The sequence below is a fragment of the Choloepus didactylus genome, chromosome 6 (assembly GCF_015220235.1).
Source record: "Choloepus didactylus isolate mChoDid1 chromosome 6, mChoDid1.pri, whole genome shotgun sequence".
NCBI classification, from domain to species: domain Eukaryota; kingdom Metazoa; phylum Chordata; class Mammalia; order Pilosa; family Megalonychidae; genus Choloepus; species Choloepus didactylus.
In genome coordinates this window covers 43,437,579-43,854,057 of record NC_051312.1, presented here as the reverse complement: position 1 = coordinate 43,854,057, position 416,479 = coordinate 43,437,579, and the positions used below count along the sequence as shown (strand labels likewise).

Genomic DNA, 416,479 nt, shown 5'->3' with positions numbered 1-416,479 from the left:
TTAGAATACATGCCATGAGAACCAGAGGTAAAAAGGTCCTCAATGAGCATCAAATGTTTAAAAGACACTGTCTTAAAAAGCAAATTAAATGTTTCCAATTTATTGCCTCTATTGTAAAGAAAAGCATGAGTTTAGTACACTTCTGGATCATTCTTCAAGCTGATATTTCAAACAGTGTAAGCTCAAATTTTTATGTTTTCTTTGAATATGTTTTTATTGGGGATTATTATTAGTTACAGTAATTATTAAATACCTAAGAAAAGTATTGTGCTTTTCAGTTCCCAAAGCCTCCTCACACACACTAACTCATCCAATTCTTTATTACAAGAGAGAAATTATTACTCTCATTTTGTAGCCAATGAAATTGAGGCTCAGAGAGGTGAAGGAAGTTGCCTGAGATCACACAGCTAGTAGTGGCAGAGACAGCAATTTTCCACTCAAGCCAGCAATTAAAGTTCAAGTGTTTAATACTTCTACCTGAGCAAACATTTATATCATGCAATCTTATTATGAATGTACTTTTTTCAGCAATAATGTGACTTATTATTAGCTATTTCTATCTTGTTGCTGTGCTAGAAAGTAATAATATTGTAATATCTTTAAATTATGGAATGCCTGCTTTTTATTAAGCTGAACGTTCCTTCCCTTTGCTTAGCCTTGATCTATGTTCTGCTCTTTGATGAGATGACAGGAAGTGACAAGAATCCATTCTCCCTATCCTTTTTACAGGTCCCCTCTGCCAGACAGAGAACCAAACTGCTTTTTAATCATCAGAGCAGCCTCGAGAGCTAGAGACTATTATTATTCCAGACTAGGAAACAGGCTAGTTTGCCCAAGTTCGCAATACTATGAAGTTTTGGAGCTGAGATTTGAACCCGGGCAGCCTGTCCCTCACCTGCTTCATGATTACCATGGGCACCAACTGCAAAGAGCCTCCAGAGAGCACAGAGGAGGTGACAGGAAGGACTCTCTAACTTCCCCCACAAGAATCTGGGGTGGCTGGAAGGACTAAATGAAAAAGGCAAAGTTATAATTTGGAGACTGGGGAAGAAATGTTGCAGATTTTAAAAAGCCAAATGAGATCAGAATTTAAGAGAACTTTATAACTTTATGGACAATATTATGATTTTGATACCAACCACTCTAAGCTGCTTGGATCATAGACCACTCGGTCTTCCTGGGAACAGTTTCTGGCTTATAGCTCTGTGTCTCTGAGCTCAAGGAATGGAGATCTGATGTCAAGGGATACTTCTTTCCTGCTGAGAGCTGCATTCCAAGTTCCTTTATTCTCTAGGTGCTATGTCAGACAAACTAGGCTCCCCCCACTCCTGCCCCACACCCCAGTCCCAAGTATACTGGTTTTCCATCTCTAGATCTTTGCTAAGGCCAACCTCTCTGCCTGGAATGCTTTGCCTTTCTTTGTATCTACCCAGTAGTACATTAATTTTTGTACATATCTTATCTCCTTGAATGGCCTTGGGGACTCCATGAGCAAAGACTCTAGTCAATCTCATCTTCATATACTCACAGCACCTAGCACAGTGCCTGACCTGTAGGAGACATTCAATAAATCGCGGAGAGAAAAACACAGAGAACTCACTCCTACCTTTAGGGCTCATCTTTCCTTCTCCAGGCACTCACTGCCTGTTGCATTGCACATCCTCCAATGGTTCTCACCATCTTCACTCCAGGTACTGAAGAGTAGTAGTTTAACATGAAGGCTTTGGAGACAGATTGCAGGAGCTTGAATTCCAGCTCCATCTAGGGTGACTAACCATACCGACCTGTGCTGAACTGTCCCATTGTTAGCACTGAAAATCCCAAGAAAACCTCAGGCCCATGCAAACCAGGACAGCCCCTTCATAGGCTGTGAACCTGGGCTTACTTGATCCCTCCATACCTTGAGGATTCGAGCAACTCGAAAATCATCCTCAATAATTGCAATGAAAGGAAGTGAGTGCTTGGAACATCATGTTCCAGAGACTCAGCCAATGTTCAGGGTCTACCCTAGTCCCAGAGCCCATCAAAAGGCCCACCCCCAGGAAGCCCTACGCCCCCATTCTCAACTGACCTGCTTAGGAGAAGCTATCAGTTACCTGGTCCTGGGGTCCTCTCTTCCTTGGGGTGGGCGGGAACCTAGTCATGACTATTAAATCTCTGGGTCTCCCATTAAATATCTCCTTTAGCCAGAGTGAACTCAAGGACAGAGGAGGCCAGAGGGGTTGACAGAAATGGGAAATACTCTCCCTAGGATACCAGGTGTAGGTTGGAGGTGAGAGGAAGGTGAACAGAAATGGGGCAGCCACTTCTCTTTAATGAGAGCTGGGCTCCACAGTACTAATGAACCTGAAAATCAATCTTTGTTGCTGTGCAGGAGGCTGGGCCAAGTCAGCCGCAGCCCTGGCTTTATGACTTGACATCCTACAGGGAGCCTTCTAGTCACTTTCCAGATCTACATTAACCTGAGAACCTGAGAGGAGCTGCCAGCTCTACGCAGTAACTTCTCCCTGGGTGGCTTTCCACCTTTATTGCTCAGCACTTTACAGTTTGCTGGGAGTAATGGAATTTTGAAACAACCTTTCAAAGTAGACAGCATCACTATCTCCATTTTCCAGATGAAAAAAAAAACTAGGTCCAGAAAGTCAAAGGGATTTTCATGATGTCTCACAGCTAGAAAAGGTAGTGATTGACAGCAGTGATCTGTAACCTTTTCTGATCTCAGAGTCCTATCAGAAAAAAAAAATTCCCAATGTGTATGCATAACTTATTTATAAATTATATCCATGACTATTGTATTAATACATTAGTATATTATAAAATATGAAAATGAACATTAAAAAAGAATGAGATCATACATATAAATAGAAGGCCCAATATTTGCTTCTCTCACTCAAATAGATCCTGTTGTACCATTAATGAGACAAAATTCAAATGCCTTCTGGAGATGAGCAGGCAATATAAAGAAGTGGAGTGGACTGAGTTTAACAGAACCAACTGTCCTGGCAGGAAAAGAAATGGCAACTGATTCTCAGCCTCAGTGTTGGAGACAATAAGGAGTGGTAGGGACTGTGGCAAAATCAAGAGCAAATTCCCCATCTAAAGAGGCAGCTGTTACTCAGCTTCAGGCAATCCTTGCCATATAAGAATGTGGGCCAGGGTTTCTGACACCAATTTTTCAACTGAAGTCAGAAATCCAGATTTCCATATGATATTGCACAGTTTAAAGATGTTGGTCACTGGTTTAATTTTTTTTACAAAATTCTGGGGGGCCAAGTGGGTCAAAATCAGCTTTACAGGCAACCCCTGGAGTAAAGGTAAGAGCCTGGCCTTTGCAGTTAGTCCTGATTTTGAATCCTTTTTCTACCTTTAATAAGTAATTTAACCTCTCTGTGCTTCAGTTTTCAGATCAATAAAATGAAAAGGACAGTAGATTCCTTGGAGCATTGGTGATGATGTATATGAGGCATTTAACACAGTGCCTGGCACACAGCAGGGGCTCAATAAATAATTCCAGTTGTTAGTGGGGCACACACAGAACTCAGCTCTGCTGACTGCCGATCTACTTCTCTTGCCACTCAAAAAAAAGACTTAAACAGAATCCCCACCCCAAGTGTATTTTGCAGAATTCACTATGCTGCCTAAAAAAAGCAGTTCTTTCCCACCCTGGTCTCATCAATTCCAAGAAGAATGCAGTGACCAAAAGGGTGGGCTGGCTCTCTTCCTAGGATACTGGTGTGGTTGCTAGCATGCAACAGAGCAACAAGCACTAGAGTGGGGGTTGAACAATCTGAGCACTGCTCCTGGCTTTGGTTCTAACTTGTTGTGAACTTGAACAAGTGACCAAACTACTCTGAACCTCTGTTTAACCATTTATAAAGTGGGCACAATAATATCCACTTCAGAGTTATCCTGAGAATGTAAAATTATGCATTGTGCCAGCTATGCTCCATCCACTCCACACCCCAGACCCTCTCTGCACTCTTCTCCCCCTTGCTTTGTGCCCAGGAGTTTTTGATCTCTATGTGCTGTATCAGTGGGACCCTTGCCTTCTGGCTTCCAGTAGGGCAAAGCAGGTGCTCAGAGGATAGAAGGAAACAGAAGTCAGAGGATTTATTCCTCTGGTTCCCTCCATGCCAGGTCTCCAGACAATAGCTGTGGTTGTGTTCCTCTATGGAAGGCCATAGTTCTTATCAGGAAGCCCAGACACAGATACAGCTGTGGATGCAGATGCAGCTATAGCTGTATCTCTTCTAGCTTTGGGAGCCACTCCCTCCCCTTACCCTTTCAGTCCAGGGGTGGTAACAGCTTCCCAATGTTACTAGCCCTGGGGGACTTCCCTGGCTTTTGTTGGTTTCTCTTAACCTGCCACACCTTTGTAAATAGTCCTTTATTAAAATCTCCTCAAATACCCTGAGTATGCCATCCCTTTCTGGCCAGGACGCTGACCAGTACACGTATGTCACACGTTTTATTACCGTGGAGTCTTGGATATGGAAGGTGCTCAATCATTGTTGCTGGAATCAATTTGAAATCATAAGCTTTTCTGCTTTACCCTCAGGCTGCCAGAAAATCCAATTAACCAGAACCCTCATTCCCTGAGTGCCTCAGTCCATTGGGAGCCAACAATGTTGATGGGAAATTCATTCATTCGCCAACATTTTTCACTCACCTCTGATGTACCAGGCACTGAACTAGGCCTTGAGGATCCAGGTGAGAACAAGCAAACAATGTCCCTGTCTTCATGGAATTTAGAGTCTCCTGGGATTAGGTGGGAAATGTTACCAGAGGGACAACCTCTTTGCAGGCTGTCGTGAGGCCAGCTGACTGGCCAGAGGGTTCTCCCTCAGGACTATACAAATTTGTAGTTACTGTTTGCAGCAGACACTTGGGATTGGCTGACCCAATACCCATCCAGAACGCTCTTCTCTCTAGCTACCTTCCAGTTACATGGCCATGGCATCTGTTCTTGGCAATTGAGACTTAGGCATCAGTCTTCATGGGGGTCTGCCAGGGACAGACTCAGCTGGTATAAACCTTCTCTTTTTGTCCTTTCCCTTTCCCTTCCTAGAACAAAGATGTGATTCTTAGAGGTGCAGTTACCATTTTGTGACCATGAGAGATAAGCCAACACTCTAAGTGTGGCAGAGAAGAAAGACAGAAAGGATTTGCATCTTATGACATCCTTGAGCTGCCATGTCAGCCCTGGACGGCCTGACTTTGGCTTTGTATAAGAGAAATGAACCTCTATTTCTTAAGTCACATGGTTAGGTAGTCTGTTAACCTATATTCAAGAGGAAACCCTCTCTGGAGGAGACCGTCAAGATTGCCCAAGGTACAGAGAAGACGAGGAGCTTGCCTAAGATCTCAGAGCCCAACTAGAACTCATGTGTCCTGACCAACACTAGTCCACACTTATAAGCTACTACAACTTCTGCAAAGATTGTAAATTCTGTGTGTATATGTGTGTGTATTGCAACTTGTTGCCTAGCTTACAGCCCCTTTGGAAACAGAACTCATCTCTTTCGGTCCTGTTGGGTTCCCTAAAAAAAAACAAGTTGGGTGCTCAAGCAGTAACTCTTTTTGAGCCTTTAGTGGGCCCAACCTGGTTCGCTCTGCACTTGGAGATTTCAAAGCTCCAAAGAAATGCCATGTGGCTACACGAAGACATCTGTGAGAACAAGTTGCTCCCTGCCCCTCTTTTCTTGTCTCCTGGCATGGGATTTTGTGGATTGTGATTAACCCATCTCTGAGGCTACCTTTACATGAAGGCACAACTGCAAAAGTGCTCATGATAGGAGGCAGAGGTCTGGCTCTGTCCCCTGTCCTGAATGATCCCTTCCCCTCTGCCCCACCCCTCTCTACCACCCATTGTGTGTGTGTACATGCACACGCATACACACAGAGAGAGGCCTGAGATTCTGCTGTTAGTGATTCACTACTTTGGGGAGGCAGTAATTACTCTTTTCCTGAGAATGCTGAAAATAGGAAAGGCCAGAGAAAGAGGGTCTCTGGGATCCTAAAAAGAAACTCCTCAGCTTTACTCCCTGCATGCTAGGAGCAGCACATGTTGCATCCACATGCTTCTTAGGCTTTTTATCTGTTCACTGTCCCCAGGACACTCTTCCCAAGAGCTGGGAAGCCTGTACTCACTGTTATAGGAGAAACACAGAACTCTTGGCAGCTCACAAAGCCCACCTGCTAGTATTTTTCAAAGGTCCATCTCTTGCACTGAGTTCTGATGAGGTCTGCTGAGGAAGAATCTGGAACCTACCATTCTGCTGGCTTACATTTGGGAAAGAGGTCTGCTGACTCTAGAGCTGGAAACAGCTCAAGAAATGCAGATAAAAATCTCCATCTTCCTGCTCCTCCAGCTGCCCCCTAGAGACTGGCTCTTGAGATGATGGAGTTTCCCAGGATCCCTGAGGCATGTCTTTCTCCAGGGCATCAGGGAAACCTGTGTTGAATAAACTGTCACTACCATCACCACTTCCACTGCTACAAATGCTGCTGATGATGATTACAATGATGTTTGATGATGACACCTAACGTGCTGAATTGATTACAAAAATGGCCCCAGTTTACCTTTCCTCCTTCTATCAACACCATTTGTAATATGTATTTGTAGCTCTTCCCATCCAATACTTGAGTATTTCCTCACACCTTGAATCTGGGTTGGCTCATGACTTGCTTTAGGCTTTAGAATACATCAGAAGTAGCATTATGCCAATTCCAAGCCTATGTCCTAAGAAGCCACACTGCCTCTTGGATTCTTACTACCAACATGTGAACAAACCCAGATTAGCCTGCTGCCTGATGAAAAACACATGGCCCAGTTATTCCCATTGTTTCAGCTGACAGCCTTACAATCTCCAAACACATAAACAAGGTCATCCTAGACCAGAAAACCCCCATCCAACTTGCCTGCTGACAATAGACACAGAATCAGCCAAGCCTGGCCCAGACCAGCAGAACTTCCAGGCCAACATGTAGACTCATGAGCAATAATACATGCTTCTTATTTTAAGGCACTGATTTGGGGGAGTGGGTTGTTATACAGCAATATCTAACTAACACATAACATTTATTGGCCATTTACTATGGGCCGAGCTCTGCGCTGAGAACTTTACATAGTATAGTTACAATTCTCACAACAGTCCCATGAGGTAGGTTTAGAAAATTTAAATAGCTTGCTTCCAATGACACAGTATAAAGTGGATCCAGGATTTAAATTCAAGTATTCTGACTCTAGAACCATATCAGGATCACCTTTCAGTAACCTTTGCCTTTTGCTCCTCCAAAGACTTGTCTGGTTCCAAAATCTTTGGATTTTAATTTAATTTAATTTTATTATTATAATTATTTTTTAAGATTCTTGGGAGTCAGCAGACCCCTTCCCCAAACCAGGAGTCAGTAGAGTGGTAGGTTCCAGATTCTACCTCAGCAGACTTCACCAGAACTCAGTGCAGGAGATGGGCCTTAGAAAAATGCTGGCAGATGGGCTTTCTTAGCCCACCTTTTGATTCCTGCCTTTTGGGAGTCAGGGTGTGAATGATCTTGGTCTAGTGCTTGAGTGGACATTCTGAAGAAGGCAGACCTTGGCATCATCTCTAATTCCATTCTTTCCCACATTCAGTTCACCCACAGATCCTGTTGTTTCTGCCTTCAAAATCTATCTGGACCCTGGCCGCTTCCCACCCCCTCTTGCTACAGATCCAGTCCAGGTCGCTGTCCCCTCCCAGCTGGTCTCCCTGACCCAGTCTTCCCCATGGGGGTCTTCTCACATCAGCCAGACGATCATTTGAAAACAAAAGCCCAGTCTGTTCTTCAATATTCTTTAACAATTTTCCAACACACTTAGGAAAACTCCCAAGTTACTACCACATCCTATAAGGTTTCCGTTGACCAGAGCCCTGGCCACGTCTCCAGCTCTGTTTCTGCCCCTCTCCCCCTTGCTTCCTGTGCTCTGGTCACACCGGCCTCCGAGCTCCTCAGAGGCACAACCCAGTCTCCTGCCTTCCAGACTTTGGACTTTCCCTTTCTTCTATCTAGAATGTTTCTCCATCCCCTGATATCTGTAAAGGCTCACTCTCTTTCTTTGTCCAAATATTACCTCCATTATGCTTTATCTCTTTATTTTGCTTTGTTTTTCTTTGAAACACTTACTAACTGCCATTATCTTATATTTCTTTATTGTTCAGTTGTCTTTCTCCCTTACTAGAATTTCAGATCCATGAGGCAAAGACTTTGTTTTGTTCCCATATATAGCCCTAGGGCCTAACTGGAGCAGAGCTTCACATAAAATAGCTCCCAAAAAATGTATGAAAGAAAGAAAATGAAATGAACAGAATGAATGATATGAAATGCAATTGAATAAAATGAAATGAATTGAATGAAAGAAAATGAAAAATTAAAGGAAGTCCATGCAAGAAAGGAAAAAAGAAATCCTTTTTCATCATGCCACTATGACCTTTGTTCTTAATTCAAATGTCTGACCTTAAGAGTTAACCAGTTTTCTTCTGGAAGCTCAATCAACATCACATCTCAGGACATTTAGCAGGATGTCTCTCCCAAATTGACATCAACTGTTCCCACTTGCAAGAACCCAGAAACTTGCAAAGGGGTTCCCCTATTTATATTCTTTCATTTGGAACTGCCATTCACAAGCAAAGATGCCCCACAGCTTCACCAGAAAGACTATAGAGAAACTGATATGCAAACAGATCCTTTTATTATGGGTAAATAATTTCAGAGCATTTGAAAACAGAAAAATGGGGGAGGGAGTATATCCAAAACTCCTGCACCCTTCAAACTGCACCCAGTACAGTTCAGGGCAATTCAGAGTCTACCTACCTCTTTAGCGCTCATAGCAGCTGCTAGAATGGTAGGCAAGGAAGAGAAGGGAAGTAAAAGGGGCCAACATTTTTTGTCATTTAATAAATATTTTGTTGGACTAAAGGCATGATTGCCTCCCCTTTGGAAAATCAAACCCCAGTCTCTAGCAAAGCAGGAGCTAGAAGAACAACTCTCCGAAGGTGATGTCAATAGCTTCTTTGTCTGGTCCTGTAGAATGCACTTGATGAAGAGCATCTACTTGAATCGTCACAACATACATGCAGGAGGGATGTCTATCCCGTTATTCTGAGGAAACCAAGGCTCAAGAGATGTGAAGGAGTCTCAGAGCTAAAAGGCAGCAGGATCTGAACATAGCTCAGGCTCATTCTAAACCCTGCACTTTTCCTCGCACTGACGAGGGTGATAAACCTCACAAATTCTCATTTAATACCACATCAAATTTCCTAAGTCTCTGGAATTTGAACTTCCCTGCCATTACAATCTCATTAATTCAAAAACCTTTACTGATTGCCTCCTAGGTGCCAAGAACTGTGCCTTGCCCAGTAGTTTTCAGAGAATGATGGGTGAATGATGATGGTATAATTTAAGCGGTGAGAAAGCCACTCCGAAGGGATGTCAGAGCTCTTTCTCAAATTGAGTTACTTTTTCACTATTGGATAAATTCTAATTTGAAAAGCTGGTTAAAGTGCCTTCTTTTGGTGAACCAAGCCAATCAATATGGGCCATTTAAAATCCTCCGTTCTGCTTTTCTTCTGTTCAGGCAGACTGGAGAAAAAGCAAGCGTTTGAGGGATGAAATTACTGGGCTGGAGTTTTTAATAGAGTGGTTTTGTGTGGATGTGTGTTATTTCTGAAGACTAGGCAGCCTATGGCAGCTAAGTGGATTGCTTTCTTGGGGAGAGGGGAAGACCCCTCCTGGGCCTACCTTCTGCCTGTCCACTGGTCATGAGGTGGCAGGGGTGGTGGGGTGGAGGGTGGGGGGTGTGGGTAGTAGAGAGTAGCCCCTACAGGCATCTGGTTGGAGAGCCATCCACTCTGACTGTCCCTGAGGCCCGTCCCTGACAGCTGTCATCGGTATTGATCAGCAACAAAAGCAGATTCTAGAACACTAGGTACCTGTTACAGGTTTTCACATGCAAAACCTGGAAACATAGGCTCCAAAGCCTTAAAGGGGGTTATTTCTGCCTGGTAGGATTATGGATGACTTTTTTCCCTTTTGCTTCTCTGTTATGCCTCATTTTTCTTCTATAAATTTGTATCATTTATAAGCAATAAACAAATGGGTGTCATTGATTACGTACACTTTTTTCAATCTCTCTTAACATTCTCTCTGCTCTCTTGCCCTTTCCCATCCCTTTTCAAAGTGATGATTTAAAAAAAAAAGGGAAAAGGCCTTTCTCTCTGTGTTCCTCTTTGTCTCTCTGTCTCTGTCTCGTTCTCTTTCTCTCTCTGTCTCCCTCCCCTTACAAGGACGAGAAAATCTCTCTCTCTGCTGCCCTCTCTCTTCTCTTCACTCCCCTTCTTTCTGTTGACAGCCTCAATAAGAATGCTGGATGTCCAGGAATGTGGAAGGAATTTCCCTGTCCTCAGCCATATGTCTATCATTCAGATTCCCCTAGATGTTTTAGTTGGAAATGAACTGCCCAAGAGTCAAGTTGGGGGAGATGACTGGAGCAGGAGTGGGACATAAATCTGTCCTGCACAATTTCCTTTTCCTGAGCTCCAGGAAGCACGGGACTGTGTCAAGCTGCCTGGGCTGTGGATTCAGAGTGTGACCTTTGAGGCACAGAGATGTCCAGGGACTTGCCAGGGAGTTTCCTCATTTGTCAAATAGAATAATGTCTTCTGCCTCAGAGGTGTGTAGTGAGGATCAGATGAAATAATGGATTCGAAAGTCTTCCAAAAGGTTGAAAGTCCTGCATAATGAATCAGCAGGCCTCAGTGAGTCTCTTTTCATTTCTTTCCCATCTATCTCTTCTCAGTGTCCCCTGTGACTGCCTTACTTTAGGCCACCATTGTCCTTTCTTTGCTCTTGTAGTCCCGTCTTCACGAATGCCCAGCAATGTTTCTAAAACCTCCTACTCAGCAAGTGCGTCCCTTTTCAAAACCTTCAGTGATTTCTCTTTACCAAGACGAAAACCCCAAATTTGTAGCCAAGTGTGGCAGGCAGAATTCTAAGAATGACCCCAGCTGTATAGGCCCCTGTCCTTGAGTGTGTGTGGACCCTGTTAATATGATAAGCCCTCTCCCCCATAATTATGTTCTACAGCAAAAGAAAAGTGATTGGAGTGGCCTAATCTAGTCAGGGGGCACTTTAAGAGGAAGAGGGTTTTCTCTGGCTGATGGCAGAAAAGGAATTCAGAGATCAGAAGCATGAGGAAGACTCAGTGGCAATGAGCAAGGAGGTGGGAACCTCAGTCCTACAACCACAAGGAACTGAATTCAGCCAACCCCCTAAAGGGCGTTGGAAGCTAATTTTTCCCTGGTCCTCTAGATAGGAGCCCAGTCTGGCTGACACCTGGATTACGTCTTTGTGAGACCCTCAGCAGAGAACCCAGATGAGCCTGCCTGGACTTCTGACCTATAGATGTATGACATAATAAATGGGTAATTTTTAAGCTACTGAGTTTGTAGTAGTGGGTTATGCAGCAATAGAAAACTAATGTACTTGATATTTCAAGGCCTTATGAGTTCTTATCCAGCCAACTTCTCCAATCCACCTCTCAAACAGGAAAAACTTGAGTAAGATTACAGCATTCAAATAGGGATTCTTCTGCTGGTTGGCAAGTTACATGCCATTTATATTCCTCCATCTCCTCATTTATGTATTTAGGATAATAATAGAACCTTCCTCATGAGATTGTTAGGAAGATTAAATGAGATAATGTAGCAAAGCACTGAGTTTGGTATCCAGCACAAAGTTAAGTGTTGGATAGGTTTTTTTTTTTCTTTGCACTATTATAATCTCTGCAGATGCTCCCTTTAAGTCATATGGGTTATTAACCTAGGAAACACTATTTTTCTTTGGCTCACATCATTTCCCCTACCAGGCATGCTCTCCCTTCACTACTGAACCTTCCCAAATCCTACCATCTCTCCAGGCTCTTGATCAGAGTCTTACCTCCTCCATGAAATCTCCCCTGCACCCTGCAATTCATGGTGGTCTATCCTCTGTCTAACTTTTAGAGTATTCCAGAATGATGCAGACACTTAGACTGCCTCATACCTAAGCACTTAAAATTATGTTTGTTTTTTTTTAAACAAAAGAATTGCCTGTTCATTAGAGATAATTTGGAAAATCAAAACTTGTTCAAAGCAGGAAACAAGTCACCCGTCACCATTGTTAATATTTTGGTACATTTCCTTCCAGTCTCCTTATTTTGGCTGTTTGTACATAGAGATAAATGTATGCGTGCATATAAACAGTTGCCTTTCTGACCATAAATCTTTGCCCCAGTCTGCCCAAGGCATCCATCTGACAGAGGAGAGATTAGGATCTGTTCATAGAAGGAATTAAAAAAGAAAAACAATGTGATATTCCGTTTTAGTCATGCAAAATAGGATTATGCCGGACTCCAGGTATTAAGAGATGTTTTAGTCAAAGTTCTGTATTAGTTTCCTATTGATTCTGTAACAAATTACCACAAAATTAGTCACTTAAAACAACATAAATGTATTTTCATACAGCTCTGAAGGTCAGAGGTCAGAAATTAGTCTTACAAGGCTAAGATGTTGGTAGGGCTGGTTCCTTCTGGAGGCTCCAGGGGAGAATCTGTTCCCTGCCTCTTCTACCTTCTAAAGGCTGCTCACTTTCCTTGGCCACACAATTCCATTCTCTGCCTCCACAGTCACATTGCCTTTTTCCAACTTTGACTTCCTGCTTCCTTCTTATAAGGACCAGCACAATAATGCATCTTCTTGCATTGCTTTGCATTCTTGCCTGCTTTACTTCCCTTCCTCCTTCTCACTGCCTTAGGTTTATAAGTCACAAGAAAACTATCCATGCACAATCCTTGCCTGCTGTGCTATTTTCTGCCACCCAGGTAATCCAAGATAATCTCCCCATCTCAAGATCCTTAACTAAGTCACACTGCCAGGTCCCTTTTATCATGTAGGGTAACATAGTCACAGTTTCCAGGAATTAGTACACAGACATCTTTGGAGGGCTGTAATTCCACCTACCTAGAAAATAGCACAGCAGGCAAGGATTGTGCACGGATAGTTTTATTGTGACTTATAAACCTAAAGCAGTAAGAAGGAGGAAGGGAAGTAAAGCAGGCAAGAATGCAAAGCAATGCAAGAAGATGCATTATTGTGCTGGCCCCTGCTTCAGCATGAGCTGAGAAAAGACAGTCAGCTACACAGCAGGTGCATTCATTCATCCATGCAAAAGACTCCAGGCAGGTCACATGGAGAAACTGTCTCTTGGAGCTGTCAGTTGAAGGGAAGAATGAGAGGAAATGTATCTGCCAAGCTTCCTCCCATCTCTCATTTCCTTCCCTTTGATCAAAGTTTGCCCATGTGTAAACTCCTGTACACTTCTGGGTTGCATTATTTGGGCCCCTTTGAGAGTCACCTTAGAAATCCAGATCCTATGCCCTTTGGTGTGAATTGATTTGTATCTGCGTCTGGAAGGGGTGGGAGGTGACAGAGATTTTGCGTATGCATTTGGTCAGCCTCAGAGGGCCTATGGGGAAATGATGGCTGAGACTGAGCAGTACCTGAGGGTCCAGGTTTGCAGGTGAAGCCCAGAGATTCTTAGAAGGCAGGTGAAGCCAAAGGATCTGGGGAAGTGTCTAAGCTGTGTCCAAACCTCACACTCTCCCATTATACGCTCTTCCTATATTACAATATGAATGTTAGAGTTGCATATTGTTAATCATATATTTGCATTAATATATTTGCATATTATATAAGCAGTTTATTTTGTGAGAACAAGGTGCCCTCATTCCCCCTCCCAGGAGAGGAGGTACAAATCTAGTCAGTCACAGAGTTCCTTCATGGTAGCGGCCAGTCTCTCTTTCCAATAAGACTCAAGGCAAAAAGATAAATAAAACAAGCCACATTTTCCACTGTGCATCTGATCCCAAGGCCATGACTGATATTCATTGTCTCCTCCCATTCTAAGATTCTCTCACCCTCAGCCTGCACTTCTGTTTGTCTAGGCTAATAGAGTGCGGTGTATTATATCACGTTAAATAGGAGAAGGTGATTTGACACCATCAGTGACTTCCTGGGGAGAGAGCTCCAATAGGGAAAATTGGTTCCGTGCTATGTCAAATAATAAATTAGGGTCTCCCTTTCACGTCCATGCATAGAATGAGGTTGCTTGCATCAGGTGCAGGCACTCAGTACTGGGTACTCACTTGCAGCTCAGTCAATAACAACAGTTTCAATCATAATTCCCCAGCACTTAGGGCCACAGGACCTAAACAACTCTGCCAGCAGCTATACAGAGGGGTGGAGAGGAGGAAGTCATTGACAGCTGCTGTGAGGAGGCATGGGCTTTTTTGGAGGGAGCCCAAGGACAGGAAGCTGCTAGGGAAGCAGTTCTCAAAATAAAATTATTGTAGCAATAACTACCATTTATTGAGCACCTATGTGCAAGGAGCTATACGAGGACCCTTTAAAAAACGGTTAATAGCAAAAACAACATTGAAATAAACACAGAATCTAAGAAAAAATAAAATGCTGCATTCCAGTTGCCTCATTAAATCAAAATTTTAATTTTTCTATACATATATTTAGCTTCTCCATATTCATTATAATATTTTAGATGTAATTTAGAATGTTAATTTCCATACTTTCACTTTATTATTTTTTTGCTGTAATATTTCCATGTTGTGAGAATCAGAGTTTGTCTTCCCCTCTTCTTCTTTCTTTCTCAAACTCCTACATTATAAGCACTATCCCTTTACGTCTTAGAACATCCCTTTACATCTTTCTCAATGCCTATTTATAATAATAGTAACAATAACAACAATAATAACAGCAAACATTCTTATAGGCCAAGCATTGTTTTCACCACATTACCTACTGTAACTCATTTAATCCTCACAACAATCTTATGACATAGGTGTTATTATTATCCTCATTTTACACATGAAGAAAGTGAGACACAACTTAGACAAAATATTCAAAAATATAAACAATATGTAAATATAAAATACATGAACAACATATAACACAAATAAAGGAAGCATTTTGTCATTTTATACACATATAAAGAGGAACACTCAATAAACATTTCACTGCAGTAGTTTTGCAAGTATAGTACATCAGTGCTAACTCTCCAGCTGAGTAGATTCAGCTCTAGCTCATTTTTTAGGAGCAACACAATGCCCTATTGTACGAATGTACCATCATTTATCAGATCTATTGATAGGCATTTATGTTGTTTCCATTTTTTTTTTACACAACAAACAATAGTAGCAATAAATATTCTAGAATATAAATCCTTAGGTACTGGTGCTTTTATTTCTATAGGATAGAGTCTATAGACATTAGTGCTGAATTTGGAATCCCCCATATGAAGTGACGAGCACATGGATGAGCTCCTTCTAGATAAGGGAGCCAGGATATACTATTTTTATGGCCAAGGGATGGCAGCTAAAGGAGACACACAGCCAAGGCGGCCCTGAGCTGGCACAGGAGGCACCTGGACAGGCCCAGCCTCTGCACATGTCCCAGTCAGTCCCACAGTTTCCTTGGGCATTTCTGGAACAGAAAGAGCTATAGAAGCCCTGCTGGCTCCAGTACCAGAAGATATTCACCTTCTATGCGTGATATGCTCATTCCAAAGAAAGGAAAAAAGAAAAAAGAAATCAATCTTCTCCCCTTCCCAGTTCCCTGGGGAATTATTCTGTTGTGCATTGGAGGTGCACATTAGGTTCTGCAGCAGAACCTACTTTTTTTTTAATATAAATTTATTGAGATATATTCACACACCATACAATCCATCCAAAGTATACAATGTTTCACATATCATCAGTATCATCACATAGTTGTGCATTCACCACCACGATCAATTTTAGAACATTTGCGTTACTCCAGAAAAAGAAATAAAAAGAAAAAAACTGCACACATTCCATATTCCAGCCCCCCACCCCCACCCCCACCCCTTATTGACTACTAGTATTGCGCTCTACCCAATTTTAAGGCTTACACTCGACATTTTTTTTTTTTTTTTACAGCTCAACAATTTCTGGTATTTCCTTCTAGCTATTCTGATATACTCAAAACTAAAAATAAATATCTATATAATGAGTCAGTAGTCATAGTCATTTGTTAAATCCTAACTTCTCAGTTACACCTCCTCCTTCTCATTTGATTATTCTCTCAATCTTCAAGGATATCTGGGCATTGACAATTTTAATTTCTTCATGCTGGAAAGGGGTGTTTACCTTATGGGGTGGGGGAATGAATCTGGTTGATGTTCTTGGAGAAACTGGTACCTCTGGGTTTCAGGGCTTATGTGGCATGGAATCAATCTGGGGGCCTTAAGTTTCTGAAAAACTAAACTTACTAAGGAAAACTTTTATAGAGACTTAGATAGAGCCCAGGGTATTCCTTAAGGTTTTCAGGAATATTGTCGGTTAGGACTTGGCATACTATGAGAACCTAATTTTTAATAGTTGTACCACTGGATAAGGATAACATTATTGTGGGAAAATGGAAGAAATTATAAGAGATAAATGGGGGCGAGAGGTGTGGCAGGTAGAAACCGGAGAGAAAGAAAGGATAGGTGCTCTTGACATTTTTAGTGAAAGAGAAAAAACATTTAAATAAGTGTTTACAGTACAGTTTAATAGATAGAATAACAGGTTTATATACATGCGACAGTTCGGAAACATTAAGTCCCCCAAAACACCATTATCTTTGATGCAATCTTGTGGGAACAGATGTATTAGTGTTGATTAGGTTGGAATCCTTTGATTGAGTGTTTCCATGGAGATGTGACTCAATCAACTGTGAGTGAAATGTTTGATTGGATAATTTCTATGGAGGTGCTACCCCGCCCATTCAGGGTGGGTGTTAATTGGATCACTGGAGTCATATAAGGGAGTTCACAGACAGAAGGACCTCAGAGCAACTGAGAGTGACATTTTGAGGAGGAGCTGCAGCTAAGAGGACAAAACACCCCAAGAGCAACATTTTGGAGAACGCCATTTTGGAACACAACCTGGGAGCAAGCAGACACCAGTCACGTGCCCTCCAAGATAAGAGGTTTTCCAGGCATCAATGGCCATCCTTCAGTGAAAGTACCCTATTGTAGATGACTCACCTTGGACACTTCATGGCCTTAAGACTGTAACTGTGTAACCAACTAAACCCCCTATATAAAAGCCAATCCATTTCTGGTATTTTTGCATTCTGGCAGCATTAGCAAACCAGAACAATACACAAGTAGGAAAGCAGCTTCAAGTAATAAACAAAAACTAACTTAGAGTAACTTAAACTATTAAGGGTTAACTTTTCTTGCATAATGAGAAGTCCAGAGGTAGACAGCTGCTGGTGGTGGTTCAGCCTCTCAGCAATGCCAGGTCCGGTGTTTCTATGGGATTGCTGGGTCAAAGGGATGATGCACTAGTAATTTTTCTAGCTGTTCCCAAATTCCCCTGCATAGGGGTTATATCATTTTGTATTCTCTAACATACAACTTATATCACAAACAAGGGATTAATATTCTCAATGGATAAAGAGCTTCTTAATATTGAGAAGAAAAACACCAACAACCCTACAGAAAAAATGGGCAAAAGATATGAACAGTCTGCAGGAGGAAACTGCAAATGGCTATTAAATACATGCTAAGAGGATCAACTTCCTCAGAAATTAGAACCACAAATTAAAACTATATTGAGATATCATTTCTCAGTCATCAAATTGGCAAAATTCCAAAAGTCTGACAACAGACTCTGTTGATAAAACTGTGGGAAAACAGGTCCTCACATTAGTTGCTGGTAGAAATGTGAAGGATCCAAACCCTATGGAGGGAAATTTGGTGACATCTAGAAAAATTACAAATTCATCTAATCTTTGACACAGCAATCCCATGACTAAGAATCTTTCTCAAAACATAAACTTGCATAAACACAAAATGACATATGTACAAGAGAATCCATTGCCAATATTGTAATAGTAAAAGAATAGAAATGATCCAAATGTCCATTGATAGGGAACTGGATGAATAAACTACAGTGCATCCAACAATGGAATATTTTACAGCTATAAAAATGAATATAAAAGCTCTCTATATACTTCTGTGAAGTAATTTCCAGGTTATATTTTTAAGTAAGAAAATCAGGGTACAGAGCCATGTTTATAGTATGCTATCTTTTGGTTAATGAGTATATATGAATATATAAACATATTGGCTTATATTTTCAAAAGGTAATAATGGAAAGATAAACCAAAAACCAGTACAAATGATGACCTTTTAGGGGAAGGATGGAGCAGGATAGAGGGGCAGGAATGGAATTTAGACTTTACTGAATGTACTGTGTTGTATAATTCTTATTTTGGAAGCATGTAAATGTGTTTAATAAAAACAAAATTAAAGATATAAATGAAAAGTATAAAAATTGGAGAAAATGGAACCAAATGATAATAATTAGGTTGGCTGCTGAGCCATGTGGAGAAGAGTTACTGCAAATGACTCTAGCACAGTATTTTTTCAGTATATCCTTAATAGGATATATCCTAAAGACTAAAAAGAACCATGAAGAAACCTTAAAATCCACTCAATAGTATATTAGTCAGGTTAAACCATATTATATTATGCTGTAGTAACAAATAAACCTAAATCATGGTGCCTCCAACAACAAAAGCTTATTTTTCTTTCATGTTACATGTTTATTACATGTTGGCTACAGCTCCAATCCATGTGGTTTTCCATCTGCGACACAGGCTGAGGGAAAAACATCTACCTGGAATATTTTACCAGTCATGGGGGCAAAATGAAAAGTTACTCAGGCTCCTAAAGCTTCTTCCTGAGCTTGACCAGTGTCATTCTCATCCACTCTCATTTCATTGGCCAAAGCAAGTCACATGACTGAGACCAAGTCCAACAGAGCAAGTTGTATAATCTTCCCTTGGCTGGAGCACCACAGAGGTTGGCAGCAAATATGGGTGAACAATAATACAGTTCAACATAGATATTGGCACTATGGACACTTATTCTGAAAGTATCATGACTATCTTGCAGGATTGGCAAAGAAGTACTTTTATTAACATCACTAGCAACCAGGATTTTCAGCGTAAAAGACAAGAGACACAGTATAGACCCAATAATTTTACATTTTATTAAGAAAAAAGGAAAGGTACCCTAACTGTCCACCTAAAAGGCTTAGAAGCAATGATATTCCTGTAGCAATGAATACTTCTAGTGCCTAAATTGTGGTCTAAATACCATTTCCTACTAAAAGGAGCTAGGATCTACCAACCTAGCATCTATGCTAGCCCCAAACCTACTCAAACTTGCCCACCCCATTACTCAGGGAACCAGTCACTTGCTTTGCTTGCTTCCTGGCCAGAGCATCCGTCCCTGTAATTGTAAAGCTCTGGTCCCTTGTTGCTGCTATTCCAGCCACCTGGGAGTGAGGAGACCCCTCAGAAAAACTAACTGATAAGAGGCAATGCTGCATCTGTGCACCGGCTGAACTTACCTGCAAGGCCATGCCTTCCCCATCAGCCGTCTGATGGGGCCAAGTGACACCTCACACAAGTGTCAGGGGAATCAACACCATTTATTACAAGTATCAAACAAGGTTAAGAGATGGGAAGGAACCAACAGATAAATTGCTTCCTTCCTTCCTCCTGATGGATTATTCAGAGTTGCTGTATTTCTGATGATATCCCAGAGACCAAGCAACCAGCAGGGCTTTTTGCAAAACTAGGCAGCTCTGCAATATGCCCCTTTGTGACTGCTCTCTTTCCCTGCCTCTCTTCCACTTTCCCATCTCTCTTGCTTCCCTGGGATTGCTCACCTCAGTAAATTGTAAGAACATGAACTTTTGTACCACACTCTGTTTTCTAGAAAATCCAAGCTAAAACCGTTATTATTAGAAATGGCCCTAAAAAGCAGACCTCAGTATGAGATTTAGGTATTGGATTTCCTACCTGACTAAATGCAGTAGATCTCCCCTTGTGGCATGTGGGCCACCTGACAAGTAGTGATATCACAATTACTAAAGTCACCATGGTTATCATGATGAGGGGAAGTTTTGTGTTGTCAGGTGCCTGCTGCACTTGATTAATATGGGGGTGATAATTATAATAATTATAAGGACTGTGCCATCAGTGGCTGTTATAGAGAGCTTTGGAAACTTTGGAAAAAGCAAATGTGCAGCCTTATCAGATATAGTATGTCAAAGTCAGAGTCCTGATAGGAAAAGGGGGGATGGTTTCTGAGACAAAGGATGACAGCATTTGGGCAGATCCACTTGAGAATCTTGAAGTGCCACGTTCCTCAGAAATACCAGGACTGAAAGACATAGTCCTTTCCCCTTTATGAGGAGAATAGCCTCCCCTTTCCTGGATACCTTATCTGAAAAAGCTGCTCCATGGGATGAAGCTTGTTCTTCTGAAGATCCTCTTCTACTCACCTCACGTTCCCAGACTGATAACCACTACTGCTAATCCCTGGGGTCACACTTTCCCTCCCTGCTTCCATTAACCCTCACCCCGACTTCCTTAGTACCTTCAGGTGGTTCTCTGCAACTAACTGCTCTAAGCATATCATCTATTTCTAGTCGGACACTGATCCAGTATATGTTTGAAATTTTCCATAGTAAGACTAATAATGAAAAAAAGTTTTGGAAGGTAACATACACGTGACTTGGTTCTTGGCTCTGTGGAGTGCCTAGATTGGGGGCTGGATGGAGAACAGGGCAGATGCTCAGGGGTGGGGGCCAAGATGACCAAACCAAGAAGAGGCCCAGGACACCAGCCACAGGCCTCCATAGCTGGCAGCCGCCACCCCTCAGTGGTTCCCAGTCCGAGGAGCAACCCCGACCAGCCGCTCTGCAGCTGCGACTAGCCAGGACCCGGAGGTGCCCACCTCCTCCTGCTGCCTCACTGGGATCCCCCTGCCTTCTCCACACACCGGCAACCACCTCAGACTGGCAGATTTTTTGTTTATTTCTTTGTCTTTTGTTCTGTCTTGTTTTGTTTTTTTTTACTTAAAGAGATTAACCATTAGCCTAAAATGACTTCTAAAAATTTGCACCAAATTAAGTTTATAGGATTGGACTAAAAAAAAAAGTTACCCTTCTCTTCAGCAGCTGGGGACCTGTGAGGAAAATCAGAGTAGTTAGGCACAAATAAGGAAACTACATTTTCTCTGCGCCCCACGAGAAGTGTGAGTAATTCTGAGACTGGCTGCACCTGTATGAGGCTTGTCAGTTCAAGCATTAGCCAGAAAAAGGCGACTGAGCATCCAAGGCTGAAATACACTCACGGGTGTTTCGGATGCAGCTGTGTTTTTGGCTAAAGTCCTGAGAAGCCCAAAGCTAAGGAAAGTTTTGCTGAAAGGTAAAGAGATTTTCTTCAACTCAGCCTTGGAGTCAGTCATCCATCCTCACCCAGGACACCTCTAGTCAGAAGGCCTGAGAGGAAAGCTCCTTTAGCACTGTCCTTTGCCGGCTCTGGGAGTCCCCAGGAAATGAAGCCAGTAAGCTGCCAGCCAGCCTTGTAATTCCTCTTTCCTCTTCTTGATGAATCTCCCTCTCCTTGTGTGTTGCTCAGGAAATTGCATGTATTTCCCCTGCCTTTGGAGCTAGCTGGCAACATAGCTGTTTGCCCCCATTCACCTGCCTCCTAAGCTGCCCCGAGGAAATGAGGATGAGGTCATCGGAAGGGGAAGGGAACCCGGGGTGAGGACCACAGTCAGAGGACACGGGGATGGGGGATGGGGGTGGGGGTGGGGGTGGGGGGATTCACTTATTTAATCTTGGGTGGCTCCTCCATTTAGGGATCCCAGTACTGGATATGCTAATGGAGATGTACCCAAAAATACCTACCCTCATCCAGAACAGTCTCTGTGTGTGTTGAGAGTGCTGCCCTGGCTGGCGGTCAGAGGGATACAAAAGAGATTGTTAAATAACTAACATTAACTATTTCATTCATTCACTCTACCAGTATTTATTGAGTGCCTAATTTGAGCAGGTTGGTGTTTTAGCCACTGGGAATAGTGTGATGAATAAGATGACATAGAGTGTGAATGAGATAAAAAACTAATATATATGCATGTATATATAAACACATGCATATATACATTCTATATACATATGTATATATAATACATGTATACCATACACATATATATGCATTATATATGCAATATATATATATATAGCCTGAAGTAAGGAAGAGGACTATGAAGAAAAATAATATCAGGGAGAGAGAATGTCAGGGAGGTAGGCAGGCTCCCTGAGGAAGCACATCCAAGGAAGAGGGCAGAGCAAGTTCAGAAACGGCCTTTCTATTCCCCTGGAGCTCTGCTCTCCGTCTTCACACCAACCCTACGAGATGGATGTGAGCACCTGTCCCATCATCCAAAAGGGAAAACTGAGACCTAGAAAGATTACAAACTTCATGGGTCTCACAGCTGGTAAGGAGGGGAGTCAGGATTTGAATCATTATCTCTGCGCTGTCCTGACTGTTAAAAACCATGACGTTCTCAGTCTTCTGGAAGCTTCCTAGTTCATCGGAAAGCCCTCAAACAGAGGGGCAACATTGCCAGGTGGTTGAGGGCACAGCTGCGAAAGCCTGACCTCCTGGTTCCAAGTTCAGTCCCCAGCTGAAGGTCAGGAGCAGAGGAGAGAGCGGTCAGGGTGTTATCCGGATTGCCCCTCTGCCTGGCTGCCAGTTCTAGAGGTACCGCAGCCATTGGCACACTTTTTGGGTGAAATCCCTGACGGTGAATATTTCCAGCTCTGCAGGTCAGAAGGTCTGTGTTGCTACTACTCTGTCTTGGCTACCCCACTCTCTGGGCTTTGGGTAAATTACTCAATCACCTTGTGCCTCCATTTCCTCTGTTATCCAATGGGAATCAAAAGAGTCCCTACTTTAGGGGGTTGTTGAAAGCAGTAAATGAAACAATATCTGTAAAGTAGTTGGCACAAAATGAATACTGAGGAGTGCTGCAGTTGTTACTCCTGTCACTCCCATTGCACGTCTGCAGATCAAGCGTTCGTGGACCACCTGTCCTGCCCTCGCACCTGGCCCCAGCTGTATAGTCCTCTCTGTTTTTCATTCCTCTCTCTCTTTTTCTGCCTACCAGTCCTGGCATCAGGAGAGGCCCAACCCCAGGCTGACTGAGCTCAATCTGAAGCAGCCCCTTGGAGGAGAAGGCAGGCCCCACCCAGGCATTGGCTTCATTTATCTTGTTTAATCCCTCACAAAGCAATCCTGTGAGGGGGTCTATTCAATAGAAAGGGAGACTGAGGGCCATGGATGATGAGAAGGGCCCAATCTGTCCCCACGACACCATCTTGTTTTGATGCACCAAGATGCCTTGAAGAGAGGGAAGTATTCCAGTAGAGAAAGTACCTACAAAATGGTCTAGAGATGGGAGAGAAGAGATCTCTTCTCCTTTTCCATTCCTTCCCCAGCCAGCATTCAAACTTCCCCTTTGGTTCCCCAGAATCCCCAGTCAGACCCCTCCTGCAAATCCCCTCCCCTGTGGCTTCTATGCTAACCTTTCTCTGGCTCCATCACAGTCCTTCAAAGCCTACTACCCACACTGTGTTCCACACCCTTATGGGCCTCTTAATCCAACAAATACATTTGGATTCATTAATAATAAAAGCTGATTTGACAGTGGAAAGAGCTCCCAGAGAACATTTACACTTTAACAAAGTTTTCATTCCTTTGAGGGTAGGCTAATAATGGTGATGTTGTCAGGCACCTTGGCAGACCCTTGGGAGATATTTTAATTTTGGTTGGGGAAGGGGATAGGAAAGCTTTACCACATTTTGACAGATGAGGAAACTGAGGTTCAAAGAGTCTGTGCATCCAGTAAAGCACTCCTATTTAGATCCTGCCAGAATATATGTCTCTGAAATCAGGAATGTAAATGCTATCATGTCTGTCAAGCACTGAGCATAATAAATATTGGTTATCCGCCCCTTCCCCTGTTTAGTCCACTAGCCTTGAGCTGAGGGAGATGTTTTGCTAAAGCAAAGAACAATTGAAGCAGGGCATTAAGGAAGAGGAGCCCCAATTGGATATGGAGTAGGAAAAAGTAAAAAGAAGAAGGAATATTTGCACAGATATGTTGCACATTCACCCGATCACAATTTAGAATTTTCCAAACCTAACCCATTTTCCATAAATCCGTTTACTAAAACCACAATGAGAAATCTATTTCTGATCTCCTTTTGAAGACTTATTTAATTCCCAGGGAGCATGGCCCAGTGGCAAGATATTTCCAAAAAAAGGGAAGGGAAATGTAATTCTCTCTTTGTTTTATAATACCTGTGAAGGCTCAAATCCAAGGGGAGAGAAATACCCTCTTACTTCAAATAACACAGCTAGACATACAGAGAAAACAAAAATTTCCCTGTCGAAAGAGGCAGGTACCAGCTTGCTCATATTTACACCACTTTAAGAACTTATAATTTGCTTGAACTTGGAAGGGAACAGGGCCAAGGGCAGAGGGAGAAGATGAACAAAATGAATGGTTTAGTTCTGTAGAGGTTTGAAAGGGAATGTACTTTAGCAGTATAATAGAGATGGATGGATGGATGGATGGATGGATGGATGGATGGATGGATGGGCAGATGGGTGGATAGATGAATATATAAGTGGGTGGACATACGCATGGATGTGTGTGGATAGGTGGTGGATAAATGATGGGTGGGTAAAAGTATGGATAGTGTGATGGTTTGACTCTATTATTGTCCCCCAGAAAAAGCCATATTCTTTGATGCAATTTTGTGAGGCAGACATATATTAGTGGGGATTAAGCTGGAACGTTTGGATTAGGTTGTTTGCATGGAAATGCGCCCCACCCAACTGTGGGTGATGACTCCAATTGGATAATTTCCATGGAGGCGTTACCCTACCCATTCAGGTGTGTCTAAATTAAATCACTGGGGCCATATAAATGACCTGACAAACAGAAGGAACTCAGTGCAGCTGTGAGTGACATTTTGAAGAGGAGCTATAGCCAAGAGGGACACTTTGAAGAAAGCACAAGAGCTGCAGATGAGAGACAGTTTGAAGATGACCGTTGAAAGCAGACTCTTGCTCTGGAGAAGCTGAGAGAGGACAAATACCCCAAGTGCAACTAAGAGTGACATTTTTGAGGAACTGCAGCCTAGAGTTGGAACGTCCTGGGAGAAAGTCATTTTGAAACCAGAACTTTGGAGCAGCCGCCAGCCACATGCCTTCCCAGCTGACAGAGGTTTTCCAGACGCCATTGGCCATCCTCCAGTGAAGGTACCCAATTGTTGACGCATTACCTTGGACACTTTATGGCCTTAAGACTGTAACTGCGTAACCAAATAAACCCCCTTCTTATAAAAGCCAATCCATCTCTGGTGTTTTGCATTCCGGCAGCATCAGCAAACTAGAAGAGATAGGCAGGTGAGCTAGGTGGCTAGCTAAATCCTGCCCAAGCTTGAATTTTATTTGGCCTACATGGCTTAGTTTTTTGGGTGTTTTTTGTTTGTTTGTTTGTTTGTTTTTTGTTTCTGTCATTTCCAGCATGGCATTTTGAAAACATTTGAATTAATTGCTCTCATTTAAAGAACAGAAGAATTTACTAAAAATCTGGACTTTTGGCCTCTCCTGAAAAGCCAAAAGCTCTGGCAAAACTGAGTCCACTTTCCTTCATGGCAACCACTGATGGAACTGAGTAATAGCTGCCCCTTTTAGATGGGACATGCATGCTTCAATCTACCAGGTTCCCCACCACTCCCCGTTATCTCTAACACCCCCCCACCCCGTTATCTCTAACTTCACTCTTTTTACATTACCTCTCCCCACTATGCATTTGGTTAACACCTTTAAAGGGCCTAATAATTATACGCCCATTAGCAAGTAGGCACATGGTAAGTATATTATTCAGTGACTCTGCCTTGGGCCCCTAAAAAGAATCCCTTCTTTTCCCTTCTCACTACTTCCACTGTCATAATTTAAATCTTAGAGGAAAGAGATTATGTTCCTTATGGGTTATGTAAGACCAAGGCACTTGCCTCTCCATACACCTCTTCAGTATGAAGCTCTAACCTCTTAGCAAGACACTTAGGTCTCTTCGGGAGCTGACTCCCCACATACCTATTCAGCCACCTATATAATCCCAATGCTACACCCCTCTGCAAACTCAAATATCTATAAACTGTCTTTCCCCTTAGGGAAAGGGCATGGGCCAGCAGTTCTTTGCCTTTGTACATTCTATGTCCTCTGCCAGGAATGGGCCCTCTCACCACTCTTGGTGAATTCTCCATCCTTTAAATCTTAGTTCAAGTGTCTCTCCCTCCTTGTAGCCACCTCTGACCACCCTCTCCAGGCAGTACAGGATGAGATGTACCCTTCTTTCTATTCCCACCACTTGGACAGTTACACAAACACAACCACATGTGATTGTCTCTCCCAGGAACTGGGCTGTCTTATCCGTCTCCTCGGGGCCCAGCACAGTTCCTGGCACGTTGTGTTTTCTATACACATGTGTTGTTGAGGGTGAGCTATGCCACACCCACCTGGTCCTTGAAGTATCGAGGAACTTTAAGGCTGTGACTGCTCAACATGTGTCCTGCATAATTGCATGGTGCACCATTGACATCAATTAAAATAAGAATGGAAGCCCCTGGGTTGGGCAGTGCACAGCACTACAGATGAACCTGCTCACAGAGGGTCCTGGCAGGCAAACCACAAGAACAGTTACCCTTAACAAGATCAATCAGGATGCACCTAGTCTGATTTATTAGATCTGTGACTTTGGACAAGTTACCTAACCTCTGCCCCTTGGTACCTCCACCCATAAAGGAGGTACACAGAGTCCTGTATTAGTCTTGTAGGGCTGTGTAACAAATTACCACAAACTGGGTGACTCAAAACACCATTCTGGAGGTTAGCAGCCCGAAATCAAGACATCAGTAGAGCCATGCTCCTTTCAGAGGTTCTGGGGAAGGATCCTTCCTGCCTCTTCCTAGTTTTCTGTGGCCTCAGGCATTCCTTGGCTTGTGAAGGCACAACTCCAGCCTCTGCCCCCATCCTCCCTGGCCGTCTCCAACCTGTGCGTCTCTGTCTGCACATGGCAATCTCCTCTTTGTGTCTGTCTCTTCTTATAAGTACCCCAGTCTCTGGAGTAGGACTCACCCTAATTCACTGGGACCTCATCTTAACTTGATTCAATCTGCAAAGACCCTATGACAAATAAGGTCACATTCACAGGTACCGGGAGCTTGGACTTCAGTAAATCTTTTTGAGCGACGCAGTTCAACCCACAACAGTCTACCCTCTGGCCTCCAAAACTTCCTGACCTTCCCGCATGCAAAATACATTTACCCCATCCCAACATCCCCAAAAGTCTTAACGCATTTCAGCCTCAAATCGAAGTCCCAAATCTCACCTAAATATCAACTGGGGCAAAATTCCTCTCCACCGCTGACCTGCGAAACTGGAAAGCAAATTATCCTCTGTCAAAATACAGTGGTGGACAGGCATACAGTGATAGACATCCCCATTAAAAAAGGGAGAAATTAGAAATGTTCACTTTCCACCTTTCTGTACTGTTTTAATTATTTGGCTTTGAAAATGTGTTATTCACATATTGTTGGGGATAGAATCATGCACCCTGCAAAACACATGCTCAGGTCTTAATCCCTCTTCCTGTGGGTGTGAACCCATTTGAAAACAGTATCTTGAATATGTTAAGGTGAGTCAGGGTGTGGACTCATTTGTGAATGGGATCTTTGAAGAGCCTATTTAGTTGTGGGCCAACCATGTAAGGGGAGGCCTTAATCTCTACGACTGGGGCCCTTATTAGAAAGAGGGAATTCTGATGCAGTCAGCAGAAACCAGAAGCCACAGAGAAGAGAGGAGAGAGAGAGAGAGAGAGGGAGAGAGAGAGAGAGAGAGAGCCGTGTGTTGGAGCACCGTAAATACTACCGACTCCAGGAGAAAGCATGGCCTTTCTGACATCTTGATTTTGTACTTCTAGCCTTCAAAACTGTGAGACAACAAATGCTTGTTGCTAAAGCCAACCCATTGTGTGTTATTTGTTATAGCAGCCATTGTGTGTTATTTGTCATAGCAGCCTGGGAAACTAAGATACATATACATTCATTTGCAGATGACAGAACCCCAACTTAAAACATTTCAGAAAATAAAAAAAGGAAATTTATTGATGCTCACATCTGTGTGTCTTCCAATTCTTCCACTTCTGACTGGCTCCTCTATTCCATCTTGGCCTTGAATAATATGGTCCTTTCTCCTAATTATATGTGGATACAGTTTTTCTTCTATCAATTGGGTGTCACTCAGTCCAGAAGCCCTCCCTTGAGTCAAAGGGACATCTGTTTTCTCCTATTAATGTAGCCAGTAAAATCTTCTTCCTCAGATTGCTTTTCCCCCTATCTTTTGGTTCTAGTCCTTAGTTCCTGAGAGCCTCTGAGGTGGTATCTACAAGCTCTTTTCCACTCTGAGTCCAAGGTTGGAGCTTGCCAAACTATTCTCCATACCGCTACCACCACCACCCCCATTCTACCTTCCTTCTTACCCCCTCTTAAAGTGGCCATGCCACTCCCATTCCCAGTGCAGCCCTTTTCCCTGGGAGTTGTGTCTAAAGTAAATGGTTTGCTTTAATGAAGTCGTCCAAGCCAGGGTACCCCACCTCACCACTCCTTGCACAAGATCCTGGTTTGTTTGCCCCTTAGCCATGTTCTTTAAAGCAGTTCCTCATACCCTACCCCCAAATCAGGTAAGGCCACCCCAGCAGGCAGACAATCTGCCATTGACCCAGAGTCCCCAGGTCATCAGACCTTTCCTGGCTGCCTTTAGGTGAGGACAGTAATTGCTCTACACCCTTTTCCTTCCACTCAGCCCATCTCCTTTCCTCTAGTTATCAAGAAACAAACAGCCCAAGAATTTGCCACGGGGCTCTAAAGAAATGGTCTCATCCTGCCTTCCTGTCACTTAGTGAGGGCCTTGTAAATCAGAGGAACAGGGGCCGTGGAGCTAAGTAAGTGAGTAGGCAAAACTCTTGCCCTTTAGGAATCCCAGCTCTCCCATGGAGGTCTGTAGCTTGGTAAGTGCTGATAGTTGTCTCTGTTGAGTTTGCCGTATTTCAATACAGGAGAGTGTCTGCACCTGTATTTCCTTCCCACAAATGCCTAGAACAAGGTGGATTACTAAAGATGAAGAGCTGATGTGTAAGTGAGAAGTGTATCCATCCCCCATCTCATGTGACTCATGGTGGCTGCCTGGCCACTGCTCTAGGCACGTGACCTAAGCCAGACTAATCAACTAACCCATCAGCCAGGCCATGGTGATTTGTCAAGTGAGGGGGTCACGTGGCCCACACAGGCCAGTCAGAGGCTTTCCCCAGGATTTTATATATGGGATCCAGGAAAGAGAAGCTCATTTCATCAGCTAGAGTTTATAAGCAAAGTTGTGAACCTGTGAGACCAGACCTCCCTCCTCCTCCTCTGTTTTCCACTGGAATGTATTAGGTCACATGTTAAGAGAAGCAGAGCTTGGAAATGGAGAGAGAAAAGTATGGCAAAAAGGTGGGGAAGTTAGGGATAAAGGGAGAGAGGAAAAGGGAGGGAAGAGAGAGAGGTCCTCCAGGATCCAGCACACTCTTATAACCAATTACCTCTTTTTTTTTTTTAATTCAGTTTTACTGAGATATATTCACATACCATACAGTCATCCACAGTGTATAATCAGCTCTTCACAGTACCATCATATAGTTGTGCTTTCATCACCCCAATCTTTGAACATTTTCTTACTCCAAAAAAACGAATATGAGAGTAAAAATTAAAGTAAAAAAGAACACTGAAGCATTCCATCCCCCCCCATCCCACTCCATTTTTCACTTAATTTTTGTCTTCATTTTTCTACTCATCCGTCCATACACTGGATAAAGGGAGTGTGAACCACAAGGTTTTCACAATTACACAGTCACACCATGTAAGCTACATAGTTATATAATTGTCTTCAAGAATCAAGGCTACTGGGTTGCAGTTCAACAGTTTCAGGTATTTCCTTCTAGCTATTCCAGTACATTCAAACCTAAAAAGGGTTATCTACATAGTGTCTAAGAGTGCCCACCAGAGTGACCTCTCAACTCCATTTGAAATCTCCCAGCCACTGAAACCTTATTTTGTTTCATTTCACTTACCCCTTTTGGTCAAGGAGACTTTTTCAATCCCTGGAGTCATATCTCGCATTTCCAGAGAGATTTACACTCCTGGGAGTCATATCCCACGTAGGGGGGAGGGCAGTCAGTTCACCTGCTGAGTGGGCTTAGAGAGAGAGGCCACATCTGAGCAACAAAGAGGCTCTTAGGCACAATTATAAGTAGACTTAGCCTTTCCTTTGTAGTAACAATCTTCATAAGGACAAGCCCCAAGATCGAGGGCTCAGCATACTAAATCGGTACTCCTCAATGTTTGTGAGAATATCAGTAATAACCCAGGTGGGGGTGTCCAACATTTCCACATTTTTCTCCAGTTCCTCAGGGAGGACCTGCAATATATATTTTTATTCTCTACCCAAATTACTTTGAGATGTATCGGGGTTTCACACTAATCTGTACATACCTACCAGATCTCACTTCCTATTCAAAGGTCCATGTAATTATGGTGTTTGAATAAACTGACCATACAAGTAAAATTATTTAATGTGATGCAGAAAGTATAGATCCTGCACCATATAAACAACTCTTCCCTTGATCTCAGACCGAAGTTGAAATTTTAAAACACAGTCAGCTCTGAAGAGGAAATACAAATGGCCAAGAAACACATGAAAAAATGTTCAGCTTCACTAGCTATTAGAGAGATGCAAATTAAGACCACAATGAGATACCATCTCACACCTATTAGAATGGCTGCCATTAAACAAACAGGAAACTACAGATGTTGGAGAGGATGTGGAGAAATTTGAACTCTTGTCCATTGTTGGTAGGACTGTATAATGGTTCAGCCACTCTGGAAGTCAGTCTGGCAGTTCCTTAGAAAACTATATATAGAGTTACCCTTTGATCCAGCGATTGCACTTCTCGGTATATACCCGGAAGATCGGAAAGCAGTGACATGAACAGATATCTGCACGCCAGTGTTCATAGCAGCATTATTCACAATTGCCAAGAGATGGAAACAACCCAAATGTCCTTCAACAGATGAGTGAATAAATAAAATGTGGTATATACACACGATTGAATACTACACGGCAGTAAGAAGGAACAATGTCATGAAACATATGACAACATGGATGAACCTTGAAGACATAATGCTGAATGAAATAAGTCAGGCACAAAAAGAGAAATATCATATGCTACCACTAATGTGAACTTTGAAAAATGTAAAACAAATGGTTTATAATGTAGAATGTAGGGAAACTAGCAATAGAGAGCAATTAAGGAAGGGGGAACGATAATCCAATAAGAACAGATAAGCTATCGTGGGTAAATTTAACGTTCTGGGAATGCCCAGGAATGACTATGGTCTGTTAATTTCTGATGGGTATAGTAGGAACAAGTTCACAGAAATGTTGCTATATTAGGTTACTTTCTTGGGGTAGAGTAGGAACATGTTGGAAGTAGAGTAGTTATCTTAGGTTAGTTGTCTTTTTCTTACTCCCTTGTTACGGTCTCTTTGAAATGTTCTTTTATTGTATGTTTTTTTTTAATTTTTTTATTTGTTTATTTTTTATACAGTTGATTTAAGAAAAGAAAGTTAAAAAAAAAAAGGGAAAAAAATATGCAGAGCCCCCTTGAGGAGCTGGTGGAGAGTGCAGGGGTGTTGGCCTGCCCCACCTCGATTGTTGCTAATGTGCTCACAGACATAGGGGACTGTTGGTTTGATGGGTTGAGCCCTCTACCACGGGATTTGCCCTTGGGAAGACTGTGGCTGCAAAGGAGAGGCTAGGCCTCCCTATAATTGTGCCTGAGAGCCTCCTCCCGAATGCCTCTTTGTTGCTCAGATGTGGCCCTCTCTCTCTAGCTAAGCCAACTTGGCAGGTGAAATCACTTCCCTCCCCTTACGTGGGATCAGACACCCAGGGGAGTGAATCTCCCTGGCAACGTGGAATATGACTACCGGGAGGAATGTAGACCCGGCATCATGGGATGGAGAACATCTTCTTGACCAAAAGGGGGAAATGAAAAGAAGTAAAATAAGCTTGAGTGGCAGAGAGATTCCAAAAGGAGCCAAGAGGTCACTCTGGTGGACTCTCTTATGCACAATATAGACAACCCTTTTTAGGTTCTAATGAATTGGGGTAGTTGGCGGTAGATACCTGAAACTATCAAACTACAACCCAGAACCCATGAATCTTGAAGACAATTGTAAAAAAAATGTAGCTTATGAGGGGAGACAGTGGGATTGGGAAAGCCATAAGGACCACACTCCCCTTTGTCTAGTTTATGGATGGATGAGTAGAAAAATGGGGGAAGGAAACAAACAAACAAACAGACAAAGGTACCCAGTGTTCTTTTTTACTTCAATTGCTCTTTTTCACTCTAATTATTATTCTTGTTATTTTTGTGTGTGTGCTAATGAAGGTGTCAGGGATTGATTTTGGTGATGAATGTACAACTATGTAATGGTACTGTGAACAATCAAATGTACAATTTGTTTTGTATGACTGTGTGGTATGTGAACATATCTCAATAAAATGAATATAAAAAAATTTTAAATAAATAAAAATAAAACACAGTCAGTACCATCCTTTACCCTTTGGCCTGATTTGCCTTAGTCCTAACCAGATCTGCTTCATTCATATCTCTAATTAAAGTATGAACTCTTTTTCAGCTTTTTGAACATTTGCTGTATGAGGCAATACTGACATTCATAGCAGCTGGACTCTGGCTCTGAGTTTCAAGTGTCACACAAATACCCAAAGTTCCAGAGACTGACCAGGTTATACACAAAGAGCTCAACAATCTCAGAATTTAGAGATAATCATTACAACTCAGGAATAGATGTGACTGCTGTAAGAGATTACAATCTAGGAACCATTAACGATAAGCGTTCCCTTGATAAGCTGTGCTCTAAGATTCAATTCTCAGAGTTTACACATTATAGTTAGTCCGTATTAGTGAGGTGTTATAATGTTTGTTTTTTTCATTTATGGCTTATTTCACTAACACACTGTCCTCAAGATACATTCATCTAGCTGAGTGTCTCACAGCTACCAGTTACCTCTTTACCTCTACTTATCAAGCTTCAGCTACTCGCTCATTCTCTGCCTCTGTGTGTGTGTGTGCTTTTAGCATTAGCTCCTGCTACCCATCGCACAAGCCTCCAGGTTTTGCTGTCAAATTCTCCCAGTGAGGGACTCTGGCCGAAATCCTCACCCTCGTCCCTGCTGGACCGAACTCTTGCGGGAGACCACTTCATAGGTGGATGGTCAGCCTGCGGATTGGTTACTATGTGGAGCCACCAGGTCAGTTTAGGGGAAGGAACCCCAGAAAGGAGGCTGAGGCATAGCAAGCCTTCTGAAACAGCACCCATCCAGGTCCACCAGCTATCCAAAAATTGGATTCTGTAATATTTAATATGGTAACAATCAGTGGGTAGAAAACACAGAGTTATTTGTCTGTAACTAACTCATGAAGAATCCCAAAAATTAAATAAAAGAGAACTAGACATGAGAGGCCAAAGGCAATTTCCTCCAAATATTGAATTTGTTTTGTTCTCTGTGTCTGATTTCCTTTGGGTTGGCCCTGATTTCCTTAAGACCTCCAAACCCCCCAGACTTGCTTTCATCTGGGACCAAGGCAAGACGTGTGCCATTTCCCCAGCCCAGGCCCTGCCAAGACTAGGGCAGCTGGTTCAGCAGCGAGGTCTCCCTGGAATGCATTAGCCACTGTCAGCATGTGAAAGATGGTCAGCCATTATATTAATTTCTCATAAAATACCACTTAGGCCAGAACAGGTTAGCTAAATATGTGGTCTTAAGAATTATACAGAGCTTCTCTTTTGGGAGACAAAAGGCAGGGCTATAGGTAATTCTTAGGAGTATAATTGTACAGGGGCCTCCAGGGCTGCCCTGGGGCTGGTTGCCAAGTTACTTGAGGGCAACACCATGGCAATGACAGGGTTGAGGTTTTCTGGTCTCTCACTGGACCATCCCTCCACCCACTAGACCTCCCTCCAGACCAGGGCAGCAACTGGAGAACAACAGCTGGTGTAATTGTAGTGCTCCCCAGCCCTTCCATCCCCTACCATCCTGCCCTCCCTATCACAATGAAAATGGTATCCTGGTAAGAGCGCCATCTGGAGAATTAGGCAGATGGAATTTCAGTTCTAACATTTGCTAGCTGTGGGAACATCAGCAAATTACTAAGCCTCTCTGAACAATGGTTTCTCCATCTATTCAATGAGCTGAACAATAATGCCTTTGTAGAATTGTTGGGAAGATTTAATTCAGAGCTGCCATGTACTGCTGCTCAGGTTGTACACTGCACAAGTCCAGGAAGGCACCATTTATATGGGCTACAATGTCAATGACAGACCCTAGATTGTGCAGGGGATAACCTGCACCAACTTATGTGGTAAAATAAATCCAGAATAATGTACTGATAGCTTCTGGCACACTGCCTGGCATCTAGTAGGTGCTGAATAAATGGTGGCACACAAAAAAAATGGGTTTATTAATCATACCTTTAATTCACAGAAGGGCACTCATGTAACCTCTAGCTGATATAATGGGTTCAGAATAGAAAGTTGTAGCACACTAATGCATGAGGCAACTTCAGCAGTGTTGGGGATTTGATGCCCTTAGGGATTCTATTTTCATTATTCTTTAAAGTCCACAGTCCAAGAAGTTGCTCATGGCTCTGCTTACTAGACATTTTCTTGGTGGACAATCAGATATCTTTCAAGGCTGTGAGTTTTGGGAATCATTCGGTCTTAATGAGGTACCATTTGATTTAAGTGGAGTGTAATTGCCTGCCCCTATTAAAATAACGTTTTTAAAACATAATGTGCAATGTCCAGTTAATCATGGCTGACCTTTAAAATGAGCCACTAAATGCCCAGATCTCTGACCTCAATCCTCACTGTCTGGCAACTTCCCCAGCCCAGCCGATGACGGGAAATGTACTGCCTGCTGAGGTTGACTTGTAGGTGTGGAGCACAGCTGAGAGGGGGACATGCCTGCTAAACTCGGGGTTTATATTCCTGATAAGTTAGACCCTCAAACTCACTGCCCCTACCTGGATCTCAGAAAGCTGGCAGCCAGATTTAACCTACCCCACCCGAGGCGGGATTCTAGTCAGCCCAGAAAAGGGGTGACTTTTAAACATGAACAGTTGGGAGTCCCCAGTGAAATAGCCACTCCCCACCCCCTTAGTCTGCCTGCAGTGACGTCCAGCAGCTGGCAAGCCACGCCCGACAGAGAGCTTCCCGCCACAGTGCAGAGCCCCTCTCCCCGATGTCCATCAGCTATAAGGGGCAGGTTTCAACGTGAAAGGCAGAGGCTGAACACAATCCTGAAAAAAACAAAGGAAGGAAAAAAAAAACTTCAGACAATTAATACAAAGCAGGGGCAAGATAACACTTCCCCCCAATTTGTAATGAATAACCATAATATGAGAAGATACTGCAACTTTTAAACAAGAATGAGAGGCCGTAAAAAGAGAGCAAAAAGAAGAAAGTCTACTTTTCCTCCTCTGCTGAATAAAATAAGGCTTCATTATATCACCTTATATGTAGAAACTGTTTACTTCCTTTAATTTATTGTGTTATCATTTATTTAAACTTGTTTTTATTGTTCAATTGATGTATTCTGATATCTGTGAAAATAGTTTCGATTGGAATTGCATTAGCGTTTTCCCCATTAAAATTAAAGGAGCTATTTTTTCCCCTTCATTTAGTAGTTTTTCCCTTAGTGGCAGGGTTTTCAGGAACAAATTAAAGTCCTTAAATGAGAAATAGATATTTAGAAAAGAAAATGTAGATATACTACTTGGCCCAGCACTGAATAATACTGACATGGACATAGTCATGAAAATGAAAAATATGAAATTAACTAGAAAGGTGACTTAACCATATTGGGAGGAGTAGAGAAAGGAATTGTGTATGAGAGATGCTGTAACACAGTTGAATATTCAGCTTCCTTCTTAGAAAGTCAAGACATAATATCCGTAATAGTTTCCTAAGGTGGCCATAATAAATTACTATAAACTAGGTGGCTTAAAAGTACAGAAATTTATTTTCTCCCAATTCTGGAGGCTACGAGTCCGAAGGGGTCGGCAGGGCCACGGTTCCTCTCCTCCAGGGAAGGTTTCTTGGTTCTCCCAGAGTCTTGGAGCCCCAGGAGCATCTCGGCTTGTCAAAGCCAAGCTCCACTCTCTGTCTACCTCCAGGTCCCCATGGCCTGCGGGTGACTGAGCTTGTACCTCGACTTACCAAGCCTGGGCCAGGGGACCTGATATCACCCCCTGGGGAGGGTAGTAGGTACGGGCGTTAGTGCCCTCTGCAGCCCCCCCGAGCCTGGGGAGCGAGGTCAAGGCAGCTCCCTTTTCCTCACCCAAAATGTCACGGGCAGGGGAGGCTTGCCGGAGGGAACCGCCTTTCTCCCAACCGCCCTTTCCCCACTTCCTTATCTTACCCGCACACTCCCCTGTGCCAAGGCAACTCCTGCCACCGCCAGCGCGCATGCACCGTGGCCAGAACAACTCCCGCCCGCTGCAACGGCTCCTGCGTCCTCTCAGAACCAATCCTAGTCCCTCTCCCTTCAGTATTGCCATTTTAGGCTACTTCACCTCCTTTCCAGCCCTGCCCTTCTTACCAGCCTATATAACCTGTAATCACCCCTGAATAACTCTCTTTGGCGCATACTCCTACTGGATGAAGAGTGTCTTGTCCTTATCGCCGCCCTCCACACCTTGCACGCCTCCCGCCGAGGACCTGGCCAAGTCCTCCGCCTCGCCCTTGCCTCCGGGAAAGAGCCCCCGCCGCCGGTACCCTTTAAGCAGCCCCGAGAGCTGAGGGCTCCGCTACCGGCCGCCACTCCCCCCAGAAGCAGTAACCGCGACCGCAATGGCCCACTCCGCTGTGTCTGTCCTTTCCTCTTAAAAGGACATCAGTCCCTGGATTTAGAGTCAAGATCCTTAGCCACCTCTGCAAAGACCTATTTCCAAACAAGGTCACATTCTGAGGTTCCAGGTACACATGAATTTTGAGGGGAACCTATTCAACTCTCTCCAATATCTAAACCTGGAATACAAAAAATAGCAACATAAGCACATTGATTAGAAAAATGGATGAAAATACTAGAAGAAACATCTAAAAAGGTTGAAAGTGGAGTGAGGAGTGGAGTGAAGAGAGAAGCAGGGGACTGTTTCTTTATCATAAGCTTTGTAATACTGTCTGACTTTTTAAACTAGGTACATGCGTAACTGATAAAAATTAAGGCTATGTTTTAAAAAGGTAATAAATATTCATTGGAAAAAACTTGGAAAATACAAATATGGAAAGAAATGAAACTAAAATCCATTCATAACACCTCAACCCAGAAAAGCCACTGATGAAACACTAGTGCATTTCTTCTGAGCCTTGTTATGATACATATATTTTAAAAATAAAAGCAAGATCGTATTGTAAATATTGCTTTGAAACCTGCATTTTTTCTCCTAAAATTAATTATGGGAAAATTTTCCATATCAGTCTTCATCTATCACATCTCTTCAGTAGCTATCTATTATCTGTCATGGATGTACTATAATTTATTTAATTTAAACCAACATTTACCATTAAATATTCAATCAGTCTAATTTTTCCAGCAAACAAACTGAAGTTTAGGTACTTTTGGAAAGAAATCAAAAGGAATTTTCTCTACCCTGGATTCAATTGTTGTCAAAAATATTTTCCATTTTGCTTTACTAGGAAAAGAGTGATACATTTGACTTTTTGACTTGCTCTGATTTTCCTCTGGCAATCCACACTGTTTCTGCTGAAACTCTCTCACTCCCCCTTTAAATAATCAATGTGGTGCATGTGTGATAGAGGGCTGTTGTTCCTGCCAGGGACTATTTCCTCATCTTCAGGTAACAGCACATCAATTTTCCTTGAGGAGTTGCCCCACCACGCCTCCCTCCCCCACCATTCTCAGCCCATGAGGTTTGTGTGGACCTGACTGACCTTTTGGTCCAAGGTGACCACGTGATCTTGCCTAATTAATCAGCTGCGTTCATGTTTGTGGCGTCAGTGAATGGTTCATAGATGGATGTGTGCCCACCGTTGATTCAACAAGAGTCAACCACAGGACTTTTGCTGAAACCTTAGGAAAAAGGAACTCTCTATTCACTGGGCTTGCTGAGCTGATAAATTATAAATCTGGAGTTGCTGTGGCTATTTGCTTGGGGACAGGGAGGAAAGATGCTCCAAATGTGATGAAGCCAATGGGGAGGAGAGTCAAGCCAAGAGACGCAAAAAGGCAGGTTCCTGATGACATCTTTTAAGCACCTAGATCCAGCCCTGCCTGATGCTTCTGGCCAAAACAATTGTGTGACTCAATAAAGTTTCTTGTTAATCTGTTTTGAGTTGGGTCTCTGTCATCTGCAAATGAATATATACACTAATAATGTGTACTCAACGTCAAATAATTCAAACAGTACAAAAATGTATAAAGTGAACATTTAAAGACTCCCTTCTTACCTCCTGAATCCTTAAATTCCCCAGAGATGATCATTCCTTATAATTTCTTACATATCCTTCCAAAATGTGCCTGTGCATTTACAAATGTATCAAGTTTTTAAACACACAACGGGAATATACGCTCTATATTTTCTTGCAACTTAAACTTTCCTTCCCTCTTCAGCATGTATCATGAATACCTTTCCCTTTTCAGGCATATGCTTCATTTTTCCTAAGGCCTGCAAAGGAGTCTAATGTATGGACATCCCACAATCTGTCCGCTCCAATACTGATGGCCATTTAGCTTACCCAGTTTTTCAGCATTAAAAACTAGCTGTGATGGGCATAATTCTTATAAGCTAAAGAAGCATATCCTTCAGAGCCCCTCATTGTCCAGGCCCTCTCCAAGCGAATAAATTTAGTTTGATTCGCGGGCGTGTGGATAAGTCATTGGTAGCTGCACCGTGTAAGAATGGCTTCCAGGAATCTCCTGCTACCCACTGGCCAACTCACAGGGGTCAAGACAAAAAGGTGGAGGGCTATAATTTATACCTTGATACAATATGTCCTAGGACAACAGGTACAGAATTATGTGGGAGTGGGGGAGAAATGCTCTATAATGTGCAGTGCCAGAAGCTAGGCTGTGGAAATCCTTCCAATCATCAGAATCAGAAAAAGGGTTTTGATTCTCGTTAAAGTTTGCCAGAAACATACTTGGTAATATACAACCATAAAAGTACTATACAGTTTTTTCTTTAAAAATGGAAATCATGGAGAATAGAATTTATCAGAATTTTTGTGTTTGTAGGGCACAGATCTGTAGCAGCACCACAGTGAATATATGCTGTTGAGAAGTCTCATGTTTTATGCACCAGCTATCAATAATTAAAAAACAAATTTCGATTTACCATGTTATAGGAAAGACTGAATTAGCTTTCTATTCTCCTTATAACAAATTATATTTCAAAGCTGTTGTCATATAAATAAGAAGTGATCAAAGAATATGCAGCCGAAAAAAAAAAAGTAGAAAGAGCTATTATAAAAGTGCACCAGGCAGTAAATTAATAAAAAATATTATGGTATTTTTCTGGAGTGTGCGCTGATTCCAGTAGTTGTCAACTTTTTAAAATTTGTAATTTTTATGGTTTCTTTTCTCATTCTAAATAAGTATTCATTTTTGTTCCTGACTTGCATTTGTAATTTTGTATTTTTTAAGAGGCCCTCTAAAATGCTATGAGCTTCAGGAGTTACAAAACCTGGGTCTGCCTCTGCATAGTGGCTGAACAAACCCCACCTGGGCCTTCTACCCTGTGACCCTGGGTTAAGATACTTCACCTCTCTATGCCTCAGTTTCCTCAGCTGTGAAGTGGGGATAGCAACCTTAGACGGTTTGTTGTAAGGATTAAATGTGTTAATACGTATAAAGGAGTAGACCCAGGCTCCAGTAACATTCAGTGTTGACTATCCTTATTCTTTATGTACTTGTGAATATTTCTGTAGGATGGTCATAGAAGTATAAGCCCTGGGTCAAGAGTAACTCATCACTAACTTTAATAGATAGTACCAAGCTGCTCTCGAGAAACCTATGCCAACTTTTCCTCCCTCTATATACACAGTGATTCATGTATCAGAACCGTGGAGTCTGGACTCCATTGTGGGTGAACCTGAGGTTTTGTGATCTCACTTCAGCCCAGTTCCCCAGACCCGTCCAGGGCAGGCTGGTTGGCTGCTTGCTGGGAATTTGGGGCCCTGCTGCCAACCAGCACATCCTGTGAATCCTTTCAGCGGCTGGATTGAGCCTTTATTGAGCACAGTGGTCCTGTAGGTAGGCAAGTCAAGGCTGAGGTTATTATCTTATTTTGCAGGAGAAAAAAGTGTGGTTCAGTGAGATAAGGGACTTATAAGGGTTACTTGTTGCGAGCCTAGCTGGGAGAGGAGCAAGAATTCAGTTCTTCTGAAACCCTATTCCATATCCCACAGTACTTTGTTGCCTCTCAAAAATCTTTACATCAAAATGAAACATACCCTTTAAAATGAAATATATTCACAATGAAAAATATGCTCTTTCTCCCAGTTAGTTGTGAAGAGCAGGCATTAAGGCTATATTATATACAAGAGTGCACTTCTTAGAAAAATAAATTTAATTGCAGCCTCTTGATTCAAATCAAATCCACTCTGTTTTAAATTTTCAATTATGGTGAGCTATAGCTGTAGAGAATGTGCTTTCTATCCTAATTTGAGACCTCAGATGGCAGCTCCTTTTGTGCTGCTTCTTTAAAAAAAACTGCCTCTCCCACCCCCCAATCTTGTTATCATCTCTTTGACTTGCCAAACAAATCTAGTCCAAAAAAATAGAACTGATTAAATGCCCAAGGGAAGGAAGTGAAGAGCTTACAATCGGTGGCGTCTGTTTCCACATGTTCAGGCTAATTTAACTTTTCTCACATGACAAATTAGAAAGGAAAAGAAAAATTTGCATAGAATGACAATTAAGAATAAACTAGAGGTGTCACTTGTCTCAAATGAGGACAGGATCCCATAATTTACTTCTACACGGAGGGAGTCCGTTTCCGGTAGTGGGAACTAACGGGCGGATGCTTTTTTCTCCAATGTCACCCAGCGAGTGGGGACTTAATCACCACACGAGGATCAGCCAGTGAGCTGTGCCTCGGGCCTTCTTTCCAGCAAGCCAAGCTAACGACCATGTAGTGCATCCAGTTACATGATCTCTAGCTTGTATGAAATGCTTAGGGCCTGTGGAACTGCTGTCGGGTCTGGTTAAAAATAACATCAGGAGGCTTCTGGGATTTATTTGTATATGCAACACAGCGGATCTCAGGCCACTTTCTAGCCCACCAGCACTGGTAATTTCTGCTGGCTCTCTCCTTCCTCAAAGCTCGAAGAATACTCAAAAGACCTGCTCTGCAAGTATAATTACGGGGGTAAAGTTTGCCACTTGTTATTCCAACTGCTACGGGAAGTTTCTCTCCTTTTGGCAAAAAAAAAAAAAAAAAAGATGCATAGATGTAGGGATTCCCAGTCACTGACAGCCTTGAATTATACAGGGATTTGCCTCTTAAAATGAAATCTACAGGAGATCAAAGGCCAATTAGCCCTAAAAAAAAAGAGCTGGCAAGTGCTCTACTCCCTCCCTGGTGGATCAGTAGAAGAGAAAAGACATAGAGAGTTGGGTCTGAAGTTATTGAGCATTTGAGGGTGGTATCATCTATAGTTTATTTAACAATAGAAATGGACTCTGGTTAAGTTAATTAAAAAAAACAAAATGGGAGGATTTATTGAAAGGATATATGACAACACAGAAAATCCTAGGGAAAGCTTAACCTAAGAACTTCATCAAGGGTAGAAACCCCAATACCTCTGGGAATCTGGGTAGCAGCAACTCATCATGCGCTGTCCCATCAAAGAACTGCCTTCAGGAAGAGTCTGTTCAAACTATTTTCCAATCAGGTGTTGCTCCACCTTGGGATTCAAATCTGATTAGCTCAACCTTGGCCAAGGCAGGGGACACAGGGCACAGGACTGGGGACAAAGGACATGGGGGATGCAGGCTGCATATGTTGGGGCAGCAGTGATTCCCCAAAAGACCAGTTATGTTATAAAAAGAAGGCCAAAGAGATGTGGGCAAGCAAGGGAAAAGATCTCCACTACAAGGTAATTTCTGCTATAACCTAAGGACGAGTGTTCTCTTTTCCTACTTGAAGTGGTGTTCTTCCAGAGGTTTCAGGCCCAATGCATGAAACACCTTGTACTCATTTCCAGGACCTACCGACTGTATACCAGGAACAAATTCTCTCCATCCCTACCTCATACACTCAAGCATACACTCACCTAAAGCTTCAACTGAGACAAGGAGAGGAGATGTAGACAAGTGAACAGCCAATCACAAAGCAGTGTAGTAAGATCCACGGTAGGGAAGTGTAGGGTATTTTGGGAGCTCAGATTAGGGGTTGGAGTGGATTGAGTATTGGACCCAATTCATCACAACCCTCTGCAGCCTCACCCTTGCCATGGCCAGGGTGAAGAGTACTTCTCTCCCCATTGACTTTGGGCTTGACCATGAGACTTGGTAGAGGTGTCAGTGTGCCAATCTTGAGGCATCCTAAGATCCTAGGTCTTAGACATAAGGTGTCCCGCTCACCTCTAGGAGCCTCTGCCTACCATGAGAAGAGCATGTTCCAGCTAGCCTGTGGTCCAAGGAGGATGAGTGACATGTGAAGCAGAGCCTCCAGGCCAACCTGCAGACCTGCAGCTAGATGTACAGCCACTCAGCCAAGCCCAGCCTAGATCAAAAATCCCCAGTGGCCGTAGCCCAAAGCAGAATTGCTCCAGCTGACTTTCAGATCCATGAGAATGAATGATTGTCGTTTTAAGCCATTGAGTTTGGGAGTTGTTTGTTATGGAGTATTTCTGGGGCAAGAGCTGACAGGTAAAGGATGAACTGCAAAGAAGTCACAGAAGGGATTAGATAGATAAGCAGAGGCATAATCATAAAGGGCCTTATAAGCAATGGACTTAATGAATTATTTCTAGTAGGGAAGTGACACAATCAGATTTGTTTTTCATAAAACTCAAGTGGTCTGCAAGTGGGGGTGGGGGGGTGGGTGAGGTGGGGGTGGGGAAGACAGATTCCCTTAAGTTCCCAATCTTATTTTGTTGTTGTTTTTGCTCACACATATGTTTAATGACATAAGAGTATCCTTTTATTATGTAATAAAAGAATGAATCAGCATTGTATATTCATTATGTACTCAACTATATGCATGGAAAAAATATGGAACATAGATACTTAGAAAAAATTGTGCTAGAACATTTACAATGATTTTTTATTTTCTTTGGATGGAATTATGGTGTATCATTTTCCTCCTTTCTAATTGTGTGATTTTCTACAATGGACATGTTATCTTTATTTATTAAAATTAATGCCTAGAGGAATGACATTGTCAACATGATGATACAAGACATCCCTGAAAAAACCTCCCCAGAGATTCAGGAAATATAAGGACAAATTCCACTTGCTTAGAACTCTGGGGGACAGTAGAAACTGGAGAAGGACTCCACAAATAATGAATCGAAGAAAGAGACAAATATCAGGTAGGAAACTTCTGTCCAGGTCCAACCAGTCCTCTCCCCTCCTCCTCACTCAGACCTGCACAGCTTGGAGTTCTCCATGGGCAGCAGTCCCTCCCACCAGGGACGTAGACTCTAGAGGAATTCACAATGAGTTAGAACCCCAGGCATATCCAGGCACAGGGACCCAAGTCCATGGAGACCCCAGGTGGAACACTAGTCTGAGGAGAGCTGCATACAAAAGGCTCCCCCTGGGTGGGGGATGAGCAGGTGGGTAAGAAACCACAGCAGAACTGCTGCTGAGTGCCACACTCACTCAAGCCAGTTACTGTCATGGGACTGTCTAAATGCAAAATGGACTTTTCTGGAGTGACCCACCTTTCTGGATTGACTTCATCTGGCTCCTTGGGGCTGGATACCCTAACAGAGAAGAAACCAGAGACAGAAAATCCTCACAGGAAAAAAAAAGGGGTGGGGGGGATTTAAACTGAACTGCTCTAGGACTGGAGAGTCCCAGAACCGAAAAGTATAAAGAAAACAGGACACTAACAAAATCATAGGGGCTGAGGAGAATAGCTTGCCCCAAAACAAACAGGCAGATCAAGATTACTGGAGAAGGAACAGAGGAAAGGAATTTTTCTCCTGGGGGTGAAACAGTTATACAAAAAGTGCAATCTTAAAAATTGTACTACATATCCAGGACGAGAATCAAATGAAAAAGAGCTGAAAAAATCTGATTGGTTAAACTCTGACTCCTCTAAAGGTCCAGAATAAGTTGGAACAAGTGTAAAAGAAGAGCCTTAACACAAAACCAGTCAACAATAAAAATTACAGGCCATACTGAGAAATAGGAAGATATGGCTCAGTCAAGGGAACAAACAAAAAATTTAGAAGAGACACAGAATTTGGAAAAACTAATTAAAGATGCTCAAACAAACATCTAAAATCAATTCAAAGAGATGAAAGAAAATATGCATAAAGAGATAAAGGACATTAAGAAGACAATGAGTGATCATAAAGAAGAATTTGAACATATAAAAAGAAACATAACAGAAATTATGGTGATGAAGGGCACAATACCAGACATTAAAAAGACACTAGAAGGCACACACACACACACACAATACACTAGAAACAGAACAACTGCATATTTATGGTATCATCAAGCAGAAGAAAGAATCAGTGAGCTAGAAGACAGGGCAATCAAAATCATATAGTCAGAAGAACAGATAGAGAAAAGAATAGAAAAAAAAAAAAAGAGCAGTCCCACAAGGATTTGAGTGACAGCATGAAGTGCACAAACATACATGTCATGGGTGTCCCAGAAGGAGAAGAGAAGGGAAATGGGGCAGAAAGAATTAGGAGGAAATAATGGCAGAAATTTCCCAACTCTTCTGAAAGACATAAATATACATGTCCAATGCACTCCAAACAGAATAAATCCTAATAGACCTTCCCTGAATCATATTAATCAGAATGTCAAATGCCTGAGATAAAGAGAGAATTTGGAAAGCAGCAGAACAAAAGTGATTCATCACATACAAGGAATTCTCAATAAGACAAAGTGCCAATTTCTCATCAGAAACCAAGGAGGCGAGAAGGTGGTGGTATGATATATTTAAGGTACTGAAATAGAAAAACTTCCCACCAAAAATTCTTTCTCCGGCAAAACTGTCCTTCAAAAGTGAGGCAGAGTTTTGAGGCAGAGGGTGGGGTCGCTGTTCAGCTCTAGGCATGCAACAGGAGTCTGGGGAGCTCTGTTTCAGCCCTTTGAGTTGCCTGGTCCCCCACTTCCCATGGATAAGAAAAAAGGAATCTAAAAAAGTTGGAGAAAATTAATGTAGTCCTTCCCTAAACCAGGAGCTCAATAAAGTAGGAAATGTACAATTTTGAGGACAAGTTAACAATTCCCATTTGTTGCAGTATTTTTGAAAATACTTGAGTACCACCATGCTCTCACACATTTTGTAGAAATTGTTTAGAAAACATTCTTCCAGCATCTGGTAACTTTTATAGATGGGGACCTTTATGAATTCCACTGCACTGCACAAATTGCATAAGTATTATTGAAATTGCTCCAACTGGTATCAAATCATTACCTGTTAATTTTGCATCAAGGGCTATCATTGAAAAGTACCACCAAGAAGACCATCCAGATACTGTCACTACACCTGAACATTATAGGCAACCATTAAATGTTTATTGTCTATTTTGATAAAAAAAAACATTAGTTTGTGGTCATTGCCTTACCCATAGGTCAACGTAATGGTCATCCTATAGATGACCTTCAAAGTGCCTATCTGAAAGAAAAGGACATGCCTCAAATATTGCTTGAATAGTTAAAGTGGCACACACTGGATAGATCTTAGTCATCTTAGTCATCTTATTGGAAAGCTGGAAGAACAAAAATCTCATTTGAGAAAGTGGTCCAAGGTGATAAGGAAGTTGTTCTCCTTTATTTTAAGGAACTTAGTGATACAATAGAACAGAAGAAAAAAATTTTCCTAACTGCCCTCTGTAATGTTGGAAATCTGATTAATCAAGAAAATGCCTCACAAGTTGAAAGAATGAAAGAAGTACAAGAGCAGGAGCTTGAATTAATGACATTGACCACATCTTTGCAAGAAGAGCCTCTGCTTAAATTTCTTTGAAAAGTTGAGGATGTTTGTCAGTATGTGCAGATCTTGAGTTCCAAAACATTAAAATTTATCCTTGTGTAAGCTAAATATTTAAAGAAGAATGGTGCAGAACAGAAATTGGACAAAATTCAATTTCATTCCTGAAATTGAAAATTTCCTCAACAAGGATTCCATGCTCCTGGCCTGATAAGGATGAAAAAGAAGTTGAATTTTTAAAAATTTTAAACATTGTTGTAGGTACACTAATGTCAGTGATATTGATGTTAATTCTCTTTTTTAACCAACATATAATAATTTTTCTAAATAAAATCACTTCAGTAAGTTTTTCTGAAGTGTGTCTGTTTACCAAAGTTTATCTAACAATTTGCATAATTTAAAGGATATACTATGTCACAGTTTATATTTGCCAAAGGAATTCATGTGGAAAATAGTTTCTCATTGAAAATTGAAATCTCAATTGTTTGAATAGGCTTATCTGTGTAACAGAGACCAACATCACCAAATGAGGAATAGGGGTAGCATGGATAAATAAAACAAGTAGCAAATTAAACTTTACTAGTTGCAACAAATATATAGACATATTTGTTATATCTTTCATGTTTCTACTGGATAAAAATGATGGGTCAAAGTTAGAAACAAGACATAGAATGTCTGAAACATGATTCAAATCAAGTCATTACTAGAAAAAATAGAATAAAGTCTAGTAATTACATGTATTTATTAACAATACAGTATCCCATTTTGATTGACCTGATAGAAGTTGACTTACCACACTGTGACATTTAAACATTTCTATGCCAATGGTGTCTTTTACCAAAATTATACACTGTGGTGGTTAACTTTGCAATTCTTTATATATATGTAGCTTTTGGATTAAAAGATGGGGAAATCCAGAAAGTACATGGGCCTTTATTTTGATGTGGCTTGAACCTTCTGAATGGGTGAATAATGGTGGTGCAAAGAGGTTTTACAAAGCGTAACTGGTAAGGATTGCTTATATTATGGATCTATTTGAGCAAACAGTCCTGATCCAAACATTTAATGGGTTTTAGATTAAAGAGCCCTGAAATTGTTCATTCCAAACAACTGTTCACTCATGAGTGAGTTGGAAAATACCAGTGGTATTTTCTATGATTTGGTCATATTCTATGATTAGTGTAAGTTTAATTTGAGATTGTATTTGACTTTGTGTAGTGTTTTATTTAGTCCTGTCAGTAGTTAGATCAGTTCTTAGATTATTTGAAAATGTAATATTTGAATAGAATCATGTTGGTGACATAGTCCATCCTCACCAGATCTTGATGACATCTCACAGAATATATTTATTTGAAAGACAGTCTATGCAGCTATTAAGTTGAATTTCTTTGATTTAGTCCTGTTAACAGTGACTGGAGCTGGGATTCCTGTGGTAGAACTTTTGGGCTATTGCCCATGCAACCGGTAAGTGTAAGCTCAGTTGCTTCTGGAAATCCCAGATGGGCTGTTACTCTGGAATCACATTTCTAAATCTTACCTAATTTAAGGATTTTCCATATCAGATTAGCACTCCTGGCCCTACAGATTACATACAAATAAGTTATAATAAATTAGCTGTATTAAGGGCAGTAGTTCTAAGAACACCCCTATGGCTTACCTGCTGAGAATGTCTTAACAGAAGTTTGATCTCAGAAGGCTGTATTAACTCTGTTTGGGACCAGAGTCAGACTACATCTAACACAGTTAACTATTGTAAGGTCAAAGAGCATTTGAAGAGTGTAATGGGTATGGGGAGAGATGTGTTCAGATATTAAGATATAAAAGTGATAATAAAAATACATATTACACTGAAAAAAAAATGAGACAGTTTAAAAAATTCACAGATTAAAAAAAACTGAGTTTGTCAGCAAAAGGCCTGCTCTACAAGCATTACTAAAGGAAGTTCTGCAGGTTGAAAGGAAAAGACAGGATACAGTGAATTGGAGTAAAGTGAAAAAAAAAATAAAGATTCAGAGAGTATGTATGCTGTTGAAGCTAAGTTGCTATCTTTTAAAATTAGCAGGCTATAGAAATAGGTCATGCAATATAAACCCAGGATAACTACAAAGAAAGTATTTTAAAAATACACAGAAACAGAAATGAGAGAGGATTCAGTCAGATGCATCACAAAAGATGAACTATACAGAAATGGAGTAAGTCTGTGTGGATATGTGTTTTCATTTCTCTTGGGTAAATATCTAAGAATGTCAATACTGGGTCATAGAGTAGATGTATGTTTAACTTGACAAGAAAGTGCTTATACCACTTTATACTCTTACCAGCAATGTCCCACTTGCTCCACAATTTTACCAACACTTTTTAAAAATATTTTAGTCATTCTAGTGGATGTGTAGTGATATCGCCTAATGGTTTTAATTTACTTTTTCTTGATGACTAGCGATGTTGAGACCTTTTTCACTCACTTATTGGCTATTTCCACATCTTTGCTTGAGAAGGGTTTGTTCAATGTCTTTTGGTGTTATTGTCTTCTTATTATTGAGTTGTAGGACTTCTTTACATATTCTGGATTATTTGTCAGATTGCATATGCAAATATTTTCTTCCAGTGCATGTATCACCTGTTGATGTTCTTAATGGTATCTTTAATGAACAAAAGTTTTAATTTTTATAAGATTCAATTTACCAATTTTTTTCTTTTATGACTAGTGCTTTCTGTGTCTTTTCTAAGATATCTCTGCCTATCTTGTATTAGGGATAATATCCTCCTGTTTTCTTCTAGAACTTCACAGTTTTAACTTTTACATTTAGGTCTATGATCCATATTATATTAATTTTGGGGTATGGTGTAAGGTGGAGTTAATATTCTTTTTTTTCCCACATATGGATATCCAGTTATTCTGACACCTTTAAAAAAAAATGAAATCTTTCCTTTGCCCAATGAATTGCCTTAGCTCTGCTACAAAAAAAATCAATTGACCATATATGACTATATCTGTTTCTGGATTCTCTAATCTGTTTCATTAATCTATTTGTCTATCTTTATACCAATACCAGACTGTCTTGATTACTATAGCTTTATAATAAGATTTGAAATCAGGTGATCTAAGTCATCCAACTATACACTTGTGCAAGATTAGTCTACTATTCTAGGCCCTTTGCATTTCCACATAAATTGTAGAATCAGCTTGTTAATTTCTAACAACAATAGCAACAAAAGACCTCCTGGGACTATAATTGTGATGTGTCTATAGATCACTTTGGGGAGCAATAATATCTTAACAATATTGAATCTTCCCATTCTTGAACATGAAATAGCCCCCTATTTCTTTAGATCTTTAATATTAGAAAACTAATATTTCTCAGTTTTCAATGTGGAGATCTTAAATGCCTTTTATTAACTTTGTCCCTGTGCATTTAATATTTTGGATGTTATGGTAAATGGTGTCGAGCTTTTCATTTCATTTTCCACTAGTTTGTTGTTCTTATTTTATATAAGTGCAATTGGTTTTTATGTTGTTGACCTAGTATATTGCAAGCTTTCTAATGTTAAACAAATGTTGCATAACTGGAATAAACTCTACTTGGTAGTAGTAATAATTTGAAATATTTCTGGATTCAATTTGTTTAATATTTTAATTAGAAATTTTGCATCTAGGGACAGGAGGGATATCGGTCTATAATTTCTTTTCTTGTAATGTCATTGGCTTTTGGGTTACACAAGCCTCATAAAATGACTTGGAAAGTGAATCCTCTTCCACTGTTTTAAAATAATTTGTAATATAACTATTATTTCTTCCTTAAATGTTTGATAGAATTAACTACTGAAGCCATGTGTGGCAAGGCTGTTTGTTATTTTTTTACTTCTTATTTTAAATTAATTTCAAACCTACAGGACAGCTGCAAAAATAATACAGCACCCATATAGAGAACTCCAACATATCCCCCACTCCAGATAGCCACACCTGTCAATTTTAACATTTTGCCATATTTGCGGTAACATTCTATCAATCTATCTGTCTGTCTGTCTGTCTATTTATCTGTTTTCTGAACACTTGAGGCTACGTCGTATACATCATGCTCCTTGGACATATAATACTTCCATTACATTTCCTAAGAGGCAAGGATATTCACTTGTGTTTATGTAACTACATTTAAGTACAGTTATCAAATTCAAGAAATTTAACATTACAGAAAACTTATTGCAGATTTGTCTATTTCTACTTTCAAGCCTGTCAGTTTTGGGTTCATGTATTTTTAAGCTTGCTATTAGGTTCATGCACAGTCAGGAATTGTATGACTTCTGATAAATCGATCTTTATGTCATTTTATGAATCCCTCTTTGTCCCTGATAATTCTCTTTGTTTAATATAATATGGCCACTCCTCCATTGTTTTTAAGATTAGGCATTACATGGTTGCCTTTTGATATTCTTTTATTTGTATATGTTTTCATAAATAAATGGTGTCTCTTGTAAACATCATATAGTTTGGTCTCATTTTTTTTAATCCAATCTAGCAGTATTGCTCTTTTTGTTAGAATGTTTTATCTATTTAGACAAAGTAAATTAATGTTTTGGTTGAGAATAATTCTACCATCTTGCTATTTGTTTGGTTTTTCCCATTTATCCATTGTTTCTTCCTTCTTTTGGATTGATTGTTTTCTACTATTCCATTCTATCTTCTCTAGGGGCTTCTTAGCAATGCTATTTGTTTTGATTTCTAATGGTTGCTTTGGGAATTAAAATAAGCATACTTTACTTATCACAGTCTATCTTGAATTAACTTTATACCACTTCACATATAATGTAAGAACCTTATAACAAAATAGTTTCATTTACCCCCTCCCATCTTTTGTGTTACGATTGTTGAACATTTTACTTCTATGTGGAATATACATCCCATAATACTTGGATCCTATTTTTGGTTTTAACAGTCAAATGTCTTTTAAAGAAACTAAGATATGAGAAGAAATGTCTAAAAGTCTGGGGAAAAATCATTGCCTTACTGAAGCCTTGATTTTGGACTTCTCCCCTCTAACCTGTGAGCCAATAACTTCCTGTTGTTTGAGCAAACCCATTTTCTGGTATTTGTGATTGTATCTGGGAAACCAAGATGCAGACCCTTTATACAGATTTCTAGAATGCTTTTCTCTATGCATCTCTTTCTTCTTTGGTACCCTGCCCCACAAATACCAGCCACCTCAGCACCCTGAAGTCTGAGCTTTGTTTACTCCACCCAGTGAGACCATTGCTATCTTTTGTGATCCACATTCTTAGGCTACCGTTTGGAAAGTGTCCCCTGGCAGAAAGCTGGATTGACATGTTTACCTCATGCGTTTCTGTTGCACAAGTTCACTGCCTGTGTTTTTGTAAGTCTCTGCAAGCACTGAGCACAGCTCTGGGTACATGTTAGGTGCTTAGCGTGGTATTTTTTAAGGAGGGTGTGACTGCTTTGGCTCACTTGGGTCCTATGCCTGGAAATACCCTTAAGGCTGTTCAAATGGCCTATCCAGAACTCTTTCCCATCCCCTCCACCCACTCCCAATCCCCCTCAGGGGGAACCAACTTTCTCTTCAGAAGCTGGCAAGCAGTTTTTAGTGCGTTTCGGTTACTCGGTTTGTAAAGCTTCGGACATTCACAGAATAATCAGAATTCCATTCATTCACAGTTCAGATGCGCACTGCTCTCTGAGGAATTTGTTATGCTTTTTCCAAATCAGCTACATGCTCTCTGGAAGAATTATTGGTGTGGCGGGAAGGCCGTGAACAAGCGAGGTGTCCTTGTTCAGCACGCGTCCTTGAGCCCTGCATGTGGTTTCCCACGTCACCAAGAAAAGAGACGCTGAGGCTGTTCAAGGGCGGATGCGGAGGGGGAAAGGGCAGCTCCCATGGGTGGGCCTCCTGGTTGAAGACGCTCCGGAGCAGAAGAAATCCCAGCAAATGCTCCGGCTCTGCATTCCCCTCAGATCCCCCCCTCGGCCTCCCCTTCCCGGGGCCCATTTTCTGGACCAGTGAACCAAATGAAAGACAAGCCATTTTCTTTTGTTTCCGTCTTGACTGGGAAGATGAGGTCTCCAAAGGAAGGATTAGTTCAAGCCTGCTTTGGAGGTTATGTTTGAATTTTTCACACTTCCCCATGATCTACTTTCCCCTCCCGCCCCCCAACACACACATTATGTAATCAATGCGGGGGGAGGGGGGCTTCTGTGTGAGATGTGCCATGTGGCTTCGTGGCCCAGTGACCCCATTCTTGCCTCAGAGACACTGAATGGACAATTTGAGTTTAGGCTTCAATAGTTTGACTACTGTAACTGCCCCTGCAAATAAGATTTCCTACACCAACAAGCACCAGTCTTCCCATAGCTGCATTTTGGTTCAAAAGCACCAGGCAAACAAAAAACTGAAAAGACTAAATGTGTGAGAGTTTTAATTTTCCTCTCGGGAAAACAAAACAATAAGTTATGATTTTCCTCCAAGCAAACAAACTGTTTTCCATATGTCTCCAAGCAAAAACTGCTTTTCTGTTATTCTGCGTGTTCCACAGATGATTCCAGTGGGGGTTGGGGGTCCTAGGAAGCAGCACATTTTCTTAGGTTGTGGGGAAAATGTGTTTTTCAACTCAGTCTCTAAGCTAGAGTAATTGGTTTGGGGCACCCACTCTAACTTCACTTCTAAAAAGGAGCCAGAGAATGAGGAGGAGCTGGGGCTCTGTACTAGTCAAGGTTCTCTAGGGAAATAGAACCAACAGCAGAGATCTGCAAATGTGAGATTTTATAAAAGTGTCTCATGCAACTGTGGGGATGCACAAGTCCAAATTCCATAGGGCAGGCTGCAAGCTGGCAACTCTGATGAAGGTTTTCAACAAATTCCCCGGGAGAGGCTGGCTCGCCGAGGTAGAGATGAAAATTCTCTATTCTGACTGCTGAAGTCATCACTTCTCTTTTTAAAGCTTTCAGCTGATTGGATTAAACATCTCTCACTGCTGAAAACATTCTCCTTAGATGATTGTAAATGTAATCAGTCATTGATGCAATCAACTTACTGATGATTTAAGTCTATGAAATGTCCTCACAATAGTAGTTAGGCCAGTGCTTGCTTGTTCTTAATGACCAGGTTCTGCTGCGTCTTTACTCTCACTCTCATTGTCCCCTCTGCCATCTTCTCTCTGCTCTCTGCCTCCCTGCCCCTCACCCCTGCCACTTTCTCTCTCCAGCCATAGGGAAGTGTTTGCAGCTTGCAGTGCACTGGATCCTCTTTCAGCTTGGGACTTTGTTCCTGGGAATGGGAACAATATATACACTTGCCACCCTACTAACTTGGTTCAATGCTTCACATCTCAAACAGGATCGCTTTCTCCAGCAGGCCTACCCTGAAAGTCCAAGGCTGAGTAGGGCATCCCTCCTACCTGCTGCACAGTTCACTGTGCTTCCTTTATCACAGGTATTCATTGACAAGTATTTATTGAGCACTCTATGAAGCAGCCACTGTCAAGGCACTGGGAACAGAGGAAGGGAATGAAACAGCAATAAACAAGTAAAACTAGGAAATAAATGAGATACTATTTGTAATAAGTACTAGGATAGAAGAGGATATAGAGATGGAAAATAGGGGGCTGCCATTTCCCATTTTATTCTGACTTGCTCTTTACCTAGATAGCAAGCTCCTCAAAAATAAAGATGGGAATTAATCACCTCTATTTCTAAATGTGCCTAATAGGGCATGGCACATTGAGACATTTGGTAAGCATTTGTGGTAGGAACCGTTGCCATTTTTCCATTCCATTTCTAGACTTATTTTCAACTAGGAGGGAAATTGGGAATTTCATATCTTTTTCTAGGAGGGGCCAACATTTACTTTTAATTAAAGAAACAAAGAACAAGAACATGGCTCATTTGGGAATCACCCTCCCTCCATCTGCAATGCCTCTATCACTGTTAGTATTGTGGCTTTAAAATACTGTGGTAGGTTGAATTATGTACCACCTCAAAAGATATGTTCTTAATCTTAATCTGTATTTCTGTGGGCGTGACACCATTGTGAATAGGACTTTTTGAAGATATTATTACTTAAGGTGTGGCCAACTTAATCAGGGTGGGTCTTAATTCATATTACTGGCGGCCTTATAAAGAGAAAAATACCAGAAGCCCAAAGTCAGAGAAAGCCACAGGGAGGCGCAAGAATCCAGAAGTCGGTGGAAACTGGAAAGCAGGCAGAAGGAGCTGGAGCTTGCCATGTGACCAGAGGCAGAGATGCAAGCCAAGGAACCCTGAGGGCTGCAGCGAGCCAGCACCAGAAAGCTACTGACTCCAGAAGGATGTACAGCCTGTTGAGACCTTGATCTGGGGCTTCTAGCTTCTGAAACTGTGAGCCAGTAAATTCTTGTTTAAGCCAACCCATTGAGTGGTATTTTTCATAGCAGCCTGGCAAACTCCCACAAATATGTCCTCAAATTCTTTGACAATTCTCCCAAATTCCCCACCCCTGGAGGGTGGGTTGAACTTAATGACTAGATTCTAATGAATAGGAAATTGTAGAAATGGTGTGTGACTTTCAAGCTTGGGTCACAAAGGTCAACGTTATTGCAGATTCCCTCTCTCTCTCTTTTTTCTTCTGTATCGCTCCTGGGGAAGCTTGCTATCGCACCGTAAGGACATTCAAGCAGCCGATGGGGAGGTCCACATGGAGAGAAACTGAGGCCTCCTGCCAACAGCCAAGTGAGTGAGCCAACAGGGAACATCAACCCTGGCCAAAACCTGGGCTGCAGTCTCAGCAGAGATGCTGAACCAAAACTACTCACCTCAGCTGCTCCCAGATTCCTGAGCCACAGAAATCTACAGATAATAAATGTTTGTTCTAAACCACTAAGTTTTGGAATAATTTGTTAAGCAGCAGTACATAATTAATATAATTTGTTTGCACAATTGAATTGGGGTAGAAAGAGAAGGGAATTAACTGGTCTGCCTCTGCAAGGAAAGGGCTCTTCCATTCTGCAGAGGATGGGAGGGTTTGTCTGCAAACTCAGAAGGCAGTTATTTTTTTGTCCAAAGGGAGACTGGGCCTCTCTTTGGGGTCCTGGGTTTCCAGCTATCTCCATACCATGTCCTTATGACTCTCAGTTGTAAGTGTAATGGGGCGTGTAATTTATCATCCATGCTTCTTGAGTGCTTTCTATATGCCAAGCACTGTTCTAAGAGCTTTGCATATATTAACTTATTAAATCCTCATGACAACCCTGTGAGGTACTATTACTGTCTCCACTTTACAAATGAGGAAGCTGAGGCATCCAGCAGCTAATTACTTGCAAGCAGTTTTTTAAATATGGGGCAAAAGGATCTAACATAAATGAAGGCCTACTATATGACAAGAATTTTAACAGACACTTTAACATATTTCTTGTAATCCACAAAACCTGGAAGAAATAGATCAAAGCCCTCTCTTTTGAAGATAATAAGAATGAGGCCCATGGAGGTTAAGTGACTTGCCAACAGTCACATGGGAAGTGGCAGGCATGGATTCAAAGTCTAGGCCAGTCTCTCTCCAAAGCCCTCTCCCCACAGCACCCAGCTACCTCCCTGTTCCCACCACCCTCTCCCTGCTCTCAACTTCAGATATGTATTTGGCAAATCTAGCCAAATCACCCAGGTGCCTTTCAGCTGCTTACCCGACCAGTGAGTGGCAGCCCTGATTTAACACATCCCCGGGCACCTCCAGGCAGCTGTTACCTGTGTGCAATTCAATGCAGAAGTGCTTTACACAGACCTGGGGTAAGAGATGAGTGAGCAAAGCAGGCAGAAGGGAAACAGGATAAATGGGTTGCAATAAAACCCATCTGGTTTGGCTTCAAGGCAGGAATTCAGTAACTCCAGAGGCACCTGTGCCTGTGACAGCCCTGAAGCGGAAGCTGCTACTGGGCTTGGCTCTGCTTCCTGAGATATGGCAGGAATTCAGAGGACAAGAGAAGCAAGATCTCTCCTGATTTCCGGGAGAGGGAAGGATCCCATCTATGAAGTCAGACAGGCCAGCCTCGGGACAACTGTGAAATGAGAGAAAGGCATGCTTATCTCACCAGTCCTGCCCCTCTCTGTGCAGGTAGAGAAACTGCTTCCCTGCACATAGTACACACTGGCTGTGATGGTTAATTTCATGTGTCAGTGTGGCTGGGTTATGGTGTCCAGTTGCTTGGTAAAGCAAGCCAACTGGCCTGCCTATTACCGTGAGGGTATTTCATGGATGGATTTGCATCATTAGTTGATTGCATCTACGGCTCATTGCATCTATAATCAACAAAGGAGATTGCCCTCAGCAATGAGGGGAGTCTCCTCATCTGATCAGTTGGAGGTCTGCTGCTGTCAGAACCATGGTAGGCCTGGGTGGAGCAGAGGGAGGGAGAGAAGACATATTCCAACTGCTCTATCCCCAGTCTCCTGCCAGAGCCTCCCATTGGCCACATAACCGAAAGCCAGAGGGCAGCAACTTTAACGATGGTGCAGTCACAGTGGACAGTCTCCTGGCTGCAGAGAAAGGAGAGAAAGAGACAGGAGGGGAGGGCAAAGGAGAGAATCAGTACACAGACTTGCTGTTCTCACGATCTGCGGTGATTCCCCACCCCACCTTTTCTTCTGAAAAACTAGTGGTTTATCTTTATGGCTGTCTTTCAAAACTCACCTGGGTGGGTGGGAATAAATGACGTTAAAATATTCTAATATCCTTTTCTTGTAAGGGAGTACTAAAAGTACTAATTTATATTAAACTGTTGTAAGTCAAGCGTACATGGTGCAATCTCTAAGGTAATCAACCACTAAAAAAAGGGTAAAATAATGTACATAATGCACATCTAAAAACCAATAGAAGAAAGAAATGAAATGATAAAAATACTTGAATAATCCAAGAGAAGCATCAGAGGAGAGGAAAGGAATATAGAACAAAGAGAAAACAAATAATAAAATGGTAGCTTTAAACCCAAATATATCATTATTTCAATATTTACATTAGTATAAATGGACTAAATGTTCCAATTAAAATGTAAAGATTTTCAGACTGAATTATAAAAAAACTCAACCAAGTGAGGCTTACAAGAAACACACCTTAAATATAAAGTCATGGAAACATTGGCTGTAAAAAGATGGTAAAAATATACCATACAAACATTAAGAAAAATAAAGATAATATAACTAGACAGTGAAGTAAACTTTAAGGCAAGAAACATTTTGAAAGATAAAGGACAATTCATAATGATAAAAGGTCAATCCACCAGGAAGATGTAGCACTTTTAAATGTTTGCACATGTAATAAAAAGCCCCAAAATACATGAAACAAAAATTAGCAGAACTAAAAGGAGAAATAGATAAACTGATTTTTCAGTAAATAAAAGTAGGCAAAAGATCAGTAAGGCTATTGAATATTTGAACAACATAATTAATAAACTTGAGCTATGTAGACCACAGCACCCAACAACTGCAGACTCTAAGTTCTGCTCAAAATTGACAGTATGTATGGTTAAAGCAAATCTCCATAAATGTTAAAGAATTGAAATCATAACGAATATGTTCTTTTAAACATATTAACCTTCAGTACAGTTAAATTAGAAATTAATTACAAAAAAAATTGAAAATCCCTACTATTGTAAAAAAAAATATATATATAGAAATCCTATATAGCAGAGGGATATACCATCTTCATGGATTGGGAAGCAAAATATTGTAATGATGATAATGTCTCCAAATTGATCTATAGACTCAATGCAAACCAAAGCAAATTCCCCAGAGTTTTGTGTGAGAATGTGTGTTTGGTGTGTATCAATAAGATGATTCTAAAATGGATAAGAAAATGCAAAGGGCTAAGCATAGCTAAAATAATCTCAAAAAAGAACAGAGCTGTAGCACTTATCAGGCTCCAAGACTAATTATAAAGCAACAGTAATTTACACAGTGTGGAATTATTGCAAGAATATACAAATAGACCAAAGGAATAGAATTGAGAGTCCAAAAATTGAAATACACATATCTGGTCACCTAATTTTTGATAAAGTAGAGAAATCTATTTTTAGAAATAAATTTAAAATAAATTATTCTGGAGGCATATTAGAACTAATAAGGGAAAAATTAATCTTGATTACTACCTTATATTAGACATAAAATAAAAACCAACCACTTAATAGGAATATGGGCAAAAGACTTGAATATGCACTCACAAAGGAGGCTAGCCAATAGCCAACAAACATATAAAAAAGTGGTCAAGCTCATTAGACACCAGAGAAATGCTAACTAAAACTACAATATGGTACCACATCTACCAAAATGGATAAAATTTAAAAGTCATACAATACCAAATATTGGCTAGGATGTGGTCCAACTGGAACTCCTGTATATTGATTACTGTTTGAAAGTATCTATGAAAGTTAAACATATGCATATCCTATAACACAGCAAATTCTACTCCTAGAATACCCAATACAGATGCATACATGCATTCCTCAAAAGACATGTCCAACAACATACTGTCATACTAGCCCATATGGAGTGTCAATTTTTGAAAATACACCAAGTTGTACACCTATTATTTGTATACTTTTCTCCATGTATATTACACTGCAATAAAAGGTTACCAAAAAAATAAACTCCTGATGGATTGATCAATATAAAGATGATTACATTGAAGTTAGCAAGTTCTTGAATAATGTAACCTCTCTAAAGAGGTAAGGTGGGGAAGGAAATGAACCTAAGTTAGTTTGAAAAACAGGATTATGATTATATACTGGAAAGTTAAAGACAAAAAGAACTGTGCACAAATATTGTACTCTAGTTAAGTAAATTTATTTCTCATAGAGGGTATGGGTTAGCAATTCTGAAACTACTCTGTTGGGGACAATTAAGGTAGCATATATAATATTCACCTTCAGCGATACCAGTAACATGCAACATGGCCGCCAGGGCTGATGCAAGAACAGCCTAAGCTATAATTAGCCTTCTTCAAGGAAGTAACAGTAGTTCCCGCCTAAGCAGTAGCTAGTTCATGCCTAAACAGTAGCCGCCCATTGGCCATCCACCCCAGCAACAGTTACCACCAATCCCAGACCCCCAGCAACAGCAACCGCCAATCCCCCTACATCTGCCTTCCACCCTAGCAACAGCAGCAGCCAATCCTAGATCGCCACCCGTCCTTACTAGCCACTCCCTCCACCCTTAGAGTATATATACCCTGCCTCTTCAATAAAATTTTGCAGCTTGATCAGAAACCTGTCTTGCTGTTGTTCTTCGTGTCTCTTGTCCCATACCATTCTTCCCTCGCAGGACTTGGAGCTTCCGTTGATCGTCCCGCGGGCCGGGACAACTGGTGCCCAACGTGGGGCTCGAGCTTTGCGAGGGACAGAACGCCGCACTCAAGGAGAGAGGCCTCTCACACTCACCGCACCAGGGATCGCCGCGAAGTAACTCACTCGCGAGACAGATTGTTCAGCAGTTCATCAGTGTCAGCGAAAGAAGGAAAAAAAGAAGAGAAAAAGAAAGAAGACAACAAAAGGTAAGCCCCCACCCCCATCATGGGACAAGTAACTTCCCAGCACCAGTTATATATTAGTCAGGTCAAAGAATCACTCAAGGCACGAGGAACTAGACTTAAGAAAAAAGATCTCACACACTTTTTCAATTTCCTGCTAAAAACCTGCCCTTGGTTCCCCCAGGAATGTACCATAGACCAGCGATGCTGGCAAAGGGTCGGTGATTGCTTAAAAGACTACTACCAAACCTTCGGTCCTGAGAGGGTCCCGGTCACTGCTTTCACTTATTGGAATTTAATTCATGAAATTTTAAAAGTCCATTCTTCAGCCCCAGACATTCAAGACCTCTGCAAAAAGGGAGAGGTAGCTTTAAGACAGCACTCTCGCCCCGCCTCAGTCTGCGGCTCAATAACTATTGATATGCCTGAACAGCTCCAAGATGAAAATAGACCAGACACCCCGGTTAATCAAGCCGGATTATCGCCCCACCTAATCGAAACAGAAGTAAAAACCCCTCCCCCTTCTGAGGAGACTGTCCTTCCTGCATTTCAGCCTCCCCCTTATGCACCAGATTTTCCAACCACACCCAGTCTTCCAAAACCTCATTTTTACCCAGTTACGTCCCTGCCTCAGTTCCATGCGTTAGAAGAGGCCGCAGAAAATCTCCGGCTACACACCGATAACTTTAAAGAAACCTTTAATCAAGAGCGGCTGCGAGCCGCCAATTTGCTCTCCGGCCTCCGGTCGGCAACTCAAAGCCTTGCGGCCCTTACTCTCCCAGAAAATACTCACTCGTCACGTCCTCATTGCACTCATCACACTTATGCCTTCCCGGTCACACGCAGTCAGAGCTCCCAAAATGGCGCCGCTAGCACCCAAAATGGTGCCGCTAGCTTCCAAAATGGCGCTTCTAGTGGCAAAAGCGGGGAAGATGATGGGTCGGAGGCCCGTAACTCTAGTGGAGAGGAGCAAGAGGAAGCTAGTACTACCCCAACAGCTAAATATAAAAAACTCAGTTTAAAATATTTAGAAAAATTAAAAAAGGCAGTGAATGATTATGGCGCTACCGCCCCCTTCACGCTCACCTTATTAGAAAGCCTCAGTGAAAAGGAACTCACTCCTAACGATTGGTCCCAATTAGCCAGAGCTGCCTTGTCCGGCGGCGATTTCCTGTTATGGAAATCCGATTATGAAGAGCACTGTAAAAAGTATGCCACCCGTAATGCCCGTAAAGCCACCTCTAAAAAATGGACATTAAACAAATTTTTAGGTCAAAGCCCCTACCATCAAAATGACAGGCAAGCCCAATTCCCCCCAGGCCTCCTAGCACAAATACAAACGGCCGCGCTTAGAGCATGGAAAAAACTTCCACAAAAGGGTGCTGCCACTGCCTCTCTCGCTAAATTAAGACAGGGACCCGATGAACCATATACTGATTTCCTCAGCCGTCTACAAAACATGGCTGAGCGTCTATTTGGAGCCAGCGAAAGCGAGAGTGATTTCATTAAACACCTGGCCTATGAAAATGCCAACGCTGCCTGCCAAGCAGCAATCCGCCCCTTTCGCAATACCAATCTTAATAATTACATAAAACTCTGTTCTGGCATCGGGCCCACTCAAACTCTCGGAATAGCCATTGGCGCCGCCCTTCGAAATTTTGCAGCACAAACTAAGCCTCCAACATGCTATAACTGTAAGCAACCTGGCCATTTCTCAAGAAATTGCCCCGTGCCAAGAACCAGTTCCTCTTCACCCATCTCTAAAAAACCCCCATTGCCACCCTCTATTTGTCCCCACTGTAGAAAAGGGTTCCATTGGGCATCTGAGTGCCACTCTCGTGCAGACATTAATGGCCAACCCCTTACGCCTAAGCCCCAGGGAAACTCCCAATGGGGCCGGCCCCAGGCCCCAACCAGAACGAACCCAGGGGCAGTATGGTTCGTTCGACCATCCTCAGTCACAATACCAGCTCTCCCCACCATAAACCATGCTGCCGTGTCGCAGACTTATGGAGAGCAACAGCAGGAAGCGCAGGGATGGACCTCTGTACCACCTCCGAATCAATACTAACCCCAGAAAACAGTCCTCTCCTCATACCTACAGGAGTCTATGGACCTTTACCCCCAAATACCTTTGGTCTCATTCTAGGGAGAGCTAGTGTCACCCTGCGCGGAGTCCAAGTCATCCCAGGTGTACTAGATAATGACTTTGAAGGTGAGGTGCAAATAATCGCAGCCACCTCAAACAATCTTATCCCTATTCCCTCTGGCACTCGAATAGCACAACTTATAATACTCCCCATTCAGCATGTTAACTCAAACTTCAAAAAACTCCAGTGCCCCACTAGAGGGCCCTGGATCCTCCGACATTTTTTGGGCACAACCAATATCCCATAATCGGCCCACCTTAAAACTAAAACTTAATGGCAAGCTATTTGAAGGAATCTTAGACACAGGGGCCGATTCCAGTTATATCCTCAAACCACTGGCCTAAATCCTGGCCCCTCACAGCCGCTGCCACCCACTTACAAGGCATAGGCGAAGCCACAAATCCTCTGCAGAGTTCACAAACCCTAAGGTGGGAAGATGAGGAAGGAAACGCTGGTACAGTTATACCATATATTATCCCCCATCTCCCCGTTAATCTCTGGGGTAGAGATATCCTAACTCAAATGAAAGTTTTTATGTGCAGCCCTAATGATACAGTTACTGCTCAAATGCTCAAAATGAATTTTCTCCCTGGCAAAGGCCTAGGCAAAGCTAATCAAGGAATAAAACAACCCATCGCCGTAACACCCAACACAGCTAAAATGGGACTTGGACTCTCCCAAAATTTAGCCTGACGGCCATTGACATCCCTGTACCCCATGCTGAGAAAATCTCTTGGAAATCTGTAGAACCAGTGTGGGTTGATCAATGGCCCCTAACTCAGGAAAAAACCCTAGCGGCTATAAAGTTAGTACAGGAACAGCTTAATGCCGGACATATTGAACCTACTCAGTCCCCTTGGAACACTCCTATTTTTGTTATAAGAAAAAAATCGGGTAAATGGAGACTGCTACAAGACTTACGCGCCGTAAACAAAGCCATGGTACCCATGGGGGCGCTGCAACCCAGTCTCCCTTCACCAGTTGCTATCCCTATCAACTTTTACAAAATAGTTATAGATTTAAAGGATTGTTTTTTCTCCATACCTCTTCACCCAGAAGACAGGCAATATTTCGCCTTTAGCGTCCCTCAAATCAATTTTCAGGGTCCTATGCCCCGGTTTCAATGGAAAGTCTTACCACGGGGCATGGCCAATAGTCCAACCTTATGCCAAATATTTGTCGCTGAGGCCGTTAACCCTATCAGACAGCTATGGCCACAAATCTACATTCTTCATTACATGGATGATGTCCTATTAGCAGGTGAGGACGTATACAAATTATATTCTTGCTTTCAAGACCTTCATAAAAATTTAACAGCGAAAGGTCTTCAAATAGCCCCCGACAAGGTACAAACCTCAGACCCTTTTTCTTATCTAGAGTTCAAACTTTGGCACCAGCAAGTTTTAACACCCCGCATTCAACTGCGAACCTCCCATCTATTAAGGCTAAATGACTTCCAAAAACTTTTAGGGGACATTCAATGGCTTCGCCCCTACCTAAAACTGCCCACTGAAACTCTCCTGCCGCTCAATAATATCTTAAAGGGAGACGCAAACCCCTCCTCTCCCCGAAGCGTAACTCCAGAGGCAATGCAAGCGCTTACCATCATAAATCAAGCTATCCAAAGTCAAACTTGCTATCAAATAAATTACCACCAACCTTTAATCTTTATAATTCTTGCTACAACTCACACACCTACAGGGGTTTTCTGGCAATCCAATTTAAAACAGCCAAATGGGTGAGGCCACCCATTGCTCTGGGTTCACCTCCCCTCTACTCCATCAAAAGTGCTCTCGCCATACATTTCTCTTATAGCTGCCCTCATAATTAAAGGCCGACAAACTAGTCGCCAATTGTTTGGAAAAGACCCCGATTCCCTTATCGTCCCTTATACTCAAGATCAAATCCATTGGCTCTCCCAAACTGACGACGAGTGGGCTATTGCATGCTCTTCGTTTCCAGGCAATATTGATAACCATTACCCTGGCGATCCATTAATTCAGTTCGCCAAAATCCATCAATTCACCTTCCCAAAGGTCACTAAAGCAAAACCCATAGACTCTGCTACCTTAGTCTTTACTGATGGTTCAGCAAATGGGACCGCAGCATATGTCATCCAGGGTCAAGCATTTTCCGTGCGCTCTCCTTATACTTCAGCTCAACTTGTCGAGCTCTATGCACTCCTGCAGGTTTTTTCCCACCTTCAGAACCAACCTTTTAATTTATACACTGATAGCGCATACATAGCCCAGTCTATACCGCTATTAGAAACAACTCCATTTATCAAACCTTCCTCCAATGCAGTCCCCTTATTCTCACAGCTACAAAAACTAATTCTCAAATGACAGCACCCCTTCTTCGTGGGGCACCTCCGTGCCCACCAAAATCTTCCGGGTCCTCTTGCAAAAGGCAATGCGCTAGCAGACGCTGCCACTCAGTTAATATGCCCCAATCTCTGCGATTCTCTAACCTTAGCTTCCCAAGCCCATGCTCAACACCACCTAAATGCAAACACTCTCCGCCTAAAATTCAATATTACAAGAGAACAAGCAAGGGAAATTGTTAAAACCTGCAAAAATTGTGGAACCCAATTGCCAGTCCCTCACTTGGGGGTCAATCCAAAAGGACTCATCCCAAATGAAATCTGGCAAATGGATGTCACCCACTTTGCCAGTTTTGGACAACTCAAATATATTCATGTTTGTGTTGATATACATACAGTGGATTCATACTAGCTAGTTTACAATCAGGGGAAGCTTCAAAGCATGTTATCTCTCACCTGCTACATTGCTTCACCGTTTTAGGGCAGCCTAAAACCATTAAAACAGATAATGGACCTGGGTATACTGGAAAAAACTTTCAAGCATTTTGTCAGCAATTGCAACTCAAGCACATTACGGGAATACCTTATAATCCCCAGGGCCAAGGAATAGTAGAGCGAGCGCATCGCACCCTAAAAAACACCCTGTGCCGCCTAGCTGACAGCACTCTCAATCTCACAAAACAACGCCCCTGAGATCTTTTACATCATGTTCTTTTTGTTCTTAACTTCCTAACTCTGGATGATGAAGGACACTCTGCAGCTGATAGACACTGGCATCCCAAAACACAAACGCAGCAAGCCACCGTTATGTGGCGCGACCCCTCAACATCAAAATGGAACGGACCCGACCCCGTTATCATCTGGGGATGAGGCTCTGCTTGCATATATGACCAAGAAAAGGAGGGTCCTCGCTGGCTTCCAGAAAGACTAATAAGACATGTTAATCGTCCACTGTCAGAACAAGCCCCAAAATCCCCCCTTTCCTTTGACAATAACCTTTCCAGGGAACAAACCCCTCCCTGAGAAAAAATTTTTTCTTTCTCTCTTCCAGCACGTGGCCAACTTTGCTGTAGCCTGCCCAGAATACGCCCAACCTGCGTACAGCCGGCAACCAGAAGAAGCCCAACTTACAGGTTTGCCCCATCGCTAAAGCCACATGAACTATTGGCTCTTACTAATTGGCTCTCTGGCCTTGCTATTTGCGGCCGGGTTAGCTACTATTGCCCCAAAGGATTGGAATCTATTTGAAAGAGCCTTACTTGCTATAACATACCTGTGCATTGTGGGGTGCATTACCTTGCTGGCCTCCTTCCCTTAACTAAAGGGCCTAATAAGCCTTTATCAATACAACCATGTTAAGCCTACTGCCACTCAAAATTGCCACTTTATGCCTTCTCTTACCTAGTATATCGCATGGCAATCCTGATTGCAGTCCCAACCCCCACCAGCCTTGGAAATGGACCCTTGCGCGATGGGAAGATTCCAAAATAATTCTTTGCAATACCACTGCAGGACGCCCCTCTTTTGTTTTTAATGCCACTGATCTGTTTCCCCCTCCTAATCCAAAACCTGTTGGTTATCCTGGCAGCCTTAATATACAGAATTATTACATGTGCCCATCCTCAAATCCTGGAAAACCGTACTGCAATTCCCCCTATGAGTACTACTGTGCATACTGGGGGTGTGAAACACTGGCCACTAGCTGGAAACCCTATGCCCCTGACAAATTTCTAAATCTTACAGAGGTCCCATATACTTGCCAAAACCCAGGCAACCGCTGGTACGATAGGTACCTCTGTACAAAAAATCTTATGCTCACCGTACTAGACCCTACTGATACCTCTTGGCTCATGGGTCGAACTTGGGGCTTCCGAATCTATTTAGCAGGATCCGACCTGGGATCTCTTATTCTCATAAAAAAAGAAGCAGTACAGCAAAAACCATCCACCATAGGACCAAATGTGGTACTCGCTCCCCCGCCTCCAGCTATCCCTTCTTGCATACCTACGCCCCCGCCTCCCACTATGCCAAACAAAACTCATTTAACTACTTCTTCTACTCCCATTTCAACATTACCACCTTCAAATTCTCCCGTAGCGTTCGAACTGGCCAATAACCCACTCTGGCCAGTGCTCCAAGCTACTTTTCTTTCTCTAAACTCCTCCCAGCCTAACCTTACTCGCAGTTGCTGGCTATGTTTCTCTGTTAATCCCCCTTTTTATGATGCTGTAGCCCTTAATACCTCATTTAATATTTCTAACGAAGACAATCCTCCCCAATGTCCTTGGAATACAACAAAAATCGGCCTCACCATGCAATCTGTTATCCACTCTGGGCATTGTATTGGTAACGTTTCCCCCTCCTTAAAAAAGGTCTGTGCACAGTCGTCCTTTCCATCGCAAGGTAAATTCTATATTCCCCCTACAGGGGCAAAATGGCTGTGCTCTTCCACGGGGCTTACTCCTTGCGTATCAGCAAAAGCCCTCACTGAAACTAAGGAAATGTGCCTCTTGGTGGCTGTGCTACCCCGTGTCCTCTTCCATGAAGAAAAAGACCTTTATCAACACTGGGACGAGCAATCTCCAACCATGCTAAGAAACAAAAGAGAAATTATCACGGCTATCACTATTGCCTCTCTTTTAGGTATTGCTGGCCTAGGCACCAGAACCGCCTCTATCATCCTCCAACGCCAAGGCTTCTCCCACCTAAGAGCTGCTATAGATGAAGATTTGGCCCGCATTGAAACCTCCATCACCCATCTTGAGAAATCCCTTACATCTTTATCGGAGGTTGTTCTCCAAAACAGGAGAGGCTTAGATCTACTTTTCCTTAAACAAGGAGGGCTTTGTGCAGCATTAGGCGAGGAATGTTGCTTTTACACTGATCATTCCGGAATAGTTAGAGATTCCATGACCAAGCTTAGAGAAGGAATTGCAAACTGCAAGCGTGAGCGGGAGGCCCAAGGAGGCCCCTCCTGGGGATTCAATGGAATCCTTCCTTACCTCCTCTCTATACTAGGCCCCTTAATAACCATAATCCTTATAATATCTTTTGCTCCTTGGGCCATAAAAAGAATAATACAGCTAGTTAAGGATCAAATTGATTCTGCTCTAGGCAAACCTATTCAAGCGCGTTATCACCGGCTTCACCTCGCTGACCAAGGTGTAAATCCAGACTGCTTGAGTGCTACCCACCCTGTCGGGTAAGAAACCCCCTCCTACGGGAGCAGCATATAACTCAAAAGTATGCTTCTAGCTTATGCTATGATTGGTACCGCTGGGTGCGAGGCAAAGCACTGCAAAGGAGGGCCAAAACAATCAAAGGCCGTTTTGAGCTCCTTGAGAAGTATGCCTCATTTGCATAGGAGTTTGCTCTGCACTAATCCCCCTCCCCAGAAAAACAGAGCCACAAACAACTTGGGGAATGAGGCCTCTATTTCCCCCAGCAGGTTAATGCCAAAGGAATGCTCAATCAGCATTCTTCCTCCATCCTTTTGAAAAACAAAGGGAGGAGATGTTGGGGACAATTAAGGTAGCATATATAATATTCACCTTCAGCGATACCAGTAACATGCAACATGGCCGCCAGGGCTGATGCAAGAACAGCCTAAGCTATAATTAGCCTTCTTCAAGGAAGTAACAGTAGTTCCCGCCTAAGCAGTAGCTAGTTCGCGCCTAAACAGTAGCTGCCCATTGGCCATCCACCCCAGCAACAGCTACCACCAATCCCAGACCCCCAGCAACAGCAACCGCCAATCCCCCTACATCTGCCTTCCACCCTAGCAACAGCAGCAGCCAATCCTAGATCGCCACCCGTCCTTACTAGCCACTCCCTCCACCCTTAGAGTATATATACCCTGCCTCTTCAATAAAATTTTGCAGCTTGATCAGAAACCTGTCTTGCTGTCGTTCTTCGTGTCTCTTGTCCCATACCATTCTTCCCTGGCAGGACTTGGAGCTTCCATTGATCGTCCCGCGGGCTGGGACACTACTCTATGTACTAGATTTGAATAAATAAATATGTTACAGATAATGTGATCCAGGTTTTTCATTGTCACAGAAGGTAAAAATTAGGAGAGGAGAAAGGATCAAATGAACCTGTGGTGTTGTACTGGAATCCTTAGTATCAGCATAAAGTCATGGTTTTTAATACACATATACACCAAAATGGATATACAGAGCAATAAATATAGACATGTATATAGGTACACATCCAAACATATATTTCCTAGGTCTTTCCACTGAGAAGGCCCAGGGAATGACACCTCAGTATCAATGAGCACACCTAGCACCCATAACTGGTTTCTAAATGCCATCCTCCAATAAAAGATACCTGGAATCCTGGGGAAAATGATTGATTCCCAGGCTTGCACCAGGAAAACGAAAGATAAACCTGGAACATCTTATGGGGTCATACAGTAAGGAAGTACTCAAAAATCAATGGGTACATGTCAAAAGATACAGAATTCAACTTGAAGGGACAATTTGAGCAATAAAATAAATATGACAGAAATGGTTTATAAGGCATAGAATAAAATAAATATCCACAAGTTGATTGATATAATTGAATAAATAAATGGGGGCACAGCACTTCCTTACAGCAAAATTCCAATTAATAAATGTGGAAGGAATTGTAGAAATAGAAAATTGTCATTGTCAAGCAAAACAGTAATAATGACCACAGACAAGAATTAGTGGGTGAAAGAATCATGAGAATAGGATAGTTGTATAATGTGAAAGTATCTCCCACATGACACTTACTAGTTACAAAGGGAAAAATAGCAACTTTGCTGTAGAGAATCCTAGCACACACCACCTTAATCAAGTAATCAAAATTAATCTGACCAGTAATAAGATATCCCAATATCATGTACCTTCTGGTAGATGCACTAACAAGAGCACATCACATCACTGGAATTCTTGCCCCCAAAATGCATAACCTCAATCTAATCATGAGAAAAAATCGACAATAACATGTGTTGGTGAGGATGTGGAGCAACTGGAACTCTCATACACTGCTGGTGGAATGCAAAATGGTACAGCCACTTTGGAAAACTGTTTGTCAATTACTTCTATATACAGTTAAACATGTGCTCAGATAGAATCTAACATTATATGCCTAGGTATTTATACAAGAGAAATGAAAGCTTGTTTCCAAACAAAGGCTTATACATGAATTTTACAACAGCTTTATTTGTAATAACCCCCAACTGGAAACAATCCAAGGGCCCATAGATTGGTGAATAGATAAACAAACTGTGGTATATCTGTATAAAGGAATATTACTCAGCAATAACAAATGGAACAAACTACTAATATGAAAATACAAATGTATCTCAGGTGCATTATGCTAAGTAAAAGAAGCCAGAATCAGAAGGCTCTTACTGAATGATTCTATTTATATGGCATTCTGGAAAAGACAAAACTATAGGGATGAAAAATAGATAGGTAGTTGCCAGGAGCTGGAGTGGGGATAGAGGCTGATTACAAAGGGGTACAAAGAACTTTGTGGGGGTAATGGAACTGTTCTATATGTTGATTGTGATAGTGGTTACATTACTTTAATTATTTATCAAAATTCAGAACTATATACTAAGTAGTGTGAATTATATTGTATATAAATTATAAATTATTTCTCAAAAACCTGTCTTAAAGAAACCCAATAAACCAAAACTTCTTACAGTTGCCCTATTTAGAGTTTAATGGTTGGAATAGTGTTGATTTGAAAAAACAACATGAGACAAACCAAAACTGAGGGACATTCTGCAATATAACTCTTCAAACATGCCAAGGTCATAAAAGACAAAGAAATATTGAGGAACTGTAATATACTGGAAGAGACTCAGGAAACAAGACAACTTAAGGCAATGTGGAATATGAGATTATATCCTGCACCTTAGAAAGGGACATTAATGGTTATCCACTGCTGGCGGGAGTGCATAACGGTACAGCCACCGTGGAAGACAGTTCAGCAGTTGCTCAGAAAACTAAACATTGAGTTACCTTATGATCCAGCAATTCCACTTCTCCACATATACCCAGAAGATCTGAAAGCAGTGACACAAACAGACATTTGCACACTAGTGTTCATAGCAGCATTATTCACGATTGCCAAAAGATGGAAACAGTCCAAGTGTCCTTCAACAGATGAGTGGATAAACAAAATGCAGTATATACATACGATGGAATACTATGCAGCAGTAAGAAGGAATGAGGTCCTGAAACGTGACAATATGGATGAAACTTGAAGACATAATGCTGAGTGAAATAAGTCAGACACAAAAGGAGAGATACTGTATTTTATCACTAACAAGAACTCCCTGACTAATGTAAAATCAGTGTCTTAAAATGTGCAGTAGAGGGGACCTAGAGAAAGACAGAATCTAGAGAAGGGGGAATGATGACCTAATATGTACAGACATGTTAACAAGGTTGAACTAAAGGGTATGGGAATGGACAGGGGAGATGATGATTTGTTAATGGGATTGTTAAGTATCAGTGCCATACTGAAGGCAAACATGATTGAAAGGGGTTGTTTAGAAGCATGTATCCCATAGATTAGCACTACAAATTTAGATAAGTGCTTGCAGGATCTACTTCTAAGGAATGAGACTGGTACAAAGAATTAACAACAGAGTGATAAATGGAAAAAACTACCTATTGCATGCCATGAACTATATTTACTAGGAATACCTTACCAGTACCACACTAATACTAAGGATAAATAATTAGGGGGTGATAAGAGATTAGGGGTGTTTGGGGTAGGTATTGTTTAAAATTGAGCATGATGATTGTACAACTAAGAGAAGATGGCGTGAGACACTGATTGTTTATCCCTGACCCAATATATGCCATATGAAATTAGGAACACCCTATTTAATAAGTCAGGCCCTCGATCTTGAGGCTTGCTCTTGGGAAACTTATGGCTATAAAGGGGAGGCTAAGCCTTCCTATAATTATAAATAAAAGTCACTTCCAGAGAACCTCCTGTTGCTCAGATGTGGCCTTTCTCTCTCCAAACCCAACTCTGCAGATAAATTCATTACCTTCCCCCCTACATGGGACATGACTCCCAGGGGAGCGAGTTTCCCTGATCACATGGTACACAACTCCCAGGAATGAGCCTGGCCTGGGCATTGAGGGATTGAGAGTGCCTTCTTGACCTAAAAGGGGAAAAGAAAGGTAACAAAATAAGGTTTCAGTGGCTTAGGGATTTGTGATAGTTGGGTTCATGTGTCAACTTGGCTAGGTGGCCTAGCTGTCTGGTCAAGCGGGCACTGGCCTGACGATTGCTGTGAGGATATTTGAGGCTGGTTGATAAACTAACAGGCTAGTTTGTTGGATCATCAGTCGATTGACTGCAGCTGACTGATGACTCATCAAGGGGCGTGCTTCCGCAGTGAGAGAGTGCAATTGGCTGGATTTGGTCCGGGTGATCAGTTAGAGGCTTATGAGCCGGACGGTTAGAGAACCTTCACTTCTTCTTCAGCTGCTCAGTGAAGCATTTCCGGGGGAGCTCGTCGAAGTTGCCAGCTCGTTTCCTGAGGAGTTCGTCAAAGTTGCCGGTTCATTTCCTGAGGAGTTCGTCAAAGTTGTCAGTTCATTTCCCAAGGAGTTCGTCAGACATCTTCCTTGGAGTTGACAGCTTGTTGACGGCTCTGCAGAATTTGGACTCGTGCGCTCCCGCAGTTGCATGAGTCACTTTTACAATTTGATAATCAGAGACATCTCTCATTGATTCTGTTTTTAAGGAGAACCTTAACTAATACAGGATTTCAAAATGAGTCAAAAGGCTGTCTTGGAGATTAGTCTTATGCAAGCTTCAGCTAGATATGCCAAATGGCCTTAGTATGCCAAACTCAAATCAACAGTAGAGTTGAAAATCCTAAAGAATACCAGGTCCCTATCAGAGACCCTATAAAAGTTTCACTATGTTTATTTCTCAGAAACTTAAATCCTCCAGAGTGTTTCTATGCCAGATAAGTCCCAAAACCCAAGGCAAAAGGCTCTTCAAGAACATCAACCAGATGCATCCCCTTTCACTACAATGTCAACACCCCTTTTCAACATGAACAAGTTAGGGTGGTCACTGCCTAGACATCCCTGAAGATTGAGACAGCAATCAAACAAGAGGGAGGAGTAGCTACAGAAAAGATAGGATTTAACAAAGGATCATGAATCCTGAATCTATCTATCTATCTATCTATCTATCTATCTATCTATCTATCTATCTATCTATCTATTAACCTCTGGGGTGTTAGAACAGCTAGAAGGAAATAACTGAAGTGGTGGAACTATAACCGATAACATTCTTTGAAATTTGCTTTATAACTACTTGTTAAATTGTACTTTGAAAGTTATCACTTTCTGTATATATGTTACATTTCACAATAAAAATGTTTAAAAAAGGATATTAATGAGACAAATGGCTAAATGGAATTAAGATGTATAGATTAACTAATAGTACTGTGATATTAATTTTCTGGCTTTGATAATTGTACTATGGATATATAATATGTCACTATTATGGAAAACTGGGTGAAGGGTGTACAAGAACTCTATTATTTTTGCAGGTCTTCATTTTTGTACATCTGAAATTATTTCAGATTAAAAAGCTTCAAAACATTAACAACTTCAATTTATCAAAAGATTCCATAAGAATGTGAAAGGCAATCCACTGTGTGGGAGAAGTCACTTAAAATGTTTATATCCATTAAAGAACTCATATCCATAATATATAAAGAACTCTAGCAAATTAATAAGATGTGTGTGTGTGTGTCTTCAAGATGTTTCACATAAGAGGTTATCCGAATGGTCCGTAAATACAAAAAAAGTGTGCAATTTCATCAGTTATCAGGAAAATGTGAAATAAAACCACAATGAGATGCAACTACACACTTAACAGGATTGGTACAATTAAAAGGCCAATTAATACCAAGTGCAACAAAGATATGAATTAACATGGAACTTTCATACCATCTGAATGGGAGTATAAATTGGAATAATCTACCCAAGGTAGATGCTGCCACCAGCAATTCTACCCCTAGGTGTTTATAACTTAGAAAAATGTCTACATATATTCACCAAAAGACAGGTTCAAAAGTATGATAGCAATGCTATTTGTAATAGCCCTAGACAGATAAAACCCAAATGTCTATCCATATAAATTAAGGTGTCTTCATACGTTGGAATATTATATAGCAGTAAAAGTGAAGAAACTCCTACTATATATCACAACATGTTTGGATCATGCAAACATATGTTAAGCATAAGAAACCAGAAACAAAAGAGTGTGTACTGTATGACTATCAAGCTCAGAAAGAGGCAAAATTCATCTGTGATGATAGAAGTTAAAATAGTAGTTAAAATAGTGGTTGCCTTTGGGAAGGAGCAGGTAACGACAGGGAAGGAGAAGCAGTGATCGGGAGGGGGCTTAACATCACAGTGGTCACAGAGGTTTGCTCACCCTGTGAAAATTCTTCCAGCTGGACTCTTATCTGAATATAGTTAAACTTCCAGCAACGTTTTATTTTTGAAAATCTTTTGGAAGGCAAAGAACAGAGAAAACATAGAAATGTTTTCATGAAAATACGAAAACGTCCCTTTGTTTTGAAGAAAATATAATTGTTCTATGTAAAACACTTCTCTATATGGATGAAGAAAAAAAAATCTGGGAAAGCCTTTTTAACACAACATGTAGGTATGGCATAAAATCCAAGATATCTGTATGCTGAAACAGTAGCAGCAACAAAAATGCCGAAAGCCAGCAGACAGAAAATTAGGAAAGAAACTAACTATACACATCTGGAAAACCCAAACATAACAAAAAAAATTAACTGCCAAGAAATCAAATTGGAAAAGTGGAAATATATGTTTTATAAGATAATGAAACCATCATGTGGAAGGTGACTTCCGGAGGCTGCCCTCTCAGAGTAAAAGCCGGGTGGTACTTTGAGGGAAAGGATAAAGAAGGAAAAAGATACACTGCACAATGAAAGGGCATCAGCATGAATAGAAGATAATTCCCTTGGACATGAAATGCAATCAAGTCAAGACCCATATTTTATCTCTGCTGGAGGCAGTCTTATTTGTTCGTAAAGTACTGGGATAATCAACCATTGTTCTCCCTGCCAAGACTGTCAAAACAAATACAAGCTTCTTTGCTCTGTGCTAAAAATGTCCGAGCCTTTAGAGAGCAGCTGGGCAGAAAGCAATCTTGTTCAATTTCAGCACATTTTCCCCCAAGTATTAGGCTGTCCAAATGCAGCCCACATCAAAACATCCCAGGCACCCACTGCAGGGACAGAGCTGTCATGAGAACACAGCCTATCAAACTTGAGCAAGTAGAACCCCAGTGAAACCACCTTATACTTACTCACCTCCCTGTCTAAAGGAGCAAGGACTTTGAAGCATAAAAGATCTACTCCAAACAAAAAAAATTCCTTTGAGTGCTTTTTATAAACATAAAAATATATGTCACTGGTTGGCTTGAAAAAGCTGTGTATTGATAAGTCTCTGTGAGCTTTAGAAATGATCTATGAATTCTTGGCTATCAGTACTCTTCTCGCCTAAAAGAAGTCTCCTAAGTATTTGCAGGATTGTTCTCCATGCTATTGTCTGTCTTATTAAATCATGTCTTATTTCTAGATATAGGATGTGTAGTAATTAGGAGGTACAATATTAATTAAGATGTTTGGGGGTGCAAATAATAAAAATTAAACTCCAACTCCATTGACTTAAACAATAAGAACATTTCTTTTTTAAAATAAAAAGAATCCCAGAGGTAAAACAGTCCCTTGTGGGTTAACCCATCAGCTCAATGATGTCAACCAGGATGGAGATTCTCTCCATCTTTCTATTCTTCCATCCCCAGGCTAGCTCCCCTCATGGTCATGAGATGGCTGCCACAGTTCCAGGTATCACACCCAGAGGCTAAAACATCTAGAAGAAGAGGGAGAGGTCTTGTGAGTTTATTTTCATCAGTGACCAAAGAAATCTTTGTAGAAGGCCTCTAAGCAGATTACCTAGCATGCTGTATTGGCCAGAAATGTGTCACATGCCTGTGCCTAAACGAGTCACTGGAAGCAAATGGGATCACAATGCAACCATTAGACTAATTTGCCTTTAAATATAGGAATAGTGTCATCCTTTCATGGCTCATGTGAGTGAGGAACAGACACCCAAATAGCTAAGAAGAAAGAATAGCTTTTAAGTAGGCAATCAGCTGAGTCTGCTACAGTTGGGGTGGGAGGGGTGGTGGTAAAAAGAGGGGGTGGTAAAAAGAGTTTATATTAATTGAATTTTTGGCTTAACAGAGGGATATACAGAAAACCTTTCACATTGAAAATTGAAAATTATGCTGAAATGTATTAATTCACTTTCCCCCATATTATATGAAGTGGCATGTCACCTTTGGTGTGCCTGCACCTAATGATACACCACCTCTTGAGAACTTTATCCCCATCCTCACGACGACCAGAGTGCCTCCAGCAACCATGTTTGAACTTTGTGGTGCAGCCTGCCTTGTGGGAGATGATTAGAGCCATGGTCTACAGCTGACTCTAGTTGGGCCAATCTGCTGCTCTTGCCTGGGAACCTGGAATGGGGCAGACACACTTAATGAGGAAGGGCTGAATCTGCCTCTTCATGTGATTGGCCCTGTAGCACAGAACCTCTGGAATTATGGGGCAGCTATTTTTCTGCCATTTGGGATGAGAAGCAGCGGCTGATGTTTGGGGAGGGAAAAATGAAATGGATAGGGAGAAGTGGAAATGAGTTCGGGTTTCATAAGACACCCTGAAATAACCCTCACACACATCCAAAACCATATCCAAGCTAGCTTAAGGTAGCTTATGTCATTTGCAACCCATGAGTCCTAACCAAACAAGAGCACAATGTTCCTTTCCCCTGAAAGTTGAGGATCTTGTAGAATTCAGGGTCATCATTAAGAACATCCAGTTCTCGTTATTCAGAACTCTATGTTTATAGACCAGAAGACAATGAGTCACACCTGTAGTAAAGCTTCCCCAGAACTTGCTGCAGAAGTTGCTTTTGCTGGATTTGAATCCTCACTATTGGTTCAATTTCTAATGCTTTAACTCTTCTCCCTAAAAAAGTATTAAACAAAACACTCAACCGTTAACAACAACAAACACCAAAATGACTGTGTGTTATGTGAGTGGTATGTGCTGTGTTGCATCCTGGAGGAGCAGGGAATGGGACTAATATATACTGAGTTCTGACTATTTGCTTTTCATGTTTTGTTTACTTTAATCCTCACCACATACTGTGAAGTATTCATTAGGAAGCCATTTTACCAATGAGGAAGCAAAATCTCAGAGGAGCACACAGATTTTATTAAGGTTGTCTGGCTAGAGAGTCATGGAGGAAAATTTTAAACCTAGGTCTGAGGAGAACAAGAGCTGGTGAACTTTTTAATTTTTCATGTAGTTATACAGGAAAATGTGCCTTGAATGATTGGACATCCTGTTCAGTATCTTCTGGTTAACTGACATTCGTCACAAACTACAATAGGACAGGGTAGGGAGAGAGCTTCTAGCACCAATTCTGCTAAGGATATTTCTACATTTTCTAAATTAAGCATTGCTAGATCTGGTAGGGACAGAGGATAGCAATTTTTAACACCTTATTTATAAAGGTGGAAAACCAAAAGCCAGAGAAGGGCAAGTTCCTTAAATGGACCCAGAAACACTTGATAGCCATTGTGTTCCCACTCTCTGGGTAAGCTACCTTTTCAAGCAGTTGATTTTTCTTGACAAATTAAAGATGAGTGGAGTTGTAGAGTTTGGCTTTGTTGTTGTTTTTCTCTGTCTTTCTCATACTCAAACACGCATCCTGTCTGCTTCTGCCAATTAGCAATAATGTTGGAGAAGAGCGAGTAGTGGCTGTTACCAGCCTATAAAGGAACATGTCAGAATGAGATTAGATAGATTCAGACAAACCGATTTACCTCAGTGTGGTTTGTTCCTAGCAAGATGATCATGCAAATGTTTATGCCAAGCTTTCCAAACTTCTCAAAACTAACCAGACACATAAAGTTGCCCATCTGGAATAATTTTGCAAGTTGGAACCAAAATTTTTGTCTCCTGCTGCTGTTTTGTGGGCCAGTTAACTCTTCTCTGCCTATTAAATGTTTACTTTGTTTTATTTAGATTTTTTTTAATAAGCTGAATTGTCTTTTTTGATTACAAAGCAATGTTACATGCTCATTTTAGCACAGTCCCATATTACAGACATATATACTATAGAAAGGGAAAACTTGGATTGGGGTTTTTTAATGCTGTCAGTAGCCCTTCCTGTAAACCTTGCCAATGTCAAGAACATCTTAAGGAATGTAAACTACAGGAAAACTTCAATGAATCAAAATGCCCAGTGAATGGGACATTCCAAGCTATGTCAGAGTTACCCAGAAAATCCCATTCAGGTCAACCCTTATGTCAAAATCTTGCTGAAAAGTATGAGTCGGGTTTCCTGCTTTCAGAAGCACAGTTTACTCAGAATATAATTTAATGATTCCTTGATAGTGAAGGGTCAGGCTGGGCCTCCAGTTAAACATTCTGGACCCCAATTCCTATTGTCCAGAAAAAAAACAAAACAAAAAAAAACAAAAAACAGGATATTGGGTAAAATCTGTACTTGACCTCAGGATTTGTTTTTAAATGCCTGAAATGAGCCACTTTCTCCGTTGCATTTTGCTCTTTCCTTCTTGTATAGGAAAAAAAAAAAATCTGTTAAACCGGGAGTTTTGCCTATATAAATTCCAGATTTTACCCTATTTAAAATTTTCATTTAGTCCTCATGAAGGTTGCAACTGAGGCTTCGGATCCCAGGAGTGGGGCAAGCTTTCTCCACTTGGAGAAGAGAGTGCACCCCCCACCTTCCGATTCCCTCCCCAAAGGACGGACAAGCAGGCTCCTGCATTTGCTTATTTCTTCCCAGATCATCTGTCACAGTGTAGACCAGGTTTCTCAGCCTCAGCACTATTGACCTTTGCTTTGGAGAACCCTTTGCTGTGCGGGCTGTCCCAGCACTGCAGGGTATTTAGCAGCCTCCCCAGCCTCTACCTACCAGCTGCCAATAATGACCCCCTCCCACTTTTGGGACAACTAAAATGTCTCCAGACATTGCCAAATATACCCTGAGGGTTCAAACTTCTCCCAGTTGAGATTCCCTGGTCTAAAGAGACACACAATTACTCTTCCCCCCACCCCTCCCCTTGTCAAGATTATGAATTTTCTTAACCTTGGCAAGTAATTTCATAACATATTTCCTGTGCTATTTCATGGAAGTACAAAAGTTATGCTCTGATGAAAGTAATATTTTGACTTGAATTGAATCAGGCAGGCTTGTTAAAATAACTGCAGGTTCTGCACTGTTTTGGGAAGGTGGTAGAGTTGTTTTCCGCATCAATCCTGATTTTGATTTTAAGTACTGAATTTCCGTACTCCCCTAAATTTCCCTTCAGGTCCTTGTCATTATGGACATACAGTCAAGGCCTGAGCCATGGCCTCTCATGTTGTACCGTCATCCTCAATTTCATTTTTGCATCTACCCCAGAAACATTTTTGCGACTGTTGCTGCCTCCTAATTCTTAATAGATTTGTTCACCCATTGGGTTTTTAATACATTATTCCCTCTCTCCAGTGGATTGGGTTTAGTTTAAATTTGATGTTCTTGAGGAATATTTGGCATATTTTAAAAATCTGCTAAATATGTTAAACTCAGATGGTTAGTTCTATCTCCCTGATTTTAAAACTACAGTGGTATTTCTAATTTAGAAAGAGGTGGGAGTTAAATTGTCTTGGATAAACAAGATTTTGATTAGAAGAATTATACCACATGTTGATTATCAATTTTTAAACAATTAAAAATCATATTAACATTTTAAATAAAATATAGTGTGTACATTACTTGTATGTATATGCACACAATTTTCCAGGTTCATCATATTTTTTTTAAGACTACAAAACTATATGTGCTCTCTGATTACATAAAAAATGTCCATGTTACATAGACAAATCCTAGAATAAAAATTAAAGTAGTTGTGTTGGTTATAACTCATCTTTTTCTCTGTTCAATTCTTTCTATAGATTGTTGTTTATACTAACTTAAAATAACATATTTTTTCTGATTTGTAAAGTAACATGTTCATTGAAAATACAAAAAAAAGCAAAACAATGAAAATTTACTTGCTATATCACCACTCCAAGATAATGACTTAACATTTAGGGAGTGCTTTCTTCTCATCATTTTTCCTTTTAGAAAATTTAGATCACTCTTTGTAAACAGTTCAATATCCTGGTGTTTTTTTTTTCATCACAGTAAGCATGGATGTAAATATAGTTAATGTATTTAAACTGCTCCACATTATGAGATCTTTATGTAATTTCCAGTTCTTCACTGTTTTATGTTTATTGCTGCCAGGAGTGAAGGTTTCTATACATAAATCTTTGGACCCATGTCTGAGCAGCACTTTCAGCTAAATCTTGAGAAGAAGAATAGAAGGTCAAAGGGCATGGATGTTTTAAGATGCAGTACATATTGCCAAATTACCTCTGGAAGGTTGTGCCCACTTTCAGGCTTCTTTATTGGCAATTCTCTTGTATGGCTTCTGCCTCGTTCCGTCAACCTCTAGTTCTGTGAAGACATTTCCCGCAGGACATTCTTCAGATATGTCAACGTAATTAAGATCCATCTTAAGATATCTGTCAACAACCTCCCTGTGCCCATCTCAGACACCTCTGTCAATGGCAACTCTAATATATTTTGGGAAGATGCTGATGCAGTTGCCAAAAAGAAGTTTGCAAGTGAATCAAGTTTTCCAATCAATTAAGCCACAGCATTGAACTGTGTTAATGACATGTCACAATCTTATTACAATATCCAGAGACTTCGAGTAAGAACGTGCCCTTGTAAATTTAAGGGCAGGCTGCAAGAAAGGTAACATGCATTGCCTTTCATGTGACTTCTGGAGAGCTCACGCCATCCCAACCACGTTGAAAACCTGGCAGCAAGAGTTGATTGCCAAGTCTTAGCTTCAGGCAATATTGGGGAGGAAAAACACCACTTTGATCCAGGGCTGCTTATCTTAGAAAGGTAGAATGGTACAGTCTGACTATAACACTTGCAACTGATTCCTTGGATTGAGTTTCTTTTCAATGCAACAGATGATCTCTGACCAAGGCAAATAAGTGGGATAACGATCCCACCAATGTGCTCCCAGGGAATAGAAAGCATCAGCCTTCTTGTAGTATATGAAACCATTCTGTAAATGGAAAGCAGTATACATATATGAGTTTATTACTGTTGTCACTGTACTGTTATGGGTTTTGATCTGACTCTGAGATCCAGATTGCAACCATCTAGGATTTAATCCATTTTATTTTGGATGCAGAAAATAAAGGCCAGTAATTGCCTGGTTTCATCCCTTTCCTTCCCTGGAGTTACTTGATGCCTATAAAGAATGACAGAGCCCAAATTAGCCTTTGCCTTTCAAGGAAATGGTGTATATTACAAGTGATCAGATGGACAGAGTTGTCTCTGCCCTCAAATGGATGAAGTGGTCACAGGTTCTCTTTTCTTTGTACTCCTGGCTAATTGAATCACTTTCTGAAGTGGGACAGCCAGTGCAAAGTCCCCAGGTATCCAGGCTGTCCCTTAGCTTACTGAACCATATCATCCTTTGGCATCTAATCTGAGTGAAACAAACCACCCAAGGCAGAACAGACAGAAACCAAATGCAACACATAACAGGTAGAGCAAGGGGTCATCCACCTGGCCAATGGGGCTGACCAGAAAGGCAAGCCTGACTTGAATTGCTTCTCACTATAAATAGCTTTAATAAGAATGGTTTGTACTTAGCCATCCCTCAGCGGATCTTGGAGCAGCTTCAGTACTGCCCCTGTAAATGGTCCATGGAGATGATAAGAATGCATGGGTTCTTTCCATACTTCACTGTAGGCAAAACTCACCCAAATGCCACTCTCCTGGAATTGAGACTAGAATTTGGCTTATTTCATTTGCATGTGTTCTATGAGTTTATTCCCATCCTCAGTGTGGAGGAAGAGAAGGGGGGATTAAGAAAGCTAACTTTTTAAAAGCACTTTTATTTATGTTATCTCATATAGCCTTCCCAATAATTCTGCAACACAAGCCACAGGAGGAGAAAGAGACCGATGGCCGTGTGACAGAGGCAGAGACTGACAGCCAGCAAGCCACCACCAGACTGCTACAGACTTCATAGAGAGCATGGCCTGCCAATATCTTGATTTTAGACTTCCAGCCTCCAAACTGTGAGTCAATAAATTCCTGTTGTTTACACCAACCAGTTCACAGTATTTTGTAATAGCAGCCCTGGCAAACTAAGACAGTATCTCACCCAAGGAGGTCCCACAGAAAAGAACACAAGCCTCAGACTGCCTAACTTCAAGGTCACTGTTCTTTTCATCATAACATAGCAGGAGTCTTGGATAGTGTGCCAGTTTGAATGTATTATGTCCCCCAAACACCATTATCTTTGATGTAATCTTGTGTGGGCAGATGTTATCAGTATTGATTAGATTGTAATTCTTTGAGTGTTTCTGTGGAGACGTGACCCATCCAGCTGTGGGTGATGACTCTGACTAGATAATTTCCATGGAGGTGTTGCTCCGCCCATTCGGGGTGGGTCTAAGTTGAGTCACTGGAGCCATATAAATGAGCTGACAGACAGGGGGACCTCAGTGCAGATGAGAGTGACCTTCTGAAGAGGAGCTACAGCCAAGAGGGACACTTTGAAGAAAGCACAGGAGCTGCAGATGAGAGACAGTTTGAAGACGGCCGTTGAAAGCAGACTCTTGCTCCGGAGAAGCTGAGAGAGGACAAATATCCCAAGTGCAACTAAGAGTGACATTTTTGAGGAACTGCAGCCTAGAGAGGAACGTCCTGGGAGAAAGCCATTTTGAAATCAGAACTTTGGAGCAGATGCCAGCCACGTGCCTTCCCAGCTAACAGAGGTTTTCTGGACACCATTGGCCATCCTCCAGTGAAGGTACCCAATTGCTGATGTGTTACCTTGGATACTTTATGGCCTTAAGACTGTAACTGTGTAACCAAATAAACCCCCTTTTATAAAAGCCAATCTATCTCTGGTGTTTTGCTTTCTGGCAGCATTAGCAAACTAGAACAGATAGGGAGATTCTTTCTAAGTTAATTCCTGAGATGACCTTTGTCCACAGATGCACAATCTCCCATCTCTGCCTCAGAGTGACTGCCGATCTGTTGGGGGAGAAAAGAAGAGGGAGGAGGTAAATCAAAGAAATACAGTCAGGAGGAGGATTCAGGGAATTGTATCACTGATGAAAATCACCATTACAAGACATGGTATATTTTTGATAAATTTTTGCAATTTTTGTTAGTTTTTCTGTCTGAATAAACCCAATCTATTCTATATCATCATTAATGATTTGCATGTAATTCTAACAGATTTTTGGTTTAGTCTCAAACTCCTAGGACCTGGGTGCCCTGACAATCTATGTTACATCTGGAAATTTCAATTGCCTTTCGTTTTCTTTCAATCCTGAAAGGGTGAGGAATCCAGTCATTGTAGGCAACTCAAGAGGATATGATTATGGCAGAAACAGGCGGCCAGCCGGGTTCACATTTCCCAGCCCTCTCTGTATCTAGCAGGGAACACGTGTCTAGACATTGCCAATACACTGGGAGGTCGTTTCCCGTCCAAGGCAGTTAAGAAGCAAGTGTGCACCTTCACTCTCCCTCTTTTCCCTTTCACCTGGATGCACCGAGCTTTGGGGCCCCAGCGCAGTGTTTCTCAGACTTGAGCTTACAGCAGAATAACCCGGAGGGCTGTTAAAACACAAGATGGCTGGGCCCCATCCCCAGAGTTGTTCTTCAGTAGATCTGGGTGAGGGGCTAGGAATTTGCATGTCTAACAAGTTCTGCTGGGCTGGGGACCATACCTGGGAACCACTGCCCTGGGGCAATAATGAAACCACTTTACACTCATCTGGGGGGTTTTAAGCATTTTTGATGCACAGGCTGCTATTCAAACCAATTAAATCAGAATCTCTTGGGGTGGAACCCTGTTATAAGCATTTTTAAAGCACAGGTAATTACAGAGTACAGGTAAAGTTGAAAGCCATTGCCTTACTGTGGAGCCTTAAGATGAAAGCAACACGGGCCCTTAAAGCACTAGATGGAGGAAAGCAGCCTGTCAGTGAGAAATATCCACTCTGGATTCTTAAGTGGACAGGAAAAGACCTTTTATTGGCATTTGGCTGCTTTAATTTTGAAGGTGACTTGTTACTTAGACAGCAGTATCCTAACTAATACAGTAATGTTGACTATTAAGGAAAGGCTTTCAATTCACTCTTTTACACCTCCCTTTACCTCCTGCCTTTTTCTGCTCAGAGAAAGAGAGTATTGATTTGAGTGTTTAGGTTCCAAGATACTTATTGGCCCACATTTTCTAGACGTGGAACTTTCAAAAGCAATGAGGTTATAGCACACGTGACAAAGGTATGGTCTCTTTCTCTCTCTCTTCTTTGTAGTCAGATTGGCAGGTCGGCCCTGGTTCATTCTCTATCCATCTTATTTTCTCCCTGTTTCTTTCTGCACAGACATACATTCATCCTCCCACCTGGAAGCAGATTGTGGTTCTCCACCCAGCCTGAAAGGATTTGGGCAGCCAACAATGACAAATATTCTGGACAAAGGTGGCAAAATGCTTTCCTTTCCTTCCCTGATACACGTAGGAAGCCAAACAAATAAACCAAAACACAAAAAAACACGACAAACATAAAACCTCATCCAATACACACATCAACAAATGCCAGAAGACGTGAAACTACTACGTTTGACTACTAAGGGGAAAGAACCGTGAGGTCCAGCCTCACTTAATGAATTTATATTAAGGTTTGGGACCAAGACTTTCTCTAAAAATAAGGTGCTTCTTATTACCTTAAATATACATGTATCTGCCACATGGGATACTGCAGAGAGATGGGGCAGGAGGGTCACGGCAGGATCTTGTACTTCTGGGGCCCCTGGCCAACTGTCTTCATATACCATTCCTTAGCTAAAAAGATGTTTGTTTTAGTTGCCTAGATGCCAAAACAAATACCTTACAATTGGTTGGCTTAAACCACCAGCATTTATTGACTAATGGTTTCAGAGACTAGAAGGATTGCTTCCTCCCAGCGTTGGTATCTTCTGGCAGGATGGCAATCTCAGGGGTTCCTTGGCTTTTCTGTCACATGGCAATGCACATGATGGCATCTTCTCTTCTCTTCCAGGTCCCATTGACTTCCAGCTTCTGGCTACTCCCCGTGGCTTCTCTGTGTCCAATTTCCTTTGCTTATGAGGACTTCACCCCCATTGGATTAAGGCCACCCTCATTCAGTTTGGGCACACCTTAACTAATGACAGCTTAAAGGTCTTATTTACAAATGGGTTTGCATCCACAGGACCAGGGAGGGGGTGGGACTCGAACTTGCCTTTTGTGAGGGGCATGATTCAATCCCCAACAATGGTGCTTTTGAGATGACAACATAAGCACTTAAACAAGTACAGTGACTGAAAACAGACATAGATTTTTTTTATTGAGGTAAGGAATCAAACCATGTCTGTGTTCACTTGAAGGCAGGCCCTGCAATCACTTGACTAATAAACAGGACAGAATCCTCCCACTCCTTCTCCCTTAGGAATAACAGTCTTAGATGGGAGGTACTAGAAAGGCTAACAGCTCTGAAAGCATACATTGCAGGTTCTGCATTTTCCTGATAAATTTAAAGGGACGAAGATCCCCTGGTGAGAACTGCTTTCCTGTCTAAAGAACAGTGAACTGCTCTTCCTCCTGCAGCTCTTATTTTTGGAGTTTCTCCTCATCTTTTATTAATGGGAAATAGACAACTCTTCCCATTGCAAGAAACCAAAATCCAATCCAAGATGGTATGAGCCAAAAGGAAATGTATTGAATCACAAAACTGAAAAGTCTGGGGACAGAGCTTGCTTCAGATTTGACTTGATTCAAGGGTGCAAACACTGTCACTGGATCCCGTGTCTCTCTTGCCCTCTTCTTGCTTGACTGTATTCTCAGACGAGCATCTGCAGGGGTAGAAAGATGGCGGCAGCGGCTCCAACCTCACACCTATCCTGGTCAAGTCCTGCAAGAATAGTGAGAGTTTCTTCCCAGAATTCCCAGAGAAAGATTTAATGCTTTTCTAATTGGCCTTAATTAAGTTATGTGTTTCTCAATAATCCAATCATTAGAGGCCAAGGAAATGCAATTCCCTGATTGGCTTAGGCCTCGGTCACATACCCTGTTCCTGAGCCAGGGTGCAGTCCTGCTGGAAGCACACGGCTGAGGGTGGGGATGTGGAAGAGGTGTTGGAATTGTTAAATGAAGTTGGAATTGATTCTGGGTAGTCAAAAAGCCAAAGACATCTGCCACAGCAACTCTAACTTCCACAGTCAGCTCCAGAAGCTTCTTCGATTGTTTCTCTCGATAGGTGGTTTGAAAGGCTTCTCTGATTTTTCCAAGGAGTCTCCAAAAAAGTGGGAAGAGGAAGGCAAGAATAAGACTGAAAAGGGAACAGAACTCCAGAGCAGAGATCTCCGGAGAAAAAGCGAGAGACTGCTGGATGGGGACGGTGTTATGCGATTTCAACATCTTCATTTTCCTGGCAGAGCAGCCAACCCGACTGAGGAACTGGATCCCAAGTGGTGGTGAAAATCTCTTTCCATAGGAGACTCATCAGGCATCAGATGCTTCTAACTCTGCTTGCTCCTGGCCATTTCTCTCCCTGCATTTTATTGACACACACATCTCCTTTATGATGCTCCATGGAAACCAGAGACTGAATGAATCAAAAGTGGTAAGAGGAACCATAGTTCTCCCTTGTCAAATAACCAAAGCCTTGTGAACTTGTTGCCAGCCTTACATTTCTCCCAGAGAGAACCCACCTGATTGGCTGGAGGCTGTAAACAGGAAACTTGAAACACTCCATTGTTCTTTGTATCACTTATCATTTGTGGGCAGCTGCAGGGTGTTTGCCATCACAGAGCTTGCACCTGGGGTGGAATCTTAGCGGAGAGTTGCGCAGTCTGTTTCTAAGATTCCCTCCAAAGGAAGGCAGAAATGAGGCTCAGAGATAAGGAAAGAGGTGTTTTTTAAATGGGTGACAGATTTGCCAGGATGGTGAAATTACACTTAGTTTTCCTTTGCCTACAATCAACATGCCCCCATCTAATGTGGCCAAAGAAAAACGGTCAACATTTATAATTTCCTGTAGTACAACTGAAGATGAACTACTGCTATTGATAAGACAACACTGAAGCTTTGGAATAATAGAAGTAAATTGCAAGGCAGGGCATAGTTTAGAACTCCTCCCAAGTGTGGTCCTGGCCCATCCTCGTGGAATCTCGTTTTACAAAGATGGTACCGCAGGAGTTTTGTGAACTGGTGCCAGGCTGTCTGGATGTCAGTCCCAGCTCTGCTACTCACTAACGGGGACTTTGGGCAAGTCACATAACCTTTCTCTGCCTCAGTTTTCTTATCTGTATCATGGGGATAATAATAGTACTTCATTGAGTTATTGTGAAGATTATGTAAGTTACTATATGGAAAGTGCTTAGAATAATGGCAAGCACAAAGTAAGAGTTTGCATGTGTTAGCTGTCATTATTGTAACTAGAGAATAGAGAATGTCTCCCCACCCAGGCACAGGGCAGCCTCCACGTGGCGGGTGAGGCCCAACTCCAGCACCAGGGGAGCTTCTTACCAAGCTTGCATTTCCTTGGGGGTCTGGACCCCACCATCAGAGACGCCATCTGTGCCTCCACCTCACCCCAGTCTAGGTCCAGCATCATCATCCTCATTCCCTGTACCTGTCCTGGCCTCCGAACAGGATGATTAGCAATGAGATTGTCCTGGAAACCCTTCCCCACAGGAGTGTGGTCTCAACCTCTAACTGTAGCAGTTTCATCGTGGCTCAAAGTCTGGATTATTCTGCCTCTATTAGAATGTAAACTGTGAGATCGGGGGCCTTATGGGTTTTCCTCACCAGTGTGTCGCTGCCTAGAACTCAGTTTGTTGTGGGAATAAATGGATGAAATCAGCCTTAACTGGCACGCACCATCAAGTTCAAGGTCTGGATTGCGCTTTGCCCAGTTCTGTCCTCTCAGCGATAACCAGTCTGTGGTGACACTCAGGCCTGCTGGTCACTTCTGCAGCCGCCTTGGGTATCCAGGCTGGAGTCCCTGGCAACGAGCCACTCCTCGCCCTTCCTCTTGTATCTCCAGAAAAATAGACTGTAGTCTAAATCCATTCGGGGGGGGGGGGGTTCTTTAAATAAAAATAAAGCTATATAGCCTCTGAAACTCCAGCCCAATCATACCCAGTAGTTAAAAGTATTCATACCCAATACTTTCCAAAGGAAACACTATCAGGAAAAATTGTGAAAGGCTTTCAAATGAACCAAAAGGTTTCTGGTGTTGGATTTTCATTCAATGAAAACATAGATTATTGTCTAGTGCACCCTTCTAGGTTATCTGATTCTGTGGGGTTATCTGCTTTTGTAGGGTCTCTGCACCTTTCCTTGCCTTGAGTTATTGTACAACTCTGTAAGTTGATAGCAATGCAAATAATTCTCGTCCATAGACAAGTATATTAGCTTCCTACTGGCTATATTACAAATCACCACAAATTTAGCAGCTTAAAACAACACAAGTTGTTTTCTTACAGTTTCCGTGGGCCAGGAGTTCAGGCACAGGTTAGCTGGGTCCTCTGCTTAGAGTCCCACCTGGCTGAAGTCAAGGTGTCAGCCTGGCCTGCAACTCACCTGAGGCCCGGCGTCCTCTTCGAAGCTCACGTGGTTATGGGCAGAGTTTGTCTCCTGGCAGTTGTAGGACTGAGGTCCCCACTTCCTTGCTGGCTGTCATGGATTCCTTTCTCAGCTTCCAGAGGCCTCCTGCCATTCCCTGCCATGTGACTTTCTCCACGACATGGCAGTTCACTTCTTCAAGGCCAGCAGAATCTCTCACATGTCAACTCTGTTCCTTCAGGAAAGGTCTAGTCCCTCTTAAGGAGTCACTTGATTGAGTCAGACCCACCCAGGATAATCTCCCTTTAGATTCATTCGAACTCCCAAAAAATAGGTATGTTAATTACATCTGCAATATCCCTTCTGCTGTAAAACATAACGCACTCGTGAAGGTCATATCCCACGGTGTCCACAGTGGGGATTATACAGGGCATGTACACGAGGGGGCAGTATTCTCAGAATTCTGTCTGCCACAACATGCAAATGAATTTTGTCCCCATCCTCCCTCTTCAGGACACTTTTGCATCTACCTAAGCAAATTTGTGTCAGTATTCCTGATTGCCTATATGTATATGTATCTGTTCTTTAAATTCTCCTTTGTACCCATTTTAACATCTTACTTGTTCTCTCATTAGTTAATGGATTAAATAAGATCTTTGACATGTTTTCATTTATATTTGTTTGAGTCATAACTTTGCCTTTAAAAATATTATCCTTTAGCAGCACCTTTTATATTAATAGCTACTTTATAGTTTTTCTTTATGGTTGTGTGCTTACTTTGCATATAAAGTTTAAGTACCCCTTTCCTTTTCCAGAAATTGCCCCAAAGAAATATTCAAATTCTACCTCCTGAGACCTAACACTATTTGAAGCTTTGAAAGAATGATGTTTCTAGCTTTTACTGGTCTCAACTTAAGTGGCTCAGCCCTGGCACTCAGTAATACGAGAACAAGGACCCCATCTCATCACCCCTACATTAATTTCCTTTGTTATGAATTAAAAAAAAAGAAAAAAGCAAAGGGCCCTGTGGATATTTTCTCTGAGAGTCCTGGGATTCCAGGATTTTGCTCCTGGGAGGGGCAGACTGTTTTCTCCTCTCTATGTTCAAAATAATGCATTTTTCCTATTTGGAAAAAAAAGTCAAGTAAGGTCAGTTTGCAAAGTGTTTATTTACCACGGTGGCTGGAACATAGTAGACGTACAGCAAATGGTGGCGTCTGCTTCCTTTCCAGCCATACCTTGAAGAGTGAAGAGGAGAAGGGCATAAAGAGGGTCCTAGGCCCCTGCCTCCATCCTAGGATTGAGCTCCTTGAAGACTGGACGAGCTATTCACAGACTGAGGATGCCTGGCTGCCAGCTCCTGATCCTTTTCCCAAGCAAAGCAATCTCTTGCTCCTGCCAGAGAAGCAAATGAAAGTTTAATACCATTTAAATAATCCATAATAGTGAGATCATTATCCTGTCTTCTCCCAGTCAGCTAACTTTGTAATGTGTAAACACTTATCAGGCTTACAAAATCAAACTACATAAACTGTTGTAAAGTGAAAGAAATGATTCCGATTAGTCTGGCAGAGCATGAGACCACAGGAATTCTACTTTGCTTCCCTTTCTCCATCAGGAACCAGCCTGACATTCTGGACAATGATTACTAAACAACTTTCCCGTCCAAGTTTAAAAGGCATCCATCAATCTTTACCACCCTTTCCCTCCATCACCCCCCACCTCAGGCTACCTCCCTCCAGTTTCCGCTCTTCCTGCCTTCATACCACCATAGCTTTTGCCTCCAAAGCCATTAGCAAATATTGAGCGTGTTTTCAGCAAGGTGTGACCTGGAGAGACAGAAAACCCATGTGACTGCCTTTATCCATTTTTCATTACTATGTGGTAAGGATGAAACAGCAAGCTAATTTAGATAAAGCATTAAAGAGGGAGCTTAAAGAGGGGAGGAGGTGTAGTTTGCAAGGTAAAACTCAGAAAAGCATTTAAGCATGAGCAATGCAAATCTTTGAAATTGTTTCCGAATCCACTGTTGTAGGTTGCATTGTCAGCTAGCTATATGGATTATTTTGATGTAATTTATTTGTCAAGATTTCTGCTAATGGACACTTCGGGATCATCTTCTGCATTTGATGTATCTAATACCCATTGATCAATCAGGTCATCCGCTTATTAGTTATCTACTTTGCTGCCAAATGATTCTCTATGATTGTTGTTTTTTTTTTCCATTTTTATTCCAGGAGCAGCTTCTATTGTGTCCCATTACACTAATGGAAATTATGTATATGGAAATTACTAGGAACTGAGCTTAAGAATCCTGTGATATGCAATCCTATTGCATTTCTTCACATTGAAGAACTTTTTGTACAATTGGCAGTAGATGTTGACATGTTGGTGAAATTGGTTAATTAATTTAATTTGAAGCAAAAGAACAAGAAACATCTTTAGAAAGGAAAGGAAACACCAAATATTTTGCATAGCTATATATACTTTGGTAAAAATAAATACAGTGGGCTTGGCATTTATGTTTAATGCGTTGGGTTGAAAATTCTTTAGCATCCCTAGTCCAGCACTAGATTATTTGATTACAGTTTCTGTGAGAGCACCCATGTTACAGATAAGAGTTAGCTCTAGGGTGGCTAATGTCTAGCATTGCATTGATCAATATGAAGGCTATTAGCCATGTGTGGCTGTTCAGCAATTGAGATGTGGTTAGTTGGAATTATCATTATAAAATGCACACCAAATTTTGAATATTTAGCATGAAAAAAGATAGATAAGTAAAATATCCCATTAATACTTTTTATTGATTAGATGTTGAATTGACAATATTTTGAATAGTCAATAAAATATATTATTGAAATTAATTTCATTTTATCGTTTTGAATGTGGCTACCAGAAAATTTAAAATTTCATACCTGATTTGCAGCATATTTCTACAGGACAGCACTGGCCTAGCACAAGTTCTGTGTTGGTGATTTCTAGTACTGCACTTTCCAGTATGGTAGCAACTGGCAATTTAAATGTAAACCACTTAAAATTCAATATAATTTAAAATTTAGTTCCTCATTTGTAGTAGTCACATTGCAAGTGCTATAGCCGTGAGTGGCTGGTAGCACTTTGGACAGCATCAATATAGAACATTTCCATTATCCCAGAAAGCTCTATCTATCTATCTATCTATCCATCCATCCATCCATCCATCCCAGAAAGTGCTGGTCTAGGACATCACTAAAGCAAGCATTAGAACTGAGAATTCCTCTCTGCTAAGCCATTGTCCATTGAGACTATAATGAAATGCCGTGAAAATAAATGTCATATTAAAGGTAAGACTGCAAATAGTGACAACATATGGTCGGCAGTGATAATTATCAAATAAGGTATTTGTCCTTGGAAATTCTAGTCTCTAAGTGCTGCTCCCAGCTTCAGAGACAATTATCATCCATTCAGGTGACCCCCTAATTTTAATGGACTGAAAGGCTGCAAATCAGTGGGAAAAAAACTGGAAACACATTCAGTGTTTTAACAAATTGTAATGAACAAGAACTTCCATTTCAGCTCTAATGCCCTCTTTGTAGGAGTCTGGTGCCTGGGATCCAAAGAAGTTAGGTGACGAGTTGGGGCCTATGACCCTGCGCCAGGGAATGCCAGAGCTGGTGTTTGTTCCCCTGGACCACCACCATCTCACGGTTAGGAGAGTCATACGCATTGTGCTTGTGTTTGGGGTTGGGAGACTGCAAGGTGGGGAGGTCACAGGATTTAAAGTAAGCATTTAAAAGGAAATTTCTATAAAGCCAAGAGTCAAAATTACTCTTAGACCTATAATCCCAGAATCTCAAGCTAGAATTGATTTCTTCCATTTCTCGTTGCTTTTCCCTGTGACCTCTTTTCCCTAGGACCTTTGAAGGCCCAGTTATCTTAGTTTCCTAGGTCTGCTGTAACAAAGTACCACAAACTAGGAAGCTTAAAACAGCAGACAGCGATTGCCTCACAATTCCAGAGGCTAGAAGTTCAAAATCAAGGTGTCAGCAGGGCCAGCTGCCTCTGAAACCCACAGAGAAGAACGCTTCCTTGCTGCTCCCCAGGTTCTGGGGTTTGCTGGCAAGCCTTGGTGGTCCTTGGCTTGTGGGTGCATCACTCCCGTCTCTGCCTGTGCCTCCACAGCCCTTCATCTTGTCTCCATCTTCATGTGACATCCTTCTCTCTGTGTCTCTCTTCCTCTCTTCCCATCTTCTCATCAGGACACCAGTCATATTCGATTACGGTCACTCTGATCCAGTTGGGCCTCATCCTAACTAATCACCTCTGCAAAGACCTTATTTCCAATAACGTCCCATTCTCTGGACAGGGGGTTAAGATTTGAACATACTGTTTTTGGGAGACACGGTTCAACCCATAACACCAGATAGAGTTGGAAAGGTTTGGGGAAAGAAGTGAGGGGTTAAACAAAGTAGAGTTTCTCTTTGTTTTTCTTTGGCACAGTACCAAGGGAATTATTGGAAGTGCCTGTCTGTTAATTATTGTCCCCAGTTTCCTGACTGGTAAATCCATTGTGCAAAGTCACTAACTGGTTAGTGTCTAAACCAGGATTTAAACCCAGGTTTCCCCTGAAGCCAAACTCTTTGCTTTGCATTAAAATACCTCTTCTGGGCACCTGGGGTAGGGCAATGCTCCCCCCTTCCCAGCCATGTTAGCATTAATGTGGGTATAAATTAGTTAATTCTCTACATTGCTGCCTGTGAGAGTCTCCATGGACACGAGCACAGGGGCTAAGAATCTTTGTTTTGTCACTGATAAATGATCTGCAGCCTCTTAATCCTGATTCCATATTCCTCGTTTGTAAAGCTGTTGGCATATTTGCACTGAGCAGATTGCTCTCTCTGCCAGCTTAACTTCACGTGGCAGTTTGGGAGATTTTTTTCCCTTTAAGATTTTATAAAGCTGAATTAAAAATGGGAATGTTTTCATAAACACATAAGCATCTTTAGTGAAGCTAATTTATAGAATTTAAATGTTCCTCTCTGGCAATTTCAATCCAAATTCCTCAGCAGTAGGGGGTTGGGGCCAAGAAACAGGAAACTGTTCTGTTCCATTGTTCATGCTCAACAATAAAAACCTAAATGGCCCAAAAAGTGCAAGCTAGATAGGATTTTTTACACACTCTCCTCTGCATTTGTGTGATGGTGATGAACACGGAAATTGGATGCTTCTCTTCTTTTTTTTTTTTCCCTTGGGGACTTGCATCCACAGCTGTACTCCAAAGGCTGACAGTGCTGGGCACAAAACCCAGCACTTGTGAAAGTCAAGTCACCTCTGCCACAGCTTACCTCCCAGCCCTTCCCTTGGGAGCCCACCTTGGTAAAGGTGTGGACAAGTGGTGAAGAACCTGCATTGTGCCAACCCCACGGAATTGTGCAACGACCATGCCGCCGTTTTTGCCCAGTCGGCTAGACACCTTAGAGCAAAGCCAGTGTCTGCAATGAGGTTTCTGTGGGATGATTCTGTGGTGTCCTGGCCCACAGTATCTATGAGCATATTAAAATGGTTGTTTTTAATGGGAATGGTTGTTTAGGAAGTGATGGATAACCTAAAATTACGCGTAATGGATTTGCACAGGAATGATATCCCCATTCTTGTTTTGCTGTCTGCTTTTGTTTCCAGATTATGAGGTGGCATGAAGTCCGCTTTCTTCTCTGTTCCTATCTGGAACAAGGTGGTATACAATTTAATAAGTAAATAGTTAATACATCAAAAAGGAAGGTTTTTCTCCTTTTCTCCTATGGCTTTAGGAGCTCAAGGCCCACTTGTTGTCTCCCCACCCTCGCCCCCACTTTCTCAATCCCTAACCACATCCAAAAAATGCTAAACACTCTCTGAAGGTGCACACAGTTTTGTTTTGTTTTACTATGCATAGCTGATGCCATCCTAGCCTTCGGATTAAGAGACTGTGAACACTTTATAGTTGTAGAACTAAAACAAAACTAACATTTAGTAAGCGCTTACACTGGGCCAAGTGCCATATAGTGGATGCCTCGCCTCATTCAATTCTCACAGCAACCCTACGAGGCAAGTACTATCATCATCATTCCTATTTTGCAGATGGGAAAACTGAGGTTCAGAAAAATTCTATAATTTAATCAAGGCCACATAGCTTATAAGTGGCAGGGCAGGGTGGACACCTTGGACTGTGCCATGGCTATCTCCTCTGTCTCAACGAGCAGAAGCTCAGCTTTCCAGACTGCCCAGGAGAGAAAAGAAAGACCTTCCTCAGATGGCTTCTAGACTAACAGAGACAAGAAGATAAGAAAAACTCAGGTATATCTCATTACATGAAATAGTTATGTATTGAAAATCATTATATTGCTTCAGCATAAGGTAGGCTACACTGCAGTCATAAACTTCAAAATATTAATGGCTTAGCATAATAAAGATTTATTTCTTGCTCATGCAAAATCCAATATGAAAGCCCAAGCCAGATGGAGAAGCTGTGTGCAGATGTCTCAGTTGACAGTCGCAGCTGAGTCCAGACAATGATCTTGTTCCAGGCACCAGACATGTGTGGGAAGGAGCTTCCAGAAGATTCCTGCTCCTAATATTTCCAGTTGCCTCTAGCCGTTCATGTCTTCCTAGCAAAGGCCCTTGACATCAAAGAGAGAGACAAGCCATCCCACTGTGCCCTGGCTGGTGTCCTGCCCCACAGAATCCATAAGCACATTGAAATGGTTGTTTTTAATTGGAGTGGTTGTTAAGAAGTGATGGATAACCTAAAATTACACGTAACGGATTTGCACAAACCACAGGGTATAGCTTTCGTTCATTCAACAAACATTTACTGGACACCTACTAAGTGCCAGACACAATTCAAGGCATATGTTAGTGAACAAAAGAGGTAAAGAAACTTGTCCTCTAGAGCTTATATTCTACTGGGATAAAAATTGCTGTTTTCGTGAAAATCATTTTAACTATGTTTTTCGGATTACAAAAGTAATAATCGCTTATTCTATAATTTTTTCCTTTATTAGAAAAGTTGTGGTTTACAGAACAACTATGCATAAAATACAACATTCCCATATACCACCCCACCACCAACACCCTGTATCGGTGTGGAATATTTGTTACAACTGATGGTAGCACATATCTATAATTGTAATATTAATTAATCTTTAAAATTTGTGAAATATAAAAAGTATTTAGGAAACACAAACAAGAAGCACAGAAAACAATATTGTCATGCAGAAATAATGCATTATTACTCTCTGTTATATTATCTCACACACGTACACACACATCCACGCACACACCTACAAACCACACACTCTCCAAACTGGAGTCCATTATACAGTTTTATATCCTGCTTTTTTTCATTTACAGTGCATTACCAACTTTCCCTTCATACCATTAAAATATGATTTTCTATGGCTTCATATGGTTCCATCCTGTAGCGATACTAATTATTTAACTATTCTGCAACTGTCATTTCAGTTGCTTCCAGTTTTTTACTGTGGTGAACAATGTCCAGAAGAACAACCTTGTACATGAATCTTTTTTGGTTGTATCTGTGACTAATTCCTTAGAATATAATCAGAGAAGTGGGATTACTGGGTGTGGTGGTTTGGAGCTGTACATACCCCAGAAAAACATGTGCTTAAGCTTAATACAATCTGTGGGTGTGAACCCTTTGTAAGTAAGACCTTTTGATGAGGTTACTTCAGTTAAGGTGTGGCCCAACTCAATCGGGATGGGTCTTAATCCTGTTACTGGAGTCGTTTATAAGCAGAATGAAATTCAAGCAGAGAAACAGAAAGCCACAGAGGGTGCAGCCAGAAGCTGAACATCAGTTGTATCCGGAAGAGAAGAGAGAGAGAGGTCAGAAGACACTGCCATGGGCATTGCCACATGACAGAGGAGCCCAGGAACAGCGACTGCCAGCAGCTAGCCCCAGAACGCCACAGTTTTCAGGAAGCAAGCAAGCATTACCTTGATGATGCTTTGATTTGGACTTTTTCCTAACCTCAAAACCATGAGCCGTTAAATCCCCATTGTCTAAGCCAACTCATTGCATGGCATTTGCTTGAGCAGCCAAGGAAACTAAAACACTGGTTCAAAGGGTATTCAAATGTTCAGTTTCTTGATAAATATGCCAAACTGCTTTCCAGAATGTTAGCACCAATTTACATTCTCACCTATAATTTATGAGATGCTGATCTTGTACCCTTGCCAATGGTCAGTTTTTCTAATGTTTGCCAATTTGTCACATTTAAGAATGGTATCTCATTTTAAGACCGGTTTACTCCTTAGTTTGCTCAATAAGTATTTAGATTTGCCTAAACTTAAACTATAATCCCAGCTCTGGCACCTTCTAACAAGATATGTAACTTCTCTAGGCCTCAAGTTTTCTTTTCTGTTAAATGGTGATATTTCTTCAGATTTCTTGGGTTATTGGGTGGATTCAATATGTTTAAGTTCATAAAGTGCTTAACACTGTCTCTGTCACAGAGTAAATAAAATTACGAGTATAGTCATTTAAAAGTGATCAACAAGTAATTCCACATTTTCCCCTCCTACTGTGTACTGAAGAAGATTTTGATTTTGTTCTGTTATATCTCTTTTTCCCTCTCCCCTGAAGAGAGGGCTGCCATTCTTTTGGGCTTTTGTGAATTCAAATTAGGAGGAACGGGAGAGAAGAAGAACAAAGAGACACACTGGTAGGGACAGATGACCCCCAAACCCAGTGTCTCGTAACAAGCATTTATTCTCCTGAGCAGGGGTCTGCTGTTGCTTCAATTTGGCTGATCTTGGCTGGGCTCAGCAGGGTGGCTCTGCTTCCGGCTAAGGGTTGACTGGGCTTGGCTCCACTTCAGGTCTGCTCCTCCCATGCTTGTCCTGGACGCCATATCGAAGGGCAGAAGATGCCCAGGGCATGTTCCCATGATGAATCACCAGGGCATAAAAGGTCAGGCCAAAACATACAAGCAAATTTACGGCCTTTGTCCTATTATATCTACTGATATTCCATTGGCCAGAGCAAGTCACATGGCCCAGTCCAAAATCTGTGGGGTGGGAGAGTTTTCTACTTCCACGGTGGGATGAGTGAATATTTGCTGAACAATCATAATGAATCTTTTCAGGAATTTGCAGAAAGGGGGTGCTGGACAGTGTGTAGTAAAATAAAATTGGGGGAAATGGAAAGTGATTGTGAAACATTTTTGGTTATGTTTGAGATTTTACAAACCAGATTCCTCTTACTTTACTAAAGACTCCAGTTAAGAAACTCTTGTAAATTATTTTTCATCTTTTTGGACTGGGCTTTTTTAAATCCTCCCTCACCTTGGCACTGATCTTACAGTGGAAAGGCTTCAATGGGGTTACATAATGAAAACTATGATTATCTTTTCTACTACCACAACCCTACAGGGTTCTTCCTTTGGTTATTTTGGACCTTTCGAGCATTTCCTATGGTCCAATTTGTTTCTCTTCCATTAGTATAAAACTTATGGATAGAAGTTTCCTAATTGAGATGTACCAAGCAGAGGTACAGTTCCTACAGGAAATGTAAGTCCAACTACCATCTCATTTAAAACAGGATAGACATCAAGCCTGAGAAATTGTAGACAGGGGGTGCAGGGGAAAGGATGAGAGCAACAAGCTAGGGCTCGTGGCCATGAATTGCAAACTCCAAATTCACATAAATGAACTTCCAGTGAAATGGAATTGACAGCAAGCACGGGGCACAGCACTGAAGATTAGAGCTGTAAGAGCTGTAACGAGAGGAACCATGTCATTGCACTCAGAAGATTAACAGCCTTTATCTTCATTCTCTGCAAAAAGCTTCCCGTTGCCTCCCTGGAGGCCATTTACCTGGAACTGAGACAGGAGATGAGTGTGTCTGCTCTTCCGGTTTGCTCAGCTCTGCCGCCGGCTGGCTCACCACGTATAAAATGCTACCCCACATTCCCAGTGATATGAAGGGTAGCTAATAAATGCATCGCTAATTTTGATGCTCATTCATTCTGACTGTAGATAGGCTAGCTGAACATGGATACTTTAGCTCTGCTTATCCATCTGAATACAGTCTTTTACTCTATCCAAAATGTTTGTGTCTTGCTTCAGAGAGAAAGCAATGATCTCTATCTATTCAGGAGCCAAGATGAGAAGAGTCACAGCCTCTGTAAAGAATTACGCTCAATACATGGTCCTCAGCCTTCCTGAAGCTGTAGCCTGGGGCATCAGTGACATCAGTGTTTAGTAGATTTTCATTGGAATAATGGGCAACATTCGTGTTTTTAAAATATATATGTACAGTTGAGGGTAATTCTGTCTCCTCAAGCCAATGCAGACGTATAAAACCTTCTCTAATGTTGCTTCTCCCTGACCCCCACCCCATCCTTAAATGATTGATTTTCTTTCCTTTTCTGAGTCCCAGTATTGGTACTATTTTAACCTGGTTAGAAGAGCTTAGACTCGGGAATCTTCCAGCACAGGGTTGAATTCTCAGCTCTTTCTGAATTCTGCGACCTTTCATAAATTACTTAACCTGTCCAAGTCTCGATTTCTTCCTCTGAAAAATGAGGAAGATAATAGGCCCTCCCTGTCAAATGTAAAACACTTGGCATATCGGAAGTCCCCCCAGCTGCCTCATTTCTTGGAACCATGTGGCATTTGGGCTGCGGCTGCCGTGGACAGATTCCTCTCTCTCTGGCTGAGTCCCATCTCCAGCTCACAACAAGTCTCTCAGCTTTTCTGCCTCAGGGTCTTTTCTACAGCTAGGAAACCTGGAGGTGCAGAGATTTAACGCTCTGGGGGTACCCTCAACCAATGGGGGATGAGAGTCTGGATAAATGTGTCAAACCACCCACCCACCCCCACCCCCAGCCTTCCCCCAGTGCAGAGGGATAATTTGAGGTATAGTCTACATAGATCCCAGAGGGTCTACAAGGTGATTGAGCCTCAGTTACCCACACCATTAACCAATCAACCAGTTCAACAAATGAACCCTTTATCAACTCTGCTCCCTCACTTCTGCCCTTCCTGGAATCACTTTCCACTTAGCTACCTGCGCCCAAATCCTTTTCTCAAGTTCTGCTTTCTGGGGAGCCCAAACGGAGAAAACCCTCAGTCAATATTTGATGTAATTAATTTTTTTTAATGGGAGAACTTTCCTATTTTGAAACCAAAATTCATGATACATGTTCAGACTCTTTTTTTCTTATTTGGTATTTTTTCCAAATTTAAAGGTCTACAAACCGATAAACACTGCCCCATTTGGTTTCATATTTAGCAAGTCCTGTGAAATCATGACTGCCTGCCTCCTTCCCCCAAATAGAAACACATGGTTTCTGTATCACCCTTCCTTTTCTGCCATTTTTACTCCTTACTTTGTTGTGCAGACTTGATCTTGGTTCCTTCATTAGACTGGAAGAGAGCAGGATCTGATTCTGATTCACTGTCCTCACCTCTTCTTACACCAGACTAGGACCCTCCATATGGTAAGCACTTAAAATAGGCACTTAATAAATATTTGATTAATGAATGAATAGATGGGTGGATGAAAAGGGCACCAAGACTTCCAAAACTGATTGCCCAAATTCCCCCCACCCCAGGAGGATTTAATTGATCTGTCTACACGTTCTTGGCCGAACTAGATAGGTACTTACCAGCCTGTAGTTCAGGAAGACCCTTTGCACGTATGAAAAAATCACACTATTGATCTGCTATCAACATGGCAAGTGCTTGTAAAGAGTTGTTGAGTGAATGAATAAATGAATGATAGTTACTTGGTATTTTTTTTACTAATTGTAATCAGAAATAATATTCAAAAGGCAGGGCACCATCCAATTGGTACTGACCCTTTTCTTGTCAGTCTTTCACTCCTAAATGTTACTGGATCACTGCAAAGTTCAGAGGCCCAAGGGGAGGGGCTGAGGCAGCTGGGGTGATGTGGGAGGCACTGGGCAGGCAAAGGGATTCAGGGCTATTTTCCAACCCAACCAGAAGTGTTTTATTATTTTGACAATTGGTTGGCCATATTGGTGTGTACTGCCTGAATGTCAGCCCTGGTTGTCAAGACTGGCCTTAGGTCCATCATACCCTTTTATCCAATCTCTTTTTGACCCCAGACTCTGGCATCGACAGGATGACTTAGTGGGTTAAGGTCCTAGCCAGTGACCATGGAACATTTTGCCTCTGAGTGCAAAGCCAACTGGCCCATACCAGGAAGAACCTCAACTTTGGATTCACTGGTACTGCGTTCTGAGATTTGAGCCAACTGGCCTGTGTGGACAGCTTCTAGCATTACCATGGCTGGATCTTTTCCACCTTGGAAATTTTCATTATAATTGCTCTGGAGCTCTGCTGCGCTCAGGCCCACGATTATGCGGCAAGGAGCTGAACCTTGTGGGGTGAGTTGTACACCTCCTTGGATGGACTAGCCTGGGCAGATGTCCTTTCAATTCTCTTTTAAATTCAGTTGTTCCTCTGGCTTGGCCACAAGAACATACGCATTGACAGTGTGACTTTATTTGTGTGTATCCTGGAGTATATTCTCTTCTGTATATGTAGCCCTGTTTCCTGGAATTATTATTTCTGGTGGGATTGTGGTTGATGTCTGGCTACCTATTATTTTTCCAGATGAAGTGTTTTATTCCCTCACTATGACATTTCATGAAGCCCTGTGAACACACCCATTCTACGCTGAGAAAGCGGCTTGTAGAGATTATTACTCCTCTCAGCTTCTCCTTCCAGACTGTGGTGAGGTACTAGAGTAAGGAGAGTTAGAAGACTTGAGATAAGTTGCAGCTCTGACACTTACAGCCTGTGTGACTTTGGGTTTAAAATTTGATTTCTCTGAGCTGTTGTTTCCTCTATAGTAAAGTGGGGATAAACACATTGCCTCATTGTTCAGTCCTTAAGGACAAAGGAGATAATGTGAATCAAAGTATGAAGGTAATCTAAGGTTTTCATTCATTCAGTAATTATCTATGCCATTATCAATGTAGTGCTTGTCCTATATCAGATACTCTGTCAGTCACAGTTCCTGGCCTTAGGGAGCTTATGGTTTGGCGGGGGAAACAACACATTAGTAGGCAATTAAGATACAGTCCTAAAGAGATAAATACAAGGTGTCACAAGAGCACATGGGAATGGACTAAACTCAATCTTGAGGGGTCAGGCAGGGCTTCTTGGAAGAAGCATGGGATAAGTAGGATTTATTAATAGTAATATTAGCCATAAGTAGCAGAATGCTTATTATGTGCCAAGTAGCATGCTAAGCACTATCTCATTTAGCTCTCACGATACTGCTGATCTCAGAGGGATTTTTTGAAGAAATCAGCTCAGAAAGATTAAGTCACTCACCCGAAGACACACAGCTAAGTGACATGGCCAGGCATGGAATTTAAATTTGATTCCAGAACACTGCTTTTTAATCACTTGCTTTCAAGCACTAGGCAAATCTATTTGTGCCATATCCCTGCTTGAAACTAACCAGTTGTGTCTTCCCATTGCTCATAGGAAAATGACTTGACTCATTAACATGCCCCAAAGTCTCCTGACCCCTTCTTTGGTCTCATCCTTTACTCTTCTCCCTGTCTCCCCACCCTTAGCAGCAGCTCATGAAGGATATACTCAGCTAAGAAGTTTGAACTTGTCCTCATAGGCAATTGGGAGCCATGGAAGTTTTCAAGCAGATTGAGTGGGAGCAAGACAAGACCTGAGAAGACCTGTTAAAAGTCAGTTGAAGCAACCCAGGCATCAGAACCTGGGGATCATAAGTGAGGGAGGAGCAGGAGGGAAGGAGAGGAGTGAATTGGATTCAAGGGCCATTAAGTAGGTAGAATCTGTAAGTGTTGGTGGCTGATTATGTGGGGGGAATGAAGGAGAGCAAGTAGTCCAGACTTATACCCAGATTTCAGGCTTGAATGACAAGGTATTATCAGCTATTTGTAAGGAGCTGTGCTCAATGCCTGACAGAAGCAAACAATCCCTGTAATTCTACTGTGTTTTCATTGCGCGCATGTTGAAGGGCCCTGACAGCTGCCCCTTTTGCTTCCTCATTTCCTCACTGGGTATGGGAATGCACTGAAAGTTCAGCAAAAAGTCCATTCTCACATCTCCATCCCCAGCTTGAACCACAGACCCACACAGGATCAGCACCAGATTAGGCAATCAAATAGCACCCAAAATTAAGCTTTTAAACATTAAAATCAATCAAGCCCAAAGAACCTTGCTTGAAATGAAGAGGTATTTAAAAGAAGTAGACTGAGGTGCACTGAGAAAAACAACTTAAATTATTAAAGAGGAGTCTTCACAGTATAGAGAAAATGTTCCAATAATGTCAGATTAAAGATGTAAATCTATTTTTCTACCAGATGGTTTTCACAAGTGCTCTTATTAAAATCTGCTGCTTACATGTTTGTCTATGAGAGAGAATTTGTTGCTTAGGAAGGTAATCAGACCTAGGCATGCTAGTATCATTTTCTCACATTTGTCACTGACTGAATATCTCCTGTGACTTCTGGCTTGTTTGTTAATTACTGTATAAATTTCCTTACTGAAAATGGAGTTCTTATTCAGTGTTGGGTTCGCTTCAGATTCAAGTGCCAAATGTTCATGTTATTTAAAAACATGGTTTCTTTCTTTTTCCTGAACCACCCCTACCCCCTCTTCTTTGTGACGCTATGGTACATTTGTAATACTGAAATTCTGACATTAAACTCACTTTCATATAAATCGACTTTGATGTCTAGAACATAGGGTTAAGAGGGCTTTGAGGAAGAATTAGTCAGATGGAGATACTGGGGGAAAAAGTCCTTCTTAAGTCAGTGATCTTCCAGTAGATTTATATTCAACTATGATACATGGAACACCAAAGGGTAACATGTTTGTTTTTCAAATAAAATATTATCCATACCAGTGCTGTTCAAAAGAAACCTGCTGCAGGTCTCAAATGCAAGCCACATATGAGATTTTACATTTTCTAGTAGCCACATTAAAGAAGAAACCAGGGATGTTAATTTTAATATTATTTTATTTAATCCTGTGTATCCAATTAATGTTTCTCAATAAGTAATCAATATAAATATTATTGAGAAATTTAGCATTTTTTGTACTAATTCTTTGGAATCCAGTTTGCATTTTATACTTGGAGCACAGAATAGCCACATTTCAAGGGCCCAGTGTAGCTCAATGCAGGCCCATGGAACTAGTGGTTTCCATATTGAACACTGCAGAGCTATCCAGGTCAATGATGTTTTTTCCCCCTCAAATCCATAAGCCAAAAGTAGGTTTATACATTGAATAAATCCACCTTTTTTTTCTTTCCAGTTCAGAAAGAAAAATAATATGTGACTGGTGAAAACTGGCCAAATGGCTCTGGTGATAAACTGCAGATTAAACTATTTTTCATTTAATTATTCCTCAGTTTCAGGACTAGTCATGTGTGAAAAAATCACCCTTTTAAGGGGCTAGACAACTTCATTCTGGAGGCAATAAAACTGAGGCATTAAAATAAATAAACTGCACGATTTTTAAAGAGGGGTGAGAATTTCATCCTTTCAGATGGTGCAAACTTTTCATTAATAAATGTCAGCAGATCTCTTTTCTGCAAGTTAGTGACTATATTAAACATGAATTATAAGAACTCTGATGGTTCCCAGCTGTACTTTTCTGTAGATTAGTCTGACAATTTAAATATATATATACATTTGGCAGCTCTGGAAAGGCTTTAATTTCTAGCTGGGAGAAATCCTTTGCTCAGCATTTTTTGGGGGGTGGGGATTATAACAATTAGATGCATCCTGAAAACTTTTCTGGTAGTAGACTAGTATTACATACTAAATCAAGTTCTGTTTGATGTGCTGAGCATCGTCGGTTTTCTAGCCCCAAATCCAGTGAACACGTGATCTGCAGATGCATTCTGTGCTTTGTGAACTGGGTGTTTGTGTTCCCATAGAGGGCAACATGGTTCAGTATGGTTATGGGTTGAATTGTGTCCCCTAACGGGACATGTTGAAGTCCTAACCTCTGCTCCCATGAGTGTGACCTTATTTGGAAATAGGGTCTTTGAAGACATGATTCGTTAAGAAGGTCAAACTGGATTAGAGCAGTCCCTGATCTAATACTCCTGGTATCCTAATAAGAGGAAATTTGGGTACAGACACAAACAGATAGAATCAGGCCATGTGATAATGGAGGCAGCTACAAGGCACAGAATGCCAAGGATTTCCAGCAAACCACCAGAAGCTAAGAAGAGGCAGGGAAGCCTTCTCACCTCTGGGTCTCAGAAGGAGCATGGACTGGCTGGCACTTTGTGTACAGATGTACAGAATTATGAGACAATGCATTTCTGTTATTTCAAGCCATCATGCTTGTGGTAATTTGTTTCAGCAGCACTAGGAAATTAAGACAAGTATGGGGCTGTGGGACTCCTTTGGGATCGCAAGTACTTGCCATCAACTCTCCACTATCACTGGGGTACTTGGGGCCACTTAAAATCTCTGAGCTTTCGATTCCCCTCTGTGCAAAGGGGATAATAATATTGAGCCCCACATTTGTTGTGAAGGTTAAATGTGGTCATGAATGTGCAATGACCTTGAATGATGATAGCTCTCTCACATGGCCTTTCTTCAGCTAACTGGTGAGATTCAATGAGGCTAAATGATCCCAGACTCATGTTTGCTAAGGCTTTGTATTATATTGCTGCATAACAAATGATCTGAAAACTTAGTGCCTTAAAAAAAACACAAATTTCTAAAATTTTGTAGTTTGTGTGTGTGCATTTGTCAGGAATCTGGGCCCAGCTTCACCTGGTGCCTCTGGTTTGAAGTCTCACAGGAGGTAGCAGAGAAGCTGTTGACTAGGCCTCTGTTCTTATCTGAAGGCTTGACTGGGGAGGATCTGCTTCCAAACTCATGCATGTGGTTGGTGATGGGATTCAGCTCCTTGTGGGCTGTTAGACTGAGGACCTCAGTTTGTCATTGACTGTTGGCTAGTGGCTGCCCTCAGTTTCTTGCTCTGTGAGCAGCCTACAACATGACAGCTGGCAAGCAAGGTAGTTAAGAGAGTCCAAGGAGTGGAGCCAGAGTTTCCTAACCTTGGAAAGTGACATCCCATCACTTTTGCCATATTCTCTTTGTTAGAAGTAAGTCACGGGGTCCATACCACCCCAAAGGGAGGGGGATATACAGGCACGTGAATACCAGGAGGCGGGATTGTGGGGTCTGTCTCAGCAGCTGCCTATCACAGGCTCCTTCTGCAGCTTTAACCTCCATTTTCCCTGGTATGACTCACACCTCACATATAGGCCCCAAGTCAATGCTGAACAAGTCGGAGCTCTGTGCCAGGAACTCGGCTAAATGTTTCACATAGCCATTACGGTACCAGCCATAATATTACATGGTCATTTGTTAATTTGATACTTGTCTAGCTTCTCAAATTACACTGAAAACTCCATGAGTACAGGAAATTGGTTTTGTTCACTGCAGCAATCCAGAGCCTACAACAGTGTTAGGCATAGAGTTGGTTCTCAAATGCTTGTTGTTTAAGTAGATGAATGAGCGGGAGTCTTATTTGCTTCACACAAAAACCCTAGGAGGAGCATACTATAATTATGCCTATTTCACAGGAAACTGAGACTTAGATAAAGTGACTTTCCCAGCATCAGACAGCTAGTAAGTGATGGGACCTAGGAGTCCAGATGTATTGAGCTATCTCAAAGCCCATTTTCTCAGTCACCTGAGCTTGTGGCCTCCAGAGTATATGTTGGGGGTAGAAAATCGTGGGTTTGCGTGTATGGGGGGGGGGGGAGGGAGAAGACACAGAAAGAGAGACATGGGAATGAACCAAGTACATGAAACCATTCCCAGAGTTGAAGTTAATGCACCCAAAGGAACGAACCTAACTAAATGTGAATGACAACATTGGGTCTGCCCATTGACCTTCCATTTTCTTAATATTTGACAAGCTTTAGGAGAAATTAGTTACCTTCAAAGACCAGGGCCTTCCCCTGATATGCTTCCCAGTTAAATGAACATGCTCACATACACCTGAAGTTTTGCATACAAGTTTAGGGGCTTTAAAACTCCCTGAAGCTCATAGATGTTGTCCTTAGTGTTCACGGAATGCAGGACAGAAACCCTGAATGCTAAATCTTTTGGAGAATTTATTTATATTTTTTCATACTTGACAAATTGTTTTGTAATATGGAACTTGCTTAACTTGCCCACATAACATATTTTCATTAACTTGAACAGTCATTGATAGTTTAAAATTTTGATCTGCTCCGTTTAGTCTTCATGTTCCCAGACTGGCACAGATAATTAAAAAGTAAAGGCATTGAATCTCTGCATCCTCCAGGATGTCTCTAGTACACCCCAAGTTTGATGCAAGCATCCACTCTACAGCCTCCCTTATAGTCAGCCTGGGCACCCACTCCCTACCCCGCTCCTCCAAACATGTACAATTAGCATACAATTAAATTCACCCTTTTTACGGGTGCAGTTCTGGAGAAATGTTTGGACAACTGTACACAGTCATGTAACTACCGTGGTATTAAAGATGTAGAACAGCCTCATAGCCCTAAAAATTCCCTTGTGCCCCTTTGTACTTATCCTTTACCCCAACCCCAGGCCCTGGAAGCTACCCATCTGATTTTGTTCCCTACAGTTTTGCTTTTTCCAGAATAATCTTATAAATGACAGCAGACAGAATGTACCCTTTTGGGTCTGGATTCTTTCTCTTAGTATGCTTTTGAGATTTATCCATGTTTTGAATAAATGATATACTATAATTTGTTTATCTCTTCACCATTAATGGACATTTGAATTGTTTCCAGTTTCTGGCGATTATTTGCATTAGTTTTTAGCTTTTAGCATTTGTGTGTGTGTGGCTGGGTGCAGTACATTCTTCCACTTTCTAAATTCTTGGAGGCTTTTTCACCAGTGCAGTCTTGAAGCCCCCACTGCAATGGAGCAACTGTTCTTTTGCATTTGAGGGTCTGCCTTTTTTTTTTTTTTTTTTTTTTTTTTTTTAATAGATTTATGAGAATTTAATATATACTTAAAATTTATAGTTGGATTAATTATTCAAATAAGGCAATGAAGCCAAAATGATCAATTCAGTTGCTCAAGTGGGTTATTTTCATTCCTTTTTAGGCCTCAAACTGGCCACAACCACGTGATATTAGGCAGGTTTGTCCTTGGCTCTCTCCAAGCACTGATATGTCACCTGAACATGGTTAAGGGTAGAATCAACAGTTGATGGTTAAAATTAAGGTTTTATGTATTTTTTTTTTTTTAATCATCATTTTATTGAGATATATTCACATACCACGCAGTCATACAAAACAAATTGTACTTTCGATTGTTTACAGTACCATTACATAGTTGTACATTCATCACCTAAATCAATCCCTGACACCTTCATTAGCACACACACAAAAATAACAAGAATAATAATTAGAGTGAAAAAGAGCAATTGAAGTAAAAAAGAACACTGGGTACCTTTGTCTGTTTGTTTCCTTCCCCTACTTTTCTACACATCCATCCATAAACTAGACAAAGTGGTGTTTGGTCCTTATGGCTTTCCCAATCCCATTGTCACCCCTCATAAGCTACATTTTTATACAACTGTCTTCGAGATTCATGGGTTCTGGGTTGTAGTTTGATAGTTTCAGGTATCCACCACCAGCTACCCCAATTCTTTAGAACCTAAAAAGGGTTGTCTAAAGTGTGCATAAGAGTGCCCACCAGAGTGACCTCTCGGCTCCTTTTGGAATCTCTCTGCCACTGAAGCTTATTTCATTTCCTTTCACATCCCCCTTTTGGTCAAGAAGATGTTCTCCGTCCCACGGTGCCAGGTCTACATTCCTCCCTGGGAGTCATATTCCACGTTGCCAGGGAGATTCACTTCCCTGGGTGTCTGATCCCACGTAGGGGGGAGGGCAGTGATTTCACCTTTCAAGTTGGCTTAGCCAGAGAGAGAGGGCCACATCTGAGCAACAAAGAGGCATTCAGGAGGAGACTCTTAGGCACAAATACAGGGAGGCCTAGCCTCTCCTTTGCAGCAACCGTCTTCCCAAGGGTAAAACTTATGGTAGAGGGCTCAACCCATCAAACCACCAGTCCCCTATGTCTGTGGTCATGTTAGCAACCATGGAGGTGGGGTAGGCGAATACCCCTGCATTCTCCACAGGCTCCTCAAGGGGCACTACATCTTTTTTTTTTTTTTTTTTTTTCCCTTGTTTGTCTTTTTTCTTTTTTTTTTTTTTTTTTTTTTAACTTTCCCTTCTTTTTTCAAATCACCTGTATGAAAAAAAAAGTTAAAAAGAAAACAAACATACAATAAAAGAGCATTTCAAAGAGACCATAGCAAGGGAGTAAGAAAAAGACAACTAACCTAAGATAACTGCTTAACTTCCAACATGTTCCTACTTTACCCCAAGAAAGTTACATAATATAGCAACATTTCAGTGAACTTGTTCCTACTACAACCATCAGAAATTAACAGACCATAGTCATTTCTGGGCATCCCCAGAACGTTAAATAGCTTATCTGTTCTTCCTGGATTATTGTTCCCCCTTCCTTAATTGCTCTCTACTGCTAGTTCCCCTACATTCTACATTATAAACCATTTGTTTTACATTTTTCAAAGTTCACATTAGTGGTAGCATATAATATTTCTCTTTTGTGCCTGGCTTATTTCGCTCAGCATTATGTCTTCAAGGTTCATCCATGTTGTCATATGTTTCACCAGATCGTTCCTTCTTACTGCCGCGTAGTATTCCATCGTGTGTATATACCACATTTTATTTATCCACTCATCTGTTGAAGGACATTTGGGTTGTTTCCATCTCTTGGCAATTGTGAATAATGCTGCTATGAACATTGGCGTGCAGATATCTGTTCGTGTCACTGCTTTCCGATCTTCCGGGTATATACCGAGGAGTGCAATCGCTGGATCGAATGGTAGCTCTATATCTAGTTTTCTAAGGAACTGCCAGACTGACTTCCAGAGTGGCTGAACCATTATACAGTCCCACCAACAATGAATAAGAGTTCCAATTTCTCCACATCCCCTCCAGCATTTGTAGTTTCCTGTTGTTTAATGGCAGCCATTCTAACCGGTGTTAGATGGTATCTCATTGTGGTCTTAATTTGCATCTCTCTAATAGCTAGTGAAGCTGAACATTTTTTCATGTGTTTCTTGGCCATTTGTATTTCCTCTTCAGAGAACTGTCTTTTCATATCTTTTGCCCATTTTATAATTGGGCTGTCTGTACTATTGTCATTGAGTTGTAGGATTTCTTTGTATATGCAAGATATCAGTCTTTTGTCAGATACATGGTTTCCAAAAATTTTTTCCCATTGAGTTGGCTGCCTCTTTACCTTTTTGAGAAATTCCTTTGAGGTGCAGAAACTTCTAAGCTTGAGGAGTTCCCATTTATCTATTTTCTCTTTTGTTGCTTGAGCTTTGGGTGTAAAGTCTAGGAAGTGGCCTCCTAATACAAGGTCTTGAAGATGTTTTCCTACATTATCTTCTAGGAGTTTTATGGTACTTTCTTTTATATTGAGATCTTTGGTCCATTTTGAGTTAATTTTTGTGTAGGGGGTGAGGTAGGGGTCCTCTTTCATTCTTTTGGATATGGATATCCAACTCTCCCAGCCCCATTTGTTGAAAAGACCATTATGGCTCAGTTCGGTGACTTTGGGGGCCTTATCAAAGATCAGTCGGCCATAGATCTGAGGGTCTATCTCTGAATTCTCAATTCGATTCCATTGATCTATATGTCTATCTTTGTGCCAGTACCATGCTGTCTTGGCAACTGTGGCTTTATAATAAGCTTCAAAGTCAGGGAGTGTAAGTCCTCCCACTTCGTTTTTCTTTTTTAGAGTGTCTTTAGCAATTCGAGGCATCTTCCCTTTCCAAATAAATTTGATAACTAGCTTTTCCAAGTCTGCAAAGTAGGTTGTTGGAATTTTGATTGGGATTGCATTGAATCTGTAGATGAGTTTGGGTAGAATTGACATCTTAATGACATTTAGCCTTCCTATCCATGAACATGGAATATTTTTCCATCTTTTAAGGTCCCCTTCTATTTCTTTTAGTAGAGTTATGTAGTTTTCTTTGTATAGGTCTTTTACATCTTTGGTTAAGTTGATTCCTAGGTACTTGATTTTTTTAGTTGCTATTGAAAATGGTATCTTTTTCTTGAGTGTCTCTTCAGTTTGTTCATTTCTAGCATATAGAAACATTACTGACTTATGTGCATTAATCTTGTATCCCGCTACTTTGCTAAATTTGTTTATTAGCTCTAGTAGGTGTATCGTTGATTTCTCAGGGTTTTCTAGATATAAGATCATATCATCTGCAAACAATGACAGTTTTACTTCTTCTTTTCCAATTTGGATGCCTTTTATTTCTTTGTCTTGCCGGATTGCCCTGGCTAGCACTTCCAGCACAATGTTGAATAACAGTGGTGACAGCGGGCATCCTTGTCTTGTTCCTGATCTTAGAGGGAAGGCTTTCAGTCTCTCACCATTGAGTACTATGCTGGCTGTGGGTTTTTCATATATGCTCTTTATCATGTTGAGGAAGTTTCCTTCAATTCCTACCTTTTGAAGTGTTTTTATCAAAAAGGGATGTTGGATTTTGTCAAATGCTTTTTCAGCATCTATTGAGATGATCAATTGATTTTTCCCTTTCGAGTTTTTAATGTGTTGTAATACATTGATTGTTTTTCTGATGTTGAACCATCCTTGCATGCCTGGAATGAACCCCACTTGGTCATGGTGTATGATTTTTTTAATGTGTCTTTGGATTCGATTTGCAAGTATTTTGTTGAGGATTTTTGCATCTATATTCATTAGGGAGATTGGCCGGTAGTTTTCCTTTTTTGTAGCATCTTTGCCTGGTTTTGGTATTAGATTGATGTTAGCTTCATAAAATGAGTTAGGTAGTGTTCCATTTTTTTCAATGTTTTGAAAGAGTTTGAGTAAGATTGGTGTCAGTTCTTTCTGGAAAGTTTGGTAGAATTCCCCTGTGAAGCCATCTGGCCCTGGGCATTTATTTGTGGGAAGATTTTTGATGACTGATTGGATCTCTTTGCTTGTGATGGGTTGGTTGAGGTCTTCTATTTCTTCTCTGGTCAGTCTAGGTTGTTCATATGTTTCCAGGAAATTGTCCATTTCTTCTACATTATCCAGTTTGTTGCCATACAGTTGTTCATAATATCCTCTTATAATTTTTTTAATTTCTTCAGGATCTGCAGTTATGTCACCTTTTTCATTCATTATTTTGTTTATATGGGTCTTCTCTCTTTTTGATTTTGTCAGTCTAGCTAGGGGCTTGTCAATCTTGTTGATCTTCTCAAAGAACCAACTTTTGGTGATATTTATCCTTTCTATTGTTTTTTTGTTTTCTATGTCATTTATTTCTGCTTTAATCCTTGTTATTTCTTTTCTTCTACTTGGTTTAGGATTGGTTTGCTGTTCATTTTCTAGCTTCTTGAGTTGATCCATTAGTTCTTTGATTTTGGCTCTTTCTTCCTTTTTAATATATGCGTTTAGTGCTATAAATTTCCCCCTTAGCACTGCTTTTGCTGCATCCCATAGGTTTTGGTATGTTGTGTTCTCATTTTCATTCGTCTCTATATATTTAGCAATTTCTCTTGCTATTTCTTCTTTAACCCACTGATTGTTTAGGAGTGTGTTGTTTAACCTCCAGGTATTTGTGAATTTTCTAAGTCTCTGATGGTTATTGACTTCTAATTGTATTCCATTGTGGTCAGAGAATGTGCTTTGAATAATTTCAATCTTTTTAAATTTATTGAGGCTTGTTTTATGTCCCAGCATATGATCTATTCTGGAGAAAGTTCCGTGAGCACTAGAAAAGTATGTGTATCCTGGTGATTTGGGATGTAATGTCCTGTAGATGTCTGTTAAATCTAATTCATTTATCAGATTGTTTAGGTTTTCAATTTCCTTATTGGTCTTCTGTCTGGTTGATCTATCTATAGGAGAGAGTGATGTGTTGAAGTCTCCCACAATTATTGTGGAAACATCAATTGCTTCCTTTAGTTTTGCCAATGTTTCTCTCATGTATTTTGTGGCACCTTGATTGGGTGCATAGACATTTACGATTGTTATTTCTTCTTGCTGAATTGCCCCTTTTATTAGTATGTAGTGGCCTTCTTTGTCTCTCAAAACATCCCTGCATTTGAAGTCTATTTTATCTGAGATTAATATTGCTACACCTGCTTTCTTTTGGCTGTAGCTTGCATGAAATATTTTTTTCCATCCTTTCACTTTCAATTTCTTTGTGTCCCTGTGTCTAAGATGAGTCTCTTGTATGCAACATATTGATGGTTCATTTTTTTTGATCCATTCTGCGAATCTATATCTTTTAATTGGGGAGTTTAATCCATTTACATTCAACGTTAAAACCGTGAAGGCATTTCTTGAATCGGCCATCTTATCCTTTGGATTATGTTTGCCATATTTTTCCCTCTCTCTATTAATATACTTTATTGTACCCATACCGAATCTCTTTAGTACTGAACCTTTCTCCAAGTCTCTCTGTCCTGTCTTTGTTTCTCTGTCTGTAGGGCTCCCTTTAGTATCTCCAGTAGGGCAGGTCTCTTGTTAGCAAATTCTCTCAGCATTTCTTTGTCTGTGAAAAATTTAAGCTCTCCCTCAAATTTGAAGGAGAGCTTTGCTGGATAAAGTATTCTTGGCTGGAAATTCCTCTCTCTCAGAATTTTAAATATATCGTGCCACTGCCTTCTCGCCTCCATGGTGGCTGCTGAGTAGTCACTACTTAGTCTTATGCTGTTTCCTTTGTATGTGGTGAATTGCTTTTCTCTTGCTGCTTTCAGAACTTGCTCCTTCTCTTCTATGTTTGACAGTGTGATCAGTATATGTCTCGGAGTGGGTTTTTTTGGATTTATTCTATTTGGAGTTCGCTGAGCATTTATGATTTGTGTATTTATGTTGTTTAGAAGATTTGGGAAGTTTTCCCCAACAATTTCTTTGAATACTCTTCCTAGACCTTTACCCTTTTCTTCCCCTTCTGGGACACCAATGAGTCTTATATTTGGACGTTTCATATTATCTATCATATCCCTGAGGTCCATTTCGAGTTTTTCAATTTTTTTCCCCATTCTTTCTTTTATGCTTTCATTTTCCATTCTGTCATCTTCCAGGTCACTGATTCGTTGTTCAACTTCCTCTAGTCTTGTACTATGAGTGTCCAGAATCTTTTTAATTTGGTCAACAGTTTCTTTAATTTCCATAAGATCATCCATTTTTTTATTTAGTCTTGCAATGTCTTCTTTATGCTCTTCTAGGGTCTTCTTGATTTCCTTCATATCCCGTACTAGGGTCTCATTGTTCATCTTTAGTTCTTTGAGTAGCTGCTCTAGGTGTGTCTCTTCTGGTCTTTTGATTTGGGTGCTTGGGCTTGGGTTATCCATATCGTCTGGTTTTTTCATATGCTTTATAATTTTCTGTTGTTTTTGGCCTCGTGGCATTTGCTGACCTTGATAGGGTTCTTTTAGGGTTTGTAGACCAGTTGAAGTCCTTATCTCTAATTTATCAGATCTACAGCTTCGTGGAGTACACTTTCTCTAACTAACCAGCAGGTGGCGTCCACGAGCCACCTGTTCTCCACAAGCCAGATCTCCCCTGCTTAGCCTTTTTGGTGAGTGGGGGAGTGAGTCTTGTGGGGCCCAATTGGTGTCCCAAGCTTGCGTGTGTAGTTGGTGTTGCCTGCCCTGTATGTGGGGCGTGTTTCTGGGCAGTCGGGGAGGGGGGGTGGCCCTAACAATCAAATCTCCCTGATGATCCTAGAGTTTTAAAGCTACTGCAATAGTCTAATCCTTCAGTTCAGTCCTGCCACAGTTTGTCTCTGCCACTGACCCACAAGTCTTTGGTATTGGCGTATGGCTCCTGAGACTTGCAAGTGGGCCCCTCTTCCAGGCTGTGCACCCCGGGTCCTCTGTTGAGGGATGACTGTGCTATGTCACAGGTGAGTGCCGTCCCCCCAGGGCAGTTCTGGGCTGCTGGGCTGTGTTGGGAGGCTCCCAGTCTGCTCAAATGATGGCTGAATGGGGCTCTGTTAATTCACACTGCTCCCCCTTCCCAGCTCTGGGACATTCAGCTGAGGTTGCAGGGAAGGCTAATGTCCACGCCCAGTTTTGTGGTGTGTGCCTGTTATTTGAAGCACTTCCGTCACACTGGGTTGTCTGGGGCAGCTCTGGGCTATGGGGCTGGCGATGGGCAGGAGTGTTTCCTGTCCACCGGGATGGTGGCTGTGAGCGGACACCCCCCTTTTCTTGGGAAGTTGTGTTGTTTAGTGAATTTTCTCAGCCACTGGATTATTGCCTTTTGTCTCAGAGCTCTCTTAGTTCTGCTCTTGACTTGACGTGCCCAAATTTCAATTCTTTGAAGCTTTCTGTATTGAGCTTCTTAGAGTAATTGTTTTAGAAAAAGCAAAAAGGATTTAAAAAAAAAAAAAAAAAAAGAAAAAAAAAAAAAGGCCCTCCTCAGAGATCTAATGGGTTATTGAAATGCTAATAGACAAAGCAACCAGGGCCATTAAGGAAAGGTGCCCAGGGCAGAGAGATCAGCCTTGCTTCGGGATTTGCATATGCGCCTCAAGGCCTGATCTCCGCCCTTCCCCTTTCTGTGTTCACCAGAACTCCAAAAATCCTCTGCTTTTACTTTGGAGCTTCTCGTGTTGTTTTCCTTCTATGCCCGTCTCCTCTCTGCTGGGCTGGCTGCTCTCAGAGTCTCTGGTGTCTGGCCTCAGTCTATCTATGGTTGGAGTTTGAATCAGTAGAATGAGTTTCCGGTAAGAGCAGCCACTGCAATTCTCCCTTCTCCTTCCTGGAGCTGACAGCCCCTCCTCCCCCGGGACTGAGCCTGGCAGGGAGGGGCGCGGGTCCCCTGGCCGCAAAAACTTACAGATTTCGCTGATCTCAGCAGTTCCACGTTTTCATGAGTGTTGTATGAAGTATGCCCAAAGACAGATTGCTCTGTGGTGTCCAGTCCACGCAGTTCCTGGCTTTTTACCTACTTTCCTGGAGGAGTAACTAAAACATACAGCTCACCAGTCTGCCATCTTGCCCCGCCTCCCCCCGAGGGTCTGCCTTTACATTTGTTTTCCTCTTTTGCAAATTGGGGCCAACATGTTCTAGTAGTCTAGGCAGACAAGATCCAGATAAAATAACCCACGTGGGTTTTATCTGTGAGCTTACTGGAAATGCAGAATCTCTGCTCCCACCCCAGACCTTCTGAACCAGAGTCTACATTTCAGTAAGTTCCCAGCTGGGTCGGATGCATATTAAAATTTGGGAATCACCGGCCATATTCCACAATCGCTATGAAAAAATAAACTACCTATTTTCTCCTAAGATTTGTCCTTTGGTTCCAACTTTTTCTTTCCCTTCCTGGAGTAAACTCATTTTGTGGTTCAGTAAAGAACTCAGGTTTGGGTCTGGGGAGAGGGTGAACACCGTATCCTCAGAGGATGTTGAAGCAAAGTGGGAAAGGGAAGAGGCCAAGCAGAAAAGGAGGAGGCAGAGAACAGAGCCCGGGCTGTTCTGAGATCCTCGCAGGCAGAAGGCGGAGGAGGCGATAGGCCGAAAGGGCCGCCGAGGAGGACCGGACTCTCTCAGGGCAGGCAGCGGGGCTCCGCGGCCCCCTCGGCGGCCCCTCGGCCCCGGGACGCCCGAGGCAGGATGCCGGCTGCAGCAAGCAGCCCCAGAGCTTGCAAGACTTGGAGCCAGAGCCCGGCCGGGGCTGGGGCCGAGGCGGGCCGGGCCGGCCGGGAGGGAGGCGGGACAGCTGGAGGGCGGGGCCGGCGCGGCTAGGGGCGGGGTCAGCGCCGAGGCCGTGGGGGCAGCGACGGCGCCGGGTAGCGGAGCAGCGGCCACGCCATGTGGCTGCTGGGGCCGCTGTGCCTGCTGCTGAGCAGCGCCGCGGGTGAGTCGGGGGGCGTCCGGCGAACTTCCTGCGGGGCGCGGGGGCCTGCGTCTGGGCTGCGATCGAGCCCCCTCCCCGCTTCTGGGCCGCGTCTGCGGGCGTGGGTGTGCGCGGAGGGAGGACGGGGCGTCGGGCTGGCCCGGACCCCGCTGAGGGGCCGCGGCGGGGTGCGCGCCGTCCTATTGTGTGGGCGTGCGCGCCGGGTTATGTGCGCGCGCCGGGGTGTGTTGTGTGTGAGAGGGTTCGTTGTGCGCGCGGGCGGGGCTTTGTGTGCAGCCCGGCTCTGGGGAGCCCGGCAGCTGCCCTGATTGGGCGTAGCTCGAGTGTGTGTGCGTGTCTGGGAGAAGGAGGCGAGGAGGGGAGAGAACTCTTCCCTGGTCCCGACTTCCCTGACGCTGGGGTGTCTTCCCGAGTCTCTTGCATGCACCCTCGTGTCTCCGTTTCCCAGTCTGGGCCGCGGGACAGGTAGCTTCGCGGTTTCCTTTCTCTCCTTCTTGGGACCGTGTTTGGTTTGGGCAAAGTGAGATGAAGCAGGGCCGATCCTGGGAATTATTAATCTTTACCACCGATCCTGGGAACAGAACATTTCTTTAAGTCGTCTGACCACCCCACCAGCCCCTCACTGGGCGCCCGGACCGGCGAGGTGCTCTGGGAGAGGACCCTGGGCTGCTGCTGCTTCTGGTGGCACACCTCAGCGCGTGCATCCTGAGGTCTGGGAGAGCAGCAAGTCTCCTCCCTCCCAGAGAGCGTGCTGTTCCCGGGAACTTTTCTGCTGATGTGGGCACGCACCGAAATCCAGCCCGGGAGCCCTTCCTCCGCCGCCCCTGCCCGCTCCCACAGCTGTCAGCTGCCCCTCCTCGACTCTGTCCGCCCTTGGCCCCTACTGAGGTCCTGCCCCCCGATGTTTATTTCAGGGCAGCAGGTGCCCAGAAAGTAGGTGACAGGGCTCAGTGAACTTTCTTCAGCAGAAGCCTGCTTGCCTGGCATTTGTGCCATTACGTGACTAATTTATGCCTGATTTTCCTTGATGTTAGCAACTTGCCTGTTGAGATGTCTTTGGTTGTGTGTTTGGTGGGGAAGTTGAGGCTCACTTCACTCGGAGCTGACCCCTGGTGAAGTGTGTGCTTTGAAAGGAAAATCTTCCCGTCTCAAAGTCCGGTGCTGAGCATCCTCAGAATCCACCCCGGAGCCCTCCACCCTCGCAGACCCATGACATCATCCTTGCTCCTGGGAGACTCCATTTAGATGTCTGCGGGTTTGCTGTAGCTTCCAATGATAGAATGAGGGGTGTACCTGCTGCCTGGTGGCTGCTGTAGACTTTTATCAGGGTCTGGGTCAGAGTGCTCTGTTTGTCTTGAACTATTGGGCCACCCCAAGAGAGAGGGCTGAGGGGGTATTGGCAGTCACCGGCAGGTGTGAATTATTATTGGGAGGCTATTGGAGCAGGAAGAGTTCCAGGGCATCTCAGACTTGAAGACCTGCCTAGATACACGTACTTGGTCTGGCTAGCAGTGGCGTGGCCAATGACAACACCTAAGAAGGAACGTCTGGAAGCCGGTTCTTGTTTGTGTCCTCAGCTACTTGTGGCCCAGTGGAAAATGTTATTTATTGCCATCTCCCAGTTGGTGCTGGGCTGCTTTTGTTGAGTCTCCTCTGTAAAAATAGTAGTAAAGTTAATTTTGGTCCCCACTGGTGGGCGGTGGTTATTTAATGTGTGTGCATGTACGTATCAAATAGTGCTTGTTCCAGAGTGGTCATAGTGAGGGCTTGGGGCACACGAGGAACCACCTAAATCCCAGGTGGTGGTTTGACATTATCTGTGTGACTTTAAATCATCTTTATAGTTGCTGTTTTTTGAAATCTAGGCAGGTTGGGGTATATGCATTTTTCATATTGCATTTAAGCATCATCCTTTGAAGATGAATTCCGTTTTGACCCAAAGTATTGCCAGAAACAGGCCTGTTCATCTTTCCTGATACTCACCAGGTGCTCCCAGGCTCCCAGCCCTTGGGGAAGCCTGCGTTGTTCAGTTTTGGGTTCACAGATGGATGGGAGGCCCCACCCTTCTGTCCTATATCCTACGCCTTGATCCTTTTCTGGGGTGTTGATAAAACAAAAGAGACTGTGAAAGCCAGTTCTTTGAGTCCGTTTGAAAGTCTGTGACGAAGCTTGGAAGTCAAGTTGAGAATCCCCGGGTCTTTGTGGGGCTGGAAGGTCGCTGACCTTCCAAAAACCTTTGGAGGCCATTGTTATTTGAGAACCTCCTCAGACACTTTCATGTGTTTATTTTCTCCTTTGTTTTATTGTTTGTGTTAGGGAAGTGAAACATTGATTTTGGCCATTCTTATTTTTTAAGGCATCCCATGTGAAACACTCAGTCCGAATCACACCATCTGATGTCCACTTTTTCTTCACCTGGTTGGACCTGGTGGGTTTAAGGGCAGGGGTCTTGAGTGCTTTTCTACTTGTGGCCTTGATGTGTGGCAGTCTTCTCACTTCCTCCCACGCTGACCTTTTCTCAAGCTCTTTGACATTCTCAGTCTGTCAGGGAAAAGGCTTGATTTTCCCCTGTGTGTGCTCCCGGGAGGGTGGGTTTTGACCTTTTCTCCCGGAAAGAGTCTGTTTAATGGTGTGAGTGGTGGGTTTTATTTTCTTTAACTAGACTTGTAGCTACACACAGCCTGGGGAGATAAGCCTGTGTGTGCACAGAAGTTCAAGTAAACACACCTTGTTGCTTTTCATCTTCAAAAAGATGTGACTAAGGCTCCCTGCTGGCTGGCGAGGTGTTTTTTTCCTGGCAGCCCCTTAGGCCGTTTGCCTTGGGATCATGGGAGGATATGAGTAGAGAGGCTGGAATGGTAAATTCCGGGCCTGGAAGACTGGTTCAGACACCTTTTCACCAGAGTCACCCTGGTGACTTGAAAGTGGGTCCGTATTGTCATCTTTGTAAAACAATTTATAGAATTTGGGGATTAGAAAAGTTTATAATCAAATAATTTCATAAACACTTGGCCTTTAAAACCTTGCCTGTTTGCATGAGTGGGGAGAGGAAAAGAAACCTACCATTTGTGGAGCATCTTCTGTGTGTGAGATGCTTTGCTTGCCACTTAAAACACATGACACTCAAGTTCCTCTTTCCCCTAAACTTGAGCTTTTCCCACTGTTTCCAGGCTTCCGCCACATAACTTCCCTGCCTTTCCTCCCAAATGCTTTTTTTTTGAATTGACACAGTGAGATTGTTTCTCTAAACCACCCAGGTCACTTCTCTGGGCACATTCTGTAGAGGCCTCAGCTTTCTCTGGAGGACAGTTGATGTTCATGGTCAACTCATAAAACAAATCTCTGTCCTTGAGAAAAGACTGAACTTTTCAGAACAATGCAGGTCTTTCTGCTGCATACACAGATAGGAAGAACCCTGGGTAAGTTTTATTTCTTGACCTGAATAGTAGTTACAAGGGCATTTGTTTGTATTTATTAAGCTCTATGTTGATGTTTTCTCCCCTTTTCTTATATGTTTATTAAAAAAATGAAAAGATAGCATAGGCCATGGATGCATTTTGAAAGAGTGTTGGAACCGTTTTTAACTCTGAGATAGCCCCAGGGACAAGTCTATTTTTGGTTGGCGAGTTTTCTTGTTTCTTCTCTCTCCCTCTCTCTTTCTTTGGAATATTTAGGAAACGGTTGGGCCATCCTAATTGTGCAGCTTTTTTGCCAGTGCCTCCACCTGACAGCCAGGGAGACACTGAAAGATGGTCGCTCCTGTATGTATGTATGTGCGTGTTTTTGCATGCACCTGTCTTTCTTTCAGAGTAATTGTTGTGAAAGAAGCTACACACTTGGATGCTGAGGTTTCCCTTAAAAATGTTCACTGGTGGAGCCGCCAGACGCATTTGCTGGATGTCAAATATTGCTTACCAGAATAAGTGGACTTTTGTGACAGAGTAACTGCTTTTTCAGAGGGATAGCAAATGTTTAGTTGAGGTAAGATTTTAGGGTTTCTGGAGATGATTGCATAAGTGAGGGTTCTTAACTTTGGAGCTGTTGATATTTTGGCCTGGATAACTCTTTGTTGTGGGGCACTATCCTGGGCACTGTAGGATATTTAGCAGCATGCCTATCCTGACCTCTTCCCACTAGATGTCAGTAACATCTTCCCCTCCTGTCGTGACAACCCAAAACGGCCTCCAGACCTTGCCAGATATCCTCTGGGGGCAAAAACAGCTCCTGCTGGGGACCACCTGGTCTACTATAAGTGACCCTCCCCACCATATTTCATGAGTGTGTTTTCTCCTCATCCTGAAGAACATCTCCTGGATGCACTGGGTCCGGTGGCATGCCACTCCCCAGGGGTCTTGTAGTCATTCTGCTTCTGTACACGAGTTCGGTGTGCAAATACGTACATAACTAGAAAGGCCTTCTGCACTGACCCTCTCCCTGTCTCTTTCCCCTTGAGCCATAGCGAGAACTCCTGGAATTTTAGATTGTTGCAAGCAGGGAAAAGGCAGGTGGCAGCTGACAGCCAAAGCCACCTAGTCCCCTAAATGTTAAATGTAGAAGATTCACAGGCACTGGGGCAAAGGAGAACCCTGCCTGAAACTTTGCCTCAGGAGTTGTGTGTTGAAATCTCAACTCTGGAAATTCTCCTGTCTCTACTCTACAGAGCAGTTATTGTTCTCATCTGTTTCCCCCGTCCTCCCTGGTAATTCCTTGTCTCTCCCCATCAAAAGACTTTACAATCTGAGTCGGTTCTGCAGGTGGTAGGGACAGTTGTCTATACTAGTGGCAAGTTGGTTTTTAGATTTTTTCATTTTACACTTTCTCCTCCGAAGTCTTTTTAAAGTATTGCTCTGTGTTGCTTTATAAAACTTGGATTCCTTTAAGATACTTTGCCTTCCAACTGTCTATTTCCTTTGTTCTGCTCCCAGCCTTCCTTGAGTTTTTTTTACTTCCTCCTTTCTTCAGAATAGCAGCTTACCTTGTTTGCTGTTCTTTGTGTGTGAATTCCCAAGACTGAAGGCAGTGCCAGAAGAAGGACATTGGGCTTTATGGGAAGAAGTCTGCTTTGTCTCAGTTCAGTTCACATGCCTCAAATCCTGCCTTTTTCAAAAAGTCTTTTCCAGTGAGCAACTCTAGCGTCCCAAGTGTGCTGATATATATATATATATTTGACTTTAGAGAATTCTTCCCAAAGTTTTATTCAGCTGATCATTGGTGTTTACCAGCTAACTACCTTGTCCAGACGCCATGCTGTGTTCTTGAGGTGCAGTGCTGTGTAAAATTTGTTCTTTGCCCTTGAAGAACCTAGTAATCTACCGATGGAAATGAGATTTTACTGCCCTTCATTATCTGGGAAGGGCAGAGGCAGCTTTCCGCAAATGTTGTGTCCGAGGCATTCTTAAATGTGAGATAGACGGCTGCATCTCGAACTTCGATGGGAACAGACCTGTGCAGATGCCACAGGCCTTGGCAAACTTGGATACCACATCTTTAGGGATATTAGTCTGTACCATTCTTGACCAGATTTCAGATGTGATGACACTTGTTCTAGATTGTTTCTTTAGCTTTCCAAATAAAATGCTGGGGTATGTATGTTGGTGTTTGACGGCTCTTCTGAGATTCAAACAAGAAAGTTGTTCTTTGGCTTGTGGACAATAGCCTTCTTTATTTTATGGTTGTACTGTGTGTGTGTGTGTGTGTGTGTGTGTGTGTGTGTGTGTGTGTGTGTAGCTCACCTTTCTTAGTCTCCATTCTTACTAGATCATGAACTCCTTAAGGGCTGGGATGATATGCTAAGTGAATCTGTCATATTTCTGATTTCTTTAGTGGTATCTAGGAGAGTGATAATGGCTCCTGCTCATTGGAGGCTTACTTTGCCTGGCAGAGTGACAAGCACTGTACATGTATTATTTTGTTTTAATCTTCTTGAATTAAAAGCATTGCAAAAACAATACATTGAATACATGCTCATAAAAAATCAAGCTAAATAGAAGTAATTTTGATAAAACATTAAAATCTCATCTCTCTCTTCTTCCGTAAGTAACCACTATAAACTCTGGTATATATCAAATTAGCTTTAAAATGTACGTAAACACACACACACGTATGTGTGTATATATATATTATGTGTATAGTTTGATGAGCTCATACTTGTCTATATTTGTAGTTCTTTGGCTTGCTCTTTTTACTTAATTACCGTATTTCATGAGTTTTACTTTGAGCCTCATGAACTGGTCACATTTGCCTCTTGTTGCTTCGACATTTCAGTTACTCCCCAGCATTTGGCAGTTTCTCTTACCTTTACTTGAAATGCTTGGCTTGTGAACGGCACTCCTTTTGCCCATTTCTCAGAAGCAACAAGCAACTTGGCTGTTGCTTTGAGTGACAGATATTTCCTTCACGATTATCAAGTTCCCTGTCTTTTTGTGAACACGTTAACTTTTCGTTTCAATTCAGTGCCAATTGTAGTGTAATATTTTAAAAGATATTCTATATAGCAATTAAGTTCAATCAGTGCAGCACCAGCAATGCACAGAACTTGATGGAAGTGAAGGCACCTGCGTGGCACCCAGCTGCTGCCAGTGACCAAGAAATCAACAGCTTTCACCCACCCTATGCTGTCCTAAGATGCTGTTGGTTGTAAGGCACATCCTGATTTCTGAGGTATTACAGTATCAAAGATGTGTGCCTTCTTGGCACTCTTCCTTTCAGTTCATGTGTATCTACACCATTCTTTTAAAAACATCTTCCAGTATATGTATATACTCTAATTTATTTAATAATTCTTCTGCTGATGAATCTTACATCATTTTCTTAACAGTTTAATCAGGTATGTAGTATACTATGCCATGTTATCAAGAAACTAAGAGGTTAAATAATTTTCCCAAACCTTAGCCTGTAAGAGGTGGATTCAGAATTGGCAGGGAGGTCTGCCTATCTAAACCCATGCTCTTAACCACTGGTGGTTCTGCTTTGGCTTGGAACAGGGTCAGAAGTCCATAATGTCAGAAGAAAGAAGTGCACTCCCTTGCTGTGCTAGTGAATTCTATCATTGGGTAGAGATGTCAATCTTGACTCTAAGCTTATAGTGTTGGCCAGAGAGCTGTTGGCCTGGGGGAGCATCCTGCATTGATTTTATTCAACTGGCCTGTCTTTGGCAGATTGGAACTGATACTTTGCCATCCATCTCCCCAACCCCCACCACCCCACGAAGAACTTGTCTTCATAGCCATTTAAATTGGCCTTTACGGGCTTGATTTATTAAAAGAAACCACAATGACAATCAACAAATGATTTCAGTACCTTGAGACTTGCCTTTGAGTATATAAGTGATGGAGAAAGTTGTTTGATTTTTCCTTCGATGGAAATATTTTGTTGAAACACCAACCAAAGCAATTTCTTTTCGGTCAGCACTACCCTCAAATAGTGCTGAGTGCCAAATAGAAGGGCCCACCATTTAATTTAAAAAGTCTAGAAACACATTTTTAAAACAAATGTATCGTGTTAATTGTGATGCCTAATAGTAAAAGAAAAGTTTAGGGTTTTTTTCCTTACTTTCTGACCCTGTGCTTAACCTTGTATAGTTCACATATGGGAGAACTTTGAACTAGTCATTGAAGTTATTTATTGTGGAAGGCAAAATTTTAATGTGCTGCTCCAGAAAGAAGCTAGATACAATATGCCCCATTTTGTAACCTCAGACCAAAGGGCTCTCCTCGGGGACTGTGGGGCCTCGTGAGAAAGTAATTCTACATGTCCAAAGCAGCTAGGCAGCTACTGTCAAGTGTTAACGACTGTAAGGAAAGGCCCTCAGGATTCCAAACTCCCAAGCACTCCCAAGTAGTGTCCCGAGGACCAGGCATCTCCTTTTCATAAGTCACTGTGACATCAGGGGACTGCAAATTGGGTGAATTTGCTGGTGATTTTGACAGACACGTAGTATGAAGAGAAGGGTTGTCTCTTGCCTGGAGAGCTGCCACAGAGAGGGCGGGCGGCTATTAAGCTTGCTCTGGAATAGGCATTCAGCAGCCGGGTGCTGGAGGGACGTGGAATTTATGAATAACTTGATTCAGAAGACTTGCAAACCCAAGGTGCCAGTGCTCCACGTGGCGGTGGGACGCTTGTGTGTTTGTTGGCACAGAGCAAGGAAAGCATAAATGCTGTTTAATTTTACTGTGTTAAAAGCCCCTTCTCGTTATTATAAGGCCCAGCGAGGTTAGCTCTGGGAATGTCAGAAGTGTGTTGTCTTTGATGGCTTCACTGGAACATTTTTCTTCGGCTTTAGCCTTGAATCAGAGCAGTGTTCTCCAAGAGTCATTAAACTAATCGGCCATGGCTGAAAAATGAGCCGTAGTTGCACTTGTCGCTCCACAGTCAGTTGGAAAAAAAGCCTTTCAATTTGTTTGAAAGTTTTATGTTTAACTTGTTTTTTAATTATAAAAATAAAATGGAGGAGAGATTGGGGAAGATGGAAGGAAGAGTGTTTCATGGTGCAGAGCTAAAGTTGTAATAATTTGTTGATGCTAAGAGAAGCCGGAACAAAACTGAGTAAGGGGGTTCAAAAGTAGATTTATAAATATATCAGCATAAATTTGAGAAAAAGTTTGACACTAGCAAGTAAGCCCTAAGTGGCAGGGACCTGGAAAAGCAAGGCTGGAAAGAGTTATGCTAACTGTAAAAGAATAAAGTTGGTAAGAATGAATTTTTCATCAGTAATGTTCTATCATAATGAAAATAAATGTTATACAGAAACTGTAAACTGGTGGAACCTATGAAGGGCATAAGTGATGCAGTAGGGTGCAGATTTAGCACGCCCAAATTTCATTTTTGTTGTGCAAGCAGATGATAATGACGATATAAGAAAAGCTGACTGAGACAAAATAAAATAAGGACTTTCAGTTTTTGCATAATAGACATACCAGAGTATGCCAGTTTGGATATATTATGTCTCCCAGAAAAGTGATGTTCTTTAATGCAGTCTTGTGGGGGCAGACTTATTAGTCTTTTGATTAGGGTGGAACCTTTTGATTGTTTCCATGGAGATGTGACTCACCCAACTGTGGGTGATACCTTTGATTAAATTATTTCCATGGAGGTGTGGACCCCGTCTATTTAAGGTGGATCTTGAGTAGTTCACTGAGTACTTAAGAGAGCTCAAGAGCTGACACAGACTCTGGCACTTGGAGATGCTTGGAGACGCAAACAGGATATTTGGAGATGCTATGCTAAGAGATGAAGCCCAGAGTTTGCCCTGGAGAAGCTAAGAGAGGACCCTCAGATGTTTAGAGAGAGATGCCCTGGGAGAAGGAAGACAGACGCACAGGAGCAGAGAGAGGAGCGAAGACGGAAGCCCAGAGACCTTTTGGAGAAAGCCATTTTGAAACACAACCCAGGAGCAAAAGACCAGCAGACGCCAGCCACATGCCCTCCCAGCTGACAGAGGTGTTGCAGATGCCATTGGCCTTTCCTCAGTGAAGGTATCCTTGCGTTGATGCCTAATTTTGGCACTTTTATGGCCTTAGAACTATAACTTTGTAACCTGATAAATCCCCTTCATGAAAGCCAGTCCACTTCTGGTGTTTTGCATAATGGCAGCATTAAAAAATGGGAACGACAGAGGAATTGGAGCTGATTAGAAATTGGATATATATTCAGAGAACACTTCCCAGAATTGAGGGGGCAATATCAGCATCATTTCAAATGCCCATAAAATGTGTCCAAGCAACAATCCTGAACAGAGCGAACAACTCTTTTCCTTTCATTTATGATTAAAGTTCCATGACGCAGGATGGGTCTGTTCTGTTCTTTGATACCTACTGTAGTTGCTGCACCTGATTCACCGCCTGGCAGAGTGTCAGGCACATAATAGGGATTCCTATAACTTAGCCAGAAGAAGGAATGGAGGCTATCACTGAAGATTTGTGACTGTGTCTTTGGAGAAGGAATTTAGAGAAGAGTCAGACAATACAGAGCCATGGTGAATGGACTCCCAAGGCCAAGCTAACTTTTCCCTTTGGTGACAAAGCATTTGTCCTCCTGTAGATCTTGGAACAGTCTCATTCATCTTCAAAGACCTGCAGAGATCTACTTTACAAGAGACACTCCTGGCTTAAAAAGACAAGAGGAAAAAGAGGCCTTTGTGAGGGAAGCAGGCTATAGCAATTTTAAATCAGGTGCAGAATTAGTTGTTAAATTGTAAGACCAGCCTGCGGCTTATAAAAAGGGTTTCAGACAAGTCAGTGAAAACTGCAGTGCATCTTAATTTCATTCGAAGGGAGTTTATATAGTTTACTAATTAAATAGGAGAAATTATGGAGAAGGAAAAGTGAAAATATTTCTGTTCCACGGAGTATCAGTGTTAAATGTGATAAATGGTAAAAAATTTAAGGTTATATCTTCTGGTCTAGTTTGAAAGGAAATGAAAATTTGTTACTGAAATTACACAAATGATTCAAGGAAGAAAGCACATCAATAAATGTAATTTTAAAGGGAAATGGAGGGTGACCTAAAGACATCAATTATAAGGCTAAGTGTAAATCAAAATATCATTAAATCCTATTTAAGCAAAACATGAACCACCCTCCATGTGCTCCTTAGAGGAGACATAGTAAAAATTACTGAGAGATGTAAATAGAATGAAAAGTTAGGGAAGTAAAATCTATTATGCAAGGGCTACTTTTATTATTCAGTAACTAATTTCATAGCATTAAGCATTAAGACAGATAAACAAGGTTACTGCAAATAGCAAAGGTTCATTAAACAACAAATATCTGATAATCCCACCCAAAAAGATAGGGAGAAGTAAGGACATAATTAAAGGGTGTTGAAGGTTCTTCAAGTTTAAATTAGCTAAATAGAAGTTGTCAAATTTTGGAAGGTTAAAATACTTAGAGAACACAGATAAAATGTTTTAAAGAAAACGGCTATTGGAATAGGGAAAGGCTGGACCTGGGTGTTCCAAAGACTTGGCATAAAGTGTTGGGGTGGTGGGTGGAACCAACCGGTTCTTCAGGAAGCCTCCCGGGTCTTTTCCTCCACCCACCTGCTGGCTGCATCAGCGGAAGTGCCTGTGAATGGAAGCTTTAGGAATAAAATCCTCCCTGCTAATGAGATGAGAAAGTTGATTAAGCTCTTGTAGGGTTTGGTAAATCTGACACCAATGGCTGCCCAGGGGGCGTGTCTGCTGGGGGAATTGCCTTTAGCAGCAGAGGTCCCGTCACGTGGATAGGAAAGACGGGCCTGCGAAGATTTTTGAGGAGAAAAATACATTTTTGCTTTATATATTATTAAGTAATCACATTATTTCAATTATTAGAAAAAATTTTCCTGATTGGGTGTAGTGTATTTTCTCTATATAAGGTTATAGTATATGAATCGTCTGGATTATCGTATAGTATACATGGGTTATCATGTATTGTATGGATTATCACTTATAAGGATTACAGTGTATGGATTGGTAGTCAAACTGTAGTCTGCAGACCAGCAAACATCAGCATCACCTGAATCTAACTCTGCATTTTAACCAAGATCCCCAGATGATTTGTGTGCACATTCAAGTTTGAGAAGCTCTGATATAATGGCTAAAAATATTGGCTTTAGAGTGAGTCTGCCTGTTCAAAACCTACCTCCCTGCCTTGACCTTGGCCAGCTTTCGTAAACTTTCCAATTCACTGTGTCTTCATCTATAAATAATAATAATAATAGTCTTTATCATGAAGAAGTATTTTAAATGAGATAACGTGTAAAACACTTAGCCTTTATAATTGCCCACAAAATATTATATTTATTTTTGGTTATTCAGATTTATTATAAAAATTTGGATAAAAGGTAGAAAAAATATCTTAAACAGTTCTACAAACTAGAGACTGTTTACATATTTTGGTTTGTTTTCCTTGATTTTACATGGTTCTGATCACACAGAATATAATTTCATATCCTGCTTTTTTTCACTTATGAAAATAGCATAAACATTTTTCCATGTTAAAATACCCTGGAAGAACAGAATAGTCTGACATTGCAGAATGACTGGGTGTATTCTTTGATGTTGGCTATAAAAGTCGTCTAACCTGACCAAGGCAGTGATATGCTTTCAGTTCGTTTCCTTGTCCATACATGGGGGATGATATTCCTTGCCCTGTCTAATTTTACCTTATAGTTGTGATAATCCAGTGAGAATCATGTGGGTGAAAACAGCTAGTAAATGGTAAAATGCAGTACACATGTATGTTGTTGTAAGTAGATGGTTGTAATATGTAGGAAAAACCTAAAAACATAAATTCCCATTGGCTCCACAATTCTATTTGTAGGACTTTATCCTAGTTAAATAGTTTGGGATGTGTGCAAAGATTCAGCTACAAAGATATTGTGGCAGAGTTGCTTATCAAGGTGAAAAACTGAACACTAACAAAATACTTGAAAGATGAGTTATCACACGTCAGTATGCCAAAATATGCAGACAGTGGGAGGGATGCTATACACCTGCACTCTCCATTAAGGTAGCTGCTAGCCACCTGACTATTTGAATTTAAATTCAAATTATTTAAGATAAAATAAAATTAGAAATTCAGTTTCTCAGTCACACTAGGCATATTTCAAGTGCTCAATAACCACCTGTGTCTAGTGGCTCCCCGATTAGCTCAGATAGAGATCATTGCCGTCATCATCACAGAGAAGTTCTGTATTGGGTAGCACTGCTCTAGAAGAATAATAATTTTTTTGTGGGAGTTTGATTTGTAATATGACTTCTTTAATTACAGCAGCTTCTTTTTAATTTTATGTTCATAGATTAGAAAGGAGGAGATTTGTCATTTCTGATATATGGAACAGAGAACTTGTTGGTAGATATCATTTATTTGTTGAAGAATCTAGAAGCACATGGGGAAATGGTTGTTCAGAAATCACTGGTTTTGGAAATGGCATTGAATTCTGAAACTTTTAGAGATGTTTTCTCAGTTTTCTTCTTTCTTCTGAAGGCAGTTGACTTCTTGTTCACATAGCTCCACAGTGCCAGAAACATAGAAGGGGCTCAGTAGACATTTGGTTACTGAATGAAAGAACGAAAGGGGGAATGATAAGGAAGGACATGTTTTCTCATAAGTTCTGTTAATAGAAGAATAATTCTTAGATGGAAAGACATCTTTATAGAACAGAATGTTTCAGATTTGGTGTGTGTATGTGTGTCTGGTATGAATTGTCTTTTAGTGCTTGTGACAACGCCATTGCTTTATTTTACTCAATTCAGTTCAGTCTGTTCCTGAGTGCCCCCACACACCAAGAGCTGTTGCTGCCTCCTTCTTCTCTGGTAGGTTCTATCAGGACCCCTTTGTCCAAGGCTTGCTGCCTAATATTGGACCTTCTTGTCTTCTGCACTCTTCACTCCACCTCTTCCCTTAAGTTACTGCCTCACACATCGAAGAGCAATGATTTTTCAAAGGATGAGGGAGAGAAAGTACTCTGTCCCCTCCCTCCTGGGTGAACCAACACAAATATCCCTTGCTCCCATTTCTGTGGAATGTCAGTGGCTCACAGGTCCTTTGTTTCTTTTGGATTTTTAGCAAATGATTGTGGCCAGCTCACTCCCTGGACAGCTGGATGCAGCCTTATGTGGTGGATGGCCTTGTAACACCTCGTTCATCAATAGTGTTACTATTGATGAAGGCGTGACTGTGTTTGTGGACAGTTTCTCAGAGAAAGCTTCCTATCACCTTCCTGAACTCCATTAGTGTTTCCTTCTGCAGAAAGCTGTTCTTTCATCTCTCTACCGCCGAATTAATCTTGTTTTCTTAATGGCTGCCTCTATCTTGCATTTGCTCATTCGCTCAGTACCTCAACACATGGTATTGCACTCTGTTGATGCTTGTTCTCTATACTTCAGTGGTTATTAAACCCAGATGATTATAAGAGTAACCCAGGTGCTTTAACATTACATACTTTTAAATTACTTTGAGTTCTAGAATCTTTCAAACATCTCAAAATATTGAGAATATTATAATAAATACTAGTGTATCTCACAAATGTTTAATGTTTGCCATGTTTAGTTCCATTTCTTTCAAAAGAAAAACATCTCACAGATATTACTAAAGACTCTTCCTCATCCCATTACTTTCTCTCCTGCCCCAGAGGTCACCACTGTCCTCAAGTAGGTGTGTGTCCTTTCGGTGCATGTTTTAAATCGTAGGCCACATGTATGTCATCTATAATCAGTGTATGGTGTTTTAAAGTCTACATAAACAGTATCATACTGCCCATATACTTTTTCAACTTGCTTTTTATTCATTTAACTTTATAATTTTGAGGTGCATCTATGTTGCCACATATAGATCTAGTCTATTTTATCTGCAGTAGGGTATTCCACTGTATGACTATACAGCAGTTTGTTCATCCAACTATTGAAGGACACTTAGGTTGTTATCAGTGTGTGCTGCAAGTTCTAGTGGGTGTTCTTCTTTCTGACATGGGTTATATTGAAGAGCAGTACCAAGTAAAATCCTAAAAGAAGAATCTGGAGAATTCCAGATATATTATAGTTCGGCTACTAATTCAAACAGCTCATCTCACATTTTATTTTTGTGTCTACAGAAAGTAGCTTTTCTATCCTAAATTTTGGATCAAAGAGGGTGAACCCAGGGGACATCCTGAGGACTGAGTGACTGATGATAGTTTTCCATCAGTTCTTCAAGGGAATGAAGAACATCTTGCTTCTGGGAGGCTTATGAAGTTTCTTGGGCTCTACTGCCTTTTAAATTAGTTCTTACAGTGAACTAAAGAGCCACAAAGATTTTGAAATAGAAATGCCCTTTTCTCTGATTATTTAGGGGAAATCACACCAACTGTTCTTTTCTGTTTAAATCTTCATTTATTTGAGAGATGGAGTATGAGAGCAGAATGAAGAGAAATTAAAATCCCTCCAGACTGAGTTTTTTACCTATGCAGGACACCATAAAAAGACCATTTCATTGATTATGAACACATGGGGATGGGGGACAAAACGGAGTGCAAAAGGCTGGCTTTGTAAAATAAATAAATAACAGTGTCACTTGGAAGTGACAGTCTGAGTTGAAGATATGGAAATAATTTGGTAAAGACTAAATCAAAAGAAGACCATCAAGACAACACAGAAATCAGAAGTACAAAGATGTAAATGTTAATGGAACAAAGTAGAGTCATATGCTGACAGCCAGTAAGAACTGTGGGGCAATGAAGGATGTGGCCCCAAAGACAGTGGATTTAGCTCCTATTGGATTGGAAGTTTAATTACTGTCTACTTTCATTTCCTGAAATCTTGGGATGAGCATACTTTTGCACACACACACACACACACACACACACACACACATATTGTTAGCCTTGGTCCTGGGAAGAAATTCAACATTGAACATAGGAAATCTTCATTCTGTTCCTCCATATGAGCTGTTTCGAATTTGGGATTATGTCACTGGCTTTTTGGAACAATTATTTATTTTTGTTGGCTGACTTGTAAGGCGTTGTGGTAGGTACTGGTGGCTATACAGAGTTTTTCCCTGACCTTAAGGAATTAAGAGTTTAGCAAGAGAGGGAAGATGTACACCTATGTCTCAGCACAGACATTTTATAGTAATTTGGTGAGTGGCAGGGTCCTCAGTGTGGCATGGACCAGATGCTGCGGGGGTTCAGAGTAGGACCGCATTTCCTCCTGCTGTGATGGATGAATAAGGACCTGAAGGAGGTCCCCGACATGAGCTTGGAGGGAACGGTAGTCCAGAGTCTGGAATTCCAGGATGGCCTGGGCAGAATCCCATTGAGGGTACTGTAAGCAATCTATTTGGGAACCACAAATATTACAATTTTGATGGAGACTCGAGGAGCAGTGGGAGGTAAAGCAAGAAAAAAGTCATTCTCTACTACGGATCCTCCTCCTGATAATGTTTCTAATTATTGGGCATTTACTGTGAAGTGCTTTAAGAAAAAAACAAGTAATAGTTGCAGAGATCTTTATATTTTGCAGCTGCCCTTTTGTAAGAAGCACTTTTTCCGAATAAAATAATTAAAAAAATAATGTGGAAAGTGCTTTATACACATGATTTCGTTGAATCCTCTCAAGTCCTCTATGATATAAAGCTGTCACAATCACTACTTTGCCCAGTAGGAGGCTATTAAGGGGTGCAGTGTGTTGCCCCCAAAGATATGTTGAAATCCTAACCCCCAGTACCTCAAAATGTGACCTTATTTAGAAATAGAATCATCACAGATGGAGTTAGTTAAATTAAGATGAGGTCACACAGGAGTAGGGTGGGCTCCTGATCCAGGATGCCTGGTGTCCTTATAAGAAGAGAAGAGGAGAAGACCCAAGTGGCGAAGGCCATGTGATGACAGAGGCAAAGGTTGAAATGCCATAGCTGCAAGCCAAGGAATGCTAAGGATTGCCGGCAAACCACTAGAAGCTAGAAGAGACTAAGAAGGTTGCTCTCCTACAGGTTTCTGAGAGAGGATGGCTCTGCTGACACCTTAGTTTCCATCTTCTAGCATCCAGAACTGTGAGACAACAAATTTCTGTTGTTTTAAGCCATCCGTTTTGTGGTACTTTGTTACAGCAGCCCTAGGAAACTAAGTCAAAGGCTGAGGCTCAGGGAAACTAAGCAACCGGCAGGGCCCTTGGGCAAGAGCTAGGCTGTAAACCTACGGTTTTCCGTCTCCATTGCCCATACCTTGATGGGGCATTGACTGCAGATGCCAGGCTAGGAGTGTGGGCTTTGTGTGCTAGGCGTTGGGAAGCCTTTGCCTTGGCCAAAGCTCAGTTTAGAAAGACTGTGGTCAGCCTCTCATTTGGAGGCCGCTGTGGTGTGAGTGTTGTAAGGGCTTGTCCTGGCTGTCAATGCAGGTGGGAGGGAGGGAGGCCTGGATTTGGTGACCTTGGAAAGAGCAGCTTCACTTGGGTGGTGAGAGCAGAGGCTGGCTTATAAATTAGGGTTAGCAAATTGAGCTAGGGAGGAAGTGAAGGCAGTGAAGCATCACTGAGTAGCCTAGTCCAGCAGTTCCCAGACTTGGAGTTCATGGACCAGTCACACAATGAAAAACAAAATGAAACAAAATAAAAAAAAGACAAAAACGCTGCACTTCTGACGCTGGGTCACCTACTTTTATTTGATCAAATGAAAACAATTAAAATACATCACCCTCTACAATCACCACCATTTTATAAAAGAAGGACGTTTCAATACAAAAATGTAGGAGCGGCTCGTCTTCAGAATAAAGGATGGTCTTTGAATGGAATAAGTTTTGTTCTAAGAAGAGCTCACCCTAATTATTCCTTAATTTTCTAATTTTGTCACTGACCGATGAATGCTTTGTAATGGACCAAAGTGTTCTTGCAGTACATATTTGGGGACGGCTGCCAGAGACTTCTCTTTGGAGGCGGGACTGGGAAGGAGGAAGGCCACAGGGCAGTGGCTGTGGCTGGTGGGAGGATTGTTGGTAATTGGTGTTCAGCTTTGTGGGGGTTTAAGATTTAGGGAAGCATTTTCTAGGGCAGGGGCCCTTGCCTTGTGGAGAGGAACTGGGGTGAGCTCTTGAGAACATAGAAGAGGATGAAAATGCCGTAGAGAAGAAGAAGAGTACAGAAATCCAGGTTGGATTTAACATTTATTTAGCACCTGCCGGGAGTGTGTTGTGAATGTTACATCCTTCAGTCCCATAAGAAGTCCTTGGGGACAGGCACTATTATTCCCATTTTATAGATAAAGAAACTGAAGCTCAAGAATTTGATGTATGTGAGTCACCTGACAACCAAGTTGCAGAGTTGGGGCTCAGACTGAGTATGACAGTCTCTTATTTCTCTACATGGAGTCTTCGTTTGCCAGGGTTGCTTTGCCATGGCAAGTACCACCTTGTGGGTTGATTTAAAAAACAAGCATTTATTGACTCACGGTTTTGAGGTCCAGCATCAAGGTCTGGAGAGGCCATGCTATCTCCCTGGAGTCTGTGGCATTCTGGTGCTGGCTTGTCACAGTCCTTGGGGTTTGATGGCTTGAATCTCTGCCTCTACCATATGGTGATGAACTTGGTCTCATTTTGAGACTTTCTCTGAAGCCTCTCTATAAGCCCTCCAATCATAAGGATTAAGGCCCACCCTAATTCAGCTTGGCCACTCCTAAATAGGGTCTTAGAAGATCCTACTCACAAAATGAGTCCACACCTTCGCTGATAATACATTTTCAAAGGGTACTGTTTACAAATGGGTTCACGCCCACGGGAAAACGGATTAAGATTAAGAACATGCCTTTTGTTGGGTTACAAGAGTCAGTCTACCATACGTGGCTTTCTGGCTCTGGGATGGTGTTGGTGTACTGTGTTGGAACCTTTTCCATTATTTAATTTATTTAGAGTAGCAGTAGTGACGTGTGTCGAGGCACTATTGCTTTCCCTTTGGGACTTGTTGAATTGGTTGTCTTGTGATGTTGTGACAGTTTCAGTTGGTCCGATTCCTGAAGTGTGTCCTTATTATTTGGAAACTGGCATATGGGACTTGATAGACAGATTTCCATTTTACCAGTGGTCCTTTCCTAAATGTGTCTGGTGTCCCCATCAAATCCCTAGCTCGGCCTCACAATGTATAGCCATGTCTCCATCATGGAATCAGGGTGACTTACATGAGGCAGCTTCTTTGTAGCTCCTCCGCTTTGTCCCCCTCAGGGAACAGAAGCTCAGCGAGAGGGAGGGCAATCCCAGCTATTCCAGATGCAGCCAGGATTCGAACCCTGGCCTCTGCCTTCTCAGCCCAGGGCTCCTTCCATGTAGGTCCATGGAGGTGTCTGTGCTCACAGTGGCGTGAACCCCACAGGGCTTTCCTGAAAACCTATAATGGAATCTTTGAATAGTTGCCTAAGGATATTTTTTTCAGATTTTCAGCCATTTTTCTTTTTTTAATGGAATCTGTGGCTGGCTAGTTGGTTAATGGGTCCCAGGTTCTCCCAGGCCACTTAACTTCCTAATTTTCAAACATTTCCATGGAGAAAATCCAGCTCTCTGCAGGAGCTTATGACTTAATGAGCTCAAAGTCAATCTCAGATTGTGGGCAGGAGCTTTGATCGCTGTGATGGACATTTTGGTTTCCACCGCAGGGAAATGGGGAAACGGCTTTGCCCCATGATTTATTAATTGCTTCCTTAGCCAACTCTCCTGGCTCTCCTGGGAACCCCCGAGTTGAGGCTGCTCAGGATTCAGCCTCGGCTCAGAATTTTATCTCTCAAAATGGCCTAGGGTGCTTCCAGGGCTTCATTTCTGGAAGTTTTTACTTAGCTGGAAGGCAGCCAGAGGTTGAAACCAGAGGTGCACACCTTGAGTAAACCCTTTTCTGCTTTCAGAGCAGCTCTGGGGCTCCTGGTTGGCGGAACCAGCTCCACCAGGGCAGGGTGTGTGGGGCCCCCGTGCATGGGGTGGGGGGGAGTTTTCTTCAGAGGGACCTGCTGGTAAAATATTTACATCAGCAACTTGGTGCCCAGGCCTGGTTGGTTTGTTTAAAAAGTCTTAACAACACATCAACCATAAGGATGCCGGCTTGTTAGCTTTGGTTTCTTGCTTGTGGTTTTTGTTTTTGTGAGGAGTAAAGAAGCTAGGACTGATCTGGGAAGCAGCCTGCTGTGTAGGAGGAAACCGCTCCCTTGCGTGGCTAATAAAGCCAAGAGCTCCTGCTCACTGAGCCCGTACCGGGACCCTGGGCACTGTTCTGGGTGCTTGGCAGTCATCTCTTTAATCCTCTCAACGGTTTTCTAGGTGGGCGAAGGCATTAACCCCATTTTACAGATGAGTAAACCAAGGCTTAGAGGCATTAAGCATCTTGCTTCAGGCTACTTGGCTCGTATGCGGAGAAGGACAGATCTGGGATTGCATGATGGGGCTGCCACTCCTGAGTGGGCAAAGTGGTGGCTTTCGGATGTCAGTTATGTAGGACACTTTATTGAGCAGCTTAGTCCCAGGGGGAGGGTATCCATTTGCAATTTAGATCAGCTTCCAATCCTGGATTCCACCAGTTTTCCTAAGGGACTCTGGAGGAGCGCTTTCTTTCTTTTCTTTTTTTGTTTTTGTAGAGAATATTAGCTACAACCATTTATTTTGTAATTAACTGAATTATCACAAGCTTTCCGATTCCAGGACGGTCAGGGCTGTATGGCAAAGAGGACAACACTGTGTGTCCATCTGGACTAGTGTATCTTCTGTTCATCAGGAGGAGCGCTTTCTTTTTGCTGAGGAGATGTGGGTATTTTCTGGAATTTTCTGGCATTTTTCTCTCTGGGAGATCTCAGTATGGGAGGAAGATGTGAGGTCATCTCTCCCCTCTTAAGTGAGACACAGAGATAATCAGGAACCAAGTGCTGTTTCACAGAGAGGTCAGACAGCTTGCCCAGAGTCAGACTGTGTTTGGGAAAAGGCTGACAGGAAGAAAAGTGATGAAAGGGTGCCATTGTTTCCTGACTTCTCTCAGCCTGTCCGTTCCCCTCTGAATTCTTTAAGACCCTTACCTCACCTGAGCTCCCTGCCTTGACCCCGATTCTCAGCTAGGAGGAAGAATGTGTAGCTGGGAGAAGAGGGTTAGGTCTTGGAAAGGGCATTATTCCAAGGACATTGGAAAACCAGTGGAGGTTTTTATTGAGGGGAGTGATGTGACCAAGTGAACCTTAGAAGATGAATCTGGCAGCAGTGGGGAGAATGGTGGGGGTGGGTGTCATTGTGACCACTCAAAGCATCTGGGAAGCCACTGCAGGTAAGAGTTGCTGGTGGCTTGGTCTGGCAGTGCCATGGAGATGGAAAGAAGTGGATAAACTATGGAACAATATAGAGGCAGCATCAACGGGGCCTTGGAATCGATTATTGGGTTGCGGATGGGAGTAGGAGAAGTGGGGAAGGAATCTAGGGTGACCCCGGGTTTCTGCCTGGATGGTCAATGGGTCTATTTGTTGGGAAACAGGGAATACCGAAGGAGCTGCTGGTGTAGGGGATGATGAGTCTGAGTTGTCTAGGCAGCTCAGGAGAGAGATCTGGGAAGGGATGGAGATTTGGAAATCACCAGCATCTAGATGGCAGTTCAGCCATGGATACTGGTGAGATAGGGCTTTAGAGCAGGAGAAATGAACTCTTTTGGGCACCAAACTCTGAGGAACTCCATCTTTTCAGGGAAGGCACCCCCAAAGGAGATTAAGGAGAGTGGATGGCCAGGATGGTGCGCCAAGAAACCGAGGGGAGGGATGTTTCAAGGTGGCAGTTCAAGACCTGGGCCTGGGGTAGAGGAACAGATTTGGAACTCATCAGAATGGAGATATGGGGGCGATGGGTCAGAGGGAGTCCCAGAGGCAGAAGAGCAGACAACCAGAGGAATACAATGGTTTCTAAAAGTTTTTTTTAAATATATTTTTTTTTAAATTGTTAATTGGTAATGCATGTAATGGTACAAATTTTATTGTTTTGAAAATTAAGTACCAACCATATGGTTCACAATTCAAAAAAGTACAAATAAACACACAGTGAAGTCTCCTTTTCACCCCGTCTCCCTGGTTTCCTCCCTGGAGGGAACTTGGGTTGTTCTGTTTGTTCGTTGTTTTGTTACTGAATTTTTTAGTCTTTTGTTTTTTATTAAAGAAATTGTAGGTTTACAGAAAAACGGTGCAAAAAAGACAGAGTTCCCATATGCCAACTTTTTATTTATTAACACCTTGCGTTTTGTATGGTACAGTTGATAGAATTCAGGAAAGAACATTTTTATAATTGTGCTATTAACTATAGTCCATCATTTACATTAAAGTTTAGTGTCTCTGTTGTTCAGTTCTGTATTTTTTGTTTTTTAAAATTCTATTCTAGGAACATATATACAACCTAAAATTTCCCCTTTTAACCACATTCAAATACATAATTCAGTGCTGTAAGTATATTCACAATGTTGTGCTACCATCACCACCATCCATTACCTAATGTTTTGCATCAACCCAAATAGAAACTGTACAATTTACGCATTAACTTGCCATTCCCAACTTCACCCCGCCCCTGGTAACCTATATTCTAGTTTCTGACTCTGTGAGTTGCCTTATTCTAATTATTTCATATCAGTGAGATCATATAGTGTTTGTCCCCTTGTGTCTGGCTTATTTCACTCAACATGATGTCTTCAAGTTTTATCCACGTTGTTGCACGTTATCAGGACTTTGTTCCTTTTTACAGCTGAATAATATTCCATTGTATGTATACATCACATTTTATTTATCCATTCATTGGCTGATGGAAACTTGGATTGCTTCCATCTTTTGGCAGTTGTGAATAATGCTGCTACAAACAGTGATGTGCAAATATCTGTTCGAGTCCCTGCTTTCAGTTCTTTTGGGTATACATCTAGCAGTGGGATTGCTGGGTCATATGGTAATTCTGTACTTAACTTTCTGAGGAACTGCCAAACAGTCTTCCACAGTGGCTGCACCAGTTTACATTCCCACCAACGAGTGAGTGTTTCTATTTCTCTACATCCTCTCCAGCGCTTGTAATTTTCCATTTTTTTTAAATAGTGGCAATTCTAGTGGGTGTGAAATGGCATCTCATGTGTTTTGATTTGCATTTCCCTAATGACTAATGATGTTGAGCAACTTTCCATGTGCTATTTGGCTATTTATTTATCTTCTTTGGAGAAATGTCTTTTCAGGTCTTTTGCCCATTTTTAAGTTGGGTTGTTTGTCTTTTTGTTGTTGAGTTGTAGGATTTCTTTATATATTCTGGATATTAAACCCTTAGCAGATATATGGTTTCCAAATATTCCGAATATTTTCTCTCATTGTGTAGGTTGTCATTTTACTTTCATGATTAAGTCCTTTGAGGCACGAAAGTTTTTAATTTTTATGAGATCCCATTTATCTGTTTTTTCTTTTGTTGCTTGTGCTTTGGATTTAAAGTCTAAGAAACCATTGCCTAACACAAGGTCCTGAAGGTACTTCCCTATGTTTTCTTCTAGGAGTTTTAGAGTTCTGGTTCTTATATTTAGGTCTTTGATCCATTTTGAGTTGATTTTATATATAGTGTGAGGTAGGGGGTCGACTTTAATCATCATCATCATCATTATTATTATTATTTTGAATATGGACATCTGGTTTTCCCAGTGCTGTTTGTTATAGAAATATGTTTGATTATTTACTTACTCACTGTATTTGGGAGATCTCTCTGTAAGGACAAAAAGAACTACCTCATTCTATTTTTATGGTTTGTGGTATTCTGTTGTATGGGTACACCATGAATAATTTAACCTATCTCCTAGACAGGTTGATTCACATCTTTGCCGACAATGTCATAATATGTCATTTTGAATATCCATAGAAGTGGAGTTGTTGAGTTGAAGAGTTAAGTGAATTTGTTATTTTGATAGTTACTGCCTAATTGTCCTCCAGAGAAAGGTGCCAGTTTCCTCACTGCTTTCTACCCTGCTGTGTTATCAAACATTTCGATCAGTGTCTCATATTTCTCTTGGGCTGAATGTGTATCTTTTCACAAGAGCCACTCTCATTTCTTTTCTATGTACTGTTCATATCCTTTGTTCCTTTTCCTACTACGTAATCAATCTTTTCCTTATTGATATGTAGAAGCTACATCTTTGTTAAGGAAGTTAACCCTTTGTGATACAAGTTGCAGATATATTTTCCCACTTTAATCAGATTTAACTTTCTTTCATGGCTTCTGGATTTTCAAGTCTCACTTAGAAAGACCTTCCTCATTCCAGAATTATGTATTAAAAACTCTTGTGTTTTTTCCTTCTGATTGACTTTTCATATTTAAAAATTTCAGCATCTGGAATTTATTTTGGTGTCATGTGTGATTCAGGGATCCAACTTTACTTTTTTTCTGGTTGTTCCACTCATTTACCAAATAATCCATCTCCTGCACATTGACTTGACCTGTGTAACAATATTATCACAAACAGTGTCTCGAAACAACACACACTCGTTATCTCCATTTCTGTGGGTCAGGTGTCTGGGCACAGCTTAACTGGGTGCTTAGCAAGGCTGCAATCAAGAAGTTGGTTGGGGCTGCAGTTTCATCTGAAGCCCGTCTGGGAAAGGATCCATGACCATCCTCACGTGTTTATTGGCAGACTTCATTTCCTTGCATGCTGCTGGACTGAGGACCTTATTTTCTTGCTGGCCCTTGTCTAGAGGCCACCCTTAATTCCTAGAGGCTTCCCTTAGTTCCTTGCCATGTAGCCCCCCCACGTGGCTGCTTATTTTACCAAACTGGCAAGAGAAAAAAAGTTTCCAGCAAGATGGGCTTTACCATCTCTTGCAGTATAATCATGTACATTCCATCGCCCTTGCCATATTCTGTTCATTGGGAGCAAGTCACATGTCCTGCCCACACACAAGGGGAGGGGAGTCATAAAAGGGCATGAATATCAGAAGATGGGGACCATAAGGACCTTCTTAAGAGTCTTCCACCCTACTTTTACTATTTCTACTTTAAATTCCTATGTACAGTTGAACCTATTTCTGGAACCCACCAACTTTTAAGGAATGGGTTGAAGAAGAGAAGCCTGCTAAAAGCTGGGAAGGAGGTGCCATGAAAATATGCTCATCTTTCCCAACTCTCTGGCCTTGGAGTATAACCTTGGCCAGTTGTGGACTGTGATTCACTGAGACCTTTGGCAGCTGGCCTCCTTCCTTGGCTGCATTTTACACAAGGACTGTCTGCTGACTTCATGACCACACCCCATGGCTCCAGGCTGAGATAAGCCAGGAACTGCTTGGACATAGTAGAAGCTTGCAGCCTCGCTTCCTTGCATTTGGCCCTGTAATTCTGTGTTTTATTAAGGGTTATGCTCATATTGATGACTATTACTGTCTGGCTGCACCACTGCCTCTAGGTGGAATTGAGTGTGGTGTTGTAACTTGAAAATGTTATCCTAGTAGAATGCAGTAATAGGATAAGCTGTGGGGTGTTTGAGATGCTGATGGATTACTGCCATTCCTTCTCCCTAGAGGATAAGAGCATGCAGAACAGGCATCTGGAAGAAGGATGGAAATTCTGGCAGCTGTATTCTCTCCATTTTTGTTTCCCCTACACTTCTTCAAGTTAGTTTTGTTACCTATAGTTTGTGGCCAGAAAAAAAAAAAAAGCCCCTATTCCCTTTTCCAAAAGTCATCATGGATTGAGTGGCCCGCTGGGAGTAGGGATTTGTACCATAATTAAAAGATGATGGGGTGAAGGAAGTGAAAGCAAACAAACAGCAATAGCAACCAGTATACAAATTGGCATGCTGACAGTGTAATCTCTGGTGCTGAGCTTTGGAGGGTGGAGAGATATAGGATGATGCTGAGATTCCTGATGGAGGGAGGGGAAATGGGGCCTCCAGATGGGCTGGACCAGAGAGTTGGCCTGGAAGAGGAGGAGCAGCAGGGAAGTTTTGAAAAAGTAGAAGGGTACCAAACCAAAAAACAAACAAACATTGCAGTGTTTTTTTGGATGTGCTGATGAAGGTAGAAACTTCTCAGAGCAAGTGAGTAAAGAATTGAGTGTTTGGATGCAGGAGAGTGGTCATTTAGAAGATGCCTTTGCAAGGCTGGAGAATCAGTTGATGGAAGGAGAGGGCCTTTCTGAAGTCAGATAGCAGGTGCGGGATGGGAGGCTGTCATTTCTCTAGGTACCTGTGGTCCTGAAAGGGGGAACCAGGCCTAGGGTGGAAGTAGAAGGAGGGTGGTCCCACAGTTGGGGACAGTAAGGGTGGGAGTGAGGCAATGTTGACAAAAAAACCTGCCAGGTCATTCCTTAAACTTGTCACTAGCGAATTGTATCATGGTAGACTTTGAACTTGGAAGTTTACACAATTAGACCCTTATATACCTTCACAATCTAACAAGCCTAATTGTGCATGTCCATTTCTGCCAGAGACATGGAGGGTCAATGCCATGGTGGGGAACAGAAGATTGGAGATGACTTGGGATTTCTGGGGGACGGGACTGGAATTATTTCCCCATGGCAGGTGGTGGGAGCTGGTCCAGGGAGCCACTGAAGGACGTTGTGTAGACCAGAGAGGGATGGAGGCCCTGGGAGAATGCATCAGAGATGTTTACTGGAAACACCAATATAGATGCAATCAGGAGGGGGTATATACTCATTTTGCCCTCTCTTGGGCCAGTGGGTGAATTTGATTTCATTCCTCATCAAACTTACTGTGTACCAGGCATTGTGTTAGATGTTTGGAGATACTGAATTGAATAAAACACAGCCCCTTTTCTTCTGGAGCTCATTCTAGTCAGATGAAGCAGGGAGTGGGACTTTCTTTCCCTAAAGAGTCTGCTATATTTGAATTGCCTTGTGCAGCAGGGTGGACAGGGACTTAAGTGTGGTGTGTATGCATGTGCATGGGGTTATCTCTGTTGTTTCGGCTTTTTATTTTTCTTGGAGTCTTGCAGTTATGCATGCTTAGAACATGTTTATAAATGTGTCTGATTTGGTGGTTGTCAGTCTATTGAAATTCAAGCCCAAATTAACTTTATCAGTAACTTACTTTATTAGCATGAAAATTGCACCACTCAGGCATGTGTTGTGCCTGTTGGTTGGATTTCAGATGGATTTCAGTTAAGATGGAAAGAGTTCAGACTTTCTCATGAGTTCTGTGTTAGTGGTATTAGTTTGAATGAGTTCTAAGTTCTCAATGTTTTAAAGTAGTTTGGCTGTTGGGGGGGGTTGTACTTCATTGTGATAGATACAGTTGGCTATCTGTTTAACATCCCCCATCATTGCTTGCCCACCCCCTCCAATCCTCCCTCCTAATACTAGAGCCCTGATTTGGTGTGGGTGCCCACCCTTCTCAGCACACTCATGGCTTTAGGGGAGCGTTTTCATCTTAGGTACCTGTTCTGATCACATCACGGTGCTCCTATTCTTGCCAGAGGTAAGTGGTGTATGTATGTAGCAGGAGATGACACCAGTCCTGGGTAGTGAAATATGTGCCAGGAGATTGCTAAGAAAGACGCTTGCATCTAAGAAGGAAATAGGTGAAAAGATTATCTTCTTTTTTCTCTAGTTCGGGGGGTTGGCAAACTAGAACCTGTAGGCCAAATCTTGCCCACTGCATGTTTTTGTAAGTAAAGTTTTATTAGCACACAGCTACGCTCGTTCATTCAATGGCTGCTTTTGCGCTACAGCAGCAGAGCTGAGCAATTGTACCAGAGACCATATAGCCCACAAAATTGGAATATTTACATGAAAAGTTCGCTCACCTATCCTTTCTTGGATTCTGGATGTGATGCCTGGAACCAAAGCAGCCATTTTTCATCATGAGGGGAGCCAGTCCAAGAACAGAAATGGCACAGTGTAAACAGCAGAATGGAAAGATAAAAGCAACCTGAGTCCTCGATGGGTCCTCGAGCCACAGTGAATTAGTCAAACTTGGATAGACCCTACCTCTTGATTCCTTGGTATGAGACGAAGTTTATCTCTTTATCATTTATTTGTTTCTGTTACAACCCCAAACATTCTGATATATTAACATATTTAGGTCATCTTATGTTGATTGAATGAATGAGAAAACAAACATTTGTTGAGCATCTATTATATGTCAAGGACTATGCTGGGTGTTTTGACGTTTAATTTTTGTGACAACTCTAGAAATAGATATTCTTTCCCTTATTTTATAAGGTGAATCTGAAACTTAGAGAAGTGGTGCTGAAGGCCCAAGGTAAAAGCAAAGAGATGGAAGGGCCAGCCTTCAACCACAAGACCATTGACCTCCCTGCTCTTTCCACTAGATGTGTAGTTACTTGTATTTGCTTCTTTGCATAGAATCCAGAGGTAGGCATACACATTAGAAAGCATACTGATGTTCACTCTTCCTTAATCCATCTCATTTCCTCACTTTTCCCCTTCCCTGTGGGTTCTCAGTTTTCACCATGCCTTCCTTCTTTCCCCCCTCACTTCTACTTGGCCCTGGAAGGTGGGAGTAGCTTTTGAGTGTGTGACATTTTTGCTACTTCCCTTTATTTTGTTGTTAAAGTGTTCTTTAAATATCCGAAAACATGTAGCCATGTAAAAAAGGAAAAATCTGAATGGTTTTTGTACGGCACCGTGTTCATTTGTGGATGGCCCCAAATTAACCCCTTTTTTTGAGAAGGGGGAGTGTTCTCAGTTGAGAGCCCAATTCATTGTATTACTGAGCTCAGAAGGAGTAAGAGGCAACTAGTACCTTCCTCCTACTTGGCACCATGTAGTTTGCTAAAATATTTCTGCCATGGTTGCTTTATTGATCTGTTGACTGAAGACTGGAATTGTTACTCATTTAACAAGCAGGGAGAGTGAGGCAGGAAGGTGAGATTGCCTGGAGGAAATAAGACACATGATAGTCTTAGCATAATTATAATTGCCAATTAGGAATGCCTTCTATCAGTCATTTCTTCCTTTTGTTCTTTTTAAGAATAGATTTGGCATTTGTATCACACAGAATTAGGTTTGCCTGAGTGTGACAGAAAACCTAAAACAACAAAGACTTTAACTAGACTGATGTTTATTTTCTGTCATGTTAATGTCTCCTGAAGGGAGGTGATTCAGGGCTGGGGTGGTGAATTCATGTCATCAGGATTCTGGTCCCCCTCTTTTTTGTGTTGCTCTGCTAACTATCTCATGGTCCAAGATGAGTGCTTGAGTTCCAGCCATATCATTTGAATTCCAGCTAGGAGGAAGGAGAAAATCACTAAGAAGGTTGTGTTGCCTCCCCTTAAAGCTCCTTCCTGGAATTCACACAAAGAACTTCTGCTTATATCCTGTTGTCCAAAATGTAGTCCCATGACCACTGTGACTGCAAAGGAATCTGGAAAATGTGCCTAACTAAAACCAGGGGTCCCCGCAGTAAACAAGAAGGAGAAGAACATGCTGGAGACTGGGTGCAGGGATGGAAATAGGGTTAATTATGAAGGGAAAAAGACCAAATACCAGAGGTTTGCTTCTGAAAACTTGTTTTAGGAAAAGAGAGTGCAAGGAGAGATCACTTCACCGACTTAGGACATTTCAGAAACATGTATCGTCCTCCAAAGCAGCTTCAACAGATTGTCCAGGCAGGGGAAGATTCTAAATTGCCTTAAGGGGGTGGAATAGACAAAACAGTGGTTTTCAGCCTGAACTCCACATCAATACTCACCGCAGTCGACACGGTGGGTTGTGGATGTCGATTTGCACAGCTGCAGCTTCTTATGTGAGCAGTTCCGTCGGACATACTCCAGGGTGTGACACAGTGAGGTTTTTTTTTAAGTTGATTTCATGATGGCATGTCATTTTCCAGAGTGATGCAGGGTAAGCCAGCTGGTTTAAAATAACTAGGGGCTCTCTTTTTTTTTTGAGGACTATGGGAAATAACACTGAAGTAGTTCCCCTATTGCATAAAAGGCAGAATCCACTCTGTAGCCCTTTGTGAACTGAATCTCTTACTGGTCTCCAGTCTCACACTCCACCCCACCCCCACCTCCATCCTCCCTGCTTTGTGTATCTGCAGTATTGAATTACTCTGTCCAATCTTTATGGTAGTCCAGGGCTGACCCATTCATTGTGTCTGTCACACTCCTTTGACATCTGCGAGGTACTACTGTGGGTTATATGTGTGTGCATGTTTCAGCTTTTCTTGATGCACTAAACTCCTTGGTTCTAAATGAGGTTGTTTCTCACCCATCTTGGGATCCCCAGTGCCACTCTGCTTGGGACATGATTGTCCCTAGATTGTCTCTAGTCGTCCCCAGTTGCCCTAGATGTGACAGCCCCTCTATGTGTCATCCCAGAAATGGTTTCCCTGTTTTCCTAACCTCATGGTCTCACCCAAGCAGGAGGCCTAAGTGCAGATTATTGAGCTGGAAAAGACAGTTAAAAGGCAAATTGATCACCAGCTGAGTCCAGGAGCGTCAACTCATTGAAACATTTAAATTTTAAACACCCACATTCAGAATTGTTTCTCTACCAGTTCTAGTGCCTTAGGTCAGAGGGAAGAACAAAGTTCTCTTAGCTTAAATGGTGCTTATCCTTCTAGAGGATTGCTTCCCTGAACTAGGACTCATTTTGGATTTTATTCCAAATTTCTCTGTTATTGCTGAGTACTAGAGTCTCAAATTTGGAAAAGATTCTTTAATAAGACTGCTTCCAATCATTTTCTTGCATTTTCTCTCATATTTGAGTTGTTTTCTTTTCCACACAGAATGCAGAATGCCCCACTCCAGGTCTATGATGTTGATTTCATAACCATGATGAGGAAAGACAGGAAAAAGCAGGCCTCATCTCAAGAAGCTGGCCTGGTTGCAAAATCCGGGTGGTAGGCACCAGGAAGCAGGCTGATGTGGTTTCTGCTTTGAGCACACTCCAGCTGGGCAGGTGAGGCCCAGGATCCCAGATGGGGTGGCGTTATGTTTGATTTCGGACACAGGCCAGACCTAGCAGAAGGGATTTCTTGAGAGGTGTTTACACGAAAACACCCGGCTGCACTTCCTTGATCTGCTGCACTGTCATCCCAGATAGTTTTGGGCTGAACCAACCTGCAAGCTTTCTTATGTGGGGAACTAGTCCCAGGGTGTTGATGATTCAAGGGCATCAGGTTCTCTGAGAGGGGACTTGTAGTGTGACAGAGCTCCCTTCCTGAGGGTGGGCATGGGTGAGTCTCCCCATGCAGTGAGTGGGGTTGGAGTGGGACTTTTTGGTTAGCAGATCTTTAGATGAGTCTTGAAACTTGTAACCTTAGAGCTTCTCGTCCATTCATTTCAGGTTATTGAAGTTCATTCTGAAGGTACTTAGGTAAGCAAAGTTAAAACTGAGTCGAGTTAGTTCATATATACCGTGCTTGAAACAGAATCTAGGAGACATCCTGGGCTTGTGGTGGTTGATGTCATATCTGGGACAGGTAGTTGAGCCACTGGCTTCTCCTGGGAAGGCATCTCGGTCTCTTGGTTTCAGCCTGGCTCTCAACTATTTTGCCAGATATATCCTTACCTCGTTAGCCAATTGTTTATAAATGCAGAGCTTCATTAAGAATGTTAGGTAAAGGTCCTGTACCCCTTCAAGAAACATCTAAGTAGGCTTTAAGTGTTCTTGTCTCTAAGGTAACAAGGTGATGCTACATTTTTAAAAATGGAGCCTCTAATTGAGCCTAATTTCCATTGACGTATTTTTATAAGATTTATAACTGTGTTTAGTAGCTCTCTAATGATAATCTCGTCAATTTACATAATGCTGATTATCCAAGCCATTCAAAGTAATTTGTAACGATATGGCCAGTTACCAGGTGGCACGTATTATCCCCATGTTATTGCTGGGGAAAATGAGGATTCCTTTAGAGAAATAAATAACCCATAGAAAGTCAAATCAAAAAAAAGAAAAAGAAATTACCACTCAGGTTTCAAGGTTTTCTGAGATTTCCCCTTTCCTTTACATCATTGACATTATCAGGATGGGCTGGGCATGCTCTGGTTAGGGAACTAATTTACTGGCTGGTAATTTAGTTAGCTGGTACTTCTGGAAATTGGCATTGTATTTGTCTTTATGTATGTAAAATGGAAATTCTAGTCCACTTAGCTTCCCCAGTGTGAAGGTTAATGATGGTAGTGTGAACTTTGATAAACATTTGGGAAAATGATACTGAAAGAAATGTCATTTTATTGATGATAAACTCAGGTTCTGCTATTGGGCCTCATGGGGATGCCTTTTGGTTTTTCAAATGTGGATGATGCTGGTGCTGATAGATCCTAGTTTAATTGCTCCCTGTTTTACCCAGCCAAAGGACTTCTTTTAAAATACTCCCCCATGAACCAAATGTTTTGGAATAGTTTATTTCCAAACCACAATTATTAAGTAATAATTTATATTCTTAAAAAAATAATGCCCGACATTTATAACTCTGAGAGTTTTCACTCAAAGGAAATAGTTGTTACCACACTAATGTGCTTTGATTTCAGCCAAGAATAAGACATTTGATGTTTTAATTTTCTCAGCATTTGTTCAGAGGGACAATTTTGAACTAGACTGGGAATCTATTACTCCCAGGAATCTGGGGACCTCAGTTTAGAAGCTGTTGTTGGAGACCCAGGCAGTCAAGCCACTGCTGGACTCGGGGGGGGGGGGGGTTGGTTTTCATAGTGGTTGGGGGAATGTCGTAATGTAAGAGAAAGAAAAGAAGATTTAGAAAACCTTTCTTTTGAGGCCCATAGTCTTTGTAGAGCTGTGACTTGGTGGTTTCAGTTCTGTTTTCTCCGTGCGCATGGTCATTGGGTCATGCTTCGGGGGAAATCCAGAGGCAGTGGGTAGGCAGGGTGGAGTGGGGGATTTACAGTGGGAGCAAGGGCTCTGGGGCGCAGTGACTGGGCCTTCTGTTTCTGAGCATTGTGACCTTGGCTATCATTTAACCTTTCTGGCCTCAGTTTCTTCAACTGCAAAATAGAGGCAATAACTACCTCACTGGGTTGTTGTGAAGATTAAATGGGATAACATTTATCAAAGGGGTGTCCCAGGCTAGCACCCAGTAAGCTCGAAGTTGTTGAGAATAGGAAATAACTCACGGATGGATATCTCAGGTCCTATGGTGTGTTCTCTTCAAAAAGTTTGTTGTTAGAGCCTCAGATTTTTTTTTTTATTAAATATTATACTTCTCTAATGTTCACTTAGGTGGGCCAGATGCTGTGACCTTTGCCCCCGTCTTTGGGGGAGTGAAGCCAGTTTCAATGTGGTGCTCTCATAAGTTTGCAGTTTGCCAAAGCAGCCATTGGCACAAGCAGCCCCCTCCCTGGCAGGATGGCCTTGGAAAGCCAAGGGTGTTTGGCATCTTCTGCCAACTTGGCAGTGTCCTGGCTTTAGTTGTCAGCAAGAGCCAGCTGTGAGAATACCATGTGAGTATTTGAGGCACGACTTTGTGGGTGTTTGAGGCATGACTTTGGTTGCATGTCAGAAAAGCTGGATTTTCCATTCTGAGTTCTTCTACCTAAAGCTAAAGAAAAGTTCACTTCTTGCTTGGCCTTATTGTCTGGGAGTTGGAGCTCCTCTACTGCCCCCCACTTCCCCCACCCAATTTTGTTTCCTCAGCTGCTCAGGATAGAAGTGGTTGGTCTCACATTGAGGGCCACACTCAGGAAGCGGCACCTTTTGCTAATTTGCACAAAGTAGCCTTCTACTCACCAAGCCAGGCACGTACTGTGGATGTCCAGAAGAGGTGCCCTTCAAGCATTCACCCGAGGGTGCTTGTAGGCTAGTTACCCCCTGTCCCAAGAGACTGTCATCCTCCTCCCTGTCTTTCTGTATAAGTCCTTATGTAAGCTGGAGACTGCTCAGCTCTATCCACAGTGGCCTTGTCCTCTGAATTCATTACTCATGTCCATTCTATTCATCTCCTAAGGCCATTGCTCCAGTACAGCCTTGCAGCATTTCTTGTGTCTGTCTCGAGGGCTATGATCTTGGGTACTTGCTTGAACATTTCATAAATTTGAGCCTCATTTCCTAACCTCCTGTGTAAACTCCATGAGGACTAGGACCATATCCACCCTATAATGAGTAGGTGGGGCTAAATAAAATTTGTTATTAAAATTAATTTCACCATTCCTTTTTACTCTTTTCAATGTGGTTGCTAAAACATTTAAATTATGTATCTGTATTTCTTTTTTTGTATTGCATATTTTGTATTTGCTTTGTATTATTTTTCTATTGGACAGTGCTGGAGGTAGCTCTCTCCCTGTATCCGTATAACAAAGTGCACAGACTTGCCTTGGTTATGGGGCAGGGTTGGAGGTTTGGGGGCAGAGGTGGGCATGTGGCACTCTGATTGGCTATTTACCATTCAGATGGTAATGCTTAGACCTTTGTAGTGGGGGAGATGGCAAACCCACCAGTCCTGAGGAGTGGGAGCAGAGTTCCCTGAAGGAATCAGAAGCAGCGATTACAAAACAGGCTGGACTATTAAACTATAGCTGTCACCACTACCTTGCCCTACAGAGTTATTCTAGAAATTAAAAGTGAAAATGTGCTTATGTACATTGTGGTGCCTAGCATAATTCCTGCAATGAAGGAAGTTTTCACTTTTATGTTGGAAGAGGCTATGCCATTATCCTTAACCTTGAAGATGAAGTAAAGGGAAGACTGTTTTGTGCCAGTAATTCTAGTAGTCTCGAGATGTTTGGCATCTAGGCATTTGGTTTGAGAGGTGATCCTCCAGATTTTTTGGTTATTTTGCCTGTTTGTGCATTTGGCTCGAAGGGAGGAGGAACAGTTTGCTAAAGATGAGTTTTTTTTCCTGTTCGGTGAGAAATCTGTCTTCTTGTGATCATTAAATACTGGAATTGTACTGCTCCATTTTTGGGAAAAAACAGCATGTCATGCTGGTTTACCTAGAGATTTTGGTCTCCCACCAAAAATTTTAGAAAAGTTTCTGACACTGCTAATTGCAAAATAAACATCTTCAGCCCCATGTGCAGAGACTTATTTGGACAGTATTTATATTTATAGGGAAGAGAAAGAACATTTGTTGACTGTCTACAGTGCATCAGGCATTTTTGCATGATCGTTTCAGTTAATATTTGTCCTGGGCCTGCAAGGTAGATGTTGTTGCCCCTGGGTTTATACATAAGAGATCCAAGGCTCCGAAAGGCAAAGTGACCCGTCTAGGGCCACAAGGTGAGTGGGAGAGCTGAGAGTCCAATGCACCAAGCTTGGAGATACCTTTCCTCTGAGGAAATCTTTACCTGGAAGGTAAATGCACTGCACAGGCGATCTGGGCCGCTTTGGTTAGATGGGCGTAGAGTGGGTGGGGTGGGGGACAAGCTCTGTGCTCCTCCCCTAGGGTCCCCACACCCAAGCAGGTTCCGAGAGGTCGGATCGAGTTTGAAGACCATTGTTCTTTACTTGGTGCCTCCCACTCCCTCCCTCTCTGATGCTGAGTCTCCATTGCATTTCTACTTTTCCCCAGAGCACACCAGTCACGTGACTTATTAACTTCTAGCGTTTCATGTTTTTAATTTTGGACGTGTTGGGAAATGGGAGTGGGTTCAGTGGAAGAGGGTATTTCTGCAGATCCAGTAAGGTGGCCTTGCTGAAGTGGTGGGACCTTCTGGAGATGAGATGGGGACGTTCATTCTGAAACTCTGTACTTGGGCGCAGTCAGTCTCCGGGTCCCTGCAGAGGCCAATGTGGGGGATCCTTTATTGTTCCATGGAGGGTGTGAGGAAAGAGCAGAATCTGCTCCTGAGCCAGTGTTGGGGGGAGGGGGAGCAGCTATTTGAGAGGGAAGTTGTATTGAGAAGTTTGTGTAAGAATGTTGCCCTCCCCCCATTTTATTGTGATAACATAAATATAACACATAATTTCCCATTTTGATCGTTTTCAAGTTTATACATTGATGGAATTAATTACAATCAGTGTTGTACTATCACCACCACCATCCATTAACCAAATTTTTTCATGACCTCAAATAGAAACTCTGCGCCCATTAAGCAATAATTCCCCGTTCTCTCCTCCCCCCACCACTGGTACCCTTTTATCTACTTTCTGTTTCTGGATAGTTCATATAAGTAGAATTATACAATATTGTTCTTTTGTGTCTGGTTTATCTCATTCAGTATAATGGTTTTAAGGTTCATCCCTGTTGTAGCATATGTCAGAACTTCATTTCCTGTTTATGACTGAATAATATTCCATTTTATGTATGTATCACATTTTATATGTTGATGTAGACTGGGTTGCTTTCACCTTTTGGCTACTGTGAATAATGCTGCTAAGAACATTGGTGTAAATGTATCTGTTTGAGTTCTGTTTTCAGTTCTTTTGGGTATATACCTAGAATTTGAATTGCTAAGTCATAGGATAGTTCTCTGTCTTTTTGAGGAACTGCCAAACAGTTTTTCACAGTGGCTGCACTGTTTTACATTCCCATCAGCTTGTATGAGGGTTCCAATTTCTCCATATCCTTGTCAACACTTACTATTTTTTAATTAATAGCTGTCCTATGTGGGTGAAGTAGTATCTCATTGTGGGTTTGATTTGCATTTCCCACATCACCAATGATGTTGAACGTATTTTCCTGTGCTTACTGGCCATTCGTGTGTGTTCTTTGGAGAAAGTCTTCAAGTCCTTTGTTGGATTGTTTATCTTTTTGTTATTGAGTTATACCCAGTTCTTTGTACATGATTTGTAACTATTTTCTCACATTTGGAAGGTCATCTTTTCACTTTCTTGATAATGTTCTTTGATACACAAAGGTTTTCTATTTTGATGAAGTCCAGTTTATCTGTTACTGTTGCTTTTGGTATTATATCTAAGAAAGAATGCTGCACTTTTAACAAGAGATGTTCATATACCATACATTTGTTGGTGACCACCTGTATCCAGATTCATACAGGTCAGGGACCACAAAGATAAGACAAAAATCTCTGCTCCTTAAAGAGCCATTCCCGGTGGAGCTGTAGGGTGCAGAGAATGGGGTGTGTGGGTGTCATTGTGAGTTGGGTTTTCTGTTAACTTGTAGGCTAGGACATCCTCAGTGCTACATCTGGTTGTAAATGTAATTGTACCTAATTATCTCTTGGGAGAGTCTGAATAATTCTGAAAACCCTTTCTATGTGCAATGCATCAAATACTTTACAGGAGAGAGAATTTATTTCATTTCTTTGTATCCCTTTGGTATAGCAGAAAAGAAGTCACTCAGTGTACCCTGAAAGTGTACACTGCTTTCCATCAGAATATTTTGTGTTCAGGTTCAAGGAATTATGTAGATTTTATCTTGGGATTTAACTTGTTATTTATAGTGATATGCTTATCTAAGGATGTGTATTAGTAATGTATTAGGATGCAGTAAGCCTTTGCTGCAGTAATGAATTTCCTCCAAAGTTTGTTGGCTTAACACAGAAAGCCTATTTCTCACTTACACAAAGTCCCTGCAGTTTGGGTGGGGAGAGGGCTCTCCTCCTCACCGGTACTTTGTCCCTGGCTGATATGGGCTCCACCATCTAGAACATTGCCATGGTAGGGGAAGAGATAGCAGGAGGGTCTGGCTGCTCTGTTCTTTAGCCCGAAAGTGATGCATATTACTTCTGTGCAAATTCCATTGGCTAAAGCTAGGTACATGGCCCTGTTTAACCTGGTAAATGGTGGGTGGTACAGATGGCATCTCACATAAGCTCTAGTGTCTGCCACAGATGTCAGAGGGCACAGCTGTTGGCCTTTAGCTCATTGAATCTCAGCAAAAACTCAGGCAGGAGTAGTGTTGGGCCCATTTATTTGATGAGAAAATCAAGGCCTGAGCTGCTCAAAGTCAGGGACTGTATCTACATATCCCTTTTATTGGACTCTCTGCCTCTCACTTTCTCAGCACTTGGCAAATATTTGTTGAGTTGAATGAATGAGGTATTTGAAATCTGTTCCAGCTTTTGGGCTGATCCACTGGGCTTCTTCTCTTAGAATAGTCTTGCTAATGTAGTTGTCAGCTGGTAACCATGGCATGAACATTTTCCAAGCAATGACAAATTCCTATGTTTTATCAGCAAGAAAATACTGAGGTCTCTGCAACTTTTAGGGATCATCTCCTTAAAACCTTCTCAATGGGGAAACCACTCTACAAAAACAATAGCAAATGTTAACTGATGGATTGGTTAGACAAGCTGGGCTCAATTCCTGGTTCCTTCCATTACTTGCCCGCTGTGATCTTTCTGAGCCTTCATTTTCTCATCTATAAAGTAGGGGATGAAAATGCCTGATTATCAGCGTTGTTGTTAGGATTTTATTGACAGTATAAATAAAGTACTAGCATAGTACCCACACGTAGGAGGCTTTCAGTCAGTGATAGTTCCCATTACTCTTCTGTATAGAGTGTTTTGGAAAGCCTAATGGAACTTTCTAACTGAATTTTGCTGTATTTTCAGAACTTTAAGGTAGAGCATCAACAAAACCAGAGCATTTCATGTTGATTTTTGGTAACATATAGCTTTGATTTGCAGTGTGATGCTGTTTTAGTATAACTATAAGAGCTGCTGTGCACCTCACTTGCAAAATGCATTTGGCATTTGGACTTGGAGTGACTTTAGCCCAGTGCTGTCACGGTTATCTTCTGTTACTTTTGTCTTGCTTAACGATGCAAAACAGAAAATGCACACAAATGGTTGTCCAAAACGAGGTCTGTTGTGATTGCTTCTTGTACCTCTGGGACCCCAAAGTACAGAAGCTTATTTATTGTAAGGCAACAAGGGCTCTTACTCTCCTGCTTCCGTGTATTAAATTCCATATCACGCATGAACATGGCGAAATTAGTTGTGGTTGAGGCAGGAAGACAGGAAAAACTTACAATGGTTTATTGTGTTTTGCAGGCTTTGTGAGGGCCGTAAATTTAAGGCACTATATAGGAATTGTACTTATTCCTTAGATTTCACAAATCCATCATTTTCCCTTTCTCCACTGATGACTGTTTCTTCAAGACAACAGAGAACCTGGTGTTGAAGTAGAAAAGGGGTGATCATGGAGATGTTCCCACTATCACAGACTGCAGAGCCGTCCCTCTTGGGCTGCTCTGGTTACATGGCCCTTAGTAGCTAAATTATTAATGCAGATTTGCTGGTGGAAGAGACCGTTGCCTCTCCTCTTACATCAGCTCTTTAATAGCCAAAGCTGTAGGAGTCCAATTCCATATGGAGCAGTTCATAAATTGAATAGTTGTGTGTGTCTGGGGGCACAGGGCCGGGAGCTTGTGTTTCCAGCCTCTGATGATATGGCTCAATGTTTGGGAGTGCCCTTGTGTCTGAAACCTTGCAAGGCAGGAATATACATCTTGGAAGGGGAGTTTGGCTTAAACCAGGAAATTTGACCATTATGGAATTCTACTGATAGTTCAACCAGCTCCTGTCAGCATGGAAGTGCCCCCGACTCAATGTATTTGGACAGTGAAAATGCATATTCCAAGGGATGGAAAAGGTCCATTTATTTCCCTTTCTCTGATGATGACAGGTTCTTCAAGATGATGGCAAACCGGTTGTGGCCTATAGATTCCCAGATGTCCCCATGAATAGGAATTTAACCTTGATGGTCTTTATTTCCTTTTCCAAAGTGAAAGTCTACAAATTGAGAAAAAATAATTGAATAACGGTATAACTGTCCTTCAGGAATCCTCTAGCCCACTGGCTTTCAAACTTTGTTGACAGTCACTCATGGAAGCACATTTATGTGTCCACCCAAAAACGTGTACATGAATTTCATAGCAGCCTTATTCACAATAGTCAAAAAGTAGAAACTGCTCAGATGTCCATGACTGGATGAATGGATTAAACAAAAGTGTTATATCCATGCAATGGAATATTGTTCAGCCACAAAAAGGAATGAAATACTGGTACGTACTACAACATGTATGAACCTTGAAAACATTATGCTAAGTAAAAGAAATCAGTCATAAAGGACCACATTTTATGATTCTATTTGTATGAAAACCAGAACAGGCAAATCTGTAGAGACAGAAAGTAAATTAGTGATTGTCTAGGGCTGGAAGGGATTGGGGGATTTGGGAAGAGTGACAACAGCTAAGGGGTGCAAGGTTTCCTTTTAGAGTAATGAGAATGTTCTAAAATTGATTGTGGTGATGGCTGCACAATTCTGTGAACATACTAAAAGCCACTGAAGTGTATACTTTGAGTGAATTATATGATAGATGAATTATATCTCAAAACTATTAAAACACATTTGCATTGCAGACTAAAACATTATAATATGAGACTGAATCAGAACCTACTTTTACTTTGTCTGATTGGTTCTGATTGATTTTCATGTCTTCTAGTTCTTTGAGAAGCTGCTGGGTGTGACCCACCAAATTGATTACATGAGCCACAGTTTTATAGATTTCTCTAAAATCAGATGAGAAAACAGGTCCAGAGCTTGAGAAGTGGGTACAAGGTTACACAATTTATTAGTGACAGAGCTGCGACTACAAATTAGGTCTTCTGTGTCCCATTCCACTGTGCAAGGCAAGAGGTTGGGTGTTCTGTTTGAAAACTTGAGAAAAATGGGGGTTAAAAATGGTCCTGGCAATGAATAGCTTCCTTGTGAACACCTTCAGATGGACACAGAGAAGGGCTGGCTGCATATTTTTGCTTTGAACACAGTATTTTTCTGTGTTCATTTGGAGCGTGGCACTGCATTACTCCTGCTCGTAGAAGTGTCCCCATTTGTTTATTTTTTTCAGGCAGAGAAGCCATTTTCTCAGCATTGCAGAGTGAAAACATTCAATTCCTAGCTGTTCTGCCATTTAGGTTACCTGGCCTCTTGCCCTTCCTCTGAAAGTAAAATTTGAGGTAGGGGATGATAAAAACTTAGGAAAATACATACAGAAAATTAGGGAGAAAAGAGCCAATTGGTATCAGTTAATTGTGCTCTGGGGGCATGCGCAGCCCTGACCTGCGATACGAGGAAAAGAGAATTTTTACTGGGGTAAAGGATGCAGAGGGGAGTGGGGAATGGAGGTCCTGGGTTAGTCTAGATACGTGATATATTCTCCAAGCGGAGAGGATTCATTTCTGAAGGAATTATGAGCTGATTCAGACCTGCTCACCTTTCCCAGTGTCTGTGAGAGGCCATTTCACAGCAAAGTCTATTTTTTCACTTAGTTTTGTGCTTGACATTTAGAAAGAACATTTTACCTCCTTAGTTAATTATTTGCACAAATATTTGCTTCTTCCCAGCAGGACCATTTCCTGTGTTAAAAAGGACTCACATGGATTTAAATGTTTTCTTGTCTCCCTCCCATTATGAATTTAGTGCTGGTTAAAGGTGCCCACACCAGAGACAGAAAACCCTCTGTTTAGTTACTTGAGCTGGAGGTGGCAAGAGCTGCCTTTCGAGCAGGAGTAGCTGTGCTTCCACAGATCTGGCTTTCAGCAGGTTTCAAAAGTCCCCCTTTGTACCTGGGAGGGAAATCTGCCATTGGCTGGTGTGTTAGGCTCCTCCAGAGAAACAGAACCAGCAGGATGTGTGTGTGTGTGTGCATGTGCATGTGTGTCTGTGTGTATGTATAAAGAGATTTGTTTTAGGGAATTGGCTCATATGACTGTGGAGTTGGCAAGTTGGAATTCTGTAGGGCAGGCAGCAGGCTGGAAATTCCGGTAAGAATGATGGTGGTGTTGCAGACTTGAGTCTGAAATCCCATAGGGCATGTGGCAGGCTGGGAATTCCGGTAACAGTTGATGTCTTCACTAAGAGTTCATAGTCTTGACTATTGAATCTGTAGGGAAGGCTAGCAGTCTGGAGACTCAGAGAGGAGTAGAACCCTCAGTTATTGGCATGAAAGTGTCCAACTGATTGAATGAGGCCCATCCTCATTACAGAGGGTTATCTTCACTTTAAATCATCTGATGGTAGACGCTATTCACATCTCCAGAATACCCCCATGGCAACTTCTAGGCCAGTGTTCGAGTAAACAAGTAGTAGAGACTATAACCTTGTTGAGTTGACATGTAAAATTATCCATCACAGCTGTTTTTCATGACAACAGCAAGAGTCTACCATGCATGGTTTCAATATGGGGTGGATGTCTGCTCCTTATTGGAATGGATGTTGAATCAATTGATTCAAGAATCCGTGTTTTTCCTTGCCCGATCATGAGGGCCAGAGGCAAGTAGCACACTGAAGGGAATCAAGTCAGCAGTTATAATCAATAATAATTAGTGAAACAATCACAGTTAGCCATTTTTGGAGTGCCCGCAAAGTGCCAGCCACTGTTCAGATTTGTGTTGTCTCATTCAGATTCTCCCAACACCTCACCACGGCGGCTAAGACACTGCTGAGCCTCGGTAGACTTGGCTCAGCTTCTGGCTCCTCCGTTTACTAATCATGTTACCTTGGGAGTGTTGTGTGTGCCTTTCTAAGTGTCGTTTTCCTCATCTACCAGATAGGATGGTGGAAAGTGAAATGAGGTCACTGATACATGCACAACACTTAAGAGTGCAGAATGGCACATAATATGTGCTCCAAAAATGATAGCTATTCTTATTATTGGGTAGAAGTTTTCCTGATCCCTATTTTGCAGATTAAGAAATTCAGGCCCAAAATGATTACGTAACTTGCTCAAGCTTTCACAACCGCAAAGTAGTGGGTCCAGGATCTGGCTTCAGGTCTGTCTGACTCTGGACCTTGTTTTTTTGCTCCTGCATTCTCCTTGCTTATCTGATGAAAGGCTGAAGATGTTAAATTTAGTAAAGAGGCTGTGGTGATGAGTCCTGGATCTTTCAGATTTGAGGGTTTTCTCTAGAAGGTAGTTGAGTCACTCTAGGTGACTTCAAGAAGCAGGATTCGGATGTTGACTGAACGAGGGCCATCATACGGCACGTTAGGGTTGAACTGCCAAAGCTCCTGTGTCCCACTTTCCTCTTCCCGCAACCCCAGAATTTCTGCGGCTGAGGATGTGTTTTCCAGCTTCCTTTTGGACTGAAGAACTCGGAGCCTATCTTTGGTTGTACAAATTCCTCCATCATCAAGTTTCGGTAAGCCTGTGCCTTTCGTTCATATTGTCTGTTAAAGAGTACCATCTCTGGTGGCAGATAAGGCCTTTTCCTGCCCTCACTGTTCTTTGATGCTTGCAAACTTTCCTACAGGCTAATAAGCATTGGACGCATCCAAGAAACATAGATCAAACATGTTTAATACTAGATTGATTCTCTGAGGCCTTCCCAGCCTGTCTCCTTCAGCCATGGCATATTTGTTCTTTATCATGCTTTTGTATTCAATTCTGTGGAATCGCTTAGAGCCTCTAGGAAAGACTGACTGAAAAAACAAAACAAAACAAAAAACCCCAGACAATCCTAGAAGGAACCTCTGCAGAGGATTCTACTGGATTCTCTTGGAAAATATTCTCTGCCTTTCCAGGGAGGTCAAAGATGTGAGTCTGGTGGCCTGTGGGTTGTAAATTGGGGCCTTGACCTGATGGCTTAAGGAACCCTTTGGACTCTATGCAGTAATAGTAGTAGCAGTTTTAAAGTAGGCTCATTACGGGCACAGTTATTGCTTTTGTTCAAAATGGCCCATCTAAGTCAGACCCTATTAAATACAGCAATTCAGCTGACACTTAGAATCTTTAGGGAGATAAATTATCCTTTGGCCTGGTCAACTCTACTTTGAGATGTGATCCTTGGTATGAGGCCTGGGAGAGTAGTTCACGCAGAAGCATTTGTTCATTTAGGCTCCAGTCAGTCATTCATTTAGCACACATTTAACGAGGCCCTTCTTTTATACCTGACACTGTGAAATCCCGAATATATGATAAAAATAAAGATGATGTGGGCCCTGCTTTTAAGGAGCTCACAGTTTTTTTAGGTCTTATTAAGCACCTACTGTGTGCAAAGACCTGTAATTGGTTTTGTGCCAACAGGCTAATGAGAGAATGTGCTTGCCTGTGGGGCCCTTACAATTTTATGCAGATGACGGACTGACAATCAGTTAACTGGGTACAGCACAGAATGAAATGGGCGTTACGGTAGAAGACCATGAGCACAGAGGGAGGGGCGATTCCTTCAGTTAGTTGAATTGGGGAAGGCTTTATGGAGGAGGGGGCTTTGGGTGATGCTTGAAGGGTGTTTTCTTGGGCGAGAGTCAGCCTGATGACTTCCAGGAAAGAGGGATGAAGGCAGGGCTGCGACTGGAGTCAGAAAGCTCTCCAGAACTGGGCTGCTCCTCTCCCCAGCTCTCTTGACACTGATTGGCCTCTATTGGTGTTCTCCGCAACCCTTTGCGTGCCAGCTGGGCCCTCAGTGTGCCCTCTGCTCCCTCAAGCTTCGCTTCCATGGGTGTCCCGAGCCTCCCTCATGTTCTTTTGGCTCAGTTCCTGCGGCTAACAGAGCCAGCCTGGGCCCTGGTTTTGAAGACCCGGGGGAAGGAAGGGTGCCCTCCAGCCCGTCTCTTGCAGCCACTCCATACACCACTGGCAATCCCGTCTGCCCCCTCGGATCGGAGCCCACCTCTGACTCCATCAGCAGTGACCAGGCAGGGGCTGGTGCAGGCCACAGAGGGGACCCACTCATCAGGGGCACTGGGCACAGCAGTATGTAGGGAAGGTGAACCCTGCATCCTGTGACCCAGCATTGTCATTTCAAGGGAAGGCTGAGCTCACGCCTGCGCCCAGGAGACATTTAGAAACATGCTCACCCCAGCTCTGTGTGTAGTAGTGAAAGATTGAAGGGGACCTAATTGTGCGTCTAAGGGGACTGGCAAATAAATTATGGCATTATCATACAGTGGAATGCTATCCAGCAATTAAAATGAATAGACGAGATCTTTGCACACTAACATGGATAAACTGCTGAAGAAATTTAGAGTGGGAAAAGGGAAGGATCTGTATGGTATTTGCCACGTCAGTTCATTTTAAAACCACACAAAACCATGTATGCTATGTGTGTGTGTATATATACATGCATATATATATAGTGTGTATCTATATGTAGTGTATATACAGTGTGTGTGTATATATATATAAAATCATACACACACACACAATTGAATACATGTATGTGGTAAAAGCAGAAAAACGTGGTCAAGAATATACAAACCAGGATAGTGGTCACCTCTGGGAATATTTTATTCCTTAAAAACAGATGTGAAATAACTATGGCAAAATATTAATATTTATGACTTCTGAGGTCTAAGTATGTAAGACTCTATTAGGTTAAAATCTGTACTTTATACGCTTGAAATATGTCATCTTGGTAACAAGTATGATTTGAGAATGGAAGGTTAGCAGGGGTGTCTGGAACTTAGTTTTTGAGGGGTGGGAGGGTGCAGTTGGAACCTCAGTGGCGCAGGCCCTGCATCTTTTAGCCAGTGGGTTTTGGGAAGACGGGAGGCAGAGATGAGTGACACCAGCTGCCCTCGGCCCTGGGGGATGTGTGAAAAGTGACTGTGAGAGGGAGAGAGCTTGGGTGGGAGGGATGAATGGGAGAGCACCCAGGTGGAAGCTGTAAGACCTGGTCAGGACACTGTAAGACCTGTGTCTTTTACTCTCTGAGGGACTGCTGGTGGGAGAAGTGGTGGAACTGGTTTCGTCAGACCTTGAGGGCTGAATGTTCTGGCTCTTCAGTGGTACCTTCTCCATCAGGAGCCTGCCTGGAAAAGCAGGTTACCGTTGGAGAGCGAGCTTGGAGAAACAGACGACTCAGAGGAAAAGACAGCCGACTCTCAGGTGTAAGTCTGTGACCTTGAGTTTCATGCAGACATTGTCAATGTGTGAAGTATTGATTACGTTTCCAAATCACGGATTAAGATGGAGCGTATTACAGAAAGCTGCTGTGGAGGAATTCTTTAAATAATGAGCTCCATTTGGGCATTACTAATTTCTAGTAATGGGCACATGGGCCTATTGTAGTTTCTTTATCAAAAAATAGCTTTTAATTTAATATTTGTGGGAAATGGTCTCCCACAGTCAAAGCTCAATCTCCTTGTGATTTACTATTTTGCAATTTGGTTCTGTGACAGACTTACCCCCAATTAAAAACTAAAAAAATAACTATCTCATCATTATTTGTTATAGAGAATCTAGTGAATCAGAAAGAAGAATATGAAAATCACCAGGAATGTAACCACTTGGAAAAAATATGGCATTTTAGCCTTTCAGATGTATTATATCCGTATATGCGTATATGCATATAGTTTTTAACTTTCTTTCTTTTCACTTCACACGTGGTGATCATTTTTCCGTTCGTTAACTATTTCTATTTTAGCTTTTCTTGGTGTTCTTTATCCCAACCCTATTGGTCAATATAATTTTTATCAGCTTTGTTTTCTGTAGTCTATCTTATGAAAACGACAGGCGTTGAAGTTGTCTCCCAACTGGAATATCTATTTCAATACTAAATGACTTTTCTAAACCACACAGCCACCCTCTAGATTGGACTGCTTCTTCTCCATAGGAATTGCTTCTACGATCCAATCACCAGTTCTTCCAAAATGGTTTCATGGCCATTTTGAATTCTGGTAATAGATGTCCCTTAACTTATTTAGCCACTCCCTAAATTGGGGCATTTGTGTTGTTTCCAAGATTTTGTTATTACACACATCACTATAAATAACATGTCTGTAGCTATTATTAGTGCACATCTGTAGTTATTTCTTTAGATTAGACAAATTCTCAGAAGTTCCACACCCATTTGTACCCCAGAGTTGGATGGCCATGAGCAGAGACACTGCCTGGCAATTGCTCCTACTGGGCAGGAGCCGGATGCTCGTTACCTTGTGTTTATGTTGTCTCTTCTTCCTGTCATCCTTATCATTCCTTCATCACCTAAAGTCAGAGCTAATATTGTGTTACTTTGTTTCTGTCACTGCCCTCCTCTGAGAGAGTAGCAGGGGAGGTTGTTTCAAAGGCCTCATTGATACCCTGGATTAGTGTCATCTCCTTCTGGTGCTTTTTCAAACTCTGGCTCCTCATCTTAGCAGCCCCTAAGGTCACTCGGGGTCTTCCCAAGCCAGGTATCAGGTCCATCCCAAGAGTGGTTTTTAAATGATTTTCATCTTGGCTTGCTTAGGTGGGTGTATCAGTCAGTTTTCTCTGGAGAAACAGAACCAACAGGATATACGTATATTTGTTTGTGTGTCTATATAAATATAAAAAGAGATTTATTATAAGAAATTGGCTCATGTGATTGTGGGGGCTGGCAAGTTTGAATTCCATAGGGCAGGCAGAGGCTGGAAATACCAATGAGAGGGTTGCATTCTTGGAGTTTGGATTTTGTAATTCAGGACAGAGAAGAGGGTACAGTCCTGAGGCTGAATTCCTTCTGATCTCTGATCTCTTGCTGTTGAAACCTCCCAACTAATTGAATGAGGTCCGCCACACATTATGGGGAGGGTCGTCTCCTTTATTTAAGGTCAACTGATTGTAGATGCTAATCTCATTGACTAAATACCTCCACAGTGACAAGTATGCCGGTATTTGACCAAACAACTGGACATCCTAACTTAGCCAGGTTAGTCAAGTTGACACATAAAATTAACCATCACAGTGGGAGCGCAGACCCCTAGAGTGCACCTACTCCATTGCTTTCCTCTCTCTAGTAGAAAAGAATTAGAGAGGGACCTCTTAAGTAATAAGGCGGTATTTATGCACCAGAAGCTCACAGTCGTTCTACACATTTATTACTACAAATAACAGCCATTTCCTACACGACAGTGCCAACTTTATTCATTGGCTTTATGGTGTAGGGTAACCTTGCATGTGTTTTTGGGTCACCAAATGTATAGGTAAAACTGTACATATTTCCAATTAAGACGAAGGATGTGCAGTTTCCTGAAGTCAGGATTGAGGTCATAACCGCGAGTGCTCAAGAATTCCAAATTTAATTAATCCAGTGAATTATGATTACTAAGAGGAAATGTCCTATCAATATTAGATGTGATGAGAGGGTGATCTTGCTGAGATAAGTCACTGGACTGATGGCCAAGTCTGATCTCCCCTTATCTGGCTGGTTCAGGTAGTGCTCTGTATCGAGTGAGCACGCCTCCTCTGGAGGAGAGCCAGGTTCTTTTCTAATACCTTTTTTCTGTTTACTCCTGTACATGGCACACAAATTTTGCCATTGTGAAAATTACACGTTGCTTCTCTTCCATATTATACTTGTGTTTTCTCAGCCTTGTTTTCCTGCTGAAGTATAAGTCTCTTGGCACTTTCCAAGCAGAATGCAGTCAGGGAGAAAGATAAAGATTCTAAGATTTCTGTCTTGGAGCAAAAAGAGGCCTGCAGGTGCTCCTTCTAGGGAAGGAGCATCATAGTAGTTGAGCTTAGATCTCACAACAGCCCGCCTTGACTAGGGAGGGTGTGACCCCGATTATGGATTTTAGCCATTAAGAGCAAGGTAATTCTGATAAAGTAGAGGTGGAACTGAATGCTGGGTAACCTAAATAAAAAGCCCCCACCAGGGCCCACTGTAGATCTGACCTGTAAATGGCCTCCTTCCTCCATCCCCATCCTATTGAAAATATAGGTTCAGTGATCCTCTGGGTTGCACATTTGATAGTCTCTTCTGGCCCCAGCAGCTTGGGGGTGTTTAATCCTTTTTCTCTCTAAATTGTGTAGGCTCATAGTTAACAGTTACAAACAATGCATAGACTAGGATCTTAGTTTTGGGGAACACAGCCATGGATTTAGGAGGTATATAGATGGGTTAAAATTCTGGTTCTGCTACTTAGTGGTTGAACGATCTTGACTTTTTCTCAGCCTTGGTTTCCTCATGGGTGCAATCAAGGGGATGATACATCTTCCAGAGTTGTTTGGAAAATTAATCGGAGCAGCCTCAGTGGAAGCACTGAGCTGAGTGCTGGGCACATAGGAGGCCCTGAATGACTGTGCTGTGCCTTCTTCCTCCCCAAAGTCCCCGTGAGTGTCTGGCTGCCCCTTGGCGGATAATGCAGCTCCTTGTATTAAGAGAGTGGGTTTTATAGAAAGAGGGCAGAGATCAGCCATTTGATGCTGAAGGACTACAGAATGTTTAAGATTGATTGCATAGATCCAGAAATAGATAGCATAATACTGTGTGATGGTAGCACGGTATTGTAAGTACACTGAACAAAGATGTCTGTGAGTAAAGCTGAAAGAGGTGGGATAGGAGAATGTATGACACCAGAGGTAAAGATAGATGATAAAGACTGGGACTGTATAATGTGGCAAAAACTGGAGTGGCCAATGACTGTTACTAAATATACAAATATAAAAATGTTTTTGCATGTGGGAAAGCAAATGAATGTCAGCCATGTAGAAATTTGAAAAAGGAATGGTATTCAGGAAAAAACATTATCAAAGCAAACTGGAGTCTATGGTCAACAGTAATATTGTAATATACCTCCATTAAATGTAACAAAGGCAATATGCCAATGCTAAATGTATATGAGAGGGGGATATAGGGGAGTAATATGGGATTCTTGGTAGTGGTGTTATTTGCTGTCCTTAGTAGTATATTGTATTGTATGACATGTTATTTTCCTTTTTATCATTTTTTCTTATTGCTAAAAAAAAAACAAAACAATTTTTCTTATAGTAATCAGTATGTTCAAGTGCTGATTGTGGTGATAAATGTACAACTTTATGATGATACCATGAACAACTGATTGTACACTGTGGATAAATGTATAGTATGTGAATATAACTCTATAAAATTGTAGGAAAATATATATATAGGAGTAAAAGTGTTGGAGAAAACATGGTGAGAGGGATGATGCCTCACCGATATGGACTAATGTGTTTACAATGTGTAAACTCAGAATTGAATCTCAGAACATAGCCTAACGTGGACACAATAATTGTAATAGTCCCTAGATTGTGAGCTCTTACAGCAGTTAACTCTATCCCTGAATTGTAAGGCCTATCTCTAAACTTTGAGATGCTGATCCCCTAGCGTATAACCTGATTGGTCTCTGGAACAATGCATATCTCTGAGACACCTGAAACTCAGAGCTAGAGCTCGGCAGATATGAATGTCAGTATTAGTGCATACAGCCACTGTCAAAAAAAAAAAAAAAAAAAAAAAAAGCTGAAAAAGAGCCCAGACTTCAATTAGTGATATGAATGAAGCAGGTCTGGTTAAGACCAGGGCAAGCCAGGCCAAAGGATAAAGGTTGAAACTGATTGTGTTTTAAAACTTCAACTTTCATATGAGACCAAGGGAATAGATATCTATTTGGTACAGGATCTAAATTTTCTAAACGGTACAACTCTACAGTCGATTTGTTCAAACACCACAATTGCATGGAACTTTGAATAGGAAGTGAGATACGGTAGGTTAGTGTAGGCTGGGGTGAAATAGTGACACATCCTAGAGTAATGTGGGCAGATAATAAAAAATATATTTACAGCCTCCCCCTCCCCAGCCCCGAGGATCCGGGGGGAAGGTGTGGATGTGTTGGACATCCTCACCTGGACTGGTGTTGATGTTGTCACAAACATTGGGACTGGCAGTTTGATGTGCTGAGCCCTCAAGCATGGGACTTGCCCTTATGAAGCTCATTACCACAAAGGAGAGTCTACACTTGCATGTAATGGTGCCTAAGAGTCTTCCCCTGAGTACCTCTTTGTTGCTCAGATGTGGCCCTCTCTCTCTCTAACTGAGCCATCTCAACAGGTGAACTCGCTGCCCTCCCCCCTATGTGGGACCCGACTCCCAGGGGTGTAAATCTGCCTTGCAATGCAGAGTATGACTCCCGAGGATGAATGTGGACCCGGCATCGTGGGACTGAGAGTATCTTCTTGACCAAAAGGGAGATGCAAAATGAGACAAAATAGTTTCAGTGGCTGAGAGATTCCAAATGGAGTCGAGAGGTCACTCTAGTGGACATTCTTATGCACTATATAGATAACACCTCTTAGGCTTTAATGTATTGGAATAGCTAGAAGTAAATACCTGAAACTACCAAACTCCAACCCAGCAGTCTGGACTCCTGAAGACAATTATATAATAATGTAGATTACAAGGGGTGACAGTGTGATTGTGAAGACCTTGTGGACCACACCCCCTTTATGTAGTGTATGGATGAGTGGAGGAATGGGGATAAAAACTAAAGGACAAATGGGGTGGGATGGGGGGATGATTTGGGTGTTCTTTTTTCACTTTTATTTTTTATTCTTGTTCTGGTTCTTTCTGATGTAAGGAAAATGTTCAGAGATAGATTGTGGTGATGAACGCATAACTATGTTATCATACTGTGGACAGTGGATTGTATATCATGGATGATTGTATGGTGTGTGAATGTATTTCAAAAAAACTGAATTTAATAAAAAAAAAAAAAAAAGAGTGGGTTTTAGAGTTGGGCCAACCTGGGTTCCACTACTCTCTAATTGGGTGACCTTGGGCAAGTTAGTTAATGCCCTGAGCCTAATTTCCTCTGTCAACTTTACTTAGCACTAGTACCTCCCTCCTTCATATGGCTGCAGTGAGGAATCATATGGAGATGCAGGCTGCGTGTCCTTAGCTTGGTGTCTGGCACATAGAGAGCACCCGGTTATTACTGCACAGGGTGAAATCTTATGAGCTCAAGCCCCAGGATCCAGATCTTGCTTGGGCCTCCGCCCTGCTGCAACTAGGGCCCCTGTTCCCCTTCTTGCAGGGGAAGCAGTACTTTTAGGGCAAGAGGGAGGAAGTGTCTGCAGTTGCTGCTATTGCTGCTGTTTGCAGCCCTACTGGTCCCATTTTTTGTGTCTCCATTTGGGTCATTCCATCCTCAACTTCACACAACTGGCCTCAGTGATTCGCTCAATCTGTGGAGGAAAAGTTAACAATTCTCATTCCGAGAGCTTTTGGAAAAGTCCTCCCTACCCAGCAGGCATTATTTATTTACGCTTTAATCTTCATCGGTTACTCCGAGTTGCCTGCAGCTCTCCAGAAAGCCCCTAGTAAGGGGAAGGAGTGCATACACCGAAGTAGTTAATGCACTTTCTACTAGCAAAGGAACATGTAATTGGCAGGAATGTATGTCAAGACCCACCCTTCTAAATTTATACCCTGTAATTTGCAACGTTTGCTGGCACCGTATTGGCAGATTGGTGAGTCTAGCCTACCTGTTTTGCAATTATATCTGCTGGCCGGTATTTCAGATTGAGTAACTGTGGAGCCTGAGATCTCAACCGTTTGAGTAAATTAGAACCGGCTCTTGGGACCCATCTGAGATCACCCTGTGGTAGGGGAGGCCAGTTAATCATGTTTCCTTTGTATAGGCTTGAGAGCTTCTGATAAGGGTGCAGAGGGGAAGAGGTGAAGACACCTCTCGAGGGTTTCCTGGGTGTAGATGGACTGTTGGCCTTGGGCAGGCATTTCTGCAGCACGCTCCCCTCCGACAGTCCTCTGGAAAAGGAAGACACAAAACTAATATAACAGAAATGGTTTTATGGTCTGTTTTATGAGCTGCATCAGCCGTAATAATCAACTCCAGGGGAGATTCTTGTTCATGTTTAAAACAGGAAATCACTTCACAGCCTCTGCAGACCAGTGATTTTTGTAAAATCTTCAGAAATTTTCTTTTTTGGGATACCTGTGGAAAAATCTTGTAGGCTGCAATACAGGCTTCTAGTGCGGTTGGGTACTAGGAAGAGGGTGCAGATGGCTGGGTTTCCCCATGCGATGTTTTTGTGGTTGGGTGAAAGAATCCAGTGGAAGATGAAATAAAGTTTAGGCGCACTCAGCCCCGGTGTGAATCCCAGATCTTCAGTTTCCTCCGTGGGACCTTGCACGGGTTATGGAACCTCCTGAGCGGCTTTTCCTCATGGAGCTGATGATTCCTTTGATTACTGCTGTTATAAATATTAGATGTTTGTAAAGCCATCTGTCTAGCACATGGAGAGTGCCAGATAAATGGTAATTATCATCAGTGTTATTTATATTTGGGGAGGGCATGTTATTTATCAGTTGTAAAGAACACTTGGCTAAGCAAAGCAGGCAGAATCAGTAAACAAATTTGGTGGAATCCTTTATTCTTTCAGAAAGCCCTTTGTAAGTGAACCGTGGTCAACCGTAGGCCTGGCGATGCGGACTGGATACAGTTTATGCCGTTGGTGATACTGGGGCTGCAGCTAAAGAAAAGCCTCACTCAATCCAGCTCAAGGATTATTTGGCCTGTTTTCCTCCATGCTTGAAAAACATAAGGAAGGATTTAGAAGCTGGAGAGAGAGAGCTTTTCTCCCAGGAGTTTGTTGTGGGCGGGGACCATAGCTTTAAATGCTCCTGTTACAAGGTTGGCTTTGAAATTATGTGGGCAGTTCCATGGCTATCCCAATCCTGTGGGGTGAGAAAAAATGAATATTTTGTGTGTGTGTGTGTGTGCGTGTGTGCGTGCGTGCGTGCACGTGTCTACTACTCAGTATTTATGGGCTGACAGATTGTGACTGGGAAAGGTATATATTTAACAGGCTAAATATTAATAAGCATATTCAAGAGAATTGAGGTCTTTGTTTTGTCTTTATAAGAAATGAATCCATCCTTATTCACTGTGTTTCTGCAGGAAACTGCTCTGCGAGGAAGAAGTACTGCTTTGTTTTCCTTGCAAGCTTTCCAGCTTGGACTTTTATTTCCACTGTGGCGTTATTTTTAAAAACATGTTTTTACAGCAGAGTTACAACTGTGCAGATTATAGCAGGCTCTTCCAGCTTCGGATATGAAAATAATATATGTTGCATTTTTATTTATTTTAATTGACCATTCTCTCACCTTCCTTTTTCTCCACATAGGAACTGTGCCAGACAACTCCCTCTTCTGTATTTTTTTCTGCCTTGTTCAACATACTGAGATCAGGGCACAAGTATTACACCTTCATTTTTAACCTGGTTCATTGATATCTGGTGATATGGGTTTCTTACTGTTCTAACGTCCACCTTTTCCCCAACTCCAATTGGCGGCTACTTCTTTTTTTTCTTTCTAGAATTTTTCTGAATAGTTCATCTCCTTATCATGACAGCACTTCCCAGGAAACTCCCTTTTCTGCTCTGAGACTTTTTGTTTTATTAAATCAGATGTTTCCAAACTACAGTTTAGATCTGATGGTTTGTAAACAGTTGTAAGCAAGGCTTTTGATGAATTCCCTTGGCAGGAGTTGGTTGGCTGTTCTGGGCACTTGCTGCAAACAAGGCTTAGAAGAAAGTTCAGGAGAAGACAATCTTGAATTATTTTTCACTTACATACCTGAAAAATTAGTTTCCATTAGAATAGAGATGGATTTTCCTCTTGCCAAAGGTTTTTGTTGACAGGGAAGAAGTGGAATTGGGGGAATGAAATTAAACTCTTTCAGAAAGAATGAGTCTTCCACCCCTGTTATAATCCCTACTGTGCATACTCATAATTTGGTGCTGCTGAAATGCAAATGGCATTTGTTCTGTTACTGATTTGCTTATAGAAAGTAGCAGAAATTTAAACCATGCAGAAATGAGTCACTTTATCTGATGTAAGAACTTTATTATTATTCTTATTGTGGAAAGGGGCACATCAAAAAGGCTGGTCTAGAAAAACACAGTTTTCAAAAAGGTAGTTTAAAAATTTTTTCTTACCAAGCTGTTTTTTCCAGAAACCTGTAACCAGTATCAGGAATTTTCTAGCTTTGCCTAAGTAGCCACTTTATGGCTATCTGACTGACTCCTTGCTTTTTCTCCCTTGTCTTTTTGGGTTTTGAAGAGGAAGAGGGTCAAAATTGTTGATTGCTCAGGTGTTGAAAAAATGCCATCAACATAGGAGATTTAAGAATATAATCTATTCTCATGTATTTGCAGCTGGATGATCTGAATGCTAAAATTTGGAGCTTTATTGCCTGTTATATTTTGGGATTACCTGCCCATTGTTCCAGTGGTACAGGCTGAAGAAATGCAAACAGAGTGCAGCATCAGCTTGAGCAAAACATATAACTGGGACAGTGGAGCTGCTGCCAAAAATGCCATCTGCTGTTTTCCAAAGCCAAAGATTGATGACTTGGGTTGTCTCCTCCTTCGGCAAATAGTCAAAGAGACTAACTATATATATGTATTTATTTTTAATTTGACCAGCCCGTCATATTTCTTGTTAGAATAGGTATACGTGTTGGATTTAGTAAAGCAAGAAAGGCCCAACTGTTTGATTCCCAAATAGATGCCTAAAAATTTCCAATAGCTTCCAGATTGGATTTTGTTACAGTTTCCCTTCCCCAGTCATCTCTTTTTACATAAGGCTGCCAAGTTAATCTACCTGAAGCATTACTCATCTCATGACACTCCCTTCCTCAGAAACTGAGGTTGTTGGTTTCCCATGGTGTGCAAAGTGAAGTCCAAACTCTAGAGTTTGACTTTCAGAGCTTTGCCCAGCCTTTTATCCTCTGTTCCTCGTCATGATCATTTGCTTTCATGCCTCTACTCAGCTTAGCAATCTCTTTGGAATGTAGGTCTAGGTTTTACCCAGCTTACAAAGTCGACTTGGATGAAAACTATTCTATGAAGTGATCAGGATGTTTTCCCTTGGAGTGAATTGTTCCGTCTTTAGTAATTCCCACATCCCATTTTCTGACTTTCTTATGGCATTCATGACTTCAGTTTTATAATTATAGCTAGTTATTGTGTGTGTGCATTCCTCTTCCAGGCCGCTGTAGGCTCTGAATGTGCTCAAGTATTCCTTACAACCTTGAGTGTACTAGGTGCTCTGTTAGTTCTGTGCGGGGAAATGAATGAATCAGTGCTTTGAATGACTGCCTACCACAAACCCCAGCATGCGGCGGGTAATTGGTAGATATTTAAATATAAGCATCTTGTTCTGTGGACCCAGAGCATTGGCAAAATGTGGTGGTGGAGGAGAACACTGCCTCAGGTAGTTTAGCGTTGAGAACACAGTGGTGGCCAGTGTAGACCAGTTTCATATCTGGATGGTCCCTCATCACTTCAGATGTGTAATTAAGTTAGGATTTGTGTATCAGAAGTTTTGCTACCCAGTAATATTCAAATTATGTCTTTAAAATGGTAGAGCAAGAGCCATAAGCAATTGTAGCGCACCTATTCTTCACTGAAGAATTTAACTTGGTGGTCTGCTTTTGCTGTTCTGGAAAGGCAGTGGTGGCAGAGAGGAAAGAGTGCTCTGGGGAGCCAGGTAACTGGACTTGCATCCCAGTTCTCATTGCCTGGTGTTTGTCATTTTGAACCTCAATTCCTTCATCTCTAAATTGGGGATAATAGCTACTAATAGTGTTAGAGTGCTGGTGAGAACATACAGAAAGTGCCAGCACAGGTGCCAATGTGTAGTGGATGCTGTTCTGGTTTGTTAATGCTGCCATTAAGCAAAATACTAGAAATGGATTGGCTTTTATAAAGGGGGTTTATTTAGTTACAAAGTTACAGTCTTAAGGTCATAAAGTATACAAGGTAAGTCATCAACAATAGGGTACCTTCACTGGAGGATGGCCATTGGTGTCTGGAAAACCTCTGTTAGCTCGAAAAGCTCATAGCTGGCATCCTCTTGCTCCAGGTTATGTTTCAAAATGGCATTCTCCAAAATGTTGCTCTTGGGGCATTTTGTCCTTTCTTAGCTGTAGCTGCTCTTCAAAACGTCACTCTCAGTTGTTCTTCTGGGCCTGTATGGCTCTTTTTAAAGTACTTCAGTGATCCAATAAAGACCCACCCTGAATGGATGGGGCAATACCTCCTTGGAAATAATCCAATGAAAGGTCTCACCCACAGTTGAGTCATATCTCCATGGAAACACTGAACCAATAGGTTCCGACTTAATCAACACTAATACATCTGCCCCCACAAGATTGCATTAAAGAATATGGCTTTTTCTGGGAGATGTAATATATGCAAACTGGCACAGATGCTCTATAAAAGTAGGCCTTTTTTCTACGAGAAGTTCGAGTGGTGGCCTGAAACCAGCATTGTCAGGTGTGACTTTAAGTCTGACTGCATAGCTGTGGAAGAAGCAGGATAGAGTCATATTTGGTTTTAATTTGAAATGTTAATAAATGCTCTTTTGTTGCTATTATTCTTGAAAGTGGTTTCTTACTATTGGTTTTTTTTTTTGTTAGAGCATTTACAGGTTTATAGAAAAGCCATGCACGAAGTACAGAGGTCTCATATATCTCCCCCCACCCATTTTCCCTTTTATTAACACCTTGCATTAGTGTGGTTCCTTTGTTAACAATTGATGAAACAGCATTATTAAAATTATATTATTAACTGTAGTCCATAGTTTACTTTAGGGTTCACTGTGTGTTGTATAGCTCTATGGGTTTTTTAAAAAAATTTTATTCTTATGACATATATACAACCTAGAATTTTCCATTTTAGCCACTTTCAAGTATATAATTCAGTGGTGTTAATTACATTCACAATGTTATGTTACCATTGGCACCATCATCACCAAAACTTTTCCGTCCAAACAGGAACTCTTTAGCAATTAAAAATTAACACCCCAATTGCCCACCCTTCTGATTATATGAATTTGCTTATTCTAATTATTTCATATGAGTGAGAGCATACAGTATTTTTCCTTTTGTGTCTGGCTTATTTCACTCAGCATGTTGTCGTAAAGGTTCATCTATGTTGTAGCATGAATCAGAACCTCATTCCTTTTTAATGGTGACTAATGTTCCATTGTATGCATATACCACATTTTGTTTATCCACTCTTCAGTTGATGGACTCCTGGGTTGCTTCCATGTTTTTGCAAGGGTGAATAATGCCGGTATGAACATTGGTGTGCAAATAATCTGTTTGAGTCCCTGCTTTCAATTCTTTTAGGTATATGCATAGAAGTGGAATTGCTGGTACATATTGTAATTCTGTACTTAATTTTCTGAGGAACCGTCAAACTTTTCCTAAAGCGGCTGCATTTCTACCAATAATATACAAGTGTTGCTGTTCCTCCACATTCTCACCAACAGTTGTTATTTTCTGTTTTTTAATGGTAGCCATTCTAATGGGTATGAAATGGTTTCTTCTTGTGGTATTGACTTGCATTTCCCTATTGGGTAATGATATTGAGCATCTTTTCATGTACTTATTGGCTAGATGTATATCTTTGGAGAAATGTCTATTCAAGTCCTTTGCCCTTTTTTAAATTGGGTTGTTTGTCTTTTTGTTGTTGAGTTGTAGGATTTCTTTATGTAATCTAGATATTAAGCCCTTATCAGATATGTGTTTTCCAGATATTTTCTCCCATTCTCTGGGTTATCTTTTCACTTCTTTGTTAATGTCCTTTGAGGCAAAGAAATTTTAAATTTTGATGCAGTTCCATTTATCTATTTTTTCTTTTGTTGCTTGCTTGCTATTGATTTTAATAAATAAATTTAGCTTGCCTTCCTTCTGAATTCTAAGCCCCTAGGAATTCTGACTAATATAGCTCTATTTAAAGATGTGAAGCTAATGGGAATTTTGAGATGGGAAAAACAACTCTGGATGGAAAAAAAGGAAGGAGAAAACAACCTTGTGCTTGGGGGCAGAGAATAGTGTTTAAATTCTTGTCTCCCCATTACATTTCTGAAGTTACTTACTAATTTGGAATATACATAAATTGGCTTGCCCATAAGAGGATTATAATTTGGTATATTTAAAGATAGTAATGCTATCTTTATCTTATTTATCCTTAAGGGCATTCTGAGAAATTTTTTGTTCTTTTAGTGTTTTTTGGCCTTTTTGTTTCTGGTTATTTTAAAGTGGTGCCTAGGATAGTGCCTGACTCATAGGAAAAGTCTGGTAAAAATAGACGTTTTTCTGAAACTGCGTACTTGTTAGCAAGGTCTCTGAGCTTCTTGGCAACTTGCTAAGGAGTAGGGACTTTGAAGCACTGATATCTGTTTCTTTGGATTGTGTTTTACAATATCTGTTCCCCTCTCTTAGGAGTTTGTAATCCCCAAGGAAGTGTGATCAGGGCTTTTTCCTTCTGTTCAGGAGTCGGGGTAATTGACAGTTCCCAGTTCCTTGAACTCTTCCTGCCTCCAGCTGACCAGTTTTGCTGACCCTCCTGAGACCGGAGCCCCCACTGGCCAAGTCTCTCTTCAGTGATCATCTCATCCACGGCTCGGGTCCCTATCATTATGCATCGTCTGCTAGGATCTGGAAGGCGCCAGAGGAGACCTGGTGCAAGGCCAGTTTTGCTGGCAGCCCCTCCCCCCCTGTTTTTTCCTTAATCAACTCTCCCTCCCTCCCTCCAAAATTGTTTTAAGTCTTCAGCTGGCTCATTCCTTTCAAGGCTTTCCTTGTGTGATCTTTGGATCTGTGACTTGCTGCTGAACCGTGGACCTGTGAATCCTGGGCGTGAGGTTTTCCTCCCACACCTCTCCGCCTCCCTGTCCTTGGAGTCTGAGCAGGCCTTTCTGTGTTTAAACAAGACTGGGATTTTTACTGGGCTGGAGGAGGTGTCAGGAGACTGAGTTGCTCTGGGCAGGAGTTTGACAGAAGCTGTTTGTTTTGTGGGAGCAGGAGAAGCTGATGAGAGAGAGAGGAAGAGAGAGGGAGAGAGAGAGGGAGATATTTCCCAGGCATGCGTATGTGTACTGAACACAGATGGCATTATTGCCCTGATGTTTAATGAAAATGCTGTAACAGTGTCCCGTGAAACGATGTCTCTGTTGTCGGAAGAGTGCGCCTCGCAGAGGTAAGCTGGTACCTGTGATCACGTCTGGAGAGCTCTTGAAATGGGAAGACTCCTCTTGCTTGCTTGGTAGCTCTCCTCCCCTGCTCCTTCCTTTCCTGCCATGGCCTCTGAAGGTGGCAGAACCCTTGCTCAAGAGCCAAGATGAGCCTTCCTTTCCTGGAGTTGAGCCTCCTCTCCCGGAACACCTGGGCGGCGTGTTGGTGGTGGTGGCCCAAGAGTGCCTTTTTGAAAGAGTTACTATGGCAGAGGAGAGAGAGAAAGCCAGATTCAGACCTGTCACTCAGCCTCAGGCAGAGATCAGTGTTCAGTTGCCTAATTTGTGGGTTCATCGAATATTTATCATTTTGTATTGCTAAAGACAAACAACTTTGTATTTACCAAAAGAATAGTTAAATACAACCCAAGTTAACCATGTGGAAAAGTTTAATGAAGACCTCTAATATCCGTGACAGCCAAGAATAACCCCAGGAGAGTTTGGGGAGGGAGGCCTACTGTAACTGGAGATGGAATTGATTTCTAGGAGGGGAGTCCCTCCCCCTGCTGCAGATCCATTTTGGGATTATAAGTGAGAGCAGCAGATTTTTCCAGAGTGGGTTCATCAGGCTGGGATAAATGGACGTGATGGCAGAACTCGGTGCCAGGCCTGAGAGGCTTACATGCTTGGGGTTTATCGGGGTGTGGCTTGATTCCGTTTTAGGCATTGGAGAAAAAGAGTGGGGTTGTTCTGAGTATTAGGGGGAAATGAGCGAATCAATTAAAAATAAATGCTGGACATTCCATTCCCACTCCTCTCATTGCCCTTCCCCAGCTCTCCCACCACGTGGTTGCACCGTGAACGGTTGGACGTGGCGTGACTTTGACCAGTGAGTTTGCTGGTGGCTCAGGCTATGGGTAGAAGAAAGGAGAAAGTCGGCTGGGGATGGACAGGTGCCTGGGAGCCAGCTACATGGTTTAAAACATTGTCTTTTTATTTTTTAAGTAAACTTTGTATTTTAACCTACATGCTTAAAAGTGCACAGTTAAGTGTGGAGTTTAGTGAATTTTGACAAAGTAAACACACCTGTGGATTGAGTGCTAGGATCAGGAAATAGAACATTAGCTGAACCCAGAAGCTTCCTTTGCTTCCCCCTAAATCATCCCTGCCCCCCCCAACCCATGACCACTATTGTGAATTCAGCATCATAGATTACTTCTGCCTGTTTTTGAACCAGCACAGTGTCTGTCTCCTTTTGCTAGACTTAAAAAACATTTAATTTTTGCCTCCCTTTCCAGGAGATTGGTTATAGGATGACCCTCCACCAACTTGGGTTGCGAGGAGAACTCCAAAACCTTGGCAGCTGCACCCCTCTTGGGCTTCAGACCCCAGCACTCCTGCCCCAGACGCTCTTGAATGAGCTCTTCTGTCTCCCATGTTCCAGCAGAAAGCGTGGCCTGATGCCACTTAGAAGACCCACTAGTGTGGAAGCAGGGCTCCAGAGCAGACTGTAATTGTGAGCTCTGTTTGCCCTTGCAAGATTTGGAGAGACACGCTATTTTCATCCCAGAGAATGAATTAAATGTATAGCCTTAGTCAAAGTCACCAGCTCTCCCACACAGGCTACCACGGTGTACCCCTCTTTGCGGGGAGAGGGGCTGGGCAAGAGGGAGGGGAGGTGTGTGGCTGTGGAAAACTGGCTCATCTGCTTTCCTGTGGAATATGTTGTGTTCTAGGAGGGTATATAGCCCCTGGCCCCTGTGTAATTTCCCTAATACCTTTTTAAGCAATCATCCATAGGTTTCTCTAATTGATTCCCCAGCCTGCTTTTCTTTTTATTTGGGGGTCAGTGTTTGGAGTAATGGTTTTACATCTCTGTAAAGTACTCTTGTCCCAAACTTGTTTCTGTCAAGTTTTAAGGGATGCTGCTTCTTTCTTTTATTTTATTTGGTGGCCAGTATGACCTTTTCTTTTTGGCTTTTGTTTTGTAAGGTTGCAGGAGCCAATATCTTTGGGTGTGTGTGTGCATGTACGTGTGTGTGTGTGTTTGTTTTGGTAATGAGCAGTGCTATGCAATCTGTGTTCTCTAGGTGTATTTGCTATGGTGACATTTTAAGGAATTGGTTTTGAAGAAAAGATGCCAATAGAAAATATACTCACATTTTTAAAGGACCTCTCAGTTCTGTTTCTCAGAGTATATGTCCTAAGACCTTGCAGCTATAAATATAAACACAGATGGATATATATTATCACATACATCTCTAGAGATAAACGCAAGTGAGATTATACTATACATATTGTTTTGCGTCTTGCTTTTTCCCCGTCTGACTATATTGTAGATATTCTTCCATATCAGTACATTCCAGCTCCCAGGTTCTTGTTAAATGCTGCAGAATGTTCTAGTATGGATACACCACCATATTTACTCATCTCCTTCTTGGTAATAAGTTCTTTTAAGTTTTGAGCTTTGACACATAATGCTGTAAAGAAAAAAATAACACTTCTACACACTTCTTTAGGCATTTCTGTATTTCTAAGGTTAAATTCCTAGAAATAGAATCAGTGAATCAAAAGGTAAGCTCATAATAAATTGCAATGAGGACTGCCAGATGGCCCTAGAGAGATTGTACCAATTTATACCCCCACCAACAGGGTTCGAGAGTGCCAGTTTTCCCACATACATGCCAACTCTCAATATTACCCATCTTCTTTAACCTCTGCAGTCACATTTTTTAATGGCATTGTCACATGCATTTCTTTAACTACCAGGCAAATTGTGCGTCTTTTCATTTATTTATTAGCCTTTTTTTTTGTGACTTGCTCATTCATTTCCTCTATCCGTTTTTCTCTCTGTTTGTCTTCAGTTTTCTTTAAGGAGTTCTTTGCATTTTGGGGTATAGGATTGTTTTTAAAGATGCATTTAGACAAAAACCGTCTTGATTGGCATTGTTAGCTATAAAGCTCCGTAAAAGATCAAGTAATCCTTTTTCTTTTTGGCACTGTTTAAAGGCTTTGGCTTCTGCTTTGTTTTTATTTAATTAGATGAAATTTTTCCTCTTGGCTGGGAGTCCCAGCTGTCTGTAGTTGCATTATCATTTGTGCATCCCGGGCGGACTGTGATGCGAGGCGGAAAGTGAGCGGTGCCAGGCAGGGGTTGGAGCCCGCAGGAGCAGATTATCGCCGACGTTCAGTGAGAAGCTGGATGCTTTGCCTCGTTGCTCTTAAAAACAGTGGTCTCTCCTGTCTTTAACATAAAGGCACATGATCGACAGTAGGAGAAACGGGGAGAGTCTTGGGCTGTGTTGGCAGTTCTGGCTCATTCTGTTCCTCTATTCTGCTGGCATTTCCTAGATCAGTTTTGCTCCCTAAACTCTCTTGGCAAGTTCATGCAGAGCCAGTTTTCTGCTCTTCCGTCCAGAGCCTGTGGAGAGCTGCCACCTTCCTTATTGGTAAACAGCCTGGGCTGTTTGTTCAGAGGAAGCCAGGGCTGCCAATAAAGAGGTTAGCTGGGGACCAGGGCCCAGTTGTTCCCATGGCCATTGATGACCAAGGCAGGTCCTTGACCAAACCCCTTTAGGCTCTTTCACTCCTGCCAGGCCACCCTCACTGCCTCCACTCGCAAAGGGAGTGTCTGCTCTGGAGGAACGTCCCAGCCCAAAATGTCACTGTCTTTGGTGCAGCTGTCACTACTCCCTGGATACAGAAAAAAACAAACAAAGGCCAGGGATAGGGTGCTGATGATTTGGGATTCACCATGGGGAGAGGAGAATCACCTTCTCTGTGGGCGGAGGCCCGAAGGCTTGATAGAGAGGCCACCTCCAACCCAACACAGAGTGGGAAGAGAGGGCTGACTTTGATGGGTGTTATTAGATACTAGATGCACCTGGGCCCCAGTGAACTACAGAATTTCTTCATGAACAGCCTTCTTCTCCTAAGCTCTCATCTGAGGTTGTGGTACTATTCTAATGGCTTCACTTTGGGTTGGATCCTTTTACACTTGATTTCTTGTGAACTGGCTCTGTGAGAATGGCTCATCCCAGAATGCTGAATTTGTCTTATGGGCAGCTTTGTCAGATGATGCTGACAACCTGTGTTATATACTAAGTCCTCATGCCCAAGAGTTCTGTAGGCAGAACTGCAATCTAAAGTATTGGGGTGCATTTGACTTTCTGCTTTGAGCCAAGAATTATTATTGGTTTAAGTTCAGACTCAGCCAGAGGTGAATATTACTTTGTAGAAAATTCCAGGGTCCCATGAACTTCTCAGGAAAGAGAATAATACTAAGATGATAATATTTTTGCTTCCCACCCCCTCATTTATTTGAATAAGAGAATTCAGATCAAGTTATTGCCTGAATGTGAAGAAACATGTTTTAGTTCCATGTCTTAAGTTGAGTACAAATGTGGACTGTTAAAAGATTGAGGGATAATCCTATCTTCCAGGAATTATTCATAAATGTTTGGTAAAAGGCTTTTCATAATATTGTAGCACAAGGAAGACACCATTCAGATATCCATCAGCCCACCCACACATCCATCCATCCATCCATCCATCCTTTCATTCCTCCATTTCAGCATACATCTTGTCATTGGCCTTGGGACTACTGTAGGACACTTTCCTTCTCTGGTATGAAAGGAGATCATGGAATGATGGGAGAGGACAGACATGCGAATAGAAATTTATGGAGCAGTTGTGGTGAGTGAAGTTTTGCACAAGTCATGTGCAGAGGTCCAAGATTCGTCCCTGACCCGAAGAGCTAGGGAGGAAACAGGTGGGGAGGTAGGCTGGGCGGGACATGCTGGGCCTTCTGGGCTGACCCAAGGAGCTCGGGCCTTATCCTTCATGAGAGGAGGACCCATGGAAGGATTTGAAACAAAGAGCAATGTGGTCAGATTTGCTCTACACTTGTGTGGAGGATGCCTTTTAGAAGTCAAGACTGGAGCCAGAAAAGCCGGTTGGGATGCCATTAACAAAAAAACAGGTGAGAGAGAAGGACTTGAACTAGAGTTGTGGGTGGTAGGGATGGAGAGGCACGATAGATATGGAAAATATATAGGAGGTAAAAATTGAGTACTGGTTGATTGATATGGGTGGGGGTGAGGGAAAGGGATGTAGGAGGAGAACAGAGTTAGGAGAGAAATCACGAGTGCAGTTTTGGAGTTCATCGTTGTATTGTTTACAAAAGCCCAAAGGTGGAAGCAACCCAAGCAAAATGTGGTCTATCTAGACAATGAACTATTATTCAGCCATAAAACAAAGTGAAGTGCTGGTACCTGCTACAACATGGATGAACCTTGAAGACATCATGTTGAGTGAAATAAGCCAGACTCAAGAGGATAGATATTGTGTGATTTTTCTTACATGAAATACTTAGAATAAACAAATTCATAGGCATGGAAAGTAGAATAGTGGTTACCAGGGGTGTCGGGAGTGGGGAATGGGGAGTTATTGCTAAATGAATATGGTTTTGGTTTAGAATAACGAGAATAGTCTGGAAATAGATGGTGGTGAAAGTTACACTGTATTGTCAATGTACTTAAAATGGCTAAAATGATTTTTATGTGTATTTTACCACAATCAAAATAATATTTTTTTAAAAAAGTACAGTTTTGGATATGCTGAATTTGTGCTGGGAGTGGAAATATCTTTGGCAGTAGGGGATGGAAATGTGAAGCTGTGGGTGGAGGATGGAGATGAGAGGAGGAGAGCTGAGTTGGAGGTGCATGTTGGGAGTTACTACCATAATGGTTCAACCTAATGGTGGATGGGAAGGATTATCCAGGGAGGATGCATCTGTCGCTCAGGCAGATGGGAGGCAGAACTCCGAAGGGTGTTGAGAGATGGGTGGAGGGAGAGGAGACTACAAGGTGGCTAGGAAGGAACGGTCAGAGAGCCAGGTGTGCAGAGGATGTGAGGGACAGGAGAATATGGTGTCTTGGAGGCCAAGGGAACGGAGTTTCAGAAGGAGGGAATGACTTGGTTGGTCCAATGCAGCAGAACCGTGCATAAGGTAAAGATGGAAAGATATCCTTTGGGTTCGGTAGTTGGGAAGCTTGGAAGGCCATTGGTGGCTTGGTGAGGACAGATTGGGGAAAGCGTTGGGGTGGAACTCAACTGATACCAGGGGAGCAAAGAGCGGGCAGACAGCAGATTTAAACTTATTTAAAGGTTATCTTGGGGTTAGCATTCACCATGCTTTTGACTTCTTTCCAGTCTAGATACTGAGCTGCTCCTGTTGGCAGAGAGCATGACAGTATCCAGGAGACCTGGAGCCATGCTGTGGGGCATATTGTACAATTTCTTGAAAAATCATTTCTTCATGAACAGCTCTCCTAAGTTCTCATCTGAGGTTATGGTACTATTCTAATAGGTTCAGTTTGGGTTGGATCCTTTTACACTCCATTTCACCCTTCCGCTAATTATTAGTTTTGTAACTATGTTATAATGTTATGACTTGTGTAATGACATGTTATGTACCTGTATTACATCTAGTCTTTATATAATAGTCATTCTTTAATAGTGAAAAATAATACCTTTTTCAGATGAACTCTGGCCAATCTAATGGCCTCTCTCTCTATGCTTTCTTGTAAGCTGTATGAACATCTTGGAAGCTTCTGCTGAATTTTTAGTATTTGTTTTCCTTAAGTGGTTAAGAAAAGAGAGTTCTAAGTTGTAAGTTCTGTGACTGTGAGGCTCCAATACCAGGATGGACAAAACAGCCCTTTGATTTACCCAGTGTGCTCGTCAGGGTTACGTTTGGACCCCCTCCATTTATAGACGAGGAAACAGGCACAGAGGGGTTAAGGCGTTTCCTCAGCTTGGCAGTAGTGGAATTAGAATTCACAGTCTGTGGGCTCCAGTGCCGAATGAGAAGAGTTCTGTAATCCCTCTTTAATGTTTTAACTCACTTTGTTTTCTTGACTTTCATAAACTATCCTTTGCAATCTGGAAAACCCAAAGAGGTCTGTCAGCACAGTTGCAGCCTTTCGATTTACCAAATCTGACCAGTCTCTTGCAAAGGTAAATTTCTCCTCTTGAGCTGTGCTCTTTGAGACTTGCATACTAAAGTGGGGACTCCAGCAGTAAATACTGCTTAGCTGTGGCACTTGTTGGATGTACAAACATCATTTGCTCAAGAAGTCAGCTGATTGCTCATGACAGAGGGCCTGTCATCGTGCTCAGTGTGGAGGGAGGTACCCACCTGAGCAGACTGTAGCAGCAGGATGGACTGGTTTAATGGATTAAGCTACTTAAGAAAATTTGAGAAGACATACCAGTTAATATGTATAACCCCCCTTGCTTGGTGGTAACAGGCTGACATTTTTGATTTCCCTGGCAGAGTTCCTCTTCTAATTGGAAGGGATAAGTCAAACAATTGTTCATTTGCTGCGACATGATGGAAGACTGTGGATAATTGAAGTGAACCGGTGAGGCCCCTTAATCCATAGGGAATAAGGCAGGTCTGATTGCTGGCCCTTTGGAGATTATTTGCTCCTGTTGCAGGGGAGTGTGGACCAGCCATTGCCTAGTGGGTGGTGGAGAAGGTTAGTGAAGATTTGAGTTTCCTCCAGAGGCCAGAAAGCTGAATTCTTTGGCCAGGTTTGGCCCTGTCTTTAGATGAACTGGTTGATCTCTGGGTCTTAGTCTCTCCCTATTTTAAAAAGGAGGAACTACCTTCAGTAAATGCCTTGCAGGGATTTTTCAGTTCTTTGGAGGAGCTCTATGTAAATCTAACGTATTAGTTTTAAAGACTGAAGAATGTATCTGGGCTGGGCAGATGGCGAGCTTTTGCCTGCTTTGGGGACCGGGTACATGTCCTCAGAAACAACGGATGAACACGCCGACAAGGAACTCAGACATCATCTATTGCTACCTTATTTTACAGATGGGGAAACTGAGACCCAGGGAGGTGAAAGACTTCCCCAAATCCCAATCCTGAATCCCATTTGCCTTTCTGTTTTGGCCTGCTTCATAACCACATCGTTTAGAGGGCTTGGTTCATGTTTATAATTTGGCTGCTGTTAAAGAACTCTAGGAATGATCCAAGGAGGGCTAATTACTTCATGGGAACAATCTAAATGAGACCATTGTGTGTTAGGAGATACGTGGCCAGGGTCTACACTGTGAGTCCCTTAGCTATATTTTTACAAACTGTTGTCTGTCCCCAGAGCTTTTCTGTACCTACGTGACCAAGAGGCCCAGCCAGCCTACCCCAGTTCCAGCAGGCCTCCTACCTACCCAGGCTGTGTTCTTTCCAGGTAGTCAGGGAGAAAGAAGGCACCTGGCCTTCTCTGAGTATACTAACATAGAGTGCCAGCTCAATGAGGAGAGTCAATAACAATGCATGGAGGGAAGGAAGGAGTAACATATACCAGCACCATTTACTGAACCCTAAGGATATGCCACCTACTCTATTATATATACTTGACTCTCTTCCTCTGCAACCCTGCCAGTGATGTGGGATTACTCCAGTTTTTCAAGTGGAGAATTGAAGCCCAGAGAGGGTCACTAACTTGTCTGAGGTTGCACAGCTAGTTGTCATTATAAGAGAATTTGGCATTTGAACCCAGGACTGCCTGACACCTTAGCCTGCTCCTCACATTTTAACAGATTGCCTTCCCATTACAAGGAAGGGACAAGGGGCAAGGTTTGAGCCTCACTGGCTGGTTTCCTCGCCTCCCTGCACATCTCTTGAGTGGCAAATGCCAGGGGACACTCTACTTGCCAAATCATGGCCTTGCTGTCCCCAGCTGAGCCAGTCCTCATTCAGCCCCCTGCCACATAGAGCTGCGAGGTGGCGGATGATGTGGACTCGTCTGAGGAGGACAGCTTTCCTGTGGATTTCCCAGCATGACTTCAGGGGGAGTGAGTATTTAAAAAATATCTGACCTTCTGGCTGGGCCTTGCTATTTTTATTTTTGGAATGTCATGGTTTAATCAGTTGGGTGGGTTAAATCTATCTTAGGAGATGTGTTTATTTTTTCTTCCACAATCAGCTTTCTACACTGCAACTGTTGTTGCCTTTCAGAAAAGAAAAAGTGTTCACAGTAGGTTGACTCTCCCAGATGGCCGTCCTGGCATTTGCTCTTTCTTTTCCAAAGTGGGCTACATGCTCTCTTTTATCTCCCATTCTTTTATGGTTGATAGGGTTTTTGAAGCTAGAATATTAGCAGTAATCTGTTCCATATGTCTTTCACAGGTTTTTTCCCCTCTGATATTAGTGTAATTATTGTTCTTTATAATAAATTCTGAAACCTTTAAAGGTAGAGAAAAGTACCAGGAATAACACAAAGAAAGCCTGTTGTGCCCACCACCCAGGTCTGTTGAATTCTAATGTTTTGCCACACTCGCTTCAGATGGCTTTAAGGAAAGAAGTCTTACAGTTCAATTCCTGTGAACCCTCCACGTTCTTATTCCTCAGAGGGAACCACTGTCCTGAAGTTGGCATTTATCTTTCCTGTGCATATTTTAAAATACTTTATCATCTGTAGATATCCATTAAAATAGTATGTTTTCAAACTTGACTAAAATAGCATTCTGCGAGTGACTTTATTTCACTTAGCATTTAATTTCTTGGACTTATCCATGTTGATTCAGTGCTGCTCTAGTTCGTTCAATTGAAGCTCCAAGTTCTATTCTGTGGTGTGAATGTGCCCTGAGTTTTCATCTATTCCCCTTTTGATGAACACTGAGTTTGTTTTACAATTTTGTATTGTTAACTGTGCCACTGTGAATGCTTTCTTGTTGTTATCTTATACACATGCACATGTTTTTTCCCAGGCCAAGGTTTTGTACCAGAAGGGTCAAAGGTTTTTTATCCAGTCTGGTTCAAAGAGTATGAGCATCTCGGCTCACTGGTTACCAGATTGCTCTTCAGAATTCCTCCACCACTTGCAGCCTCTGAGTCCCTGTTGTTCTGTATCTTCTCCTCACTGGAGAACATCAGATTTAAATTTTTTTCAAGTCTGAAGGGTGTGAAAGAGCACTTCCTTGTTTCAGTGTGCATTCTTTGATTACAACTAACGTTGAGTATCTTTTTATGTATTGAGTGGCTTTTGAGTTTCTTCATCAGTGAAAGAACCTATTCATATGCTTTGCCCATTTTTCTAATGGGCTGTGTGTATTTTCTTTTAGTCTTGTAAGAAAAATCCGGATACTGATATTTTGTGTTTCACATATGTGGCAGATACCTTCTTCCACTAGTGGCTTATCTTTTAACTTTGATTGTAGTATCTTTTGATGACCAGGATTTTTACATTTTAATATGATTGCATTTATCAGTCTTTTCCTTTATGATCTGTGCTCTTTTTGTCTTATTTCAGAAGTCCTTCCCTTGGCTGGAGCTTGTAACAATATGACTGGATCTAAATGAAGATCATTTTACTTCTCTGGCCTAATTCCTTGGAAAGCAACCTCCTTGGTTAGCTCTGGTATTTTCTATACTCGCCCTGCCTGGGTGTGTCACTGCAAATCAGAATGCAGCACGTTCCCAGGGACTGCAGAAATTGTCGTGGCTGTCCCTGGGCACATGGGCTGGGCTGAACTTGGGGTGGGAGCAGATTCCTTCTTGACCCTGTGGCTGTTTCTGAGAGATGCTGAAGCACTGGGTGGATTGGCCCTCTTTTAAGCCTGGTTTATCTGCAAGCCTGATCAAATTGGTCATAAAGTTGTCCCCAGTCCTGTCCTTTGGTTGTTGCCTGACTCTCACTTCCAGCTGCCGATGCTGCTTCTTTTTGACATTGAAAAGGCAGAAGGCATAAGAGGGACAGCTCCTGCTCCAGGTTCTCTCTCAGGCCCTAGGAGAGGATACAGATGTGTGTGAAAAGGGAGCACAAATAAAAGTTCATCTAGATGCTCTTCGCTTCTGTTCCTTTCCTCTTAGGAGCTCAGAAATGTTTTGTAGACAGAATCTCATTTATCCATTGTATTTTTTTTTTTTTGATACCTCATCTATTACTTTTAAAAAAACATAAATATTGTGCTTCTATATATATCACATAAATATTTAAAAACTATTTTAAGTGTACAGTGTAGTGGCATTAACCACATTTACAATGTTGCGCTCCCTTCACCACCATCCTTTGCCAGAACTTTTCCATCAGTCTTATCCTGGCAAAGTATAAGTGGGTTCAAGTAGGGTTTAGGTAAACACAGAACTTAAGGGTGTCAGAACTGGAAACATCCCTAGAATCATCAGATTCTTTTCCCTGCTCATTAATTCCACAAGCATTTACTGTTTGCTGGTGCCCGGCAGTTGCTAGTTGTAAGTGAAAAAAAGAAGGTTCCTGCCATCGCGATATGGGGACAGCCAAAAAAACAAAGTGATTATTTTAGAGTGTGGTGGGAGTGAGGGAATAGAGAAAAAGTGCTTTTTGATTGGATGTCTTTGTTATTCTGTTATTTTAGAAGGGTTTGTAGGCTTCTAGTTCCGGAGTTGTTCAAACTGTGATCCATTCTCTGTTTTTAAATAGCCCTCAAGCTAAGAATGGTTTTCACATTTTTGAATGGTTGGAAAAAAAAATGAAACATTTGCGGTAGATTTTGATGACAGGGAACACTAACTTTGAACCTCAATTAAGTGAAATGTTATTCTCTCCCCGCCAAAAAAGAATTCCATTGTTCTCATTAATAGACCTGTATTACAAAAATTTGTTCTCAATTATTGTTATTATATTTTAAATTTCATCAATAAAAAGTTTGTGGAATTTTGTTTTTTCTCATTATATAACCACCTAAATCATAGCCTTAATTTGGCCTCTTGTCCTGCCCAGCTTAAAATATTTATTCTCCGTGTAATATACTCCTGCTATTCCAAAAGAAAATTAATGAACCATAGTCACACCTGAACATTCCCATATCATTAAGATCACCTTCAGTAAATTGTCTGTTCTTCTTCAATTATCATTCCCCCTTCCATTCCACTGGAAGGAATAAAGTTATTTCAGGATATTTGTTTTTCCTATTGCTTTGCTTTATTTTGATTGGAAATGTTTTTTTTTTTTTTAATTTGATAAAGAAAGTAATTTACAAATTTATTTGTTCTTTGGCCTTTTATAGAAAAAGTTTGCTGATCCTGGTTTTTAGCTGTGTGGCCTTGGGAGAGTTACTTGGTCAGCCTCAGTTTCCTCATCTGCAAAGTGGGCATGATATGTATTTCACAGGGCTATTGAAAGGAATAAAAAAGAACTGAGGTTAAGCTCCTGCCACGCATTACCTTCTTCAATAGATGTTAGTTTCTCCCTGGTGAAAAGCCAGTAATGACAGATTCCTTGAGTGCTGTTAGAGGGACTTTTGGGGGGAACGGGGACCAGGGTGGGGTGGGGTGGGGCTCAGTGGTCACCTTTTGAGGTCAGTATCGTGAGGGACAACAACCTTCAGTGGCGCTGACAGGGCCCCAGGGCTGTGGACCTTGGACCTGGCAAGGGCTGCATCCCAATAGCTCTGCAAATCTCTACATTAACGCTACTCCGACATAATTTTCCTCATGAAATGCAATGAAGCAGAACTAAAAAATGTCAGTAACAGCCTCAGGCCCTTAATGAGGCTATAAATACAGGACAAAAATAATTTATAAAGCTGTTTCCTGGTTAAGAACTGTCCTTTTCCTAGACCACTTCACTTTCTCTTTGCTTGCTCCATTAATACTAGCCACTGGGTTTCTTTGCTAATTTGTTTTAAGAAGGAATCAAAGCATTTATCATTTTGTGAGTGTTGTTTCCACACTCAGTGGTGAGAAGTAAACAATACAGCTGTGTGAAGTACAGAGGCTGGGGGATGGCTAGGCTCACTCACTCACCAGGTGACTAGCTCTATCCATAAATTGTACCTGCTGCAAAATTACAGATGATCTTCCTTCAGGAGCATGGTTAGTGTAAATGGGAAATCTGTGAGTGCCAAGGATCGGTGATCCTGGGCTGAACTCACAGGACATTTTATATCTCCAGTTTCCCTGAGCGTTATCTTCCTTTAAGAGATGGGTAAACTGAGGCTGGAACTAAGGAATGAGTTCACAGGGCAGGGAAGGCTGCAGAGTCTGGATAGAGTTGGAGAATTGGCTACAGTTGTTGAAGCCAGAGGTGCATCCATGCTCCAGGATCGGACATCCAATGCAACCCCTTCCTTCTTGATGGCTGCCAAACTCTCCAAAACAAAGCTGTGGCAGAACGTAAGTAGCTTGATGAGAACCGAATGGCTCTGGGAAGTGTGTGAGGACAGTTATCTCTTGTTTGCTCTGACACTGATGTCACCAGAGCCACCTGGATTCAGAGAGGCCTTCGGGGGGCTTTTCCAGGGATGTTTACAAAGAAGTCATTGCCGATCAACTCACTTGGTGGCTTTACATGGTCCTGGGTGTGGGATGTGCATGTGTGTTTGAAGAAGCAAATCAAAGGGAAAACAGACTTATGTTTTCAGAGGCCTCCTAATGTTATGTTTGTTGGCACCAGGGAGTGAGAAGAGATATGTTCATTCTCTGGGGAGGCTTTAGGAAAAATTGATTTGAGATCTGCAGAATCAAATGCCAAGCCTTATGTGTGCCTGCACATATGTAGGTTTATGCTTCTTGCTTCATTGTTCATTGAGCTTGCTAAATCTGATTGTCAGGAAGTACAGGATGGTATCAGAGGTGACTAGGCAGAAATTTGAAGGTAGGAGCCTACAGATGCTTTGCAGATATCAATTCTTTATTGCACTGTGACAGGAGTGTCCTTGGGGGAGGAGATGGGCAGTGGGAGAGGAGAGAATGCTGAGGATTCCCATGGGTAGACTCCCATTTCTCAGCTGGGAAAGTCAGCACCACTAAGTGCATGTTCCAGAACAAGAGCCTGGGTGGAATGCAGCAACTGTCTGAGTTTTTGTAGTTGCCCCAGTTTTGGCCCCTTCATCAAATATAAATTTGTGGATGCCAGAGATTTTGGAAGAAGCTGCCACAGCCACAGCAGGCTGTTTGCCTTTGCCCAAAGTGGGAGAACTTGGAATTTTGTTTTTTCACTCTTAGTGCAGATGCTATAGTTATTTTAAGTAACTGATGTGCTGCAGTGAAAATGGGCAACTTTTTCATTTTTCAGCTTAATGAAAAAAAAGAAAAGGGAGGAGGAGAGACCCCAGCTAGCCAACTTCGTGCTAATGCTTGTCTTTTTTGGATTCTAAATGTGTCCCAAGATGCTGAGATGGGATAAATATTTCGACCATTAGAAAGTCCTGCAGTTGGACTGAAAAGATTTCTAACCTCTTTTAAAGCAGACAGGGTGGTAATTTACATGCACAAATCCGGACACCCCATGTCCCTTATTTTAACTGTATATGTATATGTACACATCCCACTCATGTTCTAAAGGGATGAGCCAGGGGTGGTTGGAACTTTCCAAGGAAGAGTACAGGAGGATGGGGAATAAATCTATAATGGAACACTTAGTTTCTCTAATTGGAGCAGCCACAGGTATTTATTGGGGGTCTACTAAGCACTAGGTGTCGAGGATACTGAGATGAACAAAACCACGTCTTTCTCTGCCTTCAGAGAGTGGAGAGTTAAGGGGGCGGGGATGAAACAAATACATCTATGGGCACAAATTATGATAAAGGAAAGCTCAGGACACTATCAAAGTGAAAAGCAGGGGAACCAGCTTCAGACTGGCTGTCAACAGAGGGGTTTCAGAGTAAGTGATTTAAACTGAGGTCTAAAGGACAAATTAAGAGTTTAGTGTGGTGAGAAGTGGGCAGACGAATTTTTGGGGTCAGCAAACAGCACATGGGGAGGCCTCACTGCAAAGAGGGCTGTTGATGTGTTCTGGGGGGATATGATTTGAAATGAGATTGTGGAGGTGCACAGGGGCAGACTCATGCCAGGCCTTGTAAAACCTGGCATGACATTTAGATTTAGTCTAAGGGCACTGAGAAGTCATTGGTTACATGTAAAAGCCTCACTCTGCTGAGAGGTAAATGAGCTGGCCGGAATGAGAAGTTTGGTGATGTCCAAAGGTTGGTGTAGGCCAGGATTTCTCAACCGTGGCATGAGTGATATTGTGGTCTGGATGATTCCTTGTTGTGGGAGCTCTCCTGTGTATTGCAGGATGTTGAGCGACAGCATCTGGCCTCTACCTACCAGAGGCCAGTAGCACCCCCCTCGTCGGGGCAATGAAATGTCTCCAAGCATTGCTAGATGTTCCCCAGTTGAGAACCATTTGTCTAAGGGGTGGGAAGGGGGAAAGATGATGGTGGCTTGGATGGGTGGTGCCAGTTTAGTGAGGCACATTGGGTAGGTGTGAGGACTATTTTGAAGACACCTTCAAGAGATTTAACTTCTGTTTGCCTTGATTTCTCCTCATGCTTTTGAATTCAATGAAGTCATCACTTTCTAAAGCATACAGGCTCTGTTACCCTTGCATACATAGCAGAGTTGCTCAGAAGAGTACAAAGAATGTTCCTTTCTGTTATCCTTCCCCAGGCCCCGGGATCCCTGGTCCCTGCAGGGAAAGCACTTTTGAACCCTGTGGCTGGACAGACTACCCGTGCATGAGGGACACGGCATTTGATCTCTGCATCACACCCCCTCATTTGTCAGGTCCACAGCTGTCAGCCTTCTTGACTCTCAGAACAAGCACTTTGGAATCTAATCAAGCTAATTTTCTGGCTCCGGAAATCTGTTTATCAGAACAAGCTTTCACAATTGCAGTGACTCTTCCGGGGGGCTTGCCTTCGAAGAGCCAGCTCTCCGAAAGCAAGTGTAAGCGATTCCCAAATAAAACAGAATGGCAGTTACATTTTGGAGCTGTGTACAATGCCGTGATTGCTAGTGGAGCCCGAAACAGCTGGAATGTTTAGGTTTTCTGGGTTTCCCGTTTGTGTCTGGTGGGACCCAGCACCTGGCTGTCCTTTTAGGTGCTTCTCCGTCACTCCCTGTTCCAGCGCCTTGAGCCCTAGCCCTGAGTTGGTGAATTGCTTTCATGACCTTCTCTGGGTTGGTGGTGGCTTCCTGGACAGCAATCTTTAGAGAGGTTCTGCTATTGAGTCTGAACTCAGGGGAACAGAGTGCTGTGATTGATTAGTGATGCCTGGCTGGGTGGTACAATGGGAGAGATGGAAGCTCAATAAGATTGCAATTCCTAGTGATCAGAGCACGGGCTTTTCCTTCCTTCCATATCCTTCAGTACCCTGTGCTCTGTCTTCCTGCCTTTAAATTTGCCAACGCTTGTGTTCCAGGCCTCAAGGCCTTTTTATCTTCATATGTCCATGAAGGTCCACTGCAGATGCCACCTCCTTCCTGGAACCCTTCTTGATTCCCTTGTGTTCTTACTTTATCTTAAGAACACTGGGGAACCATTCAATGGCTTTTTTTTTTTTTTTTTTTAATAATAAATTTTATTTTGAAATAAGTTCAATCTTATAGGAACAGTTGTAAAAACAGTACAAACCCCATACATAGAACTCCATCATACCCCAACCCCCCTCCCCCTTCCCCGATCCATCACCTTTAAGATCCTGTCACACCACTGTCTCTTTCTTTCCCTCCCTCTCTCCCTCCCTCCCTCCCTCCCTAACACCCATCATCTATTGCTCTGTCCTCTGAACATATGAGAGCAAGCTGCACATATCTTTGAACAAACAATATAATTCACATATACCTTTCCCATGAACAAGAACATTCTTTTATGCAATCTCATTAAACGCAGCTAAGAAGTTCAAGAAATTCAACATTGATATAAAGCTTACATTCTATATTTCCTTTTTTTTTTTTTTTCTTGTGTCCCATCTGTGTTCCTTTTAGCCTCCTGTCCTCCGACCTCAGATCCCATCCAGGATCACCCTTGGCATTTAATTGTCATCTATTTAGACTGTCTTTTTTTGTTTTTTTCAATTGTGGAGAGATATATATAGCCTAAATCTTCCCATTCCACCCCTCCCCAGCATTCCATTAGTGGGATTAATCATGTTTAGAATGTTGCAGTGCTATCACCTTCTGACCATCCATTTCTAGAAGTTTCCCTTCACCCCAAACAAAAACCCTACTCTCATTTCTTAACTCCCCATTGCCCCTTCGCCCACTTCTTGGAACCCCTACTCTACTTTTCATCTCTTTGGTCATATTCTCTGATACTTTCTTTGTGTTGACCATGGGGCTTAAATTTAACATCTTAAATCTGTAACAATCTTGTTTTTCCTTGATACCAACTTAACTTCAATAGGACACGTAAACTGTGTTCCTATACTCCTCCATTCCCCCACCTTTATGTAGTTCTTGTCAAGAATTACGTATTTTACATTGAGTCCAAAACCACCGATTTATCATTATAGTTTATGTATTTTAGATCCTGTAGGAAGTAAATAGTGGAGTTATAAATCAACAATACAGTAGTATTGGTCTTTATATTTACCGTGTGGTCTTTACTGGAAATCTTTATTTCTTCATGTGGTTTCAGTCAATTGTTTAGTGTCCCTTCCTTTCAGCCTGCTTAAGACTGATCTACTGGTGATGAAGTCCCTCAGCTTTTGATTATCCGGGAATGTTTTCATCTCCCCCTCATTTTTATCCTTCAGGTGTTTGTGAATTCTCCAAGTCTCTGATGGTTATTGACTTCTATTTGTATTCCACTGTGGTCAGAGAATGTGCTTTGAACATATTCATTTTTTTATTTTTTATTTTATTGAGGCTTGTTTTTATGTCCCCGCATACAGTCCATTCTGGAGAAAGATCCGTGATCACTAGTGAAGAACGTGTGTCCCAGTGACCTGGGATGTAATATTCTATATATGTCTGTTAAAAGTCTCTATATCTCTCTCTCATTTCTTTGTTTCTCTGTTGGTAGGGCTCCCTTTAGAATCTGAAGTAGGGAAGGTCTTTTATTGGCAAACTCTCTCAGCATTTGTTTGTCTGTAAAAAATTTAAGCTCTCCCTCAAATTTGAAGGAGAGTTTTGCTGGATAAAGTATTCTTGGTTGGAAATTTTTCTCTCTCAGAATTTTAAATATGTCATGCCACTGCCTTCTCACCTCCATGGTGGCCGCTGAGTAGTCATTACTTAGTCTTATGTTGTTTCCTTTGTATGTGGTGAATTGCTTTTCTCTTGCTGCTTTCAGAACTTGCTCCTTCTCTTCAGTATTTGACAGTCTGATCAGAATATGTCTTGGAGTGGGTTTATTTGGATTTATTCTATTTGGAGTTCGCTGGGCATTTATACTTTGTGTATTTATATTGTGTAGAAGGTTTGGGAAGTTTTCCCCAACAATTTCTTTGAATACTCTTTCTAGACCTTTACCCTTCTCTTCCCCTTCTGGGACACCAATGAGTCTTAAATTTGGACGTTTTATTTTATCTATCATATCCCTGAGATCCATTTCAATTTTTTCAATTTTTTCCCCATTCTTTCTTTTGTTCTTTAATTTGCTGTTCTGTGCTCCTCCAGGAGGCTGAGTTGTTGTTCATCTTCCTCTAATCTTGTATTATGAGTATCCAGAGTCTTTTTAAATTTAGCCTACAGTTTCTTTATTTTCCATAAGATCTTCTATTTTTTTATTTTCTCTTGCAATGTCTTCTTTATGCTCTTCTAGGGTCTTCTTTATGTATTTCATATTCTGTGTCATGCTCTTCTTCAAGTCTTTTATATCCCTTGCCATGCTCTCATTGCTTGTCTGTAGTTCTTTGATTAATTCTGCCAGGAACTGTGTGTCTTCGGATCTTTTGATCTGGGTGTTTGGGTTCAGGTTCTCCATGTCGTCTGGTTTTATCATATGCTTTAAGATTTTCTGTTGTTTTTGGCCTCTTGGCATTTGCTTTACTTGATCTTTAATTTGTTAGAATTGCAGTTTGGTGACATATACTTTCTCTAACTAACCAGCAGATGGCGTCCGTGAGTCACTTATTCCCCTCAAGTCAGTTCTCCCCAACTTTGTGGTATGTGGGGATCTGATTCTTTTGGGGTCCAATTGGTGCACTTAATTTGGGTGTGTTGTCGGTGCTGTCTGCCCTCAATGAGGGGCGTGTGCCTGAGTGGTTAGGGAGGAAGGGCAGGTTTAATAATCAAACCTCCCAGGTGTTCCTGGAGATTCAAGGCTGTTCTCTGCTGCTGACACGAAAGTCCTTGGTATTGGTGTAGGTTCCCTGGGATTTCCGAGCGGTTCCCCCCTGCCTGCTGTGCTTTTCCAGGACCTCCGCTGAGGAGGGGAGGGCTGTGCCACGTCACAAGTGAGTGCTGGCCTCCAGGGAAGCCCTGGGCCACCGGGCTGTGTGGAGGTGTTCCCAGCCCGCTTTAAAGATGGTTGAATGGGATGCGTTAACTTCCCCCCTTTCTGCACAGCTCCACTCTCCCAGCTCCAGGACAATCAGCTGTGGGTGTATTCAAGGCCACTGTCCACGGCCGATATTGTGTCATGTGAGTGGTGCTGCGGGAAAGACTGCCTGTCAGGCTGGGTTTCTTGGTTCGGCTCTGTGCTGTGTGATCGGCCCTGGGCAGGAGTAGCCCCGTCCACTGGGGAGATGGCTGCAAGTCATGCGTCTCCGCTTTTGCTCCCCTGGACCCGAGACAATCAGCAGTGGGTGTGGGAAGGGGTATCCTCCACCCCAGACACTGAGGCATTAGTCCAGACCGCTCCCGTCTTATCTGCAGCTGTTCCCGGGCTTCTTTTTTTTTTTTTTGAAAACACCAACCCACCGTTTCCCCACACCGCAGCATGGCCGAGGGAATCTGCCGACTCACTCGTTTCAGATTGCAGACTCCTGGTTTCACCAAACACACATTCCCTGTGGCTTTAGCAGAACTTGTCTGGCTGGTGCTACTCTATGGAAGCGGTGTTCTGGGTAACTTTCTGGTTTTTTATCTAGTGCTTTCCACGGAGGTGTTTTTTTCTCTGTCTCACCTAGCCGCCATCTTAGGTTCCTCCTCTCAATGGCATTTTAAAGCCAGGCAGTGTCAGGATCAGTTTGCTCTTGAGAAATATCCCTCTGGCCACACAGAGGAGAATGGATTGGAGATGGCAAGACTGGAGACAGGGAGGTCAGGTTGGAAAGTTGTGACAGAAATCCCAGTAAAAGATGGTGATAGCTCGGGCTGGGCTGTGGTGATCGAGGCAAGTGGAGATGACTTGGTGACAGGCTGTCCCTAAGGGGTGATGGTGTGGAACGGGGACAGGGGAACTTTCTAGGGCTTTGATGTGGGCGGTTGGGCCCAAGTAGGGCCCCTTGCTTTAGCTTCTCTTCTAGAGTTCCCCAGTGAGCTTCGAGTTCACGTTTTAGTAAGGAGGCAGGTAGGTACGTTAATAATTGAGTACAGTGGGGCACATGCTCTCCAAGGGGATGATGTGCTCCTTGTCTTTGGCTGTGCCCATTCTGATTGGCTTCATCCACCTTTTCCAGTTGTAAAATATTTTTAGTTTCACCCCAGGAGTACCATAACTGGACAAAAGAATGTGTAGTCATCTCTGCTTGGAGAGGCCAGGGAACGCTTCAGAGGGAAGGCAGCATAGAGGTTGGGTGCCAAAGGGTATGTAAGGATTTACGACGAAGCCCAGCAGGTCAAAGTACATTCCAGGAAAAAGAATAGCACGTGTGAGGGATGGTGGCATGGAAGAAGACGATGTCAGGGAGCTGGAACATCAAGATCTAGAGATGTTTCTCTTTGGCAAAGCTTATGAAAGAGGGTGGTGGGCCCTGCTGTCCTCCCGCCACCCTGCTGGGCAGGTCTGGACTCCCTTCTTATCACATGGCAGTAAAATCATTAGTGTACCTGTGTGCCTGTGTGCTTTTCCAGCCTGAAGGAAGGAACCCTTGCTTTCATCTCTGCATCTTTAGGACATGGCACATGTCTGGTCATAAAGGCTCAATAAGTGTGCTGAGGAGCTGTTCATTTTCCCTCCTTCCTCTGTCCTCAAGACTGGCTCCTTTTCTCCCAGCCACTGACCACACTCTGGCTCAGACTGATCAGATTGATCAGATCCTAGCTTCCTTGAAAATCTGCCTCCATGATCCACTAAGGGATGAATTTAGGGGCTGCCCTATCTCCCATAATCCTGGCCTTCTCTGTTAGCTTTTCATCTTAAGGGCTGGCCGTTTCAGGTAGGGGCCTTGGCACTCCATGGCTATGTTCAGTGGCGTTCACTCTCACTCTGGGGCTCAGTTCTAAAATCCAGTAACCCATGGCCAGCAGTTCGATGACGGGGGTACCCTCTTGGGGGTTAGGAGGACTGTGTTCAAATTTCAGCTTGGCCTTTCCTTCTTATGTGCCTCAGGTGGGTTGGTTGTACAGTTCTGGGCTCCTATTTCCCAAAGTCAAACGCTCCCTCAGTCTTCCTGCCAACTTGGCTGAAATTCAAGGATTCTGTGATTTTAGGGGCCTCAGAGTTGGTGGCCTGAAAGGACCCATGGGTCCTACTTTTGGAGGCATTGGGAGTCCAGTGCTCACCCTTGTCTGGAACCTTAAGTTTTTGCCACTGCTGATGGCGACAAAAGAATGTGGATTTTTCAGCCAACCTTTTTGGTGGAGAAAGAGGAATGTGCCAGGTAGCTGGCTAAGTGCTTTCCCAACATTTTCCATTTATTCCTCTCAGGATCCCTGGGGGGCTCCAGGTTACCAATCCTTTTCCCAGATGAGGAAACTGAGGCTCAGAGAGGTGAAGTCACCTGCCCGAGGCCTTCTGTAGAATGCCTCGGCTGAACAGCAGCTCTTCTGGTTGTGGCACTCAGGTTCCGGGCTGCCACTGTGTTGTCTGATCTCCCTGCTCCCTTTCTCCGACAGAGAGCCAGCTGCTCCCAGGGAACAACTTCACCAACGAGTGCAACATTCCCGGCAACTTCATGTGCAGCAATGGGCGGTGCATCCCCGGGGCCTGGCAGTGCGACGGGCTGCCCGACTGCTTTGACAAGAGTGACGAGAAGGAGTGCCGTGAGTGCTGGGGCTGGGGTGGCAGGAGGGCCCTGGGCTGGTTTAGACCCTGCACCCTTGGGCTTGCTGCAAGCTGGTGGGCTTGGGCCGTGGGCCAGCAATCCTGCTCTCTCCACTCTGTACCTCCGTCTCGGAGCAGCACCAGCCTGTGCGGAAATGGGGATCTTGGTGGTGATGGAGCCACAGCCGCCGAAGGGCAGAGGGTTGTACCCCCAGGCTCTTTTAACCCCACTCCTGGGGTAGTGTCATTGCCTTCACTTTACACAGGAGGACGCTGAGACTCCCAGAGGGTTATTTCACTTCAGTGTCTCACTACCAGCAGGTAACAGATCCGACATTTAAACCCAGAGCTGCCTGACCCCACATGATGCAGATCATCTTGCAGACATGGAGTTTTCTTGACCATTTGATAAGGCATAGCATCATGTCACGTATCCAGCATGGGGGTGGTACTGAATAGATTGCAGTTTGCTTCCCCATGCCCATTTCTCCACCTCTATGACCTGGACCTTTGCTGGTGGCATCGTCTTCAAATAGGTGCCACCAGGATCTGGTGGAATCTGATCCTCCCCACCCCACCTCATTATTCGTTCTTTTAGCTGTTCTGCGTGCTGTTTCTGTTGATAATCTTTGAGAAAGGAGGTACCTGGAATGGGGTGGAGGGGCCACCAGGGGTGTCAAGTGATCACGCTTCCTGCCCTATAAAGGCATTTTCTTCTTCCTCTCCAAAGTCTGCTCTGCAGAGTGCACTCAGCAGCGGCACCCTGAGCCGTTGTGCTCCTAGGCACCCTGGCAGGTGGAAAGTGCCCCCAGCGCATGGTGGGCACAGGATGTCCAGTGGGTGACTGCTTTGGGGCCACATGGGTGGACAGTAGTTCTTGACCACATGTCTTGGTTCTTTCCTTGGGCTTTGGTCAGTTCTTTGACAGGAGAACTGATATGTTCTGGCTCTGAACCTATTGTCTCTCTGGAAGGCAGCTGCTGAAATGGCAGCTGTGGCATAGGATAATCATTTTAACTTTTAACATGGTTGCTTGCCCATGGTTTGAGGCCAGGTCTCGTGACACACACAGGAAAGAGTGCTGGGCTTGGAGCCCCGACTCTGGAGCCAGGCACTCCTCACTTGCGGGGTGCTCTGTCCGAGGGCTCCGATGTCCCTAACACCTGCCCTTGCTCTTCAGCGAGGTTTGGGGACAAAAGGGCATGGTTTTCTGTGGGAATATTTCCTTTTGTTCGTTGCATTTGACTTTTCTGAATAGACCACTATACATCATGTATTTTTTTCTTTTTTTTTTTGTTGTGAACTTTAACATATATTCATAACAGTGATAACTTTCAAAGTATGATTTCACAAGTAGAGGGCAAATTTCAAAGAATGTCATGGGTCACAGTTCCACAACTTCAGCCATTTACATTATTGTAAAATATAAAATACGTACAGAAGGGTGTTATCTCTCATACATCATGCATTTTTAGTTTTGCAGAATTTTTTTTTAAGTATTACATCTATTTTAGCTTTTCCCTGTTTCTAGCATGGCTTCAAAATTGCTAGATATTTAACATTTGTAGTTGGAAATTCAAATGAGATCATACAGGTGAATTCTATAATCAGTTCAGTTTTGAGGATTATCAAACACTATAAAAGATACGTGGAACTACCATTTTTGGAATACAGTATATATTTGAACACCAATAAAGGCCGATGGTCATTAGCTGAGCTGGGAATATTCAGCACATGGTAAGTTTGTGAAAGAATGCAAGATTGGGAGTTGAGGCCTCAGTTTTATTCCCAGCGTTGTCAATAGCAGCTGTATGAGGGTAGAGTCTTTGCTGACTTTCTGTGTCCTCTTCCAGCCCAGTTCCAAGATTTTGGAATTCATGCTCCAACTGGAAAAGGTGGCAGAAAGAGTATAGAAATAAAAGATGGTGTGGGGTGGCTGCTTGGAACTGTTCGGCTTGGTTTGGAACAAACTGTCCTTGGCTATCTTCCAAACTTTTTTCTCCTCAATTCCTATTCTTACCTCCCAAGTATAGTAGAGACTTGATTGGCAGCTCTTTAGTCTTGTGATCAAAACATTATTTAAACATGATATACACAAAACACATGCATTAAAAAAAAAAAACCTTGTCTGTTGCACTTCTTTTTTTGTCTTTAAATTGTAAAAACAGAAGAACTGTACTAGAAAGTTTAGACAATAGAGAGAAGAAACAAAAGACCCTTTTCTAAAACAAATTCTACTTCCATTTTAAATTTCTTGCTTATTATTCCCATTCAGTCTAGGAGTTGCGGGTGCAAGCTCCAGAGATAGACTTGTTTAGGTCCATTTAAATCCCAGACCCTGCTCCCTCCTTAGGCTGGGTGGCTTGGAAAAGTTTCCAGAATGCTCTAAACCTTAGCCATTGGAAGGATTAAATGAGAATTTCTTAACCTCCCGGTGCCTCAATTTCTTCATCTCCAAAATGGGAACAGTAAAGCTTCTAATAACGTAGCACTGTTGTCAGTTTTTAACTCCTGTAAAGCTCACACACAAAGCCTGGGTATAGTACATGACTTGTAAACATTTACTCTTATTGGTTGGTCTGCATGGACTCTTTTATACAGTTGTTGTCACGGAGATGTAAGATTGATAACCTGCTTTTTTCTACTTAACATTAGAGATGCTTTGCCACTTTACCATAGTTAATATTCGTAATTGCTGCCTAATGTTCCATGAAGTAGATGCACTGTAACTTGGCTATTCTCTTATCCTTGGTGGGTATTTAAGTTCTTTGTTTGATTTTTTTTTTTTAATTTTTACTTCTTCTGATCACAATGTTTATAATAAAGTAAGGAATTGCCCGTACCCAGGAGACAGAAATACATGATGTGTGGGCCCTGTTTCGAGGGCACCATTTGGAGGGCACCCTGGGAGCGGCCCATTTAGAATTCGTGCCACCTTCCTAGAGGGAGGGACGGACCTCTGTGTCTTGCCCGTGAGTTTCGGAGCCCTTTATCTGATTCTTTGGAACAGTCGGGTGTTTAAGGGGAGGAGAATGAAGGCAGCTGACATTCTCATCTTGGAGAAGTGATTGTCTCCAGTGCCCTATGAAGCTTTGGCATTTAGAAGATAATACGCTTAAAAGAAGAAAGAGAATTCTTGCCCCTTCCAAAGGGTGAGAGAAGAGCCCGAGAGGTGTGGGGCACTGGGCAGCTCTTCTGTTCCCACTGCTCAGGAAGGATTTTCATAAGACAGGAAGAAATTTTTAAAATTATTATTATTAGGGTAATATAAGCATATATTGTACAAATTCAGGAGAGGGAGAGTAGAAAAGCGAAGAAATTACCCGGAGTCTGTACTCTAACAGAACCACAATTAGCATTTGGGGATGTTTTATTCAGGCTTTTTCCCAGTTGTAATTACTGTGGGTATATAATTTTACATTTTTTTTTCCCCATAAAACATCTTAACATTTTAACATTTTCTTTGTTTTTCGTATTTCTTTTTATCACTTTTAATGCCTAAATATAGTCCATTAGGTTGATATACTATGGTTTATTTACTCGTTATTGGGCATTTAAGCTGTTTCCAGTTTTTCACTATTAGAAATAGTGTTCACTGTTGTAAACATGGGGGTGGGTATAACTTTTCCTCTGTTTTGAGTTATTTTCTTGGGGTAAATTCTCAGAACTAAGTACTGGGATGAAGGGCAAGAGTTTTTCTGGCTCTTGATACAGACTGTCCAGTTGTCTTGTGAAAGATTTGCACCAGTTTGCTCTCTCACTGTCAGCATGTGAGAGTTCTGACTTTATTCTATTTTTAGCAGCATATCTTTTAAAAATATATTTTTCTGGTTAATTTAATAGCTGAAAATGATTAAATGCTTTAATTTTCTATTATCTAGTGAAGTTGAATATTTTCTCATACCTCTGTTTTCTAATTGTACTTCCTGTTGTGAAATAACCTGTTAACAGACTAGAATAAACTTCTGACTGTAAATGTTCTGCCTTGTAAAACTGGGGAAACTTCTCCTTGGACTGTTGAGAGAAGAGGTTCGTTCTGGGATAGTTTTGAATGTATTTCTGATCCTGGGTAGTGGAAGGCCCTAAATGTTTTACCCAAGTCACTTGCTTTTTTATTTTTTGGAAATAAAAGAGATAGAGACATATTTTAGAAAAATGTGGCAGCTGTTTGTGAGCACTGATGATGGCACTTACCTAGGGCTTACTCTGGGTCGGTGTTACCCCAGGCTGGCATTACATTATATGAACTCATTGATCAACACAAAAGCCTTATAAAGGGTCTCTTGTTATCTCCAATTTACAGATGAGGAAACTGAGCCACCAAGAGGTTACAGAGTCTGCAGATTGTTCCAGAAAATTGGTCCCTGTAGCGCTCCTCTGTCAAAGACCACCAGTGGGGTCATTCGGTCTTTCTCTGTCCGTATCTGTTTTACTCTCCTAGTGGGATTGCACCATATACTGTGATTAAGAACCTGCTGGGTTTTTTTTATTTTTTTAATCCTAGGAACATTGATTATGTTTTTCTATGTAAATGATTTTTTAAATGGCTTTTTATTCTGTGAATCTTTGAAATGTCTTCCTAGAGGAGAATGTGTTATATGACTGCCACGTCCTGTAATAAAGTGGGAATCTGAGCTTCCGGAGCCCACATGTGACCTGGAACCAAGAGCGTTGGCATCTCCTTCCAGTTTTGTGTCGGATTTTAGTTAACCAAGTGGGGAAGTGATCTTGTGTCCTGACCAAATGGGGGAGACAGCTTGAATGTTTGGGATCCTTGTCACAATGTGTTTAATTTTCTTCTATGGAAAATTATATTGATTGATGTTTTTCACCAGACGTGTACAGACTTTTGAAGTCTCAGGCCCTTTATATTTGTGTGTGTGTGTGTGTGTGTGTGTGTGTGTGAGAGAGAGAGAGAGAGAGAGAGAGGATAAATCCCAGGACCTTGTCATTTTAATGAAGCTCCAAGTCCAGAGGCCAGGAAATGCAGGTCCAGAAATGGAATTTGAATTTTATTTGCCTTTACTGTTCTCAACCACTTCTTGAGCATGCCTTCTAATTGCTGTGGTGTGATGGCAGAAATATGGGAGTTATTGTTAAGAGGGCAAGTTTGGAGTAATGATCACAAAGAAATATAAAAGGGGAGGAGAGCTGGGGGAGAAATTGTTTCAGATCGCTTGGTTTTTCCTTCCCATTTGATTGTCTTCCTCAGCTCTGCCTCTAGGTGGCGCCACATATAGTGTTTTCTTTTAAACGGGTGCTGCAGGGCAAGCAGGGAGAGGAGTAAAAAACTGGGTTCAGAGTTATTATCCTTACCCAAACTTTAAGAGTAACCCAGCTATTTCACCAAGCACCCAACGGCCTGCTTCCACAGGTGAAATACCCCTAGGAACCACGACACTTCCACAGGATGGACGTGGCTGGCTTCTTCCTCTCAGGCAATTCTGTCTTTTTTCAGCTAGGGAATGAGGAGGGCAGGCGTGATTTGGTCTAGGAAAGCACCCAGCAAATCCCGGATGCAGCTACGGAGGGGTCGAGGCCTCCCCTCCAGCAGTGTAGGAAGCAGAGCTGGCATAATGCTGTTGACCCATCTTTTGTTTTTAAAATATTGCTACCTAGCAAGTGAAAGCTGTCCCGTGGCTGAGTAACAGGATGACATTCAGAGACATATTTCCATTTTTTCTTGAACAGTTGAAAGTAAGAGTCTTACCTCCCAGGGACCAGTAAAGCCATGTGGGCGTCTGTCAGCCACCTCAGCCCCATAGATGTGGGCCTTTTGTGCACTCCCCATGCCACTGGGGCCTCCCTGGAAGCTCACCCCTCCGTTTCTGCTCAGGACAAACCACCTTGCCCTGTGAGGAGGTGTCCTGTTTTCTCCAGGTCTTGGCACCGATGAGCCAGTATGAGCGGCTGAATTCCAAACACCTCTTGCAGAAGTTGAGCCTCGGAAAACATCCCGGCAGTAATAAGAGTCTAGAGAATATCACTATGGTTTAACGCTATGCTCACTAAACACTTCACCATGAAAAGGCGCGCTCCTTCGCAGCACTCACTGAAGGGAAGAAATCCAGGACCCGTGTGTATCAGATTTGCCTCTTTTCTAATGTAATCGTTTTGTGTATTTGTTTTTAAACATCTTAGGTAATTCTGGCGTGCCCCCTACATCACTTAATGTCTTTCCTCTCCAATATGAGGTACTAAATCCTGTGGTTAACCTCCAGCCTCCATTTATGCCTTGGGATGTTGAGTGCCATATGATTTCTCTAGACCTATTTTTTCCTCTTCTGTAAAGTAGGGGTAATAATAGTTCCTACTCCAGGGGGTGATATCGAAAATATTTAATAAGCAGCATGTCCAAGCCCCACAGGCTAACGAGAAAGGAGCAGGCCTTAAACAACAGGTATTGTTTCTTGATGGAAATGGGGTGCAGATTGGCTCTGCTGCTTGTTGAAGTATTAAATGAGCTGATGTATGTAAGACAAGTAGCTGCGGGCTGGTTAGGCATTCAGGAAATGCTAACTAATGTTATGCCCTCTAACCCAAGCATGCTGTGACATTCCTGGCCTGTGCAATCCTAGATGTTACTGCTCCAGCCTCCCCATTCCCTTCCCTGCCCGCCTGCACGGCACTCCTGGTGCAAGAGGGAAGCAAACAAATATTTGAGAGCCTGAGATGAGCCAGGTGTCAGAGAAGGAAGTGTAGAAATGCCCTGTTGTGGGTTGAATTATGTCCTCCCAAAAGATGTGTTGAAATCTTAAACCCTGGTACCTGTGAGGTGACTGTATTTGGAAAGAGGGTCTTTGCAGATATAATAAAATTATGATGAGGTCATACTGGATAAGGGGGTGTCCTAAATCCAGTGACTGTTGTCTTTTTTAAAAGACCGTGTGAACATAGAGATACAGAGACACAGAGGGAGAAGACAGCCACGTGAAGATTGGAGTGAGGTGGAAATTGGGGTGATGCAGCTATGAGCCAAGGAATTGCTGGCAGCTTCTGGAAGCTAAGAAGAGGCAAGGAAGGATTTTTCCCTAGAGCCTTCAGCAGGAGCATGGCCCAACTGACAACTTGATTTCCAACCTCTAGCCTCTGCTTCATTCTGAAGCATTTAATGGACAAAGTGTTAAATCTCAATGATACTGTCTAGACTCTTGTTTTAAGCCACCCAGTTGGTGGTAATTTGTTATGGCAGCCCTAGGAAACTAGTATGTATAACTCTTTTGCATTCGGTTGTGCTTTCTCTGGTGGGAACCTCTGCCTTAATGGACCTGCACTTGGTCCCCACCTGCCAGAGGGGCCCCCATCGGCTCGTTCCCATTTCTGCTAGCTCCCTGCACAATTAAGCACCTAAGTGGATTTTGATGATAGTATTTTGCTTCATTGCTTGAACAGTCATCTTCACCTCAGTGGATATGTAGACCCCTCTGCCTTTACTATACTGGTCTCAAACCAGCACTGCTCCCTGTGGTCTCCAACATTTTAGGCCTAGAACATGTAGAAGTAATAGCCTTCCAGATCCTTTTCCCACCCTAGATGTGCTCTTTGTGCCTCCTGGCCTGTGGTGAGGAAAGACTTTCAGTTTAGATGTTGAAAATTACAGCGTAACTTCCCAGGTAAGCACCTGATGCTAAATACAGATATTTCCAGATTGTCAGACTATACTCCACTGAACACGAATTTGACCTTATGCAAAACTTTTCTAAAGTCCCCTGGTAGATTTTTGAAAATGCAGGCAATTTTACATTAGGTTGAGAAATACAAAGTGACCTGAAGCTCTCGATAAATACTAAGAAAGTAAAGTACCCTGTGGCTGGCATCTTTTACTCAGCTCCCTGGTGTTCTCATGCTGGGTGGATTCTCACATCTTCCACTTGGGGTATTTCCTTATTTGTTTTACTTCTTCCCTTATTGTTTGGTGGTCATGGAACAGGACCAAGTGTGTCAGGAGAACAGGATTGGTTTGAAATCCTAGACGGTTGATTCAAATGCAAAAATATTTAACAAGTAAAGTCAGGTTTATATACTCTTCTTCCATCACTTGGTGTGTTGGTTTGTATGTATTGTGTTCCCCAGAAAAAGCCATGTTCCTTGGTGTGGTCTTGTGGGGACAGATGTATTGGTGTTGATTAGGTTGCAACGTTTGGATTGGATTGTTTCCATGGAGATGTGCCCCACCCAACTGTGGATGATAACTCTGGTTGGACAATTTCCAGGGAGGTGTGGCCCCACCCATTCAACGTGGGCCTTGATTGATTTACTAGAGCTCTGTAAAAGCTCAGATAGAAGGAGCTAGCTTGCTACAGTCAAGAAGGACACTGTGAGGAATGCACAGGAGCTGAGAGAGCAGTAGCTGAGACAGACATTTTGAAGACGGCCGTTGGAAGCTAATGCAGACATTTTGGAGAACGCCATTTTGAAGTGCAACCTGGGAGCAAGCAAACACCAGCCACATGCCTTCCAAGCTAACAGGTTTTCTGGATGCCATTGGCCATCCTCCAGTGAAGGTACCCAATTGTTGATGCCTTATCTTGGACACTTTGTGGCCTTAAGACTGTAACTTTGTAACCAAATAAACCTCCTTAATAAAAGCCAGTCCATTTCTGGTGTTTTGCAAAAGGGCAGCATTAACAAACTGGAACAGTTAGGGTCTTGATTTGCCCACTTCCATGATGACAAAAGTACTTTTATCACTAATGTGTATCACAGCCAGTGGAACGGGCTGTGGGCCAAACACATTCCACTGGCTCACTGCCTCCTGGCCTAGCCTCTGGGCAAGCTCCAGCTGGTGGTCCTAGCCAGATTGGTCCACAGTAAGGTTTTATTTATCCTGCACAAGGATATTTAAATAATGACTACATTGCCAATATTTATTAAATTAGGAGATTATACCTAAAAATCTGGGTTATCAAGTTTTCTTGAAAAATCAGAAGATTTAGCATTAGCATACTTTCCACGCTCATAGAGAATGTTGCTTCCATTCTGCTTCAATCGTGCATTTCACCATCTTGCTTATTCTAGAGCCTACCTAACGTCTTTGGTTCTCATACGTGCATTTCTTTTTCACATTTTCAGGAGTCTGAAATTGGGATGCCTCTTAAAATCGATGGGATAAGAAAGTATGGTATCCTAGTTTAGTTGGCAGCATTTTCTTAGTTGTCTTGCAATCAGTGGCATGTTGGATTCAATGAAATACAGTAATTTTCTTTGATTATTAGCATGTGATATTTCAACAAAGGGTGCTGAAATTTTCCAAACAGATAAACACACCCATGTGTGTGTGTTTTCTTAGGGAGCTATGCTTTGAAGGACAGGAGGCGGATTGCATGCTGCCTGGGTTTGTGTCCTGGCTCCCTCTCATACTACCTGTGTGACCTGGGCACTTACTCAGTGTAATCCCGCCATGCCTGGTTTCCTCATAAATTCCATGGAATTTTGATGAGGATTAAATGAGCTAAAACCTTTTACACCCTTCAGGCAGTACCTGGCACATAGTAAATATTCAATAAATAGGAGCTGTTACTCCTACCGGCAGCTCAGAGTCATGTTTCTGGTTTAGATCCCAGCTCTACCACTGGCTAGTCACTTCCCTCCTTGGGGCCTTAGTTTTTTCACCTGCAAAATGGAAGCAAATCTGAGATGGATGTTGTGAGAATCAGATGTGAAAGTGCTGGTGCCTGGCATATAGCAGGTACCAACTTCTCCCTTGCCCAGAGATACGCTGTGTCCTGAGAGTGAGTCTCCAGTGTTGCCAGGTCATTCTCGATCAGCTTCAGCCTCCTGAAATCATCAGAGATGGGCTGGATGATTCTCCATAGATTCTACTTTCTAATACATTCTCTAAGCTAAGGAAGATGGTATCTTATATAGCAGAAATATTACTTTCAGAACATTCATCAAAATTATAACTTCTCCTTCCCTGAACCATTTCTGGAGCCAGAACCCAGTACAACAAGATAGCCCTGTTCTGAGGGAATGGGGTGAGGGACGGCCTAGGTGGGGGCACCCTATGCCCAGTACAGTGTGTCCAAGCTCCCAGGAACTCCCCCCTAAGAAGGGGAGAAGAATCGGGCTCTACCATGGGTTCCTGTAGCTCCCTCTCTAGTTGGGGAAGAAGTCGAGTTCCATCTGTTGAGGTAAGACTTCTTGGAGCCTGTAGGACTGGGGAGGAATTTACCCAACTTAGTACCTTCTGGAGAAGAGCAACTCCTTGATTTCTGAAGTCGCTAAACATCCCAGTTCTCAGCTTGCCTGGGAAAGTTTAATTCGTTTATTTAGTTAAGGCTCCTCCTCCCATTACACATCGCTGCTGGTTCCATTCTGACCCTATAGTGGTGACAAGGAGACTTGGGAGGCATCTACCAAGAACCCTTGGCCCCTTCCAGCTCCCACCCACCCCACCCCCTGGGTAATAGCTGCTGCTGTTTGGGAACTGCCACGGCCTTCTTAGAACCTACCACATTTAAATGCCAGTATCATCACCAGTGGAGAAGTTAGTGGCATAGAGTCATCTTAAAGTCATCTTTTAAATCAGCTCTTTTGCACAAATACCACTCCACCTCGCCAGTCCTCCCCACCACTTCTGAGAGCTCTGTTATCGGCCCTGCGTGATGCCTTTTCCCCGGCTGCAAGGGGAGAATCTTAATGAAACAGCCGGAGTTGGGGGGTCATCTTCCCCTGTTGCTGGAATGAGTGTGGCCAGGCTGTCGGGGCCCCTGTCTTTCAGGCACTCTCTTGTTGCCAGGAATTGGCTGTAACTGCAAGATTAGTCAGTGGTAACAGGCTCAGTAATTGCTAATAAAATTTAAACGGTTGCAAGATCACAGAACATCAAAAAAAATATTTTTTCCTGGCATATCCAGACAAATCTAGCTGATCCAAGTTGGGCTGGGACTGTGCAGTCTTTTTATTTTTATTTTTTATTGCAGACTTGCACTTTCAACTGCAACACAGCTAGTTTGCAATTGCCTAATGGCTTTTTAAAAAATGCAGAGACAGATGAGAAAAATAATAATTAAACAAAAAGAGGATGTGGTGCTTTCATAAAACCCAGACACGTGACCAGAGAGAGTGTTTTACTATTAACACTGATGATTTAGAGTGGGAGAGGATGGAGATAAAGAATCTTGAAGATCTAAAGGTAGCTGTATGCTCTTCAAAGGAGTTGTACCAATTTACTCTCCCTCCAGCGACAGTGGCAGTCCCTGTCTCCCCATGTTCTCAGCAAATTTTGTACTTTGAAATTTTTGTTAATCAATGCAAACAAAATGATGTCTCATTGTGAGTTGTAATTTGCATTCTCCTGATAATAGTGAGGTTGAGAGTCATTTCATATGTTTATTGGCTATTATCTTTCTCTCTTCTGCAAATTGCCCTGTCCCTTTGCCTCTTCTTCCTTTGATTTGTTTATCTTTTCTCCTGATTTGTAGTCATTCTGTGTGTATTCTGGATAGTAATCATTTGCCAGTGTATGGTTTGCAAAAATCTTCTCCCAGTCTAGGCTAGTCTTGTATATTATGTCCTTGAACAAATAGAATTTTTTTGTTTTAAATGTAGTCAGGTATCAGCCACTCCCTTTCAGGTTTGTGCGTTCTTTAAAAAAAAAAATCTTTCGCAGTCCTCAAGGCCAAAAAGCTATTTTCCTATATTTTCTTCTAAAAGTTTTAAACTTTTGCATTTCAAAGTTAGGGCTTTAACCCATGTGGAATATATTTGAGTGGCATGTAGAGACTTCGTTATTTTTTTTCAATATGAATAGTAGACTTAGTACTATTTATTAAATAGTCTCACCACTCACATTAGTTTATAATGCTGCTCTCTCAGATATGAAATTCCCAGATGTGCATGGAAATCTATTGTTTTCTATTGACCAATATGTCTATTACTGTGCCAATAGCCCATTCTGTAATCACTGAAATGAAATAATAAATTGTGAGTTCTAGTAGAACCAGTATCTTCTCCTTATTCATTTTCAAAATTTCCTTACCTATTCTTAGCCCCTTACTATTCTGTATGAACTTTGGATCATTTTCCACTCTTGCACACAAAATCCTGTTAGGAATTTTTTCAGAATTGTTCTGGATTTATATGTTAATTTGACATCTTCACGATCTTCATATACCCATGTCCACAGAATATCTCTTCATCATTTCAGTCTTTGCTCCACTTTTAAGTTTTACAGTTTCCTTCATATAGGCCTTACACGTCTTCTATTAGATTTACATGAAGATAACTTACAGTTTGTTGTTACTCTGGGATTTGAAAAATCACATTTCTAATCTGTTATTACTGATAGTAGACACATATTGACCTTTGTAAAGTGACTTTGAAACAAGCCAACTTTCTTAATTAATTCTAACAATTTTTCTGTATTGGTTTGGTTGTCTCAGCCAGGATTTCTAGGACAGTACCAAATAGGAGCAGTACAAGAAGGTATCTTATGTTATTTCTGACACTGTTTAGAATAATTCTTTGGTTTCACTACCCACTGTAACTCTTCTGCAAGATAAGGTAGTTCTCTTCTATTCATTGTTTGCCAGGAATTGTATCACCAATAGTGATGGATTTATCTAATGCTTTCTCCACATCTGTTCAGATGATGTTTCTTTTTTTTTTTTTCCTGTGATCTGTTTAGATAGTGAATTATAGTAATACATTTTCCAATGTTAAACCATGTTTGCTTTCACGAGGAGGAATAAATCTACTTAGTCATGTTTTTTAAAAAAAAGATAACTGTAGAATCCTTCTTAAAAAAGCATTTCAGGAACTTTGGCTTTTGACATAGTTAATACCATATCCTTTGTTAAGATCCCTGCAAGAGGAGTCCCGTAAAATGTAGAGGGTTTCTTAGACCTAAAAGGCTGTTAGCTTTTCTAGAATCAGTGGTTGGAAGGGACAAGAAGGACTGAAACACATTACATGCACGTATTCCATGGTATTCCACAGCACAGCAGGGCTTCGGGTTAATTCCAAATTAAAATACAGTCTCTGACTCCTTTGGAAAGGAGTAGCTTCGTGTACCTGAGTTGCTTATTTCTATCATCAGTCTCCTTCGTTGTGAGGTGAGGAGATTGGCAGGAGGCAGGTAATCAGTGTCCATTTCCTGATTCAGTGCCAATGGGCAGGGTCTGAAGATCATTTTGACTCCTGTTGTCTCTTGTCGGGTGGAAGGGTTTGTTCGCTTCTCCTGTTCTTTCGGGCATCTATCAATAAAGCTTGTGATTTTTGCTGACCTCCTGAGAGTGAGGGAGGAGAAGAGAGCTGAGCATTTTGTTTCTTTGGAGGAAGGAGGGGGAGAGCCCACCCCGTTGCTTTCTTGAATTGTACAGAGAGCTAAGGAAGTGTGATTCAGGGACTGATCCGGCCTTGTTGGAGGAGTGTGAGTGATTGTGGCGAGGAGGCTTTCAATAGGGTATTGAGAGCATCAAGCATCCCAGAGAGCCGATGGGCAGCCTGCTTACAAAGTGACTTTATGGCGGTTTCCAGCTTGATGTATTTTTTCCCTTGGCCGCTGTGAATGTTTTGGCCAATGCGAGTTGAACCGCTAGCAGGATCTTGCCTATACTGTGCATTTGCCCCTGAGCTGATGCACGCTCTCCCCTTTACTGAGCTGTGTGTTTTTACCTTGTGTTTCTGTTGAACCCCAGCACACCCAACCCCTTGGTGCTCAAGCCACATATTCACACTGCCACCGAGGCCTGGCAGCAGGGTGGACACTTGGTGGGAGGCTGAGTGAGGTTCTGTTGGACCACAGGGAGCAGATGGTCTTGATTCGGAACCTGGCAGATCTCTTCTGCTTGCTCTCTGATATTGACACCGAACCAGGGCTGCATCCAGTTCCCTGGAGTTAAGGCACCGGCCAGTCTGGTGCTGCAAAGGCAAGGGACAGAGATTGCCTGCTACCCGGTTCACAGCTGGGGTGTGTGAGCATGGTGCAGCAGCGACAGAGCTGGGTGCTCTGAATTCAAGGACCTACTCTGAGGTTGTCCTGAGATGAAGATGGAGATTAAGGACCTGCTCTTTCTCCATTTAGCCTTTTCTTCTAGGCGTTTCAAGGTGTTGATTCTAGTTGTGACTTGAGGATGAACCTGTTCAGTGGTCCTGACTTTGGGGACAGGCTGTGGGGCAGCAGTTAGGACACAGACTCCATCCCTGCATTGAGTTTGGATCTGCTGAGAAGCAGATGCCAAAAGGGGATTAGACACCCTAGAGATTTATTGTGGATGGGAGCAGGAGAAGGCAGGGAGAGCCATCAGCCCATGATGTGGGTTTGGTTTTATGGAAGGAGAGAAGGAAGGAAGGAGGGTTAGGCAGGGAGAGCCTGGGACTGCAGCACAGCTCCAAAAATGGTTTGGCCGTGTCGAGAGACAAATTATAGTTGAATTTGCAGACTACATATCTCATTAGGGACACCAAAATTTTGCTGCAGTAAAGTAAGTCAGATCACTTGCAGGAACAGAAGTAGCTCCAGGGTTCTAGCGATGGCAGAAGATTTTTACAGACCTGAAAAGGAAAGTAGCTTGACTCCTATTGATTGGCTGAGGTTTTGTTTGTCTTACAGGGAAGGGTTTAGGGAGGGTAGACTTTATTCTGTATTGGGCCTGACGTAATGAACTAGGGGCTTGATTGGCTCTCTGGGTCAGCTGCCTTGGTGGGGATTTCAAATTTCAAAAGATACCAAGAGGAAACTTGGGGAAATTTAAATGGGAAGTAGAGTGTGGTTTGTTTTGTTTTGTTTTTGTTTTTGTTTTTGTTTTGGCTCTGAGGGGTCTCCAGGGCTTTCTCTATACAATTTTATTAGCCAGGTTGATGGGAAGTTGTTGGAGGAGTCTTGGATATCTCAGAGGGTCACGCCTTCTTAGAAAACCTGCTATGCTTAGTGATTGGCTGAGAGCACCCCATTCAGAGGGGCAGAAGTAAGGCCATCAGTCACTAGGCTACTGCCCTCCCTTCCCCCCCAGCAGATCTGAGTGGTGCATTTTCCTGGCCACCATAGCTACTGATGAGCTATGCTCATGCATTCGTTAATTCATTTAGCATATATTTATAGGGCACCTACTATGTGCTGGAACACATCGTGGGCACCTGGGGAAATGGTGAACAAGGAAATCCTGTCCCATGAGACACTAGGTGGGGCGATGAATTGGTAAGCAGGCAGTTGCAGGGTGGTGTGATTCATAGTGGGAAAGGGGCACATGCTGGGACTATGGGGTCCTGTAAGAGGGAAACCTAATCTTCCCCAGGAGCATCCAGGAGTGTCCCTGGAGATGGCCACAGTTTCAGCTGAGACTAGAAAGACAAGGATGGGTTAATCCAGCAAGGGTGGAAGACCTTCCATGGAAAAAGAAAAGCTGAAACATAGACTGAGAGTAAGAGGGAGGGTGTGCATATTTGGGCCTGCAAGGTGTAATCCTGTGGTTGATGGGGAGGAGGAGGGGGGATTGTCGGGGTGCTTAGAGAGGTATGTGGTGGGTCAATCACACAGGACCTTGTAAGCCAAGAGCAGGAAGGAGCTGTGTGTTAAGCAGTCAAGAGCGTGAGCTCTGGAGCCTGGTGAGTGGGTTGAGTCATGCTCCACCACTTCCTAGCTGCACAACCCTAGGTGCGTTACTGAACCTTTCTGTATCTCAGTTGCCACATCTGTGAAATGGGATAGGAATAGTTAAGTTACACAGCAGACAATGCCATCATGCAGTAAGCATTCAGTGAATGTTAGTTGCGGCTTTTATCATTACCTCATGCTTTAAATTCTTGCAGTGAAACATTCTTAAATGCTTTCCTGCTGTCATCTGACAATCACCAGACTTAACATAGTGGCATGGCTAAAAATTTTCCAAATGAATGAAGGAGTAGCATGAAGCTGCTAAACGTGATGTTGCCAACAACAAAAATCAAAACAAAAACAAAAAGTGAGCAGTTGTATTCTTTGAGTCTTCTCTTGAATAACAACTGAATGAAGCTCTAAACCGTTCACTACCTGGGCTCCTGGGTTCTCAAGGACAGCCCCCAACGAGTATCTCCTCGAGCATGCTTGGTGGGTCATCTGCACCTGACTCAGCTGTTACTGTAGATTTAGGGACTGTTCAAAACCTGCTGAAACAGAATGCATCTTTATACGCAGCCCAGGTGAGTCTGTGTATTTTGAGATCCACTTGTCCTGTGATTAACAGTCTGGATGAATGAGGAAGTGACTTAGGACAAATCTTGCATTGCCAGCCTCTTTCCCTATCAATGTAGGGGGGATGCCCACCAAAGCATCCCTTCTGATAAGCTCAGGCAGGTAAGAAGCATCTCAGCGGGTTTGTCAGCCTCAAAAGCAAAACCTTCTGAACAGAGAGTACCAAGTAATGTGATGCTTTTAAAGTGCTTTCATGCAGATTGTCTTCTCAAGAAAAGGGATGGATCATGGGTGCTATCGTGGCACTGCCCACAAGAGAAAATGTCTTTGTCTGAGACAGAAATGAAATTCTCAGCAAGTGGTGCCTGGCCTTTGGAAATCTCAACAAGTAATGCCAACAAGATTACATGCTGTTAACAGTGTGCATCTCTGGAAGGTGGGATAATGGAGAATTGTTCTTTTTAAACTTCTCATAATTTTTGCTTGGTAGGCAGCTTAGGGAGTCTTTGAAGGCTCTGACAGAAGCCTGCCTGGGGTTTTCTTGGTTCCTCTGCATACTGGACAAGTTATTTAATCTCTCCATGCCTCAGTTTCCTCATTTGTAAAATGGAGATAAAAATAAGACCTACTGCACGTAGAGTTGTTCAAATATGTTTATACCAGTTAAGTGTTTAGGACAATGCCTGGCAGTTACTAAGCCCTTGATAAGCATTGGTAATTATTCTTAGTAGCATCATCATCGCCAAGTACCTGCAACAGGTAGTCCTTGGGTGACTTAAAAATCAAAGTGTAGAGGGAAAGGCTGCCTAAATCATTGAAGGTAGTGGATGAATAGTCCATAATATCTGCCATAAGGCCCAAAAGGGTTTCGCTGTATGATACGGGGCCTGGTTTTCCATCTCCACAGTGAAGATTGGGGCTACCACCAGTGTTTTTCAAACTGTATTCTTGGTGTGTCCTCAAGGGTTGATGCCACAAAAGGAGAAAGGAGAGCCACAGACTAATGGGGGCTTCGAATTGGACCCTTCTCTCTGCTGAAAGCAAAGTAGCTGCAGGTCTTTTCAAAAAATTACCTATTGGATTCCACGTACAATTTTATTTTCACGAAAGGGTGAACAGACAAAAGGGTTGAATCCCACTGAATTAGATCCCTAAGAAGCCTTTTTTTCCCCTTTAATCTCTTTTTGACATCTGTGATCCGAAAGACAGCACCATGATTGTCCGTTCCCAGAACAAAGCTCACTTCCAACTGTCATAGCATGGGAGTACTCAGAAATTTATTTCTTATAATGAGCTCAGATTTGCTTTCTGGAACTCTTTAAAGGTAACAGTGGGGTGCCTAAGGTGACAACGAGTTCCCTGTTATTAGAAATATTCAGGCTTATGATGATTTTAAGCCCCGGCTTCACTAATTGCTAGCTGTGTGATTAGGTAACTCGGTCTCTCTGTCTGAGGGACAGATATGCAAAATGCTTTGTATAGTGCAGGGTAGACATCATTGTTAGCTGCTCTCAGAAGTTCCTGGTGAATATCTGCGTGGAATCTGCTTTGATGACCCGGAAGAGAGCTGCTCTTCAGCTGCTCAGACAGCAGAGCAGACCTATTCTCACCTATAGACAATTTCTAGGTTTTGACATTAAGATCTCCCTTCAGTGTCACTGACCCTGCCTTTAGGAGAGCAGGCATTTTACAGTTACTGTAGGGGCTCCCTGGAAATGTGTGAGCACCTCCAAGGAATTGTGGCTCACTCTCTATAAGGAGTCACTCCAATGCTAGCAGTTGACCTTGTGCACAGACCAGACAATGGAAGTGGTTCTCGTGGAGCCTGTTAATTCCACACTCTTCCCTTTTTCAAAGTACAATTTTATTGAGATATATTTACATACCACATAATCATCCAAAGTGTACAATCAGTGGCTCACAGTATCATCATATAGTTGTGCATTCATCACCACAATCAATTTTTTAACATTTTCATTACTCCAAAAAAAAAAAAGACTAAAATAAAAATAAAAAAGAATACCCAAAACATCCCATATAGCTTATCTCCCCCCCTATTATTTATTTATTTACTGTCTTTATTTTCTTACTCATCTCTTTACACACTGGATAAAGGGAGGGTCTGTCACCAGGTTTTCACAATTACACAGTCACACAGTAAAAGCTATATAGTTATACAGTCGTCTTCAAGAATCAAGGCTATTGGATTACAGTTCAGCAGATTCAGGTATTTCCTTCTAGCTATTCTAATACACTAAAAGCTAAAAGGGGATATCTATATAATGCATAAAAATAACCTTCAGAATGACCTCTTGACTCTATCTGAAGTCTCTCAGCCACTGAAACTCTATTTTGTTTCATTTCTCTCTCAGTTTTGGTCCAAGAAGTCTTTCTCAATCACATGATGCCAGGGCCAGGTTCATCCCTGGGAGTCATATCCCACATTGCCAGGGAGACTTACACCCCTGGGAATCATGTCCCATGTAGAGGGGAAGGCAGTGAGTTTACCTGCAGAGTTGGCTTAGAGAGAGGCCACTTCTAAGAAACAAAAGAGGTTCTCTGGGGGTGACTCTTAGGCATAATTTTAAGTAGGCTTATCTTCTCCTTTGCAGGAAGAAGTTTCATAAGGGCAAGCCTCAAGATCGAGGGCTTGGCCTATTAAGTTGGTAGTTCCCAATGCTTGTGAGAATATCAGGAATTCCCCAAGTGGGGAAGTTTAGTTAAAATTTCCACATTTTTTCTCCAGTCCCTCAAGGGGGCTTTGCAAATACTTTTTATTCTCTGCCCAAATAACTCTAGGATATACTCTCTTGGGGCATCACACTAACCTGTACAAACCAACCAGATCTCACTCACTATTCAAGGTTTCATACATTTATGGTGTTCGAATAAACTAACCATACAAGTTAAATTAGATACACACTCTTCCCATTGCTCTGCAAAAGCATGTTTCAGAAGAACACATAAACTATGGATTGTATAATTATGCTCCGATGCAAACCAAGTTTTGGCAAGTGTGAATGGCTATGAAAACAATACCTATGTGAAACTCACTTTCCCTGTGCACTCTATTTAGTGTTCCAGGTCTTGTGCCAGGTTTCCCCGTTTTCTGCATTTCAGAAATATTTTGTTTTTTCAGTCCAGACAGTGGGAGTACAAAGGCATATTTATTTCATAACTTCATTTGTTGACTCTCCTAGACTTTTTCTCAACAACGGTAATCCTCCTTGAAGTCTTATCTTTAAGGCTGGGCTTCAGAAGAATTACAAAGGAGCAATAACATATATAGTTATGTATAAGCACAGAAGACGTGAGTAAAATAAAAACAAAACAAATGATTAAAAAACAAAACTGTGCCTTTGTGAGCAAAGTTTGTGTAGGCTGGTATGCCACAGCTCAGAGGGTAGGAGAGCAGGCTCTTTTCTGTTCTTGACCCTACATGGGACCTAGGGCATGCGGTTTTCCATTTCTTTGTCTTCCTTTTCTTCTAAATAAAAACCTGCCCTCGAGCATCTTCCCAGAGACACTGATTGTTTGCAGGGTTGGCATTGCCAGGTACTTTGCTCCACTGATGGAGGCACAGAACAGTGAAACATCAGCACCCTTGCCCTGGAAGGGAGGCTGCTGCTCAAAAAGAATGAGATGGAAGGATGGATGGATGGATGGATGGATGGATGACTCAATCGGATGAAGACAGGAACCTCTCATTCTACCTCCCCTCCAGGAAACCTCTCCTCCTCTCCCCTCCCACCCCCCACCCCCCATCCCCCACCCTGCAGCTGGGTAAGTGCCCCTTGTCCCTGCTCCCCCAGCATTGCCCTTCTCTACCTTTGACTTGTAAACAAGCAGGTACAGTATAGGGTGATGGAGGCCACCCTCCCAGCAACACTGGAGGCTCCTGGAAAGCCAGAAGGGACCTGCGTGCATCTTGTTCCCTGTTTTCCCCGTAGTGAATTCCAGCTCCTGGCACGTGGAAGATGCTCAGTACATGTTTGTTGAATGAATAAATGAAAGATAAGCAGCTGTTTACAAGGACTTGTGGAGGCAAATCATTGTATTCTTCTCTCTCTCTCACACTGCTGCTTTCTCAGAGCTGGTTTTCTCTAACCAGGGAGCCATATGGGATTGCTAAGCAGGGAACAGCATTCCTCCCACCTGTAACACACACACACACACACACACACACACACACACACGCACGCACACATACACACAGGCACAATCTCACTCTCTCAGGCCTTTTAAAACTGTCACCTGACTGATTTGCTTTAACAGCCTCTTCTCATATCCTTCCTTTCCGCCTCCCCTACTCCAATTCCTCCTTATTAATTAATCATTCTTCTGAGGGTAAATATCCCTCCAGGTCCTTTCCCTTTCCTTTTGGGTCCTCACGAGTGTGAGCTCTGGGCCCAGCCCTGTCTCTCTAGGCCTCTGAGTAGGCGCCTATTATCATCAGCTACAGTAATCGTATCCTGGTATTTTGCTTGGATTTAAACACCAGAGGCAGGGGCTAATGAGCAGCTTTCATGTTCAGGAACAAAGGGCAGCTTCAGGCAGCTTCTCTGCTTAATTCCAGGCTTTTAGGGAGACTCGCTGTGCTTAGCACAGCGCGGAGGGCGTGGCAGGCAGCTCGTTTCTTTCACAGGGGCCCAGCCTTTGCCTGCAGAAGCCTTGGTGGCACCGTGCAGGAGAGAAAGCAAAACACATAAAAATACTTGCCTGTGGGCTTCCTAGTTAGTGTAATTTGGCGAAAGCACTAGCTGTTGTCGTGGGTAAGTCCTCTGCCTTTCCTAGTCTTTAGCTTTCTCATGCTTAAAGCAACTTGATCTCCTCTAAGCACTGTACAACTTCAGATTTCTGATTGAAAATGGAATGTCCTCCCTCTTGTGAACATACAGAATAGATTTTTTTTTTTTTTTTTTTTTTTTTTCGGTTGGGCGTACACATGTAGGGATGGGTTCAAGTAGGTTTAGGCTCGTGTAAAATGGGGTGACGCTAAGTGAGCATCAAGTGTAGGGGGCTCTGGGGTCAGACTGCCTGAGTTTGAACATTGATGAAACTTCATGCTTTAGGCGCCATGCCGGACGCTGTAGATGAAAGAACTCATTCAGTCCTTACAACCGCCCCGTGAAGGAAGTCCTGCTAGTATCCCCATTTTGCAGGTAAGGGGATGAGGCTTAGAGAATGTTAAGTAATTGGCCCTGGTGCTTGAGCAGTGGAGCCCAGTGTTGCAAGCTGCGTTCTGCCTCCCATGCAAGCTATTTATAACTGCTCTGCTGTGCTGCCCCCTGCAGGTAAGTGTGTGCCATGGGCTGGTAGAGACCACCAGCAGTCTGTTCCTAGGAGGTTCAGGGTTCCAGAGGGAGCTCCTAGCTTCCCTCACAGTGGAGCGTGTATTGAGTTGCTTGCACAACACTTTCCCATCTCTGCCTTGAGTTTGTGTTTTCTGCAAGAAAGGGTTGCATTTTAAGTGTCTGCAGTTGCGCCCGGCTCTGTGCTGTTTCCTGTAATTCACAGCAGGCAAATCTCAGGGCACTCTCCACAGAACCTGCCTCACTGGAGAGTGCCCGGGATACCTCTCCCCTCATCCCCAAGACCCTCCCTTCATTCTGTCCCAGAGCTTCTCAGACTTTATGTGCATTTCAAAGGCACAGGGATCTTGGTAAAATGGAGGCTCTGATTTAGTAGGTCTGGGGCAGGGCTGATTGAATTTCTAACATGCCACCAGGGGCTTGCTGATACTGCTGGACTAAGGGCTACAGTTTGAGCAGCAAGGGCCTAGTGTCCCTGTTGTCCAGGGGCCAGACTGGCTGTATCAGAATGAACTGGAGTCCTTAGTAAGCAAGCAGCTTCAGTGACTTTCCTGTAGATTCCCAATCTGCAGGTTTAGGGCAAAACCTAGGAATTTACAGGTTTTAACAAGTGTTCCCAGTTGACACTGAAGCAGGTGTTCCATGGAACACACTATGAGAAACACTGCCCTGCTCAGTGTTTCTCAGTGGTCTCTAATCCTCTGGGATCATCACAGTCTCCTGTGGATTGAGGCCACTCTGAGAATATTGCTTCAGGGGTCTTGGGGTGGTGGTGGGGAGGAACTTGCTTGTTTGTGCACTAATTCCCCAGGTAAGTTTGATCAGCACTCAGGTTTGGGAACCTCTTGCTCTAATTACAGCTTCATTTCCGTATCTTTCATCTTTTCTGGGCTTCTAATTCTTCCTCAAACGAGTCCTGCCAGCTCCTGCTCCACCTTTCTCCATTGTTGTGGCCCATGAGTGACACCTCAGCCCTCTGCAGTCTGACTCTTGCATCCCCCATGGTAACAGATTTGCTCTGGGGAAGATCACCTGGGGAACTCCCCATAGTCAGATCCAGCAGGCACTGAAATCCATCCTAATGTGACCTCCGAGCAGCACTGGATACCATTAACCATGTTCCCCTTTTCCCCATACTCTGCTCGCTGGGATTCCACCCCACCATCTCCTGGCTGCCCTTCTACCTTGCAGAGAACATCTTCTTGGTCTCCTGCCCTGGATCACCATTTGCCTGGAAATGTTGGCATTTCCCGGGATTCCATCCTTTTCATCTAATACATCCTCCCTTGTGGAGCTCATCTACTTGTATCAATTAGCGATGCCCACATACTTACATCCTGAATGATCTTCCTAAATCACACATCTGATTGAATCACTACTCCCTCACCTAAGACCAGGGAGGCCAAAGAAGAGCATGTGGAATCTGGAGTCAGCCAGCCCTGGGTCAGATCCTGGCTCTGCCACTCACCACCACAAAATCTTGAGCAAGTCACTGAATGTTTAGAGGCTGCAGTTTTCTCATCTGAGAGAGGGAATCATGAGCCTCATCCAAGTAATCCAAGTTGTGTGCCCAGCACTGGGGTTGGTGCATGGTGAGCCCTTGGTAGATGTTTGCTTTGATTTTTTTTTAATCATTAGTAATGACGAATGCAAATAATAACAGTGACCTTCCAGAGGTTCCCAGATCACTGGTGGAATCAAATGAGTCTCAGAAGCAGGTCTTACAGAGCCTTCCTGGCCTGGCCCTGCCTGGCCCATTGACTGCAGCAGCTTCCCTCTGCACTCCTGCCCATTTGCGCCATCTCACAGGCCTGTGCCTTTGCATGGGCTCTTTCTGCTCTGCCTCTGCCTGGCGCAGCCTTGGGGAGCCTCTCCTGCCTCCCCCAGGACCAACGACCATCCCTTCCTTCATGCTTCTGCTCAGTCTTGGAAGTTCTTCTGATGCACATGTTGCACGGTACCAGCCTGACTTGTTGATGTGTCGGTTTCCCTGTTAGACTGCAAGCTATTTAAGTCAAGTTTGCCTTCCTGGCATTGGGTATGGCTGAGACTCATGGATTGTTTGAATGAATGAATGTCTGAGTGACGTGAAAATTGAGAACCAGCTCACTGGCCCAGAGGGCTGAGTGTTTGAGATGATCTTACCTTGTTGTTATGGGTGAAAACCTTGGAACAGTCCTTGAGTTCTCTCTTTCACTAACTGTTCCACCGGGGTTGATTTTGACCCCAAGGGAACATTGGACATGTGGCAATGTCTGGAGGCATTTTTGGCTGTCACAACTGGGCTGCTACTGGCATCTAGTGGATACAGGCCAGGAATGCTGCAAGATGTCCTACAGTGCACAGCACAGCCCCCCACAACAAAGAACCATCTGGCCCAAAATGTCAATAGTGCCGAGGTTGAGAAACCCTGCTCTAGAGGGTTCAGAGTCCATCTCCAGTGCCCGATCTCCACCACTTCCGCACTAGCTTGGGACACTCTTCTTACCTCCCTGGACTGGTTTTCCTGCTTCTTGTGCCTCCACATCCTTAATCCGTTCTCCACAGAGCAGCCAGAATGATCTTTTAAAGGGTAAATCAAATAAAATCACTCCTGTCCAATGACTCCCCATCACACTTGGAGTCAAATCCACACTCCTTAGCTGGGCTGAGGAAGGCCGGCCCGACCTAGCTCCTGCTTACCTCTTCCGACACGTTGAGCCTGCTCTCCCCCTAGGCACTGCGCTCCGGACACGCTGCCCTTCTTCCCTTCCAAGTTCTTTCCAGGCCTTGGGTCTGTTCTTGAGAGGTTCTCTGCCTGGGTTTCTCTCTTCTCTTGCCTTTCCTTTGCTGGCTTTTCATCTTTTAGATCTCACCATAACTGCTTCTGTGTCAGACATTCCTTTCGTGATCACCCAAAATAAAATAGCCACAGAGCCACTTTCACAGTCACATCATCTTAATTCTCTGCATGGCACTACCACTGAGTGACATTTTTTGTTTATTTGTTTTTATTATCTTCCCCCATTAGAACAAGACCTCCTCTGCCTTGTGTAGGACTGTGTCCTCCCATACACGGAACACAGTCAGTTATCAATAAGCAGTGATGGTGAAAAAAAAATATTAATAGTTTACAGAAATATAGTGGAGTCTAAGAACTTCTTTAAATGCCATACATTCAGTCCTCACCACTGCCTTGTGCGGTGGGTGCTATGATTGTCATCCCCATTTTATAGGTGAGGCACCAGAAGTCACACAACTTGTTTAGGATCATACTTACAGAAAGCAGCAGAGCTGGGATTTGGAACTTAAGCAGTCTGACTCCAGAGTTGATGCTCTCAATCACTCCACCACATGGTTTGTTGAGGAACAAATGTGGAATACAAATGATGCTCTCATACCATCCTTCTTGAGTACACACATGGTAAGGCAGCCTTTGTAGGATTGGGCTTTTGTCTGACGTGGGTTTTACATTTTGCTTCAATCACCATGTCCTTTACATCACACAGTGGCCCTTCTGTGAGGGTGCATGGGGATAGAGAACCAAGAAATATGTTTGCTCGTAAATGGTTATGTTTTTTTTTTTCTAACTTTTTTTTTAAATTAAATTCAGTTTTATGAAATATATTCACATACCATACAGTCACCCATGGTGTACAATCAACTGTTCACAGTACCATCATGTAGTTATGCATTCATCACCACAATCTATTTCTCAACATTTTCCTTACATCAGAAAGAATCAGAATAAGAATAAAAAATAAAAGTAAAAAAGAACACCCAAATCATCCCCCCCATCCCACCCTTTTTCATTTAGTTTTTGTTCCTATTTTTCTGCTTATCCATCTATACACTAGATAAAGGGAGTATGATCCACAAGGTTTTCACAATCGCACTGTCAACCCTTGAAATCTACATTGTTATACAATCGTCATCAAGAGTCAAGGCTACTGGGTTGGAGTTTGATAGTTTCAGGTATTTACTTCTAGCTATTCCAACACATTAAAACCTAAGAGGTGTTATCTATATAGTGCATAAGAATGTCCACCAGAGTGACGTCTCGACTCCATTTGAAATCTCTCAGCCACTGAAACTTTATTTTGTTTCATTTTGCATCCCTCTTTTGGTCAAGAAGATATTCTCAATCCCACTATGCCGGGTCCAGATTCATCCCGGGAAGTCATATCCTGCGCTGCCAGGGGGGTTTACTCCCGGGGGTGTCAGATCCCACTTAGGGGGGAGGGCAGTGAGTTCACCTGCCGAGGTGGCTCAGTTAGAGCGAGAGAGAGGGCCACATCTGAGCAACAAAGAGGTACTTGGGGAGACTTGTAGGCACAATTATATGCAAGTTTAGCCTCTCCTTTGCAGTAACGAGCTTCATAAAGGCAAGTCCCACGATAAGAGGGCTCAGCACGTAAAACCACCAGTCCTAATGTTTGTGACATCAGCATCAGTCCAGGTGAGGAAGTCCAACACTTCTGTACTTTATTCCAGCTCCTCATGGGGGCCCTGTAAATATATTTTTATTCTTTGCCCAAATTACTTTGGGATGTGTCACTATTTCACTCTAACCTGTATTAAAAATGGTTAGATTTTAAAGTCTACTGGACAGTTCTTTCCACCCTCAGTACTGATCATGTTTCCTTCATTGTTTTGGCCGGTAGGAAACTTAGAGTAAAATTTGAGCCTCCATAATCGTATAGAACTTCATGGAATGCATTTTGTCTTCTGCCTTCTTTTCTTCTGCTTCTTCCCCTCTTCCTCCTGTCTTCCTAATTTTTAACTGATATTTTTTCCTTAAGCCAACTCAAATGATTTATGAATTAAGATGGAGCAAAAACGAACAAATATATTTGTAAAATGTGACCCTGGGCAAGTTACTAATCTCTCTGATTCTCAGTGTCCTCCATACAGTCATTCCTGCCTCACAGTTGTTTGGTGATATGTGAGTTGGGTAGATTCCATGAAAGCTCAGGGCACATAGTAAGCATTCGGCAAGCATTAGTGTCTTTATCCCCTGCCCAACAAGCTCCATTACAAAGACCCACGGCAGATGACAGGCTGTCATATTGTCCTGTTGTTGGCGGCTGTTTCCACTACAGTAAATTGGTTTTTGAGCAGCACAAAGATGTTAGAACTCGTAGGTAGAAAAGACTCCTCCACTGTGCACTGGGCTTCTACATAAAGCCCTGACTGTCAAACCGAAAGCGTTTACTGGAAAGAAAATGAGCCAGACCCACAGTAACTTTTTATTACAACTGGGTGTTTGGCTAGTCTCTCTTTGGATAGATTATAATATAGTAGCGAGGAATGTCAACTGTTATTCTCAATTGCCTATTAGCTCATAAAATGTCCCTGTTTACATACTAATCTTCATTGGATGCAATAGCCCTATTTTAAGATGACTCAGCCACTTACATTCTGGTACTAAGCTACATTGGAGCTTACAAAAACAATAATTATAATAACAAAAATGCTTTAATTAGCATATTAATTAAAATAAAAAATTATAGTAATAAGTGCTTTTCTTATTTAATCCTCACAACCACTTTGTAAGGTAGATTTCATCAACCCATTGTACAGACGAGAGAGTAAAGCCAAGGACAGTGAGATAACTAGCCCAGTGCCTGGTAAGGGGTGGAACCCGATTTCAATCCAGGGCTTTCTGATTCCTAATCCTTTATTCTTAAGCACTAATATGGGGTCTCCATTTCTTTAAATCAGAAGAGATAAAAATTTGGGAGTATTGACCTTACCCTAGGACAGGATTCCTCAACCTTGAACTATTGATATTTTTGGACTAGATAATATTTTGTCGTGCATTCACTGTACGGGACATCATCCTGCGCATTCACTGTAGGATGTTTAGCAGCATGCCTGGCCTCTGTCCACTGGAAACCAGTAGCACCCCTCCGCAAGGTGTCGCCACCTATCACCTGGGGGACAAATCAGAAGAACTGGGGAGGAAGTTGGTCAATTTAGTACTTCCTGGAGAAGAGCAGCTATTTTATTTCTGACATCAACTCTCCCCGTTCTCAGAATTCTATAAAAAGTTTTGTTGCTTTGCAACCATCACATTTTCATCACCCCCCTAAAAGACCCCACACTCGTTAGTAGTCCCTCCTCATTCCTCCCTCCCTCCAGCCCCTGGCAATCACTAATCTACTTATTGTCTCCACAGATTTACCAATTCTGAACATTTCATATAGATGGAATCATATAATATTTGGCCTTTTGTCTGACTTCTTTCACTTAGCATGTTTTCAAGGTTTATCCATATTTTCACATGTATCAGTACTTTATTCCTTATTACCAAATAATATTACATTGTCTGGGATGCAGGAGTCTTTAATTTTTTTCAATGATGTGTTGTAGTTTCCAGTGTACAAGTCTTACTTTTGTTAAATTTATTCCTAAGTATTATTTTTGATGCTGTTAAAAATGGAATTATTTTCCTAATTTCATTTTTGGATTGTTTGTTGCTAGTGTATAGAAATATAATTGGTTTTTGTATATTCATCTTATATCATTCAAACTTGCCGAGCTTACTTATTAGCTCTTCTCGTTTTATTTGTGGATTTCTTAGTATTTCATATATACAAGATCATGTCATCTGCAGATAGAGATAGTATTACTCCTTGCTTTCCAATCTGGATGCCTTTTATTTCTCTTTCTTGCCTGATTGCCCTGGCTAGAACCTCCAGTACTATGTTGAAAACAAGTGGTGGGAGTGGAAATCCTTGTCTTGTTCCTGATCTTAGGGGTAAGGTTTCAGTCTCTCATCATTAGATATGATGTTAGCTGTGGGTTTTTCATAAGTGCCCTTTTTCAGCTTGAGGATGTTTCCTTCTATTCCTAGTTTGTTGAGTGTTTTTATCATGAAATGGTGTTGGATTTTGTCAAATGCCTTTTCTGTGTCTATTGAGATGATCATGTGGTTTTTGTCTTTCATTCTATTAATATGGCTTATTACATTGATTGATTTTCGTATGTTAAACCAGCCCTGCATTCCTGGGGTAAATCCCACTTTTTCATGATGTATATAATTGTTTTCTATATGTTTCTGGATTTGGTGTGCCAGTATTTTGGTGAGGATTTTTGTGTTTATATTCATAAGGGATATTGATCTGTTGTTTTCTTCTGATATCTTTGTCTGGTTTTGGTTTCAGGGTAATACTGACCACATAGAATGAGTTAGGTAGTATGCCATCCTCTTCTATTTTTTTGAAACATTTGTGAAAGGTTAATGTTAATTTATCTTTAAACATTAAAGTTTAAGTTGGAATTTACTGTTTTTTTTTTTGATTACTAATTCAATCTCTTTATCTATTATAGGTTTATTCAAATTTTTTTATATCTTTTTGGTTGGTTTCAGTTATTTGTGTCTTCTAGGAACTTGTCTGTTTCATTTGCGTTATCTAATTTGTTGGCCTATGCTATTTCTATAAATTTGGTAATGATATACCCTCTTTCATTCCTGATGTTTGTAATTTGAGTCTTCTTTTTCCCTTGGTCAGTGAAACTAAAGTTTCATCAATTTTATTGTTCTTTTCAAAAAACCAACTTTGGATTTCATTGATTTTCTCTACTATTTTTTAAAATTCTGACTTTAATTTATTTCCACTCTAATCTATTACTTTTTCCCTCTGCTTGCCTTTGGGTCTAGTTTCCCCTGCTTTTTCTAGTTTCTTAAGGTGGGAGATTAGGTTATCCATTTGAAATCCTTCTTCTTCTTTTTTAATATGGACATCTACAGCTGTAAATTTCCCTTTCAGCACTCTTTTAACTGCATCCCATAAATTTTGGTATGTCGTGTGTTTTTTCACTCATCTCAAAGCTCAAAGTATTTTCTGATTTTCTTTGAGATTTTCCTTTGACCCATTGGTTATTTAGGATAATCAATGAAATCCAAAGTTGGTTTTTTGAAAAGAACAATAAAATTGATGAAACTTTAGTTTCACTGACCAAGGGAAAAAGAAGACTCAAATTACAAACATCAGGAATAAAAGAGGGTATATCATTACCAAATTTATAGAAATAGCATAGGTCAACAAATTATTTAGGAGTGCGTTATTCAATTTCCTTCTGTTATTGATATCTAATTTCATTCCATTGTAGTCACATAACAACTTTGTATGATTTCAGGCCTTTTAAATTCATTAAGGCTTGCTTTATTGGGGCCTGTCTTGAATGTCCCGTGTGCATCTGTGAAGGATGTGTATTCTGTGTGGTTGGGCAGAGTGTTCTTTAGATGTCTGTTAGGTCTGGTTTGTTTATGGTGTTGTTCAGGTCTTCTGTTTCCTTGTTGATCTTCAGCATAGTTGTTCTATCCATTATTGACAGTGGGGTATTGAAATCTCAAACTAGTATTGCCGAATTGTCTATATTTCCCTTCATTTCTGTCAGTTTTTGCTTTCTGTATTTTGGGCCCTGTTTTTAGGTGCAACATAATTATGTCTTGATGGATTAAGTGTTTCATCATAAAATGTCCTTCTTTGTCTCTAATAACACTTTTTTTTCTTTGTCTTAAATTCTGTTTTGTCTTGGTTTTGAATCATTATTTTTTCAAAGCCTCCTCCTGCGTTATTCTAATGTGTAACCAGGGCTGACAGTTGTTGCTCTGGTAAGATAAGTGGAAGCTGAGTACTGGGGTTTCGTCTTTAAAGTTAGCCCACAGCTACCGCAGGACAATATCCATGGGATTATCTGATGTGGAGGGCATCACAGAAACCTCTGGATGCTTTGGTGGAAGCCTTTCCTGGAGCAAGGTTTGTGGTGGGTTAAAGTACTGTTTTCCCAAAGCAGTTGTTTTCAGGTTAGCTCATGACAGACAGTATTCTCTTGTGCAGCCTTTCACAGCAGTGACGAGCAGTTTTCCTCCTCTGTGCTCTGTTGACACAAAGCAACCAATGATTCCACGTAATGTCCCTGAATAAAGTCCTGTTTTCCTGTTGGTATTGCAATAGTTTAATCTTCACATTTTAGACCTCTCTCTGATGCTCTTTGCTGGTGTTATAGCAACAATTGAGGAGACAGAATCTAATCTTCAGAGTTCTGCTATTTCTGTGGATTGTGTGGGAAGTAGCAGGCTCAGAGACACTTCTAGAGAGTGAATCAGAAATAAGCTTCCTCTTCATGAGTGTGAGGGTAAAGCATATGCGCAAAATTACGGTGCTTTAAGAAGACAGAGTACAAAGTTTGCAAGGGGAGGGCAGAGGCTCTGAAAAGTAAAACCTTGTTTTGGCTATGACAGCCTTCATTGCCCAGCCCTGCTGGAAAATGAACTGGCATGGATTCTTCATTTGCTTGTATTCATATTTTAAAACTATCTTTGATTCCCCATCTTCCTTTTTATTTTATTTTCTCTCTCTCTCTCTCTTTTTTTTTTTTTTTTTTTTTTTTTTTTTTTGGCCCATTTCTTGGGAGTTATCCACTGGGTATCCCCTTTCATGGAGTTGGATGATGCCTTTATTGAAATACTCTTTCCACTATTTTGTGTCTGGTCCCACATCTGCTCTTAATCCTTGGGACTCTGATCCACTGTCAGGAAGTATTTCCACCAAGCAGTGAAAAGTCTCCAGAGGCAACGGTATCCGACCCACATTTATTTATTATCTTTTAAGATCTTTTTTCCTCTCAAGATTTGTCTATAGAAGCAGCAGTTGGGAATGTCTTGGTTTCCTGCTTGTAGATTCTCTGGAATTTTCACTCCAGTGTATATTCACACAAGCATACACTCATACATGTACATGCATTATGAATAACCAAAATAAAGAACCTAAGACAAGTTTTGGATTATAAAATAATTTCCTAATCCCAAACTTGCTTACTCATATTGATTTTATTCCTGTCACTTAGTGATACATTTTAAAAATTTTAATAAATTAAAAAGTTACTAATGTTTAGTTACTAAAAATCTATCAATATTTGTTCATCAATTGTAACAATGTATGAAAGTAATGCAAGAGGCTAATAATAGGGAAAACTGTATGTGTATGGGTGGTATACGGGAGTTCTGTATTTTCTGTGCAATTTTTCTGTAAACCTACAACTGCTCTAAAAAGAAAGTTTATTCTTTAAAAAAAAGGAGGGGGGGCAATAACAGCCACTTTGGATTCCCTTATTGCACCTTTATTTCTAAGAGTCTAAAGAATATGATAGACTTGACTGCTTGGTTGCCTCATGGCTTTTTGGGGATGGGGGGAGGCTATTTCTTTGACTTATATAGCTTCATGCTATCTTTGTGAGTCCATAAAAATTTTCTTCATTAAAAAAATCAAGTCACTTAACTTTCCTTTATAAAGATGCCTGCTGGCTCCCAGGATAAAGTCTAAACTCATGCCTGCTTCTGTCCTAGCATTGCCTCCTGCCACATACTCAGTACCCCAGGTGCCGTAACTTCTCTCAGGTCTCTGTATAAGCCATAGCCTGTCACAACTCAGAGCTTTTGTTCATGCCATTCCTTTCCTCTGGAATGCCCTTCCTTCTCCTTTTTTCACTAAGAAACATCTGCTTGTCTTTTATACCCAGCTGAAACAGCACTGATTTATGAAGCATGCCCTAACTCCCCCAGGGTGCACTCTGGCCATTCCCCTCGTATTGACTGAATACCTACTGCTGGGCAGAAGCTGTCTGAAAATAGTAATAAATTGATAACAGTAATAATAATAGCTAATACTGGGTGATAATATTGTATAGTGTTATATAACACAAAGTACTGTGTAATACTGCATAATGCTATATAATATAAAATAATAGCTAAAATGCTTTATATATATATATATATATAATAGTTAAATTACCTGTCATTAACTAATACTGTGTTCCAGAGAAAATTATAAGCAGTTTATTATATTAGCTTATTTAATATCCACAGCAACCCCATGAGGTAGGTACTATTAATATCTTCATTTACTGATAAGCAAATTGAGGCACACAGAGGTGAAGTCATGTATGATAAATCAGACAGCCAGTAAGTGGTGGAGCCCAGATTTGAACCCATGCAGGTTGACATCTTACCCTACATTCTTAATTACTATAATAAACTGTTGGAAGACAAATGTTTATAATACTTTTTTAGTACTTTTCACCTCTCCTTGCAGTCATCTATTTGTTGTCTTCCCCACTCCTCCTCTTCTTGGCTAGGTGTCCCCCAACTAGAGGCTTCTTGCTAGCAGAAATTATATTTTATTTTCTTTGCAACCCCCATACTTGGGTCTGCATGTGGCATGAAAGAGACTTCTTAATTAATGCTAGTGGTACAATAGCTGAAAAAGTAAGGCTTCAGACTGTTTAAACATTACATTGATTTTTCACCTCATTTTTCTCAGAGTCAGTCAAACAGGTAAAAAAAAGTAGTCTGTGGAACCATGAACCATGTTTGGGAGAGAAGAGTATTGTTGAATACCTATTGGGTATCAAGCATTATGCTGTGTTCTCCACATGGAAAATTTCATTTGCTTTTCACCGCAACCAATGTGGTCTATGCTGTCTTTATCCCATTTCACAGATGGGGACACTGAGGCTGAGTTGGCTTAAGTGACTTGTCCAAGGTCTCAGCTATTATGCAGTAGAACTGAGATAGAAATCCAGATATTCTGAACCCCAAGCCCTTCTGACTTCTTAACCTCAGGCCTCTTATTCTAGGCATAAAAGATGAAATGTTTGGAAAGAGAATTTTCTATCAGAGACTCTGCTAGCAAAGGTGTTTCAACTGGTTGCCTTCTTTCTATGATTATCTGCTGGTTAGCTTGTGGTCTTTTGCTCTCTCCACTTTCCAATGTGTGTCCCTGAAACAACCAGTGTGGCATTTTAGGAAGAAATAATACCATGCAAATAAAACTTGATGTCCACTCCAGTAGTCATGCGGAGTTCAACTGTTGTGGTGATGAAAGAAACAAGTGAAGGAGTCTGGTGCTCAAACAACAATGAATTTGTAAAGGTTTGGATCCAGGAGTGGATTTGGCTTTCAGGGCTGTTTGTCATCTGCCTTGGGACCACTATGAAAGGGTTTTTTATTGTTGTTCCTCCCCCAGACTTCTTAGAGAATCCAGGCATATTGCTTTTTTAAAAGTCGGTTGATTTTTAAAAGGCTCTCTTTGCTTTCTTGCCCCCAACCATGAAGTCATTTTAGACTTGTAGAAGGAAACAAAATTTGATTTTTTACAAAATCAGCCAGGGAACTAAAAATAGTAGCAATTTCAGATCCATTACTTTCTGCAAAGTTTTAGTCAGTGATGGCTCCATGCAGCTCTGCATATGGGGGTGTGTGCATGTTGATGCAAATCATGTGGACTTTATAATTTGATTTTTTTCTTATTTACACTTTTTTTAGCTCATATATTTCTTAACTTTAGAGTGAGGTGAATTGCATTTAGTTCATAACACACTTCCTAAGAGAAATAGAACTTTTAATTTTTTTTTTAATTCAAGAAAAGATAACTGCTCCTTTTACTGATATGAGAAGCAAACTCACCTGACCCCTTTCGGTTCCTCTGTTACCACACTGATCCTGCCTCCAGGTCTTTTTACACACTGTGCCCTCTTCTTAGAACAACCTTGGAATTTTCCCCCACTTCATCATCCCACCAGAAAATTTGTCCATGGCCTAGCCATTGCCTCCGTGTGTCCTCATTCTTTGTAGGTGTGGCACAAAGAGAGTTTGTGAATTAATGTTAGTGGAACGAATAACTGAGGGAGTTGTTTCCTACCTGGGCTGTGAGTGTGGGTCTCTTGGCTGAGGCAGACTTTCCTCTGGAAAGCCTTTTTTGACCTCAGTTCCAGATTAGATATCCTGTAGCTCCCCCATCAAAACATGTGTCACATTGCACTTAGAGACCCATCTGCCTGTCTCTGAAACTCAGTTAGGGAGTCTGTCTTCTTCACTATTGAATTGCTACACACCTGACTCAGCACCTAACATAGCACATGATGCTCAGGAATATTTTTGTTGAGGGCCAGAAAGAGACACAGATATTTTTTTGCTCCGTTAACTCTCTTTTGTAGTGTAAATCCTTGCTAAGTAGACAGAACTGGTTAATGGTTTTAAAGCACTCAAAGGGCTGTTTTGCTAGGACAGCAACCATTTGAATATGAGCCCACAGCTTCTGTATATACAGTGGAGCCATTCTGTATCTTGCATATGAATGTGGTAGAAGAGAGAAATTATTGAAATAGGAAAAGATCATAAAGAGGTCTGTAGTTTCCTTGTGGGTCTTCTCATGGTGTCTGCTCTTCTACATGATATCTACCTAGGATGTGTGTGTTAGACTTAACTTGAGGGGATGATGGTCAGAGAAGGCTCTACCCCGGCCATGTAGTCAGGATTCCCTGAAGGGCAGTTGGTCTGTGCAGCAGCAACATCAGGAAGAAAGGACTGATGAGGTCATTTGCTCTGTGTGCCTAAGACACAGTAGGGTCTTCACGCTTGAGTGTCATTGGAATCTTCTGGGTGCTTAATAAAAATGCAAGTTCTTCTGGGGGAGGGGCCAAGGAATCTGCATTTTAAACAAGCAGCCCAGGGATTCTGCTGCAAGTGGATCACTGATCCCCTGACTGCTGTTTGCAAAACACTGCCTTAGAGGACTGGAAATTCTGTAGGAATCCTGGCAAGTGGGATGGTCGTGGGAGAGAAACTGCCCTTCACCAGGGCCCCTAGACAAAGGGGAAAGTCCAGCTGGAGTCAGCTCATGGAGCACCTTCAGTCCGAAAGAACACTCCGCATTACCCTGTGGTTAGTGTAATCGGTGAAACCAGTCGCAGGCAAGATTGATGCCCTGTACCTGATGCAAATTTGAAAAGATAGAAAGAAGAGTCATGGCTGCCCTGACTGGACAGGAATGTCCCCTGCTCTGCAGAGTAATGAAATACACACAAGTTACAATGGAAAGAGACAAAGATAGATGGAGAGCAATAAAGCTCTGGCTGCAGTTAAGGACTGACTTAATACAAATGCAGAGAAATCCTGGGGCGCCCGCAGCCTGTGCACTTCTAGATATATCATTGCCAGAAGAAGAGAGTTGGCTCATCTGAGACAATCCTGGGCTGGAGGCTTTCCCCCTGGCTATCTGTGGCTAGAAGAATCAGTTCCTCAGGGAAGAGGTAGTCGATGATCTAAAATGATAACCAAAATGTGAACTATGCATATCCTTTGAGTACATTGCTTATTGAAAACACCCCAAACATCCACCAGTAATGGGACTTATGAGTACACAGATGCAGTGAAATTACCCATAGCCTTTAAAAATGATGATGTGGGCCTATAGTTATTGACGTGAAAAGATGTCACAATGTCACAATATATTGTTAAGTGACAAAGCAGGTTTCAGAATAGCATGTATTTTATGGGTGCATTTAAGCAAAACTGTATACTCATATTTCTCATTATTAACTCAGTCAGTAATCATTGAATAATCTATGGGCCAGACCCTTTGGGGGGCACTGGAACTATAGCACCAACAAGACAGAGGCCCTTTGCAACTCAGAAGTATAGTCCTTAGAATCAGCAGCCTCAGCATCACCTGGGAGCTTGTTGGAAATGCAGAATCCCAGGCCCCATCCCAGACCTATTGAATCAGAACCTGCATTTTAACAAGATCCCTAGGTGATCCAGTTGCACACTACAATTTGCAAAGCCCTGCTCTGGGAGCACGTTTACTTGGATGGCCACAGTGGGTTTCTGGGTGATGGCAATTTGGGGTAAGTTTTACATTCGCTTTTATATGCTTCTCTATTGTTTGGATTTTTCAGTGAGCTAGGTCTTATATTTACAAGGCTCCTGCTTCTGCCTCTGGGCTGTCTTGCACACACACTGGCAGGATCCTGGGGCAGGTGTGGGAGGCAGGGTAAGCAGGGTTCGAAGTAAGCAGCAGGCACGCTGATTTGGCCAACAACAAAGGCCTGGAGGAGAGATCTTGGACACCTGCAGCTTTGACTAGAGCTATTGCCACAGGCTGAGATGCAGCAGGTCTGATTTGCCAAGCTCATGGTTGTTCTGGCTGAACGGAGAGGCTTCTGACATTGCAGCCTCTGCCCAGCTCTTTCTTGTGATTGCTTTCTGGGGAGATTCTGGGGCAGCAGCCATAGAAAGCAATCCCACAATGCAGCAGCCATCATCCTCCAGGACCAGTGCGCAACTCCAAGCTCTTCCTGGGTGAATCAGGAGCCATAGATGTGAGATCTGGTGAAGACCCCTTCTGTCCAAGGCTTGAAAAGTTCTGGCCATGTGGGCCAGTGGCTTTCAGTCTCATGACCCCTTTTCTCGTTCTCTTGAATCTCATCCCTATGGTGGGGTTCAGTGGGTTTGGCCCACGGGTACCCTGCCTAAAGCTTAGTGTAGTTGAAAGAGGCTGCATTCCAGGGCAGGAGAACTGGATTCTAGACCAGTCTAACTGTAATTGACTATGAGTCTTTGGGCAAGCCCATTTGCCTCTTGGGGGCTCAGTGTTCTCATCTGTAAAATGTGAGAACTACTTATTGAACAAACTGCGTGGACTACCCACCGCGCTCCAGATGTTCTGCTGGGCATGGGGAGACAGGGTCCTCGTCCTGGGAGTGTCACAACTTGGCGACACAGGGATGGGCTTTCTCCTGGCCCCCCTCTTGTTCTGACATGGTCCCCAAATATTGGTCCCAGGACTGTCTCTGACCTACCACATGGTTACCACTGGTCTCTGGTGAAGTAAGAAAAATAAGGGCAACATAGTGAATGTGAGGTTTCCACCCATCACTTCTGGGTAAAAGTTCTGAGATTATGTCCTTCTGACATTTTGGATGTTCAAGTAGCCTTTCCTGTAGGGGTGGCAGTGGGTAGAGATCATTGCAGATTTGTTTGTTTACATTCTTTTTGGTAAGAAAAAAAGTTGGCAGTCATGTTAGTCCTTCCTCCGCTCCCATTTATTTATGTATTCTTTTTAATTTTTATTTTACTGGACTGTGAAATCCAGAACTCCAATGACTAGGCTCCAAGGCGGGGAGGGGATTCAGCTCAGGAAATAAACCTAACCCCGGGGAAGTCCTGGTCCCCTGTCTTGTGGCTAGTGAAAGCTGCTGCTTTGAAAAGTCTACGGAGCAAGAACCTGAAAAGTGGTGAATTTGAGCATTTAATGGTATAGAGTCATGCCATCAGCCTTGTCAGGGCAATTTTAAACACTTGCAGTTTGTCTTGCACTTTCTTCCAGGGACTGCTCATGCTGCAGTCTCCCCTTTGTGGGAATGGGGGAGGGTGGTGGCCATCGGCTTTGTTTGGGTCCCCCCTGAGCAGGCAGGGAGCAGCCCACAGCTGTTTCAGCAGCCGGCTTCTCTCTGTGCCTCTGCTAGGCGCTCTGTGGGCCGCCTGTGATCCGCAGCAGCGGTTGCCTTAGCAGGTGTCCAATGGTGCAAATGTAAATCACAACTCGACAGGCTCCCTCTGACATAAACACCGACTGAGCATCTCCAACAAGGCGGGAAGTCTCATTAATGATTCCTGAAGCAGGTGCGGTGGCCTGGCCAAGAGAGCTGGTTAATTGAATGGTCGCTAATCCATTTATAATCATTCATATTCTCACTCTCTTTTCTTTTTCTTTGTCTCGTGAAGTGTAGTCCTTTGGATCAGACTAGGCCTTAGAGAAATCTAAGAAAGCAGTCGAACAGATGTATCAGGGGCAAGGGCAAGCTTTGCACCTTGACTCTCTTTATTAACTGTGCCGTGACCTCAGCTTCTTAACTGAGGGTGGTGAAGACCAAATAAGATGGGATCTGTAAAGCACACAGCATACTATTTGGCTCATACCAAGCAATCAGTAAATGCAAGCTAGTATTATCCAGTCCCACCCCTTCATTTTTTTTAAATTCAATTTTACTGAGATATATTCACATATCATACAGTCATCTGTGGTATACAATCAACTGTTCACTGTAACGTCATATAGTTGTGCATTCATCACCCCAGTCTATTTTTTTGAACATTTTCCTTGTACCAGAAAAAGTAAAAAGAAGAATAAAAATAAAAGTAAAAACACCCAAATCATACCCCCACCCTATTTTTCATTTTGTTTTCTGTCCCCATTTTTCTACTCATCCGTCCATACACTGGATAAAGGGAGTGTGATCCACAAGGCTTTCACAATCATACTGTCACCCCTTGTAAGCTACATTGTTATACAGTTGTCTTCAAGAGTCAAGGTGACTGGGTTGCAGTTTGATAGTTTCAGGCATTTACTTCTAAGCTATTCCAGTACATTAAAATCTAAAAAGTGTTATCTATATAGTGTGTAAGAGTGCCCACCTGAGTGGCCTCTTGACTCTATTTGGAATCTCTCAGCCACTGAAACTTTATTTTGTTTCATTTTCACATCCCCCTTTTGGTCAAGATGTTCTCAATCCCACGATGTCGGGTTTACATCCACCCCTTCATTTTATAGGTTCATTGGTGTATCCCACAAATCTTGGTTGAGCACCTGTTGTAGGCATTGGACAATACAGCTCCTTCAAAAGTGGTGACTTTAATATTCAAATGAGCATGTGTTGGGTGAGGGGGCATCGGTCAAACAGCCCAACACAAAGCCTGAGACATCTGTCTAAGAAGAAAGAGAAAAGCAGGGTAAAGGGGAGAGTGGCTGAGGATGGGAGTGGGGGTTTCTGTTGTAGACATTACAGTGGTCAAAGTACCTAAATGCTCTCTGGGAGGAAAACATTCCAGATAGAGGGAATGGCAGCCTACAGAGGCCCTGAGGTGGGCATGTGCTCCAGGAGGAATGAGGGGATTAGTAGAAATTGTAGAGGTTTCCAGAGGCTACGTGATGGCTGTGATGGGACTTTAGATTTTATTCTTAGAAGTGATGGGAAGGCCATAGAGCAACATGTTGAGGTTTGCAAGGAAACTCTCGGCTTTGATGGCAAAGCTTACAGGAAGCCCTTCCCTGATCCCCAAAAGGGTGTCCAGAGCAAGGCTGGCTGGGCTGATTCTGGGCGGTGTGTGAGAGGCTTGAACCTGGCTGAAAGGACAGGGTGGCTGTCACATTGGCAGAGGAGCAGGCGGTCAGTCCAGACTTGACCCTGGAAAATGGAACTCGCCTCTTCTGTTGACTTTCCCTGGCAGGGGCTCAAATGCCCTTCTTATAATGGTTTGTAACACTGAGTTTGTGGCTCCAGAATGCTCTGGGAGCAAAATGTTTGTTGGTTTTAAAGGCTGGCAAATGGTGAATGTTTAATGAAACAGCTCTGTGTCAGCTGCTATTTGGGGAAAGACGTTCCTGCCCTTCCACCCAGGACCCCCTTTTTTAGGAATCTGGCCTAAGGAAATGATTTGATTTGCAAAGTTCTGTGCAAAAGATGTTCATCCAGTGTTAGTTATAATTGTGAAAATTTGATTGTAATCAAATGTTCAGCATTGGGGAAATGGTAAAAATAATCTTGAAACACCAATATGTTGAAATATTTTGCAGCTATAACAAACTTTTGGAAATATTTGTTGTAATTAAAAGTGAAAAAAATTAGGACACAAAATTATGTGCATTCTTCCCAATGCCAAAATGAGAAAAAACCATTTCCAAAGATTACATACTGTATGATTCCATTTATATAACATCCTTGAAATGAAAAAGTATAAAAGTGGAGAGCGGATTAGTGATTGCCAGTGATAAAGGAGGGGATGGGAGTAGCAGGGACGTGGGTGTAGCTGTAGAAGGGCAACCTGAGAGATCCTCGCGGTGATGGAAATGTTCTGTCTTGATTGTATGAATGTCAGTATCCTGGTTGTGAGATTGCACTATAGTTTTGCAAGATGTTACCCCTTGCGGGTGTTATTTATTATGACTGTATTATTTCTTATGACCGACATGAACCTACAATGATGTCAAAATAAAAAATTTTATTTTAAAAAGTCTGTTCGGAACTTTTTTTTAAATGATGTGCATTTTCTTTTACACAACTGTGTATATAAGAGGCATAGAAAAATGTTAATTTGGTTACTTTAGGATAGAGAGATTATAGGTGATTTTTTTTTGTTCTCTTTATTTCGGTTTGTCTCTGTATATTCATTTTAGCTTTTCATTTTGAGGTAATTTCAGATTTCAGAAAAGTTGCAAAAACAGCACAGAACTTTCCATTAATGTCCCTTTTTTTCTGTTCTAGGTTCCCATATTACATGTAAACTTTGTCTCCTCCAGTCTGTGATGATACCTCAGTCTTTCCTTGTCTTCATGAACTTGACACTTTTAAAGAGTACTTGTCAGTTGTTTTGTCGGCTGTCCGTTGGTTTGGGTTTGTCTGATGATATTTCCTCATGCTTAGCTTTGCATTTTTGGCAGGAATATCACAGAACTGACATTGTGTCCTTCTCAGGTCTTCGTATCAGGGAAACAGTAATGCCTTATCACTGGTGACGTTAACCTCGATCACTCGGTTAAGGTGGCGTCTGTCAAGCCTCTCCACTGTAAAGTTACTATGTTTCCCTTTCTAGTTAATAAATATATTGGGAGAGATACTTTGAGAATATGCAAATACCTTGTTTCTCCTCAAGCTTACGCTCTCTAATTTTGGCATCCATCAGTGGCTCTTGCTGTAACAGTTATTACTTTATTTGCTTAATGTTGATTTTCTATTTCCCTCATTCCTTCAACATTTATTAATTGGACTTCTATAAGGAGGAGCTTTCCCTCCCTCCCCCCATTAATTTATTTATTCAGCAATTTCTGATTTTGGTATGGACTCATAGATATTAATTTTATTCTCTGTGTTATAATCCAGTACCATTGTTGTTTATTTTGTTGCTCAAATGATTCTAGCTTTGGCCATTAGGAGCTTCTTTGGGTTGACTCCTGTGTTTTTTTGGACAACTCCGTCATTTTTTGAGCACTTCTGTACTTTCTGGCAACTCAAGACACTCCAGGGTCATCTTTTATTTTATCCCTGCAATCAACCACTTCTCTAAGGAGCCCTGGTTCCCTTTATTAGAGAATGGTATTTAGAAACCAAGGGCTGGGTGCTCATTGTTGTTGGGATATTTTGCTCATGGTTCTTCTCAGCACAGAGCTAGGAAATACACATCTATATACTAACCTGTGCATACACACAGATCTATATTTATTTTTGTACTTGTTTATCTGTGTATGTGTGTGTATTAATATATAACCTTGAGCTCAATTCCATTCCAAACCTCAGGGAACATTTTAGCCTTTCCCACTTTCCTTATTTGTAACTTCTTCCTCTGATGGTGAGACACCTGGCTCTTACTTTCTACAATGTATTTACTTATTTGTCCAACCCTAGTACACACATAAAGTAGTTTCAAAATTGCTAATCCATTCCTCTGTGAGAAACAAATCTAACTAGAGTACAGTCTTTGTGTACAATTTTCTTTTTTTTTTTCTTTAGCATTATATAATCCAGTTAAAATAGTGTTTTCCAAAGTTACTTGGGTTAGTTCTTTTCTTCCCCATTCCCTTCTGTTGGTGGTGTTAATTATTTGTAATGCAGTTAGTTTCATTTGTTACTGTTTATTCCATTTTGAGGCCCCCCCCCATGTGGTGATTTTAATGCCTTGCTTATTTTTTGGTATATGAAACAGTGTCATGGTTCTAAGAGTTAGAACTATACAAATAGATATACTCAGAGAAGTGTTTGCCCTCCTTTTCCCTACTCCCTTCCCATTTCCCTCTTCTTTCCACCTCTTTCCCACCCGCCCCTTGTTGGTAATCAGTCTATTTAGTTTCTGCTGTGTCCTTCCTGTATTTCATTTGCACAAATGTGCTGATGCATCTTTCACCTTTTTTCTTCCGTGAAGGCTAACATAGTATAGATACTGTTTTGACTGTGCTTCTTTTCACTTAACAGTATATTGGAAATGCCTTCATATCAATTCATAGAGATCATCCATCTGTAATGGAAATTTTTAACTCTGATAGTCAGAAAAAAATATTTAGCAGCCCAAGGATCAATTTAAGAACTCTATAAACCTAGTGATAGTAATGATGATGGTGATAAATACTGTAAGTATTGCCATTAGTTGAACATCTACTCTATGTCATGCTCTGTACTAAACTTTTTATATAGATTAGCTCATTGAATCCTTACCAGAGCCCTATGAGGTGGATGTTACCTCCAATATACAAGAAAATTGAGGTTCTGCAATGTTTAGAAACTTGTCATACAAAGGAGAGTCTGGATTTGCCTGACTCTCCCCCGAGTTTGGGCTTTGTGAAGCGCACATCAGCACCATTACAGAAGCTCCAGGTTGAAACAGCCTTCTGGGTTTTTAAAATCTGGGCATGACCCAGGACTCTAAACCCTGTTGATTGTGAATCGGCTGCTGCCAAAGTTGGCAAGTTACAAATAGTAGGAACATGGAGGTAATTTACTGCCTCTTTGTCCCAACATAATGGCCCTTGCTTCTTAAAGGACCTTGGGTCCTGTCCCTAAGACAGGAGACGAGAGATGCTAGGTGAGGCCTGCCACCCCGGATGCTGAAATAGATCCGATCTTACACCTCGTTATCGCAAGCCAGAGCAGCCAGCACCATGAACGGGAAAGTACATTACCCCACAGGGCCGTTTGGTTAGCAGGACACTAAATCAAGCTGGTGTTACGGCCGTTTCTGTTAAAACTGTTTGTACAGCAAGAGTGGAAGAAGAATTTCTTTAGAGCAGGAGTCTGGCTTTTGTTGAAAGAAGTGACAGCCTTTGGCAGGGAGGCAGTGCAATTGAGTTGGTTGAGAGTGTGGTTTCAGGAGTCTGAGAACCTGCAGGAGTCCACATCCCAGCTCCAGATTTTTCTAGCTGTGGGAATTTGAGCAAGTTACTTTGCTTCTCAAAGTGTATCTTTGAAATGGGGATAAGAACTCTACCTATCTGTGTCAGGGTCCCCTAGACTATGCCCCAGGTTTGGTAATTCTCTAGGAAGATTCAGAGGACTCAGCATATAGTTGTGCTCCTGGCTATGATTTATTACAGCAGAAGGTTACAAAGCAAAATCAGGACAGGTAAAAGGTGCATGGGGTGAAATCTGGAGGAAACCAGTCACAGGCTTCCCGGGACCCTCTCACAATGGAGTCACATAGGATGTGCTTACTTCTCCCAGCAACCTGATGGGACATTTTATGAAATGTTCACTGGGATGGTTGTGAGAGACTCAATGCCCAGGGTTTTTATTGGGAGTTGGTCACATAGGCACCCTCTGCCCAGCACATATCAAAATTCCAAACAGAATGGTAACAGGTGTTCAGCATACACCACATTGTTTGTAATGTTTTAGGCACAGCAAGCCACTATTATCGGAGAATGGTGGAAACTCGGCTGAAATCCAAGATCCCAGATGCTAGCCAAGGAACTGCCTGCCAGCCGTGCAGGCTTTCTAAGGATAGTCTCAGGCCAGCAATGTTTAAACTTTTCTGCATACCATCACATACTATTGCTGGGTGGATTAAATGAGAGTAATCTAGGTGAAGAACTCAGCACACTGCCTGGTACAGCAAAGCACTGAAGACATATAGACTCCTGTTACTTTGATGGGGAATGAATTTTGTTTGGCTCTTCGGCATCTAAAGGAAGCAAGTCCCATCCATCATCCATCTCCCCACCCACTCACCTGTGCATTCCTTGGTTCGGCACATTTTGATTGAGCACCTGCTGTGGTGCAGGGGCTGCTTTTAGCCTTTTTGGGACTTTTGAAGCAGGAGGACTAGTACTTCCCTTTCTAAAGGGTGCTACACACAGGCTTCTGATCTGGCTGGGTATTTGGGGGTGGAGGGCAGGTGGTGGTGGTGGTAAGAAACCTTTGGAGGTTTCAAGGTAAATCTAAAAGGAATCGTTTGCACTCTCCACGTTAGTAGAGTGGGCTGAAAGGTTAATCTCCTGATGTCTGTTCTCTGTCTTCTTTTCTTCCTGCAGCCAAAGCTAAGTCAAAATGCGGCCCGACGTTCTTCCCCTGCGCCAGCGGCATCCATTGCATCATTGGCCGCTTCCGGTGTAACGGGTTTGAGGACTGTCCCGATGGCAGCGACGAGGAGAACTGCAGTAAGTGTGGAGGGCCTGGGTGCTGGGATCCTTGGTCATTGCAATCAGCTGATGTGTCCATGTTGGCTGCTGTCGTCTCTGTGCATTACACCCATGGGCTCAGGCATGGGCTCAGGCAGGTTCTCTGCTTTACCACTTCTTTCTCATGCTCAGCCATCATTTCTCGGTGATCTGCTAAATGCACTGGGCCTGGGACGTACTTCATTTTCAGTTCTCACATTAGCCCTGCAAATGCAGCTTATTATCCCCAATTAACAGGTAAGGAAACTGAAGTGTAGAGAGGTAAATTAACTCATCCAGGGTCACATGTAGCAGGCTAATTCTAGGCTCATTTAAATCCTCATTTGACTGATTCTCTGACCCCAAGCCTCATATTTATGTGCTTGCTTTTCTTCTTAATTTGTACTCTTTTTAAAAATGTTTGTATATTACTAATACGTATACTGTAAGAATATATTTTTTAGGAAAAAAGTCCAAACAGGATAGATAAAATTAAAGTCCTCCTTGACTGTGACCAACCTATTCTATCTGTTATATAGTATTTTATATTATGAATACACGCATACACATACACACACACCTTTAAATTCACCCTGCCCCACCCTGCCTCTCAGCACTCTTGGTGTCGAACTTAACTACTCCTTGGCCTGGATTTGTGCTGTCTCTTCTTTTCCAGCACCCGTGTACCCGAAACTGTCTTGCACACAGCAGCCTCAGTGACCTTTGAGCCCCTCTTCCCCGCCTTTAATACTGTTCCAGCTCTCCCAGCAAGTTGCTTTGTACCTGCCACTTGTCACTCTGGTCACGGTTTCTTCTTCTTTCCTTTCTCCCTAAATATTTAAACTACTTGAGCCTATATAACTATAGTCAGCTCTGAACAAATTGACATATTTGTTTTCTGTGCCTATATATTTTAATATTTTTCTTCTGTTTATTGTAAAGAACTTGCAATTATAGAAAAGTATAAATAGGAAAATAAAACTGCCCACAATCCCATAAGGTAGAATGAAACTGTTAAAATTTAGGCTATTTTTGTGTCCGTCTTTTTTTCTCTCTTGCTAGACTTCTTTAATATGCCTAATTGAGATGTCCTCTTTATTGCTACCATTTTCTCATGTTATCAATTTTTTTCCAAAAACATAAGATCTAATGATTTCAGTGATTGTTTTGATAGGTTGATTTTCCTTGCCCTCTGCATTCTATTTTAAGTCCCTGGGTAGGAGGGTCACTGTCTCCTGTATAATTTATGCCTTCCCGGGGAACAGTTATTGCTGTACCTGCCCAGTAGGGAGGCAGGGAGTTTATAACTCTCCCACATGTCTTCTTCTGTGGCCTTATTTCATCTTCTGGGTCTTAGATGGCAGAAATATGATGTAGCTGCCAGATTGTTAATAGAGCGGCTGAAACTCACCTACCAGAGAGAATACATTTCACTAACGGAATAGCGGCATGGCTGAGAGAAATGGCTCTGGAGTCAGAGAGTGTGGGCTTGGATTTGTGGTAACTAAGCACAGCCCTAATTAAGCACGAGTTGAGCATGCAACATAATCTCCTTGCCCAGAGGTTTCCTTGTCTCTAAAATGGGGATGCTGATAACTGCTTCCTAGATTTTTTGTGAGGATTAGATGAGATAAAAGTAGCAAAGTGCCTTTAGAAATTTTCATTTAGTCCTTTAATAAATGTGTCTCAGCTTCCTACTGCCTATGAGTATCTTATACTCTGAATGGGGACATTTTACATATGTTTTCACACATACATAATAGAGAGTAATCCAATGGCAATGAAAAGCAAGTATAGTGCATAATGGTACATACATTCTAAATGAATATGTCATCCTGTGTACTTCTTGCCATAAAGACTCTGTATGCTTTAAATGTTTGGATTTTGGTCTTTAATTGTCTAAATAAAATGAGTAAATCATATGTATTCCAAATTTATAAGAATGGGCATTACGCCACCAACTTCCTCTTCTATATCTAAAGTTTAAAAATAGTGGTTCTGGGGAGAGGATGGGAAGGAGTACAGGGTTTCTCTTTGAGGTGATGAAAAAGTTGGGATATTAGATGTTGGTGATGATAGCACAATATTATGAATGTAATTAATATTCCTGAATTGTACACTTGAAGTGGTTAAAATGGGAAATTTTGAGGCGTATATCTGTTAAAAAATTAAAATTAAAAAACAAAAGAATCAGTGGGGCACCTTTTTTTTGGGGGGGGGGCACCTTTTAAATTTACTAATTCCCACACCCCTTGCCCAGATCATGTGGTTTGGGGAAACTCTGAGCTGTGGTGCAAACATTCACCACCTTCTCGATCTTGTTATTTTGAACAGCTTTGCAAAGGGCTGCCCTTGTCCCATTGCTGATGTGCATCTTCAATGGGGCAGCATTTTCTTCTCTTTTTAAAAATCCCATCAACCTCAAAATGGTCTTTCAAGGACTGTATCAATGCCAAGAACATCATTATAAAGTCAATGATTCCACCTTGGGAGAAGAATGAGATATTTATTATTACATTTTGGTTCCATCAATTATAACACATGATTTTCTTTGGTCAGGGGCCCTTAGTTAGAGGTGGGAATAAGTCATCTCAGAACCAAAGAAGACGGGCTGTGGGCCTCATGGGATGGTGAGCAAGGGAGCAGGGTAGCTCCACTGGGGGACAGGAGAGGGTCCAGTGGGGGCAGAAGAGGGGAAGGGAGAAGAGGGTTGCTTGGGGACCAGGAGACCTTCAAGCAATTTAATCTGCTTCACATTAGAAAGAAATTAAAGAAGGAATAAAATAATTGATTTTTAAAATAGTGGTTCTAATTCTATTTAGAAAATTAGTAGTGAAGGGAAAGAAGTAAGTATTTATCCTCTCTTTCCTATGTGAATTGTGCCTCAGAGTACAGTTGATTTCAGAGTAATCAAATCCCTGACCTGGGAAAGTCCCTTTTTATAGAATACAAGCTAATAGAGGAATGATAGAGTTTGGGTATCACTATTTTGTAACACTGAATGAAGAAGTGGATCTAGGTAATGATCATCAATGGCTGCTAAAACCATTAGCTGAAAAATTGATGGGGCACTTTATAACGGATGGGTCAGGCTGACAGTTCCTGAAACCACCAGTCAATCTTTTCACAGTTGACTTAGAATCAATATTGCACCAGTCTGTAGGTCTCTGTGTGTTATAGTTACTTATATATTAAACTTATATACAATTAAAACCACACAAGGCAGTGTTATCAATTTTGCTTTAAACTTTCAAATGTATTTTAAACCCCAAAGAAGAATTGCCTATTATGTTCACTCAGACATTTACCATTTCTGCTGCCCTGCCTTCCTTCCTTCTTGGTGTCCCTTGTCTCCTTCTAGTATCATTTCCCTTCTGTCTGAAGAACTTCCTTTAGCGATTCCTTTAGAGCAGGTCTGCTGGCAACAGATTCTTAGTTTTCCTTCATCTAAGAATGTCTTTATTTCATCTTCATTCCTGAAGGATATTTTTCTGGATATAGAATTCTGGGTTGACAGTTCTTTTCTTTTAGCACTTGAAGAATACTGGGCCACTTCCTTCTGGCTTCTTTGGTTCCCAGTGAGAAATCTACAGTCATTTAAGTTATCGTTCCTCTATAGGTAATGCATTATCTTTGTCTAGCTGCTTTGAAGGGTTTTTTTTTTTTTTTTAAATCCTTAGTTTTCAGCAGTTAGGTGAGGATATTTTAATTTTATCCTGTTTAGGGTTCTCCAAACAGCTTGAATCTGTAGGTTTTGGTCTTTTGCCACACTCAGGACATTCTTGGCCATCATTTTTAAATACTTTTTAGAAATGCCTTCTTTCTGCTGCTGGGACTCTGATGACAATAACATTAGACCTTTTGTTATTTGTCCGGCAGGCCCCAAGCTCTCTTTGTTTTTTAATCAATCTGTTTTCTTTTTATTGTTCAGATTGGATACTTTCTGTTGATCTTTGTTGAAGTTCACTTCCTCTTTCCTCTATCCTCTCCAATCTGTTTTGTTTTCTCCTTTGATATGTTACTTGTTTTTTTAAAATTATAGAGAAATTGTAGGTTTACAGAAAAATCATGCATAAAATACGGAGTTCTCATCTTACATTAGGTACATTTGTTATAATTCATGAGAGAAAATTTTTATAATTGTACTTTTAACTAATCCATTGTTTACATTAGGGTCCACTATTTTGTTGTACAATCCTATGTTTTTGTTTTTGTTTTATTTTTATTCTCTTGGCATCCCCAGTCGCATTTATACAACCTAAAGCCAATCCAGGGAGGTTCTTTTTTTTAATTCAGTTACTGTATTTTTCAGTTCTGAAATATCCTTTTGATTCTTCTTTATATCTTCAGTTTCTTTGCTGAGATTTCCTATTTTTCTGTTTGTTTCAAGATTGTTTGATATTGCTTGTTGGAGTATCTGAAGATCAGAAGAATAGATGCTTTAAAGCCTTTGTCAGAGAATTTCAATGGGGTCATCTTGGTGTTGGTGTCTTGTTAGTTGTCTTTTCCTAGGTGAGTTAAGTTTTTCCTGATTCTTCATAAGGCAAATAACTTAAGGTTATATTCTGGACATTTTTAATACTATGTGTGAAACTCTGGGTCTTGTTTAATCTTATATAGAATGTTTGTATTTTTGTTTTAGCAGGTCCATGACCTGTTTAGTTCAGGTCACAAGGTTCCGCAGCCCCTCTGTGGACTGTTTTCAAAGGCTTTGCAGTGGATTTGGATCTGTCCATGTATGAACCTCCCAGTGGTCAGTCTGGGATCTGGGTGGTAATATATTTGGGAGCTCAGTTCTCAGCTTTGGTATGCTTGTTAGGATCAGATCCATCCATGCACACTTTGGAGTTCTGACTAGGAGTTCATAAACAACTTTATGGAATTACTTTCTTAAGCTCTTCCCTCTCTGTGATCTTCTTGGTATTTTCCACTTTGGGAGGACTTAGAGAGGAGAGGTTAACTCCCCCAGTTTGGTGATACTTTGAATTTTGTTCTCTTTTCCCAGTTAGTCTGCTGTGCTTTACTTTTCAGAATCCAAAAATAGCTGCTGCATGCATTCTGTCCAGGTTTTATATCTCCATTCAGTGGAAGACACATAGTGGGGTGTGCTTACTGCATCCAATCTAGAATCTAAATCCCCCACAATCCAGTCTTAATATTACAAGAAGAGAGATAAGCATATGTAATTTGCCTTCTGATATGATGTAACAGGAACACACACCCCACTATGAGGTATTTTCACCAAAAACATCCAATCTGCATTGCTGGAGCCTCTAGATCTTACTGTCATTTTATAGGAAATTCAGGGACAGAGGAACATGTTAAATGACCCTGTGGGAATGCAAACCGCCAGATCCCAAATGTGGGAAATTCTTCAGGACCTAGTTTTAGTCACAAATAAATTCTAAGAAGAAAATAGAGGTAGGGAGAACCTATAGATTGAAAGAAACTAAGGGACAAATCAACCAAATATAATCTGTGGACCTTGTTTGAATCCTGATTCAAACAAACCAATCATTAAAAAAAAAAAGAGATATTGGGAAAAGTTGGATTATCATTAGATATTTGATGATATTAAGGCATTGTTCATTTTAAAGTGTCATTATGGTATTGTGTTTATTAATGTTTTAATCATTATCTTTTAGAAATATATACTGAAATATGTAGAGATGAAATAACATGATGTCTGTGATGTGATTTGAGCCAATCCAATTAGGGGAGAAGGTAGAGGATGGGAGTATAGTACCAAAGTTGTCAGTGAGTAATGGGTACATTAGGGTTCATTATACCAGTCTCTGTATTTGTGTATGTTTGAGATTTTCCATAATTATAGTTAAAAATAGTTAATTAAAGTAGTGGTCCTATTGAGTGATGTCTTAACTTTAACAAATAATTGGAGAGTTCTATTTTAAAAGAGCTTTGGTCTACAGAAGTATGCTTTCCCAACTTTTGCATTCATATTGCATTTAGGAGTGAGGATAAATGAGAACCAGTTTGTCTTTTTAGAAAGTCACCATGCTTATCATACTCATTTCCTAGGGCTGCTGTAATAGATTTCCACAAAGTGGGTGGCTTTAAACCACAGAAATTTATTCTCTCATAGTTGTGAAGGCTAGAAGTCTGAAATCAAGGTGTCAGCCGGCCTCAGTCCCTTTGAAAGCTCTGGGGAAGAATCTTCCTTGCCTATTCCAGATTCTGATAGCCCCGGGCATTCCTTGGCTTGTGGAAACATAACCCCATTCTCTATCTCTTATCTTAACGTGGCTGTCTTCTCTGTTCTTAAATAAAGCCACCGGTCATATGGAATTTAGGGCCCACCCTAATCCAGGATGACCTCATCTTAACTTGATTACACCTGCAAAGACCTATTTCCACATAAGGTCACATTCATAGGTAACAGGGGTGAGGACCTCACTGTAATCTTTTGCGGGGACACAGTTCAACCCGCAACACTGAGATGTTGCCCTTTTGCCTTCCTTCCTTTCTCCTTTTTGCTGCATGCGTCTGGACATTCTTGGCTGGAGATGAAACCCTGCTCCACGGGCAGCAGTGCTCCCACCCACACCTGCTGCTCATTCGGTGAGAACAGGGACTCCTGCCAAGGATCGAGATGGCAAAGTGGTCTGGGTGACAACGACAGAAGATTGATTCTAGCTGAGGAGCTTCTGCTACTGCTTTCAGCATAGCTGTGCTCAGAAAAACCACTGTATCCTGGGCTGTCTCGCTTCCTCTGCTGACGAATTCTTGCCTGTCTCCCCAAGCATGGCTGAATCGTTCAGCCCCTGTATCTCTGTTTTTTGTTCATGGAGCCCCATGGTGCTGGGATGTTTCTATAGTTCTATTCATGCCAGTCCAGATAGATTCTGCATTTCCTCTTTACTCCTCAGCCGATCCATCAGTTGTGGCCACAAGTTGCTGTGCCTTATATTGGATGGCCTGGGTTAACTGGGGAGTCCCAGTGTGAGAATTTTTTTTACCCTGTGCTCCAGGACTTCATCATCGAGGGCTCCTTAAAGATTCCTTGTATGGCTTGCTTCCGTAGGGAAACATTCCTGGTTTGCCAGAGCTGGCTGGAACATTCTTCTGTGTGTTCCCACACCATCCTGGGCCTTCCCCAAACAAACATCACCTAATGAGAGAGGCCTGCCGTGACCACCCTATAAAAAATATTAAAAATATAAAAATTATAAAAACTCCTCTTTTCCCTCACCTCCACTCTCTGCCTCCTTCCCCTGCTTTACTCTTCTCCTCAGCATTTACTACCACTTTTTATGTTTATTTTCTGTCTTCTCTAATACATCATGCTGGCCGTGAGAGTATCATTATGTGGTTCCTAGCCATATTCCCAGTGCCAAGTATATTGTCTGGCTTAGACTCGGCACAGAATGAATATATGTTGAATAAATCACACTTCTCACACTGTATCATAATTGCATATCAGCTTGTCTGTCTCCCTCATTAGTATGTCAGCTCTTTAGGAACAGGACCTGTGTTTTATTTTATCCCCAGTGCCTAGCAGAGTGCTTTATTTAAAGGAAATAGTCAATAAAGTTTGGTTGAATGAATGAATCAAGTAACTAATCCAACAAAAGGTTAATTAAAGAAGACAGACTAAGGCCAGCGCTCAGGGTGCATTCTTAACATATGGGTGTCTCCATCCTCTTTTTGTGTGTTTCAGTGTATACCCACAGGGTATATTTAGGTCTTACAGTGTTTGAAGTAACCTCAGCTGCCTGCATTCAAACTCATCGTGTGATGTGTGCAGGGTAATAGAGCTGGGTCAGGCACAGACCCTGGCATTGAGATTATATTTGAGCAAGGGAGACAAAGATACTCATATGCAAATAATGACAATATAGAGTTGACAAGTGATAGTGCTGTGGGGACCACCGATGGGAGAGATTGTTTCCCTCTGGCTCATCACTGGGGGTGGTTGGAGGAGACGGGCCCAGGAGGTTACTTTCATAGAACGTTGGTGATGCAGTGCCATGGGTTGTTTCAGGTAAAAGTCCTGGGCGCAGCCTGGGAGGTATAGAAACTGTTTAGGGCATCAGAAACCACTCGCCTTGTATATACTAAGCACTTGCTGCATGAATGAAATGTTTCTGTATGTTTTATGTGTATGAATTTCATTTTAGGTAGGTGGTATTATTACATACACCCCTTTACATAGATAAAGAAATGGAGACGTAGAGAAGTTAAATAAGTTGCTCAAAGTCACAAAGTTAGTAGGTGGCAGAGCCGGTCTGTCAACCCAGGCAGTGTAAATCCAGGATCTGAACTCTTAACTGCTATATTAATATGTGATCCCCAATAATAATGATTATAATAAGTATGTATTGCTCACTCATTATTGATCATGCACTGTTCTCAGTGCTGTGCGTGTATTCTCTCATTTAATTCTCACGAAACATTGAGATAGACGCTATTTTTATCCCCATTTTACAGACGAGGAAATCAAAGCTTAGAGAAGTTAAATAATTCTCCCAAAGTCATGTAGCTAGCCAGTGGAAAAGCTAAAATTTGCACCCAGACGGACTTCCACACCCTCACTTCTATCCATTCCAGCAAAATGTATGCTTGAATTGTAGGCTGGCACCAGATCACGAGAAGTTAAGAATTTGAGATTGTGAGTTCTGTATTTTATGCTCAGTTTATATTGAGCAGGTGCAGGTGAGCGAAGGGAGGAGATCCACCGTGGCTTGGAATGGGGAGGGGGGCTTGGGCACGGTGGTTCCTTTAAGAGACATGGGCCACAGGAAGAGGGAGAGGTTGGGGGGCTGATGGGGGCAGTTTTAAACTTGCAGAGAGTGAGGTGAGGGGAGTTGTTCTTGCAGAGGCCCCCAGGAGGCATCAGGAGAAAGTAAGTATTTATTGCTGGAGGGAAGGTTTGGGGAGCTGTCAACAGAAAGGGGGTAGTTGAAGCTGTGAAATTGGACTTGCTCCCTGGTATAGGCAGGTGTGGGTGTGGGGCAGGAGGTAGCCTTGCCCAGGAAACCTTTATGAAGGAGGAAGAAACAAGCTGTTATTAGCATTTGAATCAGAGTTCTGCCACTGGCCCAGAGCCCGCTCTTGGGGTTTTGAAAATTAGTATCGGCTGAGTCCTCAGAGGCTGGGGAGAAGGCCAGCAGGATTGAAGCATCTTGACCTCTTGCCCACTTGCCCAGAACGGAGCGGGGGCCATTTCTTCTCCTGCAGACGTTGACGAGGTCCTAGCTCCAGAATGTGCGTGGGCCACGTTCTGTTTCAGTGGGCAAAGGACTGATGAGGAAGGAAGCTGGGACCCGTCAGCCTTGGTGCTGGGACAGGCCCTGTTGAACAGACTCGGAAAGGAAGGCAGGAGCTTGGAGTTTGCTGCAGACAAACCGCCTTTTCTTCTCTAAAGGTCAGGGCTGTGTGCATTTTCCAAGCCACAAAGCTCGTTAGTGGATGGATTTTTTGCAGGGAAGCATGTTTAGCTTTCTGAAGAGCCAGCGCCCTCCGTATTGGGCAGAGGATGTCTGGGTGCAGCTCCGTCCTCCCCAGTTGCCTGGTTTCCAGGGAGATTGGGATGGGAAGACAAGATTCCCTGTGGTGGTCATGAGGTTAGGAGGCTGGATGAGGAAGTGAGTCTAAACCACCGCAGCGTGGAGGAGCAGATGGGAATTGTGGGGGCTGGTGATGAGGAGTTTCTCTTTGATGAGTTTTGTCAAGAACCCTTTGAGGTGGAAGAGAAGCCAAGTTTGCAGACTTAAAATGAATTAAAGGGAACAAATCATCCATCCTGCTGGAGAGAGAGTGCTTCATTTCCTGTCTTGAAGATGGTCAGTGGCTTTGGGTGGCCACAGTGGCCTGGTGATCCTGTCCTCTGGGTGTGCTTGCAGTATACACCTCTAGTGTAATTAAGCACTAAGTGGTTACTTAACCCTTTCCCTGCTCCCTCTGGCAGGGAGAGACAAGTTCTGTTCTTCCTATTTTGGATTGGGAAACAGATTAGAAACTTGTCTTTCTTTTGCAGTAATAATAACCAAGGAGCTTCTGAGCCTACAATTAAGTTTTTGAAGTTGACTCTACTGAGAATTTTCTACATCCCTATTAAAATAAATACTGTAAAATACAATGTTTTTCTCCCTAATTGAGTACAAAACATGTTTTTTCAGTGACTATTAAGCCTTAGCAAGGACAAAGAAAACACACATTTGGAGCACCTTAAATATTGCTAGGATATACCTAGCCATAACATCCTGAAGAACTAAATGTTCCTGTTCATTAAGCATTTACTGTTTACAGGCGCTGAGTTAGGTTCCCGTAAGACTTGACCCTGCCGGCCCGGGGCTAACAGGGTTGGTCCATCATAGTCCCGTGCACACTCCATCTGAAATTTGGCTGAACCTAGAAAACAGCTGGCAGAGGCCCTGGAAGAAATGGAGTAAATGTTCTGCTGTATGGGGTCCTTGAGAGAGATTTGCCAACCCATTTAAGTGAGTTTAAGTGAGGTCCGCATGATAACTGAGGGTTTAAGCCTTTGAGGAACATTGCTGACATGCATTTCTCTGTGGTGTATCCCATCTTGCCTTAATCAGTTTTTAACATTCTCAGTGACGACACAGGGTCATTGTTAGGAACACTAATTATTAGACTGGGCCATAATGCAGGGTTGTCTTTAGCTCCTTTTAGAGCTTTATAGTTTCTTTTTAAACCATCCTTCCTAGACTAATTTTGGGATTCTTAAGGTTGCTTATTACAGCTTTTCTGTCTCCTCCCATAGTTGTCAGCTTTTATTTCTTGCTGTCAGTCTTTTCTGTAGAGTGGCAAACAGCATCCCCTGTCCTTCTTCATTTGTTGTGGTCTTGGGAACCAGGAAGCAAAGCTTGTTGGAATTTATATAAAGTGAGAATCAATTGACCCTGAGGGAGGTGCAGGATTGAGGGCCCTTCCTTGAGGAAGCTCTTGGCACTTGAAGAGTGTGAACATTGCCACTTGCATGGCGACAGTTTGGAGACCCCTTTCCTTGAGCACCTGCCTCTGTTTCTGTGTCCTGCACTGGGGGCAGGGGTGGACAGTGCTTTATGAAGAGGCATTGACCAGGAGCATCCCAGGTGTGGTTGCTTGCAAGTTTGTGTCACTGTCTTTTGAGCAAGCATGCACTTAAGTGTAAAAGATACTAAAACAGGTGTTTGGGAACCAGAGAGAATTTTGCAGTGGAACAGTAAAGAAAAAAGAAAGGAGGTCACTGAAACATTTCTATCAAACTAGATTCTTAAGAAGTTTTAGTGAAGTCTTTCAAACATACTGAAAAGTAAGGTAAAATAAAATGAACCCCCATGTTCCCAACACCTGTTTTAACAAAGATTACCATGTTGCATTATTTGCTTTGGATTGTAAAAGTAATACTGTATTACCAAATATAATTTAGAAGTCTCCTGTCTGCCCTCCTCAGATCCTATCCTTCTCCCTTCTCTCCAAAAGCATCCACTGTCCTAAACTTGGTGTTTTTATGCCCATGCATGTTTTTGTTCTTTCAGCATATGTATTTTTTATCCATCAGCAATATTTCAAATTGTTATTATAGTAAAATACATGTAACATAAAATGCACTGTTTTAACCATTTTAAAGTGTTCGATTTGGTGGCATTAAGTATACTCACAATGTTATGCAACAATATAGCATTCTTTTGCATAGTTTTAAATTTCATATAGATGTTATAACACTGCATATTCGTCTTTAACTTGCTCTTCTCAATCAATATTATATTTGCTATATATATCCATTTGGTTCTAGTTCATTCATTTTTTCACTCCCGTGGAGCAGGGAGTGAATTTGGCCCTCTGCCCTTTCTTGGAAATAAAGTTTTATTGGAACACAACCATGCCCTTTGTTTACCTGTTGTTTATGGCTGCTTTGCTCTACGACAGCAGAATGGAGTAGTTCAAGACAGAGACAGAGCAGAATGGCTGGTAAAACCTAAAATATTTACTGTCTGACCCTTTACGGAAAAAGTTTGCAGATCTGTGCTGTAGAGTATTCCATTGTAATAATATAAAACTCTGTATCTATTCTCTTATAGCTAGACATTTGGATTCTTTCTAATTGTTTTTAAAAATTTGCAAACAGTGCTTGAGTAAACATTTTTGTCTGTTTCCTTTGTATACTTGTTCAGGTCTCTCTCTAGAGTAAGTACCTGGAAGTCAACTTTCTGCTTCATAAGGCATGTGCATCTTAAACTTGATTAGATAGTAATTACCAAGTTGGTCTCCAAGGTGTAGCTACCAAATGTCTCTCCCACTAGTAAACCTTCTCCATGTCCTTGCCAATAGCCTGATATATCACGACCTTAAGTTTGGTGTATCTGATGCTTGTAAAGTGGCACGTCATTACCATTGAAGTTAAAAACATTTTTCAAATGTTTATTGACCGTTTGCCATTCCTCTTATGTGAGTCACCTCATCACATCCTTTGCCCCTTTTTCTATTTTTTTGCCTGTGACTGTTCTTTATGTATTCTGGCTTCTAGTCCTTTGTTGGTTATCTGCATTAAAATCAGTCTGTGTTTGGGTTTTCAGACCATCTGGATTCTTTATCTGAGCTGGGTCTTAGTGTATGGTTACTCTTGGAAAAAAAAAAAAAAAAAAAAATATATATATATATATATATATATGTATATATGTATATATGTATGTATATACATACACATGTAGATATATGTTTATGTACATACATATGCACTCATGACTTTTTTGTCTTTGGAAAGTTTGTAAGGTTGGAAGAGTTTAAGGCTGAAGGAAAAGCGAGTACCTGATAGCAGTTGCAGCCCAGTCCACCCTTCTACAGTATTCACTCAAGCTTGCTACCACCCCATCTTGAAGTAATTAAAACGCCTTCCTGAGACCGTCACTTTGTGCTGATTGTTACTGACGCTTTGGCTGTGTAGACATGACCCAGGAGACGTCCATGGTGGCCACTGTGGTGGGATGTTGATGGGCAGACAGGTTTGGTGGGCTGTCTCAGACAGAAAACAAACATGATTTGTGGTTTTCTGTTTCACCGTTCAGAGTTGGGTTGAAGTCGGACCTTGGTTTCAGCTTGATTAAGTAGAGACTTTCTCTAACCCATAGCAATTTAAATAATTAAAACTTCCATTTTCAGGCCAGGCTACTTCTGTTTGACTTTACACTGGTCCATTATCCTCCTGACTGAGAGAACTTGCAGTCCTTTGGGCATCCATAGCCCTGTGAAGTTTACAGAGTCCTTGCAGCTCTCACCTCTGTGTATCTTAACAGGAGCTCAGTGAAATGTATGGGGAAGATACATTACAAGTGCTGTCTTGCAGTTGAGACTCCGGAGCTGACTTGCTCCTGATCCCATAGCTATTTTCCATGCTGGGCCTGGTGTCGCAGCCTGATGCTTTTCCCACCACTTGTAATGCAGGCTCATTACCTGAGATCCAGAATGACCTCTCTTCGTCATCCCCAATATCGCTCCTTGAGGGAGGGCCAGGTCTGTGGAACCAAGGCAGACTTAACTGGGGTGGAAGGTGGGGCAAGTGAAACATCCCCTGAACCTGTGCTACTTGTCAGACTCTGCACTGTACATTTTCTCACATGGTTTCTCATTAGATTCTCAAATTATAGCATGGTTAGCTTCATGGGCCTACAACCAGCACAGTCACACAGAGCCCAGAGTTTACCTTCTAAGGGCCCCACTCTTGGATTTATATTCTGCAGTTGCCATCTTGAATTTTTTACTAATTAATAATTTTTGAACAATGGACCCCATGTTTTCTCTATATGCGCTGGACCCCACTAATTATACAGCTGGTGCTACCCACAGGTAAAGAACCCAAGGCTCAGAGATTTGATGTAATTTGCTCAAGATTACACAACTAATAAGTGGCAGAGTTGGAATTGGGGTTCTCTCCACTTTGCATCTTCATTGATTGAGAATGGAGCCCTGAAATGAGCCTTGTCTGAAATACACTACAAGGAATAGGGAAGCAAGGTAAATTGTACTGTAGAAATACCAGTTTTCATATGGAGATTTGCTTATTTTTAAACATATTTTTAAAATAGTTTTGTGTTGACCTCACACTAGCCAGGAACTAGCCTCTTCCTTGGTGGGTGGAGGGGGTTTGGGGACATAGCCATCATTTCTTTTAAAATCCCCGAAAGTGCCTAGACCAGGTAGCTCACATGGGAGCTGCTCAGGAAATGGTCACTGACCTCCTGGGTTAATGGATTTCCTTGGTTGCAAAGAAGAAGTTGAGACTACTGAGTTTGCCTTGGTGGGCCCTAAAGAGGTGAGGAATTAGGAGCCCGGCCCATAGTTTGAGAACCAGAAGGATCCTCCGTTGCTCTCAGACCAGGTCATGCCACCACTCCCTTGGTGGCAGAAGTTCCTGGATCCCCAACCCTATTCTTTCTGACTTTGATTTTCTCTGTGTGTCTTCAGCTTCTGCTACCAGACATTCACCTCTTCACTCCCCAAGAGAGGGTGCATGAGGTTCAGTTTTGGCCCGCTACCTCTCAGAGGCTGCTGGCCAGCCTAGGGGTTGATCTCTAGGGTGAGGCGTTGACCTCTGGCCATGTTGGTATGGTTACATGGCAGTAGCTTGCCAACTTGGGAGAAGAAGGAACCTTTAGAATGGGGCAGAGTAAGTCATGTCCCATCCAGGTCATTTGCTGGCCAGTCTTCCAGTGTGGGGCTTGAGTCTGCCACCTCAGAAGACGAGACCATTGCTTCCTGAGCTGTTCACACCCCTGGGTGGGGAAGGATCCTGGGTGTCCAAGGGGCTGCTCCGATCTCCCTGGTAATTTGCTCTGTTCCTTTCACAGCAGCAAACCCTCTGCTTTGCTCCACTGCCCGCTACCACTGCAAGAATGGTCTCTGCATTGACAAGAGCTTCATCTGCGATGGACAAAATAACTGTCAAGACAACAGTGATGAGGAAAGCTGTGAAAGTTCTCAAGGTAGGAGCCTCTTAAGCTCTAAAACCTAATTGCTCAAGGAGCATGATGTGTACAGTCTACTCTCAAAGGTTTAGAAGAAATGAATAGATGAATGAATGGATGGATGGAAGGATGGAAAGGAGGGAAGGAGGGAGGGAGGAAGAACGATTGGAGAAAGGAAAATAGGAGGGAGGGAGGGAGGGAGGAAGAAAGATGAGAGGAAGGAAAATAGGAGGGAGGGAGGGAGGAAGGATGGACAGATGTGGCAAAATGTTAAAAGTCTGTAAATCTGTGTATCCAGGTAGGGAGTAATGGAGTTCTCTGTATTGGTTTTGTATTTGCAACTGTCCTGAAATTTTGAAATTATTTCAAAATAAAAAGTTAAAAAATATAACTGCAACACAGTAATACAGAAGAAAACACTAAAAGGAAGAAAATAATACCTGTACCCACACCAAATACAATGGTCATGTTCATTTTTGCCCATTACCTTGCGGCCCTTGTACACGTGGGGACACATGTTAATGTGGTCTTAACTATAATGCACCTACAATTTTGTATTCTGTATTTTCCGTGTATTAAATATCATATACATTTCCCCTTCAGAGTTGTCGTTTGCTCCAGCTGCCTTACATACTATGTTGCTATACCTTGGTTTTCTAAACCATTGCACTGTTACATTGTTGGGGGACATCTAGTTGTTTCCATTGAGTTGTTTCTTTTGGATAAATTCCACAGGGTGGGAACATCTGCATGATTCATGGGCACGCCTTGCCATACTGCTGTTGGAAGCTTTTTTTAGTTTACAGTTTGCTAGCATTGTCTGCATGTCAGCTTTACTGTAATATCACAGGCATTTGCTGGTGTTCTATTTTTTCTGTTTTTGCTAGTTTAGTTATAGAACGATTGCTCCCCAAATGCTATAATTTGCTTTTCTCTGATGATGAGCAAAGTTGAACATTATCCCTCATGTTTTTGTTTACTACTTTGCTTCCTATCATGTGAATTACCTGCTCTTGATTTTGGTGCTCTTTTGTTGAAGCTGAAGGCTACAGCTGAGGCATGGAATAATGATCTTTATTAGGGAACCCCAGGAAGACACTGTGGGATAAGGTCATATATTTCCATATTAAAACTGAACGAGGTACATTTTCGTACTCAATGACTCTTTTTTAGGAAGCATATATTTCATTAGTGGTTAGGAAAAAACCACAAATTTAAAATTGCACATCTATTTTACGTTTTAAGGCGTCTTTAAAAGTATATATTTCTAATGTTATAAGCTAGTTTCATCTATATGAAATCTTTATTTTTTCCACTTAGTATTATATTGCTTGGATTCACCCATATTGTTGTGTGATGGCTGAGTTCATTTGATTTGACTGTTTTTCAATATTCCACTGTGTGACGATACCACACTTTATAGATACAATAAAATTGTAAAAAGAAAAGCAACAAAATGATAGTTAACTGGTTAACTCATCTGTCAGGAGGCAGGATGGGTGGGGTGAGCTCCATGCAAGTAGATGTAGGTTATTTTCAAGGTCCTCACTTCTATTTGGGTAGTGTTTACTATATAATTAAAAATAAATGGATGAACGAACGGATGAACCAATGGATCACGCATTGACCGCTGGTGGGGTGGGTCACGACCAAGGATTATAATCATTCCATATCTGTATGTCTGAGGTCTATAGAAAAGAAAAGACAAAATGTGTATCAGCATAGGCTTTTCCAAAATTTGTGCAGAGAACAGCTGTGGGAGGTGAGTCTTAGGTAAATTGGCCTCTGGTTGTCCTTTTCTGGAAACTCCCCTTCTTGGGTGCTCTGTACTCTCTTCACCAGTGGTTTTCAAAGTATAAACCTCAGACCAGCAGTGTCAGCATCACACAGGAACTTGTTGGAAATGCAAATACAAGGCCCCATCCCAAAGTGACTGAATCCACCTGTGGGGGTACAGCCCAGTAGTCTATGTTTTTCAGGCCCTCCAGGTGATGCTAACACATGTTAAAATCAGAACCACAGTTCCACACCAACTTTGGAAAGGTTTTTCATCTTGCCATTTGCTCAGGAATTTTGAAACTTATGTAACACCCAAGTTAATGCTCACCTTTACGCAAACCCCAATTTTTTTAAATTCAGTTTTATTGAGATATATTCACATATTATGCAATCATCTGTGGTGTATATTCAGCTGTTCACAGTACCATCATATAGTTGTTCATTCATCATCGCAATCTATTTTTTGACCATTTTCCTTGTACCAAAAAAAGTAAAAAGAATAAAAAATAAAAATAAAAAAGAATACCCAAATCATCCCCCTTTCCATCCTATTTTTCATTTAGTTTTTGTCCCCATTTTTCTACTCATCTGTCCAAACATGGGATAAAGGGAGTAAGATCCATAGGGTTTTCACAATCACACTGTCACCCCTTGTAAGCTACATTACTATACAGTCGTCTTCAAGAGTCAAGGCTACTGGGTTGCAGTTTGATAGTTTCAGGTATTTACTTCTAGCTATTCCAATGCATTAAAACCTAAAAAGGGTTATCTATATAGTGCATAAGAATGCCCACCAGAGTGACATACACAAACCTCAATTTTAATAAAGCAAAACATTTCCCAATTTACAGCCAAGTGATCGATACCAAATGGTGAACAGCAATCATCAAGTCAAGAAAATATAATCTTAGATAGGAGAGAATGAAGAAAATTTTCTCTTAATATTGTTTCTTATGTATTTTCTTTTGCATTTATATATCATAGACTTACTAATGTTGCCCTGAGATGTTCAGCAACAGGACTACCAAGTCTTGAAGGTTAAGGAATATGCCCTTAGTGGTTTTGGCAATACCACCCTCACCCCCTTCCATGCCAGTAGCATTTTGCTGAAGTAGGTTTTTGTTTGGCCACAAGAACAAATGTCCCTCTGCAGGTTGGTTGAAGTTAGTATTTCTAGATCCAGCTCCTTTCTCTCTACATATTCCACTCTTATATTATACACATGAGATGTAGGAAAAGTCAGTGTCGTACACATATCTATGAAACCCAACTCTTTACAAATACCATACTTGGAGCAACGTTCCTTGGAATCTTAGCTTTGCTTGGTACATACCTAAACAATACCCCCTTAGAAAATCAGCTGTGCACATGCTGTCAGAAAACAAGCCCCGTCAGCGAGTTGGTGACAAGTATCAACTGCTGTCCATATGATAGCCTTCCCACGAGGTGTCCATCAAGGAAAAGCATAACTTAGCTACTTAAGAATAGGAACTGTGCCTTTCTTACCTCTCAAATCTCACCGAACCTTCCTAGCACAGCGCCCTGCACATTGTGGATTCAGTAACTGTAGAAGACTACAAAAGATTTCTTAGTAGGATGTTACATTATCATTAAGACAAGTTTAATCCCTACGCTATGAGGTATTACACCATATATGGGGTTAAGTTATGTGAATTCAAGTATGCACCATCTATTAAAATAATAGTTATTTTTAAAAATGTAATCATCATAATAATTATTGTTTAAAAAGTATAGATGATGCTGTCATTCCACTCAGTGGGAGTATGCCGTAGTGAGCAGGAGATGGGAGACATGCATCTGCTGTCCTCTGGGCCAGTCTGCAGTGCCGCGTGCATCTTACAGTGCAAATGCCTCCCTGCTCCAAGCGTGATTCTGATACTTAAGGCTGTGCTTTTCTCACATGATGTAGCCCCAAAATGCAAACCAACTGCTAATTTTGTGCTTGAACAAGGAAATAGTGCTGTGGGCTTCTGAAAGACTGAGCTCCGTGTGATGTCTTTCTGAAGAATTTTAAAGGCATTTTGATTAGACAAAATATCGTCTTATGCCGCATAAGATTTGGCCCACTGTCATCTTAATAATAGTAACATTGGGCCTGACAGTGCACTCAGTACTATGCTAAGCACCTTCTGTGCACGGGCTCATTTAGTCAAAATATGTCCTGTTTGCTTCCATTGGGCTTACAGCCCTTGAAAATTTTTGCTCTTGGTTGATGCTGGAAAAGAAACCTCTACTTAAAAAATATTTTGATGGGGTGGAAAAAACTGGCTCAAGATAAGAAATATAGTGCTTTGAAATAACTTTTCTTTCATTTGACTACGGTTTTCAAAAAAAGTCTCCAATTTAAAGACATCAGCTTTGTGCATGCCCCTCCTCCCCTTCTCTCCTTGTCCTGGATTTATTCCCTTCCATAGCCTTCTCCTTTAAAGCCAACTATGGACTTTATGGAATTGGAAGTAGGGATGGGATCCTGAAAGCACAGTTTTTACTGTATCTTCCATTCCACAAGGGCTATGTTAGAGGTCAAAGAACACTGTTGTGGATTTGAATTTTAATTGGGATTCCATTGATTGAAACATAACCTGTTCAGCAGATTATTCCATATTATTAGTGGCTTTGGAACAGTCTTGCATGTGGCTTTTCCATTGCTGAGCAGCTCTCCAAGGGCGAGCATTCTGAGAGTTAGCATTTCCTGCCATGCATGTGTTGGGTGTGCCCAGTGCTCAGATGGCTTTGAAAAATGTTGGGTTCAACCCTGGTTCAACAGGTAGCTTCTTTCCAAGTTTGAGTATATGACCAGGCAGCCTGAGTATGATGGCCCCAAATGATCCCCCCCCCCGCCCCCCCGCCGCGGGCTAGGCCTAGTAATTTGCTTCTAGCGAAGAGAATCTGGCAAAAATGATGAGATGTCAATTCCAAGATTAGATTACAAAAGATGCTGTTGTCCATCTTGCTTGCTCTCTCTTGCTCTTTTGCTTGCTCCCTTTGATGGAAGCCAGCTGCCATGTTGCGGGCTGCCCTATAGAGGGGCCCATGTGGCAAGGAACTTAGGGAAGCTGACCAACAACCAGTGATGAACTGAGGCCTGCCAGCAGAGTAAGCTTGGAAAGGGATCATCCCCTGACTAAACCTTGAGATATCTGCAGTCCTGGCCAACACCCTGCTGCAGCCTTGTAAGAGACACTGAGCCAGAGCTAAGCCACTCCTGGATTCCTGACCCACAGAAACTGTGAGATAATGTAGTTGTTTTAAGTGTCTTAAGTTTTGGAGTTAGTTGTTTCACAGCATTAGGTAACTAATAGACTGATTATCACGAGTCGGCCCTCAATTCTTGTTGCCCTGTCACAGAGAGTTTATGAGGACTCAGGTGATGGTAAAGGGGTTGAAATTTTAGGAGATCTAGCAGGGCTTGTATAATAATAGCTAACATTTTGAGCACCAACTAAATGCCTTTCTAAGCAGTTTACTTGTATTTTCCTATTTAATCCTCACAAAATCCCTTTGAGATTAGGTGCTCTTATCATCCCCATTTTCTACATGAGGAACCCAAGGAACATAGAGGTGGCTGCTTGGCCAAGGCCACACAGCCAGTAAGTGGTGGATCCAGGACAGGAACTGGGGTTGTCCAACATACATCCTAGTGTCCATCACCCTATGATATTGCTGTCTGGTTACCACTAACCTGGGACCAAGAACTCCAGACATTCAGTCCAACTCTTGGTCCTTTGAGCTCATAGGGATGATTAAGTAGGAAGACTGGCTATTTTCTTTCTCTTTGTGTGCAGATTTTCCTTTTAGTAAACAAGAATATTGGTGCCTGCCCATCTTACTGCCTCATGGGGAATGTGGGAAAGTTAATCTCTTCTGAGGAAACAACCAATGCCAAGAGAGTTAATTGAATATTTTGGCAATTGGGTTGCAGTTTCTTTATTTTACTTGCTGTATCCTGGTGATAAGTCTTGAGGAGAATTTGGAAAGCTGGCCATGAGGCTCGGCAATTCACCAAAAGTTAACTGACAGCTAATTTCTGCAGAATTTTAAGTGTGTGTCTAGTCTTTTTAAAAAAAAAAAAAATTTTATTGTGGTAACGTATACACATAAAATTTACTATTTAACCACTTTCAAATGTATAATCCATTGGTATTAATTACATTCACTATGTTGTGCTACCATCACCACTGTCCATTACCAAAACTCCTCTGGTGGTCTGTAATCTAATTTCTGTTTTATGAATTCTCATATTCTAGTTATTTCATCTAAGTGAAATCATAATCGTATCGTATTTGTCCTTTTGTGTCTGGCTTGTTTCACTCAACATGATGCCTTCAAGTTTCATTGCTGCTGTAGCATGTATCAGAACTTCATTCTTTTTAATGACTGAATAATATTCCATTGGGTGTATGTGCCATATTTTTTTTATCTGTTCATCTGTTGGTGGGCACTTGGGTTGTTTCCATTCCACCTATTGGCTATTGTGAATAATACTGCTATGAAATGTGTGTAGGGTTCACACTGGGCATTTTTGTCGTTGAATGGGTAATGGGTCTCCCATGTGCCTGGCCCTGTACGGCATGTGTGGGATACAGAAGTGGTCTTTGTTCCTCAGTGTGAAGTCTCCCTCAGGCTGGGCACCAACAGGAGCTCAGCCATAGGCTAAGCACAGCAGAAATACCAACAAGGGATGTGAAGCTGCCAGAGAGTGATCAACTGGGGAGATCAAAGCAAGAACAGGATCTCAGGTTGTTGTGAAAGGGCTTGGAACATTCAGGGAATTGTAGAAAGCTGAGAACAAGTTCTGTTCGTGGGGAGACATGCTGGCCTACCTGCTGTTTGGGGGTTGGTAGATTCTTGTTCTCAGTTCTTCACTCCCCCCATGACCTGTGACCTGTCAGAGTGGTCCAAGGAAATTCCCCTGCTGTGTAGATGCTGGACTTGCTCTGGTGAAAGAAATGTTAGCAGACATAATGAGAACAGAGGCTTACAGTGTGCTCGTGCTGTTGGGTTTGGTCTCGTGCATTCTGGTGACCTGCTGTGAGAACATGCCCTGGGGAGCTCCTGGTCCAAGGAGAATGTAGCCACAACCTGGGGTCATTCTCACCTGAGGCCAGCAGAACTACAGCCAACCAGCACACCCATGAACAAGAGAATAAATCTTTGCTATTTGTGCCGGTTTGAATGTATTATGTCCCCCAAACTCCATTATCTTTCATGTACTCTTGTGTGGGCAGACGTATCAGTGTTGATTAGATTGTAATTCTGTGAGTGTTTCCATGGAGATGTGTTCCACACAACTGCAGGTGATGACTCTGATTGTTTAATTTCCATGGAGGTGTTACCCCACCCATTCAGGGTGGGTCTAAATTAAATCACTGGAGCCATATAAATGAGCTGACAAACAGAAGGAACTCAGTGCAGCTGAGAGTGACATTTTGAAGAGGAGCTACAGCCAAGAGAGACACTTTGAAGAATGCACTGGAACTGAGAGAGGAGCTTCAGCTTACAGAGACATTTTGGAGATGGCCTTTGAAAGCAGACTTTTGCTCCGGAGGAGCTAAGAGAGGACAAACACCCCAATAGCAACTGAGAGTGACATTTTGGAGAGAAGCTGAAGCCTAGAGAGGAACATCCTGGGAGAAAGCCATTTTGAAACCAGAACTTGAAGCAGACGCCAGCCGCGTGCCTTCCCAGCTAACAGAGGTTTTCCAGACACCATTGGCCATCCTCCAGTGAAGGTACCCGATTGCTGATGTGTTACCTTGGACACTTCATGGCCTTAAGTCTGTAACTGTGTAACCAAATAAACCCCCTTTTATAAAAGCCAATCCATTTCTGGTGTTTCGCATTCTGGCAGCATTGGCAAACTAGAACCCTATTGTAAACCACTGAGATTTGAGTTGTGTTTTTTATGTAGCAAAAAGCTGACTAATATCGGACCCTCAAGAAATGTCTGTGTGCATTTAGCAGGTGTTTATTCATTGCTGTTATGTACTAGGCAGTGTGCTCAGTAGGCACAGGGACATACCAATTTTGATCAAATTTTACCATAATATTGATTGCAAGACATAGTGCTGAATAAGAAGAGTATGCTAACAATTAAAATTAGGGTACACTGTTGATTTTAAGATGCAGTCCAATTTCAAAAATGTTAAAATGTGGAAAATGAACATCTTAGAATTGGAGAAAGGTAAGAATAGGGAACAAGACCAAAGTGGTGTCTGCCCTGATGGAGCATGTGGGAAGGACAGGCATTAAGTTGGTCACTAGCATGCACGATGTGTCAAAAAGGCCTATGCTGGATACTCTGGAGGTAATTGACGTGGCAATCTGTAGGGTGCTGGACTGGAACTGAGACGGGAAGGGTGAGAAGTTAACTGGGTAGGAAGGTGGGGGGTGGATGAGGGTGAGGGGTGGGGGTGGGGAGAAGGATCCTTCTTGGCAGAAGGAGCAGCATGTGGGAAGATCCAGAGGTGGGAAACAGCATGGTGCATTTGAAGAACCAGAAGATCCATACGGCTACACTGTGATGGACAGAAAGAGAATAGCCTAGAAAGAGACCGGCAAGGGCCTGCTGGCCAACCACGTTAAGGATTTTGGACCTTCTCCTACAGGCAGTGGGTAGTCAGAGATGAGACACCTGAAGGTGGTGGCAGCAGGGATAGACAGGGGGATGGTGGCTTCTGGAAGGATTGGAAGCTATAATTGCCAAGTTTGATAAGAAACTGGTTCAGAGTGGTGAGAGTGGAAACAACCCGTGGCAGAGCACTGTGGGTATACTAATTTTGTGGAACTAGTCAAACTGCTGTATTATTTTCCAGCTGTGCTTTTTTGCCCTGCTGTTCCATGCCCCCTGCTCGCCTCATATCAGAAAGTAAAAGGAGAGCTTTTGTGCCTGTAGAGGAAACCTCTGCTTTCTGTCCCAAAATAGAACCAAGAAGACTGAGCAGCCAAAGAGAATTCCTAGAGAAATTACGGATGTTGTGAGATAAGAGAAGTGCCAGTTTTTTGTTTTGTTTTAAAAGTATGGATGGAAAAGAGCGTTATATAAAGAAAAGTAGTAGCCTGAGCTTGGGAATCCAACCAGAAATGTCACAACCTAGAATTTGATGGGGAGTCAATATTTACTGCAAAACTCTTTGGTACCCAGCAATTTCAAAAGCTTCTTTAGAGATACTGTCGAAAGAAGCATCCCTCTTAAAGGATTCATTTAGCTTTACTTAGAATAAAGCTGTTGGAGGTAAGTTCAACAGGAGGAAAGCAGAAGTCTTTTTTCCACTTTCAATGTAAGAGTTTGAAAGCACAGCTGGGCTGGGAAAGGCAGAAATGCTGACTTCAGTCTGAGAAACAGAAGGTTGCAAGAGGTTGATTGCTGACTTCTACCTTTGGGGTTTTCTTCTTGGAAATTGAGTGTTTGCATCACGAAAGCTTCTTTTTCTTTAACTGCTGCAGCAGGAGTCGGAAAATGTCTATAATGTCCCTGTTTTAGAAGCAAGTCAGGATGATTCTGCACTCGTTCACGACAGCAATTGCTTCCTGATTTGTTAGCCACCGTGGTAATCTTCAGAGATGCTTCTTTGGTCTCTGTTCTTGCCTGTTTTAGTTTCTCAGCTGCTACAATAAAGACCATGTAATAAGTTGACTTAAACAATGGGAATTTATTGGCTCACCATTTTGAGGCTAGGAGAAGTCCAACATCCAGGCATCAGAAAGGAGATACTTTCTCCCTGAAGACTGTGGCATTCCAGGGCTGGCTGCTGACAATCCTTGGGCCTTGGCTTTTTTGCCATGTGGCGATGCACCTTGTGCTGTCTTCTTTCTTTTCTGGGTTTCCTTGTGACTTCCAGCTTCTGGCTGCACCCCATGGCTTCCCTCTCCATCTGACCTTCACTCTGCTGATAAAGGGCTCAAGTAATCTGCATTAAACCCCAACCTGATTCAGTTGGGCCACACCTTAACTGAAGTAACATCTTGAAGAGATCTTCTTTACTATTGGTCTGCACCCACCAGAGTGCAGCCCAAGACCAAGAACACGTACACCACACTGCCTCTCTGTCTTGTACGTGCTCCCCCTTCCTTCTTCGTCCTGGCCCCTGCCTCCATTGTTCCCTCTCTCTCTCTGGCACGTGTGGAGCCTGGCCTGGACACCTGGCAGAGCATGCCTCATCCTGAGCTGGATGAACCAAGTTTTAGGGCCGTGGGATCGAGTGCAAACCCCCATCTCTCTGTAGGTCCACTCAGCTAGTTTTCTGAGCCCTGGGATTGCTACGTTGTGTTACTTGGGGATGCAGGGGCATTTATATGTCCATGGATTGCTGTTAGCCCTCAGCTCTCCCCATCCCCCAAACACACCCCGTAACATCCTTTTACTCTCTTGACTTCTCCTAATATTCATTCATACATAAACCATTAGTGCCTGCTATTGCCAAGCCTGACTGCTGTACTAGAAGAAAATCAAAGCTAGATGAGATGAAAGTTGCTCACAGTCTTGTGAAGGAGAAACATAATGCCCCACAGATAATTACCCTAGAGTGTGATAAATGCTGTAATAGAGGAATGAGCAGCTCTCAGTAGGAGCCAGGGGCAAAGCAAGGAATGGCCGTTTTTTCCTAGGGGGATATGGAAGGGCTTCAGAAAAGCGAAACTCTGTGCAGTCTTTAAGGATAAATAAAATGTACGAAGAAACAAGTGGGGGACTGGGCATTGAGCCAGAAGTCATAGCATATTCAGAGAGAGAGGGAGGGAGGGAGGGAGGAGGGGAGAGAGAGACAGAGGAAGAGAGAGAGAGAAGGGAGGGAGGGAGACTGCTGGAGGTAAGGGTGCGTGTGGAGGGAGAAATGGGGGAGAAATAAAGCTTATAGAGAGGTTTGGGGCTGACTTGTCCACCCCCCTCACATTTGAGTTGGAAGAAGGGGGCCAGCCAAGGAAAAGCCAGGAGAAATGAGATGCTCAGCCCTCGGAAAGGCATTCACGGGAGGGGCTTGTTATCATTGAGTACAGGAAGAATTGTGATTATCCATGGTTCTTTCTGAGCTGTGCTGTCCTACTAACAGGGGAAATGTAATTGAGATTTGGGGATACTGTAGGCAAAGCTGTAGAATGTTAGATCCTGTGAGTTCCCCTGTATGTGAATAGTTTGGGAGGATTTTCCCTCTTCTCTAACTGGTGGCTTGAAAACCCTTCTTGGGTTATGCAATACAGTACATTCTCTTTCTTGTATTTTTCATCCAGTTTGGCTGCCTCACAGCTCTGCAGCCTGTGAAAAGTAGAAAGATGCTAGAATGTTGCAAAGATGACAGTTCTTGCCATGTCCCCCAAATGCTCCCGACACCCCTTTCTCCTTCCCTCCTTGTTTCTCACTGGGAGCCCCAGTAGTTATCAGTCTGATTAATCTTTGGTTCTGGAATGCCACAAAATAACACCCAAGTTTTTCTTTCATGAATTCTCTTCCTTGAGATCTTGTGCCCTTTTTAATGTGTGTGCTGCTCAAATTTGCATCAGTTGTTCAGCTTTTATTGAATGTCTCCTTTTCGCTGAGCACCCTGCTCAGTGCTGAGTCTTCAGAAGAATTCCTGGGAGCTGCTGCATTCTCTAGCAACTTAATTTCAGTTGAAGAGGAAGACCAGAAATATATGATCACCACTTTGACCAACATTACTAACTTGAGAAATGTTGCATTTGAAAGTGTACATAAATTCACCATGTGCCCAAGGTATATTATATGTGTTATATTAGCTGTCATGCCCTCAGCTCCTTCCAGACCAGGTACTCTCACTCTCAGCCTTTGGAAGGGGCAGCTCGCTGCTCTCCAAGATGGCTCCAAATGCCTCGATCACTGTTGACCGTCCAGGGGTGGACATCTAACCCAGGGCTAATCAGTTTACAGGCTGGCCCGCGGTGGATCAGAATCTTTCTCTCAAACACATACACTCTGAGCTTAAGTGGTCTTGGAAGGCTGAGCAAATCATCCTGTAGGGATGAGACGCAGCCAGATGAGATGGAAGCCACTGTTGGGAAGGGCAGAATTAATAAGTAGAGGATAGTGGTCTGACCAGAGAAGACTTCTGAGAGACCAGAGGTGGCAGCATTCCAGAGAGAAACGGAGAGAGTATTTGCTTTTGTCCTGGATGACCTCCCAAGTCTCAGCCCTAGTTCCCATGAAGCCCAGTGTCTCTGCCTTTCAGTGAGGTCTTGTATCCTAGAATAAGCCTTCCTTTTTGTTTGGACTTACTTGAGTTTTATGTTATATGTATTTTACCACAATAAAAGAAGGCTATATATTATTGATGGATGAAAAATAGATACTGGAAGAATAAAAAGATGCATGGGAATAAAAATACCAAGTTCAGGACAGTGGATTGCAAGCTATAATCTCTTGAAAGAGTGGTCAGTATCAGCATCATTCATGGAAGACTAAAAGACATGTAATGAATATTTTATAAAAGTAAGAGGAGATAGGAAGGCAGAGAACTGTGCAAATCTTTTGGAGAGCTTTAGGATCTAGTTTCTAGAGTTTCTTCTATGATTCTTTCTAATACTAGGTTCTTAATTTGGAAGACTTCAGGTGATCCAGGGGCTCTGCATTAGTTAGGATATAGGCTAAGCTGCTGTAACAAAGAGACCCTATAATGCAGTGGCTTGAATAAGGTGAAGGTTGTAGCATACCTAAGTGGCTTAAATAGTATGAAGTATCACACTTAATAGCCCAGAGATTAGCAGCCTAGGCCAACAGGAAGCTCCCTCTGACTGAGCACATGGCTCTGAAGTCTGCTCCAGTTGTCACTATTTCCCAGGAAGGGGGAAAGAAGGGGAAGACCAAAGCAAACAGCTTCATCTTTAAGGAGATGACCCAAAAGTTGCACACATCACTTCTGCTCATAATGCAGGACCTTGAACTTAGTCACATGACCACACCCAGCTGCAAAGAGGCTGAGAAATGTTTTCACCATCAAAGTGGGCATTCAAGTGCCCACTTATAACTCAGAGGTTCCAATTATAAAAAGACAGGCAGGGAGAATGGATGAATACTGGAGAATAATTAACCACAGTCTCTGCCACAAGCTCTTTTGAACTGAGCCAGTGCTTCAAAGGTCAGTTTATGCCGATAGGATGTCCTGTGGGTTTTTTGCTCTGACCGCCAACCAGGCCACAGTCTTAGAATTGTCCCTGGTTTCTCTGACTGGCATTAGTTCCCAGAGCCTGAGGACAGCACTCAGTGCTTGCTTTCCCTTCTTGGGCTCTCTTAAATGAAACTGGGCTATGCTGGGATGCTCTGCAGTGCCAACAGGGAGAAACCCAGGCTGTCAGTGCCTCAGTATACATCCAATGGGGCGACCCTGTCTCCCCACCCAGATGTCTTGTTCAAGAGGCGCTTCACAGATTCGTTTATTCCTTTGTGGGCTCATTTATTCTAAACCTGCTGTGAACCCTTTGAGAGCCAGGTTTTGGCCTTCGTTTTAGAACGTCATCAAGGTTATAGTTTTTCTTCGAATGGCAGAAACGTGACTTTGGCTTTGCTCTTTTTACAGAGGTTAGCCGGCCTCAGGTTTAGGTCAGTTTACCTTGGAGGGAAATCTCCAAGGAAGGAAGCTGTGATCTCATTAGCTGATCGGTCAGGCAGTCTTTCCCAAGTGCCTCGGAGCCTTTTATAGATTTTTCCCTCACCTCTCTGCCAGTGTCTCCTGCTCCCCTTCTGGAAATATGCTATGTATTTGGGAGGAAGTGACTGTGCGATGCTTTCCTCTCTCCAGTACACGTCCCCATGCCATCCCACAGCCCAAAAGTTTCTCCCAACCTCAGTGTAGCAGTTCAAAGTACGTCTGCAAATTCTTTGACACTCTTCCATTGAGAGGTGGAGTCTGTGTCCCTTCCTCCTGAAACAGGGCTGGCTTTTGTGACTATTTTGGACCAGTAGAATATGGCCAAGATGACACTATGTGACCCTCATCACCAGGACATAAAAGGCTCTGTGGCGTCTTCCCTGCTGTCTGGAATACTCCCTCTTAAAAGCTTCAGCCACTGTGTAAACAGTCCAGCAGCCCTGAAGCCGCCATCCTATGGGGAAGCCCAGACTAGTCTGATTAGAGAGACCATGGATCAGGATAGGTCCCAGGCTCCATGAGGGGAGAGAGACGCCTGGCCGGCACCCAGCTGCTTCCACCCTCAGCTGCTCCAGCTTCAGTTTCTGACGGCAACAGCCTGAACCACAGAAACCGTGTGAGATAATACAGTGTCTTCATTGAAAGCCTTTAAATTCGGGGATGCTTTGTTATGCAGCAGTTGCTCATTGGAACCTCAGCCAATCAAAAGGCAACTCCATGCACCATTAATCTTCCACCCTAGGTAGAGAAGCTGTTTGGTTCCAACTTCCTATGACTTCCGGAGTCTTACTGCTCCGGGGGGGGATTCAAACACCTCACTAGGCCCCTAGTATCATAAGTGGCTTCCATGTGGCACTTTGGTGTTGCGCATTTAAGCCATTAAGGCTACTAAACCCTAGGCTCTGTGTGTCACACAAAGCCATCCTGGTCACCCCACACATCCCCAAATGATGCCCCAATCCCTCCTCACCCCAGTCATGATCCATGGAGGCTGTGTCAGTCTTTCCTCATAGAAGGCAGAGGACTCTGGCTTAGCCCCTGACCTACCTTTACCTCAGCATGAGACCAAAACCTGGGAGAGCTTTACCTTTTCTTTAAAGCCCAGTGCTAGGCACAGGACAAAACATTACCTGTGAGGGGGAAAAAATTCAGCAGGCTTTGGGTATAAATTTTAGGAGCCAGCTGATTGCAAAGGACCTCCCCATCAGCTTAGTAAGAATATTAACATATTCATAATTGTAACACATTAAGTGCCCAGGCTTTAGATGGGGTCAGATGACATCTCCACCACTTGCTAGCTCTTCTGAAGTGGCACAAATTATTTAACAGCTCTAAGCCTTCTCGGCAACACAAAGACAACAAAGACAACCCCCAGAATTGCTGGGAGGAGAAGTGAGAGAGGGTCTAGAACATTTATCATAGAGCAGACACTTGTGTTGGTTCCATTCCCCAGCAGTTCCCCTATATAACTAACAACCATCAGAGCTACCAGGTTTAACCTTTCCATCAGTGGAGAAACCCCAAATGTGAAAGCATAGGTAAGTTCTCCAAGGCACTCTGCCCTGACAGCTGATGAGGGCTTTCTCCTCCCTGCCTGCCATCTGGGGCCCGGGCTTGGTTCCATCTGGCGTCTTGCTTCCTGGTCTATCAAAAGTGGAAATACCAGTGGAACATTCCAGAGTGTGAACATTTAGCTATAGCTGGGCGTGGAGCAGACTCTCTACCAGGACTGGGATTCTCAGGAGAGGCTAAATTAACCTTCCATTATCTGAAGTGCCTGCTCTAGTAACTTTTGCAGTCATGGCTTTAGAGTAACTGTCTTACTGATATATAACAGAGGTGATTCTCATGTTAGTCTCCATTCATTCGGCAAATATTACTGAGTGCTAGGCACTTGAGATGCATCACTGAACAAGAGAGATAAGTGACATCATGTGGTTCTCTCCCTTTCTAAGGACTGGCACTAGTTTAAAAGCTATGTAATAATTCTTAATTAGTTTGGAGGAAATTACTTTGATTTCTTAGCAGGAACAACAGAGGTTTGCCTTTTAACTGTAAGCGTAATCTTTTAAAGCAAAAGTTGTGAGGAAGAATCTGGAAGCAAAGAAAGGAAAAGGTCTCTGGGGCCATTCATCCAGTCTAGACAATCACACTTTGAGACACTTGGAAAAGACAAGTTGCTACAAACTAATTTATGGTGTGTTTTCTATTAGAATTGCAAAATTGCACAGTCAGAGGGTGTTAAAATGTGGCTTCACATCATATTTAATACCTACTATATTTAAAACTGGGATATCAACCGAAATGGGAAGCAAAAACGGAAAGGAACTACATTAATTTGCTGAATTTTGAACTAAACCCTGGTGCTGCTGTTGTTTTTTTATCCTCTCCACCATTGCTCCTTATTGCTTTTCTTTAAAAATATCTCAAATCTGAACCATACCATGGATTTTCAAAATTATTCAACTAGAGCAAGCCTGAAGCATCAAAACACACCATCTGAGCTGGAACTGAATCAGTGGGTTTCTGAGTCCCTGGCTCCCCACCCAGCCTGACAGTGGAACAGGCAGCATGATAGCAAGCTGCTGTGGTGTCCTTAGGGTGGAGCTTTCCACAACTGGCTCTGCTCTGCTAGTTCAGGGGCAGTGTCAGCGTTAGGGGGATGCTTTAGATAGTGGGTATTGTCTGCTTTGTGGAACCTTCAATTCATAACTGGATGGCAAAATTCAGACAATTCTGTAATATGTTTGTATCCTCAATGAGAAGTTCTGGAAGGTGGAAATGAGTGTGATCAGGGTTCTATGGAGGCAGAAGTTATTAAAGGAGAAGGCAATATGGCAGCATCAAAGAGTGTTTGGAGCTTGAAGAGTTACCCTGGAGGGTTTTCTAGTTACAGTGATACTTCCTGGGGGGTGGTAGAGAGATGTAGGGGAGAGACAGGGATTTGGAAATGTTGGTAGGAAGTTTCAAAATGGAGGCAATGAAGACAAAATTGGCATTTAATGGATGGGGCCGGGGAAATTCAATGTCGTTCCCTGTGGAGTACAATTTCACAAAGCAAAGATTTGACCCATTCCAGATACCACTAGTGCCCTGGCGGAGAAACGTTAGACCAACTCTTCCATTTTATAGAAGAGAAAATGGAGGCCCAGAGAGGTGATGTAATCTGCCCAAGGTCACACAGCTAGGAAGTGACAAGACTGGAACAGGAGCCCAGTTCTTCAGACCCTAAAAAGCATGTGTGTGTCTAAAATATCTCACTTTCTGCCAAGTGGAGGTCCTAATCTGAACTCTACTCAATTTTAGGATCCTAAGAACCTCCACAGAGGGTGTCAATCAGCAAGTATATTGCTTTGTTTTGTTTTAAAAAGTTTTATTGACATATACTTTATGTACCGTAAAATTTTATGTATTTTAATATATTCACAGATTTGGGCAATCATCAACACTAACTTTATAATATATTAGTCAATCCCCCAAAAATAAACCCTATAATGATTAACAGTTACTCCTTGTTCCCCACCTACCACTTTCCCACTTCCCTATGCAGCTGTTAATCTACTTTCTGACTCCATATATGTGCCTGTTCTGGACATTTCATGTACATAGAATCATACAATATGAGGTCTTTGTGTCTGGCTTCTTTCCCTTAGCATAGCTTCCAGGGGTCGTCCATGTTGTAGCATGTATCAGTACTTCGTTTCTTTTTATTGATGAATAATGTTCTTTTGTATGGCTGTACCATATATTGTTTATCCATGCATCAGTTGATGGACATTTGGATTGTTTCCACTTTTGGCCATTATAAATAATGCTACTGGGGACGTTTGTATACAGGTTTTAGTGTATATAAATGTTTTCATTTTTCTTGGGGATGTACCTATGGGTGGAGTTGCCAGGTCATAAAATAACTGTTTAACTCTTTGAGGAGCCCCCAGACTGTTTTCCAAAGTGGCTACACCATTTTCCATTCCCACCAGCAGTATCTGAGAGCTCCAGTTTCTCCACACCCTCACCGACACTTGTTATTATCTGTCTTTTTCGACACTTCTTCTTATCTTTTTCGTTAGAGTCATCCTAGGGGGGTGTGAAATGGTGTGTCCCTGTGGTTTTGATATGCGTTTTCCTAATGACTAATGCTGTAGAACATATTTTTATTGTTTATTTGCCATTTGTAGATCTTCTTCAGAGAAATATCTTTTTTTATCTTTTGCCCATTTTAAAAATTGAGTTGTGCTTTTATTGTTGAGTTGTGAGAGTTCCTTACATATTCTGTACAGAAGACCTTTATCAGATATATGATTTGCAAATCTTTTCTCTCATTCTTTGTGTTGTCTTTTTGCTTTCTTGATGGTGTTATTTGCAGTGCAAAAGTTTTTAATTTTGTTGAAATCCAATTCATCCTTTTTTTTCTTTTGTCACTTGCACTTTTGTTGTTGTATCTAAGAAACCATTGCCTACCCCAAGATCACAAAGTTTACGCCTATGTTTCTTATTGCTCTTATATTTAAGTCTGTTATCTGTTTTTGAGTTTGCTTTTATGTATGCTGAGGGTTAGGGGTCCAACTTCATTCTTATGTATGTGGATATCCAGTTGTCCCACCACCATTTGTTGAAAGGCTATTCTTTCCCCCATTAAATTGTCTTGGCACCCTTGCTTGCTTTGCTTTTAATAAATTTACTATATGAACTCCCTAGGCTGAAACTGACCATATTTCTAGTTTGGAGACATACACAAGTGGTGGTTGATAGCCTCTGCCTTCTAGGGGTTTATATTCAATTAGGATGAGCTGAGCAACAAATAGAAAGAAGTCAAAGCTGTGTGATGAGATCACAAACTTTTTTTTAATGGTTAGATCCCTTCTCCATGAGATGACCTTATAACTGTTTGCACCTTTCCTTCATAGAGCCAACTGTAATCTCTGTCATGAGAATATTATTTCTTACTCCATATAGAGTGGTAGTTGTAGAGTAGTTGTGGTACTAATTAGAAACTCTCATGTGAATATTTACTGTATGCCAGGCACTTTTCTGAGCAGATTATACCTATTATTCATTTAAACCTTGTGAGGACCTCATGAGGCAGTAGCTGTTATCCACATTTTACCCTGGGTCACTCAGCTAGTAGGCGAAGGGATCCATATCTGAACCCAGCATCCAGCTCTAGACTCCAGTTCACATTTTTAACAGTGAGGCAGCTGCCTCTCTCATTTTCTGTTCTGTCGCTGGAACCCAGCACATAATTTGTGTTCAGTAACCGTTTGTTGAATACACAAGTAGAAGAAATGAAAAAAAAAGGCTAGAAGAATAATCCGAGCAGAATAGCAGTGGCCAAGGCAAGGGAGATTGATTTATGGAGAAAATTAAGGGAACGAAGTCCATAGATAGGGTTTGTCTAAGTGAGAGTGATGGCTGAAGCCAGAGGTGCCCAGGGGGAGAGGAATTGAATTATTTAGCATCATCGTGAAGGGTGGGAAGAGCAATGGGGTGGTGGAGCGGGAGAGTTGAGGCTGGACTATGAATGAAGAACCGCAAAGCTTACCTTACAGCCCATGGAAGGTCTTTGTAGGGGAAGTGTGGAAATGCCATCATGTAACCACATACACCCAGAGTCCTACCCTGTCATGACCCCTGCTTCCTTGCGAATCCAGTGCCAATCACCGGTGAACCAGTGAAGACAGAGGAAGCAACTGTCGCTAACATCACCCGGCACTTGCTGTGTGCCAGCCACCATTCATTAAGCAGTTTAAACTCGTACCAGAATCCTTTGAGGATTATTATTATTATTATGATCCCCATTTTGCAGGGGAGGAAAGTGAGGTTTAGGGAGATTGTCGGACTTGACCCACATTCTAGTTCCTAACGTCTGCACTCTATAAAGACATAATCCCTGCCCCTTAGAATCTTACAGTTTGGGTGACCGAGTGATCAAATAGGAAATAATGTAAGGCCTGTGCTGTTTGCCCAAGAGAGGAAGCAAGGGACTCTCCATGAACAACTTGGAGATGCCTTCCAGGATGGAGTGACGGTTGCCAAGGAAATGGAGGCTCAGCATGTGGAAGAAAATGAAAAGGACTCTCTTTGTATTCATGAGGGTTTTGAGCTGCTGAAATAATCTCTCCAGGCCTCAGTTTTCCCATCTGAGAAATGGGGACAAGACCCTTCTCGTGCACTGACATCATCAAATGAAATAACGTTGGTAAATTGCTTAGGGCAGGCATATAGGAACATTCAGTAATTAGTAGCTACTGTCATTCACTGCAGCTATTGTTACGCTGTTAATATATTTAAGCAGTCACTGTCTTAGGTACTGGGCCACCAAGAGGAATCAGACCCAGTGCCAGCCCTTGAGTTGCTTATAGTCTAGTGGCGGAATTAAACATGTGGACATATGGATTCCATATAATTGCTTGCTTACTTTTCTGTGCACTCCCACCCCCTGACCGAAATCCTGGTACATGGTAGGTACTCATCAGTGTTGTCAAATGAATAACCATCATTGAATAGTTTTAAAAGTAATACAATATGTGCAACCATACCCAGTCTCTTTCTTGCTCATACATCTGTGGTCTGGCCAGGGTTTGGCCCATCCAGGCCAGGCTGGGCTCCAAATCTGCATGTTGGGTTCGGGTTTGCTCCATGTGTTTCTCTTTTTTCTGGGGCCCGTGGACTAGCCGGGGCATGTTTCTCTCAATGCAGTGTCAGAACTGCAAAAACCCAAGCATATTTTGAGTCTCTGCTCATGTCATGTCCTCTTGTCCCATTAGCCAAAGCAAGTCACGTGGCCCAGCCCAAGGTCAAGGGGGTGTGGAAGTCTACTTTTCCTCTAGGGAGGAAAGTGCAGGGTTGCACGGCCAGGGCATGGAGACAGACAGAGTGGAAAATTGGGAACAGTAATGTATCTTTCATACTGAAGACTGGAGGAGGAATAACCCTTAGCCAAAACCGTCTGCCCCTTGGCCTGGCAGATGTCTTGCTTTCCAGGAGACCCAACCAGGCTGTGGCAAAGTGCCCTCCCCTCCCTAGACTCCTGCCCGAGAATCTGTGCCAGCCACCCAGACTCCTAAAGACTCGCTGCAGCCAGAGAGCTGCCTTTATTGAGTCTGCCTCTGACTCATTATTTACATAATCTATAAAATAAAGCTTAACTCAAAATTACCATAAGTCAGCGCATTGGAGTGAAGCCGGCAGCTGGACCTTCACAGTTGAAGGCAGACTAAATAAAAGGGGGAGGGCAAAAAAAAGAAAAGCCGCAAATAAAATGTCAGAGGATGCTTAATTATATAAAGGTTATGCCTCTGCCTGTGTAATTGTCTAAAGTGGCTGGATGGCAACAGCTGGCAGAGGAAGCTGGTCTTCAGTTCTATTTATGTGTTTATCTGGTGCCTGTCTCCATAATGGCTACAAGCAGTATTGATCGCAGATTAATTTCACCTTATTCCTTTTCTTTCTTGGCTTTGCCCTTATCAGTCTTGCCCCCACTCCCCCACCCCCACTAAAATAGGAAACCTGTTGAAGACCTGGTGAAAACTTGGGAGTTATGTGGGCCAGTCAACCAAGGAATGGCAAAAATAAGCTCTTATTACATGCCAGGCACAAGCCTAGGTGTTTTTTACATGTGTAGATGATTCTTCTAATACTCACAACATCCCTACAAGGTAGTACTGATTAACATTTCTCTTTTACAGTTGAGGATACTAAGTAACCCAACAGAAGTCACACAGCTTGGGGTTCCCTGGTGATTCTTTTAATCAGTGTTCCTGATTGGGTTCTGCCAAGTGGTGCTTTGGGAGTTCTTTCAAAACTGTGCGCTTGGAGTGAAATATGAACTCTTTTGAGGCCTATGGTGCTCTGTCTGCTCCGCCTCCCTGCTGGTCTCCAGCTGCGTCCTCTCCTGATATTCTCCCGCTTGTCCAGCAGGCTCCAGACCCCCTGATCGCCTTTCCCATTTCTTAGACATGCAAAGCCTTTTCCTGTCTCAGGGTTTTTGCTATGTTCTTTCTGCCTAGGACCCCACCCCTGCAAGGACATGGCTGCCCCGATCACCCTATGTGGGCTGTCCTCCTCTTGTGTTTCATATTCTTGAGCACAGCATCCTGTGTGTTTCTTCCATGGCCATTGTTTTAGTTTCATGGCTGCTCAAACAAATACCATGCAATGGGTTGGCTTAAACAATGGGAACTTAATGGCTCACAGTTTTGAGGCCGGAAAAAGTCCAAATCAAGGCATCATCAAGGTGTAGCTTTCTCTCTGAAAACTGTAGTGTTCTGGGGCTGGCTGCTGGTGATCCTTGGTCCTGGGCTCCTCTGTCACATGGCAGTTCACATGGCAGCCTCTCCTGGCCTCTCCCTTCTCTTCCAGGTTCCATTGACCTCCAGCTTCTTGCTTCCCCTGGCTTTCTGTCCTCTGTCTCAATTTCATTTTTCTTACAAAGAACTCCAGTATTAGAATTAAGACCCATCCTGATTGAGGTGGGACACATCTTAACTGAAGCAACCTCGTCACAACGTCCTTCTTACAATGGTTACATCCACAGGAATAGTCTGAGTTTAAGAACATGTTTTTCTAGGGGTACATAGAGCTCCAAACCACCATAGCTGTTATCATAATTAGCAATTTTAGATTTGTTTATCAGTTACTGTAGGCTTCCCCCTGGTCTGTATATCTTATGCAAACAGGGATTATTCTCATTTCATTCACCCAGGTATACCCAGACCCTAGCACCAAGAGGGAGTAGAGTGGTTAAGATTGTGGGCTCTGGAAGCATCTGCCTGGGTTCAAATCCCAGCTCTGCCACTTACTCTAGACTGTGTGACTTTAGGTAACTTGCTTCATCTTTCTGTCTTCCATTTCTCCATCCGTAAAATGGGGAAAATTATAGAGTTGTTATGTGGAGTGAATTAATGAAAACATTAGAATGCTTAACACAGTATCTGATACACAGTAAGCTATATTATCATTGTCATTATTCATATTATTATTAGCTTATATTAGGTGCTCAGTGTTTGTTGAATGAATAAATGCATGAATGAATGAATTTCTCCTCATGGAAGGGGAAACTGAGTTCTCAGCCAGTTGATGGGGAGAGTCCCATGGGCTCTGCATCTCTGACCCAGGAGTCTCCTCTCCCCATTTCCTCCATGTGTGACTCCTCCATCTGAGACAACTCAACGCAAGGGCTACAGGAATGTTCTTGTGCCCTGTGCTAGAATTTACTACCAAGCATCCAACTGTCCAAACCCAGTATTGCTATTTAACCTAAATGGGTATGAGACTACCCTTTGTGGTTCCATAAATCCTTTTGGCAGTGCTGGATGGAGTAAGTGTGTTGGTGGAGAATGGTGTCTTCCTGCTTATGCAGTGGGCAAGATGATTCCACGCCAGGTGAGAGGTGGGGCTGGTAGGCTCTGTGGTCCTCTTCCGTCCCCTTCAACCCCCTGCCCACTGCTCCATGGTCTGTGACTCAGTAGCAGAAAGGGCCACGGCCCATGTAAGGCACCTGTCAGAAGAAGCTGTAAGCATATGCTGGGGCCCAACTAGGAACAGATGAGGCAGATTTGGAGCCACTGTTGAACTAAGATGGCACATTGTGATGCATGCAATGCACTCCTCACCCTTCGTTTACAGAAAATCTTCTTTTGGAGGGTGCAGTCCTGTTCTCCATTCTCCTCCTTGTCTCCTGTCCCCAGGACTTCAACAGGCTCCCGCTAGGAAACTTTAGTGCTCAACAGCTATACTCCATCCCAGGATCCTCCTTTCTTCTCCTAACGTCCACTGGCCTCCACTGCCCGCTCTTTCTGCCCACCTCTGCTGGCTCTGGATGGTACAGCATCACCTTTTGGTTCCTAGATGTCGGCCTGATCTTCTGGGCACCATTCTCCTTCTCTAACTCTGGGCCTTCTGTTCCTAAATGAAGGCTTATACCCTCTGCGAGCAGAGTTTCCTTCTATTCCAATGAAATTCCTTTCCTACCCCAAACGCTCAGGTCCTTTATTAAAGAAAGTTATTGCAGACACTCCTGCCAGCCTCATTTTAGCCACTTTCTGGCATGCAGAGAAGCAGGGGCAGCCTGACCTTTGGAGTGGTTGGGAATGGGAAGCTACTTCCCAGAAAAAGCCGGCTCTTGGCTGTGCCTTTGGGCAGGGAAGTCTGATGCTCCAGCCATCCACTGGGGACTGTCAGCTTTGTTTGGGTTTTTCAGTCAAAGCTTGTTAACATGTCCAATAATGGGGCACTGGGTGGTCTGAGTTGCCCTTTGATTTTTAGTCTCCAGAGACTCCTGTTCCTGGTGTTGTTTGGCATGTCTGTGACTTTAATTTCCTTTTTAATTTGTGTGGAAAGAAAGAAGGAACTCCATGCAGTTGTAATCTGCAAGGGACCTGTGTTGTAAGATTAGTGGGTGTCTTGAGTGGCTGAGTAATTTGAACGTTGTGTATAACCTACCCATCCCCAGTGGTAAACACACTGCTGAGTTAGTGCAACTTGTGAGCTCAAGTCTCTAAACAAAACTGTGCAGGATCAGGCTGGAGGAAAAGTCACCAAAATGTGAGCAGTGGTTGTCTCTAGTGGTGAATCACCAAGGAATTTTTTATCTGTACACATTTTCCAGATTTTTTATTACTCGTATGTCTTAAAAGAAAGGTACACATTTAAAAAATAAATTGCACTTACATTCATTCTTGAACACTTGATCTTATGACCATAATAAAGAAGACTGGGAAAATGACCATTAGGAGTTAAATATATGGGTTTTAAAAACAATATTTTATTATTTATTTAGATTAGTTAAATATTATATTAATTAAAACTGCAGGTTTGCATATGGAATTAAGGGCTGATTGAAAGGGATTTGAAAAGATACTGGTTGTGAGGAGTTTATTGTGAAAGCTCAAGAAAATAAAACAGTGCTAGAGAGGAAGAGGTCTTTGCATTTCTGTTTTTGAATTTATATAAGACATGCTGTTTAACCTTGGGCTGGCTCCTTAATCTCTCTGTGCCATCTATAAAATGGGGATAATATAGTACCTGTCCAATAAGGTAATTCTTAGGATGAAATAAATTAACATCAATAGTAGAACAGGGCTGAAACATAGCAATTACTCAGTGAATGTCTACTCCTGCTGGGTTGCTGTTCTCATGATATTTGGGCCTGTGACCAGTGTTTGTGCCTCCAGATCAAAAATAACAGGAGCAGTAAAGTTATGATAATAAATTAGCTAACAGGGACAGAGTTCTTACTGTTCCTCACATCTACTTCATACTGTTGGTTCTGTTATTACCTTACTTTAGAGATTGCGGGGATCAGAGAGGGTAAGTAACCTGCCCAAGATCACACAGCTGGTGAGAATTTGACCCCAGAAAGCCTGACTCGAAAGCTCATGCTGTGAATCACTGCTCTATTACCTTGTCTTCTGTTTGGTGTTCTCCCTGGCATTCCACTCGTGGGTCAAAAGTCCCCTTGTTGAGGTGCTTTAATGCCCTTTCAAAGGGATATGCTGGGAATTTCCCAGACTGTTTCACCGGAGCAGAGATTAAACTGCCTTTTGGGCAGTGTCCTCCCGGTGAGGTGAGAGTGCCCCACACCCGCTAATCTGAGGCATCCAGAGGTTCACAAACAACTGCCTCATATTGATGAGAAAGATTTTTAAGAAATGTAAGGCAATTATATGACTTGCAGTTAAACTCAGAATGGGAATTGAATGATGAATAATTAATTTCCTGTTTGTTTGTAGTACAGTATCTAGGCAAACAGTTAATCAGCATCTGTATAAATACTCAACCCACAGTGGGTTGTGGTGCAGAGACGGGGGGCTCCTCTGCTTCTTGTTGGCTAGAGAATGCGGGTCCGTTCTACCTGTCTAACAGCACTCACTCTGCCTGGCACTGTGCTGGGTGCTTTGATAATGAAGATTACTGAGCCATTATGCAGGATTGCTCCCCCTGGGAACGGAGAGAGGCTGGGGGGCTCTGTGATGCAGGGCCGTGGGAGCCCCTGGGCCAGCAGGATTAGACTTCATCCTGAGAGTGAGGGGAACCAAAGGACAGAAGTCCGATCAGATTTGCCCTTCGCAAAACCATTCTGGGTGGAGGGTGGAGCAGCGATGGGAGGTCAAGGTTAATCGAGAGACCCTGGCTGGGAGACCACCTGTGAAATCCAAATGAGGGATGTGGTGGCCCAACCAGTAAGATGGAGGGAAATGGATGGACTCAAGAGATGTTAGGGAGGTAGAAGTAACAGGACTCAATAATAGAATTGAAGTTTGTGGGGTAGAAGAGATATGATCCTGGTGAGGGAACTGGTCATCATATGGGAAGGAAAAAAGGTCTAATTTAGAAGGGTATATGGCTTTAGTTCTCTGCCTCCTTCTGAGCATGATGATAACAGCCCTAAGTCCCTTTAAAAAGCAAAAACACTAAAATGAAAGAATTTGACCTGTAAAATTGTGGCAGAAACAGGTGTTTGCTGATTCTGACATTTGAGCATACGTATGTGGTCTGAGATTTCTACCAAATCAGCACCACAGCCATCACATCCAACGCTGCTAACCACCTGGAGGGCTGGCCTGAAAAGTTGAACAGGCTGTTGGGAGTGGTTCTTTTCCAGCATCTGCTCCAAGGAGGTGTGGCAGCAGCAAGCCAGACACGGCTGAGGCTTCCGGGCTCAGGTCTCATAAATAGGCCTTTGCACTGGCTCCCTTCCCAGGAGCTGTGAGCATGTCATAGACTGTGGTGAGGGCTCCCTCGATCCTTGTGGGGGTGGATGTGGGCCTGAAGTTGAGGGGAGCTTTTACAGAAAGGGCCACTGGGGTACAAAGTGGCCATGCAAGTCGGCCACCTCCATGTGGCAGTCAGAATGCAAATGGAGGCACCCCAGCGGGAACCCTGAGGATACCATCCACCCCCTCAAAGCCTTCTCGCCTCCTGTTTCCTGCCTCGAGTGTCCTTCCCCCAGAAATCTGCTTACTTACTTCAGGTCTTTTCAGGTGACCTTCCTGATCACCCTCTTTTAAGCTGCATCTTTTCTCTTTCCTGTTTTATTTATCACCACTTGATATACATTTTACTTGTGTTTATTCTTATCGGTCTTCCCCATAAGATCTTCTTTACTAGGAAGCTTATAATTTTTTTGTTCACTGTTGTATCCCCACCCCCAGAACAATGCCCAGAACACAACAGGTACTCACTAAACAGTTCCTGAATGGATCACAATAATAAGTCTAACTTATCCACTGAGGTAGGTCCTAGGCTCAGAGTTCACTGTGTAGGGGGGAGGACAGACATTAAACAGGTCATTTCAAGTGTGATGATTCACAGAAGGAAAAGTGTAGGAATAAGGTGGGCTTCCCTAAGTAGGGGACATTAAGCTGAACCTGAGGAGAAGAGAAGAGTTCTAAGTACAGGGAACAGCATGTTTGAAGGTGTGAGGTGATGAGATCATCCCAAATATTAAGAGGGAGGAGTGTGGAGAGACTGGCCTTGAAAGGGCCACCAGGGCCATGAGGGGCTGCACCTTATAAACTGTGTTGAGGCTCCTGCTGTGGTCCCCAGGGCAGTGGGAGGCCAATAGGGGGTTTTAAGGGAAGTTTGGGAGACAGAAGGCTGGGGACAATGCTGCCTTGCCCAGATGCAGCCAAAATGACTCCCGAGGACTGTGGCAAGCGGGCGCCAGTTTTCTCCACAAACCAATGGAGCATTTCAGCCAAGACTGTGATGTAGCTGAGGTTTTCTCTTGAGACCCCTCCAGCTTCCCTGTTGTTTTCAGTGTTTCCAGCCAAACCTGAGAGCCCGCTCTGTGCCGGGTACTATGCAACCCGTGCTGGGTCCTTCACGCAGTTTAAACCGTGTTATCTTCACAGCAGTGGCCTAGGGAGCTGTTTTTATTATCCCCACTTTGCCAAGGTGCAGTCCGAGACCAAGTGACTTGCAGAATGCAATGGTTAGTCTTATGTGTCACCCTGACTAGGCTGTAGTACCCGATTATCTTATTGATTACTAATCTTAGGTGTTGCCATGAAGGTATTTTGTAGATGGAGTTAAGTCCACAATCCCTTGACTTTAAGGAAAGGAGTTTATCCTCTGTGGTGTGGGTCGGCTTCATCTAATCAGTTGAAGATCTTCAAAGGAAAAACTAAGGTTTCCCGGATAAGAAATTCTTCCTCAAGAGTATAGCATAAAATCCTGCCTTAGTTTCCAGCCTGCCTGTCTGCTTATGGATTATGGATTTGCCAGCCCCCAGAAGTGTGTGAGCCAACTCCTTAAAATAAATCTCTTAATATCGACATATATATCCTATTCATTCTGTTTCTCTGAAGAACCAAACTGATACACCCAGATTCATTCAGCCAGCAGGTGTCAGCTGGAATTCAGCTGCAGGACTCTCTGACCCCAGTCTACTGCACAGAATCTCTTTTTTTCTCTTTCTTGGGCTGGCTCTCCCTTTCTCAGGTCTCCTGAGTCCTCATCCTGCTCTGTGAGTGGCCAGATGCCTCTTCTGGGGGCCCCACCCTGTCTAGTCCAGCTCCGTATCCACTCCCCTGACCCCTGCTTGAATCCACACTGAGCTGAGCCAGGTCTCAGTAGGCTCTAACCTTCAGAAGTCAGAGAAGCAGCCTTTGCACGTGGGCCTGAGGCTTTCTGAGTGATTCCCCATTTCCCCGCAAATCTTGCCCCCCCACCTGTAATCTGTGCTCGAACAAGGGTGTCTTCCTTTTAGTACATGGAATTGCAGAGAGTGAGAGTCGAGGCAGCCACAGATGCATTAAAGAGCTAGTTTGGGGCCCAGGACCTTTCTCTCCATGAACCTGCTTCAGAGCCTTTTCAAAGCTGGGAAAAGCCACGTGTACCTGGCCAGCAGGAAAGGGGAGGTTTTCCTAGTGAATCGAGTATGAGCTTCTTGACATTGCTGTGGCGTTGTCCTGACATTGTCCTGGAGCCAGCCAGTTTGTAAAAAAAAAACTTGTTTCTTAGTTGCTTTAGGGCTGAAGGGAATTATACCAAAACACGAGTTGGTGCCTGGCTGCATTTTGTGTTTATTTTTAATAAAGAAAATGCTGTCCCTCTTGGGGATGATTTGCCTTTTGAAATCCGGTAAGGAACACCTGCATATATTTTGTCCAGAGAGATCAAAACAAACATATAATATTATTACTTTGACTATTACTAAAAAGCTACTGACATTTGGATAATTTATTCCAACTTGCTTAGTCTGTATCACACCTCTTGTCTCAGCATGTGCGCTGGGGTAAAGGGCAGGTAAGAGGCCAGGGTGTTGGGCCAACTTTGTTTCAAGCATGTTCTGGTGCCATCTTGTGGTGTGGAGCCTTGCTTAGGACAGGCTAATGGGCTGGTGGATTCCCCACTTTGGGTGGTGCCTCCGTGAAACCAAATGGCTTTAAAAGAGTTCAGAGACATTTGTCTTTTTAGATCAGCTGATATGTTTTTCCAGTTCTAATCCCTTGGAAACTTGCAACTGAAACCCGTTTCATTAACAGTCAAAACAGTCTGTCCCTTTGAAGCTCAGTTAGGATGAGATGAATATGAACCCGATATTAAGCTATTAAGCATCAATTTGGCAAACCTATTTATAAAAGAGAGCTGAAAGCAGAAAATAAAAGAGGCCACATTAAAGGGCTCCTTTGCCAAGTCCCCTTTCTCTCTTTGGAAAATGTGATTCAGTTACCAATTTTTGTGTGAGAGAAGAATAAAAAGAAATAGAAATGTGTGTGTGTGTGCACATGTGTGTATGCACGTGTGAGCATGTTTTGATGATGTGTGGTTATTCTAATAGCAGTAGTAAGCCAAACTTAAACACTGACTACGTGCCAGACACTATTCTGAGAGCTTTATATTTTAAATCACTTACTCCTCATGACAATCCAAAAGGAGTAGGTGTTTTTATTTCCTCATGTTATAGATACGGAAACTGGGGCACAGAGTGGTTCAATAGTTCGGCCAGGGTTACAAAGTCACAGTAAGTGTTTTGTGATAGAGAAAGAGAGAAAGTGCTAAGGATTTAGAAATATATCAATTTTAATTGGTGTTTCTCCTTGCTGCCCTGAGTTCCGTGGGTAGTTTGGCTGCTGGCTCTTCCCATCCGCATGTCACTTCTGGTCCCTAATAGCCTCATGCACAGAGAGAGCCTTCAGGTAATGGTTGTTGAATGAATGCAGCCATTTAAGCTCCTGTGTGTGTGTGTTTGGGGGTGGGATGGGGGTTGTTTTTAAGAGTTCCTAAGTAAAAGGTCATGGCAGCGAATTGGAATTCTCTGATGGAGGCAACCTCAGGACCCCCACAGCTTTGTTTTCCTTGGCTTCTAAGAGGCTGTGGGAGGCTGTGTGGGTGGAGGAAAGCATCACCTTGGAGTCAGCAGGCCTGAATTCTGTCCCTGGCTCTGCTGCTTACCTGCCGTGTGACTGCAGTCAAGTGATTGTCCCCTCCCAAGCTTCAGTTCCTCAACTTCAGGGATAAAATCAGTTTATAATGTTTTGCTTTTTTGAGAGGATAAATGAGGTAATGATTATGATAGCACCTTGTCAGTGTCTGTCACATGGTAATGCTCATTCAATTTTGCCTTCAGTTGCTTTTTATCTGGAAGGTTAAACTCACTTTATCTCTCTGTCTGCAAGCTTCTGGTCTCTCCTGCTGTTACAAGAAGGCTGCCCTCTGCCCCGAGAGGGCTGAGTCTATTTTGTACATCAAGGGATAGATAGAATGATCTGGCTCCGAGTGGACATGGGTTCTTAAATGTAGTTGGAGGAACTGAAAGCTGAGGCAGTTTGGCTTTGTCACTTCTCCCCTTTCGGATTTGCATATACATGTATGCAAATCTATATGCCTCATAATATATACATATATACACACATAAACATACACATGTGCATATGTGTATGGATTATGCATACATCTATGCACATATATGTAACACATGCACATTCACACACAAACATACATGAATGCATGTCAACCAGGATAATTTTGATCAAGTATAACATGAGTGGTGATTCATCCTAAGTGATAAAACCCAGAAGACTTCAAATATTTGGAAGGACAGCCAAACACTGGGAGGAAAATTATATTAGCCTGCATGTTATTTCCTGCAAGGCAAAATTATGATATCAGCATATAGAAGCTGTGAGGAGGGAGATCCTGAGAAATTTCCGGTGAGCAGGGAATAATAAATTCAAACACATTATACAGTTCTCATTATTGCGATTTAAGATGTGTAAGGTGTCACTGATAGTCTCCTTAATATGCAGTGTGTTTTGGAGTTAGGTGAACTAACAATATTAATAAGCACTTTCATGGGTCCCTGTAAAAAAATTAGTTCCCCTAATCCTGTTTTACCTGTTGAATCTTAAATTGCTCAATCAGAGATTCTTATTCCAGGCAGCCTGTAATATCTGCATGTCTGAAGGAAGTGATTTCTTAACCCAAAGGTAGGAAGCTTTGATAGGGAATTTGATGTGTTATCATAATGGCACATGTGGGAAAGGAAACATTTTGTTCAGGAAGGTCTTGGGGGCCCTTCGCACATCATGGAGGAGGCAGTGGTGTGGCCCCTGTAAGTGGGAGCCCAGCCTTTTGCTGAACAGCTGGAATTGCAGCGAAAACAGCACAGGGCATCTGCTACTGACCCTCATTGAGATATGGAATCCTCTATCCCCTCTGGGCTCACTCAGTTATAGTCATGTCTAACCTGCTCCCGGAAAGCTCCCATCTTGCTGGAAAATCTGTCATTTGACCTGGAGCAAGAAGACTGGCTTGGAGTTGGCAGGTTGGTGGTGAGTGCTGCAGGCTTTCCGGGTACTCAGGAGGGCATCAGCTGCCCAGCACCACAAGGGTGCTAAATGGGACGAAACAATAATTATTCCTTCCTGTTCTCCCTCTGGTTTTTGTCCCCTCTTCTTTCTCCTCACCGGGTTTCTCTCACTTCCCCAATCCTCCACTCTTAGCATCCTTCTCTTCTGATTTCCCCCCTCTCTTTCCTTCCTCTCTCTCTTCCTCACCATTGTAGATGGAGCAAAATAAGGATGCTGTTGGGTGGATATTTGAGATCTGGGGGCTTCTACCCTCTTTTGGCCCAGAGTTGCAGCATCTCCACTTTTCTGCACAAATGCTTTAAACACAAGGTTATGCTGTAGCTTGTCCTTCTAACCAGCTCTTTTGGATCAAAGCCAGAAGTCCAGAGCCGTGTCTGGGAACAGGTGTGTCTGTACCTTCCACTTCTGGCTTCCTGATTCCCGAAAGACTCCTCATCACCAGCTTCCGACCTGGGCAGCTCATGGGGAGTTGCCATTTCTGACCCTTAAAGCTTCTGACTCTCCATTCCTTCTTCCTGCCTTCTGTTCCCATTCTGAGTCTTTTCATTAAACTGAATGTTTAAAATGATAAATTTTTCATGCCCTCCACTACTCTTCTCACATACCCCCCCCCCATCTGTAATTGACAAAGTATAGGAAATACTGGGTAAAACCAAGTTAAACTAGTCTCTGTTTGAAGACTTCTTGGAGCCTTGGATGCACATGGGTGCATTAGGAATCCCTGAGCAAGGGAAATAGTATCTGGCATTTCCCGAAATTACTTGACTGCAGAATTATTTCTTTGCATTGCATCTTGTGGATTGGCACTGCCGACAGTTTGGCTCTCAAGGACTTGCTAGCATCATCCCTTCAGCATAAGATTCCTCCCCTGTAACCCATGAAGCACATGAATCTGTGTGTAGACTGCCTTCAGGGATATGTGCTGCCATCAGCAGGCTGGCCATTTCTCAGCAGGATGAAGCTGAGCCATGCAACCTCGGGTGCCTAGTATGCACCAGGTATTTCACATGCACTCTTCTATGTAAACGTCAAAACAACCCTGCAAGGTAGACCTCAGTAACCCTATTTCACAGAAGAGGCCTCTGATGCACAGAGGGGTAAAATGAGTTACCCAAACCCCACAGCTAGTAAATGTCAAGCCAAAATTCAGCATAAACATTAGAGGCAGTCCGCAGAGTAGAACTAAGCCAGGCTAAGCCTCGGTTGTCACTGGCTGGTGACCTGAAGTTGTCCAGAGAACCCAGAGATTTTGTGATGGGCTCATTCTCTGTCTCCATAACACCACTCATATGTGTGAACAAGGGACACACCCCTGCTACTGCCACCAGAACACTTGCATCCTTTGGCTAACTGAACACCTTTTAAAATGCAGGGCTCAGTTTAAGTACCTACTAGTTCAGTTTTTATCCACCTGACTTCTCATGACATAATCACATGAGTTCGTTTTACCTGAAGCTTCTCTAGCAGAATTCTCAGATCCTCTACAGTTTGGGTATTCTGGTCCACATCAGGGGGAAAGATTCCAAGGGTAAAGAATCCACATCTAGCAGCCCCAGTACAAATGGTGGAAATAGCAACAAACCCCTCATCTGCAGCCGGCCTGGATCACTTAAATTGGTTTCCAGGAGGGTTTGAGGTTCGTGAGAACAGTTTGGCAGAGCTGAGCTGGTTTTAATAAGCGTCTTGTGCCCATGGACCATGCTGTAGATCAATACAATATACAAAACAATTCAGATGATAAAAGAGTACCATTATGACCCAATTAGCAGGACTCATATTTTGAATGGATAAATAATAATTCTACCCCATAATCCTAAACCACTTCTTGAAAAATGCCATTAATGCTGCTCTTGCTTGTTGCAGAGAAGGAAGTAAAGGGAGCAGAGCTGGTCATTTGCATATTTATTTGCTCTAGTTGTGGGTAACAGTTTTGTCTGCATTTACAGATTTCTCTAGCTCAGTTGTGCTTAGTACTTTCTAAGGGTAAGGTAATATTAAAGTGTTTATATATAGATACATAACATCCTGCCTCTTGATGGTGGAATTTTCTGAACCACACTTGGCTCAGCAGACTGCATCCTTGCATTTGAGCTACATCATCCTGGGTACTTGACTGAAGATCCAAGGAGCATGTCCAGGGCCACAGGTGCCGCCAGTTGACTGCCCACTGCAAAAGGAGTACAGTCTTGTGGGCAAGATCATGGATTCTGAAATCAGAGAGCCCTGAGTTCAAATCCTGGTTCTTACCTTTCTTAGTTTTCTGACCTTAACCTTTCTGAAAGGCATGTTTCCTTGGCTGTTAAGTGGGGATGGTAGTAATACCTACTTCTTTGGGTGGTTGCAAGGATTAAATGAGATAGGTATATTGAGTGCTTAGCACAATGCCTGGCATGTGTTAAAGGACTAGATCAATGTTCGTGTTTATCAATAGATTCCTAGGATTTCCTAAACATTTTGATGGGGGTGGCGCACGTGCTCATTTCAGTCTCAAGTAGCAATGCCCAGTTTCTTTGCTTTGTGCTGGCTCATTTCAGCTTCACAGCAACAGCAGTTATCTCCTGCTGATCAGAGGGTTGGATTGGCAGTTACATTCGTTTATGATTAGTGAAAAATGAGAAGCCAGTTAATTACTTAATAACTTAATAACTGAATCGTGGTGACAGACATTGCAGGCAGACTGTCCTCACTTGTCTTACATGAAAAGTGCCTCTTCTTTGGAAGATGACAACCAGCAGAACATGTGATCCTTTGGGGGGTGGGAGGTGGGGAACGTTAAAGGACTGATGGACAATAAAGAGGGTCTGTGTTAATAGAAAGAGTGGGAAGCCTTGGTATGGGTGGAATTCTCCAGCTAACCTTCTCTGAGTCCAGCCTGGCTAGAGAGCACAGCCTTGAACTAGCAAGGATTCCAGGCAGTGAGCCTTAAACCAAGGGTTATTACTTTGAATAGGGTCATGACCATTTACTGGTTCTCACAGCTTTTCAGTTCCCCCGCTCTCACCCATCGAGCCCCAGCTTTTGGTTTTGACTTGAGTCAGATAAATGTCTTTGTAATCACAGGAAAATGTTACATTCACTTTGGCTCTGGGCTGTTCCTTGTGCTATTGGCCTGCCCTAGGATGTCCTCTCTCCTGTGGCAGGGTTTTGTAGCCTTGGTACTGAAGACATTTTGGATAATTCATTTTTGTGAGGGCTGTCCTGTGCATTGTAGGATACTTAGCAGCTTCCCTGACGTCTACCCAACAGATGCCAGTAGCATTCTCCCCCTCAGAAGTGTCTCTAAACATGACCACATTTCCCCTGGTGTAGGAGGGTGGCAGGCCCAGATTAATCTCCCACCTTCTCCACGAAGACTTCTGGTCCAGCTCACAGTATCTATCGGTTAATTACACCTGATCCAGAGTTTTGGCCTATGAATGCATCCATTTTGTGCCTCCAACCAGATTGTTCACCCTTAAAGGATCTGTAACCATATCTTCCTTCTTTGTGTCTCCACAGGGCTGGTCCTTTTTTGATGTATTGATTTTTAACAGGGGCCCCTTGCCCCTTGGCTTGCTGTCAGACACCAAGAACTGAGTGCCTGATACTTTCCAGTCACTTCTTGCATATTTCCTCTAATCCTCTAATACAAAACCTGCACCTGTACAGGGAACGCGTCTGAGACTCAGAGAGGGCAAGTAACTTACCTGTAATCACACAGCTGACAAGTGCAAGTCTGTGCGCTTTCCATTAAACCACCCAACCCCGCCACATCAGGGAGGACGGCAAGAGGGCAGTTGGTGGATCCTCCAACTAGTGTTTAAATGGTCTCTAGGCAGTGAGAGTGAACGGAGAGCTGGGGTGCCCTTTGTAAATGGATGTTGGGAAGGACTAGTGTTCCACTAGTGTGGAAAGAATGGGCAGCAACCTCTCGTCCTCTGGGAAGCCTTGCCAGCAGGAAGCCAGCTGACACACTGCTCTGTAATTGTGGAGTTCAGCACTGTTGGGTTATTTGTGGTGCAGCCCTGAAGATTGGGTCGGGAGTGGGGTGGACCTGACATCCTCATGTATGATCTGGAAAATGATGTATCTCTTTTTGGGCTAAGCGCCATGCCAGGGAAAAAGTAAATATTACCTCTGGCAGCTGTGGAAAGAAGAGTCAGTAGCGATGAGCAGGAGATGGAAAGTGATTCGTTTTGCCTTGGAAAGCCGTATTTGTTACCTCCGAATGTGACTCATTTGTTCTTCACAAATACTGACCTGGGCAGTTCATAGGAGAGCAAATCCAGTGAGCCATGAGCCTATGAAAAGAGGCTCACCCTTTTCTGGTAGACAGGGCAAAGCAAGTCAAAACAGCAAGGACCCCATTTCATACTAGAGAAAATCATGCTCATGTGTATAGAGGGTGTGATTAAGGATATCCATGACCTCGTTTGTAACAATGAAAAAGTTTCAAACAGCCTAACTAGCCATCAGTAGGGGATTAAACAAATCCAATGTGGCTTTTCATGTGATGGAATACCATAAGCAGTCAAGTTGTTTTAAAAAAGAGTAAGATGCTGCTATATCATATAGTAGTAGTACAATTTGTGTATGCTTTTAAAATACCTGCAAACATAGTGTATGCTAATTATAGATATAAATGTATATATGAAAGTATTTAAAAATGGACTTTAAGGCTACAAACTAACATCGAGAAAATGATTGCCTAGAGACAGGGGTGCAGTTGAAGACACAGTTGGGAGGGGGTGGATAAGGAGACTTTCACTTATCTGGAAGGTGTTAATTTTTAAAAATATATGATGGAAATGTAACAAAATACTAGCTAGTTTTAATTCTGAGTGCTGTTGGGCACATATATTTTTAGGTGGCTTTTTTTTTTTTTTTTGTATTAAATTTTTCTCCACCCAAATTGGAGGTATGCCCAACACTAGCCCTGCATCTCCTGCAGAACTGTCACGAAGATCTGATGCGGTAATGGATGTGAAAATGTTCTGTGGACCAGGGCCCAGGATGCAATGTTTATTTAATAAGAATAATCACCTGTTGGGCTTTTCTTTGGTCCTCATCTAAGTAGCATTTGTAGCATTTGGAAGCCTGGGAGGATTTGCAGTGATTTACACTCTCTGTACCTTGAAGTTCATGTTCGTTTGTTTTGTAAAAACTCCCCGGAGCGCACAGCAGAGATAAAAGTAAAGAGAAAGCAGGATCGGATTTTTATGTGCTGTCTTGGAAGTCTAGGGAGGATGTGAGAGCGGATGCTTCCCTTCGGGAAAACGGAGTCAGCTGCCTCGTGGGAACCCGCAGCCACATCCCTGTCCTGAGGTCTGGGGTTTGATCTCCCCGACAGTCACATTCTTTGGGACAGTGCTAATAAACTTTAGTACGTGCTTGATGGGGAATATGCAGTGCCCAGAATTAAAGCAGCAGAGAGGTTGGGGGTAGGGAATCAAGAAAGGGGAGACGAGGATGGGGGAGGAAGAGATGCCGGCTAACCAATATAGGTGAAGGGTACGATGGTCAAATAGTGGTTTCTATGACAACACGTGGACTGACCCAGGTTTGTCCAGCCTGAGAAGGCGTGTGTCTCTGCACGGAGCGCTCTCGGTTACCTGAAAAGGTAGGCAGCTGGGGAATTGCTGGGCGGAAAGCAGCCTGGGACCCGAGCATAGCCTCATCTACATTTCTGAAGGCAATAAATTCTCATTTAAGCTGCAATATTGATCTGCTCTGTGAAATTGCAGTATCAGTGATTTTTTTTTTTAAGCTATACAACTGGGACCTTTTCTTGACTCTCAGATAGGCTATGAGGAGGCTAATTTGTTCCATTTTCTGAGAAAAATAAATCTCGGTTGCTCCCGTCCCATCTCTGCCCCCGTCTTCATTTGGGGGGGAGCCATCCAGCAGTGGCTGGGGGCTCCAGCACCGAGGGAGCACACCCCCACCCCCACCTTGGCAGCCCCTGTGACCTTCTCTCAGGACTGTTTGAATGCAGTAACGCCCTGTGGCTCATTCCTTGGTTTGTGGCCTCTATCTGGTGGTTTTACTCTGATGATAAGGTAAACTGCAGTCTTGAACTCCTTCAGACATTCCCACTGGATTTAAGTGAGCCGCAGAAGAGGCAAACACCAGAACATCCATCTGTTCGTGCCTGCTCTGTAATTCTGCTGTTTGTAATTATAATCATGTTCGGTTTAATAGCTACTGGTGAAACCTCAGGGTGGAATTCTTAATTGTACAACCTGTTCACCTGCCCACCTTAGACCTGGCTCATCATTAACTCTGAATGTTTGTTACCACCCTTTGGAACATCTTAGCCCTTTGGTCAAAGTGGAATGAGGATTCGGTTTCTGGACTCTGGGTGTGTGCTGACCCCACTGTCTGGTGTCCAGCCCTCCTCCCTATAGCTTGAGTCATAAGTACAAATGTCTGTAAGAAGCCAGGCAGGTGGGTAGCGGTGTTGCCCGCCTGGTGACACTGGCACCCGTGAAAGGGCACGTGCTCCATGAAGGGGAAGCCCCCTACTCAGCTCCCACCAGGCACTACCATGCAGGAGGCCACTTCCTGTACTGCTAAGTGTTCCAGTTTATCCAAAGATGCCAGAAGGTTGGCATTTTTGTTTGAATGCACTTAATTTTTAAATGTTAGGGGGAAATATTCTAAATCTTTAAAACACTGTGTAGGTCCAATACTGTGTGGGTCACACAAAACCCAGCCCCCAGGCTGATGTAACCCCAGGGGCAAAAGGCTCAAACCATACCCCCACCCCTATGGGATTTAGGTACAGCAGAAAAAAGGAGCCAAGTTAGTGCTTCCTCATCACAGATGCACACGAGCATCTATTAAGCACCTTCTGTGTGCTGGACACCATGCTAAGTGCATGGGCATTGCAGTTCATACCCAGCAGTGAGGTAGGTGGGGTTACCTTCACTTTACAGGTGAGGAAACTGAGTCTGGGTTTGGGGAAGCAGTTTGCACAGGATCACACAGTAGGAATCGGAACCTGTATGTGAACCCAAGTCTCTCCCAGAGCCGGTGCCCCAACCTGCACACCCTGCCTCCTACATCCTAGCGTCTCCTTTGTAAAAGTCACAAAATTGCCTGACCTGAAAGGAAACCCAAGCCTGGACGTCCCTTCCTTCTCGTGTCACTATGGTGGCCTGTGGCTCTAAGTGAGAACCCAAAAGAGGCTGGCATGGCGTGTGAAATGTGGCTTTGACCACCTAGCCACAGAGCTTGGTGGGTCATCTCCAGAAGAGAGATTTGCCAAAAGTGTTAAGTCTTAGCCGTTGTCGTCAGCCCAGAAATAACTTCTTTGGGCAGGAGATACCAATGGCAGCAGGAAATTACGTATTTTCCTGCTTTATGTTTGAGCCCAGTGAGGGTGCCACAGGGAAAGGAGAAGCAAGCATGGAGGAATCTGTGTTCCCACCTTCCTAAATAAATGGCCACATGGACCAGAGCTACTGAGAAGCCCCAAGAGACCCAAATTCTTATTCAGACTCAGCCACCAGCTTGGCTTCCATCTGTAAATCAGAATAATGTCCCCCAGGCTCCCACCTTCTATAACTGTTTTGAAAATCAAACAAGGGGTAAGATTTTAAATGTCCAGTGGCTAATCTATCAGTGATAAGATCTCAGATTGCCTGTGTGTGTATTTAATAACCTTTTCTTTCTTTATACAAGTAATGCACATCCTTTGTCCATCCTCTTTTTTACATAATTGAAACCATCCTGCAGATAGTTATATAAGCAGCTTCTCATTTTCAGTGTATCATATGCATTTTGTCAAACTATTAAAAATTTCTGAAACATTGAATGTGTCAAAATGTCCTGTCATATCCCTGTGGTATAATTTATGTAATGCTGCAGTTTACAGTATGCAAGTCCCTGTGATTCTGACCTCTTACTCACTGCAGAGCAGCCCCTAGCTTCTGACATGCCTGCCCAGGTTGTAAATGTGAGCCACCGGCTCGGGTCTGTGATGCCTTGTCTTCTTTCTCCTTTTTTCTATTAAAATTTTCTGTTACTTTTTTCTGATTACAGAGTGGTACATATTTGGTATAGGCATTTTAGAAAATACAGAAAAGCAAAATAACAACTATTAATTGGGAGCCTGCTGATGGCACTCTCCCTGTTTTCCAGTTGTGTGTTGTTTGTGTTTAACATGTCTGTTATTTCAAGGGCTTAGAAGCAGGAAGGAGAGACCTGTGGGATGCTTTGTCTACCATCTTGATACACTGGGGCTGTGTGTGTGTGTGTGTGTGTGTGTGTGTGTGTGTATTTTTTTTTTTTTCCCTGAATATCTGTAGTGACATGGGGGATGTATCAGTTCATTTCATGGCAAATCCAGCCTTTTCTATTCCCTAACTGGGACTTGGCTGCCTTTATTGTTTTTCTCTTGCTTCCTGCATTTGGGCAGTTTTTCTGAGGCTTGTATTTACTGGTGGAACCAGAAGGGAAAGCTTTAGTAATTCTGATAGCATTTCTGATAAGGAGTGTGGAGAGTCCAGGTCAGAAGAGGTATTGGTGAGAGTCTGAGTGATGGCCAAGTTGAGGAAGCATTGAGCTGTCTTAGGATTTTCTGCTTCCTTGGACTCTGGGTCTTTGGATGACCCTTGGGCACATGTAGCAACCAGGGAACAGAGCCAGAACTGCTCCATCCTGGGACTATCTCTTCAAAGTCCTGAGGGACTTAGAGGATTCAATTTTCTTCTGCCACCCAGAGATCACCAATTTATGCAGAGGCCAACCCCAGGCCCCTTATCTTGGGTAGGCAGAAAGTGTTGGTAAATGCATGGAGATAACAGTTCGACTCTAATTCTTCGTGAAAGACTGTGCCGTGCGTGTTGGTAGATGCTCTGGGCGAGGCGAATGAAGGTAGGGAAATGGACCCTCATTTGTTCCTTCATCCATCCATCCATTTAGCCAGCATTGCCGGCACCTGCTACAAACCAGGCCTCTTTCTGTACACAGCGATTGTAAAGAGAAATAAGTTCTGGGCCACATTCTCAAGACACCTAGAGCCTGAGAAGGAAAATAGACACGTGGTCCACCGATGGGTTCAGTTGCACACAGGTAGTTAGAGCAGTGATTAACTCTAGGGAACTGGGGAAAGTGGCCTTTCTGTAGGGTTCTTGAGCAGAGGGAGGTATTCAGAACTGGGTAGGGAGAAGGCACAAGATGCCAAGGAAACTCTGTAGAAGGTGAAGATTGAGATCTGTTAAATCAAACCTACAAAAGAATGGCAGGGGGGAGGAGAAGCAAATGCAAAGACTTCCAGGGAGCAAATTAAGTTGGCAGAAAGCAAGGGGGAGAAAGGAAAGCAAAGATCAACATGTAGTAAATAGAAAGGTTAGGACAAAAGAACCCAATCTGGAAGGCCCTGGAAAGACGAATGATTCAAGAGACACCATCTTCAGCTGAAACATTCACCTTGCATAGCAAGACCCGCTGGCTGGAGAGAGGTGAGGACAAGCGGGAGTCTGAATCTGACCCCTGCTGCTGTTTAGTACTTGTTAAAACTGTCGGAGCTGCACACCTGCATCTGTGCTGGGGATCAGGGGTCGGTGCCTCACCGCACCTCACTGTCCTGCCTTGTTCATCTCAGGCAGTAATTGGGAAGAAAACCATTATCTGGGGTTCAGCGACTGGGGGTGAGGGCACCAGGCACAGAGCCAGAGCTTCCTTAGGAGCAGAAGTACTGAGGCAGGTGCCATCCTTGTGGAGAGCTGGGGGCCCCGAAAAAGGCTCCGCATCAGTTTCTGCATCCCCTCCTTTCCTCCAGCTGCTCAGTAAGAAGATAAAACCCTGCTTCTTTCTTATAGCACTGGGTTTTCTGTACATAAGCCAAGGGCAGGGATGGGCAATGGAGTAGGGCACTGGGTTTTCTGTACATAAGCCAAGGGCAGGGATGGGCAATGGAGTAGGGGAGCAGAGTAGGGGAAGGGAGTCCTTTTTCATTCCCAGAAAGAGCATTCTTGAAATGCCCTCCAGGGTGCAGGTGGGTGTCATTTACCTGAATTTTGTGCAACCTCATCAAATCTGGGCCTGGTCTTAGGGACCTCCATCACAGGGGGATCTTATGTGGTGTCGCATCCTCTAGGGAAGAATTATGTTACCTCCTGGTGGCCCTGTTTGTTGTGGACATCAGAACCTAGAACAATATTTGTTGAATGAATGAGGCGTGAATTATGTGTTCCTTTTACAATCGCCTGCTGAAGCTGAATGTCCCATGCCCTATTTCTGGTCTTCTTTGCCTCCTACTTTCCAGTGGCTTCCAAATGGGTCTCCCTGCCCCTCATCTTCCCTATCTCTAACCCATTGTACTCAACGCAATCCTAATTGTGTTGCTGTCTGTGCTCAAAACCAAAATGGCGCCTCATTGACAACATAAAGCTGAACTCCTCTAACTCAATATTGAAGGTTCTCTGAGAGTTGATCTGTTCTTTGTTCACACTCCTTGCTTTTCTGCCTTGGACCTTTGTACACACTTTTCCCTCTGTCTGGGATGCCCTCCAAAGTCTCAGGCAGGCAAGATATTTCCAACTTTTCAAATTCTAATTCAAATGGCTCCTTTCAGGGAACCATAATCCCATCTGGGAATAACTTCTGAATTCTATCACAGTTCAGACAAATTGCACCTGTCTTAGGGTACTTACCTACATAATAAAACCACTACCAGTTATAATAGAACTACTATTTATTGAACACTTATTACATGTGGGTGGCCAGGGGTGATATATTGCACAGCATCAGGGGGTGCTATTCAGGTAGAATATAGCAGGTTAGAGGCACTGCCAATCCTGGTGCCAAGCCTTTTATGTAGATAAGCTCAGCCCTGAAAGTAAGTGCCATTACCTCCATTTTACAGATGAGCAAACTGAGGCTAAGACGTTAAGTTTCTTGGCCAAGATCACAGCCACTGAGTGATGGGGCTGGGCCATGGTCAACCCGGGTCTGATTCCAGAGCCCATGTTCCTACCATGACACTCTACTAATTTCCTATTAGATGCGAAGCTCTGTGGGGGGAAGGTTCCCACGTCTGATTTGTTTTTATTCCACCCCCTCTCCTGCCTTGGAGCTTAATAAATGTTCATTAATCAAAATTGCTAATTCTGTTTCATGCCAGTTACACGCCGATGTCTGTATTACAGACTCTGGTATTAGCATAGATTCAGCTGAGTAGACTGGGCTTGAAAATCAATAAATAGAATTAAAGGAAGGAAAGTATACAATTCCTTTCGTGAGATGTCAGGCCACTGAGTGGTGTTATCTTGTCTCCTGTGGCACCACCATAAGGAAAGGCCAGACGGCAAAATGAAGCACTGGGGTGCCTGAGGGGTTCTCAGACTTTCCTCCGACACTGGCAGTTGGGTGACTTGGGAGAATTGACCCCAGAGTGACTAGTATCTGATGCCTTCTGGTCCTGGGGCTTTTGTCCCAAATCAGCCCATCAAATTCCCCATTCCTGTGAAAGGTACAGGCTGGTAGAGCCAAGGAATGCTGAATTTCCCACCACACCCTCAGAGAGCTGAAACCACAAACTGGCCACTTGGCTGAGAAATACCTGTGCCCCCCACACATGTTCCTTTCCTTTAGCTTGGGAGCCCCTGGGTAGGTGTTAGGTGTGTTCCTAAAAGCTGTGTGGAACTTGAGACATATTCTAAATTCACCAGGGAATCTCCCTGTCTAAAGGAAGCTGCTTTTCTGTCATAAAACCAGGCACTGTCAGAGGTGGAAGGAACCTTAGAGATTATCCAATTCAGCCTCCTCCTATTACAGATAAGGAAACCAGAGAGGTTAAGTGACTTGGCCAAGGTCTCCCAGCTCATTAGAGATAAGAATTGGCCTTAAGTCAGAAAGGACCTTGTTTGCTTTTCCTTCTTCAAAGATCTTTTATGGTAAAATCACCCAGCCCCTTCTCATGTCCCTACCCACTCCCACCCCTACCCCTGACTCTTCAACTTAATCTGATTTATAAATGTGACAGGGTCGGTTTCAACTAGACTTTTGGTTTCTGCCTGCTTCTAATCAACTTCCTTTGACCATTTCATCACTGACCAGCTGTTCTAACAGAGGAGGGGTCTACAGAAAAGAGTTAACATAACTGGACTGAGACTTTATCCTTATATGGTTGACCCTTAGGTGGCACCTGGAACTTAGATTTGGAAGAGTTTTCTGATAGGAGTGGCTCACCCATTCCTAAATTGTTGATACAAACAATGTGGTTTATGCTTTCCTTCTGGGAGTGTGAAATTTTGATGCATGCTGGGCAGTGGGTCCCTGACGAGCCCACAATAAACCCTTGGGCACTAAGTTGCTCAAGAACCTCCGTAGTAGACAGTAGGTCACACGAACTGTCACAGCTCATTGCCAGGGAAATTAAGTATGTCCTTTGTGACTCCACTGGAAGAGGACTCTGGGAAACTTGTGTCTGGTTTCACCCTGGCTTTGCCCCATGTGCTTTTTCCCTGGGCTAATTTGGCTTTGTATCATTTTGCTATGATAAATTGTCATCACGAGTCCCATCGTAGTGAATTCTCTGAGTCCTCCTCAAATCCAGACATGTTCTTAGGGACCCCCTTCCCCCAACATGGGGGCACAGGAGTTCTCAGTCAGGGGCAAAGTCAGGCAGTCTGTTTTTCTTCTCTTAAGGGAGCAGGAATGATCAGGGTTACGATTAAGGACTTTGGGGTTATACTGGTTTGTATATATTATGTCTCCCAGAAAAAAGCCATATTCTTTAATGCAATCTTGTGGGGGCAGACTTACTAGTGTGGATTAGGTGTAGCCACGCCCATTCAGAGTGGGCCTTGATTAGTTTACTAGAGCCTTATGTAAGCTCAGACAGAAGGAGCTCACGGCAAGCTGTAGCTGAGACAGACATTTTGAAGACGGCCATTGGGAGCTGATGCAGACTTTTTGGAGAACACCATTTTGAAATGCAACCTGGGAGTAAGCAGATGCCAGCCATGTGCCTTCCCAGCTAGCAGAGGTTTTCTGGATGCCAATGGCCTTTCTCCAGTGAAAGTACCCTTGTTAATGGACACTTTATGGCCTTAAGATTGTAACTGTGTGACCAAATAAATCCCCTTTTATAAAAGCCAATCCATTTCTGGTGTTTTGCCAAAGGGCCTCATTAGCAAACCAGAACAGGGTCCTGCTCACACAGCTTCCAGTCCTGGTTCTGCCATTTATTGTGTGTTTGGGACAACTTATTTCCCCACTCTGAGCTTCAGGATCCCCAGCAAAGAGGACAGTAATACTTAAGACTCAGCATTCTTGAAGGATTCTATGAGAAGCCCAGCAAAAAGCAGGTGCTTGGCCAGTGCAAAGCCTGTGATCAGAGGAGTTGGAGCTCCACAGTGCTCGGTGCTGTGTCCCCGGTTCTGAGCACAGGGCTTCCTGGCATGCAGTAGGCCCACAGTAAACCTCTGTTGAATAAATACTGCATGAGTGAATACATGCTCTTTAACATTGCTGGGAAGCGTCTGGCGGGAGAGGGACCAGGGGCCATTGTCTAAGTGACGTGGGCAAAGTCCATTACGATTCTGTCTGAGCGCTCACCATCTTTGAGTAGCTGTCAGAGAACCTTTAATTGGACACTGCATGTGGGTAGCTCCAGTTTTCAGAGACCTCTTGCTAGGTCTGCTGGCTCATTCCTGAGACTTAAGAACCCTATGCTTGCTGGATAGAGAGGCTATCAAATACTATATTTGGGAGGATATTTTCTCTTTATGTGAGATGCCATCATTTTCTCACTTCTGTCGGAGAAGAGAATTGAGGCATCTCTCTGGTTTACCTTGATTTGTCTATTTCTGGGTCAGTCTGTAAAGTTGTTGTAAATGTAGACCCTTTTGCCAAGTACATGATCTGATTAGTAAAACTCACATTTTTAATGCAATTTTATTGACATATATTCACACATCATATAATCCATCCAAAGTACAATCAGTGGCTCACAGTATCATCATATAGTTGTGCATTCATTGCCATAATCAATTTTAGAGCTCAGGAATAGATGTGACTGCTATAAGAGCTTACAGTCTAGGAACCTTTGCAATAAACCTTACTGAAAACTCTTTATTCCTGCGTTGATGATTGCCCAATCTCTGCCCACTTTCTATCCCCTGATAACCTATGCTCTCGAATTCAATTCTCAGCATTTGCTCATTATAGTTAGTTTATGTCAGTGAGGCCTTACAGTATTTGTCCTTTCGTTCCTGACTTGGTTCACACAACATAATGTCTTCAAGATTCATTCACCTAGTTGCCTCACAGTTTCATTCCTTCTTGCAGACACTCAATATTCTGTTGTATATATACACCACAGTTTGCCCTTCGGCTTACCCATGGATGTACCCTTAGGCCACCTCTATCCATTGCAAATCATGAATACTGCCGCCAGAAACACTAGTGTGCAAATGCCTATTCATGTCCCTGCTATCAGTTCTTCCAAGTGTATACCAAATAATGGGGTTGCAGGATCCTATGGCAACCCTATACTTAGCCTCCTGTGGAACCACCTCACAGTCCTCCAGAGAGGCTGCACCGTTCTACTTCCCTACCAATAGTGAGTAAGTATATCTCTCTCCCCACGTCTTCTCCAGCACTTGCATCTAGCAAAACTAACATTTTGAATGACTAAGTGGAACTTCTATTCTTCACAATCCCAGTGACCCATTTCCCAAATACTCCCTTAATGAGGTGTTTTTTGTTTTGATCTGGGTTTTTTCCTCCATTTTCTGCTTCTTACAGAAAAGGGAGGAGAGGAAAACAACCATTTCCATATTTATTTGCACCAGTGGTGGACAACCACTTACCTTCCCTGCCTCAGGGGATTTCTTTAGTTTGCTTTCTTTGTTAATATTTCTTTTATGGGATAAATAGTGTTGAAGTATCATCATAGACAAGAGGCATGCCACCTGGGCAAGGATGGAATTTACTGCCTCCACCACAGTCTGAGGACACTGTTCTTCCTGAATTAAGCATTGGCGGGAATGCCACCTTCAGCAGGAGATGCGTGGAGGAGGGGAGCAGCAGAGGAGTGGAGGAGAACCACTGACCCAGAGTCAAGAGCTCCCATTCTAGTTTGGTCCAAACCACTGAGGTGTCCTGAGACTTTGGCTTAAGCCACTGAACTTTCCTTGGCTTCTGTGCCTCTTCTGTAAATGATGGGCTGATACAGAATGTTCCCTCTGGCATTCTTTCAGGTTGTCAGTGAGCACGCAGAGTCCTAAGATTGGTCTCTGAGAATGTCATACCCACTGAAAATCAGTCACATGTTGAAAAACCAGGTGGGCTTAAATGCAAGGGATGTGCCTATACTTGTGCCACCGCCAGTGTCCCCAAGCTGAGGGTGAGCAGAGCTGGTAAATGGTGACCCACCATTGGTGTCTGAGAGATGACTTGACCCATGGCTTTCAGGCCCCGTTGATTCCCTTTGCACCAAAGTAGCGTTCCTAAGGCACATTCCTTGGAACCCCAAGTCTACAAGTCGTTACACGTGTGGTCACCCAGATTTGGGAGACACTGACTCACTCTTGGATATCACATCAGAAGTTCAAAGCAGTCTTACTAAAAATAAAACTGTTTAATGTCTAACCAGTGCTTCCCAAACTTAAATGACCAAAGAACCCATTATCTTCCCCCTTTCTCACCTTGACCCTCCAGCACCAACCCATTCCAGAAGCTCTGGCTGCAGTCAGGCAGGTCACCTAGTTGGGAATCTGCCCCATGTCTCACCATCTAATTGTTTAATTGTCTTGGAACCTGTGTCAGAGGGACATCCAAGTCCATCTTAATGGCAGCCTCATTGGCACAGACTTTTCCATCTTGGGCAAACAGATCACTGGATGACTCCAGGCAGCCGGCCCCTAGCCTCCCACCCACAGGTCCCCCTCCTCAGAGCTAATCACATCTCCAGGCTGTCCTCTGTCCCTGTGCATCTTTCTCTCCCTTCTTGTCTTCCTCTCCTTGGGCCTGCTCCATATCTCCCCCACTTCCTTGCCTTCTCCGTTAGTTTGAACTCTGCTGGGGAGGGAGTGCCTTTGACCTCAGACCCACGGATGACCCCCACAACCACAACTCTTCCAGGTTCAGACTGGTTTACTTGCCTTCATCTGGCTTCTCATTGATCCGGAATTAATGTGGATCACAGCTGTCTAGGAAATCTGCTGATCTGGAAAGATTTTCAGATGTTGTTAACAACCTTGAGAGCACACTGTCAAGTATTCTTTTTTCAGCCTGCTCTTGGCGCTGCGTGGATATGATTCAGCCACTTTGCTCTGTGTCCTTTTGGTGACATTCATTCTTTATTCAACTCTTTTGAAGCTATGCCTCAAAATAGCGTCAAGAATTCTAAATCATTTGATTTTCTTCCTGTTTTGTTTAAAGAATTGTAAATAAAAACTTTGTTTTGAGACAGCCCAGTTAAGTGGTGGTTATGTTGACTTATGCCTCTGCTTCCCACTTTATTTTTACTGCCTGTTTTTTTCCCCGTCTGGCTCCGAAGTTTGGTACAAATCCGATTAGCGTCACTTCCTAGCTGTTTGACTTTAGGCAAATTGCTCAGTGTTCCTGAGCCTCCGGTTTCTTTCCTTGTAAAATGGCATAATAATACCTACCTCACACGATTTGTGGAAAAGATTAAATGCGAGAATGAGGGAATGGAAAGTAGTTGGCATAGTAAAAGAGAATAGTTGTCCATCATCTTAGAAGAGAGCAGGGATCTCTTGTTTACTCCTGAATTCCTCCAAGTGCCTGGCTCATTGCAGATGCTTAGTAAAAAAACAATTTTAATGAAAAATTCCTATCACACAAATCCTCTGTTGGCGTCTGTTCTAGGTCCTCAAACCTTTTGGGCCTGCCTTCCGACAAGCTTCAAGGTTCTGAGCCTGACAGAGTAGCCTGGAGGCAACCCAGGGTCCTATGGTAGAAAGAACTTTGATCTGGAAGAACATGTTTCTGGTAAACCAGCTGTGTGACTTCATATAAGTCACTTAAGCTTTCTGACTTTCCATTTCCTTAGCAGTTCTCAATCCTAGTTGCATGTTAGGATCCCCCGAGGAGCTGTTTTTACAATATTGGTACCAGGGCCACCCCCAGAGCTTTTGAACATGGCTGGTCTGGGGTGGGGCCTTGTGAGTCTCATGTGCAATAAATAAGAAGTTCTTCAGTTGAGATCATGTAACCTCATCAAATACCAAGCACTTGAGGGGATTAAAAAAAAAAGAACCCTGGTAATTTGCAGTCCTGGTTGGGGCTTCAAGATTGATCATCTGTATAGGGTGCCACCATCCCCAACCTCGGAGCAGTTTGTACCCACGCATTATTGCTGCAAACTCCAGACCCAAGTTCATTAATCCACCCAGCTCTGCCCAGCAAGACCCCTGGCAGGGGAAGGGGCCTGCTCAGGACCCACAGGCTCTCCAGGACAACTTGGAACAATGCCACTCATTTGTCATCGTTAACATCGGCTGAAGGAAGGTGGGTCTTCCAATGCAGTTCTGCCTCATTGCAGTTGGCACCAGCTTTCTAAAGACTTACACTGTCTTTAATAAACACAGCTTGGGTTTTGTTTGCTTACCTACATAAAGGGGGTGAGAGGATGGCTAGGTAAGCTAAGGAAATACAGTCTCAACACCCACCCCCCAATGCCCAGCCTGGCATTATTTGGAAACAGTGACTATTCATCAGGTGCCCCCACTCCACACCACCTACACAACTGAGAGAGAATGACAAAGGATGAAGGTCAGCATTCATCATCTTTAGCATGATAACATCTCAGATTTTTAACGTTTGATTTGTAACGTTTGGAGAAAGCAATATAAATCATGTTGGAAATTTTTTCATTGCGTTGGAAAAAAGGCAAGTCTGAATCCATTTGGGGGAGAGCGTGTCTCTCAGTCACAGCCTCTTTGGATCTGGATGAAAAGCTGCAAATATTTTTCTCCACACAAAGTACATTCAGGTTTTGTTGTTGATGTCGTTGTTAGTACAGATCTCCTCAGGGGCTCGGAGTAGCTCTGGGGGGAGGTTGGGAAATAGAGCAAGGACTGTAATTTTCATCCTGGAAATAGAAGCAACAATTTTAGGCAATTTAAAAAATTCTATTAAGAGCAATCTGTTGGTCTCCTGCTGGAAAGACAGTGCCCTGTTCAGACTGCTCTTGGTAACATGCTACGGGGCTGATGGGGTGTCCAAATTTTGCACAGAATTACCTGCACCCCCAAAGCCTTCATATAGAACCCCAACCCCCACTTCTGCCCTATCTCACCTTTAAATGGAACATTAATAATTTCCTGCTTAGCGCAGGATTACTACAAAAACTAGAAATGAGTTGTCCAGATAAAACAAGACCTCTGGGGGCTGCCAAACAAACTTGGTTTTGTTGTAAAAGAAACAAAAAATGTGGGGAACTGACTGAAGAGTTTCCCACATTGCAAGCAGTGAGTGGTTGTGTAGTGCTTTTGTTGATTTTTTTCCCCTTTTTATGTAGTTGTCATTTTTTCAAGTCCCAGATGAGCCGGGGGTTCTTGGCCAAGAGAACAGGCGCACATTGGTTAGGCCAAGGAGTTATTTTTCAAACTGTCCATGAGTTAAACTCCACTCTGTGGACTGGAAGTCATGATAAGGAAAAGGAGCCCCTGGCTGATTGTGCACATCTCTGCTTTGCCAGAAACTTTCAGTGGAATGGGACCCTTTGGAGCCATTGGTTAAGGACATACCCTGTGGGCAGGAAGCAGGGTGTCTGTCTTTCGGAGGGGATGGAGTGTCTCGATTTCAATCATTTCTGAGACAGTCAGTGGCTGACAGGCGAGGACACGTCTTCCTCCCTCTGGGGCTTCGCTTTCTGAACTTGGGTTATAATGAATCTAACTTTCTTGAAGGCAGATGCTCCCGAGTGCTGGGACTGAAGCCGTACCACTTGAAGACAGGTTGCTGGTTCAGTGCAAAGGAACCTCTGGATCAGTGGCTTTTAAGCTATTTTGACCTCAATCTATGATAAGAAATACTTTTTACATCACAATCAAGTCTACAGCTGGGTATAGGCTTTCTACAGGCAGCACTCTGATAATTTTCAGTTTCTTTTAATTTTTTGCTGGCCCTAACCCCACTACATTTGTTTCTGTACTTATTGCTTGGTTGAGACCTGGTGTTTAAAAAAGCGCTGCAAGAGGGTATTCCATGAGGAGGCCCCTGGCATAAGTTCCGAGAGCTGCCTTAGCTAGAAGAGTTACAGGCATGAGACTGTCTCAGGTAAATTCCCTTCGTGTTCCCCTGAGGCTCCAAGAAAAAGCCCCTTTGCAGTTACTCAGACATGTGGAGTCTTTCCCCAACAGCAGGTCTTTGCACTGCTGTTCCCTCCATGTAACACACCCCTCTTCCCAATCTTTAATTCTTTATTCAGGTGTTGCCTTCTTGGTGAGACTCTACCTTGACTACCCTGTTTAAAATTGCAGCCCACCTCCCACCTCAGCCCTGCTCACTCGATCTCACCACATTCTGGGTTTTGTGGGACAAGGATGTGTGTATGTGTGTGTGTATGTGTGTGTGTGTTCTGATTTTTGTTTTTTTGCCACAACATCTATTATCTTCTAACAAACAGTATACTCTATAATTTACATAGTACGTTTACTGTCTGATGTCTCCCTCTGCTAGCAAGTAAGTTCTTTGAGGGCAGGAATTCTGATTTTGTTTATTGATGTATCCCAAACTCTTGGAAAAGACCTGCTATGAGGTAGATGCTCACTGAAGATTTTGTCGGATGAATAAATGAATGAGTGAATGATTTAAAAGTACAGCCTGTACTTCTTGTGACTTTCTTGAATCACAGAAATTAAAGGAAGGACTGAGCCCCCCATGTGGGTCAGAATAGAAACAAGGAAGAGCAGTGGAGCAAGGGAAGTGGTTCTGGTGATACGTAGTGAAAATCTGAGGAGAAAGGGATGCTCAGAGATCTAGAATCAAGAGGGCAAGCACCTGGGACCCCTGCCCACAAGAAAACCGCAGCCCCCATCTGTGGGGGACCACAACTTGATCAGAGAGCCATGGGACTTCCTTACACTCTTCCCCAAGCCTGAGTATCCAAGGGTGGACTCTCCAGATTAACTCAGCAACACCAGGCTGCGGAGCTTTTATTCGGACCCCCTTGAAAATGCACAGTCCCTCATTGCAACATGCTGCTGGTGGTTGATAAGTGTGGGAGAATTTATAAATTCATTGCCTTAGTTGCTGTGACTGGGGTAGATAAGCAGCAGTCTGACAAAAATAAAAACATCTTACCCTCCCCCTTCCCTTTTCTTGCCTGAGATACAAAGAGTAAACCTGAGGCTGTGTGGTGAGTGAACATTCTGGTGAAGTGAAAATGATGAAATTTCAGCTGCTACTTTATGGGAAATATTGCATATTATTCTCAGACCCCTCAGTTCTTTGGGCAAGCCAAGTCAAGAGGGCCTGTGCTCACCGAAACCCGAAGGAAAATTGCACTCGTGGAAAGCCAGCATGATTTCTCAGCCAAAGGAGATAAGGCTGTTGGGGAACATATTTCCGTTTAGCGATATGCCAGTTGGGCCAAATCTTCCTTGAAGTATTTAATTAAAAGACACAGGAATGCATATCCCAGCAGTTCTTTTTCTTTCTTTTGACCTACATTTAGCCTTGGAGCAAAAAACATACTTTCCTGGGAGATTATCTTTCCTTTAATTGGACTCTCAGAGGTCAGTTTTTCCTTAAATGTTTTTATCCTGTTGTTGAAACCTCTGCTTGTCAAAGGAGAGGATCTTTGAATAAAATAATCCTATGTCTTTTTCCCTTTATAGTCTTAGTTTACACTTTTATATTGGTTTTCGGTTTAAAAAGGATTTTCACATAGAAGAAATCATGGCTTAAAATGCACTAGTGACCCACTCTAATGACTTAGTAAAAATCCAAGATGGAAGCCAGTGTCCTTCTCTCCTCTACCCAGTGAGGGTTTCCTGTCTTGGAAAGAGGGGAAGGCATGCAGCATTTACCAATAACTTCTTTGGTGCCAGGCACTGGATGTAAACTACCTTTCACATATTATCTTATTGACTCTTCATGGGAATCTAATGAAGAAGCTAATATTAGCCCCATTTTCTACTTGAGGAAATGGAGTTACAGGGTGGTTTTATTTCAAGTAGAAATTGGGCATTGGCATTATGACCCCTGCAAGCAAGGTGAGGCATGGCCCTTTACAAATGATGGAGAGACCATCCATATGTAAATGTATTATTAAAAGTTTTAAAAAGACAAAAGTCTTTGCCCTTGTGGAGCCTGAATTCTAGAGATTCATTTTTGGATGGATGGATGGATGGATGGATGGATGGATGGGTGGAGTCTAACCACCCTCCAAGGCCAGCTCCATTTCCATTCTAGGAACAACAAGATCTGCTTGCTAAAGGGCTGGTACAGATTCATTTGTAGACATAACAACCAGGGCTTCAGATCATAGTAGTTTTATTTTGTCAGTAAATTTAGTCACTGTGGCAACACATCTCCTGTCTTATAAAATGACTGAGAACAAGCGTAAGTTCTTTAAAGAAAAGGTTCCAAGCCTTAATCAGCTTTGTAAGTCCCACTACACTTAAGTGCTGCACGGGAGCTCATTAAATGTTTACGTGAATGAAATGTATACCTCAGTTAACATGAAGATCTTTGGGAATGAATTAATACCTATCAAAAGTTGGGCTCACCCCGTAGAGTGATCTCTTTAAATCAGCAGTGAAAGAGTTGATTTCCATTCCATTATAGTTTCATACATTTACAAGTAAGTGGTTTGGGAAGCAGAATTGGTGCTTAAGCTGCATTTAGCCTTGGTGTGCTAAGCAAATTTGAACCAAATATAAATTCCTGGCTTGGTATTTTTATGCTGGGGGAAGTGGGGAGTGAGGTGCTAGAGAAGAAAGAGCTGGAGGAACATCGAAGCTATTTTTGAAAGTTTAATCTACATTTTTAGAAAGTTGCATTTTTGGGGAATTGGAATATCAATCACCTCCCACTGGCAGGATTCTTCATCAGGGGAGAAATGACAGTGCATTGACATCTTGGCTGAGTCTCTTCAGATCGTGTTATTAAAATGATTTTTGGCGCTGTACATCATGTGTGAGAAGAAACCCTTCCTTGGCACACCTCCCTGTCCTTCGCCTCCTTATTTACAGCTTGCAATAAACTTGTTGAGTGTGAGGCAAGAACCCAGATAGAATGTTAATGCAGAGAAATGACACGTAAGTCAGTGCCATCCTGAGCTGTGTGCGTGTGACTGAGGGAGCCCAGTCAGCTGTGGCTCTGCTCCTTGCATGAGCTTGGATGTGCTAGACATTGCGTGGAGAATGAATCAGAGCCTCAAACGTGAGCCAAGCAATGGCCCCTAAGTCTAAAACTTCCCACCAAGAATTCTTAATTAGCCAGGGTCTCAAACTTGACTAATGGTGGCCCCAGTGAATGCTCGATTTGAAATGGAAATTCCCAATTTTGTATGGAGTCCATTTTTAAAAAGTGTTGGCTGACTCTACAGCTTCCGCCATCCCCTTCCCATGACAGTCCTCCTTTCTGGAATATTTCAAATGCAAGGGGTGAAACAAGGTTGTTGTTAGAACTGGATCCTATCCACAAAGGCTCAGAAGTAGTGATGTTCAGCAGGACAAATACAGGCCCAAGAGGCCAAACAGCATCTTCCTCCCCAGATGGTTAAACAAAGATCTGCTCTCTGCCTTGTCTGTATGTGTCTGCATGAAGTGTCTGTTATCAGGGTAAACTCCAGGAGCTACAACCGGTGGCAGACAAGGCAATGCAAATGCTTTAGGCATGAAGCCAGGTTGCATCAGAAAAAGGTCTGCAATTATGGAAGGTAAAAGATAAGCCATTTTGGTTGGTTTCCAGCCTGCTTTAATGTCTGGATAAGAACATGCTTGGAAATGGTAGGTGGATGACTTGGGATGTAAATGGAGCTTGAAAAGAATCTTTTCCCTTCCAGCAATTAAACATCTCCTCCCCCCCTGCTTTCTTCACTCTAGTTATTTAGCAGACCCTTTCTCCTTAATACATAGTGCAGAAAAGTATAATAGCCCAGCCTGGTTTGAATTAATTTGTGAGGTCCGCATCAATGAAGTTTGCCCTTACTTCCCTACTTGTAGTAACACATGTGGATAAGTGGAATTTGGAGAACGCTGATCTAAGTACTGTTTTAGTTTCCTGGGCTGCTCAAGCAAATACCATACAGTGGTTCAGCTTAAACTAAAATGGGAATTTATTTGCTTGCGGTTTTGAGGCTAAGACAAAGTCCAAATCAATGCATCATCAAGGTGATGCTTTCTCCAAGACTGGCGTTCTGAGGCTTTTGCCGATGATGCTTGGCTCCTCTGTCTCATAGCAAGGAACACAGTGGCTTCTTCTGGCCTCCCCCTTCTCTAACAGAGTCCATTGATTTTAACTTCTTGCTGCTCTTTCTGTGGCCTTCTCTGTCTGAATTTCATTCTGCTTATAAAGGACTCCAGTAATAGGATAAGACCCATCCTGATTGAGGTGGGCCACACCTTCTTAACTGAAACAACCTCATTAAAAGGTCCTACTTCTAATGGGTTCACACCCACGGGAATGGATTCAGTTTAAGAACATGTTTTTCTGGAGTGCATACAGCTCCAAACCACCACAGATACCCACCAACCAGATCCAGGGGTCCTTTCAAGTATCACTTTCTTCATTAAGACTTGTAAAAGCAAGAAACTATTATTTTCTGTCCCTGTGCCCACCCCCTCATTGCCACACCCACTAAGAACCCAATTGAGTATTTAGAATGGTTTTCCAAAGAGGAATGTGTGTGAGGTGATTCTTTACAGTCCAAGGAGATATTTTTCACCTTAAAAATAAAGAAAATTTTTAGTGGTATTTGATTTATGGATTGACAGTAGATCATGAATATAATATAGATCAATATGCATATATTGGAAGGATGCTTGCAAAAACAATTTAATGATGGAGTATAAGATATAAATGTTTGAAGTCCACTGGTTCAAAGCATTGAATGAGGCAGCTCGATTTCGCCGTTTTTACTTCATCCTTAGTGTGAAATAGCTTCACTTTTCACTGCTTTTATTGAGACTAGAGACTGAGAGCTTCTAGTGAGAAGAGGGGGAGTCAAAGACACGACTGAATTAAAATACTTCCCCATGAAGATCCATTTTCCTGCTTCTCGCTCCTTAGTGGTCCCCTAAGTTACACAGGAGACAATGTTCTTACTGAGGGTTGTGGATCTCAGCCATGCTTTGTCCCAACACTTCTCATACACCCTTCCCAGCATATTAAAATCATAAAGATGCTTTATACGAATCACATGAGCCTTGGGTTTGCCTGTAACAAGGGGCCCAGTTTTCTGTCTGCTTTGCCCAGGCTGCCACTGTTGCTGCTGCTGAACCTACTTAGGTCACCCAAGTGTTGCTTTATTTAAAACTGAACAAGAGTCAGTCACTTAGAAAATATCTCAATACACTCATTGCTCACATGAATTGTTCCCCGACCCTCATTCCTTTCATATGGACTTAGATCACTCCTCTTTCCCAGAAACAGATGGCCTGCTTCAAAAATCTTGTTTGAGCAGAGTCAAAAACCTGGGGATGATAGCTTTCAAGTGCACAGATTTGCAAAGAAGGGAAAGTGCCGTGATTGGGGGTGATTGCTAGCAAGTGGAAGTGTCCAGTCCAGTCCACATCTGTCCATCTGTGTGCCTCTTCTTCAGCACTGCACAGGGGATCCCCTTCCGATGAATGAACTTAAGCAGATGAAGTACCTGTGACAGCTATTTGACTCATCCTAGAGTCTGGTGGTTTAAAGCTGACAGCTCTGACTCTTCGTTTAACTCAAGTGCAGTATTTTTGACAGATATGGATGATTTGCAAGCAAACAGCAGGTGGGTTCTTCTATGTCCCAGATCTGGATGTTAAATTAGAAAATTTGGTATTCACAAATGTGTTTCCCCTTGAATTAGCCATGATTCAATTGTTACTGTTTGTTGAAAGGGACATCTTTTAAAATCTTTATACCACTGACATGTTTTTCAAAAGTACAATACGGTCTTATGTTTTCATTATAAAAGTACACTTACTCACTATAGGATATTCAGAAAATACAGAAGAGGGAAAAATTCACCCAGATTTCCTCCGAGTATAAATAATCATTACAAGCAATTGGTGTATTTCCTTCCATTTCTTTTCTGTGCATAGGTAATAGGGGCTTTTTGTTCTTGTAACCATGATATTTACTCAGTTTTGCATCTATTTTTTATCCTCCCTTGTACTAATAAATATTTCCAATGTTGTTATAGATTCTTAATAAACATTCATGGTTATGTGATTTTCTATCAAATAGTAGATAACACCTTATTTTACTTGGCTTACACACACTATTGACAAAACATTTAGGTTTTACCAATGAATTTCTATAGACAAAGCAGTAATGGTCTTTAAAGTTTTGTTTGTTTGTCTGTTTTTTAGTATTTTGGATTACTTCCCCTGTATAGATTTCCATAGGATTTATACCAGGTATCAACATTTTAGGGCTTTCCGCACTTTTATTAATACATTGTTTTCCTAATGGATTGTATTCATTTACACCTCCATTAGCAGTTTGATAGCAACATTTTTTTTTATCACGTCTTTGCCAACAGAGGATATTATATATTTTTTTAAATCATTCCTGCTTTCTAGGCAAGAAATGGTATCTTTGGTCTTTAATGTTGCTGCTCTCTTTTGTGTATTGATTGAGACTTTATTTAGGAAGACCATGCTATGTTTTACATAGTTGATGAAATTCTAGGAAAATGTTTTTGAAAAAGGAAAGAATTTATTTTAATTCTACTTTTTCAAAGCTCTCATCTTTTTTTTTTCCTGGCCTATTTTATTTCAAGTCATCTTAGATGAAGAAATAAATGATCAAATTACAGGAATGGTGAGTTCATGCTCCAGAGACTTGGTGATTGAGATGGCCACCTAGTTTTCAGGCAATAAATGGCCTTGCTTTATTTTAATTCTCTGACATACCAGTTAGTTACAATGAGTGTGTCCTGTTTACAGACCACTGGGGTTCAGTAGTTCCTTCCTTCTTTCCTCCCTTCCTTCCTTCCTTCTCTCCATCCTCCTCCCCAGCCTCCCTTCTCCCTCCATCCTGTGTCAGCTTAGGTGAAGCTCTGACAGAGGGAAATTAACTGGCTAATCCATGTGCAGCAGCCCAATTCCTGCTCCTCTTACTGCCGAACATGATTTATAGTTGTTTGGCAGAAGGTCAAAATCTGATTCTGCAGAGTCGGGGTGGAGGGGAGAATATTTGATTTCTTTGACATAGTTCATTAAAAATTCATACATATAGACCTGGAAATGAAACATTTCTCCATGCCAACATGAGTTACAGTGGGAGCTGAGAGCAAGACCTCGGTATTAGCATGGAACACCACAACCAAGCCATCACATCTCAGAGCAGTGCCTCTCCATGACCCGAGAAGGGGAAAAGTGATCTGGGTTGTGGAAATGAAATATTTCTCTCTTTTGCCTAAGGGCTTTATTTGTAAACAGAAGCCAGTTTATTAGAAAACCTCTCTATCTTGAAAAGCTCCCTTTATTCATTTATATTTTTGTCCACGTGTTTTACAAATATTTATCTACTCTTAACCATTGGTAAGGTGCATATTCATAAGAGACAAATTATTTCAAAACTCCCTGCTAAAAAAAAGAAGGAATGAATACTAGATGCTTACTAAAAATTAAAAATAAAAAACAAAACTCCCAGCTAATTCTACTTTCTTTCTTAATTCCCCTTCCCTTGACCCTTTATTTTATAGTCATCTGATTTTTACCATGTCTAGACTCCAAGTCTTTTATTATAAATACTGTAATGGTTAGAAACGTGATCTTCCGGCCTAATGCTTCCCAAACTATAATGCACAGACAAAGCATCTGGGGGCCTGTTAAAATGAAGATTCTGATTCAGTAGGTCCAGGATGGGACAGGAGTGTCTGCATTACTTCAAAACTCCCAGGGGTGCTGCTACTGTGATCCATGGACCACACTTGAGTAGTGAGGCTCTAGTCCACTGGATCCTAAGAGTAGGCGGATGACAAGCATAAGAGCATCATCACAAAGCCACAATGCTTGATTTCTCTTGTAATCTGCTACCTTGAAAGATGGACCCAGAGTCTAGAAAGTGCACAATCTAAAATGTTGCATCATAGAAGAAAAGTTTTAGCCATGTGGCTGCGAAAGAATTGATCAGGGCTCCCCTCTTCTTTCCCAGACTCCTGAGTTGGTCTGGATATGCTCATCTGTCTCTTAACTCAACCTTCTCTTCTTCCCCTTCCTTGGGTGACAGATGAGAGAAAGTTAAATTTGCCTTTCTTTGAACAAACTATACTAATTAAAATGTACCCCACTGAGATAGCCATTTGCCATAAGTAATGCATATTTCATTAACATTTGCTTTAAAAACCCAACAAGATCATAAAGTTAAGATTGCTTTAGCCTAAATGCTGTCCAAATTTAATATGCATGATATAGCCTCTCTGCCTAGCAGTGAGCTTGAGCAGGCAATTTTTGGTACTTCACTGATACTTGTTTTTAACAGAAGAATCAATACTGGGCGTGGGTTAGACTAACAGTGTGAGCTCTGAAGAACCAAAGAAATAATTAAAGTTATAATAATAACAAAGCAACATGGCTGTAGGGGAATGGATAGATGATTTTATTCTGTTTTGTTTTGTTTTTGCCTTAGGCAAATTTGTTGGCATTTTCAGAAGGAGACAGAATCAGGAGGTATTTTTCTGCTAAAGAATGTTTAAGTAAATGTCAGTTGTGATCAATAGGGTAGCCTGCACATCGAAAGGAAAGCTGTAAGTGTCACTATTTTACTTTTCAGCAACAGTTGTGTGTGTGTTTGTGTGTGCGTTAGAGCTAAAGCCAGAAACCAGTGAATTCACCTTTATCCAGGTGGTATCAACTAAAATTGGGGGTGAGGAAACAAAACTACCTTGAAAAAGTTGAGTTCTTCTAAACATTTGCAGCACCAGAGACTGATTTCTTGACCACTTAATTTATCAAATTGAGATGACTCTTGGGGCTCTCTTGAGGTGGGCTACAGACAGAACACAACCCACGTTGTTCTTTGTGCTTGGAAATGATGCTTTTAAAAGAGTTTTGATGTTTAGGCTGGGATGTGGTAGGAAAGAAAGGCATATTGTGAGTAACTCTGTGTTCTCACCCTAGGGCTCACCCTGCTCTCTTGACTCCCCCAAGAGAGTCTTAATTCATTTGGGCCACTGCAAACTATTGCTGTCCAGCATTAGCTAGAACCTTGCTAGTACTGGTGCAAAACAAATCCTTTTTATTGATCTCCGATAAATTGATGTCACATCTGCCAGTTTTAAACCTTCCTTGTTCTCAACCCCTACAACCCCATCTTGTAGAAGCCTGTGCTTCCCATTTGACAGAGAAGATTAAAACCACCCAATGTTTCTTCTACTTCCTTCCCATCTCAGAATCTTGCTTTCCTTCTGTCCCTCTCTCTTTCCACTGTTGAGGAGCCTCTCCTTCTGGAAACCCTCACCCTTCTTTGACCTCCCTGGTTCATCTGCCAGCTGGTCTTGCACCTCCGAGTTTTCCTTTAGCCAATCCATCCTAAAATCAATGTGAGATTTCTTTCTCAGTCTTCTCTCCAGTGGTAACTCCCGCACTCAAACCCTTCCATAGACTCTTTGCCTTTTAGATTAATTCTCAGCTTCTCACCCAGTTTTGCTGAATTAAATACTGTTCCCCAAACAGATCTTGTAATTTCCCACCTTCCATCCAGGCCACTGGTATTTCCCTTCAGATGGAATATTCTGTCTCCATCCCCACTTCCTCAAATTGTTTCCATCCTTCACGACTCACTTCAAGTACCACCTACCTGATAAATCATGTCCTGATTCTCACCTGGAAGCCAGATAAAATTCTTCCTGCTTTTGAACATCTGTAACATTTAACACTGCTTTTCCAACACTTACGTTGGATCACTTATATTCCTGACGTTCACTTCCTTTTATTTTTCCACCTCTCTGATTGTAAGCTTCTTGGAGTCAACAGAAGTAAGAGAGTGCTGTGTCACCCAGAATATGGGCCATTGTGCATTAGCTCTCATAAATCCTCCTTATTTGTATTCTTTACTGAACTCTCAACAGGGCAGGGCCTATCTCTGTTTGTAGCTTAATTTAATCTCTGACTTTAACAGTCATGCACAGAAAGATAGACTGCCCCTGACTGCTGTGGGAACCTCAGGAACTTCACTTAGCACAGATGCTTGGGCTGCATCCGTAAAGATTCTGAATCAGAGGGGAAGGCCCAGAAACCTGTATTTTTAACAGGCATCTCAGAAGTTTCCAGTGCTGCTAATTTCTGGTGATGCCATATGGATATGAGTTTGAATCCAGCTCTGCAGTTGCCTGATTGTGCTGACCGGTACATATTACTTACCATCTAAGCCTTAGCCTATCCATCTACAAAATGGGCATAATTATACTTGCCCTTTAAGGCTATTTATCAGGGGGGATTAAATAAAACAACGTACATAAAACGGCCTTCCCAGTGCTTAGATCACAGTAGACACTACGAATGTTCTTTTCCTTCCCAAAGTGCCACACTCAGTTCTGCATCCTAGTCCCAGGTGGGTGTTTCCTCCCTCAGTACATGATTTTCCTCATGCAACACATTATGTGAAAGTATCTTCCATGATAAGGCAGCAGTTTTTCTCCATCTGGGGTTTGTCTACCTCCCCACTCCTTTCTGTTCTCCCTTGTGGCCTGGTGGGCCTGAGTTGCAGAAGGCCCATTTCAATGCTGTGTTTTCCTAGAACATATTTTTGTAGGCATCATTCATTCAGCATATACTTGTTGAGTGTCTTCTCTGTTCCAGACACTAGGCACTAGACACTAGGCATATAGCAGTGAAGAAAATGAGCAAAAGTTCCTGGCCTCTGGGAGCTTATATTCTAGAGGGAGGAGACAGACTATAAACAAGATAAACAAATAGGTGGAAGGTCAGGGAGGCCCATGGAGCTGGAGCAGAGTGAGGGAGGAGGAGAGTAGAAGGAGCTGAGGTCAGAGAAGAGGTGGGATGGGGGCAAAGGGTGGGGAGGAGGACAAGACAGTGAGGTCTTCGAAGGATGGAAGGGACTTGGCTTCTGCTCTGGGTGAGATGGAGCCAGTGGAGGGTTTTGTGCAGAGGAGTGATATATAACTGACTCAAGTTTTCACAGACTCGCCCTGGCTGCTGTGTTGAGAAGAGGCGGTAGTGGGCAGAGATGGAAGTGAGGGAACCATGTAGGTGCTATTACAGTGGTCCAGGCAAGAGACGACGGCAGCTCGGACCAGGGGTACCAGTGGGGGTGGTGAGAAGCAGTCAGAGGCAGGCTATGCTGTGAGGCAGGGCAGATTTGTTCATGGATCTTGTGTTGTGTGGGAAAAGAGTCGATGATCACCCCAAGCTCATTAACCAAGATGGGAGAGGATGGCAAGAGGAACAGCTCAGGAACTCAGCTGGGGACGTATTGCCTCCTAAAATTAAGTGTGGCCTTGGGTAGCTGATCTCTGGGACAGACTGGAAGCTCACATCCTTATGAATGGCCAAACATTCACTTTTTGGCAAACTCAAGAGTCAGATCCTCCCAATAAAGTGTATTAATTGCTGACATCTCTTAAAAGCACTAGTTAGTCTTTAAAATAACTAGTTTGTTTTTATTCTAAAAGTGACACATACTCATGTTATGGACTAAAGTGAAAAATGAAAACCTTCCTTGCCAACCCTGCTCCCCTGAGATAATTACAGTTAAATTTGTTTTTTGGCTTTTTTTGCAAATAACCTTTTTCTACGTTACTACGTATTGGCCTTCAGCTAATTAAGAATTTATACGCATCATCTCATATTATCCTGTTCTCAACCCTTTGAAGTGTAGGTACCTTTATTATCTGCATTTAAAGATGAGGAAACTGAGTCAGGTGAAGTAACTCTCCCAAGGCTAAACAGCTGATAAGGACTCATGCTTAGGTCTTCCCCAGCTCTTGTCCATTGTCCCGGGAGAGGGTGTGCTAGGCTTTCACGAACATACCTCCTGAAACCTCTCTGGCATCTTCTGCTGTGGGGCTGTGTATGGGGTGTTTTATGTAGACCCGACCTAAATAAAATTAAAATTGACTAATTAAAAGTGGCCTCTTTCAGTATGCTGCCATATTTCTAATTAACAGCATTCCTTCTCTCCTGAGAAGGCAGCCCAACATTGTTTTGAAAAGTTGCTCAATTATTTATGGCTGGATAACACTTTGAAAACGTCAAGTGTCACTAAGTTACTAATAAGAAGGCCCTGAAGCGGGATAGGGAGTCAGTCATGTGTGTCACTTTCTCTCTTTCTCACACACTTAGGCACACGCACATGTACACATAGCTACACGCAGCACAATCTGAGCTTGCAAATGACCCAAGGCATTAGAAATGAAAGGTCAAACTGACGAATCTTAGCTGCTAGGAAACATCACTTCCTACCTGCCCTGACTTTGGCCCTGACCCGTTGATCTGAGTCTGCAGATAACAAAAAGGAGGAGCTTTGCTAGACAGGAGCACTGCAGATAGCTGGAAACAAATCATTGCCACGAGAGGGAGAACTAAGGAAGATAAATTAATCAGCTTTAAACAGGAGGTGGCACCACCTTCCTCTTGCTTGGAAATGATCCCTGTGATGAAATTGTGTCCCAGCTGTGAGGTTGTTGCTTGTGATCTAGTCCTTTCCAGATTGAATACAAGAGGTTTACAATGCTCTAATGCTGATCACCAAGAGGTCTGCTGGTTTACAGTTCTCGGAACTGGATACAAAAAAATGGTAACAAAGAGACTTAGGGAAGAAGTGGGAAAAGGTTACACAGAAATACAGTGGCTTTGAGTGACCTTCAGAATTCAGTCCTCCAGGCTCAAAATTTTGGCATCCTGAGTTTTTTTCCCTCTCTCCATTCACTTCACCCCAGTCTTTCCTCCTACAGAAGACAAGGGGAGTGGATTCCAATCTTGGCAATGTTTGCTGCTTATTAGTGCATTTGCACACCTGGGAGACTTGCTCCACTTGGCTTCAGAAGTTCCACAAGCCCCTTGTTCAGTCCCCCTGGAGGGGGGCCTATGCACCTTTGCCATTTGCCTTCAGTTCCCTGTTGGAGCTCTGGCAGCCCCTTGACCATGAATGACACCATTCTGTAGGGAAGAAAATGATGACAAGCCACGAAAGCTTTCCCCTTTATCCATCATCTTCTGCCTCTTTGGGAAGGCATTCTTGAAATCACCGGGGATCATGTGTCTCAGATTAATCTTGCAAGCTTTTAGTTTTTGTTAGACACATGCAGAGCTGGATTTTAAGCATTGAGCAAAGGAGCCAGCAGAAAATAAGGAACCAGGCTAGGAGAGTTGTGCTAGAGAGTTGTGCCAGAAAATTGCTGTCTTTGAAAAAGCACAAGTGATTTGGAGGGATGGAAAAACAAGAAGGAGATTCTGTAAGGTTGGGGCCACAATTCAAGGAATGGATTCATCATTTATTAATGATGGCTTCCAGTTTTTGAACATATACAGGTACTTTGCTGAGCACTTGATGCATGCCATCGGAGATATAGTTTGTGGGACCCCCATTTTACAGGTGGGGAAGGTGTGATGCACAGAGGCTACGTGATTCAGCTACACAGTGGTAGTTAGCCCATTTTCAAGAGGCACTTTTTTTGGACCAGAGTAAATGAAAGACAAGCAGCATATAGTGTTACCAAACCTCAATTTAAGCAAAGCTGATGCACCTACATACGCTCAAAATAAAATTAGAGTTATTACTTACTTGGCAAAAAGTCCTTTCCTTTGGAAATAAAGAAATATAGAGTTTCAAAATGCATTTTGAACTCTCTGTCTAAATCCATATCAAATTGAAGTAAAGCGCGTTTACCATAATAAAAGGGGGAATATTGCACATTCTACCCAGCTTCTCTGCTGAGAAGGGTGCAGTCAATGAGAGATTGTGCTTCTTTGGAGTTGTTATGTACCCCAGAAAAGACCATCTTCTTTTAATCCATTCTTGTGAGTGGGACCTTTTGATTAGGTTGTTTCAATTGCGACGTGACCCACCTCATTCAACGTGGATCTTGATCCTTTGCTGGAATCTTTTATAAGAGGATAAAAGGCAGAGACATTTGGAGAGAGAGCAGAGAGAGAAACACCCAGAGAAGCAAGAAGTACCCATAGGATCTGAGAGAAAGAACCATTGAAACCAGAACCCAGAAGAGAAGGACCAGCAGACATCGCCATGTGCTTTCCCATGTGACAAAGGAACCCGAAGAGCAAGCAGCCTTTCCTCTGAGAAGGTATCTTCCTCTTGATGCCTTAATGTGGACATTTTCATTGCCTTTCCACTTTAAATTTGTAACCTAATATATCCCCATTGTTAAAAGCCAATCCCATTTCTGGTATATTGCATTCTAGCAGCCTTTAGCAAACCAAAACAGAGGTTAAAAACAAAAAAAACTTAGTATTGGAGAAAAGGAAAAAATTAACTCTGAAATCTGCCACCCAGAAGTCATGATTCCAGTGCTTCTCAGTGTGGACAGCCTCCACGCCAGTTAACATTGCCAATTCCTAAGGCCCAGCCTAGTCCTGCAGAATCAGAATTTGTGGGGTTAGGGCCCCAGAATCCACATTTTAACTATCTCAAAATGTGATTTTGTTGCACACTGTAGACTGAATTTTTGTTGGACCACCTCACTCCATATCTGTTAGCCTCTTGTCCATATTTTCCATCCTTTTGTATCTCTCTCTGCTGCCTTCTGAATAATTTCTCTGACTTATCTTTCTGTTTATTAATTCTTTTCTCATCTGTGTCTAATCTGCTGTTACTCTGGTTTGTTGTGTTTTAATTTTAGTCATAGTACTTTCCATTTCTAGATATTCTGTTTGGCTCTTTTCAAATCTATTAGGTAATTTTTTTTTTTTCAGAACAATAGGATTTTTTAAAATTCTGGTAACCTGTGCAACCTAAAATTTCCCATTTTATCCATTTTCAGTGATACAATTCAGCCACAATTAATTACATTCACAAGGTTGTGCCATCATCACCACCATCCATTACCAAAACTTTTCCATCACTCCAAACAGAAACTCTGTACAAATTAAGCATTAACCCCATTACTCACCCCAGCCCGGCCTCTGATAACCTGTATTCTAGTTTCTGACTTTATGAATTTGAATATTCTATAATTCATTTCTAATAGCTTGCTGTTCCTGCAAATAGCTGTATTCAAACTTTTATTTCTTTAAATATAGTAAGCAGGTTTGTGATCTGATTTGGATAATTTTAATATATAAAGTCTTTGTGAGGCTATTTCTGGTGTCTGTTGTTTCTGCTGGCACCTGCTCATAGTGCCTTGGTTCCTTAAGTACTTGGTTATTTTTTACTATATACTGCTCACTGTCTTTAAAAAATTGTTTGAGAATTCACTAAGGCCTAGAATTAAGATCCTTTCCGTCAGAGAAAGATTTAACTTTGCTTCTGCTAGGTACCTGGGGGTTCTACCGGATCATACTATTTCAATCCCAGTTCATTAGGTTCCCCAAACCATCTAGATAATGTGAACTCAAAGTGCACAATCCATGGGAGAGCTACCCATGGTGACACATTCGCACATGCCTCCTTGTTTCACTCATTGCAAAAGCACCTTCCCTGCAGTCCCTGGGGCAAGGAGGAGAAGGTTTACTTCTGGTTCATCCTTACCCTGAGAGGTAGTTCTTTGGATTCCCAGCATAAAGGAGGGTCTCCTTTTAGACTCCCCACTTTAGGTAGTCCCTGGGTCTTGATTTCCATGTCTTTCAGTCTTTGCCAAAACAAACCCAGGTTGGTCCCGATCACCATTGCCCTCGGGGGCAAAGTAGTATCAGTTCTCCAGGTGCTTACCCTTTTCTTTCCTGTCACCTCTTCAGTAATTTTAAGATATTTTTTAACATAGGTTTTACTCCAGCATCGTAAGTGTTTTTTTCCAGTGGGAGAGTTAGTTTGAATATCTAGCCCACCATATTACCCGAACTAGAAGTCTCTGCTCTAAGTTTGAGAACGATTCCTCTGTCCCCTCCAGCCCACATTATTAGAGAGATGGGAAGCCCTGAACTTGCCTTTGATCAAACCTTTCACCTTTGCTTTAGGTAAAATAACTCCCATTTGGGGATTTTGCGTCTCACTAGCATATCTCCAGCTATTTCAAATGAGATGGCCCAAGTCTCAAAGCAGCATTTACTTTAATTCACTGAAAAGAGCAAGCAATGCTTTGGGAGGCAAAGGAGACCCAGAAAAGACCGAGAATCAAGAGATGCTGAACATTTAGGAAGTAGAAACCACAGCTGTTCCCAAGAACCTGGGGCTGATCTTCCCGCTCACGATCACTGTGTGCCTCTAGACAGTAAATGCCATTTGATTAATGCAATGGCACGGGATGGCTTGTGTTCACCACAGAGACTGATAAATGCGAGTTGGAAAGAGCACTCAAGTTTCCGTCATTGCAAAGTTGGTAGAGAGCCTGTGCTTGGGCTCCATCGCTCTCGTTTTCATTATTCCCTCAAACGGATTAATTGGCCTCTTGAGGTGAGATTGCCACTGGTTCTGAAGGATGCCTCTCTTTGCCACATTATTGCTCACCCTGCACTCGGCTCCTGAAAGTCACTCTTGAAAACACATTCCTCTCCACCTGTGAAGCCTGATTTATCAGCCGACTCCTCAGAGGAGAAACAAGAAGATAAAAACCTCTGGCTATAAAACACTGTTATTCATTATGCTCTGTTGGTTTTGTGTCTAGACAGAACTAAGGCACCCCTTTTTGGCCCTGGCAATACCTAGAGATAACTGTATATTTACCTCTTTTTAGAAGAAAGATGTACTTGACATTTTTATGTGTTAGGAAGAGGCCCAGGCTCACAAACAGAGCTCTCACCAGGAAGTCAAGAAATGACATTTTCAACCCTGCTTCTGCATGTCCTTCACTGAATGAGAGAATCTATAGCCTAGTGGTTAAGAAGAGATTCTGGAGTTCTAATTCTCAGTCACTTACTAATTATGTAACCTTGGGTAAATTATCATGTCTTTGCATCCAAGTTCCCCATCCTATAATATGAAGATAACGGTTCTGTATGTCTCATGGTGTTGTTGTAAAGGTAAATCATGTAAGGTGCCTAGAATATAGTGCCTGGCACACAGTAAGCACTCAGTAAATAGGAGCTGTCATGATGATTTTGCTAGCCCCAGAGCAACTATCTGCAGGTCCTGTCAACGCCTGTAAAACAGTCTCCCATTCCAGTGAGTCACAAGGTGCTGACAGCTCTCATTTTGAAAGGGGAAGTTGGCAGCAGTGGCCGACTTATTTGAGAGCTGGTCCACCTCCAAGGATCTTTTCATCCTTTCCGGACTGAGTGGGTGTGCGGTCTGGGGTTATTATGTTCATTGCCAAGAGACGTGGGGTTCTGAGCCAGGCGACACTCAAATTAGGAACACACAGAATCAGGAAGTCTCTGGGAAATGCAGGGCGACGCCTAAAGTGCCACCAGGCAGGCACTGGCCCAAGGTTAGTGAGATGGATGGGATGTGAATTCCATCTAGAGCACCAACCCCTGACCCATCGCAGGCCCTTGGAATCAAGGCAGCCGACCCATTCCTGCATTTGGCAGTGCTAGAAATGATTTTGTCTCCTACTGATTGACGCATCTGCATATGGCAGGAGATTTTGTAGGTTACGTGGGTATGTGCATTTTTCAGAAACCATCGAACCGTACACTTAGGAACTGTGCATTTTACCATATGAAAATTATACACATTTAAAAATGAAATGAGTTCCGTTCATCCTGCAATTGGCAGAGACATATATGTGGTTGTCACGGCTCAAAAGGGATCCTTTAGTGGTTACCAGGTGGGAGGAAGTGCGCCTGCCTGCATGTCTCTAGCAGAGGTGTGTACCTCTCACCCCAGCTCCTGACAACACTGGCCCCTTTCTTATCCTTACCCCTTTTTCTACCATCCATCCTTCCCTGGATTCTTATTACTTTTGCTTCTCTTCCTGTATTCCTTTTTCTTTTTTACTTCTTTCATTTGCATTTAATCTTTACTATTTTTCATGATCAGAAACAATACTTGCATAGGAAGAAACAAATTAAACTGCTCGGAAGCATATAAATAAAAAGTGAAAATCCTTTCCCACCCACCCCCAGTCCCATTCCCCAGAAGTAACCACCAAAAGTGATTTGGTGAGAATGCAGCCAGGCTTTTTTCTATGTATAATACAAATATATATAGATAGGTAAATAAATACATACACATACATAGGGTTTTTATGTTTTATTATAGGAATGAAATCATATTCATGGTTCTGCATCCTGTTTTATCACATTGGCTACTATGGGCATCTTTTCATGACACTAAATGTAGAGCTTCCACCCTACCTTTTTTAATGACTGTAATATATCCATTGGTTGGATATATTTAACCACTCTTTTTCTTTATTTCTAACCTCCATTAAGATGGACATAGAGAAACAGGCCCACTGTGAAATGGCCGCAAAAGAGTTTCGCCTCGCTCATCCTTTCTCAGGACGCTATCTTGGATTCTTGGGTGTGTTTGGTTTGGGTGATATGGAGACCTGTTGACTTTGGCAACTAATTGGATAGCAGGTGGGGTGAGAAACACGCCCATGTCATATGTCTATGTGATCAGAGGACACTCTTTTGAACGTCAGAAGTGTGATTTATAAGATGACTGAAATCAAACCTCTCTCTCCCCTGAAGACAGACCAAGATAAAGGAGACGAAGTGGGGTTTTAAGGAATAACAAAGCCTTGTGTTTCTGTAGTGCTTTATGCTTTTTGAAGTGCTTTCATGGACATTATCCTATTTGATCCTTCTAGGAACCCTGAAAGTACATAGGGTTGTTATTTATTATCCTGAGACTGCAAATGAGGCCAAGGATAACAATGCGTTGGATTCAGGGCTAGAATTAACCCCTCTTTTCCTAATCCTGGCCCAGTGTTCTTTCCACAGTGAACAGTTTGCACCACATCAAGCACAGATTGCACAGAATCTCATTAGCATCACTTACCTGAAAATCTCCGACTAGAAAACAGATACCCAGGTGCCCTTTACAGGTGAGGCCCCAGTAAATGTAAATGATGAGACTTCCCATTTAAAATGGCAGCATGAACACTCGCATTTACTTCTGTTTTCCTCTGAGTAGCCACAAAAATGTTTTTTTAAAGGATAAACTCACAACAACAACAACAACAACAACAAAAAAGACAGCAACAAAATTGTGGAAACCAAAGAACAGATGGATGAGCAATAATTGACTTAGCAGACTCAGAAAATGGAATCCTAAGCTGTCACTCAGGAAAACCAAGAAATGACCATATTTACTCCTAGAAGGCTTAGGAATTGGTGGAATTAGAGAACTCTGGAAGCAGAGGTCAGGGTGGTGATAAAAACAGGAAGATTGTTGGAATTCCATTAAGAAGCTGCCATACTTCCAGAGCCCCTCCATACTCTACACAGCCAGGTAACTGCCCCTTTCCAACCCAAGAAGAAGGCAAGAAGAGTTTATTTTCAGGTGAGGGTGAACCAGAGGGTCTCTGGAATACCAAATGGCAAGCAAAGTTGATCATGGGGTTACCTTTCTGGAAACAGGAATTGTTGGTGTAAATTGACACAATGAATGTTGAAGCCACCAGCCATTTTCTCCTCAAGTTAGTTCCCAGCACACAGTCAGCTATGTTTGGCTGACATACCTTCCAAGGGAGAGTTTAGAAGAGTCTTCTGTGGGGAATAAGACTGACATAAGAGATAGTGGCATTGGAATTCCCCAGTGCAATGACCCCCAACTCTATCATCTGATGGGGAAGCTCAGAGCCAACAAGCCCACATCCCAGAGCTTTTTAGTGCTCCATGTTTAAATAAGAGTGGTCAGCCAAGAGTCACAAGATACCTGAGGCAAGCCTTAAGTATGAAAGACACAAGCGCGCACGCACACACACACAAACACACACGTACACACATGAAGAGGAAATAGGCTATGCAAAGAGAAAAAAGCTTTAAAAGAAATAACAAAACTTAGCGATATAAAGATATTGTATCCTTGAAATAAAAACAAGATTTTTAAATTAATTTATTTTTTAAGGTGCACAGGAAAGAACTCATGGAAATTTAAAACATATGAATGGTTGGGACATAAAGTTGAAGATATATCCCAAAGAAATAGACAATAGAAATAGAAAATAGGATAGAAAGGACTAGAAAAATTGAGCACCAGCTTGGGGGATTTACATCCACATAATAGGAATTCTACAGAGAAGAGAGAAAATGGAGAAACTGAAGAAAATTTCCTGGAACCAAAAGACAAGATAGCAAAGGGCCTACCTAATGCCCAGATCAGTGAATGACAGTAAACCACACCAAGCACATCATGAATTTTGGACAAAAAGAAGATCCTACGAGCTTCCAGAGAAGGGATTAAAAAATAAGAACAGATTTCACACAAAGGATCAAAGAATTAAAATGGTGTCACACCACTTAACAACAACATTGAACATGGGAAGATAATTGTGAAGCAAATAATTTCAACTGGAATTCTATACCATGAAGATATGAGAAATGAGAAAAAAAAAAAGGTGCTTCCGTTGAGCCCTTTTCGGGAAGCTGCTAATGGGTATGCTTTATTGAAAACTAAGGGAGTAAATTAAGAAAAAGGTACATTTAGGATATAGGAAATTAGGGTGCCAACATAAAAGAGAATAAAAGGGAACCTCCATGATGAGGATGAAGGGCCATCCCTGGGTGACAGAGACCTGGGGCTTCCTCCACCCAGATGGAAGCAGGTCAGAAGGCTCAGGAGAGATTTCTGTAAGAAGAAATTGATCAAATACTTAATGGATTTGAACATACTGAGAGGAGTCTTACAAAGCTAAGAAAGATTTTGGGTTTGAATTAATGAGAAATGTATAGAAAACTGAACAAATTGGGATGAGGGGACTATATCAACTCTGGGAAAACAAAAAGTTATGCTAAGTAGGAAAGTGCTTAAACATATTATACTGTCCGGCCCATGAGTGAATAATGTTTTCATGATCAAGATAACTAAAGCACTGATAATCTAAAATTACTATCTAACCAGGGGGCTTGAAAGTGGTCTTGTGTGTGGTGGCAGCTGAATGGTGGTGAATTAGAGCTAAATCCTCATTTTCCATGGTGGCAAGTCAATAGACAATTCCTAAAACTGAAAGAAAAACAAGATGCAGTACTGTAAGCATGTTTTTTTAAAGATAAGAAGATATACTATCAAAAGATCCAGCCCAAAGAGTAGAAAACCATTGCTTCTGGGAGAGAAGGGTCAAAGAATGCTATTACTTTCATCACGTCCCTGTACAATGACTTGACTTTTTAAATTGTGTGCACATAATACTTTGATAAAAATAAAAACTGAATTCAAAGAATGTGCTGGTAGAAACAATTGGTCTCTTACAGCACTTGTACTTGAAAAGTGAGCTATCAGAGAAAAACCTCTTTAAAGTCATCTCTGGCCTCGCAACAGATGACCTGGACACGTGGAACCCCTCTGTACTCCCGGCTTGTCTCTCAATCTTGGATCCATCTTAATGATGGAAGCACAGATGCAGTGGTGACATTTCTGAAGCCTGTGACCTGACTTTTATCTCTGCAGGATAACTGCAGGATGAGTGATTTATTGAAAAATCTAATTCTAAGCATTTGGGCTTACCACAAACCAGAGAAGGTGACAAGAGTGCCATCTAAATGGGTTTGGGTCACATGCAAAGCATCACCCCTCTGTGGGCCGAGTTATAATTCTGCCCTGGTTTTCAAAGCAAAACCCCATGATGCAACATAATAATGTGTTCCCTTCTCTCCCACACTCCTTGGCGGCCTGGCTACCCGTGCATATATGGCGGCACCTTTCTTTATAAGCTTCAAACACAGAATGTGTTACCGGGTTCATCTACCTGGTCCCCCTTGGGGTGAATGGCAGAGATGCCCCCTCTGAGATGAGATCCCGTCACGTGCTGTCAGGCACATATCCCAGCCAGCCAGGGCCCCATCTCATTAGTGTGTCAATCCAGAGCATGAGCTTTGGAGTCAAACCGAACTGGGTTAGCTGGGTATGACTTAGAGTAAGCTGCTTTACTTCCCTGAGCCTCCATTCTCTCTTCTGTAACATGGGGATAACAGTATACCTGTGTCATGGGATTAAATGATACGTATAATATGCTCTTAGAATGGTGTCTATCACATATTAGCTCAATATTATGTTACCTCTGTGATGCTGGGAAAGTCACTGAACCTCTCTGAGCCTCAGTTTCCTCATTTGTAAAATAGGAGCATTCCCGCCTTTCTCCCGAGGTGGTTGTGAATGATCTGTGGGATGATGGGTGAAGATTCTTAGCCCAATATCTGCTACCTAGTGAGTGCTCTGTTCCTGAAGGTATTTAATTATGACTTTTCTGCCTACCCATTTCTGGATTCAGGCCTGCCTTCCTCTTGCCTGGCCAACAGAATAGCTTAGCTGGTCCCCCGTCTCTGTCTCTCTCTGTTCTAGCTCATTCTGCATACATACAGTTGCCAGAACAATTTTCCTTAAACACTGCTTTTATCACTTCCCACCCCTGCTGAGGAGCCCACCACGGTTAAAAACATCAAAGCATCCAGACTGATTATTTAAGGCTTCACACAGTTGCCTCCTTCACCCCTCTCTTGCTTTGCCTCTTTTCTGTCCAAAGCAGTCACCTGCCTTCGTGCCTGCTGCCTCTGCATGCTGTACATCGTGCCTCTTTTGAGCATCCCTTATTTGAGGAGTTGATTTGAAACTCAGTTTCCTCAAAAAGCCTTCCCTGACACCAGCACCAGATCAGTTTGTTATGCCTTGGCTTACCAGTGCTCCTGGGTGTAGCCAGCACTGGTCTGTTGTTTTGTGTAAATTTCCCAAGCAGGAAGCCACTGAGTACAACGAGAAAGAGCAAGAGACTTTGGCGCCTGACAAATTCGTATTCACATCTTAGCTCTGCTACTTGATAGCTAGGAAACCTTAGGAAGATCCTTTTACCTCTCAGAGTCCTCACTTGTAAAATGGGAATTTATAGACTGGGAAGAGCGTTATTATTCCCAGTTTATAAATGTGAGGACCTTGGGAAGTAAAATAACACATTATATTATAAGAAATAACTTACATAAATCTCTTAGTATCACATCTGGTATTTAGTTGCTTACATATTCATACTCTTCCCTCTTTGGTTTCATATGTGTATGTTGTGTTGCTTTGCTACACTATAAGATCCTTTGGTGCAGGGCTTGGATATTTTGTTTGGTAGCTTACCCCTGTGTATCAGTCAGAACATGCTAGGTGATGCTGTGGTAACATACAGGCCCAGGTCTCAGCAGTTTGAAACAACAGACATTTATTCCTTCCTTACTGTACATGTCCATTTTGGATTTGGCAGGGCAAGCTCTTTTTATCTTAATCCCTCAGAAAACTAAGCTGCTCACATTTCATTGACCAAAGCAAGTCAGATGACCAAGTCTAGATCTAAGGGGATGGGGAAGTCTAATTCTGTTGTTTCTAGAAAAAGAAATTCAGGAATATTTGTTACCTGCCTAACAGCCACCCTCCAGGTACCTGCCTGCTTCTTACATGGTAACACGTGTTTGACAGCTTGGGTGTCCCTGCTGGGTGGAAAGTTCTCCAGAGCACGTTAAGTCTTGGTGGTTAGATGCAGTCTTGTTCTCCATGAGTTCATGGCTCCTTAATTCTAATTCTCAGCCTTTGACAGGACCCCAGCACAAATCCATTTGTCTCATGACTTGACCATATCTCTAAGCAGTGAGGACACATGAAGAAGGAAGCTTTATCCTGTCTTAGGACCAATATGTTCTTACGACCAATATTCAGGGACTCTGATTTTCTGAAGTTCTGTCATCCTTGACTCATTCATTCCTTTATTCATTCACTCAACAAATGCCGTATTTATTGAGACCTGCCTGCCATGTGCCAAGTACTATTTTATTTACAATATAGTGATAACTAAGACAGACATGGTGCCTCCCTGCTCATATTTGACAACTGGGCAGAGAAAAGCAGTAGACTAAAATGGCTGTAGACTAAAGTGGTCTCTGGAGTTAGACCATGCACCAGCTTTGCATCACCTGCTAGCAACCATGGGCAAGGTTCCTAAACTCTCTGTGCCTCAGTCTCACCATTTGTAAACTGGGAGCTATAACCATACTTATGTTATAGGATTGTTATAAAGAAGAAATTAGATAGGTAATCCATACAAAATATTTTATAAAGATGCTGGCATATAGAAAACCTAGAGTAAATGTTATCCATTGCTCCCCTCATCACCACCATCATTGTCTTCACCATCATTAGTGGTAGTAGTAGCAGTATTTGGGGTGAATGGTGGTGGGAATGATAAACTGTTGAACCAGTAGGGAAGGTTTTAGCATTTCCTATAAGAACCATATTAAAAATGGTTTTCTACTTTCATACTAGTCCAAGAGAGCCTATTTCACAGGAACCTGAAGCACATAAGAATACCACCATTGCATTCACCCCTCATCACTGTTTTATAGCATGCCAGCTCCAACTAATCCCGTATTGGTCTTTATGTTGTTCCTACTGATCTTCTATTGGCCTCTGAAGTCCCAGAGCCTAATTCCTTGTGAACATTCAATTAGTTTTTCTCTGTTAAGGCCCAGAGCACAGAATATGGCTAATAATTCTGAAAGCCAGACTAAAGGGCAACAAAGCAGCCCCTTGATACACCAGAGCAGTGCTTGGGTATATGCATTTACAGCCAAATCTCAGGTCACTATTCTTAGGGAAAAATACATTCTAAGTCCCTCTGCAGCTTCCCGCCCTCAGTGGTCAACGATACTTAACAAGGAAGTGATGTGTGAGGTTGGTATTGAGGGAGGGAGGACAGGAAAGACAGAGAAATACTTTTGTTAATTCCCTGTATCTGCATAAAATGCTTCTGCATCTATTTCTCCTTGTGTTTAGATCTAAGGAGATGGGGAAGTCTAATTCTGTTGTTTCTAGAAGAGAGAAATTCAGGAATATTTGTCACCTGCCTAACAAAAGAAAGAAGTCACCTCCTGCCCACTGCCAATTGGTCAAACATCACCTGAATCGAGGATGTACCTACACTATAATCAGCCTATCCCAAACTTCTGCCAAAACACTCACCAAAAAAAAAAAAAAAAAAGTGTACCCCATCCAAACAGCTGGCCTAATTAAATCCTGACAGATTGCTGCTCTATTTCACAGCTGCCTGGTAGCTAGATCTGTTTCCAAGTTCTGGCAGGAATAGGATACATCTGGCTTCTCTGAGTTATTTAGTATTTTTGGCATGAGCCAAAGAATGGTAGAAATGGTAGAAAATGTGTTCTTTTCTTTCTCTAACACTCGGGGAGTTGGAAAAAATTACATTCTTTTTTGCCTCCTGATTTTAAAATGATCAGAAGGACAGCGAGGGTAAGTCTGTCCATGGCAGTGGAATCCACTTTTGCATTCTATTTGTAGGCCAAGATGTCAGTGTGGTGATTTCCTTAGGCTTTGAAATGGGGTGGCAGTTTAACCACATCAAATGCTTAATGAAGTGAGGCCCCATCTCATCAGTATTCCTAGTGGCTCTGACATCACATACACTGATCTTGAAATAGCAAGCTATAAGAAGACGCTTTCTTCCTTGGTATGAAATGAATGAAGCAACCTGAATCCTTCCGGTTTTATCTCCTGGTTTAACGTGGAATGATGCCATCATGTTGAGTTTTACTCTAAGGAATTTATATCATGTAAAAAAACGTAAATCAGGTCTGTCTGCCAGAACACGCAACCCTAATCCTTTAAATATTTCTAACTAACAATGCACATGAGGTCCTTTAACTCCACAGACATTCATGTTCTACTAAGACCATGCAAATATAACTGCTCCTGCCTCTTGTTTTTTAGGAAGGAATCAATAATCCTCCATGCCTACAACATTTCACCCAAATTCCTCATGCAACACACAAGGCACTTAGTGTGTCTTAACCTTAGTGGTAGTTCCCCATCCATTCTCTAGAGCCAGGCTCTCTCTCACTGTTAGCTCACGAGGTTTCAAATGAAGGATTATCTTTCTCTTTAATTAGCACTTATGAGGAATCAGAACTCTTGACATGATTGAGTTACAGGAACATGAGCCCAGCGTTCAAGCTGTGGAATGTCAGCAGAGAATGTCATGAGCCCTGTTGGTCCCTGCTCCCTTCTGCGTGAAGGAGAATTAAAACATCGGGACTCAAATGAACTTTGTATGGGACACTTTTCTTCAGAGTCAAGCACTGCTATCTGAAAAAGATTTCTTTCCAGAAAACCCTGGTTTTTTTCAGAACTACCTTTTCATTCTGCTGGTTCGTTCCCAGGGGAGTAAATTTTTTTTTTCTCTTCTATCATTCAAAAATGGAGATAACTTTATCAGGATTACAAAAAGGAATGTGTGGTCTTCCGTTTAACAGGCATTTATCAGGCACCCTCGTGTGCTAAGTTATGTGCTGGTTAGAACGATGGCAGTGCACTGTTTCTCACACAGGCTCAGGAACGCGACAGCCGGATCTGAGTTCCAGCTTTGGTCCTTTTGTCTGTGTGAGGTTGTCCTAGGCACACAGCCTTTCTGTGCCATGTTTTTCCCCTTCAGTAAAATGGGGAGGTCGACCACACTTACCTCTTCCCAAAGTCCTTATTATAGGACTTGGTACATAAGTGCCAGATGTGTTAGCTGCCACCACCACTTTTGCTGCAGCTGTCAATGATATTACTATTATTAGATGCTAGGAACAAAGCCACAGAAACAAAGCAAAACTTACCATGGTCCTTGTCCTTAGGGGGCACAAAGCTTCCTGGGAGATGCAGACACTAAGAAAAACATTATGGTAAAAGTGTATCTGCAATATGTGATGCAATGAAAGAGAGATGCTTAGTTCCAGGTGAACACAAAATCAGGGGAATCGTCCTCATCAGGAAGGTCAGCAAAGTCTCCCCGAGGAAGGGATGATTGTCCTGAGGCAGATGGTAGGGGAGGCATTCATTCATTACAAAATAATTCAGAAAATATAGAAAAATATAAAGAAAAAGTCACCCATAATTTAGCCACCCAGTGATAACCATTATTAACATTTTGCTCTATAACCTTTCAAACTTTTGTATGAATGAACAGACACACACATGCACACACACTTATTTTTTAATCAACAAAAATGGACTCCTGCTCTCATAAAATATATGGTATTCACTAATGTGCTTTCTTTCACCAAACAGTGTACAGTGGACACCTTTCTGGGTCAGCAGTCAGGACTGATTTCTTGATAGCTAGGAGCCACTGCAGACCTTTCAGCTCATGACTCCACTGCCTCCTTGCCCCATCCCTCCCCTGCCTTCCATGGGAGCAGCCCTTTGTTACTCCCACCTGACAGCTCTCATCACTCAAGGGTGTCTGGGCTTCCACCTATTTGCATTGCTACTTTACAGCATCCACTTAAAGCCTCTGGGCTCCCAATAGTGTATTCTCCTAATGTGCAAATATATCCAAAAGCTTTATTTGCTATATCTGAAAACCTGATATAGGTTTGGAACCAATATTTATGGGCTTATCTGGAAGCCTTTATTTATGCATTTGGAGAAAAAAATATGTGCACACACACACACACACATCACCTTATTTCTTAAAATAGCTATCATATTTCAGGAGCCTGAACTCTACAGGATCCCTGCTAAGGAATTTGTTCCTAGGGTCATTAGCCATCCCCAAATATTATGAGGCTCTTGGAGGATGAATTATTTGTCCTTCAAATTGCTGAAGGCTCGGTTCACTGAAGTCACCTTTAAAGGAGATAATTTTATGGACTCAACAACAACAACAAGAAAGCAATGGCTTTGTACTGTGAATTGGCTTTCCACCTCTTTCTCCTCCCCATCCACTCAATAAAGATTGATTCATTCCCTTACCTCTGTGATACAGTTGATAACATATCTGCTCTCTCAATGAGCATATTGCTAGGAGTAGGGAAGCTTTGGCTTCCACCTTACACACACACACATACTCACACACACATTCTGGCTCATTCCAAGTAGGGAGATAGCAGCAGCTTAGCTTGGCCTTTTAACAGCAGCCCTTTCAGCTTCCTTTGTGTCACAAAGGCTTGTCTTCTTCCTCTTGACTTGGTTTTCTTTCTCTTTCCCTTTATACTCTCACAGCAAAAACCTGAATCAGTCCAAAATGCACAAAGTGAGTAACTGAGATCATCTGACAAAACTATGGGACAGGTTTCAGGACTCAGGGTTAAGAAAAGGCATATTACTAAGAGACAATGGCTGGCAGAAGACAAATCTGAAATATCAGGATGGTGGGTGGCATCAGGAGAATGGTGAGCAACATGGTGTAGTAGATGACAGTGTTGGGCAACAGGTGCCAGCTCTGCAACTTGATAACAATGTGAACTTGAGACACTGACTTAATCTCTCTGAACTTAACTTTCCTTATCTGTCAAAGTGAGGCTGATGATGCTCGCCCCATAGGTTTGCAATGATTATTCTTTCATTGAATCAGTCAGTCAGTCAAGAAATAGCTATTGAGATCAACTTGGCAACCTAAGACATCTCTTAAAAAAGCCACCTGAGAGATTTGGTGGATAAAAGGACAAACTCAACTTACTTAGAACTCTGAAGGACAGAGGAGACTGGAGAAGATCTCCACAAATGCTGAATCAAAGAAACAAAAAGTCTAAGATAGGAGAACTCCGTCCTGGATGCCGGTCAATCCATGCTCCCCTCCCCTTCACTTGGGAGTCACCCAGAGGCAGCACAGCCCAGCCCCGTCCCACCGCAGACTGAGATGGTAGAATCACAGCAGCGAGTTAGAACACCAGGGACCTAAGACCACAGGGACCCAGGGCAGAACACAAGCCACTACAGAGGGTTGCATGAAAAGGACCCCCAAGGGGGGAAAAGAGAGATACCACACTAATAGAAAGGCTGGTAAGAACTATTACACCCTCAATCAATTCAGTTTCAATCAGCTGGACACCTAAAGGAAACATGGATGTTTCCAAAGTGACCCATCTTTCTGGATTGACCCCATCTTGTTCCTCGGGGTGGGATACCATAATGGGGAAGAAACCAGATGCAGAAAAGCCTCAGAGAAAAAAACTTTTAGTATTAAAAAGTGGTTTAAACTGAACTGCTGTAAGATAGAGCAAGCCCCAGAACTGAAAAAATTAAGGAAAACAGGGCACTGAGTGAGGGAGAGAATTTAAACAAATCATAGGCACTGGGGAGAGAAGTCTGCACAGAAATAAACAGTGGAGACCAGGATTCCTGGAGAAGCAATAGAAGAAAGCTCTCCCCTGGAGGTGAAACAATTGCACAAAAAGTGCAATCTTAAAAATTGCACCACCTAACAAACTAAGATGGCAGCTAGCTGAGACAGGGTGAAAAAACGCCTCCGTGAAAAACACTAGCTAAAAACCAGAAAGTGACCCAGAATACCGGTTACAGTGATGCACCAGCTGGACGAGGGCTCCTAGCTCCAGAGGGGCCATATACTTGGTGAAACCGGGAGTCGGCATTCTGAAATGATTAAGCTGGCTAGAAGACCCGCAGCTGCGTGGCAGTCTGGGGAAGTCAGGGTTCAGCGTTTGGAGACCAGCTGACTCTTTAAAAAAAAAAAGGGGAAAAACCCAGGAGCGGCTGCAGCTGCGATTGTGGGAACCACGCAGTAAAACACAGCAAGAGGGGGCTGGGCCGGCCTCTCAGGGTCTGACCTGGAGGACAGTCCACTGCAGATACCCTTGGGTCCGGGGGAACAGAGGAGAGAGCCGGAAGCAGAAAAAAACCCCGCAGCTAGCAGCTGGCTCCCCGGAGGGCTGGATAAACTCCTGCCCAGGGCCGTGCCCACAGCCCAGAGCCCCGCCAGTTGTCCCGGAGCTGGGAAGGAGGAACTGTGCGAGGAGGAGGGGGCTGAGACGCCCCATTCGGCCATTTTTGCTTCAGGCTGAGAGTGCTGCTGCACGGCCCAGCAGCCCGGGGCTTCCCTTGAGGGACAGCGCGCACTGGTGACATAGCACAGCATTCCCTCGGCTGAGCTCCTGGAGGATCGCGGCTGGGAGGGGGGACCCACCCGGAGAACCCAGGGACGCTACGCCAAGTCTGGTGGTTTGTGGATCAGCGAGAGAGAGGGTCTGGGGCTGAACTGAAATGAAGGCTTAGACTCTTGCGGCGGCCTTGAATCTCCGGGAACCTGGGGGATTTGAACATTAACACTGCCCTTCCTCCCTGGCCACCCGTACACACGCCCCACATTCGGGGCGGATGGCTCCAGCTACACACCCAAACTGAGTTCTCCAACTGAACCCACAAGAATCATTTCCCCACACACCACGGGAACAAGGTTGAGAACTGACTTGAGGAATATAGGTGACTCACAGACGCCATCTGCTGGTTAGTTACAGAAAGTGTACGTCACCAAACTGAATTTCTGAAAAATTAGATCTATATCCCTTTTTTTTTTACAACTTGAAAGAACCCTATCAAGCAAAACAAATGCCAAGAGGCCAAAAACAACAGAAAATCTTAATGCATATGATAAAACCAGAAGATATGGAGAATCCAACTCCAAACACACAAATCAAGATATCGGAAGATACACAGCACTCGCAAAATTAATCAAAGAACTACAATCCAGGAACAAAAACATGGCAAAGGATTTAAAGGACATCAAGAAGACCATGGCCCAGGATATAAGTGACATAAAGAAGACCCTAGAAGAGCATAAAGAAGACATTGCAAGAGTAAATAAAAAAATAGAAGATCTTATGGAAATAAAAGAAACTGTTGGCCAAATTAAAAAGACTCTGGATATTCACAATACAAGACTAGAGGAAGCTGAACAACATCTCAGTGTCCTAGAAGCCCAAAGAACAGAAAATGAAAGAACAAAAGAAAGAATGGAGAAAAAAATAGAAAAAATCAAAATGGATCTCAGAGATATGATAGATAAAATAAAACATCCAAACTTAAGACTCATTGGTGTCCCAGAAGGGGAAGAGAAGGGTAAAGGTCTAGAAACTGTATTCAAAGAAATTGTTGGGGAAAACTTCCCCAACCTTCTACACAATATAAATATACAAAGCATAAATGCCCAGTAAACTCCAAATAGAATAAATCCAAATAAACCCACTCCAAGACATATTCTGATCAGACTGTCAAATACTGAAGAGAAGGAGCAAGTTCTGAAAGCAGCAAGAGAAAAGCAATTCACCACATACAAAGGAAACAACATAAGACTAAGTAGTGACTACTCAGCAGCCACCATGGAGGCAAGAAGGCAGTGGCGTGACATATTTAAAATTCTGAGAGAGAAAAATTTCCAACCAAGAATACTTTATCCAGCAAAACTCTCCTTCAAATTTGAGGGAGAGCTTAAATTTTTCACAGACAAATAAATGCTGAGAGACTTTGCCAATAAAAGACCTGCCCTACTTCAGATTCTAAAGGGAGCCCTACCAACAGTGAAACAAAGAAAGGAGAAAGAGATACAGAGAATTTTAACAGACATATATAGTACCTTACATCCCAAATCACCAGGACACTCATTTTTCTCTAGTGATCACAGATTTTTCTCCAGAAGGGACCATAAGCTGGGACATAAAACAAGACTCAAGAAATTAAAAAAAAAAAAAAAAAAAAAGAAAAAAAAAATTTGAATATACTCAAAGCACATTCTCCAACCACAATGGAATATAAATAGAAGTCAATAATTTTTGAACTATAACTCCACTATTTACTTCCTACATAATATAAAATACACAAACTCTAAGGACAAATCAGTGGTTTTGAACTCAATGTAAAATATGTAATTTTAGACAACTATATAAAGGTGGAGGAATGAAGGAGTACAGGAACATAGTTTATGTGTCCTATTGAAGTGAAGGTGGTATCAAAGAAAAACAAGATTGATATAGATTTCAGAGGTTAATTTTAAGCCCCACAGTAAACACAAAGAAATTATCAGAGAATATAACCACAGAGATGAAAAGTAGAGTTTGGGTTAAGAGAAATGGGGGAAGGGGCAATGGGGAGTTAAGAAATGAGTGTAGGGTTGCTGTTTGAGGTGAAGGGAAATTTCTAGTAATGGATGGTGGGAAAGAGCATTACAACATTCTAAATGTGATTAATCCCACTAATGGAAGGCTAGGGAGGGGGTGGAATGGGAAGATTTAGGCTGTATATATGTTTCCACAACTGAAAAAAAAAAAGTCAGTCTAACTAGATGACAATTGAATGCTAAGGATGAACTTGGATGGGATTGGAGGATAGAGGACAAGTGGCTCAAAGGGACACAGTTGAGACATAAGGAAAAGGAAATATAGAATGTACGCTTTGTATCATTGTTGAATCTCTTGTACTTCTTAGCTGCGCTTAATGGAATTGCATAAAAGAATGTTCTTGTTCATGGGAAGTGTATACGTGAATTATAGGGTATGTTCAAGGATGTGTGCAGCTAACTCTCATATGTTCAGAAGACAGAGCAATAGGTGATGGATGATAGATAGGGAGGGAAAGAAAGCGATGTGACAGCATGTTAAAGTTGGTGGATTGAGCTATCAGGGGAGGGGGGTCAGGGTATGATGGAATTCTGTGTATGGGGCTAGTATTGTTTTTGCAACTGTTCATGTAATTTTGAATTTATTTCAAAAAAAAAAAAAAATGCACCACATATCCAGGCAAGAATCAGATAAAGAAGAACTGAGGAAATCCGAACAGCTAAACATGGGCTACTCTAAAGGTTTAGAATAAGTTGGAACAGTCATTGAAGAAGAGCCTTAACATGAAGCCAATCAACAATAAAACCCTAGACAAGAGGAAGAAACAGACTTCGGAGTTAACTCATCAAGATAATCATATACCTAGACATCATAAAAAAAAATTACAAGCTATACTAAGAAACAGGAAGATATGGCTCAGCCAGACTTCAGAGAGACTCATAAGTTGGAACACTTAATTAAAGATGTTGAAACAAATCTCCTAAATCAATTCAGGGAGATGAAGGAAAATATTCATGAAGAGATGAAGGATATTAAGAAGTCAATTGTATACAAGAAAGTATAAAAAGAAACAAATTATGGGGGTGAAAGGCACACAATAGTGGAGATTAAAATACATTAAAGGCATACAACAGCATATTTAAATAAGCAGAAGAAAGAATCAGCAAACTAGAAGACATGACAGTTGATATCATACAATCAGAAGAAGAGATAGAGAAAAGAACACAAAAAATTGAGCAATGTCTCAGGGATTTAAGCAAAAGCACCAAGTAGACAAACATGCATCATGGGTGTCCCAGAAGCAGAAAAGAAAGGAGAAGGGACAGAAAGAGTATTTGAGGAAATAATGGCCCAAAACTTCCCAAGTTATAAATATACACATCCAAGAAGTTCAGTGCACTCCAAACAGAATAAATCCTGATAAACCTACTATAAAATACATACCAATCATAATGTCAGATGCCAAAGATAATGAGAGAATTTTGAAAGCAACAAGAGGAATGCAATTCATCACATCCAAGGGATCCTCAATAAAACTAGATACCAATTTCTCATTAGAAACCATGGAGATGAGAAGGCAATGCTATGATATGATATATTTAAGGTACTGAAAGAGAAAAACTGGGTAGCCAAGAATTCTTTATTTGGCAAAACTGTACTTCAAAAACGAGGGAGAGTTTAAAATATTCACAAACAGAAACAGAGAGATTTCATCAACAAGAGAACAGCCCTATAAGAAATACTAAAGGGAGTTCTTCAGATTGAAAAGAATTGACAGGAGAGAATAGTGTGAAGAAATTAAAATCTTCAGTTAGGGTAACTAAAAGGGTAAATGCAAATCCCAATAGTATGGTATCCTTAATGTACACATCTACTCTTTAATTCATATAACAATCAGAGTACAATTGAACAAGAAAAGGACGCATTTCCTGATCACGGATGAGCAAAACATAAAGTGGGACAAAACAACATAACAGAACAGAGGACATGGGAGCAGAGAAAATGTATGCTATTGAAGCTAAGTTGGTATCTTTTCAAAACAGTAGGATATAAATGTAGGTTGTGTAATATAAACCCCAGACTAACCACAAACAAAGTATTTTAAAAATATACAGAAACTGAAATGAGAAAGAGGTCTGTCAGATACATCACAAAAGATCAACTATAAAGAAAAGGAGGTTGCAATAAAGGAAAAGAGAGACAAAAAAAAAAAGATATGACATATAAAAACTAAAAGACAAAATGGCTGATATGTACTGCCTTTACAGTAACAACACTGAATGTTAAAGGATTAAACTCCCCAATCAAAAGACACAGGTTGGCAGGATGGATAAAAAAGCATGATCCAACTATATGTTGATTACAAGAGACCCAGCTTAGACCTAAAGACACAAATAGGTTGAAAATGAAAAGTTGGAAAAAGATATTCCATGCAAATAGTAATCAAAAAAGAGCTGGGGTAGCTATACTATAAATAGACTCTAAGTCAAAAGTTGTTATGAGAGTCAAAAAAGGACACTATATATTAATTAAGGGGGCAATCCACCAAGATTGCCAATCCACCAATCATAAATTTTGTACACCTAACCACAGTGCCCCAAAATAAGTGAAGCAAACACTAGGAACACTGAAGGGAAAAATAGACACCTCTACAATAATAGTTGGAGACTTCAATAGACCACTCTCATCAGTAAATTAAACATCTAAACAAAAGAACAATAAAGAAATAGAGAACTTAAATAATATGACAAATGAACTAGATCTAACAGACTTATACAGAACATTACACCCCAAAACAGCAGCGTGTACATTCTTCTCAAATGCACATGGATCGTTCTCCAGGATATACCACATATTGGGTCTCAAACAAGGTCTTGATAAATTTAGAAAGATTGAAGTCATACAAAGCACCTTCTCTGATCATTATGAAATGAAGCTGGAAATCATTAACAGGCAGAGAACTGGAAGATCCACAAATATATGGAAGTTAACACACTCAAACAATCAGTGGGTCAAAGAAGAAATTGCAAGGGAAATCAGTAAACATCTTGAGATGAACGAAAATCAGAACACAACTGTGCTGGTTTGAAGCTGTTATGCACCTTAGAAAAGGCCATGTTCTTTTAATCCATTCCCTTGGGTGCAGACCTATTGTGAGTGGGACCTTTTAGTTAGGTTATTTCGATTGAGAAGTGACCCACCCCATTCAAGGTGGGTCTTAATCCTTTACTGGAGTCCTTTATGAGGACAGAAGACAGAAAAAGGCCAGGAGAGCTCAGACAGAGAAGCACTCAGAAAACTTGGAGAGAAAAGCCCCAGGAGAAGCAAGAAGCACCCACAGACTCTGAAAGAGCCAGAACCTGAAAGCAACAAAACCTGGGAGAGAAGTATGAATAGATGTCGGCCAGGTGCCTTCCCATGTGACAGAGGAACCCCGGATTCCATTGGCCCTTCTTCATTGAAGATGTTGTCCTAGTAACAACCTAATTGGGACATTTTCATGGCCTTAGAACTGTAAATGTGTAAACTTAATAAATCCTGTTTGTAAAAGCCAACACATTTCTGGTATATTGCATTCCAGCACCTTTAGCAAACCAAAACAACTACATATCAAAACTTATGGGATGCAGCAAAGGCAGTGCTGAGAAGGAAATTTATAGCCCATAATTGCTTACATTAAAAAAGAAGAAAGAACTAAAATCAAAGGCCTAACTGCATACCTGAAGGAACTAGAAGCGGGAAACTAACCCCAAAGCAAGCAAAAGGAAAGAAATAACAAAAATTAGAGCAGAAAGTAATTGAGAATAAAAAAGCAATAGAGAGAATTAACAAAAGCAAAAGTTGGTTCTTTGAAAAGATCAATAAAATTGACAAACTTTTAGCCAGACTGACAAAGAAAAAAAAAAAAAAAAGGAGATGCAAATAAATAAAATCAGAAATGAGAGGGAGGACATTACTACTGACCCACAGAAATAAAAAGGATCATTAAGAGGATACTATGAACAACTTTATTATGCCAACAAATTAGAAAACTTAGATGAAATGGACAATTTCCTAGAAACTCACCAACAACCTACACTGACTCTGGAAGAAATAGAATACCTCAACAGACCAATTACAGGCAAGAGATTGAATGAGTCATCAAAAACCTCCCCAAAAAAGAAAAGCCCAGGACCAGATGGCTTCACAGGTAAATTCTACCACTCATTCCAAGAAGAATTAAAACCAATCTTGGTCATACTCTTCAAAAAAATTGAAGAGACGGGAATACTACCTAAACCATTCTATGAGGCCAACATCACCCTATTACCAAAGCCCAGATAAAGATACTACAAGAACAGAAGATTACAAACCAATTTCTGTTTTGAATATAGATGTAAAAATCCTCAACAAAATACTTGCAAATCGAATCCAGCAGCACATCAGAAGCATTATACACTCTGATCAAGTGGGTTTAATCCCAGGTCTGTAGGAGTGGATCAAGATAAGAAAATCAATTAATGTAATACATCACATCAGCAAAACAAAGGGGAAAAAAACACATCATCTCGAATGACGCAGAAAAGGCATTTGTCAAAATTCAGCATCCTTTCTTGATAAAAACACTTAGAAAAAAAATAGGGATGGAAGGAAATCTATCATGTATGATATGGGACATACATGAAAACCCCATAGCTAACATCATACTCAGTGGTGAAAGACTGAAAGCTAAGATCCAGAAAAAGACAAGGATACCCACTAACACCACGGTTATTCAGCTTTGTACCAGAATTTCTCGCCGGAGCAGTGAGGCAAGAAAAAGAATTAGAAGGCATCCAAATTGGAAAGGAAGAAATAAAACTTTGACTATTTGCAGATGACATGATCTTATAAACAGAAAGTCCCAAAAAAATCTACAACAAAACTACTAGAGCTAATAAACGAGTTCAGCCAAGTCATGGAATCAAAGATCCACATACAAAAATCATTACTGTTTCAGTACACTGGTAATGAGCAATATGAGGAGGACATCAAGAAAAAAATTCCATTTACAATAGCAACTAAAAGAATCACTCTAGGAATAAATTTAACCAAGAATGTAAAGGACTTGTACACAGAAAACTACAGAACATTGCTTAAAGAAATCAAAGAACACCTAAGTAAATGGAAGGACATTCTGTGTTCGTGGGTTGGGAGACTAAGTATCATTAAAATGTCAGTTCTACTCAAAATGATTTACAGATTCAATGCAATCCTAGTGAAAATTCCAATAACCTGTTTTGCAGAAATGGAACAGCCAACTATCAAATTTATTTGTAAGGGTAAAGGGCCCTGAAAAGCCAAAAACATCTTGAAAAAGAAGAATGAAGTTTGGGAACTCACACTTCCTGACTTGAAAGCATATCACAAAGCTACAGTGCTTAAAATAGCATGATACTGGCACAAGGATAGATATATCAACCGATGGAATTGAATTGAGAGTTCAGAAATAGACTTTCACACTTAGAGCCAATTGATTTTTGACAAGGCTGACAAATCCATTCAGTTGGGAAAGAATAGTCTCTTCAACAAATGGTGCTGGGATAACTGGATGTCCATATGCAAAAGAATGGAAGAGGACCTTTATCTCACACCATATACAAAAATTAATTCATAATGGATCAAAGACCTAAATATAACAGCCAGGGCCATAAAACTCCTAGAAGAAAATGTAGGGAAGCATCTTCAGGATCTTGTGTTAGGCAGTGGTTTCTTAGACTTTACAGCCAAAGCTCAAACAGTGAAATAAAAAATAAATTCCTCAAAATTAAAAACTTTGTGCTTCAAAGGACTTTGTCATGAAAATGGAAAGACACGTCCCTAGTCAATGGAAGGAAATATTTGGAATCCACGTATCTGATAAGGGTTTAATATCCAAAATACATAAAGAAATCCTATAACTCAACAATAAAAAGACAAACCAATTTAAAAATGGACAAAAGACTTGAATAGACATTTCTCCAAAGAGGATATATAAATGGTTAAAAAGCACATGAAAAGATGCTCAACATCACTAGCTATTAGGGAAATGCAAATCAAAACCACAATGACATATCATTTCATACCCACTGGAATTGCTACTATTAAACAGAAATTGCATGTGTTGGAGAGGATGTGGAGAAATAGGAACACTCATTCATTGCTGGCGGGAATATAAAATGGTGCCACTGCTATGGAAGACAGTTTGACAGTTCCTCAGGAAGCTAAATATAGAATTATCTTATGACCCAGAAATCCTGCTACTAGGTATATCCCCAGAAAAATTGAAAGCAGGGACTTGAACAGTTATTTGTACACCAGTGTTCATAGCAGCATTTTCACAGTAGCCAAAAGATGAAAGCAACTGACGAATGGATAAACAAAATATGGTGTATACACACAATGGAATAGTATTCAACTATAAAAAGGAATGAAGTCCTGATGCATGCGACAACATGGATGAACCTTAAGGACATTATGCTGAATGAAATAAGCCAGGCACAAAAGGATAAGTAGTGTATGATCTCACTGATGTGAACTAATTATAATAAGCAAACTCATAGCATTAGAGTCTACGATATAGTTTACCAGGGGATAAGACTGGGGCTAGAGAATGGGGAGCTGATGCTTAACTTGTGCAGAATTTCTGTTTAGGTTGATTGTAAACATTTGGAAAAGGATGGTGGTGATGGTAGCACATTATTGTGAGTGTAATTACAATGCTGAGTTACGTGTGTGATGTGGTTGATAGGGGAATTTGGGGTCATGTATGTTACTAGAATGAAAGTTAGAAGATAAGACATGGGACTGGCAAGTAACACAGTGAACCCTGTTGTTGATGATGGATTGTGGTTAATAGAACAAATATAAGAATGTTCTTTCATGAATTTTAACAAATATACAGCAATAATGCAAGGTGTTAATAATAGAATGGTATATAAGAAAAATATACCTAATGTAAACTACAGACTATAGTTAATTGTAGTATTTTAATATTCTATCATCAATTGTAAAAAAAGTACCACACAAATGCAAAGTGTCAGCAATACAGGGGGTATATGGGATCATGGTAGTTTTTACATGACTTTTCTATAAACTTACAACTTCTCTCATTAAAAAATAATAATTTTTTAAAAAATATTATGCTAAGTGAAAGAAACCAAAAACAAAGTACTACATATTGTAGTAATAACTATTGAGTGAATTAATCCCACTTAATTGTATGTTTGAAAATGGTTAAAATGCGAAATTTTATGTTGTATATATGTTACTGCAATAAAATAAAAAAAAAAAAACCATAGAACCATACAACACACAAAAAAATCCATAGAACCATACAACACAGAGTGAACTATAATGTAAGCTATGGACTTGAGTTAAATAATATAAATCTGATAATGTTGGTCCATCAATTTTGACAACTATACCACGTTAATGCAAAATGTTAATAAGGACAATTGCATATACATGGGACAAGTAAGATGGGAACTCTGAACTTTCTGCATCATTTTTTGGTAAACTTACAACTCCTCTAAAAAATGAAGTCTGTTTTTTTAAAAAATGGAAGAAGCAAACCACTATTGATTGATTGTCTGCTAAGTGCCAGGCACTGTACTAGGAGCTGAAATTAATTGAAGTTCATGCACATACCTAACACTGAGCTCAGGACAGGGTAGCTCTCAGTATGTTTCCTTCCTGGCCCCCACGCAGAATGGATCAAAGAAACTGGATTCTTGGGAATGACTCAAATAAAGAAACTAGAGGCAACAGAATGCAGTAGCAAAATGGGGAGAGAGAAATGTTTTGTTTTGTTAAGCAAGAAAGTGAAGTTTCTTAGATGCCAGTTTGCAATGGAGTCCCGAAAATGGGTACCCGTAGAGACATTTGAGGGCAGAACTGGGATAGGGTGATAATGGAAGCCACACGGCCAGTCTTCTTTGGAGGAAGGAGATGGAATTACCAAAGTATAACACTATAAGCCCAGAGCCAGAAGATAGTCAGGGCGTGGGCATGCCTCTCCACCCATCGCAAGTCTCATCCTCATTGCTAGATGGTAGAAAAATAGAGATGGAACTCCATAGAAAAATAGAGATGGAATTCCTGAGGCATTTATGGGGCTGGCCTTTTATCATACAGGTTAGATAAACAACTTTGCATTCAGGTTAGAAGTAATCACATAGCATTTTGATGCACATTGTAAGTCTGAGAAACCAAGTTTACCATAATAGCTGTTGGTGGGGTTTTTTGTTGTGTATTTTTTTTTATCTTTTAAATTAATTTTCAATTAAGTTTTGAAAGGACAAAGTATAAAATTAACTAACTCACAATTAATTTCAGCAGTAATTATGCAAAAATTCCAGGCATGTAAAAGATGGGGAGAGTGGAATAATTACTCGTCTTTTTTTTTCACTACGATAGTTATAGTGATGAATATGCATGAAGCCGTTTGGGAAAGGAACACACAGCAAGTAATTGTATTTAATTAAACTTTTAGCTGGTTTAGCTTGGGGAGCCAACATTGTGTTTTAGTCTACTCAAACTATTAACAAAGGCTCCTCCAAACAGATTGCCTGCGGAAATGTACCGGAGACAGTGGCAGGTGCCATTTTTCTTAACTCTTAATTGTGTAGACTTCTGGCTTTATTGGACCTTTGGCATGGAAAGCCCAGTTGTCTAGGGGATTGCCTAAACAACACTACCTTGAAATAGCATTTTTATGACAAGTAAGCATAGCCAAACCTTAGTGCATAATCCACTCTGCTTCAAAGAGCCCTCGTTGGATACTTTTGTGGGCATCCTTACCTGTAGTGCAGGATACAGGAATTAGGTTGTAACAAGAATGTAATAATAACAGCATCTGGTTGAGCTGCTACCATGGGCCATTCAATGTGCTGAGCACTTGATACGCTTTATTCTTCGTCCTGCTACCCACTGGGTTCTGAGACTTGAACTTGCCCAGGGTCACTTATCTAGTAAGTGTCAGAGTTTTGAACCCGAGTCTTTCTGACTCTTAAGGCCTATACTCTTTTACCACTTATTCACTATCATGTTTCTCTATGTTGGAAAAAGGAAGGAAATTATGTTAGTCCCCACTTCAGGCTGTGAGTGGAATTTATTAAGCTCTATTTTTTTTAAGGTCACCTTCCTGTTACAGATAGGTGATCCAGGGGTACCTAAGCTAGTAAAGCAAGGCCCTGGCAGGGAGCTGCGAAGAATAACACTGCAAAGGGGCTGGTGGTGGTGGTGGTACTGTAGTAGCAGCAGCGAGTATATATTGAGCCCTGAGAGTATTTGGCAGCCACTGTGTCAAGCACTACATAGTGACCGTGTCTGATCGTCACAAACATCCCATGAGACAGATGCTGTTAGTCCCCATTTTACAGATGAGGAAAACTGAGGTTCAGGAGTATAAGTTAACTTGCCAGTGTTACTTCAGTGGTAGAGCCAGGACTCAAATGTGGATCCATCAGCCTCCAGAGCCTGTGCTCTCTCCTGGACCTTAGTGCATCGTCTTCTCACCCCCGTTTTAGTGTCCGTGGGCAGCCACATACCAGGTAGGAAAACGTGGCCCAATAGAGATGGTCTTCAGTCTTGCCCTGTGGCGGTAAGAGCCAGAAACTAAGTTGGAAGTCTTTGAGAATTTTCCTCTGCTGCAAATGAGGTGATATTTGGATGCTTGTAAAGAACTTTCTGGAGTCTCCATAGCAGAGAATTACAGAAGTGTAGACTGTGTCTAACTGGAATTTTTATAGGGCCTTGTTTTTATTTAACACAGATTACTTTGCCTGAAGTCCCATTTCCAAATCCTTAGCACCGAGAAGGCCTCAGAGAACCTTTGTCTCTCTCTGTCAAGCCACGTTCTCTTAGCCAATGACCTCTTTTGAATTTGGAAGCATTCTCTTTGAGGTCAGTGGTTACTTTCTGGAATAGTGTGTTATTTCTAAAAGCAGTTACAGCTCACCAGAGGATGGGCCCCACAAAACACTGGTTCCACAGCCCTTTTCCAATTCTCATTAAACCCGATGACTTTTAGTACAAAAAAAAAGATCCCATCATAGATGCACATAGCAGACTGCTGTTAGCAGAACTGGGAAGAACCTTTCGCCAAGTGAAGCAATTTCCTCATTCTGTAATTAAAGTAATTTGGGGCTGAATGTATTTATGGGCAAACTTGCTGAAGTGAGACAGAAGCATTTTACAACGTGCATGTCAGGAAAAGCAGTGACTCTGGGCTCAGCATCTGAGTATGACTGTATCATAAATACGGGATTGCAGGCAGATCAGGTCTGAGTCGTCTCTTTATACCGTATCAGGCGCAGCCTAAAGAGATGAGGAAAAAGTCAGAGAGTGAGCCGGCCGGTAGCTGAGCTGATCCAAGCCCAGTCCTTCCCCTGCCCCATCTCCCTGTTGGTATATCTAGTGGGGTTGAACTCCTGGGACTTGTGCTCTTCTCCACTAGTTTTTGGATTTTCTTTTCATCGGCAGAGTTTCTTTTTTAATGGTTTTAGCTTTCCTCTGGTTCTTAGATTTATGACGTTTTCCTGACGTACCATTTCACTGCTTGAACAATTTCCGTCTGTTGCCAGACAGCCCGTTTAGGTTGCTAGGTCAGCACCTCACTCTGCAGAGGTCTGTTGAAAGCTTGCACCTGCCTCTTTGCCCACCCCAGTCCTAATGCACTCACCTTCCATTAGGCTCTCAGATTCCTCCTCCTTTTTATTAATAAGTGACCAGAATTCTCTGGAACTAAGATTTATATTTTCCAAGCTTAGCCAGGGTTCAAAGTCAGTATTCTGGTACTTTGGGGTTCACCTTATTCTGAATTCTAACAAAACTCATGAATTTAGGATACGTTAAAGCACAATAAAGCCCTGGTCCCCTCTGTGGTCTCAGTAGGCATGGAAGTGCCTGCCTTCAGCTGGGCGCCCCGCAGAGGTCGACTGTCATCGGGGTGAATGACCCAGGCCCCTCATAGCTCATCTCTTCACAGAGTGGACCCCTGGTGCTCCTTTCACGAGTGTGACTTCTGAGCAGCGGGACAGCCACAGGCCTCGCAGGGCTAGTCCTACAATTGTTTGGGGCTCTAATGGGATCCACGTCGAAGGGCGCCTCACACAGTATCTTTTGTCCACAGAGATAACCTGTGACGGTGGCAACGTCACAAATGACCATGTCTTTAGCATAAGGCTCAAGGCTGAAGGCTCTTCTAAACCAAAGGAAGCAGGAAAGTTTGTGGCATCTCCTCGTATTCCCCCCAAGTCTTTGTAGATCAAAATAAGATTAAGAACTTATTTATCTACCATCAAAGAAGACGATTCAGCATAGCTCCAGTTCAGGCCTGAATGTTGAAACCACAAGGGGAGTTTGCAAGTAATGGAGTTTTCTTCCTCTGAAGCCAATAAAAAATACAATTAGCTGAGTTTCCCTTTATCTGTCTCCTGTGTGTTCAGCTAATGCAGTTGGACATAGATATTGTGGCAAGAGGAGCTTGCCGGGAATGATAGGGTGTCCAGCAGACTCTCAGAAACGATGAGTAGAATATTAATTGACCTGAATCCGTATGCCCCTGCCTGGAATTTCCTGCTCCCTGGGTCTTTAGTAAAGACTCTGGGTGGAGGCACCACCAGAAGGAACGGTTGAAATAAAAACAATAGTGTTAGGCTAGAGGCCCTCAACTTGTTGGTCAGGAGTTATTTCTTATTTACCTAAACTTGGAGATTCTAAGACTGGAGGGTAAGGTAAGTTCATGGGAAGTACAGAATATTAGATCATTTTTAGAGACGGGAACATTTTGAAATAGTGAATAGTGATGATAATGCTAATATCACTAATTCTGTAAGCGTTGGATCTGCTGGTAGATTCTAAGCCCATAATTTAAAGCTTATTATTGCTTATTGGCTCTACAGATACTTTAGAGTCCGAATATATATGTGTAAAGCTGGGCTTAGTGCTTCACGGTGAAAAGGTTGAGTTGCAACATGACTAAGGACAATCAAGCCCTCAAGCAGTTTATGGTTTTTGTATTTTATGCATGATTTTTTCTGTAAACCAGCAGTTTCTCTAATTAAAAAAAGAAGTAGAGAAAAAAGACATTTATGGTTTTCTTTAGGGGAAAGACGAGTTATATCTGTACCTTTACAACAAGGGAGAGCGTGTCATGACATAGAGCAGGTGAAACACAATGGGAGGCCAAAGCAGAAAAAGTTATCTGTAGTCGGAGAGCTTGGCAAAAGTCAGGGATAAAGTGGCTCAATGCCACTTGAGTCTTGAAGACTGGCCAGGATGTGGACAGGAGGTTATTTTAGGAAAGGACATACCAGGTCAAGAGAACAGCAATCCCAGCAAGGAAGGACTTCTAGAAAGACTTCTAGAAAAACATCTAGGAAGATTTGCCTACAGAAGGCCTGTATTTAGTGAACCTGCCCTCTGCTCCCAGATCTTCTAAAATGTGATTTATTTTACTCTCTGTCCACGAGTTCCTCCAACTCAAGCTCTCTCATCAGGTTTCAGTAAGGCTGTGACTGGGGCTGGGTTCTCATCCAAAGACTTGATTGGGGGGATCTGCTGTCAGGCTCACTCACATCATTGTTGGCAGCATTCAGTTCCTCATAGATTGCTGGAATGAGGGCTTCCACTCCTCAGTGGCCTTTGGCCAGATCCTTCCCTTGGTTCCCTGCCAGGTGGGCCTCTCCAGAGGACAGCTTACAACATGGCAGCTGGCTTTTCTCAGAGCAAGCAAGAGAGAGAGACAGCAAGCATCCACAACAGAATGGAAGCCACAGTCTTTTTATAACCTAATATTGAAAGTGAGCCCTCATCAACTCTACTATATTCTATTCATTAGAAGCGAGAAAATGAGGCCAGCCCATCCTCACGGGGAAGAGATTACCACAAGAGCTTGGGATGCCACAGGCAAGGATCAGAGGGGCCATCTTGGGGGCTGCCCACCACACTGGGTGGACCAGGGTAAGAACAGGGGATGAGTCAGAGAGAGAACCTGGGAGCCTGAGCAGGCCAGCCCTCGAACATCTTTCTAGAGTTTAGCTCTTACTGTGATGCTTTCTTAAGTATGAAATCACACATCTCCAAGGACTTTTATGTAAAAGATTGGACATATCCTAAAGAGTCATTAAATGGGTGCTGGTTAGATAAACTATGGCACATCTCTACAATTAGCACACTATGCAATTTAAAAGAATCAGTTACTTCCAGTGCTGGGGCTGGGACGTACAAGATAAGCCCGGAGCCTCTTGTGCCAGAAAGTAAACAATGGTCCAAAAACCAGCCAAACAAAAACCTGGGGCCTCAAGTCAACAGTAGTCTGGAAAACCTTAGAGAATACCCAGATCCCTGTCTGGGACTCTATAAAAGTTTCACTCACTAAGTTTATTCTTCAGAGACTTAAATCTGAAGAATTTATGCCAGCCACGTCCCAAAACCCAGAGGTAGCACCCTCTTCAAGAACATCAACTAGATGTGTCCCCTTTGCTCATAAAGTTGACACCCCTTTTCAACATGAACAGGTTAGAGTGGTCATTGCCTAGACATACTTGAAGATCGGGAAAGTGATTAAACTAGAGGAAGGGGTAGCAACAGACAAGATGGAATTTAACAAAGGATTATGAATACTGAATCTTTATATAATTTTCTTTTTCTTAGTTGCTAGGGTATTAGAATAACTAGAAGGAAAGAATTGAAATGGTGGAACTGTAACTCATAGCATCCTTTGAAATTTGTTCCATAGCTACTTTTTAAATTGTAATTTGAATACCTTTTTGTATATGTTATATTTCACAATAAGGAAATAACTGAAACTATGGTAATATAACTCCTAATAACTTTGGAAATTTCCTATATATCTACTTGTTAAATCATACTTTGAAAGATATTACCTTTTTGTAGATATGTTATATTTCATAATAAGGAAATAACTGAAACTGTGGAACTGTAACTTCTAATAGTCTTTGAAATTTGCTAAGTACTTGTTAAATTGCACTTGGGAAGTTATCACTTCTGTGTATATATGTTGTATTCTACAATAAAAAAAATATGATTTAAACTGCCCTCCCCCCTACATGGGATCAGACACCCAGGGGAGTGAATCTCCCTGGCAACGTGGAATATGACTCCCGGGGAGGAATGTAGACCTGGCATCGTGGGACGGAGAACATCTTCTTGACCAAAAGGGGGATGGGAAAGGAAATGAAATAAGCTTCAGTGGCAGAGAGATTCCAAAAGGAGCCGAGAGGTCACTCTGGTGGGCACTCTTACGCACACTTTAGACAACCCTTTTTAGGTTCTAAAGAATTGGGGTAGCTGGTGGTGGATACCTGAAACTATCAAACTACAACCCAGAACCCATGAATCTCGAAGACAGTTGTATAAAAATGGAGCTTATGAGGGGTGACAATGGGATTGGGAAAGCCATAAGGACCACACTCCACTTTGTCTAGTTTATGGATGGATGAGTAGAAAAATAGGGGAAGGAAACAAACAGACAAAGGTACCCAGTGTTCTTTTTTACTTCAATTGCTCTTTTTCACTCTAATTATTATTCTTGTTATTTTTGTGTGTGTGCTAATGAAGGTGTCAGGGATTGATTTAGGTGATGAATGTACAACTATGTAATGGTACTGTAAACAATCGAAAGTACGACTTGTTTTGTATGACTGCGTGGTATGTGAATATATCTCAATAAAATGAAGATTAAAAAAAAAGTATATATGATTTTAAAAAAAAAAACAAAACTGGGGGCCTGTTGAAAGGTTTCAGGAGCCACCTGGAAGAGCCCCTTACAACCAAAGTTGGAGTAACTTGAGCAACAAAATCCATAATGGTGGATTAGATTATTTAGCCCAGAGTATAATGTAAATCTCTGACTCCAGTTACATGATATAAATAAATAAATGGGGGAAGGGGGAAGGGACAAATCTTCCTTACAGAAAAACTCCAATTTATAAATGTAGAAGGAATGAGGGAAATAGAAAATCACCATTGGAACCAAATGGTAATTACTGCTGCAGGCCAGATCCAGTGATGAATGTAAAATTAATGGATGAACGTTTAAGCCAAAACAGGATATTTGCCTCATTTCAAAGAATGTCCCCCAAGATATTTAGCTACAAAGTGAAAAATAGTAACTCTACAGTGAAGAATCCTGCCAGATCCCACCTTAGCTAAGTGATCTAAGCTAGCATCTTCACTGAAAGGTTTCAGTATCGTGCACCACCACCCCCATATGATGCGCTGAGAAAGGCACGTCAACCTCTGTGATATTCTTCTCAATAATACATGACCTCTACTCAATCACAGGGAAACGTCAGAGGAAAACAAATGGAGGGACATTCTACACAGTGGCTACTTGGCAAGGTCTTGAAAGACAAAGACTAAGAAACTGTCACACTTTGGAGAAGACAAAGGAGACATGACAACAAATGGAATGTGGGACTTTGGAACAGAAGAAGGACATTAGCGGGGAAATTGGGGGAATCTGAATCTATTCTATAATTTGGTTAATAGAAGTGTCCCAGGGTTAAATTTAGTTTTGACAATTGTCCTATGGTTAGGTTAAGCTGGGCAGAGGCGAAGCTGGATAAAGGGATGAATAGTCTATTATTTTTGCAACTCTTCTGTAATCTAAACTTATCTCAAAATAAAGAGTTAAAAAAATAGAAATAAAACAGAGCTTGGCACATGGTAAGTGTTATATAGGTATTTATTAAAAGAATAAAATGTTACTGGCTTTTAAAAAGATTAAGGCAGCTCTTTATGTGTTCATTAAGTGAAAAAATTAAGGTGTTAGCATGTGTGTTAAAAATTATAGGTATTTTCTTGTACATGCCTGGACAGTTTCTGGAAGATAGGCAAGAAACCGAGCAAAAGAAAGTGGTGCCAGTGGTTGCCTCTGGGGAGGAGAAGCTGGTGGCTCAGAATAACAGTGGGAAGCACTTTTCTCTGCAAATCCTTTCTTCTCTTTTGAATTTCAAACCATGACCATACATTGCCTATACAGAAGATAAATTTGAAAAATTTAAGCAACCGTGGCAGCCCCAAGGTCCTCGTCCATCTCCCAGTAACCCCCCACTCTTAGCAGTAACCCAGAATCTCCTGGCACCCTGGCTGACCCTTAGGTGCACAATAAGCAGTTAATGAAGAGCAAATACATTTTGCTCTTGGCCCTCCATGGAATTGATCTTTGTATCACATCTATCCATGTGGGTCCCCTTATTTCTCTTCCTAAGGAGACTAGCTTGGGCCCTCTGTCAGTGGCAGGGGCTTTGATTTCTTCACTTGCTTGTTTTAACACAGCCCCATTAATATTTTAAATGATTTCTCGAGCTCTCCGGCCTGTCTCAGATAATCTGGAAAGCTTTTGATAGGTTTACGTGGATTCTAAAGCAGCCCCAGGGATACTTGATTATTATTTCCTCTTTAAAGAATCAAGTGGGTAACTTTGAATCCTCCAAAGCCCCAGACCCTGAAGTTATTCATCTATTATGGAACAGTCGGGTTTGGTGACACATACTGCCAGGAGGCCCAGTGGTGTTGGAACAGAGATGTTCTTCTCGTCTTGGAAAACATCAAAATGTTCCACCAAGCCTTCATTTTGGGAAGCATAAATATGAGACATCCAAACACCTCTCAGAAGACAGGACTGCCGTCAGGCAGTATTGCTCAGCTACTCAGGGAGCTGGTGATGGCAGAGAGCAGGCAGATGTTTAACAATTCGGGTATTTTATATCCAAGATACAGACCAAAATTGCCATTTTCTGTAGGAACAATTCACTAGCCCCAGCTCGTCTCTGAGAATAATAGATCTCCTTTAAAACTCTGCTCGGTTTTCCATGAAACCTTTTCTGGTTCCCCTAGCCTTTCTTTATTTCTCCATTTACTTTCTGTTTTAGTTACAGGCACCTTGTCATGGCTGCCAAGTGTTGTCGTTAGAGTGGCTTCCTGGAGAAATGTAAACTGCATGAAGGCAAGTTCGTTGCTTGTTAAAGAGCTGGTGTGCTCAAGGAACCGAAATTAGATCTGTATGGGCCCAAGAGTCAATATTTTAGGCTTTGTGGACTGTACGGTCTCTGCTGCAACCACTCTACTCTGCTGTTCTAGCATGAAAAGAGCCGTAGACAACACGTCAGTGGAGGGGTATGGCTGCATTCCAGTAAAACTTCATTAATGGAAACAGGCTAGAGCGTGGGGTGCTGGGATGCGAGTGGCTCAAGATCAGGTTGAACAAGAGGCAAGGGCCATGGAGGCCTCTGGAAGCCATGGATAGGAGCTTGGATTTTGAGTACAATGAGCAGTCACAAAAGGATATAAAGGAGGGCATGTGCTTTGATCTTATTTACCTCCTGTGAAGGGTTTTTTGGATGATGTGTGGAAAATTGACTGGAAAGAAGCAGGACAGTAAACTGCGAGACCAGGTAGGAGGTTCGTGTGGTAGTCCATACAACAAATACTGGTAACGTGGCCGTTTTGGAGGCAGTATCCGCAGGACCTGCGCTGCATGGGACGTGAATGGGAAAGGAAGGGAAGGAACCAAGGCTGACGCTGAGGCCTCCAGCTCTACTGATTAGGTGGGTGGTGGTGCCATTGTATGGTTGTAATTGATATTTGGTGGATGATGATATTGGTTTTCTCAGCTCCCACAAATGAGATTTTATTTGCAATGACGACGGCACACCTGAGGTAGATTTTTCCTCTTCCCAGCTTTTAAAGTCAGCCTTCCTCTGCCGTGCTTATTTGTGTATGAGTCTACTGCATTTGCTGGCCAACCAAAGCATCGCTGCTCTCTGCATCCCACTTGAGTTAACAGTATCACGCTGCAGGCTCAATAAACCCTCATATTGTAACTCACCAAGTCTTATTACCGGACCAGAAACCAACTGACCAATGAGTTCAAAGAATGTCTGCTAAGCATTTGACTTTGCAGCTTCCACCAAACACCCCAGATAAATGGATAGAGTAAGCAATAGAAAGAGTAATTCTGTAGAGCCCTCCTTAGTCAGCAAATTCCAAGAGGCACTTAAATCCATTTTTAAGCACATTGCATGTGTGGGAGCAGCCCAGAATGTCACATGCAGCAGCCTGGGTCTCCGGAAGCCACTCCATGCAAAGAAGTGAGATGCCTCTGAGGTCTCCCCTTTGATGGTTAAGATGATTAGAGCATTGACCCCAGCGGGCGAGCTCATTAGCAAGTCACACTCCCCACCTCCACCCCCACCCCCACATTGCTGTCCCTTCCTTGGCAATTGCTTTCTGGTCATCTGTAATAGGAGCAGTAGCAAAGAACTGCTACTCCCCATTTCCACTGCAGACTTCTCTGTTGAAATCTTTTAAGCGACTAGTCAATTGAGGAGAGTTCTAAAGAGACCACCCTGGCCCTAGCTCCCAATTACCCTCATCAGCGAGTTTTGCTAGCAATCTGAATTCCTGTTAAAAACTGCCCTTTCCTACCTTAAAAGCCAATTAGCATCTTACCCTCCAGCCAATTCTGTAGGTGCCTTGGGCCTGTTCCTCAGCAAAGAGGCCATTAACCACTAACCACCTGGGTTGTCACAGATGCCCTTGCTCATCAGACAGGGTGATCAAGCTCTGGTGCCTCCAGCAGTGCTTAGCATGCTTCAGAGAGCTCTGGGATCTTTGGGGGTTTTCCTTCATACCAAGAAGTTCTCCTAATGGCGAGCAGCTTATAAATTAGGGGCCACTGGTAACAGTTGGCTGATTCAGGAGCACTTGTTGAAAGGAATGGAGTGCAGTGCCCTTGCAGGGAGGCTTCCTGCCCCTTTCGGCCAAGGGCAGGCACATGTTGGGGGTGGAGAGGGATGAAGTCTTTGGGTGTCTTACAATGGGAACGACTGAAAATTCCCAGGGAGATGTCTGCCTTATTCAGCTTCAGTCTTGGAACTTTTTCAACTCTGCCTCTCTCACGCTTTCTCTCTCTCTCATTTGGAATTTAATCCTCAGACGCTGTCTCCGGGCTCTCAGTGGCCCTGGAGTCCTGGATCTGTCCTGGCAGATGGGTCCCCTCTCTGATTTCCCACTGGCCCGGGGCCAGCAGTGGCTCCCGCTGTGGTCTGTCTGATGCAGGGCCGGCTGGCAGCGCTGGTTTTTCCGTCCCCCTCCTTTCGGTTAATTTTAGAAACTTGAGTTGCCATGGAAATGGTTCAGCGGGGCTTTCGTGGTTCTCTTTTGCTTCAGTCATTTGCCAGTCTGCCTTTAAATTAAACTTTTTCAATACGCATCTAAATTGGACCAGGAGATGTGCTTGGAATAGCGATCCACCAAGGAGCTCCAGCCGCACGGGTTTTTTTGTTTTTTTTTTCCAAACAGGAAAGTCATGGTGGGTGCAGGGATGCCCTTGGTTTGCAGTGGCGAAGACAGCTCCTTTAAGCCTTGCTGCTTATTGAGAGAATGAGGCTGATGGCGTGGTGGAGGCAATCCCAGGAGGGGCGCCGTTGTGAAGTGGGCCCCCCAGGACCACTCCCACGCTGGGAGCCCCTCCAGGCTTAGACCTGCGCCTTTGTTGTTTCTGCATCCCCAGCGCTGAGCAGAGCTCCACGCAAGATCCGAGCTCTGTGAGTGGATGTGTGACTACACCCCTGGGAGGCTACAGTCGCTGGGTTCCCAAGAATCCTGCCGTTCACCCTGCCCCCTCCTCATAGGCCTTCCTCTTCTCTGCTGTTCCCTCTCGCAGCCCTTTTTAGTCTAGCATGAAGTTTCAGTGTCTTTGTATGGAAGCAAGCTCACAATCTGTTCGCTCGGCTCAAGTTTAAAACAGTAGTCTTTAATGTTCATATCAACTTTGTGGTGCATTCAGGTCTTTGACCCCAATTCTGCAGCTATCAGAGAAGCGCTCTATGGCAGGAGCAGAGATGGGGTAAGTAAATTGCCCCAGGTCACTCCTGTGGTCCGAAGCAAAACTGGGATTCTAGCTCCGTCAATCAAATTCCCAAACCTACACTAACACTGCACACTGCCTCTGTTATATTGGACATTCCTGCCCCCATCCCTGCTTACACCATTCTGTCACATGTGAATAGACAGGCGTATAATAATTATAGCTGGTGTTTATGCAGACTGGCCACTCCGTGACAGGGCTTCACATATTTTAGGACATGTCCCTTCGTCACAGGAACTCTGCAAGGTGGGAGTTTATTGTCCCCACTTTACAAATGAGGAAACCGAGCATTAGTTTGTCTAGCCCAGGGCTTCACAGGGACTCAGTAGTGGGATTTGGGCCAGACCCAGGGCCATGGGTAGTGGGGGTGCAGGGGGCATGGGGTGCCAGCTCTGAAGGAAGGCACGTCCCCCAAGTGGGGCCATGAATGGGGCTGCAGGTTGTCCTTGGACCACTCTGGGCCACCTTTCCTCCAGCATGTTGGCAAACACAAGTATGGAGTAAAATGCCACCACTGGTCTAACAGAGGGAGAGACGGGTGTATGTGAGGCACAGGAAGAAACGATTTCATTCCAACTGGGTCAGTGGAAGGCTTCATGAAAATCCTGGCATCTGAGCTAAGCCTGGAAGGATGGCAGGATTTGCCTGGCCAAGATCGGAAGGAGGACAAGGGTCCTGGCAGGGGAGTGGGGAGCCCTGCTCGGGTTCTCCCAGTTCACCCGTCTGCCTCCGCTCCCCCCACTTCTCCCTGCATGGACCGCTGACCTTCGTGGACTGGACAGCCGGGCTTCTTACCCCCTTCCAGGTGGGATGGGCCGGTAGGAAACCCCAGCCAGAGGTTGGAGGGCAGAAAGAGAAAAAGTTCGCAGTACTTGTTCCCTCAGCTCCCTGTCTGCAGGGCCACAGGCTGGAGGTGGCTGCATTCCTCCTCCAAAAGCCACAGCTCCTAGCAGCTCTAAGGTTTCATCAGTTTCTAGAAGCCCACAGCCTCGTCCCCATAGATGTAAGGGTGGTAACAGCTTCCTGCTGTCCCTTCATGAAACTCTTTCAGGCTCTCCTCTTAAACTGGGAGACTGTGGGACCCTAACCGTGCAGGTCTGCGGCTCTAGGCAGGAAAGTTCTGGGAACTGTGAGTGCTGTAACCTGGTGCAGTGCAGCCAGCACACAGGTGGGAGAGAAAAGGGTGGAAGCCGGGGAAGGAACCGTGTGGTGAGGAGCTCTGGCTCTCAGAATGAGGAGTGAGGCTTCACCCTTGGAAAGGAGAGAGTCCTGGAAGGGTTGTGAGTGGGTCGGGGCAACATCAAACCTGCAGGCCCCCGCAAGGTCAGAGACTGCATGCTCAGCCTGTGAGGGGGTGGATCTCTAGATGATTCCAGGAGGGGTTACATTACCGCCTGTCCCCAACTAATTTGTGAGAAAGAAGCTGCGTTTTTATATAATGAACATATGTCTTCTCCACATCCCCGAGCTCAGCCAACTGCCTGTCAATAACGGTGTGAATATTTCAGCCACAGGGTGGTTTTACATTCCCCCAAATGGTCTGATGTGACACAGAGTTGGACCTGTCCTCCTACCGTGGGCTGGATCAGGGTGTAGGCCAGACACACCTGAGTTCAAATCTCAGCTCTGTCACTTCCTGACTGTGCAGCCTGGGATATGTGACCTCCCGTCTCTGAGACTTTATTTTTCTTACCTGTGAGGCAAAGTGAGCTAATGGCTGTGAAGCACTTAGCATATAAAGTGCTTGGTTTCATATTAAAGATGCAACTGCTTCTGGCAGGAGTAACAACAAGCTGAGACCAGGGTCTTTCTGGAAAGGAGCACAGGGTTAGAGACCCTCTGCCCACTTCCCCACGCAGATTTTTTCAGTGCTGTTTTATGCACTGAGGATACAGAGACGAATCTGGCTCTGCCTTCACAGAGTTCCACTCCAGTAGGAACAAGATAACTAGATACAAATACAATAACAGGCAATGAGAAGTGCACTGGAGACAGAGTAGGCAGGGTAGTGGCACAGAGTGATGGAGGGTGGGGGTCGCTAGTTTAGGAGGGGTGGCCCAGGAAGCCTCCCACCAACACTGACCAGGAGCCGGGCCTCAGGTGGGATCCGGTGGGAGCAATGCAGAGGCCTGGGGTAAGAATGTACTGAGCGGAGGGTGCAGCAAGGACAGACACCCTGAAGCAGGCAGGGGCTGGTGTGTTCAGGGAGCCACTGGGTCTGAAGCAGAGGTTGAAGTGATGATAGGAGCAAGATTAAGGCCTGAAGGAAATGGTGAGGACTTTGAACTTTATACTGAGTACATGAGAAGACAGTGGAGGGTCTTGAGCAACAAAGTGACCACATGGCTTTGTTTTAAAAGGAGCATTCTTGCTTCCATGTGGAACAGAGAGCAAGGGTGGGGGCAGGCTGCCTGGGGTCTCCTGCGGTTGTCCAGGCAGAGGTGAGGGCACCTGGGACGAGGATGGCTGTGGTGGGTGGGCACTAGGACTGGAGAGCAGCTAGGGCCTGGCATGCAGATTGGGATCAAGTGTGTCTCGTGCCCCCCTTTCACACATTCTTGTCCCTGCCAGCATGGGGACTGGCACACAAGAGCAGAACTGTGTGCAAAACCAACAGCCCCGCCTACCGGGGCTCTGGGGCCTGGGGTAGTTGTGTTCAAATCATCTGAAACCTCAAGAAGCCATAAATTTGTTCATAGTCAATCCCCCTTGTAATGCTTCTGTTAATCAGCCCTTTCCCTGAATAATTCAGAAAGTTTTCTATACTCAGAAGCTCCAAGTGTGCGAACTCAGCATTTCCCCAGGTAAAGGGTTTAACAGGAAGAAGTAGCACCGATGAATGGATTATGCAAGGGCCATGACTAACGTGTGGATCTGGAGAACAGAAGCAGGGCAGCCGTGGGCTCCCTGTTAATTTGAACAGACTCAGCTCCTGCCTGCTCAGTTCTTGTCTTGTGTCAGAGATAGCAAGCAGAGTGTCATATGGTAACCCTGGATGGAATCTCTCGTTGCACCCTGGGGAGCTGGCTGCACAGTCAGAGGCTCCCAGGGCTTGGCAGGCTTTAGTCAGTGACAGTCATACTGCACCTGGAGTGGGTGTGGGCTGAGAGGTGCATACCATGCAGCATGGAGGGGAGGGGGCTATTCAGGTTTGCCAATGCTGCTGTTACGCAAAATACCAGAAATGGATTGGCTTTTATAAAGTTGATTTATTTGGTTACAAAGTTACAGTCTGAAGGCCATGAAAATGTCCAAATGAAGGCATCAACATGAGTATACCTTCACAGAAAACCTCTGTTATCTGGGAAGGCACATGGCTGGCGTCTCCTGATCCCAGGTTGTGTTCCAGCTCTACCCTCAGCTTCAGTTCCTGTGCATTCTTCAAAGTGTCTCTCTTGGCTGCAGCACCTCCTTCTGTCTGTGAACACTTTTATAGGACTCCAGTGATTCAATTAAGATCTATCCTGAATGGGTGGGGTAACACCTCCATGGAAATTAATCCAATCAAAGGTCTCGCCCACAGTTGATTGAGTCACATCTCCATGGAAACACTCAATCAAAGGATTCCAACCTAATCAACACTAATACGTCTGCCCCCACAAGATTGCATCAAAGATAATGGCATTTAGGGGGACATAATACATCCACACTGGCACAGGGGCCAAGGTAGCTACTTCACAAGTCAGCAGCTGCAGCCACAAGGCTTCCTCCAACAATATACTCCAAGGCCAAGTATGCCTTCCAGAAGGTAGAAATGTGCTTATTTTAGAATGTGTGTGTGTTCTCTCCAAATCACCATAGCACTGAGGTTGATTAAATAACCATATCCACTTGTGAAGCATCACAGTGAACATTTGCCTAGTACAGGTTCTGGAAAGTCCTGTAATAATAGCTATTAGTAACCAAGGTTTGTTGATTACTTTCTTTGTGCCAGATATCATTCCAAACATTTCTATGTGTATTATCTCTTTTAACCTACAAAATAACCCTATAAGGTTTTACTGATTAGGGTTCTGAGGTACAGAGAGGTAAACTAACTTGTCCTAGGCCACACAGCTAATAATTGACAGAGCCAAGATTTGAACTTGAGCAGTTTGGTTCCAGAGCCCTCTGAACAGCTATGAAGAAAATGATTTAATTTGTCTAATCCTTTTTTTCTCTCACCATTTTGATCAGGATACCCTTTTTCATGAAATGCCTCTGCCATTCCACAGAAGCCACTTTGGAATATATTCACTGGAGTCTAGGATTTCATCTCTGTTGGAGTTATTGGAGAGAGAGGGACCCCATTGCAAGAGCAAAGTTGGGGTGACAGCAAATGGACAGGAGAAATGGGATGGAGGTAGTGGAGAGAACCACTGGGACAGTATGATGATTGTGGGCCCAAATACTAGCTGTTCCACTTGTTTGCTCTGTGACCTTCAGTAAGTTACTTAACCTCTCTGAGCTTCAGTTTCACTATCTATAAAATAGGGGAGAGTAAAATAGCAGACCTCGCAGGGTTGTTGTAAAGATTAAGTGAAGTCCTGCATGTAGGAGAAAAATTGGAAGCAGGAAGTATGGTTTTCACTCCTTAGCTTCCAGGTTCCCCTCGTCTTCTTAGTCAGTGTTTTTCCTCCTGTAGTTTTGACTCTCTCTCTAAGTCAGGAGAGTGTGGATTACCATGTTGCCATGTTTCATAGCTAGTTTACAGATGTCAAAAAATATTTCTCGAGAACTTTCTGTGTTTAAAAGTTTGCAGTTGGCTCTGAGTGGGGCTCCCTGAAGGATAGAGCATGGCCTTTGCCACATTGGGGATGGAATCTTATCCCCAAAAAGACATGTTCATGTCTTAATCCTCGTTCCTGTAGGTGTAAACCCATTTGTAAATAGTACCTTTGAAGATCTTATTTAGATGAGGCCAAATGGAATCGGAGTGGGCTTTAATCCACATGGCTGGAGTCCCTATAAAGCAGAGGAACTTCATGTGCAGTCAGAAGAAACCAGAAATCAGCGGGAAGGAAAAGAGCGGACACAAAGAGAGGCAGCTCACCATGTGACAGAGACAGAGATCAAGCCAAGAAACCACCTGCTTACTTACAGCAAGCCAGAGCTAGAACGCTACAGAATCTGGGGGATAGCACGGCCTTTTGAGACCTTGATTTTGGACTTCTAGCCAACAAAACCATGAGACCATGAATTTCTATTTTTTAAGCCAACCTGTTGTGTGGTATTTGTTATAGCAGCACTGGCAACCTAAGTCACCATGTTTCAAGGTTAGTTTACAGATGTAAAAAATATTTCTCAGGTATTCTCTGTATTTAAAAGGTTGCACTTGTCCCTGAGTGAGGCAACAAAAAAGATAGAGCAGGGTCTACCCACCAGAAACTTCTCTTAATAGTGAGATAAACACATGTGGAGAATGAAGTAGGTCATGGGTTATGAGCACAGATTCTGGACCCAGGCTGCCCAGGTACAAGCTGGCGTCCTCCCCTCACTAGCCAATCTATTAGCTATTAAAACTAACTATATATACTAACATACTAAGGTATATTGTGTACTTGAGGAGGTGATCTAACATCTAGGCGCCCCCATTTCCTCACCTGTAAAATGGACTACTTCATAAGATGGTGTAAGGATTAAAGGAGTTAATGGGTATAAAGCCCATAAGGTATTGCCTAGGATAGGGGAAAAGTTGCTATGATAATTATTATGATGACGTTGTTGTTACTCTTTGTTTTTGAGTTCAAAGCAAATATGGGTGGTGGTAGTGGTTGTGAGTATTAATCAGAAATGAGAAGCGTGTTGCAGGCAACTAGTGTTCCTCATTCCAGCCCTGGGCTGCTTTCCCCGCATCCTCTGGGGGCTGGTGCTGGGCAGCCAGGCAGAGAGACCGCAGAGTCTGTGCGTGCCTGGCCAAGGAGGGGGTGTGGAGCTACTGGGGTCCTTGAGCTGAAGAATTGCATAGCAAGACAGTGCTGGGTCATATTAAATGATGGTTGTATTGCAGAAAGATTGGAAGGCAAAGAGGATAAAAATGGTAAGACCCACAAGGAAGTTTCTCTTATTGGCCTGGACTGTGGCCATGAGAAAGGAAAGCGAGGACGGAGGCGAGAGAAGCTCTGCAAAGCAGACGTTGACCAGGCTTGATAGTTTGGTGTGGTCAGAGAAAAGCAAAGAGTTAAGACAGCCCCCAGCGCGCAAACCTGGGAAACTGGATAGACAGGAAGGGCTCCCTGTCCAGGGGTCCATCTTAGGAAATCACTGCACCAGTGACCAAAGATCACCCATCTAGTCAATGTCTGTGCTGAGCACTGGCTACATAACCTGCCCGCCCTCCCTTCCTGGCTCTACAGGCTGGTGGATTTACCAGAAGGTGTATCACTGGATTGTTGTGATTGTTGCCAAAAATATGGAAACAACGTAGATGTAGCAGGCGGGGTTGGTTAAGTAAATTGTGATGTCTTTATAGTCGGATATTGTACAGCTTCTCTTTTTAAAAGGCATGGGTGGGTGAGGAAAGATGTCCACAATGCAGAAATATCTGTATAGCATGAAAAAAAGTGTATGTGCAATGTACATGCACAGAAAGGAGTTTTGAAGGATCGACAACAGAGGTCAACAAACTATACCCAGTGGGCCAAAAACAGCCTGCTGCCTGTTTTGGTAAATAACATTTTTTTGGAGCACAGCCACTGTCATTTGGTTACATACTGTCTTATGGCTGCTTTCACAACACTGCAACAGGGTGAAACCGTGTGAAACCATATGGCCCAGAAAGCATAAAATATTTACTATCTGGCTCTTTTTAGAAAAGTTTGCTAACCCCTGGTCTACACCAAACAATTAAATCTGTTTTTCTTTAGTGGAATTCTAGTGGGGTTATGGGAGACATTTTTTCTGCTTTGAACATTTCTATATTAATTTTAATAATTATCATGGACTTTTATAATCAGAAATAAAAGTCAGTTTGAAAGGAAAGAGGCAAGCAGAGTTCACACTATATGATTTCAAGACTTACCATAAAGCTGTAGTTAGCATACTTACTGCCATAAGGACCAGTATATAGATCAACCAAACAGAATAGAGTCTAGAAATAGCCCCAGACATGTGTGATCAATTGGTTTGCAACAAAGGTGCCAGAGTAATTCGTTAGGAAAGGGTACACTTTTCAACAAATGGTGCTGGAACAACTGTATATCCAAACAGTAGGGGAAAAGGACCTCATCCTTTATCTTGCACAATAAACAAAAATTAACATGGATTAATGAATCACTGACGTAAATGTAAAAGCTAAAACAAAAATCTAACTTTGTGTAAGCAAAGATTTCTTGGGTGGAATACAAAAAGCATAAAAAATGAAAAAAAAACTGATACAGTGTAATTCATCATTTTTTTTTTCAGTCTACTCTTCAAAAAGCTATTGTGAAGAAAATGAAAAGAGTAGCCACAGACTGGGAAAAAGTATTTGCAAAACACATTTCTGACAAAGGACTTGGAACCTAGAATATATAAAGGTCTCTTACTACTCAATAATAAGTTAAAGCACTTAATGTTTAAATGGGCAGATGGTGTGAACAAATCCTTCACCAAAGAAGATATGCAATGGCAAATCAGCACATGAACAAATGCTCAACATCATTAGTCATTGGGGAATGCAAATTTAAACTTCCATGAGCTACTACACCTGCTGGATTGGCTAAAATTTAAAAGACTGACACTACTAAGTGCTGATGAGAATGCTGAGCAACTGGCAGTCTCATACAGTGCTGCTGGCAGGAACGCAAAATTGCTACAGCCATTTGGGAGAACCATTTGACATTCTTATCCAATTAAATAGGCACTTCCCATAGGACTCAGAAGTCTAGTTCCTAAGTATATGCCTAATATGAAAAAATATATGAGCAAAAGTCCTGTATTCCAGAAAATGGGAAACAACCCAAATTCCTTCCCTCAACTGGAAAATGGATAAACTAATTGTGATGCATCCTTATGGTAGAATACTATTCAGCGATAAAAAGGAACGAAATAATAATGGCTCCAGGAACACAGATGAATCTTAAAAGCATTATGCTAAGTGAAAGAAACCAGACACGAAAGGCTACATACTATGATTCCAATTATATGACCTCTGGAAAAGGCAAAACCATAAGGACAGAAAACGGATCAGTGGTTGCTATGGCTGGGGATAAGAGGAGAAGATTGTCTGCAGAGAACATAAGAGAACTTTGGAGAGGGGATGAAATGTTCTCTATCTTGATTGTTGTGATGGTTACATAACTGTTTCCTTTTGTCAAAACTCATCTAACTACATTTTAAAAGGGAAAACTTTATTGCATCTAAGTTATACCTCAATAAACTTGACTTTTAAAAATGTTTTATCTGGAGAAAAGTAGACTAAAAAATAACTTTAAAAAAAAATAGGTATGCAGGAGTTGATTTTTCAGATGGATGACAAGGGGTTGGTTTGAGGGGCAGTGAACATACCGGAACAGATGGTCCAGCCAGGAATTCTGGACTCGAGAGGTGTGCCTGTTTGAATGTATTGTGTCCCCCAAATGCCATTATCTTTGTGGTCTTGTGGGAGAAACGTTTTGGTGCTGGTTAGATTTGCTTGGAATGTGCCCCACCCAGCTGTGGGTGATGATTTTGATGAGATGTTCCCATGGAGGCGTGGCCCCCCCCATTTGGGGTGGGCCTTGATCAGTGGAGCCATATAAATGAGCTGACTCAGAGAGAGGGAACTCAGTGAGTGCAGCTGGGAGTGATATTTTGAAGAGGAGCAAGCTTGCTAGAGAGGAACATCCTGGGAGAAAGCCATTTTGAGGCCAGAGCTTTGGAGCAGACGCCAGCTGCCTTCCTAGCTAGCAGAGGTTTTCCGGACGCCATTGGCCATCCTCTGGTGAAGGTACCCGATTGCTGAGGTGTTACCTTGGATGCTTTGTGGCCTTAAGACTGTAACTGTGTAGTGAAATAAACCCCCGTTTTATAAAAGCCAATCCATCTCTGGTGTTTTGCATTCTGCAGCATTAGCAAACTAGAACAAGAGGTCAGGCTGGAGTCTTGGAGTCTTGGGAGCCAGGCTCAGGGGTCGGTGAGGGGTCTCCTGGCGAGCACGTGACGATGAAGCATGGACCCGTGGAGCGTTCCCATTGACAGGGAGAGAGGGACAGGAGACAACCAAGAGCAACAGAGAACCTGAGCTGCACCGTCAAGGATACTAAGGGAGAACCAGCCTAGACAAAGCCAGAGGAAGAGGGCTATGTGTTTATTTGTTTTGAAGAGATAATAAACTGATATGGGTTGATTTGTGCCCAAAAATGATATGTTAAAGTCCTTATCCCTGGCCCCGTGAATGTGGCCCCATGAGGAAGTAGGATCTTTGCAGATGTAATTAAGATAAGGTCAAACTGGATTAGGGTTGTCCTTAATCCAGTATGACTGGTGTCCTTATAAGCAGAAGAAATTTGGACAGAGATAGAGTGATAAAGAGACAGAGAGAGAGACAGCCATGTGATGGAAGCGGAGATTGAGTATGCCACGGCAAGCCAACAGACCCACGGGCGAGGCATGGAACGAGCTCCCCTTTAAGAGGAGGCATGGCCCTGAGGCTGTCTTATTTCAGACTGCTGGCCTCCAGAATTATGAAAGGAGAATAAATTTCTGTTATTTAAGCAAAGTACTCTGTGTTGTTTGTTACAGCGGCTCTGGCAAACTAAAACAACCGTACAGATGGTACAAAGTAGAAAAGAATAAGCAATGCTCTCCTCTCTAGAAGTTCCCAGGGTTACCAGTTCTTACGTGTCCTTCCAGAAGTATTTTATACGTCCTCTACTGAATTTTGCTTTCTTTACACTTATCAACATGTCTTTCAGATCGGTCCACATTAGTATATGTAGAGCTGCTTTGATTTTTAAATAGGTATGGGTATTGTATGGATTCATCGTAATTTACTTAACCTGGACTTCTATTGATGGACATTTAGGTTTTTCCCAATTATATGTTGCTATTGTGAGCAATGCTGCAATGAACACTTATATTTTTTTTAAAGTTGTTTCTCATTTGTGTGAGTATATCTGCTAGATAAATTCCTAAGAGAAGAATTGTTGGATCAAAGGAAATATGCATTTTTAATTTTGATATGTCTTCTTAACCCCACCACCACCCTGGGTTTGTATGAGTTTCCCCTCCAACCACCATGCATGAATAAATATACCTGTTTCCCCAACACCTGGCCAGCAAAATGTGAAATCGAACTTTGTCTTTACTAATCTGGTAGGTGAGCAGTGGTATCCTGTTGGAACTTCAATTTGCATGTGGAAAAGGGAATTTTTTAGACACAAAGGGACACTGAGTCACAAGTGCCAGCTGCTTTAGGCCCTTCAACAGTCCACAGGGCACCTCTGTGCAAATTAGAAAAAGGCATTCCTCCTCAAGGCACTTGGCTGCCATCTGCTAAAACACTGTCATAATAATGACACAATCTGTGGTGACTTTGGGGTGAAGAGCACCCCTGGAGTTGTGCAAAACTACTTGCTCAACCACAGGCAGCAGTTGGTGCTAAAGGCAGTTTTGAGAGGACAGTGGTATCTGGGTAGGAACCAGATTGCACGCAGTTAATACAGTGGAAGCAGCAGATGCAGGGCAGGAATTGAAGATGTTTGACAGTAGAGCACAAGGGCATCTGCTTGAGGGACAGCCAGAATAAATGGAAACTTCATTATCCATGGATTATGCACTTGGAACCGAAGTCTCAGGCAACTCTGATATTAGTAATTTGGCCAGGAGGCTCGTTAAGCTCTTAAGAAAAGTGGGCCTAGTTAATGAATTCATACAAGATGACATTTTACACACAGAGCAGAAACGAGACCGGACACCACTGTGTTAAGTAACATCATAATTTCTCAAGCAAATGTGATCGCAGCTTCTAGCCTGCCAAAGTGGGCCCTTCTGGAGACAGCCAGCATTTTACATTCCATTCATTTTAAAAGGCTCCTACTTGTGTTCGTAAAACCCCAAGTGATTACACAGAAGTCCTCGCATTTATAAGCTCTGGACCCAATTATTTTCCATGTGAAAAATACCTCCACTTTCCTCCTTTAAAAAACACATCTCACTAGAAAGGAACTCCTTTAATCCTGATCCTCTCCCCAGCCCCCAGCCCCCAAAAGGGAGCTCTCTCTGTAAAAAGGAATGACGTTCTGACACATGGTGCAACATGGATGAACTTGAGGACATCAGGTTGAGTGAAACAAGCCAGACTCAAAAGGACAAATATTGAATGATTCCACTTATATCGATACCTAGAGTAAGAAGATTCATAGAACCAGAAAGTAGATTAGAGGTTACCAGGGGCTGAGGAGGAGGGGAAGTGGGGAATTATTGCCTAATGGGTACGGAGTTTCTTTTTGGGAGGATGAGAAATTGGGGGTAATGGATGGTGGTAAAGGTAGCACGTGTCATGAATGTAATTGATATCACTGCATTATAAACTTAAGAATGGTTAAAATGGGAAGTGTCATCTTATATTTATGTTCCACAACACATTTTTTAATAAACTAATTAAGCAAGCTCTTTCAGCTTCTAGCACAGGTCCAGAGAAGTTGGTGTTGGCAATGGTGATCCTGCAAATACTAAGAACCACCTCTCACTGAATGCAAACCCTCTCCGGGCACTGTGCTTGGCCCTTTAAGCAGAGTCTTAAACGTTACCGTCCCAGTACTCCAGCAAGATGAGTACTGTTACTTACCCATCACCACCACCACCATTTTCAAAATGAGGCAGCTGAGGCTCCTGAAAGTTCAATAACTGGCTTGAGCTCAAACAGCTAGAAGCAATGCCTTCAGGATTCAGCCCCATGCCTCTGTGACACTGCAGTTCTGTGCAGGGGATGACCAAATAAAGAGGCTATTTTATTTTAAACTTGAGTTCTGAGACATGTACACACAAGTCCCCACCCAGCTTTTAATGATTTAAACTGAGAATAGACAGAACTCCCGTAGAACCCGTGTGACAGCCAATTGTCTCCAGGAAAATCCAAGTGTCTCCCTCCCTTATTTGGCTCCTTTTCTACCATTAATCACTGAAACAGTGACCACCAGGATTACACAATCTTGATCCCTTTTAATCCGTGTTCGGTTGTCCCTGGATAGAAAAATTAACCCACAGAGCAGGGAGTCTGAGGGAGGTCTTTGTTTGTCTCAGGTTAGGATTATTTGGGGGAAATACTTGTATCAGGAAAGGAGAGAAGATAGTGTGTTTTGTAGAAGAGCTATCTGGGTGCTAGGCCTGGCTGTTGTACTTATTTTTTGTGTGATCTTGGACAAGTTAATTCACTTCTCTGAGTCAATTTGTTCATCTGAAAAAGGGGGGTAGTAATAGCACCTACCTTACCAGGTGTGAAGAAACAAGATTTTTCCCCTGTTAAGTTGTATGTATTTATTGTATACTGTGTTCCAGACACCATCGTAGGTGCTGGGGATACAGCAGGGAACAAAACAGATGCAGAGCTAGTGATGAGGGACGCTGCGAAGCACTTAGCACGGGCCAGGGCAGAGGGCTCGTGCAGCCAGTAGTCTCTGCTGCTGCTGCTGCCGCATCGTGTCCACATTCTGGCTTCTGGGGACCCATCAAAATCTCTTGCCTGCTTCAGAATTGGAACAAGCATCAGCTTTGCGTAGTTGGGTTGCATTTAGATTCTTCTTCCTGCCAGGCCATAGCAATATGAACCTAGGAGTCCTAGGAAAGGGCCCCAGCTGCTTTTGCAAAGAGGAGGGGTCCCAGCTTTTCATGAGGAGGGGCCACTCTGCATTTCCTGTGTCTTCCTGGACCTTACCACAATTGCCAGGTATGTCCTGCCGCCTGGGAAGTTCCTTACCCCTGAGAATTGGAAGTGTGGCTCATTAGCAAATACAAAGAGGATCTTCAGCCTGCCAGGGTGGGACTTGTCCCAGACTTTCGCCCTATGACCTCTTGGGAAATGTCTGTGGGTTGCTTAGCCAGCCCTGTTAGGGGTCACTGTAGGTCAGAGTTTTAGGGGCAAGGCCCTACAGCCAGACAGCTGGGGTCAAATCACCCATAACCTCCTAACCATACGACCTTTGTCAGGGAACTGAACCTCTCTGAGATCCACTTTCTTCATCAGTTAGTGGTTAAATGGAAATTAATGGTTAAATAGAAAATTTTATGTTATATATATGTTATCACAATAAAATAAAAAATAAAGAGTGAAATTACAACACCTACTTCCTGGAAGTTGTTACAACACATATAAATGTGATTTTTTTTTATGTATTGAATGTGCACTTCTACAGCACAATGTTGTCAGCCATTGTTCTGAGTGCTTGATGATTACTGACTCATTTCATGCTCCCAGCAGCCCAAGGGGACAGGAACTGTTATCCCCATTGTACAGATGAGGAAACCACAACACAGAGAGGTTAAGCACTTTCCAAAGGGCACATAGCCAGGAAGTTGCGGGTCTGGGATTTAAACCCAATCGGCTCCAGCATCCAGGCTTTTAGTTTGTATTCTGCTGGCCTTCTATCTATCTGTCTGTCATGGGGGCTGCATAAAATAAGCACGCTGTACGTGCAGGGGTCCCCAGATGCACTTACTTGTGTTCCCCGTGTATGTTACAAATTTCCAGTGGCCAACTGATTTCTGCCACAGAAACTATCACTCTTGTTCCCCGTATATTACATTTCCTGGAACTGACTTTTTTTAAAAAACAGTTTTATTGAGGTATAATTTACATACCATAAAATTCATCCATTTTAAGTGTACAATTCAATGATTTCCATCACCCCCATAAGAGCCCTCATTCCCATTTATATTTAATCTCCATTCATCTTCCAGCCTTAGGCAAATCACTAATCTACTTTCCGTCTCTATAGATTTGTCTTTTCTGGACACTTTGTATAAATGGAATCATGAAATATGTGGTCTTTTGTGTCTGCCTTCTTTTACTTCGCATATTGTTTTTGAGGTTCATCCATGTTGTGTATGCATCACTGCTTTGTTCCTTTTTATGGTTTAATTGTAATCCATTGTATGGATAGACCACATTTGTTTCTCCATTCACCAGTTGATAGACATTTAGGTTGCTTCCACTTTTGGGCTATTGTAGAATAGTGCTGCTATGCACATTTCCTTGCAAGTCTCGGGGCTGGCTTGGTAGCAGAAGGGGGAGCCAAACTGGTAAGCCTCTCTCCTTTTCTCTCCCCTTTGGAATCTCTCAGAACCAGGCAGCGGGCAGGTGTTTGTGACGTCGGAGAACCAGCTCGTCTACTACCCCAGCATCACCTACGCCATCATCGGCAGCTCGGTCATCTTCGTGCTCGTGGTGGCCCTGCTCGCGCTGGTCTTGCACCACCAACGGAAGCGGAACAACCTCATGACGCTGCCCGTGCACCGGCTGCAGCACCCCGTGCTGCTCTCCCGCCTGGTGGTCCTGGACCACCCCCACCACTGTAACGTCACCTACAACGTCAACAACGGCATCCAGTATGTGGCCAGCCAGGCCGAGCAGAACGCGTCGGAGGTGGGCTCCCCTCCCTCCTACTCGGAGGCCCTGCTGGACCAAAGGTGCGTGCTGGCTGGAAGACTGGGGGGTCGTCTGGTGGGAGGTGGGGGGGAATCCCGCACACACCTGGGTCTTGCCGAGAGCTGGATTTCACTGCTGGAGGCAGCAGTGGCATTAACGTATTACTGAGTCCATGCCAAACACTTCCCATAAAAAAAATAAAAAATAAATAAAATAAAAAATAAAACAATTTTAAAATTTGGATAAATATCCTTCCCATGCATGAACTTGTGAAATCTGCAGGACAACTCACTGAGAGAAGTTCTCTATATGCCTAAATTTTATCAGTAAGAAGTAGAAGCCCTGAGATTTCAAGTTACTTGTCTGAGGATGTACAGGGAGGAGAGAGCGGTGTCAATCCAAGCCCGGCCAACTCGGAGCCCTGCTTCTGCCTGGTAACACCAGGTGGGCACACAGTCAGGCCAGCCACTAGCTCTGGGGCTTTACCTGCTACTGCAGAACAGTGTCCATTATATATTAGCACTCTGGTAAATGTTTGTTGAATGAATGAGTAAATAAATTCTTTAACTTTGCTTGGCATCATCTATGAAATAAAAGTGGTGGAATAGAGCACTCAAGGTTTTTTTGAGCTGTAGAACCCTCATTACAAATGGAATTGTTCAGTAAGTCACAATATAGAAAGCCAAATAAAGCAGAATTTTGCACCTGAAGCAGGGAGTGGACCCAAAATCCTGCCTTCCCAGCCCCCACTTCTTTGGGTACCCCAAATAATCCATTTTGGAAATTCCCTGGACTAAAGTTGTTCAAGGCCCTTTGGGAGACTCTTGAGCCCTTCCTTTAGGGCCCCTGCTCAGCATCTTTCTTGCCCTCAGCCCAAGACTCGCTGTGTGTGGCATTAGGCCTTTGCAGGCCATGTTCCCAAGGTAACTGGGCTCTTCATTGGATCCTCTGCAGTGGGCAACTCTTACATTATTTAATCTTCTTTTTCCCTCCTCATAGAACATAAACAAAGCTTGGCAGGGGAGGAGAGCTTAAAGATCTGTTTGTAAATAAGTGTAAGTTTGCAGGACCTTACTCACCTAATAAAATTCCCCCTCATAACATCTTCATTTGGACCATCCAACATAGAGTAAGGTTAAAATTGCTAGATCTGGAAATAGATTTTCTGGTTTCAAATCCCAGCCCTGCTGCTTACTAGCTATTTGTGTAAAAGTCATTTGGTGTCCCCATTCCTTGGTTTCCTCATCAGTAAAAGGGCATAAAAGTAATGCCTATCTCCTAGGATTTTTTGTGAGAATTAAATAAAAGGTACAAGGCACGGTGCCTGGCTTACTATAAGTCTTCAGTAAAAAAAAAGTATTTCTATTAAATTATTTCCTTTCAATCCCTTTTACAGTTAAGGAAACTGAGCATTAAGAAGATATCCTGTCACCCAAGTTCACATAGCCAGAAGAGTTGGCTTCCATGGGAACCCCAAATTCTGTGGACCTGACAGGGGCTCGGCCCAAACACCAGCCTGGCCACTAGGCCACAGGGCCCCTTGCTGGTGGAACGAAGTGGCTCTGCCACACTACCCAGGTTGAACCAAGAGTGTTGCCTGGCAACCTCATCCTCAGTCCACCCAAAGGATGTGGTTTGGCAGTGCCTGGTCTACTTGAACCAGCCAGAGCACACTGGCCTTTTTGTTCCCTCTGGTTCGTTTCAAACCACTGGCTTTCCAGAACTTTGAATTGCCTTTGGGCTTGGAGGGAAAATTGCATTCCTCTTTGGAAACATCCATCCTGCAATGGACTGAAATTGGCTTTGGTTCCACATTGCCCACCCCACTTCAACTCTAATGCGGTCTCTTCTTCCTCCTCTGTCCCCTGCTTTCTTCCTTGCAGACCTGCATGGTACAACCTCCCTCCACCACCCTACTCTTCCGACACTGAGTCCCTGAACCAAGCAGACCTGCCCCCTTACCGCTCACGGTCCGCAAGTGCCAACAGCACCAGCTCCCAGGCAGCCAGCAGCCTCCTGAGCGTGGAAGACGCCAGCCGCGACCTGGGGCAGCCTGGCCTGCAGGAGGGCACCGCCGAGCCCAGGGACTCCTTGCCCAGCCAAGGCACCGACGAAGTATAAAATCCAGTTACTCCAAAGTCCATATGGGTTCATCTGCTCTGACTTGTTACCATCCTAACAATTTGTGCTCATGGGAGGCTCCTTAGGGTTCCTGGAGGAGCAGTTTGGGTTATGAGCTATCTCTCCACTTCCTTCCTCCCCCAAATTTCAGGGATACTCTTAGGAAGGCAGCCGGGCATCTTCCTGGCCTGTCTGCTGATGTGCACAATACATCTTCTTCTGTGAGGTCCCTCTTCTTTTGGGGCCTGGGATCACATCAGCTTTCTCGTCATTCTTGTGTTACTATCAGAACCCTTCCGAGGGGAAGTTGTACATTTGCAGGCAGCAGTATAAAACAGTATTTAAGTAGTCTTTGAGAAAGCAGTGTTTCTGGTCCGTGCTGGCTGTTCGAAAGGGCAGAAGATACCGGACCCAGCTCTCTGCTGGGCTCCTACTACCTTCAAGGTCCATTTTGGATTTGGGTGGGATGGCTGCCACGAAGGTATGTGTGGTTAGCCAGTCCAGAGAGAATCCAGATGAACAACCAAACACTGCCTTGTGCTATCCTACACATCCCTCTGGTCCATTGCAGGCAGTCACCAAAGAAAACTTTTGACACGAATAACACCCTTCAGCAATAGGCAGCATCGTTTCGTTTTCGAGAATGACTCTGAAAGCCATCTCCTCTGGATGGATTCTGGGTTTAAGAATTTGCCCAAGAATCCTCATTTAGAGAGCTTCCCTCCAGCAATGTGTACCATCAGCCTGATCCCAGAGGGGGCAGGGGAACCCTGCCACGAGTTTATCCTAGTTCTCAGACCCAAGACCCTGTCTTGGTTCCACCTTCCCTTCCTGGCACTCTGGAATGTCACTCTCCCAGCTGAGCTGCCTGGAGCCACCTTGGGTTGGCTGAGAATCTGGCCTCATTGTCCAGCCCATCGTGCCCATTCCTGCAGCTCAACACTGGCCTCTGAAGTTCCCGTAACCCTCAGAAGTCTGTTTTACCTGTGCATTTGAACTGGAGGACACTGTGGTTTCTAATGTGTATGAGCGCAAGAGCCCCTCTCTCCCGCATGGGCTCCCCATTCCCAGCACTGCACACACCCCTCTTCCGAGGTTCAAGTACCAGCATCCTTATTTATATCAGTCTCAGGCCCCTCCTACCCTTCCCCTAGAGACATGGACGATGGACAATTGAGAGTCAAGATTTTCCATTGCGGACTTTTTTTTTTTTTTTTAATCTCTTAGAAATGCATTTGAAACAGTGTGTTTGTTTTTTCCCTTCCAGTTAAGGGACTATTTATATGTGTATAGGAAAGTGGTCTTTTCTTTCTTCTTTTTTTTTCTTCCTTGAGTGAGGTCCAAAGAAAGACACAAAAGGAGATCTTCCTGACTTTGCCCTGTGAGCCCCGTGTTAACAAGTCACTCCAGACTAACCTGCGTGCCTGGCGTTTCTGCATTGTTGCACTTTGAGGTCATTATTTATCGTGTTTTTGAAGGATGCAGAAAGAGGGACACGTTTCTCCCTCAGTTCATAGTCTCTCTGTTTTTTCCTAGTTGTACTCTTTCTCTGCTCTCTCTGTGCCCGGCCAGCCCTGGGCCCACCCCCTGGGAGAACAACAGGTAGAAACTTAGGGGTCACTGGTGAGAAGCCATGTTGACTGAGGGGGGACAAAACTGAACCAGGTGGAGCCACCCTGGGCAGCTCTCACCCATTCAGGGCATCTTCCCCCTGCAGAAGACATTTCCACTAATCTTTTTGATGCTTATTAAAATGGAGCCTGCAGGAGAGGGACGAGATGACAGTCAGGGATCCTGTTCTGTAGACTTTTTTGTTTGTTTTCACCAAATCCAAAGTGCGCTACAGGAAAGCTATACACTTGCTGATTTTTTTTTTTTTAAGTAAAGGAAAGGAACCCAGTTGCTTGTTTCTTTCATTTTTAAAATAGCACTTGAGTTATTTCTAAGTAATCCAATAAAGAAATAAACTTTTGATGGCAGCAAGAGTGTGTTAGAAAATGGCTAAACATTTCCTCTCCTGTGAATCAGGAAGGCTTTACTCCTCCCTTTGATGGGCCCCTGCTTCTTTCTGGTGCTCTGGAAGTTGTTTAGAGGAAAGGATTCTAATTTTAATTAATTGTGCAGTGAGTTAATCTTCTGCACTTTTCTGCTTCCGGGGATGTTAGGAAAAACAAACGGTCTTGGTAGATAAGGGGAGCCTATTAATGTTTTTTAAAACAAACAGGGACATTTTTATTATAGATTTGACTTTTTAACAAATGTTTTATAAAATGTATAAATAGGGCACCAAAGCTGCAGGGGTTTTTTTGTTTTGTTTTTACTCAAGATGGCAAATAAGTGGCCAGAAATATTTTTTAACTCATTCCAAGCAACATGGTTTTTTATGCATTGCCTAAATCCATGCCAACCAGAAAACCATCTGTGTTCTCTTTTCTGAAATGAGATCGGCTAAGTCCTTTTTCTCTTAGCATTAAAATTGTTTTACTGTGATCACTAGCTTACACCTGACTCAACTCCTTCTACCTGGAAATTGACATTTTTCTTAAAAAAAGGCAAGTAAATGGTTAATAAATAGTGTGTGATCTTCAGAGTTAATGTAAACCGGAAAAGTTGTGTGTGGTTGTTTTTTGTTTCTTGGTTAGATTTCGGTTTGGTTTTGTTTTTTAATTTTTATACTTCCAAATAAACTTGCAGTTTCATTCTTCTACTAGTGTGAATGGTTCTTGACCCACTTTTCTCCTTTATGGCAATGTACAGAGTTGACAGTCATCATGGCCTTCTGCAGTGAACGTAAGCCATAGTAAATAGAGAAAAATCAAGAATTTATTGATGGGACCTCAAAATGTGATGGGTACATAAGATTCCACCGCTGACATGGTTGGAATATGGAGGTGATGTCATGGTCACCAGTTAGTATCATAGGCTCTGGGATGTCAGTTTGGAAGACGGGCATTAGCTGCCTTTCCTACAGTGCTGCTTGAAGGAAGTAGGCCAGTGGTTGTGCTAACTGTAACATATATTCAGGGGTGCTACAGTTCCTGCACAGGAGTGCTGGTAATCAGTTTTGAGCCACAGGTGAACGGCTCTGAGATTTGGCACCACCAATGATGAGAACATATCCATGCTCTTAGGAAGTCTGTATTTGAAGCTCCACATTGTCTGATGCAGTGGGACAATTGCACTGGGAATGAGGCTGCCCAGGATGTCATCACCACCATCACCCATGAAAGGAGAAATAACTCTGGCCAAAACTGAAATCTGTATATGTCTTCGTTTCTTGGCTGCTGTGACAAATATCGCAGTAAGTTGACTTAAACATTGGGAATTCATTGTCATGATTTCAGGGGCTGGAAGGCTTGTTTCCTCCCAAGGTCAGTAGCATTGTGGCCAGCTGGCTATCCTTGGCTTCCTTGGCTTTCTGTCATGTGGTGATGTCCTCTGCTTTCTCTTCCATGTTCCGTTGACTTCCGGCTTCTGGCTCTTCCCCATGGCTTTCTCTCTTATAAGGCCTCCAGTAAGAGGACTGAGACCCAGCCTGATTGAATTGGCTGTACCTTAACTAAAAATAACATCTTCAAAAGGTCCTATTTACAGTGGGTCATACCCACTGGAATGTGGATCAGGACCAAGAACATGTCTAAACCAGAGTACATAATTCAGTCCACCAGAACATGCGAGTACAAAGGCACATCCTGCAGGACCATGATTTAGAGCCTCAGCTCTCTCAAAAATAGCAGTGGGATATCAAACAGAGGTATCCCAAGAATGTGCTAGGTCATGTCCTGCCCCAAGAGTAGAACTTTCCTAAGCAATATGCCACAAATGCTTATGGAGATACTAACCTTTTTATCCCTCAGGGGTCCTTGCAAATACCATCTTTTTATAGGTACCAGTATGAGGAAACCATTGAGAAGCGCTATTCTAGAGCAGGGGTTGCCAAACCTTTCCTGTAATCAGATAGTAAATAGTTTGGCTTTGCAGGCCATATAGCAAATACTCGGATGTTATAGTGCAAAAGCAGTCATAGACAATACATAGATGAATGGGCAAGTCTAGTTCCAATCAAGGCAACTTTATTTCCAAAAACAGAAGGTTATCTAGCTTGCCAGCTACTGATCTAGAGAATAACTCCCACACTGGGTTCAAGAATCCAAAGCTAGGGGCATTGCAGGAAAGAAACAGTTGTGTTAATGGCTTGGGGTATTAGAACCCATGAAAAGGCACATTGTAATGGCACCAACTCCTAAAAAATTAAAAATAGAAGAACTTGTGAAGCAAGCCATTCAAGGACCAGTGAAATGTATTTTATTTACCATACTGGCTCTTTGCCAGTGAGCGAGAATGCAGCATTAGGATGAGTAGGGGCTTTTCCCATGAGGTCCTAAACTATTAGGTTGACTGTAGAGATCCTAGTAAAAAAAAAAAAAAAAAAAATGGGGTTCTCCAGGGTTGTAAATTGAGACAGCAGTCTGTCTTTTAGAAAAAAGTCCATGGGGTTAAATTACCTGGGAGGTATTGTCCATCATCTCCATTGAGCTTACCACCCACAGGTAAAGCAGCAGATTCAAAGAGCAAACTGTATGGGAGAAGGAGCTTCAGATGGCTGCAGTGGGGTGAGATGAGTATACACAGAGAAAGGACATGCACCCTACATGGCCCCCAGGAGAGAGGTCAGGGAGAAAATTATGCTGACTCCCTTGGCATCCTATAGTTTGTCAAGTTCATGAGAACCTTAATTAGGACCCCCTTCCCCGTTGTAAATGATAGGAATCCAACTTACACAAACTTATTTGTGTTAATTTTCAGACGATACATTATCTAATGTAACCAAGTCCAAGAGTATGGAACTGCTGGTCTCAGCAGGGGTGGACCCAGTCACTCAATAGATGTCATTAGGAATCTCTCCACTTGCAGGTTCTCAGCACCACTTTGCTCAAGTTGATTTCATGGATTTTTACATATAGTAGAAATGATGGTCCCGGAATACCAAAGGACTCATGACTGGTCATCCTTGGGTGGAACTCAGTCCCTTCGTTGACAACCCTACCTGAAATACGTGGAATGGGAAAGGGACAATTCCCATATGGAAGGGACTAGTAGTAGACAGAATATCTACTATAGGGTCTCACCAAAGAATGGGACCCACAACTGGCTGGCACAGTTTCTAATACACATGAGAAAATAGCACACAACTACAAGCGTCAGGCAACAGAGCCATAGGCATTAAATGGTAGGAAAGGAGCAGATGCAACATTACAGTGAAGATTCCAGGAGACTCAACAACCTTTCCCTGAATCTAGAAGACGAAGTCACTGCCAAGTCGCAAGCATATTGGGCTTGGGTTTTGTGTGCTTTTGTGAGATAATCATCTGGGGTAGGTCATACATAGGACATGGAATAAAGCCATATAGAAAAAAATTCCATCCTAAGGAAACCTGAAATACCTCACAGGCTCCAGAACTAACCCCAAACTGCAAAAAAATGCTGATACAGGGGCAGTTGTCCCACCAAGTATCTCTCCCAGTCTGCACAGAATTTTTCAGCTGATGGATCAGAGATACATTCCCATCCATGATCACCACTACCAAGCTACCCCAAGAGTTAGACTCAACTATGCATGCTGCTAACTGGGCTTTCCACAGCCAACCCTTTTATATATCCCTAAGAGCTAGGATACATCAGTATCTAGAATGCCACCCCTTGAAAATTATGGGACAGTTGATAGCATAGATGCTGAGGGGATGAAATCCTACTGGATTTAGGGCCCAGAAGCATGACCAGGGAGACTGAGATGCAATATTGGAGAAAGCTTGTTCATTTTAGCACAACTGATGCTTCGACGGGGCTGGGATTGTGACCCAGGCAGGATGATTCACTCTAAAGGTTCAGTACCAGGCTATATTTGACTTTACATAGCTTTCAGGTTCACCCTGGTGAATGATCCCAGTGAGCCAGAAGAGGAAAAGGCACAGGAAAGAGCACACACGGGAAAGAGTAACGTAGGAGCCAGGTCCGGAAGGAGCACATACACCACTCATGTTCCGTTGTCCACAGCCTTCTCGGTCACATGGTCACATCCACCCATGAGGGAGAAAGAACGGGAGGTCGATTTTGGTGAGCAGATGACAGTCTTCCTAGACTACCCTACCAGTCATCAAACATATACTTACACTCTTCACCCATAGAGTACTCTCACTCCCATCTAACAAGACTCAAAGTCCAGGATCTGGTGAAAAATCTCTAGGTCAAGTTCAAAAATGGTTCCCCTTGAAAAACAATTTCTCAACCCCACCCCCACCCCTGCAAACACACACACGTACATATACCCCCTATATGATGGGAACAGGGACATGATCATAATAAATACTCCCATTCATAAAGGGAAAGAATGGGATGCGGGTGGGGTGCACGTAGCAATCACTGGTTAAAGCAAGGGCCTTGGGAATCCAAGTGGAGTTCAGGAATGTTACAAATAGGCCTGTTAACTTGCAGATATCCTGGCTCTGTTCCACCATTACATATTGGGCACATGGGGATCCATGATCAGATCCCAGTTCTCTTCCCCTGGAGAAGTGCCCAGTAGATAGATCATAGGTTTGGCTATGAATCCAAATGAGTCAGAAGAGAAAAAAAGTATAGTTTCTGGCCCCCTCTGAGTGGTATCCTTTTCTCCTGCTTACAGTGCCTTCTCATGGGAGCAAATGTAGCTCATTTGCTAGGGAAGAGTCAATCGAATAAAAATACCCTTTGGACCATGTCAACTAGAAAACAGGTTGCTCGAATCAGGAACAGTTTTCAGTTTTCTCCCCCCCACCACTTCCCCTCTCTCCCTCCCTCCCCTCCTCACTTCCCTCTCTTTTCTCTCACTCTTCCTTCCTCTCCCTCGCCTGTCCATTCCACCATTTTCCTCTCCTCTCCCTCCCTCACTCTCCTGCCCTCTCCCTTCCACCCCCTCCTGTTCTTTCCCACTCTCCCTTCTCTGGTTAATGAGCACTTACGACAAGCCTGTCTGTGCTCCTTGGAGCTAGCCGGGTAGGTAAGTGTCCTCAGAGTTTAATTTGCAGACCAAATTCTCCCCACAAGAAGATCCCAAGGTTTCCATTTGGAAGTAGACTGTAATAGAAGATCCACATTTTGGCTTTAGTTAATAGCTGTGTTTTTGTTCTTATCAGTCTTTACTGGGAAGACCTGTACTTTGAGAATTACTGGGCACTTGCAGCTACTATTAAAATTGATACCTAGATTTTATTTTATCTTGCTCCTTTTCTCTATACAAAATGCAAGCAAATTTACAAACTGGCAACCCATGGGTGTCATTCAACCCACAGTTATATTTTACGTGTAGGCTATTCTTTTTTTTAATCCATTGCCAAAAACTAAAGTTCAGGAGTTTTCACCTAAATAACTGGATACCTGGATTCTCTTAACGATCAGAAAATCTAACAACATTGGGCTCCCTTCCCACAGGTCAAACTTGCCCAGAGCTGAGTAGCAGCTGTCTTGTTTAGATAGAACATTCCTTTTCAGTTCACCACAGTCCCCACTTCTCCATGTTGTCTCACATCCAACCCACTTCACTCATTCAATTACTTGCCTGGCCTGTCATATTCATTAGAACCTAGAGGGGAGCAAGGCTGAGGAATTGGCATCCAAACTTCCAGCAGTGACCAACAGTTACTTGGTGGAAGCAGTGAGTACTAGAGACTAAGACAATTGCCAAATTTGCATTTGATGTCATAGAAAATTCTTAGAGTGGACGTTTATCATGCCCAGCAACTTTTTCCCCTGTCGTTTGGGGAATATGGAGAATTTCCTTCCTTATGAGTCCTGCCTCCCCAGGGAAGAAGCCAGTATCTCATTTGCCCAGACTTGGTAGGACTAGGCAGGCCCAGTTAATCAGACCCACCCATTGGAGATTTGAATCTGAAGGAGAGTCAAGTGTAGAAGTGGTCCTGGGGATGACAGAGAAACGGCAAGCTTTCAGGCCGCAGCAGGGCAGACTTCTTACAGCCCAGGGTTAGCTGTGGCTCCTCAACAAAGGCAGGGGCAGGACATCTCTGAGGCGCACCCGGCATTATCACTGGGCTTTCAAGTCTGCTACACAGCCTGGAGCCTACAAATTTCCTAAGCCACTTAATATATTCCTTTTCTGCTTAAACTGGCAGAATAAGTTTTATCCTTTGCAGTGAAGATGCTGACTGATCCAGTGTCCAGTGCAGCTGTGATATGGGGGGATGAGCACTGGATTCAGAGTCCAAAGATCTAAGATCAGTCTCAGCTCTGCTCCCTAGTGTCTGTGTGACCTCACACAAGTCACCTCTGTCTTACCAAAGCTCAGTTTCTTATCTGTAAAATGATAATAACATGCTTTACTTCCTCAAGCTTCAGGGAGAAGTACATGGGATATGGCAAATGAAAGTCCCTTGTGAAGGGCAATGTAAATTTATAATGGAATGTCATATAACTGTTACTTCAAGAGGGATCTGAGCTACCTTGGCTTGTAAATGCAAGGGCTTTGGGAATCTTCATTAAGCAGATCTCTTCAGGGCAAACTCCTAAATGTACTTGTAGCCAGGAGGTTGAGTTGGTCCATTCAAGCTACCTAGTTGGAAATTGACTAGCAAGTAGGTGAAGGCAGGGGCAGTGGGGTAGGGGTATTTATTAGGCAGTATCTGATATCTATTGGCAAAATGCAGAGCAGCAGTGCCAATAATAATAATAATAATAGTAATATTCATTGGTGAGTTATTTTGTGGCAAGCACTTTATTCTCATTTTTATTGTCCCATACAATCCTCTGAATTGGGAGTTGGCAAACTGGCTCACAGGCCGAATCTGACCCACCACCTGTTTTTGTAAGTGAAGTTTTATTGGGACACAGCCACACCCATTCATTTACTATTGCTGTGGCAGCCTTTGTGCCACATCAGCAGAGCTGAGTACTTGTAGTAGAGACCATCTGACCCATGAAGTCTAAAATATTTACTATCAGACTCGACAGAAAACGTTTGTCAGCCCCTGCTGGTGATGGTTTGGAGGTTTTATGGACCCCAGAAAAGAGCGTGTTCTTGGAGCTAAGCCATTCCTGTGGGTATAGACCTATTGTGGGTGGGACCTTCAGTTGAAGCATTCCCCAGGTGGATCTTAATCCTCTTAGTGGAGTCCTTTAGAAGAGATGAAATTCAGAGAAGCACACAGAGAAAAGCTGAGAGAGAAGCAGAAAGAAGGACGCACAGAAACTCAGATTGAAAGTCACAGATGGAGCAGCCAGAAGCTTAAAGCAACAAAACCCAGGAGAGAAGGACCAGCAGATGGTGTGTGCCTCGCCTTCTGACAGAGGAGCCCAGGATCTCTGGTAGCTGGTCTTCAGGGAGAAAGCATCAACTGCTGATGCCTTGATTTGGACATTTTCACAGCTTCAGAACTGTGAGTTTGTAAGTTAATAAATCCCCATTGTTAAAAGCCAATCCATTTCTGGTATATTGCATTTCAACAGCTTTAGCAAACTAAAACACTTGCTCTGAAGGACCTGTGGGAGTTAGCTATTTTTATCCTATCAGTGCAGTATGGAATTTGTTCTAAAACCCACAACTTGCAAGTCCTCAATCTTCGATTTAATCTCAGACACGGCTCAGAGGCCATGCTCCAACCACTAAACTCCGTTCTCACCATCACTTTATGACAGTAATTCTCCGCCTTCTCCTCTCTGTTCCCTGACTTCTCTGGGGAAACTGGCACAAGACAGTCACTGCCTTCCTCCTTCAAATGATAGCATTAGGACTGGATTGAAATGTTCCCTTCCCAGCCACCAGGCTCTTGAGCAGAACTGGATGTTTCTTCTCTGGGGCCAGTTGCTGCCTTGATGCTCTCAAAATCAGTTTTCCGAAGCCATGGTAGGAGAACTGTGCATGCTTTGGGAGAAACACTGCTTTGCCACACAGGACTGGCTTGGTGGCATCTTTTCCCTCTGGAGCATAAGTTTCTAGAGTGTTGGCTCATATCACTTTGGTGTTCCTGCACCACACTCCCCATTTCAGGGAGCCCGGGCCCAAGAGGGTGCTTTGGCATTTTGCTGTTCTCATCCAAGTCCAAATCTTACTCTGGACTCATCTCTAATAGCAAACAACCACAGACTGTTGATGGTGGCACAGCATATGGTCCTCAGGGGGCTGGGCACCCCCACACTGCCTGCCAGGTGGAACTAAAGAAGGAGGGAGCCAGAGGACAGCCACTTATGAGGATGGGCCATCCCTACTCTGCCACCTTCACAGTTCAATCGCTTCTTCACATCCATTGCTTTCAATTGACTTTGCCTTCTTAACTCTGGTGTCTGAGCATCTCATAAAACACTTCATGGTTGGGGGAAACAGGTGGCAAGAACTAGTCTGGAAGCTCCTGGCAGATGGGTTGGCCTAGGAAGGGCTTTGGTGCCCAGACCCTGCTCAGAAGCCTCTTTCAGGCAAATGAATTGTGATAGAATGATTCTGATTTTCCAAATGAAGCCCTTACTACTGTTCAGAATTGGCCCATGTATCATCTCTGGGAGGGCCAGAATGACATCCTGACATGCATAATTCCCAAAGACAGACAAACCCACACCAGTCCAGGCCTCGATGTGCCCTAGGACTGTTTCCAGCCCAGCCCCTTCACTAGGCCTCAGCAACCCTGTCTGTAAAATGGGAGAACAAGGGGCCAGCAAGGCAGGGAGAATCCCCGCCCCAGAAAGCCTCAGTTCCAGGAGACCTGTGCTTTGACAGCGGGAAAACACTACTTCTTAAAAGGAAGGCAGAGGGTTCTGCAGACTCTCTCTTGATAGGCCTTATATCTTGGATAAATCGCATATTGGAATTTAATTTGGAATCCCTGCTGCTTCCTTGATGAATGCAAACCACAGTGCAATTAGAGTGATGAAGAAGGCTGCTGCAGCTCCTGACAGGGGAATCCTTCTGAAGGGAAAGGAGGAACAAGCAGTCAGCAGGTAGCTGGGGCACCCAAGCCGGGACACTCGCAGGGGACCTGGGGAGGGAAAGAGTGCACTCAAAAGGGAAGGCAGAGAGCATGTGGTAGAAGAGAAAAGGGGAGAAAAGCAGCAGAGCACGCTAACCCCAGCTCAGGGGGCAGAATAAAATGGAGGGCTATGGGGAGCCTTCTTTGGTTGCATCCTGTGCTCCCAGCTCCCAGCTAACACGGGGTCCAACGGACTCGGCTCAAGACTTGGATCTCACAGTCCCACCTCCTCTGCTGTCCCATATAGAAGCCAGTGAATGTTTATTGAACACTTACTCCATGCCAGGCACTGAGCTATAGCACTCTAAAAACATTCTCTCATTTAATCCACCCAGCAACCTTATCTCCATTTTATAGATGAAAAACTTGTGATTCAGAAAGACTAACACGAGGTCACACAGCTCCTAAGTGATGGTGGTAGGATATGAACTGGTGTGGTCTGGGTGCCAGTTCACTTCCCACCTTACCCAGGCCCTCCCAGGCCACAGCCTCCCAGAGACCCACCAGGTCTCTCCCTATTCAGTTGCTACCTCCTCCCTTTCAGCTCTTTTGCCACGAATCTCGAATCTCGGGTGTGAAAGGCTCCCTGCTCCTCCTATTCATGCATTCCCGTTCAGCTCATCGCAAAAGGAATCCGCTCTCCTCTCCAGCCCCTCACTTTTCTTCCGCACGGGAGGAGTCCTGCCTTCCGATGGAGGGGTTTGGAGGAGTCTGGAATAGGGGCAGTGCGTGTGCCCTGCCCTCCCAGCCTTCAGGTTAAAGCAGACTGTGGAGGGGCCGTTTCTCCATTCCAGCTCATCCACCTGGGACTAGATAGAAAAGTTGGCATGGCCCTTTTCCTTTTTGGAGAGGGATCGTAGGGGGAGGTATCAAAAAGCCTCATTTGGCCTCAGGTCCAGACTGCATCCTCTCAAAGGTGATTTTTGAGCCCATTGAATCCAGTGCTTTGTGTCGATACACTTCAGGCCAGAATTCTGGACAGGAGGGGGTGCTGTTTTAGTTTCCTAGAGCTGCCTAAGCACAGTACCACAAAATGAGTAGTTTAAAACAACAGAAGTGTGGTGCTTTCCAGTTCTGGAGGCCAGATGTCCATACATCCTCTGAAATCTGTAGGGGAGAATCCTCCCTCGTCCCTTCCGGCTTCTCGTGGTTGACGGCAATCCTGGGCATTCCTTGGCTTGCGGCTGCAGCACTTCATCCTCTGCCTCTGTGGTTACATGTTATTCTTCCCTGTATCTTTCAGTCTGCATCAAATTTCCCTCTTTTTCTTAGGACATCAGTCACAAAAGTCAAAGCAACAGGTCATGAGTTCCTGAGTACTCACGGTGACCCCTGTTGCAGACAAATGGCCAAGAGATCTCAGGTCTCAGATGCAATCATTCATTCCACAAACATGTAGGCGAGGCATACAGTGTGGTGACACTGGCTCAGGAGCTAATTGTGGAATAAGAGTACTTGTTCTCACAGGGGTCACAATCAATGGGGGCAGGGGGCAAGAAAACCACATAAAACTGCCAGTCGTAGTGCAGAAGACTGGCTGGGTGCAGATCTCAACACCTCATCTCTGTAGCAATTGTAGGCTTGGCTGCTCAACTGAGTCTAACATAACACTTGCTCAAACAACACGATGTTTATTCCTCCCTCACACAGCAGCCCTGACGTAAGAAGTCCGGGCTGTTTTGATGGTTCCAGTGTATCAGAGGCAGGGTTTCTTCTTCCTCATGGCTCTGCCATCCCCAGGATGTTGTCCTCATCCATGCAGTCAAAGACAGGTCACCACCATGTCCTCTTTCCAGCCAGCAGGGCACGGGAAGAGGAGAAAGGAGGGCATAACATAGAAGTTGTACCCATCACTTGTGCTTACATTCTGTAGGCCAGAGCTTAGTCATATGGCCATACCTAGCAGGAAGGGAGGCTGGGAAGATGTTTTTTTGGGCATCCATATGATGTGCACAGGTAAAGATCCAGGATTCTATTACTATATAAGAGAGAGAATGGTAAATGAGGGGCAACAAGCCATCTCTGCCATACTTGCTTTCCCCTTTTTTAAACCAAAACCAAATAGAGCAGACTTAGCCCAGCACAGGGTCAAGTGCTGTGGTAGCCCCAGAGCAGAGTCCACACCACCAGAGCCTGTAGACTGGTTGGAAACCAAAAATGTAGGACTATCTGCAATGTTTTCATAGAAAGGTTCAGTCAGGAAAGCAGCTGCTTTAGGTATTTCAGAGGGCAATTCGTACCGGGAATTGGTTACACAGGTGATGGGAGAGCTAAGAAGCCAAACAGTCCAGAGATTAAAAACAGCAAGAAGTCATTTGACTCTCAGGTTGGAAGGACCAAGGAAGAGGCCCAGAGTCCGGGACCAATGGACAGGAGCTAAAACCAAGCGGTGTGATGCCCAGTGGGAGCTGGGACCACAGCAGGAAGGGCCATGCAGTAGGAACTGGAGCCAAGAAGGGGGTGCAGTCCCTGCTGGAGGTGCTCCCCAAGGCAGACTGAGAGAAGAGCCATACCCTGGCTCCCCGCTTCCCACCTTCTGTCGGTGTTGCCCACTGACAGTGGCCAAAACAAACAGGAAGCCAGTTGGAAAGACATTCTGGGAAATGTACTGCTCTGCAGTGTACAGCAGAGCAGGAGAAGGTTGGTCAATGGATCTGAGTATAAACAGGCTAGCAGAGAATATTCCCAACATGACAAGTCTTACTGCATATTATTGGAAAATTGCATTTTCTCCAGGTTAGAACAATTAATATAAGATAGCGGGTTTTGTCTTTTATAGAATGAGATAGAGGCTGGAGCCCTGATTTCAGAAAAGGATAAAGTGCATTAGAAAGTAGAAGGGCCTTGTATTAGTTTCCTATTGCTACTGTAATAAAATGCCATGAACTTAGTGGCATGATACAGAACAATCAAATGGGTCTTATTAGGATAAAATCAAAGTGTCAACAGAGCTGTATTCCTTCTGGGAGAATCCATTGCTTACTTTTTCCAGAGTCTAGAGGTTGCCCACATTCCTTGGCTCTTGTGTACATCACTCTGACCTCTGCCTCCTTCATCATGTCTCCTTCTCTGACTCTTCTGCCTTCCACTTTCACTTATGAGAACTCTTGTGATTACATTGGGTTGACTGGGGTAATACAGACATTCTCAAGTTTCTTAATCATATCTGAAAAGTCTCTTTTGCCATGTAAGGTAACATATTCACAGGTGTCAGGGATTAGGACATGGACATCTTTGGGGGACCATTATTCACCACCCACAGCCTTCATTCTGTTTTCCTCCCAGATCTGAATCTTGGCCACCAAAGATGAACTCATCATACAAAAGGTAATTGCATTAGTTAGGGTTTTCTAGGGAAGCAGAACCAACAGGAGATATCTTTAAATATGAGATTTTATATAAGTGTCTCATGCAGCTGTGGGGATGCACGAGTCCAAATTCCACAGGGCAGGATGCATGAGTCCAAACTCCGTAGGGCAGGATGCCCAAGTTCAAAGTCCATAGGGCAGGTAGTAAGCTGGCAACTCCAATGAAGGTCTCTGATGAACTCCCCAGGAGAGGCTGGCTGGCTGAAAGTGAAAAATCTCTCCCTTCTCCCTTGAAAGTCTTCAACTGATTGGGTTAAATCCAGCTGATTGAATTGTCTCACTGCAGGAAACACTCCTTTGGTTAATGTAATCAGTCACGGATGCGATCAATTGACTGATGATTTAATAAACCAGGCTTCTGGTTTATTAACCAGCCACAAATGTCCTTGTAATAACGGGTAGACCAGTGCTTGCTTGACCAGACACCTGGGCACCATCACCTGGCCAAGTTGACACATGAACCTAACCATTACAGTGATTATAGCCAAATGTCTTCAGCCCCCTGGTAGACTTCCCGTAGCTGCCATCTGATGACCCGCACACAGTAGTACACAGTTGGAGGATGTGCTCAGCCAATGCTGGCTTTAGTATAGGCCCCAAGTAGTGGGGGGGGGGGTGGTGGTGGCATTAGATCATTTAGGAATGCTTTTGGCTGCAAGGTACTGAAAATATGACTTAAAGTCCCCTCTCCCCCCAGTAACAAGAGGTAGCTGCTTGCAGTCGTTCAGTGGCTCATGGATGTCAGGGCCATCATTTATGTGAGTCTCTTGACAGTTCCTTTTGTCCCACAATCACTAGATACCTGCTCCTATTCCAGGCATCATGTCCAAAGTTGAGGCAAGGAAGATGGAAGGTGTGGCACCAACCACTCTTGTCCCTGTTTTCTGGAAAGCATGTTTCCCCAGACCGCTCAGCAGGCTTCCACTTTTATTTCCTTGGCCTGAAATAGTCATATGACCATCCCTAGAAATAAGGGAGACCGGGAAGGCAAGTATTTGGCATTGTCAGCCTTTATAGTGAAGATAGACAAGGAAGAAGGAGGTTGGGTATTGAGTTAACCAAACAAAAGGAATCTGTCAGCGATACCTTTCGTGGGTTCACTTGGTTCCTCCCATTGAATGTGCAGATGAAATATAGTTGACAGGGCTGATTGTGCTCTTATCTCACCTCTCCTCTTCTAACTCCCATGCAAAGTCAGATGTTTGGAAAAGCCAATGACCTCTATGCCAATCTTCTGTGAAACCAGGGGCCTGGCCACCAGTGTCAGGACTTGGGGAGCTCACCTGAAACCATTAGCATGGATGATAATGATTGACTGTGGTAGTGGTGGTGGTACCAATAGTTATATATGAGGTGGTTCTATTGTTACATCTTATACAGATTGGAATGACCCATTTCTGTAAAGTTGAATGACCTGTCTCAAAGTCACACCACTACTAAGAACCTAAGCTTTGGATCACTGTGCTATACACCTCCTAGAATTCTCTCTGGAGAAAGAAGAGAAGAAAAAGTAGAAAGTCTCTCCAGACTGCAAAAGCCAGAGGAGAGATGTTCCAGGATTAATGATCCAAATGATGCTACCAGTCTCCAAAATTTGTTGCATGTATAGCATGAGTGGAGTTGGAAAGTGATCTGTAGAAGCAAGAGGCACACCACACACTTAGCCTTGTCCCACAGTTCATTAATCACCCTCAAGTCAAAAGCATTTATCATGATTAGATCCAGCCCAGCCTTTGTAGTAATGGACTTTTTATAAATAATGCAATAGAGAACCACATCTTACTTGTGGTTTCTACAGGTCAACATTTGGAGGTCAGGGCCATTCATTCATTTATTAAATATATATGTGCCGGGCACTGTTCTAGGTGCTAGAAACCCAGCAGGGATCAAAACAAATAAATACCCCTGCTTTCATGGAGCGTATATGTCTCTCCTCACAGTGGTGAGACAGGCAATAAACAAAATAAATAGGTAAAGTATAAAGATTGTGACATGGTTTTCCCACTCACCTAGGAAAGGACTAATTGTTCTATAGCCATGAATGTAAGTTTCCACCAGAACTGTTTTTTTTTTAATCCTATCTAATCCATCAATAACAGCTCTATAATTTCGGTATCAAGTAAACCAAGAACTCGTTTTAAATTTAACTAATTGGCCAGTGACAGCTTGCTTCAATAAATACAACTCTGAAAGCCAATCAGTGAGAGCCTCGTGCTGTGGAAATCGGCCAATTACCAGTGAACTCACTTCTATGAACTCTTCTCAGGCTGATATCGCCCCATTCTTGCTTCTAAACCCAACACAGCCCCCAACATTCTTCCCAACACCTCTATATAAGACCAGCAGTTTGCACTGCTCAGAGAAAATTTTGCCTGACCAGCATGGCTCTCTCTTAAGTAAATTTAAGAAATAATTTTTTTCCAATTTTGAGTGGTGTCTCATCCTTTCACAGTTCTGGAAGTCCAAATAAGATTGTTTGGGTGACCCTCAGTTGGCAGCATTCCATGGGACTTGCAACCACCTGGTCCACTCACCAGGCCCTTTGGGCCCAAATTCCATTTATTTCACTTATTCCACACACTTCCTTGACTTGTTTTATTGAAATGTCCTTGCTGAATTTATTATGTTATCCTAGGGTCTGTACTTTATCATCCCTACCCACTTATATCTCTCTACGCCTTCTGCTCTTTCTCTTGACCTTCTAAATGAGCACTTCTTTCCTCAGAGTTTTTCTCATGCAAAGAACAATCACATTGCAGAATATCTCCCTTCAAACTGCTGGTTCGGAAGGCATATCTACAGAAGTTGAATTTAAACAATGGTCTAGTGCTAAATCGAGGGCTACAATTAAGTATTTTCATAAACTCAAGGAAGAACAACAGAAACTTGCTGTAGAATTTGGGGTTGTGTTGTACTGATTGTTCTGGGCCATCAGATCTGTATAAACTAGTTCATTTAATTGTTAAGTCCCTTGGATGAGGGGAAATGTTAAAAGCAATAGGGTAGGGGAGAGGAGAAAAACAACCCAACTATGCTATGACTTTTTTTTTTTTTTTTGCTTTTTTTTTTATTAAGTTCAGTTTTATTGAAATACATTCACACACCATACAATCCTCCATGATATACAGTCCACTGTCCACAGTATGATAACATAGTTATGCGTTCATCACCACAATCTATCTCTGAACGTTTTCCTTACATCAGAAAGAACCAGAACAAGAATAAAAAATAAAAGTGAAAAAAGAACACCCCAATCATCCCCCCCATCCCACCCCATTTGTCCTTTAGTTTTTATCCCCATTTTTCTACTTATCCATACACTAGATAAAGGGGGTGTGATCCACAAGGTCTTCACAATCACACTGTCACCCCTTGTAATCTACATTATTATATAATTGTCTTCAGGAGTCCAGACTGCTGGGCTGGAGTTTGGTAGTTTCAGGTATTTACTTCTAGCTATTCCAATACATTAAAATCTAAGAGGTGTTATCTATATAGTGCATAAGAATGTCCACCAGAGTGACCTCTCGACTCCATTAGAAATCTCTCAGCCACTGAAACTATTTCGTCTCATTTTGCATCCCCCTTTTGGTCAAGAAGATACTCTCAGTCCCATGATGCCAGGTCCAGATTCATCCCCAGGAATCATACTCTGCATTGCCAGGGAGATTTACACCCCTGGGAGCCAGGTCCTATGTAGGGGGGAGGGCAGCGAGTTCACCTGTCTAGGTGGCTCAGTTAGAGAGAAAGAGCCACATCTGAACAACAAAGAGGTACTCAGGGGGAGACTCTTAGGCACAATTATATGCAAGTTTAGCCTCTCCTTTGCAGTAACGAGCTTCCTAAGGGCATGTCCCATGATCGAGGGCTCAGCACATCAAACTGCCAGTCCCAATGTTTGCGACAACATCAACACCAGTCCAGGTGAGGATGTCCAACACATCCGCACCTTTCCCCAGATCCTCAGGGCTGGGGAGGGGGAGGCTGTAAATATATTTTTTATTATCTGCCAAAATTACTCTGGGATGTGTCACTGTTTCACTCCAGCCTATACTAACCTACCGTATCTCACTTCCTATTCAAAGTTCCATGCAATTGTGGTGTTTGAACAAACCAACTGTAGAGTTGTACCGTTTAGAGAATTTAGATCCTGTACCAAATAGGTATCTCTTCCCTTGGTCTCATATGGAAGTGAAGTTTTAAAACACAGTCAGTTTCGACCTTTACCCTTTGGCCTGGCTTGCCCTGGTCTTAACCAGACCTGCTTCATTCATATCACTAATTGAAGTCTGAGCTCTTTTTCAGCTTTTTTTTTTTTTTTTAACAGTTGCTGTATGCACTAATTCATATCTGTCGAGCTCTAGCTCTGAGTTTCAGGTATCTCAGAGATATGCATTGTTCCAGAGACCAATCAGGTTATACACTAAGGGATCAGCATCTCAAAGTTTAGAGATAGGCATTACAATTCAGGGATAGAGTTAACTGCTGTAAGAGTTTACAATCTAGGGACCATTACAATAATTATGTCCACATTAGTATGCCGTAACTTTTTAAATGACCCCAAAAGGACATGAAAAGCAGGCGGGGTGCTAAAATAAGGCCGTTTCAGAAGCCTGTTCCTTGAAGGCAGTGCAATGCTGCTAAATGCTTAACTACCAGCTTGGTGGGTAGGGAGAATAGGAGACAGGGGTGGGGGGTAAGCCGCAAATTGCAGCATTTGCAGATTTCTGTGGCGTACATACTCCCACCATGGCCAATTTCAAGCTAACGACATGATATCCCTGAATGCAGAGTTGGGCAAAGGCATTGGTAATCAGCTCACAAGAGCCCTGTTAGCTAGCTCCAGCCCATCACTGCTTCAGGGTAGCTTGGACCAAGATTGAATATTGCAAACAAAATAAGGGTGAATCAACAGGGTCTCTAGGAACCTCACAAACAGTCATTTGCCATGAACGCACACCCAAAGTCAAGAGAGGATCATCTTCTCTTTTTCCAAATGTCCTCTGGCCTGAAAGAGGGGAATCAGAAAAGAATAAACTGGAACAAAATATTGCCAATTTAGAAATTTTCCGACTTGTAGCCTTATAGAAACAAACAAGCTGGAAATGGAAACAAACATCTGGCTTTCTAAATTAAATAGTCAGCCCAGAGAACAAAAGGCGCTCTCTCTGCTCAGAATCCAGAGCTTGTTGAGAGAACACCTGCAGTTGTTGCAAGCAGAATGACCACTGGAAGAACTAACGTCCCATATTTGTTTAGCGACAGAAGAACAACTATTCAAAATCTGTCCAGTGATGCCTCTCAGGGAGACATTAGCACCCCAAAATTTCTATCATTCATTCTTCTAAACACCAGGTGTAGCAGACATCTGTTGTTTTTGCCTGCCCAGGTAGATATCCCTTCCTCCCGTGGTTTAAGTTAAGCTGACCCCAGCTTCCTCCCCCTCCCCTTACAGGGTAGCAGGTGACTCAGAGGTGGCTGGTCAGGAACTCCAGCCCCTTGGTTCAGTGATGGGCAAGTGACCCATCCAGGGCCAATCAGATTCCTCCTTGAGCCCCAGGAAAGATGGAGTTGCTAAGTTGGTTGGATGTGAGCAGGTGTCCATTTCTCCTTATACCTGGGTTTTGCTATGGGGGTGATTCAGCTATGTTTTTGCCCCTTCTTCCTCTCCTCCTGCATGACTGCCCAACCCTCTCCCTCTTTTTACCACCTCATGGCTGTTGCTTTCCCATGGCCTCTCCTGCTTTCTGTTGCCTTCACCCAGCGCATCTCTCCACTTCTGCCCATTCTACCTGCAGAGACAAAAGCCATGCCTGGTTTGTGTACTACCATGCCTGGAACACTTTTGAATAAGTGAGCACTCTGTGTCTTTATGAGTTTTCCACTCAACCTCACAAACAAATGGTATCTGATGAGACTGAGCCCACCAGGTCTATCTTTGATCAGGCATCCCACTCTGGCCCAATCCATTATGGCCATAGTCATAGGAGCCTGCCAGTGTATAAGGAACCCCTCACCCCACCCCTACAAGTAACTGGAACCTCCCGGAATTACGGAAATATAATTTGTAGGCACAGCCTGTTCAGGACAAACAAGCTATGGTGGGGGGATTCTGACATGGCCCTAAGGATCACCCCACCTGGTGTTCCCGCCCTCGTGTAATCCCCTCGCCTTGAGTGTGGTCTGGACTTAGTGACTCACTTCTAACTAAATACAGCAAAAGTGATGGGATGTCATGCCCACGATTAGATTACAAAAGACTATGGCTTCCATCTTGCCGATACCCTTCCTCTGGTTCTTATTGTGCGTTTGCCCTGATGGAAAGGACCACCTGCCAAAGACCTGAGGACGACCTCTAGCCAAGAGCTAGGAAGGAACTAAGGCCCTCAGTCCGACAGCCCTCAGGAAACTGAATGCTCCCAGCAGTCACGTGAGCTCAGAAGCAGACCCTTGCTGGTAAAGCCTTCAGATGAGACCACAGCCTCGGCTGACACCTGGATTCCAATCTTATGGGAGGGCCCCAGGCGGAGGGCCCAGCTGAGCTGAGCCTGAATTCCTGATCCATGGGAACTCCCAGATAATGAAGGTTATTATTTTAAGCCCCTCAGTTTTGGATAATGTATTATGTGGCAATAGATAATAGATACAAGCCAAATGATATCTCATCCCAATATGGTCTCTACCATTATTTCTTCATTGTTTCTCCCCTAAACATTCAGGACACTTCTTGGGTGGACATCTGGGGTGATAGTCACCTCTTCCTTGGAACTGTGTGTTTTAAGGGCCAGAAGCAATGGGAGGCTTGATTAGATATCCATCAAAGACCCTCCAGCTTGGGCCAATATCAAGGAGGAGACTGGCCTCTAGTGCCCTGTGACACCCAGGCCAGGAGCTGAGGCTTCTCTGCCCGGGGAGAGAATGGCTAATCCTTGGAAAAGTGGCCTGAAGCAGCAGATGCCAATGACAGCAAAAAGGTGACTTATGTTGAGCCAAATCCTCTTACACTCTCAGAAAAATGGTTTCTATCTTGGCCTAAGATTACCACTGGGACCTCGCGGTCTTCCCTGAGTGTATGAAGCAAACCAGCACTGAGCTGCCTGTGGGGAAAGAGCCATGACTATTAGGTATTCAAGGAGCATAATGTATACAACCTGCTCTTAAATGTTCAGAAGATAGATAGATAGATAGATAGATAGATAGATAGATAGAAGGTAGGTAGATAAGTAGATAGATATAGATGGATCAATAGATCGATGAATTGATAGAATGATTTGGTAAATGAGGCAAAATGTTAAAATCAGTGGATCTGGTATCTGGGGGTAGGGGTATTTTGGAGTTCTCTGTATGGGTTTTGTATTATTTTTGCACCTGTCCTGTAAGTTTGAAATTATTTCAAAATAAAAAGTTTAAAGAAAAACAAAAAGCCATCATCTGCTCCCCAGCCCTGGCCCCTCAATGTCTTTCTGCTACATTCCTGGGCTCCTAGCCTTGCTCAAGCGATCCCTGTCCAGCAAGCCCAGGGAGTCATGACCACAGAATACGAGTGACCCTCAGCCAGAACCAGGGCACAGAGCTGCCCAGCAAGGAGACAGTCCATGGTAAAGCCTCTTCTCATTCTTCCCCAGGCCAACTGTCACCTTGGGAATGTTGAACACCCAGCAGAAGCCTGGAACAGAAGAAAACACTTGCCTGGGGTACAAAATTTAAGAGGTGGAGTGGTGGTGGTGTACCAAAAAGCTCAGTAGCCAACATAAACCATTTTTAATGCAATATTTTTGAAGATCAAGACTAATGCAAAAAATCCATGATGAGCAAAATACAAAGATTTTAAATAAAGATAGCCTCTGCTTGATCAATGCTTGTGATTGTCAGCAGCCTGTGTGAGACGCTTCCCAGGAGTCCGGAGAGGTGAGTTGCAGCCGTGTGAAGAACCCCTGTCAGCCAGTTCCATCTGGGGTTCAAGGGCACTGTGCTTGTTTGTACTGTCTAGTAAGCGTGGGGGTCAGACAGACTGGGTCTGAGTTTTGTCTTCACTATTACCACTCTAAGCCTCAGTTTCCCCAAACAGGGATAACACTATCTCTACTACAGAGTCTTTGTATTGCAGGATGCCTGACACATAGTATGTGCTCAGTCATAGTGGTTGTCATTATGGCATCATTTAGCAAACATCAAAATCATCATGGACATTTCCCTTGGCTGGGATGAGGATAAAGCACGCTGGCATTTTGTGGCTACTCGCTTGCTGCCTTTGTGAGCCCTCCAGATAAAGCTGCATCTGCCTGGCTCTCTTGTTAATAGAATGGGATCTGTCTGCCTGGAGCTGCCTTTACTACTGTGTCTACTGCCATCAGGATATCAGAGGGGACACGGAGCAGGGGTGGATGCAAAGGCAGAAACAGCTGGAGCTGAGGGCCAGGAAAGTCCCGAGCCTCCATCAGTTTGCTGTACCCTCCATTGAGATACATGGGTTTTAGCATGGAACAAAACAGCGTCCCTGGGATATAGCCAGCCACGATCCTCCCACCTCTTTGGCATGCAGGCAGCATGGTTCTGACAAGTGAGCTGCTCTGATGTCTGATTTGTCCAGTTTGAGGAGATCTTGGGTGTGGGTGACCCTGACAGGACAAAGGAGGGCAATTTCCAAAGCACTGTGAGTGGACTTGTTCCTTCTGATGCTTCTGACATCAAATGCAGGAAGAGAAGGGCTTTGGACTGCATTAACTTGTTCATCGAATGAGCTGCCAGTACTGTGGTAGTGGCCAGGACTCACTGAAGGGGAGAGGAAACAGCACAATGACACAGTGCAAGGTTCTTAAACTTTGGTACAGATCAGAGTCACCTGGAGTGCTTGTTAAGAAGCAGATTCTGATTTGGGCTGTCTGGAGTGGGGTACAAGAATTTGCATTTCTAACAAGCTCCCAGGTGATACTGATGCTACAGGTCTGGGTATCACTTTGACATAGAGAGTGAGACCACCTGGGCTTGATGACGAAGCCAACTGCTTTTGTGGGAACTCTGAGAACCTTATCTCTCCATGAAGCAGTTTCCATATCTCTAAAATATGTGGACAACAATGATTCTATCTACCTCCTGGACATTTTTGGAAGGCCAAAAGAGTTATGTGTATAAATCACTTAGAGAAGTGCTCAGCATTCATGAAGCATCAGCTATTATAATCTCGATATCTAAACATTTTACAATAAGAATTGTCATGTGCACTTTTATAAATAAAAAAAAGATGAGTAAGAAGAGATCCTTTGCATGTATGCAAATATAAAATGTTTGCATTTAATTTCAAGAGGCTCACAGACCCCCATAGCCCAACAATTATAAGAGCTACCATTTTGAGCCTCTACTGTGTTGCATGGTGTGTGGCAGGTCATTCATATTCTAACTTACTTCAGTCAGTCACCACAATAAATTGCCAAAGCAGTCATCATCATTCCTAGTTTATAGACAAAAACCCAAGGGTGAGAAAACTGGCCAAGTGAGTGCTAGAATAAGAATTTGCACCCCAATCTGCTGGAGCCCACCCTGCACTGCCACCATTCACTTCTTTAGCACTATTGCATCATCATCATATCTAGAAGAGTGTATTTAGCAGTGACTAAGTGCTCAGCCTTATAGGGGAGAGACTAAAGGTTGCTTTTGACCTCAAAGAATTTATATTTAACTGAGGAATAAAAATGAATATATAAATATGCAAAACAGTGCATAAGTATAGGACAAATAGTGTGTATGGCAGGCAGTTGCTGTCATTTGCTCTTCACACTTCCCCGGCTCCTTGCACTTGTATTGGGTCATGTGACTGGGTTTCTGTGAGTGGGCATGATACAAGTTACTCCAGACTTGGCCCTTAAATACACCTCACATGACCACCCCTTCCTTTCTCTGCCTTGCAGCAGGGATTTCAGACACCTCATCTTCCAGATGGCATAGCTCAAGATAGAGGAAGGCCACCCACTGGGTATTGGATTGAGACGTGAGGGAGAAATGAACCTGTGTGGGGTAAGCCACTGAGATTTCTGGTTACTGCAGCGTAATCTAGCCTCCTCTGACTAGACGAATAGGCTAGTATATCTGTATGCTAAAGAGTTCAGAGAAGAATCAGCCAAAGGCCCCATTCTAGACTTCCTAAGTCAAAATCTCCAGGGAACCCTTATTTTTAACAAAGTGGTACTGATGATTGGCCATGTTTTAGGAAACCTGGCACTGAGGTCTGATAATCTGATAATCTCCCACAGCAGAGGCACCAGCACGTGACCATCTAGAATGCAGGCTCTGCGATGGGACGTCCTGGGCTGGAATCCTGGCTCTACCTCCTTCCAGCTGTGCAACGGTGGGTAGTTTAAGTATCTACTTTATAGTTGTGATGCTACTGCTGCATAACAAACTACCCCAGAACAGTGGCAAAACAACAGCATTTATCTCTCTCACAGTTTCTATGGGTCAGGAATTCTGGGGCATTCTAGTGGGCAGTTCTGGTTCAAGGCCTCTCTTGAAGGAGCAGTTGGATGTTGGCTGGGGCTGCATCATCTGAAGGCTTGAGTGGGACTGGAGGACACACTTCCAAGACGGTTTACTCATGGGCTGTTGGCTAGAGACTTCAGTTCTTTTCACAGAGGCCTCCACCAGGGCTGCCTGAATGTCCTCACAGCAAGACAGATGGCTTCCCTCTGAGCAAATGATCCCAGGGACAAAGGCAGAAGCTGCAATGCCTTCACACACTGTCCTTTTCATTATATAACTTATTGTTCACCCAGGCTAGCCCTGATTCAACATGGGAGGAGACTAAAGGGTAAGAATACCAGGAGGTGAGGATCACTGGGGGCCATCTGGGAGGCTGGTAGCGTGGTAACTAAAATGCTTGTAAGGATGCCTGGCCCATGATTGGCACTCAATAAACATTAGCTATTTTTGTTACTGAGAGAATGATCAGTCAGCTCTAGTGGGAGTTCCAACTTCTCCACCAACTTCTTCTTTTTCACTCATGGCTCCACAGCCTTCCTGATTAAAATTCAATGTTCGGAACATCGGTGTGCCCGTTTGCCAGGACCTGAGGTGGGAGGTAGGACTCCCCTCTGGGTCTCTGTGTACATCTGGGGTAGAGGAAATGTGATGGAGACACAAAGGGCAGCTGGGAGCCAGGAACGAAGGGGTTGATTAACACCATCTTACATGGTGATGGCACATTTAACGAGGCTGTTCACATTGATTATCCTGCTCAAGAGACATGTGGTAGGGTGGTGAAGAGCACAAACTCTGAAACGACACTGCCTGGAAGCAAATTCCAGTTCTTGTCTTTCTTAGCTGTGTGACCCTGGGCAAGTCACTTCCCTGGGCTCCAGTTTTCTCATCTGTAAAAATGGGGATTATTTCACAGTTGTTGGGTGGATTAAATACCTTAAGCATGTAGAAGACTCAGAATAGTGCCTGACTCTTTGTACATGCTCAAAAATAGTAGCTACTATTATTTCCTCACAGATCACCAAGGAAGAGACAAGGGAATAGAGACCCCACTCCCACCCCAATCCTTCAATATTCCAAGGCAAAGCTGGTGTTAAAATTTAACTTTTCAGGGTCTTTCCCCAGCCCTCTGGCTCAGCTGAGAGCACTGGTCACACAGGGGAAGCTTGACCGAGAGTGTGTCCGTGCTCCTGTGAACCACCAGGCCACAGTCGGACACCCTCGGAGCTGCCAAACATGCTTCTCATCTGACTTCTCCTGTGGCCAGGGCCTCGGGTACCCTGTTCCCCTTCTCTCCATGCTCTTTGTCCTTGGCTTCCTTTTTGCAGTTCCTTTGGTTTGTTCAGACAAGCTCAGGGGTTCCTTAGCGGATCTCCCCTTCCTTTGATGTGTGAGGGGAAGGGAGGACGGGCTGGAGCTGAGGGGCCTGTCTGGAGGCAGACGGGTGAGGCGGGCCAGGAGGCAGGTAGAGGAAATCAAAGGGCTTCCACATCAAAGGAAAGAGGAGCTGTCAGCTGAAGGATTCTCTATGTGCTGAGACCAGATCTGCTCTCTAATTCATGAATCTTTGTTAAATTTTGGAAACCAAAATAAGCATCCACCAGACCTCCTGCCTAAGGAAGGTATTTGTTGAAAGGATTCAGGATTGTGACAGAGGCAGCCCTTATGGAGCTAGAAAGAGAAAGAAATTCAGGTTCTAGAAGGTGGGGGATCTGCAGTGAAAATGACCAACAAGATCCATGCTCTCCCAGAGCTTGCTTACTTGTAGGAAGAGGCAGACAACACCAAACAGGAAAGTCTCAGCCAGTGTGATACACTATGGAGAAAATACTGTGGAAGGTATCGAGGGGGGCTGCTTTGGATTGGGTGGTCAGGGAAGCCTTGAGTCCTGAGCAGCCATGCCTGGATCTGGGGGAAGAGAAGTCCAAGAAGAAGGAAGAGCTGGGCAAAGGCCCTCAGGCAGGAAGGAGTTTAGGGGGGTTCAGAATCAGCAAGGAGGCCAGCGGGGGTGCAGCAAAGGGAACGTCAGAGAGGGGGTTACGGGACGAGGCCAGAGAAGTGGGCAGAGGCCATGGAGGCTGCGACAAGGTGGGTGAGTGCTTGGGGAGCCATTTGACAGGTTTTGATGACACCTGATGGGCTTTAAATGATCACTTGGCCACCAGGTAAAGGATGGATTTTAGGGGGCAGCAGAACTGGGAAACCCATGTGGGGTGACTTAAGGGATCCAGGTGAGAGGTGCTATTAGCCTGACCATGGGACTGAAGGGAGTTGGCAGGTGGGAGCAACTTTGTGATGATGGAGACAACAAGACTTGCTGTTGGGCAGGACACAGGGAGTGGGGAGAAGGAGCAGTCCAGTGGGTTTGGGGCCGAAGTCTGGTGGGCTGTGTATCTGCATAGGCCCTGCCTCTGGGTCATTCTCCACTCTGTGAGCTGAGCCATCAGGAGGAGCCCCTGGAACTCCAGAGAAAAGAACTCCTCCTGCAACTCCTGAGTGATTGCAAGAACCTCGCTTGATGATGCCACATGGTGGGACTCTGAGGGGGGTGGGGGGGACTGCAGCCAGCCCTGCATAGTCCAGAAATGCAAAGGGTGTGTGAAGAGTCCCTGATTGCAGCCCTGTTCCCAACATGAACCACTCTGTCTCATCCTGGGCTCCACAGATGGGAGGTCTGGCCATTCACCCTGGGATTGGGCAGCTGACGGCTGGCCTTCTTCCTGGACCAACTGTTTCCCCCACACAAATTCATTAGTGCAGAGCTTGGAAGATGAGGAGCTTTAAGAGGCTTAGCAAAGGGAAGTGTGTTGGGTCAGGCCAGGCCCTGTGTGTCATGGGGCCCAGAATTCTGTGCGGTGGTTGCCTCCAGGGCCCTGGCAGCCCCAGCCCTGGGGAGGCTGGCCAAGCGGCTTCAGCTCCTGGTCTGGATGGAGCACAGAGACTCCCGCAGTGGTAAAGTTCAGAGGGTAACGGTATGCAGGACATCTGAAGGAAGGACTGGTCACCTGGGGATCAGCCTCCTCGCCATGGCGGCCCCCAGCCAAAGTCCCTTCTCCTCAGAGCTGACCTTGCCCTCTTCAGCACCCTCCACCAGCTGGCCTGGCTTCCAGCAGCTCCACCTCCTGCAGGTGGGAGAAGCAGGGCGCCCACTGGGCTGAGAACCACGCAGAGGTACCCCAGGAACCACTGCGCTGGCAGAGAGAGTGAGAGAAAAAAGGAGAAGGGGCTCCAGGACAATGAAGACTTGGTTCTCCCTGGAACAACCGGCCCCAGACCAATAACCACCCCTCCCAGACACGATTCCACTCATTCACTCACTCACTCCCTCATTCAACCATATGTGAGGTGCCACTGGTAACACCTGCAAGAGAAGAAGGAGGAAGGAAAGGGCCCTGCCCTCATGAAGCTTATAGTTCAGCAGGGAGAAGATCATGAATCAAGGAATCACCAGATTGTGAGATGTAGGCTCCAGTCAGACTGAATGCGTTTGAATTCCTGAAGAAGGCAGTGGTCTCTCTCCATCCGAGCCTTTGCACATGCCGTTGCCTCCGCCTGGCCATCTTTCATCTTTTTCTCCTCCGTGGCCTTCCTCTGGCTACTCCTACTCCTCTTCTAGTCTCAGCCACAAGTGTCTCGACTTGATTCCTCAACCTGGCTGCATATCCAAACCACTTGGAGGCCTTCTTAAAAATACAGATGCATAGTGATGCCAGAGAGCCTCCGGGAGTTCTGAGAGAGGTGGAGCCCTCAACCAGGGGCTGACACCGTGAGGGTTCTTGACTTAGTCACAGGAAAGAATTCAAGGACTAGTCAGTGTGTACAGCCAAGAAAAGTTTAATGTGCAGCGAAAGTCCACACTCGAAGGCGGGTGAGCACGGGCCTTCCCCGAGGGAGGAGAAGCAGTCACTGGGGCTGGGATTCCTGTATTATAAGGACTAGGGGGGACCCCTCCCCTTTTGGTTACGTTCATGAGGGACAGACAACCTGTACCTTCGTTGGTTCTTTTTAGGCGCCCACTTGAATAAGCTCTAGGTGCGTGCGTGTCAAAAACTGCTTCATGTTATGGGTCTTAGAGTCACTTCCCCTCCCTCCTTCCCTATCTGCCTCCCTAGGACCCTTCATCCAAAGAGATAGGCTGGGTAGGTAGACCTGGGTAGGTAGACCTAGGTAGGTCTAGATAGCTTAATGGACAAAATTACCCATAGTGGCATTGTCTTTAATAGCCAAAGTTTGGTAATAACCTAACTGTCCATCAATGGGAAACTGGCTAAATAAATTCCTTGCCTATCTGGAAAGGAATTCTATACAGCCCTAGAAAGTAATGAGGAAACTCTTGGGTACTGATAGAAAGCAATCCTGAACAAAAAAAAAAAAAAAAAAAAAAAACAGGTTGTGTACAGTGTACTATTGTTTGATTAAACTTTAATCAGATTTCTTCTGTAAAGGGATAGACAGTAAATATTTTAGGCTTTGCAGGCCACATATGACCTCTGTCACTTATTCCTTTTTGTTTCGTTTTGTTTCCTTTACAACCCTTTAAAAATGTAAAAAGCACGGTTATTTCTTGGACTCTAGGGAAACAGGCTGTGAACCGGCACTGGCCTTAGGGCTGAGCTGAGCGGTCCTTTGCTGACCCCTGGATCAAAGGGAGGGAATGTTTGTATTTGCAAAACCTCTCTCTGGAAGGATACACCAGAAACTGGTAACTTCCATGTCTCTGGAGTGGGAATCCGCGGGGCTGGGGTTTTCATTGTATACACTTTTGCACCTTTTGATATTTTTAATCATGTGAATGTATTACCCATCAAAAAATAAAATAAAATGAACCCTGGCATTAAAGTGGGGCTTTTTCTCTCCACCAAGGTCCCCCAAGGCCAAGCTCAAAGCAGTAAATGGCAAGTATTCCTGTATTCCACGCTTAAGCAAGATTGGCCAAAGAGGTGCTGAAAATGATTGGGGCACTCCCAGCTCAAAACCCACCTCAAAATGATAAAAGAGTTGACAAGAAAGTGTCCAGGAAGCTGGAAAACGGAGATATATTTGGAGGGAGCTGTTGGCATGCTGTGGGTCACATCTGTCTCCCACCCCATTGTGGAGAGAGAGAAAAGGGGCTGCCTTTGCCTCCCATCCTGCTAGCCTAGTGAGAAGTGCTCCAAGAAGGCTAGTCGAGCTCAACCCGGGCCCCCGGGAGTCTGTGAGGCTTGGGGGCGCCTGGGGACCACCAGCTACTGTGCCTGTGAGGGGGAGCTGCAGGGAGGGGCGGGGGTGGGGGGGAGGGAGGGAGGCGGAAGCCTGAACTTCCCAGTCTGGCAGAGGGAAACTTTCCTTATGCCCTTGAGCCAGCCTGGAGCCAGCCTGGAGCCACCTGCCTGGATGCTGATGAGACCTCAACATAGCATATCTGCAAAAATGCATGCAGTTGAGGAACACCGGGGCTGGGTAGGGGTTCTGAAAGGCTGCTGGAGGGACACGTGCCTGTGTTAGGAGACTCAGATGGAGGCAGAAGAACCCACAAAGGCACCAGCTTTAAACATCCCCACCAGAGCCAGAGAACAGCCCCACCTGAGCCTGCAAGCCTCCCTCCACACTCCCACCTTGTCCTCGGCTGCCTGGACTCAGGTGAATCCCACTTCTGAGATAGCCCTTTGATATTGTGTCCCCCTGAACTTTCTTCTTTGCTTTCTATTCTCTTTTCCTGACTGCTCCTAGTCACAAGGTCCCCAGACCCTCCCCAGACCCTTGGCTTCTGACCCACCCATCCATCCGGGGAAGCAACCTACTCAGCAGGGGAGGCAGCCTGGACCTCCCAGTTGCAGACTACTGGCACCCACCCTCCCGCAGGCATAGTAGGTTCTGCGGTTTCTGCCCTCAGTGCCACCATTGCTTCCTCCCAGACATGGGTCCCAGGTTGCACAGCTGAGATAGGCTCTCTTCTTGGATTCACTGTCCTCTGACAGTGCCCCTTCTAGCTGCTGTTTGCCAAGGCAGCTAGGGCAGGGAGCTGTCCCTTACAGGTAAAGGACGGTGGCTGGTGGGCTCTGGAGGTGCCCACTCAGTCAACCCTGAGCACTGTCAGAACATTCATTCATTCATTTATTCATTCCTGCATGCATCCAACAAATATTGACCATGCATCTATGATCACCAGGTGTGTCTTAGGTGCTGGGGACAAAATGGTGAGTGTGACCCAGTCCCTGACCACAAGAAAAGGCAGATCAAGTCCTGGACAATGCTGGCTACCAAGCCCTCTCTCTCCCCTCTCCCTCCGCTTGTTGCCACTTCCATCTTGCTACCCAGAACTGTCCAGCATCGTCCCCCAGTTCCCACTCCCATCAGCCCCCCTGGACTGCACACTGCCTTTTCCGATTTAAGCCCATCTTTTTTATCTTGTTTCAAGAGATTAAAATGTAGGTAGCAATCAGGTTGTAAAGAACATTGGATGACATTTTTCTGAGTTTGGCTTTTATTCTGAAGGTATTGAGAAGCCATTTAAGTATTCTAGGCAAGCGAATGACATGATTAGCTTTCTATTTGGAAGACAACTCAGCAGTGAGAAGGAAGGATGGGGGCAGGGGGAGAAGATGGCAAGGCTGGAGGCAGGGAAATCATTTAGAGGTCTTTGGAGTAATCTGGATGAGAGACGACAAGAGCTCCCAGCTCCTGTTCCACCCCCACCCCTACCCTGGTTCATATCAAACCTACTCTCAGAAAAGAACTGAGGAGTCTTCTCACCCGTGGAAGAGTTTACCCCAGCAGAGACATCTCTACATGCTTGAAGCTTTAACCGATACTGATTGGTCATCGTCCATCTCTCAGACACCTTCATATATAATTAATACTCTCAAAGCTGCATTTTCAGGAAAATTAAACCTAATCTCTCTTTTTAGGGATGAAGAAACTAAGACTTGGTGCCAAGCAGGACTGAATTTGAATCCTGGCTCCACCACCTGCCCAAGGTGGATAGCTAGAGAGTTGCTCGGTACAAGGCACCGTGGCTGAGCACTGTACCCATGTGCTTGCCACCAACAACACCTTATTTGAAAGAGCTGTATCTAACAGGCCTTGATGGTGAGACTTCTGGCATCCATCAGCCTGTGGGAGAAGCTATAAGGGGAGTGGGTGCTTCTAAAACTGGGTCTTGGAAAGTCTTGATCGGGCTCCCCTGGAGGGCCTGCCCTGTCTCCATCTCCCTCCTCTCCACTTTGGTGCCTTAGGCCTGAGAATCAGGGTTCTGTCGGTGAAGGGGCCTGGGCCTGGGGGCTCCCTTGGCAGGAAGCTTCTCCTCTTGCCTGGGTTCTAGGCTAGTCCTGCCCCCTACTCCACCCTCTCCATTCTTTCCCTGTCTTTGTGGGAGCCAGCCAGGGTGGGAAGATAAGAACAACTGTGCCATCTGCTGGGCATATTGGGCAAGCCCCCATTTTGCCCAGAAGAGGGAAGGCTGAAATTTCCCTCCTGGTTTGGAGTTTGGGCATAAGAGGAACCTTGGGTCACCAAAGGAGCTAGTGAGCTATTGACAAGTGACCTCTTCTATGGGAGCAATCCGGGGAGAGATCCCAGTCCAGTCAGAGGCAGGAAATTCTCAGTAATACCAGGGGCTGCCTGTTATGTGTGTGTGCCGGTTTGGAGGTTACCGTGGTGAGCAGTGTGGGGGAAAGGCAAACATACGGACAATTAAAACGCAGTGTGGTGAGAGTACTGATGGGGACTATGCAGGCAGGGAAGAACTCCCCATAGACGTGCTTATTAAGTTGACTTCCTAGCCCCTGTTAGGTGCTGCTCCAGAATCCAGAAGAATGAATAGGAATTAAGCCATGGTTAAGGAAAGGCATTTCAAAGAGAGGCACAGTGTGGGTAAAGGCCTGGAAATCTGTGCTGCCCTCTCTGCACAGGCCCAGGGCTAGTCCCTCTTTTGTACTCCCCACCAGGAGTTGGAGGGAACTCAGCACCTTCGCTCCACTGGCCCCTTGAAAATGCTGATCCCTGAGCTCTGCAATAGTAGCAGGAGATCAGAGTGCCAACGTCTGGCCCTCCAACATCTCCCTGCGGACAGAACCCCTCCTATCCTCACCCAGAACTCCCATCCTTTCCTGCTCCATCCCCACACAGCATTGTGGTTGGAGAACTGTGTTGTGAACAAGTTATCCCCACACCCACAGACCCAGACTCAATCAAGACCAGAAAGCATGGCAGCAAGCCTGGAGAATGGTCCTGGCTGGCGCCACCATAGATTCCTCTGCAAATGGTTGAATGGATTGAACTGGGGTTAAAGGGAGGCAGAGAAGTAGATTTAGGAAGAGCAATTCAACTCATTGTTAATTTTTCCCTTCTACCATCCTAATTGAATATGATTAAACCATCATCTATTAAATGCAAGCCAAATCCTGCATGCATTTATGGAAGCAGGCAGGACATAAATGAACATTTACTGCATAGTCCACTGTGTGCCTGTCACTGTGCTAGCTGCTATGGATATCATCAAGTAAATGAGACATGGTCTCCATCCTCAAGAAGTACAGCTCCCCTACACACACACACACACACACACACACACACACACACACACACACACACACACACACAAGCGGTGCTCTTCTCTTCTCTTCACCTTGAAACCTGCTCTTAGGAATGCAACTGATAGACGAAGCCACACTGAGCTGTAGTCAACTGAGTAGGTGTTTATGAGCATGCTTGTCAATTGTCACCCACTATCCATTCTCTCCTTATTTTAAGAATGAACTCCAACTACTTTCTAACCACACTCCTCCCATTTTGGCTAGACATATGACTGCCCAGCTAGAAAGTTTATTTCTCAGGCTACCTTTCAGCTAAGTATAGGCCATGTGAAAAACTATGAAAAAACATGCATTTATTTTTTTATTTGATACTTTAATATCAAGATTGATGATACTGGTAACAGGAATAGCTAATGGTTCATGCATAGACACTATGCATCAGGCATTGAGTAAAGCTTTGTCTCTTTATTAGAGAAGTTGTGGATTTACAGAACAATCATGCATAAAATACAGGATTACCATATAATGCCCTATTAATGACATCTTGCATTTGGTGTGGAACATTTGTTACAATTGCTGATAGCACATTTTTATATTGTACTATTAACTATAGTCCCTGTTTGTGTACTGTAGTTCCATGGATTTTTTAAAAAAAATTTATTGTTACCATATATACAATCTAATATTTCCCTTTTTAAATCACATTCAGATATTTATTTTAGTGCTGTTAATTACATTCACAATGTTGTGCTATCATCACCACCATTGATTACCAAAACATTTCCATCATTCCAAATTGGAACCCTCTATATTTTAAGCCTTAACTTCCCATTAACTATCTGCACCCTGTCCCCTGGTATCCTATATTCTAGATTCTTACTCTATGACTTTGCTTATTAGAATTATTTTAAAACCGTGAGATCATACAGTATTTGTCCTTTTGTTTCTGGCTTATTTCACTCAACATGTCTTCAAGTTTTACACATGTTGTTGCCTGTACCAGGATGTGATTCCTTTTTTATGCTGAATGATATTCCATTGAATGATTATACCACATTTTATTTATCCATTCATAGGCTGATGGACACTTGGATTGCTTCAATCTTTTGGCAACTGTGGATAATGCTGCCATGAACATTGGTGTGCAAATATCTGTTCGAGCCCCTGCTTTCAATTCTTGTAGGTATATACCTAGTAGAGAGATCGCTGAGTCATATGGTAACTAAATTTAGCTTTCTGAGGAACTGCAAAACTGTCTCCACAGTGCACTATTTTACATTGCCAGCAGCAATGAATGACTATTCCTATTTCTCCACATCTACTCTATCACTTGTTATTTTCCATTTTTTAAAATAGCAGCCATTATAATGGGTGTGAAATGGTATCTCATTGTGGTTTTGATTTGCATTTCCCTGATGGATAATGATGTTCAACATCTTTTCATGTGCTTTCTGACCATTTGTATATCTTCTCTGGAGAGTTGTCTAATGAAGTCTTTTGCCCTTATTTTAATTGGGTTGTTTGTGCTTTTATTGAAAGATTTCTTTATATATTCTTTTGAACTTTCAATTTCTGCCTTACATATGCCCAGTGTTTTCTTTACAGCCTCTATCTCTTTTGCTAAATATTCTCTACACTTTTTGAATTGATTTAGCATTAGTTGTTTAAATTCCTGTATCTCAGTTGAAGTGTACGTTTGTTCCTTTGACTGGGCCATAGCTTCATTTTTCTTAGTGTAGATTGTAGTTTTCTGCTGTCTAGGCATCTGACCTCCTAGGCCACCCCAATCAGGTTTTCCCAGATGAGAACAGGCTCAGGTCACAGAAGGAGGAAATAGTCAGTATCTGGTTTCCCTGATGGTTTTTCTTAGAGGATTGATACACCTGCGCTTTTCTGCCTGGCAGGTGCAGCTGTCAGCTGGTCACTGGCTGGTGTAAGAGGTTGTGGCCTGTGGCTCTCCTCCCTCAAGCTTTGGGATCAGTAGAGCTGGGCCCCTCCCTTTCCCTTGGGAAGCTATACCCCCTCCAGAGAGGTCATCTGCATATCAATAAGTTCTTTGTTTCTCTGACTCTGCTGATCAAAGTATTTTGATTTTAAAATGGCTGAGGCTGTCTTTACTGCAAAGCACCGTGGGCTGAAAACGGGCTGAGGTTTTCTCTATAGAGAAAGGGAAAGAAAAGCTCCCAGGTTCACCTGTCAGCCAGAGATAGCACCCAATCCTCTGGGCTCCCCATCCTGAGAAAGATGTCCCCCAACTCTCCCAAGGTCAGTTGTCACCAAAAGCCTCTGTCTGCTTGTTGAGGATTCGCTGTCTGTATTGAGCAGTTAACATTAAAACCCCAGTTGGAGCTGGGCTAAGAGAGTGCTGCTCTCTAGCACCACGAGGCTTCTGTGAGGGAGGGGCTCTCGGCTCTCAGCGCAGGTCCGCAGTTTTACTGACAGATTTCATGCTGCGATCTCAGGCATTCCTCCCAATTCAGGTTGGTGGGTGATGAGTGGACAGTCACGTTTGTCTCCCCGCAATTATTCCAAGTTACTTACTAGTTTTTTGGTCATTTATGAATTGTTCCGGGGGGAACTAACAGTCTTCCACTCCTCTCTATGCTGCCATCTTAGGTCCTCCTCTTTATATATTCTTGATATTAAAACTTTATCAGATGTGTGGTTTCCAAATATTTTCACCCATTGTGTAGTCTTGTCATTATACCTTCATGATAAATTCCTTTGAGTTGCAAAAGTTTTTAATTTTGATGAGGTCCCATTACTCTATTTTTTTTTCTTTTGTTGCTTGTGCTTTGGGTGTCAAGTATAAGAAACCATTGCCTAACACAAGATCAGGAAGTTTTTTCCCTACATTTCTTCTAGGAGTTTATAGCTCTGTCTCTGTCCCTTATATTTAGCTCTTTGATGCATTTTAAGTTGATTTTTATATTCAGTGTGAGGTAGGGACTTTTTTTTCCCCAAACTGAGTGGTCTTTGACTCCTTGTCAAAAATCAAGTGGCCATAATTATGATCTATGAGCTCTCAATTCAATTCCATTAGCCTATATGAATGTCCTTGTGCCAGTTCCATGCTCTTTTGATTAACGTGGCTTTGTAATATATTTTAAGATTGGGAAGAATGACTCCTCCAACTTTCTTCTTTTTTTTTAAGATGGCTTTAGCTATTCGGTGCCCCTTAATCTTCCAAATAATATTGATGATTGGCTTTTCCATTTCTTCTCTCTGAAGATATGCTGCAGGTGATCCTGGACCCCTCTGTCACATAGCAAGAAACAGGGTGGCATCTGCTGTTCTTTTCCTTTGCTTCCATATTTTGGAAGCTTCTGGCTACAGTGGTTTCCTCTTTGTTTCTCTGGCTTTCTCTCTTGGCTCTGTCCAGGCCATGTGACTTTAACTGTGGCAACTGGGATATGAATGGAAATAATGTGTGTAACTCCTGGGGCACACCCTCCTCTTCCTCTTTCCCCCTTACTGTGGCTGGAATACAGACTTGGTACATAGTACTGAGCAAGCTCTGACCACAGGGATGAGGGGAACACCCTGATGAGTGGTGAAACAAGATGGAAGGAACCTAGGTCTGTGGACTATCTCATGGAGCAGAACCATACCACTCTCTGAAACCTTTACCAGCTCTGACTTCAGAAAAATAATTAGTGTGTAAAATATCTGTAACATAACATCTGCAAGTTTAACTGTTTTTTAAGTGTACAATTCAATGGCATTAATTGCATTCACAAAATGTTGTGCTACCTTCACCACTATTTATTTCCAAAACTTTTCCAATACCCATTAAACAACTTCCCATTTCCTGTCCCCCCAGCCCCTGGTAATCTTGAATCTACTTTCTGTCTCTATGAATTTGCCTATTTTAGATATTTCATGTAAATAGAATCATACAGTATTTGTCCTTTTGTGTCTGGTTTATTCCATGTAGTGTGATGTTTTCAAGGCTCATCCATATTGCAGCGTGTATCAGAACTTCATTCTTTTTTATGGCTGAATAATGTATTGTATGTATATACCACATTGTTCACCCATTCATCTGTTGATAGACACTTAGGTTGTTTCTACCTTTTTGTTATTGTGAATAGTACTATCATAAACATAGATGTTTGAGTCCCTGTTTTCAGTTTTGGGGGGTATATATCTAGGAGTGGAATTGCTGGTTCATATGGTAATTCTATGCTTAACTTTTTGAGGAACTGCCTAACTATTTCCTATAGTGGTTGAATCATATTACATTCCCACCAGCCATGCATGAGGGCTTCAATTTCTCCACATCCTCACCAGCACTTTCATTTTCCATTTTAAAAAAAACAATAGCCATCCTGCCATGTGACGTGGATCTCACTGTGGTTTTGCCAGCTTAGAAAATTAACTGAGAGAAAATAAACTTCTAAATTGCTTAATCCAGGGAAATTGAGATTTTTGTTAAAGCAGCCAAATCAATATCCTAATACAGTTACTCTCTTTCCCTGAAGTTTAATAAAGCAAGGAAATGCCTTAATAGGAGTTTCATTGGAGTTTCTGAAATCTTATGTGGAGGCTAGGGTCCAGCAAGCTTATAACAATGACCCTGGCACTGTCTATTATCCCAAAGCATCTTGCAATTCATTACTCATTCAACTTGTTGGGACAATATTGTATTTTACTGTTTGGTATGTGTGTAAGGTCACATGGATAGTGCAACATCGATACCAAAACCCAAGACAGATCTACATGGTTTGCTGTAAATCTACGAGGTACAAAACCTAAGTAGCTGTCTTATCTCCACTTACAGATAAGGAGGTGAAAGCACATCAGGCGAGCAGAAAAATGAGGACAAAAAGTAAATAAATAATAGGGAGGAATGGAGGGCATGGGATATTTGGGGTCGTTCTTTTTACTTTAATTTTTATTCTTATTCTTTTTTTGTCATAATTAAAATGTTCAAAAATTGATTGTGTTGATGAATGCAAATCTATATAATGGTATTGTGAACAACTGATTGTACACTGTGGATGACTGTATGGTTTGTGAATATATCTCAATTAAATTGAATTAAAAAAAAAAAAAGCCCAACAGGGATTTTCCCAGGAGCCCAGGGCTAACTGACACGTGGCTTTTCAGACCTCCCTTTAAAGAGCTCTTGACATTTCCTCAAAGAAAGAGTGGTTCTTTCTCCTTGGACATTAAGGTCCTCTGGCACCAATCAGGGAATACTACTAGGCAATCCTTTTTCTCTCTTAAAGTAGTTGTAAAAAGGACAATTAAACCACAGAAATGTGAGCAATAAAGAAAGAAAGAAGTTATGCAAAGGTCAACATCATGCAGGCAAGAGAAGGTTTAGGAATTAGTATTTGGAAGTCAGAAATTACAGGCTCAAAATCATTCCTGTAAATGTTCAACCACTGGAAAACTTTCAAAATGCCAGGCAGCCAATGGAGTCTAGATTAAAATACAAAAACAACTCATAAAAAAAAAAAAGCCTACCTTTCTCACTTCTGATAACATCTCAGCTTAGTGAACAAAATAACAGAGAGACTCTCCCACCACGCTGGACTCATTTCCTGGAAATCTGTAAATACCGGACTGCAGAGCTTGACTAATGACTTTTGGACATGGTGCCCATTGTGTGTGTTTAGAGAACTGGCTTGTATCAGAAAGACCCGAGTTTCTGGTCCTTGCTCCAATTGGACCTAAAAATCACCAGAAAATTGCGGAAAATGAGAATAAAGAAGATCCGAGTACAAGTGCTAAAGCACAGTGGATGAGGGAGAGAGCGGGAGAGAGCTGAAAGATGTCCAATTAAGGGAAACCTTAGCTTATCTGTGAAGAATTAAGCAGGGTTCTTCTCCCAAAATTGAAGTAAGAATGGAGAAACCACTGTCCTTTGAATCAAAAGAGCCAGACTTTTTTTCAAACTTGGCCCCAGACCTCTCTAAATAACTCTCCCTTGAAAAATGCACAACTACTTAATGGATTGCGGTGGGGGGGGGGGGTGGTGGTGGTGGTGTTGAGGTGAAGGGAAAATGAGATGTTTGTCGAAATGTTTCAAATGCTTTCAAGTGATACACAGGTGATGAATTTTATCCTGAGAAAAGATGTTGAGATGGCAAGTTATTATGCAACAATTATTTTGTTTTTTAGTGCAAAACTAGCTTAAGAAAAAGGGAATTTTTTTGGTTCAGGTAACTGGATCATCAGAACTAATTGCAAATATCCCTCCTCTCTTTTCTTCCTGGAATATGGTGGGACTGAACTTCTCTGCTTTCTTTAAAGTTAGGTATGATCATGTGACTTGTGTGTCACTTCTGGGCAGATGCTTTAATGAGTAATCTGATGTGTTCTTTAGTCCTGCTTTGGTGACGGTGGAAGCATGTGTGTTGAGATAAAGTTTCCATTTGGGCCCCTGAGTGACTATGAAGAGTAGAGCACTCTCTACCCACCCCCACCCACCAGCCTTCACAGGACATGCACCATAGGCAAAGAAACTTTTATTGGGTTAAGCCTGAAACCTTAGGGTTGTTTGTTACTGCAGCATAACTTGACCCATCCTGACAGACAGACACCCGAGGAGGAGCAGGAGTGTGATTGGCATCAGGCACAGCTGGATTTTCTTGTCCTCTTCCCAACCTCTGGGCTCTGCTTTACCCTGGGATGCCCTCACTCCCCACTACTGAAGATGGGCTTTATCTGCATGGCAGGAAGATGGACACTGGCATCCCCCGCTTCACTGTCAGACCCCAGAGGCAGGAGGTGGTCTTCTCTGCTAACTCTAGCAAAAAATAAGTCCTATGGAAATTCAGATTGGCCTGGTCTGAGTCATGTACCCATCTCTTGAGCAATCTCTTTGAGGCATGAATATTTTCCAAGCCATATGCTCACCCCTATGCTGGGTGGGTGGAAATGTGTCGGTTAGTCAGGAGCACAGTCACCATAGAGGGTCCACCATTGCCCTTTTGTGGGTGGAGTTCGGACTGCCACAACTTGCAGCACCCTAATAAGGGACAATTCGCATATAGCTGCTTTGCCACACATAAAGTATTCCAGGGAAGCCGGACAAACACTGAAAGAAAGAACTTCCTTTGAGATCAATAGGTAGAAGCTAGGAGGTTTTCCTGAGTTAGGGTCAGGCTAGCCAGGAATATAGTATGCACAAACAATCCATCCTCCTTAGAGGTGGAAAACAAACCACTTAAACAAGCAGGTGGGGTGAAGCATAGAAAACTTCATTGGGTTTTTCAGTTATTTACTGAAGGCCCTCTATATGTTAGTTAGGCACCCAAAGACTCTGTTCAGGAAGATCTGGCTAAAGCAATGTCCAAATATGTGGGAACCCAAACTGGGCTCTCTGCTTCAGGTTAGTTTCTTATGGATGTCTATGGGAGGTGGAGAAGAGATCATGGGTTTCGAGATCTGTCTATGGGTCACAGGGATTAGGAAGGTGAAGAGAGAGGTGAATTCACGACAAGGCTGAACTCAACCTGAGGGTAAGACCAGGGGCTTTCAATCTGGAGGTAGTGGGTAGGCTTCTGGGGCCCATGAACCCTTGTCATTGCACAGAAAAAACTGGAATGTTCACCTTCTATAAAAAAGATCTGCAGTTTTCATGTGATTCCCAATGGGTATGACACCAAAACGGTTAAGAACCACCATTTTAAAAGAAGACAGCTCAAATTCCAGGAGAAAGCAGATAAAGAGGATCGTGGAATTTTCTTTTTGACTTTCCTAGTATCTTGCTGGGTAGGCAGAAGATTTCTCATCTCTACCTCAATTTCAGCATTTTCCAAATGGAGCTAATGTCATAACATTCCATATCCTTTAAAGAACCATGTGGGGTAGAAGGAAAGCTAGAGAAA

General features: G+C 42.8%; 1 protein-coding gene and 1 pseudogene across 2 annotated transcripts; both read left to right on the top strand.

The window, feature by feature from the left end:
• Nucleotides 1-45,635: 45,635 nt before the first annotated feature.
• Nucleotides 45,636-46,837, top strand: LOC119535709 (annotated as a pseudogene).
• A 69,204-nt stretch (nt 46,838-116,041) lies between these two features.
• On the top strand, nt 116,042-377,983 carry LDLRAD3 (low density lipoprotein receptor class A domain containing 3). 2 transcript variants are annotated; one of them, XM_037840177.1, is made up of 6 exons: nt 116,042-116,146; nt 196,862-197,008; nt 241,280-241,405; nt 256,216-256,350; nt 372,853-373,198; nt 375,041-377,983. In XM_037840177.1, the coding sequence occupies exons 1-6, from the start codon at nt 116,101-116,103 to the stop codon at nt 375,276-375,278; spliced, it is 1,038 nt and encodes a 345-aa protein (XP_037696105.1). In that variant the 5' UTR covers nt 116,042-116,100; the 3' UTR covers nt 375,279-377,983. The 2 variants fall into 2 exon arrangements, with proteins under 2 accessions (XP_037696105.1, XP_037696104.1); XM_037840176.1 differs by lacking the exon at nt 116,042-116,146 and adding an exon at nt 185,498-185,560.
• The last annotated feature ends 38,496 nt before the right edge of the window (nt 377,984-416,479 follow it).

Bases quoted from the DNA above. Each gene is read 5' to 3' on its own strand.
- LDLRAD3 (XM_037840176.1), top strand. From the start codon at position 185,509: ATGAAGATCATTTTACTTCTCTGGCCTAATTCCTTGGAAAGCAACCTC. The intron at 241,406-256,215 runs GTAAGTGTGGAG...TTCCTTTCACAG, and splicing joins CAGCGACGAGGAGAACTGCA to CAGCAAACCCTCTGCTTTGC. The intron at 256,351-372,852 runs GTAGGAGCCTCT...GGAATCTCTCAG, and splicing joins AAGCTGTGAAAGTTCTCAAG to AACCAGGCAGCGGGCAGGTG.